General features: G+C 38.4%; 4 protein-coding genes across 9 annotated transcripts; 1 reads left to right on the top strand and 3 right to left on the bottom strand.

Moving 5' to 3' along the window:
* Positions 1-25410: 25410 nt before the first annotated feature.
* On the bottom strand, positions 25411-293956 carry ADK (adenosine kinase). 2 transcript variants are annotated; one of them, XM_066554332.1, is made up of 11 exons: positions 293822-293956; positions 278365-278439; positions 258689-258742; positions 221933-222011; positions 171288-171460; positions 165977-166085; positions 101334-101504; positions 71889-71924; positions 65648-65762; positions 43612-43698; positions 25411-26593 (listed from the first exon to the last, which is right to left on the bottom strand). In XM_066554332.1, exons 1-11 carry the CDS (start codon positions 293881-293883, stop codon positions 26469-26471), a joined length of 1086 nt encoding a protein of 361 aa, XP_066410429.1. In that variant the 5' UTR covers positions 293884-293956; the 3' UTR covers positions 25411-26468. The 2 variants fall into 2 exon arrangements, with proteins under 2 accessions (XP_066410429.1, XP_066410430.1); XM_066554333.1 differs by lacking the exon at positions 293822-293956 and adding an exon at positions 285388-285499.
* A 65-nt stretch (positions 293957-294021) lies between these two features.
* On the top strand, positions 294022-313775 carry AP3M1 (adaptor related protein complex 3 subunit mu 1). 4 transcript variants are annotated; one of them, XM_066555084.1, is made up of 9 exons: positions 294022-294093; positions 302754-303029; positions 304059-304230; positions 306468-306605; positions 308542-308627; positions 308975-309108; positions 309775-309982; positions 311319-311463; positions 312743-313775. In XM_066555084.1, exons 2-9 carry the CDS (start codon positions 302757-302759, stop codon positions 312841-312843), a joined length of 1257 nt encoding a protein of 418 aa, XP_066411181.1. In that variant the 5' UTR covers positions 294022-294093; positions 302754-302756; the 3' UTR covers positions 312844-313775. The 4 variants fall into 4 exon arrangements, with proteins under 4 accessions (XP_066411181.1, XP_066411182.1, XP_066411183.1 ...); XM_066555085.1 differs by having other exon boundaries at positions 294075-294162; XM_066555086.1 differs by lacking the exon at positions 294022-294093 and adding an exon at positions 294174-294192.
* A 1931-nt stretch (positions 313776-315706) lies between these two features.
* On the bottom strand, positions 315707-371267 carry VCL (vinculin). Of its 2 annotated transcripts, XM_066555082.1 has the most exons (22): positions 371100-371267; positions 352900-352970; positions 346700-346850; positions 344764-344872; positions 342280-342402; positions 341915-342075; positions 336117-336207; positions 335206-335353; positions 334186-334339; positions 333074-333249; positions 331899-332089; positions 330368-330567; positions 329532-329660; positions 328367-328516; positions 327657-327765; positions 326374-326676; positions 325665-325789; positions 325161-325346; positions 322010-322219; positions 319700-319903; positions 318973-319077; positions 315707-318293 (listed from the first exon to the last, which is right to left on the bottom strand). In XM_066555082.1, the coding sequence occupies exons 1-22, from the start codon at positions 371265-371267 to the stop codon at positions 318147-318149; spliced, it is 3411 nt and encodes a 1136-aa protein (XP_066411179.1). In that variant the 3' UTR covers positions 315707-318146. The 2 variants fall into 2 exon arrangements, with proteins under 2 accessions (XP_066411179.1, XP_066411178.1); XM_066555081.1 differs by lacking the exon at positions 322010-322219.
* A 46068-nt stretch (positions 371268-417335) lies between these two features.
* On the bottom strand, positions 417336-425815 carry PLAU (plasminogen activator, urokinase). Its single transcript, XM_066554742.1, has 11 exons — positions 425772-425815; positions 424093-424205; positions 423457-423508; positions 423183-423287; positions 422472-422637; positions 422131-422216; positions 421823-422012; positions 421041-421195; positions 419980-420120; positions 419254-419402; positions 417336-418430 (listed from the first exon to the last, which is right to left on the bottom strand). The coding sequence occupies exons 2-11, from the start codon at positions 424150-424152 to the stop codon at positions 418236-418238; spliced, it is 1299 nt and encodes a 432-aa protein (XP_066410839.1). The 5' UTR covers positions 424153-424205; positions 425772-425815; the 3' UTR covers positions 417336-418235.
* Between the last annotated feature and the right edge of the window lie 43726 nt (positions 425816-469541).

The following is a 469541-nucleotide window of genomic DNA, read 5'->3' as shown; positions in this document are numbered from 1 at the left end:
CCCTCCCCACTTTTTTATCTGCTGTTGGCAAGTGGGAAATTGAGCTCCCCCCACCTTTTCTCCCTCAAAAAAAAAAAAAAAAAAATTAAAAAATAAAGAGGGAGAGAGAAAGGGGGAAAGGCGATAAAGTTTGGGGGGCGGCGCGTCCCCTGGGCGGGAAGGCGGCTGCGGGGGGGAAGCGGCCACCGGCGCCTCCCGGGGGCCCCCAGCCGCCCTTGGGGGGTCGCGCCGGCCTTTAGGGTCCTGCGTGGGGCGATGTGACCTGTCCCGATGGGAGCCCCCCAAGGGCAGCCTTTGGGGCTTGAACGCTCCCCCGGGCCGGGGGAAGAGGGCTGTGCTCGAGCCTCCCATAATTAGTGTGAGCGATGGAAGCAGCGTGAACAAATCACAGATGTTGTCCTCCCGTTGAGTTTGTACATGTAACAAGATGTTGCGAGGAATTTATATTAAAGAACAAGGTGATAACGCGTACGCACTTAAAGCTCGGTTTTCTCCACGCTGTCTTGACCGGTGCTGCCAAAGGCCTCTCACCATGTCAAAGTGTTCAGCAATCACGGAATATGCTGAGTTGGAAGGGACCCATCAGAACCATCGAGTCTTACTCCTGGGTTTGAATACTCCTTGTGATGGTTTTCTCACCTGTGGCCAGCAAACAGCACTTTTCACCCAAACATCACTTTTTACCCAAGCATGGCACGACAGAATACCATGGGATACATCCCACAGGGTACCACACAAGGGAGGGAAAGGCAGAGTACCTACCTGAGCATCTACTCAAGCAGGCACAGCTAGACATTCCCCATCTTCCCAAACTTGATTGTTCCAGACGTCTCCTCAACATCCTCTTTTCCACATCTTGTGGATGACATGTTGTGTTAGGTGCCTGCCTGCAAAGTTTTCTAAAAACATCTGGTCCTGAATAAGAAAATATAAAAGTAAAATTTAAAAAAAAACTCCTTAAGAGTGGGTGGAAAATGACCTTCTACAATAAATTATGAAGGTCTTCCCTAGATGATGCACTGCATGTAGACTAGTAAGGAAACAATGTTTCCATAATAATAATTAAAAAAAACCATTAGGGTTTAGTGCAACTTCTTTCAGAGTCAGTTTCTGGAGTTACTGTGTAAGGAAGCTCTTTGGTGATGTTTCAGAGCACTGTAAAATTGTATGACCTACTTACAGAAAGCTACCGGGTGAAAATAATATTCCAGCATGTATCTATCACACCATAACCATTGACTGAGGTTTTAGTCTTTTAACTGCCAGATGCAACCTTTTAAACATAAAGAGGGAAATTGAAATGTGTAGTGACCTAATACTTGTTGGAGAATCCGTCAAGGTTCATGTATTATGCAGGACCTGGCAGTGATTTAAAATAGTTTTTAAATTATTGGAAACGTTATAAATCATTTCAGCACAATTTGTAGCACAGCGTCACATTTGCAACACTATTCTGAATGTTGTGTCAACATTTCCATCAGAAACTTTTTTTTTTCCCCGGGAAATTTACAACTTGGTTAGTGGTAAAAACATAAAAATAATTTCTTGAAACTGAAACTTGGCATGGCCTCATCCCAGTTCAGGAAACAAAACACTGGAGAAAACTCGATAATATGTTTGGCCATTCTGGAAATATGAGTGTGTCGTGAAGACATAAGTAACAGCACAGAGAAAAATCATAAAAGTCTCTGGTTTAAATAATTCCATTCTTTCTTCTCCATTTAACTCTTTTCCTAAAAATAAATTTTATAGGATGATATGTCATTGGGTGTTGTGTTCCAGTTTTTAACATATTCAAGAACCTTTTGTTTAGAGAGAGAGTCCTATGGATCTTGACATTTACAGGTGTACCTGATACTATGTAAACTGAGAAGTTTAAGCACATGAACCTCTTTATACATGAATCATCGTCCAGCAAACTCAGATCCACTGTCTCTGTAAATTATACTATTTTCCAAAATTATAACTTCAAAAGAGCTACATCATGGCAGTTCAGTTTGAGATAGTGCATCTTACACAGAGAAACCTAAGTACCTGGAATGCTTTGGATCTAACTGAGAATGTCTATAAGAATTTCGGTTGGTCATCTAGAAAAGAAATATTTTCGGTTTATTGTACGAGAATGTCCTCAAGCCTATATTAAAAATATCTATGGAAAAGTAATCAGCCCATCAAGGCAGTGCAAACAATAAAATTTACACTTTAGTATGTCTTTTATGGGCAGACTTTGTGGGATTTCTCTCCCATAACTCCTACAAACTGGTGAAGTACCACTAATTCCCCCAAGGAATAACAGGTGTCTAAACATTTATACATTGAATACACTCATTCCACGTGCTAAAATCATGTCCTTAATGTTAAAAAAAGAGTATCTACAATCAAAATAACTTTCCCATGTATTCTTGTAGAAAGAACTACTTTGGCTAATTTCACTTTGTTCTATTAGTCTCTTTGCTTTTATATTTTAAATAATCTTATTTACAGGATTTTCGCCCCACACACCCCCTCCATGGAAAAATATATATTATTGTACATCTACATGAGTATGTAGTGAGCATATGCTTCTCCTCAAAAGTCCTTAGAATTATTCTAAAAATGCACTTACACTGCTATTTTTTGATCACAAGTGAGAGAAAGCAAGAAGTTAAGGGCTCTGCATGGTCTCAGTTAAATTCAGTTCTCAAAAATGAAAATCTGAAAATTGCTGTATGGCTGTGGTGTAAGACATGCTGGAGACTACTGTTTAAATAAAGCCCAGACATGTGCAGAACAAATTCATCAGTGTACAAAAAAGAACATCAAATTAGAGTTTGAACACTTGCTTGAAATCAGTAAGAAAATTCTTGTGCATGAAATTACTGCCATATTAAGAATTTCCCTGTGAGGGCTTTAATCACTGATGCAGTTCCATTAGAACTAGTGGGGCTGTTACATATTTAGAAACAATTATGCAGTTGTCCATGTTGGTATGGTGACAGATCCCTATTTATCTTTGGAGATGCTGGAGGGTAAAATCTTGGCCCTCATAGAAGTCTGGCAAAACATCCTATGACTTCAACCAAGCCAGGATGTTCCTTCTATTATTACCACACACAGCCACATATTTGACCACAGTCACCTGGAAATTTCATCCCCTGGCATATGCTGTTGAAAGAAGTGACCCTGGGGAGAACAGTCATCCTAAAAGTGCAACGAGTTTCATCCCATAGTCTCCTGAGCATGTCCCTGCCTGGGAGCTGAATGCATGAATTCTTTACCTGCACCACCTCCTCTGCTCAGCTCACCTGCCAGCAGCTTCTCTGCTACTCTAACCTTCAACCTCATATTCCTTTGGGACTAAAACAGCCTTTTCTTAATTTTTTTTTTTAATTTGTGATATTTTCCCCACCAAAGCCTTTTATATTTTAATTTAATCTGAAAGATTAATCCATGAAACTATGTCTGTTCTTCTGAGCACAAGCAGAATCCTTCTTGGTTTTTGTATGAGGATATGCATTGCTGCACACAACAGAGCATCACCACCCAGCTTAAGACCTACAGATTATATTAATATATACATTCATATATTTATATACACACAAAGTGAGTAACCTGTGGGCATGTTTTCTGATCATTTGCTGTCTCATCTATTACATTTAATCAAATTGAATAATAGTGTAAAATAGTCTCCTGCTGCCATTTTACTGATTTAGGTGCTTTTTAATTCCTGAAACTAGCAGATTATAAGGTAAATGCTATAGCAGTTTCAGATCAGGAGTTGTAATTGGCATAATACTGTAATTTGGAAATAAATGTTTGTGGTAGATCAGCTGTCATCCCACAGGGATGGAGACAGTGACTGTTTATAATAAATCCCACATGTTCCTTTCTACTCTGGCAAATATACCACACTGCTATATCAAAGTACTTTACAATCCTTAATGAATTAGTTCCTGTAAGAGCTTTGTTAGGTGAGTGAGTATTATTTTTCTTGTTCCCCAACCAGAGATAGACAAAGTTTAAAGCAAAGTGGTTAGAAGAGGATGCTGGCCTCAGGAACAATCTGGGCACCTGGGTATTAAGGGCTCTACTCTGGGCACAAGAGATCCAGTTTCAGAGGTCCTATGCTAGCTGTGGAGAAGAAACTGCTGGCCTGTTAACACACATTGCAGACCTTAGCAGGAGCATGTCTTTTTGCTGCATTAACTGTACTACATGTTAAAGCACCAATGGGATGAATAGAATTTGGGAGGGCAAAGGAAAACGCTAAAAGCAAAGACTGAAAAAAACAGGTGGCTTTTATACATGACAATGTCTATAAGATGGTGCCTTTCATATATACGGTGTCTCACAGTACTTGATGTGGAGGTTCTATTTATGCATGATAAAGGATTAGTAGGTGATTAATAGATGTTTCAATAAGTGGCAATCAATTGTTATGGGTCCAATGGGTCAACAGTTCCTTACAACAATAGCTCATCATCATCTGAAACACCCTACCAATGTGTTTAACCTCTATATGCTTTACATTGAAACACCTGCTAATCTTGTGTTAAACCTCACAAATGGAATCTTAATATAATGTGTGACTCAAAACAAATTTGCTGGAGAAAAAAGGATTAGCACCTAGTCTCCACAGAAAATTGTTAGTTATAGCTGTACTGGATTTAAGTTTCTCCTTTTGCCATGTAAAAGGCACTGATATGACAGGAAGCATTTTGCTGCCGAGTGCAAGAGTGCTGTTTTCAAGGCTAATCCCAAGAGGAGGGCTGGGATATTGCTGGACTCTGTACCAACCAGCATGACTGAACTTGATGCAGCCTTGTGTTTTTATACATATTACAGTAATACTTGGTGAGGACAGCTGACAAGATAAAGGATGAAATTGAAAATGAATAAAGATCGGTTTGTTCAGAGGTAGTGAAAAGTGCCATAATCAGGGGCTGCTCAGGTCCTTCTTGCTACTGTCCTGCTGTGTTTAGTTAGTCTGGTGAAAGGGGAGGATGCTGATGTTTGCAGGGGCCATTTTAACACCTCAGCTTGTCTTTGTGGGCTTTAAAGTAATTAACTCTCCAATCATTACCGGTTGACTTTGTCGACAGGTTTAGGTTTCTCTCCTGCTGTTCCCTTTGGGGATATTGGGTTGTCACTTTATGAGAGGGGGGATTCATTTTAAGGTTCACGCCAAATCCCTTTCACAGCTTCTCAACAGCTCATTTTGTTCTCCATACTGCTGGAATATTCTCTTGGTCTCTGTTTAAATGAACATGACTTATATAACTTTTTCCAGATCGAACTGGACAAGCAAGGGGGAGGGGGAAGGGGAAGTTTCTCCAAAAAGGCAGGTAGCACACTTGCTAAGCCCTTCAGATGAAAAGAGGGCCATCCTCGGTACTTAGAAGTCAATAAAAGAGACTGCAAAGGCAGTTTTGCTAAATAAAGCTACTTTGAGCTGCGAAAGGATTCTGACAGTGCTTAATGTAACTGAAAGAATCCTCACAACTTCCAGCTGTGACATGGGTGTACTATATTATAGTTCAGTTTTAGCGAGGGGAAAATTTCCAGATCTGTAGTTGTTGCAATTTTTTATTGATCAAAGATTGCCTAGAAACATGGAGAGAAAAAGGTAGGAGAAAGCTTGATCATATTTTTGTTAATCCTATTCTCATCCAGTTTCCACTATATATTTTTTTAAATCCTATTAATAAGCTGACGAAATAGTAATGAGCAGAGAGGCTGCTACCAGCCACATAATTTGGAGATCCAGATTTGGTATATGGCAGCAGCAGAGTTCTAAGAAATGTGACTGATAGGCACAACGAGCACTTTTCAAACTCAGTGGACAGTGAAAACCCTCACCTACTGCAAAGCTGGTGGGAGTACTTACCCTTTGAACGTGTGCTCAGCATCTCCTGGCACACCAACATTCTCACCAAGGGTGGGAGTTTGGGAAATAATCTGTGTGGCAAACCAGCTCTGAAACTGCTAAACCCAACTGCTAAGCCCAGGCTTAGAAAAACCTTTGGTCTGCTCTGCAATGCTTGGAAATTGAGCAACATCCACTCTAGTCTTTTCTTTTTGCAGCTTGAACCAAGAGGAGTTTGACTGGTGTCAAGGACCACACTGCTATCTCCAGCTGGATTTTTAGTGGTGTCTGTATGATGTTTTCTTTACTTCCTTTGTTGGCAGCATTAGTTGTTGAGGTTCCTTTGCTAAATAAAGCTCTGGCTGCACAAACAATTTATTTCAGTCACTTCCCATAGCTGCCGGTACTGCAGCAACTCAGGCTCTGTTAGCTAGACTAGAAGGCCTGTCAGAGTCAGGTGGCAATACACCACATCATTTCAAATACCCTTTCAGGAACCTTTAGATCTGCTGCTCAGTGCTCCCTTAAAAATTGCCACTGGCTTGCTTGTATTAGGGTTCCCAACCTGACTAACTCTGGTTGTTAAATTATCATCATGAACAGAAGGATTTTGTATTAAATATCCTTTGGGAAGGAAAATCTGAGTGAAAAGGGATTTGGAGGGCAGGAGAGACTTGTTTTTCTGTATCAGGTAATAAGAAAATGTAGAAGCTAGGAAGAAGCAAGGTAATCACATATCAATGTTGAAATGTTAAGTGTCTTCTTCATATGCCTAGAACTACACAAACGGTCTCCTCAGGGTACACAGGAGAGGTACACAGCTGATGATTTATCAAGGTCCCAATTGCATTATCCAGCATAATGAATGCCTTTGTTTATTTAATAACAATAATAATTTTTTAAAAAGAAAAAAAAAGAAAAAAAAAAAAGGGAAGTTCTAGTTCTCAGCTGATGGCAGGACCTGGGCAAGCTGTGAGCTTGTTCCTTAGCGCTGGCCAGATCCCCTCTGTTCTCCTGATATTATTCCCCTTTGTTATTCGATATCCCACAGTGCCAGCTAAGTCAGGAGTTGTCACACTCCTCACTGGTGCAGCAGGATATAAAATAGCTGGGGGTGGGGAGGAAGACTGGAATGGTTAGGAGGTGGAAGGGAAAAGGCCTTTTTTTTGTGAAAACAGTAGCACCAGCTGCATCCTGCAAGTCGCTAAATTAGCCAGTCAGTTGTTTTTCTTTTAATTTTTGTGTGAATTCAAGAATAGGTTGTGGATGTCTTGGCAACTCATGAATGAGGCTCTTTATGAAAGAATTCACCTTGCAGAGGGGCTGCTGTCAGATGCACAAGCCTCTTTCCATTAATTAAGCTGCAGAACATCCCCTCTTTTTTTTTCTCTATCCCTCTCAACGCCTGGATAATCAGACCCTGTGTCTTTCTGTAACATCCACCACTGCCTCTCTCTCTCCTCACAGTATTTCACCCACTCTGTTAATTCTGGGCTGCCAGATTTTTTTTTTTTTTTTTTTTAACACAGCTTATTGCTGCTAAGTGAGATATCATGCTGCCTGAGCTAATAACTAAGATGAATATTCTGCTCCACTGCAACTAGTAGCATTCTCTATGCTTTATCTTCGGTTGAAGGCTGGCCTAAGAGCAAAGTTGGATATTTTCAAAAGCTCAGCTGGGAGTTAATCAACTCTTATTGTTTTTCGACAGGAGCTGGATGCTTAACTTGCATGCAGTGAGTCTGAGTCATCCCCTGGACTGTCACCCACACACAAACAGCCCCACAGAGGGTGCACAGAACTTTTCAGGCATGCTAGAAATGACCAGCCATTAAACGTGTGTAAGCTGAACTGCACAGGTTAGGGAGTGGTTACAGATGTAATTGTGCCTGAACAGACACTCTGGGGAGAGAAGGTGGGTACCTTCTCAGGAGCCTCAATCAACTCTCAGCTTTGCTGTGTCTGAACAAGATATGTGGCTGCAACTGAGCAGTCCGGAAGTTTTTTAGTGGGGATATTTAGATACTCATGTCTGCAATTATGAATTTACACACCTGCTTCAGGGAATAATCCCAAATCTTCTAAAAAAAAATGAGGAGCTGACTATCATACCTTAAGTGTTTGCATGTTTGGGCTTAATTTTGCATGGCTGATTTAAAATCCCAGTCATTAGGAATAGAAAATATGTGTATGGTATTAATGACAGGCTGTTATAAATGACCTGTTCGTTTTCCTTCACTTCCAAGTAATGCTGAACATTAATTTCCTGCAAATGAAGCAATCTGAAGTAGAGCACACCAAATAATTAATCTTTGGAAACTCTGGACTAAATTAAAATAATTTGAAGTTAAATAAAGAGCTCATCTGTGGCCTCAGTGCTCTTTCTGGGAAGCAAGGGATACATAAAAGAATCAAAAAGAAAGCAAATACTGAATTACCTAACAGAAAAGGAATCTACAAATATATATAAAATAAATTCCCACATTACATCATAAAACTAACTTTCTCACAAATGCTATCATTGCCAAGACACATAGGAGACCTTTCAATTAGTAGCAAAAGTGAATAAGCAAGTGGGGAATTATTTGCATTGGACATATGCATTTTCTATTTTGGGGCTTGCTGGCCTGTTTGGATTTTTTAAAACGTATTATCAAATTATCGATTATACTAGAGGTCTCCTTATGCTGAGAATCGGGTGTGGTAGTATTTAAATTACCGTTTAAATGGTAAACTAGAAATTCTCTTTATTAATTCAGGCATATTAAAGAATGAGCACTCATGATAAACTTTATGCTTTTATTAGCAAAAGTTGACTTTTTAATCCAATGCTGTAATTTGGTTAAAATTAAAACATGAGTAGAGTTGAAGGGTTATGTAAATTGAGAATATTCAGAAATATAAGAAAAATAATTCCATCTTTACTAGGTCCAGGAATAATTAATGTCTATATTTCAGAAAGGACAGTAAATAAGCCTACTAGTCCTTTGTTTCTTTAAGAGTTTCACTTGTCTTATTTTTTTCAATCTTTCCTTGGCTGTAAATCTACAGCTATCCCAAACTATCAGAGACAAATAGTCTAATGGGAAATAATATGGGTGAAGAGATGAAATATGATAGTGGGCAGCAGGATCTTTTGAGTTTTAAAGGCATGGCATTGTATCTAAAAGTGCTGAAAGCTCCTTGCTACAGTTTTCTTGTTTATGAAATAGGAAAGATATTAGTCTGGCTCTTGGCAAAGCTCAGAAATGCTCCTGTCTGTATAAATGCTGAGGATTATTAGAGAGAAGATGTTCAGCTTGGGAGTGGGGTTCTGAATATAGTGATGAACCCACTCAATTTCAATTGCTGCATATGAGCGTCTTTCTTCTTATAACAATTAACCTCTTAGAAAAGAATTAACACTGAGTTTACATGTTGACTCTACAGACATTGGATAATTGCTTTAAAAAAAATCATCTATAAGTCCAGGAAATTACATTTCTCCTTTTGCTTCTAAAATTACAAACTTCTGACTTCCCAGCTGGTAATGCAAGCAATCAAAATCAGGTCTCTTGAGTGCAGTTGCATGACACACATGAACAACAATCTCATTTCATAAAGAATTAACCCACAGCCAGCTACGTTAACTGGCTCCAATCCATGCCACAGAGCCTCCCTCTTCCAAGCACTGTAGTTCCTGCTTTACACAGGCAGAAATGCACTGGTGAAACAACAGCAAACCTTTTTGGAGTCCTACCCTAACAAAGCTCCCTGGCAGAGGGAAAGAGTTTGGAATGAAGCACCAAACTGAAACCCAGAAGCTTTGGCTTCATTTTCTGTCTTTGTTACAGGCTGCCTATCAGTAAGGCAGTCACTTAACCTCCCTGAGTTTCATCTTCTATCATACAGAGACAGTAATACCTCCTTTGGCTGTCTTTTTGATCTAGAGTATAAAGAAAGTGACATTATCCCTCCCCCCCCAGTCTCAGCTAAGACATCTAGGCACTACTGTGATTCTAATCAGTAACAGCAGTAACTACTGTTTAAACAGAAGGACCTACTTCAGTTTGAAATTTCCTTTATTTTATCTAGTTAAAAATCTCTTCACAGTTTCTCTGATTTTTTTCCTTCCTTTTTGAGAGAAAGTAAGAAGAAAGAAGCGACTTGTTTTAGGTTGATGATTTAGTTCCGTAAGTGCTCCCAGTATAGGGTCATGGAGAAGAAGCAGAGAACACAGACCCAAATGAGGAAAGCTTGGTAAATTTAATTTCTCTCATCAGGACCTCTCCTTAACATGTGTTCTTCAGAGCTTAAATTTAAAGATGATGTGCAAATGAAAGCCCAGAAAAAACATGTAACTCATTTGTGTCCTTTTCTCAGTGAGCTACCTTAAAGTGGCATGGGTGGAGGTTCTCTCAATACATTCCAAACATTGCATGGAATACACACCTTGCAGCTTCTGGTATTTTTTCTTGATGCTCAGTCTAAATCTTTCCCTAATGTGTTTCAAGTCATTGCAACCTTAATCATAGTCCTAAATCAGTTCTTCTTAGTGTTTACTGCAAATGGTTATCTTGGGTAAGCAATTTCCATATTCCTCACTAGTAACCAATTAAGCAACCTGTAGCAACTTTCTTTTCTGTTTTGAAATAGTTTTTAACTGAAAGATTTGAATAAACTACACCACATTCAGTAGTGCCAAAGACTGCCATTTAGAGGGGTTTATGCTACACTGTCCTGTCTAGAGAAAGGCTATTCATACATCCAGAAGACTGACTTTGCAGGCACATGTACATGTTTGTGTTTGAAACTTCTAGACTGACAACCCTTCAAATCCAGTTGCCTTCTCTTGGGACAGAAACATGAACCTTTATTTCTCTTTGATTTGAGAACTGACACCACTGTGGTCTCCATTATGAGTCTAGCAATATTAAAGTGTGTTGCTCTTTACAGGCAGGACTGACTGCTTGAGTTGAATGAGTACATGTTGACCTTGGGGGAGCTGCAGGGGTATGTGTTTGCTTGGTTTTTAAATTTATCTTTTCCAGGTTGAGGGGAAAGAAGCTTTTAGACATTACAAAATACATGTGGATTTAAGCAACAATTGATTTCAGAAGCATCTTATATTTTTCAACATTGCTTTATGAACTGATGAGGCTTAGTAGAGCTTTTTTTAAGATCAAAAGATGTGACAGTTTGCAAAATATGCAGTGAAGAAATGAAATCATTCCCTGCACACACCAAGAAGCACCAGAATCCTCTGATAAATGTTTCTTCAGCACAAGTCCAGAAAATTTGCACTCCATACAATGCACATACTTCAAGACAGACACGTGTCTGCCAGCAACCAAAGCCTGTCTTCTCTTACGGAGACTTAGAGAGGAGCAGAGCACTCATTGCCAGTTCAGCAAACAGGGAGGTGTGTGTGATGTGCAGCTCAACTGAGGGGCAGGAAAGGACTCACTGAGAGCTGGAGGTGGCAGGTTCCTCAGGCCTCCTGCTTCTGCCCACCCTGGTGCACTGCTGGGCAGAGCAGCCTGTCACTGTTCTAGGTACAAGGCTTCTCTGTTACATGGACAGCCCTACAGCTGTATTTTAGCAGGCTGGATTATTATTTCCTATGGCTAGACAGAGTTAACCCTCTCAAGAGACAAATTCAAGCACTTGTGACAGAGACAGACGAGTTACATCCATTCATGGAAAGAAAAACAATCTTATGATCATGCAACTGAATTGTTTCTAATTAATTAATGATCTATATTTCATACTGCTGAAGCAGAATCTGAGACACACTAGAAAAACATCCTTCATGTGGCCCATCCTAATAGTGGCAAGGGTGTTGAGACACGGATTCCCTTATTAACAAGCTTGCAACTCATCCCTTAGTCTCACTGTCTTGTTGCTAAGCACACACCATGAGAGGCTGGTACCACATCAGGGAGAAGCAAAGGTCAGCTGCTCCCTGCACCCCAAGAGCTAAAGGATATCCCAGGACTGGCAGCAAGGGAGCAGGGAAGGGTAGACCCCAATATTCTACCCAAAAGTCCAACTCACCAGGCAAGTCTGTGGTGATGAGGCAGGTCTGAGGTCAGGCCTGGCAGGATCTGTATGGGGTCCAGGGACCCTTGGCAGGGCCAAGCTGATGGGGCAGGGCCAAGGGCAGGGCCAAGCTGCAGAGCTGCTGGGAGCTGAGGCCTGGGAACACAGATCCCATGGCAAGGCCAGGTCTGGCTGCAGCTGAGCTCCTGCTACAGAGCCAGGGCTGAGCCAGATTGGGGCTCTGGGGCAGGGCTGGGGTGATGGGGATGCTCCAGCTGAGCCTGCTCAGGGCTGTCAACACTCTCCCAGAGAGATGCTTTGTGTCTCCAAGTTTTCCTGGTAACTAAATGTCATGAGGAGTGCCATATATTGGCCTGCCAGATAGAGCAGGACTCGAATGTTACACAAATAATAATCTGATCCTACAAACCCGTGTATATGTCATTGAGATCTTATTACAGCCTGGGTAAGAGGATGCTGGGTGTTTGCACTGATGAGGCTATTTCAGTATGATAAGCTGCACTAAGTGGGCTCAGTTGTGCATCAGTGGAGTGTATTTGCATATTGCACTGCCAGGGAAAAGAAACCCTTACATTTTGCAAGAGTTTGCCACGCACAAAAATGCCACTGCAAATATCTGAGTATGTGAGCAGTTCCCATGAAGGCAATATTCCATGGAAGGTGCTAGCAAGGCTGAATTAAAGGGTATACGACATTTCCAGGATTTGGGATGCTCAGTGGAAAACTTATCTATATATTTTCAGGACTTTTTACAATATCCATTGCCTTTTGATTTATAACATTTCACATGGAAAAAGACTGGCAAATATTTTTGGCTATAAGAATTCAAATAGTCTTTTGAAAGAACCGTTATTAGAACCAGCCTGAACTCCAGCCAAATATTCCTATTCTCTTTCACTTCAGCCTTTGATATATGCTTTCCTGTAGAAAGAAGCCTGGAAGAAGTTTTTTTTTTTCCCTATGAGCTGCTGATTTCCAAGTTTGGTGTTTGTTCATTTGGGTTGTTGGTTTTTTTTGTGGGTTTTGTTGTTCTTTTTTTTTTCTTTTAAGTTTCATTTTTTTTCTATGTTATAGGTTTTTGAATGGACAGAAGAAGGCAAAATGTATCTTATATTTTCAATTCTATGTTGTATTTTCTATTTTGTCTTAAAATTCTCCCATAAGTCTAATGCAATCTTATTCCTACAGTAATACAATTATTTTAAGCCAGGACCTTGAAAAGCTGGCACCACATGTAAAAATCTAAGAAGACAACATTTATATTAAAAACCAAATGACTTCATATCTCTATACAATTGTAGAGACATGCTCATACATGTATATGCACACATATTTTTGGTGCAATGATATATGGTTTATATATAGGCCATTAAAATAATGTACACAATCTAAACAAAGCAGATTACCAGCAAAACGTGCAGCAGCAAGTTTAAAATTCCAGTTGTATTCTCTAAGTAGGTTGAGAAGAGTCATAACATCAGTAATTTCTCTATGCTCTGGCAGCATTTGTGTTCAATGCTTTATCTACAAAAGGGATTTGGGGAACAGGGAGTGATCCTAAGGCTCCCAGATTGTTTCTCCAGCCAGATTCAGGCTGGGTCTGGTTTGGCTGCAGTGTAAATGCACCTTTCACCGAGTCTGAATGAGAGACTCCTGCATCCCTCCAAACAGCAGCTCTGACAGAGAGACACCAGCGTGGGACAGGCCTTTAGGCATCCGTGGTGCCCTGGAATTTAAGCAGAAGCTCTGATATAAACCAAGCCCAGGTCAAGCACTCATCCCTCCCTCTGCCATCCTGGAATGGAGCAAACAGGAGGGACCCTCCTGCTCCCAGCTCAGCTGTCCTGCAGGCTGGCAGTGCAGAACACAGTGTTACCTCCAGGCACCTCGGGGCAAGGAATTAATAAACAACCTCACCCATGAGCTGAGAGTGCAACAGCAATGAAAATGAAAGTGACTGTATACTCTGTGAATGCATGGATAATTCTCGTAGCAAAGAGAACAGAAGGCACACAAAACATTGCTTTGGTAAATGGTGTAGAAAAGGTCTGTCAGCTATAGGTGTCTAATGTATACTTTGTAGTTTCACTGAGGTATTTTGCAGCAAAACAATCAAGACAAATATGCAGATCCCAATTATGGGACAAGAATCTTCTTGCATTGTGGTGCTAGGAGTTCTCTGCCAGTTTGAGTTGCAACATTAAGGTTTTTTATACTGTGCTGGGACTGTCTAAGAGATCAGATCCCAAGTAAGACCCCAGTCCAGCTGCCAGGTGTGTTTGTGTAGCCTTGAGGGCACAGGGGCTGCATGGGTGAAGTGGAATCACTTTCCCCACTTAAACTGTGCACATACAGAAAGAGCTTGGTATTTAGTTTGGGTTTGTTTTCTTTTTTGTTTTCCTATTTTTAGTTTTTATTTTTGTTTGGCTGTAACGATGTGCTTAATTTTTGGCTGATCAGCTTCTGTGCTTTAATATTGATGACTCTGCAGTTGGACTCCCCAGGTTGTCATCCATCTCACATCGAGCACAAACACAGGGTCCTCTCCATCCCATATCCACCAGAAGGTGCACCAGCAGGTGCTGAGTAGCCTCATGATTTTGTCAGACCCCATAGGTTTGGAAAAATCATTTGCCAGACCACCAGGCAACAAGCAGCAATTACATCTGGCAAGCCTAAATCCAAAAGGGAAAAGTGTGGGATTTAAAGCCATCAGGGACCATTCCACACCACAAAGCAACTTTCTGACTTATTCCATGTTTCAGCAAGGGCAAACAGAGAGATGAGGGCCCTGTGTGAGGGCCTGAGAGCAGGTCCCCTCCTGGCTGTTTGGCTGTCTGGGCTAGGGCCAGCCTGGAGCTTGGAGAGCTGAGAGCTGCCCCACTCCTTTGCTGGCCTTGGACACAGCCAGGGCTGATACCCCTCCCTGTGGGACCTGCTTTTAAGCTAAGCCCCTTCCATCAGGCCCCATCCGAGCTAAAGCTCCTGCTGTGTTGCAGCCATGCCTGTCCCTGCCTTTGGACCATTGCTCTGGACCTAGAGCCTGACCTGGAGCTGACTTCCAGCCTGGCCTCAGAGCTGCCTTTCCACCAGGAACCTGCCTGGTGTTCACAGGCTGTGCCTGATCCTTGCTCCCCACACTGGACCTGCCTTGCTTGGCTCACTGGGGAGCTGTGGCACTGATGAGACTCCTGCCCTGGCAGCTGTGTTGGTGTGCTCAGCTTCCAGCTCACCTCTCCTTGCAGAGAGCCAGCTCTTGCTGCTTCCTCAAAAAAATCAGGCTGTTCCTCTCAAAATCTCCACAGCTTTCAAAGACTGATGATCTCAGCAAAAATGTTAACCAATTTTCCTTCACAGAAGAGCAGAAATGGTGGATGAATCCCAGAATCAAACCTACCACTAATGATACTGAACCATGGAAGGAGAAAATGAATAGTCTTACATTGTTTTCACTGTCCCAGGGATAAGAATGCTGGTCTGGGCACTTTGAGAAGTCTTTTTCTTAGACCTCCATCCTTTCTATACACAAAGTATACAGGTGTTCTGGAAATAATGCCATGAATTCACAAGCAGAAGAAAATAACTTGTGAGAGCAGTGGCACGTAGAACTCTTGGAGTCCAGTGGGTTTTTCAGTTCTGTGCCCTTCAGCCCAACAGTGCAACTTGTATCACACAGGCGCCAATAAAGAGTATCACTGCCACAGCATGTGGCATGAGACTAACAAAAATGTTTAAAAATTTGCCCTGTCTTACTTACTGCTCTTTGAACAGTAAGTACAACAGAGGGAGTCTGGAGAAGCTGTGGTCAACCCATCAGGATCTTCTTTTCTTCTTCCCATTCTTTCCTCTCATGCCTTCCTCCCTCTGCCCCTGTTGATTTTGCAGGAGATTCAGCCCCATTCCTGGAAGACATCTATTTGTGCCTACTGCTAAACTCTGCAGCAGCTGCTCAGACCTTTTCCTACCACTGTGTTGTGATGCAGTCATGATTTTGCCAGAAAAGTGGTGTTTGCCTGCCATGAACCCGAAAGAGTTCAACACTGATTAGGAAGGAAGGCTGGCTGGCAGGCAGGCAGCATGACTGAGTAAGCCTGGTTTCCTTAGGAACCCAGACTGAAAAAGTGAGAAAGTAAGAGCATGTGTGTTCTGGTAGGCAGTGAATAATCCATTAAAACTCTTAATTAAAAATTTAAACATGTGTCTGCTAATTACATCACCCTTTTCCTGCCCTCAAAAAGCAGCAAATGAGCATGGTTGCACACCTGCCCGTGTGTTTATTTCCTTAGGATGCTGCTCACTTGCTCAGCAACACAAATACCAGCTCAGGTAGCAGCTGCCATTGTAAAAACATTCTGGGAAAAAGTGATGACAAATATTTTCTTTTTGTTAATGAATGGCCAAACTGTTCACAGAAATCCTGCTCACTGTTGCTGCATGTCCTGAATTTGTTGATGTTTTTCACATATCAGTCCTGATGCTACGAGTTCCCATCTCAGGCAGGGCTATTTAATGCCAGCAATACACACTTGGCTGAACAGCTACCTGAAGACCTGTAAAAACAGAAAGAGATGGAGTAAACGTTTTAAAAAGCAGGCTGAAAGGATATGGAAATGAACATGGGCATTGCCTGTAAACTCAAAACCTGCAGAGAGGCTCTGGACCCTCTGGAGCTTCTCAGTCCTGCAGGGATAGTGTGGTGCTCCACATTTGAAGCACACATGGGGTGAGGAGCCTCAGCATGGTAAAGGGACAGCTCAGATTAACTGTTATCCATGCAAATGGGCACTCCCAGCAAGTGAAAGCTGCTTCCCCTCTGTAAGTGACCCTGCAGTGAATCTCCTCTGGTACACGTAGCTCCTCAGCTGCTCCGAGTTGGCTGGGTTGCAGCCACTTGACATCGGGCCACAGCCTCTGATTTGGGAAGGCTGTTTTATTCACTGCCTAGAGGAGCAGGATCATGTTCAACATTGCTGTTGTTATTTATTACAGTCATGAATTTGGCAGGAATTAGCCAGATTCTGGCAGGTAGCGTATGTCTCTGTACATCAGCATTACTGTGCTGCACTATAGTGGGTACACTGGGTGAAAAATCAATTCCCTGGTTTTTGGCTCCTGTCAAAACAGGCAGAGGCCAGAGCAGGAGGGCATGTGTGTCCACTGGCACACATATGGACACTCTCACCAGATGCTCCCCCAATATGCTCGCCTCAAGACCTGCCTTCATACCATGGTCCTGCTGTGGCACAGACTGCTGAACCTCTGAGGAAAGGGTCCAGCTGGGATGTGGGTTTGTTTTCTTGGGCTTCTGAGGGCCTTACTGGTACTTCTCAAGGCCCTCTTTGACTCAACCTAAAAAGGACTCAACAGACAGCAGGAAACTGAACTCCTACACCCCGACACTGTGCATCACTAACAAAGCATTGCCTCAAGACTGAATGACCGTAGGAGGTTGTCTTTAAAGTGATATTTTAATATATTCACTGACTGTTTAAAAGCTTCACAGATGATGTCTTGGGATTATGTACTGGAGAAGGCTTCATTATCCTCAGGAGAACAGACAAGGAGACAGCTGCTCCACTGCTGAGTTTCCCATGTTGAGCTCACATTCATCCAAAATGGCTGGAGTCAGGCAACTCAATTTAGGGGCTTCCAGAATGACTGAATGATTTTTCATTGAAGTGAAGCATCTTTTATTGCAGGGTAAAGATATTAACTGGCTCTTTCTTTTAAAAAAATGGGGGGTTTTTAAAATCTGAGGTATATGTAGAGTTTAGGATGCCACAGGGCAAATCTAAGAGCATATGAAAACACCAAGCAAGTCTATAAGGTTTATTGGCTCTAGTCAGAAATATCGGGGCTGGCAGGATTGAGCTCTCATCACAAGGGAGGGAACCCAGAGGTGCAATTCAAAATAAAGGCCTGTGTTTACAGGGTGTCAGCTCCCAGTCCCAGGGCTGAAATTCCTGAAAGCTCATCTTGGCTCCTTTTGCCTTTCCCCACCTTGACAGCAGTGTGGTGTGAGTATCTGCATGGTTTACTTGATAGAACCTGCTGGGCAGCACTGCCCTGCTTTGTGGGGGTCAGGGCAGGGGAGCTGGGGTGAGGAGCAGGTTGGTGAGGCAAGTGTTTGACACAGGCTCATCCACTCTGCTGAATGCCCTCAGGTCACTCTGCTGGGCAATGCTCACTCTGCTGACCAGGCTGAGCTTTCTACATTGCTTTTGCCCAGCAGAGCCCTTGAGGACAGCCTGAGGCTCTTCACTTGTTTGTCCTCTCCAGCCCAGACTGGACAGCACAGAGTGAAGCAGTGTGGTGGGGGGAGCCAAGACACAGGGCCTGGGTTTCTGCAGGTCAGCATCACCACCTTGTGTGCTGCAGTGGAGGAGAAGCACCCAAAGCTTACACCAAACCTGCTCTGGGAGTGGGAGGATGTGTCCACAGCTGCGCTCTCCAGACAAAGCTCAATTACGTTCCATTTGTGTAAAGAATGAGTGTGTTTAATCCATAAACAGTAACAACCAAAAAGTCATTTCATTGAGTAGCAAGATCATCCACCACTTGGGAGTACCCAGAACTATTTATAAAATGCTTTCATACTTCAACAAGGAAGAGGCTGTATGTTTCTGACTGTGAAGCAGAAGGCAATCCTATAATAATGCCTCATCTTTACCAATGATTCCAAATTATTCACATGAAATATCCTGCTTTCTCTTTTGGACTGTAATGAAGCTCCTGTTGAACCAATTATTCACTAGCTATTCATGTATTGTCAAAAAGGAAATCACAGAAGCTTTGTCATTAGGAATAAGATTTGATTGGCAAGGCACATGGCTTTGGGGCGGGTTTGCTTATTCCACCTTTTTGCTCTCAAGCCATAGCTTTCAGCTGGCAATTTCCACTGCTATAATCTGATGGAAAGTGATAAAATGCATCAGACTGCAGTACTCAAATGAGAAAACACTCCAGATTAGTAGGAATATAATTATGTTTTTCATGACATTGATTTTTTATTTTCTAACTGATAAAAGTAAACAACTGAGGGGAGGGGGGGAGTGCCAAAAACCAACATTTAGACTTTAGTGGGATAATTAACTCAGCAATTAAACATATTTTGTATGCAGCATTTGTCCTCCAGAGCACACAGCATATGTGACGTTTGTCCTTCATTCAAATTCTTGCTTCTTGCAATCTTTTTATTTCAGCAGGAGTGGCAGCCGGTGGGAGTCCTGCATGAAGGCCCCTTCCACAGCACTTTCCTTTTAAAGTTGAGCATTCACAGCTAGGATTTGGAAGGAAAGGGGCAGCCAAATAGAATTGTGAAATGAGCAGAATTGAGAGGCAAGAGGTCCGTGCAACAGGCATTTGTGTCTGTTTTCTTTTTGCCAGTGATGTTTGCAGGGGAAGTAAACCAAGCCCCTTGTGATCCTTTCTGCCCTGTGTGCAACCCAGCAGCTGCACAACTCTGCTGTGACTGGGGCTGCAATGGCAAATGCCCTGTGCTCTGCTCCCACTCCATATCACAGCATTGGGATGGGCAGGTTATATCCATGGAAAATTAAAGAACAATAATTAAAGCACATTAAATCAAAGAGGCCAGTCCGAGGGCTCCCTGCTGATGTAACAGCTAATTTCTCACTACTGTGTGAAATATAGGAAGAGACATAAGAAACAATGGACTGTTAGAAATCTCACTGGCCTTTTTAGCACAGGCTAGTTCTTCTGTCCTCATTCATCAAAGAGTGAATGAGTCTTCAGGGAAGCTGATTTTCTCAGATTTTCTCTCTTGTGATACAGAGGAGATGTCCTCCCCACTGCCCCATCTTTATCTCTTTTAGGAAAATGAGGTCATTAGGAAAAAGTTCCTCATCTAGAATAAATAAAACATACTCCTTATGACTTTGTAGGTAGGATGAAGAGGGACAAGCAAACACCGTGTCAGGAAGAGGTGAGCAGATCTGTCATGCTCAGGATTACAAAGTACCTCTGTATGTCAACAGAAACTGCAAAGCTGCAGCTGATAGTGTGCAAGTTAATACCCAAGCACACCACAATTATCTTTTTTCTTTGAAACAACAATATGCAAAGCTTTCTTCAGGGCAGAACTCTGAGCCTCAGGGAAACCCAAATAACTTTCTATTCCATGAGACTCCCATGGCCCAATTTAAGCTGCTGCTGCTGCTGCAGGGTAGAAGGGCTAACTTCTGAGCTCACATAAATTTCTATAGTAAACACACTAAGACAAGTCATTCCAAATTAATTTCTTCCTTTCCCAAGCTGAATTTGTTGGGTTATGTGCTAAAATCTTGTTTCTTGCTTTGTCCTGAAATGTTGTGGTGCATAATAAACATCAAGTCTCAAAAGGCTGTTTTACTGCTAATTTCAGGCAATGAAATATATTATGTACGTATTCATGTTACATGCAAAACACTCTGTATCTGGAGCAGAGCCCTCCCCAAATCCAGAGTGTTCATCTTGTGAAATCTGTCACCATTTACAGAATGCAAAAGTCGCACTGACAAATGCTTTTTACTATCAGACATAAAATGTGTTTGTTATTGTACTGACCTTGGGAGACAAATAGGGAAGCTTTGTCCTTACCCCGCAAGACAGCCACAGCAGCTGGCTATGCTTTAGGACAGGCCAGACTAAAATAGGTCTGTCCGTGTGAGGCTGATAGAAGAACCCTGGAAATTCTGCAAGTTATTTGAGTGCCATTAATAGACCCCAAAATAAGTAATATCTCTGAAAATTAATCCCAAAGTTAGATTTAATTTACAATTCACTGATCCACAGATTGACAACAATCCAATTTTTTGAAAAAAGCTGTTGTGATTAGTAACTGCCTCACCTCTTAAAAAAACCCAGACCTACTCTTTTTGTAAAGCTAATTGGGACAGGAGGTGTATTTGAACTCTGCCTTGTCCTCTGGAGGGACACTATGTAGCCAGAGCAGCATAGCCTTCTAATCACATACATTTGGTAATTATCACCACAGAGGAACAGCCAGCAAATATAGAGGAGATCAGGGAATGTAACTATTCCCAGGGACCCAAAAACTAGGTATGTTCCAAGCAGAGCAATTTTTAAGTACAGTGAAGTCTTACTTGTAGCATGGATATGAAAAATAATAGGTAGAATGAGAGGTGATTTTCAAGCTGAACTTTTCTTGAAATATTCTCTCATATGCTGTTATTATTCCACAGTAATGCTTCTTTTAGGGCAATATTTTACACCAATGTTACCATCTCCATGGCACCACAGACAGGGAGGCTTTCTAAGCCCACAATTTCTCTCACACTCAGTTTAGGAGCTCTTCCATTTTTTTATGCATTTACACTGCACCACTGACTTGAAATATTTGATCCAGAATAATGATAACGCTTTGCTTTTCTTCATTACAGTCCTCACTCAACCTCCTTTACAAATGTCACTCGGGAATGCCAGTGCTTTGGGAGGCAGAAAGCCCAGCCAAAACTTGCCTGTGAGTATCTGGTAAAGTGAGGACCTGAAGACAGATGCACTCCATCCTTCTCTACTTGAGAGGCAGCTCAGGTCAACATGACTCTAAACTTTGGAGATGATCTGCCTGCTAAGCTACAGCACATTTATGATTTGTGGGTTTTGAGTTTGACTTGGCTTCATTTTTTAACTTTTGCATTTGGCAGCTGACAGCTATTAACTGTCACACTCCAATAACCAGGGGGTAGTTAGAACAGCATTAAATATTTGCACTGTGCAGCAAGGCTATACTTCCATCTCAGCACACATGAATCCCGTGCTCCTTTCACACTGGAAGAAAACCCACCTTATTGCTATTCAAATCTATCCCTCTCTCTTCCCATACTGCCATTACACATGCAAGGCTCGTCAGTGTCACTGACACAAAAAACCCCTCATGCTTTATACCAACACCAGTGACACCTGAAAAAAAACCCAGACACAAAAGAATTACTGTTTTTTAAGAATTTTGCTTATTTGGTCTTCATTTTCTAAAAAGGTCACTTATTCCATGTCTTCATAAAAGTATTTCTCCTGCCCTGCAAGGCTGCATGTTTTCTTTCACACGAGCAACTTACAGATAATTCTACATGAAAAGTGGGTTTTGGTAACTGAGCTTTGTCCATTTTGTATGTCCCTGGTAAATTAGGAACCTTTGTTTTGAAGACAGTTTTTTCCCCTCCTTGTCTAAACTGCCATTTTGAGTCTAATCTTTTAGGAAATATCCTACATAGGCACTCCTTGTGGTCTGCTTTTAAAAAAGCAAAATTTATTTTGGCCTCTGCAGGAAGCATTTAAAGCACATAATGAATAATGTTTGACACAGGAGTCAGTTAGCAGTCATTTTAGATTAATAACACTGCCCAGAAAAAAAAACCTTGCAGGGGATTAGACCAAGGGAAAGATGCTTAGGCAATGACCTCTGAGCCAGCTGGTTGCTGAACTATTCACAACAGACATAACTATCTCTGAAGGTCTTAAGTGTGAGAATTATCTCTGGGAAGAGAACAATGAGTTAGTGAGATATAAAACAATAGTCTCATGCTCTAACACAAGCAGTTAGCACTGCACATGTTCTCTTCTCAGTTAATCTGCAAGACTTTCAGACAGCAGCAGTTGGTGCCCAAATTAAGACTTCCTCTTTCCCTTTGATCTTATGTAAAAACTAATGAATTGTATAATCTCCAACACCTCTGAAATCCTGCTGGTTAAAGGGAAACTCTCCCTACCTTTCCCATGCCTGTCTCAATTCACTAAATGGGAGCTATATTTAACAGCAGGCCAATCACATGATCACTGAAAAGGAACAGCACAAGGATCTGTAATCCTAATGCTCTGGAGCTGTGATTGCTATAAATCCTTTGCAGAATGATTTCCTTTAAATCCCAAACATGTCATCACACTTTTAATTAACATTTCTTTATGAAAACTGTGGATAAGACCCTTTAAATTAAAGATTGTTCCCAGATTTGTCATCTTAAAACAGTGTGCATTCCTATTGTCATTTTCATGTAGCATATTTTATTTCACTTTCATATAAGTAAAGCTTTTTACTTCCCCTTCCCCCTCCTTCACCTCTCCTATCTTAACCCTCACACAAGTAGTAACAGCTAGCACTATTTTTCAAGGGTAAACGAATAGCCCTACATTAGTTCACACACAAAACAGAGCATTCAAATATTCAAAAAAACAGCAATGAACACAGGCAGAGATGTGGCTGATACTGCCCTACTTGAATTATTCTTACCACTTTCACTTCTCAAGTTTACCATCTAATTGAGCTTATCATCTTTACATATAGAAAGAGATGGAGAGAGGAAAGTGATTTGCCCAAAGTTACACAGTGGCTCACCTGCAGAAACAGAAGCACAGCCTTTATTTCCTGATCCCCAGCTCATCATTCTGTTCAGCTATTTAGCATATGGCTTTCAGAATACTTACTGGGCCTGTTTCCTTGCCTGTTAATCTGAGCAGCATTGCAACCCACTTGGTATTAAAACAAGCCTAAAATGCCCAATGGGCTCAGGAGATGCAGTTTTATTTCCAGCAAAAGGAAAATTTTATACCAGTGAGAGATGCTTTGGCTGTTGGCTAGTGGGAAGTGGATTTCCAGTATTTGTTTTCCTGAGAGTAACCCAGGTAAAAACGCTGTGTTTGAATAATGGCTCAAGTTCAGTGACAGAGTCACTTCTGTTACCCCATCTGGGATTTCAGAAGTGGCACACATCACTGGCAGACAACTCTTTCAATGATGCTTTTTAGAAAGCCCAGTTTTCTAACACACCTCTGTGTGGAATAAGCTGGAAGACAGAGCAAGACTATTTGTGAGAGAAAGCATCAAGGGTGAAAACATTATGGATTATATAGGTAAACCCCTCCTTCAGCAGTAAGAAGCAGGACAGGAATACAGATCCTGCAAAAATTACAGAATGAAATCGTCAGGCAATCTGACAGCACAACCTGAAATTATTTAGCATGATGTAGCAATATATTTCTATATAGCATCCAAAAATATCCATTGACAGATATTGGAGAAATAATGAATGGCTAAATAGAGCAGGTCAGACTCTGATGCCCTTCTATGAATTGGGTAATAGTTTATTCCTCAGCTGCTCCCACTGGCTTCAAATTATGCTTTGTAGCTGACACTCAAAGCCAAATGTCAGGAGCCCAAGCTCATTGAACAGATCAGTGGAAAAGCTCAGAACAGAACCTCTGACTTGACTCTTGCATTCTGAACTGAAAACAAGGAATAGATGAAGGTGGTAGGGAAGGAAGGAGGGAAGGAGGGAAGGAAGGAGAAAGAATCTCCACAATGTTATGACTACTTGCCTTTACATATCCTCCTTTTCTTCACAGTATACAAGTGTCTTGTAGTTTCATTAGTAAGATAAACAACGTTTACATATTTATATTCATTTTAAATCAGACATAATTATCAGGCCAGGACATTGGTAAAGTTTTTTCAAAAGGAATGGAAAGCATCATGGGTATAGAGCAAGAGGAACAGCAAATTTAACCACCAAACCATTGGGGCTTTCCTTACTGACAGGCAAATTCATGCAGTAAGTGGTGTGGCATATGTGACCGTATATTAAAAGCAGGGACTGCAACGCATCCATCTTCAGCTGTCAGTTTTTCTTGATTAAAACATATCACATGGATACATCAAGTTAAGAAATTAGAAATTAACTATGAGATGTTAAAAAAAATCACATTCTTTTGATCAACCCATAAAGCCTGAAGACCATGCACATTGCAGACTCTCAGTTTTGTTTGCCATTCTATTTTCACTCCAACATATACATTTCTCTTCCTCTCACCTATGCTCGAACATGAGAAATGTACAGCCTAAAGCTCTTTTGAGAGTGGCACTATGATGAAACCAGAGCAGTCTTACTTGCACAAAGCCGTAGCGTTGGCAGAGAGACAAGGGCTGTACATAGAGCCATTCTCAGGTAGCCAGAGTGAGCCAGAGGCCCTGCAGAAGGGAGGGACTCACCGAGTGTGTCCTGTGCTTGCAGCACCGCAGTTCCACAGACCCGGGAGCATTGGCAGAGGTCGCTGGTTGATGCACTTGCAGGAGTCCCACACCTGGTGATCTCCACAATGACAGATCCTGTTGTCCAATGTGTCAGACTGGACAGTGAGCAACAAGGGAATTGGGATCTCAGCCTTGATTCCTCCCCATGCTCTTTGCAATAGATAAACTACAATAACAGCATTCAGTCTCTGTGTGCCCTTTGTTCCATCCTGGGCAACAAAGTGTGAACCCTGCACTGACTTAACATTCTTTGGTGAACCCTAGCCTTTAATTTTTCAGCTCTTCTATGGTACATACACCAATTTGATGTTCCTTCTCTTCCTTACTGCTGAGATCACCCTTCAACACCCACCTGGACACTGAAAGTCATGTATAAAACATTCAAATTTAGCATTCATGTGGGTTAAGCACCCATATCTTGTTCCCATTTCAGTAGGATACACAGTAAAAAGACAGACACATACCAAAACAAAACCAGGAGTTACTGTATGACAATTTTTTATTTATCAGTATCAAATTACATAGCAAAGTAATGAATGCAGTGTCAGATCACCTTTTTGAATACTGTAAATACAAACAAAATCCACCATATTGCTTAATTATCCAAAGTAAATTAAAAGTTTAAAAATGTGCGTTTCAGAGATTCCATTTGGCATATCCTGTCAAGGTATCCTGCATAAATATTTCTGTACCTCATTTTCATTATGTGTACCTTAATACAGCCTCTAGAAAACACACGTGGAGGAGATAGGACCTATCTGTATGTTTATTTTCATCACCAACTCATGCATCTGCCCTGAAATCACTGAAAGTACCTATCTGCTAGCTCACCTGACAGATAAAAGTGACTGTACCTATAGACCTAGAGATGTACTGAGAGATAGAAATGGCTAGACCCAAAGCTACTGCCATCAGTGCAAGATGGCTGAATGCAAGATATCACAACTGTGGATCAGGCCTTTAAATTACCGACAAAACAGTGATGTACTTTCATGGAAGCTGGACTATCTGATGGCCAGATCTTGTACACTCCAATATGTATGGAAATTCCTGGGACATTTACACCACTCTTTACACAGGTCTGACTCTACTAGATAGATAGATAGAACAACTCCCTGTTTATAAGGTTAAGTTATGAATAAAGTCAGGTCTGTTGATTTCATGTAAGATGAATAGGATTTGGCCACAGCTGGATACAAACTAGATAATTCAACAGAAGTATTTTAAAGGTGTTAATCAGCAGTGTCATTTAAATGGGACTTCCTTGGAAACTGTGTAAATAGAACACTTTTTCCTGATGGATGAGATAATAAGCTTCACTTAGCACTGTTCCCAAAAGTTAAGACTACTGAGACGTGGTAGATGTCTGAAATGGAAAAAACACCATAGAAATATATATTTTGTTTAGAATACAATGAACAGAAGTACAGAAGCGTTGATGCAGGTACTGGAAAGGTAAGGAAAAGGAAGGAGGAAAAATTTAGGCAGCAATCCCATGGCAACACAGAAGTTACTCTTGATCCCTCCAATTCACCACTATCAGTGGAAGTCAGGTTTCTCTGGGAAGGTGCAACCTGAACGCTTGATAATGACGCTGGCTGCATAATGCCCGGCCCGGATGCACTCAGTCACCGGCCGGTCATAGACGAGCTGGGACAGAAAGCCTATGGGACACAGTGGGAGAGAGAGAAGGAAGAAAATGGTCAGATTAGTTTTTTGAGTGTATCAGTTTGTTACAGGGCAAAGCTCTGGCCTGCCTGTATGTACCCCTGCAGCCCGGCCAGTTTAAATTGAGAATCCCTCTTGAGTGAACTGCAGGGCTGGAATGGTGGTGCTGCTGTTTCTTCGTGAAGTCTCCATTTGGTAGCTTCCAGTAAATGAAAGATTATCAAGACTGATCATTATTAGTGTTCTCAAAATTATTTTAACAGAATTCCTGTTCTCTTCTTTATAGAGATAACCCCTGATTCCTCAAAGAACTTTTTAAAAACAAAGAAGAAATTTTCCCTGCTGAAGAGAGTTCCTTCTGCTCTTACTGGCTACAGCCCCAACACAACTGTGTGCAAGCTTTTCTCCAAAAAAGAGAAAGACATGTAATAGAGAAACATTATATTCAGAGTTACAGGTGCTCACAGTGCAAAGAAGGTGAAAAATTTTTACCTGATGAGGAAAGTTAGATGACATCTGCTGCCTTTGATAATGGGACATTTAATCTAAAACTTCAGCAACAGCAGGTACCCCATAGCATGTTCAGATACCCCCCTGAACAGCAAACTGTGCAGAGAACCAGGCGTCTCTCAGGATCGGGGCTTCAGCTGCCACAGCCTGGCATGCACAGCTTGGAAACTCAGGAATCACCTGAGCTGAGTGCTTTGAAAACCCGAGCACCTCCTAAATGAACAGAGTAGGCAGTCTTAAAAAGGTACTTGGAGAAGTTTAGTACAAACACCACCAGAAACTTTATGGATTGACTCCCTCATTTCTGAAGCATTTTGTCTTGGCTGAAGATATTGTGATCAAAAACATGACAGAACTTATGGCAGAGGTGAAATATGTATTTTAAATTTGGAAGAGGCTTTCAAGATATGAGAAGTAAACTTAGTATCTTATAATTTAAAACTCCGCTCTCATTCTAGAGGTAATATTTTATTCACTTTTATCCTGTTTTTAATATGTTTCAGATGTATCTCTCTTCCTTGTCCAATCACAGAAGGAAAGTGAGACTTGCCCAAGAAAATCAGAATTCTAGCAAGCTGAAAGATGTTCTTTTTAAAGATTTCATCCACCATTTCAAGTTTCTGTCATGCTCAGGCTTTGTGCCTCGACAGTACAAATGTAGTCTTGAAACCATGTCTCTGCTAAGTACTGTGTAAAACTTATAAGTACCAACTTCTGACATATTACAAATTTTGATTCTAAGCTGATATGTTTTGCTAGCTTGCTTTCATATTCACTTTCTCTGTTCATCTGGTTTACTATTGGGAAAAGGTTCCACATCATATTGTGATGCTGTCATTTAACCTGTGCTCTGTTTCTAAATATTTCCTTTGGTGATACACTGCAGCATAACTTCAGATGATAATAAAAATATTTCATCCTATGCAATGATGTCTGCTCCCTTAAATATCACGTAAAACAAGCAAAAGAAGGTTAGATTAATGAAGGATAATCCTGGTGAGCAAAATACCTGTTTCCATCAATTACCAATATCTATCTTGGCTTCTTGGTCATGACTGATAGTGAAAAGAAGCCTAATTGATATACAGTTTTCTCTAAACTGCACCAAATTGGAGAAGAGTTTGAAACTGCAAAATCTATAAATCAAACACTTTTCATTGGAATAGGGAGGCCATACAGAGTAAGCAGATTAGTTAAAAAAGGAGAAAACTCCTATGTTTCTGACATCAATACTTTTCTAGAGAATTATGTATTGGCTGGAATTTCCCAGATATTGACTGACACTGGCTGGGAAAAAATGACTCTTTCACCAACAAAAGCTAAGTCCATAAGCACAAGTGAAGAAGACAGGAGTTATCGATATACAAAGATAAGAATCTGAAACAGGAAGAAATTGTGCTGTGAGTGCTATCACTGATGGCAGTCAGGGATGACAGACAACACAACTGTGGCAGGATGGTCCAGCTGCAATAGTTGGGTAACAGTTGAGAAATTCAAACAGCATGCCTGGCAGAAATCAGCTCGTTTCTGAATAACAAGATGAAAATGGTCTGCTCTCCATTAAATTAACATGCATTCTTAGGAGAAACTTTCTTGGATATGTGGAGGGTGTCAATCATTAAATTTAAACTGCCTGGGAGGCAGGAGCTTGCCAGTGTGCTTCTGGGTGGTTAAAACTTGAGAGCAAGTTGTAACCATATGTAAAATGAGGCTGTTAAGACAGTCCATTTCTGACTCAGTAAGTATGAAGATGCACTGGGCAGGTCTCCAAAGGCAAATATGGGGCTAGCTTTTGTGCAGAGCATGAATTCACAGAGAGGTTTATACAAGAAAGAACAACTATCCCCTACATTTATGATCAAGGCATCAAACATACATGACGATGAGAAAATCCACAGAGCAAAGGACCATAAAACATGAATTACTTTTCAATACCAACTAGACTGACACTGTCATCATCTCCAAGGCTCATTGTAGTTTCAAGTTAGTATGAGTCTTTTGTCTTCAGTGAAGCTACTTCTTATTTACTCTGATCTAAGTGAAAGCAGAGTCAGGTGAAAAAACATCTTGTTCTAATTGGGGATAGAAATGAGAAATCTCTGTAATTTAACAGTGTTGCAGAAATGACATTAAGTACAGCTGTCATATATGACATATGTAGAAACTGCAGTGGGGAGTTTGCCCTCAAACCATTCTCTTGTCTGCTGAGTTTCTCTTAAAAGTTATGTGTTTCATAGATGAAATGGAAATAGCAGCATCTGACACAATACTGCATCGAATGACAATACAAACACACATATCACAAACAGAACTACATCACACGCTAAGACTAGGCAGTTGGCAAAGCAGACCCCGAGGGAACACCAGAAAGCAGTGCTGTTTGAGCAGAGAAGCAAAGAGCTCTATCAGGTTGGCTGCCTTAGCTGCGGAATGTTCTTTTTAGTTAATGCAGTAAAAAGCAACATGGTCAGAATATAATTCAGAGTTTGCCTCCCCCAGTGTATAAGGCATGGTGATGCAAACCCCATGAGTCATACTCTCAAGGCATTGATTCAGATCTGAGTTCCAGCTGAAGAAGTTACTCCCCCATCTGTTTTTCACCATGCTGCTTTGCTGCTGGTATAACCTGATACCCTGTCAAAAGGAGCCAGATCAGTTTAAACAGTAGCTGTTGAGCAGAGGATCTTTGCTAACACAGCTGATTGAAACTGAAGTGGGTTAGTGAGCACTCAAATAGCCCAACCAGAGAGCAGGGCAGGGGAGGGAAGATGAGAAGCAGTTGAAGGCTGTAATCTCTTAAGGTGCCATGATTGGAAATGCAAGAAGATAAGTGAACATGGCTTCAGACTTACTTCACGCTCCTCCTACAACTTCAGACACCAAAAGGGCAGGATTGAACTCTGATCCTGTATCACAGGCCTGGGATCACAGACCTAGATCATCCCAGCACATACTAAGGTAGCTCAGCATCTGCTTCATTTCTTTGTGGTCTGAACTGATCACTGGAATGGACTGCAGAAAGCAGCAGTAAACTTTGGCTACACCAGACAGCCTCACTTCAAGTATTTTACCAAAACAACTTGAGGCAATATTGTTTACCATGTTCTAACTGCAGCTGTTGAGCAGGAACATTTCTGCACTGCTGGAGCTGTGGATGGAGTCACAAGCATTGAGCACCACTCTCATCACACCAGCTCCAGGCTTTCCTGTCTGCCCCCTGCCCTGTTATCCAACGTGCCAACTGTTTGTGGACAAAGGGAAAATGCAGTTGCAAGATGTCTAGCAAGCCATCTTGGTAAGCTTTCAGAGTAGACTGGGATGCCTTTTGCCCTTGACAGGCATGGATAGCCAAGTAACCACCTTGCACCCACCAATGGTGAGAACTTCTTTGGAACTGGGTCCAATTCATCCTACTTATCTTCCTAGAAAAACGACAATTTTACTTCAAAAGTTGCTTTAAACCTTGGAGTAGTATAAAATGTATTTGCATTCTCAGATGATAGAAGTGATTACAACACACCAATAGCTATTTTTGGCCCTTAATTATTTCTTTTCTGCTCAGGAGGAAAAAAAGCGACTCTGGAATCACTTTGCTCTGAAAAGTGTGCCTGAAATAACTGAGAGTTAATCTTTATTACCTCCAGCTTCCTTATTACATATTCTCAAAGATAATGTTTGTAATTGTTAGGTCTACAAACAGAATGAGGGATGGAAAAGTGAAATTGCTTTGTTCCTTTTTGTGCTCCCCACCAAATGAAAGTCCCATAAGCCAAGTGCCAGAAGTGGTGCCAGACCCAAACCAAGGCTCTCACTGGGACTAGCTCAAATCTCTTTGTTGATGTCAGTATAAGTTTGCAAAGACATAGCAAAGAGTCCACTGACTGACACAAAAGGTGTTCTATTCACTTTGTTACTCCTTAGAGTTGAGAAGAACTTAAATACCATTAAAGGAGAACCAAGTTGATTTAGAGATATTTCAGAGGCAATTTCACTGAAATCTGTGATTTATTTGAAAGTTTTATTTCCAGATTATTAGTGGTAATTCTGAATGAATACTTAGAACTAGTGCAGTTGGGCAGGAATGTGGGAGTCCGATAGTGGAGATTTAAAACAGTTCTGGTCTGCTCCAGTAATGGTTTAACAACACTTAAAAACAGCTCATATTGAAGCCAAATGTTTCATTTCAAATTGTACACTTGACAATTAATTTTAATGACTGTTAATTACTAATGCTGGCTGAAAATCCATTTATAGCCTCCGACACCCAGCTCCCCACTACTTGTCTTTCTGCAGTTTCTCTCACACTTCCAACCTTTATAAAATGCCCACGGCAAAATTAATTTTTTTTTTTAATGCAAGAGATAAAAGCTGAAAAAATCCAATTATCAAATGCATCAATTATAAACAACTACAGGCTGACCCTGAGTCAGAGCCCCTCAAAACCTTTTTGCTATGTGATGTTCCCAGACAATTCTGCTTCCAGATGAACCCTGAAGTATATAACCTATGCTAGCCAGGCCACTCACCATCAAATTTGTCCCAGCCACTAAAAGGATCCTGACTAGCTTAGCTGACTCCTCTTTTTTGTATTTAAAATTTGTACAGCTTAATTTGTAAACTTCACTTTTAAAAATGGTGTTATTCCACCATGGGGACAGTTGCAAGCACCTTTTCACACTCTTGTTCATATACAGAATTTATCTCAGTTGCTGGGACACTCATCTATTTTTATGTGATCCCACTACATTTCCAGGCCAGGAGTGTGGGAAGATGCAGTTTTCAAGAAACATTACCCAGTCAATGCCTTGTGGCTGATATGATTTGGGCTTTTTTGAGGTCTTCTAGCACTGTTGGAGCGGGCTAATGTTGTAGCATGAGCCTGGTCAGTAGTAATCGGGTAGCTGGCAATGCTGCTGCCAAGAGCCAAGCAGCCACCCTAGATTTTGTAAAAGATGTTGGCATCAGTGGATTCTGCAATACAGTCACTGAATGACCATACGTCAACATGCTGAGGTTTCTCCTTTTTTAATTTTGTGGCAGATGGTGGATATTACAGCCAAGAACTGTGGTAAGCCAGAGGTCCTGCCCATTGCTATCAAACCAAATGTTGGCTATTCTAAATGGAAACGTTTTTGATTAAGGGTGGGATTTGGCTTCTGTTTTCATGTCTTTTGGCACTGTGGTCTGACACATCAGACTTACAGTATATAAGACAAATTAAATGTAAGTATCTTCAAACACTCTATATTTCTTTCAACCTTTAAGCACTTTAGCACTTTCACAGAATTTATTGTAAAAATGATGCCATACATGCATATATATGTTATTAACTACAAATGTATATGCATAGAAACACGTGTCTTTTTCTCTCCTTTAAAATTAAATGCCTCTGTGCTTTTAACAGGACTGTAGCGCCCGGCTAATTACGATTGAGAGAAAAAAGGTTACCAACCCTTCCGTAAAAATGGTCTTTTAAGATGTATATCTAACAAGTAGCAACCTTGAAATCTCTCACTGGAAAGAACATTAGAAAATCCTTCCTGACTATACCACTGGAGGAAAGTTTCAATAAAAACTAATTAAACTACAAAAATCTCAAGTGGTTAACTGATTTTAGGGGCTAAATTTCTGGCAATTCTAATTATCCTCTTGTGGCTTCACTTAGTGTTTCACAACCATGACAGATGACAATGAAAAACTGCAGTTAAATTCATCCTCCCTGACACCATGCTAAGCACTAGCTTCTCCCTCTCCAAGTAAAATCAATACCATGTTTGAGTAAACACGTTTACAGCTTTATTAGGATGTCTTGCTTGTTCTGTAACAGCGACTTGAAGCTGTGGTAGCAAATCGACTCAACTCAGTTAAACCTAGAGAGCTGAGTAAGAGGCTCATCGATAAGGTTGTTATATAAATAAACTGCAGGAGACCAGAAAGCTGGAACAAACAGCTTGGTAAATGTCAATATTTTTACTTCCAGAGAATGACAAAACCATGAGATCACGACTAAAATATTTCAGAAGTCTATATTTACTTTATTTATAAAATGGTCACGTGCTAAAAGCATTTCACTGCCTTTGTACAAGAAACTTCTTATTTTATAATCAGCAGCATGAATACTAAACCAAGCACGTTCTAAGAAATGCAGTGATATCGGTATCACTATGCTATCCCTCTTGTTTTCTTCTGATTTATGGATACATTTTCAATGCACTGAGTTTCTGTAAGGATCACTCAGATGGGTGTACATATTTTTCAGTCTGAGGTTATACAGTCATTTATGGACACATGCAAATAATACAACTTTGCATTTACTAGACAACTATGAATAAGTGAAAGGAGTGTTTTCAGTTTAGCAGCCTTTTCCTGGAATGGAGAGGAGGTGTTGAATACACAAAACGAAAAAAAGAACACAGTGTCTAAAGCTTTAAAGCATTACATGTGGAAAATGTTAATGAAAGATTTCTGCAGAAATGTGACAATAAAAATAAAAGAAATAAATAAAACTTCATTACATCCCTATTATTCCATTAGGAATCAGTTACTCAAGGCTGAATAATTTCATTGCATTGCACATGATTGCCGCTGTTTGGCTTTACTGGGCCAGCTCACTGCAGCTCAGAGAACAAGGTGTCATCATAGCTCCCAGGGCCTGTATGTGCTCAGGCCCACCAGAAACTCTCTCCAAGGAAAATCAGCAGTCTCATTTCTCTGATGCTTTCAAGTAGGAATGGTGTATGCTGCTCTGTTGTGGTTTGGTCCTGAAGACTGTGCCACAGATTGAGAAAATAGACCCTGAGGTGCAGCCTGCTTAGATTGATGTGAGATTTTCTATCACTGCCCTGTGCCTTGACTGCATACTGTCCACCTTCTGAGAGGGAACAGCTCAAAGCTGGAGCTTTGTTATATTTTGTTATAAATATAAGCAGTATTTTATACTCTGACATCCTTCCACATTAAACATCCTCAGTGGACTCTATAACCTGTTGCATATCACTTTTATCAAATTCCCCAGTGCATCTTACTGTCCAAGAAAAGAACCATTTCAGTCTATAATGTGCTCCAAGAATAATGTGAAAGAGGAAAATGCTAACCAAGTTATAACTTCTCATGGTTTGGTCCTATTTTTCATTTTTAAGTCCACATGATGAGCTTTGGGAAATTTCCTTTAGGATCAGGATCTGGTTGCCTTAGGCTTGACTCCGGCAGCATCTAGGGGAAAATATTTGATTAAAAAACCCCCTCCAAGCTTACAAGGAGCTGCATGTGCCAAACCAGAAACAGATATTTTCATTGCAAGTATCTTCTCTATTTGAAAAAATACTTTACAGGCTGATCTTTATCTTTGTTTTTCCTAAAAGCATTTCCCAGAAGCGTTCTGCAAAATCTAAAGATTTTAGAATTTTTTGAGACAGAAGAGTAAAATAAGCTTTCTTTTATTAGTACCTGAGGAAAGTTTCTGAGCCTCAAACCTGTTGTATTGACACTAAATGGTGCCGATTATTACATCTACTGCTTGGAATAAAAGGAAGAGAACTGCACTAATTTACTATAGATACAATCAAGTTCTAAAGATAATAAAATGGAATAATATGTCCTATCCTCTACTCAGTTTTTAACATATATTCAAGTGCAAAAAGGTTGCACGAATGTAACTTCATAGCCAAGATTCAAATGCACGAGTCTCAGTAGTTTTATTTGCAGGTGTGCTTCCACACAGCCAAGCCAGCAGTATGTAAGGAGAATCAGAAAGCAACACCCAGGGCAGAGGGAATATGGGAGCTAGGCAGACTGTGAATTTCCTGACTTTTGTGGGCTGAAAGAGCCTACCCTAGCATTATATTCAAAATGCTCCTATTTTAATACAGTGACACTTAATATCTTTTGCCTCTTTAAATATCTGTTAGAATTCTGGATTGATAGCAAAAATGTACTGATCACCAATAACAGTAACATCCCTTTCCACTGGGTCAGATCAGTGTCAAATCAACCTACAAGCACTGCTACTACCACTGCTCTTAACTGCGACCACGTTCTTTCTTCTAATTCCTTTTTACTGCAATCTTGCCATCTTCCCACTTCAAGTATGAGCCCATTGCAGTGTGGGGGAAGTGAACAAATTCTGGGAGACTTTACCACGCTGTTATATAACAGAGGAGCTGTAAGTGAGAGAGGACCCAGCTTGTGAACATCACGGCCTGAGAAGTGTCCTTATGGCCATTGTGTCCCTGTCCTTAGCACCCACTGAGGCATGTGAGATGTCAAACAGACAATATCTTTCAGTGTGGTTTTGTATTTCATTGTGGTGGTGTTTTATCTCCTGTGAATACAGCATCAGCTTAATCTGACACATCATTTCTTAGGGGACTATATCCTGCCCTGATTCCCAGGGGAATGTTCTTGATGATCCAATCTGACGAGTGCCTCTGTCTCTATTCAGAATACATTAAAATAACACAAAAATATTGCCAACAGTCTGCAAGCAAGATAATAGTAACTCATTAAAGTAATTTCTAACCTTCCACATGAACATTTTCTTTATCATTACATGATTTTCTAACACATGACACATTAACATAAAATGAAATGTTATGAGGGTAGGCATAGTAGGCATGACAAAGTATTTTAAACGGTGATGACTTGCTTTGAGGCGTTAAGTCAATTTGTAATTGTCCCATAGCTATTACAGCAAAAATTGGAACTTCATAATTGGTTTTGAAAATCTATTTTTAACAGAGTAGGTTTGTTTTTTAAAGTGTACACAACCTATTTGACGTTTATTTTTCACAAAACCTGTCCAGAATGTCACTGAATTTATGGTGAGGTAAATTAGGCCTTTTAAAAACCAGTTTTGCAAAATATTAATCCTCTTGCTATGTACTGAGGCTCCCTTAACACTGAGGTGTCACTGACAGGAAGAGAGACACAGAGGCTAAAGGAATCAAGTCCTGCTTCAGTCTAATTAAAAACTTCTGACGGTTTTTTAATTCCATACACTGATCCTTTTAAGTGGATCTTTTGCATGTTATTTAAGAAATGACAGAAAGTATAATATGTTTTGCCTCACTTTTATTCTACTATGTCTTTTTCTAGATTGCCTTTAAATGGAACAGGTGAAAATGTGAATTACTATATTTACATTACTGTGTTATACGAATACATATGTCATGAAATTAGGAGGAACAGTTAGAGATCAAGAGAAGGGTAGCAATTAAAACAATGAAAGCAGTATAATCACAATTATACTTGGACAACACATGCAAACAGGTTTATATATAATATCAGCACAGAAGAGGGTATTCTTAGCAAAGAAATAATTTTGAATGGAAATTGGTAAACAAAGAAGTAGGGAGTTAAAAAGAAAACAGAAATATTCCATGTATTTTTCTGAGTGATAACTATTTTTATGGTTTTGTTTAAGTAGCTGCAATTCAAACAGTGGCAAATTTTGAAAATGAGCCAATACTAATGTTGAAATTACTAGCAACTGGCTACACTATTGATCAGAATAATGATGTGCCTCTAGCTGAGACTGAGAAAAAATCATCTGGGAACATATAATCTGGTCATTCTCTAGTTTGTAGAAGGTCAGTTACAGAGAAAACGTGGTCCTCTAATAGCCTGGGTTTATGTGGGATGTTTATCTGACAGAGTTCCGAATGCCATCAGAACACAGGGGTGGTAAGTCATGGACATGTTGACAGGTTATCCCCTAGCAAGCAAAGATTGATGCCCTCTCTGCAGCTCAGCTATTATAATCCTGTATGCTGTTTATAAACCAGGAGTAGTAAAGATGGGAAAAATGGGCTGTCAGTCAAAGTGCTGATGACACTAAGTAAGTATTTTTATTTCAAAGCGTCCTATCTCACCTGCCATGATCTCAGTAACAACAGGATTGCTCAGAGGCAATTAGCCACCAATGCTGGACAAATGAAAATTAAGAGAGTGCTGCTTTCTGTTGTACCAGTTTTCTTTACTTCAAAGAAAAGCCAGAATGATTCAAAGTAGTATCCCCTCTCCCTTTGCTGGTGAAGATAAATTTTGTAGCAAATATCAGCCATTGCAAGTTCCATGCACACACATACTTAATTGATATCACAAAAAAATTATCCCTTGCTCCCAGCTGGCACGTAGCTCTGCATCTCAGAGCTCTGGTGTTATCAGAAGGGAGTACTTCACAGCAGTGACATTTTGTCCACTGTATTTCCCTCTATTAAATGTGATTAAAAAATGATGGCAATTTCCCAAGATATTTCAGACAGGTATAAAATCCATACAAAAATTAAAGACCACTATAAGTGGATGAAGTAGCTTCTGAGATCATGCTCCTGCTGTTCAGTTAAGAACTGTTCCTAGCTCCTCCTACTCCTATTTCAATGAATGTACAATGTTCTAGGGGTGGTGAATACTGGAGGGAGAGCAGCCCTTACAGCACAGATTTATACAAAGAGGAAAATACAACAAATAAGAGAAATATTCACTTTTAGTGTAAACAAATTCTTCCACAGTGTTCAAGAGCCCTAGAAATCTATTAAGTAGCTTTCTTTTTAATATAGTCACAAGCTGACTGATTAATTAGTATTCTGAAAAAACCATTCAAATCTGCCTCTGCTGAAGGCATGATCAGATCTTTTTGCATGTTTAGCACTCCTGGAATAGCCATATAGGAACTATTCATAAGAGCTCATTTCTCACACGTGCACATGCTTCTATCCCCACAATGCTTGCACAAGAAATATATAAGGGACTTATTAGACAGAGTCATAAGTACAGTCCCCCTTTGCCCTAGAAGAGATTTATTGCAAAAAGATGGAATTCCCACTCTTTGAGCTTAATTTTTTAATTCAGGCAGCTCCTATTCCAGAGCCACCAACACTGCCCCCAGAAGATGATTGAGTCTGGATTTCCAGAGGAGCAGAAACTGGCACCTGGGAACTTAATACCAATAGGATTAAAATTCATAGGATCATAAAACAATTTAGGTGGGAAGGCACCTCTTTAGGTCACTTGCTCCAGCCCCTGGCTTAAGGCAGGGTCAGCTCAGATGATATCAAATCCCATCAAGATGATTTTTTATTTTAAAAATCACTGGATTCCTTCCATAAATGATGGATGCTACAGAGCAACAGCATAAGAATTATTATGCTGGTTTTAATTATGTTTCCATTTTATCAATATTACACTTCTTTAAATCCACCAGCTTCAGCCAAGGTATTCCAATGCAAATCTAGTGTGTTCAGAAAACAGAACCAGACCTTTATTAAAAGAGGTTTCTGAATCGAACACTTAATAGTAGAGGAGTAATGATGGCCAATTATTCTGTGCACTCTGTATTCTTTGTGAACCTGTACTTTTATTTCTTGTACTGTGGTTTTATAGATACACATACATGTATATGCATAATATATTCCAAGAATGTTTCACACGAAATATAGTATTTCAATATTTCAATAATGTAGAAGTATATCAAATATTAGTTAGCTCTGAAATCAAAGCTGGATGTCACTCTATTGAAAATCATTTGCATTTACCTCATGAACAGAGGCTAAAATTTGAACAGTGTGAGAACCTTTAGACCTTGGACTCCTACAAGTCCAAGGTCTGTACTGAATTTGTAGAGACATTTAGATTAAGATGGAAAAATAATGCTTGGAATTAACCTCTCTAATAAAGATGAGGACATGGGTTTACTGAGATAGTTTGGGTCAAACAGAATCAGAAAGAGGGAAGTATCTTCAGTAAGGGCTGTGGTTCCTAAAGAGGAGATAAGGATGCCATGAGGCCCACTCACAAAAGGACATATAAAAGAGGATGACTCCTCCTTTGCTGCTCTCCCTATCTCTATCAGAAAAGTTGTCTGATAGCTGAGACAGGAGCTGACCATCTCATAAGGCTCATGCTGGGCTTCACAAGAAAGAGAAAGAACTGCTTATTCTTGAAGAATGTGCACCAAAAAATTGTGACTGTAGCTTTCAAACTCCAGCTAGCAGCTCTATGAGATTCCCCAGCACATGAAAGCCGCCAATGCCATTTTTAAATTGACAGGTGGTTTGAGCCATTGACCTCCCCTTTGATACTGACAGAGGCAAATTGCTATCAGCTCCTATCTGGCACTGTACAATGCTTAATGAAGAGCTCCTTCTACCCTGGGATTCCTTTTCCTTGAGAATGGTATAACATCTTTATAGCATGGTGATAAGTAATACACACTTGCTGCAATCGTTCTATCACTGCCTTATCAAGCTACTTGAAAATGATTTGTGGTTCCATTTCATACTCTAGTACTTTCCATGTAGTATATGACTAAATCATAGCAGATTATAAAGTCAATATATTTATATTGATGGAACCTGAAGAAACATCGATTTTACACCTTCTCCTGTTCATTTGTTATGAACTCTGTCCTCAGTTCCAGTGACTAGACAGATTCTAGGGGAGAGATTTTGCAGGGAACAATGGCAGCAACTATCAGAACAGATGCTGATTGTTTTCATTAGTTACGGTGGCAATGACAAAGGGGAGTTCAAACAGAAGGCAAGCCTACTCTGGCTGAAGAGAGCAGGATGGCACAAAGGAAAGCATTTGATCGTCAAACTGCTCATATTTATTGCCATTATCACTTTGATTATCATTATTGCAGTGCTTCAAGCTGGGGCTGACCAGTAATAAATAAATGTTAATTTAATGATCTCCCCAAACTCTACAAACTAAGGCTGTAATTCCATTAAGAGGACTTTTGTGGCATAAGCCATGCCAGCAAAGCTCAAGTGATTTTTCAATGTCATAAGAATCTGGGGGTAGAATTGCAACATTAATTTATGGGTATTTCAGGGATTTATAACCAAATAGCTGTGGTACTACTGAAAACCACAAGAGGTGCTGAGATGCTACAAAGTAAACCATTATTGCTTAAACCTGTAAAAGGTAGCAGTCTTGCTGGTAAGCAAAAAAGGCAGAACTGTGTTAGTGTTGTTTAGAGAAGTGTTTTTAGCATAAAGATACCTGCAGCAATTTTAAAATCCAGTTTCTTATTCATGCACTGCACCAGCCTGAGTGGCAGATGACTTGATGCCTGCAGTAAGAGGCAAGAAATTCAGAGATATTCCTGGTGCCAACTTAATAAAACCACGTCTCAACTGAAGAATGTGGTTTATTTCTTGCTGCTAGCTGTTGGGGTGAGCTAGTCCTCCTTGGAGGCTGGCAGCTTCAGAAATGCTGAACTCATGAATCAACTCACAGAGTTACAAGTGCCCAGAAACTTTGTGCTTTAAACTTTGTCTTGACTTTAAGGTCTCAAGAGCTTCAGTAGTTAGACTGGTTCTAGTAAAAAAACCCCACACTGTTTTCTTTTTTTTCAACTTTTACATGGAGAAACATATGAGGGGTGATTTGCCAAGTTAGCATAATTATTGAGAAGGAATTTCCCTATGATCTGTGAGTTATACCTCTGGAAGAGAGTGCCTCTGTTAAAGACCTTTCAAAATATGATAGAGTCCAACAAACCTGACCTCCTAATTCAAAATAAATCTTGTGTGATGGGGTTAGTTCTCATTATATCCCACATTCCCCTCTCAGCCAAGACACCTGCTCCAGAAAAACCACTGTTCAGTTGTGTTAATACACTGGCTCCAGAGAAGTATGGGAAACTTTGCCACGGGAGGCTTGTTCTCTGTTGTTTCAATAAAAGAACTAGGTTTCCAGGAGGAGATATTGTCACACTGAGTGAATTTTTTAGTTAAGGTATTAATTTTGAAACATTTTACTACAAGGACATCGAAATCAAAACATTAAATGTACTTTTGCCTAGGTAGTAACAACTGATTAAAACCTCATTCAAAGAAAGAAGCAGAAAAGCACTGAAGAGAATATAACTTTCCTGTTGTAAAAATTCTGTCAGGACAGTAACACTGCAGCTGGCTCAGTGCTAGACCCAATGCCAGAAGATTTGCATGTTGGGCAGTATTACCTACACTACTGCACAAGGCTTGCTGCTAAGAAGACATTCAAGAACTTCTCCAAATGTGTTCCAAATACACATTTTGAAAACACACAACAATTGTGCCACAGATAAAATACAGACATTTCCCTCAAATGAAACACAGACCAAATCAAAGCCTATCCAGTCCAGTATCCTATTTCCTACATATGGGAAGAAAAATTAAGTGACCCCTTGAAGAAGGAGACCACAGTACATATAAGACTAGAATCAGCTGTGTAGCAAGACTATTATGAGTCCCAATTCTCCCATCTGGACTAAACTCAGGAAAATCTATATTCTGAGGAGAATAAATGATCAATTTATTATTTATGGAGTGCCAGAGGAGAACTGAGATATCCCAGAAGCCAATGGAAGAACTCTGGATGGATATCCTAAAGCTCATGTTGCTTTGAGTCACAGGAGAGAGAAGCATGGTGCAACAGGAGGCTGAGCTCACACACCCATGCTCAGGTAAGTGTCTCACTGCAAGGACAGCTCAGACAGATTTGCCATGGCTGAGCTGATTTCCATTCTAGAGGGAAAATCAGCTGTGGTCCTTTCCCTGATAGTGAGGGAGAACTGTACAATGCACTGGACTGCATTTCACTTGTGCCCCAATGAAAAAGCATCTGATGCCTCAGATGTTTGTGGGGCAACTGAAGATAATCTACATCCATAAGCTGTGATACAGGACTTTTGCTAAGATTATCCCAAATATACATGATCTTGCTGTATTTTAACACTTAGAATGATAAGGGAGAGTTAATCTTTTAGAATATGTCCCTTCATCCCTCTCTTCCACAGCTGAGCATTGTCCACATCATTTTTCCCCTTTGAGAAAGAAATCTCACAACTGATCCAAGACCAGCCTGACAGGATGTGCCCCAACTCCTTACACTGCTGGTGGAAGGCAGTAGTTTGGAATAGAGACTGAACTGGTTTATATCAGTCTTTCCATTCAGGATATTCTGATTAAAGTAAATGTTTTAGCCCTTCTAGAGAAAACCAGCAGCTATGGCTGTACCAGGGAAAAGGATGTAATTGAAAGAGGAAGACTTTTGAGAGTTCAATTTTTAAATTTGATCTATTATATTATAAAACAGTTCTTAAAGCCCTGATTTAGTTGCAATATTCTTCCTGCAGCTAACATAGGAAAGAACAAAATTAGGATTATTAAAACAAAAGTCCTGATTTCAAGAGGCCTAAAACTGAAGAACAGAAAATAAATACAACCTGAGATAAACATGGCAGACACATGAAAACAAAATAGGCAAGACCTATTCTCTCTTCCCCCCCCACAAGAACAGCAGCTATCTGGCACAGCTGATAAACAGAGCAAATGCATACAAGGACAAGCACTTGAAGATGATCTTATTTATGTTGTAGTCACTGTTACCTACTGGTTCAAATTTAGTCTTCTTTGTGATTTAGGAATAATAGACAGTGACAAACATGCCCTAAAAGGTGTATGAATAATATGACCTAATGTGTTTCCTTCTATTTCTGTCCTTTTTGATTCATGAAAGCACTGAAGTAATGAGTAAAAACATTCCCATTCTCCGACAGTTTTAAGTATATACTGAACATTTATCTTTGGTTTAAATGCTGTATTAAGTAAGGAAGGAATTACTCACGTGCTTAAGATTAAGCTTATGTTGAATATTTTGTAGAAGTGGGACACAATTCTGAAGCTTTAATTTGGTAACACACTGCTTGCTATCCCCTTCGTAGCTACAAGACTGAGCCCTGCAATTCTATTTATAAAGTCTCTTTTGTAATATTTCCAGTAAATTAGTGACTAATGGAGCTCCTTACAGCTACTACAAACTGGATATTAGAGCCCTCAGGATGCAATAGTGCATCACAGAACTACATGGATGAAGGTTACAATGAATGACAGAAATCTTGGATTAGATTGAGTTTTGGCTTATATAGAATAATTTTTTAAACAGGCACAGACATAACATCCTCTTTTTTCCTTAGAGCTTGAGCCAAAAAAAATAATAAGTTTGCAAATGGATATTAAGCAATGCCAGATATTTTCAGGGTTTGTTTTAACAAATTAACCCTTTGCGTTCTTTTCTGATGTCCAAATAATTGTATCGGAAGCAGATGTTCTACCAAAATTTACATGATCAGAGACATTATGCTCACTTATTAACATACTGTTTAATATTCACTACAACCTGTTTTAAAGAACAACAATGTGTTAACATTTAAGCCAGGAGGGATTTCTGTACACTATATAGTACTTGATGCAGCTTGTTTATGCAACAGTCTGACAGATACAATTAATCTCATGAAAACGACCAGAGTACAGCATAAAGGCATACTATTTTTGAAGTAATAGAACACACTCTCCCTTTGGAAGTCAGAACTTAATTAAATCATATAACTTCAGGATGCAGAGAAAAGCTGTAAAAGAATGAAGCTTGTTCTGAAGGACAACTGAATGAAAAAACAGTAAATTTTCTATAGAGAGAATAATAAGATAATCTCCAAACAACAGAAAGAAGTAAGAAATACCTCCAACAAATGCATCTCCAGCTCCATTGGTATCCACAATTTCACTCTGATCACTCACCAACACAGGGAAAGTAGTCACTTCATTTTCTGTAGAGAAAGGGAAGAATAAAACATGAGTTACTTGGCAATCTGACTTTGAAATGCACAACAAACAGGGAAAATCAAAACAATTCAAAACTATGACCTTTAGCATGATAATTTGGTTAAAAATAGATTTGGTTTATAATTCTGTCTGTATTTACTTCATAGGAATATGGGAATACATTCAAAAAAGCCGTAAGTTGTGGGCATTTTCATTATTTACTTCCAGCCTCATTTATTTCCTCTGCCTCCTAATATTAAGGAAAAGAGAAAAAGAGAAAGGAAAAGAGTAAAAGAAAAAAAAGTAAATCAGAAGGGACAACATAAAACACCTGGGCATATTCACAAAACTAAGAAAAACTCATCCTGCCAAAACCAGTGCTTTCTACTAGTTGCAGGAAGGTGAGGTAGCCTCCAGAATGTCCAAGTACAAGCCTCCAAAAGATCAACAGAAACTGCTGCATTGTTAAAACCAAAATAGATGTGAATTAACTGAAATAAAGCTGTGAAATAAAAAGCAAAAACAAGTGTAAATCAAAGTGCTTTCAAATTATACCTTTAAAAAAATCCATATATGTAAGAAGCCTTGGAACTTGCCATCTGACTAGATTTGGTTTCAAGATTTCAATGATTTCACTCCCTTCCTTAGTATTTATTTTAAAAACCCCAACTATTTCCTTCAGCTCCCTGCCCTCTACTGGCACTCATTAAATGTATTGCAATAGGTGGATACTCAGCATCTTCACCTCCAATTCACTGCCACACCACAGTTCAGCATAATTACACCACTTAGGTATGATAACTTTAGAGTTCCAGGGTTATAAATTTAATATATGCCACTAATTAATCAGCTATGGCTTTCCAGGTGGTAATGTCATAATGACGTGATAAAAATATAATTACCACCTTGTCACAATACCTTGTTAAAGTGTAAATTACCCCTGTAACAGAGCCAATGGAAGTTCTGCCTCTGGTAGTCAGTATGCATTAAACTGTCTCAGAGCAAACAGATTGTCCTTTGGCAGACAGCAGGAATTACAAAAAGGGGAGGGGGAAGAAAAGCCTGTCAACCAGTGAAAAGAAAAACCAGCAGAGCTGTTTTCTTTTAATTTTTGGTAAAAATAGAAATAAAATGGAAAACAGAGCTGCCAGTAGCTGAAACCTGGAGATGAGTAGTTTCTTCACTGTCCAGCAACAGAGCAGATCATAAAAATCACTCTTACACTGACATACACAGTAGCAAACAAGGAAACCTAGTTTGGAAGGCACATAAAGAATTCACAGTCTCAAATCAGGCAAGTCTGTGTATGCTGCAGAGGTACCAGAAGGATCCTGGTTTCTGTGAAATGCAGTGTATCAGCTCTACTGCTCTTCACCATCTGCTACTAAGTGAACCAGGCAGATATAATGATGCTGCCTCCAGAGGGAACTGTTGGCTGGCCCACCAGGAGGGGAGGGGAGCATTAGCAACAACCATCCATGAGAGGCAAAGGAAAAAGGGTAATGAAAAACATAAGATGAATATTCCAATTAAAGAACAGGTTTCAGTCAGTTTTCAGGGCATCCTACTCTCTACTCTGTTAAGAAAGCTATTTAGAAATGTGCTTCAATGCTGTGTTGTGCTCTTAAGATAAGTCTTCAAGAGCAATGTTTTTTAGTAATTTTAACAGCATTCATTTGAATTGGAAATCATGAAGGAGAGGTCTTACATTAAACTCTGCCAGACAAGCAGAGTGTATTCATCCATTTCACAAGAAGGTATATTGATTTGCTCTAGATAATACTAAAACAATGAACAATGTGCTAAGTCTGTTGAAGACACATTGTAATGAACTAACCTGCTCCTTCCCAAGTGTGCATGGGCACACACAGATGTTCCATGTTAAATGCACAGCAGACAACTGCATATGCATACAAATGTCTGTGTTTGGGCACACAGAGTGAATAATGCACACTGTATTTTGAAAGCTGTAAATGGGGTATAGCATCAAATAAGATTCTATTCAAGCAAACTAGCACAAATGAAAGTTCTCATCATCATCTTTTGCCTTTCTTTTCCTCTGTCTTGACTCCCTCCCTCAGCTCCCTCTAGTATGTGCAGGTAAGTATTGCACTAGGAGCTCCTATTTTATTCTTTCTGTAGTAGATATAATGATAAGTAACTGAATTAGTCTAAAACCCCAAATATATTAGGAAAGTCAATTTTTAATTTTTTTTTTTTTCTGGTCACAGTTTTCCATGTCTGCCTGGGTAATACATTTTCTTTCTGCAATTTACTATATATTTTCAAGCAGAGCAATAATCTCATCTTTTGAAGTACCGAAGTTTAAGAAGGAGCCAGCATGGCTTTGGAGCACATACTGAATTACAAAATATTACCATCTGCACATATCCAATAGACAAATTAGCTTTCTTTAACCTTATCTTTGGTTGATTCTAGCATAGTAGAATCAACTAAACTACAGCTGACAATAATATATGCTGTAAGATCAACAAAAGAATACCAAAGTTCGGGGTTTTTATTCCTTTCCTTTACAATAAACCAAGTAAGTTAGAATTAAAGCTGCCATTAAATTACATTGCTATGTCTGTGTAATAGCACCAAAGGAGCTAATTTCTCTTACTGATCTGTGTTTTGTAACAACGAAACACAACAAGATGAATTATGATGAAGCAGAAGTCTCCATTCTGAGTATCCTTTTTTATTTTTTGTCAATTTAATATTGCTTTAACTTCATTTTTGATCCATTGTGTTATAAAACTCTCAAATCCATCATAGCGGACACTGAGACACCTTGGCTAAGTGCACCGGTCTTCAGTGGCCTTGCTTTTCAAAGTCAGTTCTGATTTCATTCATCATTCTGAGAGCTTATGAAATAAAGAATAATTACATAAGTGTTTTGAAGTCCAAGTGCTGCTGCTGTGGGCATAAAATCCAGTGTTCTATTTTTATGTAACAAATGTCTTCTATGATACAACATATTCCACTTGGATATAATTTCCTGGAAGCCCAAAATTGTGAGTACAAATTGCAACAAGGTGTCTATAATTAGGGAAATTTTAGAAAATAAGCATTAATGAAATCTAAAATTTTGGGGCTTTGATTCAACTTTCAGTGACTTTACATTTGTCAGGAACTCAGCTCTTTCAAAATGACATAGAAATAATCAAGCCCAGACATTAATGTGACTTCACAGGCTGAAGACAAGGTAAGTTCACAGGTAAATCAGAAGGATAGAGTTCATTGGTTAATTTAGTTCTTGTTGATCTCTCACATTACATATATAAAGAGGTGAAATCTCTATTTAATTTCCTAGTCAAAAATATATGCCAGCATATCCAGTTTAACATATTATTGCAGGCAAAACAGTCTAGAGAGATAATAACTGGACAGCAATAGTACTGAAGAAACCCAGTGCTCCTTCCATTCTAATACTCTTAAGCTCCCAAATCAATACAAGCCTATTTCACAATGTTAGCAGGAACAATTGAACTCTGATGATAAGTGCAAATACTACAGGTCTGTCTCTAAACCAAATTAGAATCACAGACTACATGTCTACTCTTAGTACAGTAATAAACACCAGCAAGCAATCGTTACATCCAATTAGGCTGAGTACTTTCCTTAACTGGGTCATTTACCAGTCTCTCTTGCTCTTAAAAGTAGATTAAATGTGTAAACTTACATTTAATTACCTGTAACAGAACTCTTATGGGCAACATGTTGCAGTGTCCTCAATTTTGTTTTAAAATAAAATGAAAGGAAGAAGGTAGACCTAAAATACATACAAAAAAGGTCTAGCTATTTCCTCAAATAATCTTTTGATCCATGGATTGGTAGTGGTAGTACAGATGCTTACAAGATGGAGTCACATTCATGTGTCTTTTGTGAGCTTTAACTTGTAAAATAAAGGAACAACTGTGAAACAGAATTCTGTCCCGTCTCCTCCCCACCTCCATCGTCTCTTACTTTCTTTAGATCAGGGGCCAAATAAAAAAAAGAGAGATAAAAAGAAAAGAAAAAAAAAAGAGACAGGAAGAACTTAGGAGAACATAGAAACCTGAACTCAAAACCTATAAATGTCTCTGGGCAGCTGTAAGGTAAGAAGTAATGGGAAAAGTATTTGAAACCAGACCACATTGCTTAGGATGATTTTTAGCTCTCACCTGTCTCCAGAAGGTAAACCCCAAAATGATACAGGCTCTAAATCTCTGTATCTTCTTCAGCACATCAATACATCTTCAAAAACCCTCAGTACAGCAATACTTTCCCCTGTTTTGTTTGATAGTAAAATAATGCTGTGCTGTCCTTCACACAATGACACCACGCTTGCTAATGTCCATCAAAGAGACACTGCAGCTCCCCCACCCCATCAACACTGCCCTGGCCAAAGCTGAAGGCCATGTTGGGGAGGGCTGAACCCCAGCTAGGAATCCCTCACACTTGCAGTGATGATGTGCTCCAAACCCAGCACAGCTGATGCAGCCTGTCCCTTCTAAGCAAACAGAAGGAGATCTGCATTTGCAGGCTGGGACTTCCAGGAGCCAGTTCTGGACGGCCACTCTGGTGCTCTGGCACTTTGTGGGTGTGTGTTGAGCTGGCCTTGCTTTGCACATCAACACGTGCTCCCTCCACCAGCTAGGTCTGTGCACTGTGGGCCTGGTGCTGTAGCTATATAGGCTTGTCAGAAAAGGAGGGAATCTCTTTGTGCCATTCAATGGAGTTACAGCATGACAAGCAAGATTCAAGTCAGCCACATGCTTTGGGATCTTTCTATCCAGTATTTTAAAGGTACACAACAAATGATGATGTATTCTACTGAATCCTATATGTACCCAAGAAATCTTTATAACTAGTAATGCAGAAGTTGTTTATTCTTTATTGCTATAATAAACAAATGACCCTAAACAAGTTACAGAGCAGTTGTCATTTATAATGCTTTAGTATTTCTGTGGCATGATACAAGTAATACAAATATTAATTGATTTCCATATTAAATGGGTCTCTTTAGCAATGGAGCTAAAATTCTCTTTGCAGTTTGCTAAGCAAAAGTGTTGATCAGGACGCAAAGTGCTGTCCCTCAGAGACAGCTAGTTCATTTTCAGTAGAAACAGAAAAAGAATATGATGCCAAAGACTTCAAATCTCCTGTGGCTCTAGTCATAGTCCCATAGATACCCTTAGGGGAAATGACAGTGTGCAGACCCCATTTTCCTCTGTCCTAGGAGTTAAATGAGACTTGTCTTCTTCCCCTTATAGCTCTCCTCAGACATACAAATTGTACCATTATCTGGTCAAGAGCATTTTGATTCAGAAGCCGTATTTGTAGCCTCTCAGTGAAGTGTGATTCATAGGATTAGAGTTAATAGGGGAAAGAAGGTTCATCTGAGTCAACTTGTACACTCATACACATCAACATTAGCAATGATGTAAAATTAAACACTATTTTTGCACACAGTGTGTATCCTCTGAACCTACCCCCAATTCTGTCTGCAATCCTGTTAATTCAACATCACTCCTTTGAAATAAGTCTTGATTTATATCAGCACAAGATTGGACTCAGAACTCTGTATATAGTTACAACAATTGTAAGAAATGTAATAGCATTGACTAATGGCTCATGAACATCTATGGGCAAAATTTGGTGTGGGGCACACTTAAATGTCATTATTTTCTATATCTCACTGCCAGATGAATCTCTGCCTTATTTCTCATATTAAATCATTTTTAGCACAAGTAAACATAACACTTTGTTTAAAAGATGGGGAAGAAAGAGGTCAACAGAAAATACTAGTTCTGCTTCAGTTTGTTGCTAATAAAACATTAAAAAAAAAATGTGTGTATATATATATATATATATATGTGGAAAAACTGCCCTAAAGAACAAGCTGCAGAATTTTTCTGGCATGTGTCACAATGTTTAAGGTTTAGAATGGCAATGAACTCTGTTGAAAAAGCCTTTTGAGCACACAGGAGTATTGCCATTTGCCCAGCAGGCACTGATTTCCAAGGCAGCTGAAACTGCGCCCACTGAACTGCCAGGGCTGCACTGCTCTAGCTCAGCATGGCTGCTGGAGACATAAGGTACTGCTCAGAGCTCCAGCCTCTCCTCTGCCTTCTGTCTGGGCTCACAAAGGGCTTGAGGACTCAGGAAAGGCAAGGGGTGTGAAGTCACAGGCACCAAAATCAACAAAAGGTTCTGCAGGTATTTCTTTCTTTGCTACAACACAATGACTGTCTGGAGGTACTACAACGAGCTCAGATCAAAATCAGTCCTGTCTTCTCTCCTGAAGACAGGAGAGATGGGTTACAATAAATAAAGCCCATAAATTGTATGATCCTGGTCTCTTATGAAGAGCAGGCTCTACCACAGTGAGCTGAGCCACACCAGTGAGCACAGGGTGACAAAAAGTCACATCTGGCCTTGGTTATTAACAAATATAAGTATCTCTCCCTGCACTGTAAATCCTACATGCATTGCTTTGGGCACTGTACATCTTAGTTGATCCTCACATATAAAATACCAAGCCATGCTCCTCCATCATTATTTTTTGAGCTGTGTATAGGAATTCGAAATACAAATAAATCGATTTCCATTTGTAAATAGGTAGCCAAGACTCGTGAACACACACAGATGATGAGAGCTGGAATGTCAATGTCCAGTGTAAGGAACACATCCCAAAAGTGTGTCTGGGTTACAGGGACTCATGTTTTGCTCACACACACTCTTCAGCCTTCTGAAGTGTGGCTATGAGGACTGTGCAAAAATGAAACATCTCAGCTCAGAAACCAGACCATGTGTGCATTCACTGACCAACACACCAACAGGAAACATGTATGCTTCTACTTCACTTTGTGGTATTCTACAGATGTATTTTAAACCACTGCACAGCTAGGCCACCAAAACACTGTCCTATGGGAGAATCTTCTGACATGTACCAACCTAAAAACCATGTCAATGCAATTCCTACTCAAAAGCTTATCAGGGCATTGGCTAAAACCAAAACAAAACCAAACTAAATAAGAGAGAGAAAAACATATTATAATTTGATTTTGAGTAGGACAAAAACTCTATTCTGCCTCACATTTTTCATACATTAAGCATATTGCCCTAGCGGGATAAACACACCTGTCAAAACTTGCAAGCTTTCTTAGCTATACCTCAGTTTCAGAGTGGTGAACACAGAAATCACATCATTTAAATAAATGCCATGTTACATGACAGCTTTTTTTATGCTACACGATAATCTGAGAAGCATGGGTTGTCAGTGGAGGCAGAAATGGGCCCAAGGCACTTCCATTTCACTTGAGCATCAGTAAGACTGAAAAGAGAAGGAGTGAGCATTAGGTCACTACAGAGCAGCTCTGAAGGAGATTTTTCTTCTGGGAGAATTTATATTTAGTTTCATAAATAAAATCAGTCCATTGGAATGAGAGAGACAGCCTTCCCTAGATATATTACTAAAAATAAGTTAATGTATATATCTGCTTCTCCTTGAAAAAAAAATTGCTACTAGCTGAACATTGTTGAGATAGCTATACCACAGAAATTCTACAGCAGTGCTGTTAAAAATTCAGATCACATGTAGAAATTTCAATTTTTCACCCTTTTATCTCAGAGCTCAGCTCTAGAATTTTACAATTTTTTTTCTTCTCATTCTGTATTTGTAAGCTCCATGTTTCCTTTAATTAAGATCTCCCACGAGTACTTGTTTGTTTTTGAAGAATAAAACATGTTTACTAAATGAATTTTATCAGACTTTAGCAGGTTTTAAATCTGTTTAGAAGATGTCACTGCAATGGAGGCCAAAATTTGTTCTAAGGTCAATGAGAAAATATCCTACTCTTAAAATGCCAGTTGAAACAGAGAAATTCTGCTGTTTTTAATGGAATTCTTTAAAGGGTTATATCAGCCTAAGATAAAAATCTGGCCCAAAATAAAGGAGCTTATTTTTCCCCTACATTAGTTGCAGATAATTTCTTAGATAATTAAATACCCCAAACCATGATCTTTGTAGTATCATGTTACCAGTTTAACCATTGACATAAACAGGATGGTAAATCTATCACCTTTTAAAAATAACATCACACACATTTTGATGTAAATTATGCACTCCTGAATTTTTACAGTTATTGACTACACAGTGGATTGAATTGATTTCCACACAGTTACTGTAATATCAGCTTTGATAAATATTTTCTGGCAAGAGCTCTTGGATCATATGTTTGTGTATGAAGGCCTTTAAAGCATTGCAGTTCACCCACATATGTGCACTCACAAAGGTAACCCAGGCTTTACAGGGTATGCACTGTCATTTAATGTAAATCCCAATGCTTTAAAGTCAGGCTGCTTGACAAAAGCAAAATAAGTAACCTAGGAGAAAAATCAGAATTGTCCAGCCTCTCTCTTTGCAGAACATTGTCAGACTCCTATCACCACTTGTCACTCCTGGTTACTTTTCCTTTAAGTATTAATTTGTGAAATAATTCAAATTTAAGTGATTCCAAAATAATACCCAAAATTACACACTTATCTTTTTAGAAGCAATAAAACATTTTAAGATTATTCAACCTTCAGTTGGTGCCTACAGGTGAATTCGACTCACGATCTCTGTAATATGTATTATTCTTATATTGTCAAGATGACCACCAAGATACGTTTTAGAAGTAAAAGAATCCTGCTCTGAAGAGTTTCCAAACTGAAAAGCAAGGTTGGTGAGCAAGTAAATAGATGTGTATAAGAAAAATATGGACAGTCTGCTGATACAATTAAGTTATAAAAAGTTATGAAAAAAGGCAAGAAGAAGATACTGCTTTAAAAACTGCAGAGATATGCAGGAAAAAACTCTAGTTGGCCTACAGAGTGAGATGATTTGAAATGCAACTCAAAAAATGCAGAAAAAAATGGAAATGGAAAATATTTGTTATTTGTTACTTTCAGAAGCATTTCAGCAGGAAACATACACTTAATGGCTATTTAGACCATTTCACTGCTTTTTTCGGCCATCTTTTCCTAGAGGAAATAAAACCAGATTTAAAAGGAAAGATGTTAACATTTTTAAAGAAAAACTTTCTCTGTGGTAACAAATATAATGCCTGAAACTCTCAATTTGCCTAATTCATCCTTCTACCAAGCTTGTACTCATCTTTGTCTAATCATTTTTCCTCTTTCCCCACATCCTTCGCCATCACCTGTTGATTCTTGTTGATTAAAGCAATGACTGAGGTGTCTACTGCTGACCAGGAGGCTAATTGTAGCCAGTGATCCTGGCACAATCTGGATTTTTACACTAACACAAACTGAGAAGGCTTCATTCTTCTTCCACATAAATACAAATCTGATCTTGTTGCTGCTACTCAGTGGCAACAGTCGGGAGCAGACGGTGCCAGGAAGGAACAAAGCTGCTTGGAAGCAGACTAATGTTTGGAGCAGGATTCTCTGCTGAATGCACTTGTCAAACTCAACTTTTGAGCCTGTATTGATTTATTCAGCCAGTCTCTTATTTCCTTTCTGCTTTAATTCTTAACTACCTGTGCATTTGCACATTCAGGATAAAAGTGGAAGAGTGGTGCTCTCCTCCTGCAGCTCGGAGCTTTCCGAGCAGTCTCTGGTTCCCAGGGAGTCCAGCAGTGCCCCCCTCCATGGAGAAGGGGCTGTCCCTCCCCACCCATGCATCTGACTCCAGCAAAGGGTGAGCTTCAAGCCTAACCTATTCCTAGAGTTTGGCTTGGCCTTAGAGAGCCAAACCTCCTTTCTCTTTTTTATCAACTTCTAACATACTTTAATTTTTGCATACATTTCCCTCAGCTGTTTGAGAGCACAGCTTCACATATTCTCATTTTCTAAAGCAGTGCAGTGTCTCCTCCAGAAGCAAACACACAACACATAGCCAGCACAGACATCTAATATGCTTTACTTTATCTTTCCAAACGTCTGTTTTGACTGCACACACGCATGACCATTTTATGGTTTCTGTATGTTACTTTTCATAACAAAACAACTGTACCCTGATTTTTGAAATGTTCAAGCTATCTAGACAAGCAGGAAATCAAAAACAATTCTTAGGCTCTTTTATAATATTTAGTTTTAGCCAAGTATAAAAATGTCAGTGCAAAAGGCAGATACTTATATTTCATGATGTGCCAGAAATTGAAAGCAATTGCATTTTTAGCATTCTACTAACTAAAGTGTTTTATTGCTCACAAAAGGATTTTCATATTTTTGCACCAATTTACAGCAGACAATAGGTATTGTAATCTAATCCACTGCAATTGTAATTTTTGACCAAATTGCTGTTGATAAATAATGCAAGTATTACGTTATTAAATTTTTTACAATTAGGTGACTGAGAAAGCTGTTTATTGCCTTCCGTTCTACCCTCTGTTAATAAGATCGTTGTTGCAGATGTTCATGTGTGCTGCATTGATGTTTAATGGTGCATGATGCTCTAGGTGGTTCCCATAACCTTGCTTTGTCTACTATGAGCTGACTCAATTGATATGATAATAGAGAAAAGAGGTCTGAAACAAGCTGGGCTGTACTGGCACAATTTGCATAACCTTTAAATTTGCCATCACTTGATAGCCAACTGCTCCTAAAAATTCTTATTCACTTGTCAGCGAGGACAATGTACTGTACAAACAGCATTCTGCACTTGGACAGGTGCGGAGGGAAGGGAGGGCATGCACACTTTGCTGCACTCTTCTATTCTATCAAGAAATGTACTTATTATCAAATTTATACAGCCAACAATTTGGAGTACAGTTCCGCAGTTCCATTTTTGATCAACTGCTATTAGACACAACGCATGGCCTGGCATCTTTTCAGGTTCACAGTACAGTATCACAGTGTCACGTTACAAGGGACATAAATATTTGGTTCCATAGACTCCTCTCTGATTTAGTTTTGACTGCAAATCCCTGGGGCAGGCAGAAGAATCAGGACGGATTAGGAAGGCAGTGGGGGGCACAGGGTAGTGAACTACAGCAAACAAAATCAGTGTATGCAGCCTCCCAAACTTTAAATCTGCTGTCAGACTACTCTGTGCATTCTTTTTGAACAAACATTAGTGTTACATCATTCAGTAGGTATAGTCAAAACATAACAATATAAAACCAGTCCATGTTTACCCTATTCACAAAATCTGCTGTCTGTATATACTCTATGCCAGGTCTGCTTACTTTACTGTCTTTATTATTCATAACAAAGAAAACAGTTAGGGTGAAAATAAGACAGAGCCTACTTTCATTCACATGGGATCAACTACATAACTACATAAACATTATTTTTGGCATCCAGAGGTTTATATCCTAACTGCCACTTCACAGTCTATAATATGCTCAGGTATGTCAAGGCCAAGTCATTGGTATCACACTGACAAGCACAGCCTATGTTTCACATATGGCATTTAAATAATTTCCACTTTGCATTATCTCTAAAACCTACTGTGGAAATCACTGAGCCAAACAGATCATAAAATCTCACAATTCTACCTTTAGACAAACAATTAACCATTTCAAAGCACTCCAATTAGCCTTCCACATGCCCTCAAAGTTCATTCTAGACATTTTGTCATCTTGCGCAAAATAAATTCCAAGTCCCCAAAGTCAGGCAAAGCAGGACCCATTCAAATCCCCTTTGTCTGCTTTTTCCACTATCAAGGATCTCTGCTCTGTCCCTCCTGGAGCTAAGGATTTGTCTTCCATTTGGCCATCTACTTCCCACAACTTTCACTGTCTGAAATTGGATGCTACAGAAGAGAAACTTCTAATCAAAGGGTCAGTTCCTACAGTTAATTTTCATCCAGGGACACCATACATACCCACATTTTACTCGCCTTCCATTCTGTGCAATTATTCTGTAGAGACTATTTGAGCAAGTGAAGATTAGAGGCTTGAAAACGTAAGTTCCATCATTTATGGCAAAAGCATGACACAGATAGCTACAATTTAAACTTTTCTACAATGTTCATTCAACTGTAATCACAAGATGGGAAATAAAATCTCTAAATTAAAGATGATGGGCTACCAGAGTCTGTAGGACACCTTCTGAGTACAGATTCTGCTGTTCAAACTCCTCTGTGGTGATTTGTTATGAAGTGAACTGCTGCCAAGTAAAAAACAGGCTAACACTGCCAAAATAATGGAAAAAATAACTCCTACAGGAGATAATCTAGGTGCCTAGGTGTCAGTGGTCAGAGGGTGCAGTTCTTTGTGGCCCTCACTTCTACCACACAAAAACCTCCAGGTGAAATGTGTTATCAAATCTTTCAGCTTATGTGAAGTTTGCTTTCCCTATAACCTCTAGGTAAACTACAAAAATTGAAACACAGATTCCAGACAAGGTACAACACACATGAATCAGTATAACCCATTAATATTCATGAATGTTTTAAGTTCTCCATGACCATAATCAATAGCCAATGAAGTTAATGAGATCTGTCCATTGATTTCAGAAGACACAGGCTTGAGCCTCAGAGACAGCAACATCACATTCTCTCAAGCACTCCAGCTGATAACATAGACTTTGATAATTTGCCTCTTCCTACCCAGAATTTCAGGAATAAACAAGAGATGCTATATCTTATTTCCAAGTGGTTTTGTGGAATGAGCAATATACCATTATAAAGGTCCATATGGAGCGTTTAGTATCTTTAACTGAAGAGCAGTCATGGCCACAGTAGTTACCCATGTTGTTAATGCCAGTATGAGATACATAAATAAGATCTGTTATTTATTTAAGGAAACACAAAAAAGGCCTGAATGTGTCATCCTCCCAAAAGGTTGAGATTTTGTTTTGCTTTAACTTTGGTCCCTGGAAAGCAGTGATTCTAACTCTTATGTCTTCTAAAAGATGTAAGCCCATCCAATATATTTAAAGATTGATAAGTAGAGTTTTTAGTTCAAACTGGCCTTGACCTTGGGCAGTGTGACGTTATCTGAAAACCATTAATGGTCTCAAACTAAAGGAAAACCTCCTTAATAAAAGCAAACCATACAAAGGTATAAAAAGGTACAAAGGCAAAACAAAAAAACCAACAACCCCAAAACAACAAAAAAATGAAGTTTTATTAAAACTATTGATCCTGACCTAGGGCATTACAGACATTGATCTTCCCACATCTCCACAGGAAAAAAACAACTTAAGCCAACAAATTATTGATCTATTATGAAACCTGCTGAACAAGCCATACATTTAATTTCTTACAATGAAAAAAATAATCACACCAAATTAGGATACTGAGAAAATCTATTTCTCAAAAATTATTGGTAAAAAAATACTATTGGAATAATTTCATAAACCAGACATCCTGTTAGTATGATTCAACCCTAAAATGTTGGGAGGTGAGAAGTCTAAGCACTGTAAACCTTTAAAGCGCAGGTTTCAGATTTCAACTCATTAAAGCACATGTTCTTAAGGAGAAATGGCAAGTGTCCAACACTGAATATTGCAGGAACATCGAATGACTGCACAGAAAAGGACAGTGGTGAACTTTAAACTTAAAGCATACATTTAATTAAAAGTGCCTAGGATTATTATTTTCTATGAAGCAGAATACTATAGATTTGGATTTTCTTCAGTTTTTTCAAAAACTCAGAAAGATATATTTAGACTGACATAACATTGTAAATGTAGGGACAGTCACTGAAACACCAAAAGTCACCAGAATTCCCTGTTTGGTGTACAGGGAGATGGGTGGGCAGGTAGGTAGGTAGGTGGGTACGTAGGTGTTATTTTCAGAAAACAGGGATAACCTTCACAAAGTTGCATCAATTACATGTATATGTGAAAAGCACAAATTACACTTGGAAGGCTGTTCCACTTCCAGTGCTTCACAATTACTGATTCTGCTGTTTCACCATCCTTTCCAGTTGAGTTCTATAATAAAATTGGTGGTTTTCAGCACAAGAGAAAATAGAGTTTGTTTTCTTTATGTGGCTCTGTCCCTGTATTCTTTGCTTTTTGCTTTGCAGACATCATTCTACAGCATTATCAGCCAATGCTGAAGTTACTTCTATTCCAACTTTGGAACTTGAGTCTTTGCTGCTAGACGGAAATTCAAAACAAAGCACCATGTTTAATGCCTCAAAAAAAAGAAAAAACACTGCAGTTTAGAGGTACTTTCTTTCCAGAAAGAGAATGCTTATTTGGGATTCAATGGCCCCTAAATCAGTATGTTACTGTAAATTCCTTCAATTTTGCTCTCCAGAGTCAAGCAATAAAGGCCTGTCTTCTTATGAGATATTTAAATTAATTTGGGATAGTAAAAACAAAAGCCGAGAGTGAAGAATATAAAAGTGTCCAAGATTAAAGGGCTATAGAATTCTTTGTCAATCAATGCAAAAAAGGTGCCCATTTAAAAAATGATCTAGCTTTAAATACACAATGATGGGCTCTAAACCAGAAATTACCACACCATAAAGAAAATTTGAAGTCATAACAGATAATTCTATGAAAATGTCAGATCAATCATAAGTGGCAGCCAGAAAAGCAAGAAGCTGTTAGGAACTATTAAGAGAGGAATACAAAACAAAGAAAACAACAAAATTAAGCCACTTTCTAAATTCCTCAGGAGCCTGCAAGTCGAACATTCTGGCCCCCCACTCACAAAGACTAAGCAGACCTGCAAAAAGGTGCAGTGAAGGGTGGCTCAGAGTGTCAGAATTATGGATCAAACACAGAACAAGTAAACAGAATACAAAAAGAGTCTGGAAAAAAGACTAGTCCAGGGGAGGTAAGCAGACTTCTTCAAAATCAAAAGTAAAAAGACACTGTACATGAAATGGTTATGGACTGGCCAAGCAGGATGTATTTCTTTACATAACAGTCTCTGTGACACTCCTTATCACAAAACATGTATAATAAAATCCTATTCTGGCCTATTCAGCACAAAGACAACATCTCTAGTTCACAAATCCCCAAGCAACATTTTGCTGGAGTGTAACATGGAACTATTACTCCAGATTTGCTCTGGTTTTATCCTCTTTCCCAAGTTCCCACTGTTGTATACTTGCAAACATCATGTTAGAGATAAATCTTTGATCTGCCTCAGTCTTGTTTCTACTCTTTCATTCTGTATTGCCACTCCAATATCATATAATTTCTACTAACTAAGCAGTGGATTTAGCTATTAATAGTTATGTCTCCAAGAATCCTTTTTAAAATTACAGTATAAAAATTGAATTCCTAAATCTATGTATCAGTATCTGAGAAACAAGTACAGAAATTCTTCCTTGGAAGAATAAATATAGGCTAGTTCTAAGGAATGGAGTAGGGGCCCATATTTATTGTCATTTAACAAACATGCATTTTTCCACAGCCTATTTTTTCCTCAGAATTGTAGAATGTAAACTCATTGTAGCACCTGAAAATGGAGCTAGGTTTGATATTCCTTACTCCTGGTGATTATACATGAATAAGGGATTTCCCATCTTAGTCTCAATTTCTGGGCTGAATTGGTGTATTGACACAGTAGACCAGAGAAGAATCCTTTTCTTAAATCAATATGAAATTACTGAAACACACACATGTGCCTATTTACATATGTGCATACACATTCTTTGAGGTGCAACACTTGGTACACTTTTAAGTCCAGTCAAGATACCTGTATCCAGGAATTTAGGTTTTAATAATGTGTTTCACCTCTCCAATAAAATGCTCTTCCACTCTCACACAGCAAAAAAGCATGAATGGTCTCAGTTACAAAAAGGTATTACCAGCTTTGCTATTCATTAATCCCTACCAACAAATGCTAATTATTAATTTAGATTTTTTGGTTTCATAAGACACAAAAAAACTGATTATTTTGGGCTTTCTGGCTCACTTGTTAAGCCATTAGGGGACTAAAATGTCCTTTCTTTTTCTAAATCCACTTTTGTTTTTGAAATTATCCTTTCTATTTGTGAATATAAATGTATAGGGAAGAGTGAAAGTGTGTAATTGTGTGAAAAAGAGAGCACATGGTAATAAAACTCAGCTGCTGTTTCCCTGGGTCCAAGGTACTACTCTGGTGTGTATAAATGCATAGGAAGCCTAGTTGATAAAAAAAGGGCAAGTCAAGGTTTTCCTGTCTGGAAGGCCAAGCAGGAGAGCTGTAAGCAAGGGAAAAAAAATAAAATCTTTTCTTGCTTCTTAGAGAAGAACACATTATACTCAGAACTTAACAGAAGAGGAGCTGCAAACAGACCCACCATAAAATGTCAGCAGTGTCAATAGTATCAAATACTTCTCTGTTATACAGGCAGGCTTACAGGGTAACATGTTGGTCTGGGATTGCAGCACAACCTGACAAAGAAAACCTACTGACCTCTGTTTAGAGCGAGCTACATGCGTGAACATCAGCCCTCTTTATTCCCCTCAAAAAGCATACTCCACCATGCTACTGGGATCTAAGAATGGCTCTTAAAATCTCTCATTCAGTGTCCAGAATGTGATAAACCTTCTTAAAGGAAGGGTTTTTAAAAACCTCCTAAAATACTTAAGATCTAACGTATATTTACAAAGTAAGAGGAGTTTCATAATTCACAAAACATACTATCATTTGTCATTTTAATTAAGATCAGATTTTAGTTCTGCTCAAACACAGAAAATTTAAATTTCTGAGCATATCTGTATATATTACCACAAGAACAGCTGTAGTGAGTGACACCAACACCCATTCAGCTCAGTTTTCTGTTTCAGATAACACATAGAGGCAAATGCCTACTATTTCATCAACAGCAAGAGCTTGGTAGGCAGGCTTCTAAATTTGGTAACATTGCAATTTTATTGTGACATATGAACTTGGCTACACTGCACTGACTTTAATTTATGGACTAGATCAAACAACAATGATAACACAAAAATCTACAGAACTGTTTCTGCATGCACTATGTGGTAGGTGCACTAATGAAGTTTTAAGATGAACTTCTCTCTTTTTACCACATTTGCCCAGACTGCTAATAGATTTCCTGAAATATCTCAAGTAATATGTCCCAAAAAATGAAGATTTAAGTGGCTAGTAAGCCCAACCTGGCTTTAATGCTCGAATCCTTAGAAAAATCTATTTTTCACTACCATAGTCTAGCAAATGAGGTTATTACAAACATGCCCTTAAATAGAGGTGGTCCTGCAAACATCAGGGGGAAAAAAAGAATGGAAAATTGTATGTTCACCCCTGAACATGCCAGATTTCATCATTCATAACTTGAAAAATGCTGAAGTGATTTTCTTTAAATTTGGATTGTTTTTCTTTCCTCTATTAAAGCTATAAAACAAGCCAAGTTTAAAGTTTGTAGCTTCAGCTGGTCTTGAATTATGCAAATATTTCAATATAAAAGCATTTTCCATTGCTGAACTGATTTTGCTCACTTTCTGAAGATTTCCCTCTGAGCCAAGACCAGTATCTGACTAAAATGTAATGTATCTGACTAAAAGCAATTTGTTTAAAACTGTTATGAGCAACTCTGACAAACATTAGAGCATACATATAGATAGGACATATATGTTCCTACCAGAGCTTGTGATTTTTAGTACATTTCTTAAAAGCTCCAGCTGCTGAAATCAGGAGACTGCATATGTTCATTAACTTCCCCTGCTTATGTATATTTCTTGTGGTTATAGAAGAAAGTCTTGAAATGTGAAATGTATCTTATAGGCTTAGTCAAACCTCAAAACTCAGTCAAATCTGGGATCTCAGGCCTGCTAACAGGGATATCATGGAACAAGGCTGTGGTAGTGGGATCAGAGTCTTGATAGCCAAGTAATTCCCAGGACAGCTGAGGAGCATCTGCACAAGAAATTAACCCAATACTGTTCCTCAAATAAACTTTTTTTTGAGCAAGTCCACAGATCTCATTTACAGTTACCAGTCCCTTTCCCTAAGCATAATCCTCTGTGCTGAAAGCTTTTGTCACAGGTGTCTCTCACAGGCTGGCTTTTCCAAAAGAGTTCCATCAAAATTCAGTCATGTTGGGGATCAGTGATAGAGAAAATTACAATCTTTTTGTCTATGCTCATTCTAAGGTCACAGAGAATGTCCAGCACCTCCAAGTTTTTCAGTAAAAAAGATAAAATTCAACATCACCAAAAAATGTACCTCTGGCTGCCCAGAGGTGTTGCAGATATTCCCAGCCCTGGAAGCATTCAAGGTCCGGCTGGACAGAGCTTTGAACAACTTATTCCAGTTGAAGATGTCCTTTCCCATTGTGGGAGGTAGGACTAGGTGACCTTTAAAGGTTCCTTCCAACCCAAACCATTCTACAATTCTATGACATAGAGAGGAAAACCTCAGACCACAATAATTTCTTTGTGCTCTGTGGAGTCTTATTAGAAGGTGACAGTTAATTAAGTCAACACTTCATCTGTCACAGCTCCTGTATGCCAATCCTAAACACTCCTTTCCTTCCCTCTAAAACACAGTGATCACACTCAGATTGAATTTGAGCTTGCCTCTTCCTTGCAATGACAGAGAACAGGAAGGAAGGGGAGAGAAAAGGGGCCTTGGGGCTGGAGTACTGTGATGGAGCAGATATGAACAGACAGCAGAAAGACCCAATGCACTCCAGGATAAAGACAGAGAAATTTTTCCTCTGAAAACACAAATAATTCTGACAGCCAAAGAAAGTGGATTGACAAATGGGAATGGCTTAGATTGAGACTGCTGATGTAGTTTTTTATTCTTACTGTTTCATTGATCTGCTCCAGCTGCATGGACCTCTAAGCTGTCTGTCAATCCATACCTGACTTCCTACAGCTTGTGGTCTGTTTGAGGTAAGCCACCAGTATTTTTGGTTGACATTAAAACAATGTTGTATAAATTGCAGCAATTCATAAGATGACAAAATCTTTGCAGTATGGCTAGGCCAGATTTTTGGAGGAAGGAGTTTTTTCAGCTGTCTCAGTCTAAGCTCCCTCTCTCACATGCTAGAACTATATTTTCCCATCTGTTTGGTCAATCTTTTCTTGGTGATAAGCTGTGCCCTTCTGCCCTATGCTCCATTCCTAAAATACCTGTTGATACTTCCATTCTCAGGAATGAAGAACTGTTGCCACAGTCCTCTCCACATGTAATGACCAGCTGTATCTGCACTTCTTCATATCACACACCTCTACTGTGCCCTAGAAAGCCCAGGTCAAATTTTCAGCATGTATCATTCTGTGCCCCTTCATGAATAGCCCAGCAATCTGCAACAACCCCTTTTATCCATCTTATTTCGTCTCCTTCCAGCCAGAACTGTATCCAAGTATATACCCTCATAATTTCCATAACCTGATCTGCATTTGACCCACACATAACTCTTCAAAGAGGTGCACCCTCCTCTCACAACACAGCCCCATGCCTGCCTTGGCTTGGAACATCCTCAGCAGAGCCTTTGACAGAGCAAACAGAGCTCTGTTACAGATGTCCCCACAGCCTCTGGCTGCCTGTCTCATTTTGCCATGCATGGGGCAGGGGAGAGGGAAGGAGGCTGGGGGTGGCCATCTGGCTGTGACTCTGCACAGAGCACAGCTTGATCCAAACCAGACACAGTTGGCCCTCCTGGTCGCCAGGGCACTGCTGACTCATATCTACCTTGCCACTGGCCAGGACCTTCAGGTCCCTTTCCACAGTGCTCCTCTCCAGCCTCTCCTTCCCCAGTTTGTACCCACAGCCAGGGCTGCGCCATCCCTGTGTGCAGGGTGCAGAATCCAGCACTTGCCCTTGTTAAACTTCATACAGTTGGTGATTGCCCATTTCTCTAATTTGTCAAGGTCTCTGTGCAATCTGTCGAGGTCTCTGCATAAATATGTTCAACATAACAAACATGTTGTTCTTATTATTCTTAACCTGGACAAAATATACAGCAGAAGGTATGAACAAGCATACCCAAATCCATAGCTGACTCTGCAAATACTATTTTAATCTAGGCACAAGCTCTTTGAGACTTCACTGTTCCCTCAGAAAGGCAAGAAAAACAAGTACACACAGCCTGCTTTTTCAAAAAACATACTCCCATGCATTAGAAAAAAGATAATAATTTTATGCTGGTAACTCCTAAATGTAGTAATTCTTTTAAAGATCATTTAGAAGCTTTTATACATTGCACAGCAGGTTGTAAGTGTAGACCTAGTTAGCTCTGAAATAAGTGTGTAAGCAGCACTCTGTGCCATTCTATGGCATCATCATATGCTAAACTAAAGGACACATTTTCCTTCTTCCATTATTATTTTAATGTGAGGAGGTGGGAAAAAGATGGTCCACACCAAAGGAAAAGGGGGAAAACAATAACAAATTGGTATCTCTTTCGAGAATTGCCCCACAGGCCAAACATTTTTATGTTCTTAATCATTATTAAATGACTTAACATGACACACAGAGCCTGGCGAATGATTGCATCCTGACACAAGAACGAATTACAAATAAAATGAAAGATCAAGCTGTATTAGAGGACTGCCTCTGGGAAATGAAAATCTTTAATTCTCTTTTATTATTGACATTTATTTGGCTGCCATGAATAACAACATAGCAAAGAGATTCAGCTATGCTTGTGCACTGAATAGCTTATCCCACGGCTCAAAACTGCCTTAACATTTATCATGTTTGCTTTTGTAGCTGACACCATTGCATACAGTCTCTATCCATCTCACATTTATCATGCATATAAAGTGCATTCTCTAATTTAAGTTCATTTCATAGCGAACAAACAGCTAAGATTAGCAAGTGTCAGTCCTCAAATAAGCTCCTGGTTGTAAAAATATCAAAGAAGGGATTAATGGATTTGTTAACAACTCCAGTTTGAAGAATAAAAAAAGTACTCAGTGAAAATTAAATAAGAGCACAGGAGGGTTACACATAAGATTTAGGTTTACTACATTATTACTAGCTCATGTATAAAAACATTTTTATGCTGCTATTTTTCAGTCAAGTGTACAATTCTCAAGTGGAGTGCCTCCTCACAGGCCATTCACATCAGGCAGTAACTTTCTGGAAGGAACACTTCCATCATCATTGGTGCAATACACATACCCAACTCTCAGTGACTGGTATCTATTCCCTTTAAAACAGTTTGTAGCTAACAAAATAGGGGAAGGAGCAAACTGTTGAAGAAATAATTCAAACTGCTGCTAGGAATGATCTTTATAGCAGTGACATACCTGCTTAATGCCTAGCCCTGAAGCCACAGTCTGAAGCCAATTCTGATTTTGAGGCAAATATTGTATGAGTAAGCACCAGTCCCCCAGGTGCAAAGATTCCTCTACTTCACTTGATTTCCAAAGGAGGAATTCAGCCCAGCCTAATAACTCACCTTGTGAAGGAATGAGCTACTAAAATGGCTCGCCACAGCACATGTTTTTAATAGCTTTATTTAGTCTAGAAGCATAGGTGGACAGAATTAAAGAGACTGTCAAAAGGTAGGCAGTCATGTTTATAATGCTTAAATCTGTGTGTCGTACATCATCAATTCAGACAGCAGAAACTGCTTGAATCCTGCTAGAACACCTTTTTCCCACGTACTCTTTTGAGAATTGAAGAGCAGACGGCTGAGAAAAGCTAAAGTGAGACTTTCTGCTCAAAGCAAAAAAAGCCTGGAAATTCACTTAGTACTGGATTTCACTTCCTCCTCTTTGCAAATGTTTAAATATACTACACTGTTGCACAGCTGTTCTCAGCAGGCACAGTGTATCCTTGTTTGCAGCAAAGATGGCTACACAGATAAAATCTCGAGTCATAAAAACCTGAGTAAGACCAACTGCATCAATATTTTAAATCTATGTTATAAAAATGCTCAGAACTAAATTCTCAGGCATTCTCGTGAAATAATAGCTTCTTAAATTCAGACTCTTGAAACAATTAAAAGCATAAAAGATGAGAAACATGGAGTAACATCACAAGGCAAATGCTCTGACTACCATTTGAAAATTGTAAAACCTCAACTTGTAATTGATTAGCTGGAATATTTACTGTGAGTGACAATGGAGATTTGAAAAACATACCTGTAGCCAATACAGTGTCATCTTTGCCTTGGGTGAAGACTACAATTCGCTGCCTTTTAGTGTTCACCTTCGGCAGGGCTTGTGTCTTCCGGGCTATCTCTTTAATGTCTTCAGTCTATTAAGAGAGAGAAAGAAAATTCTTGTCACAGCATACTGGAGTGGTGGGAACTTTATTAGCAGATCAAAGATTTATTTTCTTACAGCTAGGTATAAAATAGACTTTACTGTCAGTAGAGGAAGATTTTTAAAAGGAAAAAGGGCATTCTCCTAAGGGCTTATGTAGTACTATGAGACTATTGTTTTTAATCTTGATAATGATAGTTCAGCTATTCCAACCACTGCAACACTGCAAAGCTAACAAAGGCATTACAGAACATTTCTTAATGAGCAATTAGTGGGTTTCTCTGCTGCTGACTGGATTCTAACCATACCTTTCATAAAATTAAAAATAAAATTGGTAAGAGAGTACTTTGGATAAACTCCGAGCCTGGTTTTCATCCAATGTAGCCAGGTTTTATACTATTGTCACACCTCTGACTTCAGCACATTTACAAATACTTTCTCTAACTTCCCTACAGTTCCTGATCCCATCAAGCAAACTGTGCACTGTACCCCTGAGAGGGTGTGCAGCCCAGCTCCCACTAGCTGGTTGCATAATTGAGATGCAGGGAAGCAAAGGGCAAAAGGAATACTCAGTGGGGCACAGAACATAACCAATTTTCTGCAGGAAGGCTCACCTGCAGAAGCTTCAGAAATCTTTGTTTTAAAGGATATTGTACTTCATTCTGCATGTAGGTAGGCGCAGAGGACCTGGCAGACTGAATCAAACCACTCACTTATCCAGTGTCTTACACATCAGCAAGTTTGGAATGTTTAAATTAATGCAGTAAACTCTAACAACACCACTTGTCATTAGAATATTATAATTTCTATTCTCTCTGTTTCCCTATGATCTGAAACAAAAGGGTTTCAATTTCTAATTGACATGGTTTTCAAGCTAATCTATAATAGGTATTTCTCTTATTTGTTTTAACATCAAACCCTTTTATAATGCTACATGGGAAACTTTTGTTCTCAAATTTCTAACTCAAGTCGGTAAGTTCTACAAATTAACTTTGGTATAATCTATTTCTGGCCATAATTTATATATATATATAGTTTTTTCTTTTATTTTTCTAACATTAGGAAAGGAGTATGCATGTCTGTAACTAATCACTGTGCTATTTACTGTGTCCCACTTTGTTAACATCTGTATTAAATAAAGCTGTATTTTTTTTCCCAGTTTCTTCTTTGTGCAAGGAACTGTAGTGAAACATAGCAATGACATAGCCTTGAATATATGAAAACACAATAATAATTTCTGCATTGCTTTGTGTACTGTTTGTTATGATTCCAAACTCACTTGACACAATTACTATTACAGACAGAGAATATGCCTGGGTAAATATATTCACCAGCACCCCTTTATGTGAAAATACCTACCTTTTCTGCAACACTCTCAGCCTCCCTCTAATTTCTTCCCTAACTTTGGGTAGTCAGCGAACCCACTGATTTATGTACATGTGGCAAACATGAAAATAGTTTCCTCTTATTTATTGTTCTATTATTTAAAATTAAAATTCTATTATTTATTGTCCTATTATTTAAAATTCTCTCCTACTTTTCATTTCCATATATGATACTCTCACTTGTGTTATTTCCTCCTTCCTCCTGCTTAGACAGCTAATAAAGCTTTTAGAAGGCAATGTCTGCTACCAAAGAGAAGAACTGAGGGCAGTAACAGGGGCCATCTTCCCACTAATTCTCAGAAGGCAAGGAGCCTCTTAAAGATGCCAGAGAAAAAAATTGAAATTATTGCTCTTCTGTTTTGAAATGTTTTTTTAAGAGGTTTATGAACAGCAGGTATCAGCTGGTGGCACAAGCTGTTGAATATGGGATGGATGGAGAATGCAGCCCTCAGCCTGGTAATACACAGGCTTGCCAAAGCCTTGCCCCAGGAAGGTTAACCTCAATTCTGAGCTACTTCAGGCCTTGGGAATTAAGAGATCCACAAACTAAAGCACAATAAAGCATCACGAAGATCAAAGGAAACAGGGGAGAGGAGTTTAGTTTTTGCTAAGTAGCAAGTGGCTACTAGTGACTTTATTAGGCACATTTTCAGTGGAGTAAAGCAGGCACAGAAATCAAAGAGCTTGAAAATATTTGTACAATGTATTTATGGGTATGATGAATTTTAAAAGGAAAATTATGAAGTTATAATAGAAGAAAATGGCATGATGAAGACATGATTTCTTCAGCTTAAGGAAGAATAAAGATTAACTTAGATGAAGAAAAGAGGACCCCGAGGAAAGAGATTGTGAAGAGTGATGATAAGGATGAAATAATGTAGACAGGGAAAAAAGTAAAAAGCACATATGTTTTCAGGAAAAATTAAATATATAATAAGCATGTAACAGGAGAAGGAAAGTATTTAGGTCAAAAAGGTAACTTTTTTCAAAAAGCAGAAATTTCAAGACAGAGAGGTTTGGACACTTCTGATTTTGCAGACTTTAGAAATAGCTGAATAGTGTCTTCTGTGAAAAGTAACTTTACCATTTTTTGCCAAAATTACTTCCCATACTAATTTTTTTCAAAGGAAGAGAATAAAATAGAGATTCAATGTGAGTGTTGAGGAGGTTTTAACTTTTGCACAGGTTTTTTCTGAAGGTACAATTGGGACATTTTACAATAAGTGACTATTTACAGCTGAAGACTGCAGAGGTACTAATGCCTCTCATTTTGTTGTCAGGCAAACATCATCAAATGCTGCCATCTCTGATTTCTGTTCAGAATAAATAGCCAAAATGTGTAATATTTGTTTTGCAGTGATTTTTACCTGCCCATTTGCTGAGTCTTTCTTATACGTCCCGTGCCTCTGGACATGGCAGAATGATAAGACTGCATTGGTTTGTGGCTTAAAGCCTCTACACACTCCTCAAATTCACAGGACACTCCCACATACCCACTTACATACTTGAACCTGATTTAACAAAGCTGACGTACAAATCTCACTGAAGCATGATGTGCCTGTTGATGCTGCACCTGAAGAATCTCCCAGTGGCACTCATGGCAGCAGGTCAGTGGGACAGAGGCACGTGAAGGGAGCGTGCCAGGTGTCCCAGGGTCAGACAAGGGCATGTGCCAAACTGCATCCAGCCAGAACCACTACCAAACCTTGTCTTCTGAGTCCTGCCTCTGAACAGATCCCCAATAGCTGGGACTGCCATAGCCCTGACCTAAACAGGCATAAATCCTTCCAAAGCAGTGCACTTGTGCAGTGTACCTCATTAACTTAAAGACCTAAAGCTGGTCCAGGGTAACAAAACTCCCGCTAATACGGTTCCCCAATGAATATGGACTTAGAGGAGACCTCTAACAAGAAAAATTATTTTGCATGGCAGCTGCTACTAAACCCTTAGATATTTACTGTCTCATTCAATTCAGTTTGCTTCTTGGGTGGACAGACAGAACTGAACCCTGAATTTTATGTTTAAAGTAGTATTTTGTTTTCCTAACTCCTATGTAGAAGGAGCAGGAAGTTACTTTTTTGTAAAAGCAAAACCTCATAAGCCTTTGTTATTTGAAAATTAATAGAAATGCCATCAAAATATAAAGTATGTATAGATATACATCTCCATATAGTTTAAAAATTACATAGAACATGAAATTCACCAAAAAACCCCCAACCCCACAGTGATGCTTGGAAAGAGACAACATCAGAAGTAATGTTCTATTTTTGATTATTACAAATAAGTCTTGGTTAGGGGATAAAATGAGGGAAATAATGGTCATCAAATATTGTGACTGATTTTATAAAAATACTTCGTATTTCAGCAAAGTAAAATGGAAAACTAATGGTGGGAATGGTGCAGCATAAAGATTAAGATTCCTTTGACTGGAATTTCCCTTACAAAGAAATAAGCAGATTTGTGTCATGGAGGTGTTTTCTCTCACCTATAACAAGATTTCATTTCTTCAGAAAAGGTGTCTATTTTCCTGAAGTTCTCTTAATTGTAACTTCTCTTTTTTTTCAAAAACTGTTTCAGATACATTGAACTCATTTCATGTGTAAAAGATGAACTCAGTATACAAAACTGTTGAATTACTGTCAGGTAGAACAAAAAACCATAAACAAACAAACAACTAAACAAAAGAAGCTGGTCACCAACTGATTTTCTATGCTAAAAGATTTCTGATTAAAAAATAAAAGTCTTTCCCGGTGGCAATTCAAATGCAGCCACCAGCAACTTTTAATCACTTCTATGAAAAACATTCTCTTGATTTTTGCCCTGGTCAATCACGTCCTTTCTTTTAATTTGCCATGCTTTACCAGTTTTCTATTCTCAATATAAAAATCAAGCTTTTGAGAGTTGTTGGGAATTTTTCTTGGTTTTAATTGAAAGGCTAATTGAAGATCTTCAAGTTTTTCATAAGATGCTTTATTATCAGTGCCATTTTTTTTTTTGGTCTCTATAGCACAAAAGGAAAACAAAACTGTGGACACTATCAAGTTTTACTCATCTCTGTCAGCAAACTTGACGTGTGAATCGTTGCCAAGCAAGGGAGTAATAAGAGATAAGATCATAATCATTGTGCACTTTACTGATATGCTGTAATCAAATGTGGCAGATTTAGGATGTTCAGGAGGAACTGTGCTAAAATCTCTAAGCATGCACTAATGGAAAGGTTAATATGATGGTAGTTAGCAGACACCAGCAAAAGCAGTTTGTCACTAGAGCTGAATTTAAACCAGGCACATTCAAAGTCTTTAGCTCAAGGGGGCAATAAAAATATAGAATGGGTAGACTTAATACACTACTTCCTTTCTTTTTATTGTCTAGCTACCAGAGGGTACCAATAATATCTTATGCTTCATATTTTGGAGGCATCTGTGAAATTCATTCATTAGCATTAACTCAAAGTGTATTTTTATGCCTAACAATACAGATTATACAAATGAAAACTGACAGTGATAAAAAGTCTTGATTTCTACAAAGCAGCCACGTGAATTTGGGAAACATAAAATGAAATGGGACAGCCCACAGTTTTAATAGCTAAAACAGTGATGGCATTGATGTACCTGCTGGTGTATGGTTCTAAAGAAATCTAAATTGTAGAACAAAAGCTGTCAGTCTTTCCCTCTTTTTTTCTATGCAACCAATCACACACAGAAGTGGCACACTCTGGAAGCAATGTGGTTTGAATTGCGCGGCTTCTATTATTTATGCAAAAAATGGGTGTTGAGCAGTCAAACTCTTTTCTATTCTTTTACACTGCAAACAAATCAATTAAGGTGGGTCTTATTCCAGTGAAAAAGCAACATGTAAAAGGATTTATGTGTGTTCAGTTCTGCAATTTAGATTTCAGTAAGATCACTTACTATCTGCAAAATTAGCACAAGCCTTGTCACATTAATTACAGTATTTAAAAACTGCCTGTTTGAATTGGTTAGAGACCAATAGCTGATGGTTCTCCAGATTAAGCTATCTGAATGTAGCCAATGGGAGGTACTAGTCAAATAAATACCTTGAGAAGATGAAATCAAAAGCTCTGAAAATCACTGTAAAATCAACAGTATTTACTTCAAGAAAGTAGAGGATCAAACATTTTTAGAGCTCAGATGGAAAACACCGACTCGAATATGTTTTGAAACAATTTCCACACTACCTTTTCTAAAAAGCAGCTGTTTGTAGAAGTATGGTTTACATTAATCAGTACCTAACAATTTTATATACAACCTTTCTAAAATTCATTTGCATAATGATAATCCGCATATGGCAGGGTTTAAGTTATTTAAGCAGTGTTATATTTCACTATTTAGTGTTGCTTCACCACTGCTTTAGCAGTGAATCCTTCTGGAGTGTAATGCAGCTAATGAGGTAGCTTTTTAACTGAACAAACTGACAGGTCCCATATCTGCAGAGGCAGCTTGAAACCGTGCCCAACCTCTCGGCTTCCCAAGAGGCTTTTCAAAATTCAATAAATAACATCTGTAGGCGATGTTGGGTGCAGACCTAGCAGAGTGCGTCATAACACTGAGCTGGCAGAACAAAGAAACCATGACGACTGCCAAGTTTCCATGGCAACCGCTGCGAGGCTTGGAGAGTATAATAGCACATCAATCATTGTCCAAAAGAACTTCATTATCAGCAAGAAAAAAACCTTTAGGATCTGTTTAGTGTGCAATTGTGGGTTAACTCACCTCAAAGCCTTGCTCTCTAGCAAAAGTGGCAGCTTCCTGAAATAATAAAAAAAGAACAGTTAATTATAAAGTGCTAGATAATGAAGAAATAACACATTTTGAAACTCATTCAGCCAGTTTTCCTTTTACACGATTATCTCAATATAGCCATATACAGTTGTGCAATTCTGATAGAAGCACCAAAAGCTTCTCCCTCTTCCCTCAAGCCCAACAACAGTACAATGTCAACACATTTCACAAGTTCAAATAAAGACGATACAATATGTTTTTTTCCAAGTAAGGAAAGTTACTTCTGCAGATAGGACTTGAACTAGGAAACATCCCTAAGACATATTTTTAATTGAAATTGTACTATCTCCATTTATGAATGACACTTCATGGGATACATGTTATCAAGCCATTTAAAAAAAATCATTTGTCATCTACAGTGCATTAAAAAATCAGGATCACTAAATGTGTTCAAACCCTTGTGGTAGAAACAGATGAGCATTTAAAAATATTCTGATGTCTTAATCACTGCTTTAAGCAATTTAACTATGTTCTTTTCCTGAAAGAACAGAGGAAACATCATGGTATCAGTATGTCCTCATGTCTTATTTATATTAATAGGTGCAACTAAAAATCTGTTTTGAAATAAAAGCAAGGGAATGGAAGACAATAGCAATGTTCTTCCCTTACTTACTTTCTATCTTAACATTGGAAATACTGCAGAAAACCCTCGAAGTCTTTATGTTTTAACTTTCATTCTTCCAGATTATCTTTGCCAAGTAATATTAATAGAGGGATAATCTAGAGCCAAAATGGTGAGTTGATCTAAGCAAACAGAAATGAATACTGTACCAAACCAATCCAGTGTGCCTACGAGGGGTTTTAGTGCTTCAGAAAACACACAGTTGTGGACCTACATGATCCGTCAATTTGGGGGCAATAGAAGAATTTGAAGTGGGTACAATTGATTATAACAACAGTAAGTTGAGGTTAATAAAATGTGATAAGCTGAAAAGCACAACTCCTCAGGCTGCTTCACTGCAGAAACATAAGGCTGACCGGGTTACCCTTAGCTGATGTTGACAGAAAAACTGAATCATGGTCCTGACAATTGGGTGCGGGCAAGGTTAGCCACTTTGACAATTTACTTACAATTGAATCCCTTCTTGTACATCACACAGTCAATGACATTTGCTAGCCTGGCTGTCAAGAAGGAGTGTAGGGTTCAAAGATATCATGCAGTGTTTTCCTAAACCAGCATGTGATTAACAAAGCCTATGCTCATATGAAAAAAGGAGCCTTGCAAGCTTCCACTCTGTAGTGATGCACTTACAATGAACTGCAACACAATCAAGAAAGCCTCAAATGGGACCGTGACACAGAAGAAAAAAATAAAATAGGAGAAATAAGGGAGCGATAAGGGGGAAGAGAACAAGAAAATTGACTAAAAATTATGTCTTCTAGCCAAATAATTTCTTTAACCTCAGGTTTTTGGTCATGCAATTGAAATCGGAAGTTACACTGATCTGTCCTAAGGGATTTCTTTAAAATCCCAATACAGCAGGACATTAACATCTGTGTTAAACTATTGTCTGGCCAGGAAATTGGACACCGGTACATGAAATAAAAACTGTTCCAGTGAAGTGGTGCTTTCTTGTGTGGGAGACTTTCAGAGAATTCATCTTAATTTTCTGTACTAGGGCACCCATGCATAGCACATGTGTTTTGGAAGACCTGGCCCTTCCACAAGAAAGGATAAATGATTGCACATTTGTTAAAAAGCATCTCATCTTCAGATTCTCCTGTAAGAGCGTCATCTTTTAGCCTGGTCTGCTGCCCAGCTACATGAATAATGGCAGCCAGCATAAAATCATAGATTTTCCTGCAGTTGACCTCTAATCTAAGGGTGCCTGAGCATGCCAAAGAACAACAGCAATCTTAATTTTCTTCTCTCCTATCAACTGAACCTCAGAATGACTCCTGAGCAGCTTATTTCAGTAAGGATTGTGCTTACAGTCCCCTACAAACCAGCCTCTCTCAGAACAAGATCCCTTTAAGAATTAAGGCCTTTCCAGTAAAAAAAAAAAAAAAAAATAAAGCTCAAAACACACATTTGGACTGTAGAGTTTAGTGCTGGTGAAACACTGAGAAATGTGAGGCAGGCTCTGATTGCCAGGGACAGTTCAAAGTAAATTAACCAGATAAAAGCAACGAGAACCTTTTAGTATCTATTCACAATAACAGTGAGAACAGGAAACAAGCAGAACCCATCTGTGCAGCCCTAGGGCACCTCATACTGAGCTTCACGTCTCTAATAAAGTAGTCAGGTTAAAGTCTAAGTGGATGTAACATGTGGAGACTGCTTGGGTTACAGCGGCCAGCCGGGGCGTTCCCTGGTGCAGGTGATAATCAGTATGATAATCACTATATTTACAGGCTTTCCATTTTATATCTGACACTGAAAATCACGAAGAAGGAGGGATTAAGGAAATAAACAACCCACACAGAAGCTTTACCGCTCCCCAGAGAATGCAGCATTTTCATTCATGCGTGACATGCGACAACAGCAGAGCAAAACAGCGACAGAACAGAATTTTCTTAGGAGGCTTCATTTCACATCAGGACTTCTTTCAGTTTTGATAAACTTTACACATTATTCATTCATTATTCCAACTCAGCATTTTCAGAGCTGTTTCTGTTACTGCCTACAGAACATTTCATAAACCCTCTCCCCACCTTATCACTGTTTCATACTAAATATATTAAAAATTCACACTCCTTTTTCAATATAGCCTTTTTACTAACTGTGACAACAAATTTATTGTTGCACCATCTAAAGTAGAAATGAGATTTGTTTTTAGTTGTGAAATGTCATTTGGCTCATGCTGTTTGGGGGAAAAAAAATCCTAAGTACACTCAAGCTGACGAAACCTGTGTGCAATGCCACTTAATGGGAGTAACACAATGTCACCAAAGTTAACACACACCCTTCTCTTTACACAATAGTGAGCAGTTTACACAGGAAAGCGAGATTAATTAAGGAGATAACAATAAAAAAGACAACTTCCGTAGTGCTGGCCTTGCTGTTATGTTAGAATTTGCTTGCTAGCTGAAAACTATTTCCATTCTTGCATGTATTCTACTGCTGTTGGAGCCCCAGCTGAAAACTTTTTCCATTCTTGCATGTATTTTATTGCTGTCTGAGCCCCAGCACTCAGTAAAAGAACTGTTTACAATCTACACACAGGCTAATTTTAACAGGACTTGTTAAAATCCTGAGCCCTTTTATCACAGCCAGTACAAACTATTTGTTTATAAGTAAACAGAAACATACCCTCCAAACACAGAATCCATCAGCCTCTGCAATCCTAGGAGTAACATATAATCCTATGCTAGCCCCCTGTGTTAGAATACTTTTATGATTATAGAGTTAAAATGGCTCAACTTCGATAATTGCATGGTCAGTTTGCCGTGAGACACAGAAGGCCCATCCATCATATATTGAATATTCTTGGCACATCCAAAATTTTTTTTGTTGGTACCAAGGTTTTATGATTACTTGATCAAATTACAGCCAAAATGGTAACAATATGCATAGTGGGTTAAAATTAATTTATGTAGGCCAACATAAAACTCACACAATTGCACTGAACAACATTTGAAACCACGTATTGCCAAAATTAGCTGACAAAGGCTGTTTCAAAAACACCAGCAACATTATTATGTACAATATGCATTTTAACCTTTGTATGGAAAAAAAAGGAGCACTGAAAACTAAATTTGCATTTCATTGCCGAAATCAACATTATCTCATAAAGAAATGATAAAACAGCAGGACAGCAATGATACCCTTGCACACTGCATGCATTTCCCATAATTGCACAAAAAAGCAAATGCAGGGGATGCTGAAGATAATCCCTCCCCTGCCATCCTTCTTGGTAGGGAAAACATCTCACAGAATAACCTCAACTCACATATTACAGTACTACCCCCTGGATTTGCTGTTTTAAATTGGGAGATTACTGACAAGTTTTGAGGGAGTTCCTACTTCATTAACTGTGAACTTCCTGACTTGCCCAAAATATACCCTATTCACATTTCCAGGAATACCATCCTCTTTTCTCTGCACAGCCAGTCTGTGACGCAGAGGGCTCAGCCCAGCAACCAATGCAGCCTCAAGCCTGCACTCACACAGACCATGTGGAACTGCAGAGGAAGCTCCTTGCAGCCCAGAGCAGAGCAGAGTGCATGACAACAAAAAGAAATAAAAAAGTAACTCACTCAATGAGAAATAATAAATGACCACGAGGACCATATACTTTGTGTCTGTTTGATGGGACAATTCCTATTGGTAACAACCATGTTTGATTGTCATTTGAATAGTACTTCTAACACTGTACCTTATAAGCCTTTCTAGACTGCTAAAATCTTCTAAAAATTACTCTTAAACATTTTCTTCCTTTTTTTACATTTCAGAAGTATGGATTGTTAGTTTTCTTCTATTTACATTGTTCCCTTGAAGACACTGAATGCTATGATTTTCTCGCTCAGGTAATTCCCTTTTTTTTCAGTATAATCATTTACTACCATTCATCCCACTCCTGAGTTCACCTCCAATGCGGGTGTAAAGTTGTGTTCTTTGCATCCTCTCTTGCTTTCCTACAGATTGTACTGTTTGTGGCAACAAAGTTACTTTCACAACTCCAACATTAAAACCCTGTTTTCTAAAAGGAATGGGTGACAACTGAAATAAACAAATGAAGATATAGGGAAGATTTTTGTAGAAGTGATGCCCACTGATATCCACAACTTCATTCTGTAGAAGACAGACTCAAATGATCAAGGTTGGCTTAGAGTGATAATCTTCTTTCTTAGAGATAGATGCTGAAGTTTCATATTTCTGAAACAGACACTTTTATACAAGATTTCCTAAAGGACAGCAGACTTGTAAAACAAAAAACCAAAACCTAACAAAACAAAAAAACAAAAAAAAAGTATCATTTGTCTCTCTGCACTATAGACATGAGGCTTTATTGTAATGTAATTACTAAGACTTGTAGTTTACCGTCCCTTAAGTAGGCACATTTGTCCTTCTATCTATCTGTCCCTTCTACCATCTTCCCCATTCCCTAACAAAGAGGTTTCTTATACAATTCTGTGTTTTTAGAGCTATACCCTTTTTTAATATACATCATAGGTACTGAGAACCTCTGTTTTCAGTGGCATCTGTTGTGCCCTGTAAATCTGAGTATAAGCCAAAAAAAATGATACTCTCTTTTGTTAAAATCTCCCTTCTTATTTTCTTGGAAGATAAGTAATCAGGAATGAATTAACATGTGCCCTCCTTTTGGTATTTCCTTCCTAAAAAACTTGTCACAGTGCAGGAGATGAACTAGTTTTTAAGAAAGAGACCTTGTGAGCTGTGCCATGCCATGTTTTCTACTCTTCCAGCTCCAGGCCAGTTTATACTAAATATGACCCTGGAAATGGGACTTAAGGCACAGAGAGGACAATGGATTTTCAATTGCCGCCTTTGAATTATAACAAAGATGTCATAAATACATTAACAAACTTCAAAGCAGAGTTGGTGGGGTGTTCTATAAAATCATCAGGCATTTAATGCAGCCCATGAACATGCAGCACTATGACCTGTCTTTATACCCCTTTTTCCTGTATATGGTTCACAAAGCCAGACTAAGGTAAATCTGATTTTATTCCCTGTCCCAATTCTAGGAAAGTAACAGATTCATATACATACACACAGAGAGACAAAAGAACCACACAGGATATTTTCTGAAACACATGGTGAAATTCTGCTACAGCTGGGAAAGTTTGCGATACACGTGGGGATGTGCTACATGGATGTAATGTTTCAGTATTATTTTTGTTTGACAACACAGAGGCCTAATCCTTGATTCAGTTAGTAGTGTAAATCTGTTCATGTTTCAGAGAAGGTCAGTGAAAGTGATCAGAGAATGGACAGACCCCACACACAGCTTGAGAATCAACACTGAGAACCAGCAAGTATCCACCCCTCCCTGGATATTACTGGAAAAAACGCAGCTGGCATCAATTGGATGGGCAGATTATCATAAAGGAACACTGAGGGGTTTTTTACCCCACTTTCTTTTTCTTATGAGCAGTACTAGACCTCAATTTTATTTTTTTCCATGAAGGATAGATAGTGAGAATTCATATAATATCCTAAAAAAACATTTCAGCTTGCTCCAGAAATACTAAAGACACTGGCAAATATATGTACACTGCCTTCACCCAGCAGCTGAAAATATAAAATAATAAGAATCAGTTCAAGTGAATAATCAGAATAAGTATAAATACCATATGGGGTTAAAGTTGTAGTGTTCAGAGGGGGTTCTGGCAGAGTACCAGAGGTTTTTGTCTGAAAAAGCCTAGTGTGAAAAGAATTGAGAAAGAAACATATTTCCTGTCCTGCTTGGGTTCACCCTGGAGTGTTTGCATCACGTACAATTCATTAATATTCAAGCTATTTATCCTCCTATTCAGGTTACTACCAGAACTACAGTTCCTGCCAGAATCTTCTGTGGAAAGAATCACCCTGAGTCAGAGCTTAATGCCATTACAGGGTCTGCAACGGCTGCAGCAGGGATGTGCCTCTGAGCCATTTTGAAATTTTATGATGGATGAAGTGCTATTACTTACATCTTTATCTTACATCCTTACCTAAAGAACTGAACTTCTTATGACTCTGTATGTGGCTCTCTCCTCACACATTACAAGCATCAAATTAGTGAACAATACTTGTTTACATCATTTCTCTATACAAATATGTCTGTTTCTACCTTAAAAATAAATGCATCATCATCAGAAGTGAGAAAGAAGGAAAAAAGACACCCCTTCCTTAAATATGATTAAATCAGGAGAACATAACAAGAATGAAAACAAAAATATTAATAGCTAGAATATAAGAGTTTTATTTGAATATAAAAATAGAAGATGTGTGGGGTCTTTTGAAGTCTTTAATACTGCTCACTGAATGCTCCCAGTGCTACCTTTCTGGCTGGAGGGTGACAAACAGAAATAAAAGCTTGCATCATTTTCAATGAGGCCTTCTGTGATTGTAACCACTTAAACTAGCCTGAAATCAGACTAGATATTCTCATCTAGCAATTTCAGATGAAGAGAATAATCAGACACTCTGCTAAAAGTGCTAGGATCTAGCAGGATTCTCTCTAGTCCTGCTAAAAGGTTAATGTATTTTTAGCAGTGAAATTCAGTTGTTTTATATACTTTGTTTAGTGTGATGTCATGCACAACCATTTAGAATTATAACTGAGGCTGTGGCATTGGGAACTCTGTAAAAAGCAATCATTGTGTCACACTCTTCATGTGCTGGGCTTGCTTTGCTGGCTAACTCTGGCAAAAAAATAAAGTTGCTCACTGCAATCTTCAGCAACAACAATATCTTTTAAATTGATCTTGAAATGACATATTTTACCCTTTCAATGAATTTCAAACCCACTTGACTTTAGGATTCTTACTGGAGTTTCTTGTGCTGTTTAATGCAAATTCAATGATGTATTTATCTGTATTCAAGATACGAATACTCAAGATGAATTTTGTTTTCTGAAATTTTCAATTTTAGCTAACTGTAGCTACTTTATGGAAGGAAAAACCTAGTTCTCAGTCTGTAGCAGCAGCGCTCTCTCACAACATGGTCATTGCACAGAAAAACAACATTTCAATCTGACCACAGTTAGATCACTGTGGTCCTGAGTGAAGAACACAAGTTCTAATTCCAGATGTGACTAAGGCACTATTTATCATTTTGGACAAGTTGCTAATTTCTTGGATCAATTTTTTAAAAAATCCATAGAAGTTAGAATTTAACTGCTTTTGACCATTAAGTATTTATGGATGAGGGAGTTTGGTAAAGTTTATTTTTCTATTAGAAGCCATTCAGAACTTGAGACAGGCTCAAACAGATCAGAGATCAAAAGAATAGTCAAATAATGAAATTAAAGGGATATGATTCCAAAATATTTTAAAATGGTATTAAAAAGACACGCAGTGGTTGAGTTTAGGAGGGACCTCTGCACATTATCTCCAGAGTCCAACCCCTTTCCTCAAGCAGGGTCAGCTAAAGCAGGCTGCCCAGGACCCCCAAGTTTTGAATATTTCCAAGGATGGAGTCTCCACAGCCTTTCTGGAAAATCTGTTTCAACACTTGACCACCATCACAGTAGAGATTTTTTCTTATGCTTAAATGAAATCTCCAGTAGCTGAATGTGTGTCTGTTGTCCCTCTTTGTGTCACCTCCCACCGCTGCAAAGAGCCTGCCTCCATTTTATTTACTACCTCTTGTTAGGGTGCCTTGATAACATCTCCCTGACCTCCTCTTCTTCAGACCCTCACTCTCCCCTCCTCATACAACAGATGCTCCAGCCCTCACTCATCTTTGTGGCCCTTTGGTGGCACCACTCCAGTAAATCCCTGTCCTTCTCACGCCAGGAGCCCAGAACTGGACCCAGCACTGCAGACACATCTCAGGGCTGAGCAGAGGGGAGGCACAATCTCTGCCCCTCCACCTGCTGGCAATGCCCTTCCTAAGGCAGCCTGTGGTGCTGAGCTCTTCCTTCCTTCTTGTGCAGTCACATCCCTGCCTCACATCCTTTTTTTCCACTGAAATTCTGAGGTCCTCTTTTGCAAAGCTGCTTTCTACCCAAGTGGTTTCCAGCCTGTCCTGGGACTACCATTCCTCCCTAGGTAAGATGACCTTCCATTTCCATTTGCTGAACTTCATGAGATTCCCATCAAGCCATTTCTTCCCTCTGTCAAGGTCTTTGAAACTTGATATTATACTGTGATTTTTCTTGAGGAAGCGGGGTTCAGAATTCCTATGACAAATTAAACTACGAGCATAGTGAGCATTCCATTCTACTTTTAAGACACCACACTTAAGAAAAAAGGAAGAAAAAAAGAAAATTACAAAAACTAAGAGGTAAAAATAATTAAATAATAAAATAGTGTATAAGTATGCATTAATTCCTATAGAAAAAAACAGATATTGTAATTATGGAAAATTACATTCCTGCATTGAAGATCAGTAATCTTTCACCTAATACATAACAACATAATTATGAAAGCAACTTACTTGTCAAAAGTGCATAGTTTAGCAATGGATTACTCAATGGATAACTGTATGCAGATCCCTTTCTTTCAGTGTGACCATTTGCCCCAAGATGCACTGGGTATGCAGCAGCAATATTGATATGCTGAATTCACAGGTTTTGCCTGCAGGGTATTTGCTTCCCTGTTAAACCAACCTTATGTACACACATACATATACATACACATACATGACTTTTACAAATGCATATCTAGATCATGACAAAACAAATGTGATCTCCCTATCTAAAACTTCCTGTTTCAGGTTTCCATATGCACTCATTTTCCAAGCCCTTCCTTGTTAAATTAGTGGTTTTAATAAGCAATTATATTCACTAGACCTCCAGCTAGGGAAAAACAAGGTGTCTGCAATGGAATCCCATCCAGTAAAATATAACAATTTATTGGCACCCTCACCTTTTCTGAGCACTGGAAGGTTATGAAGACCTACAGCTATGATTTGAGATACACTGGTTAGAGCATCATTCATATTAAATAGTACTGATAGATATTTTTGTTACTATGAAGTTATTTTACCTTGTTAATATAGTTGCAATGACTTATTATCCGTTCCCCCTTCAAGGTATCAATTGATATATTCACTAGTTATAAAACATTAAATTATAAATACATTTTTCTTTCAGCATACTGACTGAAGTTGTACAATTTGCTATGTTCATAAACTCACATAAATAACTTTTAAAGCCAAGCTGAAAAATAAAATTTGGACTCAGTCCACACAGAGAAATGAAAGATTTGGTCAACATCTGAATAAAAGAAAATTCTGCGTTTCAACTGTGCTATTTTTACAAGAACAGTTCTCTAAATCTCTGTTAAGCAAGGACACCATCTTAGTGCCACCAACTGTATATTCTAAAGGATCACAAAAATCTATAATAGTTTTCAATCAACAAAGTTTTATAAACTTGGTACAGAATGATACAAAAAAATTACCATTTCTGATTCTACCATATGTGCATTCTCCACATACTTCCAGACTCAAGGAAATTTTTTTTTATGCCTCAGCTACATTTCAGAACAGCTACCATTTCACCTCTAATTCTATTACTTCAAAACGCTACATTTATTTTAGGATTTGTCTCCCAACTATTCTTTAATTACTGAGATAACAGATTGACATTAAATTTGAGTATACATTTATCTATTTGTTAACCAGTTCTATATGCTTAGTAGATGTAAGCAAATGAACCTGCAATTGCACCTGATACCTTTCTTATTTTACACATGACAAGTGGAAGACTACAAATTATTCTGAAGCTGAAATTAGTAGTCATAGTAATAGTAGTAGTAATTCAGTTTTGGACAGGTTATTTTTAGCTATGTACTTGCTCAAGCCCTTCACTGCAGATCTCTTACACCTCTGAGTGTTTCAAAGTATAAATAATCTATTTTTTCCTCTGCCACTAGCATTACATTTGTGTTTAAATATAACAGAAGTTATTTCAAGCTATTTAGTTTGACTCACACTTTCCAACACAAAGGATTCCTGTGATTTTTTTCCAAGATGCTGTGTCTCTTCCATTTTATGCAAAATTTGAAAAGAGCTGTAGGGTCAGCTCAGTGCTGTTCTTTTGCTCAGACTGCATTCTGATTTGGGCTCTAGAAATTTACTTCTTTCTCTTACATTGGTAATAAATTTTTTGGCCAAATACCAGATAACAAGTGAATGAGAACATTCTAAAGCAGTAGTGCTATACTCTCAGAACAGAAGTAGTGGCAATAACAGCACACCAGATGCTGCATTGGAGTTTTTTTTCTTTTAAAGACAGTTATTTATGGATTTAGGGAAATGAAGAAAAAATAGGCTGAGGCCTCTGAAAAGTGGCACAAATTTGTAGAATCCCCTTGGTTTGAGGTTTATTTTCTTTTCTAAAGAGCTACAAGGAATGTAGTGCTCACATAATGTACTAAAACCTAATTATGTTATAAACAAGTCAGAACAGATATTCAGCACTAGCAAACATGTACACTACGACTTCCTGATTTCCTTGCCTCTTGTCAGATTTTTATATCATGCATTCTCCTCTTTCAGTCACATTAATCAGCTCTTCTGAACAGTGCTTAAAGAAGCCACATATGATATCTACCATGCCATGTTTTGAAAATCACCATGCTCTAAAAAGGCATTTTGATCTCAGGTTTAGACCATGAAAATGAACAGTTTATTTGGAGCCTGGATGGCTTACACGGCAAGCAGTGAACAGTTTGCAGAGGATACTGTGCTAAAAGTGTCACTTTAAAAAAATAATATTGAAGCAGTTCTTTACAAACATGGCACTTGTCCAAAGCACATATGGAACGTAAATATAACCGTAAAATTTTATGCACCAGATTTGACCAAGGTCTTGAGTGCTAATTTATATTTTCTCCATTTTGCTGGAAGACTAGCTGCATTTGATAAAGCTACTTCATAAGGACTCTGTTCTCCTAACATTTACACATCACACATCTGGACTTGGAAAAGGATTTTGAGTAAAAGAGCCAACTAATGCAGATCTTGTTTATGTTATATGCAATTACTCTTGTGTCATGAATCTCTCTGGGATATCAGAATGTGCTGAAGACACTCAAACAATATATACTTCAAATAAAAGTGCAAAAGCCTGAGTGTTTCCATCCCTACCAATGATCTTGGTACACATGATCATGGAAGAAAATGAATGCTATTTGTATTTTCTGACAATATTGCACATCATTTTTATTAATTATTTGTATGTAATTAGAGCTGCCCTTAGCATCTGAAGATCTCTGTTTGGATTGTTTTTCTCTTACAACTTGCTCACTGCAGCCAAGGGAACTAAGTGATGGCAGTTGCAACACTCAATTCAGTTACATAAACACATCTTCCTTGCCAGATTCCCCTGCGGTGTTCCCATTTCATGAAGTCAGGCTGTAGCATTTAGTAATGTACTGTACCAGCAAGTTTCTTTTCATGTCACAAAAGATTAGGTCCTCTGCTCCTGGCAGCAGAGCAGCATGTGTGTGAGCATCACACACATGGAATCCACCCCACACCAGGTGGCTGCACCAGCAAGAGAACAGAGAAGAAATACAATACTTGACTAGCTGCAGAACAAGAACTGGATGTCAGATTTTAGCAGGAGAAAGACAGCCTTCACCCAGAAAATAAAGCAGATCCATTCCTAAGCCCGTTGCAGTGTCAACAACAATGAGTGTATGCTACACTTTCAACCATACACAAGATGCATGTGCTTCAGTCTATACTGAGTGTATTTGGCAGTAATGATAAATAATGCTCTGGCCAGACCCTCCCTGTAGATGTAAACAGAGTTACACTTTTTAACATCACAGCTGAAACAAACACACCTCTGACTATGAAAGCAGTATGTGGTAAAAGAGGTGACATAGACAGAGTGACCTAATCCATCACACAGCCCATCAGCTGCAGGGATGAGGGGCTCTCTGGACAGAGTTCCTCCCACACCTGCCCATCAGTGTAAAGCTGGGTGGTCACAGTCCATTGATTTTGCCAGATCTTACCTTCCCCATGGACAGGTCAGTGCCAAAGGCTAGCTGGGAAATTAGTGGCTGGATGGCTCTGCAAGGATCAGGCACAATGTGAGTCTCTGGGCATGTTTGTAGCAGGCAGTGGAGCATCACAGAGGTCTCAGAACTGCCTGAGCTACGAGGCTGAGCTGGTAATTCATGCACAGTCACACAGCTGAAGGTACTTTTGAAGCACCAGCAAATTGAATCATCTAGTTTTGCAGGTTGCCTGTCCTGGGTCAGTTCAAGTGTCATTGGTTGAAGAGTACACCTATGCACTTCAAGGATTAGTTGTAAATTCCACTTGCTGCCTAGATAAATATAAAAACACTGAGGTATTTTTTTCTGAGAAAGAAACATAGGAGAACGGAAAGAATCCAAACAAAAACTGAAGTAGCTGAAATTACTTCTTAATGGTTAAGAATTACAAAACCAGGAAAGAGGCTTTTTTGGATACTTTTACACAATTCTCAGTCAACACTGAAGCTGTGTAAAAAAGCTTCCTTCCTTCTTTCTAACTTAAGACTTAATTTTCCTTTGGGGTCCTTTGATCAGGTTAAAGAGTCTAAACAACAGCACTGCTATATAAAGCTGGAATCTGAACCACCTGGTCCACATGTTCACTGCCAGGACTTAGGGAGGTTGGATCAAACTTCCTAGCTAAAGTGATTTCCTTACTCTTCTCTAAAACTCCTACAGACAAATAATACCTAACAGCACCATGTCCACATCCCCACCCAGCAAAGTGAGATTCTTTCTTTGCGAGAATTCTGACACGACACAATGCAAGGAAGAAAAGATCAACCATTACATGAATGTAGATCAATTTTACTTTCACATTTTCACATGAAATTGCTAAAGGTTGGCTCCAAGTGTTGACATGTTTGCTCAGTAATTCATGTGCCATGCTTCTCCTCAGTTAAACAAGAAAAAAAACCCACCTCTGTTCCAGCATAAGCTTGTCCACAAGTGGACACAACACAAATCTGAGTTAAAACTGTTGTGCTTAAAATGATGCGCTTTCTCAGTTCAGATTAATGTTTCCTTGTAACCAGTCTTTATTAAAGAAGAATGACTGATATGGTGGATTAAGTCTGCAGTCCTGCAAACTGCTTTTCTTCAAGTATCCATACTTAACTCACAATCACTACGCATGGAAAAATCTAGCTATGAAAAGCAGTGGTCTGCAAGTGTGGTAAGAGTTTTCACCTTTTACTTGCCCACAAGTCATACTGAGGTAATGCTTTACTGCCCAGTGGTTAATGCTGACTTGGGAAATCTAGTACCTGGCTTCTCAATTCTATTGGGTAGTGAGCTGCATGCCAAGGTTTAGAAGTTGCCACCTAAATTCTTCATAAATTTGCCATTTCTAAAATAAAAGAAGCAGCAGGTAAAAATCACACCACTTTCTGTGATGCTATTTTATATAATACTAACAACCTGTAAATATCCAAAGGATAGTTTTATTTAGTTAACACTTATAATCAGATAAAGTGTCTTCCTGAATAGTACACATTATTTTCTTGAAGCACTGCAGGTAAGTACCAATATTCCACAGAAGTCTACAGGTTAAGTATATATTAGTGGAGTCTCTTCTGATAGGAGCCAGTGAAGCTTTTCTTGCAGCTTAGTGGCAAAGAATTTACAGTACTAGGGATGCCAACAACCCAACATCCATTTGCAACATAAAACGTTCTGTAAATCTGTGTGTTCCTGTTTGTTTAGAAAAGTGTGTGACACTCGCAACTTCTACTTTCAATACTTGTGCAGAGAATATTCACAGTTCAGGTGGCATTTGGGTATTTTGCACTTCAGAACTAGCAAAGAAGTCTGGTGACATGGTCATTGCTATGGTAACTATACCTTTGTAGTAAACACTGAAGTAAGTAGGTACATAAAACATGTATAAGTTGTCACTATATAAGTTACTGTTGCCCTGGGGCTGCAATAATTTCCTTCCTTTAAAATCGTTAAATCTAGCCATAAATACTTGGTATCTCTCAATGTCCTATAATTTCAATAAGATGACAAGGCTCCTCGTACATAATATAGTGCAAACACACAAGCACATCAATTTATCAAAATAGGAACTTTCTGAAGAAGTAATTTATTGGCCTGTAAGTAGCAAAGTATGAACAGGCTTCTGGCCTGAATAAAGAAAACCACTTCCAGGTTTGCACTCAGGCAAGACTGAGCTGTTGTGGGTATAAAATGCTAAGGCAATTTCTCCATCACTGGGAAATACAGTCATTTCCAGGCAGAGAGCTCCACTGGATCTTCTCAAGTTTTTCCCTTATTCTTTATTTCCTCCTCTCCTCAAATTATACACTAACGGCTGAGATGTGGAATGTAAAAGACAGGCTGGACCGTGCCTCCTTCAGCAAGCAGCAGTAATGTGCAGAAAAAGGGTTTGGTCCCCCTTTTGTCCCAGCAGAGCAATATAACACCATTGTTATGTCTTTCATACACAAACTTGTTTTGGAACAGCAAAGTGCAAGCCTGACACGGAGCTTAACCCAAGCTTCTCACACATAGTGACAATGAACTGATACCCAGAGAAAGAAAGCACAGTTGTCGTCCAATTTAGAGCAGGACTGTAACTCTGCTGGTCTGCCCATGGCACAGAATGAAGGCAGGCATTGATAGGTCGGAACCGGTCGAAACCGGTTCAAAACGGTCGAAACCTGAGACAGAAACTACAAGTCTGGAAAGGGACAACAGGGAGCAAGATCTCCATACTCCTCCAGCAGTAAATTCTTAGATCAACTCAGGCTGCAATGTGCAACTTCACACTAATATAACTGCAAATCACTCCCTCAGAGGCTTCATTCACCAGTGGTGCTCTCACTTCATTGTGCTGTTTTGCTGATCCAGAAGGTACACAAGTACAGGTTAACAGGCTGGTGCACTGTGGCTGTTTATCTCATGCTCTGTCACATGTGGAAATCTGTTCTTATGAGTCAACACTGATACACAACAATTTAAGGTTGGTACCACTTGAGAAGAATAGAATTTTTGCACTGTTGTGTAATCCTTGGTCTTTTCTTGGGAGTTAATGTATGATACTTTTAAAAAGCAATGATGATGACAATGATAACAACAAGAACGCTATTAGTAATTAACAATAGTAATAAGGACAAGAATAATAATAATCCAGTGTGAAAATTTACATCAAGTCAATATCAGTAAAAATCAGGGTATGAACTGATAACTTCAGTATTAAGAACTCAAGTATTGCTGTAAGAATTTTACAATCCACAGCTTGAATAGAAATTCCGAAAACCCAGGGTTGGAGTGATATTGAAAAAAAAATGAATTAAACTAAGGTAAAAGACAAGCAAGTTACTCATACATTAACTCCTGCTGGTCTTGATACTACGAATGAAAACATAAACGAAAAAAGTCCAGTGTTCTGAAAATGTAATTCCCAGCTAATTTATTTCTCCAAACACTAAAATATTTAGTAGCAACAATAGTTATTCTGTAGTTTTACTACAGGATACTGTATCATTAGTAGTCTCAAGAGTAGGACTGAGACACCTCCCCAACACGTAACTCCTTCCTTCATGGTGCTCTTGTGCTGACAGAGGACCAAATTACCAAAGAGCCAGCTATTTCTCACAGATCTTGCATCACACAAACCCTGCTGTCACATTAAAAACTAATGTGGAAATGCAGGGAAGCCCAATCTCCTTTCCCTTTGCTCCCCTGCATAAGAGTTAGGCATAATTCAGTTAATGTATTCTTAGCCCACAAGCTTTCACTCTGTTCTGCTAAAATTCAACAGTTGTTTTAAAACATGGGGACTACTACTGAAAGTTGCTGGAAGTATTCATGCAGGAAGCTGAAAAGATTGACAGTGAATTTTTTTACTTATATAGCAAAGACTAATTTGTATTTTACGCTGTTTCAGCAGTCTTTAACTGTTTTCTTCAAAATCACTGGCTCAGTGGCACCATATGGAGCATGTTGAACTTAAGGTACCAAGAATGTGTCCAAGATATATCTCACTCCAGTGTGTTAAAACATTCCACCCTGCAGCTGTCATTATAGGAATATAATTCATACCCTAAAGTTTAAAGAAAAACAGTGCAGCTTACTATGCTTACAAAAATACAAGATTCTTTTGGTTCCAAGTAACAGTCAGTAAATGGAAAACAGTTAATCTTAAAAACTGCTGTCTTAAATATTTGAAATTTTAACTGATCATGAACTGCTTTAATTCTGCATGATATTTAAGACTGAAAGCAAACAAAAAAAACCCCTAAAAAACAAAAAAACAAAACAAAAAAAAAAACACCCACCAAAAAACCAACCACCATGGAAGAGAATAAGAGAATTCCCAAAAAAAACCATATAAAGGGACTTGTATATCCAACTTTAGCACAGATCATCATTACTATTTTTCTTTTCCATTCACTGCATTTATTTTAAAAATTGATATATGAGATTATGGAGCAAAAACCTTAGCTACAATTTGTAATGGCACTGAACAAGTGTATCATCAGTGTTATGAGATTTCACCTCTTTCTGGTAATTACTTCTCTTTATTCATTTTCTTTATCTCTGTTTAAAGTGTAAGTTTCTCAGGACAAGGCATGACTCTTACTCTGTTTTGCACAGTATAGATATATATTAGGAAATGTTATGAAAAGGTAAGCATTGCAACTTGCTCCGATGTCAATTTAAATTAGTAACAGGGTTTGGGCAACTTAGCATAGACAAAATTAGTTACATCTCAAATAGTTTTCAGGATCAATTGATTATATTTCAAATCTCCTTTTGTGAACTTTATTTACATGATGAGTAATTTTTCTTCCTTGTGATCCTGAACAAGGATTTATTGCAGATGATCTTACTAACAAATAAAAAACCGTAGTGCTGAAAATATTTTTCTAATCTAATTAAAGAAATAATTTGAAACATTTCTACATATTATATAAGTTACCCAATTCTCTGCATCCACCTAACTCTCAAAATCATTACATTATCATCTAATGTACAAGACTGTAAAATAGAAAAATTCAGGGGTTTTCTTTGTGCTTCATTGCATGAAACACAATTCTAAAAGTTGTTACTTTGAACAGCACCCACAAGACAGAATGTCTGTATAGCTTACTCCCGAATTAAGCATTTTCCTGGTCTAATAACATTGCTCAATAATCTATTACCTGCTCTCTTCCCACTGAATCTATGCAAATGTCGTCGAAAGCAGGTAACTTCTGTTAATTTATGCTGCAATATTTTACACAATGCATTTTTCAAATTCAAGTAACAATAAAGAGAAACCTTTTTAAGAGTAGCAGAGGTTAAGCATGGTTAAAAAGTGATAATTGACATTTAAGTTCCTAAAAAAACCAACTCCAATGGAAGAGGTACAAAATGAATCCCTATGGCCTGAATAATGTCTGTTACAATGAAGACCCTCCCCTAAAATACTTCATATCTTTACCATAAATGAAAAAATAACTTTGGGATAGGTTATGTTGTCACTTCCTTGCAGACTTAAAAATTATCCCAAGAACATGGCTAAAGATCATGTTAACACCCTTAACACTTCCATCTTGATTTTAGCTTGTTCCACCTGAAATATATACAGGCACCACTCATCCTGGGACACAGAGTTCTTGTTTGAAATATTCAAGAAACTCATCTGCAAGTAAAGCTAATATGGACTCCTGAAACATAGGGTTTTCAAGGGGTCTAAATAATGGGTCCAACCTCCCACCATTCTACACTTTAGAATGCTCCTAAGCCTGTCCACCCACCTCTCAGGTAATGCTTGCTCAGAGACAGGTCACAACTGGCAGCATAAGGCTATGTACTTCTTCAGCTCTTTTCGTGACTTTAGATTCTAGAAGAAAGGAATTTGGTTCCAGATGATGAGTGTTCTTTTTTGAGCAGTGAGATTCAGTAGTTTGACTCATTATCGTAATTCACATATACCAAGATGCAGCTCCATCCAAATCTGGCATTTACTTTGATGTTCAAATCAAATGCATAGTGTTTGGCAACTATATATGCAGAATTTAAATTGACTGATCCATTTATCTGAAACTGGTATGTGTCCAAGACCACTCACAGATGTATTTCTCCTGCTCTAGTAGAAATTCCAACAAGAGGAAAAAGACATGTTAATCATAGCTGCTCCAAAATAACACATACAGCAAATATTGTGTGTTAAGACCATCTGACTGCCCACCCACATTTCAAAAGAGGTTGAGAAAAACCAGGTAAACTGATGGTAAAGGATACCTGTGATTCCATTAAAATGCAGATATTTTTCCAGTTGCAAGGAGGTCCTCCTTGCAGAGCAATCAGGACTACCACAACAACACATTTTATGGCTACCACTTAATTTTTCATGAAAATTCTAGCTCTTTTTTTATTTAAAGGACTGTTGCACACCCTGGAGAGCTCAACAGTCTGACAGACAAGTTAAACATGCCCTGGTTTCTCAGAGGAATTCTGGAGCAGAAACATGCTTTATTAAAAGAGATTCTAAAGAGAACCTAGGATCAAAAATAGTGTCCATAGCTTGGCCTCTCAGATTCTCAAAAACAGAATCCTACAGAAGGGCAGCCACAGACAAAGAGAAATGAACAGAAATGCTGTTGATTGGTGCCTGCAGACTGGCTTAGACTCATAGGACAATAATAGCAAGATGAAGAAGCAGAATTTCTCAAGTTCTGAAAAAAGATCGTGAATTTCCCTTGAATTGAGATCCATGAGTTTCCAGCATCAGAAAAGTTTAAAATAGAATTCCTAACTCCAGAAATACTTGGGATATCTTCAAACAGCTTATTCAGCTAGCAAGGCTATACCTTGACAAGAGCAAACCAGCTTGACAAGTATCACAAAGGACAGGCTGCTTGGGGGTCCTAAGGGTCTTCCACTGGAATGTGTGGCCCCTTGCCATTGCCTTCAGATGAGTTTCTCCAATGCTAAAGGGTTTTGCCTGCAGCCCAGCTCATCTGGTGGGACTAGAAGCAGATGCTGACGGCTGGTACCTTTGCAAGGGTGGAGAGGAAGTCCTTCTCCTTAGCTGTGGGGGAAGAAAAGAACTTTCTACTTGTGAAATTATAGCCTTCAGATAACATAAATTGAAGACGATGGACACAACTGTTCATAGAATTTCAAGTTCAGAGTACGGGGTTCCCCTCTACACCACCAGAAATATAACCAGCAAACAGGTTTCTGTATTTCAAAAGTTCTACTGTCCCAGTCATGAAACTGCTACAATTCTGTCCTTTAGAGAGAAGCTCCTGCACCTGAAAACCATTTCAGTAGGGAAAGCAAACTGACCCGTGGATGCTTCTTTCCCTGAAGTGATTGCATATGCTGCTGGTTTGGACACAGAATATGAGGAGTCAAAGGAGGGTTTGAGGACTTAAAGAGCAACATTTTGACAATGTTACTTATCACATGTGGATTAGCAGTAGTTTTACTAAAGGACAGGTTTAATGGATCACTTCTCTGGAGAACTAAAAAAGACCCAAATGCAATGACTAGGAGGGATAAGTTCTGTTAACTTAGAACAAAAAACTTATACAGCAAAGCAACTTCTCCACATTTCTGGTCCGATAGGTCAATACTTAAACAAATGTTTTTTTAAGTCAGAATATGACCATTAAATCTAAAAATACAGCTCAAGGACACACTTTGATGTGGCTGCAAAATGATCACCCAAAGGCTATTATAAATGGGGTGGCTTAAGTTTATAAATAAGGCAAGGTTTTAGAGATCAATTAATGCCTTTGGGAAAACCATGGATGCTTTTATCTATCTTTTAAATATATCAGGTATGCTGCAATATACTTTTTCTATTTCTTTTCCAAGCTTATTTCCTGCTTTTAGGAAAACTCTGAAAAAAAATTAAAATTAGAAAAATATTTTTGCAACCCTTACATATATTTATGCCCCATTGCATGTGCTTCATAATATATGAACAATTAGTTTTCAATTTAACATCATTGCCTAAACTATGATTAAAAAAACCCCCAGATTTTAATCAGTAATAGTTTAGCATATGTACATTCTAAATAATCTCAATGTTTATGTCAGCACATGAAGGAATAATCTCTCTTCATTAATTTACTTATACATAGCAACTTTTCAATAGTCTTAAGGCAACAGCAGTGGATTAAATTTATTCTTACAAAATCTACAGAAGGAATCCTGGTAACAGAAGATTATATAGCTAATTGGAAAGAAGAGAGGGTTCAAATGCCTAATTTTGCTCTTTGTTGAAGCAAGCCAGAAAAATGAAACTAGCTAATTGATTTATAATGAGATGTGAAACTCTCTTGAGGGAATAAAAATATTATATGAGCTATATAAACAGAGGGAAGGAAGGTGTTGACAGAGAAGGATAACATGAGAGAAAGAACAAGGCTGAAACTGCAGTTTTGAAAAAATAGTGCTACGCAATAGTACAGAAAAATAGGTTAACATAATAATGATATTGCCAATTGCCAATTCTATTCCAAAACCCCCAAACCATGTTTTCAAGATTCTGAACATCAGCATGGACCTACTACTCTCTCCTCAACTATCCTTCCCTTTTCTCCCCTTTCAAGAACCTTTGGTCAGACTCAAATTCATAAGCACAGGAAGCATCAGTACATACTCTTTAGGTAAAAACTGTCTCTTTTATATAAAAACCTCTGTCCAAGAACATTTACAGCTAATTTACAACTTACCCATTCATAATAACATTTAAGTCAGCCAATAATTGTTTCTTGCTGTATTGCCTGGAGACCCTAACAGCAGTGGCTGCTTATATCTGATGAAACAGAGAGGTTATCATGTTTTCTCTTTCAAAGTCCTTTGTACCACCATGCATTACCCTCTCATCTAATGAGATCTAGTGATTGTGTTGTTTAAGAAAGCTGGACCAGCTCAGTGATTAACAGCAGTCTGGCCCACAGAACTCTATGTTGCTCTGGATGTAAAATTGTCAATCTGAGTAAAGGGGGCAGATGACATCATGTGATAAGGGCAGGTGAGAGAGGCCTGCATCAGCTCACACTTAGATGCTATCCATGGGGATAACACAGCACTGCAGCCTTACAATCCACTGCAAGGACTATCTATAACAGGAGGAGAATCTCCAGCACACGCCACCATAAGAGGCTTTAGCATAACCTAATCTTCTGAATCAGAAACTGGCTGTATCTGCCCCAAACAGGGCTTGCAATGTGGAGGCATCGAATTAACCGTAGCTGGATTGGAAAACAAAGCTTGATTGTAACCTATTTTTCACCTGCATTGTTATCTGCAAATATCTCTGTGAAATTGAGAAGTTCTGAATTTACACTGATTTAATGAAGCATTTGTGAACATTTCAGTTTCTCTTCTTGTTCGTATCAACTGTGTAACTCAATTTTATTCATACTCTTATTTTTGTAGTTCTTAAATTATATATTAGATATTATATATTACACATTTTTGCCCTAGTGATCTGAGTATTAAAAGGCATATGTAGTTTACCTTTGAAAGGCTTTCAGAGACATATGTTAATATTATAGTGAAAACTGAAAGCCAGATTCTGCAGGTTCTTTCCTCCAGATAGGTGAGTTTTGTCCAAGATGTATTCAGCAGCTGAACACATTTCAGGACACTTAACTGAAGAAAAGAGTTAGAATTCAATTTTGCTTGTTCCTGACTCTGCTCTTGCTGTATGACCTTGGGCAAATAACCTTTCAATTGTCCACCTGTAAAGTAGTCAAGACTACACACCCACCTTATTGGTTTATTCTGAGCTTTAATGTTTATGAAGTGTTATGAGATGCTCTGGGAAGTGCTACAAAGTGAAAAGGGTTATCAATCATTGTAAGTAAAACACAAGCTGCTGAAAAACCGTGGAATCTGCTTTCCTCTCTCAAAGGACATTCTGTCTTGTGCTGCATGTTCTCCAGTATTCACAGTCTTAAAAGGATCTCAACACTGCATAGCATAAGGAAGAATAAATATCCCTAAGCATTCTGAGAGACTACCAGAAAATATTTTTAGTTTTAAGAAATGAAGTCTGTTGGAAAGTATAAGCTTTGCTTCTAAATACCTGCTTGTTTCCCATAACAGGAAACAAGAAAGACATTTTTCAAGATACGCTTCCTAAATTGCTTAAATAGCTAGACATTAGCTGAAAGCAGCACTAAATATAAATTTAAATACTTGGCTCTCAATTTTCCTTTCATTCATGATGTACTAGGTAAACTATACTAAAATAATTACTTGCTTATTACTCATGAATTTCAGTGTAGCAGCTGAGACAATATAGATAAATAAGATGATTAATTGAGACAGAATGAATCACAACAAAATATGTTGTTGTAAAAGGTATGGTTAACTCCACAGTGATTCATATCATTTCAGATAACAGGGCTTTTATCAAAAACGGCTGCAAGGTTGGGAAATGATTTAAAAGCATTTTATCTTAGAGAGCCACTGCAGTTCACATGGGAGGGAAAAAAAAAAGAGGAGAGAAGAAGCAGCAGATTCAGTGTCTGCAGTTGAAATAGCCTTGGGCTGTTTCAGCATCCTTCCCACAGCACATCTTTACAACACACCACTGACATTATCAACCTCCCTTGTGCTAGAGACCCTCTCATTTTTCAGATGGCGACAATTTATTAGATATTCCACCACTGAGAAAGTTAATTCTATGAATTAAGGAGCAATATCACAACACCATAGCTGTCCTATAATTGAAAACACAACATCTATCACAGGAAAAGGGCATCAAAATTCTACAAAGACCTCAAATAAAAATAGTACTTATTTTTCCTCCATTCAGAATTACAATTTTTAATTCCCTCCATTCAGAATTACAATTTTTAATAAGGGTCTGCAGAAATCTTAAGTGTAAGATTTATAAAAAGAAATACTATCTGTTTACTGCAGTGTGGAAAAGTAAACACCAGCAGCAGCTCACCTTAAAAACCTCTACCTGTTAAAATATAAGGGAAGATGAGATGTCTCCTTACAAAATTTTTTCCCATGTGTATTTAATAAACTGGGTCAGAATATCCGACTATGATTTTTAACTGAAGCACAGACTCCCTGTAGGGAACTGTGCAAACCTCAGTCTCTCACCCAGCCTAGGAACTGAAGATAATTACCCTCACCTGTGGGGCAAGTTTCTGAGAACTGAAAGCAAAACAAAAAAGAAAATATCAGTATATAAACTGAAATGCAAAACACTAACACCCAACTTAATGTCATTTAAGATGATTTCTGTTTCTGAAAATTTAATTCCAAGTGAACAGAGATGTAGAAGGCAAAGGCTGAACTCTTAAGGATGATAGCTTGCCAACAACCAGTGACTGAAAATAACCTCTCAATATAGACCAGGTCCAGTAAGACAAGAAGAAAATGTTTCTTAAGGGCTCTTTACATAACATACATTCAAGTCAGCAGTATTAAAATGAGCCTCTTCAAGATAATCTGTCTCAAATACGTGTATTATTTGCCTTTCAATAATAATTATAAATGCTTACTTGAAAATACTTCAAACAGAAACATCAACTTAGTAATAATTATGGCATGACCAGCGATTCTTTACTATGTTCCTCACTTCTTAGCCCCATCTGATACTGAAGAACAGACTGAAATGTTGGTCTCTCTTTCATTATTTATTGAAAGTCAAACTTTATCTCTCTTCTTCCCTATACCAAATTACATCTGCCATCTGAATTTCTCCTGACTCGTAGTTCTTAATTGTTTCCTCAAAGTCAGACAACTCACCAGTGTAAAAGAACTCCCATGGTTGTGGAAAGCTATGTGCTGGGTCTAGAAACAGCAGGAATTGCGCTGTGTAAATTCAGATCAATTCAGGTATGCGATTATGAATGCACACTAGTTTGAAGAGAATCACCATGAAGCTCATTTATCTTACAAAAGTGATTATGTCTCATTCAAGATTTTTCTGGGCTGTGGGCAGATTGCTAACCCTGCAGGTATCAATCTGATCCCAGGTGATAATGCAGCAGAGGAAATTTGCAGGTGGAACTGAAGGGTGTTCTCAGTGTCATATCTTGTATGTAATGTGTAATATATCAAATTATATGGAGTGAGAGCTTACAGCAAGGGAATAGACAAATTTGTTTGGAAACTGCCATTTAGGTGTAAATCCTAGTGTGTTGAACACAGTTTATGCCAGAAAACTTACCAGTATTTCCATTCCCTCCCTCAGCTAAAAAAAGCACAAAACTACAGACTGCCTTCAAGTTCAAAATAAGGAGTTCATTAATCTCACCATAATCTCACCAAAATCCCACCAACCCCTCAGTTTTATATTAAATGTTTTTCATCACCATTGAAGAGAATTTCCATGTAATTCAAGAGACTTGCATTTATAAGGACTTAAAAAGGGTATTAAAGGTTGCTGTCCAAACCACCTACATTTGTAGGGATCTTTCTGTTAGTATTTGATACCTCAACTGAAAATATTTTAAACAAAGAAGGCACAATGTACCATTCCAGTATAATTGTGAAGAGGAAATGATGACAAGACCCATTTGCTATCTTATTCCAAAGGCATTTATCTCTTTAAAGCTCAGGATTTCTAACTCTAGAACCACCACTCAACCTATTGTCATTGCTTCTTAAAATGTACAAGTCTTGTACACAACCTGCTTTCTTTTCAGCACATTTGCTGTCACACGAGCAGCAATTTCCCAATGGGCTCACAGATGCTGTGTCTTTGCAAAACTTCAGTTTATAATCCTGTAATTAATTTGTTCAGAGACTGAGTGTTTAGAGGTAACAGCTCTTTACACTAGAGACAAAGAGGATCAATTTTTAAAGAATAGTTTTTATCTTTGTTTTCTTTATTATTTTGTATTTCAAAAAAATTTCACAATTTCTCTTCTACAAAACCTCCTCAACCTCTAGGGATGGCTGTACAAGTTAACTGGTATAACTGATGTACCACCAGTTACATCACTGGTTTATTGTTTTTGTTGTAAAGCACCAGATGAAAAGTTCAATGTGTCTATAACTCCAAAGGTTCTAAATTCTAAACTTTTTCAGTGATGCCCTACCTATACATAGCAAGAGAACCCAGAAGATCTTTACCACATCAATATCAATAAATATTCCTTTGAGTCAAGAACTGGTGCCAGAATGTGAAGATCAATCATGTGAAAACCTTGCAGTCTCCCTTAAATCCTGAAGAAACTGCTAACCAGGTGCACATGCAAAAATAGACAGACTGCTCCCCCAAGGAAGTTCCTTCCCTGAGGAGATGCCATTGTAACTCCCATCTTTTGGGATGACTGGAAATTTAATTCAAGTTCCCGTGTCCATTACGGACTTTGATGCGTCAAGTATTTAATATACATCACCATTTAGCCCTAACCAGGAAAATGGAAAGTGATACATACAAATTTAGTCTCATTTACTTGCCTAGAATAATTGCTGTGTAGGAGACTTTCTACAGCTCTGTGTAAAGGTGTTGTTTTCAAAGCTTTCACTCTTTTGACCATCCTGTTACTAGAAGTTACTCTGAGTTGTAAAATATGTATTCTAAGGTGAGCTTTTACAGCCGAATTAAGCAGCAACTTGTGACAAAGCAGTTATCATCAGGAGATAATTGACCTTATTTGAGAGTTAAGCATCCTGAGGCAAAGTAGAGTGTGCTTAATCCTGGCAGGTTAATTATCCAGTGATTATGGTAGCTTGGAAGGTATTACTGCTAAGAACCATTTGCAAAATGACACTATTAAAAAAACCTTAATTTAATAAAAATTAAAAGCAATGACAATAATCAAGTTCTTCAGTCATGTATTGCTAGATAATGACTACAGAATGGCCCTACTTGGTTAACTGCAATGACCATATAATTATTCCTTTTCTGAATGTTCTGTACTAAATTTGTTATATGAAGTACTGTTAATAAATAAAAAAAAACAATCAAGAGAGGGCGCTTAGGTAGGTTATAAATGAGATTTAAAAAATTATCAAAACACCAGTGGTCACTGAGTTAATACACTGAAATGGATACATATACTGAGCTGTTAGCACGGCATTCAGTGTCTAAACTGCAGTTAAGGCTATGCTGGCATTTACATTCAAAACTAGAGTATTTATTCTGAGAGGTTTATAACTTGCCCATTTTAATTACCATCTGGCTGAAACTTGAAATAACCAATCTCCATTCAGATGTAAATTTTTAAGTAGAAGATGTAATTTAAAATCACTTTGCCAATTGTTTTTAGTTTAGGAATGGCAGCAATTTGGAATTTTGTTGCATTTGGATGTTTTCGTATTATTCAAAAAATAAACAGCTCAGTGCTTAACAACAGGATTTTATTGGACTAGGATGTGAAGATAAATATAGGGAAGAATAAAATTGTGTCTAAGAGTATTGTTAGTACTAATGAAGTAACAACCACACAACTTAGTACGCCTTGCTTATTTGTTAACTTATGCACTTACACTGATGGAAGATGTAGCAAAAAGCAAAAGGAAATCACACCAAATGGACAAAAACTTGGTGTTGGCTAGCTCAAGTGGTTCATGGCCCATACACAGACACATGGCCCATATACACAGACACAAAAAAAATCCTGCATGTACTTGTAGCTGAAATTCCCATGGGAGGAAAGAAAAAGCACCAAAACCAAGGGTGGAAGCTACAAAGGCAGAACATGTCAGACTGAGCTTTGAGTTTTCCAAGTACTCTTTATCAAAAACCACACACAGAAAGCAGAATTACTGACAATGAGAAGACACAGAAGCTACTCAAAACTAGAATGCCAAATCATGCCAAAAGCATGGCTTCAAGTCACACAGAAAGGCAAGACAATAAACCACTGCAAGCAGCATTTCAACAACTCCAAAGTAGAAATAGCCAGCAGGAAGCTGAGACTAAAAAGTGACCAGGGTTTCATGACTGGTCTAAGGAACAAAGAGGCTGGTACTCTAAAGTATTTATATATAGATATATATATATTGTACTGCCAAGTTTAAGGATGATCACTTAAGTTTAAATAATAATATTTTATTCTGAAACACACCAAATGCTTCAGAAATTATATACAGAAAATGCAGGGAGTCTTTCAACTTTAACAAACATACCAGTACTACACAATATTTTTGACAGCAGGTGAATAATACCATAACAAACAAATGACAGAGGAAAATAACCTAGTCGGAATAAAATTTCTGAAATGGGAGTGTCACCTGTATCATGGGCTACTGCTTATAAAATACACAAATGCACAAAAAGTAACAACCTCTGAAAAATAGCACTTAATGAAACATTCTGATCTGAATTATCCTAATAGGTCAGTGTAGTAATATTTATTTAAAAGATCCTCAAGTTTTAATCCAGAAATTTTTGTGAAGCTCTTCAACTGTAAAATTATCTAGACTTGGTATTACATAATCTGTGATGTCTGACAGGATTTTGTGTCGAGATTACACTGCTATTTAACAAAAATACTCAACACCATCTTTGTGAGGACTGTATCAAGAAAACTGTAAAAAGGTAACAGCGGGAAATAGCAAGAACATGTCTGGAAAATACTTTTTCTGTGCAGTTAACTTTAGTTAAAAAGGTTTCCCTTAGCCCTTGCATTTAAAAACATTGCAATTTTCTTTGTTTTAAAAATAAGTATTTTAATTTTTTTAAGTCCTATCTATATCTATAAGGTATTTAAGTATAGGTAACAATGCTAGCCCCTATGTAGACATGTGGACAATAGTTTAAAAACTGACTTGTGTTGGTGCAAGTCCCTTTGTCACAATCAGGAATAACCACTCACAAGAGTAAGTTGCTTTTCCATCATTTTCCTGTACTCCTGTAACTACTCCTGTAGTTATCTTGAGTGACAAACCCAGATTTCATTTAGGTGTGTCACATATTTCAAGACTTTTTTCAACCTTTTCCTGCTGAGAAAACGAATAAATATTTAGGAACACTTTCTAAAGTGAAGAAAAATCAAAAACGATGAGGGAAATCTGAATTAATTTGGTCTATTAACACGTACTTCCAGGCAGAATTTCATGCAATCTGTTTGCCAACTTACACAGCAAAGATAAGCATTCCTCTGATGGGCTGCCAGTCCATCCACCATAAAATCAATGAGAACCTTTTAAACCAACTCTCTATTTCTTAGTTTTCTCCTCCCACTTCTCCCCAAAAAGTCATCTTCATCAGAGAAAATGCTATTAATAGCAGCACTATGGGTAAGGAATCGAGTTACAGGAGCTCAGTGGCAGCCCTTCATGTGTTTTCTTGCAGCAGAGTTAAACTCAGGGTGAGGAGATTATGCACATGGACAGTTGGACAAAGCACCAATGTGTTGGGTGTTTCCTGCTAGAATGAGCAAGTTGTAAACCTCTAACAGGTCAAGTGACATCTTTGGCATCTACTGAAATATCCCAGTCCAGTGACCACAGATTTAACTTTCTAGTGACACCTCACATAGTCAGATTCCCTCTATAAAAAAAGAAGGACCATGAATTACAGAATCCTCAAGGTTGGAAAAGACCTTCAACACCATCAAGTCTAACCTCTGACTGACCATCACCTCATCACTGGATCTGCAGCACTAAGTGCCATGTCCAGGCATTTCCTGAACACCTCCAGGGATGCTGATTCCACCACCTCCCTGGGCAGTTCGTTCTTGACAAGCCTTTCAGTGAAGAAATTCTCCCTGATATCCAACCTTGAGGCCCAGCCTGAGGCTATATCCTGGGGAAGCAGGCCCTGAGACACAAATCCCAAAGTGCAAGAGATACAAATCCTTCCATCACTCTCTCAAGACTCACCGTTTCATTTCCAAAGAGAACATCCACGTAAGGCATGACCTTCATCATCGGCTCTTTGTAGAACTGGCTTATAAACGGTGCAGAAAGATTCAAGCTGAAGATCTTGTTGTTGGCAGAAGCCTGAGCAGCCACTTTTAATACTGCTTCTGGTGACACTGTCAGGAAGAATCCCTGCAAGCATCAAAACAAATCAATGTATGTTACTAATTTTATATTAGGTACCACATGAAGCATGCTATTTCTGTAAAGTCTCTCCCAGCCCACGTTTGTCATGCACGTGCACACATAAAAACTTCTGGGAAATACTGCCCTTCTATTAAGGTATTAAAGAGATGACAAACAATCTGCAAATGCCTAGCATCACAGCCTTTCAAAATGAAATCTATCTCCTTACCTCTGCATTCCATGGACTACACTTTCCCATGGCAGCTAAGACTAATGTTCACATCTTAAAATGTACTGATTATAATTGTAAATGCCCCTTTATAGTACTAGAGTCAATCAGACTCTGCTGCTTAATTCCACAGTCCAGTCTGATGGATCTGTACACAGCTAGGAGACTAATGAAATCCCCAACATAAACATTAGTACTTTGTTTACAATAAAGGCCTTGGAAATGCTGACTTTGTAGCACTTGCTACTGTTTTGCAGAAAAAAACCCAGGGGTTTTCATGTTTCCACATAGGTATGTTATTTGCCCCCTTCTTCCAAAAGTACTTTCCTTCACTCAGAACATCCACATTTCAGTAACTATCAGCTTCCACAAATCACTATTTGTCTACTAAATTGTGAATGCCGATCCTATGAAGAACAAGGCTCCCATTTTGAGTTTAGCATTGGAGATGGTTACCCCAACCATCACAACTCCACAAGTTCCAGGAGCCATGTAAAGATCCCCTACAGTTTTATTAATCTACTAATTAAACAAAGGCTTAGACTTGCACTAATTAAACAAATTCTGTATGTTTTGTTTTTATAATTCTAAAACTTACTTTAATAACTGTTCTCCTAACTCAGTAAATAATAGCAATTTTCAAGCATGAGCAGCAAGTATAAAATTTAAGGCCAGAAACAATGTCTAAGGCACAGTGAGAAACAACTTCAAGGAGGGTCTGACAAGTAAAACACCATCTCAGTCCTATCTATAACATCACCACCACGACACTCCAGAAGATACAATAGTGACACAGTCTTATTTTCCAGTTTTCATCCATATGATTATGCCTGTGAATCACAGAATAGCTATATTTTCATCCTGCATACTTCAGTTATCAGATCATTTTAGGCATTCTAATCACTAGAAAATATAAGTCTATAGATTAAAGGCTACTTTGAAAGCATATCTATTTATTTCTCCTTACTCCACACTCTCCAGTCTCAAAGATACATGACTGATTTCAAAATCTGGGCACAATTTGCTAGTTTTCAATCCAAGTCCAAAGGGCACAAGAATCCTATGCATGCTGTGGAGCTAGTTAGCACTCTGAAGGACTGGAAGCCTATAAACATCCAAGCTTCTTTGCTAATTTTACATTCAGAAGAATTAAAATGAACAGTTTCTGTAACTTCTAATCTCCATAGCAATCTCTACCATCTTTTAGTATTTTATGTAATGAACAGAGAGATGGATTTTTAAAAAACCTGTTCCAAACACAAAATAAAAATCTTTCAAAGGTGATGTGTTGCCAGCTCTGGATAAATGACAGATAGCTCTACAGTGGCCTACATCAATAGTAACCTGGTCAAATAATTAGGCTTCTTACCAATTTTAGGCTGAAAACTTCATCTGAAGTAAAACACATCTGATTGTAATTTAAGGTACAGAACACTATCCCCATGAGATCTAACTCAGGCCTGCATCCAACTCCCTTTTCCTTGTAAAGGCATCATAAAAGTGCTGAGATACAGATAGGAGAGTTTGCTTTTAAGATCCTGCAAAGTAAAGGCCAGGAAATCTCAAAGGCCATTGCTTTGTCTTCTGGGTTTCTTAAAAATCACTTCTGCCATTTAATTGCATTCTTCCATGGTTTTGTTTATATTTTTTAAATAACTGTTTGACATTAAAACATCTAGAAATTAAGAGTTCTTTGTATGACAACTCTTTTCCAAGTAAAGCACTTTTTTGCAAAACAAAATTGTAGCAGTACAATCCACACAATGGAATTAAAAAAGTAGGGAGAAAATAAAATTTGATCTGAACAGACATTGATTTAAAGAAACCTCATTCAGCCCCCCTCTTCAGGTATTTAAATTGACTTTGTCTCTACTTTTAGTAGAATTCCATGCAGCTATGACCAGGGTAGTTACAGTAACCCAGCTCCCTAAGCTTAAATTACAACCGGAGAAGCCACAGGCCAGCCTACTGTGGCAGGCTACAATTGTGTACAGGAATGAATTCCCCAAAAAACCCCAGATTTTCCTTTATCTCACTAGGATTCAGAGCAAAGTTGCTCTGTGACTTGCACAGAAACTCAGCCTGCAGACTCTTGCAGCTGCCACTGCTTTTGGTCCAGACAGATGGATACAAAGGAATGCCTAAGCCAACTAACTCTTACCTACTCTAACAATTAAGTGTCAGCCAACATTAGCTTTGAGTGGGAGAATAAGTGTATCCTGTATCACTGGTATAAAACACTTTGTATTTCACCAGTAGGAAGTTCTATTCCCACTAACAAGAACGGTAAGAGGCTCCTCAGAGATATTCTATACCCACCTACATACCTCAGACTACCACAAAGAGTTTTGGGGTCCTATTTACCTGCAAACCCTAAAGCTACTTAAAACAACCATGAGGAAAATACCTCTAATCAAAGGATAAGACAGCTAACAGAAATCCAACAGCCTGGAAAATGTACATTACACAAAAAAATGAAATTACTGTGTATGTATCTACCCTTGTGAAGGAGGAGGATGCTGGTGGACAACCAGCTCAGTATGAGCCAGCAATGTGCCCAGGTGGCCAAGAAGGCCAATGCATCCTGGCCTGTAGCAAGAATAGTGCAGCCAGTGCGAAGTGTGGCAGTGATTGTCCCACTGCACTGGGCACTGCTGAGGCCACACCTCGAGTACTGCTCTCAGTACTGCCCTCACTTCAGAAAGGCATTGAGCTGCTGGAGCCAGGCTCAAGAAACATCTAGAAAACTTGTCTTACAGGAATGGGTGAGGGACCTGTTTTGTCTCAAGAGCAGGCCCAGGGGGAACCTCATTGCTTTCTACAGCTGCATGAAATGAGACTGCAGTGAAGGGGGGACTGGTCTCTTCTGCTCTGCCTACAGAGGACAAGAGGAAATGGCCTAAAGCTGAGACAGAGGAGACTCAGATTAGATATTAGAAGGGTTTTTTTCACTGTCAGGATGGTCAGGCATTGGAATAGGTGGCCCAGGGATGTGGGTCACTATTCCCAGAGGTGTCTAGGAGGCATCGGGATCTGGTGCTGGGTGATGTGGTGTTTTAGGGGTGGTGCTGGGTTGGATTCAATGATCTCAAAGGTCTCTCCCAACCTTGATGATTCTGTGATAGAAGGACATGTGACAACTGGGCAGCACAGTCACAGGAAGTGAAAGGCAGGAATAGTGTACACTAAGAAAATCTATAAAACATTAAAGGCTATCAGATATATTAGCAGCACAAAGCATTCCTTTGGCATTTGCAGATAGAGTATACCAGATCCTACTGCTTCATGATGTGCTACTATTTTCTGCTGCTCAAAATGTAATGAGTGTCTTTTCTATGCCAGGAGGAAGGCACCATTGTACCACAAGCCAGAGAGCAAGGCTGAACTAAAATACAGACCAGGAAAATAGGATGGTAGATTGAATTATTTATATGCATGTTTATATTGTACACATGCTCAAAGCAATACCATTCTTAGCCACTGTAAGCAGTCCTTTTATTTAAGTACAGTCCTTTGGTGGGGAAAAAACCCCATTTTCCTCGTGGGATAAAAAGAAACAAAAAGGAAGAAATAAGAAAAACGCATTCATGTATTGCAGACGTGGCTATAGGAGACACAGTCCCTTGTTTGTAACTTAAGAGCTTTTAAAATGCAATAAGATGCATACAACAGCAGAGGACAAAGTCAGTAGAGGATGTTACATTAATCTCACTCCTATAATATTCAGGAATTCTTTGATGCACCTCATAAGATATGCCAGGGTACTGTGAATATTGGATAGTCTTTCCCATTCACATCTTTTTTCTTTGTAGACACTAGCATTACCAGAAAGATTTGGCGAGTTTACACACCAGTAATTTGTCTTGTAAGCCACCTCTCTCATTTTTATCACACACACAGACCCAAAAGGTTTCTTCTGACCTACACTAAGCTCTTACAGCATCAGCTATAGCAGATGTGAAGGCAGCAAATTAAGGGTGTCAAAAGTGTCAGCAGCACAGAAACAGAGAGTGTTGAAGAGGTGACCTCATGAAACCAGCACAACTCTGGCTGTGGTGAATGCATTTCTGTATAAGGTGTTCTGGCCAAGCTGAGAAGCCTTGCCTTACACTGCATTCATGCACATGAATTCATCCAGATTATGCACATGGAATGTTCGCACAATCACCATCAAGATTTTTTTTTTCCTGAGAGAGTATTTCCAAACAAATTCAGGGCAAGATGATAACAAACTGCCTTGCAATTTGGGATTTATTACTGTTAAATAGTAAAGAGGCAATATTGCCTCAAAAACACACAGCAATAACAAAAACTGGGATTTCTTTCAAACTCACTACCTGTTAAAATGCATTTCTTTCTTTCTAGCTCTTCCACTTTCCTTGCCACACCCATTTGCACAGTGGATTACATGAAAACAACTTTATCATATGAACGACAGGATTTTGAACCATGATATTCTGAGCTGATTTGGGAATGCCATTTGGTAACAATGTAAAATCAATAAATCGTAAGTGTGAATCAAAATATTTAACTTTCAGGAAAACAGATACAACAGTCTGCTGCCATTTAAGACAAATTATATTCTGTCAACAGGAAAGGAACACATCGTTTAATCCAAAATTATTTTATAGCAAGCATTTACATAAAAATACAATTATGATGACATCACAGTCCCATCCATCTAAAGGGTGGAATTTTTCAGACACACAGAAAGCTTGACAGTTACATACTGACAGTCCTGATAAATACCACAATTCAGTAAAGCCCTACAGAAATCATCTAACTTCAAATGTGCTGGCAGTTCCAGTGAGAGAGTGAGAGTGCTGAGGTGCTAGAAAAACTTGCTCCATTACATGACAGACACAACCAGGGCAGAGCTTTTGGACCTGGTTAAGTTTCCTACATTCTGCACTCAAAGAGAGCTTGAAGACACACACTTGGGCACAAGAAGCATCCCTCAGCTCTGCTCTGCCATCAGTCTCATCTGCTGCAGCCTAGCAAAAGGACCAGGGCTTGGCAAGAGTGAGGCTGAGCACACGGCAGTCCCTGAGCTGGAGAGGAACCACAGGTACCTGCTCCAGACCAAAGGACTTGCACAAGGCTGCCAGGGGCTCTCCCAGCCAGAACAGTCTGAAAGACTTTTGTATTCCAGCCTCTGAACTGCCTGAGCATGGATGGGGTGCAGCCCATGTACTACCCACTGTGAGACATGGCAATGAAATCATCTTCCTCAGAACAGGAATCAGAAGAAATCTTCTTGGAATGACAGAGCAAAAACTCTTCATCTGCCTTAGTACTTATGTGAGCTTAAAAGAGCAGGGAGCAATTTAAAAACTACCTTTAACATTGAAACATCTGAGTACATTACTTGGAATGTGCAAGACTGTCAAGTTAGCAGATTTATCGACCCCTTACCTCTCCCATCTCTCAGTTTTGAGCATTTATATTTGTATCCTGTTCCTGCTTGAAAATATTGTTAAAACTGAACTGTGAAAAAATAGTCATGATGATGCAGATAATAAAACACTCACAGTATGGGGAAAAAAACCCTTCAGAAATAATTAACAAACCCCTACAAATTAAATAATCAACATGACCTTTACTAATAAAAGTTCTTGTGGCTTTAAAGTAGCATTTTACTTTCTCTAGAAAGGACAAAAGCTCTTTGTAACTATCCACTTGGGAAATGTTCAGTCTGTAAATTAGTGAAATAGATTAATGTTATTTTAATCTATGTACCTGTTCTTCCTGTAAAAGGTAATTTAGAATTTAGAAAAGTATGTAGACCTAGTATCAATTGCATTTTTGAATTATATTTTATCTCAGTGATAAATTTTATCTCAGTGATCAGCAAGCAGTTACTTAATGAAACAAAACCCACTGCTTTTTGTCCAGTTCCTACTGGAGACAGTTGTTTTAAATCGGGAAGCAAGGACAGCAAGAATGCAACAATTTCTCTGAGTAATTGTTTTGGCTTGTTCCTGTATGCCTTGTTTATTTTTATGAAAGTATTGCTTTATAACTGGAAAATGACTCAGCCATAAACTATTGTTTTATCATTCTGAGTGGCCAGTGTTTCTGTTTTTGATAAAAGCCAAGTTTCAAACAGTTTTCAGGAACATAGGAAAAAACCTAACTGTCAGTAAATGTGCTTATATTGACCATGACATTTTCCTCTATGATGGTGCCAGCATGTCAGAAGGAGAGGATTGCTTTCAGACTTGAACAGCTTCTCTGTTGCTGAAGTGAACTCTCATTACTGCCATATTTGTATCTATCAGTAGCAGAAAACCTTCAATATCTGACATTGCATGCTAAAGAAAACAATTATTTTATGCATATATTACCAATCTATTTTTAATTTTAATCATTTTGAAAATGTTTTTCAATCCTGTTTACTACTGTTTAAATTTGGCACTCTCCAGGAGTTGTTTTAAGCCACGCTAAGGACAAAATAATTGTGTGACTTTACTTAGGAGATGTGTACTCACAGTGTAGATGTGAACTTTAACAATGAGGTGTAACTCATGTGCCAGAGAGCAGTAATATACCTACTTTTGGCATAGAGAAACGTCATCCCAAATAAATAAATTCTCCTATTTCCCTGAAAAGTACTAAGTTAATTAAGATCTAAATTCATCTTGCCAAAATGAGTTTAAGAATTTGGTTTGACAATGCTCCCTTAAGTTGGCCCCTCTGTGAAAAAGCAAAAACACCTCCCAGATATGCTCTCTCAAATTCAGTACATACTTTTACATGAGTTTATTAAAGTCAGGAAGTGAGATGTATACATTTAATTATACTGAATTTTTAACAAAATTTTGGAGGAAGTACTAAACATCATCTGGGAGATAGGAGCCCAGAGATTTTATTACTTCAATTAATAATTCAACCTCTTTTGCCTCTGTTTACCCACTTGCAAAATAGTTATAATGATAAATGCACCTCCGTTGGCAGAACCAGTGGGAGGTTTAATTACTTAACATTACTGAAATGACTGAAATTTTGTGTTGAAAGGTATTATAGAGTATAGGGTATTACCATCAATAAAATATAAGCTGCAGATCAAGCAAGCTATGATAAAGAGCAAGCCACTTCATTTCTCCTAGTATCCCAGAACCACTTCACCACACTTTTTTTTTCATTGAAAACCAATTTAATCCTTACTGAGAAAGCCATGCGTCTTAAAAAATTGTTAAATTGCTGATTAAAGAGAGAAACCATTTCTTTCACCTTTCATCCTTTTAAAATAACTCTTTATTAGGTTTTTCTAACTCGATTATTAATATGAGGATAATGTTGTGTTTAGACCAAAAAGCAGACTTGGACATACCTTTTATTATTTATTTTATTTTATTATTTATTATTATTTAATTAAACAATATCCAGAAGTCTAAAAATTGGCATCAATATTATTGATGATGTTTGGAACAATGAGATAACTGGTTTTCAATCTTAATTGCCAAAATTTTGAGCACCATCCCAGGATCCTCATCCCGGCAAATAAACACTTGAGGAAGCACAGAATAAGGTATGGTTAATTTAGGCCCTCGATGATAGTGCAACATTTGCTTTTTTGTATATGGTTAGTTCCATTAATATAATGTGGCATCTCATAAATTATGTAAACATCAACCATATGTTGAATTCATTCAAGTTTGGTGTGTATACATAATATTTACAGTATATTAGTAAATTGAGAGAATCTATGTAACTACAAATGCATAGAGAATTTCTAATTCTCTAGACAGTTATTCCTCAGTTTGAAAGCTCTCTAAGTAAATACTTTAAACAAGACCATTTCTTGCTTATTAAAATAGCCTTGGACAAGAAGAGAACAAATAGAAGTATTTGCTGAATTAAATGTGCTTATATCAGCACAATGGTCTGTTTCATGAATACAGGTTAACACTCAGAGTGAAACAATGACTGATATTAGATAATCACTACTGACTGACTGGAAGTCAAAAGGAAAAAAAAAAAGTCTCACCAAGCTCTTGCTCTATACTGGCTATACCTGTGGCCTCTCTAATGATCCCCAGGTGATGCAGAGGAATGCAACAGTCCCATAACATAAACAAACACGAGAATGAGTCCAGTGCCCTGGACAATAAATCCATCTTACAGACTTCCCTGTCAAGAATGTGGTTATGTTACAAAATGTTTCACTGAAATTCAGATTTGAAAGCAGATACAAAATAATAAAATATAGGTATCTTTCTCCCTAAGCACTCTAATCCTGAAACACTTCAGCAGAAACCTTTCTTCCCTCCCCCAGCTACCTTTGAGATCTTGTAATTTATAAGAACATAGCAGCATGGGGATTAAATATTAATCAAAGTCATTACCATCATCGTTAGAACATATTTCAAGAGCCCCACAGAAAGAGCATATTATTTCACTAATAAAGATGGTATCATCAGAAATATGTAGCATGGTAGGTATGAAGAGGAAAAAAAGAAATGATCAAGTGGTAAGTCAAAAGATTTCTGAAGCTTATAGCACTATTCAAATGCGAACTCATCCTTTAACTGAGTCTGTTTAAACAAGGCAGACTCACCATGGGAAAAACTGAGCTCTATATAGAACCAGAGAAGCCCACAGTATATTTAAAATAAGTAACTTTGCTGAAGGAAAAAACCCACCTATGCTAATAAAATAAAAATTTTTTAAAAGAGGGACCCAAACTCCATCAATATATTAGTGAAATTCTGGAGCAGCTCCAAAGCTTCAGTGGAGATCTGAATTCATTTGGTGTGCAATGGGGCTTTCCAAAGCACAACCAGGGCACCTGAAACCAACACTGCTCACAGGATGACTTATTCTTTGCATCAAAGAAATTACCAGCCTTATGAAATAGTACGACTTCCATTATTTGCAAATTAAGGTGTAAATGATTAATAAAACAAATACCTCTCCCAGCCCCAAGGTACTCCCTAGCTGATTTTATAGGGCCTACATATTACTTTCATGTTTAAGCACCGCTCTTGCATAGAATTAAGTGCACAGTGCAACAAAAAGCTCAGAAGTACTAAAAATATAATTGGCATAATAATAACAAAGGATATATTTTTTTCATTTTCTGGCTTACCAAGTCGTGAGAAAGTGAGTTAAATATTTCTTTCAAGTATCACTCTTCTCACAATTCTATCCTCCAAACCACAGTTCCAACAAAATGTCTTTCACAGCAAATATAACATTTAATATGAACATGCAATTAGGTCCTAATCACTTGGATTAATTACCACATCAGGGTTTACAATAAAACATTTATTGCTCACACTTCCACACATTAAAATTAATTATTTAAAAGAACATTAATGTTATTGCTTGGCCTTTTAATTTTCATTATAGAAAGACTCTTACATGGCTTTGTTTCTGAACACAAGAAAATGAGGGTCAGGATCTATGCTAATTCTAATAATTATTAATATAGTTGAAATGTGGACAGATGCTAAGCTCTAAACAGAGATATCTTCACTTAATTTAGGCAATAATAACTGGCTATAGAATATTTTGAATACAATGAGCTATGTAAGTATTTTGCATTAATTATTACAGCTTGAATAAGTACTTCCTTCAAATTCCAGGGGTGAGGGGGAAATACCCTTAATTATTAGCTTTTTAGAGCCAAATAATACTTACATTAAGTTTCTATTTCTAATGAACTTATGAGTTCATACCTCAGAAACCTACTTTTAATAGCAGGACCACTACTGTAACCAGGGAGAATAGAGTAAGCCTTTTACTTCCAGATCTTATAACCTCAGGGGAAACTTCCCTGCTAAGACATTATTTTCTGCAAAGACATTATTTTTTGTAATGTCATATCATTGGGGGAGTAAGAGACTTTAGTAGGGGCTTCACTTTGCACTGCTATTCAAGATGCTTGAATACCCTAATTTTCTACTGAATATTTTCCATGCCTCTCTACCTGAAACTGACTCCACTCCTATCACATTATTTGCCCACCTTCAGAGAAAAACACACTCCAGATACATGAAATATGATAGAACAAACTTTTTTTCCCAATATAACTAAAACCGCAACTTTTAACAGAAGTTTTAGATCAATAAGAGATGGTCAGCCTATAACAGACAACGATCCTTTCTTGATGCAGAACATCAGTGAGATTCCAAGCCAAATGATTCTGAGAACAGGAAGCCCCTGAAACGTAGTGAGCAAATACCTGTCACCCTAAGAATGGGTGACAACACCCCCTTGGCAGTATAAGGCAGCCAGGGAGCTTCTCAGCCTTCAGGAATAGGGACCCCAGCTCATGGGACCCAGGGGCCTCCTGTGCCTGCTCTGCTGTCTTTAGCACCAAACTCCCACCTGAGGGTGGGCTCAGGGAACACTGACGGAGGCTGCTCAGACAGGCAACACAAGGTGATTTTTCATAGTAGGATTTTGTGCTGCTGATTTCAAAAATACTGTGCAATGTTACACACTTCTTCTGAAACAGTAGAAACACACGGGCACTACTTTTTAATGTATGGCAAAAAAAGGATTTTGTAAACTGCCCTGTAAATGAGAATTTATAGATCCAAATCAATTTACAACAGTGGAGAACACAACCAGCAATGAAGAAAACCACTGCTAACTAGTAATTAAGTGACTTCTTTGGACTCATTTAAGTCTCCAAAACTTTTACTTTATGGAAACAAGGTTACATTCAAGGAGATACTTCCAACATGGAAATTCTAGTTTTAGAAATCAGACCTAACCTCCTGAACCAATGTCTCTTCTTGCACAAATTAGTTTGTGTGGTTTAATTCAATTGGTTTCTTTCTGCAATGTTGAAATGCATAGGAAAAAAGAAGAGTTCATGTTCTTAAAAATGGTATTAAAAATCATATAAATCAAACTGCTTTTGAAACTCAGGTGAGTTTTATAATATTCAAAGAAATTTCACACGGAGAAAGAATTTTCATGACAGGGATCAAACATTAGAACATCCTTGGAAGTATTCAAAATAACTGAACACAAAGCAACTGAAAACTTCAGATTTGCTCTAGCAAATCTCTAGGGGTCCCTTGAAACATGAATTACTGTAAAAATCTATGATATACTAGATCTGTGAATATTTGAAAAGGATGGACAAAAAAATATGTGGACAAACAGTCTCCAATGTTCTATCAGCTTCTAAAAAAGAATCTCAAAGCAGAGCATCCCAGGGGGTCCCCTAACAATCAGAAATTAGCTATTTTACCCTGAAACAAACACCACAAAATGTATGCACTTTGCAAACAAACCACGTAGATGCATTAGAACACCTTAGAGTTTGAGATCCTTCTGCAGCCCTTCCTCTTCACATGGAGCATCTCTGAATTCCAAATTACGAAGTCAATGTGATCTTAATAATGCCTACAACCCTATATGTAGATAGTCCTTTGAACAGGAATGAGCTCTGTTACAGAATATTAATCAGAATATTAATTATGAAAAAATGTTCCCTCTTCTTTTTTACCCTTTGCTTGAATCTTTGCCCATTCAATTTGTGTCCCTGAAAACAGAGAAAATAAGAAAAATAGACACTAAAGCTATCATAATGTATTTAACAGTGTTAACTTGTGTGCTAATTTATACACTATAACCACAATTTCTGGATTAGACTATCACTGAATAACTTTGACATATTTGAGGCACATAGCTAAGACAAATGAAAAAGCACTCCTTTTAAAATCAGCAGTTGGACTCATGTTTCAGTGCTTTTATAAGAAAATGAAGATGGGATCTCTCAAAATCACCTACTTAGTTCAGAGAGTTTTTAAATCCCTTCCTAATGCTAGATAGACAGAATTTCAACTTTTTAACCAGCCAAACAAGAACATTTTGAAACTATGTAACAGAATAACCTCATTTTAGGGAATAAAATTATCAGGCCATGTCAAAGTAAAATGCAGCATGCATTCTTAAAACATGGAAAGTGTCTGTCTCAAGTTTTTGATGTACTTTTATGCATCTGTATCAATGACATGCCTTCATTTACATAAAAGTCAGATGATTGGTACTTACTGGAGCTTGCTCTCTCTTCCAAACAGCTAACTATGGAAATGAAGGATTTCCTTTTTACTCCTGTCCCTACAATGCCTCCTCATCAACATCTCTAGTCCAACCCAGTCATGAATGTAGCAAGAAACCCAAGCTAGCAGAGTGCTATCAAACACTTCTGTAAATAATAAGAAACAGAAGCGATGATGGCACCTTGAAACCAGCACTCAGCAGTCATAGATAAATTCTTTACATTTCTTCAGTTTTCTGATGTTTAGAGGTCTACTTTTCTTCAGTAAAGGCAGTTGAGACACAAATCAGCCATTTTTACAAAATTTTGCCCTGGAGAGCAGTATCTATATGATACTATTTATGACATCTTCTGCAGAACAAAATTAAGCTTAAGAAGTTTCCTTCTGAAACAGATGTTCAGAACTGGTACAAATCACAGAAAAACTTATTACAACAGTCACTTTACCCATAGCAATAATCACTGCTAACCAAAGGGTTAAGCAGTTGGCAATGACATGAACAACAGAAAAAATTATTTGACAATATTCCACCCTCATTCCAATCTCTACCAAAGCATCAATTGTAATTATAAATTTTCACCAAAGATGTCAGATTCATATGTTAATCTCTGCACAATCTGACATTGCCATTCTTCCACTTGTATAGATGTGAACAGTTATCATTTTGTTTGTATGTCACCACAGACAACATAATCAATAGTTTTCATATCTTTCTGTTCATACTTTTTGTTAAAATGAATTTCTTGAGTGCTGCTTACTTTTGTTCCACTATGAAACTTGTTACTGCTTGAATAGAGAGTACTTAATCTCAACAATAAACATTATAATGTATGATGGAGCAGTCAAGTGAAAAAAAAAGTTTCAACATTTTTTTTCAGTCCCCATTTTAACACAGTCTGTCCTTATCAAATTAATATCTAACAACAGTGACACAAATGGAACACAATGGATGGCTTTGTTCACTTTATTTGTACTAATCTGAAACACAAACTGGCTTTCACTCCTTTTCCTTTTATGCTCCGTAATTCTGTAGTATGGAAATCTTATTTCATGAAACTCAAAGCAAAAAATTTTAACTGGAAGTAAATGGTTTATAAAATATGACATGTCTGGATCAATGATTTAAAGAAGATCCACAAACAGATGGATTGCTTGTTTATTGTTTCCATATGCAAAGAGCCACCAGGAAGGCTGGAGAGCTATTCTTTCTGACCTGTCACTCAGGTGAAAGAACCATGCAGGCACATTCAGCTCTTCCTGCAGCTCTACAGCAGAACTCCCTCACCTCTGAGCTGTCAGCACGGTTGCTCTGTAAAAGACACAGGCACTGACAGATTTTCATAACAGTTGCAAACGACACTTATTGAAAAATTGTTCATCATAGGATAGTGGCTCCCATGCAGGTAAACTTAATCCTTACTTTGCTGATCCATTTACCTATTCTTCATGGATGCTACTTTACAAAAAGGTAATTTTTTAAATCAGGCACCAGAGACACAAACTGAAATGCAAAGATGATAATAAATTCATGCTGGCATAGGGCTTTACTTCAGCTTTCACAAATGAGCACCACTGTACCAATGGTGACACTGGTCTGGACTTTATGTTTGCTGAACTTGAGTTTGGAAGCTGACTTTCTTCATATGCTTCCCTTCCAGGCACCAAAAGAGACCAAACTGCTCCAATAGAAAGAGCTTCCTTTGTATATAATGACTTAGCTAAGGTTTGAGGCTCTAGCTTCACCAAATGAGTACTTTAGACACTTAATACCCAACAAAGAATGTCCAAATCTTCTATTGCCAGCACTCAACTGATTTTATCCACTGTGAACTAGAACGAGTTAAGAATTCATCCACACCTTACCAGTTTACAACTGACACATATAAATAATAGAATATGCTTATATCACCTAACTGCTAGGTTTAGCCAGAGGTAATTAATTACTGTTAGAAACTGCAGGCCTGGCCTTGTCTAGAAGCAGAGAAATTACATGAGTTCCCCTTGAATAAGGGCCTCAGGCCTGTGAAGCTTATGCACTTAACTTTGTAAATCCAACAGGACTCAAGTCTAAGCCTAATGTACATCCATAACCTTGGAGTAATAATACTTCAGGCTGCTGAAACAGCAGACTTCAGAGAACGGTTTGCAGCACAGCAGTACTTCTGTATATTTGTAATAATCTCTGAAGTGTCTTCTGACTCTATTTACTCCTGACAAACTGCATTCATACACACAGGAGTTGCAGAATTCTTCCTGTGAACTTGCTTTTCTAGCAATTTGCCCTCCACAACAATTTCTTACGTCTCACGTACCCTGCCATATCCCTGACCACTCTAATCCTGGAGCAAAGAAACTTTAGAATATTCACTGGTAATAATAGTCCTTGGAAAAGATTTATCAATTTCAAAACTCAGATACATTTTAGAATTCAGATATTTAACACCACTGATGCTTACCAATTTTCCACAATTACCACCATAACCATTCTATGAGAACTCTATGCTGAGAAGAGGATTAAGATGACCAGGAGATGCTAGAAACTTTTATAAAACATCTTTTGAATGTCTGGCATTTTGACAGAGTAATACTTAGTCTGCTCTTCTGACTGCCTGCTACAAATTTGTATTTGTCTTTGGATAGTCTTCTTATGGCAAAAGAGTCTGTTGTGAGGAGACATGTACCTTGGTTTTACTGCAGTGAATTACGCATCTATTCAGAGATCATGCTCTCCCAAATGAACATCCAAGCCTGCTAAAAAAGTCTGCCAACATACTGTGAAGATCTGGGAAATGGCACACACTCACAAATGCCAGATGTAATTCTGCCCACAAGAAAAGTCAGATGGATTCCTCCAATAAATTCCTACTTCTTTTGTCTGCCTCTTGGTTGATATATGATACCACTGCAGATGTATCCAATTTTATTAAAATTTGTCCCATCAGCTCTACTCCAAAAGGAGAATTTTCAGATTTATCCTGGGCTTGTGCACATTTGTTACAAGTTGTTTTTAAGCTGAAACCCAAGTGTTAAGCTTTATTCCATTTAGTTTAACAAGGTCCATATCTACACAGGCAGTCTTCTGTGTTTGTGGGTGTGAAAAACAACTGTATTTTTCTAAGACTGCTTGGATATTTGAGCTCCCATCTCAGTAAATATTTCAGCTAGCCCTGAAACTGGAATTATTCTGTTGAATTTGGCTAAATTTGAAAATCTTCATAAATAGTGGAGTTCAAGCTACAATACATCCCACAGGACTACATGCAAGCCACAAGATCTCCCCACAGCTAGCTCTTCAAATCCTAGCAGAAGCTTCACTAATGAACTAAACTGGAGAATAACAGTTTTTAGTGTTTAAAAATTAATGTTGAAATCTTTTCTTTAATGAGTGGCTAATAAAGTATTTCACTATGGAGATACTGGTAAATCTGTGATTACAGATATCACTCAATTCTCCAGTTCCAAAGACACCCCTAATGTTAATGAGCAGACAGGAAATTCACATGGTTGAAAGCCAAAACAGTTGTCTATGGCCTTTGCTCAATTTGACATTAATAAAACTGTGAACTACTCCAAAAACCTCATGTCCGAAAAATCACCACATACTAGAAAAGTATCCAAGAGAAAGTTAAATAAAGTGGCAATTCAAAGTAATTTTGAAAAGGCTTTTTGAGTGAATATTTACTAAAATTTAAGCACAATAATTTACAAGCAATCATATACACTGGAGAACAACTGCATTTGCTACAAATTCAAGGCTTTCCTAAGAGGGAACACTGAGGAAGCCGGGTCAAAATTTTTTGAATTGGGAAGTATTAAGACTTGATATTGAGCTAACATTGTAACATCTTGCACTGAATTACACATATGTTTAAATATGTGAACTGATGAAATAACTCCACATAAATAACTCCCTCCTTCCTCTACCCCCCCAAAATACAGCTACACAAATACACCGCTTGTTCAGCACTGCTTTATATACAGAAACTAAGCTTTTCATTCAACTGGTCTTTCTGTAGTATTACTACCCCTTAGAAAAGCTTGTGTTTTGTTTCTAAAAATGACATTTTTGGCATTATGCCCACATTACTTAGGATTCTGAAGATATTGTCCACAGTCATCCTCTCACTTCCAGTCATTCATTTTGCAACTAGTGTTTGCAGAGACTGATGATCTCCAAAGTCCCTTGTGATAAGATTTTGTATTCCACTTTCTTTTTTCACCACTGAGGGTAGTAAGTTCTATTCTATTCACATTTAAAGGAGCACAGAGTGTAAAAGTTAGTGATGCCCATGGGAAGAGACTTTTCTGATTGGGACAAAGAAGAGATTAATACTGTGTGAGAAACAGGGAGATAAATTTTAACACAAGTGTGAAAATGAATTGGGGTTACCATTTTTGTCACTGTGGGGTCACATCTGGCCTTGTGATGGATGAGTCAGTCTGTGTATGAAATTAATATACACAAAAAACTTTATTAATGAAAGTACTAATTACCCCAAGATGATAACACACCTTGGATCTAAATCAGATACTGCTCAAGAGCATAGTGGGGATAACTAAGTATTGTTACATGAGTGCCTTTCTCACATGAGAAAAATACAGTAAAGATTCTATACACTTCAGTTCTTGCAGAAAAGCATCTAAAAGCATATTGGGGCTTCCTGTAGAAACAGAAAATCTCTGAAAGGGGCCTTTAAAGTTGGCAAAATCAGTAAATTTAATCTATCCACTTTCTTCTGACCTTTAAACCTGACCTGAAAAAAGTGTTCGGCAACATAAATTTGATCTCTAAAGGCTGCTGCAGATCTCATTTTCTGCTGTTTTTCCATTAGGCATTTATGGGACTGGCTGGTGTTACAGGGGACTAGTAAAATGTCGAAGTAATCCTGCAGTTCCTGTGTATGAATTCAGCTTTTCCCAGTGAGATGACAACATTTTTTTTGTCTGCCAGGGTTTTTTCAGATACTGGAGAATAAGATTAATACCATAGGTGTGATGCTATTTTTTTTTTTTTCATTTGGTAACACTAACCAGATCTAGCAGTTCAAGTGTTGAAACAAAAGAATTCTTTCCTGAGCCAATAAGGTGGCTCGGTGCACATCTGCACTAATTGAAATCACAGCAAGGCTTTTCAGGATAGGAATTGTATCCAAAGCATACAGAGGATTTGAAGATCTTGGTTTTGTGTTTGTACATTCTCACAAGTGCAGAGGAAAGCAGCTGCTTCTATTTATGAACTGTGCTGACACATGTGCCTCGACATACCAGTGACATAATGTGCAACTTAGCAAGCTAAAGACCGGCCAACTGTTTTAACAAGGAAAAGGAAAGGACAGGTATAGAAGGCAAGACAATAGAAAAGAATTTATAATAAAGACATCTAATTTTCAAGTAGCACATTCTAAAATTTATGCTATAATTTTCAAGGATTAGAGCTAGAGGATGAAAATAACAGGTTAATACATCATCCTGCCCTTTCATCCACCGATGGCCCTTGACTTCCAAGTTCCCTTCTCCCATCTTTTTGGCTATTGCACTTTTTCCATAATACAGCCACCAACCCCCAACCCAAATTCACTTTCCACTTCTTTTATGCTACAGTAAATTTTGAGGTAAATTCTTCTTCCTGAAGTGTTGTTTTTCTCTTGACTTTGCTAACCTTTCCGTTTTAGATGCTCTTACCTGACAACTCCTTCAGTACCTCTTTTGCAAGATCCCCTTCTATAGTACTGAACATGGTTCTGCAGGTGGGTTTAACATATCCTCTGCTTGCCTCCTGTTTTGAGGTAATCATCACCAAACACATTTCAGCTGATAGCAGAAGGACCTTTATTTCTTCTCCCTTCTCTGTTTTAGTCATGCCTTACTCTGTCCAAGCTGAGATCCCCATTTTCAAACCACATTCTCAAGTATTTTTTTATGTTGCCACTTGAATTCTTTTAAAAGTTGCTGCAGAAAATTTTACTTACTTACTAGTCGCACAGCTTAAATTGAGTAGACATCACCTTATTCCAGCTGTGTTTGAAAAAGAAATACAAATAATTTTCCATTCATCACCTTCCTGAATTGAGTGAGTATTTGGGATTTGGCTTCTCTTCCAGCTTTGATACCCATCTTAAACCAGATTATCTGTGAGCATACACTGCTTGCTACTTCACTTGTGAAACAATCAGCTATCTTCTTTTATCCCATTCTGTCCCACAAGCAGGTGGACAGCTTCCTGTAAGCTCTGGCTTTCCAGGTCCACTATAAAGCTTTTAGCTGTGGAGATTCTGGGAATTCTGGAATACTCAGAACAACATCATTGCTGCGCTCTTATTTTTATGTGCTGTCCCTACTGCACACTCTGCAACAGGAAATATTTCTCTGAGTAGCATCCCAGCAGGGCTTGGATCTGTCATTGGGCTCCAAGGCACTACAACAATAGGATGAAAAAAGAATAAATCTGTGTGAAAGTTTATAGAGAAAGTTCCTGAGACAGAGAGGAAAGAGCACAGTTTTGAGTGTGTTTTACCCCGTGCAACTCACACAATACTGACCACTGTCAGTCCATATGCTGCAATCGTAGTAAAACAACAGAAGTAATGGAGGGGGGGACAGCTGCAATTCTTTTGTTCAACTGCAAAAGTAAAATCACTCATTATTGATTTAGTCCTGGAAAACCACAAAAGCATTTCTATACAATAATTAAATACTGCACAGCAGAGGGAGTTATACCAAAGACAGTTAGGATCCTGACATTATTACAAGAGAAGTAAAACTTAGTTCAATCAATGAATTTCAGTGTCAACAGAAGAAAATTAAGATTGTGATCACATACAGTCATAAGCATTCCTTTCGGAAAAAAAATCATATAATTAAAGGTGCTAGTTTCCACATCAAATTCCACTTTGGATGTGGTTAAATTCCAGCTTGGTTAAGTATTTCCTGTCTATTTAATTTCATCCTGTAGATCCAGCTGCACATAGTTATTCCACACTTCCTGTTCTAAACTATCACACAGTGCCATTGTGAGTTACTGAGCAGCTTCATTCTTTTTGATTCTTTATATGATGTATCAATTACATCATGTAGAAAGTGCTTTGAGACTCTCTGAGTAGTCACCAGAGATGTCAGGTTGTATCCTTAGCAAACAACATGTAGTGCAAACTTTCAAAAACCCCAACTTTGAAAAGGCAGTATAAGTAAAGTAGGAATTGTTACATTATGGCAAATTATGCAGAGTAACCAAAAAATAAAAGCCAAATAAAAATTAATTCCAGACCGAGTTTTCAGAAAAGTTACCTCAATTTCATCATAAAGATGCTGCAGTTTCTACAATAGTATTAGAAGGAAAAAAAAGCAAGGAGATTTAGAAGTAATTATACAAAACTAAAAAACTGATAACTGTATTTTTCTGTATTTCCTCTCTATCACTTTTTTGCATTATATAAGAAGTACATGACAAAACACAAGTAGGCCCTGTCAATCACTCAGTAATACCCTAGCATTCTTACCAGCTCACAAAGGACCAGAGAAGCTGAGTCCTCAGATAACACCTGGTCTAAGAGCCTTAAAAGCATTTAAAAATTCTGATCAATATATAAAACTGCACCATATATAAAAACACTGATCAATATATAAAACTGCACCAAAGGGAATCAGTTCACTTTTATGCTGTAGTAAGAAGTAGAAAGAGCAGTTCTTGACTGTCCAGCTTCCACAGACTTGGTAAACTTGGGCTTACCAAGTTGCTACTATTTACAGTTTTTAATTTGGGATTCAGTCAAATAATCCAGTATCATTTGTTCATACTATTCTTCTATTTCCCCCATAAGTCAGGACAACTAAGGCCCCTCTGAACTGAACTCAGAAACCAGGACCCTTTGACAAGCAAAGTGGCACAATCCATCCTTTAAAACCTTACATGGTTATTTGTGTGTGAAGGAAAAAGAAACAGGGCTCTAGCCATGAACAGGAAACAGGGGCACTCCAGCCAATGACCAGAATTACTGGTGATTCCAAGCATTCTCCACAGGTATCTCAAACATGCAGCACTCACTCAGTCACAGACACCAAGTCTGTGCATGGAACAAGAAAAACATTTTTGGAGGACATCACCTTAGATATCATCTCTAACCACACAACCTGCTGGTGGGCACTTGTGAGGAAGTAAAAAGAGCATGAATATAACTTCAGCAGAATGCAGCTTCCTGATGTACCTGGACATCACTGCAAGAATTCTGCACAAATATTTGATATAAATAAAGACTACTTGGTAGCAAACTTTTCCCCTTGTAACCAACACACAGGAGCATAGAACTTATTCTGGTTTCAGCCTACAATACTTATATAAGGTCTATCTACACATCATTGCCCTTTTCTCAAGAAACCTAATTATAACACCACTTTTCTATGACATTCTAACAAACAGATTTCATCATTCAAATGGTTTTAACCAAATTCATGTTCTTAAAAAAAGTCAGTGCTCACTATGTCTCTAAACCTAGACAAACACAAGAACAACATATGCTGCCTATGATGCCACAAGGCATCAAACGGTTTGGATGTGGTAGCACTACTGGTGGAAAATCCACTTCCTACCAATGCCAGGGACAAGTAAGATGTTAGTAAGACTAATTAGTAAGACACATTAGAAAGACAAAGACTTGCTATGATTCCTTCAGCACATTTCAGACTAATGACCCACAATAGTGAAAGACCTATTGGTTTTACAGTGCAGATCAATGCTTCTATGCAGTGAACAGCTTTTCTTGACTTCCACTATACAAATTACAAGTTGCTCTGGAGAAATGGTAACAGCACACTAAGTAAATGTAATTTCTCCTTTGTTTACACTTCTGTAAATCACAGTACTAGAATACCAATAAAGTTTCTCCACTCAAGTGAGGAGAAATGAAAGAACTTAATACCACATAAAGTTGTAAACATGGAAATACATGTCAGGGAATCCATGAATGTAAAAAAAATCCTGGACACAGAGACACAACCTGGGAGACATCAGCTAAGCTATTTTCACATTCAACCTCAAATCAATTTTACTGCAACACACACATAATGTTTCACATTGGGATAACCTATAATAAAATTTACTTTATTCTTTCTAAGCGTATTTGCTGATGTAGGGAAACATGACCAAACAATGAGTCTCCATTTAGCAGTAGAAACACAGAAATTATATTTGCTTCTTTATTAAAATAACATGTGAAAGATGTATTACAGATTGAACTTCCTTTTGGAAACTTTAGCTGCCCTGGGAGACAACACAGCCTAAAATATTTCTTTACTAAGAATATCCATAATAGTTTTGGGAAGGTCCTAAAATAAAATTTAAAATATGCATGAAATATATGTTTTTCATGAGTTCTTTTTTTCCATGTCTTTTCCTTATGAGCTCTAAACTGCCAATTTTAATGTTTTAATATTTAATTCAATTCACTTAGTCTTTTCACCCTTTGCCTTGTAGGACTTAGGAGAGAAAGGCTGAAAAGTTACAGAAAAGGGGAATTTATCTAATTAAATGGAAGTCTTTTAATGATGTTATGAAACCACTCAGAGCAATGTTTTAGATTTGCTCCTGCTGTTGTTTGAAGCTGTGGTGTTAAAAATGCCCTGGTTAGAGTTACAGACTGCTCTAAAAAACTGTGAGGAATTTATGTAGGATTTAAAACAGACACATGCTTTTAAAGTCGAGAACCTTCAAATACTACAGCTAATCCACACAATAATTCAACAACCAACCATGCTCAAATTCCTAACAGATACCATATGCAACCTGTAATAAAAACTGCATCAAGGTATTTCAAGCAATAGGATAATTTCATTTTCCACTTAAGAGCCCTATTTACTTTTAATTAACACAGTCTTATAAGGTGCATGAAAATTATTCCACCATTTTGCATACAACTCTTATATTGAAATGGTTCCTGAAGATATTTTACTTTCTGAAGAGATTGGTTTATTAAGTAGATTATTTTTGAGAAAATTACTGATCATTTATCTAAATATATTTGACAAACATACCACAACAATACCTTTTATTTTCTGTAACTAAAACAAAAAGATAGGACAAAGTGACACATCTGGTTCAGAAGTAGCAAAGGTATGTTAAAAAGCAATAAGAAAAGCAACCTCCAGAGTTCAATGTCATGTATCCTGTAATGGAAAATGGTGCTTTGACAATATAGGAACACACTGTAAGGATACACTGAATTTAATGGTTTAGCCTTTACATTTTTCTATCTACTTTTTCATTCTAATATTCCCTCTCTCAACATCCTCCTCTTCCCCAAGGACTACACATCTTCTGGAATTGGACTTTCTCACAGGAATAACTGTGGTAATAAAACTGAACCCAAATTCCTGTAGTAGTTAAAAAATGTACTTCATACAAATAACAGGATGTAATTCCTCTTTTGACTGTCTCTTTAGTTAAGCAATATATTTAGTTGGCTAAATAATTAGGCCATTGCTAAATGTGAAGATTTTTCAAATGTGAATCTAATTAGCCTAAGTAAAGAAGGTATTTCATGGGAAATTATTTTTTGCCTTCAAGGAGATGATTCTACACTCAGTGAAATTGTGTCATCTTATTAACACTCAGCTTGTCTGGTATAGGTCCTGAATGATTTACTCCTGTACTCTGTTCCAAATTACAGATTCAGTAGTTCTTGAATACTAGCAATCTCTACTGAAGTTCTCAGGATTTCTATTAAAATGCTATACTTTGCAGAAGCAAAAATTTGACAGTGTGAGGATATTTTTAAAAACCAGTAAAGAATTCTAATATGTCAAAAGAAAAATTTCTTTAAATAATGGAATTAATTGTTCATTACTATGATGGGAACTTGGCGCTCTTAACTGAGGAGGTTCAACTTCAGATCAGTGAAGTCCATAACTGCTGACAGCCACAAGCTCCCAGAATACCAGAAGACAGACACAGTTTTCCCCGTTTCCTTAAACATTTAAGGAATAGCTGACATCTATCAGATACCAGGTATTTGGCTAGATGGATTTTTGCCCTGGTCTACTCTGATGGAATTTGTTTTGCAGATATGAACAATTGGAAAGATTTTAATGTATCCTTGGGCATAGCAGCCTTTTACTCTATGAAGAAATTATAATTCAACACAGCACAGCTATTTAATAAACACAGCATGCACTAAACAAAGTATTTAAACTCTTCCATAAAACACCAAGAGCTCAGTGGTAATTCCTAAAGATGGCATAAATAACAACACAGCTATACAACTCCAGAGAGCAAAAAATCCTACACTGTCCACCTGAGGTAATCAGTATTTTGCAGCAATATAGATTTCCCCTCACGAGAGCATAGGGAAAAAAGAAACAAAATTAATAAATACACCACGTGACAAAAAATTATTTGTCCTCATAAAATCACTTTTATTTTAATTCACTTTATAACTAATTAAATGGCCTAAATTTTGGGTGCTCCCTACTTCTGCTTCTGACTGGCCGCATTGAACAATTCACAAAGCTTTCTTTGGACTACACAGTATCATTTCCTAACACTTATACAAACTTCAGCAACTTACTAGTGTTCACTAAGTGGAAGCAAGACCAGTCCATCTTCCAAAGTCTGGTGTTCACGTCTCTTAGAGAAATTATTTGGGAGATAATGCTGTACTTCAGCTGTGACTTCCCTTAAAGAACTGCTTTTCAGAGTCCAAACAAGAATTAAACAATTCTTACTCTTACGAATTAAACATTTCAATAAAGTATTTCTAAATTATTGTTTAATTCTATGTTTGAAAGCTGTGTTTCTATGTATTTATAAGTTACTCAATAAAATGGTGCTTTGTCTTTTTTTTCTTCCTGAAGTTATTTTATTAACAGATGAAGGAAAAATGATCATAAAACAAAGTAATTTCTAAAAGCAAAATTATGGACTTCAACTGAAATGCTTTCCAAAGATTTTTAATTGCCCTAAATTTGTGAAAAACTACCCAGGAGATCAACAAATTCATATCAATGAACTGCATTATACTATTGAGAGAACCCTTGGCCTCAAGCCAGGGAGAACAAATAGAAAGGACCATTTTCACTTGGCTGCAAATTATCAAAAAGCTAAGAGAAAGCTATGCAGTTAAAGTGACATGTTTGTATGGTGGGAAAAAGATCAAATATTGATCGTCCAAGCTGAGGTAATTAGAGCAGTTGTCAAGGAGATGTGATGCATGTCGTTAGCCCTACAGAAATGCATCTTTGTTTTATATTGAGTGAATTAGCTGTTCAGCAGTTGGCAGCGATTTTTTCTTTTCTTTCTTTAAAAGGCCATACACCATTCAGTAGCAACATATTCCTGCAATCCAAATTTTTAAAAAATAAACATACACAAATACACATTAAAAGCTTCTTCTAAATACTGAAAGTTTTTCTACCTAGACTTTTATGGCTATTTTGTCAAATGCACGTGTAAAACATACATCTTCCCATGCTTATACCAGGGTATCACCTCCAACTGTAAATGGAGAGAAAGACACATGGCGTGGAACTAAGTGCCTGCTGCCTCATTAGAACCCTTCCACCTCACCCTAGGCAGCAAGTCCTTGCAGATTAATGCCAGTCCAATGAGGACTGGAAGCACACACCACAGAGACCCATCTGCTGGAGCTGGTGCCACCCATGCATTTCATTCAGCAGTGCAATGGTGCCCCTTCCCTAGCAGCGAGCCCACAGTGCTGAGATCTCAGTGTGCCTCCCCTCTCCTCCAGCAGCAGAGCCCCAGCTGGCAGCAGCACCTTCTGCCATGGCCCTGGGACACTCGTGCCAAGGAAGGTCAGAACAGAACACGGCACCTTCTAGAAACACATCACTCTGCAGGGTTACCAGACTCCCCACAAAGACATGGCCAAACCAGCAGCTGCAGCTCTGCAAACTGGATTTATACATTTCAGTCATCAAACCTGTATCTATCAGCAGGGAAGATCATTATGGATAGGACACGTACCTTTGTGGCAACTGCACGTGTCTGGTGTAATCTCTTCAGACAAAGAAGTGTTGTTCCTGGTAGATATTTACTAAATATCTTCACCTACTAGACTAGTGGCAAAACGTCCCAACACAATTCCCCCAAAATATCCCCAAATGACAAAAGGTGAGATGTACTAGATCTCAATTCACAACCATAAAATACCCCCAGGAAAAACACCCGTCTGACACCTAACTGGGAACTTAATTTGCTATATCAGGGATTTCCCTTCAGTGTCATACAACTATTTAAGTGATTTTGTACTTCCAGTTATAAGACGGTTCTCAGTTGTGTATGGCTGTGTAAAACTTCCCACTTGGGTCAAGATTTGTCAGCGCTGGATGTCTTCTTTAAGCTAAAATAATAATCTTTCCAGGAAATGTTAAGCAGAGGACTTACTTGAAAAGGAAGGCATGAAGTAACTCTGACTTGAATTCAATTCTCCATAGGATGACAAACACGTGAGGACTATGTTTTATCTTAATGTGCTGCTAAAACATTTTTTTAAATAGTAAAGACTGAAAGATACAAATTTGATCAAATCCAGCAATTTATTTTTCCAAAGACAAAGTCACCTCCACAGTTCTATCTTGCAGATATTTCTCTCAAAAAAATCTGGTCTGGAAACCATCGGAATAGAGAGTACAGCAAACAGCCACTTCCCCGTAGAATACTGTACTAAGCCTCAAAGCCTTGTTTCCTTACTGTGATGAGCCAAGATTCTTATTTTTTAAATACTTATCACCATTTTAAAGCTTCAACAAGCACTAATGATAGATTTTCATACTGTTTTCAAGAATTCAAAAAATTGTTATAAAGAGAAAACAAAACACAGCTGCTCAATCCACCAATAAAAAAACTCTCAGCATATTAATATACAAAATGAAATCGCCTGTCTTTACTGCTTTGCCATGTCTTTAGTTTATTCCAAGTAATTCAATAAAAATAACTAGCTTTAACAGAAGCAGACCAGGTACTGGGGTTGATACTTTTTCACAAGCCTCTGTTCTTATCAAGCAGAGCTGTACAGAATGCACAAACCTTTTGCTCCCTTTGGTCATTTACTCTTCCCTACACAGAATCAGATTCCTGGAATACCTATTTGCTGGAAAAGGAACACATTATCACCACCTAGTTAAAATACTATCCTTATAAAAGACAAACTAAAGCAAAATCTTGAGGCAAGTACAATATTTCATCAGTCTGGATGCTATGGGGTTCCATAACATGGCAATGCTTTATAAAGACCTACTAAGCAATCAGACATGAGTCTGAGAAACTGGCAGCCACTGGACTACACATTGTTAAGGAAACTTCCCTGTCTGACCATCCAGGAGCCCCTCTGGCAGACCTATCTGCACCACCCTTGCTAGCAGTGCAGGCCCTTCACAGCAGGAGGCTCCAGTGGGAGGCCCTGTTCATCCCCACCCACAGGCAGAGGAGGTTCCCTCACCAGCTGGATTCCCAAGCTTCCCACAGCAGAGGCTCAGATGACCAAACCCTTCAAATAGTTTAATCTTGGTGCAATACTAAATAACACAATAACAGTTTGAGCTGGTCCCAAGAAGGGACCATGGACAAAGAACCATTGGGCTTTTACACGGTCCAAGCATGGGAAGGTCTGGGGTCCTCAGCTCCTGCCGTGTCCCTGAGTGACCGGTGGTCCCCTGGTTTGGACACAGCCCCCTGAGCCCTGCACTCTGCACAGTGCTGGCAGCTCACCACCTCTTGACTGGGCTCCCACCTAGAGCTCAACCTGCAGCTGCACCCTGAGCTAGCACTGATGTGCTCCTTGACAACATCCTCCCAGATAAATACTTAAGTACCTATTTCACATTTGCATTCCTGTCATAGCCAAACTCAGAAAAGAGTCTTCGTTCTTTCTGCCATTAGAATTTGGTTGAAAACATGATGATACCAAGTAAAAGCTATCCTTCAGATTGTGAAAATTGCCCAGAAGAAAAAGTTCTTGTTTAAATTGTTATAGAATTTTATTTCCTTACTGCATATAGAAGAAAAATGTATTTCTTATTTGTCATTAGAGTTACAACATCCCTAGTTCATTCTAATGGAGCCCCAGATTTGATATTCCATGAAAACTAAAAGAAAAGCAACTCAAAAGGCCAAACCAACCAATAACCACTGAGCATAGCTCTGATATTCCAGTTTCTTGTATCACACACTTGGTCAATAGTTGTCACATAACAGCACAATGATCCAGAGTAGTCTTGTCCTAAGACAACATTTTCACAGTCTATTGTAAAGTGATACTTATTCTTAAAGAGACACCAACATTGTCCAACAGGAGCAATATAGTGGTAAAAGAATCATGCTAAGACTATTTTATAGATACTGCCAGCTAAATGTTGAAAAATGCTGAATTTTTAATGTAACCAACTGCATATTTACTACCTTGATCAATAATTAAAGTATACTTGTCAGAATACATAAACAAGAAACGTGATTTCAAATACCTTCATTTATTATGTTTGTTTACTTGCTTCATCCAAAACCTGATCATATTTACTCATCACTGAAGCTAAGAGTTTCAACAGCACAGTAAATACCACACATTGTGTTTAGCATAATGAGACCTTTAGATCTGCACAGTATTTCTGTTTCAGTACCAGTGCTGAAATTAGGATTCTTCTTACAACATAAGTCAATGTTTTGGCCAACAAAAAACGTTGTTTCAAAAACAATTAGCTCTTTTATTTACTACAGGCACAAGGCAGCTGGCCTCTGAACAGGAACAAGGGAAGGGCAGAATTTTCCTCTTCATGTCCTGCTCACAACAGCAGACCTTTAATCTTATGTGCTGGAAACTGCATCAAGCTCACAAATCTCAGAAAGGAAAGCCCAGCAATGGGCCCTATCTCCATCTGCTTAACAGCAAGGACAGACAGCTCAATGGCTGCAGAAAAGAAATCATAAGGTGGCATGCACTGCCCTTTAGTGGTTGGAGAAATCCTCACCCATAGAGTACACAACTGTTAGGTTATCACTAAGCACCCTACTGTGCTTTTCTGAAAAAATCCCTATATGTGCTCCCCAAACTTGCATTTCTCAACAGCATGAAAACCACTAGTCTCATTTCAATGTAACAAATACTTCAACAAGAAAGGATTTCAGCGGATAAGTCTAAATGTGCCATGGCTTCTGACTCATCCAATTGCAGAGCAGGATAATAAAGGAGTAGGCTTGAGAAGACAGGAAAAGAGAAAAGCTGAAATTAAGGAGAAATTTATTTATTCATCATTGTAACTCTGGACACTCTCAAGGGCTTTTAAAAAATATACTGGTGTGTAAGATTTTAACTCCTTCTGAAACTACTCTCGATGACCATCAGTATTACAAGGCATCCAAGTAGCTTTGAGAACTGAACCCTTAAATTTCTCTTTCAATTTACTGCTGTTTTTATTTAGCTAACTTCACATTTGTTTCCCACTTATGCCTTTAGATGGCCAGTGATGACTGTTATTTCACTTCAACAGAGTATGTAAAGCTTCAGAATTCTTCCACAGTTATTTTTTGTATCACCCATAGTTCCAGGATTGCAGGAAACAGCAGCATGAACTCTGAAAGACCTGATCTACTCTGACGGTCTACAGGTCAGTGGTTGTCACAATCTCCTCTCGTTTTTGTGAGACATTGAAAGGCTTAATAGAAGTTTAAAGCTCATTTGAAGGAAACGCTACCACATCTAGGCTAGTAAATTGGGAAATTAATTTAGTTTAATTTTAAGATCTTCTGTGAACTAGCTAGCCAGTCATGACTGTCATCTTCTCTGTGTGAACAATACTTCAAAAGTGTACTGAAATGTTCTAACAGAAGGGATATGTTTATTATCATGCATAGCAAATATTCAGGTCTTTTACATTAGCTATCCAAGGAATTAGTCTCGAAGACTCCTGAATTTTTGTCTGAAGTCTTTACTTTGCACATGATAAATGAGTGAATGCCATCCTGTATTTTCCTCAAAGCTACAGTGAAATAATGTTTACTGTGAAAATCCCAGGTGCACATTCAGAATTACAGAAGATGACCTGTTGGCCCTGAAAATACCAAAAGTGCAGTATGTTGCAGACACAGAACATGAAACTGCTGCATCTTCCTGATGATTCTTGTATTTCAATAATGATTACTTAAGTCTCAGTACATTTCTTCTGCCTATATCAACATATAACCATTCAGCAATTCACAGAATACCACAAAGAGTGAAGAAAAGACAGAAGTGTATCACATGCAATTTTTGCCTGGGAAAAAAAAGGGCTGGAGAAGGGATGTGTGTGTCATTATAAGTCATGACTACACTGTAAATATTTGTTAATTATATTATTAGGATGGCACACAATTAAAAATATCCACTTTTCTAAAAAATCGTGTTATTTCTTATTGTTCAAATAGGAACAGATCAGTACTCAAAGTCCTGGCAAAAACATATCATACTTTCCCCGTGACCATGCAGACCATGGCACAAGTCCATAGTCCCTGTTAGGCAACTGCCACCTGATTTCTTTTGGTTTTTCAAAAGATTTTCCCATACTGTTACTACATGGTTATTTTACAGTTTTGAGTATAGAATTACCTTCTGTGGTAATTATTATGGATTTGGTAAAAAGGATATGCACTGAGAATCCAGTGGCAGTTGAAAATTCTGCAAGCTGTTCATTTAGTTACATGTCCTGCCAGGAAAACACCAAGTAATACAAAAGCCTTCAAACCAGTCTTGTATCCCATGTGACTGGAACACTAGAAAATGTTTTAACTTCATTATGAGAAATTAATGTTCTAAATCTACACTGTTCCACTGCCTTTCTTTCTTAGGTATCTAATGTATGCTACCAAAATGAAAGGCAGTTTTTAGTATTCTCCCAAAGAAAGAAGATGCATGTCCTGTTTGCAAAGGGAAAAAAATTACACTTTTACAAAACTCAGATTTTCTCCAGCTCTCTCCTGTATGTGAAAAACTTTTCGATTTTCCACAGAATGGTTTTTTAATGGTATGGCCTGGTTCAAAGATGGAATTGAAGTTTTGTATTTTTTTCTCTTTGAACATCTTCAAAACTAAAATTAGTCAAAGCAGTCTTCTTCATGCAATTATGTGCTATTGACCAGCAGATACAGTAAGAAGATAAGACAATTAGTCAAGATAAGAAATTAGCCTTTAAAACATGTGCCTTAAAAAACATAATTTAAAGTCATTATTTGTACTTTAAAAAAAATTATCCATTCAGTTATTTTCACTATTTTCTCAGAGGTAGCATAATGGGCTGGACTCATCCTGTTTAAAATCTGCAAAACCTGGCATTCACTGTGTTTTACTGGAAAAATCACTTGTGAAACAGAGGCAGCCAGTTGGGAATACTAGACAGAAGGTCTTTGGCAGAACTTAGTTAATGAATCTAGGCCATGACATCCAATGGAGCATTTGGAGCACCTAAATAGTAGCAAGGAGTTAAATTCTATAAGCTTTAAGTTATTATGGGCTGCTTTCCAAAAAGCGTGACTTGCAATACTTGAGCATGCAAGCCAGATTTCATTTCTGGCTCCATCTCACAATGCTGTAATAGTTTAATTCAGTTGAACTAGAGATTCTCTTTTACTATAAAAAACAAGAGCTAGAACAATGTAAGTGTTTCATTAACTACAGCAAAATTAATTAGCTTTGATGAGAGAAAGGAAAATCAATAGTGTCCTGCAGCAATTCTGCATGTGCTGGCTTCTTGCAAATTCTGCTGGCTGCTGAAAACCCCCCAGTGTGGAAGATGCCCCTTTTTTTTGTTAATAATATATAACATACTACAATGTTTTTTATTATCTTTATCTAAAGTATGTGTGAAGTCTAGTGTATGTGTGACCAGGAAACAAAGTTTTCCTTAACTTTCTCTATGAGTACTTTGCAGGCTGAAAGTACCAAATCTAACATTCACTGGCGTAAACACACTATGAGATAAAAACGAAATGTTATTTCTCATGTCAGAAAAATTGTTGTAAAAATTACAGTCAGATTTCTAGTATAATAAAGAAAAAATTGAAGTTACATTCAAAACAAATTGCAAACTATATCTAAAGTAGATACCATCCTGGTATCTTTAGGAAAAACAAAGCTTGAGACACCGTATTTCATCTCAGACAAACTTTCATTTCCCCTCTTCCTCCTAACAATTCTGGAGAGAACACTTACATTTTGCAATTAAGAGAAGACTCACATCAATTACTTGCTTCCAACTTGTCACCTTCCTCATCTTTCTCGCAATCTGACACATGAGCATTCAGCCATATTGAAATGATAGACACCACACCAGTGCTGCTTTGTGAGAACTTTGTATATGCACTGAGAAATGCAGTGAAACAATTCACTTTTTGGTGAAAATGAATCACAAGCTTTATTATTTACTATTACAAAATGATGGACATCTGAAGAGCAAACACCTCTAATGTAATTTTTTGGAGCTCTCAAATGTCCTTGCGCAAAAAAGCTTGTGCAAAGCTCACTGCTTTGTTTTCATAAAAAATCCAAGGATATCCTAATAAGCCAAGCTTTTTATAATGAGGTAAGAGGTAGAGCACAAACAAGTGTGGGTGAAACACCTAAACACCTTCCTCTTGCTTTTTTAGTCACATGCCATTTTCTGCTATCTACTACACAAAGTAAGCCCAGAGATATTAACTGAAAATGACTGAAGAACATGTATTGCAGAAAACTGTTGAATAAGAATGAAACTGATTGCCATTCTTAGAAAACTGAATAGGCAAAAAATACAGAAATTACCTGATTTTTCTCTTTTTTTTTTTCTTTACAAAGAGCCAGTGGGCACTCAAGTCATTTGCCTCTAATGGATGAAGGATTTAATTTCTAGTTCTAAAAAACTGCAGTTTTTTCAACTGCATTTCAGTAGTTTAAGCATCAAAACTAGTTCTTTATGTGTAGGACAGTAACTGCTTGATTTTGCTGAAGTTAAATGAGACTTAGTCCAACTTTCAATGAGACAGAAACAGACCATAAGGCACATTTTGTATAATCACTTCTAACACAAAGATAAAATGCACATAGCTTTTATCTGTTCTTTTAATGAACTGATGGACAACATTTAGCCAAATACACAAGAGGAGCACTTATTTATTTACCAACATCCTAAATTACAAAGACATTGTACTTACAAACTTAGGAGCAAACAGTATTATCTGCCTTTGCTAAAAATGGGCTGCTGTTTTTGAATTTGTTTTGCATTATGTTTCTTAACCTGAAAGTACACAGGAGGAATAATAGCCCAGAATTTTCTCATGCAAACACATAAACAAGGTGAGGAATCTTCCCCCTTCCCCAACCACAAGTTGCATTCAATCTCAGACTGAGTGAAAGAAGCAGGTTACAATGACATAGTTAACAATTCGTATAAATAAATTTAACAATAATTACTCTGTAATCATCACTTATTTACAAACATGTAAACGCGTGCTTTAGTATGTAATTAATCATAAAACAAATATACAGTATATAATATTGTAATTAAGTATAGATTTATTAATGACACATAACACTTGTAACTAATTAATGCACACAGTTAATCATTAAGTATCCTGCTAAGTGCTTATTAGTGTGTTTCTACCCATGGACATCTGATATTTTTCTTTGTCAGCTGCCTGCTATCTTCACATTTCAAAACAGCAAGGAACATAAAGGAAGGTAAGACCTCTGAACAAATTATTTTCTAAGATGAATATTATTTCAGATTTCATTGTGCTACTGCTTTGCAATTAGAAATGACCCAACAGCTTCTGTCTTGGAATACTTACAATCTAATACTTAAAATCTCAAAAGCAGGAAGTTCTGCTAGATCCAGATAACTTCTATTTTTTGAAGAATATACACATTTTTTTCTTTTAATAGATATTTGCATACAAAAGTAGCTCTTTTTCAATGACAAATTCTTTTGTGGTTTGAGGAAATTTTCTCTACACCAAAAATATGCACTAACTCATGAAACCCAAAGCTTGCAACTCATCTACAATTGACATATATAGATAGTTGTGCATCCTGTGCAGATGGGCTGCTGCTTCTTAATAATAATGTTTTATTATTTATTCGTGTTGTGGTAATGTTCAAAGTTTCTGATCTAGATTGCAACTTCATTATAGTACAGGTGATCTACACATAAAGGCTGACTCAACTCCTACCCTAAAATTCTAACTTAGAAAAACTGCAAGTGAACATGATACAGGGTACAAGCAAAGTAATTAAGAGCACAGAGAAACAGTAGTTACCTACTGTTTTTATAACCTCTATAAATTCCCTATTGCCTTTCCATTTCCTCCTCTGTCACTGTAAATAACATAACAATTACGTCTCTTTTCTCAATTTCATGTTTTAGCTACAAGAAAAAAAGAAAGAAACATACTGCACTGGATGAGAACTGCTCAATTTACTTAATACAGCATTCCTCCCAGGGATAGTTGTACAAATCTCCCACAGATATTTAACAATATGTTATATTCAAGGAGCAGTGATGGCTATTGCCATGTATGCCATGATTGGTCATCCCAAACTCTGGAGTCAGGCCAGCTGCTGTTCCTGGTGTTTCTGAACACAGTCCTATGCCAAGGACATTCCTCTGCTTTGCCCCTGTGGGGCACTCCCTGCCTAAAAGTTGTTTGGGGGTTATACTTCTTTCATTTATAGTCAGGTTTTCTGGAATGTTTTCCAAGTGTCAGCTTCATCACTGTGAATATTTCTGGTGTGATTTCATATTTTAAGCTGAAGCCATACCCCCTGTATTCCTTGCTTGCCCATCTTCCCCCGTCACCTTGGTTCCCCCTCCCTGTCTGCAAGTGCCTCTTTCTGCCTTTGTTAGTCAACAACGTGTCAGCATTTATAAAACAGTACAAGTGTCTGGAAACAGGAAATGAAGCTCAAGGTTTGGAAACACAAAGGTATCCAGACATATATTAATATTTCCATTGATTCTGAAACCTGCAGATGTGACAGGGCTTGGTTTAAATGTGTTTTCCTCTAATAGTAGTGAAAGTAACAAAGGTCCTCATGATCTAATCTCACTGGTTAGTAAAATCTTCACTAATATCTTAAAATATCAGACAGATATTATAAAATTCATAACCAGGGGATCACATATTCTTTATCAAATGCAGAAGACTGGATCCTAAAATATTAAGATTTTTTAATTTACAAAATTAATAATTCTGTAAGTTTTTCAAATATTTCAATAAAATCAGTGATAAGTTTTTAGCAGAAAGCTGGAAGAGATGCAGCTGCTTAGTATGTTTAGGTAGGTAGCTTTGTTTTTTGTTTTTAATTACATTTCTAATAATAGGATACATATCCTATTTTTTATTTAATATTTTATCATGAAGGGAACTTCTACTACTGCAAATACTGGAATAAATCTTGGTGGCATTAATGTGTAATTCATATGACAGTAGCTACATGATAGATGTCCAGAGAATCTGAGATCAAAACACTGAACCAGTCAAGAGCACATGCACGTCATTATCTTAAGAGAAACAGTATGCTCCGTTTCTACTTCTGAAGAAATGATTCAAATTTCAATCTAACAATCTGAAATTTTACTTGAAAACAATTAAACTGCTTTCTCACTATGAAAGAAAACAGACATCATGAACATCTAGCAAGCATTAATTTCTACGGTGTTTGGTTTCTGGGTGTTCAAAGAGGTTTTTTTGTTTCAAAAACAAACAACCCCCCCCCCCCAAAAAACAAACTCATCATGAGCAAAGGCTAACAGATGACTAAAATGATCATGTTCAAATTGCCCAGAGAAGCTTTTCTTGACCTGAGACCTTGCAGAAATAAATACATATACACTTATCTCCCATGCAGAAAAAAGTACATAAATGCATTGTGAGGAGTGCAACACAATCACTCATACAGTAATCAAGGCAGTGTAAACAGAACTTATTAAAACTTTCTAACAGAAACCAGTAAATGTGTGAAGCATAATAGATTTTATTCTTTTTGAGGAAGAAATGCATGCTGTGGGACTGGCACATTGATCTCTCTCACCGTCCACAGAGCCCCTGGCCAACTTCAGTGTGAGACAGCATCAGATGAGTAACAGGCACTCATCAAGCCTCTTTGTCATGCCCTTATGATTTGAAACCCCTGAGCTGAGACAGGACAATAAATGAAATAGAGTTAGAATTATATGGTTGATGGTCAAAGACACTGATAAAAATGGCAAGTCCAGTGAGCAGTGATAGCTTCACATATACAGACATTTCTACCAGTGAAACATGCTTTAAAACACGCCTTTTACAATTTCAGGGATGCTGTTTCACTTTAAACTATTACAGATATCTTTCAAAACCACATGTAAAAAGACAAGCCACAGGCAGATCTTCACCTGGGAACCTTTCAAAAGGAATTCAGAGTACCCCAAATAATTTTTTTCAGTAACAATTGAGGTGCAACAAAAGAAGAATGCTAGCAACACTACTGGTGGAAGGGCAGGCACTGAACTCTTTTCCCTGGTGACAGTGACAGGACCTGAGGGAATGGCCTGAACTTGTGTCAGGGGAGGTTTAGGTTAGATACTAGGAAAAGGTTCTTGACCCAGAGAGTGCTCAGGCCCTGGACCAGCTCCCCAGGGAAGTGGTCACAGCACCAAGGCTGCCAAAGTCCATTGCTTGGACAATGCTTTCAGGCACATGGTGTGATTCTTGGGGTGTCCTGTGCAGGGCCAGAAGTTGGACTTGGATAATCCTTGTGGGTCCCTTCCAAATCAGGATATTCTATGATTGGAGTTTTTGCACATCTCACTTGCAGCAGAACGGTCTGTTGCCATTACAGTGCAACATCTGAAATTAATTTTGGATTTTAGCTTTCTTGTGCTAAAGATTTTTCTAATCACTGTTTTTTTGGCATGAGCCATAAATGGGCAACATATAGTATTTCAATCAGTGTCATTATTGTATTTGATCTGCAAAAATAGATATTTCACTCCAAAGCAAGCTCTGCTGGATGAAATAACTGGGCTTACATAAAGGGTAGTCTGCAGCTCTCCATTTTTTATTATGTAAACAGTTGTATTTTCCCACATAGCTGAACATCAGGTGTACACATCCATATTATTCTACCCAAACCCCAAACCTGTCCATGTTAGGAAACTTACTACTTCTACAGAAACCAGAAGTAGCATGGAAACAAGGAGTAGTAGCACAGTTGCTCCTATGAGCTCTATACACAAGAAAAGCTTGTCTACAGAATAACAATTTACTACTATTTTTTGAATGTTTCAGAACATTCTGGAAAGCAAGCCACAACTTTCAATACTGAGCACAGCTATACCTATACAAAGATCAAAGATGCACCCAGTCCCATGTCCTACTTCTACTAATGGGCATGAGTGGACACACCTAGGGAAAACAGAGAACAAGGTATGCTGCATTTTTCACTTTCCCCATGTAATCATTTAGCCTCCAGTTGTTTCCAGCCCAAAAATTTTCCCGAGCACACTATCTTTTCTCATATAAAGCAATACTCTGCGGATCCGTCTTTCAAGAGCTCATCTTGTAAGCAAATATTTTGCACCTACAAACACCTTTGCCAAAACTGCACCACGTCTACTACCTGCATTTATTTTGAATCTGGTTTCTACTAGCTTGACTAAGTAACACTTTCGTCTCACCTTGTAAGAGAGTGAACACTTGATTCCTTTGTGTCCTCTTACACTATGACTGATTTTTTCAGCTTCTGTAGGTTCCTTCTTTCAATTGTTACTCTTCAAAAAAGACTATTATGAACAATTGTTCATAATAGTTCAACAGATTTGTTCCTCCTCATACAGGAACCATTGTTTATATTTATTTATTGCCTTTCTCTAAACTCTTTCCAGTTCTGTGACAGCTTTTTAGAATTGACAGAACTATCAGCATTATCCAAGGTGTGGATTTCTTTGATGACTTAATGGTATTTTGTCTTCTGTACCTTTCTCTCTAGGCCTTGCTTTATGGTTCCTAATTTTTGGGTTGGATTTTGTTTAGTTTGCTTTTGTTTTGTTAGTCCTGTTGGCCAGCTGAGAACCATGCATTCCTTCCTAATGCAGACATAGCTGTACTGATTGGAGATCCTTCACCCCCAGGTTTGTTGAGCCCTTCTAACAGCACAAATCAGATTTCCCTTTGCAGAAGCCATACTGATTTCTCCCAGTTGAACTCTATTTACCAGGCATTCATTAATACTTTTCTATTAGTCTCTACTAAATTTTCCTGGTAAAATCTCCATCTCACATGCATGTAAATACCTAGAAATTTCAGGGATTCCTTGAACAACAGGATTATCTCTAATAATCTAAACTACAATGTTGAACTACTTGCTAGGGAAAATATTAATAAATATATTATATAATATTATATACACATAGTAATATATTAATCATATTATATTAATTATATATAATAATAATAACAACAATAATAATAATAAATATTAATACAGAGATTCCTTTGTGTATGATTAGAATCCTTAGACAATGTGTTCTAAAAGACATACTCCTTGTTTTCAAGGAAAGGAAATACTAGATATGTTTTTCTCTTGACTTCAGATAAAGTGCTAAGAGATACAGTTGTCAACCAAACCAACAGAAAATATTTTTATACCCTAAGTGTATTTTCAGTTTCAACTTTCCGCCCCCCAACATGACTTTTTTTTAAAAAATATATTTTTAAAGTAGTGATATGACTGATAAAAACATTTGCTACAGATGTGAACACAGTCATACATGCTTCTTCTGTATTAACATATGGGAAGGGAACAATTTGCCTCTACATTTCAGTCACCACACTACCTATGAAGCTTGCATCTTGTAGAAGGATGAAATACAATTGTATCATCTCTGATTGCCACAAAGCTGCAGCTTCAAGTCATCTGTATTTCTTAAACAGAAAGATACTGGGAAAGTCCGAAATAAATATATCTGACTAGGATAACACTTATCAGTTATCAATCACTAAGAAAAAAAAACACCTAAAGGCTTATTTAAGAACAGCTCTGACAAATCAATTCAGTAGTTACCAAAGGTCTTCTCCAAAAAGTACTCCCTTCCCCACAAAAGGTATTTTTTGCTTCTAAAACATTGTTGCTGGCAGTTTGATGCTGCTCCTGATCTCCCATGGCTGGATTAAGCCTGGTGAAGCCTGGTTTGCCTGGGGAGCTGGCTGTGCACAGGAGTGACCCAGCTGGATTAGTTCCTTGTAGCAACGTAAGCATCCACCTCCTCCAACGTTTCCTAACTGGATGGGATCTGCTGGTCATACCAAGGGTTATCACAGGACTTTTACTTCCATTAAGCTCTCAATGGAGGCTCTTGCAATCTAATTTTACATGTGTTTTGTGTTAGTCACATTTGCAATTACCCAGGTTACTCCCACCTCCTCATTACTCCTCATTACATTATTATAATTGAGACTTGACTAATTGAAACCATAGATGCAGTTTTAGAGCAAGACATAATTTTCCTGTAATAATGCACAACTCCCCCTTCCTTCCTTCCTCCAGTGGAACCATGGGAAATTCAGAGACAACACTTTTCAGTAAAAAGCTTTTAAATATTGATCATATGCAGAAAGTCTACTGATGAATTGAAGAATCATCACTTTCTTACCCTTCACCTCTCTGTTCCTCAAAATAGCAAAAGACAGAAATTTGATGAATAGACTAAAGACATAATACCATCTCAGGAAGGCATCACACAATGGAGAAAGGACATCTACCTTTGCATCTCACATAATTTTTGACTTCCCCAGGGGGTGGACGAGAGCATTTCAACATATGCCAGAGCAGTGCTAATTGCTGCTCTAATGCATGGTGGTTGCTTTCTTTCAACAGCTGTTCTACAGCACAGAACACAGAGTTGAAAGTGCTCCATCCTTTCAGGCCCAGATGCTCCCATCCCCTCCCCCAGCAGACTTCCAGTCTGCACTTTGGGAAAGCCGTGGGGAAAAGTGGCTCAAGGGGCTTGTTACATTGCCTTTGAAGCTGGAGATCTACTGCAGAATCAATGCACACTGCAGACCTGCCCTAACAGATAAGGCACCAACAAAGGCAATTCCAATTTTATATAGAATTTTAAAAGACCAACAAAACAAGAAAAACCAAGTAATATTAATTTCATATAATTATGCTAAGTAGCAAAATTATAATAGGCCCATTTCTTTGAAATCTTTCAAATTTAACTTTTTGTGTAAATAACAGTTTTTATACAGTTACTACAACACCATCTACCCACATCTAAATAAAAATATATCTTTAAGACTAAGTTGTACATTAATGTCTTGGAAGTACAAAATAATAAATTACAAGCACAATGGTATTAGAAATGGTGGTCAATAAATGTACTTGACACATACATTTTTTTCATTTTTAAAAATGTAAACATGATGTAGCCAGATCACAATTACTTGCACACTTTTACTCTTGGCTGTGCTAGGGGAAGTAACTCCTAACCTCTACCTTCACCAGCTGCTCTTCAATATCCCTATACCATGGCCAGTTTTATGGGAGAAATGTTTGTGGGGTTGCTTGGTGATTGGTTAAAACCCCAATTTATTTTCTTTCACTCAGCTCAGTTCCCTGCTTAACTTCAGAGTGCAGCCCAACAGATTGTATTAGTTCACTAGTGAAAACACAAATTAAGGACAGGGAGACCATGCTTAGGATACACTATATTCTCCATGAGCAAAGTACAGAAATTTCCTAATTTTTTTTTTTTTAGATATAGATATGGGAAAACACAGCTTTTTCTGTTGTTCTTAAACACTAAGACTATATTGTCTGCCATGGAAATGTTGGAAGCACTTTTCAAAATAATGAATTTGTATATAGATATACAACCATACTATGCTACGTAGCAATTTTTTTTTTCAAATGACCAAATGACTTGATGCAGAATTCACAGCTTAAGGACTGAAGGTCTAAGACAATTAGTGCTGGTAGGCACAGACATTTTTCTGTGAACAAACCACCTATATGGCTGGCACTTGGTGGTAGGCACAGAAGGGATGCAAGAGCAGACTGCACTGCTATCCTCCCTCAGCTAGGAGGCTTTCAAGGCCTGCTGATCCTCAGGACAATCCTGCTGCTCTCCCCCTCCACTCTGCTCCTTCACACGAGCCACAGGCTCATGTTTTTCCATCCCTGAAATTTACTCACACTCAGAATCATGTTTTCTTCTGCTTCTTAATGCTGTTTCCTTCAAGTCTGAAGTCACTCTTGGGGATACCTGCGACCTTGAGTATTTGGAGCTTAATTGGCCCATGCATCTCTGGGTTTTTCCTATGCTTGCAGAACACTGTTTTAGCTGCCATCCCTGCCTGGGGTGTGCTCCTCCCTGCTGGCTGCACACATTTAGGTTCCTGCCTTCCCATGCAAACCAAAGGCAATGCTCCCCAAGTGGTCAGTGAGGAAAAAATGCACCACCTCCTAGTCCTCAGGCACTCCCATATCAGAGCCTATTCATTACACATAAAGTAAAAATTACTATTATATTAACATTCACAAGACCAGTGAATACACTTCATCCATAGTTCTGAAGTGACAGCAAACAAATACAGAAATGAATGCTAATTTGGGAAGATGACACCTAAATACAGACACTTGAACTGCAGTGGGGAAAAACTGCACTCAGATTTCTTAGAGCTCCCACAGTCTGAAACAATTTGTATATGTAGTTTGTACAGTTATACACTCAGGATAGTCATGGTTTCAAGCTGGCAGTTCACAGTTGGTGTTCACAGAGGAGTTTAAGTATTAACTTCAAACTATTTATTTAAAACATAAATACTAAAAAAATCTTCAACACTGGAAAAGGTAGTCTTACAAATAAGGAACATAGTAGCAGTTGCTGCACATTTCTATTTAAAAATGCTGAATGCTTTAAGCACTGTTAGAAACATAAAGGCAACATCACTTTAGCCACTGAAAGAGGTAAGGAAGTTGTTCTCATCTACAGTATATGAGTGCTATTATGCAGTATATTTTGCAACATCCTTAAAATGAGGCAGATCAGATTAATTGCACTCACAGGCATCACTGAAACCATAAAGCAAGCAGCAGCTCCAGCCAGAGTTCTGAAACTATTTTATAATTCTGAAATTACCACTATCATGTACTTAGGACACACTGCTCACTACATTATTATTTTACAACTAGTTTCCCCAGGTACTGGTAGCTTTCCAGATAAATTAACTTATAATATGTTATGGGACCATTGTTATTTCGGGTCAACATTTTCAATATGAACTCATTGTCTCCATGAAGCAAAGAAATATTATAATCCATTAATATCTCTTTCAACAAAAAGGATGAAATCTTCCCCTGGTTATGCTGATAAACACTTTGGTGTCAAAACTAAGCCTCTTTATCATGATAACCTAGAGTAATGGTCTGCTGCTCCAGGCACTTTACTTTACAGATGAAAAATCAGTTCTACTTTCATGGAATTAGATTAATGCCATAACAGGAAATACTTCTGGGGCTGAACTTGCTTCATGCCTTCAAAGCTGGCTGTAAATTTAAAATACTTCCTGAACTCAAAAGATAAGACAGGAGAGAAGGAAAAAGAAAAACAGTGAAGTGACCCTCTTTCTGAAGAAAAATATTGCTTCCTGAAAAAGCTGTCGAAAGCTACTTGCTCAGGGCATTGTGCCCCAGAAGGGCCAGGGCAAGTCTGGTTTAGTTGAACATGTGGATACTGGGTATATATCAGACACTTGCCATAAATCTGTTCCTTCCATAATCCTCTATGATAAACTTTTCTTTTTTAGTCATCTTACTTGGCAAAAGCTGGAGTAATAACTTTCTCAGCTTCTCACAAATACAAAACAGCTTGCTATTTTATGTACAATATTTTTCAAGGATAACAGTTTTGCAAACTGAAAAATGCTGACCCCGAGCCTTAAAATTGGATTTCAATGGTTAAAATGGACAACAAGCAGAAAATTCAGTAACATCTTTATATATAAATAGCCTAACAATAAAAGATGTAAGGCACTCTCTTAAGAGGAATTTAACATTTATAGGAACAGAACCCAAAGTCTGATACAAAATATTACTATAAAGGCAGACTTCATGGAATTCTCTATTGACTTTGTCAGGACAGGGAAGGGCTTCTTTTGCTCCCTTCCCAATTGGACAGTATATACTAAGGAGTGTGGTATAAATTTGATGTGGTATGTATTTAAATGTATGTAATATCATATCATTAAATACTAAGGATCAAATATCTGAGCAAATTTCACAGTTAAGTACTGAATAACAACAACATTTACATACTCAGAACCTTGAGTCAGAAAATCTGAGGAAGATAATATATATAATTTCCATCCATTCTAGATCAACAGTTGTGCCTACTTCGACCAACATTTTTATGGATTATATAATCCTTTTTGCCTTTTATGTTTGTTGCACTCAGTACATTTTTTCCAGCAGCTGGGAAAAAACTCTACTTACTGTCTTGGCTCCCTGCTCACACTTCACCTCTGTAACATTACAGGTCCAAAGATGCATGGGTTTAAATGTTTATTCCTCTGCTAAGGCACACTTCACTCGATCATGAAGCAAAATTATTAGTTTGAAAAAGTAAACAGGAAAGAAAGTTTATTGACCAGCTCAAATCTAAAACCAGCAAAAAAAGGGAAAGCCAGCTACCTTCTTATAATGATTCATGTTCAGGCTTTCATGCCACATGTTGAGAACTGCATGCTATTTCTGAATGCCAACTTTACCTCCAGGTTCAAACAGGTAAATAAGGAGCCCACCCACAAATCACCACCAGCCTTCAAAGGTCACATCAGAGCCACAAGATGCATAGCCTGCAGCTCATTGCTCTCTACTCATCTCTAAGCATCCATTTAATCAGTAGGAAAAGCTACAGAGGTTTGCTAAAGATGAGTGAGAGGTGGGAGAATGCGGTGAAAAGGGCACATAAGTAATGCAACCAAGTGAATCTTATAACAGAATTGTGTAAAGCATGCATTTACACATTTTTGAGAGATCAGCTTGAAGCTGAAACACACACACAGCTGTTCAAATTTTCAGAAAGACTGTAGCAAACCAGATGTTTTTCTTTCTAGATTATAACTGAACCTTTCACAAATTAGAATTGGATACATTATTCTGCTAGTATTTTCTGTAATACAAGACTAGATGCTGGGAAAAAACCAGCACTGCAGCAGGACCTAAGATATAGACAACAACTCCATCTTTGACCTTACAGTATGCTCAAAAGTCCAAGAAACAGAAAGAAAAAAACCCCTCAAAAATCTATTTTAAGATTCCCCCACTATGAATTGCACCCTAAATACCTATTATTACCCCCATACACAAAATCCATTTGTAATATCCAATTTTTAGAGATTTTTTGGGGGGAAGGATTTCAATACTGCTATGACTGTTCTTTTTGTTTTAAAGTCCCCAAGATCAAGTACTTCCTCCTGAATACCTTATGCTATGGCAGACACATTCAAGGACAAACAAGCTTAGCACCAGGGAAATGCAGGATTTCAGACTAGCCTTACAAGTAAAATAATACTTTTATAAACCACATATAAATAGTACTGACATTATCCTGTAAAAAACTGCAGGTACATTGCACCAGTTAATGCAGCAATAGGTCCAGCTGCTTCTAGGATAAAGCAAACTTTTTGAACACATCACTGGCATTTAACTCCTCAGAAAGCCGTACAGATTGATGAAGATTGTTAGGGAGACAGAACTAGGTGTTCTGTATGTGTTTTATACTAGTATTGTATGTGTCTTTCCTATCAATGTTTTACTCCTAAGACATATGGAAACCACAGGATACAAAGGGAAAATGTAATATCACACCTGTATATTTACCTTAGGTAGCCTTATGGAGCAGAATATGATCTTTTCCACTAATTTCTATAGAAATATTTTATGCTGATACATTATTAAAGAATAATAAGAGCATCGACTTCACAAGAAAGTTCAATTAACAGTGGTTTTCATCTATGGAGTGGCAAATGTATGAAAAAGTCACTATTAAAAGAAAAGGTAGGATATGACAGTGACAACAGAAACATACACGCAAAAAGCAATAATAAGGATTATAAACTAATCAGTAAACTAATTTTCTTCCGTTGGTTTTTTTTCCTTCATGGGTTGGGCTTGGCTTTCTTTTAGAGATGGATTTGTTTTGTTTTATGGAAGACTTGCTGAATCTGAGACCTTGCATTTTCTACAAATAAATCAGTGAGTTTGATGTCAGGATTGCTCATAGGCAGGGTTTCTACAATAGGCAGGTGTCCTGCTCTGTGATGCTGGCACGGGATGCCTGCACTCCAGAAGTGTCAAGTTTCCATAGAAATCTCTGAAAAGCTAGAGATAGCACTGCACCCCATCTCTACTTCCACAACACTTCCTTGCATTCACAGACATCTGTTACTTTTCTCTTTCCTTCCAGAGCACTGACATTCCTCTTACTGTGGCTGCAGACCACACATGAAAATATTGAGGCTATACAGGGCACAGGTCACTTGAAAGAAGAACAAATTGGATCTACTATATGGAAAAATATGAAATAAGGACATCCATTTCAGTAACCTATTCATTTGTTTTTCTAAGTTAAAAGCATCATTATGAAAGAATTAAGCTCCCCTACAAAATGGATATGTCATGTGGAAACTTCAGTCTAAGACTTAAGCCTTAACTATTATTCACATGTGAAGGAAAATTTTATAAATTAACATTACTCCTGTCAGAATGTTGTTATATTTGCATGTGTTTAACAAAATGCTGCCTCCTTACACCTACACTCACTAGAAATAGAGCAAACATTTCAGTCTTTTCATAAAAAAAAGCCACAGAAATACTGCTGTCCTAAACCTCAAACCCTCAATTTAATAAAAGGGAGGCTTTCAAGCCTGAGTAGAAGCTGTATCTTTTACTCCTTGAATCTTTCACTGTGAAGTTTATTACTTCAATTATTGTAATACATCAAGTCTAGAGTAAGACAAGATCCATAAGCAGAACATGTGATCATGACAGGCACCAGCTGTAACACTCATTCATCTACTGGTGTCTGTATTTGTTACAAAAGGGGTAGAAGACTTCACTTGAGTGAGCTCAAACAATCCTTTTCTGTCCCACATAGATACCACATCAATATCCACTTTTGTAAAAGACTAGTCTTCCAGAAAATATTTGTTTTAAAAGAAAAGAACTGGAATACTCAATTTGTTTGGTATATTTAAGAAAATGCTCTCCAGATTTTCCCCTGAGAACATATACTTGGTATTTATGAGCAGGCTTGTACTACAAACAGTGATTCACAGGAAAAAGAAGATCCTTGAGGTGGCAACAATGTTACTGCTAACCATTAGCTCTTTTTATGCATGGATTTTTTTTTATATTTCAAAGTTCAATTCTAAGTTTGAACATTATCTTTTGGAGTGTTGTGCTGAGGGTGGCAAGGGAAGAAGACTGTCAGCTGGATGCATTTTGCCACAGCAGAAACATCTGTAATACAATAAACAATAATATTCAATCTAGAAGAACTCAGTTCCTGCTAACGTAACTACTCTGAACGTGGATGCTGATAAGCCCCATTACAAGATTTCTAATTTTTGCCACATAGAATTATGTGCCCCAAAAGGACTGAGTAGCTTTACCACAACTGCTTAGGAGACATATGGGATAGATAGTGTTCCAGCTAACCCTGTGATGAGCCCCAAGCAGCTCTGTCCCACACCAGGTACCACAATGCCTGAGCAGAGCAGCTCAAGGCCATTGTGCACACTCTGTGTCCACTCTCACTCAAGGTAAGTAACTTACAGTGAGGCAGCTTGAGCTGAGAAAACCTGACCTGGCACTGTAAATGTACACAATGTCCTTGTACAGTAACACAGGGCCCTTCCAGGGAGCACTCAGTCTGGGTGCAAATATTGGACATGAACATTTATTTCACACCAGGCTGTGTGTGCAAAGGTTATGCTGACAAATGCATATTTGTAATTCAAGAACAGACATAAAAGGATGTGAAAGAGTTTTTGAGGGCAAAACAGATTAGAAGATCTGTACAGGAAAAAAACAACTAGAACAGGCTCTCACGGCAGACAGGGCCAAACACTGGCATGGTTTTAGTGGGACCACTAAGACCATATCCAAACAAAAAGAAATTAAATTAAATGGGCAGAAACACAGCCCATTCACACTTCACAGAAGCCATGCTCAGACTATTTAAGAAACGAGCAACCCTGCAAAAAAAGCATGCCACAAAGCATCACTCAATGGCTACCACATCCTCCATGTCTGCCCACTATTTCCTTCTGAAAGTGTTTGTTGATTACTTTGTTAGGTTTATCTATGAATTTAATCTTACAAATCATAAGTGGTCTGTACAAACAGCCTGCATGAGTAAGAATATTTGGTGCTATGAAAACATGAAATTATTTTTTAGCCTTATTTTGAGCAAAGCTACAGGCAATTGCTAGGGTTAGGTGTAGGAGGGTGGCAGTGTGACAAAATTCTTTTCAGACTGCAACTGATTCTTTGCAAATGACTGACTGTTCTGGCATTAAGCCATGTGTAGCAGCCCACATTTTATAATTACCAAGTTTGTTTTGTTATTTTGGGACAATTGTTTGGTGTTTCCTTTATTGTTGTTGTTTGTTTTACCTTTCTGCTACTGGACATAGAATAGTCTTAGGCTTTTAAAGCAGCAGAAGTCTACACTCTTGGGAGATAGCCACATATGCAACATTTTGTGAGCTGTCTAAACAACTTAAAACAAAGCCACAAAATAACTTGAAGAAACCCCTTCACATACCAATTCAAAACAATGTAAGCAAGATTGATATTCTTTTTTTACATATGGGATTTTCAACTTCCTGAAAGCTAAACTATCAGAAACCACTTACAAAGAAGGAAATTGATTTCTGATCAGAGAGTCTTTCAGTTTGCCCTCTTCTGCACCAGCAGCACCAAACCAGACATAATGACTCAGGCCTTAAGGCAAGGACTATTCTCACATGCTCATAGCCAGATACACCCTCAAAGTTCACCTTTTTGAGAAAAACTCATTACTCAGCAACTGCAAAAAAAGCAAAAATCAGGAAATAATTCTGAATAAAGTACAGCCATACATCCTCAGGTGAAATACAGTGTTCAGCTCTTGGGAGCCAGTAGCAGGACTCTGTGATTGCAGGGAAATCTGGTGTATGAAAACAGAGTAAGATAACCACAACTAAGAAATTTAGAGCCAGGATGCCACAATCACGTGGCATGATATAATTAAGAGATACTTTGTTTTATATGAGATTGAAAAAATGGAAGGATAATTAATATAAAAAAAGAAATACAAATCTACATACACTTGCTGTATTAGTGCTTGTCCACATTATAAAAAAATATATATAGTAACCTAGACTGTAATAGAATCTATAGTCATTAAGATTGAAAAAGACCTCCAAGATAATCAAGCCTAATCTCCAATACAGTTTGTACTCTGTGGTAACTCATAGCAAGACTTGGAGCTTATCCCTGTTTTTGGAATGAAAATACATCTTGCTGCTCCCTGGATGTGGTGTACATCCAAGACCACTGCATGGGATAGCTCAGCAGAGTGACTGCCAGGCTGCTATTGCCTGCCTTCTGCAGGCAGCCTGCGCCCTGCCCAGCCTTGGCACACTGTAGCCTATTCCACCTCACAAGTTACAAGTGTTTCCTCACAACCTGCCCACGCTAACCAGATCCATATGGGGTCACTCTCACATAACTGCTTACTCCATGTCAACCACCTGATATAAAATCATTCTAGAAGCCACAGCCAGCTCTGAGCTTCAGGACCCAGAGAAAAATTGCTCAGTGTCTCTGATGCTGTGGGGAGTAAAGGACATCCAGTAAAACTACCATGTGGCAAGTTCAAAATTAAAAAATTCTACTTCAACCATACATTACTTAAGTGTACAACTTGTTACACTAGGAGGCCACAAAGGGAGAAGTTAAAAAAATTATTATTTACATTTACTTGTAGAAAGCTGATAAACCTCAAGAACTCTTGAGCAACATGCCACTGCCTTTAGCTGAGGAAGACCTTGAGCTGCAGATTACTGAAAGCTGACAGGGTATTTTGTGCATATTTCCCTACAGCATGGCTATGATCTACTCTTCCCTTAGCACTTCCTGTACTCCATCAGCTCACTCAAGAGTTGTAAATGTTGCTCTTGCTTTGTTACACGGTTTTATTGCTCATTCATATTTCCATTTTATTCTGTTGAAGAAAATATTTAAAAGAGAATTAACAGTATCCAAACCCCAGTTTTATATGTTTGATGATCCAATAAGAGTGATATAAAAGAAGAGTTTATGTAATAAACAGTATTGGTTTAAAGCAACCAGAGGGGCTGAGGCTAATTCTTAAGTTTTTGAACTTAAAGGAAAATCAATGACAGTAACTTTGTCCAAACCATGCCTGAACATTTGTATTAAACTATGTCCCTGTAAGTTTGGAGAGCACCTTAAACTATCAAGATCAGAGCACAAAGTAGCCCTGAACAAAGCATGGCTCAAAGTAGCATAACTCCCATTTAGCTAAATCCAACTGTCAACAGTCCTGCTACATCCCAGCTGGAGCAGCATGGCCACCTCTGAAAGCAGCCTTATCCAACTGCTTTCAAGCCAGCCATAAACAGCTACAACTGCACGAAATATCAGCTTTGAAAGTGATAATAAATGTTGTGCATTTCATAGCAAGTTAAGCAGTTTTCATTATTTCTGTCACGTACACCACTTCTTGGGAGAATTCACTTAAATCCACAGGAATTTCCCTACTAAATCCATTTTGACAAAGCAGCAACTTGAAAGTGTGCTTAATTTTGCATCTGACTTGTTAGTATCTGAAAATTTATTTTCTGAAATGAAATTATTTTCCCTTTCTTTTTTACGATTAGCTTGCCAGAGTCAGATGACAAGTTATATTTTTATTAAACTCACCAACATTTATATTAAAAATTCAAATATCCATTATGAACATATGACAGTGTTGAATAAAACTTTAATAAAACTTTAATTAGCAATTATGCAGCATAGTCAACATAATGCATCAAATATTTGGGTGATCTTACCAACACATAAGCCCTTATAAAAGAGATATGAGAGGTATATAACAAAAGTATGAGCAAAACTGGGGAAAAATTACATCTAGATTTATGGCTACATTGGAACCACCAACCACAGGCACTCACATTAGCAAAGGCACATCAACCACTGCTGGTCTGGGGCTCCTAATGCCAACAATCATTGAACTTTAACCACATATGTCTGGAGAAAATGATTTGTTTGCTTTATTGTGCTTAACCAATGTTACCCTCTCAGGAAAACCACACTGTAAACTGAATGAGGTATCCCACATCCTAACAAAGTATCTTCAACATGTTGAATAAAAACATGAGTAGCATTACCGATAGGACTCTAAACTCTTTTGTAACATGCTCTTTGCTCCCTCTCACTTGATTTCCTTCTATACTGTGGAAAAAGTCACACCTCCTATGTATGACAACTGCTGCAGACTGTACCATTACAGCTCTTCAGATGATTTATGAGGTCCATGACTCAGTTTAAAGGCCCACATGACTGTGGGCTACTGAATCCGCAGCTCATCAGCAGGAGGGATTCGAAGAATGACAAGATGAATTTTTATATTTTACATCAAACTACAGCAAGCAACAGAAATCTTCCATGTGACACAAGCAAATTAAACTATAAAATAAATGACAAAGTATAGAGAACATTATCTTGAAGGACATTAAAAAAAAGAATCTCTGGAGACTAAATCAACCATCCTTTCAGTGTAAGCCCTCTGCTTCCATACACTTAAAATCCAGGATTTTGTTGTAAAATGGCAGCAATCTTTTTAATGTGGCAAGTTAGAGGGAATAACGATGACAAAAGAATGAAATGCAATTTTTCTGGCCCATTATTACCAAATACAGCAGAGTGTATTAGGGGGTTGAAGGATCTGTGGTATTCCATTATTTGAAACATTATGCCAAACAAGGCCATACAAAATAAGACAAAGGCAGATCAACCATATGTGCACCCTTTTACAATGAATTTTAGACAAAAAACCGCTTTTTATCAGACATTACAAGCTAAGAGCTTTTGAAAAACAAACAAACTATAAAGTTCAATATAAAAACCAGTGTACTGAGAAATTTGGGGAAAGCTGTTTTCTCATCAGAGGTTTTGGTAATGAAAAATTTTTATGGCAATTACAAAGCCAAATGAGTCATTAATAATAATCCTTAACATCTGGGAAGAAATGGGTAGTTTATTATAATATATTCTCAAGCATTTGTGGCAATAAACATTACACAGAAGATGAACTCACAATGTTTCACAGGATTTCTAAAAGCTTTTGATTGTTTTTAAACAAGAGATTTTAATTTGGGAACCTCTTTTATGCCTGCTCTAAAACTTCTTATGCATTTGTCATATCAGGCAAATATTAACTCCCACTGATTTGCACAAGGCTTATTTTTGAACCATCACCCATTCCAGGGCAGTCATCATTTCTGAATAGTGCTAGGCAAACTTATCAGTGAAAGCAAAGAGAACTCCAAGCAAATAATACTCGTGTAGAATTTACAGCTAACATATTTGATGCATTTCATCAAAATTCCATATTTAGCTACAGCTTTTCAGCTTGAAAGGACTGTAAACACAGTCCTAGATTTGGCCCAAAACCTGTACAGGATTGTTGTGTAAGATTTTGCCTAATTCATAATGCAATTTGTCAGTTTATTGAGGTCATAGTAAGTATTTAATCTTATTTCATCTAAAATAATTAATGCACATAAGCAAAACATAGGAGCACACACAAAGTAACTGATATTTCTTTTTATTTAGCTGTGGGCTACTGCTGCCCTTCTGGTACAGATGAGTCATTCTGGAACACTATTTTTTTGCCATTGGCCACATCAACAAACCAAAGTTCTTATTATCTTGATCCCCATTTTCTTGCTGTACTAAAACCAGAAATTTATTTCCACTAGACATTTTGAATTGGCAAAACCAAAACCACAACCACACAATAATATTAAGTTTTTCAGGGTTTGCTTTTCTTGTTTTAAAGTCTTCCAGCTACCAGTGGAAGCAGCTTCCAGGAATTCCATGTGAAGATATGTATTTTCTATTATTTTTTAACCTAGCCTATTGTTGAATTGAAAACTTATCTGAATTGTAACAAGAGGACAAGACAGAGTTGTAAAACTGATGCAATATTAAATAGTGTCTATTTACAATAAAATGTCAGCAACTACTTTTACCATTATAATATATACAGTACTAATAGGATTGAGAAGATAAAATGATGACTGAGCTTAGATTTTTGGAAAAAACTCCTCTTACTATAACAATACCGCCTAATTATTGTTAGGAGGAGGAAAAAATTACTTTCCAAATTGCAACTGATTCATCAGTTGCATATGCACAAATATATTTATGAGTAAAAAAAGAGCAAGCAAGAGCAATATCTAAGGTTTGCCTAACTGGGATGTGAGGAGAATGGAAAGAAATGTAGAAATACTCGTCCTTCCCAGCAAATATCACTCAGCACCAAAACATCCCGCATTCTGTCCAAAGGCCTGAACAATTCCTCTATATGAGTAAACAAGGAGCTAAGGATGACTCTGAAAGCAGCTCAAATATATATCAACTGTGATTCAGTTATAGCTTTTTAGGTATTATGACCATTTATAGCCTACAGCTAAGAAAATGGAATTCACATCCTGGGTAACATTCTGGGTATTGTCTTCTACATATAAAAGTCTAAATTCATCCTGGAATTTTCCACTTACTTAGAGGTTGTTGCATTGTACTATCAGAATTAAAATATTTGCCTTTAGGGCAGATGTTAATTGTTGAGTTGCTTTCTAATTGGTAACACAAGTTTAAAACAATTATAGCTTCCCAAAATCTATTTTCAAATCTAAAACCAATAGCTTGAACAGTGTGGAAAATACATTAAATGCTCTACCATGGGTCACCAACATGTAAGCTGTATTCTACTATATTAACATTATCTCAATATTTCTGAAAATAAAACATTAAAGCATATATATTCTTTTTATGCAAAAGAGAAAGATACTGCATTATAACATGCCCAGGAGAATTTCTTCCCCAACATCTAAGGATTCATACTTTCCTTTTTAACCTCTGATGCTTTTTGTCTTACTTTTCATTATTGTTTCCATTTCAGTTCTCGCACTAGGTCAAAAAGCAAGAATGAGAGATGCAAGCCATGAATCTTTTGAACTTAAAAGCTGCAATAGTGAATTATGAGTTTCAAGTCCTTCCTAGTCCAGTATAGCATCCCAACAGCAGCCACACATGGATGTCTAGACAAGACTAAAACAAGAGAAGCACATACAATATTCTTGCAGCTGCCAACTATTTTCAGTAGAGAAGATTTCCTACATAGATCTGCAGTTGCAGAAGGACTGGAGTATTCTTCTGATACTCCCTCCTGTCAGGTCAGTGGTGACACGACTGCTAGTGATATGAAAATCAGCAGACACAATCAGATTATCTATTAATTAGTAAACAAGTCTCCATAGTGCTATCAATCTCAGGTTACTCTGTTAAAATCTAGATATAATTCTAAAGTGGTTTTGCTGCTGTACCCATCTCCTCCAATCTGTCATGTCACTTTATCAACAGAGCAGACAATAATCCCATGTTTTTAAAACAAAATTGAAATTAACTTTCTTACAGATGAGATCAATTCAACCTAGTGCTGTAAAAAACCCCAACAAGACAACTGTTAAGCCTGTCATTCTACATTCTATAAAATAGGATATTTGGTTATGGAGCATGACTGAAGTTTAATATAAAATTGAAATGGTAGAGTGACTGAATAAAGCAGAGAATATGCCTCCAATTACAGGGGGGTTTAATACCCTTTTTTGTTATTTATCTACTAAATCATAATATTGGATGCTTTTCTGTTGTTACTTTTACCACTGTACAACACTTGGTACCAACTCTGCAATTGGGCAGATTACTATAATGACATTTTTACTCAAAAGAAAAGAAAGATGACACATGCTTTCAATTTTACTGACCTAATTTTATCATCATACTGATAAAACTAAGTACTTACTATATTCTTATTTTGAAGGTCTGTAGGCTTTGAAATAGAAAGAAATTCAATGTTTTCAAGATAATTAGAATCTGATTATCTTATTTAATATATTTACCATGCTAATGTTCAAACATTTGACTCTGCTGCAATAAAAATTTCACAATATTCCATTGTCTAAAAAATTTTAACATTTTCTGCTCCTCTTCCATGAACTACACTTTCTACTTCTGCTGTTACTGTGAAATGCATTAAAGGCAGGTCACATGATTTCCCTCATGTCAACAAATGATGGCTCAATTAGGCAGATAAGAATCTACAGTCCTCAGCAGAAACTCTCTTCTGCCCATTCTCAGCAGTATAAAGAAGCACTTAGGGACAGCACTAGTTCTGGGGAATGAATACTTGCTATCCTTTATATACACACATTGAAAATTTCTCTCTTTCTTCAGCAAAAATTGGATCCTTATTGTTGAAAATTTTCCATCACCATTAGTTTGCAATTTTTTTCTACATTCAGTTGTCATTCATGATTAAAATAAATAAAATAATGAGGAATTTACGTTTTAGAACATTGACTATTAATTCTAAGCTGGAATTTTTCCTCTTGGAAATAAGCTTTCTTAATAACTAAACAAATAAAAGGTATTTCACTTTGACTACAGTCCTCAAAGGACAGGGGAAATTCATATTTAAGGAACAAAGTTCATTCTTACCTTACTCTGCTGTGATCAATGACAGTATGCAAGCTATAAATGCCAGTATTGTCCTGGGTGCCCTCAGTAGATAACAAGGTTGTCTCTGCTTCATTCCAATTACTCACACAGTCTTCTATATCCACTACCTGCCACTGTTTTGCTGAATTTCTTTATTTTAACCCTACCGTGAAGAGAAATCTATGAAAAATACTGTGGTCTCTCACATCAGGTTATGCAGAGAACAAGACAGAGTATTCAGCACCACCCTCTTTCTCCCATTTCTTACATTTACCTCATTCTTTCAGATTTTATGACTCTTTATAATGCTTAGCCTTTACTTTTCACAAAACACCTCAATGTTGTTCAGCACCAATTATACTCCATATGGTCTTAAAAAGACATGTTCAGAGGCATATGTTGAGGCATATTTCATGATAAATACTGTTAACTGCTGTTTCCCACCATTTTCAAATATGCAGGAAAGCATTGTTATATTGCATCTGGTAATACCATAGTTGGAAAAACTATTAGGAGCTGCGTCATTCTGTAAAACAACTTCTGTAACTTCAGCATAAAAAGTGGTAACAAGACACATCTTCTCATCTACACATCTCCAAGGGTGAGAATTGTTAGCCATGTACAACCCATGGGAAATCTTCTGACTTTGGAAGAGTTTTGCAATATTTATGGACCATGAGGTCTGAGTATTCATGCTGAACACTCACCAGGTGTTTATGGCCAGGTGTTTATTAAATTATTTTGTTCAAGCAGCTAAATTATTTAGAAACATGAAAAAAACACATTATCCTTAACCAACACAGTCCTGCCAATAGAAAGATGGTGCAAGTATGATTGGGAAGGTGAGAGCTCTTCTGCTGGGGCAGCAGCTGTTACAAAGTGCCTCCATATTAGGGTGCTTATGCCAGAAAGAAGTGTAAATCCCCAGGACAGTTTTCCACAGCAGCTGCATCAGCAAAATCCTTCTATTATGGAACAATTCTAAGGGCCTTTATCTTTTGTTTATGTCAAACATTTGCAATGATTAGTATTGATGTGTTTATCTTGTTCATATTGCTAAAATGATGTTTTATCTGTCAAGCACTACCTGCTACCATGATGGTCTGTATATTCCTTAGAAAGAAACAGTGTCTCACATCCACCCTTCCAAATTATAAAATTTCTTCAAAACCAGCACTTATTCCTTATTCAGAGAATGTAGTATTTCCTTGAGCATTCTACCCTTAATTAAATGAAAAAGAAAAGAAGAAAGGAAGATGATCTTTCTTTTGACCAAACCAGACAGTCTGAAGCACATTTACCAAGGTGACCTGGTGCACTGCTGATTGAACAGCAGCCTGACGACCAGGAGGATTAAAGCCACACCACAAAAACTCCTCAGCAGCTCCTTTCGAATGAACTTCTAGAGCCTGCTTTTGGGATCAAGTCAACTCCTGTTTCAAATAAACCTGATAACAAACAAAGCTGGCAGGACTCAGCCCTTTACCTCCTAAAGGGCCGAAGAATTTATCACAAAGTTGTGAAAAGCCCAATCTGCAAGGCATACTATTTATGTGTTTCATGTATTGTCACTGAAAATCCATGCAGAAGCATTTTTGCAGTATTAGTTTTTTGACTCCAAGTACACAATTACTAAGCACAATATAGCACAAAAATCTTCTTGACACAGACTTTTAGGATATTGGTTAGCTATGCTGTAAAAACATTTTTTCTTTCTAAAATGGTTTGTTTCTTGCAGAATCAAAAAGTAGCCTGCAGGTTCCTATCCTGTTATTTCAAAGCACCTGTAGCCTACAGTGAAGATCAACGCCCCTCAGCACAGGTTAAGTTTTGGGATAAGAAAGAGCATATTTGAATCCCCTTGCATTATGTGCATGCACATTTTAACATTCTATAATTTTACTGCAAGTTACTGGCTTTGAAATATCATGCCCAAATGTTACCACTTCAATGCTTGTTTCAAAGCAAATCATTCAGCATCACCATTTGCAAAAAAAAAAAAAGTTTTGTATTTAAACAACTGCATTGTCCTTATTATAGAGGGAAATAATAAATGAAACTATAATTTTCACTTCAGACCAAGTAGTGGGCTATCATAAACAGCTTAGCTCTAAGGTTAGGGAGTCTTTGCTGTTAAAGAAATAAACTTTTTTCATGTAAAACAGAGCACAGTTGGTGCAGAATTTGTATGTTTTTTAATGTAAAAGTCGATGACATAGATACAATACATATTTCAGGGTTATGTAGACTATGACATTTCCTCATGTTAATGAGATCAAGTTCTTTATAAAAAAAGAAGGAACCTCACATTTCAACCAACTGTACTCAGAGTGGTAACTATGAATTTATGATAAATTTTGGTATGTAGGAAACAAAACAAACAAGTTTAACTCAATCTAGAAAAACTCAGAAATTTCAGGTTTTAGTCCTTAGAACAGTCTTAAATAATTGATTCTTTAAAAATGTTATTAGAGAAGTACTGAAACAAAAATTAACAGAAGATAGAACCAATATTGTTTCAGAGCTTCTAATGCCTTGATTTGATGGTGCTTTAGTTTTGAGATTTTGCTCTAAGAAAGTTGACATGGTAACAGACAAAATTCTTATGCTCTCATAAGGAGAGCATCGAATAAAGCCTGACATGCAAGAGAAGCTACAGTAAAAATTTCCCTTCCAACTGAGTCACCTTACCACTTAGAGTATGAAGTCTTCCCTTTTTAATTTACATTTAAATAAGTGTGTTAAGTCTGCCAAGACTTTATGTATGACTTGAGACTCAGTGTCCCTAAAGGCAGAGGCACCTGGGAGCAGAGGTCTCTGCAGTGAGCTGTGGGTGGCACAGCAGGTCCCTGTCCCTTGTGAACACCAATTTTCAGCACTCCCCAGCCTGCTGCTAAGCCTGATTCAGTCTTTGCAGAGAAGTAGCTTACAACCAAGAGACTGATTTAGTATTTCAGCAGATTTACATATTCTATTAATGAAATAAAAGCATGCCCTTTCCCTTCTTCTCCCCACCCCCCCTTTAAAAAGCAATATACTTTTAAAAGGGTAATGCAATCACAACCATTATGTCAATGAAAATTACACGCTGGGTTTATCTCTGTAGGTATCTGTCAAATACAAAGCGTGCACAACATCTTTGGAGTAATAATGATGTTTTATCATTTTAATTACAAACACTTGGAAAAAAAAATCCCTAAAGTGTACCAATTGGGGTGGTCTGAATTAACAGTAGCTTGATAGCCCAAGGGTAGCAAAAATAGATTGAGCTACCAAATTTCATAGTAGTTATAGCAGCTGTCTTCTTGCCTCAGGGAACCTGGGTATTTAACAAAGCAGACAGCTTGGCATTGGCATCTGATTAGTAATGTGGGTTTTGTTGGACAGAATACGCACAGTTCTATTGTCTCACTGCTTGGTTCGGAATTCAGAGAGCTATGGAATCATTTAGTTTTTACAGTTAGCTTCTGTGTATTCACTTGCAGGTATTGTAAAAGGTTATTTTCTCACTTATCACTTGCTCCAAGTAGGGAATATTGTCTTGAAACGAGCAATGAAACATGACAGGATTTAAATGTCAGGGTCAGTTGCTTTCCCATTTCTGTGCCAAAATTTTGTTGAACCAACTGTGTAAGTTTTTCTAATTGGGCAGAAAAGTGAATAAGGTGAAAGTCTGTTCTCCCCTTATCACAGAATTATTTGGAATTTAATATAATTGAAAAACATCATTTATTCTAGCCTAACTTTATATGGGAAAATTCGTCTTCACAAAAGAAGTCTCAGAGGTAAAATCCAGCTATTGGGGCTTCAGGGAGAAGGGATTGATTTTTATTTTTTTAATCCCACAGTAGCCTGACAGTTTGGATAACTACTGGGGTAAGAGAATCTCTAGTTCAAACCTAATCTGCTTAATAGTAAAAAATCTCAGTTAACATGCTTTATCTAAAAAGGTTTGATCTCGGGACATAACCTTAGCACATAGAACAATATTACTCCGAGGTTTGTGTTTGAACTTCATACAGCCAAAAAGACCCCCCACGTGGCTCCTCTCTCTTTCATTCTTTAAGTATACATCACAAATTATTGGGGCTTGTTGGCAGAGTTCAAATCACTGAACTCATTGCAAATAGTCTACTTCAGCTAGAAGTACATTCTTTTACTCTATCAAATCCATCTGAGGTAATAAGACTTGATGTTTTATTCAACAGAGCTGAGGAAAATTGTTGCACAATAGGTTAATTCAAAATGGCAGCATAGAAAATGCATCTGTCAGTGGGGATCAAATTACAGGGCAAGCTCCTCTCAATGCTTAGAAAAACAAGTCTGCAGTTCTACAGATTATGTGCATGTGTGTGTTTAAAGGGGTGGGAAAGGAGCTAAATATCTGAGCTAACCTCCAATTAAAGTCAATCATAAAAACAGCCAATTTAATGAGTACGGATTTCTTTGGGTAATTATAACACCAACCACTTTTTTTTCTCCCTCTCTTTTAAATCTGTAATTCTGCCTTCTTTTTATTGCTTGCTTTGTCATTAATCGCCTCAGGAACTTGATTTCCTAGCAACAGACTCTGCCACCAAACATTTGGCTCCTTTTCAACATTTTCTTTGTGAAAAATGGCACTGCTATTGCCGCCTGGCTGTTGCAGCTAGACTGGCTGTGTAAGTGTTCTAATAAGGCATTCTTCAAAAAAACCACACAAAAATCACATGATAAAAGGAGCGATGACTGAACTTCACTAATTACTGTGCTGAAGAAACATATCTGCAATTTAAAGGCTACTGGGGTAGGAGGAGAAGGACTGAAAAGGAAATATGCATTTTCTTCATCTTAAAAAATACAATTAATAACATAGAGGTGAACATTTAGAACTAATTTTTTTACAATGTTACACAGATTGTCCTTAATTTTATTCTATAGAAACAGGAGGTACAACCTTCCTTAAAAGCTGATGACGTATTTTTCACCATAAAGTGCAAAGCATTCACTTTGAAGAATGGCATCTTGAAGAGCAAATTTCACAACAAAAAATAAGAAAGAAGTTTCTCATTCATTTTTTCACGTAAGTTACTTGAGAAAACACTAACAAAATAGTTTATGCATGAGAAGTTATACCTGAAATGGTAGCATAATGCACTCCCTAAATATATCACAGGATGAAACAATATGTGGCTGGTTTAGACACAGCTTTTTTTGTATTTTAATCAAAGAAATAAAGCTGTGGGTTTCTGCATTTATGACAGAGAAAGGGTTCTTTCCCCGTATTTGCTTTGGAAGCCAGTAAATGGCAGTTTTACTTCCTGGTTAGATACAGAGTCTACCATCTCTCCACAATAAATGCATCCCACTTCAGCTATGATTTCCAGAAAACACAATGCCTCAAGATGGTGGGTTTCAGTAAGGCGATGTTATCCCTGGCCACAACTAACTGTTGCTAGCTGCACTTTCTTCTCTATGGCTAAGATACTCAGTATGGTGGTTTCCTGGCTATAAAACCTATTAATCATTGTGAGAAACAGCTTTGTATGTCAAATGGCACAACACACTGGTGCCAGAGCACTATGGCAAAAGTTACCAATGGGAAAAAAAACTATTGTGAAGTCATTCAAACAAATGTCCTTTTTAAGGGATATTTTGCTTCCTGCGAGTGTCTTGTTTCCTGTGATGCACACACAGACCTAGCACATCTCAAAGCAAAAAGCCTATCAAAATCCATTGTAAGTTATCATACTCATCACAGCAGTAAATTACAATAAAAATGCATTCACTGAATATGCCTCTAAAAGGAAGAGGCAACACAAAAGAAATTTCATTTATACTTACATCGTTGTAATAATCAGCATTTCTTCTCAAGTAGAATAGCCAAACTCCATGTAAAATACTGTACAATGTTATTTAAACTTTGCTACTCATTGCTGACATCAAGCTTATGTTTTGACAGACTCATGTTGAAACCAGATAATTCCTCCATCAAGCCCACTACACTACCACAGTATCTCTCTGCTTAGACAAGTACTTGGGCATTAAAAGAAAATAAATATAAAAATACCACAGCGTTTGTTGAAACAGAGCAGGGTGGTTGGAGTTTTAAAAATTTCTCCAGCAGACAGGTGTGGTGCATTGGGTTCATTATGACTTGCTGTAATAAATGATATTTCCGCCTGGAAACTTGGCCTAAGCCCAGAATTCCTGGTCTTTATCAGAACTGTCATCATCAAAATAAAGTACACTTGATATTAGCTTTGAAAGCCCAAAAGATGCTGAAGGTCCTGAATGTAGCTCAACTGTGGGCTAACAAATCTAAGCAGCATTAGGAAATTTTATACTCAGTGTGGTACAGCTGAAGGGCATCATCATTGAGAAACTTCAAGTATTTGCTATGCAGAAGTAGGAGAAGAAAACAGTTTAAACTTTTACAGATTATGAAATAACAACAGCAAAATAACCAAGAAGATTTTTTGGGGTTTTGGAAGCTCCTTTAATGATCCATTCTAGGCTAAGACTCACATTACCACAGATTGGGAACGCAACTGCACTCAATATTGCCATTTCAGATGCTCAGTAAAGGAAAGTTCTTGGGAAACAAAAAGAAACTAAACAAAAAAAACCCCAACTGAAGCACAGAAGGAACTTTGAAGAAGAAACACATTACTTCAGCACCAAGAAAATATGAGCATCAAATGCCAGTGTTTCATCCACCTCACAATCAACAACTGCAAACATTGAACAAATGCAGGTGTTGTACCAAAGGACAAACTGAGTAAAACTAAATAACTGGCTGAAATAAGAATGGCTAACTGGAACAGAAGAGAGCACATACCTGGGAAACCACCACTTGTAACAAGCATGTTCATGTACAGGGAGAAAGTTAAAATTCAGTTGTCTGTATGAGCAAGCCATATGGATTAATTGATACAGTTAAGATTTCACAAGGTTAAGTGCAGCTTTTAATGAAGGAAAGCATTTTCTCCTTTTCCATTTTCTTCCCATTATGGAAGAACAAACTCAAAATTTCTTACTTATATACAGTAACAGAGACTTTCCCATTGAAGTCAATTGACTAAAATGCTTCTCAATTTTTTTCTGCTCTTGTAACTGTTATCAACAGATTTTTTTTTAACCAAAACCACTGACAATAAAAATATCTTTGTATTTCAGGCCTTTGTAAAATATGAAAATTACCAGCTATATACTGCAAGTTGCGTTAATAATGTCAAAATGTTTGTGTGCAATGTTAAAGAAGCTGAACACCAGCAACTCCCACAGATGCCTCTTAAAATAAGACAAGGTGCACAAATGTGGAGTTTTATCACCCAAGTCTGTAAGATGCAACTCTGACACGATTTCTAAAATGCAAGTCCTGACAGCAAGCACAAACTCACAGGACAAAAAAAAAAAAAAAGGCAAAAGAAAAAAAAAAGAGAAAAAAAATTAACTTGCCTGTTCCTCTCCCGAATTTACAATTAGCTTCATGTTGTGTCCCACTCACAGCTCCTGAGACTGAATGACAGTGTTTACTGCTATCATGACTCTGAACTTATTCTGAAATAAGGGAAATGTCTGAGGAAGAGACATCTTCTAGCCTCAGTAGGAACCAAATAAAATTCCTCACAGTGAATTCTAATCAGACACCAGCAGTACAGCTAGCTGATGCACAGTGAAATGAATATGACAGACTGGAAGATATTATGTCAATGGTATAAATTACCACAAGTATAGGAATTATGTCTGGAGAAGGGAAAGAAATTGCACAGAGTTTGACAGTACATGTAGCCTATCTTAAATGATTCAAAATAGAGTAATTTTAAAGGATTAAAATACACCTTCAAAGTTTACCATCTTTGAGAAAGCTGGGGCAGCCTCTGTATTTTGCTTCTATCTGTGATTTACTAGGTCCTATTCTCTGCTAGCCTTTCTATAATTTGTCTGCTGGATCTGATTACCAGATGGCTAAAATAAATGTATTGTGTTCATTCATGGTAACAGAAGTTGTTTTTAAGGGTTCTGTCAGGGCTTCACTATCTTTTCCTTTGTACCTACTCCTCCCTCTGTGAATTGATTAGATTTCAGAGCTAAGTTTCACATGAGGGTCATTCTGCTGAATGCTGCATTGAAAAGCTTATTATCTGTTCTAGGAAGCATATACAGGTGACCACAGGATATCAGAGACCTGTCCTAAAGCAACAACTACCCAGTACTGCCAAGAAAATAGATTGTTTGATAATCTCAGGACATGAATTTCCAGAATAAGTATCTGTCACTGACATACTCTCCAATGCAATTCCAGAAATAGGTGACAGTTGGATAGAAAGAAGGAAATGAAAAGCAACATATGCACAGTGCAATGTCACGGAAGGTAACAAGACTAAAGTGAAGACAGACAATAGCAGACAAATTAATGACTCAGAGCTACCCTCTACCTCAGGAGTGGTAATTGCTCACTACATGGTTTTGTTTAATCTGGTAATCACTCCAAACCCACAAGAAAAGAAGCTAAATGAAAGAGAAGGGCATGAGCACACTGTAGCATGAAGAACCATGGATGGTTCTACACTGTCTCCTCTCCTTCAGTAAAGTTACATATGCAATCTGTAATCTGAAGTGATAATACTGTCCTAGAAACCTGAGTGACCCCATCCTTGAGTGCTTTTGCTATACATGTGAAAAAGGTTCTTCACTCAAAACATCTCCTGCAATCATATACTTCCCTAATCTGAATTTCATATTGTAAATATATAATATCATTTATCAGCAGTTCAATTTAATTTTTTTATCCATTATCACATGCTCATCTTGGGGTTTACTTTCAGTTTAGTACAATAATTCTCTGTCTCCCAAAGTCTGGATGTTGTAGAACTGGCATCTGAGAAAAACAGCTTTTAATATATACAAGAATCAGAGTAGTGAGTCACCTAGTCAACATTTAAGTGATCAAACTGACTGAACACACAAGAGTGACTTTAGAACTGAAATAAGACGACAGTTTTATCTTAAAAAGTACAAATCTGTTTAGTACCTCATGTAATGTTTCACAGTTTTCCTGAAGCATCTCCACTAAAATAAATGTTTCCAAATGGTACCTTGGAAGCTTCATTGGGAATGATATACAGGCATGGGAAAATTAAAAAAAAAAAAAACAACCCCGAACATAGTGCAGTAAAACTTTTGGGAATATTTGTCGTTCTTCTTTATTTAACCTATACTCTTAGTCTTCCAAAATTTTTCAGCCAACAGCAGTAATTCCCAAGCATGGCATTTGGAAAATAAAGAACTCAGAACATGTGAAAAAAAACCAGCAATAAAAAATTAGTAGACAATACACCTACATATATTTTAACCACAGCACAAACACATGGTCATAACAGTGGGACATATTTTCTTTGTACACTGAGAAGGTTTTAAGTATTCTTTGACACTTATAAAGGGACAGTCTTGGCCACACACAAGAATCAATAACACCTATGTAAAGCCTACAGCAGTGCACACTAACTGGCTGTAAGAGACATTAACACTACCTAAAAGAAGTAACTGTATTTTCAATGAACTTGTTCCTCCTGGATAATCAATTTTTCACACTTCTTGCCAGCTGTTCCCATATAGCTCAGGTAGCAGAATGGAAAGAGTTGTCATACAGAATCCATATATTACATGCACATTATGATGTTTTAATCTGTCATAGACTTCTATGTTTGTTAATTCTGACCAGTCATAGCCATTTGAGAGCAAGGTGAAAACAAATTCATCACTTCTATTTAGGCAAGACATAATCTACACAAATACATTTATCTGGCTTGATTCATTCTGGATGGAAAAAAAAGAATACTAATTGTGAATCTACTAATGCCCCATCCTCAAACCCCCCTTTATTCCAAAAGCAAGATTAAAGCATTAAAATCAGTTTGCCCCACCACCCACATTTAAGAGATTTGTCAAAATTATTGTTTCTGAAATATTGAGTTATAAGGTGCCACAGTAATTACTATGGAATAAATAGCAATTAAGATTGTTCACACAAATAAGCTCAAACTGTTTGCAGTGAATAATTATGCTAATAGTGTTTTTCTACATAATTTGTGCATCCTTCACAACGATTTACTAGAAAATGTGAAATGTAAATTTGATGCATTACTACAAAAGCCCTGAAAATATGTTTAGTTCTTATGATTTTTCCCATCAATTTAAGTAAACATACAACTAAAACATTCTTCTGCATTCATACATCTGATTTTGAAGAAATCAAATACTGAAATTGAAGCAGTCATTTTCTTTCCCTGTCCTCCTATAAAATCATTCAAAACCACATACAACAGACATACTCACTGCTTAAACTTCAGGATACTGTAACACAAAATTTAGCATTTTGAAAGGGGCTGAACTTACTGCTATGTAATAAACTTTGGCCTTTTCCACCAACTTCCAGTTCTTCTCCAAATCAAGATGCTTTTCCTTCTTATAGCAGTTAGCAGCAGCAAGGTTAGCTACAAGAGACCTGAAAGTGATTAAAGAACAATTATTAGACCCTCTGTAAACAACAGTACTGCCAATTTCTCACAATGAACACAATTTCACGAAGATCCTACAGAACATAAAACCAATTAACAAGGAGCACCAAAAGCCACATATACTTTGACCATTTCATGAGAAATAAAGTATATATTTAAATAATAGATTAAATATACTTGAAATCTTATATTAAATAATGTATCTTGAATCCAACTACTTAGTTTAGGTAATCTATCACTATTATATTCTTCTGAAGGCACCTTTGTTGGCTTTGAATCAACCTTAGTTTCATTCTGTGATGAACTCCTTCCATATGCTTTAGCATCTGCACATTTTCATTAAAACTCCTCTAGCACCTAACACCTAAAGAAAAGTAGTTACACCAGTTTATCTTCTGAAAACTAGTTTCCCTCACTAGAAGCAAAAGGTTGATGTATATGTAAGTCTTGCCATTTCAATTTTCCAATGAATAGTTATATTATTTAAAAAGGGCTTGTTTTGGGGTTTTTCCCCCCATTAGGTTCACATTTTCCTTTAGCAAATAAAAAAGGGTCAGGTTCCTACTTTTAGATGATGAACTGTTAAAAAAAACTTTGGCTTAGCTGTGGATTACTGGAACACTACCAAAAACTCATTTGTACTTCCTTCTTGCCTAACAAGTTACAACACAAGCTGTGGGACACAACTTCCATTACCAAGAACAAAAATACTTGTATCACATTGCCTCTGTTACATGCAAGATTCATTCTATTTTAAATCATCTTCTTCACCCACTGCATTCAGCCTTATGAAACACATAAAACTTACACACGTACTCCTAAAAAGAGGTCATAATAAGACCTCTACCTCTCCACTCTGGCTACCATGACCAGATTATTCTATGCAGTCGTATTACGAGAATGTTAAATAACGTGCAATATTTTAGAGAAAGGGCATTGGGAAATGGATTATTTCTATGCTAGCATACAGAGCTTTAAATATAATTTTCAAAATTTAATAGTCAATATATGCTCTTTTAACATTAACCTATCACTATTTTGTGATATTTAAGCGCATTAGCCAGATAATTAATGTGTAATTACAGATACAACATTTGGCTATTGAAAACTTTAATTTGAACTTTAACTTCTCAAGGTGCATGCAACTGATGCTTTATACATCATCCTCTTCTGTACAAGTGCTACTACAATCCAGAGACAGCTCCAGGTGGGAGCAAAGTGCTCATTTGCTCTCATCAAGGTATGCTTCTGCCTCCAGGCCCATTACCATGTCCAGGTGTAAGGAGGTAAATAAGCGAGACATTCTTTATTTAATGAAAAACAAACAAAAGACCAAAAGAAAACTTTTATGTCCTAGTAAACTTCCTGAAACAATCATCACTGACAATCCTTGTCAGTTAAACAGATCACATATACAAAACGACAACAAAGTTAGACCAGCTTTATTTGAATATATCAAAATTACTGTTGTGTCATTTCATCCCATGAGCAGATTTGGGGCTTATCATCTCTTTAATTCTAAAATCTAAATGCAATGGAGACTAATGTATATTTGGAATAGAGAAAAAAGAAAAAAAATGAGAAAAATTTATGAACAAATACACCAAGCCTCTGCAGCATTATAAGTAACAGGGCAAGAAGTTTCATTCTTCATGAGTATTACTATTTCAATGACAAGAAATCCAGTGGAGAACTAAGTGAATCCAAGAAAGACATGTGCATAACTGTGGTAATTTTCTGTAAATCAAGCTTTAAAGCAAATTAAATCTTTCAGTTTTGGCAAACCCTAATATCCATCAAGGACATAGTTTGAAAAAAAAAAAAAAGAAAGCTTGTCTGTCTACATATGTTGCTAAGTGAAAAGCAATTCTGTTCCAGAAAACTGAGCAAAGACTTTCTATATGTTTCCTTTCACTTACCACATGCCCCTGAAACTGTAAACCTAGCTCTGTGTGGCTACATCCAGCCATAGAGATGCTCTGCACATATGGGTAATAAAAGATTGCTACACTGACGACAAAGCAGTGAACTTTTCCAAATTAAAACTCTAAGTCTGACAGCACTCAGTTCAACATGTGGAGCACAGACTAGGTAGATATTTTTCAATGAAATACAGTAATTGGAGACAGCCAGAGTGCTACAATTGAAACAGCTTAATGGAGCACTGTGCATGTGGTTATTTCTAAGCAGAAGGCACAAATCAAAGTCATAGACTATGACAGAGTGTAGGTATTACTTCAGAGTTTAATCTTGTGCTAGGATTTTCTTGAAAAGCTCTGAGAAAACAAAGCATATTAGTATTACTAAACTAGAGAATTCAGGATGGTGATCATACATCAGATCAGAACCCTTTCCTACAAAAAGCTAGACAGAGTTAGCAGAAGCAAAAAACATTTATATCAGGGCATCTGGAACATAAATAGATACAGCCACTTCCTAGGAAAACCAGGAGTGCTACTAAGTTAGGTGCTCCAGAAGAGACAAGAGAGCTGAAGAAGGAAGTTAGCACTGAGCTAACTGAGCTAAGATAAGAGATTGATCAATAAATAGTGTTAGCAAATGGGACAAAGTTGAAGTGATTCTTACCAATATAGAAAATGCTAAAAACAAAAAAAACAATCAGAGGGTAATTAAAGATTGAGAATAAACTTGCTCTCACAGGATGGACTATTGCACAATAAAGCCTTCAGCAGCAACCATTAGCTAGTTTTTCTTCTCCCAAGAAGCATGAACTCCCTGCCTCTCTCAAGCATCGATTGAGATGAAGCCACTGTCTAGAATGTGAGCAAATATTTGATATTAAGAAAAAAGAGTGGTTTATGCTAGCAAACCAAAAATACTGCTTATTAAGTCAAAGAAGTATTTGTAGACCTTCTTATGAACAAATTTACCTAAACTTTTAAATTCCATTGAGATGCACGTGTTTTTTGTTTTTTTTTAATTCATACTGTGTGCCTATTGACAGTCTTGACTTCAGTTTCCCATCATGTTATCTAGAAAATAGTGATTGCTGCAGCATGTATACACATGCACTCTATGACTGAAGGCAGAGAGAATCACAGAGCAAAAACTTGCTTTTCTTTTCTATTGCTTTTCTTGTCTTTGAAAAAGTGAATATGGATCTTGGAGATGAAGGGGGAAGTCTGTAGACATAATTAGTGTCAGAACTCCAGACAAAGATGAATGAACTTCCTTCCTCCACAGAGTATGTGCATTCATTCCAGAGAGTAAGACATTATGTACAACATTAAATTGGGAGGGACAGGTTGATAAGCTGGAGGACAGGGCTGTCTGTCATTCAGTGCATCTGCAACAGCCTGAAGAATTGGGCTGGCAGAAAACTTGAAGGTAAATGCAAAGTCACACAATTACACACAACAATACAGCCTCAATGTTGACAGCGTACTACACAATTTTTCAGAGAAGGACCTGGAGATGGTGGTGAACCAGGCTTGGAACATGAGTCAGCAGTGCATGACACAGAGAAGGAAAATCACAATCAGGTGTATATGAGCAAACATGGAGACAGGAAGACAAAGAAAGTTATAGATCCAGAATGGAGGAGAACCTCTGTCTCCACACCTTATCTGGAGATCTGTGTCCAGCTTTGACTTTTCCATTACAAGACACTAACAGAGAGCAGTGAGTCCAGCAGTGGGCCATCAATATTATTAGGAGGCTGGCACACTTAAATGCAGAAGAGTTTTGGGTGAACCTTAAGAACAGGTACCTAAGGGGAGACCTTCCTGCTTACTTCAAATATCTAATCAAAGTTTACAGAGGAGATGGAGCCACACTATTCTTGAGCACAAGAAAGAACAGACAGAAGCTGAAAGAAGGAATACTGCAACTGGGTACCATCAAAATAATTTCTCCCATGAAGAGCAATCAAACATTTGAACAGTTTGCCCAGAGAGCTTGTGCAACCTCTATCCTTTGTGATATTCAAAACCCAGCTGGACATGGCCATGAAAAACCTGATCTACCTTTGAAGCTGCTCCTGCCTTCTGCAGGGGTTTGTCTCAGATGCCTGCTCTAATTAAAACTGTTCTAGAGTTCTACACATTATATAGAAAACACTTCCTCCTCAGACTCTCATTTCAGTTCATGTTGCTGTCTACCACCTTTTCTAACTCTACCCAGAACATTCACCAACTTCTCTGGAATTATGGTGTGGACTTTAATTAGGGAACTGCTATCTCACCTTAATAAATTCTACTATCTCCTGATACTGCTTTGAAAAGCAAGGAGTAGGTCCTCAGGGCCAATGGCATTGAAAGACACAGAGAGAAACCAGAAAGGATAATGACAGATATTTTTATCTTATTCTGAGCCAAAAAGAAAATATTCTTTAAGGTAACTGATGCAATTTTCACTATTTGTTCGGTATGTAGTATCAGAAAATTTAAATATTGCCAGAAGTCAGGGAGGGCTGATGTGTGCCAGTCACGTCTCAAAATTAAGGCTAAACTGATTGGCTGCTTTGAAATCTCTAAACAAATTGTCAGAAGGTAATTAGCAAAGAAGTAGAATACAAGTTCAAGAGTTCTGAGTAGAGGGTGAAAGAATAAAGCAATGGGCCATGCTCAAGAAAAATTAAGAGCAAAAAAGTAACAAATAAAAACATGAAAGAAATTCAGAAAAAATTCTTAAAACATAGACAAACAGAATTATAGGTACTAGAAGAATTTCTCAAAAAGTGCAATAGCAAAACAAAAAGTTTTTTTCTTGTATAAAATTAAATTAACCCTTTCAATCTGGCTATATGCTGACAGCTATTAGCATATAGCTAAACTCAGTATCACCTGAGGCATATTCCTGATTTGCAAATCAATTATAAACCTTACATACCAATCAGCTTCCACATAGGCTGCACAAACATAGTGTTAACCAACTGCTGTCTCGCACATATTTCCTTTCTCCAGAGCAAGTGGAAGCTATCAAGTTCAGGAAGAAGTAGTCTGTTATTATCTCACACTTTCTGGCCACAATACAACTGCTGTTCTCTGAAAGTATATTAATACTGCCCAGCCCCAAACTACGTCCTAGGCAGTCCTGTGTCTCAAACCAGTGCTAACACTTTATCATTTAAATCACAATTTTTCAAGGCTGGATACTCCAAGCAAATTAGGCTACATTCACTATGCCAACTGCATTTGTCCCTTCAGAAGATATCAAAAGCCCCTGACCTGTTATCACTAGTGATGCAGGCAGCACAGGTTCCTGTTGGCTCTTCACTCTGCTCATAATAATGGGCATCCACATGAGCTTCCTCAGCCTTCTTCTTCAAGATCTCTCCAAATTTATCTTTGCCAATGCACCCGAAGAAAGTTGCAGCTTTGTGAGGTTTCTGAATCATCCACTGCAAATTGGCAGAAGAAAAAAAACAAACCACAAAACAAAGTTAACATATCTGGTATATTATTTTTTCCATTTTTTCTCTCCACTCACCATATTTAATTCTATGTCTACATTTTGACTTAAAGAACACTTGTATGCCTGAAGTAAAAAACATCTTGTAAATCAAAGGAGAAAAGGGCAGAAAACAAAATTTACCCTTAATGATCCCATTGAGCCTGTAACACCTAATGTAAAACCTAAATAAACATAGCTCATGATAAATAAAGTACATTAATATGTTTTTACAAGGTATACAAAAAGAAGTTCCCTTGCTCAAAGGAGTTGCCTCTAAACTTACTCTAAATCAAGCAACATACAGTATCTTCAAAGAAAAACTGTAGAAAATACAAAAGAAAAAAGGAAAAAAATAGTCCACAAAACCCCTACAAACAAACAAAATAAATAAAAAGGGATAGTATACAAGAAAAGACTTTTGAGAAACATAAGCAACATTATGCAACATTCATAATATATATAAAAGCTAAGTGGTACAGAAAAAAATCATTTTGCCTAATATTTAATTGCATGCAAAAAGGAAATGCTCCCTCTTTACACTGTTAAGCCACACATGAAAGTATCTAATCTCCAACTTTACTAAGAGCAGCTCTGTCACTTGAATTGTAAAGAAAGAGAGTAGATGCACAAGGTTGCTAAGGTGCCAGGTTATTTCATAAAGTTTTCCTTTTATTAATAAAAAATGTATCATTCAGCTGTAAACATAACTCCATTTTGTGCTAAGTTGAAAACCAGCATTTATCAGCAACGTGAAATCAAGAGTGAATAAAAAAAATAAACGTGAAGAAACAATCATAGGCCCTACTCTGCTGGTGGTGAGTCAGCCAACTGAAGTCATTATAATTCATTCTAATTACAGTCAGCAAGCTTATCCACTCAATCTATAGTATGAATTAAAGGCTACAGCAATTTTCTGCTATACTAAAACCCTACTTATAATTGTTTCCTAATCAAGATTTAAATAAATGATAATGTCTCCATTACAAAGCAGCATTAGTGGTAGCTGTGGGTTGTAGAAAGGTCAAGTAACTACGTTGCAAATACATACTTAGTCACATCTTTATTACTACCAGCTCCAGATGGAAGAGCAAGAGAGGAAAAAAAATAAACCTTTGGTCATGTGGTGAAGTCTTTATTAATAAGACAATGGTGGACAAAAGTTGCCAGGTCTCTTTGTTACAGCAATTTTGAATAAAGTTTAAGGAGAAAAAAGATTTTATCATCCAATGGTGGCAGCATTAAATCTCTCATTCATGAAATGCACATGCTCTGCTTATCCATTCCATACCACTCTAATATAAATTAAGAAAACCCCTAATAAGAGAGTTAATACATTTCATACAATGATATCAATTATATCCTTGTATTTGGCACACCTTTGCACATACATAATATGCATTTGCACAGTGTTCATTTAGGATGTCTCAGGAACAATAATCCTTTATATTTGGAGGTATGATAAAGTGGAACAAATAATTTAAAAAGATGAAATGTGCTGTCACCAACTGTAAGCAAATATGGAACAAATTTCCACACGGGTAAGAACAGAAGTACCTAAAGGTTTGTGCCCCATGCAAGCATGCTTTACTGTCACAAATAACAAGAATTAATAGAGATCACTATGAACAACATTTATCAAAGAATCAAACCCAAAAATATCTTCAAAAATATAAGACTTCAAACTGCACTTTAGGCTTAAAACATTTTATCATATGATGTTACTTTATACAAAAAGTCTGACAACATTTATAGCAGTAGTAACTAATATTTCACATAGATCTCTGAAAAAAGAATTCCCATTCAAGTTTTGGCTATAGGCACCAGCTCAGTTTGAATCCAGATGTGATACATGCCATATATAAGCTGTCACAATCCTGATTTTAAATTTAAGTCAAGTTATATTTGAGAATTAAAAGTCACAATCCAGACTTTCCTGAGATGAATCTCTGTATGTGGTGCAGACTACTTCTTCCATCAGCAGTTCTACTCATATTCATGATTATTTAAAATACAGGTATTATATAGGATACTCCCACTGTATAGGTATTATTTTCATTTGAGTATATGAGTTAAGCAACACTGAGGAAGATGGGAAAGCAGTTGAGCAGTGTTTCTGCAGAGACCCTCTCATCACAGATCTCCAGTTACCAACAGTCCTTTGAATGATCTGCTCTTATTCCCACAATAATGCTGGTGAGGTGCTGTCAGCTGCAGAACTCGCCCAAGCTGATCCTCCTCTCCTCAGCTAAAAGGCTACATATCAGTAACAGTAAAAGCTGACATCACATTCCAGACTTGATGAAACTGAATGATAGAAGCATCTCTGTGGTACACCACTGAAGCTGCACCTTGTGGAATAAGGCACAGCAGGCATCTTTTGCATACATGTGAAAAAAACAACAGAGGTTTTTAATTTGACCCAGAACTTGATTTTAAGTTTGAATAACCTGATATGAAAAAACAGGCTTCTCTGGGCTATTTCACACACTGTTATTAGTGACTCCAGCTAAAACATTCTAAATGGGAATGGGAGTCAGTCATCAGGAGATGTTTATCATTGTGAAGCAGCCAGGCAGCCTTACAGCCAGTATCATATGCAGGCCAATAATAAACTGGACACATTAATGCCATGTATATGGTTATAGAGACTGAAAATTAGTTTTATAGATTTATGTGAAATAGAAGATTTAATTGAATGAAAAAGACTCTCAACAGAAACAGAAAATGACCCAGCTCAGCGGGAATCAGCATAATGAGTTAATTATCCAGGGCTTGGCTAGGCAGAGAGGCAGCTACTAACAAACTGTATTGACAGTCTGGTCAGGAGAGGTTGGCACCTGGCCACACCATGAATTCTCACCAGCACCCAAGGGAATTTGAGGCTGCTAATGGACCAAAGACAGAAGTGTCAAAAGTAGGAACTTTTCATGAAAGAACACGACAGCCTCAGGAGTGGGGTATCACAAAGAAAACTCAAGGAGTGGTTTATGAAATCTAATGTGTTTCTCTGCTCTAAAGTTTTCTTCTGTCAATACACCTTGGACATCAGGTACACACAAGGACAGGTCCTGACCTTTTCAGTTAGCATAAACATCTGTGACAGAGAAAGGAGCACAGGAAATAGAACACCTTTCAGACTTCTCTTCAGTTAAAGAGATGGCATTTTCCTCACATTTTTGTTGCATGCACTCTGATGAATGCAAAGAAAAAAAAATTGAAATTAAAGTTATATTTATGCCTTGCCTTTAGCACAAACCTGTCTTAAAATTCAGCTGATTTAAAAATAAGTATAGTCTAATATTAGGTTGATCTGATATTCCTACAGACACATTATTTCTTACAATCAAACACTGAGGCCAGTACTTGCAAAAGAAGCCAGCACCCTGGCTGCTCCAAGACACACTACAGGGTAACAAAATACTTCTCTCCTTATTTTCATGAGGTTAACTTGGGTTCACAGTAGCAGGACTATCTGTTCATGTGATTTTTGATGATCAGAGTTGAAGAAGATGAACTCTCTGGCAAGCTTTAGCTATCAGAGAAGTGTAAGAACCTTTGTGTTCCAGGGAGTGGGTGGTAATTGCAGAGAACAGCACCATCTTTTCTTGCAAGATGTTGAGATGCCAAGAAAACTTGGTAACAAGAAAAGCTTCTGAAGAGTTGTGACTTTGTGAGACTGCCTGGAGTGAACTATGTCCCACTCTTTCACTTCCTCAGACTCGAAGATGTCGTACACCTATTTCCCACTTTTGTCTGATTAGAAAATGGCTTTTGGAAACAACCTTTCTCCTTTCTTCTGAGTTACAGAAGCACTCCTAGAAGCACTTCTAACACTAGAAGTGACTTGACTTTGATTGGGTACTCAGTGCTGCCTTTTGAGAACCAATATCCCTCCACAACCCCCCCCCCCCCCAAAAAAAAAGAAAAAGCTCCTTCATATTATGTGAAAGAAAATCAGTGGCCTTATACAATTAGAGAAAGGAAAAGTTCTTAACTTGGAATTTCCCAGGCTTATGCTATTTATCTTGAGAATACCCTGCTTCTGCCACAGGAGCAGAGTCCAGCATGCCCTACCACAACACTTGATCTGCATTTGAAACTTTTCTTTGCTGTTCTTGCAAAGTTCATTGTATTGGAGGACCCCACTAATTTACCTCACTGTCTTCAGTTTCAAAGACACTTTCCTTGCTAAAGGAGAGTTTTCTTCTGCTGGGTCTCAGTACACATTACCATAAGACTTAAAAAAGAAACATCCTACAGATGAATCCTAGAGCAGCTTTATAGCCTTCTGTCTATAACAAAGATCCTTCAGAAATTATTTCATTTTACTCCACCTCTCCGCTTTGCTTTAAGTGCCACCATTAACTGGACAACACTGATAAATGAAACAAGGAGGATGATGAAGACACTCACAACCACATTGTTCTCTGCCTGAGCTCCTGAATTAATTTTTTAAGTGGCAGCTAGTAGTGCATTTCCACATCTGTCAGTCATCTTAAACTAACAACACCAAAGCATCCAAAGCTTTGCTTAGACTGACATACCTTCTCTGCACATCGGAGTTTTCAGCTGTGGACTTGAATCCCAAATGCCGAGGAACTGACAACACAACAGGAAGCATTATGCCCCTTCACAGTGAAGGATCTTCAAAACTCATTAACACTGAATACAGACATCTGAAGTGCATCTGAAGTACGATATTTGAAGTTGGACTCTTCTCTGCATGACCTGTCAAATCTGATCTTATTTTAAATTGCAGTTCACAGAAGAGAGGACTCCAAGGACCTAAAATTAGCTAAGATTTAACATGCCTGCTAAAATCTAAACTAAACAATGTGAGCAACTACTAATGAAGTGTAAATCAAAACAGGAATGGAGTATCACTTATTTTTATATTCTACATTTTAGAATGAGTCCATATATTTTTCAAAAAGTTTTACCTGTCTGTTGTGCCCCTCACCAACTGTGTCCCTGTGATGTCCAAGCACCAATATATATACAGTCCATTCAATACCTGTCCATCAAATCCTCTTTGAAATACTTTTAGGAATATTTTAGATGCTAAAGGAAATTAAATCACAACTCAGATGGCTATATAAAATGAAAACACATGGGATCAAAAATCAAATAATGTATCTTAAAAACTCAGAAGCCTGATAATATGCAAACAATACTAAAAAAAGAAAGTGTCACTGTTCCAAGTGAGCTCACTTATTTGTTGTGTATTATATGATTCACCTAGGGCTCAAAAAGAATGCAATAGTCTGTTACCACTGCACATTTAATTTCACATTCATTTAAAATCCCTAGTATGGTGGGGTAACCCCAGCCAGTAGTTAAGCCTCCACGCAGCAACTCTCTCAATCCTCCCTCTTGGAGGGATAAAGGAGAGAATGAGAAGTGCAACAGTGGGAAAAAAAACCACAAGGCTCAAGAAGAAATGATGCAAAGACATTTCAGTCACTACCTTCAATCAGCAGATTGATGCCCAGGCACTGTCTGAGCCCATGGCCACTTGGAAAAACACCCCCTCCCTTCCAGTTTTATTGCTGGCCATTTTCTATGTGGCCTGGATTATCTCCTTGGTCAGCTGTCCTGACTGTGTCCCTTCAAAACTCCTTTCCCTCTACACAGTCTACTTGCTGGGGGCAGCAGAGTGAAAAAAACAGAGAAGGCCTTGATGCTGTGCAAGCACTGTTCAACAATAGCTAAAACATTGCTGTATTAAATAACACTGTTTTGGTGACCAACCTAAACCACAGAACCATATGGGCTGCTATAAAAAATTAACTTCATCCCAAGCAGACCCAGTACACCTAACTCCAGAATCACTGTTATAAGACAACACCAGCAAGACCCTGGGAGACAGATGAGTTACTACAGTTTGTTCCAATACCTTTGCAACTTTCTTCCTTTCTCTTATTTTTGTTGATGGATTTTTAAACATGGCAACAGCTATTATCACATAGTGGCCATTTAAGAAAAAAAATGGGAAAAGGAAAAAATAAGCTTATCTTTATAAAAGCAGGCTTGTGAAAAGGAGCCCCATGTCCTGTACAGTAATTCTTCCACCATTAGCTGAAGCTGCCAAATCTTGCATGAGGAAGTGATATTGTTAAAATGCATGACAACACCCTCAAGCAACTTCCAGTCAAATTAGATAAAAGTGATAACTTTTTTTAAGGAAATGACTATTTAAAGCCTTGCACTGAGACCAATATCTAAATCTTTTCAGCATTTGGCTCAACATGTGTGATACAAATCCCTGCACAGGAACATCTATTAGTTTTAACATGGTGCCACAAGAGCCTTTTGCTACAGCTTTTCAAATTAAGATGCCTATCAAAATATTAATCATTCAGGAGCAGAACTTCATTCACTTCTACATTTATAAACAAATTTAACAAAAAACCTCTAAAAAAATTCAATAATCCAAATAACTATTTTCAGTGCTGCTATTCTTCTGTATTCCATTTTCTATTCATCATTGCTCTTCATGTGCTTGTTCACTGTTTTTAGTCTAGCTTGTAAGCTTCTTGCTGTAGAAGGATATTTTCTGTAATTAAACATGTAGTAGCCATATCCCAAACTTTCAATGTGACCAAAAGCAAGCTTCTTTTTTTACTGCTCCCTTTAAGTAACACTTAAGTCCAATATACCCTACTCCATCACACTCTTATGCTGTATTTATAATGTTACAGTTCAAACACCTGAAGTGCTGCAGCCTCTCTTCTGAAGGTTAATTTAAGTTATCTGAGGCCACAGGCAGAATGTCTCCTGCAAGGCCTTACAAGGCACACAACTGAGACACAGCTGGCCTTATGTCCTATTCCCATTTGAAGGGCAGGGTCACCAACCACGGCCCCACTGCCTGATCTGATGTGTCACCCCCATCCTCAAACTCTGAGCATTCCCTTCCCAAAACCAGGTAAAAGATGACAGACCTACAGAACAGGGCTGGTCACACCAGTTCTTCATCATTGTCACAGATGACAGCTACTTGAAGGGTATCACAACAGAAAGAATTCCAGATTTACTTCTGGACTCTTCTGCAGCTGTTTCAGTGTATACAATTATTTATTTAAAAAATCACCAATATTGCAAAGCTGTGCATGAATTAAGGATTAAGAGCATCTTTATTAGTAAAAGAAATCAAAATATACCAACATCCTTCTTGAGGACTGGGTGTGAAATAATGAAAAGTGGCAAATAAAGTACAACATAGAGTGTTGTTCCTCTCTGGTCAGAAGCAGAGGTATTCAGATGTGAATAGAAGGATATAAAAACCATGAAAATGGAACATCACACCCTGGTATAGTAAGAAAGGCTCACTGGGCAACTGTAAGGTACTGTTAACAATGCCTCAGCCTACTCTACTCGTAAAGAATTAGCACTTCAAATAAATTTTAAAAGTTGATAAGGAATTTAAAAATACCTTAAATTTTCCAGCATAAAACACTGTATATATGTGTTTAGGTACTACTGCATAAGTGAAGCTGATGCTGGTGAAAAGTGACATTTTTAGGATATTTCATGTATGATTTTGCATATCTGTAACAGAAAAACAAAACTTCCTTTTCAAAACCCATGCGTATGTCAGCCACACTCCCCTGCTAAAAGATGTGCAGTCTCAATGAATACACCCACACTCATAAAAGGACAGCATAAAATCCACAAATGGTGAGACTTCTTTCATTGTCTGGCAGCACAGAATTCACATAGCACAAACTGTAAACAGCTGCCTATCAGCTTCTATCAGCAACAGTGTCAAAAACAGATGGCAAAGGTCAAGTCAAAGTTTATTGACAATGATGAACTTGGACAACCTCTATTAAATTACTTCTTCCTTTAAGGTGTATGTGATCAAAGCAGCAGAGAGATTTTCACTCAGTCACATAACAAGCTATTTGTTGAGATTGAAACATCTGGTCAATATCTTCTAACACTGCAATTTCATGCACAGTTAGCAATAGGGTACATTTCTTTTCTTCTTCTTACAGGGTCCATAAGGGTGGCACATATGGCTGATCATTTCATTCAAAAAGGTTTCAATTCCAGGCATTACATACAATTGTCTCTATACTTTATAGTATTTTAAGTCTACCTACCATAGTTCTCCATCATCACTGCTGTCTGCTCTACTCTTTCCTATAAAAGCCCACAAATATGACAGAGCACTTAAAGCTTAAAAGCTTTTGACTACTGGAGTTAGAAAGCAGTAAAGGCAAGGGAGTTTTTAAAGTGGCAGGTCTTCATCTATCTGTTGTCAAGAATTCCCAGTGCATTAAACTATTTACCAAAGCTCTCGTAACACAGATTATAATTTTTGTTGTAATAGCAAACCTTTCATTTTTAAGGCATGCCAGAGCAATTGGAAATCACCCTTTTTACTAATTTATAAATTATTATACATTTTACAAACATAACATACATCGTATTTCAAGAAAATGCATGCTAGCTATAAAAATGGGACGAAACATAAATCCTATTTCTCAATCTGAAGTAGGAAAAAGACACTAAATGCTATCTACCCCAAAGGCTAAAAAATGCTTGCCTTTAAAATTATGCATCTATGTTGCCACAGCAACAAGTACTGGATAATGTAAAATGTACTTCACCCTTCCATTTCTAAATCCCAATCTTTTTGGACAAAGAATGAAGGAGGGCTACTTGCAAGCCTGCCTACACAAAGCACATTTCAAAGAATTTGCCTTTACTACTAAACAACCTTCTCTTTTATTCCGTGAATATTTGATTTCCACATCTTGTTCCCACAGTGACTGACTCCAAGTAGTATTTGAACCATAGAAGTTTACCTGGCAGTTGTAGGAAGACACCGATTCTAAAACTCTTTACTATAAGGATGCATTGTCCCCAGATGTTGCACCAAAGGCACAATGGAGGCCTGGGCGAGGAAGGAAAGTGGTAGATAATCTCCATAAGGGAAAAATGTACAAAATTCTTGAACAGAGACATCCCTGAGATGTCACTGAAGATGCCTCAGGAGTTTGTTGACTTTTAGCACGATGGCATCTCTTCAGGAAATCTATTCTGAAGGAATGGGATATAACCTAGATCTAACAACAACAACCAAACAAAAATCCAACCAAACAAACAAAACCAAAGCCAAATAAAACAAAACCAGGATAGTTCACTAGAAACTGATGGGTTTCATGTAAATGCCAAGATAAGGCTTGTAGGTAACAGAGCATCTTATCAGGTTGCAAACATGAGCCTATCAAGAGCCTGTCACCCCATGCCACAAAAACAGACAATCCAGTCAGGAAAACAACCAATTACATCACCTAGCACTAACAGCATCAGTGTAGAAATTAAGTAATTAGCCAGATTTTAACTGGGTTTTTTAATAAAAGTTCAAAACAGGGAAGGTTTCAGGAGCTCAAAACAAATTCAGAACTGATGGGATTAGTACTACTGAATTGCAATATCTTTCCAAAGAAACAGAAAACCATCATACCCAGTAGCGAAGAGTACAAATTCAGCCTCAACTTTATCATATATATCCAGTAAGGGTTACAGCACTGTGGTGGAGCATTCCATCTAAGCTGATAGGGAGTTTATTTCTTCCAGAGTTAATAAACAAGCTTCTCCCAAAGAGAATAGGAGAAAAGAAGTTTTTTTTAAAAAAGATTAATATAGGGTGTCTTCCCTCTAACTTCAAGGCTTTCTCTTACTGGACTATGAACCCTCTTAAAGACCAAGTCAAAACATTGGAAAGGAGATATTAGGCTTTGAGTCGATCCTTTTAGGAATTAGAATTTCAGGATTGGCCTCTCCTAATTGTTGTACCATATACTTCATCCACAGTTCCACGTGGAAATGCTCCCCCTCCAAAGTTTAATATTCTTAAGGAATGATCCCTCTTCTAAGAAAGAAAAATGTCAATCAACTGAAAAATTACTGCCTCAAGACTGGCAAATCCCAGAAAAGCCTTTGGATTCCTCATGTGTGACTTCCAACCACATTTAGTTGGAAATGCTCTGTGTCCACCAAACCTGTGACTGGAACAGCCCAAGCTGAGATTCCAGGGGAATACTGGTCCACAGTGTGCACGTGAACAATGCTTTGGAGAACTCATACACACTCTCAAAAATAATAAAACTGCCATAGTATTCCCAATGGGAAGTACTCCCTCAAAATTAGATTGCTTTGTTATCGAAGCAAATCCATTAAGTTCACTGCAATGTGTACAAACAGAGGTGTCTTTAATAGTTCAGGAAAGAACAAGAAACTTTGGATAAAGAATGCATTTTCACATTTCTAACAGCTTTTTATTCTGGTTCCAGTCAGATACAAAATGAAGACAGGATATAAGCTGCACAGCTCCTTTCTTATTGTCTCTGCACAGTAACATTGGGAATTCTGCACAGATGTCTCCAGGAGAAACGACATGGAAATTTTGTAGCCCAATGCAGAGAACTTCTTCAAGCCCTTCTGTCAGATGCTTCTGCATTCACTTAGGGGAGACACGGCATGTGACTCCTCCACTGCAGTTAATGTTAGCCATTCACATAAATAGATGGAGCTTTATTCTAGTCACCAATAAGTGAATGGCAAAAAACTTATTTTTACTATTTCTTAAGCATACAAATACTGTATTTTATCTGTTCCAATCACAACAATCTCTTTTTGCAAGTTTTGTCCATAATGTCTTTAGATTTGCTGTGGTAGTACAACCAATGCTTTTACCAATTTAATTTAGGAGAATTTCTATTTGCCACAAACTAAAAGACATCCCATTCTGATTCCCAAGATACATTAAAAAATAGCAAAATAGATTTCTTTTAAACAGACGTATTTCTTCCTTCATGGTAATTTTTAGATTTCATTGTAACAAATCTAATTTTTTTAAAAAATTATTTTAACTAAATGTATTACAGAAGTCACATATAATTATTTGCAGTTGAAAGCAGCGCTTGACACTACCTGGATTTCTTGGCACATAGCTCAAACACTCCACTAAGTTGAAATAATTTTCACAGAACAGATAATTTAGTTGCCAACTCCTGTGTACTTCTGAAAAAGAACTGCAAATTGCTCTTAAATTTGTTTTTTTCCTGAATTCAATCCCTGCTAAGGCACTTGACACTTTACTCCCACGATCATCTCCACCTCAACACTGAACTCCAAGACCCAATCTGGCAGGAGTGGAAGGCAATGGAAAGCTTACATTTACTAAAATGCTGGTTTTGATTTAAAAAAAGAGTGTCAACTTCTTGGCCATTGGCTTAAAAAAAACCCCACAGGGTCATACCTGATGAACTTCACCTTATCTTTGATACTACAGCAAATATTTTATTCACATATAAAATCAAAATCAACAAGAAAGGAGAAATACATACACCAAACACTGAGAAGATGCTTTGCTAGCAACTGTACATTCCTGATCCAGTTAATATTCTTTGAGTCATGTCTATTTTGACGTTAACACCTTCCTTTTCCAATTTCTTCTGAGAATCTGGAAAGCCCTGGCCCACTTGGGATCTCAATTAGTCCAGTTTTACAAGGATGTCTTAAAATACTACTGGCAACTGATCCTTTAACTATAGGCAAAAACAGCAACTCTGAAAACGTGCTTGTTTCTATCCCTCAAATTCACAGATATTGAATTTTTTGCAGCGACCAAGGGGGTTATCCGTATTTTGGAATGCATGCTATTGATGAAGATTGTACTATAAGGGTGAAATGTGGATTCACAACTAAATTCAAAAAGCAAGAGTTGGAAGGGCCGCCACACAAGAAAAAACAAACTAAACCAAAACCATTCCTTCTCCAAAAGGCAGAATCAGAAATATTTGCAGAAGGTACTGTTTTCCAAAACATACTCTAGGACTAGAGTAGCCTCTTACAGTATCACAGGCAATAACTGTTACAAAAAATAAAAAAAAATTGAAAAATCTTGTGGCCAAAATCTGGTGTGACATACTCTGGGCCTGTACATGTCATAGAGGACAGTCAATGCTATTGAATGAGACAGAAATCCTCAGCTGATGCATTGGTCATACAAGAAATTTGGTAAATCGCATTTTATAATAAATCTGTCATAAACTATCTCCATCTGAGTCCATTTACTTTTTAAAGAAATATTTTTAGGTATGCTTTATAGAAGAAGATAAAGACCAGTCTAAACAATAATGTCATTCAGCAAACAGTTGTTTTCTGTTCAGGGACATTGGTGCTTTCAGCAGCACCATGTAAGGCAACAGCCCTATATCCCCATACCCTGCTTGCAACTGGCCGCAGGGCATGCCAATTGTGAGCCCTCAACATCCAGCATGGACAACAGCATGTACTTCATGTCAAACTCTAACAGTACATGTGTTCATTAATTTGGATCTATACTTAATTTTCATTACTCTGGTATTTTGTATCATTTTCTGTACAGCACAAAATCTATTCTATTGGAAGTTCATAAGTATAATTGTATTTAACTTAACATCTGTGGAAAACTAAAATCAAGGGATTTTGGACTGTAAGTATCTTGAGATACCTCCCTTTCAGAAAGACAGAAACTGCAACATCATTTAAAGGTTTCCTTCTTGAGGTTTTTTTATCTTATCATTATTTTTAGCTGCTATATTAATAGTAATTACATCATTAAATGATTTCCCATCAATAACAACTTGGAATTCTATCTATTTATTCACTTCTGAGGAACACAGTAGATTAGAAGGCTGTCAAAATGATAACCTGACATAAAATGCAAATTTGCTTTTTTTTAAATACATCATGCAAGATACAGAAATGCTTCTTAAAACAGAAGCACCAAAGTAGCTTCAGGCAGCCTCTGTACAAAAAAATGCTAATGCATTAGAAGATATGACTCAACAGCAACAACAACAAAAAAAAATCTATCTAAACTTCATTAAGAGGAGAATCTGTCAATAAATCAACTATAAAATAAGGACAAGTTTCAATATTTATATATACCAGCTATAATGACTATAAAACTGTTTCCTTTATGCAAAAGCTAACAAGCTATTATACAAAAGGTGAACTCATTAGTCCCTATTTTTAATTTTCCAGATCAAATCCCTATCCATTTCAGATGCTTTTAACCTAAAAGCCTATTTTCTGCTCATACTTATTTGAATGGAATGTGATTGATATCAGTGGGATTACCCCAGTAGGCATTGAAAGAGAATTTGGTCCTATTATCTTAATTCTGTTGGTAAATTGTTAGTTGTTCTACACAGTGTACTACCACTCAAAATTAGGTCCTCAGGATGGAAAGACATAGCTACATTAGTTGGCTATGAGGACATTAATTAGTAACCATAAAGCAATCTGAAACCAAGTAGACCAGATCAATGCCAGATGCTGGTATGAAAGTTCTCCCTATACATATGATTTCAAAGGCAGCATCACCACTTTTTATTTCTAAGAAAATACAAATACATTTCTTTTTACCAGTTGAGGTACAAAAGCTACTTTAACTAAATCAAAGCAATTTAAAATAAAAAAGAACAAGTTGAAATTAAGTTAGACCACCCAGATACTAACAAAAATTATTACTGCAGATCCATTATTTAAACAACATTCGTCCCTTCAGTAACATGACATAACCCACACTCTGAAAAATGCCATATTAGTATGGCATAAAAACAACTGGGGATAATACAACAATGTGATTACTCTTATTTTGAGGCAGTCTAGAAGGACTGGACAATTGCTACTGAAATCTAAAAGCCACCCATGACTGGCCAGTAGCAGCAGTGGCCAGTGACAGCAGATACCCAGGTTTATCAAGAGCATTCCTATACTCACAGTTTCCTTTAACACATATGAGTGTACAGCAGTGCCCTATGCATAGATGGTATGAGATGACCAGGATGGGTTCCCTCTCTAGCACCTCACTCTCCAGGGAGAAGGTATGGATTGTGTATTGTCACCTCATCACACCATCTGACCAGGGACTAGCTACTATCACCACCATGATAGTAACTAGTTACTAGTAACTAGTTAGTTACTGTTAGTAACTAGATAGTAACTAGTAACTAGTTACTATCACCACCTTGTTTAAGGCAAAAGGAAGTATATTTTTATATATTTAAGGCAAAAGGAAGTATATATTTTATATATTTTCCAGAAAAACAAACACAGATGTCACAAAAGGACAGGCTGATTTTTATGAGACTAAAATCTGCTATGTATTGGTTTTCACATTAAATGAAATTTCAGAGGAGCATGACCACCATTACTAATTCTCAGAGGGCCTGACAACTATTTGCATTTCAACTTAGCCTATTAAGTCGAATATTTCTAGTGATGAAATGCAACATGGTATGAAAAGTCTTCATTTCCAGGTGTTTCCTGGAAGTGGACATCCACTAGATTTTTGCTATACAAATAAATCTAGAGAGCAGACTAGAATTTCTTGACATTTGAACCACTTAACAAGCCTTGATCTAAAATGATCACTTGGTCCTACCATAGACAAACACAAGGCAAATACTAAACCACATCCTCCTTCAAAAGGTAATGTTGTCATCTTATTGCCAAAGTTCAATACCTGCTTGGTGATTCTCATGGGCAGCTCCTCACAGCACTGACTCCTCCTTCTTCACAGCACCAAAAACCTCCAGCTCTCTCCTCACCCAGTTAACCCACTCTTTTGTAGCACTCGTCTTCTTATTGGACACAGCTGTGGCCTACTAAGGGCAGGCCTGTTCCTAACCTTTGGTGATTAGTACAGCTGCAACTCCTCAGGGGTGAGACTACCTTCTGCAATATTTTCTTACATTCTAGCCCTCCACCGGGCAAATTAGAAATGAACCCAAATTCAGCTAGTTCAAGTTGGTATCTTCAATAGCTGTTCCTCTTCCACCACCACTCCCAAACAGAGTTACAAAGGAAACAATAGCTTATAGCTAATCTTTGTTGAGAGACTGTGTGTCATGCCTGCTGTGTCTAAATCCAGGTTTATTAACTCTTAGGTTGCTTCCTCAAACAGCAGAAATAACTGCCAAAGTGAGGATTCCTTCTCAATTTAGTGATACTAAAAGTTCACCCTTTAGAGCAGTATTTTTGATGACTTGTCTCTCAACAATTCAGCTCCAGCCTCAGCATACTGTCTTCTAGAACTTTTTTTCTGTGAGCCAAAATAAACAATTGATTTTTCCAAATTTTATCTGTTAAAATCCCAGTCTAACCCACTATTTTAACATTTTGGAAAGGTTAGGATGACAAATGTAGGAAAACAATGCTGTTGCAGTCATTCCTGCAATTAAATAACTTACAGCATTAATCATGTCAACTTTTTCTTTCTCTTTTTCTTTCTTTCCTCTGCTAAAAGCCAAAGAAGAATTCTTATGTCAAGAAATCATATCCAATTTCCTTGCTAATCCATTATCCATTTTAAAAATTGCTCAAGCCAGAAGAAAAGATAGCAATGTTAAAAAATGAGAGCTAGACATATGACAAATCTTGGACTGTTTCAGAATGAGGCTTTAAAAAGACAACAACTCTGACAGTGCTGTAGGATGCACATGCAGAAGATACCAAAGTAGGGAGCTGCAAAAATCCTTTTTACCCTGACCTTATCAGACATCACACACATCTAGACAACTCCCTGTGTTACAATAAGCTAATCTTCTACTTCCCCTCCTCAGAATAACAAAACCAAACCAAGCCTCCAACAAAAAACCAAACCAACCAAGCAAAAACCAAAACAAACCTCAACACCGATACGGAAGTCTAAGCTTTCTGCAACAGTGCTCTGGACTCCTTAAAAACAAAAACAAATACAGAAATCCTCTTAAATTGTTACTAATTTGTCTGTCCACATTAAGCCAGTTTGCAGATAGCATGTTTAGAATTAGCAGATTGCATTCCTGTACACTAAGGAGGAACTGAAACTGAGAAAAGACATTTCTGGCAGAATTCTACAGCATATCAATTAATTGCCACAACTGGCAGTGTGCAGGGATAGATCCCACTGAGAGAGCATTAGCCACCTCTGTCAAGTACAGAGAAATCAGCTGATTTATGGAATTCAGACTAACCCTGCACATGAAATTTCTAAGAGAAAAATCCTGAGTTTTGCTAAGATGGAAACTACCTTAAAATAAAGAAGCAGTTATAACTACAGCACATATGGCTGAGCATTATACAGTCATTCAATATTTTGTCACTTTAACAGCATAAATACATCTCAAGATGTACCTTCTTTATTGTAATTCACAGCTATTGTACAGTCACCTTGTTATAGCAGGGGATTACTTCTTACTCACAATTGCATCACCAGAAGACCATGCTGACTTAACTGATTTCCCCTGTAAAAATTCTAGTTTTCTGTCTAGGAGAGTATGTCACCTCAAAACTTCCTATCATAGCTACTTGCAAAACAATTGCAAATTGTTCTACCTTGAACAACCTATTATTCCAAGACAAGGTCTCCTTGAACTGTACTAATGAGACAAATGTACCTGGAAGAGAACCAAGCTATTGTTACCATTACACGGATAAAATTTGTTCAGTCAATCACAATAAATTGTTCCCAGGCATGCATATAAAACTGTTCTGCTTTCATTAACACAGAGAAAATCTTCAGCATCCCCTAGAAATTTAAATGAAATATGAGCACTGGGAAGCCATTATAAAGCAATTTTCCATTCCTGTGTTTTGTACCAAACTCCAGTGAAAGCGTAAAATTTGGTTCAGAAAAGATGGTAGATAATAAAGTACTTAAAGATTTATTATACTGTTTCATACCAAAAAGAAAAGAGATTCTGCATATTCAAAACTAAAATATTCACCTAAACCAAGCAATAAATACTCTACTTAGAAATAGTATTATATGTGCTATTTACTGTGTTCTGAAGACAATACCTACCACAAGGCACAGTAAAGATGGAATTGCATCTAGTATTTGGAAAAAAAATGACTTCAAGTTGAACATTTGGAAGAATTTTTTCACTGAAAGGTTTATTAAGCACTGGAATGGGCTGCCCAGGGAAGCAGTAGAGTCCCCATCTCTGGAAGTATTCAAGAAACAACATGGCAATTAGAGCTATGGTTTAATTGTGGTGGTGGTGTTTGGCCGAGGGCTGGACTCAGTCTAGAGGTCTTTTTCAACCTTAATGATTCTGTGATTCTAAATATGCAGTCTGAGATCTGGATCACTCAGGGAACCCTTCTACATGAACACTAACAGAAGCTATGGTTTATCTTCTACACAAACTGCAGGGTGTTACTACCTATTGAGGAAAGAAAAAAATTCAAGCTAGTCTATCTATGAATCCATTTTTTGTTTCAGATCATGCTGCACTCAAGAAGGCATCCATATTTATTTTGAGATATTATTTGAAGTAACAGATGCATGGCAGAGAGAACAGGTTACAGAATTTCCAGAACAGCCAAAATAACTGGATTAGTTTGTGTTTGATAGTGGGGCTTAATATAGCGACAAACAAGAAAACAAGAATTCCAACTACCTGTAACTATCTGACTCAACATACAGAGAATAGGGAAAAACCAAGCACAACATTATTAATACCAAATGGAGCAGCAGAAGGGGTTTGAATACATACCTCAGTGCTTCTCTCAGTTACAGTTCCCTAACTAGTTCTGTGAGCAATTCTTCATGCAGTTGCTACAAGCATGTTAGATGTCAAAATGGCTAGCAAAAACAAGTCAGATATTTCTTTATAAGCAACCTTCAAAAAAAGTCTCATTTCAGCTTATTTAACTGCACAAATAAAATATGCTCCTTTTACATCTCAGGAAACCATTAACAAGTACTTTTGTCATGCTATACATTCACCATACTTGTACAGCAAATACCCAAATTTAACCAATCTTCTAATAGTTCTGCCTTGGCAAATCAAGAGGTTTCAGCACAGTACAAAGTAAACTAGTCTATCACCCTAATAGTTTTGGGTTTTTTTTTTTCCTTTGAGTCTAATGATCACATTTCAGTAACCAATGAACCAAACACAGCTTAATTAATTCCTTTACTGCACTGGGAAGTGATTCTTCTCTTGACATTCTGGCATAGCTCCCATTAATGTTAATGGAAGTTAAGCATGTTCATCACAGTGACAACAAACTCTTTCCAATACACTGTATAGAGTCTGCAGGCAAGTGGGAAGGTGCTTTGATAAGAAACTGCACTTCCCAACTCTAAGAAAGAAAAGCTCTATGCTGCAGATCCTGAGCTATTGGTTCACAGCAGAGAACAGCTGTAAGTGGGGATAGTCCTTGTAACTGCTGGGAACTACTTCTGTTTCCTTATTCTGAACAGCTTAACACTTTCATTTGAGAGCCATACAGAGAAAAGCTGAAAAGCAACAATTTTATCGTAACTTCAAGCTATTTAAATATAATAGCTTAAGTTTAAGGCATTAGAGAGTGTCCAGAGAAGGGCTATGAAGACAGTGAAGGTCCTTGAGGTGCGGAGCAGCTGAGGTCACTTGGTCTGTTCAGCCTGGACAAGAGGAGACTGAGGAGAGACCTCCCTGCAGTTACAACTTCCTCTGAGGGGAAGAGAATGGGCAGACATTGATCTCTGCTCTGGGGTGACAGTGACAGGACCCAAAAGAATGGCCTGAAGTTGTCAGGGGAGGTTTAGGTTGGATATGAGAAAAAGCTTCACCTGGAGGGTGATCAGGTACTGGAATAGCTCCCCAGGAAAGTGGTGACAGCCCCAGCCTGACAGAGTTCAGCAAGTGTTTGGACAATGCTTTCAGGCACATGGTGTGACTCTAAGGGGTGTCCTGTGCAGGGTCAGGAGCTGGACTTTGATGATCCTTGTGGATCCTTTCAATTTGGGATATTCTGTAGTCTATGAACTTCGAACGTATTAAGAAAACACAACTTGTAACTTTAAAGAATAGGAAAAATCATATGATGGGACAAAAATGACAATATATTCATGTGGGTGGATTTGCAGCTCTGAGAAACAAAGCTCAAGTACAACACACAAATAGAGTAAGATCTTCAGGAAGAAGTACAAGTGTAACTGGCACAGAAGAAGCTGCAGTAGTTCAACATATGAAGAGAAGTCTGAGTAGATTTAGATGTCATAATATTCTAGACACAAAATTAATTAGATTTAAGAGTTTGACAGTGAATTTAATTTGGCTAATGGAAGCTTACCTGCAACTCTACCTTTTTTTAAAACTGCAATTTGTGCTGTCATTTTGTCCATTTATTATTTCTTTAATCTGAAACACTGATGAGAGTAAAACAAAGTCATATATCAGGTGAAAAACTGTATGTTTAGATTTCTTAAATTCAAGTTTTCCGAATAAATTGTACCTCGTAGATTTTTAAACACTTAATAAAAACTGTGATACCCATGTTCAGTTTTACAGCTACAGTCTGTATAATCTAAACTCAAGTTATTTTTAACACACTGAATAGAAGACTGGATTGTTTCAGCCACAAAAGAAAAGTTTCTTTGAAAGACTGCCAGAAATACTTCCATAGCTGATATGTAGCTGACACATTAACCTGCTAAATGTTTGTGGAAGTACTAATGACTAAGCAAGGAATATCAAAGAGAGTGAATAAAAGAACAAACAGCTGCCAGCTCTTGGCATTCCATTCTGCTATCATAGCTCATATGATTGGCAAAGGAAGTTACACATACTTTATAATAATAATACTACATTTGGCAAAGACTTCTAGATGGAAGTATTCCAGCACTCACTTTTCCAAAAGGTGTTGTATGATTCATTAGAAAGATCAAAATAAAATAGACTACTAACTGTAACTGCAGTATGGCAGAGAACTAGAAAATTAACACATCCAGATCAGCAGTCTGCTAAGATTTATATTCAGTATTATTTTGACACTGATATACATTTTACTATCACCTGATTTTGATCTCATTGAAAGGATTCATTTTAGATATATATTAATGGCCAGCTGACTTGGTGTTGAACATGTTACTGAAGAATGGCTTTTTTTGGATATTATGATACTGTGACATTTCAATTTTAAATAATCCATTCTATGCTAGTAGTGATAGGAAAAATTAAAAATTCAGGGGACTATCTATTGAAAAAAGGTCAAAATTAATATATAAAAGCTACTTACAGCTTTCAAAATCCCCCAAAGATCCCAAGTAGAACAAAAAACAAGTTGGACTTTATACCTTACTTTTATTCTTGGTCTAGTAAGTATTCAGTGTAAAATGAACCCTGTCTGTGATGATCAATATTCATAACTTATGTTAATTTTACCCAATATGCTAATCTTGATCCAATAATTTAATATGTCTTCAACATTTAATAGATTTCGGGTACTGATTGTAAGTAATAAAGTGATATTTTAAAAAAATACTGATTTCAGAATATATTATTGTAAACCTGTAGATTACAGAATCATTATTATGATGATGACAGGAAGTATCATCATAAATCAGAAAAACAAAGAAGGTATAAATGGATCCTAAAATACTCTTGCTTCATGTAGCTTAATAAAAAAAAGGACGACAAGGATTTTTACTTTAGATGACACATCTTTCTACAGTGAGATTACTAGGTCAGTGAATGAAGGGAATGCAAAGGGTGTTGTTTATCTTGACTTCAGCAAGGCTGTTGACAGCTTCTCTCATAACATTCTCAAATGATGAAGTACAGCCTCTGTAAATGGACCGTGAAGTGAACTATCTGAACCGTGAAAACTATCTGATATTCTGGGCTGAAGGTACATAGGTTTTAAATTTTTACCTTGGAAACTCATTAATTAACACACCTTGAGAAAAAAATGATAATGGAAGAAACCAAAACCAACCAATTTCCAACTCCCAACTCACACTACCCCAATTATCAGTTTTCCCCAAACACCAAAGTCCAAAATTTCTACTAGAATTTTTTAAATGCCTACATTGAGAATGATTTCTCCAATTAAAGATAAAACCCTGAACAAATAAGCACCAGCTAAGAGTTGCTGATTTTCAAATGTACACCTTTTTCCAAGTGCAAAAATGGAAATACTTAGAACAGGTTAAGCCACCTCTCCTTGACTTCTGGGTCTTAAGATCTGTTTATGGAAGAAGCCTATCTTTTCTTGAATCTATTTCACTCCATAGCATCTTCAGTGCCCCACCAACTATGGCATACCATAACTTCTGAGCAATTGATTTCATGGCAGCAAGCAATTAAACATACTTCTGAATACACATTCAAAATATAGAAAAGTTGAGTATTTTTGGGGGTTTTTTTTGTTGTTGTTGGGTTTTTTTGTTTGTTTTGTTTTGTTGTTTTTTTTTTTTAACAGATTAGCAAGTTATCCATTTAGTGTATGACTGTAATAAGGAAATATCAAACAATTTATGGCATGGAATAATAACTACTAGTCATAATCAAATGTTTTGCATACATAAGAAAACAAATATCTGTAGACGTCATCTTAAAACTGTTTTCTACTGAAGTGCATTCCAATACAGCAGTTTGTGGAGTTCTCCTGCCTTTTCATTGGCAGTTTTTAACTGTTATCACTACATTTCCTCTCTTGCAAACAGCAGCTGTCCACACAATACACAAAATTGAATTGTAATTACTTTGAAATGGCAGGATTTTCTTACCCATTTGACCTATGCTGGCATTCAACATATGCTCTTTATTGGCTTTTAAAAGTCAGCCTACTTCCAACAGTGTAAATGGACTACTGTAAAGTTAAGTAAAAATCTGAAGGTATTACTTTATCACAATACCCTTTTAGGAAGCTTTTACTGGCCCCTGATCTTACAAAATGAAAACAACACGAAAATATTCTCCTTCCCTTCTCATCACACTTCCATAAAATACAAGCAACCAAGCAATTTCTGAAATGGCTGTTGGGACAATGACATATTGTTTCTGAATTTAAAACTGTGATAAAACACTTCAAAAAATGCTGAAGTATCTACCATAATATATTTTTCCAGGGAGAATACATGGATACTCTAGTTACAGATGAAGTGTTATTCATTTTTGCTAAATCAGAGGAGTAATTCTGCCAAATACTTCATTTGGTAATATCCTGCATGGAAATATGTCAGAAAAACAAATATATAATAGCTATAAGCAAAAACACCCTACAAGGCAAGGGAGGAAAAAAAAAAAAACAACAAACCTACCTTGGGGAAAAAGTTATATTTAACTGTTAAGAAGCTATGGGACAACTACATTTCACTTGAACTGATAACACCAGACAAGTTTTTTTTTTGACCACAAACATGTAGAAACTGTCAGTTACTCTGTCTAGCAATCTTTCATCTCTGTAACAAATCTTTGTAGCCACATTTTCAATCCTAAAAGAAGGAAGCAACTTAACTTTTAAAAATGTTTCATTTTAATAGAAATAGCTTCTGTCAGGATTTCTTCAGTGTGAATCCACACTCATATAAATTTTCAAGTGCACGTGCCTAAATAACTGAATTTCAGTATTGAATATAGCACCTGCCATGTTCAAGAGTATTAGATAACTCCTCCATTTACTGACATTGATTGGAGATAAAATACTGAATGTCAACACTGCCAGCAAGGTGCTCGCTCAGTGGCTCACTCTCATAAACAGAGTGTTTCTGTGTGACCATTTAACCAAAAGAGCGCATGAAATCTTTCATGGGGAGCTCCCATTCTCATGTACAGTGTAACCGATGATGTTCTCTGACACAGCTAAGACTGGCTCTATCAGCCTCCCATTTGCCAGCAAGACAGAGGATTTAAAGAACTGGCATCACAAAATTCAATTCTCATTTAAATAGCTATGGTTCTTCCAGCTTTACTATTAGAGAGTGAAGGCATAAAGGCATGCAAGAATCATTTCATGCTCAAAATATATCTATAATTCCAGATATAACTTCAGACATTTACTCAGCTCAACAGACACCTAAATGCTTCAGAAGACCGTAGTCAAAACTGAAGATGGGAAGATGAGCTAAATGGCAGAAATGCCCTTGTACACTTGTGTGGAAGCTAAAAGACCCACCAAACAGAAAGTCCCAGATATGTAGAATGGTACTTCAGACAGTCTGCAAAGACCAAGAGAAAAAGCCAAGGGAATCCAGGAAGTGGCAGCCATCAGGCCCTGTCTGTTGGTCAGCTCCCTGGCAATGTGCATCTTCTGGACTCCTCAGGCCTTTGCTATACACATACCTTAAGTACAATCTAGCAAACCTGTGCAGTATGAAGATTTCTGGGGTATGCCATCTAGTCTTATTCTTTAAAATTATAAAAAATAATCAAAATTTATTAAAACCTCCAAAACAAGTGGTCAGTATTATTTATAAAGGTCAAAACCACTCAGAAAGTGACCAAGTCAATTTGGCTTCCATCTATGGTGAATCTAAATTCCTTTTTTATGTAGTTCAAGAACTGAAACCAGCAAGTCCAATAAAACTGTATTGGAATAATTTTCTTTGACTTCAGGTAACCATAAGCAGAATTAATACTGTAAAAATAATTTCTGTTTTAATAATCATCAGAGCTAGCTCCTGTTCTGGACAAATGCACAGTGGTAAAACCACAGTTTCTCTTTTAGTAGCACTTTGGGCTTCCTAATCTTCATATTACAATATTAAGTACAAAGTTAAGAGAGACACATGATCTTATGCTCACTTCACTTCCTCCTCTACTGTAGCTATATGAATGAGACACTTTTTATCAGTCATCACCTGTGCAGTAGGCATAGGGACAGGCGTTCGGAAGATTTCGGGCTGTGACAGAAAATTACAGGAATCCTTCTGCCCCTCTCCCCAGAGATAAGGATCACCCTTGGAATGTAGCCAAACGTGTAGCCCCCCTAACCTATGGATGCCAGTAACTTTCCACTCCATACTAACCCTAGAAAGTATAGCCAAACCCCTGTCTGACGTAGAGAAACCCCTTAGTCCATAAATACCCTTGAGACCCCTCAATAAACGCCTTTAACCGTCCACCACATTGGTGTCAGCGTCCGTTACTGGCCCCGAAGGATCCCAGGAAGGGATCGCCGTGCTGGACTCTGAAACCAGGTCACCGCGGCCTTCCCAAGAAGGCAACACACCTGCATTTCTAATGTTCAATACAAAAGTACTCTAAAAAAAAATGAAGACATTAAATGTAATGTACTTAATCACTTTGATGTGGAATATGGCTGTTTTAGAAGAAAATAAGACCGCTTTCCTGCATGCATAAACAAATATCCCCACTGGGTTTTCTTCTTAATTGGCACATGAAAAACACGGGTCTTGGAAAAATAGAAGAAATAAGATTTACCCTAACCTGTATGCAATGTTCTTAAATAATATGTAATTTTACCACTTTTAAAAGTGTTAGTTAAGAAAGAAAATTGATAAAAAGAAAGTAACAACTGCATGCCACTGTTGTAGTTTTTCACTGAACTACCAATAACACACACTGAGAAAGACTGGTGTTGAAAAATTACTGCCTGCTAAAATGGATTTAGTACAAACCAGAATGCATAGTATAAAAGAAAATTGATCACTACATACAGAGTGCTATAAATGAGCACAGGGCTTTACAGATAAACATTAACAGGGTTCCTACCCCTTAAGAGCATATAATTGAACTCAAATGGGATACTCTGACAATTAGGGATTGTGAGAATGAGCAGAGACATTGTTATTGCAAAGATGGATATAGAAAGAAACAACAGAGCCTTGCATACTCCCTGCTTGATTTCCTGCAAAAGCCATAATTTGTGCACTGCTATTGTTCTGATGGCTGTATGGATTTATCCAAAGGAAAGACTACACACCTTTAATTTAAAGGGTAACAACTGACTATTAGAATGATCAGGTTTGATATTTCTTTTATTAATACAGAACACTAACAAAAAATATAAGAATTCTGTAATCGATGCAGTTCACTGTCTAAAGTAAGGCATTATTTTTCACGCCAGAACAAATGAATGTAGTTATAGCATGCATTTTGTTCACCTCCTGGTTGTGGTGGAACAGACTGAAAGCTGTTTGACACAGCCAAGGAGATCAATATAGATGAGAAGACAAATGACCACCAGCTGTGTAGAGTACATCACAGATGCAATACACAAAACCCAGAAGAGAACAATCAGAAATAAATGATGTGAAGTAGGAAATGGTCTCTGTCAAAAGACAATTTTAGAACAGTTCTTTTGAGGGTTCTGAGGCAGTTCACATATTAATTCACAGAATGAAACTATATGTGAACCTTAAGAAGTAAATAGGACAGCTGGGGATAGTCCTCAGTCATTGGCAACAACGTAAAGTTGAAAAAAAAAAAAAAAATCAAGCGCCAGGTGAGGTCAGAGGCACTATAAAAGACAAGATAAGAACATTTTAATGCAAATACTGCAGTTGAGAAAAATTAAGCAGATACTTTTTATAGTTTCAGTAAAAAGCTACTCCCTGTTCCAGAATCCATTCCGAATGCACCAGCACACAAAGAACTGAAAAGACAATCAGAGACTTTCTAATAAATTACATAAAAAGGGATATATTCACTGTTTTTTTCAAGAGTTAGATACTAGACTGGGAAGAAAACTCTGAGGGAGCAGATGGCCTGCTTGTTAATACACATGATGACCACTAAAGAGAAAGGCCCAAATACCCCAAGACAGGAGAGGAGAAAGGTAAAGCACAGGGGAATGTAAAACCATCAAACCAACACATCAGGCCTGAGCACTGCAGTCAAGTTGTTTAAGAAATACTTGAATAAAAGCTGTTTTGGTGGTTGTTTGGGGTTCATTGCTTTGTTTGGATTTTTGACAAACAGGCAGAAAACTTGAAATAAGTAGGCAAGAAGAGAAATATTGATACAGCAAGGGAAAATACTCCTTTTCCAGTAAAATCAGTTTTTACAAGATAATGTTTAGGTACCTACAGAGACAAAAGGAGATATAGGAGTATCTGAAAATTTTTTAGACAAATAAGGAAGTATTCTTAACCATTCATTAAGATGTTGAATTTCAAGTATCATTCCTTGACACAAGGGGAAAACCACCTATTTTTAAACATCCTAATTTCTTATCCATGATATCTGAGAAAAGGTGTCCACCCACATGTAACAGTATCACAGTGCAGAAGAACAATCCAACCACCAAAAAGGAAAAAGAACACTGCTGTAGGATCATCCAGAAATCTGCAGAGTTGTCACTTATGACACAGAAGGCAAAAAATAAGGTGAAAGTTACGCATACCATTATAAAACTTTGTTAATATAGCTTTCTTTAATTGTGTGTAGATTTTCACACACTAACTTTTCTCCCTAACATCCAAAAGAAAAGTATTGCAACTTTTTTCATCTGGAAATGGAAAATAGATACGTATGAAATAAACAAAAAATCATCCATACCTATCATAAAGATAAATTAAGCTACAAATAGCATCCCATATTTAATCTGGCACAACAAAGGAATATCTGAAAGGGGAGGCAAGGAACAAACAAACACCCATATGATTAAGCAGTTAATGCTTTTGCAGGGCACCTTCATAAGCATTTATTCTGTGAGTGATGGCTCATCTGTTAGAGCCTCTGGTTTAGTAACTAGGAATTAAACACCATGAGAGTCACATTTAACTATACAGATGGGCAAAAGAAAGCTGTAAAGCAGCAGCAAGAATGCATTACTGAAACATGACACTGCAAGCAGCACAAGCAATGCTCCCAACTGCTGTAACACCAGAACAGTCAGTGCAGCACCTAAACATCAAATCTCACTCGTGCAAGTTGCTTTAAGCCTTTTCATCTAACATAGGTGCTGAAATAATATAAAACTTGAGGAAAAGCTGGAGTGCTATTTTAACAGGATTTTCAGTAACCCATATTGTACATAATAAAAAGTAGATGTTTAAGAAGAAGGGGCTTAGAGGTGCCACCATACCAATATTATTATTCATATATTTGAGAGAGGAAAACTGCATTTGATCTGTGATTCCAGATTGTCTGATCTCACCACAGAACTCCAACCATAACCTGAAATATTTCCTTCAATGTAGCTGCAGTGTACCACTTGAAAAAAGATTAAAGCAGGTATGACCAATTTCTTCTTTCAGTAAAACGCAGTGACAAGCTGGTAGAAATTTGTGGATTAAAAACCAGAGTGATGAAAGCAATGCTGGCATTTGCAATGTTTTTGTTTATATTTGCTTCTTTTTGAAAAGAAAATTTGAAATATGAGCAAGTTTTCAATGAGTTTTACACAGAAAAATTGAAGAGAACACAATACTTCTGGCTAGAAGCAAATCATTGAGACAAAGAAGTGCACCACTGAGAATAATATACACATTTAGAGGGATGGGTATTGAAATGTCAATTCCTTATGCTATTTAAACATGTAATAAAAGCAGGCTAAACATTTCAGCTTCATTCATAGAATCTGTTTTACAGCATGCCACATAAAGTGAATCTAAATCTATCTCTTAATTGTAGCAGATGCAAAATTAGTGAAGGCTTATCCTTTAGTTATTACAGGACTGCACTCATGTCCATAAATACTGGCTTCAAGTGACAGCTGTATTATGCAAAATCCTCAGTTATAAGAATCCTGATAGAAGCCTCACAGCTTTTATTGGGTAATAAAATGCAAGTCATTCCAGTGGAACCATTAGAAGTAATTTTTTAATATGTCATTAACACTACCTCATAAACTAAATTGTTGATTTGAAAAGGGTATGAGGTAAACAACCCACATTTCCTGGTGGACAATTTACACCTAAGAATGCTGTAGTATAGTATTTTTAATTTTTATAAGGTGACTTTGCTCCTGTTCTTATGCCACACACTGTGTTGGAGGGACTTCTCAGGAAATTTAATTTCTAGAAGTAATGTAACACCCAGCATCGGCCAAGTGCTGAATTTCCCAGTAGTAGCTGTATTACTGATGATAGTACTCCACAGGACTACATATTTTCCACTTCTACAGTGTGTTTTCCATCTGAAGCTTAACATGATGCTGTTGTAATAAGATTTTATGTAAGCATACTTGCCAGTACACATTGTACCATTACTTTATACAGGTTTATAATACCTTTAGGTTTGAAAATATACTTCTTTCCCCCAACAATTATAATTATTTTCCTCTTTTTTACTCTTTCCCAAAAGTTTTCCAAGTTATCTATAAAACTCTTACAATTAAGTGGGAAATACATTTTCTTGAAATTTTTTAATGTTTTTATTAAAACAGAGTAAAGTCTCAATAGCTTGCATGGGCTAATTAAAAAACACTTTAAAATACAGTATTTGCAATACTTCTGCACAAACACCCAGACACAAACACAGGCAAACCTGCCTGTTCCATGCATGCACATACACACAGCCAGAAGCTCCATTTGAACTTCTGAATTTTGTAGTACCTCAAATACTTTCTAAATTGTTTGCTGAATTTAAGGGTCCACTCAATGTAGTGAGTTAGAGAAATAATTTATAACATTTATGTACTTGTTTAGTGCTGCTTCTGAATCCCTGTTCCTGCCAACATGCAGCTCTTCGTTTGTACTGTGGCTATTTTAGTGCACTGTGTCTCAGCTAGGAGGGGCTTAATCACTTGAAATCGTCTTCCCAGCTGGATACCACAGGCTTTTCACCTTTCTCATTAAAAAGTGTGTTACACACCCATTTAATGCACACTGGTAAACAGGACTTAAATCTGCAAGTCGTCCTCTATTTGTCAATATTAATATTGAGTTTAATATATGGGGAAAAAATCCTATGCTTAACTATGACTCCTGAAAACAAGCATAAAACCAAAACAGCTTTATAGTGATGGAGAAAGTGTTCCACTCAACATATATCTTTTAATTTTTATGGTCCAGATCCCACCATTTCACAGTTCTCACCACTAATACAGCTGATTATGGTAACTTAAAATATTTTTCCATCTTGCAATTAAGAAACTATTAAATACTGGGACATGTTAATAACTCTCTCTCATTACCACATTAGAAATCATTATTGTCACCACACAGTATAATGTAATGCTGGATTAATATAGTGGAAAATTGCTAATCATATAATAACATTTCAATGTTTTTATTACATTAGCAAAACTGATTAGGAATAAAGTGCAAATAATAAATAAGACAATTTTACAAGCAAGGAGAAAATTACAAGCAAATGACAGCCCTGAGAATGCTGCCATACCAAATAATATAAATATCAATTATGTTATGCTTCTGGCTAGAATTTAAAATACTTCACAGTTGCTGATACACAGCACTTTTGGAAATTAAATCTATTCTTCTATGTCTTAAATAAAACTAAAAACTGCTATGGCCTTTTCTAATTGCAATGGAATTTGCAACCAAATGGGAATTATTTTAAAGGTTGGAAACCATCTACAACTTTAACTTCTGTTAAATTCTACATATTTTTAAGCACTAAATTACGGCAAGAAAGTTAGCAGATAATTGCAAGTTTTGGCTAGGAAATAACTCTGTAATTTTAATAATTCCCTGTAGCATATTTAGATACTACACTTTTGACTTTGCATGCATGGAATGGAAAATGCCAACAGGATCCCATTTTTGTTAACATCCAAGTGGTTTTTTTTCTAAGAACTTTCAAGCAACCACAAACACTACTTTTAATTTAAAACATCCTTTTTGTAGCATGCAAGTTCCAAAAAGCATGATGAAATATGAGATTACAACACAAAAGCCTTTCCCTTTTATCAGGCTTCATCTTGAATACTCTTTCAAAGTATGAAAGATTTATTATAAATGGATTCATTAGTTATTTAAATATTCTGAACAGTGCATATTGCTTCAAAAGCAGTTAACAGCATGTATTCAGATGCTTCTGCAATTTCTTTTGAAATAAAGAATGCAAAACAATTGTAACACAACTTTTACTAATTCTAGCAAGTCTACTGTAATGCAGCTCAGAGAATTTGAACTTATCTGAATAAAGTATAATTAATCTGACTTAATCTCAACATAATTTCAACACTTAAATATAACAGGAGACTTTGGACCTTTATTCATTTCAGTAGATGTTTTAAAAAGTACTCAAAAGAAGAAAACATTGCGAAGTGTTTAATTTTCTACCTCTCAGACAATAATACTAACCTAAAGAAAGTGAAAATTTTCTATCCCCTTGCTTCCAGCCTCTCTGCCAGATTCATATTAAATTACAGTACTAACTGATGCTGTTTCCACCCACACTACACTTCACCATGTAGCCTCAGTCACTGAGTCCAGACAGTTTTTGAAACTCAGCTACTGTTAGAGGTTAACTCAAGCTCCATGCAATGCCAATAACCACTGTGTATTGTTCCCTGTTGTTAAATGCCCTCTCTTATCACTTGGTTTTAAATTAGAGAAGAAAGTGGATCATGAATCCAGTAGATTGGGAATTTCATTTAATTGTGCAGAAGGGTATCTCTATTTGACAAGACTTTTGTCAAGACTGCTCATGATGAAAATGCATCTCCTCATCAGAGAGACAGACCTGAGCACATCCAGGAGTTTTGCTGCAGATCATCTAATTAGGGTGCTGGGAAATGGCAAAGGACATTCTGAATAAGGGTTTCCTGTACCCAGTGACTGCAAGGACTACTTCAGTATCCTTTGGGCTGATTATTTTTTGTCATAGAATGGTCTAGGTTGGAAGGGACCTTTAAAGGTCATCCAGTCCAACCCGCTCCAATGACCAGACACATCTTGAAGTAGATCAGATTGCTCACAGCCCCATTCAATTTGACCTTAAATGTTTCCAGGAACAGAGCACCCATCACCCGGAGTTTCATTCTATAATTCTAAAAATTTTCTTCCTTATATCTGGTCTAAATCTGCCACCTTTTAGCTGAAGCACACTATTCCTTGTCCTATCCCTACAAGGCCTATTAAAAAGTTTGTCCCCCTCTTTCTTACATGCCTCCTTTAGGTACTGAAAGGCCACAATAAAGTCTCCATGGTGGTGCCTTCTCTTCTACAGACTGAACAAACCCAGCTCTCTCAGCCTTTCCTCACAAGAGAAGTCTTCCTCCCTCTGATCATCTTCATGGTCCTCCTCTGGATACAGCACCCCAGGTGGGGTCTCTCAAGAGCAGAGGGGCAGAATCATCTCCCTCAACCTGATGTCCACGCTGCTTTTGATGGAACTCAGGCTTTGGGCTTTCTGGGCTGCAAGTGCACATTGTTACCTCATGTTGAACATTTCTTTATACTTCAATTTTTTTTCTTAACGTATCAGATTTGACTCAGTTGGTACAGGCTCTTAAAAAGCTGGCTCTTGGAAATCTTTTGATGTTTCATAGGAAGGAGAAACTATTCATTGACAAAGGCATAGCTGAGAGTGTGAAGCATCACAAAACACCAGTGAAATTTCATTTTCTGACAGAGGAAAAGAAAAAGCTTCTCTATATTTTGTTTCTTAAACTCATAGAGATAACAGTCTTTCTCTAGTAAATACCAGCATCGGGTACTTCCAGGTGTGAATACATTCATGATTCCTACATACAGTTGGGAAATACTATGTTTTACACTGCTAGGAAACACCGAGAAATGCAGAGGGAGGAGTAATGGGATTAGAGTGCTCTGTAGAAGTAAACCCTGTGTCAATTTCTAAATTCCCAACTTTGAAGATACATTCTTGCAATGCCCAAATTAAAAAGAGCGAAATACAGAAAAACCTACCTAAAATGTTAAAAAAAGACTTTTGAAATAAAACTAACTTCAGAATTAATTGTTGTTATTTTCTAGATGATATTTTAAATTTTATGTTCCAGTTCACTTTCCAAATGAGATTTTTAAATACTCATCTTTCCTTCATTTCAGTTTTATTACCATGCTGGTTCAGCACTTTAGGAAAAAAACCCCAAAGCTCCAGAACTGAAAACCTTACCCTGACATTTATTATATTAAGTTATATTACAGAATCACAGGGTTGGAAGAGACCTTCAAGATCACCGAGTCCAACGCATGTCCTAATACCTCAACTAAACCATGGCATTGAGTGCCACATGCAGTCTTTTTTTAAACACATCCAGGGATGGTGACTTCACCACCTCCCTGGGCAGACCATTCCAGAATTTCATCACTCTTTCCATGAAAAGCTTTTTCCTTTTTCCCTTGATACAGCTTGAGAGTGTGTCCTCTGGTTCTGTCAGTTGCTGCCTGGTGAGAGAGACCAACCCCCACCTGACTACAGCCACCTTTCTGGGAGTTGTAGAGAGTGATAAGGTCACCCCTGAGCCTCCTTTTCTCCAGGCTGAGCACCCCCAGCTCCCTGAGCTGCTCCTCACAGGGTTTGTGTTCCCAGCCCCTCACCAGCCTCGTTGCCTCCTCTGGACGTGCTCGAGTGTCTCAATGTCCTTCCCAAACTGAGGGGCCAGAACTAGCAGAAGTGTAGTATCTGCAGACTAGGATTACTTCCCTCATGAAAGACACAAGTAATGCAATTAAATCCATATCTTATCAAGGTGGCTCATATTTTGGCATGGGCTTTTTACAGTTTATTCATTTTTATCTGAAGTACAATCTCAAAAAAACATTCCTCTGAAAAGAACGAGGTGATAATTCCTGAAATTCACAGGAACAAGGGAAGACTTGATTGTTACAAAACAGATTTTTAAACCAATAATTTTCTATTCCATTGATAAAAGCAAGCACTTAAATTATTGATATAATACTTTTTTTTGTGTCCTGAAAAAAAATTTTCTTTTTTATTTGTCTCAGTGGAAATTTAAGTCTGCCTTGCTGTAATTCAAAAGCATTGCTTCAAAACCAGTTTACTCACATAATCACCAATATATCACTGTTTTAAAATTAGAAGTTTAATAGATCCCTAAATTATTTTGTCATATAGAAGATGGGGGTCTTCAACTTACACAAAGAAAATATTATACCATAAAAAGCCCAACACTCAAACAAGATGGACCAGGCATTAAAAGCCTGAGTTTACCAACAGAAGCAATGGTATCCTAGCAGGATTCCTCACCTTAACTGCATGGTGTCTAGGTAATGCACCACATGCCATGAAAGATCAGTCAGAGATATGTAACTGTTACAACAACTAGACACACACACACTGCACTGAAGACCCCAAGTTGGTACACACTGAAAAGCTGTTACTTGTGCTTGCAGGATATTCTATTTCCTATTAAAGAAACATCAACACTCTTGAAAGTGAAGAAAGCAACATATTTGAACAAAAGCATCCATTTGTTTTGTTTCATTATCCAACAATCCTAAACATATGAGCAAATGCAAGTTAAGCTGCTACTATGATTAAACAACTCTGCTCTAGTACCACAGATAACGTCAATAATGACAAAGCTGAGTCCAGGCGCATTTTTGAGAAATTTTACAGTATTGTGGATCAATCCCAATTGTAAATCTTTTTATTTCAAAGTTGTTATTGAAGTGTTTGAAAGAGAGGTTTTTTTCGACAGACAAAGCTGACTTTTCTCATCTAGTACTTCCCCCCTCACAATCACCTTCATGAGGAATTGATGGGTGCACATGTAACTTAATATACTGAGAGACAGCTACAGAATGAGACTCTAAAAGGTCAAAGAGAAAGTAGGTGAAATAAAACTGCCTGACAGCATTCTACCAAGTGATGCTCCACTTCCCCCAGAACAAATACTTTTACCTTCTAGCCTAACCACAGAGCTAAATATTTCTGAAGGTTCAACAACAAAAACCAAAAGGCTAAAGAAATCCAAACAACCCAAACCCAAAAGTCTTTCTTTTCCTCTTAGTTGCCTTTCAGTTTTGTCTGGACACTTTACTATGTTTATCTTGCTTTTTCCTTGCATCTGTAGTTATTTTACTCCATAGAAAGTATTAAATAAAAATAATTGTTATCATAAGTAGCTAGTGAATAGCTACCTGGATTTCAGTTACCACTGAAAGCTTACAGGTGGTTCAGAAGATCTGACATCACAAATTCTCCTTGCAAGAAAATTTCTGGAGGCCGATCATCAGAAAAAAGTCTAGGCGATGTTCCAAAATGACATAAAACTCTCATAAAATATATTGCTTTACACTGACTTGCCTGATTTAGCCCTTGTTAGGATGCACACATTAGAGTTCATACCTATAAATGACTTCCCTCTGTCTCTAAATTTGATTATTTATTTCCAGTTGTAATTTTTAACAGCTCCACTGCTTCTGTGGAGGACAGCCATCATGGGAGAGGTAGAGCAGTGAGCTTTGACATGCACCATGCTCTGTAGCCAGTTTCAGTATGTAATAGTGTGCAAAACTGCAGCTTAGAACTGAAACTTTCAGCTGAACCTTAAGTTGCCATGTTCTGGACCAGAAAGCATTACTTTAAGCCTTAGGTCTTTTCCAGGTATATGACTGTTAGTTAGAATAATGCAACTCTCAAATGTAAGATCTGTATGTGTCACAGTAACAGCACAGACTTGTAGTCAAGAAAAAGCAAATTTTAAAAGCTCTGTCCTAGACTGAAGATCTTAAGCTGTACATAATTTTTAACAAAGTGTGACATTTGAAGCACTAACTTCTAGCAAAGGTTTCATCTTTCCATTGGTATCAGTTCTACACTAAGTTCAGTCCAAATATATTGATTTTTCATTTATGTTCAGATTCTTCAGAAGCCTTTGACGCTCCCTGCACTGACTTAAAGGAAATATACAATTATTTCATGTCTGCATACTGACAATATTCGATAACCTCCTGGGGTTTCATGTGAATTCAAACTACCATGGAGAAGAAACCACAAGTCTGAAAGACTCCATACAAGACAGCTCACGCAACAAAGATGTCACTTCTCATAATATGGAATTACCAAACTTACTGCTACTGACAGTAGCAGCAGCATTCGGATCCCTGAAATGTGAGACAAACAAATAATGAACACGACTGTGGAAAAGTTGTTTCCACCTCTTCTTTTATTACACCTCTGATTATAACCCTAATATTAGCCCTGTTAAAATTAATGCTTACCCACATCCAAAGCCAAACTAATGAAAGGGCCAAGTGGAATAGCTCCACAAGAATGGCACAAGATGGGCATTTTTTGGAATTGTCCTTCAATATGCTTCTAAAGCAGATTCTTCAGAAGTGAAAAGCTATCATTCACTGAGAAAGATACAGAAGCATCAAGTGTTTTTCTTTTTAATCTTTTCTTACATCTAAATTATATTTCATACTTGTATGCTACATATATTACTATTGAAAAAAAAAAGCACTCTCCTTGAAAGAGTGAAAGAGATGCAAATATCTACACTTCAAACATAACTCTATAGTACAGGCTGAATCCTATGTCTGGCAACAACACTCCCAAGGATACTCCAAAACCAAAGCAAAAAAGGAACAGTTTGGAACTGTTTGTAAAGTACTCTTTCCATAAGGACAGTGGAGACTGCTGCTTGTTGACAGAATAAGCAGCAACTGACAAATTCTGTACTAACAAAGAGCCATCAGCTCCTCCCTAAGCAGAAAAACTTTCTAAAAAGAAAACTTTCACATAATGACATCTTGCCACTGCAGTCTGGGTCCCACTGTTTTAAGAGGAGGCATATTTCTACTGTCCTGACAATAACCTGGAGTGGCTCCCTTGGAAAAAGTAATGTTCCCTTCTTCAGATCAGAACGAGGGAAGATTACAGACTCCTAAGAGGTATAGTGAGCTTGTATTAGAGAACAAATCCAAAGCAAACACTTGCAGAGATCTCAGGGTGAAGAGGAAATTGCACAGAATTTGTCTAGTGTCAGAAGCCATTTCAGCCCCTAGACTACAAAGCAAAACCATCAAAAAAGCCCTAAAAAGAACAGAACAGGGTGAGATTTATTTTAAAACTTTTTTATTTTGGCTGCCTCACCCATATAATTTTAAATTATAGCTTTAGAACTGGGAATATTTGTGTTGTTTGCATGCTCACAACTAAAAAGGCATGGAAAGAGATCATGGAAAGTGGAAGAGGTCACTTCTTATTAAGCCAGACACATTATAAAAGAGAACTTCAATGTCAGTGGTCAGAGAGTAGTTCAGAGCATGAGTTAGAAAAACAATTTTATGTCTTTTTTGTGTCTTTGATGGAACAGATTTATATTTTAATAGGCAAAAGCCTGCTTTCAGCTGACTAAAAGCATCTTAAAAACTAGACACTTTTCATAATGCTAATTAAATAAGAAAAATCTGACAAGAACCCAGGTCAGATGACTGTCAAATTCTTCCCCTCCTTCTAAACCTTCTAGAAAAGAAGAAAAAATAATTAAAACTCATCTTGATATGTCTCAAAGAATGGATAAGAAAAATTACAATATTAAAAACATTACAAGAGTAAAAGAAAAACAGAGAACCCAAAATGCCAATTCACTCCATCATGTTGCAATTAAAAAACAATCATCTCACACATGTTATTGCTTGCTTGACTTGGAAAATACCCAACAACTATACCTAAACATGGGTAATAAAGCATACCATGCCATTCTCCTTTTTGTGAAGGAAGCTGCTTTGGAATTTAATTATTAATCTTTAAACTGATTCTAAAATTTAACTTGGCCACAATATTTTACAAAAGCAAACCTGGATGTCAAGTTTGTGCTGCCTGCACTAATTGCTCCACTGAGCTTCTTTTATTTGCAAGAAAAGTATTAGGCTATTGACACAGGGGTCTCTTGGAAACAGTTTCTGATGACCAGCTCAGAGTTACCTATTCTTTTAAGTATCTTAATTCTCAGTATATTCAAATCTTTGAACTGTACATAAGAGTTAAATAAAATACCACAAAAAATATCTCATGGACAGAAGCCGGCTTTTTTTTTTTTCTATTTGCATATATATTCTGAATTTGTGTGTACAGCTCAGATTTTAAAACAGAAACCTGCTTTATTTTTAGCAGGGCAGCTTTGAGTCATCTAGTCTACAATTCTAACACAGTTAGATTGTCACAGAAAATCACACTTAGTCTACTTCACAGCAGCATTCCCAGCATAAAGCTCAAATTTACATTATGTATGTAAATTTAAAAACTGTCATTGCTACAGTTTTTTAAATCATGTTAGTTCTTCTGAAAAAATTATATGTGTCATACCTAAAGCCATTATCCAACCATACCAGATACAGGGTAGCAGAAAGAAAATTTTCCTTTGATTCCTACCAACTTGCTATTATTTGTGACCCATCTGTCTCAGCTCATTCTAGATCTCTGGATCCTAGAACATGCTTAGTGGAAAACAAGTCATGCAGTTTCTTAAAGAATTACTGCAAAGAATTTAAAAAGTAGAATTATCTTCATCAATAGCGATGGCAAAATTTGATAAGCTCCCAGTTTAGAGGGCCAAGGCTTGTAATAAAAAAACTGACAAGGTTATGAACCTAACTAAATAGGCAGACAAATGCTTACTTGAGACTAATTATTTGAGAATAATTTCTTTGGAAGAAAACCAAAACTTTTTCTATACTGTAAAGTATGTAATTGTTTAAAAAATGTAATTAATGATACAATAATTAAGTATTAGATATAATTGTAGCATAAGTGTATTTCTGCAGTGTTTTTTGCATTTTGTATATTTCCATTTAATAAAGTTTTGAAAGTAATAGCTGGAAAAACTTCACAGTGACTTAAATAGGCAATCCCTAAAAACTTAATTATGTGTTACCATCTTATGTCATTTATAAGATGGGAGTAGGGCAGATTGTTATAAGCAGTAGTAGTTAGCAACTTTTCACAGCAATTTTAAAAGGTAATGCATATCACCATGTTATCAAGGTACCTGCATTTCATACATGATAACCATTCCCAAAATTAATGTGGGGAACAGTTTCTGTAATTAGAGTAATGCTGAATCTTGGACTACCTCACAATTATCTTTAGGAATAAGCAAAGGATGCAATAATCTGAGATCAAATTCCCTCTCACAACAGTGCAGGGGCCCATGCAGACATAGCTAGACCCCAGTGAATGATGCAGATGAATTCCTGTAATGTAATCCCCCAGGAAGGAAGAGCTGATTTCCTGGGTTCTCAGTTTGGTGACCAGCTCTGATTTAGCAGAAGGAACAGATTTCCATGGCAGAGTTTAGGGGCGTTCAAGCAGCAGCCTCCCAATCTCTTTCCCAGGAACCCTTGCCCTCACTGCAGCAACAATTCACTGGCTCATGACGTATCTACTGAGCTAGCCTAGGTGACAGCCTGGTAAATTAAAATAAACTAGCACCTATGTTCTCTGTATTCCAGCCTGCAGGTTGCAGCAATTCAGCAGCTGCTACAGAGTAAGCTGACCCATTTTGAGATCACAGATGAGAACTGCTGAGGCCACACAAAAGTCAGCTCTCTTCATCTGTCACACCCACTGTAGTCTCTATTTGTACACAATGTCTTTTAAAAACTTGAACAATGAATACTAACAATGTTAAACATTAATATCAACAAAGTTCCTTTTTCATTTAATAATTATCTACTGTAAACTACGGAATTAATCTAGAGTCATGCATAACTTACTCTATTGGAATAAGATCCCAATATTACCGGGTGAAACGTGCCTGGGCTCATCTGGCCCTTGCTGCTTGGCCAGAGGTGGCAACTGAGGTGCCTTTCACCTCAGAGACACCCCTGGCTGGCTGGATGCTGCAGCTGGCACTTGGAACAGGTCCAGGCAAGCAGGAACTCAGTTTTAGCTTGGTGGAAAGGCTTTAGGCCACGGTGGAGAGGAAAAGGAGACGGATTCTGCCGGAGGGTTTAATCCAGAGCTTTATTCCAGGGTCACAGAGCTCTGAATCTTGTAACAGCTCCAACAGAATCCCGACCGCATGGTCCCAGGGTCCTGTTAAGCCCCGGGGACAGGGGGAGGGAAGGGGTAGGTGTGCCACCAACCAGGTAGGAGGGGGGAAGGCTCAGGAGAGAAGTGGCACCTAGGTAGCCCAATGACCCCAGGGCTGAGAGGCATCTTTTGAACTTGGCCAATCATAGGATGGCCTTGCTGGCCTACTGAGATTGACGGACAGCATTTAGCAGGGGGCAAGGGGAGAGGAAGGGAGAAGGTATTGGCACACCTGGGAAAGGACTGGGATAGCTAAAACAGGATATTGCATCACACAACATTACTCCACAAAAGATGCAGAATATCTTAGCTAATCTTAAGAGTTCCAGTGAACTTGCAAAAACTGTTTTTAAAAACCAAAACCCATTTATTTTATTTACAAATTAAGAATATGCGATTGCTGATTTCAGGCTGTATTTTTAAAAGACAAGCTAACCAACTTAATTGATCTTACAGCCCACTTTTACTACTACAAAGACAATAAAATAAAGATGTATTCTTAGGGTTTACAAGTAAGTGTCAACACATTAATGCTACCATTGGCAGAACAAGAGTAAATCATTTTATTGAATTAGTTTATTTGTCAGACAGTAATGTCATGAAGATGCTCAGTATAATTGGGTGTAGTCATTTCACTTCAGTAGGATCTCTAAACTTCACTCTGCTTATACTGATATGTATGTAATATAAAGTATGTCTTCCATAAGTAAATACCATTCAATTCCACAAAGTCTGCATCTAACTCCTAAAGATGCCTTAGTAAATCAGAGTAGTCTTCTTACACGAAAAATGGAAAAAATAAAACTGTGTAGAATCAAACAAGTTGAATACTGCAGACATTGTTCAGTTAGTCCAGTGAGGATGAAGAGTGAAAAATAGGTCGTTAGGAACAGGACCTTGCATAGCAAGGCAAAGGATGAAGAATGCAACTATTACACATAAAGGTCTCTTCCTCACTCACAAGTGAAAAAAAAACCCTCAGTTAAAAGCAGAACACAAGCACAGCACTTGAAGTGAATAACTGCCAGCTTTCAGTACTTTATGGGTACAATACAGCAAAAAACTAAGTGGAGCTGCTGCATATTTTCTTGTGCTTTAACAAATTCACATTATACAAGAGCCGTATCTTTACCCTTCAGGTCTTGTGACCATTCTGAATGGAACTCCAGCAACATGAGGTAAATACTCTGGTACATTTTCTACTACAGCTGAGATTATAACAGGCCTAATCCATCCGAATATTATTTTGCGGCAAGAAAAATAAAACTGTGAAACTCAACGCACATCAACGAGATCAAATTTTACAAAAGTTTCTGTTTGTTTCTTTTTTTTTTTTTTACTAGACATATGTACCAATAAAAAGATAACCTATAGGCCTACTCTTATGGGTCAGTGAACTGCTAATGGAGCAGTCCTAGGATTAGACTTCTCTATGGGGAATTAATTGCATTATCCCATATCATTTCTTTGAAGAAAGCAGCACATAATGCTAGTCACTGCAAAAGCCACTCCATCACAGTCTGTTCATGTGATTTACAACTTGTCCCTTTGAAATCATGCTCAGGATCCTAAAAAAAGCACTACTGTATCCCCTGACAAATCAGTCTTTACCTCTGTACACTGTTAAAAAGTTTAAGTTAATTCCTGTATTAAATTTCTATTCTGATAAACCACTATTACCTCCATCATATCCCAAAGAAAGAGAAAGGTATATTAATTTATTAAGGCCTACAATGTAAGTTAGCAGTAATCAAAAGTAGAAAATCAGACATACATCCTCTTGGACTGAGCACAAATCATTAAAGGAGAGAAAAGAATGGTTTCAGGCAACAAACCTGTGGATTCAACAAAAAATTTGTAAGGAACTTATACCAATATATTTAAACTTTCTGAAGGAAGAATTTCCATGAATAGTACCTCATAAAACCTGCACTGAGTTCTTAGCTAACAGCAAGATTGTCAATGTTTGTGTTAAGGAGGAAAAAAGTAGACTTCCAACAGGAAGCATTCCAGAGACGTGCAAGAAACCTCTCTAACTTGGCATTTCAGATTTCCAGGGCAATTAACTCCCCACTGTATCACATCACTTAACATTAATTAATTGCTAAAGATGTAGTTATGTAACTTATTGAGCTGCGAAGGATAAAACAGCTCCCGAGCTCCCAAGGCTTGACTGGCACGCCAAATTAATATCAGTGAAGCACAGGGATTTACCCTCTCTTCTGAGATTGCCAAATCAAGCACTCATTCTCCTTCCAGTGTCAACCAGTGGGAGCAAGTCAAATAAATGTCAGTCAAGCCATCAACCCACTGCTGCATGGAAAGTTTTATGGGGCAAAAATTTCTGACAAAGTCCCATTGTCATTCTGCATACAAAAACATCAGGGGGTTCACATCATGGCACCTTTGGAACCAGGTCCCCTTACTGTGGGTTACAGATTTTTGCTGAAAAGGAGAAATCCCAACCTGCACTAATTACTGCATTGCCTAGAAACAGCTTAATTTTCAGGATAAGATAAATTAAGGAATGTGCTAATTAATATCACTCATATATAGCAAGTGAAAGCTGGCATTGACTCAGGGAAAAACAGAATCAAAAACCAATGAAGTTTGAGTTCCCTCATTCAGCATTCAGGCAGACAATAGCTCAGAGACAGAGTCTAAATTCCTTTGTTGCTTTTGAAAAATCCAAAAAAGTTTTTACAGCTTTAAAACAAGATGTTATGATAGCTAAAGAGGCATATAAGCTGAGTCAAGCTGCAGGCAGCTGAAATGCATACCCAGAAAGAACCAACTGCCACCATTACATAATGCCTTCTGCCTTCCATGTGGGTGACTGATGTTTGATTACTCCAGAATGCAGAAACAGTTTCTAATCATTGAAATGAATGACAATTTTGGATGGATGAACAGAGGATGCATATGCATGCCAAAGCTCACTCAAACACACTGAAGAAGAGAGAGTTTCAAGGTTCTATCTGAATGGATTTAGCAGCAATGTGATGGTACAACTCCTTTTCTGTTTTTCTAAAGTATGTCACATCCAAAATCACTTTGAAGATCGTCTTCCTACAATGCTATTGATGTTGCTGGCCAGGAGCAAGACCTGAAAAAACAAGTGAATATGGTTCTGGTACATCAGACAGACAAGTCCATGGGACCAGCATTGAACCACTCAATTCCACACCAAAGTGATGCACATAAGGACATTTATCTTTCACTGCTTAACAGTTACCATCTAACAAACTCTGTTCTCAAACTGACAGTGGTGTAACTGGAACACTCTCATTTTTGAGAGGGTAGATTTAGGGACCTGGCACTGCAGTATCTGAAAAACAAAGAGCCACAGGCTCTTTGGACCTTTATTTTCTGACCATCCTGATATTGGCTGAAATGATATTCCCAGGTCTATAAATATACACAGAGTCATACACAGTTACTTTCCAGTTCACAGAAAAAAGCCTCACTATCAGCAGCCTCAAAAAGTCAGGTCCTCCAGGCCACTGCTGCATCTTGCACCATCTGATCCATAACCACATAAACAATAGATGAGCTTCCTTCACTAGCACAAAAAAAGCTTGACAAGTACCCAGTTTTGTAATCTGAGGGGAAATTTGCTTACATTTTTGCAGAGTTTGTCATTAGGATGAAAAAGTTTTGTTGCTTTTTTTGAACTGTCCATGTAGCTCTGAATAAGGCTTTGAAAATCATCTTAGCTACAGCTGAGTAAAAGGTCTGGCAATTTTCTCTAAGACATTCCAAAAAAATCTAGGCAACTCTCAAATGTTACAAAATTTCTCTGACATCTGTACTGATCAGTTTAGGCATTACAGCAGTTTCCCAAGCTGCATGTTTTAATTCTGATGAGGAAAGGCTGTCTGCTCTGTAACAAGCAGGGACACATCACTGATTCAGAAACACACATGAGTGACAGAACACGCTTGACAGAGTAAGTAGCTCAGGAAACTGATGTCACTGGCATGTGGTACTCCCTGCTGTGACACCATCAACAGGACATCATCTCTGCCATAGTGGGAATAGCCACTGCTGTATTTCCAGAGGGACAAACTTGAATGACCGTTTTTGTTAGCTCTGAGGCATGTTTTGCCACTCCTTCAGCACATACACATCTCATTGATTAGGACTGATCACACAGAGTATTGAGGACAGGTGTTTAAGAAATCCACTTAACTGACTAGTAGTATTTAAATTTTAGTGAGGTATAAATAAGAAAAAAATAGCTCTAAGTCTCAGCTCTTTGTTTGGTTTATCTTATTTTACATGGAAGAGGTTTGAGAAGCAGGTATGTGCACTTGCAGGACAGCACATGGCACTGCCAGAAGACCACACTGAGAATGGTACCCCAGCATAGCAGAAGCATGTGAGACCTGGCATAGAAAGGAGCACTCACCTCAGGATTTTTTTTTTCTGAAGAGAGGGTAAGGTTATTACCCCTGAGTTTATTAAACCATGCCAAACAGAAAATCGTTTAGAGACCTTTTTTGTACATTTTCTTAAAAGCTGGATTAAACCACTGAACATATTGGAAACACATGTTTGATGGGGCCACCAAGCCCATATGAGCAGAGCTGCTTAAGGAATGAAAATGAAGCTGCCTAAGGAATATCAAGCGTATGGCCAAAACTAACTCTGAGGAATTTAACATTCCGGTCCAAATGGTTCAGAAAGCAAAAAAGCTACCCCTCTGAGCAAAAAAAAATGACCTATTTCCTTTGGGTCAGAAAGATACAGAGCTAAATATTCTTTGCTTCACTAAGTAGGAGGAAAAAGTTGTTTAGGGGACTCACTTGCACTTTCTTGGAGTGATAGTCCAGAAACAGTTTTTAGAGAAAGCTACTCATTGTGTAAGTGATTTTAAGCACACAATTAAGCAGAAGATTTCTAGTCAATGGCATGATTGATTTCATTAAAAAATGACAATTCCTGCAAAGTTCCATCAACATGAAAAAATTGAGAGTATGCTTGGGGTGACCCCTCTGATAGCCTTTCCATTATCTTCATGCCAATTATGCATGTTCAATACATTTTGAAGCCTGCTCCTCAGCCAAATCTTGCCTCCTGCTATGCCACAGTCTAATCTACTGCAGAGAAGTAATCCAGAAATTCTCACAAGTGAGGAAACGATTAAATTCATCACTTATATGCTCATTTATACAGAATGACAACAGGGTGAGGAGGAAACCACTAAAGGACTGATGGATCCCTGTGTTAGGGATCTTGTAGATTACATTCAGTAAGTACTGTTTAATCAAGGGCACTTCTTGGCAAATAGCAATAAACTTTATTTTAAAAGCACAGAATCATTTGCAATGAAGCTACTTAGATGTTTACAAGATTACAGCTCATATTGTTTATAAAATGCAGCTCTGTGCCTGCAAGTATTCTTTATAGATAAATTTTTAATTTTATATATTATTTTTGGATTAAGTATGAAGTGACCCAGTAGACACACGTACTTAATATAAATCCAAAGTTTGGCTAATTACACACATAACAAGTAGTCAAAATTTAAAATACTTCTAAGCCTTTAGAGCATACCACTTTTTATAAACAAGCATGAATCATTTTTCAAAGCTAAATTCTCATAAATTCATTAGAATGCTAAAACACACAATCCCTTTAGATTAGCAGAACAATTTAATCATAATGGAAGAATGAAAATTTGGATTAATTTACAAGTGCTTGAAATAGAGACTGATATTCAGAAAAGTGCCATACTTCCCTGATGTGAATTCAAAAGTTCAACATAATTTAGCATATTATTCTGTCAATGTTATCCCACATTTAAATGTCATTCCAATCAACACTTTATTTACTCTTAATAAAGATGTACTCTATCTTAAAGCCAAACTTCTTTAAAGTATCTAATGACAGGATGTAGGCTTTTCCCAAAAATGTTGCACAGCTCCAAAATTGAAAGGTTACAATTAGATGGCAAGAAGTAATGCAGAAAGAAAAAGGGAGTTATGATGCTTTTATCAGGTGTCATTATACAAACATTACTGTGAATTCCCAAGAGTTATCTATATGAAAGTTTCCCCAAAATTCTATTTTACATTTTTCCCTTTACCTGCCAGTCCTACCAATTCAAGTTGAAACGTGTCAAGCTACATTCTCCCAAGCTCACATTGCATCAGCAGTAATAAAACTTGTGTAATGAGAATTTCACATATCTACCAAGGATTAATAAACAATACAGGATTCTCTAGCTGCTAAGTGAGATTCACAGCAACACTAGAGTTGCTAGAACAAAAATAAGCTATTAAGAAAATAGGACAAAAACCAGGAGCTGCCATTCTGAGGATGAAGATTGTGGCATTCTTTGCAAGTACTTCCAGAAAAACAAGAAAGAAAATGTGCTGTTTGTTGCCAAAGTCGTGTAGTTTAAAATCCAAGTTATAAAATTCTATCAAATTGAACTTGAAATGCAGCACTTGTGTTAGAAAGATAAAACTTCAAAGACTATTTCTTGCAGTTCTAACCTCAGCACTCTAAAACCAAAAGAAATGCTGATAAAAATCATGCAAATACAGCCTGGTCAGCAATACTTGCCCTCTCTGCATGTGCAAGCTATTTGCTTTACATACTTTTAAGTCATGAGCCCTATTAAAAGACTCAGAATTTTTTTCCTTTCCAGATCAATGTCTGCTGTTAGATGGGCACAGACTTAACTAAAATTATGGAAGGAAGCTGAGTAGTAGTAAAACACTGTCTCTATGAATCTGAATTTAGTTTGTTGGCAGAACCCTAAAACAATACATTATTTATGAACTGCATGCAGTTACATGTATGCATATTTTATAGATTTAATATAATGGATCCAATCATCTGGAGAGATTGCAAGAGCTCAGATTAAAGCAAGATGTCACATATCATATTAGATATAAAGCCAAAATTTAATGAGACAAGTAAAGGTCAGAGAAGCACACTGCAGTTTCAATTTGATACCCCTACACTTTTTGTTCTTAAGCATGCATAACAACTTCAAACATACAGCAAAACTAAAAGTTAGTATAAAGGGATAATTCTAATGCCAAGCTAACAGGAAAGTTAAATGTTGGTTTCTATTCCAGAAATGAAAGGATTGCAATTTAGTCATCCTCTCTAGTCCTAATTTTCCAAAGTATTATCAAGCAATTTTTAGTGACTGATGCCTGATCAATTGAAATTTGATCCAGCAAAGTTATCAACATCTTATTGGTGGGTTAAGGAAAAAAAAACAACCCAACAACTGTGTCTAATAGTAATACAGCACCTTTAGAAGCATATTACCTGCATTTTTCACTGATTATCTGGACTCCATCCGTTTTCATATTGTATTGCAGTCAGGAAAGCCCTTTGTTATTCCTTTTACCCTCTTCCTGTTGTTTACATTCTGTCCCTATTTTTCCAGTGTCCCAAACTAAAGTCTCAAACAAAAAGATGTTTCAATAAGACTTGTGTTTAAGGCCTTATAAGTACTCAGTCTGTCGTAGTTAACCATCTTTATTTTGCAGGTGAACAAATTTACATGCAAGAAGGATTAGAGTTGACAAGGAAAGCAGATTGGTAAGGAAGAAACAAGAATGGGACAGTGAGGGAATACAGAATCAGAGCAACATTTGCATTTTTATACTGTTTTTCCATATTACTTATTAACTTTTCTCTCAGTTTTGTCATTTCTCTCACATTCTCTCTCCACTTTCTTCACTTCTTTTCGTCACCATTACTCTCCTAATATGAATTAGTATTTCTGAAGCATAATTTACTGTTAATTTAATCTCATTAGGAAATGACTAAACTGTTGTCTCATTTATTTTATCTTTTCCATTTTTATGCCTGCTACTGTCATTTCTGGAATATATCAATCACTTCCCCCCTGCCCCTTTCATATCATGAGTCAAGCCATGAAAATAATGACTCCCTAACTCTTTCCAGGATCAGTTCAAACAACTTTAATATTCCAGAAAACCTAACCATAACGAGATTTTGCACTGCCCTTCAATACTTTCACATTGTTCTTGGTACTCCCTTTCACCATTTGCAGGTATTTTTAAGAAATATTATTCTACTGATAAAAATGCTTATATAACACACTTTTGAAGAGTGTGGTATTTCTGAATTTCTGCCTTTGTCATTTATCCTCCATCCTCTCAATGTTTACTCCAACAGTCTTCTGTATTTCTTCTGCAACAGGAATGTTTCCTTTGCTCTTTCCTTTCCTTTTACAGAGCTTCCCCTCTAATGTATGATGTGACACATTTCATTTCCACATTTCATTTCCTGGAAATATGTCTTCTCCATTGTACCTTAGAAGCATTTCAACAAAAAACCCCAACTTTTTTATTGTTCCCTCATATGTCCAGACCTTTCTCTTTTTCTGACCCTGCTGAGATACACTGTCCACAGAATGTCTGCTTTGGGCAGTCGACAGGGCAAACCTTCAGCTTTCTGATTTCCACAATGCTCTCCAGCTATTGCTCAGTCCTGCAGAGTGCCACACACTCTCCTGCTCTGCTGCAAGACAACACTGAAAAAACACAGAGATTCCCTTTCGTACCTTACCAGCCAAATTCCTCCTCCATGGCTGCACTTCACATCTTTCCTTTCTGTTAACATGCTGGAAAAAAAATAAAATCTAACTCTGTTCTTCACAGCTTAACTGCAATTCTGGTTAATTCTTTGTAAACTTCTAAAATCTTCACTTGCTTTATAGTTTATGCAAACCCCATGATTTAAGCCTCATTTTCTTCCCAGTTTTCTTTGTAATTCCAAACTTCTTCCTATTGGCTCTTTCTGTGATTACTATCTCAGATTTTTCACACGTGACAAATACAGTATTTCTAAGACTTTTTTTTCTTTTTTTCTTAAACAAACTGGCTTACCCTGCTCAGAAACAGACAGAGAGCATTTCTTGAGTAGATGATACTACCTTTGCAGGTACAAAGGAAATATCCAAAACATTTGAGCACATGTAACAGATGATGATGTGTTCATACATCATGAGCAGATGATCACCAGATGATCACCGTACACCGTGTAAGCAAGCATCTGACAGGTTCCTTTTCCCTTTTTAAACACATTACATACTCTAAAGTTTCTCCACCCATTCCCTTTGGGTATTTTTGTTTTGACATAGTGTTTCTTTTCTGACCTTTAAAGAGGGTCTATCTATCTGAAACAAACAATTCCATAACCTTGAGCTGCTTCCTAATTTCTTCCCTTTTTTTTAATTTGATCTTTTTGTTTTTGCACTTTTCCTATTACACTGCTCTTTCCACTGAGAGCTCAGCTTTTAAAAAAGCCATTTATCAGACTTCAGGGCCTATTTGCTCATTTCCAACCATTTGACTCAGTAGCATTTCATTGTAGTCAGGCTTCCAAGGATGCCTTTCTTTAACATCTCATTATTTCTGTCCAACTTTGAAACAGTTGGAGTAACCTCTTTTAGGTTTTGACTCTCATTGCACGCATTTTCAAGCTTTTCCCATAATGTTGAGAAATTAGTAAGAGCTGTATTCTTAGGATTTCTTCCCTGCCTCGTCTCACAGAGAATCCACATTCACACCAAGTGTAGCTACCTTAGCACTCTGAACTTATTTATTGGTCCTTTACTTTTCAGCCACCAGATAAGCTTCCTAAAATAGTGTTTCTTTCTCCCATTACTTTCAACAAATTAATATATATTTAAGTTGGCTCTCTCTAAGGTTACTTACACACTCGTTCTCTCCAATAAGCCAATGAATATTGCTGCAAAAACTCTTCCAGAATTTCTAATGTAATTTTTGATTTACATTTCAACTACTTTTCCCCTATCATTCCACATTTTTTTCTTCTGCTAAAGCTTACAGAATAACAGCTTCTTTCAAGATTTCCAGAATTCACTTTTTTCCTCTCTCCCATTCTCCCATGTCGCTTTTTAAAGTCTTTTTAGTGATGTTATGTTATTCATGCACAACTGTTTAAGCTTCAATCCTATTTAAAACAGAAACTAGGAGATGACAAACCTTCTGGAGACAAATACAATTCCAGATGGCAACTGGAGCTGAATGAGGCTCCCAGCTCTGAGCCAAGATAAAGGAAACATTCACTGACAAAACCTGATCAGTGTAAGAAAGGCACATTGACACAGAAATACCTACATTACACTGATTGAAATTTCATCCATTTCCTTGACTCTATATGGGTTCCGTGTACTTCATAGTATAATTATTGAACAATGCCTGGACTGATAGAATAATGACAGTTAAAAAATGAAACATAGTTTACTAATAAATTAGCCAATGCCACAGAGGTCACTTCAAGGAGAGATGGAATTAAAATCCTGGGCTCTTGGAACACTTCGGGGTTTAGAAACTCAGAGTTTATCACATACATTCACTTCTAAACCTCCCCAAACTAAATGAAGCAAGAGAAGGAGAATTTCACGTCTCTCAACTAATAAACAGCTCCAGAACTCCCTCCAAAAGGGAGTTCCCTCTAATCAGCTGTCAGGAAAAGGCACCACCTTTACACCATTGCCATAGGTTAAGCACCAATGATATCTAACAGAAAATCATTCCAATAACTTGAGTTCCATTGATCAAGAGATTTTTCAGAAATATCAAAAGCAAAAAACTGTCTTGACCCCATGGTTAAAAAAAAAGCTCAGAATGGTGACTATATTTTAAAAACATAGCCATTTCAGAATGACAACATTATATACATTAAAACATATGCAAATTTATTTTTTTTAAAATCCAAAATATTTTCAAGACATTTGGGATTTCTGAAAATGAAAACTTTAGTAAGGAAGCAACAACTGTTTTGTAGAAAGGAACAGTAATTATGACAATAATTTTTTCCTTTTTACGGGGGGCAAAGGGAGGAGCAACCTTTATTATAATATAATTTTATTTCTTCCAAATGTGCATTTAATGTTATCTGGCAGTCAGTTTTAACTACATAGGGAGCATCAAAGTTAATATGCCAGGATCATTAACAAGAAGATCCTAAGTGCCACTTGTGTATTGTGTATTTTTAACAGAATTTTACATCATCTCTCATAACATGAAAATATGCAGACAGGTATATGCTTGAAAGTGTTGTGACAAAAGGCATACTTTAGTTATAGAAAACCTAACACACCTGAAACTAAATTCATCATTACTGTTGTTCATCATACCCACAGCCAGAAACATTCCCATTGTATAAAACAAAGTTTTATGTTTCAGTATTTTATGGACAAACTTTGAATTTCTTACAGGATAAATATGGTTAGAATCACAGAGCAATGCAGGCTAGACAGGACCTCTGCAATTCTCCAGTCCAACATACCAGTCAAAGCAGAGACAGCCTCAAATTTACATTTGCCTGACCAAAGGACTCATCCTGGTACATTACGAAAATCTCCAAGCACAGAGACTCAACAACGTCTCTGTTTAACCACTGTCATTGTGACTTTTCCCAGTGTAAGATTCCTAACTGCAGCTAGCGACCTTGTCCTCGCCTCTTCTCCTTGCAGCACACATCTTTGACAAAAGCTTTTCACTCTTGGTACACTGGAGGTGTAGCTGTAACCTTTGCAGAACACTTGTGAAAAGAGCACAACTACAAACAAGTCACAAACAACACTACCAGCAGAGGCTGAGCAACAGAATCACAAATAGCCACTCTGCAGTGCTCATGATGAAACAGGCAACATAGAGCAGATTCAAACACAACACTTGAAATTATCAATCATTCTTTGCAAAGGAAGAACAAACCTGGGCCACTTTAACGGAATTTTGAGTGGAACCACCAGCATGATATTCTACTTTGAACTTTTTCACAAGTTCTTCAAATCTGTTAAGAAAAAATAGAAAAAAAGTTAAACTCTGCAATTTTTTTTTCCAAAACAAGTAATGAAGATTAGAAGTAGATGACATCACATTACTTGAAAACAAGAAATTCACATAGATTGACTGTTAGACATAAATTCATTTAGAGTTTGTCCAAGTCACAATAGAAAGTATGACATCAAACTGAACTCTTCACCTAAAAGTTGCGAGTGGAGTAAACAACCAGGGGAGAAAAATTATCTGGAGCATAAACACAACTGCAAACTGTTAGAACTGAACTGTTAGACTGGTAAAATACATGCTTGAAGAAAAATTACATAAACAAAGATATTCAGATGCTTATTCCACCTCATTGAATTTTATATTCTGTTTCTAGCTTAAGAGAGAAGACTGAGGAGATCTGGTGCCTAGTTCAAAATTAACTTAACCCAAAGAGTAGTGCTATATTTTAAGATTTCATTTGAAATAGTACTTTTAGACAGGTGAAGAACTTTGATGAACAAATCCAGCAGTATATGAGGAAATTTGATAACAGAAAAGGTGTCTCCAGGTGAACTTTCAAACCCTTTAAGCCATCCTACTATGAAAATATAGAATTCTCTGTCAATATTCAGTAGTATATTAGGTTTGAATACTAAAACAAATATTTGAACTTTTAACAGAAGTGTCTACCCTCATATTTCATATCACATTTTCTGGTTAAGACCCAGTGACTGTAAGGCACTGTTCACTGTCTAGGATATGTGCTAGAGCTCTGATCAGAGAACTGTCTCCTCTCAAGAACTGTCTCTTCTCTGGTCACAGGCTCTAGAAAAGGGAACTGGAATGAGGGAGTAATGGAGTCTGCAGGAAGTCTATGCACAAATACTGCTTCATGCCTTTAATTTCCAAGTACACTTCAAAATGAGTGGATTAAACAGCAGGACCAGCAACCTCAGAAGATGTCAGACTCAGAAGTACTCCTGCAAACCAGTCAAACTGTTTACAGTAAACTTTGTTTGCAGATATGAGGTTCAAAATTACCTCCATTACCCTAATTTTAATAGCGTGTATTTGTCTTTAATGCCTATTAACAACAACAAACAAAGCTTGCCCAGTTAGATGTATTCCAATACATTTTATTGTGTTTACCTTTAGCATCATTTTAAGGAGTGACACATCTTTATTTCAATCACAGTGCAAGATAAATGTTATCTACTAACCCCACCCTTTCTCTCCTCCTCACAACTCCAATCTTCTTACATTATGTGAACAACAGCTTTGGGGATAGATTTGTTAAATAGTGACTTGTTTATTTAAAAGGTTTTTATTGTCAATACCATCTTATTAATAAGAGCATTTTTCTTTTTACAGTACTTTCCATTTCAAGTGTTTGAATAATGAGCTACTTACCCCTAGTGAACTACCAATGGGCAGACAATTAGAAAGAATCAAGAACTAAATTACTACATATGCTTTTCACAGTTATCCACACTACTAATTATCCACCAGTTCTAAGTCAAGCAATTGAAACCTTAAATGATAGCAAGTAGCTGAAAGTGGGAAAAAAATAACAAAACCCAACAGGTCTCTTAACAATTGCTTTTCAAGCAAAGTCAAACCATTATGAACCAATTAAGTATTTTGGCAATATTTTTTCTTTAATTTAATTGACATTTTCCCTTTTCACTCAATTTGAATATGTACTGTACAAGTCACATGGTTATTTTTGTATTCTTGTATATCTATAAGCATGCAAGTTGATATTTTAATTATTTTACCTAAAGGAAATTCAAGAAGTTTCCATGTCCACATTATTTAATCGCATGTTAAAACTTGCAAACACAGTTGAGCAAACTTCAGTTGAGCACCCATGTAAGTATCTCTATATCTAGGTAAGTATGTGCTCAAATAATTATCTTGTAGTTCAAATGAAGAATAAAATACAGACTATCTGAATTTGGAGAAAAAAAATTGGAAATTGCCATAAAATACCATCTGTATTATAAAAATTTCAAGGTGACAGCTATGCAATCTAATCTGAACAAATTACTTTACAATTACTTAATACACTAAGACAAATGATGGTTACACTACTTCAGATTGAACACAAAAACATGTATGTCCTTTTCTTCGAATTAGGATGGTGAAGTTAACATCTCTAAATGTCTGTTACATAAAATATAATGAGTTCATACAGCTGCAACTAAAGTAAATTTTGCTGGTCGTTTTCCATGACATGTCAGAAGGACAATATAAATTCTGTTGGTTTAATCAAAAAGAGCCTGAATTGCATCAAGAATGACCTCAAAATTCAGAATGCTCATCATTTTTTATCTCAAGATGAAGAGTCAGATGGACATTTTTCCCCATGTCAGCAGATGGCACAGGCAGTGTGGGAACTCAGACTTTGTCACTGTATGCTGCCTGCCGGACCTGCACAGAGAAGACTCATTCCAGCAGGCCTCAGAAACACAGAGCTTGCTTTTAGAAAACCTCCCCTTGAAGGAAGCAAGTCCAACTGTAGAAACTGCTCTATGACTCAGGAATGCTGAACAGGGCTGCTACGTGTCCTCAGAACTAAGCTGTTATCACACTTAGGAGAATTTGGCAAAATTAGAACCTTATGAGCACAATGGAATATTATTTTTGCTTCATGTTCTGTAGTTGCTGGCGTTCCTGAGTATTTCTAAGGCTGTGCTGTATCTGAGAACTGTGACCTTTTTTCTGACCTCACAACATACCATTACCTTAAATAACAGAATAATAAATCCCACAATCGGCACCATATAAAGGGGCCTCTATTTTTAGTACCATGAATTTGTCCACCACATTAAAGCATATTTTAACAAAAAGAAGTTTGCATTTGCAGCAGCATATGTTTTCAGCTGTGGCACTGATGATCACCTCTAGCACTGACCAAAGGGGATATGTTAATGTTTTGCTCAGTTACAGTAAAGGCAATAACACTTCTGTCAGTTGCTTTTTTTTCCCCTTCTTCAAAAGAGAATGTACTCCTAATTGAACTTGATACTGGAAGGTGAGGCTATTCACTAGCCTCACTTTTGGCAGAATTAATGGTTATTTAAAAAAATTATTGGGTGGTAGTAGAAGAAGCTATTACACAAAAGAGCACAAACAAGAATGAGCATATAATCTGCCTTTTTTTTAAAACAAAATACATCTCCTTACTTCACAGGAGGTGGAGGCTGATTTTTAGAAGTCACAGACTCTTCTAACATATGCCATACTGTTACCTCAAACTGGAGACAGCTGTTAGAATTTTCTCCCAGTAAAAATCACTGCTGACAATTGCAACACCCTGTTTGACTCTCAGACCATTCATAACCTGAGCATTACTAGTCACTTTTTCTGTGTGCTCTTACTAAAATATGTGTAAACCTTACACTATTCCTTCTCATAGCACCTCTCAAAAAAGCATGATTTACTGTACAGTAAAGAAAAATGCATTTGCTGTAATATCTAATCCCTTCAGACACCTGCAAAGATCATCTGTGTCAGCTCCCCCTCTGACCAGCTCTTGCCTCTCACCCCAGCTCTCTCCCTGCCAATGCAAGCAGAAGTCACTTCTGTACATTTTCAAGGCCCTGCAGTGCAATGCACTGAACATACCATCCTTCATTCGGTACATTCACATTTACAACAGCCTCCGGGCACAAAGCTGTCAACAAAAATAGCTTTTCTCTCACTAAGCCATGATATCATCCAATGTCCAGTTACTAGAATTTTCTATGACTATTAGCAAAACTACTTTAAATCTTCCTTCAAACTATCTTTCACCATAATGTCATAAAAAAGTCATCAGCAAGGCTGTGTGATTTCCCGAGGCTACTCTCCAGCCTAATAACTGGCAATCCTCTCGTGGATCAATACCCATCTCTCATAACTTGCTTTATACACAAATTCTTAGGGGCTTGGAGCTGGGACTGTCTTCTTGTTACACAGCAACAGATACACTCATGTATGGCTCACCATGGTTCCAAAATCAAACTGACAAGAAAAATAAGCACATAAAACATTCCCTACAACCAAAAACAGTCAACATAAGGCAGTGGAGCTAGACTATGGAAAATTAAAGCAATTCAAGTAATGCTGTTAAGTTTTATGACATAATTTATATTAAACTAAAAAAAACCCTTTTCAAAGAGTAAAATAGCCACAGAATACCAGTCTTACACTGAGAGTGCCCCAGAAAAAAACCAATCCTGATGCATATGTCAGAAGCTACTTATCTGCAAGAAATAGAGAAAAGTAATCTCTTGTTTTTCAGCAGGGTATGTTGCCCTGGATATCTTTTGATATATCTGCTTATTACCTAAGATGTACTCAATAGCACACATCAGCAGGAACTACACATAAAAAAATCACCTGCCAAAAGCAGCTAGAGAGGAAAGTATTTTTTGCCCTTTTGAATGTCAGATAACCAGATAATGACAGCCTGAACGTAAGACAAAAATCAGGCTATTTCATATAATAATAATAAAGTATTTTCAGTGGATTTTATATTTTGTTTGGTGTTATAAAAACCTTCAAAACCACTAAGATGAAAACCTCTTAAATAATCAATAAAAGGTTGCAAGCTGCACCTAAGTCTATAACTCCTTTTCTTTAAAGGTTATGTTCTGGCTGGGGATGCAGCCATTGTTTATACCTCTAAGAGAGGGAGGTAGACAAGGATTTTGTATGTTTTTAAGGTATTGGATGAATTTTAATTAGATTTTAATTAAAAATCATAATTAATGGTGATTCTGACACCTTTGCCAGATATTTATTTTTACTGGCAAGAAGCATTCATATTAAGACATGGCAATAGCTTTAAATGTTCAGCTGTGAGAAGAGCCAGACTAATATGCTGACAGTTGGATGTTTGATCCTTTTACTTTCATTTTTTTAAAAATCTACTTAAATCTTCAAATTAAGTAACCTGTGTCCAATTGCCTATGAAATCACTCCATAAATTAAAGAAGAAAGTATGTAAGAGAGCGAGAATCATATTTTACAACCTGTTTTAATAATAATAAAAGCTCAGTAAAACTACAAGAACAACACCAAATATTATTTCAATCTTTAAGGAAACCCTCAAGGAATAAACCAACACAAACAAGGAAATAATGCCAAACCTGCATCCTGATTGTTTTGCAGGGCATGGCAGAAGTAGTTATGCGTACATCTGGACAAGGCTGTCATCTGTCACATTCTCAGTTTCATCACAGCCTGGGCCAGTGCCAGAACAATGCAGGCAGCCACAGCGCCAGGCAGATGGGGCACATGTTGTTGAAAGACAACCTTCCCTGGTCAGGGTTAGCAGGCAAGCTGAAGCCCTCATAATCTCATCCTAAGAAAAATCTAATTTACATTTAAGAAAAAGGTCTAGTCTTGAGATTGAAACATGATAATTAAATCAGAGAGTATTATTTTTTAACAGAAATAGAAGGGAGAATATTTTAGAACTAATTCTGTGGGTTTTAAAAAAGTACAATTCATATTTTTAACTCTAAACAGTGTACTAATTTCTCTACCTAAATTGTACAACTCTGTTCAAAGTTCAAACCCTAGAAAGGATAGTTACATATATGAACACTTTCATCCCTAGTCTCTGAGATACAGATATAATTGGTTGCTCTTACTTAAAATTGAACCTGAAAGAGCAAAAATCCCCTTTTGAAATGAAGTACAATCACAGAGGTACATGAGGAAACTTCATAACAGCTGCTTGGCAATGACTGACTTTATGCAGAGCTAGTTCTTCTTATTAGCTTGGCACAGAATTAAAGAGCTTGGGAAGGGGTAGGGGAGCAAAGGGGAAGAATGAAGCATGCTAAGAAAGAAGTACTGCAGACAGGTTAGCACCATAGCCATATAACACAACAGAAAGCTAAATTTGTTAGGAATAGGACTGCCACAATTGAATAGAGCACATCATCATATTTTTCTCCTTTATTTACTGAAGTTCACAGACCGGTGACTCTTCATGGAAGCATTTACTGCTGCAAACTAGAATTTCACATGAAGTATTTTCCTAATCACCTCATCCAAACAAACACCAAATGAAAAAAGCCAGTAATTCCAACCAGGTTAGGATTATGAGTACCAAATGTTATTATATGAAAAAAGAAAAAAATGCATAGGCAAATTGCAAGATTCATAGCTTTGAAATATTTTACCACAAATGTTAGTGAGGTTTAAAAAAATGCACTTAAATGTCAGTTTGATAAAAGCCAAAAGAACATTTTCCACATGTGTTTGCATTTAGGCATATTGAAACAAGATGGAAGAAGTAACAGTCATTCAAATGTAAGGTTAAAACATCAGCTCTTAAGATCATGATTTAAAGAAATTTCTGAAAGATTTTTTTTTTCAGCAGAGGCAAATTTATGCAAGTGTTCTTGAAACCCCCCCCCCCCCCCTTATTCCAGACTATCTGGATATCTTCCTCTACATTATCTCAAAAATATATATGATTACACTCAGAAGTATCAGCCACAAAGCAAGTTTTTCTGTTGATATTCTACAATGGTGTAGGAAAACGAAAACAAACAAACCCCATAACCCCCCACTCTCAACCACTAGATAATTAAAAGAGCACGTTTCTGATTCTGTCTCTAAACACTACAAATACATACACTATAGATACACAGAGCACCTTTTCAAGCCTTAAAATTTGTGTATAATATATAATTACTACAACATCCCTCCCTCTATTAAATTTCTATTCAAAATATTTTAAGAAGTTTCATATAAGGGCAGTAATCGAGAACACTAGTAATAAAGAAATTCTGTCAGTTCAGTAATTCACTACAACTGCATGCTTTCCTCCCACTGTCTTTTTGAAAGAAGATCTTCCAAACCAACAGCCAAGATTCAACCACTTTGTGGACACATCTAGGGATTTTCACCATAGAGTTTGTTGCAAAACACTGTAGGCAGAAACAGCCCTCTGCCCTTATGCATAGCCAAGAAGGATCAAAAGGCATTGCAGGCAGGGCAAAGAATGGAGCATTGACCTTCTTCATCCTTGCATGCACCAAGTCTGTTCTGGAGCACAAAGGAACACGGTCATTTCCTTTGTTATTTCTCAGCACCATTACATTTACACTTGCTCCTGATGTTCCCAGTATACATCTGGCAGCTTGTGCAAGAATACTACTTCAAAAAAACACTATTTTCTTTTTGCTTCTCAGAAGTAGCATGGCAAGAATATGTGTTTTATGAGACCTACCAGTAAATTTTTCATGTCCAAATTTACTTCCTAACTAAAAACAGTAAAAGGGCAAATTGTTTATCATATTAAAAGTAGTGAACTTAATCCTTTCATCATCAGTATCTTTGATCTACAATAAAAATGCAGGAACAAAAGACTAACAGGTTTTGAAAGTAAGACTAGATTTACAAAATTAAAAGCAAATTGGAGATCATAATCCTAATTATGCAACAAATATAAGAGACTGCAATAGATGCTTCCCACTTGGCACAGTAGAGACCAGGTGTTAACTGTCAATAAACCTTTAGTGAATGCTAATTGAAACTGCTGTTTCACAAAGCATCAACTTACTCCAGCTCACATCAAAGTGAAAATTTGTTTAACTTAATAAAGTATTTGCCAAGAATATTTTAATATTAAGAGTATTTAGTCATCAAGACATCCTAGACTGTATCTTTGCTCCAATTTGGATTATCTAAAGCTGTAGTACAAATCATATTAAACTGTAATGAACTGACAAAAAAACCCCACAAAAAATCCATAGGCACATTCACACATGGTAGACAGAAATGTTTTACTATAGAAATTTTACAGTTTGTAGTTTAATCTGTAAATACATAAAAATTGTAAAAAATGTGTTATGTGCAAAGTTTGGGTTCCAATTTTGAGCCAAAAAGATATTAGAAAGTTTTGCAGAGCTGTTTCAAAACAGAATTATAAACTAATTGTTCCCATGCATCACTCAGATCAAGAAACATTTAATCTAAGCAATATTCTCTATTAACACAAAATCCAACATAATGGTGACAGTTGTTAACCACAACCTAAGCCAATTTTTTTCTTGTTGAAGTAATTTAAATTGTTCATGTCAATGCAACTACATTGCTAAAACATCTATTTTTCTTCAACTCTTGTGCTATTTTAAATTCTATAAATTGGTAGACAGTTGGCACACTTAAACCAGGAAAACATTAAAAATAGATCAGGAGATATAAGTAGACCAAGAAGACAGTATGCATCCACTCTAAGCTCCTATTAACATGCAGTGAACTGTTAATAGTTTTCCTGATGAACAAATGATGAGTGCAGAAAACCCTGCTTAGAGCACAACCATCAGTAAATACCAAGAGATATTTTGTGTTCAGCTCTCTTTATCCTCTCTGTTTCTCAATACAGCTCTGTCTTCAATATACATTAAGACAGTCACCTACTGATAGTAGGAAAAAACTTGCATGCTATTGCAGGTAAACTGACTCTGATACTCACACAAGTTTCTTTATAGGTTTCTCAACTGTTTTGACCCCAACACTCCTGTCCACAGTGTAGATATTTGCCAAATTTCTAAAATGTCTAATAATTCATCTTGACTAACCCAGTCCAAGCATTGTGCGTTAATTAGGAGCAGCACACACTGGTAATATCAGAATCACTACACTGGAATGTTTTAAACCATTCTGTAGAATGACCATAGCAATATGAGAAGCTGAGTTAAAACAGTATACATTGAAAGGTCAACACCTGCTAATAATGCAAAAAATATTTATCTCAATAAGGTAAGAGAAAGCATTCTTTTTTATCTCAGTACTCCATTTATAAATCAAGGGGAAACCCAAACAGCTTAATAATCAATGGAGTGTAAAAGTTATTAGCTCTAAAGGAAATATCCTTTTGCCACCAAAAAAGAAAGGAGTCTTCAGATGTGTAATCTGCTTTACAGGAAGAAGATGTATAAACAAAATAAGACACGTGTAAAGACTGTAAGTGGCATTAGAAGTACCAAAAGTGACAAAAGACTTGATACTCAAGCTATTCTTTAAAACATTCCCTTACACAAGAGTGTTTGGAAGTCTTTTTTATCCTGTCTTTCAACAGTTTGCCCTAAATATTTGCCTTTTTTTTTAAACAAATGAATCATCTGCACTACCCAAGTCTGGAATTTCAATAACACAAAAACAAAGCAACCAGATCAACAGCTTTGATTAGTTACTCTTACATTAAGGTTTTTCCTTGAGTGTTGATATTTTCATCTCCAAAACAAAGCCTCCCATGCTGTATCAACACAGAACCTTCAAACCTTGAGGAAGAAGTTGAAGGAGAGACCACAAATTGCACACAGAAAAGTAAAAAAAAAAATTAAATACAGTCTTCAGTAGGGAAAAAAGCAAAGATGCTAGTTAATCCTAGAAAATAATGCATAACATTAATGAATTTGGAGTTCTCTCAAAGGCACAAGCTTTTTATGGTGCTCCTCTACTTAGGGATTTTTTCAGGAGATTCCTCTAGATCTAGGGAACACATTCAAATTTTAGTAAGTGTATAATGTTCTCAATTAGGAAGCAACTATATTTTCCTCTCTATCTCTAAAATGTGACTATTTTCAATTAAGCTTCTTCCTCAAAAATATTTCACTATTATACCATTACCAGGCTCTTCCTAAGTTTCCCAGGTTTTGAGATTTCATATACATGATAATATAATAATAATAATAATAATAATAGTGAGCGCATGCTTATTCTTACAGGGAAATTAGTCTCCATTTCAGCACATTTTCCAGTTGGAGTTTTAGTTACTTGACAGAGTATCTCCTGCAGAGATTAGCCTATTATTATTTGCTACAGACCCTCTCTGAAAGCAAGCCCATTTTCTCCAGATGACTCATTAACAAGCACGACAGAATGAAGTGTTCCAGCCTGAAATGCCAACAGCTAAAAATAACTCATCCCACAGCCTATGACAAGTCAGTCCGTCTCTTCACTCCACAGGCACCATCTCAGAGGGTCACCTTTTTGGGGGGGAATTAGCATATGCAATGAACTGGGGAGGGCAGGGCAAGGCACAGGGGCACCAACCTAACAAAACAAAGAAAGAAAATCACAAGCTACAGCAAAGCTACAAGGGGATAGTACTGCATAAGTAATTTCAAAAATCAATGTTCCAAGCAGCACTTAAAAGATTAATTTCACAGCAGAACAATTAATGGACTGAAAGGAAAAATAGAAATATTTGACACAAATAAGACAACCCTGTGTTTTCCTCTGAAAAAAGTAATTTTGACTTCCCCTGTTTGCGCATACCCTGCCACTACACTAACAAGACATGTTTGGTGACACCCTGTGTAACTCTTCATGCTTTTATTAAGAAGCTAATGGTCAGCTGTCATGTTGCACAGAATTCCACCAGCTCTTTTGCTGAACAGTATTTCTAAAAAGACAGCATTTTGTCACAGGAGATGTGCATTATAGAATTTTCTTCCACTCCCAAGAAGGCTGCAATGAAGGAGAAAGAAACTTACCTTCCTATCTTTAAGCCTGCAAAAAAAATTAATCTCTCTTTATGAAGTACAGAAATAAATTGTGGACCATGAAATCACAGACTAGCTTAGGTTACAGAAAACCTTTAAAGGTCAACTAGTTCAAGTGCAATAAGTAAAGTATCTTTACCTGGAACAGGTTGCTCAGAGCCCCATACCTCACTATGAAAGTATTGAAGGATGGGGCCCTTCTCCTGACCCCTTCCAACAGGTGTGTGTCTTGAGGACCCCAGAACTGGATGAGCACTGCAGGTGAGGTCTCACACAGGCAGAATCCCTTCCCTTGACCTGCTGGCCATGCTGCTTTTCAGGCAGCCCAGGATGCTGTTGGCTGCCTGGGCTGTGTGCCCACCCTGGCTGGCTCATGCTCAGCTTTCTATTTGCTCATGACCCCAAGTCATCCTTGGCAGGGCTGCTCTCAGCCCCTTTTATCCCAGCCTGATTGAGAGCAGGGGCTGCCCTGAGCCAGGTACAGGACTCTGCTTGCAGTGGGCCTTGTTGAAGCTCATCAGGCTCACATGGGCCCACTTCTTGACACAGCAAATACCACATAAGTTAATTTCTTTGTCAGGAAAGCCACTGAAGCAAAACACCTGTGCATAACTACCTGGTAATTAACTGTTTCACAGTTACCACTAATTTGATAATAACATTTTCTTCACAAACTAATTCTTAAGAAAAGATTGAAAAAAATGGAGTTTAATGCAGAAAAGAAATGTCTAGAAACAATATGGACAGCTTAACAATGACTCTTCAACACAAATACTTAGAAATGGTTGTTGTATTTCACAGCCCTTCTCTCTAGTCTCAAATACTAGTAATTAAGCCTTTGAACTGAGTGGATGTGACCATAACTACATTGTTACATAAAATCAAACAGAGGAACATAAGCCACTTCAGCTGTTTAAGCAGCCTTGGTCACAGTTGCACACTGCTTTATTTTTGAGAATACTTGGTGCATTACACTAATGTTGGCATGGCTGAATTGCTTGCAAAACCACATTTGCTCTTATGCCCAAGGCTGGCTGGTGTTTGCCACAGTACAGCAATAGTACCCAACTCAAACACATTTCAAAATGTAGTTTTTGCTGGCCTTGTGAGATGATCCACAAGGGAGCATTATTGAGTAGAGAGCTTAAAGATAGCATCACTATCTATACATGGTGGGTGACTCCCCTGTAACCTTGAATATGCCACTCTGTCCACAGGCAAAGTCAATCTTTTTCTAGTAGAAACTCCTTAGTTGTTGTTAGAAACTCCTTAGCATAGGAAAAATGTCTCAAATTGCAAAACTATTTCCCTCTCCAATGTTTATTCATTAATGCTGCAAAAATAGTAAAAATATAAAAGCCACCCTACAAACGCTTTCTGACATTAGGGAATACAAAAAAAGCAAGTTGAAGAAACAAACATTCTCTAGGTAAGAATGACTGAAGGTTTTCTGCAGAGACATTATTTGTATGAAGACCATACACAAGTCAGTAGCAATGGAAACATATAAAAAACCAAGTTGAACTGATGTACCTTGCATTTTCTCACTTTGTATGCCATGTAATCCTTCAAGTATGAAATTTCAACCAAGGTGAATTAAGACCAACATTTAAACCAATTTTATATATTTTATTTTAATTCCTAAAAATCTAGGCTTTTAAAAATATGTTCTTAACAAGTTATAGTAAAAGTCACAGTCAAGTAATAAACTAAAAATCAGAGTCTTCAGTTTTAATAAGTAGTTTGATATAATGGTGAACCCTAATTTGTTTGCTTTTCCCAGGGAGTAGGAACAAAGCAGCTTTGAATCACAAACAATGCCCTGCAGTCAGTAAAACTCATGAGGTATTAATTTACAGTTTCATCTGTGATCAGTTAAACTGAATGTGAAATCTTAAACATCTTTTAAAAAAACACCACAAATAGCTCAATGAGATATTTTTTCAACAGTGCTTTAACAAAAACCATACATTATTAACTACTATTGTCAAAACAGAGCCAAATGCAAGTTGTATTTCAAGCTTGCATTCTAGTAACTAAACAATTGTGAAAAATGCTATCTTTCAATATCTAAGAAGCTGATACAGAGGTAACCAATACAGTCTTCAAAAATCACTTTATTGACTTTTAAGTCATACAAGAATAGTAATAAAAGCAAAAGTTACATTAAAAATTAAAAACCCCAATTATCAGAAAGAAGTATGTATATGTGCATATGTATAAAATACACTGTATATATGAGTGCTTGTATTTAGATCACAAGTCAAACACTTGGAAGAGAAAAACGAATCATGTGTAAAAATTGGAAAAGTTACACAGAAGACCAGAAATCAATCTTGCAGGAGATTCTTCAATTCTGCTGTACAGGAACCTGCACGATTTTCTCTATCTCTCTTTTCATTCATATGTACATATCCCATTTTCCACCGTGTAAGATGCCCTATGCACAAGGACATCTTGTCATGTCAGAATCACCTTCCATTTCATATTGTGCTCTGAACAGTTCTACATAAAAAATAGTGTATGATCATATTGTCTAAGACCACTGGCATGGAGATACCACTGGTTATCAAGACGAAAGAACTGAAGACAATCATACTGCTGACAGCTACTGACACCTTAGTGGAGAAGGCAATAACTGCCTGTATAAATGTGGATGGTCAGTTTCAGTGTAAAACAAGGCAAATTACTTCAAATCACCTTCAGGGATAATGAGAAGGCACATCCACACTGGAAATACTCCCAAAAGCAAAGCCTTATGTGACATATACAATCATCACGTTGTTACTGGAACTGATATTAACCATGCATTTGTGAACTTGTAGAAAGAACAAGTACATCCACAAAATGAAAATATAAGATATTGCTGGACAAAGATGCATCCTGAAAACCTGTAGTATTTAATACTCAGAGATGTTTCAAAGACCTTTCCTTACCTCTTTTTTTAATTTAGATCCTACAACAGAGAAATCAGATTTGGCTGGCAAAGATTATTAAGCTAAATCAAGCTACAACAGTGCAAACTGAAGAGCTCTAAAAGGCTGATCTGAAAATCTGGAAAAATTGGCTGAATCTGCTGTTCAACTGAATACAGGATTATTTTAATATGCTTTAAACATTTAGGGCAGGAAAATGCAGCAGCAATGGCAATGACAATCAAGGCATCACAGACAAACCTCAAATTAAGATTTTCTAAGACAAATAACTATATTTTCCCAAGCCCTTATTGCAAACCATCTAGATTTAAGAATTTAATGCCTGCATGTTATCAGCAGAAATCTTGAATGTGGAGAAACCAAGAGCTTATATAGCAAAAGAAAATAAGTCCTGGTTATGTTTTTTTTTGTTCCTTAACAGGCACAATCACAAAAAAAGTATTTTTTCAAATCCTTTGCTTTGCAAACATGCATTTTATCCATAACAGCAGGCCTGAAGATAGCAACCATTATCCATGTGTTCTCTTATTCCTGTTTTCAAGTAATGGTTTCCAAAATATTTTTCCAAACCTAATTGTCTTCCTGCTCTTTTCTCCAGCAAAGATACATGAGAATTTATCATACTGTCCTCCGAGCAAGAAAATTTAACTTCGTTTATTATTCAATTTAATTCCTACCTAGTATTTTATAAAATATCTGTTCAACTCCCTTATTCCCCTTCAACTATTTCTGAGAAGCACAGAGGTTTTTTAAGTGATCTCATCTGCAGACCTTGTTTTGTTAGCTGGGCTATCTCCTCTATTTGGAAGAATTTTCTATTTGTCTGGTTAATGTCTTTATTTGGTAGCCCTTTTGGAAACCATATTAGCTCTGTGTGACCTTTTACTGTTGAAGGTAAATGCACCCTGCAACTCAAACTTTTAGAGTAAATCCAGGTGGCAGATTTCAGTCATTCCTAGGCCCTGCTCAAGAGGAGGAAAAGAGAGCATGCAGACAGCTCCTCACACATGTCTGTCTCACTGGTAAGCACAGCAGATAGGTTAAACTCCTATGAAGAGTTACATATGGATAATGCCATTAAAAGTCTGAGCAGAATTTACACATTTAATTTATAACTAATCATTAAATAACATTAGAAGCGGGGCAACTGCATGTATTAGATAATTAGGTATAACATTCAGAACAAGCACCATGATCTGCTTAAATCTATTATATTATCGGTGGTTTCAGCTCATAACAATAATCTGTTCACAAAGAACTAGTTTCAGTTATACTTCCCCCAGGAAAAATTAAATCTTCTGTAACACATTATTGATAAGAAAGTATTTATGTACACTGTTTGGCCTAGTGACTTCCTTTATTTCCCCCTACTTGAATGCACCAATTTTTTGGTTAATACAGTAAATCTGTTGTATTAAATCTGAACCTGATTAATGATGCACTGTATCAAGCTAAGTAGAATTCAATTAGTGTATAATTGATTAGTGTGTAATTGGAGCAGAGCTCTAGATTTACCAACATTAATTAGGACGGCTTATTACAGATAATTTATGTTATCATAATATAAAACAGAAAATAGAAGTACTGGTTTTCAAGTATTGGTTTATCAAGAAAGCTTAACTTAAGATCAGGTGGACATCCTCACAGATTAGAGAGCGCACAAACGAATGCCCGCAGAGTTCTTCAAGACACGTAAATCATAACAAGCTAAGTCTTTTAAAGAAAGTTAAATTGCTGATTAACCTTTTACCCTGGATTTCCTAAGCAATTAGACTGTTCATACTAATTTACTATAATAGACCATTCTAACAGAAGAGGGTACATCTCCAAAGCTGCTACAATTACACATCAGATCCTTTAAGAAAGTACACAATATTGCCAGACTGAGAACAGAAGGATGATTATTACTCTCAAAAATGAAAACCAAACCAAAATTGACCCCAAAAAAACCCAAACCACCTTTAAGGTTAAAGTGTACAAAGCATATGCCTTTATTAAAGCAGCAGAGGGAAACAAGCAGCAGCAAGGCAGCTACCAGACCTCATCCATATTTGCTTAAAGCTCCTTTGGATGGTAACTCCAGTCTAGACAGAGGGAAGAACCACACATTCCCCTGAGTACACTGCCACAGTAATTATGTTCATTATCTTGCATGCTAACAACAAAGATATAATAATCTACCAGTGAATAATTCATACATTGTCAGGTCCCTCTATGATGTTCATTACTAATGGCACTACTCACAATGCAAGTTAGAAAGCAATTTTTTAAAAGATGCATTTACTATATAAACAACATCTTGAAGTCATTTTTACTTTCTTGGCCATTAACAAATTTAATACCAGTAGAAATATGGTTGGGTTTAAAGAAATATGGGTGAATAAATAATTTTATTATATATTTAAATTATTATCAAGCAAGAAAAGTGAAACAGCCAGTCGGCAAGTTCACAGATGAAAGTTAAAAAAATACTTTAGAAGTAAGACCTTAACACTTTTTATTGTAAGCTAACACCAAAAGAAGACTCAAAAAGCTTAAAGAACAATCATTGATTCTCTCCATCCCCTCTCCCAATGCTCACTTCATTCATTACCAGAATTAAAACATCTTACCACTATTTCTATCTGAATAAAGTATTTTTATCTAAATACTTACCATCTTTATCAAAGAATCTAAACAAACATCAAATTTAAGCACACACATTAACATAACTGACCTAATTGCCTACTATAATCAATAATTACAGCCTTTGTTCATTATTAAAACTAAATTCAATCTCCATACCTACTATTTTGCCTCTCATTTCCACTTGCATTTATAAATTTCTTTTATCGTATCTGCTGAACTTCGCTTGGAAAAGTTAAAATTAGTGCATCTTGATCTTTTTCAAAAACTGTTTCAGGTTTAGAATTGCCATAACTTGTCTTACAACCCACACATATAACTGAATTCCCTGAGACAATGTACTTAGCTTCAATAACCCGAACACAGTAAGGTACAAAATGCCCTTCTTCATTTTTTCCCACCCCTGCTCTCAAATTCTGTACTAGTCCCTCCAAAATATTGTTATAGGCTAACAGGTAATCTAATTACACACATTATTTATTCACACAGCTTTGCACCAGTGCTGCTCTCTGCATACACAAGGTATCAAGACTATAGTGAAACACAACAGGAATAACCACAATTGATCATAATGTTCTGATTTAGTTTTTGCACACTTAGGAAAATCCATTCACACTAAACAAACAAAAAATCAGTTTCCTGCTGAAGATAACAATGAATTAGCCCATGTCAAAAACATGACTTAGGCAAAATGATGAAACCAAAATGATGAAACTAATATGAAGTTAATACAAAGCATATGCATCACCCATACCCTTCAGCTCCAAGAAAATATTTAGCAGAAATAATTGGTTCTCAGGCTCCCCTTGCACATTTCCATGACCATTCCACTTCTGCCTTCAGTAAGTCACAGCACTAAGACACGACCCCCCTGTAACAAAGGGCACCTTCACAAACCTGGGGCTATGCTTGGCAGCATTAAGAATCTAAGACAAATAAGAAAAAGCTCAGTATGCAGACATTCAAATTCAGTGGTATAAAAAAAAAAAAACATTTAAAGTTTAAGAGCACTCTATGGATCAGAGGTCACTACATGAATTAATTAATTAATTAATGCACTTCTTGCTATTAATTAAGTAATCCAAGGTAATAGAATTAACTGCCTCAAGTGGTTAAAAATTTTCTAAAACATAAGAGTATTTGCCAATGTCACCTACACTTGGTAATTCACTATTTAAGTTGCTTGAAGACTGTTATACTCCAAGTTTGTGCAATTTCACTTTGTTTGATACAAAACACTGTGTACATTTGCACATGGCCTACCTGTATTTGCTGGCTCCACAAACTAGCCACAGCATTAACAGTTTACCCAGAATATTACCACCAGGTGCAAAGGTTTAGAAACAAAAGAGTTCAAATTTTACTTTCACACATCTCCCCCAACTGTTGCTTCTCGGGGTGATTTCAGTATCTGACATCTTTTCAAACTTTCCAGTATACTTAACTTCCTAATTTTCTTAATCAGCTTTTTCTGAATCTAATATGCTAGTAAATCATTCTCACTTATTACACAGGAAAAGCCTTTTATTTTGAAGGTTTTATTCAACAGACACAATGCTTGCCAGCCAAATCTTCAAAGCATACTAAAAAAATGAAAGGAAAGAAATGCAATGGTAAAAAATGTGATGGTATGTGGAAATACATTTAAGAAGATCTCCAGAAATATTCAGGTATGTTTGATTTTTAATAGGTTACAACAAAATTATTCCCTGAACAAACTGTGATAGCCCTTTTATTTCTTTCCCAGCACTGCTGTCAGTCCATTATCTACTTTATTATACAAGTATTCATGCTCCAGTTGGTCTCTAAATAAATCATCCTCATGTAAGTAAGAGAAACTAGTTCCATTCTTAAATTATGAAATTTAGATCAATTTTCTGGCACTTTAAATCAATGTAGCTAATGGTCCAATTTCAAATCAATTTGATGCATGTAATTTACAATAAGCATGCACATCTTTCCTCTGAAAGGCTAACAAATGAATTTTACAACGACCACACTGTGACTATGATAGGAATTCAAACAAGTTAAGAACACTCACCTATTAAGTTTAAAAAGAAAAACTCAAACAAATCAACAAGAAGACGCAAGCCTCTACCTCCAAACCTTTGAAATTTAGCACATGGGCAGCACATAAAAAATCAAAGTGCTGCTCTTCACCACAGTGGCCCAAAGGTACTGTCTGTACTGTCTCCTCTCTCATCCCCAGAAGTCAGTAATGTTTTTCATGCCTGGTCTACTGACAATTTGATACATACTGGTACTTTTTCCAGAAGTTTAAGAATAGAAGTGATTTCTCTCTCTCTCTCAGTCACCAATGATACAATAATACTCACCAGAAATCCCAATTCACTGATAACTCAAGATCTGGTAGACATAGAAAAAAACCCAAAACTATTACAGAGGCTGAGGAAGAGTCATTAAAAAACCTCAAATCCTATACATTAGAGAATCAAGCCCCAGTCTAGATGCTCAAGTCTAACCTCAAAACCAAAATCACAAAACCAGTCCCAGAGAAACAGCTTAGTACTCCACCAGTTCAAGAAAACTGAAGATGATTTAACAGGCTTCAAAGCAAATAACAAGAAAATGGAAATAAAAAGTAAACCTCAGAGAGGACAGTACATGCATCATCTATCAACTTCGTCCTCTCTTCTGTCAAAACTCAAACCACTTTCTCTCATTTATGTCAAGAGTCAGAGGTGGCAACTCCCAAACAATGCTGCTTATATCACTCACTACCCGGGTGGTGCAAAAGCACAACTATTCCATGTTTTTCTTTTGCTAGTCCCAACAATTTTTTCTATGTTCTATTGCTATTTAATATTTGTGAACTTTGTTTTACTTAATTGAATTTTCAAGCAGCAATTACTCTGACATCTTAGTACTGCAACTGAAATCAAGAATAGAAATTATACCTAAAAATCCTGCAGTGATGTTAAAGTCTCTATTAAAACAGTTTGTGCTAAGCCTAAATGCAGAACTTAACTTGAACTGCAAAAAGAGGAACAACCAACTATTACTACTCCAAATCCAGCTCCTGAAGGGCAAACTTTTTATAAAATCTTAACTGTATGAAGACATCCCTAAGCTAACAAACAAGCATTAACAGCCAGTACATGCATTCCAGTCCAGTCCTGACTTCTGTCTTTTCTTTAAATCCAACATTGGTGGTTATTCTTTTCCCAGAACAGTGTGAACTCTTCCACCATGTCTTCACTTATTTTTTTCTTCAAATAAGATAAAAGCTTCAAATGCATTAACAGCTATGAGCTCAGCAGCAGCAGCCCCACATTTGAAAGGTTTAACAATGCCAATATAAGCATGCAGATAGCTTGTGGATAGTAGTGCATTGCCCCAACAAGTCCTAGATCTGCCCCAACAAGTCCTAGATCTAGAACTCATTTCAAGCTCCTATATGTGGAGCCATGATGGAGCCAGACAATTAGTTGCCTTCAGGAGCAGCCATGCAGTGCACAAGTATTTCAGGGCAGCTATCACACTAGCTCTTGTCTGCTCCCAGAGCCTGAGTTCACAGCTGAGGCAGATAAGGCCTGCTCCTGGAACATTCTAGCTAGCTATTTTGTTTTGTCCAAAAAGAATTCAGTTTATGTGCTCACAGATCACTCTGCAATGGCAAGTCAAGTGAAATAGGTGGGGACAGATGAAAAAATCAATTCAGAAGAAGAGGAAATCCAAATTAGACACTAATATCAAGGCACCTACACAACACATTAGTTCAATCTGTCCAGACAGAACCCAGATTAGCTAAAGGTCTTTTCCTCAAAGCCTAATTCCCTGCTGTGTTTTTAGGATTACACATAACATCCATCTTTCCAATTGGTATTCCTGCATGTAATCCCAGTGAGTCAGCTTAATTAAGCATCCTTCATTTATGTATTAACACTGACTGAGATAACCTACAGTCTACTTAAAAAACAAACAAATGCAGCATTCCAAGTCTGATTTCCAGAGCTGTAGTAACCCATAGCATTATACATCAGACAATCATGATACTTCCCCTCATCTCCCAAAGCCAGCCATAATCTCACCTTTCCCCTGCAAAGTACACAGAGGAGGTTAGGTTATAGCAGAGTGTCTGCCCCCAAGGTAATGTACTTGGAGCAAATTACTTCCACTCTATCAGCACCAGAAAGAATTAGGCTAACACTGCTTTGCATCCTTGAAGATCAAGCCTGTACCACCTCATTCCAAACCCATACTTGCATGATGAGAGAGCAGGAAGAAAGAGCAAGTCCAAATGAATTCTTTGTTCTGGTAGGACAAATTGAAACATCAAGCACAATTTGGAAAGCAGTAAACATACACATCCTGGCTAACAGAAATGTGCATATTAACATACAATAGACTAAATACACTAATTTTATATTGTTTAGATAAACATTTAACACTTGCAAACAATTCTTCAAGATAAACACCAGTTGAAGTCTGCACTTAATTCAATCAAATGTTCTTCATTAGGATCAAAGTTCATCCAATTCAACAAAGTTGTTTTAAATAACGCCAAGTATTCAGAGACAAGTCCTGACATAATATGAGAAATGTCCCTACTCTGTTCCCTCTCATTGCATCTTTGGGTGTTTAATGCAAAATTTAACATCTGCATATGTCCTCTCCTACCTCAGTTTATTAAGGACTTAACAAGGAAAAATAATTCATATCATTAATTGTCAAGATAGTGCTTGCAGGACTGTCATTACTTTATCCAACCAGCTTACTGACTTCAGCATGCTTCATCATAGATCAGTTTGCATGCCTTAAACTTCCAGACTGGTTTCATCTTGGTTATCTTCTCTTTTATATTAAAAACCACTCTCCAACAGTCTGCATTTTCTCCCTATCAAGGCTGTTGTCAAGTCTGGGACAACATCCCTAACGCTGAAGTTTTTAAGGCAGAAGAGGCAAGCTGTTCCTGGGAGAATGCCAAGATTTCCACACTCCTCGTTTACTTGTGCATGTGTCTGCACACAGTGAAAGACAGAGCTCCCCCAGACAGGACCAGTCACAGCACAACTGAAACAGGACAACTCCAGCAATTCCATCTTTCAGAAAGAGTGGAACAACAAGGTAATAAATGAAAATCTGTAAGATTTAACACAACTGCTATATGGATAACAAATGCTATGGATAAAACTGCTGTATGGATAACAAATGAAGAAGAAAACAGGATATATTACTTAAAAAAACAAAACAGAGGAGCATTATAAGAGGCCAGTTGTCACCCTCCTTAAAATGCATCTATTAAGGATTCTTACTCTTGCAAGACAGAGTGTTTGAATAGTATCCCAAGATGCAAGAGGTGACACAGGGCACTAAGGTGCAACCCTGAGTTCTAACTTCTTTTATATAAGAGGTTGGGAAAATGATAGTTGGGAAAGAAAAGTTGAAACAAACAGATAACTGGAAAAAAGCTGGAGAAGGGACTTCCAATAATCAGTGAAGATTTCTGAATTTACACTACAAAGATGCTGGATCCAAAAACATGAGACCTGTCAGATGGTATCTTTAAAGAATTGTCTTTATCAAATGAAGCTGGATGCTCTTGGACAATATCTATTTTACAAAATCTATCACGACTACTGTACATTATAAATTTTAAAAAAGACATGTTACTACTACATCTTGATGTTGAACACCCTATCTATATTCACAGTCACACTGACTAAAACATGAGTTTGTGATGTGTTACTTCATTACACTCAGAAAATGAATCCCTAGTAATAAGAATTTAAGTGAGGCAGACCTATGACACACTGAACATGAGAACTCCATGTGGGAATGTACCTTGGATTTGACATTCCTTCAAACAAGGGATCATTCTGTTTCACTATTTCATACAGAAGCTGGACAGCATAGCAGCAGTCACATAATAGAACATAATGACTCTCCCACATGCAGACCAAATAATCAAGGGAAAAAAAAAACCTGAAAAACTGAGGTGTATCTGGAATCCCATACCTAACTACAGTGATTCAGAAATTTGATCCCAGTTTATTAACACTTTTTTGTATGGCCTGGTCATTTTTGAGCCTACAGTAAAAAAAGAGGAATTTGAGAAAACCTAGAGGGGTGAATAATGTGAGGTTTTTTTCCCCACCATTAAGTAACATTATTCTATAGTGACTTACAAAAAAATGTATGATAAAGCATGATCAATAAAATCATAAAATACATTCATCAAATTCCTTTAATACCTCATAGAGACATGACATTGTCCAATAAACATCCACAGAAGACTTCCAGTTTTCAATTACAAGAACACAGATTCTTGCAGGCGTTTGATCTTGCAGATGATCTCAGTTTGTCCCAGGAGGAGGGACACAAAGAAGAATGCAAAGGTAATTTTCCCATTTTTTCTTTCTGAAACACATCAGCTTCAGGTATTCAAGAGATGAAGAAACAAAAATATATCACACTAAAAGTAGTCCATCCAGCTTACAGGTCCAAGTACATAGAATAAGATTATCATTGACTAAGATCATCACTTTCAAGCATTTTAGGTCCTTTTCGCCACTAAGCAATTTTTTAAAACTTCAGCCAAGTGGAAATTAAAAAAAAAAAAAACAAAAAAAACCAACCAAGATCTAACTTCCCATTTGCTTGTATCAAGTGGGAAGAGTTACATATTCTATTAAACTATTTAAAGAAAATGAAGGGGATTTTCAACTAGAGTTATATCTCTTCTGAAACCTTGATGCAAGAGGAATGGGTCCATTATTCGTAATTTTTTGAGATAATGTCCTAGACAGACTTAGTCTAATACTTCACATCTCTTTTCAACTTCTACCATCCACAACATCTACCTGCTTCAAGGAAGTACAACGTTCAGCCCAACATACGCTCCAAGTATGAGATCAATACCACTCATCTCTGTCATAAAAAACCTTTCACGTGAAGCTCCAAAGTATGTTGGTCAACTCCTTGTAAACTCCTGCACTTCAGCTTCCAGCAGGGATTCCCTGCATCTTGTCTTGACCCCTCCTGGCCCCAAGAGTCTCCACTGACACCTAACATTACTGCAGCATGTCCCTAAGCCTCTGAATTTCTGCCCAGACTTCTCTCAGAAATAATCTGTCAACAGTTCAAGCCAGTTCCTCACAGTCTAATTCCATCCTGCCTTATCCCAACCCTGTTCTTGATCAGAGCTCTAGGAAGAGAATTTCCTTCTCTTTGAGAATGTAAGACACATTACTCATATGATTATACACTTACTGTCACCTCAAAAGTTTAAGTTGCCATTGACTATGTCTGTGCTAGATAGGGCTAACATCTACAACAGCAAGTAAAGTAAACACAGAAAAAGAGCTCATGGGTTGTGACAGAAAGGAGAAAAGTTAACATAAATCATATGAAAAAATTGCATCAGAAAAAGAAGACTGAAATCTATACCTGTAAAACAGAGACTTTGGAACAGGTTGCCTGACAACAAAAAGAAATTAAAAAAAACCAAAAGCTAGCTACTCTCATATTAGAGAATTCAAGTAATAAAAGGAAAATTAAAACTCCAGGACAGATGTAGCATAAACAAACTAAGGTCTTTCAGGTGCAGACTGAGCAAGCATACAGCTTCTGATTGCAGCAAGTAATGAACATATCCAAGGAGCAGCCTCTTAATGTACCTGATGAAAGTAAAACTGCTTCTAATAAAGAAGCCTGGTTTCTTAACAATGCATATTCTATATTGGCTGTATCAACAGCCTTACTTCTCTGCCATGTTTTTGAAGTCCCTTCAAAGTACCTTCTCACCCTCATTCTTCTCCCCACCTCCTCCAGCCCAGCTGCCTGGCTGGTGGAAAGGGAGGACCCACTGATTTCTGGTTCCCTGCATTGAGGTTGACTGGGTAGTGCCCATTGGCTGTTCCAATGCATCAGGCCTGATCCTGCTGCAGGAAAAAAAGTCTGTGTTCCACCCCCCTTTCCCTACATGCAAGTCCCTTCTTTATCAAGCCCCTAACTCACTGGAGACCTTCAGTAACTTCTTATCCTACACATTTTCTCTCCCCTGTCAAACATGGTTCTGATATTGCCCACTGAGCTTAAGAGTTATTAGAGACAGACACAGAATAGCTCAATTGGTAAAAGAGACAGGCTATAAATACACAAGAAGATGTCTTGCCAAATCTCATAATTTCTTCTGAAGTCAAGACTGACAACAGCAATAGTTTGCTTAGGTTCTAGGGACTTTCTTTCCTTTCCTCTCCTCTCCCAGGGCTCTAAAAAATTTACTCCAATTGCTCCAGACAGATCAAAATATGTGAATGAAAATGGAATGGAAAGAGAAAGCAAGCACAAAAAAAACCATTTTTAAGGCAGCTTATAAGAAAATTGGAGTATGTTTTCAATTGTTCATAGCATATTCAGCATATTCAAAGATGAATTTCAAAAATTTATAAAGCCATTTTAACACTCAAATCTCTAGCTTATCAAACCGCAATCTTTAAAAGAAAGCACACCTTTTCAAGTAGTTATTTACTTCTTGAAATGCAAATTTGTAAGAAGAATTCATTTTCTCCACCCTCAAAAAAACATGAAGGGCTTTCAAAAGCTGATTTACCTTCTCATTTATACAAGGTAATGCAGTATATTTGCATAAAACAGTCAAAACTTTTTTTTTTGTAATGTAATAGGTAGCTAACTATGTAACCCCTGCCGTTTTAAAAGACAGTCCCCTCGTTAGGAAACCGTTCAAAGTGACAATTTCAGTAACTCAGCATCTCTTTCTGGATAATTAGATGTATTATGAATATGCAGATTTCACACAGCTGATTGGCTTAAATGTATCCCATTCCTCAAGAACATCACCTTCCCTACAAACAACTGTATTAGCAAAGGCAGGCTGTCATCCAAACTTGTTTTAAACATTCATCTGCAAAGCTCAAACACAGATCACAGCAGACAGAATTACCTTTGCCCAGCCTTCATGAAGTTACAGGTGGAGGATGACTACTTTACTACTGGTGACCTCTATACATAGGACTTTCTTGCAGCAGATCCTCACAAAATCTTTTAGGGGGATAGGGGTGGAGATTTCATGCCATCCACATTATCACGGAAAGTAAGTTAAATAACATAACAATAGCACCATCCAGTGGCAGTATCTTCCCTTTGAGATATTCATCACTCACAACACTTAGCATGAAGCAACTTTAAAAACAGGTAAGCAGGGTACTTCCATTTGTAATCCACGGTTTTTTGAGCAGCAGCATCCAGAGAATATAGGGGTCTTGGTAGAAAATGCAGTACTAGCAAAAAGTTTGAAAAGAGCAACTGCACATACAAATAATTGGGGAAAAATACTGAAAAAAGCAAGAAATATAACTGTCCAAGTTCATAAATATTGCAACATCTGTAATTCAAGTTGATTCTGATACTGAAACTTTCTAATATGTTCACTGAAAGTTTAAAATACTTTTACCTGAACTAGGCCGCTCCTTATTGCTTTTTAGGCGGAAAATTATTCAGCGTCTTCTCAGTATATACTTTAAAATTAAAGACCCAAACAAAAAGATAAACCTGGCCATTTCCACTAAAAAAAAATATTTGAACAATGGTACCCTGTGTATCTTACACTTGCTTGTTCCTCCGTCCAGTTTTTTTATTCATATTAATTTAAGATCTTCCCTTCTATTCACTTGCTTGATGTCCCATTTCCTCAGAAAAAAAAGTATATTTTCAGTAGCAGAGTGGTAACCTTTACTCATGGTAAGCACCGGTGGCAGAGCCAAAGGAAACCCCATAAAACAATAAAGGGGAAAAAGGCTATTGCACAGTAATTGCCAACTGCAATAACCAAGCAACAGAAATAAAGAAAGTACTTGTTTTAAGGATGTTTTCAAAGTGTTTTTCTCAGAGTAGACAGTAAATAAACAGTCACAAAGTTTAATAGTTCAGTGTCCAACCCTTGACACAGGCACATCCTTCCAGCTTAGGAAGGATTCCCATAAAATGTATCAACCAATAACACTGTGTATTTGGACAACTAAGATGCAATGATTTTCCCTTCATTGTGAAGTGGGATATTCACACTGCAAAGTTTTAACAAAGCTCCTGTTTGTTTCTAAACATTCTCATAGCTGCTGCTTGAATTCTAACCCAAATTTTTTTTCTTAGAATTCAAGAAATCTGTGCAGGACTGTCAACAGATGGAAATTGGTAGGCTTATTCACTGATGCATGCAGACTGATATATTACTGTTGTTGAGTGCTAGAAATGTTAGCTCAAGAGATCGCCTACTTATAGAAAAGTTCTTTAAGTTAGTTCAGAAGCTTTCAACAAATCTGTGAGAAAATTTGTCACTACAGTTTAAAATCACAGTGTTAACTGCTGGAGTTGCATAGCCTATTTAAATACTCAATTTAAACTTAAAGCACCCAACACATTTTTGTGCTAATACTGAATTTCCCCAAATATTTTTTCCCATAGGAAAAGACTGTGATTCTGCCCTCCAATCTTTGATAGTCCAATATTGGACCTGAACTACATTGAGGACAAGCAAGACAGGAGAACATATATGTCTTCAGGGTGTTTTACATAGATATTAGAAATAAGAAATTGAAATTAAGTAATGCCATTATATTGCCACTGTCTGTAGCTCTCTTGTCACTTCCCTCACAACGAGAGCCAGTGACATCAGTTAAAGAGACAAGATCAGGCCAAGACTGACATACTGGGTGCAGGGTGGTTCAGACGCTCAAGTGGCACAGGCAGTTTGTGTCCGTCACCTCCCACCCACCCCTGCACTCGCCTGTGTAAGGTCTGTGTGTTTCAGCTGCTCAGCAGAGACACTGGCATCTGCAGCTGCAACTGCACCAGCTGACTCATGTGACCAGAAGGTAGCACTGAATCCCTTGCAGCAGCTGCACTCCATCTGTGATCGCTGGTTGGGGACAGAAGCTGCAGTGTGCGTCAGTTGCTGTTTCCACTTCTTGTAAACAAGGGTCATCTGATCATACAGCCACAACAGCATCAGGGCAGGAGACCCCCTTCAGAATAAGCAGATGGCTCCATCCTTCAGACACACAGCTCCTGAATGTGCAGCAAGTTTCCCATGCAATTTAGAGCCAGCTACATTCCCTGTTTGCTTTGGCCACAAATCCATAGAATTACAATCTTATCTGGTACAAAGCTTCAAGAACAAATCAATTTAGATGTCTGAGAGACGTTTACATGAGACAATGATTATTGAACTATACAAGTATGTAGATCAGACAATATTTCCTGGCAAGTCTTCAATACTATTCATGAGCAAGAGGAAAGCAAAACAAACATATCTCTCTGCAAATGCAAAAGTGCACATCCATACCAAACACATATCTTTAAGACTGCTAAGCAGGAGCTTCCAGATGTCCTGATTAAATCAGATGGTCAACTTGATGCGACCTCTTTCATCACACTACTAAAATGGCTAGATTCTCAATATTTTCCTCACACTACAGGCTACTCTGTCTGCTCTATGTTTTTGCCTGTAGGGGTGCATGGGTGCACAGAACCTTACCCTAGCCAAAATACATGTGCACATTCTCTTTGCGCACAGCCTTGTCCTATATAGCTGTCCTGGCTCCCCTGCTTAGAACCACTGCCTTTTTACCTCCCAATGTGCATTCTGTAATGCATTCTGTGCATTCTGTAATCCATCCAACTCCCTCTTCCCTGTTATGGGCAATAGCTCTCTGTTCCATCCTGCAAGCAAACCTTTCAGTGGGAATGAAGGAGCACACCATTACAAGTAATGTAGTAAGATTGCACTGTCACCACATGACATCTTACTATTTTCAAAGACCCTTAGAGACAGCTAGACAAATATCTGCCAGGAATGACAAAGATGCATCTCTAGTTGGATTGGGGGATTGAAACTAAATGATCTCTTGAGGTCTCTTTCTACAGTTCTATGAAAGGAAAGGCAATTAATGGACAGCTACTAAATTATTTTCACACAAGCCATTTAATCTGCTCTGATAGATGACCACCTTTAAAATAGCAGAATTCACTATTCTGAGCACTAATTGGTACTCTTGGGGCTAAACTTAACTCAGAAAAGACTGAATGGGCAATAGAGACTTATCTGTTCTCTCAGTTGCTAACAAACTCTACAGCTTATTTTACATTTTATTTGCGGTGCTTACATCTATAAATGAGGATACTTTTAGAGCCAAATTAGCAAAGAGAGTGATACTGCATTAACTGCTTTGGAAATGGAACATCTGATGTGATTCTGCCATTTTTATAATAGGGTAACAAGCAGGACATCAGTGGGCATTCTCTGGCAAGTCAATTCTTAAGAGCTTCACTAAAAAAAAGACTTCAAGTGAGAAAATTGAAGTGCCAGCACAGGAAGAATTTATACCATGTTATTAATTGCACACAAATGTCACAAAAATAAAGCTCATTACCTGATTATTTAGGAAAAATGCTGGCATTATATCCTAATTATGTCTCTTATGGAATTATGAAAAAAACAATATGCAATAAATACACATACTTTATTGATGTTAACAGAGCAGTCAAACACAAGTGCCACCAATAAATAAGTTCTATTCTTAAAATCCTAAGAGTTCACAAAAGCCTCAGGCTACTCAAAAATCAAATGAAATGTGCCTGCGTGTGAAAATTCAATTATAGTGTATTTTCTATTACAATAACTTTTTCGGTCACTAAAATGCAAAAATATTGGAAGTTTAAATTTTCCATCTACTCTCAGGATCATCCAAAAAATTACTAAGAATTAAATAATGAATATTTTTATTCTCTTTGGCATTGACCATTGACTTTAAGATAATCATACCAGCAAGACATTAAAAACCAGAACAAAATCAAAACTGATTTTAGAGAAGAGATGATTACACTCTTATTCCGGGTTTTGCAATTTCACTTAACCAGTTAACACAGCAATCAGAACATGAAAGATGTTTGTGGTCTGAATGACACAAAAAGCCCTCCCAAGCCCCACCTCACTCAGGTGTATCTCATCTCAAGCTCAAACTGCATGCATGCAAAATTTGCATTTCTTACCTCCACTGGTTTTAAGGAGCCTCAGTGAAAGCAGTAAGCCCCCTGACCTCAGGCTTAGAAGTGTTTAAGCAAAAAGATAACAGTGCACTGTCAAGTCCTTTGAAGTGGTTAAAACCTTTAGACATTTTACACCTTTTACAACAGGTTTCAAAGAGCTGCCAGCGAGGTGGCTGCTGCTCAAAGCACCCCCTCAGCTGGTGGCACTCCCAGCACTGACCGCACCCTTTGCCAGGGCTTTGGAACAGTGCCTCCACTTCAACAGCTTTGATGTTATGTCACTAAAATCAGAACAAAATCAGAATTAAAACGGGATCGGCCAACAGATTATCTGAAGGCTCTCCTTCACACGTAGTATACTTCAGGCAGTAAAATTAATGTAATTCCACAAAATGATTGGGCGGGCATTAGCTTTTATTCTGATTCTGGTGCTATGACTAGAGGACTGTGAGCAGAATACATGTAAGAAACACAGTAAGAGAATAGAATAAAAATCCCATGTTAAATTCTCACTCTTTGTTTTAAAATATGCAGTTCTTGCTGTGTAACTTGCAGCTTGAAGTTAAATAATTACTCTGACAGCTCAAAACCATGCCACAGCCATCTTTAATACATTCTCTTTCTAAAAGACACTAAGACAAAGTATCTTCTAGGCTATTAAAAGGTCCAATAAAAAAATAATAAATTTTAGGAATTTATTATTTATTTATTGGACCACACTTCATCAATACCAGGAGTCAGTGCTGTTGAAACATGAACACCATTTTTTAACAAGTTGTATAAATAAGAAAAGTGCCAACAGAAATCATGAGGGAAGTCATCTTCTGGACAGTCATGTCTTAGTGACTGCCCAAACCGCATTTATTGGAAATGAGCCCCAGCAGGACAGGAGGATGCAGCCATCCTGTGCTGTCTGTGAAGCCTTTGCTCTGCACAGGGTGAGAGGCAAGCTGAAGTGCTTTACAGGAGTTCAGATCACTTGAGCCTTCCAAGTCTGAGAGTTCAGTTCAGGGCTGTGGGTTCTCTGCTCAGTTTGTGCAGGGGGGTGAGCTTAGGAACAGTCAGCAAAAGGAAAAATGTTATTTCCTTGCTTTAAAGCATGTATGTCTAGTATACACTGAGGAACAGTAATCACCATCAGGAATATTATCAAAAAGAAAAACAGAGTAACCTGGCCTCATTAGCTTACTACACAGAGGAACCAAATAGGTGGTCCATGTCAGTCCACCTACTCCTGCAAAAACTGTCAAAGTAAGAAATCATTACAAAAGATCAATTTAATTCAATAATCAGTACTGTGAGGGTTCCTGTAAGCAATTAAATTTGAGTTGGAATATTAGAAAACATCTTTCCCTTGAAGGATCTTTTGATATCTCTTCTGTACCACCTATGATAAGGCTGTGGTAATCAAAGCAGATGACACAAGAAAACCTCTACTGAAGGAAAGAGAAGAAAAATTAATATGTGTGATTTAGAGCAAGACTACAGAAGAACAGTGAATCTGACATTAGAAACTTCTAAGCAAATAAAGTTCAATCCTTTAGCAGCAGTTTTTACACCTTGTATGTGACGTACATAAATATTCTGGATTCTCCCTTGGCTTTCATAGCCATCCTTCTCTTTCCCCTGCAGCACTCCTCCTTCCCACTACCATGGAAGTGTTGTATCACACAACAGCCTCAGATAAGCATCTCAGGCTACAAAACCAAGCTCCCCAGAGGAACATAAGCCTTGCTCTTAACTGCCAGCCATGGCTGTTATCAGAAGTTTTCTTCTATTTTACATCAAATAAGTACTCTGCCATACAAGAATGAATTGACACTGATTTCCAGGAGCCATTTAACAATAGAAACTATTGTAATAGGGCCTTTATAGCCACATAGTAAAGTTGGGCTTCAATGTACTGTACACACAAAGGAACATGAACAGAGGCAAGAGGCTCAATTAAAACACTGTACTGATACATACACAAAGTGTTAAAATACTGATGCAATCTGCTTACCACCCTGAACAAGTATTGTGCAGATTACTCATTTAACATCTCCAACAGCAGGATGCAATATGACATTATATACTAAAACTAACTTGAAAGTTTTGATTTTAAATTTAAGCATATGTAAAGACTGCTCCATGAAAGAAGTTAAAAGTATTTCTGCTATAACTTGGTACCTTAACTTCTAGAAATTTTATGCAGGACTGCTTCTTACCAAGAATTTCACGAGCTGATTTCTATACTGCTAATTTGCATTGGTGCTGTAATTCAAAATAATTGCATGAATGGTGGACATCCAGAAAAAGGAACGGAAAAATACAGAGGGAGGAATCTGTAATAGCAATTCTGTAGCTAACCATAAATCGTTCCTTTTGTACATCTGACTCAAGCTTTTACATGTGTACACAGAAGTGACAAAACAATTCAAGAGAAATCAAACTGCAATTTAAAGTAGTTTCTACAGAGGGAGCCAACAACTCAAGGAACTGGATTAAGAAACCATTCCAGATCAGTACAGAGTTCTTCCCATCCATCAAGATCATTCCTACAAGTTTCTCAAATATAGACAGCATATCATGAAGATTCTTACTCTACAGAATTCCCAAGTACTTAATGGAAGTTTAATTAAAGAAGTGCTTAATTACATGTCATGGAACAATCAGAGTCAATATATACAGAATTTTATTTGCTTTGGGAAAAAGTGACAACTTAGGAGACTAGTTCATTCTAAATTACTCTTTATTTGTTAAAAAGAGAAGTTTAAGAGTTTTCCTCTGTAAAAACTCTAAAAATATTTGATTTTGTAAAAGCGAGTATCAGTTGCACAGTTGTGATTTTTACTGAAGTTCTCAGACAAAACTCTACACTAGAAAACAGGTCAATATGATACTTGATTTAAAAAAAAAAAGAGGAAGAAATCTAAAATAAAGTCGTGTAAATGTGGGAGCTGGCAGGTTTTTTCAATAATCTGAGCACCTTGTTATAACTGCCATAACAGTTTTCCACATTAATTCATTGCCAAATCATATTTCATAATATATATTAATCTACTCAAATGTAATTACAAGTGAGGCATATTATATGGAGTAACTCAACAGCTGTGACAGATTCATATATCACCTCATCCATACAAATCATGTATATTGTCAGCATATGTTGAGAAGGCCAACAAGAATTAAAGCTTCATATTCCTGATATTTTACTCTCTCTTCCCCCTGCTTCCACAAACAACTCACTACCCTCTTTTTCGTCTGTAGGGGGGAAAGAGGATGGATAAAAACCAAAGGTATTTTAGAGAGAGTTCAGCCCAACAGGACAAACCCTGAACCCCGCACATAGGGAAGGATTTCTGCGAGAGCTACCGAAGACACAGTGCCCCCTCTAGTGGCACAGAACACTCGGCTGTTTCCCAAAGCGTTACAGGGACAGCTGCATCCCTCTGGTGACCCAGAATTCACGACCCCCTCCCTGCAAGCTGAACTACCAATAACACACGGCTGCACTCTCGTTGTGCTTGGGGTCGAGTGCCTTAGATTAGTACCGAAGTACTGGGATAGACAGCGACCAACACGGGGTAGGCCCCGCCCCCACACACAAGGAAACTGCTCTCAACATTCCTGTGACATGGTTCTAATCCCTTTGAGATCCTTGAGCTCTCTGACATACCCAGACTACTTCTAAACCCCTACTGTAGATTTCTCTACTCTTTCCCAAGCTATAGAGGCCCCCTGCAATCCCCAAACATCCCTATTATGATGATTGACCTTTCCACTTAAATATCTATACTGTCTAAGCAAAAACAGAAAATATGTACACACCACCTCCTGCCAGATGTTACAGGTAAATCAAAACTCCATCAGTCACCCAAACAGGTTGAGTCCCTCTCTCCCTTGTTCAGCTTCACTGTGAAAAATAGCAAGCATGCAGGTAAGAATGAAATCCCTCTCAGCTAAATGAATCCCCCTCAGCCAACTTGCAGCAGAGCAAGACATCTGCTCTTTCCCTTCTGACCAATACATCAAAAACTGACTGAAGAGAAAGAAAGCTGATATTTACCTTCTTCCTCTTCCACACTTCATGGTCTTGATCTTTGAAAAAGAAAGCTTTAAAAATGAGAAACACAATGAGGATTCCACATTTCTTACTCTCTCTTTCAACTAATTTTCAAAAGTGTCCCATCACAGCCAAAATTGCTTAAGCAAAAGTTTATAAAACTGTTCAACAAGGAGTCAGTCAAAGCTGCACTAAAACAAGTGTTTTGAAGCATTGCTTACAGACTCAGTGGTACTACTGAATTCCAAACAATGTTTTTAAAACTCACAGTGACTGTATTTCAGTCACCTGTATTCATACAAGCTAGTCGAGCTACCAAAATTTGGCTTACAGCCCCTAGTTTAGTAAAAGAAAATATTAGTAAGAAATCCCAACTCCTCTGTCAACACTTACTCTACATGGTGAAGATAAACTCTGTATTAAAGTACTCCTACTTTAATATCAAGACAACTTCCATCACACCCCATTGCTGGCTGCACCTAGCCTAAATTTATTCTCCTAAAAAACTTTGATGTGGAACCATAGTAAAAAAAAGAAAAATCAGTCTAGGCAACAGCATACACAAGTCTATACTTGCTAATATGACCTTGAGTTAAAGCCAATCAGGCCAATTCTGAGAAATAAAAATAGAAACAACTCCTGTAAAAGAACTATACAAAGGGTCAGGAAAAATATTTTTGTTTGTCTCAGAGTTTACATTTTTTTATTTTTCTCAGAAGGAGAAACAATATATGCAACATTAAGGCCGCACCTTATTACGTCCGAGTTTCCCCAGCAATCCTGCAGGACTCGGAGCTGAGGGGGATTAGCTGGGTTAGGGAAGGTGGGAAACATCTGCAGGACATTGCTTGAGCCAGAAATGCTCAATACTTCCCTTGTAAAACACCAATGCACACAGAAGATACCACCTTTGTTATTCCCTCTGCAGAACACCAGACTCCCCACTGAGAACAAGTGCGTTGCTCATCTGGTTCCCTACAACATGGGCATGGCTTGGCTTGATCACCAGTGCTGATGGCTTTAACTAATCTGCTAATTTTAATGGAATCAGGTTGAGCTGTGGGACAGTACCCTCCACCCTTCACAAGGTATATTCAAAAATTGATTGGGGTGGGGAAGGAGTAGATATTTCCAGCTAAATTCTGAAAAGAATGCATATATGCCCAAACTTAACAGCTTTAGTGCTAATAAATTGCTGTTAAACAAAAGAAGTGTACACAAAATGAAAAGACAAATTTAGAAGGCTGCTACAGTTGAAGTGCATTGTAAGCAGGGGGGGAAAAAGGTGATCTTTCATACCTTAGTGCTTAAAATAGAAGTTAAGCACGATGCCATGCCTGTAAACCAATGCCACTCTTAGTGGCTGTACTTCTCTCTGTAGATAACTAAGACTCAAGGACTAAAGGATCAAGCCAAGTCAGGGTAGCAGGCTTAGTTACCTTTGGAGGTCAGGAATTCATTACTGAACAAAATTTACATTTTTATGAACAACACCTATACTGAAGTATCTCTGAGAAACTGAAGGACATTTGACAGTCAGATAAATCACCATGATGGATTTTAGATGAAGAATGCCAAAAGAAATCTTCTTTACTACTAGGGAAGACAATATAAAATCTTCTGACATTTCAAAGACTGAAAGATAAATTATTTCAAGTAGGAGGATTTTATAACTGAACAGTAATATGTAGAAACTAACTTTGTATTTGACTTTAAAACACTACAATAGGGTCAGGAGAATACCTTAATTATAAGGGCACTGTACCTAAAAATAAGTTTATAATCACTTCATCAACAGTTACCCTAGTGTTAAGTGGTCTTTCATGTTTCTTAGAACTGGCACTCCTTTAAAATATGAAGGTCTACTTAAACATCAGAAAAGGTTAATTAAGTACCTAACAACTCATCTATAAATTAAATCAGAGAATTTAGCTTGAAGGGCTAGAAGTGCTCTGAAGTTCAACAATGTGCAATCTGTTTTGTTCACATGGTCCAAGGAGAAGAGTACACAGCATTAGAAATGTTCCAAAGGTCTCTCCTGAAAACAACGTGACACTGACCTCCAGGAGTTTTTCCCTGGTCAAGTATCCAGTGACATTCAAGACGACAAGATCAGTGGCAAAAGCATGTTCAACCTCTTTCATTATACCCACCAACATATAAATAATCCCAGGAGCTAATGCAGTGTGTACAACAAAACACTAAAGAAGGGCTTCTGTTGCAGCTGATCCATGTAAATCTTGAGTTTTACTGAACTTTCTGTATTCAACAAAATCTAATAAATAACTAGTTTAATAACTAGTTTAATAAAATTAGTTCAATCCTCCATTTAAGAAGTGACTATGCTGGAAACATATCAGTAACAAACATGCAATTTTCCATGTTTGTTACTGATATGCAATATACCTATAATAAAAAGCTAAAAGATAAATACTTCAAATGAAATAACTCACATCAAAAGGCTCAGTTTAATCAGTATCTATTGAACAAATAAAGCTTGTGTACACAGTACAACTTGTACTGTCCAAAATACAGACCTGCATGTGATTTACCTTGTGTTTAACCCCTCTGAATTTTCTCTGCAGTACTTTTAACACTTGCAGCTCATAGCATCCAAAATGAGTTAATGGGTTAATCAAAGCTATGCTGTCCATAAGTGTTCTATCACTAGAGAGTGTGCTCTGCATAAAACCAATCTTATCATTCATCAAAGGAAACTCATGTTGCCTGTCTCTTGCTTGGAGCTCGAGCAGTTTTAATGTCACAGGTACATTACCATGATGTACTAACTCAAGTTAAATATATTTTTCCATCTTCTAAAAGAACATGGGACATTTGGTTAATAATTAAATCACTAAAACTTTTGGAAAAAAAAATATTTTCCAGAGGAATTAGATCCTTGTTACCAGAATACATTTTTACTGTTTGAAATTTTTGTCCTTTCTAAAAACATCCAAAATTTAATATGGGAAAACTTGACACCTGTAGATGTGAATTCATCTGAAGCCAGGTACATTACCTTACACGAGGATAAACTCCATAAGTCTTCTGGTGTATCATGAAATAATGCAAAATAATGCTAATGTAGTAATGGAAACAAACAGTTATGTGCAAGAGCCTGAAGTTTAAAATAGTAAGGAAAAAAAGGGGTGTTATTTTTATATCTAAGCATGTAGATGAACACAAAATGGACCAAATTCACCAGTATCTCTACCCTGAAAGCGAGAAATGTGAAAGTAATCCTAGAAATCTGTATCTAATTTAGAAATGAACATAGGCATTTAGGATGAACATTTAAATGGTGCATTTAAATTGCAGTAGTACCAACTGCAGTTAATTAAAGAATTTTTAAAAGAAATTAATGAAAGAAGATTTTAAAATCTCTTTTTGTAACAATTAGTCTTCAGACAAGCTTTGCAATTTACAGCAGACAATACTAAAGAGCAAAAGCTAACATTTTTGCTTCAGGTGTTTAACAATAAGACATGTATATACATTAAAAAGTATATAGGTAACATGCATGTATATCATCACAAAAAAAGCTTACAGTTCTTTGTGCTTCTCCTCTGCCAAAATTTGGTCATTTGGCTTCAGCCCATACCTTGGGGGGGAAAAAAAAAAAAAGAAAAAAACACAAAGCAGTTACTCACAAGAGAATATGGCCATAAAATGAAGTTTTACAGTTTCAAATTATTAAACTATGTGTTTGCTGATTCAGATACAGGTATTGCAAAGACAGTCACAAAATTTTCTAAAAACTTATAACATGTTTATCAAAGTAAACTTAACATCACACAAAATTTTGCTTTATGTGTTGGCTTCAAACTCCACTGGACACTTTGGCTGACACTATCTACCAAAAATCACTGCACTTCATACCATGAACCATACATTAATCTTATAATTTGAATCTGCCAAAACATGAAAGGGAAGATTACAGACAATAGAAACACTAAATGTGGCTGTAGTGTTTCTCCCTGTACCAAATAAAACTATTAAAATAAATACCAAAATAATTCTGTAGAAAAAAATATACTTTAACAACAGGCTATTTAGGGAAACTTCTGCAGCCCATACAAGAAACTTCTGATAAAAGTGAGTGCTTGAGAGAAAGAAACTTTCTTTGCTAGCTTAACCTAATAGCTGATTTAACAGAATAGGTTGCCAACACTGCCTGATCAGAGGGAAAAGAATGCAGTCTCTGCCAGGACAGTCTACTGCCAGCCATGCTGCAGCCTGCACTGTCACTCACTGTGCAAAACCTTTAAGGGGTGACCTCACTTTTGTTCTGCATCAGAGTCAAATCTTCTGAAATCTCAAAATAAATTGCTATAGTATTCTGTGGGGTTTGGGTTTTTTCTCTTGCATTTGGTGGGGTTTTTGGTGGATTGGTTTGTAAGACAATCATTCATAATGTAAGGAGCTAGAAGTCAAGTGTCCATTGGACAACTCTGCGAGCAGCTATCTGCTCACACTGCTGAATGTTCCCACTGTCCCTTTGTCCTCTGTGTTTGTTCCTTGTTCTAGACAGCTGCAGAACCCTAAGTTATTCCTCCTGAGGGAAGATTCTGGTCACCAACAACTACACTCTATCTTGCAAAATTATTTTTGTTTATAACAAATAGGCACAATATCCTTTCTTTATTCCTTACAGCATTTTCTGATGATACTCTGAAACTCCTATTTTCAGCATCCATTGAAAATGCAATGCTGGACTGTCACAGACATCTTTTCATTAAACACCCTTCCCTTAGGATTTTTTCCTCCTGAGAAGCTGAGAGGCCTCAGGAACAAAATGTGAACAATGATTATCTGCTGCTGTGAAATGCAAAAGGTGGATCTTTGATTGGCCTATCTTGGATGTTTATAATTAAAGGCCAATCACAGCCCAGCTGGCTCAGACTTTCTGTCCGAGCCACAAACCTTTGTTATCATTCTTTCCTTTCTATTCTTAGCTTAGCAAGCCTTCTGAGATGAAACCTTTTCTTCTATTCTTTTAGTATAGTTTTAATATAATATATATCATAAAATAATAAATCAAGCTTTCTGAAATATGGAGTCAGATCTCCGTCTCTTCCTCCAACATAAGACCCCTGTGAACACCGTCACACTGGACCAATGCTGGACACCTTCAAGCTCACTAGTGCTCACTGAACTCAGACATACAGGACACTGACTGATTTTTATTGTTTACAAACACAGAGACTTCCCCAGGTTATTTGCTACAGTGTCATGCTGACTTGAATCCATTTATCCACTTTGCTGCTAAATCCTTGGTGTAGACACTCCTAATCAGGATACAGTGGTTCATCCATGTTCTCCTTCCAAGTGCAGGGCTCACGTTTGACTCAGGGTAGGCAGGGTTTCCTGTACAGATTCAGGTCACTGGTTTCAATTGCCCAGTCTTCTTCATACTTTACCATCCTGTCAGTCTTTAAAGACACCAATTTTTACTCTTATGATCTTACATTTATTTCCAACTTCATGTTTTCTGTAATCAACAGTATCAGGCTCTTTTTCTTACATGAAAAAGGGTCTAGCACAATACCAGTCTCTTCACAATGCTGCTACACCTCCCCAATATCTCCATTTGTCATATCTTAATATGAATTTCACTGATAGCAAATACTCATGTATCAGAGAAAACAGAGTGAGTTACCAGGAAATTCTAAAAGGAACATCTTTCAGAAGTCAAAGGACAGTATCTCTTCTTATGAAACTTGCAATCTGACTTAAAATTAAATCAGGTCCATGTCCAAAGGATTTATCTGTCATAGACAGATACACTAATATGCAATCCATTTTGCAAATGGAGATCATTTTGCCCATTAACAAATATATCCAGAGAAAGTCACAGACATTCTTCATTAAAAATTAAGCTGTGTGCTTTTCCTCTACCAGCAGTCAGACTACGTCAGCTTCGATTGTATACAATTTTCTCTGCTGAGAAACAAAATCTATCTTTAGCTTTTCAAAGCTTCCAGAATATTTGTTACTACACTTTTTTTTTTAACCACAATTTTATCTCTACAGTTATTTAGAGGGGAAAAACTCAAACAAATAAAACCTGTCTTACTCAGCCTAGTAAGTCAGCTACTACAGAAATCATGTCACGTAAGGGGAGTGATGTTCAACAGATGTGCGATTTTGGGCTATGTTACTGACATACCACAGAGGGGCTGGGAGGGACACAGTTGCTACCCCTAAGGTTTGCAGAATGCTTCCTTTGGTGAACCTCAGCTTACACAATCTTTTTCACCACCAGCACCTTTTATTACTGTGAAAACAGTTTTCTTAAAATATTCTTCCTTGATCCCTAAAGACATTGCTTTGATAGAAAGTTGTCAAAGAAAATTTCCCACAAAGGGACATGCTTGAAGAGTTCAAATTTTTATGAGTACTTTATGCATTAAGATGTATATCATATTTCATACACAGCTGCTGAACTATTTAATAAATTTTAATGTGCAACTAGCACAGTGAGCAGCTTATGTAATATTTTCCCAACATGTGTTTCATAGGCAAGATTGATAAACACCAGTTGGGTCTTCCTAACTAATGAAGGTTAGATTTGTCACAACTTCTCTAAATAACATTTAGGAGCTAACAATACTAAGTGCAAAATTGAAGCCAAATATAAGCAATCAAAAAATTTAAAATAAGGACATCTAAACCCTCTAAGCAACCAGAACAACCAATTGTGTATGTATTATAGATTTAATTGCCCAATATTAAACTAGTGAGTAGAAGAGAGCCGTATATGCTATGGAAGTAATAAGCAAAGGAGTGATCACAACTTTCTTTTTTTCTATTCTAAAATTCAAAGTTCAACAAAAAGTTCAATTCAAAGTAGAACACAAAATAATTATTATTCTTTCAACTATCCAGTAGCAAACTGTGATAGTTTCAAAACATTAATAGTCTCTTCATCACTGCTTGAGGTCCTATTTTAAAAAAGGAGGCTTAAGAGTAAAAACATGCAGAAGGGTCTACAGCCTGACCATATAGGTGCCAGAACACACTGCAGCACCTTTCAAAAATGATACACTGAAGCCCTTTGATTTGTCCTTCACCAACATTTAATCTATGGGAAGAGCAGCCAGTGTTCCAGATACCCTAGAGAAAGGCAGCTGTCCATGAAGCTGGGCAGCAAAGGGCTGGGCTGCAGCGCTGAGCCCAGTGCACAGCTGTCCCTGCACGGGGCTGCGCAGCTGCCGCTGCCCGTACAGCACCCGGCCTCCGAGCATCACCGTGATGGCTTCTGACAGCCCCACTGCACGGGGCAAGGTGCCAGCTCTGAGAGCTGCTTCTTCCCCAAACTCAGCTCCTCAGGAACTTTCTTAAGCCATAGCAGCCTGGTTTAACCTCTAGATGTCATTGTAACGTGGCCACTCCAACATACCCTACTCTAACCAAAGCTAAGTGTCCCAACTACAGACAGAATTGTAGTTTCTCTTAGCACCTATCATCCATCTCTAATGACAGTTTAAATTGCAAGTTTCACAGTGCTATGCAATAAATTTTCCAGTGTCAAGAGAATTCTTTCAGACAGTAATCTTTCTGACACTACAAAAAGACATGTTTACACATGTAACTTACCAGGACAAATGATCAATCTCATGTGCCTGTATTTCATCAATAAACAAAGGCACAACTAATTATAAATTCACAGCTATAGAAATCTCAAATATTTTTCCTCTCCACAAGCCTGGAAATAAAGTAAGGGATCCAGACTAAAACATTATTGCAGGCATTTTGAGGATGTGGTGTTGAAGAAATTTGCTCTAGGTACACCTAAATATACTCTGAAAAAAATGCTATGGCCACTTGGAAGAGGTCTATTCCAACAGCTAGAAGTACAACTCTGACCAGTACATTCCATTTGGTTACAGTGGTAAACAAGGTGCTATATTCTTCACTTCTTCATGTACATTGAAGAACTTGCCCAGCATTCACCTGCAAGTTTATCATCTCAATTTCAATTTCTGCCAAAATGTATCATTTTTATTATATGCGGGTTTTTCATTTTTTAAGCATACCAGAACTTCCAAGTTCAACTTCTGTAATATATTTTAATGATACTTCTAAAACAGTAATCCCACAACTCCAGGATTTTTTATTTCCCAGCTTCTCATACAAGCCAGTATGAAAATTCATGTACTTAGACAGTAGAGAGCATTTTTACAGAAATATTTTTAATGCAACAAACAGCCATAAAGTACGGTTCCTTTCAGGCAGCATACAATTTCACAAAGCCTTGACCAAATTAAAAAGAAAACGCAGCCTGCATGAAATATGCACTGGTGATAAACTCCAAACATATAAAAAATTCAGATCTTCTCTGTCAAAAACTTCCTGAAAAGATGGTAACATTCACCTGTCCAAAAGCCCAAAATGAAACTAGTGATGAGCAAACAGGTTTAAAAAAAAGGCAATATATCTTCATAGCTTTAAAATTAAGTCAACTTTCAAAGTTTTTTAGTTGAATCCACCAATCTAAACAAAAAATAAATAATAATTGCACAAATATCCAAATGAAAATCAGCACACACACACACATATATATATATATATATATATATATATATATATATATATGCTGCTTGGGCCAGAAAAGCCAAGATGAAATGTACACCAGGATGTATGAAAAACTGCATATGTATGACAGTAATATTCTGATCACTATTTTCAAGAGTACTTGTGAAGAACAAGATACTAGAGATAAAAGTATTTTTCTAAGCATTAACCATCAATGTGAGTAGTGAGCAAAAAAACCCCTATATTTAAACTATGTCCATGATAGAAAGCTGGGACAGTAAAGCATTCCAGGAAGCCCAAAATATATATCTGCAAAGACATTGCTCTGCTTTGGTTGATGTACAAATAAATACAAACTTCTTGCCTCAGTACATGGCTCTGACTAACCCTGCTCACCTTTAAACGCACTTGGGCTTTGCTATTCCATAAGCTTATTGTATTTGACATGCTTTGCTGCACTTACTGCTTTAAGTATTCCCCAGATTGATTAAAAATTCAATACATGAAAGGGCAGATTTCCAAAGTGTTCTTTGAACTTTGCAGAAAAGTCATCAAAAAAAGGAACAGAGTGTGATTTCTCCATCAGACACCTGACACCCATTGGCTGCATTAACTGGACCAGACAAGTAGATTTTATTTATACTAGGCTATGCTTCATCAATAAAAGAAGATACCTGTTAAGACAGAGCTCAGCAGACGCATTTCTTCATAAATTTTCAAAGAAGTCATAAGGAACCTTAAGGATTTCCTTATAGTCTTATTATATTTCAGATTAATTTAAAGAAGGTTGCATAAGAATGATTCAGCAATTGTGTTACTTCAACTTCCAAATGATGTTAAGGCTACCTTCACTAGGCTAAAAAAAAAAAGGAACCACAGTCCTTTTTTTTTCTTCTTTTTCATAATTATTAATCTTGTCAAAACTAGAACAAGGCATCTCTGGGACATTGTATTCACATGTCCTTTTTCAGAGTATCTTGACTGATTTCTGTGCAGTTCTCACATCCCACGAGATCATCAGCCATGTGTGAACCTGCTACAACAGGGCATCCTCACGAGCATTTCCAAGCCAATGTGCACAGCGAGCCCAGCTCACAAAATATTTCTAATGCCTCAGATTTATGGGGGATGGGTACAGAAGGTCAGCCTGTTTCTCAAGTTCCATCTGCAATTTATCAGACAGAATAAGTAATGCTGCCATAAGTGCTAATGCCATTTCTTCTGACTTGATCTATACAGAGATCAAAAAGCAGTAAGGAAACTGCTTTTCCTACAGTAGTCAAATAGTACTTGAAGTATTTCTGCATTTTTGACAAGGCTATATAGCTGCATAGAAATTTCAGTTAAATCTAATGTAGCCCTGCTCTTCCCACTAGCCCAATAATCTTTCCCACGCACACAAATACAGTGTGAGTATCATGACTTGTACGAGTCTGGATCATTACTTTGAGCTTGCTAAACCAGATTCTAGGGCTGTGAATTTTCTAAATCCAGATAAAAACAAAAAAATCCACAACCAAGACCACACCAGGTATGTAAGTTTAGCAGCCCAATTCATCATGGACCAGATGAAAGCAGCTAAACCAAATTAAAGTTTTCTGTAACTGGCAGATACAAGGACCTTAGTCCAAATATTTAAGACATGTTTTTTCCCTCCACTAAAAAAAAGACAGACCCAAACAGTAAAGGCCTTTGATTCGTATTCTGAAAAGTCTCACTGTCTTGCCTGACTTGCACTGTTTTTACTCCAGCAGTTTAATACATTTACTTTTTTTTTTCCCCTGTAGATTCCACTGTTGCTTAGTCTCCTAGTTTCACCATCTGAAATGCACCACACTCTCCATCCTCTCAAAGTGTCTTCCCCTCTTTAGCCTCTCTCCTATTCTATACCAGGGCAGCTGGTCCTCCCTATCTTTTCACATTTCTTCCTGGCCTCAAGTTGACAGCAAAACAGAGACCTTTTCTACACTAATTTCTGGGTTCAGAGACAGAACCCAGAACAGGTTCAGGTTCAGGTTCATCATTATTCACTGTTACTTAAGGATGATCTTGTAACAGGTTAGACCATTTTAGAACAATTTCTTACTGAGTAGATACTGCTTTGTTGACAAATATAAAAGGCCAGATTGCCATCCCTGAAAAACTGAAAGATTAAAGACAGACTGTACAGTAGCAATACAACCCCTAAGAAAGCATGCTTCCAGAAAAAGGTTTTGCAAGGGTCCATTTATACCAACAAAAGAGGAAACTGCTTAAAACACCTTTCAGACATTTCTTTGGGAAAATATTAGAACTGTGAGACAATGCGTGAATCAGACTGATTTCAACATGGATCAGTGCTAGACCCAACACTATGCCACAAATCCATGAGTGATCTGGCCTTAAGTACAGAAGATACTGATGAAATCCACAGATGACAGGAGACTGGCACAGGTATGTCATGACAAGAGAGCATTGTAGCAGACAGAGTTCAAAATACTAACACATATGAAGCCAAATAGGTAAATTAAAAGCATAAAAATATGGGTGGGGTTAAAGGCATCGCACAGAGTAGTAACTTGGGGAGAGGGGAAATGGGGTGTTATGAATTGGAACTAATTCAACCTGAGCTTCCCACTCACACCAAGCATTTAAGACAGCAATGAACTTCTACAATCCAGAAATAGGAACAAGCAAACAAACAAAACAAAAATTAGCAAAAATACTCCAGAGTGAGCTGTTAGCCTAACTAATTATTTCATTTTCTTAAATTTTCAAACAAATAAAGTTGTAGCTAAAGTGTTCAGCTTCAGAAGAAGAAATGTAGGCAGGATTAAAGCACACACTAGTGGTAGTGGGAAGGAGACTTGAAAAAATAGCAACAGAAGGTTAAGATCCTTCAACCTTAAATTCTATACAAAGCAGAAAACAAATTACTTCAGAAAAAATCAATTACTTCATATTTAAAGGGAAATAAATTACTTTATAGTTATCAATGACAAAGAATCAAGTTCAGTTTGGGAAAGGGCATGTACATTGACTGGCAGAGAATTGCACTGCTTAACTAAACAAAAGCATCTGCTTAGGGAAAAAATTAACTGCAACTCAAACCACAGATACTGGGCACTTTATTTTAAAAAAAAAATCCAGACTTTAATCCTTGCTATGGGAATAGATATGTCAGAGCTGAGAGAATGGAGGACCACCTTGGAGAACACATGGAGCAAATTTCTAGTGTTTTCCTTTTTACTCAGTTCCTCTCCACTATTATGACTGGAGTCTTTTTTGGCTGCATGACTCCCTATACAAACCTCTCTTCTTCAGAAAAAAAAAAGTTGGAATTTCTGAGTGAAAGGGATTCAAAAAATATTAGCAGAATTTTTTTAACACATTACTTATTATGAAAAATGGATTATGGATTTAAATGTCAACACAGAATTAGCTTAAAATGACACTACTAAACCTCAAAGAAAAAAGAAATACAGTTATTCATGTCATAAATGAAAGCAAAGATTTTGTCTCTCCCACTTAACGCATGGATATGACCACTACTTTGAATATAAAAATTTCTAGGTCCAGTTTTTCTGGTGTTCTTTTCTTTCACCCTTGATCAATATTTTCCTAGTTGTTTCTGAATTATTCAGAGTAATAAGGTAAGATGCCCCACTGATAATATGGTTGGAAATCAGGACTTTAATCAGCTATTAATATTGTAAGACAGATTTAAAGGGCTTTTGAAATTGAAGTCAAAACAATAATAGGTTTAAATGATTAAAAGGGATTAAGAAAGCCAGGAAAGTTCAAAGCCTGTTAATCACCAGACTGCGAAAAACTATGATCATTTAATAGGGTCAGCCCTATCACTCTGGACTTAAGCATATAGAAGTGGCCTTGTCAAAACAGTGTCCTTAACTACAAACTAGGGAGCTAAAAATTTAAGACAGCTAAACACTTGCTGTATAGAGATATAGATTTTTTTAAAATTATGACCAAAAAACATTTTTCTGACTACAAGTACCTTTTTAAAAGCTGTACACACTCTGTACATTTTTTTAAAATTGGTACTCTGAATTCTAGACTCATTGCACCAGTAGAAATACATTTTATTGACTTTTAGTAACTTTATTAAGGGATAAAATATTAATTCAATTTGTGCAGAACTATAGGTATTCTCCTTACAGACTGAACTCTTAACCTACTCCATTTACTATTATTCCTTTGAGCCTCTAATATTTAAGCCACTTCAGTTTTTCTAGTTCTTCTTGCATTGTTCCTACTCTGAAATTTTCATCTAACATTTACATACCTATTTTCTTCAACCAGAAATAAACACTCATTTGCAGTTCAATTCATTTTGATTATAAATACAAACCAGTTTCCACAATCATGCCTTAAAGTTTTACTTGCATAAAACTTACTGAAAAACACCAACTAAAATAACATGTACATAATATAAACTGGAGGGTTCCTTTTCTTTTCCTAGTTACCCACAATTATTTGCTATTATCACCTTAAAATTTTTTGTTCAGACCAACTTGTACCAGTTCTACAACAGGTCCTGGCATCACTAGTACTGAAAATCCCCAAATACTTCCCCTGCCCCTGAGTAGCTCTGCTTTGAGAATTTTATATATCTATATATACACATACATACACATATATATCTCTAATTCAGAGAAGGCACAGTAGTGTGGTTGTTAATGTGACCCTCAGATTGATATATTTCTTCTAAATATTCATGACTTCTTCTAAATAAAGACTACCTGTCTGCCATATATGAATAGCACTGCCAGCTACTCAATTTACACTTGAAAACACACTCTTCATTGCCTCCTCAGAGAAGGTAGACTTATAAAAGGCCATCGGGATGAATTTCAATAGGCTCTACACCTACAGTAAAATACCTGTTAATACTCTGGATACACTAACAAACACAGTAACGTTACACTGCAAACATACAACCATGCTGGGCTCCATTAACACAAAGTACATTTCAGAACTGAATTACACCTCTGTCTCCATACTAGATCTGTTCTATCTCTATCTCCAAAAAGAACAAATGAAAACAGAATCTCTAAAATACAATTATTTTAGTGTCTCTAGTACAAAGAAATACATGCCACATTAATAAAAATCAATTAAGACAGAGCAAAAGTCATTTATTCGTCAGTGACGAACTCACAAACCACAAGTCAGCCCAGAATATTACCTTTAAGCAACAAAATCCTCCAAAAGGAAGGAACTGAAAGTTCTGAGACTGTATTAAATCTTGATTGATATTAAATATTTAACTGTCTTCAAAATGCTAAGAATGGACCTTGTCGTCATTCATAGAGAGACATGGAAAAAGACTGGTGCATCCTATTTAATAAAATACACATTGGTCCTATTTAGAAATTATAAGGAAACTAACAGCAAGTCTTACATATCAGTTAAAACCTCTCTTCTTTCTTAAAAAAATATAGTTTAAAATGTATTCCATTTTCCTGTTAGACAACTTTATCAATGTGCTTCTGCTTGTGACAGGCTAGGCTGAAGTACTAATTTCATATTATTGCTGCAACCTAAATGAGTCTCAGTGCTGTCTAAAAGCTGCATCTCTCTCATCACCTGTCTCTGCACCCAAGGGCTTAATACAGGATAGTCCAGCTTACAGAAATTTAAATAGTAATTGTCAGGGAATTCACTTACCTTAATTTGCCTTCTCTACAAATTATTTTAACACTGTTTACAGCAAACAGAAAGCTACAGACAAATGTTACAGCTGTGAAATTTCAGCCATGCTCAAAGAACATATCCAAGCCAATATAGTCGTCAGCTTTCTAGCAAAAAGTAGCATGGGGAAAATGGCAGAGAAAGCTTTTTTACTGCACTGAAAATTTTGATTTTATCCTGAGAAATGAATGAGCAATACCAAGATGGAGATGTAGGGCAGTGTTCTTGAGAGATTAAGTCCTTGCTCTGCTGCCACTGGGGCATACCAGGAACTGCAATTACTCTTTCTGAGAAGAACTGTTCCTCCCTTTTGCCTCAAGACATGGCCACTGCTCAGTATATATTAAATTCTTCACCCACAGTGGGACCTGCAGCATCAAGTCCAGACATGCAAGGGTCTGGCAGAGGAAACAGACTGACTGAGGTATTTGGACAGTTCCTGTCACTTTAGGCCCAGGTGAGTGTTTTGTCTCAGGACTGGTTGTAGAATTACATACAGAACTTGACACGCCCTGAGGATTCTGTTTGGAACTTTGGCTGCTGTTTAACACTGCCACATATAACATCACAAGCACATTTCAAAACAGCTTCGGTGAAACACACTGGAACATATTCTGGCAAAAATGGGAGTTATTGCAATCATATTTGGGGAAGGTCTTTGATCTCTTGTCTACACAGTAACTATACAAAATAAATTGTATAGGAGACATGTGAGATTCTGGAACACTTTTTCGCTTTTACTGGGAAATATGAATGGCAGAAATCAGAAGATTTACATTTCTAACTGTAGTTCTTGTGTCGACACAGACCAGAAAAGGTATGCTAGCCTGAAGCCACATAGGACACCAGGCTTAACTTAATATTCAAAGGTGAGACTGCATGCAGCCTTTCCTTGGAGTGGTCTGGAAGTGAATTTGGGTATAGTTAATCTCTAATGGAGGAAGTTGACTGTACACTTCCAGACTACAGTGACAGCCTAATGTCAAGTAATCTTTATTGCCTACCTTCCTACCAGTGGGAAGTTTCTGTTATGTAAAAAGAATAAAACCCAGCCTCAAGACTGAAGAAGGAAATAGCTTCAATAATACGAGAACTGAAAAAATGTTCCTGGTAATGTTTGTACTTCTGTGGCTTCATGCTAGTGTTCACTTGGTACAGCTTGTCACGTTAGACAGTGATTTGCTCCCCTTCACACCTTGTCCTGTGCACCTCAGATTCTTACATTGAAACTTAATCACTTTTGCTGTCACAAAACAAGGGAAGAAATAAAAGGAAAAAAATTTACTGGGACAATCTGCTAAAATAATCACCAAAAATTGTTTAGCCACTGCTCCCCAGTATTCATGTGCCATAAACCCACAAGTCTCAAGTAAAACTAAAAAATGAAAATAATTTGTATGCTAACACATTGAAGAGAGGAATCAAGGGTTTGTAAAATGAAAATAGTCTTTCCCCAGCTCTGCATTTACTCTGAATTTATAAGGGAACTGCAGGCTTTGTAGCATTCTGAAGTCTACAATACAAAAAGATCTCCAGTAACTTGGAATATTGATGATTCTGCCCTGACAAAAATAACATAAAACAACACTCAAACAGCTAGTTTACCCTACTCCAGCTCTTGGCTACGGGGAAACAAGAACACCAGTAATTAAGAGGAAGATGGGCTGCCTCCACCCTTTCCCTGTGGCTATAGCAGAGACCACAAGGGAAACAGTTCCTTTTTTTTCCTCCAAAAGGAGCAGGACAAGAAGAAGCACAACACAGAGCAGGCCTGGGCAGGGTTCTGTGCCGAAGAGCAGAGGCACAGGATCAGGGATCTTCAGTGGCATAAGCACCTCACACCTTAGCTTACAGTTAGTTACCTGTAACACTGCTGTGGCACCTGCACTTTGCTCAGGAATAGCCTGATGTAATAGCAAGTTACTAAAAAGAAATGTTAACAGTATTTAATTTCAAAAGGAAGGACAAGTCTTTCTCTTCTTGATAAATGTAACGTGGGAAGAAAAACTGTTGAGATTGCATATTGCCTCACCTGAATGAAGCAAAACTAATCAAGTAGTAATGAGCATTATAATTTACTTAAATATCTCCTTTTTTTGAAACGGAAGTTTTTAGAAAGATGAAAATATTCCAACCAAAATGTTATCACTAAAAAGCCATCTTTTCCAAAAGACAACAGATCAACTTCATTTAGAGTAAAAAAACTGAGACTATGTAAAATAATTGCTATTTTTTGACTGGGCTTTTTTATTCTTCAAGTCACAAGTGATCAACCAGCTACACTTTATTACTGGAGCAGAAAAAACTCCTCTAATCTGTACTATGCCATTGAAAATTTTGGATTGGACAAGCAGGACAGGAATGGAAAACAATATTAAAATCATATCTTAGAAATCTGTAATTAAAATAATGCCTGAAACCATATCCAGAACATGAATCACAATGTTCGTTTACTGTATCCTAAATAAAAATCAATCTTGTAATTGTGCCATCTGGAAACTCTAATATGCAAGGTTTCTCAGTAGAAAAAGCAAGTAACACTTTCAAAGAGAAAGTTTTACCATTGAGTTTAAGATGGATTCTGGTTCTCTACTGACAAGACCCAGCTTTTTCCATCAAAGATATCATCAGCAAGGGTCTTTTCATTTAATATTATTGCCTAATTAAAACCAGAGACACTTTGTTAATTCATAGATCACTTCCACTTAAAGCTTCTTGTTTGCATTAAAGATGCAAATTGAACCCATTCTTTCCTCATTTGCCTTGTAATGCAAGACACAAAGTTTTGTTAAACAAATTTTTATTTGTAAGCAAAGGGAAAATACAGATAAGCTGTGTGTGTGTATCTGTCACGTGCTTAAGGTTATTCTAAAGAATACAATTAGTCCATTAAATAGACATTCTACTGACATGCATTAAACCTGTAAGTCTTCTGATGAATGGGAAAAATAAAAGAATAATTCATGATTTACAGTTCATTACTAAACAAGTACTTTTTCAAAAGTGACAACATAGAATAAAGAAAAGAGTGGAATATTTCCCATTTGTGAACATCTTACATTCTATTTTACAGGTAAATACATAATGACAAGCTCCTCTATAAACACTGCTCAAGCCCTATATATCCTGAAAACTTCAGCTCTCCATGCAACACTGTTACTCCATAGTAGATTTTTCAAACAGCCTTTCCTAATGGAGCATAACTAAAATCTTTCACACATGTAAACTACATATTTAACTAAATGCACTAGTAGAAAGCATTAGGGCTGTAGAAAGCTTTGATTATGTTGTCAGGAATACTACCAAATTTATAGACATATTAGTATGAAGAGGACCTTCTTAAGACAGCTATCATCATTCTAAGTTTTTGCAAGCAAACACTGGAATTTTTATCATTTATCAGCAGTCAGATGATGCAATTGGGCTCAACAGTTTCAAGCATGTTCTATGTTCAGACCTTGTGACTAATTAAATGGACTTCTACAGATACAACTAAAACCACAAGGTAATAATATAGCACTCAGCTATTCGGCCTCTGCCAGATGAGCCGATGCAACAAATACATTCAGGATTAATCTTTCCCAAGAATTACTGAAACAATGGAACATCATACACCAAATTATCATCTGCAAGGGGAAGAAAATACAAAAATTTTGTATTTTTCAGGGAGATCTCAGGCCAAATTTTCTGGGAGATTTAAAAGTTTTTACCATATACTTTACATACCTTCATCACTGTACAGACTGTACACACTAAATCCAAAACACACAGCACTGCAACACCTACTAGAAAGAGAATTAACCCTGTCTCAGCTAAAACCAGGACAACACGTAACACAACTCCTAGCTCAAAGCAATACAAAAACCCATTAACCTCTCCCAAGGGCTGAAGAAGCACAGAATCTAAGTTAACACATTAATGAAACTGAAAAGGCTGCAAGTCTGAAGGGGGTAGGGGGTCCCCACTTAAAAAAGCAGCAAAGCCCATGTTTGCAGGCTGTGCACTCCTGGATACTGCAGCTTCCAAGTACAGAATTCCCATTTGTTCTTCTCATTTTTCAAGCTCACTTCAGCATGAGTTTTTGGGGAAGGGTTTGTTTTGCATTGAGGCTGAGTCTGGTGAACAGAGAATCACCTCTGGTTGTATAAAAGCTATTTAGACCCTTGGCCACTTCATGAGAGTTAACTGGATGAATGGTCTTTTGATGGTTTTTTTTTTTTTTCCTATGGGAAGCTACAAAGGCTTCTGTTAGACAGGAGCAAAGGTAACAAACTGAAAATGCTGAGAATAACACAAGCCACAGTTCATACAGACTAACCTAAATTTAACACAAGAAAGCACAAGTTTTTCATAATTGTCAACTGAAGCTGCTTCACAAACTTTTTCTTAATTTATAATCCACATTTCCACAAGACTGGAAAAGGGATCAAATATGTATATCTTCTTACTTTCATCACAGCAAACACTAAAATAGCTTCACACAAGAATGTTTAATTTACTAGATGTTAATGCTGTTCTAGCACAATAGTTTGTGCTCAACTAACCCATCACCTTCTGCCAGTACTCTGCAGTGAGGAAAGGTAAAGGATGCTCACACATCTTGGCATCTCCAGGAATGACCCAACCACTTCTAGTGCTACAGTTAAGTTGGTAGCACACTGCAGGAGATCCACATCCACACCTGTGAAATTATGAATCACAATGACAGCATTTCTTCCTTCACTGCAATAGTCTTTTCAGTGGTTACCACCACTCCAAAGACCCCATTCATTCTTCCTTCCCTGTTTCTTCAAACCTGTTCTTTCCAGTGAAGAAGAAAAAGAATATAAACCCACTTCTTGATTTAAAGATAGTTTGTATTTACACCAGAAAAGGCAGGGAAGAGAACTAAGGAACAGATGGTAGAGGGCATGAAAGTTATAAAAATTCCAACACTGAGCATTCTAAATTAACTTGTGCAAAGATTGCCACAGACCCTAATTTAAGGGGAAAAAAAAAGAAGACCTAAAGAGAAAAATACTTGTCTGCTTGGACAACCAACAAGTAATCACACAGAAACTTGTAATCCTGGACCATGATGGTGACAAAATAGTCTGCAGGTTTTAACTATAATGGAATTTGGCAGCCCAAGTAGTAAACATACCTCCACTCATGAGATCATGGCTCTGGTCAAGAGCCCAGAAATTAGAGTGAAATACAGCAATATGATTCTTGAAACTTGCTGTGATAAATAAAACATATATCCTAATTTTCCCCTATATCCCCACTCCTTTTTAAGAGCATAGGCTGAAGGATATTTCCATGCTTATAATACAGATGCTGGCAATTACAGATATTTTCCTTACCTTCCCTCTGATCAGTCAGGGAAGATACAAGGTTTCACATACTGGGAAGTTTCAGGACTGGCACAATAGTTCTGTCAATGTCGATTTGTCAACATTGATTCTCTTCTCCTCCTCAGCTCATGCAGCCATAGACCCAGCAAGAGAAGATTTAACCATACCACGAACACACATTTCTCAACCACTGAAGTGCACCGGAGGTGACAAGTAGTGCCCAGCTCTCTACAACCTAAAAATTAACTACAACTCGGTAAGCTAAATTCAGTGTCAAAAATTGAATATTTGCAAAACAGAGCGTTCTAGGGAGAGCAATGAAACACATGCAACCCCCAGATTTTAACAGCAAGACATTGGAGTATTTACAGGAGTCAGCAATACTGAGTTTAGTCTTAAAATGTTATTGGCATGTTAATCAGAATTTCTTTGCCCATTTTAGCAGAGTTTAATGTAAGTAGTGTAGATTAAGTTATTTTTAAATGCGTTTTGGAGTTAAAAGGTAGAAGAATCATTCCTGTTAAATGTCATAGGTAGAAGTGAGTACACCAAAAGCCTTAATGAATACCTGTTAGCAAAGTTATTTTCATAGATTAGCATAGCTATAGTTAGCAATTCACCCACAATGCATTAATTCTTGTTGTATTCCTTCCCCTCTCACCCCTAAGAAGATACTTGCTCTTTGAGTAAGTATCCATATCTTGATAAATTAAACAAAAATACTCTTAGGTAATGGAGTTGATGCAGACAAAAAACCAAAACAAAACCACATTTCTGATATTTCTTTCATGCAGATACTAAAAATACCCAAAGACATATGGTGGACTATATTTATTTTAAGACTTCTTTCCAGCTCTGTAAACAGAAACTAAAGTGGTTTGTGGTATCACCAGTTTTCAACAGTGCCATTAAAGCTGCTAGCACTTTTCCAGATTGTCTCCCTGAAGAGAGGCAAGAAATGGGACCCAGAAATCACAACAGAGGCTAAAGCTTCTCTGGCTCAGAGAGAGAAGGTAGAAGAGAGAAGCTTCTCTGGCTCAGAGAGGCTCAGGTAATGCCAGACTGCTGATATGGTCTCAAAAGCTCAGATGGGCATGGTCAAATTCTGTTGTGATATAAATTAAAACTGCTTCTCCTAGAAAAGGCTTAAAAAAGCCCTCCAAAACTTGTCTAGAGAGCAAAAGATTTTGGAGATCAGATTAAACCAAAATCCACTTTGAAAGCCAAGTATCAGGGTTGTGCTAACCCAAGCCAAAAATACCCACCAAGCCCTCCAACACTGCTCAGTTCCTCAAACCAGTATTACAGGGCAGCAAACTGTTTAGAATCTGCAAGGGGACTGCATTATATATTTATTTTCAGGTTTATTTCTAACATGCATTGTAGGCCAATTAAATATTGTTAAAAAGGCCATGTTCTGTACTTCTTTATGCTGCTTCAGTTTGCACTTTCTTAACAGAAGTTACAAAAATAAGCTGTTTACAGGACTCATTTTAATACTCTTATTTCATTGACAATATATATTAATTAAACTTGCAACATCAAGTCCTTTATTCTGAACAAAGGAATTCTTAAAACTGACTGTACAAGAGGTGGATAAAGTAACAGAAACACTGTAAAAATTAAATGTATAAAATTTTTATGTGTGTTTACCTAAACTTTTCTTGTTTGCCTAAGCTACCTTCTCAAGTCAGAGCCCTGCTGGCCTGACAACCCCATTAAACATTCCCACCCAGCAGAAGAGGTGAGAAACAGACTCAAGGTTGCCAAGATACCAAAAGCTGACACTCCATGGCTAGAGACGGGTGCAGGTCTTGCTTGAAAAAAAGAAAAACTACAATGATCAACAATTTCTCTTTCAAATGCTTCACAGTCCTGAAATGTCTATGCTCTTGCACCTCCCTGCAGCATTTGACTAGATAACTTTATTCCAGCAGTTGCTCTACAGCTCCATTTTCTATTTTATCTCTCTTCACAAGCTGAGGAAGGGTGGGATCTGATCCCCATTTCAGAAAGTGTTGCAAAAGGTAGTTGGACCTGGAGTAGAAACACTCTTTTTGGTTTGTTAAATGGACTTCTCTGCATACCCTGACAAACAGGGAGAGGGATATCAAATCAGGTGCAGGAGAAGCTAAACAAGCTCCTCAGTTTTGAGGTCATTACCAGAGCTATCACACCATCAGCAGGCTCCTGTGAAACTGCTGGGGGAACACTGCTTATGGCTTTCAATAATGCAACACCCCACAAATGCATCCTGGCAGTAAAGCAATGCTCACAGAGCATGTGCTGCTCCAGCACATAATTTAATTTGTCTGACAGGACTCAAATTTGAATACATAAGACTTCTAATTTTTAAATTAAATTAAATTCTGCACATCACATCACATCCAGTGAAAAGCACAATGCACTCCTGAAGGATTTCAGTGCTGCAGTATAGATCCCATCATCTCTTTTATGTCAGCAGTTTATAAGGATTAGTTGGGAAGTATTGTTAGGTTGGGAGAAGGGCGTTACTAATTTTTAGAAACCGGCTTTCAAGTTATTTCAGTGGAAACACGAGGCAGAGAATTACACCAGATTAATTCACTTTTTTTAATATTCAAGACATAGACCTGATTTCTAAAGTTCCAGGTGTTTGAATTTGACACAATCCATTACATTCTTGTCTTTTGTTTCCAGCTTACAACACAGAGGCTCTTACTTAAACAAATCTTATGATAAAATATGTGATGAAATATTAATGACAAATTATTGCTATTAAAAGCTGCAGAACAAAATATTTGTAGCTGACAATACACATTCAAAAATAAAAACTCTGCACCCGTTCCTTATTTGATGATGCAAAATTTAGTTTTGATGCAACATTTCCATTAACAAAATAAAGTACTATTAGAAAAAGAATTATTAACACTTGAAAAATTAAAGAAAAAAAATTGCAAGCACTCTGAAAGATCAAATCAACTTACAAAGCAGAGAAGAAGTGGCAACAGCAATAAAAAATGGAGCTCAAGCAGAAAGATTTAAAAGAGCAACTGTATTTTACACCTCTGGAAAAGACAGATGTCTAAGCTGATTCAAGAACAAGTAAGCTTAATGACAATTAGGCAATCCAGCAATATGGTTATATGGATGGTAGTATAACGAGTAGGCTTAAGCAAGATAATAGACAACCTGATAAGAAGCAGTCCTGTTCCTGACTGATAAACGGGTATTTTTTTTTTTAAAGGTGTATTTGCACAACTTTTCTTGGTGTGTTACAGAAATGGCCTATTTACCCCATAGACATCACTGAAGAAGAGTACAGTTCATAGTAAATCAAAAGTAGTACATGAAGATTCATACAAGAGCTACCTAAATCTTACTGAAATTGATGACTCCTTCCAATTAAAGACTAACAAAGACAGCATGAGGACCCTAGAATAAATTGATAAAACAACATATGACAACACAGAAGGTTTTCATAGATAGCACCACCACAGTTTCAGAGAGCAAGAACAATCAAATGACAAATACTGGCTACTTCCAGCACAAGGCCAGAATCCCAGAGATCAGCCTAAACACAGCATTATACAGGCAGGTAGCCCACCATTTATTTATAGGCATAATTCTGGAAACAAAACTGACATTAAAAAAAAAAAAAGATATCAAGCCTTACTTGTCAAGGAAGTCCTTGTCCACAACTGCACAGATATCAAGCAGAGGATTTCCCATTCCAAACAGGACATTTTCACTGTAAGAGAATCAAGTATTTCATGTTAGTTTTGCACTGGTTTATTGTTTCTAGTACATGTAAAGACTTTATTAGAGAGAAAAACAAAAAAATACACATTTTGCCCAGCACAGTGGGCTGTGCAAAATACACTGTGACCTGGCATATACACAGAATCAAATTTGAGTGAAGTACCATCCTACAGTGATCTTTGAGCAATACACACATTATTCTGTTAAACTGTCACTTACTCAGATAAAGAATTTAAGCTGCATGCCATGTTCTGGAGTTTTAAAGGATGACATTCAAGTTGTAATACCAAATTTTAGATGGGGAAGCATCACACCACAGTAATACGAATTTCACTAAAACCTCTCAGTTGCTGGGTACCAACAAATAATTAACAATTTAAGTCTGTTCTACTAAACTGAAACAAAGAGATTATGGATTCTGCATTGTCAGCCATTTTAAACAGTGTAGCTGTCTATTGGTATGTTGGATGTACTTTTTAAGCAACTTGACATTCACTTCTTTCATGTAGAAAAAAGATACCAAAATTACTGTAAACAGTATTCTTGAGACAGATAGCTTTAACCTCTTTTTTTAGATTAATTCAGAAACCATGTGTTACATTTTCCTGAATAGCATGTACTTGGGTGATAATGCAGTAATACCAAAGGATTAGCTATGTGGCCTAGTGTCAAGTAGGAGTGAATGCAGCTGTTCTCTAGAACTACATCCAAACCCATCACATTCCTTGCCAAACTAACACCTACTGTCTCCAACCAGCAAGGCACACCATGCTCCAGCTACCAAAGTACCTTCAGTATGACCACATATACAGGTTGCCCAGGTTTTGGTAGCCAGGGGCCTACAGGGGTGGCTTCTGTGAGAAGCTACCAGAAGCTTCTGCCATGTCCAGCAGAGCCAATCCCTGGTAGCTCCGAGATGGGCATGCTGCTGGCCAAGGCAGGGCTAATTAGAAATGATCGTTACACCTTGATGATCACAGATTTCAGAAGAAGGGGGGGAAAAGTTATTGTGCAGATGTAATGAGGCCAGAGAAGAGCAGGGTGAGAACATGTGAGAGAACAGCTCTGCAGACACCATGGTCAGTGGAGAAGGAGGGGCAGGGAGTGCTCCAGGCAACCTGAGCTGAGGCAACCTGAGCTGAGGTTCCCATGCAGCCCATGGCAAAGATCACAGTGAAGCAGGATGTGCCCCTGCAGCCCTTGGTGAAGATCACAGTGAAGCAGGATGTGCCCCTGCAGCCCTTGGTGAAGATCACAGTGAAGCAGGATGTGCCCCTGCAGCCCTTGGTGAAGATCACAGTGAAGCAGGATGTGCCCCTGCAGCCCTTGGTGAAGATGATGGTGAAGCTGGATGTGCCCCTGCAGCCCATGGAGAAGATGATGGTGAAGCAGGATGTGCCCCTGCAGCCCTTGGTGAAGATGATGGTGAAGCAGGACGTGCCCCTGCAGCCCTTGGTGAAGATCACAGTGAAGCAGGATGTGCCCCTGCAGCCCATGGAGAAGATGATGGTGAAGCAGGATGTGCCCCTGCAGCCCATGGAGAAGATGATGGTGAAGCAGGATGTGCCCCTGCAGCCCATGGAGGTCCATGGGGATGCAGAGATCCCCCTGCAGCCATGCAAGAGACCCAGGCTGGGAAAGGTGGATGCCTGACAGGGGGCTGGGACCTCATAAGAGGCCCATGCTGGAGCAGCCACCTGGCAGGGACCTGCAGACCCATAGAGAGAGGAGCCCATGCTGGATCAGGTTTCCTGGTAGGACCTGTGACCCTGTGAAGGAGCCATGCTGGAGCAGCCTGTCCTTGAGGGACTGCAATCAGTAGAACAGCGACAAATGTTGCACTGTGGAAAACATGATTAATAACCTTGATACTAAGACACAGCAAACCATGCTTTAAGTATCCTAGCTTTTGTAGCTTTAAGGACAATCCTTTAGAGCCCATTTCACTGTAAATAAAATGTGGAAGATGCTGCTTGAGACATGTGCTTGATGCTGCTTGCAGAAGATGGAGCCAGAAATCCAGCTCGCTCCTAACTGGAATAGTTAACATCTGCTAGTAAAAACCTGTAAGACTGGCTAAATACTTTTGTCAGTGTGACAAATAGCACAGTGTTTGAAATAGCATACCCATACGTTACACCTAGCTAGAAGACAAGAAGAGTGAGAGACAGACGACAGCTCAGGAGACATAAGGATAAAGGGGATTGCAGCTGAAGTCACAAGACAGAACATTCACCCTGTTGTAAAACCTAAGTGTTGCATAAGTAGTATATAGGACAATGAATGAAGTCAGAACTTTTCAAGTGTTGAATGCAGATTTGTTCCCAAGCTATATGTTCCTGTACTTAATGTTTACCTGATTCTTACATGCTGTAAAATTCTACACATCAATAGATTTATAACTACACTTAAAAAAAAAACCAAACAAACATATAATGGATAACTTCTGTATAAGACAAGAGTCAGCACTTTAATGGTCAGTATGCCAGAAAACAGCAGCTGTACTTACAAAAAAAAATCTGAAATACAGCTGACATGCTGAGGTCACCGCCTATGAAGAAGTTACCATCTTCAATGGAAAAGCAGAATAGAAGCTACCCAACATTCAATGAGCTGTGGGCTACAGAACCTGCAGGTACATGTGCTCAAAGCAGCACAAGAGCAACTTTGTGCAGAAGCTCTATGAAGCCAATAACATGTGCAAACTCCTCCCATGTCAGCAGCAGCAGGAACCAGAACTTTCGGTGCCATTTAATCCAGGCAGCTCTTTACATCACATGTAAGTCCTGCTCGTTCCCAAGCCTTCCTTCACCCACAATATTTTATTAGCATCTCCATTCAAGTATTCCAGAGGCTGTATGTAGGGCACCATTTGGAATCAAGTTTGAAAAGCCAAGATAGCTATCATTAGAGTAGTAAATGTATGTTTAGAAACATTCCACTGAAACTCCTGGGCAAACTCTGCTCGAATTCAGTATAGTTGTTTCTCACAACTAAATGTAGGACAGCAGAACTTGACAACATTTTAAACACATAAAAGTTTGAGTAGATTTAACATTGATTTTGCTGAAGAAATCAAGTTAAGTGTCATAAACTGTTTATCTATTTTTGCAAATAATCTAAACACATAAGATAACATATACTAATCTCTAGCTCTGTGTCTTCAACTAAAATGTATTTCTACATTTTTGGTTCTTCCTAGGTGTTAAAGTTATCTAAGCCCTAAGATATTAGAACTTCTGTGCTTAAAAATATGTATTAACATTCCATTGGAGAAAAAAAAAAAAAGAAAAAAAAAAAAGAAAAATCCATACTCTCCACTTGTACTGGGGACTGGAGTTGTATTTTTCCTGAACTGTCACTGTATTTGATAAAAATACCTTTATGCGCAAAACGGGAAAAGTCTAAAGAAAAGTCTAAGTCACAAATTTTTAAAAGTCAATAAGCAAGTATTTAAGAGGTTGGACTCCATCTCAGAGGTCTTTTCGTCTTTTCCAATGTAACTGATTTTGGGATCCCTCACTGTGATCAGCATTTTCTAATACAAGCTTTCTGACCAATTTGGAAGGTCCTACTGTTTAAGAGGAAGACTTGACTGTGTAAATTGTTAGCATGTTCAACCTGACTAACCCAACACTGGCTACATTTAGTGCAATGCAAATCACCCTTCCCTTTTGGAGGAGCTGCAAAGTTTCCACACCGTTATACTATGGCACTGCTTGTGGCACTACATGAGGTACAGCAACTACTTAGTTTCAGGTTGATCCTCAGTAAAAATAAAAAAAAAATATAAATCTCATATACTCTGTAAAGCCACATAAGCCTCTGTAAAAGCATAAAATAAGCCAAATATTTATGATTCTGGAGAATGCTAAATTTACGAGTCTCCAGAGTGAAAAATTGAGATATTAAACAGTTATATTCTCACCAAGTTGTTTGAACAGCAGATTTGAATCTTAGAGACCTTATGTTTGCTGTTCAGTCACACTGGACATCTGCAGTTATTAAAATTTCAGTGATCATTTCCAACCAACTAGAGATAAAACATAGTGAGGAATCAGTAATAATTTCCTGAAATTTGAGATTCCACAATACACAGGCTATTTGGGAACACATCTCTACCACAGAACACACTTTTGTATTCCCCAGCCTCCCTGACTCCCCTCAGTCCCTTCTCCATCACTCAAAAAGGATGTTCTTGTTTAACCCAACTAACCTACTGCAAAAGAACATCTGGATCAGTTCTTCAGGAAGCAGGTGATAAATCCTTCACCTGCACAAATTAAGGGCACATATCATGGACTATACAGTCAGCATCTATGTGCATACACATACAGACACACAAAGAGTACATATACATGAACAAGATTTATACTTTCTACACTCCAAACTACAAATAAGATGTTCAAATAAGAGGTACAAATCTAAAAGTTGTTTGGACAAAAATACACCATCCATCTAGCAGGCAAAACTACAGAACAGTAACTACAGAGAGCTTTGATGTACATCACATTCACATTTTTAATTACTGACAAGCTGCAACAAATTTTATGAGTTTGGCTTTTAACTTAGGACTACATGAAGTGTGAGTTGCAATTACAAATTCAAGCAATGGAACTCATTAAGTATAAATAAATCTTCACCTGTTAATTAGGTGTTTTGTTCAGACATTACTAATATGACTGATTTTATACAAATGGCCAGTGTTTCACACCTTACTCTTATCACAAGTGGCAGAAGTGATAAAATGAAACCAAACTAGATAAAAACAAAACAACAAACCCAAACAAATAAACAAAAAAGAACGCAAAACATCAGTACTGAGCTATCCTTGAACCTCATAAGAAGCCAACGAAATTAACTGCAACTGAATGATCTGGAAAGCTGTGTCCAATCTCATGCTCTACTGCTGCAGGCATTTTTTAAAATATGGTCCTGATTGAAGTTGGCTGCTGAGCATTAGCAGCACTATATCCAACTATCACACAATATTGTTATCATCCCAGGCTGCTGCGCACTTCCGTGGAAGAGCAACATCAAAATATCAGTGAAAGCTTATTATTAGCTACTGGCACGGAGACAGAGGAATATTTTGGGCCTTTGGATACTGGCAACTCAGAAAGCCTTAAACATGGCTGAGACATTTGAGTGTGCAATTGCATGGCAGCACGGTGTGTGCCTAGTCTTCCTTTTACAAATTTAAGAGATGGTCTTGTAAGATCTAAAATACTAGTATTTCTAAAGGGTTTCACTATGCCCTTTAAAGTAAGGCAAAAACAAGGCATGTTTTAAGCCTGTCCTCAGCATATCCATTTCAGTTTAAAACCCCATATAACACAAGATTTGAACTTACCAAAAGTCATTTTTATGTTTAGTTAAAGCAAAACAGCAATAGTACCAGATTTATAGCACTTGACTAGCTATAAGCTCTTAAGTAAGAGCATCCCTCTCTCATCCCACATACCCATGTAACATCATTACAAGTAGGACGATACTTACATCAGTAAGTAACTCGTCTAACACAGAAGTACCTTAGAACTATTATCCCATCCTTCCAGAGTTCAGACAATTTTCTTGCATCACTGGTCAGCAAATCACTTTAGCATTTACACCTTAAACACATAAGGTGGCCTGCTGGACTGCTTACATGCTTTCCTGACGTGGATCTTAAGCGAAGACAATATTTGGCTAAGCAGTTACATATTTACATACTGACTTAGAGGAACATCTTCAGTGAAGGTTTCATTTATTATGAAACTTTTGTAGTTTTCTAAAGTGACACACTCACAGGCTCCAACTTTGAAAACAAGCCGAAAAGCTTTGGCCTTATGTAAGCAAGGCTGCCGCAGAAAAAAACTGTTCCACCACTACCCAGCTCCTCACACAGCTGCACTAACTTCACAAGCCCCAACAGTGAAATACTATTGCAATTTCAAAGTTACCGTCTCGGTCAGAAACAGTGTGAGTGAAACCTGATACACAGAGTTTGGAGGGTGGAGAGAGGAGATGGGAGAACGGCCTTGAATTATAGAGGCAATTTGATAATTATCAGGCATTTCGTTAGCAGCCAAAGGCCCGATCAAAGGCTACCGATTTACCTCACAATACAACCCCATCTTGAGATGAAGTGTTTGGGGGAGAAAAACTATTCTCAGTATCTCCTTTCACTGAATGTTAAGTTACGGGGATCTGTCATCCTCCGGGTTTGCTGACAGGCTGATATCACCGCAGTTCCAACAGCCTGCCAAGAGCCTACCCGCTATTAACACCCCTCTTCTCGTTATTGGGGATTCTTTTAAAATCTAGTTCCAGTCACGGCAAGCTACAGCGAGGGTTTAAGGTTCCAAAGCGGCTGCCGGAGCCCCTGGACACGCATCCTCCCACGCCCACGGGCGGCACCCCGCGGAGGGCGGCGGCCGCCCACGCCCAGGCGCTACCTGTGACAGCGGCACCGCCGCCGAGCGACGCCGCACGCAGCCCCCGCCACCGCCCCGCGGATCAGCGGAGCACCTGCGGGCGCGGCCCGGCGCTGCTCGGGGCTCTCGCTCCCGGTGCCGCTGGGAACCGGCATTGCCCAGTGCCGCCGGGAGCCCCGGCCGGGCGCGCCCACCTGCCCGCGAGAAGCCACCGCGGCGCCCCGGGAGCGCTGTTCCCACGGGGCTGAGGGGCCGCCGGGGCACCGGCACCGCTCTCCCTCCTTCCTCGCCCCAGGGGAGCGGGCGTGCAGCCACCACACCAACTCGCGGCACAGGGAGAGGGATGGGACGAAGCCGCGCTGTCCCGCACGGTGATTACACAGCGGGGAGAAGAGCCTGGCTGCGGCGGAGCATCGCGCCGGGCGCCTCCGCCCCGCCAGCGGGAGCGCATCAGCACCCGCCGCCCTTTCCCCCGGGATGCGGGGCTGTGCTGCGGGCGCTGCGCGAGGGCCCGACATTACCTGAGAGTGGCCATGGCTCCACGCCCGCCCGGCCGCCCGCGGCAGAGTCCCCTGGCAGCGGCACCGTCACCTCTCCGCCCGGCGCCCGCGCCTCAGCCGCGACTGAGCGCCGGGCAGCCCTCGGCCGGCCCACCGCGCGCCCCGCCCCGCCCGCTCGCGCGTCCCGCCATTGGCCGGGCGGGCGGCGGGGCGGGCCCGGGCCCTGCGCGGCGGCCGCGCGGCGCGAGGAGCCGCGGGGCGCTGCCGACGGGCCCCGCGCCCCGGTTCGGCAGCGCCCGGTACCGAGCGGTGCCGCCCGCCCGGCACCCCCGGGCTCCTCGACCGCCATCTTTGGTACGGGCGGAGAGCGCGCGCCTCCCACACAGCTCCTGCTGCTGCCCTCTGCGAGCCCCGGCGGCCAGCGTGGGAGACAGTGACAATTGGCCAAGGAAAACCAAAAAAAGTTTAGCGGCGGTAGCCCCGCGGAGGTGCGGGGGTCGAGCGGCACCGCCCACAGTAAAGATGGCCAGCGGAGCCCCTGGCAGCGCTGCCCCTCGGCTGTCACGGGGCCGTGGGAACCGAGGGGACCCCCCCGCCCCGGCTCTGTCCTGGCCGCGGGCTGACGCCCGCCCCGACACACGATCGCTGCACCCTCGACACGAACGCGTTTTCATTCTTTTTCTTTAACTGTGCCTTGGGTCAGCGAGTGACCCCCTGCGGAGCCTGCCTTCCCCCGCAGGCGGCGGCCGCCGGGCGCGGGGCCGGGCTGCCGAGCCCCGGCGCACATCGCCTCATTCCGGGCTGCCGGAGCGCCTGGCAGCCACCTGTGGAACGCAGCGCTCCGGCTGCCCAGGCGGCCAGACCACAGGCTGGAAACACGGGAAGAAAAGGGCAGCCCGGCATTGCTTACTGCCTTTTCTTATTCGCCTGACACTGGCAGAACTGCCGTATCAGAAAGAGAAAGCCTCGCTTAAGCCAGGTTTCTATCGTCACTCCTCATTTGGCTGTCAAAGTTACTGCCACATTGTGCAGATTTGGCACTTACTTTGTTAACTTACTAGCACCAGAAGCACTGATTCATGAAACTGAAGCCAATAGGTTGTTTTTGCCAAAAATGAATCCCACGTTGTTAAGTACTGCTGTGTCACCTCTAACTAAATATTTAAACTTAACAACTTCATAATCCTGTGGTTATTAGTCCGAAGTTTCCCTTCCTTTCCATCTACAAAATGGGAATATTGTACTCAGAAAAATTAAAGCCAAACTTTCCATCTATTTCTAATTTTCCTCTCAGAGGAGATGATGCCAAAATATGACACATGGATGAAGGTCAAGGACCTGCATTGTCACATGAAAATAACAGAAAAAATTATGCTCAATACCTGATGTAAGACAACTCTCCTAGGTTCTCTAAATCAGACACTCGAAAAATAATCACCACTTACTGAACTTGTCACAAAATTCTCATTATTGACTTGTGTCAGGGGTCCTGAAAAGTCTAATAAGAGTAGGAAAATAAGAGTAGGGAACTAAGAGTAGAAAACACATCCATCCTCTTACTGTTATTGCAACACAATGTGTAAGAGGTCCTCAAATCCTGAGGGAGGATTCTGAGCTCTATTGAAATGCAAATATATACATACATAATGGTTGCATCTTCTGATTCATGTTGAACTATTTATTATGTCCAGTTTAACAGTTTCAGTGCTTAATAGCCAAACCTCTGTTTTGTAACCTAGAAGGTGGGGAAGGAGGATCCCAGCAGCAGCAAATATAGTAATAGCTACATAACTTGTTATTGTATATAACTATAGAATGCAGCTGTCTTCTTGGTTCTATCACTGTATTCAAAATATTAAAAACCTTTTTTTAAAAAAAATCTAGTTGTAGATTCTCTCATAAATAATTGTCTGATTTTAACAAGCACATAAAGATATGTGAAGAAAAATAGATGTATACATGAACTATATCTACAGTAATTTGCAACATACAACTGCATATTATGAATAGCAAGCTACAGAGCAAGAGGCCAAATGACATACCATCAAATGTTTCTAAATTTTACCACTTGAGCATATTTTCTCTAAAAAATATTAACATCTTTTCGTGGAATAGCACGTATGACACCTGAACAGCAGTCAATAGCACTTTATAAGCTTGCAGCTCTTCCCTGTGCCAAATCATCTTGGCTGTGCTATCACATACGCACAGGTTCTACTGCTACTGACATCTTCGAGACACCACCTACCCTACTACCACTTATCACTGGGCTTTTAGTCATTGGCCAGGGAACTGCTACACATCCAGACCGATCCCTAGTCTAAGGAAGTGGAGAAACAGCAGTCAGAGTATTGCTGGAAAAATGGTCAGTTATGACTTATAGTCATTCAGAGATGAACTTAATGCCTGTGCCCCGAGTTCAACTTGCAGTCCCACCATGTATGTGCTGGGCAGGCAGTCTGAGTTTGCCTTCCTCACCCCTGACCTTCCAAACTCCCCCTGCTTGCATGGGGCAGCTGACCTTGCCTTCACATGTGATCCGGCCTCAAAAATCCCTGAGAGAAACATGAAATTTACAGCTTTTGTATCTATCTACATATATAATGTCTGACACAGTCTAACCACTGTGTTTTCTTGACCGCTGTTGTTAGTATACAAGAGAGAAATCTTCATGACCATGCCAGTTTCTCTCTATATATAAACAACTTCCTTGGGTTATTTCACTAAAATGTTTCCTTTCAAGGACACTATGAATTCAAAATGAACTCCACCCCTACCTGATAAAATAACAGGCAGGCATATGAGAACATTTAAAATTGTACTTTAGTGAAGTAATCCATGAAACTCTACACATTATATATTTGTAACTTGCAACCAAGAGATAGGCAATCTAGGCCTTAACCTTGGACTAATGTGTTATGTTTTACACCACAAACATTTGGTATAAATCTTACAGTTTGCAATATGTAAACAAAAAGTTCTCTATTAACCCCCATATTTTCACTCAATTTCTTCAAAGTACAAAAGTAAGGTTGATCTTAGATAAGCTGCCCATCTGTTTCCAAGACAGAAGGTTGATCTTTTACGCAATAGCCCCAGCAGACATTATAAAATGGGACTAGTGAGCAGCAAGTCCACAAATTCTCTTTCAATAACAGCATTTTGCAGAGCTTGCAAATATCTTCTATTATAACAGTTGCTTTGGAAACTTTTCTACAGAGAGAATTTAATATCTTGCAACATAAAATAAGATGCATTTTTAGCTTGTATGGGTTCTACTTGCAAAGTGTTAAAATCTTTTATTATTTTTAAAATTCTGTGACATCATCCCATTTTTTTCATGTAACTTCACAGAGTGTTCAGCTGTAAAAGCAAAGGAAAGTCTATAAATCTGCTGACTCTTCAGCATACTGCAGACATCCATACTTTTTTTTATTTTATTATAATTAAATAGCATAGCCCTTGAAACAGTTACAACTGCTTTGTACCACTGAATGTACAAGGAAGAAAACCCCACAACAACCTTTCACTGTAAATGAAATCCCAAGGTAGCATAAAGCCAGCAAGTAGCTTTTTCTTACCATATCCTTCAAGTGCAGAACAGCTTTGACTGTGGTCAAATCATCATCGTCATTATTATTATTACCATTCAAAATGGAAAAAATCCCTTTCCCTTCCCTGAAATCTGAGTAATACCCAAAGACTTCTCTTCTTCACACAAAATGCGTTGATATTATATAAATAATAATATTTTGTACTATTACTATACATTATATGAATAATACATTTTTAAAAATCAATTTATGTAAAAAAAAAAAATGAACAGCCTTGAAAAAAACATAGTGTTCACATTGTATCTGCAAATTCAATTTACTTTTTTCAAGAAGATAAGATTTTCCAATACACTGTCAGCAAATAGTAATTAATGACCTTTAGATAGCAATCCATTCCCTGCTTCTGAAACTGGTTTTGTGAAATATTTGTGTACCATGCCTGTGTAAGTAACTACTAAAATTCAATATCACAACCTTGTATCACAAGCCAGAATTTTGCTTCCAAGATTTCCACATGAAATATACCTTAGCAACAGCAGAGTAAGCCAAGGTCTTGTGCTATAGAATTTCACATTGCTACACTAACACCATAGTCAGCTAATTCTACATTCATTTAAGTCTCGTTCCTGGGCACCTTCCTTGTCTGTTCATAAGCAATATTAGTAGATCCAATGAGATGAGTAATCCTACACAAACTGTTCCTTTAGTTGAAAAAGAAGGGACTCAAATCTCAGGAAAACACCATTTCAAGGTGAAACAGGCCTATTTACACTGGCTCTTCTCTCCCAGGTAATCCAGCTTGCAAGCACCCTCAGGGACAGGACTAGTCCCAGTGACTTAAGGGAAGCAAGGACTTATGCCAGCAAGGCAGAGCTGCACCTCTCTGCAGGCTATTGGCCAAGGCTGTTATGTCCAAACTGCTGCTGTGGGTGTGACTCTGCTGGCCAGGTGGGCTGCAGGTAACATCAGTAAGGAAAGACAGCCTGTGGTCCAGAGAACAAAGAGCCTTCCCACAACCTCCTTTTCCTCAGGTTACACACTCCCTACAATAAAGCAAGGAATTACTTCAATTAAAAGGATGAAACACCACAGCAACCTTCTCCAAAACAAGAACACAAAATCGTGGAAACATGACACATGCTGTGCAAAATCCCAGAGGATTACATCAAAGGCCAGGTGAAGACACTTGACAACGGTAATTTGAGAGTTACACATCTGAACAATGGAAAGCAGTGCCCGCACGGTAAGAGCACAGGAGTTTCCATGCTGCAAGTTATTCCGGTTTTGGATGTATTTCTGTCAACACATCTTGGAAGGGAAGGTAACTGCTGTTACATCCTAAATAAAACAAAATTAGCAACGTCTGTTGCTAGTGTCCTCAAGAGCATTTGTCTGATTTCTAAAGCAGACCAAATATTCATCTGAAGAAAAAGTCTATTGCTTTAATTCTGGGAACAAACACGGCAAAGTGCTTGGGTTTCAGATCTTCCTTTGACCTGAGGACATTACGAACACCAACATGGAAAATGTTACCTGTATTTGCAGAAATAGGAAATAGGAAAGTAAGAAAACTATAAGCCATGAAGACAAAAACTGAAATGAACACAAATAGGGAGCAAGGTGAAATTAAAAACAAACAAACAAACCCCAAACCCAAACCAAGAGATAAGAGAGAAAGAAAAAGAAAAATTATTTACTAAATTCTAACTGAAAGCTTAGTCACAGCTAACTTAAAATATTCAGACTCTTATTTCATTTATAAGGAATTGATAAAGGAATAAGCTAAATTAAAAGTCAGCTTATTAAAAAAAATTAAAAATGCGTGAAATTAGCAATATTTTTTACAGCCACTAGTATCAAGCTTTCTAAAATCTAGTGGAACAGTAACGACAAAGGACTGCTTTTGATAACATTCACAGAGTATTTGACAATTTATTCTTAAAATGAAGAGATGTCTAATAGCAGAAGAGGAAGAATACTGTACTTTTTTCTTTTAGTATAAACTATTTGCCAAACTCAATGCTTACATTGTCTTCTAGATAAACCGATTTGTTCAAACAACTAGCCACGTCATGACTATTCAATCAATACAGCAGCTGCAGAACAGCCAGAAGGTCATCATGCAGCACAAGGGACTTGACAAGTTTGTGTGCAGAAGGAAAAAATGAACATGCCTATTTCTATACAGACACGTACATCTAAGTTCAAACATTTCTACAGAAAATGTCCAAATTCTTTCATCACTGTACCAGGCTGCTAACAGAATCTGCTTGTGTTTTTCACAGACTTCCCTAACAAAACCAAATATAAAAGGACACAAATCCTTAGTAATTCTCCTCTAAAGTAACACCTCATGATGTTTCTAGTAAGTTGATGCTGCCGCTCCATGACAAGCCATTTGCAGTTTTGCAAGCCCATTTTCTCTCCAAACAGTGCAGTTCACACACGTACAATGATATTCTACTTCACACAGCAGAGATGCAGTCAGAAGCCCAAACAAGGCAGCGCACATTGATGGCCTTGCCTAAAGCCCATTGGTTTGTAGTAGGGATTTGCAAGCCTCAATAAAGACAATGCAAAACCTGCCGCCCAGCAGATGAATGTCAGCACAACACATTGTTGGGCTGGGAATGCCAGTTTGGGTCTCGGGCTTTGTGTGCTGCTCACTGGGTGGCAAAAGCCAGCCATCCTACACTGCTTTCAAACAAGTGTACCTTCCTGAACCCAGTCAGCTTTGCCACCTCGTGAGGGAGTTACATTTGCTTTCCTTTGTCCGAAAAGATCAAAAGGGTCTAAAAATGTATCCATGAAACCTCTATGAAGCCACTTTGAGAGGATAAATATGGTACAACTGCCTTTGTTGAATCCATTAGACATGATCTTCTGAAGTGACTGGAGAGCCTCAGACCTACGTGTTGAGAAGAAGGAATCGTTCTCTATAATCTCAAATTCTTGCTATAACAAGTATGATGTTATTGAGCTCCAAAAATTTTTAAGTGATTTTTCACTTCTTTTCTAATCTATAGAGGAACTTTTTCCAAGCCTATCTAGCAATGCTTTACATTTAAACTGAATCTCGTTACAAATACAGCCAAGTCATGGAACCTCAACCAGTCTGGTACTTTCTCTAGGGTCTTTTAAGTCCCACAACAGCACTCAGCCAAATACGTTCTTGCCAATGAGTGTTGAGGTCTGCTAAATCTAGTCCAACCACCAACTGCTTCATGAGCTCAACCTGTGGCAAACAGCACACATTAACTTTATTTGATCACCAGTTAATTACGGCATTTCTCCTCTTATGAAACAGAGCTGGAGCCTATTTATACTTTGGCTTGAAATAACTTGCAACAGAATTAGCATATGCAAGTTCTAACAACATTCCTCATGTTTTATCTATCATACCTTACAGAAGTAGTATTTGCAGTTTAGTCAGTCATTACCAGAGCATGTCACCACTGCCTTTCATTCCACTGCAAACAACCTTTAAATTTTTAACTCAGTACACCAATAATATACTCAAATTTCAAATTTTTCTCATGTTTCATCTTAAAATGCTGTTTCCTCTAATAAACTTTATTAACAGAAACATTGCAGATGCCAGTTTTTTGCCTCATCTTGCTTTAAGGGCCATGGAGATAACTGTTGTTTTTTGACTGCAACTTTATCTTGCTGTCTGCCATTTATTTGCTTTCAGAGCTCAGCCACATGTTCCCTCTTCTACTACCTGCAACTGAGCTTGTCAACCATTATTAAACTTGAAAAGTCACTTGGCTGCTGAAGAAGCAAGTATCCTGACTTTGACAAATTTAATAGGATTAGCTCTTTCAATAAGGACATCAGTACCAAAAAAGACTGTTCTCATCTCAGTACTAAAGTACATCCCCTTTATGCTATATTTGAGTGAGTTATTAGTTAGCAGTTATCGCCAAGATAATTTTGGACCTTTCAGGGCTTATGCCATTAATTCTCTTCATACACTAAACACTTGGAAGGAAGTTAGCTAGCTTACAATTATATTCATATCTGAATAATCCTGAGAAAACAAACTTGAAACTGTACCAAAAAAAACCCAAGCTGCTCTACAGCTCTCAGTATTCAGAGTTCTCATTTTGACTGTGCATCCTCCATTGAGAAACCTTACATTTTTCTGCTATGACACTTACAAATAAATTACTTATGTCTGTGCAGGCCATCATTCAGATGGGATTCAGTCAGCGCTATTGTACTGTAATCACAGAAATGAGGAAGTATAGCAAATCGCACAAATTACTTCAATATGAAAATATTTTAAAATATATGGTAGGTCTTAAAGAGAATGTAACTGTTAACGCGGATTTTCAGTTTCCTGTCCAACGGGGACAGAGACCCTCGCACGAGTATTACTCGGGGCATTTTTCAGAGGCTGTTTCCAAAGGGGAGGCAGAAGCATTGACAATCCCAGCTATGCTCTAGTTCGGGGCCATCGCTGCGGGCAGCGTTCCGTTTCACCGCACCCCATCCAGATGCTCAGCAGCTCATTCGCACTGACCGCCCCGACCCCAGGGCACAGCGCGACCCCCGCGCCTCCCACCCGCCCCTGCCTCGGCTGCGCGGAGCCCGGTGCGGCGGCGCCCCCGGGCACCCGCCGGGCCCGGGCAGCGGTACCGCGGCAGGAGCGGGGGCAGCGCGGCGGGACGGCCCCGCCGCCGCCTCCACGTGCGCCCGGTGCCGCGGCGGGGCCGTCCGCACAGCCCGCGCGCAGCCCGGCCGAGCACAGCCCGGCGCGGCGGGACCCTGCCGGCGGAGTCTGACCGCACCGCGGCGGCGGCACGTGTCTCGCCCTCCGCCGGGGGCAGCACCAGCCGCCCTCCGGCACCCGCAGGCGTTGCTCGCGAAGCAGCGCCCGTCCCGGAGCCCGTTACCTCAGCTGCTGCTGCTTCTGCTCCAGCTTGAGCTTCTTGGCTTGCGGCTCCCCCGCTGCCATCTTCGCGCTGGGCGGCGTGCGGCGCGCTCCGCTCCCCTCGGCCCGCCCGCCGGCCCCGATCCGCCCCGCCGACCGCGCCGGCACCGCCACCGGGGGGCGGGGGCGCCGGGACGAGCGTACGGCCGCGCCGGGCGCCTGAAGGGGCGGGGAGCGCAGCCCGCGCCGCCCGCCGTCCCTGCCCAGCCGCGCGCTGCCGCGGCGCCGGCCCGGGTGGGTTTAGCGCCCGGGGGCCACTCCCGTCTCCTGCCGGCCGCCGAGGCCGAGCGGTGCTGACCGGTGGTGAGGGAGGCTGAGCGGTGCTGACCGGTGGTGAGGGAGGCCGTGGCAGCGGGGCCGGCGGGCCCGGGGAGGGAGGGGGCCGCGCTCGGGCGCTCGGCGCAGGCAGCGCCCCGGCCGCCCGCGCCTCCGCCGGGGGGCGGCCCCGCGCCGCCGCTGCCGGGCCTCGCCGCCATCTTGGCCGCTGCCCCGCTGTCCCGGGAGCGGGACGGGCCGTGCCGGGCCGGGGGAGGTACGTGGGGCGCGGGGGGCCCGGGCCGTGAGGGAGTGGGGCGGCGCTGCCCTTGATCGGGGGTACGGGATTCCTGCTAGGCGGGAGCTGCCCGTGCCCGGTCCCGGCCGCCCTGGTTGGCCGGAGTCGGACAGGGGCGACATCCCCGGCAGTGGTGGTACCGGGAGTCTGCCCCGCAAATCTGAGACTTTCCGCTTTACTCGCCTCCGTTTCCCTTGTTCGGTGTCTATTTAAATACAAAATCGTGGCCGTGTTTGAATACCACCCCCCCCCTTGCCGTTGTTCTGGGCTCTGGCGGAGGTGCGGAACCGCCCGGTAGGGTCGGGTCCGAGCCCGGTAGCGGCGGATCTGCCCCCTCACGCTCCGAGATGAGGCGCAGCGTGAGGGATCGGGCACCGGGCTGTCCGGCAGCCAGCGCAGGCCTGCGGAGGGGCGATGTAGAGCCCGCAGCAAGGCCAGGCCGGGAGGGGCAGGGCGGCCGGGGGAGCGGCGCTGGCTCACCTGGGTCCATCTTTAGCAGCCCTGCTCAGCCACGGTGTTGCCACTCGGGCTGCTCCTGCTTAATTAGCAAGGGCCCCTGTGAGTGCGGATCCACATAATATGCGCTGGGAATCAACCCGTTACCATCCACCTCTATGCACTGCACAGCGCTCCTGCCCTGTTCAGTACCCAGCGGTAACTGAGTGGAGGTTGACGCTTGTCTTCTTTTGTTTCAGTTCAAATCTGCTGTGAATTAGTAATGCACTTACTATCTTTTCAGTATATGATGAATCGTTCATACCCATTAAGTGTTAATCAAACTGGAGGAATAGCATCACCATTCAGTGTAGCTTTTCTATAAACAACCAGGCAAAAAATCATACCTAAATGATGAAAAATTGTGTTCATAGCAGGCAGACTGCAGTATTGGAGAGGAAAAGGTATTTTACAAGAAAAGCAAAACCAACTTCAATTACTCATGTAAGGAGTAAAATGATGGAAGCAATGTTTTACAAAATAACTGACTATGTCAACCATGGGAATGTTTCTGCCCTGGCAATTTCCAGTGGGTTTGAATCATACATAGCTTCTCATTTATTTGTTAAAGAAAAAATAAAAGAAAAAAAAAAAGAAGAGGAAATATCTGAGTGATATTTCTCTGTAAAAAAAGTCTCGTGTTGCATGCTAACTCAAAAACATGAGCAAACTTGGGATTTTTTGGGGGAAAAAAAAGGACAAATAGATTCTTTACTGCCTGTATGCATATATCTGAAAATTCCTTGCAAGTGGCAAATCAAACTTTATGAATACTCCATGTGCTTCCATGATCAATTTTGCTGGATTTATTTAGAAATTAATTTTTCTGTTGTACAAGACAGTTATGCACCAGCTAAATCCCAGTTATTCTCTCACATACAGATTTCCTTCATGAGGAATCTTTAATAAAAACCTTGTCATGAGGATTCAGAAAACAGAAATTGAAGTCCTTGAGGTAGAGAAGTCTGAACAGTAGGAGATGAGTGGTAGTGGCATTTTACAGCTGTAATAATGGCAAGAAACCAAATTAAAATTTGTTTAAAATGTGAAGTTCCTTCCTCTTATATCCCTTTAATTTTCCCCCAAATTACAGCTCCACATATAACTTAAAAGAATACAGCGAAGATAAGTTAAATCTTTTTTATGCTTATTTAACATAATGTATGAAAGGCAGCCTTTTAACAGGAGCTGCTTAGAATAAGAGTATCCATGAGACTCATTCATACAGGATAAAAAAATTAGGGTGCTGCTTTGCTCTGTCCTCTTGGAGGAGAAGGAAGGTACAAGAGGTTCTGTGCCTTCTTTCTGCCCTCTGTGTTTGGACTGGTTGGGACAGTGCACACACCTTGGGAAGGGCTGCCATGCACAGCAGCGTTCCAGTGATGCTTGCTGGCTCTGATGGAGTGTTTCAGTAGTGCATGGCTCTGGCACTGTCCTTTCTGGAACCGTGAGTGCCTCTTCAGAGAGAGCCTGTGAAGGACAGCAGTGGAAAGCTAGTAGCACTGTTGCTCTGGCCTGTCAGACTTACTGCAGGAGTGAACTGGGCAAGCATGGTGGAAAACATCTTCACAAAGAGCTGCTGACTTGGGGCTTTGATATCCCTATGATTGAATCCTGCTGCCTTGTCCATTCAGACTTCTTCATGGTTTGGCTGGAATATGAGCCTAATTATCAGTATTTTCCTGAAAATACTATGGACACTTGATATGTGAACTGATACTCGCTCTATTTGGCCTTGTCTATTCACTGTCCTGCTTTCAGAGGATGAATTTCTTAAGTTGTCCCTTAGTAGTCCTAAAGCTACTGATTCACATGTAAGTTGTGTTCAAATGCTCCATCTCCATGGAAAAATGCAGTTTTAGCAAAGAATTTTTAATTGTTTTGGTGTGGGTTTTTTCCTAAGAAACTCTTGCTTTTCCAGCAAAGCCTTCTGTTCTTGCAGGTCCCAAAGGGAACTGCAGTTATTCAGGATCAAATATTGTTCGATTATTCAGAATCTAATATTGTTCTGTTGACAAGAGATGGAACTCTTGCCAGCAGTTAGAAGATTTATACTGAAACTAAACTGAACAGAGGCGCCATGCAAGTGTATTATTGGAAAGCTCATCAGACAGTAGATTAAATGCTGCACAAATTCTCATGCAGGCTGTAATAACTACTGGTAAAAGCACAGAGGAAGTTGCAAATTTTGTTATGGATACCAAACACTGATTTAAGTCAATTTTAGAGTATTCTCAAAGGACTGCTTCCTCTTAAAAACAATTTCAGAAAGTTACTAACAGTGTTTGAAATGAGAGCAAAGATAAATAAATATATGCTGAACATCTGGGAAGCAAAGCATTTAGTCTTTAATAGGGATGATCTTGCTGATAAAATATGTCTGAGTACTTGTACAGACACAAGCACTTCATGGTGTTGAGTAGATATGAAGTTTTTTGACTAACAGAGGGGGACAACAAGCAGTTCTTAAAAAAGATTGCAAAAATGTTTTTACTTTGACCTGTAGATACCTAAGCTGTGAGCATCTTATATGTAAAAAGATTCATGACACTTGAGCAGCATCATTAAAACACACAAACAATAATAGGAGCATAAAAAACCCCTGTGATATTACAGAACATTCATGTTTTAATAAACCTGAGACTTGCAGATTTATCAACTTGAATCATAGCTGCTAATGATGTGTCATGTTGGTTCTGCCAATTAAACAATATTTCAGAGCTGCCGTGTTGGCTGTCTTGAAAGTGTTGTTCAGGTGTTTAATGGGACTTCTCTTTATTAGGTTTGCTGGTTTGAAAGCCAGTGAATGGGGTTGGGGAGGTCAGGAACACATTTGTAGCATATATTGAATTTATAGGAAAAAGCTAAAGTGCTGACTAGCTGATTGTGACAAAAGTACTAGCTTCAATAGAAATAGAACTGCCTATTTTAGCTTATTTCTCCAGATTACTTTAAGCATTTGATTACTTTCCATTCACTTGTCACTACAAGTTCATTTCCACAAATACATAACAGAGACTCATACAGTCTACCACCACTAATTCTTCACCCTTCAGAGAACCTATGCCTAATTCAGGGAACATTGAAGCTGTGGAATACTTTTCTAGTGATGGTCCTATTTGGAGTATTTTCAGTAATTAGTACTAGCTATAAAGGGCATTGCAGAGGTCAGTGATTGATTCCTCACTTCATGGTTTCAGAGCTTTGTATGTAACTCAGCTCGGTGTTATGAAAAAGCAGCTGTTGACAGTATTTCTGCATTAATTACACTTTGGAGTACTTAATTGCAGCTAAGGACAAGCATGTGCAATCAGTCTTTTTTCCCATGCTCACAGCCTCTCTCTCTTGCCAGTGAGCTCCACTTTTGTCTTGTGAGCCTGCTGTGCCTTTAGTCCAGATGTTTCCGTGCCAAGAATTTGAAAATCAGTAACATTGCAAATCCAGATTTAGTCAAAAGAAAAGTTAGAGATGTGGAAAGAGCACATTGAAGGCATCTTAGTTAAAATATGTTTTTCTTCTATGTGGACTTCAGATTCTGGTAGGATGGAAATGACTGAGATGAATCATGTGGAGTTTTGCATGTTAGATGAGGGATGGGAAGTTTGTGAGAAGAAACTGCAAAACTGCAGGGAGCTGTTTGTTTCTGCAGAGCCTGTAAGGTGCCTTGCAGTCAGGCAGTAGCATGAAAGGCTGTCAGTCTACTGAAAATGAGCTTGAACACTTTGCTTTGGCCTGGATGCAAATAATGATCAATGTACACCTTCAGTCTGCTCTTAGGGAGGCCTAGAAGCAGAGAGATGGGAGGCATGTCCTATAGAATAGTCCTAGAAAGATCTTCAGTGCCTTACATAGAGTGGTTTTATGCTGACATCTCAAAGTGGTGTCTGTGTACACTACTACATGGAGAAGAATCTCATGATTCCTGAATTCTGGTGATGTACTTTTGCTACTGTTTTTTAAAACTTAGGAACTTTGTTTCATGACCTTTACCCTCAAAGTGCTGCAGCTCTTAACACACTTTGCTGTTGACTGACTGGTGTGAGGAATTTTAATGTTACGGGATTGATTTCTTATGTTTAGCATTTGTCAATCTTTTTTGCTTTTCAAATCATGTTCTGATGAGACAAAAAAGTCAGGTACTGCAAAATTAGTTGAGGGATCTCTACATGTCTGAAATGAAATCTGGCACTCAAAAATAGAGTAACAGGGAAAAATCTTCAGTACTTGGAGCAATATAAGTAATTTTTGTTAAATAATAGTTTATATATCTTGTATTGATATTTTTGTAGTGTTACCAGTTTTAAGATATTCAACATTAAATCCATCTTTAATCAGCTGGTGCCAATTGTTTGACAGTGTATGGGATAAATCAAATTACTGAGCATTGTGTATAATAGACTGATGTCCCCAGTGCTCTAGGAGTGTCTTTATTCTAGTCAGCTCTGGGAAGTGTACCAGCTGAGCTGCCCCTTGACTGACAGGGCAGGGCTTGTGCCTCTGGAGCTGCCTGCTCTGCACTTAGGCTGCAAGGAGAGAGCTTCAATTTTCCAGAGCACTTCAAATTAGCAGCAAATTAGCATACTGCTAAAACTTGTGAAGGAAGAAAGGAGTATGTGAGAGGATTTGAAGGGAAGTCTTACTCTAGAAGAATATGTATCATGGGAAATTCAGTAATCCTGATCTTCCTACTTAGAAGATAGGGTAGGCAGCCAGGGGGGATTTTACTGCTCATATTCCATAGGTACTACAAAGCTGTCATCTGCCAGGCGTGGGCCCCTGGATCTGTTTGCTACTCTGGTTCACCACGAGGCCACACAAACACTCCTGTGAACACAGCTGGTACCCAGGCAGCTTGGGGCAGATGAGTAAAGGAAGACACTGGCCAAGTGCTACCTCCCCTCCTGGCTACCCACGCCCTCCCTTGATTGCATATCAAGTCATGGTCTAATATCCTCAGTGGAACTTAGGGCAAAAGAAGGGGCCCTGCCATTGCAGTCATTTGGTGCTTGCTGTGATTGTGTGGTCTGCTGCACAGCTGTGCTTGTTAAAAGTATATTGTGACAAATGCAGACATTTCTGATCTGTAGATGAATAGAATCTGGATGAATGTTAACAGAAGCACTACAAACACTGTCACACATGTCTGATACTCTTTGTCAGTGAATCATTGGAAGCTGCCTGCTGTCCAACATAGCTCCTCCAGAGCAGGCTGTGGATCAGCCCCTCTGCAAGTGGAGTCTTACCAGTGCTGCTTGTACTGGACTCTCAGATGCAGATTTGTGTGCATTTAATCGGAAATGGGTCTGATATTTGTTAACAGATAAGCTATTGAATTGATTTTAAAATGTACAGAGATCTATTTAAGCTTTACAGCTGAGCACCTTCGTATGTGTGGGCAGCCGTGGTGTCGAACAATACTGACATTCAGTGGTTGATTATACTTGCCACCCTTGTGTGACTGTCAAGGAGATTTTGGAAGGCTTTAATGTTCAGTACTGGCTAAATTCAGAACATGTTTACTAGAGCTGGATTAAAGCAATTGTGTCAAGGCTCCTTTATAAAAATCCTGTGCTCACAGTATTAAAATTTGCTGGTTTTTTAACAAACTAAATTAGAGATTAATTTGGTCCAGGAGAGAGATAGTAGAAACATGCAATAGCACTTTGTACCTTTGTTTCCTTTCCCACTGTTAAGCAAATTTGCAATCACAGTTTCCAAAAGAACTTCCCTTTACATTCCCTATTGGCTTAGATGAATATTTTTGTCCACCTTTTGGCTATTGGGGTTTTTTTGTCAGCTACCAAAGACAGCATGCTCTTGGCAGGAGGTATCTGAGACCTGGCATGGCCCCAGTGAAGATGAGCACGTTGCTGTCATGGTTGTGAAGGAGCAGCTGGAGTTTAGAATTTGAAAAGCTGGATCTTGGCTCTCTTCCCACATCTGCTGACTTAGGTGGAGGGAAATATCATGCTGACAACCTTCCTGAGCTGTCCTTTTTCACTGTCTTTGGTGAGCTTTGGGAGACATACTTTTGTTTTGTGAACATCTGGAGGGCCAGACCATTTTTCATTGCTACAAGTGTATTGGTAGATGAGTACTACTCTGGGTAGTTCAGATTCAGACATGGCAACACAAGCTCACTCTGGGTGGATCTAAGTGCTTATTCCAGTATTTTGGAATGAGATTTAGTCATACAGTGTTTATACTCTTAAAATCTCTGTGGGACTGGGCCATGTGCATCTAGATGCTTCCATGCTATTTTTAGTGTTCCAGAGTTAACAGAGGAGGAGCAAATTTTATCTGTGCTTTAGGACAATATCCTGGGCAAACATAGTAACATTAATGACAGCTATGATGGGTTTTGGGTAGGTGTCTTTGGCTTCTCTTGGACATGCAGAGATCATGGTGGTCTTCCTGTTTCAAGGTGCAGACACTCAATAATTGTCTGGTCTCTTTCCAGTCATGTTTGAATTCCTTCAAAGGCTAACTTTCAATTCTGGATCTCCACTGCAGTTCTCTGCCCATTTCCACCACATGCCCTGTGCCAGCTCTAGCACTCCCTGGCAATGAAATATCTTGCATTAGGAAGCTGGTCTGACCAGCAGCTCCTTTTGCTGGGTCAATTTCTGGCTAGACTATTTTCTTAATGTAGATAATTGCAGAGCCACAGACCTACTCAAATCAATACCTGAGAGGCAGAAGGGAAGAGCAGCCAATGCCAGGAGCAGCTTCTTCAACTACAGATGAATTTATGCTTGACATTGAATACCAGGTTAACTTCACCTTCAGAAGCTGCTGGGGTTACAGTTTGGTTTGTTTTCTAAGGCCAAGTTTTAACTTATTTTTTAAGAGGATCATTATATGCAGGTCAGCCAAAGCATTGTATCTGTCTCCTGTAAAGGCTGAAGAGATAAACTCAAGTTTGCCAGCATTTGTCTCCTCTCTGGATTTGTAGATCCAGAGATAATAGTCTATTCATTTTATCAACTAATTAGTTCACTTACTATTGCATTGAAAGTTGAGAAATAGACTTGGAATTATTTTTTTAATAGGCACATAAGCTTCTCACCCCATGAATAAAATGAAGGATCAGTGGCTGAGGCATGTTATTTGTAAATGTTTAAAGAGATAAGAAAAAAGTTACATTCCTTACCTGCAGTTCGTACTCCCCTTTTACGTAAGTGAGTTTTTAAGTGGAAATCATTTTATGTAAACATATTTCATGCATGCCAAGCACATTTGAAGCAATTTTATCCATTAAATCAGATTTAAATGGCTAGTTTTGTGTACTTTTAATGAATTCCAACCCTTTACCCAAGTGCAGCTTGGCATAGACCATAAGACTAATCTGCCAGCAAGTAAAAAGCACTTTTCTAGTTCAACAGCTGAAAGCTGACAAGCTAAAGAGCTGTATCTTTAAGATAGAGCAATTCTAAGTTAAGGGGGCAACTGCCAGGCCAGCTGCCATAGGAAACTTCTGTACAAGTAACTCTTTCATGTCGGCAAACACGTTTGAGCAAGTGCCAGCTCATGGGAGTCAGCTTTTCTTAAATAAATAAATTGCAGATACCAGATAGGGATGAAAGTGGAAAATGAGGGTGCTTTCTTCATGCTTGCATTATGATATACATTAACAACTTAATCCAGTGGCAAATATTTTTTGTGGAATGTTCTTGTAAATAAAGAAAATGGAATTCAAAGAACAGCAACAAAGTAGATATTTTTCCTAAATTCACAGTGCATTTTAATAAAGAATAACCATCGAAAGAAAGGGAATCTGGGATATGAAATGTCAATTCACATATCCTTTTGTTTATTTTAACTTCTTTTAATGTGTTTCCAACAGAAAATGATCCACAGCCTGTTTCTTATAAACTGTTCTGGTGATATCTTCTTGGAGAAGCACTGGAAGAGCGTTGTGAGCCAGTCTGTCTGCGATTATTTCTTCGAAGCTCAGGAGAAAGCTATCGATGTTGAGAATGTGCCTCCTGTCATCTCAACTCCACACCACTACCTCATCAGCATCTATCGGGATAAAATCTTCTTTGTGTCTGTCATACAGACAGAAGTGCCACCACTCTTTGTAATTGAATTTCTGCACCGAGTAGCAGATACTTTCCAGGTCTGTCACCATTCAGTGATTTTAAAATTCACTGTCTGAAGGAGGCCTGCGGGGAAGCCAAAGAGGGACTCTTCATCAGGAACTGTAGTGATAGGACAAGGAGAAATGAGTACAAACTGAAAGAGGGGAAAATTAAGCTAGATATTAGGAAAAAATTCTATTCTGTGAGGGTAGTAAAACAGTGAATGGAACAGGTTGCCCACAGAGGTTGTGGATGCCCCAACTGTGGCAGTAGTCAGGGCCAGATTGAATGGAGCTTTGAGCAACCTGATCTAGTGGGAGGTGTCCATGCCCATGGCAGGGGGGGTTGGGACCACCCCTTAACATTCTGTGATTCTATTATTCTAAAATGACTTCAAGGGATTTTTTTTTTTTGCATAAACTTCTTTTAGAGAAAGGTAATAAACCCTTCTGTGAGTGACTTTTCTGTCTGCAATTTTTAAGTCAAGCACAGGTTTATAGAGTACAAAGGACAAAAGAGGTTTATTTTGTGCACTCACAAGCACCAGAACCCCAATCTGACTTTGTAAATGCTGGGTTTCTTTTCTGTAAGCTTTTGTACTATTAATGTTATGTAGATGGGAAGAAGGAGTATGTAGTCGGGCAGCATGCACTCTGTAGTGAGGAAAGGGCTGCAAAGAAGCCACTTCTCAACCAATTTCACAGGTACTTTATATAAAGGAAATGCTGTGAAGATTGAGCATTGCCAAATGATAGTACCTTTATTTTACAAGAGTCTTGTAATTGAAGATGTGTTAATGTTCACAAGTGGAAGGACCTTTGTAACATAAACAGTAGCACATCACATTACATTATTTCACTGTTCATGCTTGTATTTATTTTCAGCTAGGTGATAAATATAACATTAACAATAGGATGCTATCAGACTATAGAAATAGTCAGTTTAGGCACTAAAATGACTTCATATACTGGAGGGTTTCTGTAAGAAAAAACTGAACAAACTTCCTTTTGCAAAGCATTCTAACAGGAATAAAAATCCTCTCTTTTGTAATCTCTGAATTTGTTTAGGATTACTTCGGCGAATGTTCTGAGACGGCAATTAAGGACAATGTAGTAATTGTGTATGAACTTCTAGAAGAAATGCTAGACAATGGCTTTCCACTGGCAACAGAATCTAACATACTGAAGGAGCTGATTAAGCCTCCCACAATTTTGCGCTCTGTTGTCAACTCCATCACAGGTATGAAAATATGTAATTTCAGCAATGAGGCTGTTTTAAAAAAAAGGCCCATCATTTCTAAATTTCTAAAATTAGCTAAAAAATAATATATTGGTGTGAATCTGTAAGGTGAGGGCACTGTCCTGCCACTTCTCATCAATAGGAATTGAATGAAACAAGTGCCTCCTTATTTGCAGTTTACACCTCGCCCCTTTGCTGTCCTCAGAGGCACTGCCTGGTTCAGCCACAGCTGCTGAAGTCCCTCAGGAGCAGCAGCTCAGGACACAGTCAGGACATACTGGAGACAGGTGCTCTGGGATTGGTACAGAGCTCACCCCAAGCCTTGAATAACTGTGGGGCACTGGAGAAGGTTAAGCATTTTATAAGAAATCCATATAGAAAGGTATATAATAGCTATGTAATAAATCCTTGATGGGTGGGAATAGATAGCATGGAGGGAAGCAAACAGCCTGTCCTCATCTCCCACCTGCCCCCAGCACTGAGCAGCACATGGATTCATATGGATTTGATTTCGCAACTGATTTCAGGCTGTTGTAAATGGGTCTGTCTTGCAGTGATGAAGCCAAATGTCTGTCAGCTGAGCTGGTGGAATCTGCTTGTCTGGCAAGCGGGTGCAAGGGAGGTGAGCCATGAGTGTCACGTGGGCAGAGAGATGCGAGACGGTCACTGGTACATTGTGTTAGAGAAGGGACTAATCAGGCTGCAGGCCACACACCTAATGCTCGGAGGAGCTGCTCTTTAGGGTAGTAGGTATGGTTTAGTCTTTGAGTATAAATCTCATCAGTTTTCATTTCTGTTATTTGGAGTTTAGATAGGTTTTTTACATGTGGATTGGAATGCTAGTATTTACACTTATGAAAATAAGTGTTTTATCTGAAACCTTATTAAAATTTCCCAGGAGCCTAAAGTGCCTGCCCAAGGCAGCCTGCATCTTGTCACTGTCAACAGTTCAGCACTGAGCAGGTGGAGACAGCAGCCTGAGAGGTCTCCTATCTACCTGGCTTTGCAGTACTACTGCACCCTGCAAGGCTGCTGAGGGACAGACAGCAACTGCTCCTCTTCAGAGATACAGTGGGAGTGAAGAAATGAGTTATAACTCCCCCCTGAGTTATAGCATATACAGGGGTGGACTTTAGGAAGGGGTTTTTTTGAGTAACTACTTCTACTAGCTCAAAGGAATTAAAACTTCTGTTTTCTGCCTGCCAGGCTAGGGCTTGCCCAAGCAGGTTTTGTGGAAATGATACCTGCTGGCCACCAGCTTCTCAGTGAAGCTGTTTCATATGGCAGGACACACTACCATGTTCATTCTGCTAAAGGGCACAAGTCAGCATGAGCTGTGGCCCTATCCCAAGACCTACTTCTAGCAGAGGGAGTTGTTTCCACTGTGCTGGGATTCTGGCATCAGCCCCAGAAGTGATAAGATTTTTTTCTTTTTCTTTTTAAAGTATCATCAATTTACTTTATAACTCAGGAAGCCTTCTACTCATGCTGGGTGGTATTGAGAAGCAGGAGGCAAGGGTGAGAGCAAGGCAGGCAGGGACAGTGGTATCATTGGTCTGGAGCCCAGAAGTTGAGGCAACAGGTCAGGGACTGGATCAAATTATTAACAGGTCATCTACAGCTCAGTGATTGCCAGTAACATCCATCAGAATGGGACAGGTCAAGCCAGAAAATCCAGTCTGGGCCAGGGTCTGGATCGATTTGACGCATGGTCAGATATAGACATGGCTGTCATGTTGATGCAGGGTAGCTCAAATGGGTACCTGCAAAGGGTGAGACCCTCAGCCTAACACCAACTCCAAGCAAAGATTGTAGGAGCCCTCCCTAAGGCTTCTTACACATCTTTCTTGCTAATGACCCTTACCTGTTAATCAGCCCTGAAGTCATCCAGCTAAAACTCTTAGGAGAAGGGGGAAGCAGGCTTAAGGCCCTCACAGGGAGCTGTCTTGTCTTGAATTAGTGATGAAATTCTCCAGAAGATCTAGCCCCACATCTATTCCCACTCAAACCTCCTGCTGACTTGAGTATTGTATTTTGCTGTGCAAGATGTAGTCTGAAAGCTGTTAAGTCTGGACACATGGCTCCAGTGCCTTCATGTCACCTCACAAATAACACTGAAGGGTCCAGGCTCTAGCCAACAGTACCTGGGGCAAGGCTTGCCCTGATTTTTAATTTTGGCAGTTGAAACATTCCTTTTGTAATTAATTACTGATTTTAAGTTCCTTTTCATTTTTAAGGCAGTAGTAATGTGGGAGACACACTTCCCACTGGACAGTTATCCAACATTCCCTGGCGCAGAGCAGGAGTAAAATACACTAACAACGAGGCCTATTTTGATGTCATTGAAGAAATTGATGCAATTATAGACAAATCAGGTAAGATGCCTTGCAAACTGAAATTTGTCTCTCAAGTGTGTTTACATGTAGCTAGTGATGTTTTAGAGAGAACATAGTCCAACCTTCTTATTTTTTTTGCATATGTTTTATATACATGCATTAATATCTTAGGTAGAAATATTCAATTTAAAATGATGAGCTTAAGTGTATTTCTTCAGTTCATCTTTAAACAGCATCATTCTCTGGGCTGCTTCAAGAACATCCACAAGAAGTCTGTTTTCTGTTTCTAAATTGATTATCTCATAACAAATATAAATGGGAAAAAAAGTAGTTGAAATGTGATGAGAAAATTATCTCCCATTGCTCCTGCCAACAATGTACTGTAGTCCTTGAAGGCCCTCAAGTGAGCAAGACAAAATCCTTCATTAGCTTTCTTCTGATAGCAAGCTAAACTTGGTGCAAAATAGTTGCACAATGTTGTTTTCCTTATATTTAAGGAGCCAGATATTACGAAGCATAATAATACTCCTTTCTTTTCTGTGAATGAAACATATAATTTTCAAATACAGAAGTCTTTATTCTGAGATTTAACTTTGAGGAGGAACCTGATAACTTGTATGCCAAGAGAAAGAAAAAAATAATGCAAAAAGAAAACTGCAAAGCTGAGGGCAAGAACCTTCTGTTTTGTTCAGTACTGGGGCCAGCAGTAGCAAGGGTGAAGACTGCAGGACACCTTTTTGTGGTGGTATGGGGCAGGGAGCAAACCTCTGATTATTCATTCAGTGCTGCTGTTGTAGCAGTGTCAGTGTTGGTTTGATTCTGTACACCACTTCAGCAAATGCTTTGGCCACTGTTGAAGTGGAGAGTCATAAAAAGCCATTGTGCAGCTCTTACTCTTCTCATCTTGAAGCTAAAAGAAGGTGGCCCTTACAGGGCCCTTATAGAACATTCTGATGACTGTGTTGCTGTCCTGACTCCTTAGGATTTCCAGGAGTGGTGTGAGTGCTTAGTCTGAGAAGGTACCATGGTGAATTTCTGTGTGTATTTCAGGCCAAATCAGTGTGTACTGAGTGTTCAATTTCCTACTGAGGATCTGCTGCAGTAGTCATAGCTACTCTTTTCTGCTCTGTTCCCTTGGGGACCAGCAATGCAAGAACCCCTCTTTATAGCCTTCACCAAGACTAAGGCAGATAAGGTTGCTCCCCTAGAATAGGGAGGTTATCTTGTTTCATTAGGGATATGGTCGACTGCTTTAACCTGAAACAGGATCACTTCTTTTCAAAGGATAAAGCCACCATTTCTCCTTTCCCTTGCCTAGATAAGGCACTTTCTACTTATCTTCTAAAATTACTTTTGCATGTGGAGTTAATTAATTAGTCCAGCATCCTGCTTATGCCTTCTTATACTTAGAAGATATTTCAGGAAATGAGCATTTCCTGGGTAAAATGCTTGGTACTCTTGCTTTGGAGTTTGGGGTTTTTTGCTATAGATTTATTTAACATCAAGACGAATATTTAATTTCATTGTTAAACATCCTTTACTTGTGAAAGCCAAAGTTAGCACCAACTTACTGCATTTTGACATTAACTGTTTTGATATGCTTCAACTTCCTTGCACCACTACACCACTTGCTAGTTTTCTGGAGACCAGGGACAGGGATGAAAGAAAAGATTCAGAGTTGGTGTGTTATGAAATTCTTATTTGCTTATTGCTGGCAACCAGTTCAAGCACATCAAGTACAAGTCCTGTGTAACAGCTGGCATGAGTATCATGAACCAGTTTGGAACAGGCTGTTTGCTCTGGCTCATGTATTTTAGCAAGCTGCCCAGGACACAGGTAACTGGAATGACCTTTCCTAGCTGGGCTTGGCATGCTGTTGAGTGTTGTGCAAATCTGTGCCCTCTAGCTGCACTTCACCACATCTGTTAAGCCTTTCATAATAATGTTAAGTCAAGTGTCTTGTTTTTCCCTGCAGGTTCCACAGTCTTTGCAGAAATCCAAGGTGTTATTGATTCGTGTATTAAGCTCTCAGGAATGCCAGATCTTTCTCTGTCTTTCATGGTAAATTCAGCCTATATTTGGGAATCTTAATTGCTCAGGATTTATTTTTCTTAAGGATCAGAGTTAAACAACTTTAAGATCACTATCACCATTTCATGTGCTACTCATATGAAGTAACAAGTTATATTGTAGAAGCTGTATTGTTCAGTAGTTGGAATGGCTTTTGTGTGTACATAAAAATACCTCATAGGAGCTGCTGTACTGGGTCAGGTCAGAAATCCATCTAGCACAGTAACATGTCTGATAATGGCTACTCAGAGTCTAAGAAACATGGGTAGAGTTCAGTAGCTGGCTCAAACTGCTGGTACTTGATGAGATTCCACTTACCATTGTGGCACTCCTTCCAGAACCCACGGCTGCTGGATGACGTCAGCTTCCATCCGTGTATCCGCTTCAAGCGCTGGGAGTCTGAGCGGGTCCTGTCCTTTATTCCTCCCGATGGCAACTTCAGGCTCATCTCCTACCGCGTCAGTTCCCAGAAGTGCGTTTCCATCCAGGCACTGCTGCTTTCCACCTGAGGAACACATTCCTCCTTGTAAAGGGGGAATTTGCATTGTTCTGAAATGTGTGTGCTCAGGTTTTGTCTCAGCTGTTGCTCTGTCCCTACTCAAAGAAGAAAACCATTTTTCATTGACCTGCAGATACTCAGCAATAGTTTTTCAGGGGAGTAAATCACACATGATATAGGGCTATTCAATTCTAGTAACTGTTGTTGGTGCTAGATGCTTTATGAGTAAGTCTCTGTGTACATGGAGGACTTTGAGCCTCATGAAGAGATTAAAGCAAAAAAGTCCAAACTGCAGATTTTGAAAACTAAAGCGTGATTTGACTAGTGTCTCTTCTGAGATTTGGTTCAGTGAGATTACTTTAAAAAAAAAACAAAACAGCAACCAGATGAAGAGAGAATAGGACAAGGTATTTGGACGAAAAGAAAGAAAATATTTTTTTTCCTGTTATTCTCTGCTGATAAAATCATTTCAGCAATGATGCTGAAGACCAAAGTATCACTGCATTTATCACTTCTGAAACAAACTAGTTCTAACTTGAACACCTTCCAGAAACACAAGACCCATTTATGAGAAAGTGCCTTGATTTCTCAAGCAGAGAAGTAGCCAGGATGCATTCAACTACTGTCTTCTCTTTTCAGCTTGGTGGCAATTCCTGTATATGTGAAGCACATGATCAGTTTTAAGGAAAATACTTCTTCAGGAAGATTTGATGTTACCATTGGACCAAAACAGAATATGGGGAAAACAGTAGAAGGAGTAGTCATGACAGTTCACATGCCAAAGGCCGTGCTTAACATGAACCTCACTGCTACACAAGGCAGCTATACATTTGACCCAGTTACTAAAGTAAGTCATGAATTTTTATTTATTTAAATATTGAAGATGGCATTACTAAAGTCACCCCCATTGCAGAATACTGGAATAGTGTTCCACACCTGTCAGAGAGCTCTGTTCAGCATATGTTTATGGATTAAAAATTTACCTTTAAAATTTGCTTTTTCAAACTTGGATACACACCAGCTCTGATTTCTGACTTTGATAGTATTCTTTTCCTTCCCTTCCCTCTCTTTTCACCCTGCTCTTTCACCCACTAATAGCTTTCCTTAGTGGATGCAGCACTATTTTGCCAAGAGTTTCAGCCATGCTATATTTTGCATATATGTTGTGGAAACATATTTTTCTAAAGAAAATGCACTAGCCTTGAAAATGGGCAGACAGAAAAACTGGGAGTAGGAGATGAAAAAAAAATTTCTTACAAAAGATCTGCCTAAAGACACACAGGAAAATAAAGTGTCTGAAAAAACATGTGTTGGGCTCCTGATTCCTTGCCTCTGAGCTGGGGTTTGAGACATAAATTTCATAAAGCTCCTGAAGCCTTTTAGTACCCAGGAGCCATTTTGCTGCAAAGCAGTTTGAGCCAAACCATTCTGCTGGCTCTAATACCCTGCTCTGAGCTTTCTGCTGCCCTTGGAATATCTCAGTCAGGAATTCATTAAAATTGTTAGGGAAAGGTCTCCAAGAAGCATTTTGTTTCAAAAACAATAGACCTTCATCTTTTTAAAAGAAAAGCACCAACAAAAAAACTCTCTGCAGAAATAAATTTTACTGTGTTTTTATCAAGAGTTGGGATAACTAGATGAATTGAAACTGCAAAAATTTTTAAAAGCACAGAGAATTGGGGTCTTTCTGCATTTATGACTTTATGGTAAGAACAAACAAACCGCCTCGTGTGAGTGAGTAAAGGACCTGCTTGGTTCCACATTTCTCCAATGAGTGTAGGAATCAATGGCAAACAAGTGAGCCTTGAGAAAGTTAGTCTGGCTTAGACAATCTCCTTTGGTCCAGTGCCTTACTCCTACCCTCCTCATTCTTGTGTTTAAGTTTCTATGGTCCCTGTGCTGGTTACTGTCTTGGTTTCATGGATCCAGCTGACCCAAACAGACGCCAGGATCAGTTATCCTTAGCAAAGGGAACTAGATGTTCTCAGTGCACAGACCCACACTGACAGGGTGAGAAAAAAGACCCCATATCTACAGGAGCCCTCTCCCAGCCAGTGAGGTAATTCTCAGGGCTCCCAGGCTACTGTTGGTACCCAGCCTGCAAACGAAAAGCCGGACATGAACTTGACCTCATAGGTTGTTTCCTAGAATGCTACTACTACTATTCTCTCCTTCCTGACAAGGTGCTAACATGGGATGTGGGCAAAATTACCCCTCAAAAGCTACCAAACCTGAAGGGTATAGTGAACCTGCAGTCTGGAGCCCCCAAGCCAGAGGAGAACCCAAGTTTGAACATCCAGTTTAAGATACAACAGCTTGCAATTTCAGGTGAGTGGGGGATATTACATGAATTGGTGCTGGCAGAATGAGCTGGTGTAGGAAATGAAGTGGGAAACTGTTAATCATTTAATTGGAGGTGCAATCTGAAGTCAGCTTCATCAAAATTATAAAGTCTGATTTACCCAAACCTGACAGTTACCCTTGATGGAAGATTTCTTTGCTGGGAATTGTGAATTCCCAATTGTTTTGCTCCAGAAAGACTGGGAGAAGTATACAGAAGAATGGATTTTTCTTTGTTGACTGGTGCATTCAACATGCAAACATATCCTTTTAGTGAAGATTGATGCATGATGATTTAGTGTGCTGCTCCTGACATGCTTTAGCCTTGTACCACTAAAGCTCTTTCTAGTGGTCATAAGAATGCATTAATTTTGAAGAATGCCCTTCTTATTCTTTCCTTCTGGAGCTGGTTAGTTTTTCATCTTTGAAACAATTTGCAAGTAAAAGCAGAATGAATTCTATAGGGTAAGTGCAAAAGTAAATTTAAAGTAGACAAGGCCTCAGTCTGCAAACACTTAAATCATGTGAGTTGTCCCTGTGTAAAGTGCTTCTCCAAGCAAGCTTTGCAGGATTAAGGCTCTAACAATGCAAGAACTCACATTCAGAGAGGCAGAGGAGAATGACTGAAGACAGTTGATGAGAGTTGGTGGTAGTAGATGTGGTACCTCTCTGGATAGGTACCAAGCTATGGTCTTTTTGGCCCCTAGACTATTTGGAGTAAACAACAGCTCCTGTGTAAGAACAGAATCCTGCAGTTTGCTCCTGAACTAGTTTAAATCTTACAAGATACAGCTGCTCCAGTGGCTGGACACCAAAGATAATAGACCTGTGAGAAAGCACAGAACAGCCTGAAGCTGTAGGTATTTAATAGCTACTGGCCTTCCTCAAGGAATAGCAGAGGCATTGCTGGTTCTTGCAGTTATGACTTGGAGTGAAAAGAATTCTAAAACTTGTCCTTTGCTTCATCTCCATGATTGGAAAGGAGTGCAGTGTTCAGGAGCTGTGGAAGATAGACTCGGTTGTTCCATAGTTCATCTCTTGGAATGTTGGCATATGGAGTAGAAGAGAACAAGGTGCTGCCCTGCCAAGACAGCTGTGATTAGGTGACAAGAACGTTCTCATCTGCCACTCCAAACCAGATGAACTTGTGAAAGAAAGGAAAATGAGCTTCCTAACCAATCCTAATGTGCTTTCAAGACAGCTGGGTTTCTGCTGTGATTCCTGGCATTCTGCTTTTAACTTTGTATTTGTCTCTGTCTTTTTTCAGGATTGAAAGTGAATCGCCTAGACATGTATGGAGAAAAATACAAGCCTTTTAAAGGTGTCAAATACATTACAAAAGCAGGAAAATTCCAAGTCAGGACATGAGAAGATGCTAAGAGGAAATTCCCCTTAAAAAAACTTGACTGCTTAGTGACTTATGTTGGTTAGGTGCCAATTAATTAATAGACACTGATTAGTTTGGGATCAAAGCATTTGTGCACAGCAGCTCTTAAAATGAAAGCATAGCTTAGTTTTTCTTAATATGGCTTTAAAATAAGGTACTTTTTTTCTATTACACTTTCACTCTTTTTTTACTGAATTGTTGTGCTGGTGAATAGTTTGATATGGGCAACCCACAGAATGTTGCAAACACTACACTGCCAGTCAGATACCAAAGCCCTGAGGTCAAGCACATTCTGAAGGCCAGACAGGCCACTGGAAAAGTCTTCTGGTGGCATGTTTTGCTGCTGCAGGCACCGGCGAAGAAAGCTCAGTTCCATCCACAGCCAGCTGCGAGCTGGCATTCCACAAAGCAACATGTAATCCCTTCAGAAACAGAGAGCAGCAGTGAGAGGGGCAGGGGTCCCCCCCAGGGCCTGGGACATTGCAAGTGTCACTCCAGAAAAAGCTTCTGATGAAGTAAAAAATAATTTCTGTCTTGTTTACAAGAAATCGCCTTTCTTAAGAAGCATTTGCCTTAATCAGCTTTCATTTCTGCCAGCTGCAGATGAGCTGATAAAAATAATATCCTGCATTAAATCTGGGAGGTGATTGTTGCTTCAGTAATCCACTTTCTTTCCATTCAATCCCATCATCCCCATCATTTTTTTTAAGAATACAGTTGCAGAGAGCAAGATCTATTTTTTATGTGAAGCTTTTGCTTTGATTTAATGTTCCACTTGTTTGAAGTGGATGCCACCAGGTCTGTGCAGTGTGTACCTTTGAGCGTAGCTTTTTAGATAGCACAGTAGAAGTGTCAAGTGTATTTAATGGTTGTGTGCTTTAATGTTCTGAAATAAAGGGAACTCCACTGCAAATACGTCTCACCTTATGAAACGTTCATGCTCTTGTAAACAATTCATGGTGCTCTTCAGCAGGAGGCATCTGATACACTATTAATCAATGACTATTTGCTATATCTTTACTGAACTTGAGCACTGTGCAGCTGCTTAGAGTTTTAAAAGGCTATTAATAGCACAATAGGGAAGGTCCCTTTCATAGTTCTTATTTTTAAATGGAGGACAGATATTTATTTATGATATTTCAAAGGCTCAACAGTCAGAGCAAAGCTGACTGAACTTCTTGTTATACACCAACAAAACCATCTCTCTAAACCAATACATACTCCAGAGTAGCTATCAGGTTCCAAACCATGCATTTGGTCAGTATTAATTAAGGATGGGATACTGGAGACCCTTTGTTTGTCTAACCTGTTTGGCTTACAAATTAATGAGTAGGTTCTGGCTTTGGTTCCTACTCTTCATCTGAAGCAAAGTCACTTAGTCAAAATTTCAAATACTGAGACAAGAATGATCAGTCTGGAAAGAGGAGGGGAAATCCATCTGAACCCTGGCAGCAAGTCAGTAAGGAAAGAAATGGGCATACAGTCTCTATCTGTAACTTCAGTAATATCATTAGAGTAAACTTGGCCATAAACAACCATTTTGAATTTCTAAAATTACAGTAGATAAAACAGCACTATGAAGAACCAGTGTTCTGTGTTTCAGCAAATGGCATCCTTCAGTTACTGTACTTGTAGAAGAAATCTTGTTTTTAGAGCTGACAGGTAACAGCCCAAGCTGACATCTGAGCAGCTGGACGTGCTCTCTGCATTAGCAGCCTGGAAATGCTGTCCCATGGCCTTTCAGAGCTGACACCTTTCCTGAGCTAGGATATACAGAAGTGTCAGAGCTCCAGTCCTGACCCCAGCACTGCCTCCCACGTGTGACTGAAGAAGCCCTGCCCACCCCAGGACCTCAGGCACCAGGGAGGCTCCCACAGCAGGGGAAGGGCAGCTCATCACCACGACTCACTGTCAGCAAGAACCGCACTCACCTTTAGGAAACCAGTCTAGGCATGCAGATGTGTTTTGTCAAGGAAATGGCTGCAGGTGTGTGAGGCCAGAACCTTTCTTGTACATGTGCTGGTGCCCTCTGCATCTCCAAACACAAGATGCTCAACTGCAAAAGGGGGCCTGTGTTCCTGTTCTGTTTGAAAAAAATAATGTTCCAGCACTTCTCTGAAGAGCAGAGTTTAGGGAATCACACAGAATCATTAGCAAGGAATTACACTGCAAAGTCTTGATCTCCCCTTCTCCTCATGTCCAGCTCTGGGAGTGCTGACAAAGGTGGTTGTCTGTCAGGGTCTCATCTTCTTTCAGATATGGAGAGAACTGTGAAAAGTACAAAACTCTGAATTTTACCAATTATTACTAAATACCCTGGGACTATGAGGCTGTGTTTGGTCCTACAGTACCAATAAAACATTGGTTCCAACAAGTCAGAACACTGTGTGCTGGTAGAAATTTTTAGTAAGAAAAAATGTTTATAAGATGTTCTTACAGTGATGGAGTGAAGGAAATACAACAGTGGTTTCATACTCGCCACCCCTGCATTCACTTTAGGAAGTAAAATTCACAATAACAAGATGCTGGTCAGAGTAGCAGTTCTTCCCTTGACAGGACCAGGCCAACCCCATTTTAAGTTTTCACAATACAGCAGATCACTGTCAGGTCTCAGGCAATCTCCTGTTCTCTCCCACTAAACATAGCTTCCAGTAAATGCTTCAATTACTAGGTTGGACAGGCACAAAAGACAAAAAAAAACTTTGTTTAATCTTCTCCTGTTAGAGAAATTTTGCACTTCCTTTCTGTTCAGAACATGTAGAAACAACTGTTCTTTTCTTTAGCTTTTTGTTCTTCTTGTTACAGCATCATCCACTGCTGTTATCATTAACACTCAGAAGCTGATTTTTGTACAAATGCATTTTTATTGTTTTAACAGAACCAAAGAAAGGTTGAAAACATTAGACTATACAATACATTTTGGTTTATAAACAAAGTTTTATAGTGGTAAAACATTTCTAAGTGACATTCATGGTCTTGTTCAAATTTTTGCTGCACATCAGGTCTGAAGACCAGTAGTGTTCAAAAATGCAGAAATTGCATAAGGTGGTCAAGTATCTCGGCTTCTATAAATAGTTCGAGAACTTAGAGCAAACATTCTGAAGAATATCAAAGGCAACCATGATTCCTAATTCTCCTGCAAACATTCCTCAAGAAACAAAAAGTGATCTTTGGCATAAACAATTATGTATTAAAGGCATTAGTAATATTGCATTAATATCATTCAAGCAACTAAACAGTGATGCTAAAATAATAATAATTAAAAAAAAAATCTCACAGAGAAGCCTGGATGGCAGGAGCAGGATGAGGGGATGTGAGGAGCATTGAAAAGCAATACAGGAAGACTATTTAGAAAATCCCTTTAAAATAATCCCTACATATTCAGTGTTATGTACTATTAAATAGAAATTACTACATTAAAATTATACTAAAGATCTGATATAAACCAACCAAATGCATCCAGGTTAAGGCTCTGGCACCCCTTCCTTCCTCTTCCTGTTGCAGGTAACTGCAAGAAGAGAGTACTAAGGAAAGATCCTAAGTACCAAATATTTCATGATACCCAGACACAAGGAGCAAATTGAAGAACAACACACGCCTTCTCTTGCTGAGGTCAGTTTGAGACAGTTGTATTATCAACAGTTTAACTTCCCTTTTTAGATAACAGTGCAATGAAGGGGGTGGAGGGGACAAGGTCCAAGCACAGAATAACTGTGGCAGGCAGGTAGAGGACAGCTGAGTGCACTGTGTCTCTTCCTTTGAGCTGTTAAGACTGAAAAGTTTTTCCCCAAGGACACTTCTATTCAAGGTGGTTTGATCGTCCAACAATTCTCAGCAAATTAAGAGGGTATTATGAGGTCAGTGCTGATTTGGGCAAAAGTCTGCAAGTATTTCTTGCAAATGTAGAAACTCATTTTCAAACAAGTTTTCCTGTCCATTAAATGAACAGGTATGAATATATGTGTATATTTATATATATGAAGGCAGATTCAACTATGGAAGGATAAAACATCATAAGTCTGTTTTAATAAGGGGAGGCAGTTTGAGGGGGGTTTTATTGTGGTCATTTTATTTGGAATTTTTTTTAAAGATATAGTAACACTTTGTTCAATTCACTTGAAAAAAAGATTTTGAGACTCCTAACTCCACAAGCAGTAAAAATAATGAGGTATGTGCAGCATTAGGAACCATCATTTGCTGGTAGGCACCAGCTTACCTAAAGAGGGTTTCATGCCCCTGCAGAGCTCAGGTTTCAAGAAGCTTATACATTGTTAGAAAGAAGAGCAGTGAGGCTAAAGGTACTTATAAACTGAATATCTTTATCTTTTAATTTTCACCTTGAGTGGCTGGAATAACATTAGATGGAGGGATGAGGGAAATAAGATTAATTGCATGTGCTCATTTGGTTTTCAAAAAAAAAGAGCCAGCATGTGGCATCTTCTGGTCCTGGACATGCAGCTAAGTTAACAGAACCAGGATTTTTCAGCTCAAGACATTGCTGAATTGAGCAAGGAAAGAGTTCCATGATTTAAGGTCTCCAGCCATAAGGCTCAAGCTGTCAACAGTGTGCCACTAACAAAATCTGCAAAACCTTTCAGTACAGTACAAGAGTTCTGGAATGCCTACCTACAGGGTGACAGGAGGGGAACAGAGACAGCTCCAGTTTCTGGTAAAGTACTGTTGCCAGGCAAGAATCAAAAGCAAAAAGCATTTCAGACATGGAACTTTAATCCTCAGTTTACAGCTGTTCTGCTGCCCCACCTTCCCTCTTTTAATGAAAAACCCCACACCTTCCATCATTTCTGCATGGTTTTAGAATAGCCAGATAAAGTCCTGTTGAGAAGTTGAATGTTTGTGTGTCAATGATTGTCCCTAAAAAACTGCCAAGTAACCAAGTGTCCTAAACTCTCAAGACAAGCTTATAGTGAGGTCCATGTTTTATATCATCACATGGAAGTTACTGGAACATACAGTGCATAAATTAAATGTGCTTCTGGGAGTACAGAATTCACTAAGAGAATCTTGAAAAGGAAAAAAAAAAAAAGGAAAAAAATTAAATATAAGAACTGTCTACTGTTGGCAGCAAATTAGAGGTGTTGGATATCAAATGTGTTTCAAAGACACTTGAAATGCATTATCTTATAATTCATACCCTTAGAATGGGGCATTAGCATAAGCTAATCTTAAGCTCATGTATACAGCACCTTCTGCTGTTAACATATCTCTTGTGTTTCCAAAAAAAGGCATTTTATGTTACAGAAAACAATACTAATGTGGCAAGTATTTACTGATACCATGGGGTCTTTCTGACCCAGCGAAGAGTGAATCCAGCATCTGTTCTTATCTTAATGGATGCTGCTTCAGCTTCTCTCACAGTTTCCTTCACAGACTGCATGAGATTCTGGGCGTTATGAACCAACATCTCAGTTGCCTGTCAAGAAAAAGAATTTCCAATATATCAGTAAATACCATGATTAGGACAGTAGCATGTAAACTCTTTGGGCACAAGAACTCCCTGTACAAATATTTCAAGTCTGCTGCCTGAAACTATGAAAATACAAGTGAAGTAACTGTCTCTGGGAACCAGCATTATCCTGACTCAAAACAAAACTTTGCCATTCCTCACTGCCTATTTGTGCAAAATCTTAATACAACCTTCATGTCTCTAAGTAGAATAACCTCCCTCAGAAGCCAAAGCTGCGAGATTTCTCCTGAAAAGATGCATTTGGAAGGTAACTGAGCTGCAGGGGACTCGAGATAATGCTGGAAAATAAACGTTTCCCCTGGAATCCACCCGAGGGCGCCCCTGCCCCTCCCAGGTCCAGTGTGCGGTGGCGAGTCCTTCCCTCCGCTTTTTACTGGGCAAAGCAGGAGATTACCAAGTTGTTTGTCACAAAATTGGAAGCCGAGTAGCTTTTTGACTTGTTCCTCTATTAAACTGTAGCGTTTGAGCCAGAAACCAAGGTCCTGTACTAAATTATCCTCCCTAAACAGCTGAGGTGAGCTTCAACATCAAGTTCCTAAAACACATCTGACAGAACAAGTTGCATATTTGTCCCCATAAAAGTGATCAACAATTCCATGCTACCGTCAGTCTTTACACCTCTTACCTGTTCCGACTCTTCATCACTGATATTAGTTCTGCCCAGCATGGTAGCTTTGACAGTGGAGAGAATTTTCAGTTGCGTACTGATGGTTGGGATTCGCTCACAGACCTAAGTAATAGGGATAAAAACCACTTCATATTGTAAATTGAACCAATACATTAAAATGTTTTATTTTCCTTTACTATTAGAATATGAATGAGCATAGAGGTGATCCTACACCTTCAAGACTATCTGATAAATATTGGTAGAATATCTGAATCTTATTTTACTTGCTTCAGGAGTATTTAGAATGGAGACAACATTCTTCTGTTCTTCCTTTCCTTTCAAATGTCTGCTTGGTTAAGAATAGCTTTTTTTTTTTTTTTTTTTTTTTGCCTGACACTGAAAAACTTTAAATTGTTGCATTTCTGGCACTATTCTTTGATACAAAGGAATGAATAAATGAAATACAAAAAAATGCTGACTTAGGACAGATCAGTATTTGTAGCACAGTATCTTTTCAAAAGTTCTTTTGACATGAAATTCTAACTTTACAGAATATATGCTCACATAAATATATATATGTATGTATGAATGTATATATATATATTCCCATGGGATCTAAAAACACAGACCTTGACAAAACTTTACAAGCCAAGGGAAGACACCCATGATTTCCTGGCACAATGCCTGTGCTCACCCCCGCTGAGAGAGGCCCAGCAGAAGCAGCATTGAGCAGCTCCCTGGTTACCTGCAGAAGGTTGGTTCTGATGCGCTTGTCCGTGCACTGCTTGGCCACCTCCTTGGCGAGCCGGGTGACCTCGTCGGAGGCCTTGGCGATGTCCTTGGCGCACTGGATGAGGGCGCGCTTGTTGCCGCTGCCGCCTCGCACCAGGCGCGACATCTCGGCCATGAGCAGCGCCATGCGCTTCGCCGCCGCGATGATGTCGTTGCCCTGCACGGAATGACACGGTCACTGCTCCTGCCAGCACGGCACTGCTCAGCAGAAACACTCAAAGAAGTTAAGGATGGAAGAACCACTTGTGAACACAGAAGGGGTTTCTTCAAGGAACAGGGAAGATCTCTACTAACTACTCATTTCTGACATTTTTTTTTAACGCTCAGAGAAAAAAGCTTACTTCAAAACTGAAAAAGAAGTTGTAAAGTGTTAGTTTGTCCATGGAATGAGTTACTGCTCTGATGACTAGATTTTAGGATAAAGCATGTTATTAGCATTTGAAACTCCAGATTTTCCCCCAAAAAAGACTTCTTATAAAGTTAAAAAAATGTGCTAAACAACCTGTTAAACCAGTTGTTGTCATAACAGTTGAGCATGGGATTTTCAGTGGCATCTGAAACTGAAGTTGGTAAAGCAACAGCTATGCTGCTAATAATGCCAAAGGATAAATGGAAGAGAATCCAACACATAACTTTTGTCACCAGTAAGGTGGAAGTGAGAAGCAACTTGTATTTTTTAAAAATTATTCCTTGAAAATAAATCTTGTTTGATACAATCTCTCTCTTTAAAATAAAGCCTCCGGGAGAGAAGAACATGGATTATCAAAAGATAATCCAGTCATACTTCTTATATTAAAATCAAGATTTCTTGTACATCAAAATTTACAGTCACAGCAATACATCTGAGAAATATTTGATATGCGAATTAATTGCGACCAAGGCAAACCCATTCCTTATACACTGTTCCAAAGAGAAACCTAGTGCAAGGGAAAGCAGACCTAATTGATTGATTGTTAGTAGTCTGTCAGTACATTTAGTGTATTTACCTTATTCCCTTTCATAGAAAGTTGTTAGTCACAAGAGAACTATTTTGTGCTTTGAAGCATTCCTACTGTGTGGATGAAATAGCAGCAGAGTGAGTTTAAGTATTAGTACACCATTCCCCTGGAATAATCCCACAGATAATGACCGATGAAGTTCAGAGCAAGGAGTACACAGTGAGAGCCCAGCTAAGCCAAGGTATCCTGTACCCTGTGCACACACTTCTGTGACTCACTATGAGCAAGTTCAAGATGATATCCCAGGCATTTTACAGATACAGTGACCCAAACAGCTGAACTATTCATTACCATGGCCTATTAGCTAAACAGTTTGCTACTATAACCAGTTAGGATATAAATGACATAACACAAAGTTTTCCCATGTTTTCACGTAGAAGGATCAGTGTCTAACAAGTTATCCAAGCACCAGAATCTGAAAAGGACAAGAACATTTTTAAAGCCCTTTTGATTAAAATGGTTTAGTATAACTATCTATGTAAGTATACACACACACGTACATATGCACACTCCCCTATAACTTTTGTTTGTTATGGGACACCAACCTTATTTTTTGCAGCATGCTATGAAAAGTGCCCAGTCTTGCAAACATTTGTGCTTAGACAGAAGACAGACTACTTGTGAATGTCTGAACCTCGTTAGATTTCCACTGGTTTCATATAGACAGGATCTCAATTCAACAGCTAACAGCATTCAGTGCAGCTTCTTCAGAAAAGAATTCTCTCAAGACCAGCATTTGCAATACAGCCCAGTGCAAGCCAGCAGTCAGGCAGTCTCTTCCACAAACACTGCCATACAAAGCCATTCCTTGTTGGAAGGGATGTTAATTGGCGGCATCAATTGAGGCCAAGCACAATAGACACCTTAAATGACTTCTTGAATTCTGTAACTCTGCTGTATCCGGAAGTCATTAGGAAACCATTAACCACGGCTTCCCAGGTAGCCCATGTGAATGGAAAAAGGAACCAAAGGGGAGGAAGACAATCCCTATTAAAATTTGAAAACTGCCATAACAAAGAAGACCAGGCAGATGCAAAGAGAGAGGAAGTCTTTGAATATTAATAAGTGACCCCAATCAAGCTTCAATCCGGCACTGACAAACAGATCTAGCAAACTTGTGAAGCCACTCTCAGTCCTTAAAATGAAGTGCAGACACACTTATTCATTCAGGATGGCGGGGCCCAGCAGGGATCAGGAGTGATGCAAATGTGTCAGCGTTCCAAGTGGCCGGATGCACGCGGATCAGTCCCGGGACTCAGGAGTACCTTACTAGACCACTTGGTTGCTTCCCGGTGTAGAGACTGAGCAGCAGCCAGAATGGGCTGGTTAACGGGCTGATTGGTTGGCATTAACAGCAGCTCAGGCTCGTAATCATCTTCAATGTCATAGGGGAGAGTGAATTCAACATCTGCATCATCCTCCTCATCTACATCTACACCAGCCTCAGCCGCTTCATTAATCACAGTCACATCAGGCTTTGCAGGTGGCAGCAAGGGTGGAGAAACAGGGGACAGTTAGTACAAGAAGCAGAATTTGGTAGAAGAGCACAAACTGAGCAGTTTTAGTGACCAAAACATCCTCTTGGCCTCTCAGGATCTGACAAGGCAGCTCTAGGATCAGGTCAAGGGAAGGAGGGGAAGGAATATAAAATTAGCAGAAGAAAACCAACAGTTCACCTGTGAACCAAAGTTACCAAAAATATTAAAAAGTTACAATTCAGATATGCAGCAACATTTTCCATCTGAGCATTCAGCTTCTGTAGACAGAGGCTGACCCACAGAACAACATTTTACTGGCAGGTCAACAATGAAATGAATGGCTTTTCTGTCTCAATGGAAGCTGTTCTGACTGCACAGGAGCAGGCACAGCAGCAGATGACTGTGGTATTTGTGCAGATACAAAGCTTTGTATGGAAGCCCATTCATATGTGTGATAAGAGCAGATACCAGCAGAAAAGCCACTGACATTGCTTGCTGTAGAGTAAAAAGAGATGGGATGGAAGACACTGTAGAAGCAAATACTGAGGTACCACACAGAACATGTAAAAGAGCAACGCAGGGTTTGAAATAGAAGAGGTGATGTTGAATGCCATGAATACTGTGAATTTGACAGTTCTTAAAGAAGATTGAAATGGAATTAATTAAAAAAAGAGGATTATGAAGCATATGATACTATTTTGCCACAGTATGTTGTATCCATTACCTTCAAAAAGAAAAAAAAGAAAGGGGTTTCAAGTGAATTACATTAGAGATGTTCTCAAGGAAGAGGTGAGAGTTATAACAATATAGGCATTAATAAGACAGCAATATTTCAATACAAAAGTAGTCTACAAGTTAACTGTATTTCTTCAACTAAAGCCAAGTGTGATAAAAGTAAAGGTACCCTTACCAAAAACTGTGCATTTGCAACTGTGTTTTGCTTAGAGATAGTCTTTTATAGGAAAAAAAAAAGGTCTTGGTCAACAACAACATACAGGAATTTTGGATTGTGATTTGTTGATTTGTAAGGCCAAATCAACTTGCCTTCAAAGGCAGCTTTTATATAAGTCTTAATCTAATGAAAAGTATCCAAATATCCCTCATTTTCTGATTTATCCAAATGAGGGGGGAGCCAGGGAAATTAAAGCAGTAGACATTGTGCAGCTGGTGTTCCATGAGAAAAATGGAGCACATGAAAACTTAGAACTCACTCAGTGAAAAACAGCTTTTGTAAAGAAGGAAAAAAAAAAAACAGATATTCATTCTTAGAAGAATGAACAATGTTATCAACATATTTTAAAGATTAAGTACTTGTTCACCCACCTCCCCCACTTTACTAGAGGTAAAATACCAGTAGACAGTGATCAGCAAAAAGGCAAAAGACAGTTGACACACAGTCTGTTGGGACTTCATATAAGCAAGACCTTATAGTTCTGTTTTTCCAGGGCTAGCCCATATTCCTCAGTAGCACTGTCCATCAATCCCTCTTCCAACCAATCAAGTGAGTTCAGAGACTACAGAAGTGTTTTTAAAACTTCTTCCCCCAAAACAGACTGTGAGAATAACTGAGCTCCTATTGCTAAAATGATACTGCTTAAAAAGAATTAGAAGGACAATTGGCAGGCTGACTTATTGGTTTGTTAGTCTCAAATGAAAGCAATGAATACAGTGTTTTATAATCTTAAGTCACTGAGCTTGGAGATCTTTCAAAATCAGCAAGGAGTTTTAAGGTCTGCTGCTTGGCTCTGCACTATTTAATGTAGAATGCATATAGTATATATGCATATATATAGTATATATGGTAAAAGCATTTTGTTACCTACTCTGTATTGTTAAATTCAGGGATTCCAACAGGGATCAGTTCTGGGATTCCAACATCAAAACACTTTTAGGAAACTGAAATTAAAGCTTTTAGCCTCAAAATTACCTTCTGAGATCACTAATACATTCCAGTACTGTCTCTTTAGTAATATAAAAAAATGCTTGGTATATCTAGAAGTATGGGGGAAATAGAGCTTTGGATTTTAGATAAGAGACACCCAAAGAGTTTTGCAGAAACTTTTTTTGTTTTATCTTTGCTTCCAAAACAGATGTCCCTTTAGCCCAAAGCACTGAAGTTGATTCTGTAAGCTATTCAAATTTATCTCCTTACTCACCATCTAATTTAGTGCAGAAAAAGGGAGAGATTAAAAAAGCCAAATTCTGTCCCTTAAACTTACACTTGCAGAGAAGCCTAAACATCTGAAGTGCCTTCTCAGCACTCAACTTCTGCCAGAGAAAAAAATGTAGCTCTTGGGGGAAGGAGGGAGAAAAGAAAAGCAAAACAAAGTGATATCAGCATTTATGAGACCAGCAAATTCACTCTTCTTCATAGCACTGAAATGGGAGGGAAATTCAGGTTTTCAGCCTTAACAGGAAAACGTGACTCACTCCAAAAAAAGAGTGAGACCAGGCTACCAATATGTGGTCATTTTCCCCATCATAAATGCATCTGATTAACAGCAAAGTACCTTGTAGCTTCCTCCAGAATTAAGACAAACCAGTTCCCGATTTCTGCAGCTGGCATCTGCAAAATCCATATGGACTTTTGCACACAGATTTTTCAAAGTCAATTAAATATAGTAATCAGCTTGTCAGCCTGCACAAGCATGACTATTAGTGACTCTCTAGGCAATACCAGCACCAAGAATCACAAGCAGCTTGGCATACAGAGCATATTTGTGTTCCCAGGACTATGTTAATAAAGCAGTCTAGCAATCCTAAGTATTGCCTGACTGACCCTTGTTCACTCTGATCTTGAAAGGGTTTCTAATTCCTCCTACATCAGTGTTTTTACTATTTAGTCTGTGAAAGACACTGTCTCTTAAGATGAGACACACTGATCCTGAAAACAAAAAGAGAATCCTTTTAGCACAAAACACTTAGAACAGTTTCCTACCTTGCTGGACCATTTCCGGGCTTCATCATGCAACTGCCTTGCTGCCATCATCATGGGCTGATTGATTGCTTCTCCTGCCTTTTGCTCTGGGAACTCTTCATCCTTTTCTTCAGGTGGTGGTGGCCTGGGCGGGGGAACCTCCCCCTCTGGCAGTGGTGGTTTCGGAGGAGCGAGCTCATCAGTCAGCTGAGGGAGGCAAACATCTTATTGAGAGCAATGAAACAGAGCAAAGACTGAGCAAACAATGGTGTCATGGCAGGACACGACTGCATGACCTCAGGTCTTTTTCCTGTTTTCCAAGTGCTTCCTCTTAAAGAAAATACCATGTTTTAAACTTTCCTTTGAAAGCTGGATTGATATTTTTTAGACTTGAGGCTACTTGTATGCATGGCTGACCAGACAATACCTTTTATTTCTAAGGAAGAATAATATACTTAAGTAATTTCAGTGTAATCCACACATCAATGACAATTGTCTATTTTATTACCAACTACCTACACTTACATGAAGGTGCTCAAGGTCAGGAGGAGGAGGAGGAAAATCTGGTTCCTGAGGCTGGAAGGCTTCTCTGACTTTGGCCACAGCTCCCAGAATTTTGTAGCCAGAATCCAAGAAACTCTTCTGCAAACCTGAACAAAAATTCCAATACCAGTTTAATACCAATTTAATAGAACTTGGTAATACTTAGAACACTACACCCCCAAAAATTACTTCTCCAATGTACTGTGCCAAGTACACTTACATATGTATTTAGAAACTACCAAATTGTTTACAGCAGACCGGCATGCTTGAAATGTTAGTGTCACATGCAACATGCATACAATAAAGCCTTGGCTGAATAATAATCACTATCAATAGCCAAAGTAATTCCCTGAACAACTTTTAGAATCAAAAAAACTACATAGTATTTTCTGCTATAAAGTAGTATTACTTAAAACTAGCAACAAATGCTTCTAATTAAGAACATGAAATTGCACAACATATTAGAATGCTGAATCCTTTTCCCCTTGAATATGCCAAAGGCCTTTGATTGCATTTTAGAACAGCAGGATGCAGCAGTTAATGGTGTGAGCTTGATTTCATCATTCTGAGATGTAACTGTACACCATATTTACATAAAAGGAGATACACAGCTGTATAAAAAAAATGAGCACTACTTCACATCATCTCCAGTCAATAAAAAGCCCATTTTAAATTAGCTGACAACCCTTACCAGGATCAGAAATGTTGCCTGCCACAGCTTTAGCATCCATTACCATGGGTGATATAGTTTTGCTCAGCTCATCAGAGGCTGCTTTAACAGCCTCCCGAAATTTGGGGTCTTCGGAATTTTCCACCTCCCGCTTTGCGACCAGCAGGATGCGGTTTGCTCGCCTGGCAATGCTGGTGGCACCAGCTACCAGCATCTGAGGCTGCATGTTGGCCATTGCAACTTTACATTTGTCCAGGTCCTTCTTAATGGCCTCTTCTGATGCATCCAACAGAGATTTAGTATCAATGGCTTCATCCACCAGCCCTAGAATAAAAGTTCAATACATTAATATTCTAGTTTCATCTGTGCAAAGGGATATTTGGTACTCCAGAGATAGTTCAAAACCAGAAAAGTATTTTAACACTGGGGTCAGGGGAAGAGTAGAAGAGGGCATGGAAATCAGACCAAAGTACTACTGCAGTTTAACTCGTGATTCTGTTGTACCTCTGTGACAGTTACCACGGTAAGCTTGGTAATGACATCCCAAGCTCTTACTCCTCTACCATGGAATGTTGTTTCAGTCAAGAATTATCTTACACAGAATATGCAGCAGAGATTCTTTCTTCACACCAAATTTCTTTAAGCATATTCAGTACTTTTTGTACTCTCCCATTCATTCCAAAGGAAATATCCCTCTTGCTGTGCTTTTTACATAGGGGTGATTCATAGTGACAAGGCAGTGAGATTTAAAATACCAAGGATTTAATTACTGAGATGAAGGAGGAGATAGTACAGTCAGCTGTTCAGCAGGTCAGTGCAAAGGATCTACACTTGGGAAGGACTGAAACATTTCAGTACCTCAGCAGGAGCAGTAGCTTTGTCTTATTCTCTGTATTCATTGAGCTGTTACAATATTTTCAACATATTTCCTTTCCTTCACTTAATTATCTGTCCTATTTCAACATGCCAAGATTATACAGAAGAAAACCTCAAGTTGTCACAGTGATATACTGCTAGAGTAGCAACTGCAATAAAAAATGATGGTATTCTGATTTTCCCAAAAAAGAACTAAAGCAGAATTCGCTCCTCTCCAGCTCAGTATCAGCAGATAAGAAGCCAGCTATTTTGTATATTCTGTAACATATACATATTCCTGGGGTGAGAGAGCACATTCCCACTTCTCTTAATTTATTTTTAATCAATCATTATTCTTAGCATGTTTCATCAATCCAAACAGCATGGAGAAAAATCTATACAAGCTAGTTAGCCACAGGTAGGATCTTCAACAAAAATTCCTACTTTACCTGTCATTTTCTCTACATTATCAATCCACTGGTTTTTCATGGTCTCAAAATGTTCATAAGCAGCTTGATTTCCAGGATTTCTCAAGAGGATACGAGCTGCTGATACTACCTGCAAACAGAAGACATTTTTAATTATCAGTACACATCAACATTATGCACATTCTTGAAAATGCTCTTGTTTTTTCAGGACCAGATGTGTAGCTCCACATTTGAAAACCTAGTTCATTAATTCTAGTATCTAGCTCCTTGAAGATCTACCATACTTTGAAATTAGCTGGCATAAATACTTTTTTCTGGAACTTCAATTATGTACTAATTTCTTATAAACAACTCTTAAAAACACTAAAGTACAATACTTATTACACTACCAACATTTAGATAGAAATTTATTTTGGAATAAAAAAGGAGCATCTTTCCCCTTACATATTTTACTAAGCCTCAAAATCATTTGGTTTCAAGTGTAAGTCACAGACACTTCTGTCCAAGTGTTGAAAAATAAAATGTGTCATTTATCTTTTGTTCTACTTTTAGTATCATGTATAGAAATATTTGCCATTCCCCTTTTAAGAGTGTCAGCATTATGTTCTTTGTTGGTATTAACAAGCATCAATCAACAACATTCTCTTTGAGAACAGAAGCATAAGGAATATTCCCCAGAAGTCATCCCCAGTCCTTTTAACAACCCTTCAAACCCAGCCCTTCAAACCCACCTGTGGGGTGAGTTCCCTTGCTGATTTCACTGTTGCCTGAATGCCCTCCACAGTAGTTTTATTGGCAGTTCCAACTGCAGCTGCTTTTTCTGCTGTAGCTCCCAGTTTAGCAGCATGGTTTTCAAAGTTTGCTGCTCTTTCATCAAATACCTAGTTGTCAAAAGAGAAAAAAACATTTTAAAAAGCCCTAACCTCCCTAACAGAGCAAATAATTTCTTCAAAGTGTCAGAAACACCTTCGTAACATCCCCACTTAACTCATCCTGAGAGGATGCAAAAGGACACAAAAGCTTTGAAGGCATTTGGTTTTTTTAATCTTTACATTACCAGACTTTCTTCTTTACTAACTCAATGGGACAACTAAGGAGATGGCTATGCACTTTATAGCTTCAAGGTATCAAGTTCAGTAATTCCTGATGACTACTGCTGCAAGAAATACTCTATTAAAACTATTTTAGCTCAGAGATTCACCTTCAAACCCATAATACAAAAGTAACTATATTTGAAAGATAAATAAGGGGGTTTACACTAAAAATTGACACTGGAAAAAAACTGCCTCCTTTTACAGTGCTTAGATATTCAAGAAACAGAGTAGTTGGACAAAAAGCTATCCTGCCATAAAGCTGAATTCTCCAAGGCCTTGGGAATTATTTTGATCATGTAGCCAAAAGCCAGAATAACCAAATAGAACTGCCAGACACTGCATTTTAGGTACTTCATGTGCAGCCAGTGGCTTTCAAGTACAGAAAACAATATCCAGCTAGAGAACAGATTTAGTCTGTTGATTAATTCTGGCATGAATTTGACTATTGTAATCAGCTTATGTAATGCTGGGATATAAAAATCCACCAACTAGTGTGTTAGGGATTTTTGTACAAAAATTTTGCAATGTGGTACCAGCAACATGGGGAAACATTTTTGCCATTTATGAAGTCAGGGACAACACTGTTTCCTGGGTTATACAACTCACAGTCTCCAGGAGTCTGGAGAGGTTTGCACAGTAATCTTTATGTTGTCAGAATTATTAAGCATGTACCACAAACTTGAGAAAAATTACCAATTCATTTTTCAGAGCACTGATTTATTTTTCAAAATACCAATTCAGGTAAAATTAAACAATAACTGAAGCTTTATATGGAAAGAAAAGACCACCTGGGTATACTTGCCTCATCTCTGTTGGGAGCATCAGAGGGAGCAGTGGCTGCTACAGCTAACAATTTAATAGGAGTTGTGGTGTCACTAAAAACATCAGAAACTTCCTGGGTCATTGCTTCTTGCATTCGTGCTTTAAGATCCTTAAAAAAGTGGAAAATTATTAGCATATGATAGAGGGATATTAAGTTGTAAAGGTTCAAATCCCATAAAACCTTCTCTTGCAAAAAAATGCCTGTTCCAATGGCAGATATTAAGATAAAATTACCTTAGAAGTATGACCAATTAATCACCTTTTACATAATTTGCAATATACACAGCTTACATACCACTCCTTGAAGCAGTCTACATTAAACTCTACACCTACATTTCACACCCTACATTAAACTCTTCTTGATCAGGCCTAATCTCAAGCCTAGCTCTCCTCCCAGCCGTCATAGTCAAAGCCCCCCTGTAGAGCCTACACCTATGACTGCCTAAAGCCCACGTAGATGCCCCCATTGCCGGCTCCATGCTGCTGGCAGCCCTGCTCCTAAAACTTGGAGGCCATGGTATTATACAAATCACAGTCCTATGAATGAACAGCATTATTTGACACCTTGCCCCTCAAATCTGCAATGCTGGCGTACTATTTTTTTTTAAGACAGACTTAAATTTTCCTTCTAAACTGTTCATCTGAAATTAACCCCCATGGCACAATAACAAGCCCTTTTTAGAAAGTCTGCTTTAGCCACCCAGCTAAAGCAGCAGGTGTGTAGCTGCACTGTTGTTTCTATGGAGGCCTCACGCACACAGGGCTGGCAGAGGAGCGAGGGGTTGCAGTGCCTGCCTGCCCAGAGCAGGTCCTTACCTTGAGCGAGTCCTGGAGCTGAGCAGCAACGGCCCTGGCCTGCGGGGACTCGCCCTCGCCGCGGGCAGCCAGCTCGGCCAGCTGGGCCGAGAGCTGCTCCACGCGGTCACACTTGGCCAGCAGCTCCTGCCGGTACGGGCCCATCATGACGTTGGCCAAGCGCCGGCCTTCGGCAACCAGCCCCCGGATGGCTGCCTGGCCTGCAGGGGACAGGGACAGGGCAGTGACACACAGGGGGACAAACACCAGAGCCACCAGCAAGCACCGCAGGCCTACGTGCACACATCACAATTCCTGCGTTTTTAACAACACTCCCCTAGGTGGTAGAGAAGATCTTGTGCAGTTTATCACTTAATTACAGTTCAAAACCACAGAGGAATTCAACTGTCTCCAGTTTTTTTTTGCTTAATTCAGCAACTCTGGCTAGAGATACATCCTTTTTAATTAGAATGGTCTGACAAAAAATAACCATGGCAGCTGTCAGGTATTTCCACATAACTAATCTGTTGAAACCAATGGAGCACTTACAAATTTCAAATACTGCAATTCATCCCCTCAATAGAAGATGAGCAGCAAGAGGGAAAGAAAAGACAAGTAGAAACACAACTTAAAAAGCCAAATGCCCTCTCCCAGAATTCCAGAAGCCATAAGTAAGAAGTGTCAAGTAGTCTGGATTGCAAGGGACAGTGGGGGTAGGGAACACCTTACAAAGCCTCCACAGTGTGTCAAAAGCTTTTCCATAAAAAAAAATTATTTTTAGCATGGGTAATTTCCTTCATTCACTCACAGATGCTTCCTGCTCATTCACAAGAATGTAATTCTCCGTTCTTTCAATAATACAATAGCAGTATTCTTTTAAAAGAACTCATCATGTCTTAACTCCAAAGACCTACTGAAGAATAATTTTAAACTAATGCTAACCCATAAGTAATCCAAGTTTGTGATCAAGCTTTAAATTACCTAGGAAGTTGTGACAGCATCAGACTATCCAAGAATCACTCAGCACTGCTGGCATCTTTTATATTCTTAATTTACTTTTCTTATGAGTATACTGCCAAGTGCCAGCAACTCCTGAACCAGAGTTATATGCTCATCGAGTGTAAAATGAGATTATCAGATCCCCTTTCTCTTTAATTGTTAGCATTCTCCTCAGATAACCCAGAAACCATACAAGAAGTGATACTTCTAGGTCAGGTTTATGAGTGTTTTTCTCTTCTCAGAAGGACTTAATTACTCAATTTGCAGGAGTAGGTATAAATTCAAATTTGAGATACAATATTTGCATAATAAGGAAAGCAAGGAGCAATCTTAAGTTTGTTTTCTCTACAGCACATGTTCTTCCATTCTTTAGGAAAGAAGACAAAGAGAATCACGGGCCAGCATAATTGCAGTCAGGACTTAGCTCTAAGTCTCCACACCAGTGAAGATTCAATGCATCCTCAGCATCTCAGGAGCAGTAGTCTCCACCACAAAAACTGGTGACGGGTTTGATTCTAAACCTGGGGGGGGAAATCATAGAGGAAACACTTACCTACTCCCCTATCAGCAACAGTGGGATTGTCTATCCACCTCTGAGCTTGTTCAATCTTGCCCTCCAAATGGACAGCTGCTTTAACTGGCCTTGTATTTGCTACAGCCCTGTTTGTTTTGGACTGTAAATTCTGAAGTGATGTAGCTATTTGCTTAGCCAAAGCACGGGCCTCAGGAGAGTCACCTTTCCCACTAAGGATTTAAAAATAAAAAAAAAAAACAGTGTAGTCATAGAAAGATCATTTACAGATGATCTCAAGTTCAGCAGGAAGACACACAATAAAAAGATCTCAGTATTTTTAAATAAGGTTGAATTTGACCCTTGGGTTGAGACTCTGAGGAGCAATCCTCTGCTGTGGTACCTGGACTTTACATATGTTGAGCACAGCACTGAGGTGGGGGAAGGCATAGACTGGCATTGCCAATGCTGGTGTAAGAATTGATTTCCCATTTCCATGGCTGTCTTATGAGGAACTGCAATCATGCCATACAGATTACAAGCAGAAGAGTAAGCAGCCACAGAGCAAAGGCTATATACAAACCTGACAAAAGGTAGCACATTAAGACCTACAGCAGCTAAAGTTCAATAAAAACTTGATTAAAGCATCTAACTAATGAAGCAAGAAAAACATCTATTGCTATATTGCAACCAGCCTTAGGTGAAGATGACAATTTGTACAATAACAGTTTCTTTCTCCTCTTCCATTCTCAAGCAGCCTCTTTGCAAAACTGATACAGCAATAGAATTTCTGAAAGGCTCAGCTTTTGTATAGTTTGCAGTTACAGCACAGAACACTGACCATGATGGAAGTGGTAGATATTCCACTTTGATATTTAGTAAAGTGCTTAGCAAAAACCAGTCATAACACCCATCTGCATAAACAAACTTATATTTCCTTTTACCTTGTTGTTTCAACAGTACAAACAAGCTCACTTTTGGCTGCAGTTTCCTTCTCAAATATTCCATAGGCAATAGAAAGAAAATACTTCCACGTAATACATGTCTGGTTACCTTTGTCTTAAGGAAGCTAGTGCAAGCTAGGCTTTGAGATAGAAATCACTAGGCTGAATAACTTAAAAGGGTTTATTTTAATGATCAATATTCTGATCTTGCTCAGCATTAGGAGCTGCACAGGAAAGTCATTCTAAATCAATGGTGATGAAACAAACACTTACTGTCGTCGCAGATCTGACAGCTTGGCTGTCAAAGCAGATATCTCCCCCAAGGAACGAAGGATGTCATCTCTCTCTTTAGGCTCCTCACACATTTCTGCAACTTTCCTTGCCTCAGCCATAATTCCCCGAATATGCTCCTCCCCTTCAGTGCCCCCATTAGGATCTGCAAGCCAATTCTTAACAGAAAGAATGGTGTTCAAGTGAAGACAAAAAGTAATGTTTATTCTATACATGATTTTATAGGGAAAGAAAATACCAATAGAGCTTTCAAAAGTTTATTCTACTGCTTCATAGTTTTTCTGTTTTGAAAAAAAAGTCAAATTAGATTAAATCTACCCAAAGATTTTACATTCTCTCTCTCCCCTCAATATTTGCCAACAATATTTTAGAAGTAAAATTGAATCACTGCCTTTAGAAACTGATGATGTGACTTTCAGAAAAAAAATGAAAACATGCTCTTGAGCCCAGGGTGGTACACAGAGCTCTTCCTATAAAGTCCCATTACCATTTCATTTGATGAATATATAATATTAATGTATCTTTATCTATTGATAATAGACACATATACACATTTAGATAAGGTGTATTACTTGATGATAATCATAATCATCACTGGGTAAGAGACTGACCATTGAGGGATATTAAGAGTAAAAAAAATAAAGGATCAATTGAAAGAAAATGTAGTTTCATTAATATAATTTCTTTTCTGTCATTAACATACAGTTCTAAATCCCAAACTCCACTCCCAAAACAGAGGCCAAAGAAAGGGCTCTGGTTTTATCCACAAATAAGTCTGTTCAATCTAAAACTCCTCTATTCTTTTCTTTAATAAGATTCATTTATATGCAAACTTAGGGTATTCCATCATTTTAATTTAATAACCTTGAAATTTTTAGCAATGCCAAGTAAGTTACCCAAAAAGATCAACTGAAGCAAAACTCACCATATGCTGTAAATCACTAAATTTAAGATTTTTCTTTGTTAAAGCAAGTATCCCCTCTATGTTCTTCCTGTCAAGTAACTGTGTTTTGTTTGGAAACAACTACAGTAGTTCAGTATAACAGCTGTGAGAGTAGCAACGTTCTGAAGGATTTACTAATCACTGGTGGTACCTGAGCAGCATCAATCTTCTTAGCAATTGCCTGCTTGGAGTTGGTCATGGCCTCCAGCTTGCGGGCTGCATTCTCCACCTTGGCAGTGAGCAGGTCCAGCCCCTGGGACACCTGCTGGGCTTTCTGCATGGCCATGGGTGTGGCACCCTGTCCTCTGCCCGAGACAAAAAGAGCACCACAGGTTCAGTTCAGGACTGACTAAAGCTATTTTCTAAGTCAAGGAGCAACAAAACCTGTTTACGCTTATTCCCAGCATTTATTCCAAAAGATATAGAACTTAATCAGATTTGGTTTCCTCCTTAGGGAAACAAAAAAAAGTGAGTAACAGAAGTAGAGATAAAAACTAAGAACATATTTTCTCTATTCCAGAATGTGACCTTTAGCAGTCTCAGAGGAATAAGCATTTTTTAAGAGTCAAAAAGTAAAGCTATTTAAGGATACAGTTAAAGTACCCAGGACAAGGCCCCTTTTCTCTCATTTACAGACTGTTGCAGAGAGTCAAAATCTGCAGGAGTTAAAGTCTTCCTACATCTAAGTGATGACAGCAAGTAAATTAAAAAAAGAACTATGAAAATAAAATGTCTTAGCTGCCTCAATCATGTGACACACAAAGTTCAATAGAATTTGCCAGTGAAGGATAAACAACAACAACCACATGTGATCTAACATCCCAAAAAACACCTAAAAAGAAGAATATCCATGTATCTTACAGTAATTGGAGTATATCCTCTTTGGAGAACAGACTTAAGAGGAGAGTTTAAAATTTCCTTTCTGCCTAATTTGGAGGAAAGTTACGTGTTAGCAAGCAAAGTCAGAATTATCTACTTGAGCAATTCTAATCATCATATTATGTAATTAACATTTCTCCTATTAAAACATATTCTCATCAGAAAAGAAGAAATTGAAGTAAAAAAGGCAAAATACAGTTCTGGCCTGCTTTTTTACAGGTTAGGAAGTGACAACTGCAGAGAAAACATTTCAATAGCACTTGGGAAGCGCCCAGCCCAAGTAGAGCTTTACCTGGCCCGGAGGTCAGCCAGCTGATCTGTCATCTGGCCCAGGGTTTTGCACGTGCCCAGGATCTCTCTGCGCTCTTTGCCCGCACACAGCTCTCCTGCTTTGCCAGCTTCATCAAGGATCTGCCTTATGGCCTGCTCACCAGCATCCCCTGAGGCACAGGGTCAGTCAGTACAGCAAACAAGACATTCTGTGACATGTATGAGAAAACTCCTGATATCACCATGTCACGTGAACTGCATTAGGTTCAGCTGGGAAAGCACATTTAACAAAAAGGGAGATATACACCAAAAAACAACAATTCACATCCAACTTTTACAACTGTATTAGTTTGGCTTTGATTTCAGAGGAAGTCCATTTAATACGGTCTTTCAACATCCAAATGGAACAGGCCTCTATTGAGTTTTGTTTACTTGAAAGACACAAAGGTAAACAAACCCCTTATATAAGTAAAGGTGATTGCAATTAGGCATATTTATGGCAGATACTCATACTAAACATTTTATGTCAAGACTGAAAGAAAAACACTTAAAGAGATTCTGTTAGGGAAATCTCAAGTTATGAAAATTTGAAAATACAAAAGAAGGGATTTTAAATATTAGCCATGGCTACAATTAAGTACTGTTCAATTCCCAACTTTTTGGGTATACTGCTGGAATGCAAATTAAGAACATCTATGTTCCACAGAATACATATATTTTAGACCATTTAGAAGAAGCAAAACCTTCTAGGTCATTAGACACAACTTGTTAAATTCCCAGTATCTAAAGAAAGGAATAAATACAGGCACCTTCAGAATGATCCACTATGTAAGGGTTATTAATGCTTAAAGACAAATTTGTCTTAAACAACAGAAATAATGAGACCTTCAAAAATCAAAATACTTTATGCTGTTGTTTGTGATTAAATATTACCTGGAGGTGCATTTGGATCTCTCAGCCAACCTTTTGCCTGATTCATCTTTGAATCTATTAAGGCTAAAGCTCTTTTCATGGCTTCAGTGTCCTTTACAAAAGAGAAACCAGCAAAATGATACTCAAAACAAAAATATCAAAGCACAAATAATCATTGCAACCAAAGCTGACAAAGGTTCTATAAAGCAGAGTCTACTTATAAAAACCCATTCGTATAAGCAGCTCAAAACCCATTTTCAAACTAACAGGTCAAAATTGCTTCTTTCCAGTTAGAACAGACATTTTCATTTCACTCAAAATGCAAAAATTATGCATGCAATTTTAGTGGTTTTTCTATTTCTTTATTCACTAGTGCTTTAATTTCCAAAGTTGGAGCTCTAATAAGCACACATCTTGGAGTTAGTTCCATTTTACATCAGGGCACATAGAAGAGTTGTGATGTAATTGGAGTATCAATATCTGGTAACTGGCCAGTGAATCTTACTACTTACTTCACATAAGAGGCTGCACATCTGCATTTCTCACCTGCTCTGCTGCTTAAAGTCAAACAGTTACTGTTTACAGAGAAGTAAGACTACCAGCTAATTTCTGAAAGTCTCAGATATAGAGCTGAATGTCCTTGGAGATAGACACATGTATTTACAGGTGATTGTTTAAAACTCTGAACTCCTCTGCCAGGATCATCAAAGAAGCTGTTTCCTTCACTATTATGCCACTACTATCCAACGCCTCAGGCTGCAGAGGAAACAACCTCCCAGTTCTGATTTCTATTCACAGTCTGCACATTGTTCATGTGCCATCTCTCCACTAGAGGCCACAAGTTTTCCATCTTACACAAATGGAAGGACAATGAAAACAGTAACATGTACCTAAGTAAGAAGTTGCGGAAAAGCCAAAATAGCTTTTTACCACACATATCATGGAAGTGATTTGAAATGCATCTAAGATCCCATGAATGGTATAGAGATGACAAAAAGAAGCCTGGCTCTCATGTAGCATCTGAATCACACTGCCCATGTCAAATGCTTTTGAAGAGAAGCCTACTACCATCAGTGATCAGTATCTTGCTATAGCATGTGCTATCCTGACAACACTAAAGAAATGCCACATTTTGTGGAGTTGTTCATTCTGCATGCTTAGTCTCAAACATACAACACTAATACTCTGGCATTTTTATTCAGGCATATTAGTCTGTCAGCTATTCATAAGGTGCTATAATATAATTCAGCAAGCAATTCTGTAAAATGTCATGCAATGTAGCTGAATATTTTTAAAGGCTCTTCAATCACAGCCTGAGAGAGAGCACCAAAAGCAGAATTATTTTCACCTAGATGACTGGGTCCCAAATCTAGAAACTGGCTCTCCAAACTGAGTTTGGACCTGTTTGAAAAACCTTCCAAAAGGTCAGATATGCAGCTAGGGGTGGGAAGATGGACACATTATTTTAAAAGTTATCTTCTCTATAGCTCAATAATTGTGCATTCAATGTATGCTACGAGACAGGCAAATATTCATTGAATATTCAAATGTATATATAAATCTTACTACCTATGAAGGTAGGTGTTACTGTTTTCTGTTGTTTATGTCAGGCTGAAGCTACTTTAGCTTGAAATGCTATTTCAGGCCTGTCTGCCCAGAAATAATTTGAAACAATTAACTGAATTTTTAAAAAGGCAACAGATGTTTCTTATTGTGCCAATGCAATGGTAGGAGTGGGTGGAGAAAAGCAGTGTTGGGAAAACTGTCTTTGCCCCTCCCTTTTTACTCTCACAGGCTTTGTGTTGTCTCAGCTGCCTGCAGAGTTGCAGTTTCAGCAGAATTATACAGAAGCCTCTGAATCTGAGGTCTAATATCTGAGGATAAAATCATAGGTGCTGCAGATTTTGCACTCATGATTTTGTAATTGCCAGCACTGCCCCAGCAGCAACAGGATCCATCTGCCCTGTCATATGGAGTTACACAACTGGATTGCTCTGCAGGGTGAGTCTGGCTATCCTGTGTTCCTCTGCATATGTCCCCTTTTCCTATTGAAAAAAGTCTGGTAAAATCCTAGCGTAGCAATTGAAGTGTTTCAAGACAACTGCTCTTAAAGCACCAATTCCCCATCTACACAGCCCAAGGAATCCCTCTCAGCTATAGCCTGATCAGGAGTTTTCATTGCAGTGAGCTGAATAATGCAACAGAAAACTAGAATGCATCCTTAACTAGGGTTGTTGGTACAGCACTTTTGTGTCTGCCAGAGCTGTGTCTGGTGTCAGATACCTGGCAAGCAAAAGGTACAGCCATACCAACCAATTCAGGCTATTAAGAAAGAAGGAAGACAAAGGCAGAAACACTCCATCTAAAAAAAACACAGCAACTTGCTCAAGGTCTCACTGCTTGAAAGTGTCTTCACAGTCCCAATTTCTCTAGCTGTTGAAATATTTTACTCCTCCCCTAAACAGCTAAATATATTTAAAATGTAACTCTTTGGGATTTGCCAATGGAATATCGTTTGCAAGAATGATTTTTTTTTAATACTACTGCTCTTTTACAAAAAAAACTTATACAATTTCATCAGCAAAAATTTATTCTTTCCCTCCTCTCCCTGCCAACAGTTCCTCTGTTACCAAAAGGAAGTTTATTACCTCTTCTGAAAATGCAATAGTGCTGATTTTGTTAAACTTATTTCAGTTAATCAAATTAAACAACTAGGGCAACACTGTCTGAAGGGAAAAGAGCAATCTGGATTTGTTCCAAACCAATTCCTAAAGCAAATATTATTGAATACACTTCCATGCATCATTTCTGCCACTACCAAGAATTTTGAGCTTATTCAGGGAGCAGGTAGTATTGGCTCTGCTATGCAAAAGAGCAAAATAAATCCTACACAATTCCTTGCTGGATGTAAAACACAAGCTCTGACTCAATAGAGTGGTCTAGTCTAAGGATATCTGCATTTCATGACCAAAGAAGGCAATGCTGGAGGAAATAGGCAAAGGCAATGTTCTGGCAAGATAGATAGCTTAGTCACCATTCAGGGTTCCATCCTGCAAGACATTCGAGATCTCTCAGCTTCTTACAACTGTTAACTCCCTCCAATTCCATGGAAATGAAAGATGTTTGGATTGAGTACTACTTGAAATTCATTTTAAAATAAACACTAACAATACACAAGAGAAAATTAAATTCCTCTGAAAAGCAAAAAAATCAAGGAAAAAAGTTCAAAGCTATGAATGAAAAAATAGATACAATTCTTTTCCCCAGAATTCAGTCCAAGAATAGTATTTCAGTTCTAAAGCACCATACTATTTTTAAAATCCAGTGTAAACAGAGATTATTGCAATCCAGTAATAGTAATGTGCAGAGTCCGGAAAGACCAACAAAATAGTTTACCTACAGCTACAACTCCTACAAAACCTACAACTTTGGCTCCATACCTTGTTCATTCTCCACTATCTCTAGACAGATTGTGATAACTCAAGGTATTTTATGTTTATTATTATATCTTGAGTTATTTATGAAGTCCAACATCAGCAATAGCATGCACTATACAGATAAAAATTCAAGGCTTGGCATCCCCAAACACCTTTACTTTATTCCAGAAAAGCATGGGGAAAATCTTTTCTTTCACCACCAGGCACAAAATGCATGCAACAGTGACCTCAGCTACAACTAAAGAGCTCCTTCATCTCCCTCCTAGCAAAATAACAAGTGAATTCTTAGATATGTGTGCAAATACAGGATAATGTCTGTGATAGGTGGCTATTAGCAAACTAGTTTCTGCTTCTTCATCCCACTGCATTTTTCAATTCAAATGCTTTGTCATCACTTTTTGATTAATACCCAGTGCTACAGCTCCAAATCATTAGGATATCTTAATTCAAAAACAAAATACAATTAAAAAATTCTCAGTTCAGAACAGAATGATACTTTGATTATACTAATCCATACAACATATTTATGCATTAAGCATAATGACCAATGTTTTCCATTAGGAAATACTGCTAATACACCAACTGTTTTCTTAATTAAATCCTTTATTAATCTGCCTCACCAGCAGTATGAATAAGAGTTTCCTAAGCCAAAATTGCCAAGTCCTTGCAATAGACATTTTTCTTTACCACAAAAATTTCCACATTTGTTGTGTAAAATAAAATAGTATCCATATTTCATAAAATACAGGAAAGCTTAAATCAAAAAATAAAACTGAATTGAAAAAGTGCCCATGCAAGACTGCAGTTTTATGCCTAGACCTAAAGAACATGAACCATCTGAAATGAAAGAAGGCTATGGGTAAAACACTATGGAAGAGACAAAATTCCTGACTTAATAAAGCTTTCTGGCCATGCAGAAAGCTGATTCCTGCATGACTGGACCCTTTATTTGTCACTAGAGAGACTCATAAATTAACATAAAAGCATTCAGCAAGAATGTGCTGTAAAATCTTGCCCTAACTCTAATCAGATTCAGAAAGAGTCTTGATGCAGATCAGCTCGCAATTACCATTCTCAGTGACAGCCAATGCTACACACAGCTAGACAGAGCTATTATGATCTTTTTAAAACTGTGTTTATATCCATAAGTATAAATGCCAGTGCCACAGCTGGCACTCAGAGAAGTTGCACAGCACACAGTCGACACACAGCACAAAATCCCACAGACATGCTTTTTTTGGGTTTAGTACAAGGTAGAGGTGGAGGGTGTGGAAGAAAGCTTACCTTCTAAAGGTGAGAAAAGGGTAAGAAACAGGACAACAAAAACAGAGATGCATACAGTAATCATAATAAGGAAGTGATAGTGACCAAATAAATCAAGAGGCAAACTAAGGGTCAAGTGCCAAACAACATAGGCCAAAGTGATTTTATATCTTGGTTACATCAATGTTAGATTTCCTGCTAGACTCTGCTTACTAACCAGTCTGGCTTCAGGTCTCAGTAAGTTTTCCATGACATTTATGCTTATTTGTTGCTCATATTGTTAACCTTTAAAAAAGTATCCTCAGCAATTTACCTCCAAGTACTCAAAAATAACTTGGCAGGAATTTCAGTTATGCAGCTGCATTTATTTGTAAGCCCAGAACACTTATGGTTCTGTCTGTCAGACCTGCTTTACAGTCTTCTAGACACTTCAGCATCACTTCAGAGCAGCAATTAGCTCCAAGTTAAGTGGTTGCAGTCACTCACACAGCTCAACACTGAGGTGTAAGAACCAATCCTGTCCATAAGCCACTTTCACAGGCATCAAACTTACCCAGAAAGCCTCTTCAATCTAACAGATTTCTTTTTGAGATAAGACAAAAACCTGAAATTTACTCTCATGTCCAGACTAAAAATGGGGCAGGGAGAAACAGGGCAAGTGTTCAAGGAGGAATTCCCCAAAATTGACTAAAATTTCTCCATTCCAAGCCTTTTGCACAAGGAATACAACAGCAGGATCTTTTCTATTTTTTCTGGCAGGATCTAGAAGGAAGAGACCAGCTGAATGAACAGTAACTTTTTTACCTAACTATCCTATGTCAAAAATTATTATGTAGGGTAATTATAGATAGGGAAAATATCCTTCTGAGTGGAATATACAATATTCCAGGACTTCCTAATGATGCTGAAACTAAAGCACGAATAAATCTGTCTTCTGTTACACCACTGAGTTGCAGTAAACCATTGAACTACTTTCACATGCCACACTAGTTAAATTTTGCTTATTGAGAGAAAGCTAAATATTTCATATTTCAGTGGTCTCAGAAGCACAAGTTTAAAAGGGTAAAACACAGTAGACAAAAACTAGACTTCTACATAGAAATGTTGATATGAAAATACCTTGCTTGCCCAGGCATCTTCATCCCAGGAAGTGAGTTGCAATACACGAATTATTTCGTTTATCTCAGCACTCATTTTCTCTACTGTGAAATTGCGATTTTTCAAGGCCTCTTCTATTCCCTGGCTTTTAGAATTTTTTGTGGTTACAAAAATCTTCATAGCTGTGGAAATACCAGAGATTAGAAAAAGGTATATGCAAGACCAATCATTGGTCAAGTTGACCTTCTACTGTATTTATATGGAACATTTCCTTTTGCTTGGACCATTTCATCTCAAAGTAATTGAAGTTTTAATACAAGAAGCACAGTTACTTGCAATAGATTACAGTAACTCAGAATGGTATTAAAGAACAAAGCAAAACATACCTGAAATAAGTACTGGCAATAGCTCCTTGACTGTATTCATGGAGTTTACCAGCATAACCCTATGTTCCTGATGAGTTAATTCCTGTTGTCGCTCATCAATCATTTTGGCCATCTTTGTCATTCCTAAAGATTGAAGTAATTGAACATTAAAACACTTGAGATTTTGAAACAAGAATAAGGCATAATGATTGATGAAAACTATAATGAAGTTTAAAACTTTTATTTACTTTAAACACATTCCAGATACTTCAGAGAAGTCACCTATTCAAAACCTAGCCACTTTGTGCCAAAACAGAAAGACTACTCAAAATTCTTGATTTAAAAGCCTATCAATAAAATAGGAAAATACTTGAAATTACAGGTTTAGGACAAAGTCACTTAATGAACACTGGAAGCTGATTAAAGGGGCAGGAGGAGGGTGTCATCTTTTCTGTTAAGATTTGATCCATGGCTTAAGTGAAGGACAGAAAAAGGAAATGTCAGGAGTTTGTTTGCTTGCTTGGAGGTTCTACCAGAGGTCAAGAACTTATTTATTTACACTTCATATTTGCTAGAAATACTTCAGTACCCTAGAAGCCTGTAAAGAATTACATTTATTCTAGAGCAATAGCTAAGACTTGTGAGGTTTATCACACAGTACATGTGGAAACTTCAGACACAGCTTCACAAAAACTTAAGATTATTTAAATTGGTGCTGTAGTGCTCCTACTCTTTCTCCTCCAGGGAACAAAACTGGAAGGAAGCTGTATATTCTTTGGCTGAATTACCTTTCTGCTGGTTAGCATCTTAGGCATCTTAATACTGTTTCATGACATCACTGAAAGTAGTAGGATCCTCACACTGAGGGCACAGAGAAGCAAGCTGTGCAGAACCACATTTCCTTTTAAATGACAAAAGCCTTAATAGGTAATCATGTTCCCCTCTCTAGTTCCAGCATAAACCCTATAAGCACTTCCTTGACTAAGTGTACCTGCTGATACTCCTGTTATTTACATGGTACTCACATGAATGGTTAAGTTCAAATGCCCATTAATATAACTGCAAGGACTCTGGGCTTTACATTTTGTGGGCATGGGCTGCAGATGTTGAGCAGCAGCCAGCTCAGACAAAGACAGAGCTTCTACAGCATTCCAGAAGCACGAGGCTCACTATTTGTTCAGAATACCATGAGTTTAGAGAAGATTATTTACAATAAAGATAACAAGCCTATACTTCACTCTGAGAAACTAAGACACTTACCCAAGACCTCTGTCATACATATGTAACAGCAAATTATGTGAGGTTCAGTGAAAAGAGCCAAATACTTGTAACTGAGCCCAACAGAGCAAACTGAATTTAGGGAAAACTTCCATTTCAAAGATATGTAAAACAATAACCACAGAGAAACTAAATGTGTATATACCAAGTTGAAGAAAAAGTTTCAGGGAAAGAGAAGATTGCCCTTTTGTTTTATCATTTCCTCTTCAAAACAAGGCAAAAACTAATTGTAGGCAACTTCTGATGGGAAATAAAAGTTTAGAGAACACTATACCTCCATATGGAACTTCAAAGTTTTTCCACATCTAGAAACAAGGTCAAGTATACACGTGTTAAATAAAAACAGGATAATCTACAAACATGCTCTGTGCCATGACAGCTCTTAGTCATTTCATTTATCACCTAGCCATATTACACAAGTATTTATAAATATAAAGCACTAACTAGATTCCTGCTGGTTTTATATAAGCATTCTTTGGTTCAGTGTAATTTTAATTCCAACATCTTCCTACACTACCACCACCACATTTCGATTTTACAGAATGCATTTGTTAAATACTTTAGCTACTTCATGCTGAAGCTAAAGCATTTGAACTAGCAGATGACATAGATTAATGGTAGGTTTCCTCTAGAGCAATAGAGAGATAGAGACAGCAGCTCCTCACTTACCCATCACTTCCACCACTCAAAGTGTGAGTTAACACAGTGAAGTAACAAGTAGAGAAGGAGCATCAAAGAGCAAACAGAGAATTTCTGTAACAGCTGGGCTTTTGTATCATACTTCAAGACAGCTATTTCTGCAACCTCATTAAGATGTTAACATATGACATGTAGCATATATTATTCCAAGAAATTCCTTCTGGGCTTAAGTATCTCAGCCAGTGCAGACATTTTATCAGCTTAATGGATTTTCTATCTGTGAGTGCTTAGTTACACAGCTTTTTCAATTTTTTTTTATCCTTACTAATGCATGCTTACTTCCTTCACAGTACAGGAAAAGTACAGTACATATCATTCACGCGCACATCTCATTTACCAACATCTTCTGCATTCTTAAAAGAGACTGTGAAGAAGAAAGAGTCATTCTTCCCAATAGAAACTTCTAAAGCAACTGCTTTACCATTGTCCCAGTGTTCAAAACTTGGGTGAGGGAGATGTTGGCAGGAGAACAAAGCAGTAGAAAAGACTATACTTAATATATTTATGAAAGACTGGAGCAAATCAAACCTGGCCCTAAATTCTTTGTGTAAGTCACCAGATCCTCCATTGTCTCTACCACTTCTGCCACAGTCAAATATTCCAATATTCCTTTGCAGACACGGATGATTTTACGGACCTAAGAGAGAAACATCCCATTATTTCTTAGCTCAAGCTAAGATACACTTGCATTAGAAATGCAAATCTGTTATTAGAACAGTTTAGTTACAGCACTTGCTAACAGGACAAATGAGCAATTATAAAGGTCTGAGATGCTGAATAAGTTACCCAAATTCCATTAGTCAAGTGCTGTAGTGGCAAGCCAATATTTAATCAGCTTTCCACTACTCAGCAATGCAAAATCCTACTTCCAATGTTTTCACTTTGTATGATATACGAAGGATAGCATTGAGAAAATGGGTTAGAAAGAGCTTCATCTATGTATGCTGTCATGCTTGAAGCTTTTCATTGCAATTTCATCAATAAAATATTTAACTTAAATAACAAAGCAAAGCTACATAGAAAGCAGACTTCAGGCTTTCAGAGGAAGTATCATACAGCTTTACATATGGATACAGCATTACCCAGCATTCCAGCAGGGAAGATAGATCCAACACCTTAAACTTTCCAGAAAAATCTGTGAAGGCTGTATTTCATTTATCTCTGGACTTCTGCCTCAGCTTAACTTCTTTCAGTCTACATTTGATTCCCAAACAGTTCTGTCAGTAAATATCCTAACCTCTGAACCACATTACTTCTGACATCACTACATACAATTATGTAAGAACGAGTTAATTGACATTTAATTTGTATCAACCACATGCAGTGTTTAGCACCTAGAAAAGACCAAAGCTTCCTCTGAAACTCATTTCAGTTTGTCCCAATGTTAGTTTATATTGAAACTTAGCACAGACGTGTGCCAACTTAAGTACTTGTAAAAATCAATCATTCCTGACTAATGGCATTCTTTTCATTAACAAGGAGTTGTCAGGTGAGTCCCACAAAGCATTAAATTCACAAAAGTCAATTCATTTCCTAAATACTAGAAAGAGAGATTAAAAGCTATTAACTTCCTTGAAAGCCCCATAACACTTCTATTAAAAACCATTTCAGAGGAACATGCTAACATTGCCATGAGATGGTTAAATGAGACAAGGATACCATATTAGATTACTCAGAACAGCAAGAAGAGCAACACAATTCCATAGGTTAACAAATTGTGGCAGAATTAGGATTGACATCAGTATTTCTAACAGCATGATCTTTCTTATTCAGAAATAAGCAAGACTGTACATCCCCAGAAAGAGCATCAAAACTTTGATTTGTAACAAAAAAAAATTCAAACGTGAGACATTTACATTTCCTTGCAACTATGGTTTGGTGGGGTTTTTTTTGTACATATGAGGATGGACAAACAGCACTTCTGAGTCAGCTTCTGGCTAGTGCAACAGCCAAAACGTAGCAACTGTTAGATTTATCAGAATACATCTTCTGATGCCTGACTAGCCAGGCAGTCCAAATTTGCATTACCTCCCATGCCACAAGGCCAATTAAATTGCCAGAGCGATTGAGCCAGACAAACATGTTAGAAAATGGCCCAGGGCTTCTCAATGAAGGGATACAGAAAATATAAGGATCAGTAATGGGTAAAGTGAAGGGAATACAGCAAAGCATCAGGAAGGTATCAGACAGTTGAAGAGATCTGGCCTTCTTGAGCAATAATCACCTTGAGTTTAGGCAGCACCTAAACATTATGTCACGCAAAAATGCTCGTAACAAAACAGAGCAAAAAGTCTTAAGCTCCTTCAGACAGAAAGGAATGCAAAATATGTTTCCAATCAAACTGAAACGGTCAAAACCTCATTAATCTATTTAATAGTTTGGTTTAGCTACTTTAGTTAGGGGGACATTTTCATTAATAACAGTGTTGTGCAGGCACTTATGACAGTCAGGCTGGGATTCCTACCTCTGCTTCATCGAATGTCAGGAGCAAGTCTGATGTTCCAGAAAGGATTCCTCTTGAGCCATCAATGAGATAATCTCGAGCTGGGACTGAGTAAGGGTCTGCCTGCAGCATCTGGGCTGCCCGCACCAGCTTGGTGCAGGCGTTCTCCACTCTGTGGGAAGCCAGCAGACAACAATTGCTGGTTAGCTCCTGTCTGTGTGACCACAGGCTTGAGAAAATGCTGGATTTATTTTTAACTTTACCATTTGAGGCACCACCAACAAACTGATCATTCTACATCTTTATAGTTAAAAAGGCAAGAGTATTTATTGTATTTTTTCTAACAAAAAGTCACCAGCAACCATACAATCTAGTTTTTCAGAAGTCGCACAACCTTCCCACATAGGGAAGGTCTGAAGTACCCCTTACAGAGCACATAGTACAGTGTCATTAAGGAGAGCTCCCAACCCAGCAAAATACCTTACATTCTTCATGACAAGGGCAGGGAACAAAACAATGATTCTTTTAGGACTTCACAATCAAAGTAACTGTTAACTTTTATCAGCCTTGTATAGGCATTGTTATTCAAGTAGCAATTGCTATTAATAAATATTAAATGACAGCTACACGAGGACAAAATAACAGTTTTAAGAAAGACACTGTGCTCTGGTCATTGAAGCTGTAATCCAGGTCTTCAGAATGTTAACACTCATAGAAAGAGCATTTTAAATAACCACAAAATGCAGTGGTAAGGTACAATGTTCAAATGCAGCTGGCAATTCCAGACATAAAAGCAGAAAGAAGATTTTGCAAGATATTACAGTATGTAAATACAGTAACACAAAAGCTACTTAGAATAAGAAGATAAGCTCTGAAATTAGATTCCATCAAATCATTTAATATAACAATTTTAAAATATCAAAAATTGGAAGACTGAAAATGTTTTGATTTTATTCTTTTGTAATTATTTTGTGATGGCTTTGGAGAATAAAAAATTCAGACTTCCCTGCCATGTTAGCTATGCTACTCATGACTGCACTTTCCTCCATTGTCTCCCACTTCATTTAAGTGTAGTGTAACACATAATGCTCTGTGCATGTGAATGCCATGTGCTCATTCGATAACATGAGGTTCCAAGAAACATAAAATGCTTTTACTACAGCAATGCTACCTCTTATGACCACTTCTGCATGCTTGTCACATAGCCCATTTTCTACTGACCACTTGGGCACATTCTTTTACCGTATGTATTAAAGTGCTTTTGGAAAGTTATAGTTAACCCATTTCCTCCTCCCCCCATGTTCTTTGCTAACACAAATATTAGAACTTAATGGTTACATCTAAATTTAACAAGTATAAATAAGACACCCACTACAGGAAAACTCATTTTTGTCCAGAAAGTAAAGTTCTCAGCTAATAGCTCCCTAGAATAGATCACATTGGAGCAGCTACATTATCATAACCAGCTCTTTTTGGGAGACATCTGCTCAGTGTATCAGATGGCAGAGGCTCCTAACTGAGCAAGAAAATGCCAAAGGATTTCAAGGCAGAAAGTGGAAATGGTCTGCTCATCACTATGCAATGCACTTAGTTGTGTTATCAAAGTCAACTGACTTCACTAAATTACACTTCCGTGCCTGCTTCTCATATTTATTCTTTTCAACTCTGCCAAGAAAGGGATTAAACAAATCACCTATTCAGCAGCTCAGAGCTATAGGCTCAGAAATACTTAATTTCCTACAGTTTAATTTCATGGTTGTCTGTTTAATACTGATAATTATCTCAAGGCTGCCTTTCTCATTTGTTAAGACAAGAATTAACATAAATGCATGTTACACCCGAAGCCACCATAATTAATGAAAATAGTGTTTCTAAAGATTTAAAGTTTTCTTTTACAGTTTTTAGGGTTGAACCTCTTAAAGGCAAATGTGAATTTCAATAGTATAATGCCTATTTTGTATTAATTTCCCAATGCACTTAAAATGCTTCAGCAGTGTAAGCTGTGTACAAGAAAATCATAGTGGTGTTTGAAAATCAGGCACATTTCATCCAAAGCACACCTGCTAGGGAGCAAAAGATTAGGATTCATTTACTTCCATGAAAAAACCAACCAACCAAAACAACACAAATGACCAAAGCCCCTAAAAATGTAATGAACCACTTGTTCTATCACAACAATCAACCACGTTCAGAAGTTGGTGAAATGCTATGGTGAAATTCCTAATCTCTGTATTATATTGCAACTTAAAAAACCCAACAACGTATCTTAATAAAAAAGTATACTTATTTTTGAGGCATAATTACAATAAAGCTATCTTAACACCAGCCAAATTCTTTGTGGGGAAGACACTGGTCACAATATTTCTAACCATACTACTTTGGGTAACCAATCTACTTAATCGCTGTTAAATGTATTCCTTACAAAACATGAGGGGAAAAAAGTAGCTTATGCTAAAATATCATTCTAGTTTTTAGGTTTCAGGATTGACCTCTGCTTTTCCCTGAGTTTGTTTTCCAGTTTAACCACTACAGTTTAGATTACTCGCAGTTCTAGAAATATAAAGTAAAAAGCAAATCTTTTACGTTAACAATAATTTGTTAATACAGACACCAGCAGTGCAGCTACAGCTCGGCTACCAAAATAACATTAACATAGAATAGCATTGATGCTTGATTTGTTAAATGAGCATGAAAGTTAAACAAATTTTTATTCTCAGTGTAAACAAATAGTGCAACCCTATTCTTTGCCTAGAGACTGCAGTTCTTCACTTCTTTACAAGAGAAGCTTAACAAGTAATAGGAACACATTGCAAAACATCTGATGTAAATTATATGCATTAGTTATACTCCCTGGTGATTAAGACAATTAAGATAAAGAACTCAGCATTTTTTAGCTCTAAGTCAACAGTTCCAATGTGGTTTATGTCTGTAGCAAGTGAAGGGATGCATGGTAGCTTTTCAGCAGCCAGCAAGTTATTTTGCTGCTCAATCACACTCCTACTGAAAAGCTTTACAGATTACCATAATATATATTTATTATGAACCTTCTATGCCTCTATCAAGTCTTTCAAAATAATAAACACACCTCTCCATCCTCCAGGACTGGTGATCCCTTTAAATGGAGGAAATACAAACAGGGAATGCAGTGCTAGCACATGTGTACTGCTTCTTACCCATCATCCATGCACCAGTACAAACTCTGCCAGAGCACTCCCTTAAAAAGGAATGCCAATTCCTGAACTAATGCTTCAGAAATAAAAACTCCCTCTCAGGAAAACAAAACCAAAAAAAGACTCTCATCTGTCTCAATTCTTGCATCTAAATTCTGTCCTTTACAGCAGTAGAAGATAAGGCTCCCTTTGTACCTCACCTGTGACTGTGATTGGTCCCCCACAACCAAGATACCCAGGACAATATACTCCCCATGTTAACAAGAAACTGTTAACTTCTACTAATTCTTTTTTATATAAACTCTAGATTAACAAAAACCCACAAATGGAACATGGTATCATTCGTAAAATCCATTGACAATTCCTAACTCATGTTACTGCATCTAGGACAGTAAGTACTCTGTGGAGTGGGTGTCCTTACTCTGACAGATACCTTTGGTTCCCATTTTACATTGTATCACAGCTCATGCAGTCATGAATTGCTGCAGAAAAAGTTCTTGCAGCCAGCATAAACTGGCACCATTCAGCAGTACTTGTGTCACATTTCTACAGTAATTTAATTATTCAAGTCATGCACAGTTTGCTACATTTTGATCAAAGGCTTAATACAGTACAGCAATTTGAAAAATCTCTTTTCCTTAATCCTTTACTCATCTAGGTGAAGAAGAAGCTGGAAATAAACTAAAAATTCCACATATCCCAGAAAATGAGCACAATAAAAATTACACATTTGCATACAATCACTCAAGAAGTTAGAAAAACACTTTAATCTCATTTCATGAAATAAACACTCCCCTCAAAAACTCAAACCCCCCTACAGCCACACAAGATCACACACCAGGCACACAGCATGATAAATACTGCAGTGGATTGTATCAAAGGCCCATTTAGCTCAACATCCTGTCTCCAATAGTAAAAGCCTAAGGAAGGTTAAAAGCAGGATAAGCATTTATCATGCTTCCTCTAGGCACTCTCCCATCCTTCAACTATTTTCAGTTCTTGGGACTTCCTGCAGTTTGTGTATTTGACCCAGAATGGATCCCTCTAAGTCCTTAGCTATTAACCTCCAAACCCACATGAAGAGTTTTCACAGTACACAACTAGCTGTACAAAGAATCTCTCTCTACTGTTGGCTTACAAACTGCTAGCTTAAAGCAATTCCCCCATCAAGTTCTGCACAAGAAAAACACAAGTTTTCACCTTCTCCATGCAACTCCTCCTTCCTTAGACATTGTCAGGGCCTCAATCCCCTCTGTCACTTTTCCCACTTTCAGTCTACTCAGCTTTGCATTATAGAGAATAACTCTATGCCTTTGTTCTCCAAGCCCTTCTATGAGCTTTTCCAGTCCTACTACAACCTTTTGAAACTTGTGTGACTACCAGGACATGCAGTATTCAAGCTGCAGAATAAAGCTGTATTGTGACATTTTTACCTCTCATTCTTTGATGATAAACATAATGTTTACTTTTACATTATGAACAGGTAAGGACGCTCTCACCAGTCTTTGCTCACTATTGGTAATGGTCAGTTCAATCATTCTATCTGCCACCAGACCTGCTGCTCCCCCAAGCATGCATAATTTCAGATACTTAGAAGTAATTTAATCCACACTTAACATCAAGTCACTTCAATTAATAAGGTACTGTAATTTCCCAGAGTCATCCATTAACCTCTCTGGCCTGCATAAGACTTGTACTTTTCACTAAGGACTTTTGCCTCCCAAATCAGCCTGGTCTCCAGAGCACTTATTAACATGGTGAAAAGCACAATCCCAACCAAGAGCTCCACAGTTCTACTGATTTTCTTCTGCCATTGTCAGGGTTAACCATATAATCTTTTCTTCCACTTTCAATTTCCCTTCTCACACAAAATTTTTTCTAACTACCCTGCAGCTACTTCACCTTCTTAAAAGCCTTCACCTTCACCTGCCAAGTTTGGAAATCAGTGTGTACTGTATTAGCTGGACTACCCTTTCCCCTGTTGGCAATATTTCTAAGAATACCAATAGATTTATAAGGCAGAATTTCCCTCCACAGAAACTGTCAATTCACCCAAAGCACACTATATATAGGTGAGGTCTCTCTGTTCTCTAATACAGATTTTCTAATAATTTATTCCAAAAGTACACCAGACCTATACATCTCCTGTTCCCCGGATTTCCCTACAAAGTTTCTCAGGCTGTAGCATCACTTTGATAGACATACTGGTGGTCTCAAGTGACAGACTACTTCACTAATAATTCAGCTATTTCATTCTTGAACTCATATGCTAATACCACCTGGTCCTAAGCATTATTTTAATAATGCATTTTGTCACCCTACAATGCAATAAACTAAATCCTTATTCACTGCCTACCATAAAGTATCTCCTTAGACATCACCTCCCTTCTCCCTTTTATTATTTTCCCAGTTGTCTCAATGCTTTCTTGTTTTGACTATCTGCCTGTTTGGTGTTTGGAAATAACAGTAAAATACTCAAATTCTGTATACACTGGACAATGCTAACAAAGAGGTTCCTATAGGTAGTAGAAAAAAGTTACTTCAACAGAGGTCTGTCAGGTGGCAATAAGCAGCTTGGAAATTCCACAACAAGGTGTGATGGATCATTTTTAAGGTTTAAGGTAAGAGAAGGAGAAAGTCAGTTGTCCTTTATACCAAGACATGGAATTAAGAATGTCTGCTGTAAGGGGACTGTCTACTACACTGTCTGCAGTAAGTAAGCTCTTCAAATGTCTTAGATTTCCAGGCAGTTATGCTATCAGCTGCCTATACTGACAAATTCACATTTTCCCATCAGCCAAATAAATAGAAAAAGATTGAGTCACCACATTGTCTCTGACACTTTAGGCAAACCAACAGGAGCACACAGCTAAGTACCATTGTTACCCTGATTAATTTTTGTAACTATTTTTAAAGGAAGAAATACCATATATATGGACTTATATATACAGAATGTAACAAGACAAATCCCTACTGCCAAAGAGGTTGTTCCTGACATTAGAACAGGTTTCCTGTACACACAATACAAGATTTAAAATAAAATTAGTTTACTTGATAAATGCTGGTGGCATATCCCTTTTCAAGATCTGGTCTTCTGTTGTCTGCACAGTCTCTTTTCCAACCTGCAGAAGAAAACAGACATACTTAAAAATCAAAATTTCAATGTCAAGGCCAGATAAAAGCAAATAGTGAAATAAAAAAAAGGCACTTTGTACTAATGACAGCTCCTCTCACCAGGTTCCTGTTGCTGTGTTTACTTTTGAGATCACTATATACTGTGGTCAACTTAATGCTTCAGAAATCCTAAGTTGTTTCCTATCAACATCTCTACTAAATCAAATGAGGACACACCAAGACACTTCTCCCTCTTCCCACTCTCCACAGAAACAATACTGTTTTTTTCCTGCACTTAGTTGTAAAAATTTAATCTCTGAAGGTTTCCCTCTGTCCTGATCCCCACAAGTCAGAAATCAAATTCAAAGATAAAAAAATTTACCCCCCTTTTGCTGGCAACTTAGTCTATTAGAAAAATGTAGTTAATTACTGAGAATGCACCCCACATCCACACCATCCTTTAGGGAAAAAATAATTATGCAGAAGCCAATAAAGAAAGAGTAAGATCTGGAGCTTTCTATACACTAGCTCTTGTGTTACACAATACAAGTCTTTATAATTGGTAGCTGACTCTCTGAACTGTGAGATCACCAACTTGACAAAATATTTCCAGCTCCTTTGTTCGCTGTATTTTCCAGCTGAATAAGCTATTCAGAAAGGCATCACAAAGCAGAAGGTCTTTAAATCAGACACCACTTTGTGTTAAGAGTTGCCAGACCTGCTCAAGCTAGACAAGATAGCCCTGAAAATCCCTGATCAGCTGGTGCTTAAAGATTCACTGGCTTTGGACAGAAGATGCAGTGTGTCAGTATGCACAGCACTTGCCAATTCCAATGCTGTACAGCCTTCCAGAACCACTGGAAGGCTCTTTGTTTCCTTGCAAATTTTTGCTGCTTGCCAAAAACCCTCTCCCTGGTCTGCTCCTTTTCAGAGGAACTTCACAGAAGTCCATTGGCCTAGTATTTTATTTGCTTCAAAGACATTGAGCCTAGCCTGCTTCTTTTTTTTTTTCATCTATTAGTACTACAATCACAATTAGTCACACAGATATTTAAAAGTAATGAAAGCGCAAAAAAAGTTAAAGATCTTGAATTTTATGGTAGGTTTCTGTCTCTTGTGTTCACAGCAGGTTTACAAACAGTCATGCACTGTCCTGGTGCACAGCACTGCAGTGTTGCTTTGGCTACTGAACCTCATGGCAATGCCTCAAGATCATAATTCTAAATGTATCTCATGGCCCACCAGAGAGTATGCCTGCTTTGTTCTACTTATTTCCATTGCACTCAGGAAACACATCCTTTATATTTCCCACAAGCTTGCATGGATAAGTGCATGAACATGATAACACAAAAAATTGAGTAGTTCTCAGTAACTCAGTAATCTCTGGATTACACATTGTTAGACAGAAGATGAAAATGAAGGTGAAAATGAAGAACAATACTGTACTTACAAGAACCATGCCTTCAAGATTTATTTTCCTGCAGCTGTACCAACCTGCATTCAGTTGAGTATACTGGAAAAAGTATAACTTTAAAGAATGCAAAAAAATAAAACAGTGTGGGGGGCACTTCAAGTTGACAGTCATTTCAGCAACTGTTATTTTATATTGGCCAGGTATATTAGACCATACAAAAAGCATTTACTCACTCAATCTAGAAAGGACAAGTCTCTTCTATAAAAGGCTAGATCTAGGTTCAGGAATCAAAGAAGCATATCAACTACTTATAGGCAGATATATATCTACTTTATATGTCTAGAGATGCACATATATATATATATAATTTTCTGCTATAGCTAGCAAAGTAGCTATATAGCCATCATTAATCTTCAAATAGAAGTAACATATAGGATAAAAGTCAACTCCTCTTCTGTTGTTTGGGGGTTTTCTGTGGAGATTTTTGTCCTCAAAAAAAACTGTCCTAAACTCCAGTGACATTTCTCTTCCAAGTCCATCCATATCCTCAGCACTGTATACCACAGAAGGCACACAAGATTTCAAGGAGCTTCAATGATGCATCAATTAAAAATATCCACTACCTTTCTAGTAAAAAGGACTTTCAATCTTGTTTTAAGCACCAACATAGAATGTACTCCTGAACTTGTTTAAATAGAAAACCTTGTTTGCTAACCTTTCCATTAACTGCTCTTTGCAGTTGTTGCCAAGGTATAGAAATGGCATGTAAAAAACAAATGCACTCCACATAACACTTCACAGGAAAAGTCTCAAAACATAAAGACATATTAATGAGTGAAAATATACATCCTCAAAAAAGTTTAGTGGGTTTGCCGTTCTAGCTTTGTGGTTAGAGGTTTCTGTTGCTTTGTTTCCTACTTAGTTTTCACAAGATCCTGGTTTTTTTCAGATTGAACTTTACATGGCCTAAGCAAGTTTTGGACACATTGCAGTGTAACACAAGGTTAACAAATACCCTCCTCACAGTCCAATACCAACAAAATGAGGATTTTTTTTCTCCTTGAAGATGTAGTATCTACATTCCTTATTTCAGACAGGTAGCTTGTCCAGCTTCATGCGAATATAAAACAATCATCTGAGAAACACATTTTATTTCTAGCCAACAGTACACATGATTCCTGCTTGGGTTTTGGATACTCTTACCTCCTAAGATGATCTTTCCTTAACTTACTGAGAAGTGACAGACAGATACAGAAGCTTCTGCTATTACAGTGTTGGAGTGGCACTTAGTCACAGTTCCAAAGAAACTGCCCTGACTAACACACTAAAATAACCATAATTTCAACACTGCACATTACAGAGTAAGGGGAACTCTCAAGCAAACCTGACCAAGACAGTTTCCTAGTTACAACTTCTACCCCATATTCATTTCCCAACTCTGCAATTTGGAGATTACAGACAAATCAGATGAATAAAGAGTGAGCTACTTTCCTTCTTGCTCCCGGCTCAAAAAGCAGGGAACAAGAGGCAGACAAGTCAAGAAATTTAAAGGAAATGGGACACACAAAGGTCAAAGGGCATATATATATATATATATGGCCACTGAAAAACTTTCTAGGAATGTAGCTATAAGCAGGAGGAAGAGATTGTGATTTCCTGCTCCTGCTTTTAACCTTGTTTGCCAGTCTCCTGCAAGTCCTATTTGCCACTGATCAGTACAAACCCAGCATGCTTTAGGCTTTCTGATGTGGAGAATTTTCTTCATAGAAAAGAAAGAAAAGGTTTTCTGGCCAAGTTTCTTCCTTATGAGCAGTTTTGCAGTTTTTTGTCATTTCTGCTTCTACTGCAGGAAAAATAAGACAAGGTCCCTTGTCCAACCTTCTTAGCCTGCTAGACATAGCAAACAACAGCTGCTCAGTGAGAAGGAGAAATAACTTCATCTTCTGTAATTCTATGAGAGTTTGTTTAAGCAGACAGGCACCCAGTAATATCCAGCCCTTTTTACTTGTGCAGTTTGAAAGTAAAAACTGCACATATCACATCAAATAAACCACAAAAATAATTAAGATGGGAGTCCAAAGTTTATTGTTTAAGGGTAATTTTATTTATTTTTTAAACAAAGATTCCTCTGAATGCCTCTGTTGACAATACTAGTTTGACAATTTGCCAAATGCTGCAAGAGACATTTTCCTCATAGCTTATATGATTTCCTCTGTTAAAAGGGAAGATGACCTTAGAAGAATTAGTTCTTGCAATGTTCCAGAAGTTTAATTTAAAACATCTGTCATTTTAGCAAGGAGCCTTAAAATATTCCTTCACCATCACTGTGAACACAGAACAGCCCTGGCTGTTACCCCCATGGCTCCTCCAAGAAATAAGCTGCAGTATGAGTTTTGCTTGACAAACCCAAGTGCCACACAAAGGGATCTAAGCTTGTATGCTGTAAAAGCAGCTTTATCAGAGGACAACTCAATAAAAATCCACTCCCTGGTTTATGCATTAGTCCATGTCTTGCTTTCAGAAAGGACTGTGACAATAGTAGGAGCATTAAATCTCAAATAAAAAAAATTTTATTCACCAGCTCAGTCCTATCAAGTTCCCTGCAACTTCTTCTCAAATTTCTTTAGATGTCTATCCTGAAAAAATAAAATTAAGTATTTGCTTTAATTCTACAGTTACAACCGTCCCTACATTGCACAGCCACATCTATAATCCATCTCAGAATTGAATTAACCAGTACTTTCCACACATCCTGCATCTTCAATCAACCTAGATATCATGACTAGGAACAAAGAATCAAGTTGAGCTAGAAGCAAGCCAAAGTCACACCAAATTTATTCTAACTCCTTGCTGGCATAGATGAAATATATTTCAGTCTGGACTGAAAAAATAAAATGTGGGCAGAGAGAAATAAATCCTCACAACAGAATTTTCAATTCAGGTTCCATATTGAGAGGTCTTACTCACACAAGACAACATAAGGAAAATGATGACTGAAATTTATGATATCCAGTTGTGAATCCTATACCTTTCAGAGTTCATTCCTTGTACAAGGCTTGTCCACTGAAGGCCTAGAAAGGAGGCCCTTTATCACACACTGATTCAGAGACCAGTTTGTCTCAGTAACTTCAGAAGTGGCAAGGGCTCAGTAAGTACTTTGCAATTGTTCAGTTTTCCTTTTGTGAAACCAGTCATCAGAGCCCAATTACATGGAAAGTTTTTTGGAAGAAGCTCTAGCAGGAAAGAGAATCAAAACAGGACTTGGCTGTTTACCTTTGCTCTTACCAGTCACAGGATTTTGATTGCAACCCCCACTGGCATTACGTACACCGTCAAGAAGATCCAGTTGTTGGTATTCCTTCTATCTCAGCTCTTTTAGAAATACAGGTGTTGGAGTCAATGTTATCATGCCCTAACCCCTAGCTGCCATAATCCATGTGGTAAACCAGTCAAGACAGGATTGTATACATCCTGGCATAGCAGCATAGCACCAAACTTTGTCAGACACAAGTCAAACAGCTTTGGGGTGTATCACAAAATTACTTATCTTATCTGAATTTACAAGTCACTCAAAAATTGTCATATACAACCAGCTTCCAGTAAAGACAGGACTTTTACAAACTCCGAACAGAAAAGTCAAGCAATGGTAAAGTGTTTTTAGAAAAATAAAAGTGAACAGGTTTACAGGTCACTCCTCACAATCTCATCCTTCTCATTTAATACAACTGAAAAAGTGAGTCTTAAGCTACAACTATTTTTTTCGACACAAACTTTTGTTTTTCCTTCAAAGGCTCTCAGAAGCCTTTAAAAAAAGCAAATTTCCAATCTCTTCATCATTCCACTCATCTTGCTTTGAATTATAAATAGGATTGATATGTCAATTGCAATTAGTGAATTTACCACTGCTTTAAGAAACTTTAGAGTTTTCTACTTCTCTGTAGGTGAACAGGCCTATATCATTAGAGATGGAAAGAAGTCCAAAGAAATGTGCAGCTAAATTCTCCTCCTGCCTTTAGTTTACACCAAATGAACACTATGCACATATCCCAGCAGTGAGCCAGTCCCGAGTCTGGCTTGAAGCCAGGCCCAATGCTAAGGAGACTGGTGAATCAGAGCCTATCCCCTGTCCTTTCAGCCAGCATGGAAGCTGTGTCCTCGCTCCTGGTTTTCTCATGATTGCCCTGCAGACTGCATTCCACCCATAGCAGGGTACAATTCCAAAGTCATCTGGCAAGCAAATCAGAACACACCAGCCATCTGGTCCCCAGCAGCAGCAAACTGACCTACCTGTCTGCACTGATGGTTAAGAAAAATTTAACTGGCTTAAGGCTAAGGAAATCCCGCTGTCCACTTAAAATACAGAACTATGAAACAAGAAGCATATGGAAAACAGAGAGCAACATCATTTGGATACCAAAAAACTTCTTCATGCTGCTAGTACCTACTAACTCTGTTACCAGTACAGAGCTGAGGCCCGGATGGTTTGGCAAATTACAGGATTAACTTCACAGAAGTTAAGTAAACACATACTGATTATGTGATATTTTTAACAGAACTATTATAATTTGGAAATTAATTCTCTCATGAAAAGAAGAGTTTCTTTTTCCAAACCAATACTTCAAATTAAAATTACTTTAGGACATTATAACTCTATTTCAGCCAAATAACATAATTCATGTAAGTAACCTCTAACCCTTGGGCATTTACAAAACTCACCAGGAAAAATAAGATACAGCAACTGTAGTCTAGAAATTACATTGAGAGCTGCTAACAGCTACCTTCACAAGAAAATCTAAAGACAACACCACATACCAAACAGCACTGCAGATTCTAAAAGCTCTTCCAGCTCATTTCCATGTACTCACATCTGTGATAAAGAATTTCAGAGCACCTCTTAACACAAATCCTGCTGCATGTGTATACACATATTAGGACTGTACTAAAAGATAATTTAGCTCCAAAATCATGTTTTCTCATTATTCAGATGCTTGTCTGAAAAACAAGAAACCAAACACCATGATTCTGTTGGTAGATTTACACCATCTTTGACAATGTGCTAATATCTGCATGCTGCAGAGGATTTGGTGGATGACTAACTCCATCATGCCCCAGAAACTCAGATGTATCCTGTCCTCCCAGCATTTCAAGTGTTAAGTCAAGGAGAAGCATCCAGAAAGTTTACTAATCTTAAAGCTTTTTGGCCCTGTTGGCAAGAGAGTAATAGTAAGAAGTGTCATCATAAGAAGTGTGCAGATCATATCAAATGGAAGGCAGATTTGGCTCCAGATACAGCAGGGCTGCCTATAAGAATCTGTGATTGTGATACAGATAAATGTTGTACTGCAGCATCTCTAAACCAACCCAAGTTATAGCTACACATAGATAATAACTGAGTCCACCCAGTTTGTTTTTTCCTTCATCAGAAGGACAAACTAACTTATTATTGTTCTCAGATCACAACATAAGTTAGTATTCCACTTACCCACATGCTGGCACAGATATTCAAGAAGCAAAAAAAAAGCAAAGACAAAATGTGTTTTCTATTACTTATTGAGTAACTTTCAAATGTAGAACAATACTGCAGTTTCTTTCTCTACTGTCCTGCATCTGAAAACTACTGATGTAGTAACTGACGGTATCAGCTACAAGGCAGATATCCAATAGAAGTGCCTAATTTCCCTTAGCCATTTAATTAACTACAAAATCTGTTGTTACCTTTTATAACCCATTTTACTTTTTGAAAACACTGCTGATTTGACAGGTATTGCTACCTAAATGAGACATTTAAAAATGTCACAGCTGATAATGTAGGATGGCTACCAGGCCCTGAATTTTAGGATCATCCAGTTGTTATGCTTGTACTGACTTCTGAAAACCAGACTATTCAACACTGATTTTCCCGCTTGCACAGAAAGAGTGGTACCACTTCCCTTATCAGCTCTGTCCTAGAGGATCAGTGGTTCCAGAGAACAGATTTTTTTTTTTCCTCTAAGTTCATGGCAGAAATGGTTCCCTGCAGGAAAACAGAATAAGAAAAAAAAAAAAACACTGATCTAGAATTCCTTTATTGATAAAGTAATATTTTTCACTATGTCTTTAATATATTGAAAATATCTTCACGTGCTCACTAATATATGACTCAAGCAACAGAAATTCACAGCATTAAATCTTTTGTCATAAGCTCCGCAACAGCAAATGTATCTTGACCAGCAAGATACATGCTACACAGAGTTCTATAGCAATTATCCACCTTCCGTAGCACACTGGATAATTTGTCTTTTATAAGTCTCACTTTACTTGTCTAACAGCTATTTCTAGTGTACAGAGTTCATGGTGTAAATTATTGCTCACATTTTAAATGAAATCTTCTAATTAGCTACAACAGTATCTAGTTACATTAAAGAGAAATTAAAGAAATGCCATGCTATTATGGTTTTTTTTACTCTGAGAAAAACTGAAGTGAAACCTACCTAAAATTTACTGAGGTTCCTGTTTACCATGCTTTGACTTTCTTGAGGAAAAGGGAGCATTTTATAGGTGTGGCAAAGACTCAAAGACCACGTCACTTGCTAGAGTTAAGCCAGTGGTTTGGCAACTACTAGGCCTTCACAATCCATTTTTTGTCATTGTATTGTATTTAGAGCAAGCTAAATAAATAGTGACCTTCTTGCTACTACTGCCTAGTTCCAGAGAGACCCCATTTATTTGTTTCTGTTATTCAGCACAACTATTGTGCTGCAAAAGCTGCAAAGACAGCTATGCTCGTGAAAGTGATTATTACTGTAGTCCAAACATTAGTCAGTTTAATTTGTTAGCTCACCTAAAAACCTGTAAGGGTTATGCAGTAATTTGAAAAAGCAATACTTGGAAGAAAACTTCTTATAAAGCGTAAAACCAGAAGCTTTTGAAGACTTAGCTGAAGGGCAAACAGACACCTGTATACACACTCAGAGGCTGAAATGTGAAGCACCTTTTGTGATTTATCTTGACCAAAGTTACAAAAACCCTTAGGATTTTAATAACAAACAGGCACACCAAAACAAGTTAAACTTCCAGTAACTTCCATCCGGGTGCTTGATGCATCCGTTTTTTTCTAGTGATAACTCTTTAGATAAATATTCAGTGCATCACATAGCTCAGAATTAAAAACCTCCTCTAATCAACTACACGAATGTCTGTTAGCAACTTACAAGGTTTTTCACTCAGTTATGTATTACTACATCCCATTTTGCACTGAAGAGCTTAACCATTCCTTGCCCATGAACAGACAGGTATCATACACATTTAAAACAAGTCCCTTTGTTCTAACTGTAAGCTTGTGGTCACCAGGAACCAAATCCACCCCAAAATGCTCACAGCTCACAACATATCCGTGTCTCACACGTACTGACTACCAGTCTAGTCAAAGTCAGTTTCTGCTCCTTCTGGCAAGTATTTGTACAGGTGAACAAAACAAAACCTGCATAAAAGAAGGAAACTTTATTAATGCTTCCCTCCTCTAAAACAGTTGCAATGTGCAGCCTCTTGAAAATTCAGGAGAAGTTTGGAAGCCAGGAGAAGCAGCAACCCAGCTGAAATAAGTTCTAGATGACAGCTTCTAACAGCTCCCCTGCTTGACAGGAAGAGTCAGACTTCTGACACTGAAGAGCTGATACATGGCAAATAGATGAAAGATGAGAATGGGCAAGAAGTTGATATTTGATATGGACTTTCCTGGCTCAGCCTTCAATAAGCTTCCATTTTGATGCACCCATTCAAAAAAGAAAGGCTGAGAACATTCATTAGTTTCCCATGACACAATGACTTAACTAAGGTGACCAGAGTGCCTCTCATCTGTTCAGGGGTGAGAACACACAACCATTTCTCATACTGCTACTACAGCACTTCTGTGACTATACTCATTTATGAAATTAATGGCCATAGCTCTTTTCTTGCATGCTTTTCAGCATTTAAGGAGGGGCAGGCTTGTGTTCTAGCTCATTCTAAGGTTCAGCTACTAAAATGAAGTTCAAATTGAATATCATTGTATTTTACTATTCCCACAAACACATGTTAAACATTGAGCAATGAGACCAGAACAGCTGCAACATACCCAAACATTTTAAGCTGCATACACAAAGATATCTGAACATAAAGCTTGTCAAGTTCACCAAAGCAGTACTTTCTCAGCTCTGCTATTCACCATTTTATTTATGTACCATATGTATCTTAGGTCAAAGATTAAGCATGATACTTGCTGAAATGAAACCTTCTTAAGCCATCCCAAAAACTCAGTTTAGTATGAAAACTGCTTGCCTATACTTTTCCTCTCACAGACTATAAGCTCTAATTATCTTTCACTGGTAGACACAGACTGAGGAGCTGAAGGCAGGAAGTGCTTTGCTGTTAGAAACAGGAAAGAATTGATTGGGAATGCCAATGACAGGTGGAGTAACCATTAAATGGTAGAATTTAGAATCCTGAAAGGAAAAAACTAGACAAATCAGAGCTTGAGCTTCAGAACCAACTTTAGCCTCTTCAGGGACCTAACTGGAGAAATCACATAGAATACAGTCCTAGAAAGAGCAATTCTGGAGAGCTGGTTCATCCTGATGAGCAGGAAGACAAGCCCAAGTGGCAGGAGGCCTGCCTGAATGAACAGTGCTCCTGCTCTAGCTGAGCACACAGGGATGGGGTCCAGCCCAAAGTGTATCTAGAGCTGAACCTAGTGAGGAGCATGAAAAACAAAAAATGCTTGTGTAAACACAGCAGCAAAATAAGGACTAGGTAAAATATGGGCCCACTGTGGGATAGGTGTGGATGTCTGACCACAACACAAAAAATTATGTACTCAAAAACTTACTTACCTCTGTCTTTTCTGAGACTATCTGCCTTCAGCAACCTCAGGTCCCTAAAATAATCAGAGTTTGGCACAAGGAAAATTTACATTTGCTATTCTGTGGGTGTAACCATTGATTTAAAATGCAATGCAACATTATTACAATAGGTCTCTTCATAAGTATCCTAGGCCAACACCAACAGAAACAGCTTGTTTCTTTCTCCATTCTTCACTGGAGAAACCCAACATGAATCATCAGTTTCCTACCCTACCCATGAAGTCAGAATACTAGGAAACTGTTCCAACACTTGTTTTTTCAGTGAGACAAAGTTGATGATGATGAAATCTAACCCTAAGAGTCAGCAAGCTGACAGTTTCAGAAACTCTGGAATGGCTTTGATAATGAAGAGGTTTTTGGTTTTTTGCTTTTGTCCCCCTTCATTAGCTACTATTGTTATCTATTGTTCATTATTCATGTTGTAAATAGCTCTCCTGAAGCATCAGAACACCACTGACTCCTGAATAGAAGATATGTTACAAAGTAAGTTGTTCAATTATATGTTGACACAAATGTTTGGTTCTAGTCTCAGGATATGGACAAGTTATACCTCGGTACACTTTAATTATTAGGCAAAGAAAGCAAAGGAAAGGTTTGTGCCCTCTATTGTTTCGAGTCAGTTATTCATATCCCCACAGAAACACTAGGGCCTGATTTACTCCAGGGACAAACTAGACCCACTTCCAAGCACTGTGCATGTAGAGTCATGCCCCCATTCTCCCCCTCCCAGCTCAGTTTTGAGCTGCTGGGATGCTCAGCTCATGTTTGAAGAAATCCTTATAGGTGAAATATCTGTCACTGAAAAGAAGATCCAGCCTTCATTTGAATATTTCATCTGCCCATGCAGCAAGTCATCTTGTACCCACCAAGCATCTTCAGAAATAAAGGTAGCTGCAATATTCATTCATGTGGTCTATTTCCAGATGGTTCAATGCAAGCTGTTACTCTAGACTCCAAGTACAGGACAATATTAAGAGTTAATTCTCTCTCACCTCTTGTCATAAAAATTAAGGAAGAAATTATACATCTAAATATAACAATTAACCTAGTGGATAAAATTTAACAACTATACAGTTACCAAAATAAGACACTTCACTGTTCAAATTCAATAACAACAATACTGCCATGGCTGTGTTTAAAGAAATGTCAAGAAGGCTATCAGTTTGCAAAAATTAAGAACTGTGGCTGCAGTGAAGTTCTGTATCAAGAACTGCTTGTCAGCATTTGAATGAGCAAGTGATAGAATATAATTAGTGTCACTAAAGGAAAAAAAATATTATATTGCAATACTTGTAAATTACTCTGTGTTCTGAAGGTACATATTTCTGACCCATGTTTTGTTTGGTTAATTTATTAACCTCTAAAAGGAATTCCACATCCACAGTCCAATATCACTATGTGGAGAGAAGTATTTTCTTGTTTCAAAATACAAAGCAAAACTACATCACTCTCTAAAGTTACAAAACATCAGGAAGAATAAATGGCTAAAAAACACTGGTCCTTAACATGGGTTTAACTCTTCCCACACTGGTGTATTTGACTTATGCAGAAAAAAGCATTTACTAAGTTTTTCAAAGCAGGAGTGGTATTCACCAGATTCTTGGCATATGGAACTTTTTAATCCAACTGCCACTTAAAGACTATCCATGCCACAATAAAAGTCTCAGTTTTTATGGCCAAAAAAGCAAGCTGCATATGAGGACACATTTAACCATCTCTATGTACATTTAAAGGAAGAGAGAACAAAAGATTGCTTTTAAAGCTGATGGAGGAGACTGGAATAAATTAAGTATCCAAACACAATAACAGAACAAAGATTATTCTGTTCAAATCAGAAACTAATTAATCACTTACATAAAGATGATTCCTAACAGATAAAAGCAAGAAAGAAGTTAATTATGTGCTTTTGTTATTACAAAGTTGCTTTCTGTCTGATTAATCACTCTTCTCCTAGCTCCTCCCATACATACACCCTGATGGGGTTTATCCACTTTCTCAGAGCATATGGCCACAGTTCCCAGAATGGTAAATGATCCCTGAAGAAATTGCTGTGCACTGAAGAAGGATGTTCTAATAAAAAGAAAAAGGGAAATGATTATTATTATTTGTAAAACACTAATCTCAGTTTTCTACTACTCACAGGTAAGACCTAGAAAGCTGTAGTGAAAAGACATTCTCTCATGAGATCTTCAAGCTTATTCTAGTGTTCATTCACTTGTCATTAATTTTGAGCTGTGTAGAGTTCAGATTATCTGCTCTTTTGACCATTTCTTTCAGCTTCAAAACATAACATAATAAACTGGAAATAGAGAGGCATAGATCTATACATATCCCATGGCAAGTTACAAACATCAAGGAAAAATGCAAAAACCACAACCTCCTTGAGAGTCATCTTTTGTGCCATGTAGAAATTCTGCAAGGCAAAAAGCTTATCTTTTTCCTTTCTTCTCCATCCTTTTCCAAGATATATAAACATATTGCAAGCTAATTTTTCCCCTCAAAAAAGAGAAACACTAAGCTGCTCACAACAGCTCACTCCCGTCTTTGTAGCCTGAGTTACGGGCAAGTCAGCTATGCCAAAAGAAAACCTAGGATGATAAAGCTGTTTTACCATCCACTCTCCTCAACAGTCAGAGCACTTCTCCTCATTCCAGGTGTTACCTGTGTATTTGACTTTTGCTGCTGGAATCATGGCAAGGATTTCAAGGCAGGCTGCATTCTTCACAATTTCATTTAAGCAGGTGATTTCCAAGCTGGTGGTTTGCAGGTATCAGTAGACAATTTACAGCCTGGCCAGGGAAGATGGATAGCCCTTTCCAAATGGCCCTACAACCCCAGGCAACTTCTCACCTGTCAGAGGCCCTGGATGCAGGCAGAACATGCCAGTGGCTTCAGGTGACAGCTGCTATAGCTACAGTAAATGCAACCCTCCCACTGTTAACTCTTTTGTTTAGTTTAAACTTTATTTCTCTGCCAAAGAACTGGTATTAATTCCATCCGTTTTAAGAGCTATCTGGGTAGTTTTAGTTGTGCCTAGATGGGGTGGGATTCAGCTGGTGGTAGGTTAAGGAGACCAACCTCACAACTTTACGAAGTCACAAAAACCTTTGACACATGTGACTTTGACCCAGCAGTACAGGGTCTTGTTCCCATGAAGTACAATCTCCAGTCAAGCTTAATCTTACTCTAGACTGCTTTTATTTACATTTTAAAATAGTACTTGGCCCAGACCTACTTAAAGGAAACATCTGATAAACTCTGACTATGAGACAGAAGATTTATTATCTAAGACAGCCTTCCTGATGATTAGCCTGACCTAGTCAGGCCTGACCTGGCTAGTTATAGTTAGTAGCTGAGATACAGAAAGGTGTCAGTAGTGTTTCATAAGCCTCCAAACCTCAGTAAGTAAATAAAGTCATATCACAGCATCCAACAATAACATCTTCTTGAGAAATGTGGCCATCAGCAATTTAATAGCAAGTAAAGCATTTTTTTCCCCATTAAAAAATAATCTATTAGAAACTGGAAGCATATAGACACTTGTGAAGCAGACTCATATAAAAAAGGACAACACAGAGGATGGAATGGCAGAAGCTGCATCATCAAATAGACAAGCACTGTTTTTTCAGAGCAGATCTCTGTTATGAAAGATCTCAGTCACTTTACTTGTTACCATTAGTGTCTTAAATCTTCTATTATGAGATTTCATAGGACTATCACTTTGCTCAGATGGCCCAAGCTCTATGAAAAGGAAGGACATGAAAACAGGGTAAATCTCAAGCAACTGGTCTCAGACAAAGCAGGTCTTTTAGGCCATTGACCTCATTCAACAGCCCAGACTCTGAAAAGCCAACACCTCCTTGAGCTGCTGCGCCTGCTCCAATATTTTAAATTGTGTGCTTCCCAAGTCCCTTCTACTACCTTAATTTTCATGCAGAGAATTACAACCCAATCTGTCAAACTCAGCAGCTTCACCCATGGTATTGTTGGCACTTGGCAGAGCAACGGCAACACTGCTCTGAGGCAGCTCTGTCTGAAACAGCAGAGAGAAGTGACCAGAGCGGGCTCTGCCTGTACTGACAGAATGCCAGGAGCCATACAAAGCACTGGAGCTTACAACATCAGGGTAGAATTTGCTTTCTCTGTTTGGCAATAATATAACATTGGTCTGAACATAAATGCTTGTAAATTCACTACTGCCAAGTAGCAGGGTTTTTTTCTCCTCCATGAAATAAAATCATATATATAATGTGTGTGATTGGTTCACCATTCCTGCATTATCATCAGCCATTCTTGATAAAAATCCCTATTTTTAAAATAGGCTAAAAGTCTGGTGAAGTATAAAAAAACAAACCAAACCAAAAAAAAAAAAAACCTATCAAGAAAATCAAACAATAAGGAGGAAAAAAAAAAGCCTGAAACAACTAGAAAATCACCACATGGTTAATTTCCTCCCTGGGAAATTTGACTAGTTTGGTTAATTTCCTCCCTGGTTAATTTTGACTAAAACTCAAAATTTCATTTCACTCTCCTCTAAACTAATAGGATATTTAGCAAGCTCAAAATTATTCCATACCTATTAGGCAGCCTTGACTATTACCCACCACTTCTGCTGACTTACAGTGTCACATCTTTTAGATAAAAGAAATACCAAATGCCAACCTTCCTTCCCATAAGAGGCACACATCCACTACAAATATAAGCCAATACAAACATGAAGATTTTCAGTTAAAAGAAGGACCAATTTAGTACATTCATAGTCCTGTGGTATCTGAAGCCTCTCCCTCAAATTCCTGGCTCCAGTCAAAGTTGATTCCCATGCAAAAAAGCTTCTGATGTTACCCCCACCTTACATTTTTGCACGGGCAACAAGGACTTCACCCCACAATTAAGAAATTTCATCAAAATGCTTCAAAACAATTTGAGAATTATTGTGCAAAAGCTACTCCCAAAATAATCAAGATACAGTAGAAGCAAACTGTCACATATTGGAAACATAATACCAAGTCTTTCTTTGGTATTTTAATACAGCAATGACTAACTTGTAAAAGATTTAGTTATTTCATTAACTTCAACAATGACTTGGACTATCTCTTCTCCAGGATTACTTTACAATTAGTTCCTGACAAGGCAGTATCTCTAGGATAGGTCCACTTGAGTGTGCAAACTTTACATTAAAAAGGCATGTAATTTAAGATGGCTTCAGGCAAACCTTGAAATACAGCATAACCGTTAATGACAGAAAATACAGAAATGCATGCCAAAGGAAAAGTTCTCTTATAGAGGTCTCCATAAGGGTATTTAGGAGGAGGACTCCCTTTTGACTCATCTAATAGACCTAAGGTAAGACTCTCATATCTATCAATCTCTATTCCACCTTGAATAGTGTATTGTGCTAGCTCCATCTCAGGAATATTCAAGTTACTGCACATAGGACCTTCCTTAGAGGCATATAGTCTTTTCCTAGCCCATTTCCCCTCACAGTACATCTTCTAGGCCTTCAACAAGAATGGGTCTCAAAACTTCAAACACTGCTACCAACAATTACACAGAGACATAAGTTAGATCAATTAAATATTGCATTTTCCAAATGCAAAATCCCTACTATAGGCTGGGTAGCTGGAGAGTAATGCTGCTGTATATGAAAATTTATCACTAAAAAACTCCCTGCTCCTCAGTACTTTTCTTCATGTACATTGCAATACTCACACTACACTAAGAACCCTGAGCAGACATCAAGCAACACAACGAGCCAGCACCACATTACTCTCTTGGTTGCACTGATAACTCCATCTTTGCTGTCACCTGGGAAGCCACCAGAAAGCTCGTAATTCAAGAACCTGTCTGCACAAATTCTCCTGCTCCTGTCAAACTGCTGTTTCATAAATCACCTTTACACTTCAGAGCAATGCACTGAAAACAGAGATTCAGATAGGAATGAGAACTTTAATTCTGTACTTTTCCTAATATAGATAAATCTGTATTTTCACCGATCAGGGCATCCTCCTGGTAATGACCACCTCAGATTACACCACTTTTACTAGCTCTTTGTGAATAAACACAGAAAAAATAATTCAACAATCAAACTTTTATCAAACTAGCAGGCAAGAAAAGAAAAACAGAGGCTTCCAAAACAGTCCAAAATGAAAGAAGATCTAGCATTAGCAAGCTGCAGAAGGAAACTAAATCTGTTCCTGTATTTCTCTAATAAATGAAATTTTATCAGATCAAGTTTCTTTTGAGAGAAAGGTGGGGCGAAGAAAATAGTCATACAACCCAGTGTTACAGGGTTAGCTCAGAGAAGCCAAGCATTATTCCAACGTCTTCCTTTCAAGGAAAAGTATTTCATACACACAGGCTTCGCACCCTTACAGCCAAAACACCTATTACATCAGTGAACTGCTGCAGAACAACTGTTCTTCATAAAGAGATGAGTGTCTGCTATAGTCAGCAAGAAGCACAAGTATTCTAGACAGTCTGTAATATTTATAGTCATGGCGACCAAGAGACCTAGTTACACTGTAGTAAACTGCAAAACCTCCAAGTGGCAAGTTATTCTAGCAGCAGCCAATAGTACAGGCCAAAAATGATTAACACATCACATACATTAGTCATCTTGACAGCTTCTTATGCCCACAAGTCTCATGATTTCAGTGCACGCAAACACTGGTTAACAGTGACACAGTTTTTAACTTGCATAGCTATTCATTTTAAGGCAAAGAGGCAGCAAGAGGTGCCTTTCCATTTATTAATTTACTGGCAAGAGGCATTTTTTGCTAGGAATTACTTCAGAATTTAACAGGATTCAAAATGAGCAAGGAACGTGTACTCAGTATTTGTAAACAAGCTTAGCAAAGGTGCAAGGGAAGTATTACCAGGTAATTCTTAATGCAGTAGAAGGTTAAGCAATGTCACAGTACTTTCCATATCAAAGAAAGTATTTCTGCTTTGCAACAGTTCGTTATTCTTTTGTTTATTATAAAAGTGTTAATAGGACTGAAACATTTCAAATGTATTAGTCACTGGCACTTCTCACGCTGGAGTGTCCATACTGCAAGTACTCAGATCTTAAAGAGACAAGCTATGCATAACCCCTTTCATGAAGTCGAAAGAGTCAGGCCAAATTTCCGTCACCTTTAGCTCACCACAAGCAAACAGTAACTCACACTCGAGGCTAAGTAACAATTTACAGCTCCAGACTTTGCCTGGAAGCCACAGGTCTGTCCCGCCTCAACTTCTGCACTGATAAGGAACGGCCAGCCCTCACCGATTTAAAAATGAAACCCAACTGCCTGGGAGGTTTGGGCTTTATTATTGGTTGGGTTTGGGATTTTTTGGATAGGCTCACACCAAGTAAGTATTTTGCCTTTTATAGCGCATACGCTTAAAATAGGAGTTTCCTAGGCAGCAAAGAACCACGCAGCGTATCAGAGCCATCTGTGAAGCGTTTCGGGGTGGGTATGAAAGCAGCAACTACCGCGCTTTACTGCACTTTAATGGGATGCCGCTCCTCAGGTGGGCAAAGGCTTCTCTTCGCTCCGAGACGGCGAGCAACTCGCTCTTGGGACAACTCACTGCTCCGCTGCACGGCTCCTCCGCTGGCCGGAGCGGGAACAAACGACGGCGGCTTCCAGGCGGGAGCCGCAGAGGTGCGGACAACCATCCAACTTAACCCTTTCCTAGGCCCCAGCACCGCGCCCAGCCGGTCCTCACGGGGCGGGGGCCAGGACACCTGTCCGCGACAGCCCGGGCCGGGCGGGCGCCGCCAGACTCCCAAGCTGGCCGCAGCGGCTAAAGTCGCTCCCAGGAGAAGGCGCGGAGGAGGCGGACCAGCCGCCGCTACTCACCCGCACCAGGTTGCTGACAGCGGCCTGCACGGCCGACACGGGGGCGGTGAGGTCCGGGATGGCCTTTCCGTCCACCTCCCCCTCCTCGTGCATGATGACCAGGTGGGAGATCTGCTGGGCCACCGGCTCCAGGATGCTTTCGATGGTGCGCGTGTGGAAGACGGGCATGGCGGCGGCGGGGTGGGGGGGGGCCGGGGCCCGAACTCAGCACAAACTCCTGGCAAACTCTGTCCCTGCGGGCGGGCGCCCCACAGAGAAAGCCGCGGCCTCCGCGCAAAGAGGAAAAGAAGGAAGAATAAGAAACCAAAAGCCCACTCCAAGCTCCCCTCGCCCCGGAGCGGAGTGCGGCACACGGAGAAGCAGCTGCCGGCTCAGACTCGCGGAGGTGGGACTCGAACTCGCTGCCCTCCTGCCACCCGCTGGTAGTGCCCACCCCACACTGGCGCCGCTCCTCAGCCAGGCGGCGGCTTTTCAAGCGCCACAACCCGCCCCGCCCGCGGCTCCCGCCCCTGGCCGCCTTGCCCAATGGCCGAGCCGGAGCCGCCGCTCCCAGTGGCGCAACGCCGCGTCCATCAACATTCCAGAGCCTCCTTCCCCTCCATCCCCCGCCTTTCCCGCACCACCCGCCTTCCCAACCAAGCTTGGTTGCGCGGGCGCTGGTTTCCCAGCGTCGAGATGACGTCAGACATTCTGGTGTCCATATAAGGAGACGATTAATGCCGGGATCGCGGGGGGCGAGGGTGGTGGGGTTCCTGTGCCACGCCCGCCGCCGGAGCGAGTTCGCTGCTTTGGGCTGAGGCGGACCGTGACCGCCTGGCCGGGCGCGTGGGGCTGGGCACTGCTAGGACGGGAGTGGCCGAGGAGAGGCGGCGATCCTGGCCGGACCCGCTGTCCCCAGACTGCCTGGGGTGCACCGCTTCGTGCGGAGTGTGCGTTCTCTCCGCAGCCGGCTCTGCGCGGCCCGCCCTGGGCGCGGCCCTAAACGCTTCCGCCCACACTGAGGAAAAGTGGCGAGAGGCTGCGGGCGCCGATTCTCGACCGCGCTCCGCTTCGGGTGGGGAGGGCTGTCCCTGCCGTCCCGCTCCCCGCGCGCCGCCCCTCAGTGGCTGAGGGGAGACGGCGGGACAGCGCTGAGGCGGCGGCGGCCCTGCGGCACGTACCGGGAGCGTGAACCTCGGCTCGGGTTTTACCGCTATGACTGGTGGTAGCAGTGGGAGCTTGTTTAAATACACTTAGGTGAGCGGTATGGTGTTGGGAGAAGGAGTACAAACCGTAGTCAGAGAGGAAGATAAATCCCCATTTTCCGTAGCTCCCGTGTGGGAGCGTGCCTGTCGGTCCCAGCACGGCTCGGCGTGAGCGCTGCCCGCCCTCCGGCGTGTCCCGGGCACGGTCTCTTGTGGCACTAGCAGCACTTGTGGTAATAAAATAAAACGTGGGTAAGGAGTTACGCTCTACACTTCCTACTTTCTTTGATAAAAGAGCGCAGGTTCAGATTTGGAAAGTTATTGCTGCCTTGTAGGTGGTTTTATCCTTGCGCTGCTATTTTAAGCTATAAATCAATGTCCCTATCAGACTAAGTTGCACTCTGAAGTAGTCCAGAGCAAACAATGTGTTTTCTGTGCAGTGTTTGAACACAGCCACTCCTACCAGAAGACACAGGGACGTATAGAAAGAGCAGTTAAATCAGTAAGGCTGGTGTGAGCTCAAGGATCTCTTTGTAACTTGTACTGGTGTTGTCACGGTTGGAACTACTGAGACAGCTACAAGTTGTAGGCCTAAAAAGCTATGAAAAACAGGTTTTGTGCAGGGTTAAAACATCTTAGCAACACCTTTAGCTCAGAGGTTTTCTTTTTGTTTTGGTTTGTTTACTGTTCTCTTTTTAGTATGATGGAAATTGTATTTCTTTGTGTTTATTGAATCTCCAGTAGTAGAAACCATAGTACTAACTTCCATGTTGTACAAGTCTACTTGGTTTAGGAAGAGTACCTGTAGGCTCAGTAACAGATAATCAAATGATGCTATTGGCATGCAAAACATAATTACAGTATCAGTCTTTCAGCAGTAAGGAGTGTTTTAAGTTACTTGAACTGTGTCCTGTAAGAGTAGCTTATGTTGATTGCTATTGACTGTATAGCAGGTACCATTTTTAGTGTATGCGTGCCTAGCAGTACCTCTTTCACATACTGTGGACCAGTAATAATGAGAATAGATAAAAATCCTTCTGGACAGCAGTGTGCAGGATCTGGAAGTTGCAAAAAGCAATTAGTCCATGTGTGATAATGTGCTAAATTCTGTTTTATAGAAGTATGCAAACTTAATAAATCCTATTTATTTAGTCATTTGTGGGACTTGCACATTAGGGAACCTCTTTGATTAAAAATAATTGCTTTAGATTTAGGATTGTGTGTACTGACTTATGGCTGAAATATGCATGTTTATGTATATGACTTTAAGGAAAAAGTGTTATCTGATCATTATAAAAGGCTGATCTGGTAGCTCAAATAGGTCCACTTACTACAGGCAAATTAAAATACAGAACAGATGGAAATTTTTGGTGGTGGCCTCCTGGAACTTTTCCTGCCTACAGGACCAAAACCTATACTTGTATTTGGGATGTATTGGTATTAAGAGTTTGTTTCACTATTTCACCTATATTGGTGTAATTTTTGCCCATAAAAATTGAAATTTTATTCTTTGCATTATTTGACTGTACTGCATGTGCATCGCTGAAATTTCCTCCATGCTGTTGGTGTGGATGCCTAATTTTTGAAGCCACATCCAGCAAAATTCCATGCAATTAACAGCAATAAATGTAACACTGTTTTTCTGGTTGTTGGGGTTTTTTTTCTTTTGGAGTATGAAATTTACAAAGTTTTCTCTTTCCTTTGCAGTATTCGCAGCTGTCACATTGATGTCATATGAGTAACAGCTTTGAGGCAGGTACTTTTTTCAAAAATTTCTGTTTCTTACTGTGATGTTGTTTCCCCAGGTTCTACATTAGTTATTAATTCATTGGGTCCTAGTAGATTGTTAGAAAGTAATGATAGATTTGATATTTTCTGTTTATAAAACCCAGGATGGAAACATGTGATTTCTTTTGTCCTCTTCCAATATGGTATTGCATATCAAACAAAACAAACAAAGGGATGCAAAATCTCCTTTCTACGCACTCAAATTGTTAGTGTTATTAAGAAGTAGTATCTGTTATTAGTATGACAATGGTGACCAGCATCTCAAATAAGTTAATGTGCTTAGAGTGAAAGGATTAGCTTTTAAGGCATTCTTTCTGTGGGGGGATAGAATGTAAGAAAATAAAGATAGTGCAGAAGGTAGTCTCACCCCTGAGGAGTTGCAGCTGTACTAATCACCAAAGATTAGGAACAGGCCTGCCCTTAATAGGCCACAGCTGTGTCCAATAAGAAGAAGAGTGCTATAAAAGAGTGGGTTAGCTGGGTGAGGAGAGAGCTGGAGTTGGTTGTCTGTGCTGTGAAGAGAGCTGGAGTTGGTTGTCTGTGCTGTGAGGAGCTGCCCATGAGAAATCACTGAGAAGGTATGGAACATTTGAAATAAGATGATAACATCTTTCCATGTCTTTTATTATGTCATACAGACTCAGGTGAGTCCAGTTAAACCCAGTTCTGCAGAAAACCTGATGTCAGCGGACTCTTCTGCTTACAGAAATCTCCATTGTTGTTTGGGATATACTATCTCTGTGACCCAAATGAGCAAATAAAGTCTTCCTTCTCCACAGGTCTTTTAACAAAGCAAAGAAATTCTCTCTTTACTTCCACTGAGGTGAGATGCATGAATACAGAAGCAATAGGTGGAAAAAGGCTTAGGTGGAGAAAGGGAGGACACTGTGTCCTTACAAAATGTGTCGCTGCAATGCAGCCTCTGCTACAGTGTCTTATGGAGAGTTCTGTATCCCATTCTCAGGGTACATGGCACTGCAGCTGCAGGTGGTGGGAGCAGTGGAACTGAGCTATTTGCAAAGAGCTTCATGAACCTGCAGTTGTCTACAGTTATAAGGTATTGTGCTAGTATTAATACTTAATGGAAGTGAATGTGTCTGATTAGCTCAAAGCACTAGCCTCCATTTTACAGTAGTCATTTTCAGTATTAGGTACCACAGCAGAGAACAATTATGCTTTCTAGGCAAATACACTTGTCTGTGATTAATCACTTTTCCCTGGAATCATCTGATCTTGTTCCTTTACTGCACCAGTTTCTAATTTTTCTGAGTAAAAACTAATTGGTTAGCTACCTGAAGAAATTTACAGAAATGTTATTTTCATAAATTGCATAAACTGGATTGTATAAATGTCTTGATCCTATGAAGATTTAAGCATATGTTGAAATTTAGAGTCTATCTTATCAGTTTCTGGAGAATTGGAGGCTGCTGTCAATCAGTGGACATTCTGCATTTCCCTCTTATCAAGCATTCACTGGGTAATCTAAGGAGTAAGCAATGGATGATTGAATTTTAAGTTAAAAGGTTTTTTTTTTCTTTCTGTGATAATGTCTACCTTAAACATAAATTTTAAATTTGTCGTGAGTTTGTTGTAGAACGGTATTACTACATTGATAGCTCTAGTGTGTAAGTGACTGGCACAGGAGGAATAAATTTCGTGCCTAATAAATTACAACCTTGGAGAAAGAAGAGCAGATTACTAAGGTGTTTGACAGTGTAACTTCACCACAATGGCCTGTCAATGTGCTTTGCCATTATTTAGATAACTTTTGCCATGAAACCAGGTTAGGTTCTGTTTAGTTCTGCGTCTTGGCTGGCTGTGTTTTACGAACTGCAATGACACCAACACTTCAGAATTTTTATACACTGACTCACTATCTGAGCTAGATGGGAGCAGCCTATTACAACTGGAAAATTTACATCACAGTTGTCATCCAGCTCCATAATACAAACTTGGTTTCATCATACAACACCACTTGGTTCCCGGCTGCCCTTCTATAGCTGTGTTCTGTTGCTGTGCTGACATAGTGGGGCTTAGGTCAGCAGAGAAGGCTGCTACCAATTCCCTGTCTCCTGCAAAGGGTTTCATGCTAGAAGTTCTGCTGGGAAAGCAAGTGCAAATGTAGTTAAATTTTTTCATCTTCTCAGTCACTGTGTCAACTGCACTGAATCCAAAACTTTTTTTTAACTACACCACATTCTGAAGTGGTTTATTGTGGAGTAAGAATCACAACAATTGTAACAACAAAATTCAAGGAATGCTTTTAAGAACATGAAACATGTAGAAAAGAAAGGTAAGCATAATAAATACATATTTTTGTGTATTTATTCTAGAAATTGCTAACTAGGGATGAGGTTCAAAAAAGCATTTTTCAACTTTTCTTCTAAAAAATTGCAGGTGAAAATATTATGTACATGCAAAGAACACATGATAGTGTATGTGCAGTTAAAATTATACAGTCTCTTCCCAGTAAATGCAAACAAAAAGTCTTTCTACTCTTGTGCTAACGTTACTATTAACCTACAGCAGACTTTGGTGTTTCATAGAGAAGCAGGTGGTCCTATACTGGCTCAGAGCTTGTCAGTGTAATTGACTACCTGTAAACAATCCAAGTGCTTTATTTACAGTGGGTGACCATTTTAATAGTCTAAGCATCTATTTTGCAAATAGGGATTTTGGCTAATATTTATGGTCATTTCTACACACAGACACAAGGAAGTTGAGGCAAATAAACCGAAGATGTCAAATGTGTTTAAGTTAATACTATTAAACATGGTGTGGATGTTCTTGTTTGGCTTTAAATGGCCTTTGCTGCTCCGTGATTCCTTTTCAAGAACAGGCTTTGTGAGAGCAGTTAACTCAGCTGTCATCAGGCAGTTAACTCAGCTGCTGCATCTACCAGCTGAGATGTGGCAACCAACTTCTTGTATGGGCTTGGTGTACTTCCTTTAAAAGAGAAGGCTGTTTTAAATTACTCCTGTTGATCAGTTTAAGCCTCCCCTGTTGTGCTTTGCTCTGAAAAGGACAGATATCTCAGGTGAGATGCCAACAGTTAAGTTCTCAAATTTTTTATCTGCCTTGCAAGAACACATATTGATACTTAATCCTTGATTAAGTATTTTTGTGTGCAGATAGGTTCAATTTCATTTCAAAGACCTCTGTATCCAAATCAGCCTCCAAGATGATCTAAGCAATACTTGATTTTTTTGGGAGCAGGGGTTCATGTTCATCAGTGCCTCTGCAGACTTTTTCCTGCTTTCTAATGTTGTGTGCTTCTATGTATCAACTTCTTTCCTAGTGGTTCCTTGTGTTGGATTTGACTTACTCAAGTATTAAAGCATGTGTGTGTTGGGAAGTGTAAGTTTGGTCTGAAATTTTAAGTGTTCTGCTGCTTTCTCATAAGTTATTTATTTCCCTACTACAGGATTAACAGGCTCAGGGGGTTCTGCAATTCTGTGTATGTTCAAATTCACCACGAGGTCAAAGCCTTTAGACTGGGCAATGCTTCTTGAAAAGCCACTGGCTGAAATTAAGAACTACTACATGGAGTAATAATGAACTCTTTCTATATATGCCTGCATGTGATTGGTTTTTAACTGCATAATTGTAGAGAAATTTAATATTTTTGTAGATTATGGCTTATATAATAATCTGGTTTAGTGTGCAAGCTAAAGATTTGTATCCATATATTAGTAGATATAAGAGTTTACTGATATCAACAAATACCTCCATATACAGTGGAGATAGAAATCTACAGAATAAATATACTTTTTTGATGTACTTTGGAGTTTATCTGTGTTGTATTCAGTAATACATCTTAACTAAAACGCTTCCAAATGTCTCAGAAGAGCTTCAAGTAATTACAATAGAGAAAGACAACCTAATGCAAAAATACTTCTGTCTTCCTGCCTCCTGATCCTGAACTTGCATTTATTTTCATATAATTGGACCTTGTACTTGGGGAAAATTCAGTGGGACTCATTGTAAAATTGCTTTGTGAACCTTTTTCTTCTCTGGTCCACCTAAAGTGCAGTGGCATTACAGAAAGACAGTGTGTATTCAACATTGGCACTCATGATTTTAAAGATCATTAGGACTGTAGTGAGAGTTTTATCCCACTGCAAAGGGAAGAATCCAAAATGACATGGATTCATGCTGGGCCTGAAAAATCTGTTGTCATGGCATGTGATTTGTTTTAGAATCTCTTCAGTCTACTGAAAACATGATCATCTTTCTTTTAGTCTCCTCTATAGCTAGATTCCTAGCTATTAAATATCAAACTGTGACTCTTTTATCCATAGGGAAAATCCCTGTGCTGTGCCTTGCTTTCCTGTAGGTGTCAAGTGTTAGTGGCATTTTGCCCCATACCACAGGTGACATTGCCATGTCAATATTCAGAGTTAGGAGTGAGAGGTTCATAAATCCTGTCCTAAAGGGGCTTGTCTGTAAACTATTAGTTCTGTTAAAATGTCTCAAAATAATTCCTATTTAAGGCATTATATGCAATACAATATTATATATTCAGTGTACTTAGAAAAGGTAACAGTTGATTAATAAAATTTTTAATGTTTTTTGAAATTAGGAGCTATTTGGGTTCTGCTGTCTTGAAGCTGCTGGAGGATGAGAAGCAAAAATTATAGGCTATTAAGTTTGCTACAAATGCCCTAAAATGCCAGGGGTGAAATTAAATTCCTGTTTTGGTTTTGGGCTTTGTGTATAGAAAAATGTCCCTGATGCCAGGCAATATTTTCCATGTGAGTTCTCCACTGTTGCATACTGTGTCAGCACTGCCAACTCAGTGGTAAAGTTTGTGCAAACTGATGCTGAAAGAGGGGCCACAGCCTCAGCAATGTCCCACTGTGCAAAGCATGCTGTGCTTGTGAAACATTGCCTCCTGAGACAAACTTTCTGCCTTCATCACAGTTCCCCTTGCAAAGCAGTTAGCCAAGCCTAGACTCACATTTTTCACTCATACTGTATTTGATTTACATCAGCTGAAGGAAATGGTAATGTGCAACAGTGACTCTGGAATTTAAACAGAAACCCACAGGGGATCTCCATGCTGAAGGCCAACTTCCAAATATGGGAGAAGAGAAGCAGCAGTAGAGTAGCCTGGGAAGACATCCTCAGAACAACAAGGGACAAAATAGTTGGAACTATGTGAGCTTTTTGGAATTTGTTCAGAAAGGTAACTGCTGTCATGTTTTAGTCAGAGTGATGGAATGAAATTCAAATACTGTGATTGCAGAAGGAAGCGCAGTTTATGTTAACTGTCTAGGGCCTGAACAACAGAAGTGCAGCTATTTTTTTAAATTCTATTTTTAAGTATGTAATAGTGCACTTGCTCCAGATCCAAATGTGTATCTAAACTCTGCCAATATCAATCTGTTAGGATCACAGTTTAATCAGGAAAACCCTGAAGAAAAAAATTTGTGAGGAAATTAGTGGGGCTCAGTGCCAGGTCTGGTTGAAATTCTGCCAGAACATTTTCTCTCAATAAAAATAAATTCACCAATATTTATACCCCACATTCTGCAAATTCTGATTCAAAGGCTTGAGAAGAGCTTTTAATCTACATATAGCCCCAAAAATGTAAAGGCTCAACAGATTCTAATTGCTGGTCGAGTGCCTTGTATTTAGCTGTTGCAGGTTTTTGGGGTTTCTCATTTCTATGAGCAGCAGTAGCTGTGTGTCAGCCAGGCACATAGAGAAGCAGTGACCTACAGGCCAAAAGAGCACAGGGACAAAGCAGCAAGAGCAACTGACAGAGTAGGGGAGTGCAGTGTGGTTCACATTTCTACTGGGCTGCTGTTTACAGAATTCTCTGTAAGTGTTACCTTTGTTCACTGCATTATAGACGTAGCTTAGAAGCTTTTGTTAGCATGAGGATAGATCTGGCTTTTAGAAACAAACAAGGGGAATTAAGCCAAGGTCTTACAAATTGAAATGCTATTAAAACCTACCTTTAGGGATGGGGGCTTCTTATTGTCAAGGTGAAGGTGGAGCCATAGATTCTGTTTTTCTTTTTAAACTCCTTAAAGCAACTGTCCTGTGTTCTGTCAGAAAATGAGAATTGATTGCAGTGTGTTTCAAATTTCTTGAACTGACTCTGCTGTCTAAACAATGAGTGAATTTGAGTTTTTTGAAGGTCATTTGGTGGTCCATATAAGAGTATATTATTTATATGTCATTAGGTAAAAGCATCAACACTTTTCAGGTTGATGAAAAGTGCAAGTTGTAGTGGAAAGGGCTCCTAAATTTCAAGTCAAAGTCTCTCAAATTAGGATTGTATGTTAAAATTGAGTCATTGTGATTCTGCTACTGTCCCATCAGTGAAAGATTTAGCAGGAGTGCTACTAAATGACACCCTTATCTTTCAGAGCTGTTCAAAATAGGAATGTAGCAACTTGGATAAAGTTGTTTCTGCCTACCTGAAGAGATTTTGGACATTATTCTGTAAGAAGACATCCTTCTTACAGGTGTAGCTGCTGTTTGGCAGATATATTTTATGCCTCAAAAGTCTTAAACCCTAATGCCTGATTTGTTTCTTTTCAGCCTCCATTCCTGTACATAATCATGGAGTCCAAAAATTATTTTGCGATGTTAAAGATTCCTCCTCCCAGTACATGCTAAAAACTGCTCAGACTTTAGTTGAAGAATTAAAAAAAGAAGTGCTACATATAGCTGTAAATTATAAAATAAAGGGTTCTGAATGTTAAGTGCTTATAACTTCAGTAGAGATATATTTTCACTATATCATCAAAAAAAGTTACTGATTCCAAAAGCTTTATGAAAAAAAATTCAAAAGCCATTTTTACAAATTCACAAATAGACCCATCAGAGACTATTAAATACATAGACACACTGTTTTTAGTTCAAATCCCCAGCTTTAGATTTTTCAGCTGAACATATGTACTTGGGGAATTGTTATTTTATTCTTTCCCCCTCTTTTTTACTCTTTCATAGACATTTGCTCTTGACCAACATCAGAGTCAGGATACTGTGCTAGATGACACACATGGCCTGACTGGGCATCTTCATGTTGTTCCTGGGAAAGGGTTACTCATGAAAGAAGGACCAAAATTTGTGTCAGGGTAATAAGAAACTTCAGGGTGATAATGTGTGATATGAAAGTAACTTCTTATCTGCTGTTGCCCTTACATCCTCTTTTCTGTGACTGAGCTTTTCCTCTCCTAGAGTTGACTTGTCTCTGTTGCAACAAAGATATATATTGTATAAACACAGTACTGTTGCCATTTGATAATTAGTGATACTGTGAGGAAAAACAGTGTGTGCTGTGTCATCCCATCCTGGCACTGTGGACAACCATGGGCACAGTGATATGAAAAGCACAGCTGTGGATCAGGTCATGGAGTGGGCTTGCATCTAGTCATGTGGCAGGAACTACTTGTGAACAAACTTTTAAATGCCATGCATGCTTTTATCACATAAAACACGAGCTGTAAGAAAAGAATTGTACATATATTAAATATATGCACATTATATATTAAATATATGTACATAAATACTTGTATTAATGTATGTACTCCCATGCACCTAGTTAACATGCTTATCATAAAATGGGTAAGGTTGGGAAGGGATCATGGGTGAGGTCAGCTGGTTCAACCTCTCTGCTCAAGCAGGGCACATTGCACAGGATTGCATCCAAATAGTTCTTAAATATTTCCAGTGTGGGAGACTCCACAGCCTCTCTGTGCAATCTGTTACAGTGCTTGGTCTCCTGCACAGTAAAGTTCTTCCTCGTGGTCAGGTGGAACTTCCTGTGTATCAATTTCTGCCTGTTGCTTCTTGTCCTGTTGCCCAGCACTGCCGAGCAGAGCCTGGATCCATCCTTTCAACACCCTCCCTTCAGACACTTTCAGACATGGATGAGATCCCCTCTCAGTGGTCTCTGCTCGAGGCTGATCAGGCCCAGCTCCCTCAGCCTTTCCTCATTAGAGAGATGATCCAGTCCCTTAATCATCTCTGTCACCTTGTGCTGGACCTGTGCCAGGAGCTCCATGTCTCTCATGTGTTGGGGAGCCCAGAACAGCACACAATGCTTCAGCTGCCCCTCATTAGGACTGAGCAGAGGGGCAGGATCATGTCCCTCAGCCTGCTGGCAATGCTCTTCCCAAGGCACCTCATGATACCTTTGGCTTTCTTGTCCACAAGGGCACACTGCTGGCTCATGAACAGCTTGTTGTCCACCATGACCCCTGAGATCCTTCCCTGCAGAGTTACTTTCCAGCAGATAAGCCCCCCAGTTGACAGCATTTATGGCACTCAGTGTGAAATATTTTCCTTGCACCTCCTTTATGTAAGTTGCAAGTAAGCTTGTAGCATCTGTCTCCTAAAAAAGAAGTCTAGAAACAACTTCCCATGGCTTCATGAAAGCCTATTTTCAATCAAAATGTCTCTAACTAATATAGGCTAAAAATGCCATGTGTCTTTAATTAGGTTTGCATTTCTCTTGGAGACTGGGAGCGAAGGCAGAGAGAATATAATGCAATAGAAACCCTGGGAAAATTAGATCTGAAAGTGAGGTAAAGAAAACAGATTCTGAACACAGGACTGAGACAGAAAATTTATTTTGGGAACATTATTTAGGCTTTCTACTGACAGAACTGCTTTGACAAGCTGAGAGATTTCATGAAAGGAGATTTTGTTTTGTCCATGAAATCAGAGTGAACATAGGAAACATGCTTTCTATATTTTCATTTCAAATTAATGATAAAGGAGAGGAAAAGCATGGGTCAAAACTGAGGCAAACATTTTAAGAAGTTACACACACACACACACACACATATCTGAGTACATACAGTTCATGTGTCCACAACAGAAACCCCTTGGGGTTGTCAGCTTCCTTCTGCTGCTGTAGGAAACCAGAACTTCTATAACTTTCAGGAAGAGTTTAAAATAATATCGCTAAGTGTATTTCCAAATGTGAGTTTGAGCAGGGAAGGCCAGCTGCACTAGCTGTTGTCAGGAAAGCTCTGTACTGCATTTCTGAAGACTAATTGGGGTCCTTGATGGTTATGAAGAGAATCACTGTGGCACAGCTACTTTCCAAATCTTGCAGCTGAGACAATCCTGGGACAAACACAGCAACCTTCACCACTGCACTGAAGTCTGGTTCTCCTTTTAACTGTCTTGTTGCAAAATACAGGAGTGTTAGTTAAATAGCTGAAGTACAAAGAGAATCATAGTTTGTGGATTTGTGAGGCTCAAACCCTAAGAGCAAGTGCCCTTCAAGTGGCTATAGAAAGGGCTCCAATATTCTGGGGAACCCTTTGATTGCATGTCAAATGTACAGTGACAAGATGAGATATAAAAATCAATTGCCACATGTTATGATAGGGAATAAACCTGCCAATGAAAGAGCAGTTGTCCTTGTGTGAGGTCTGTCTTACATGGAATAGGAAAGAGATTATTATGTCCATGACATTGATCACAGCTGCACAATAGATAACAAGGTAATTGAATTTGTGCATTTGGAGTTAGGTTGTAAGAAAATTTAAGTCCTATTCCACTCTAGCAAACAAATGTCGTTAGTCTTCTTAAAACCAACAAGAAAAGTGAATACAAAAAGAACATGAATATATTTTTTAAGAAACAATAATATCACAGATGCAAAAATCCCAATCAGATATACTGATTTTATAGTTGTGAGAGATGTCCTTTTTTCGCAAAGCCTCAAGTGGGTGCACACAGAGATGCTGTGTGAGTGGGGGGCCATGGCCTTTGCACTGAAATCCAGCAGATCACAGGGAACCATGCAGCAAGCTACACCAAAGAGGAGGAAGAGTAAACACTGCATCCTGACTGCTGCCGTGTGCTCTTTCTGCCCACAAAACAGGAAGGAGTGGAGTTGCAACTCAGAACTGTATCTCTAAGAGAACATTAAGAAAACATCAAGAAAAGAGCAAATAAATCTAAAACCAAAAAAATATGTATGCCCCCAAATACCCCAAACCCACGTACAAAAACCTCCCTTCAAACCCAACACACAAACAAACAAAAAAAGCTAGGTCCCCCTGACCCACAAACAGCCCAACAGGCTGAATCTGCATGGCTTAGATTCTGCTCAGGGTCTCTCCAGGCCAGGGTGGGAACTGTAGGACATGCATAAAGGCAAGAACTTGGGAGGTCCAGGAGTAGAAAAACAGGGAGTGTAAACATGCAGAGAGAGAAATCCTTAATAAATGCAGGACTAGAAGAACAGCAGCTGCCAGAGGCCAAGGGTTGAGGTGCCTTGCCCCAGAAAAGCTATGTAAAGAATCTTGCCCAGCACCTGTCCATAGTGTCCCAGGCTCCATCATTTTGTGATAAGATCTAAAGCTGCTACTATATATTGGGGGGGGGGGGAAGATAAATCAAGAAAAAACAAGAAAAAATAAAAGCAAATAAAGGGTAAAAAGGTTAAAAAAAAAAAAGAGGACAGCAATGATAATGATGACATTCATTTGGAAAGAGTCATTTAGAAAAGATTCAACTCTGGCACAAGCTGAGAACAAAAAGGAGACCTAAGGAGAGGAGTAGTCTTTATGATAAAATAATTTGGTTTTTTTACTGATAACAAAACAATTTAAAAGTGCATGCAAACATAAACTGAGTTATATTCAAAGTGGTGATAATTGTCTCCAATGAGCTTTGAGCCTGCTATAAACTGTTAAATACTCTTAAGTTATGGATTACATTGAGTGCATTTGAATATACAGACACTGTAGGAGCATCCCAGGGAATTAACCATGCAGCTGATAAAAATTATTGAATGGAGAAGTGTGCTGCTTCTTTGCTCCATATCTAGGGAGTGGCTCTTCCACCACACCTTCGATCAAAGGAGTTTTGTTTCTTTCTACTTTACTGTTTCTTTTTACTTTCACCTTCTGTTCTCTGTATACTGAATTTCAACCAGGTCAATACATGGGAAATAAGGTGCTGCTGCCCCCTTGGTCTGCAAAATCCAACAGATGGCAGCTGACACCTTAGAAATGTGTTCTCTCGCAGGTACCATGGCCAGAAGATGGCTTCTGTGGGGAGAAGAGGTAATTTGGTACTACTGCTGGTGCTACTGCAAATGTATGATCTATGAATATGTATGTGTATGGAATGTTCCAGAGCTTCATGAAAATCTCCAGGCTGTTTCTCTTTTCTCTTTCCCAGCTAGCATCCTACAGCCACACTGAGTTCAGACTTCTTAGTATTCCAAAAGCAGAGAAAGATCTCTTCATTTGAGATGAGAAATAGAAAGTCCTTTCTCTGTACATTTTCCTAGGAGCACAAATACTTCCACAGGCATTCCACAGGAAGGCAGCAGTTGTCACAGCTCAGACCACTAACCCCTCCAAGTTCAGTCTGTGGCCAGTCCTGACACTTTCAGAGGAAGGTTTAAGAAACTCCACTTCAGAATTCCCGCCCATGGTAGGAGACTCTGGGTGTTCTTTTCACCCCAATAATGTGGCAGTGAATTCTTACTGTTACTTTTGTTGTAACCTGAAGATAAAGCAAACTCCTTTTGGATGTGAAATAGTGCTGAATTCAGAATTTAGATACATTCATTCCCCTACACATTAAAATCCCATTAGGGTGGGATTTCACCGGCTGCATGATTCACATACTGGCAAAATGACATTCATAAGTATGTGGATTTACAAAACTGATCAGCTCACAAAATTCCCATTGTAATCTTCAAGAAATACAGATACAACATAATGATTTGAGATTATGAACAGTAAACACTCCTATCTTTTTGCTGTCAAAATTTACAGTTATTAAGAAACTGGAAGTATTGTTTAGTAGTAATAATAATATCTATTTATCTGCTGGTAGATTATTCTCCATGGTTGTGGATTATCTGTTTTCTCTGCAAGTAATGGTATTGCTTATTTCTACTGGTATGCTTTGCAAGTTCATTCATCACTGTATTTTTCAAAGGATAGTTTAGATATTAGCTAATTGTGGTACTCTCTTCTGAGGTTGGCATGGGCCATTCTTATTTTAGAAAAGAAGGAACTGAGACTTTTTAAAAATAAACAATTTTTCCTTCTTTAGTAGTGCCTGAAATTGCTAAGTCATATTTTTAGGCTTGTCTGTACTGCCTCTTTTTGGAATACTTGGGAGCACTGTCTCTGTGCTTTTATTTTACATAATTTGACATGAACAGGGTAATTACACATCCGACTCAGAGGTGTCAAGAAGTGGTCTCAGAATTAAATCCTATTATGAGTTTTAGCCAATGGTCTTGGATACATCTGTGAATAAGCACCTGAGTTACAACACCCCAAGGTGTTCAACACTGTTAGTTCTAGTCTCCAATTCTGGGTATTTTAAGCTAATTCTTTTGACCTCTCTGGCTCCAGTAATATACATGCTGAGAATCCATTCTCTTAAATTCTTAACTATAGGTGTTAGATTTCAGTTAGAGATGATGTGATACTACTTATGCCTTGGCGGTGTCTTTTTCTCTGAGCTCCCATTCTTGAAATGTTTGGCATAGTTAAAGCTTTCTTACATGGGGGGGGGGGGGTATTTACTCTGTGTAAATTATACTCTTGTAAGACTTCTGCATATCTCTCAATATGTTATATGAACATTTGAACATGTGGAAGAGTACTTAATATAAGCTACCAACTTTATATATATTCAAACAAGACAAAAAAAGTGCAGCTTATACCTCAGTCTTCTGTAATTTCTGCATAAGCCATTATTTGACCCAGATTTCCTTAGTACTTAGCCCAACTTTGCAAAATTTTATCCAAGTCCTAAGCACCCAAGGAAATATCTTTACTGAAATCCTCATGTCACTGAATTAAGTAATAGAATGCACACATACTGTTATAGAGCAAGGAATTTACCCCTGAATTTCAAAGGACTTCTGTGACCAGGAAAAAAAATCCAGAGACTATTTCCCTGTTATAACATTACCAGAACTAATGGAACAGAATAATATTTTTAGGTATGTGCACATTATTCCCCAACATATTCAGTCTAGATTTAAACACTCTTGACAGTCCAGAGATGCTCCTGGGTATTGCAGAGGGAGCTGTGAAGCAGAGCAGGAGCTGCCCTTGGACTGTGTACATAAACACTTTGAATGTTACTTAGTCTGGTTAAAACTAAATCCAGCTTCTTGAACCAAATAAATTTCTTCTTCTTCTTCTGTCGAAGTTGCAGGTAGTAGTTCAGCAATAGATAAGGTCAGGAAGGAATAAGTGATGTATAGGAGGCTTTATAGCTGTGGATGGAAGTTGGGGAATATCCATTCAGTCATGAGTGTTGCTGGTGAGTTTTAACATCTTCCGGAATATCTCCAGGCGTCTGCAAAGCTTTCAGACACTCTGGGAGATGACAAGCAGCTCACATAGGACTCTCAGACAGAATTTTTATAGTCTGTGACATTCCAACATGCTTTTTGGTAAGAATTGTCTATTACTGTTACAAAACTGCTATTATCATTTTTCTGAAAAGTGAACATATCCCCTTACTTATCCCTGACAGGAGCAGCAGTTGAGGGCAATGCAGCTCATTTGCTAACGATTATCCCAACATGCAGAGTAGAACTGTAAACTTTTCCTGGCAGACCGTTTATGCCATCTCCCCTAGTAATTCTAGGAATAGTCTGCCCACTTCATGTGGGACAATATTAATTTTTTCTTTGCTGAAGAACTGGACATACCAAGTAGCACACAGAAGACCAGCAGAAACACAGATATTCTTGCAGTGGAAATTGTATCGAGTTACTATGAAAACAGTCAGTAAGGTGGTGTAAACATGTATTTTACTTATGTGTTGTCATCTGTAAAGACACAAGGGCCTTGCCTTTGTTTGGAATTTGGCCTGCCGACACTGAGGTAGAGGAAACAGTACAACTTCCAGTTCTGTAAGAGAGAAAGCAAACAGGTGCTTTTCTCCATCCTGGAGTCATCTCTGTTCACCTTATTTTTTGTCCTTGTTTCTTGGGAGTTTACCCTGTGCAGGGACGCCAGAAACTGTAACTGTGGTTTACAGACCAAACAGCGCCCTAGATTTCAAATGATCTGCAGTGTTGCAACAATGTGAGCTGTGACAAGGTCAAGTTTTTGAAGAGCAGCACCCCAGGGTGTGCAATTCATTGTGAATGAGACAAGAGTTCTCACTTCAAAGTATTTATATGAAGCAAAGACTTTTAAAAAGAAGTAAAAATAATTCATGTGCATAAAAGCTAGTTTAAAATCCCCTTTAAAAACAGATCACCCTTAATCTGTTCAGAAATGCAGTTCATAACTCTTTCAGTGACAGGCTTTCTTCACACCCTGTGTATCATCACTCCCATCTAACCCATTGACTAATCTTCTTGTTAATAGCTCACAGTCTGAAACAAATTCATCACCCACATCTGTATTGCTTGGGCTGTAGCTTTGTCCTGGACCTGACACTGGTGATGCAAAAGAGGCATTGAAACTGAATACTAATGCAGAGAACTCTTCACACCCACAAAGTCCGTGGTCAGCTAGGCAAGCTTAAAATGAATTCCCCTGTGTCTGCACTGTCTTCAGATACTCAGTAGTGCCTTTTGTTTAATGGCTGGAGTGTTGTTGTCAGGATTTTGTTTTGAGAGGCACAATTTTGTCTGATTGATTATTATCTGATGAAAAATCTGCTTTCATTACATCAATTTAGGTAATTTTCTCATCTCAGCTAATTTAACATTAAGATTTTCTGGCTACAATTTCAGTTTTTGTCTTAGCATTTGTATTACTACTAATTGAACACTAGTTTTTGAGTTTTCTAATTATTTAATATTTCTAAAATTAATATGCCTAATTTCTGTATCTCATCTGGGGAGAAAAGCTCAGGAATGGGGCACTCTAATTCTAAAACCCCAGAGAGTAGTTCGAGCCATAACCCTTAATTAAAAGACTACTCTTAATTACAATACTACATGACTTTTCAGGATCCAACTTACTTTCTGTTGTCCCCATTAAATGTGGTAGTTCATTACTGTATTTACTTTGCATTGGGCTTATCTTTATTAGTGGCCAGCACCAGCCCAGCAAGAGATTTTCTTCTATTTAATGTCAAATATTTTTGTACTGTAGATTATGCCTATAAATCTATTGCAAAGAAAGTTACTGGTAATCTGGTGCCTTCTGAGACTTAATGATCTCACAGATGGTGACTCCTAAAACATTATTATTACAGCTTGGGAAATGAGCTTTTCAGTGCAGAATGCTGGAGTTCATAAATATGAATTCTACTTCTGCAGAAGTTCCTGGTTTCTGTTGGGGCCTTCAAGGTCCTCCAGTGCTTCTGTAACAAATACTGTCAGGGAAGCTGTATTAGCTTCTCCAGCTTAAAGCTGTGTGGTGGCTAAATAGCTAAACTTGTATAGAATATATCAGTCATCTTTATGATGGCGTTTGGAAATACTTCTTTGAAGTGTCAGGCCATTTGATGGTTGAAGAGAGTTCATACTTTTAAAATGACTGTTTTATAGTGCAGTTCAAGTCTCAGAAGGAATTATGGAGTGGCTTTGGAATGCTCTCCATTTCCACATTGGTACCTACCTCAAATCTTATCTGCTTATAAATAAAATGCTATTTTTGACAGCTACTCCTACATATTTTGATTGGATAGTGAAAGCCAAGAAAAGTTTTCTTCTTGTTCATTAATTCCTTGCAGTAAAGAACTCAAGTTAGGAACCGAGATTAGGAAAGACCCAATGTGAGAACCCTTGTAAAGACTGTGTTTGCCGTCCTGGTATTCAATCAGGAGCCAGAATAAAGAGCACATTCTCTGAGTGGCATATGATGTGCAGGTACTATAGGAATAAAAGACTCCAAATTTTTCACTAGTGTTCATAGGTCTGGTTAGGAATAGTCCTTAAAAAACAAAGCAAACCAAACAACCAAACCCCCACACCCCTCACACCCTCTCCAAAACACCCACCCACACCCACACACACACGGGTTTTATTGTCTCTTTTCTGCTCCACCTGTGATATCTGTCTATTTTCAGACAAATCTGAGCCTCCATGGCTGAAACAGGTTTAGTATTTACACAGCTCAGAGCAATGAGTCACATCTTGGTTCTGTTCAGTAAAGCACATAGAGTTCATAATGAAATACAAAGTTATTTCCAGACAGGGCCCCTCTCTGAAAAATGTTAACAGGTGGAAGCCCTAGTAGATAACTTAATGTCTGCTCTTCAAGAGAGGGTTATTTTTACCACCAGCCTGAGTTTGGTGAGTGCAAGTGTACCATGCAATGATATACAGAAAGCATTTATAGCTGGAATGCTCTGGAGTGCCATGTCCCTCCCCATTTTTAAAGCAGAAGAGGCAAATAGTCTGATAATGTCTATGCATTTGTGCATTCATAACACCTACATGAGGACATGATTTGATTTCTAGGCACAGAATTAATTTGATCACTTTGAGAACTGGCTAATGAATAGAGAGTACCCGCTATCGAGTCCATAGATGCTTTGATAAAAAACAGTGTGCAAAAATATTTTTCATTAAAATGCAGCTTATCTTTTTGAGGTTACTGGTCACAGTAAGTTTACAGCCATGTAAACATTTCTAGAATTTCATATGCTTATATATAAGAAGTCATCTGAGAAAAAAGGTAATTTTCTCCCTCCATTCATTTTTTGCTTGAGGAATGACTATTAATTTGTAGCTTCTCTGAAAATTTTGCTTTTTTCCCAGTGTCTAGCTTTGTTTTTTAACACTTGAAGAAATGCATGCCTACAAAACTGAGGAACTTTATGAAGAAATTTGAGCTGGTACTGAGTGCAAAAGTCTTGTCTGATGGCTGCTTAGCTGAGGAAGAAGAGATTTGATCACTTGTGGAATTCCCCTGCCTCAGCCCACGTGGATGGGCAGTGACCTGCATTCTCCCCCTGGCTTGGCAGCTCTGGTCCAGACTCATCCCAGTGACTTCAGTGCCTTTGTCAGCAGTGTCTGCTGAAGTACTTGAGGCCCATCAGTGTCCCCTGTGAATGTGGGACAGCAGCGTCTTATAAAAGCATAATGCATTCCCAGTGTGCTCCTGAGAGAAAGGAGTCCAGCTTTGCTCAGGTCCAGCTCTGTGGGGAAGGGCTGTAGAAAAGAATGCCCTTGGCAGCAATGTAAAATGGTAAGCCCCATTGTGGTGTAAACAGAGTTTAGGTTTAGAAATGAAAAATTCAGTGGTGAATCACATGAACTCTCCTTCCCACTTCTGAATACATTACAAGTTTTTAGAAAAATCTGCATTAGTAATACTATAAAAATCTGCTTTTATTGGATTATGGATTGCATTGCATATCCTCAATTGAAAAAAAGGAGGTTGTGCCCCCCACCATGCTTCTAGCTAGGCCACTAATATATCTTATTGTAAGAGAACTGCTCTGTGTATTTTCATTTCTTTGTCTTTTCTGAAGCACCCAGTTTGCCAGAATGCCAAATAGAGGCATGTTTTTGATGAGTATCTTTTCTTTAGAAACTGGGCTGAGAGCCACAGACTTGCTTCCAGTGAACCACCAAACATTCTTTTAATTTGATGACTTCAGTAACTGTTGTATTTAGATGAACCCAGACAAGTTTATATGTGAAAGTGTCTGTCTTTCATTGCTAATCCTTTGAGCTATTCAGTCTTTTTAAATCCTTGTCTTTTTAGGCTTAAGAGGGTTACATCCCTATCCAAACGCTTAAAATATTCTGGTTTTAGGACTTAAAAAAGCATTTCAAGGCTTCAAGGCTCTTCCTGTATTTAAGATTATACTGATAACTGTAAAGAATTTTTTTAAAGCAAAGATTTTTGCAACATCATCCAGCATACATTAGTATTTTTTTCAGGTATAGATGTGCTTAATAACTAAAGAATATTATTGCTTGCATAGATTTAAATCATCTTTTCTAGGAAAAGACATAAAGCATGGAGTCAGGTTATCTGATGTGTTGCTTAAAAGAATTCTGCACTTATAAAACATGGACTGAACATTGGCTTGCAGAATGTCCTTTCAACAAAGGAGAAATGATTTAATGGTTTTCAAGGTTACATAACTAGAGACTGGGTTACTGGACAATAGCAATGAAATGGAATAAGGTGTCTGCCTTCAGAATAGTCAGGGCTTCATATAAACAGGCTTTGAGATGGTGGAAGAAAGTTTTGTGCCACGGGCTCTCAGATGTTCAGCAGACTTTGGCACTGCAGTCTTCCTTCCAGACCTGGGCAATCAAAGTGGCCACTGTTTCTGTACTATCACACTGCAGAAAAGTGAGAGTTGCCAGCACCAAGCTACTTCAAGCTCTAAGTGTCTATCTAAACTTCTCAAAAATTGCTTCTCCTTTATGATTTGCTTTTTTTCTATTTTCAGTTCTTATTTTGTTTCAGCTTGAAACCAAGACCTTTGATGATTTCAACAGCCAAAAAAAGTATAAATAAAGAAAGTGTAAGTATGGTTATTAAATCTGGGGAGTTCTACAGTTTCAGTGATACTAAAGATGTTCTAGCAAGTGTCCACATCTTTATCTTAAAGCTTACTGAATCAAGATGGTGATCATTAATTCAGCTGAATTTAAAGATAGATTGTGACATGAAAGGGATTATTTTCTTCCTTTTTTTTCTTGCGTTTAGTGAAAATCCAGAGCATCACAGAACATAATATATGTTTTCATGAAGTTCTCCACAGCAGAAGTTGCCATCTTTTACTGAACAAATTACAACTTTCAGCTACTCATGGAAATTGCTCCTAGAATACTCTTTTAAGGTCATGGAGAGCTAAAAGTAATCAATTATGCTGGAAATGGTATCTGAGAGAATCTGAAATTACCTGAACTTGTCAGCATAAGAGACTCTGCTTGCTTAGTGAGAAATAAAAATATTCACAGCTACCATGAACAGTATGAGATGCAAGATACTTAATTTTTTTCTAAACTTCATGAAGTGTTTTAAATCACTCATATAGTTGCTGTACTCTAGTGAGGTGGCCTGTTGGTAGCATCTACTTCTTAATCTGCTTCTAAATTCCTAGGTAAACACATCCTATGCCTTACCAGATATTAAAAACGTATCCGGAAATATCAAAAATAGAGAGGTGGTTCAGCCTTCAACACAGTAGGTGCATTTTTCTGTGGTGGAATACAAGGGTTCAAAGGAATAACCCTTAACCTTTTGGGTTCTAGAAAGAACTGCACTGAACATGGACTTGCTTTAGTTTTAAATCCCTTGACAACTGCCTCTCCTCCTGCAGTACACAATGATGCATACAGGTCCAAAAGCTACAATAGCCTTTAAAATCCTGAAACAATCCTCTGTGCTTGCTGTTGGCTCTATCATGGAGATGGATGCTAAAAACTTGGCACTTTCCTCTCTGTGAAACACAGTATTTTGAATTAAAGAGAATAGTTCAGTTTAAGGTTTGCTAACAGATGCAAACAAATTCCTGAGAAGCAGAGCCTGACCTCTCTAGTGTGATTTTTTTTCTTCCTGTATCTTACTCCCAAACTTTGAGAAAAAGCTTCCACTTATCGCAAAGCCTCCCTTGTCCAGAAAGAGGGAATGCCCTCGTTTCCATGCGCCCTGAGGGCTTCCTGAAACACCCCTGTGTTGCCCTGTCTCGCTCGTGCCCTGGGGGCAGCCCGACTAAGCAGAACATCGGATTGGTTCCAGGCACTGCTGCCTGCCAGCACATTGTAGGACTAACTTGCAAGGAATGTTCCCCTTGGCAGGCAGCCGCCTCCTGGCATCAGTGCCAAATGATATCAACCATAATTGTTACTATTTATGATTTTTCTTGTTGCTTTTATGAATCACTGCTAAGACAGCTAGGTTATTCCAAAGCCTTGAATAACTTGTACAGTGGAAAACCTGATAATAGGTAGAGGGTTGTATGAATTATTTTGAATTGAGTCTACAATTTTTTGAGGTGAGAGATAAAAGCATATTCTTCTTGAGCTGGGAGCTCCAAATAAAAGAAATGCTGAGTCTTAGGACTCCAGCATTGACACTGTCTTGCTGCGTGCCCTGGAGAAGTTTCTTGAATGTCTCTCTTTGTTTTCTTTTCCTTATACTTTTCTCTATATTCTGTTAATTTGCACTTTTTCCCAGCTGATTTTAAACTAATATAAGCAAGCAGGTCCACATGTAAGTAAATATTTCAGCACTGAGAATAGCATCATCTGGATGCAATGCATCTGACTGTGTACTGAACTTTTTGGTGTGTGGATGAAATATACAGATAAAAATGGTAATTCTATTTTTACCTGAAAGTAACACACAATTAAACATATAACAACTCTGTCCTGTTTTGCTTTTTCCAAGTAAGCAAAATGCAAATATATATGAAATTCCCAAGGTGAACAATGCTGTAACTGCCCAACAGCTCTGATTCAGGTTTGCACTTCCAGAAACCCTGGGCCTGCTGTCACAGGCATTCTGGAAAATGTTGAGTGAAACAGCTATGCATGCACAGTAATTCTGGCATGTCCTAAAAGCAGGTGACTACTGTCAAGTACAGTGTCATATGAATGCAGGCAGTTTTTATCAGGAACTCCCAAGCAGAAATTTGTTTGTCCTTTTCTATATGACATGACTAAAGCAGACACAAAAATCCATTTTCTGTAAAAGAGAGAACATTGTATGCAAGGTGCTCTGGGGGTGGGTGGGTTTGGATGCCCACTGTTAACAGCAGAGGAAAATAAGTCTAGTTTTTGGTGCTGAAGAATAATTTTCTGTGGCACACATGGGCTAGTAGAGACTTCTGTGGTAGGATGCTTTGAAGGTTGCTCTAAGTTCTAAACAAGGATGTTTGTAAGTGTTTTAATCCACTTCTTGTGATTGAGGGAAAATACAGTACCCACCTCTTCTTCCATTTCTAGTGTGTTTAATGCCTCTGCAATGATGTTATGTAAATAATATTGCTTTTTAAACTTCCAAACTGTTGCTGAGTGTCAATCATACTCAGGACAGAGTTTGAGCTTTTTATTGCTTTTAGTTATTATTATGTATTTAATTCTAAATGCAGTAATACATATTTTATTTTGCAAATGAGAAGTACCTATCAAACATCACTATTTATACTGGCAAGCTTATGAAATATATTATTCAAGCAAAATACAATGTTTTTTAAAATTTGAGATATCACAGGAGTGCACATGCTAATGTGGGCATATAATGCAACTGCATATATCCCCAAATATTTGTGTTTTCATCAGGCTAAGCTCCATGAGGAAATGGGCTGTTGGCCAGTGTAACAGACAGACCACAAATATGAAGCATCTGGAGACCCAAGGAAGGCAGCACAGCTACATTATGCCATCAGAGGGCATGACACTTGTACAGAAATAGAAGAGCTGGTGGCTTGGAGACAAGAGGCAGAAGGTTTGAGCTGATTAGGGATGCCCTGCCCCTGCCAGTTCTTCTTGCCTTCAGACAGGCATTATGGCAGAGCAGGCACAATGCTTATCCTGTGTAGAAAACCAGGATATTTCTTAGTACAAGGCATGGAGAGAAGTGGAAAAACGAGGTACACTGTGTAGGTCACTTACTCCAAGGAAAGGAGAGGGTAATTTTTTCAGTGTCTCAAATCAAAGACTGAACTGTGGGGAAGTCTCTAAAATGCTCTGAATGCCTACATTGGGGCAGCAAGCAAACCCTCTCCATCAGCATTAGAGAGGGCACCCTCACTCCTGGTGCCCAGCACAGCAGTCTCCAGCTCACATTGCCAGTTCTTTACTCTCCTGACCCAAGCCCAAAAATGCACAGAAATATTTTTCATATCTTGTTTACTTTATTCTAAACTCTACTTAGTGCAAAACTCTGAAAACACAGTTTTGTGGACAACCAGTGAGATGCTTTATTATGATGCAGTTTCAGAGTCAAGAATCAAAGGATTTGATTCCAAGTCACCCTGCCTTGAAAAAGTTGTAATACAACTGGGAAATGTTGATGTTTTGTAAACATGAATTACAGAAACCAGAACCACTACATTGAGGCCATTCCGAATGAATGGTTCTAGACATGCTGGCATTTTAAGTACAAACACAAACTTGGTTTTAGTTGTTCAGGTTCCCCTTTCTTTTTTTAAATCTTTGTAATTCTTAGAAAACAGAATGCAGCCAGGGGAAGGATGGCAGGGAAGTGGTGGTTCATTTGGTCAGTGCTACACTGAAATGTTTTTTCCACATATGTTAATTTTCAGCAGTCATCTGGCCCACCCAGGAACGTGAGTCTTGCATTTTCCTACTGCTAACATCTTAGAACTAAAACTCTTCCATGTTTTAGCTACACTATCAAAGTATATTTGTAGTGTCTCAACTGCAAATCTATCAAAGTGTCAGCCATTTCATTATGACTGGTTCTGATTTATTAATTGTTACTGGAAAAAAATTAATTTTCCATTAACTTTCCTCTGCCCTGAAGACAACAGGCCCCAGATTGCAAGGTGTTGGCTGTGTGACATTATGTACAGTCTGTTCAGGTGTCTCTTTTTCCCTAATAAAAAGAGTCTTTCTGCTGCTTTAGCCCTTGGATGTTGTCTGCTGATGACTGAGACAGTTTTGAACCAACCAGGAGGGCAGTGGCCAGAGCAGCAATTTTGTTTTAATGGTGTATTTCTCAAACGCCATCCAAATGCCATAGTGATGGACAGCTTTGAAATACATATTTAGCTTATAAATTTTAAATTAAGAGCCTGTCTGTTGTACCAGAGAAAGAAAAAAGCTTTAGAAATCAATTGTAGCAAAGCAAAAGGTTTGATTTATTGGTCTTTCTCACTTCTGCCTCTCATATGTTGTTCCTAGTGACCACAATGTAACAGAACATAACATTCTTTTTTATTATTTTTTTTTTTTCTTGAGCTATAATGTTCTTTATAGAACTCTGACTGTATCCTTTTCCTAACCTTTTTCATTAGTGTAATTTCTCTTTGCATAGTGTTTCATTTTACTATAAAATTATTTGCATCAGAAGTGCAACACTTGTATTAGTTACTGATGCAGGCCACAGCACTGCTTTTTGTTTCCATCTCACAACCAAGTGAACAGAAATAAAAGGGGAATAGGCAGGACACAACCTAGTCAAAATTTCTTAGGTTTCTATTCAAAGTTGTATTTGGAATCCTTATTGTGACAAGCACTGCTGAAATTAGGTGGGTTTACTGTGATGATGGGCAACTGGCATCGTTCTGTTGCACGTGGTTGCCATAAATTGTAGCTTTTTATAACACAACACCTTTGCAAATTGTACTGGTAATGGTGCTGGGCTGTCAGGGGCACTTTGCAAATAACATCTGCTGGAGTCTCAACAGGATGTAACACGTGGCCTTGTGATCACTATCTAGCAGTTTTTAACAACCTACCTGACTACATTTTGCTCTGTAGGAATGTATGTTTAAATGGACATCTTTTTAAATTAATGATAACGTCTTTCCTTGCTCTTGATGATTTAGGTACTTTCTGCACTTTGAAATTTCAAACTATTGTCTAGCAGGTAACGACAGCAGTTAAATACAGCATTTTTAGAGCACACGTTACAAGGCACAGAATTCCAGCCTGGAACATCTGGCTGATAAATTAGGTTGTGCACTAATCAGCATGTCATGGTGGTCAATGGCTAGGCAACTCTAAAGCAAATATATCACTATTTCTCTCTCCAACCAGAGACCTATCTGTACAGTAATTTGCTTAGCACCCAGTAAGCTGTAATTTCCTAGTTATCTAGAGAAAGATACAATAGGGAGAGTGCTTCTGAGGGGAGAAATCTGAGTGTGCTTGGACAGTGTAAGCTGAAAAATTTCAAAATAATATTCATAGTTTGGGAAATACATTTTTCTTGACTATGTGATACTGTTTTTCACATTGATGAATCAGCACCATAATTCTAAGTGACATTGTCCTCCAGATCCTCAGAATCAAGTTGTGATGTGCTTGTTAGTCTGATTAGAGGCTTGGTGCTTGTAGAAGGAGCTCTACTTCCATTTCATACAGAAAGGCAAGCATGAAACAGCAAAAAAGTGTGTGTGTGTGTGTGTGTGTGTAGCACTTGTACACGAGAGATGTGCCTGTACATAAATGTCAGATTAAAGTAGATAGATAGGATCAGTAAAGGAAACTAAAAAAAAAACAACAAACTAGCAGTGAAGCAGAGCTGCAGTTTGTTGTTTTTCTTCATGATTTTTGTTGCTCACCAATGGCTAAAGATTTCGTGTGCAAGGTGTTAGTCCTGGCAAAAAAGAATAGAGTTGATATAGCTCTTTAGTTGTTGGGTGCTCTTATAGTACTGATGCACCTCATGACCTGTAGAATATAATATTTCAGTTCTGATTGCAGGAAAAATTCAGATTCTATTTGTCAGCTCTGATTTTATATATTGTCTGGTAATGAGCCATTGTGTTTTTCAGCCACTCAGCAGTGCAATGCTAATTCTGGATGACTGATGAGCAATGCTAGCTCATCTGGCTAAGTTTACAATGACTTTATGCTGAGCTGGGGCTTTCTAGGCACCAGCAGAACTCCTTTTTGTTGCTGTCTTGTGTACATGCTGCTAGGCAGCAGCTGCACCAAATTTCAGGTCTAAAGCTCTTCAGACTGAAGCACAAGTGAGGAGTAGAAGTCTAAAAGAAGGAATGTTTCAGCTTTTGAGAAACTTTACTACTTCCTTCAATGACCAATTACATAAACTTGTTTTTCTATTGGTTCTGAAAATTGCTGCAAAATCTTCTGTTATGTGGATCTATCCTGTTGGTAAGACACAAGCTTGGAAGGAAGTGACTAAGCCATATGGTGGCTGGGTGATTGCTGTGGTTAGAGATGGTGCTGGGTGTATGGGAAGTGCAGCACACAGCTGAGCCCCTCGTGGATGGGACTTAAAGTCAAGGGTAATGTGTGTCAGTCTGCTGAAGGAAGTGGAATGAAGGCATGTTCATGAGTTATACTGTGCTTCTAAAAAGGAATCATAATTGACATTTTATTTGTCTTGCCTTGCCTTCCTCTTGAAATCTTTCTGTCACAATGAATGGAGACTCCCAGTAAAATCCACTCCCTAATCCTCGACTCATGTAGATTTTTTTTAGATTTTCTGACTTTTTGCTTATGCTGCCTTAAACCTGAATCCACAAGCAATAGCTACACCATGGCAGTGGAGGACAGAAAATGAATGCACTTCAATAGAAAAGAATACTGGCCCTATAAGAATTTTCTTATTTAGGTTCGAGTCACATCACATTGACAAAATTACTTGCTCCTCTCAGTGGTTCAGCTGCTATTATGTCTGATTTTGAGTGTGCATGTGTTGCAATGTCTAATTTAGGGGGGAATAAAAGCATTACACTCACTTATATGTAGAAAATTATTTATGAGGTAATGATACTATGGAGCCTGATTTGAGCTTTCAGGAACACTGACTTCAAGGACTACAAACATTTGCAAATGTAGTTACTAAAAATTATTTGGAAACATAGATGGCGATGAGACAAAGAAGCAGTATAAAATTTACTCCAAATCAAGATTCTACCTCTGAATTTGCTAAGACTCTCCTTAAATCTATGTCCATGAAATTGATATTGTCTCTCTCCTAGGGATCTTCAGCGATCCCAAGGGATTACTTCAGGGTGAGCTAAAAAATATTCTTGCATTATTTACCAATGACTCATATGTAACCATCTGCCACTCCTCTTCCTTGAGTAAATATTGGCAAATGTTATTGCTGCCAAAACAACAGTCAGCTTTACATCACAGCTTTCTCAGATACTGACACAATGGCTGTGCCAGGATAAGGCAAAGTGCTTTTCTGAAAGCTGTAAAAACCATCTGGGGCTTTCTCATAATGCTGGTTAGACTAACCCTAAAACTGTGCCATCTGATGAGGGGAAAATCATGGCTGAGGTCAGGAAATCACAAAGAATCTATTCCTTACTTGTTGCAGTCGTGCCAGAGGGCTTGATCTATTTTACCTTGGCAAGGAACAGTTTTGTGGCTGGAAGAATAGAGCACGGACAGATGATGGTTCTGTGGAATCCATCTGGGTCCTCACCTCTTGGAGAAGTTTTTGGAGGCTGATGGTGCAGAGTGTTCTTCCTTTCTTCTGCAGGGCCACAAACAAGGAAAGACCCCTCATGTACATTATTTTCATGCTGTGAGATGCAGTTGCGTTTAATTTCTATGTTTTCAGCTTCTACTTCATCTTCATTGTGGAATTGTGAAATTCTTTGTGATCTGATGCTGTATATAAATTACTCAAAAATTGGCATCTTGGTATAAAACAGCAAACTGCTTTTTGCTATTTTTAAGAATTTGCCTGTTTTTTAAAAAAATGACAAGAATATTTTTGCTGCATTCTTACTCAGTGATCTAAAGTTATATCTTCATTGATTTGGCACTTACCAGCTTTCCAAATAAGACATTACAAGATCCTTAATGGATGTACTTTTGTGGCTTAGTAGCAGACTGGCTGCTGCTGTTTGCTTTCAAGGTAACCCTTCATGTTTGTTACATTTTTAGAATACTTTGACTATGTGCCCAAAACCACCAAAGATGTTCATCCTGCCCCATCTAACTGAAAAGGCTATTTCAGCCACTCTCATGAGCAAGTGAGGTTGTTGTAAGAGGAAGATTTGTCTAAGTGTTTTTTTTCTCTCATAACTGGTACTTACTCAATGCACACCAGATCCTGTGCCTTGCTGCATGGAGGTGCCCTGCTAGACCTGGGCAATGTAGCTTGGCTGCTGGAAGCAGTGCAGTTATATGAATGTGTATGTCTTCACTCTGGCTAAAATTCTCGACTTTCTGCTCAGCCTGGTCATTCTGAATACAGTGTCAGTCAAGTGAAATGCTGCCTAGCCAAAAAGAGGAAAGAAAATACATTATTCTTTCATATTTTCATGTGTTATCCTGGTAGATTCTGGTGATTAGGTATTGGGTCTTTCCAAGCTGGCATTTCAATGAAGAAGAAATCACTGATGTGGAAGTCTACTGCATCCTCCTTGCTACATACAAGCCTAGAAAAGCTTTTCTTCTAGGACTTAAAACTTGCTTCCACATGAAAAAAAAAGATTCTTAAAAGGCAGCGGTAATATTGCTGAGTAATATGTAGACCTAGTGTGTGGAAATTAGTTCTTCAGTACAATTACTGGTTAATGTGAACATTCTTAGAAATAGGCAGGAGATATTTAAAGACTGAATTAAAGCCTGCTGTTGGCTACAGCTTGAAAAGTAGGGCTACAGACATGGTGTGTGAAAAAGCCCATTTAAACCACACTCTACCATATTTAGAATCGTGTAGGATGAAAATTCACAGTAAATATTCATAATCTATATTCAAATATTAGAGCAGGAATTTAGATTGTCCTGAACCCTTGTGTTGTTACAAAAGAATGGAAATTATTTTCCTGCTACCATTGCAAAGGGAAAATAATTTTGAAAGATTCTGCAAGGCAGAATTAAATATGCTGGTCTTGTTCTGTGTTTTTTTCATTTTGGTCAGCATGTGAAAGTGAAATGCAAATGTTAGCAATCTTAGAGCCGTTCAGATTTGTCTTCTGTTTGCTTAGGCTTCCCTGTGGATAATCTTTAAAATACACTGCATCACAAATACAGTTATACAGGATTCACGGATGGTAATTTTGTGTGCAAATCTCTCCTCTCCCCTTCCCCACCATCCTGTAAAATCATGGGCTTCTTTTGTGTGATCCATGGGTCTTTTTCACTTATTTCTTTCTGTTGTTTAAGGAAACATCTGAGTCATGATTTTCCTTTTTCTCTCTAGCCATGAGGAATGCAATTTTTCTTGTGAGTGAAAGCTTTAAGCCTTTGACTCTGGCATCTGAGTTAAACAACAATTTTCATTAGAAGTTCTCATAGCTTTTCTTATTCCACTTTGAATGAGTGGTATCATTTCTAATTATTGACCCCATTAAATACCAGTGGTAATTCACAGAAAGCCTATTTAGCTTGTTCTGCAGTACAGGATTCTTGTTGACTGGGCTGCTTGTTTTCAATCAAGTCTTATCTCTGGCCATGAAAGATGCTGAGGTGAAGGAGGACAGAACATTGCAGGTTCAAAATGGGAACCTAATTTTATTTCCTATACTTGACACACAAGCACCAGGTGACAAACACAATTCAGTTGATTTAATTGCTGTGCCATGATCTTTCCCAGTATGATAATAAGCATTTAGCAGCTTGGTGACACCCTCACAAAGTTATGTTAGGAAGGACTCTAAGGTATCCTTTGTCAGGGTCAGGGATGCAGAAACACCCTTTCACTTCTTTGTATACAGACAATAAAAAAAAAAATACCACGTCTGCTGCACATCATCTTCTGGCATCGTTTGCCTTCCTGTCATCATGTAGGTTTGCATCATAGCTGTTTCCAAAAGCTGTTGTTACCCTAAGTCCACTGAGATCAATGTCTGCTGAAGGAAAGTGAGGACAGCTTTCATACTCAGAGCTTGCTTTGATTGTTGGTATAAAGTCTTGCAGTCCCAACACAAGAATAACCACTCATGAAATCTAAGTACCTCATTCCTTTTGGTTTATATATGTTTTATCTGCTTTTTTTTAAACTAAAAAAAAAATTACTTATGGCTAACCATGAGTGTCAGAATGTCTTTATATTAATATCTATCTTCACAACCAATATGTCATTTTTAATGCTTTAACTGCCCTTACAGATTCCAAATGAAGACTCATCTCCTGCACATTTCCTTATTGTTGGAATTACCTGTTTTAGTGAGTTTTCTGTCTTCATACAGCACTAAGCTTCATTTCCTTCTGAACATACAAGCAACCAGCCAGGTACAGAATTGATTACTAGTGCAGCTTTTGCAGGAAATTCAATCAAGGCATCAATTTTAGACTGTGATGATGATAATAAATTCCCTATTTAACAGAATTTATGCTTTCATGCTTTTTGACAAGACATTTTAATTAATCAGTGTAAGTGCTAATGAAATAATGAAGTGGTTTGAACCATAGAAAATTATTGTTGTCTGCTAAGTACCATGTGAGAAACAATAGCAAGACTTACCAGATGGATGCATAAATTAATGTGGCTTCCCTGAGTTTATGGTTTTCAGCTTTTTTTATTTTGTATTTCCATTTGTGCTAGGAATGCGTCACAAAATGAAGTAACCTACAACATGAAAGCCCAGTGCAGAAAGTTAATGCTTAAGTTGTGTAATTACAGTCAGTAAAGGATGTGATTTATAAGTATAATTAGTTCTTACTGAATAGTCTTCCACTATGCCTTGAAATGGGAGTCTAGTTCAAATGGGAATACAGATGAGAACCTACACAAGGTGCAGCCTTTTGATTCAGTAATGGCTTTGAGAAACAGAGAAGATGAGTTATCTGGCTTTTCATGATGTGCAGGGCTTCCAATCTCATTCAGTCTCAGAAGTAAAGCTGGAGCCACAGACATTCCTCCCTCAGCGTTTGAGCTCCATTTGTTGCTTGGAGCAGAGGAAAGTTACAGTCTAGTTGTTGACTTGTTACCAGTCCCCATGAATCTGGCAATGTTGGCTGTTTGCTTCTCGTAGATTCCACTTGAGTGCAAGCACAGTCTAATTAGCCATGAAGAGATTTGTTTAATTCTATTCCCTTTGCTCACTCGGTCACTGCTCTGAGCAGGAATCTCTCAGCAGATATTGCCACTGACTCATGGGACTCCAGCTGATGAGGGATTGTGAGCTTTGTGGATCTGGTGTGCTCAAGGTCGTGTCACGGGTTCATGTGTTTGTGGGAAAGCACATAGCTGCAGGCAGCTGCCCAGAAAATGTGCACTGCTGCCTCGTCTGCTCCTTCTGAAACACCACGGACAAGGCACAGCAAAGAGGAGAATCCCAGCCCTGCAAATGCACAGAATGCAGACTGAGGCAGAGGTGTGAAAGTGCCTAAGCTGAGGTCTGATGGAGAGAGTCATCACTCGGAGCAATGAGCCCTGTCACGTCTCAGTGAGGAAAGGCCCGGAGGGGCTCTTCAGAGAGAGAACACTATTGCTACCACAGTTCAGTTCCTTGTCAGCCTCTTGCTAGAGCTGCAGCCTAGCCTTGGAACTATGACTTGCAAATGTTTGCAAAAATAAACTGCATAAGAAATTCATACTTGGGCATTTTGTAGTTCTGAATCTCTTGTCTTTGCAGGAGTTTGATTTTGCTGCAGTATATTTCTATTTCACGGCAAACTGGACTTTAGGGTAAAAGCAAGTTGCCAGATTCTGCTTCTGGAATCAGTGCATGGTTCCTGGCAGATTCTGTGGGAGCTGCTGGCATTGAGGTGAGGGCTGAATATTTGGGATTGACCCTGAAGAACAATTTCAAGTCCTGCTGTTTTATTCATTGGGACATAATCTAGACAAACAGGATTTGCAGAGGATTTTATTTTTTATTTCATGTGAGATTCTTTAGGATGTATTTTATATTTGGTAAAATAGTTGTTTGAAAAATGATGCAACATAAATACCATTTCTGAATTTGTCTCCAGCTGAAAAAGACACATGCAGAGGAGATGGGAAAAAAAAAGCATAATGGGAAATCTGATCTTAACCTACTCCCTTGCTGGGTTCATGCTTTTTAACTCAAGAGATAACCATAAGTAATAGAATTTTTAAAACTAACATTTTTTAAAAACTTAAATAATCAATGCATTTGAATAAACATGTTTAGCCATTTCTTTGCAACTTACAGCTGCCATAGTATTTGGTTCCCCAACATTGCTGTTAAAGCAATTGTGGGCTAATTTATTTTACACCTACCTGAGTCTTGTCAGTTCTGAGAAGTCAAGCAAGTTGACAGCTTAGTTTTTATTCATTTCCTGTCACAGAGGCAGAGAAATAGCCCTGCTGCTGGGCTTGGTCAAAGATGAAATTGCTCTGGAGCCTCATTAATAAAGTGAATCAATATGTTCTCCTGAACTGGCATGTTTTATGTACTTAGTCTCTCTTCCCCAGGAAGACACTATTATTTAGGAATCAAATCTATCCGGCAAACTAAAATTAAGCAATTTTCTCCCTCTCTTTATATATTTTTCTAGCTAAAAAGTATTCCAAGCAGCATTCTAAATTATTCAAAACTCTCTAGTCTGTGGAATTTTCAATCTGATGGAAACAGCTGAAAAATAAAAACCACATGCTCCACTGGCTCTGCATACAAGAGTCTGCATTTTAATCCAGAGCTGCTGCATATGCTGTAGCATGTGCCTCTATCATTTGGTGTTGACATATGCATTATGATGAGAGGAATTATTCAAAGCTAAATTGCTATTCTGGATGGTAGTGTGAAACAATGAAAATGAGATTGCTAGAGGGGAAAATATATGCAACAGTTTGTATAGTTAGGGAAGAAAATTGAATTCATTTGCTGAAGCACTGCTTTCCTATTTAGCAGATTTTAACCCCTTTACAACAGCTAAAATAAAGCTGTGACATGTTTCATTACAAAATTCAAATACTTTTTCAACTGTGATATAGTTGTAATATTTATGGACCAAATCAGAAAATGTCCTATAAGTAGGAAATACTTTGTTTAGACACACATCTATACTTTGTTGGAACAGTGGGAATAATTTGCATGAAAAAGTAAAATACAAGCAAAGAATTACTACCTTTCCTTTTATTTTATTAAGCTGTGAATGCACTGATTTTCCTTTTTTTTTGTTGTGAAAGGAAAAGCTTTTCCTTCAGCGTGGATCTTGGGTGAACTGAGCCCATGCATTGTGAATATTCTGCCATTTCCTGTGTTGGTGTGCTTCATGGCACAAGCTCAGGATATTAATTTCTTTCCCTAAAATAGTTTTCTTCCATAGCTAACCCAGACAGTCTGACTAATCAATACTGAAATACAGTATAGAAGTTGTTGGTTTCTACAAATTTGTGCTGGTCTATACCTATTTTAGAAGTAGAGTCACAATGTTCTTCAGCTATTTAGAAGTCCTAATAAAACTTTTGGAAAGTCATCCTTGCCCTGTACTCTGCAGAGAGGTTATAGATTCTTCCTATACTTAAAAATTATCTACGATAGCAATAAATTAAAGAGTTTCTCTGTAAATTTGGGTCAGAATTCCAGCTTTGCCCATCACATCTCACAAAATAAGATGTTTAGAGCTTACCATTGTTTTATAACTCCTTGGCAGAGCAAAATTTCCATCCATTCTTGAAAGGTTTTTGGCAAAGTGTAGCTCTATCCTAATTGCTGCCTCTGAATCCCCCTCCTTTTTCTTACATTGTCTGTCCAGTTATTTCACAAGGGACATCAGTACGTCAGGTCTGGGAGGTGACAGTGTTCCCATTTAATTTCTTTACTTCTTGAACTGTGTGCCAGACTAAACACTGGCATTTGAACTGGTTGCTAAATAAGCAATAGACACTTGTCTAACTCCTTGAGAGTTGTTTGCTTACCTGCAGTTTAACTTCACTTATGTGTCCTCTAACTGGTTGCAGTAACATCCTTTATGTGTGATTACAAGAGATCACAAAATTCCTTACTGACCACAGAGATAATTTTAAAGAGACAATAAAGAACTGGAAATTCAGATTTAAGACCTGGGACAAAGTGAATAATGGTTTTAAGGCTGGCTTTATTTTTATTAATTTAGATTTTTTAATGTTTTGAGTCTTCATTTATAGAAACAAAACCCCCTGACTTGAGTTGTTTCTTTTCCAGCAAGAATGATGGGTTTTATCAATGTACATTTTCAACAGAAGAAATAAAGCAATTGTTACAATTTTATGATTACTTGAGAAAGAATTATAATGAGCTATTGAGGGGGTGGGGGGAGAGGAGGGCTGGGCTGGGCTGTGATAAAAGGAAAAGACAGAAAATGACCAGATTTTTTAAGATCCTCTATTCATGCTGTGTAGCACTTTTCTTCTAGTGGAATTCTGCACTTTCTTTGGAATTTTGTAGCTTTCTTGCAAGGGGAAGCAGAAGGACAGGTGCTGATCTCTTCTCTCTGGCTGCCAGTGATGAGACCCAAGGCAGTGGCATGAAATTGTGTCAGGGAAAATTTGGGTTGGGTACTAGGGAAAGGTTTTTCACCCACGGGGTGGTTGGGCACTGGAACAACTCCCCAGGGCAGTGGTCAGAGCACCAAACCTGCCAAAGTTCAAGAAGTGCTTAGACAACACTCTTGGGCACATGGTGTGATTGTTGGTGCTGTCCTGTGCAGGGCCAGGAGCTGGACTTTGATGATCCTTGTAGGTCCCTTCCAACTCAGACTATTCTGTGATTCTATGATTATAGTAAGAAAATCTGTTCTATATATATTTGCATAATATGCCTCCTTATGTAAGGTGGACATACCCAGTGAATAGAGAAATGTTGCAACTATTAAAATCTATTTTTAGAGAAGGACAAGCACAGAAACAGAAAGGGAACACACAAGTTAGAGTAGGGTTTGTGGTGAAGAGACCAGGAGTACACTCCAAAGAGTGCAGGAAATTCACTCCAGGCTCTTGAAGTGTCTGTAACTACTCTTAGACTGAACATCTGATGTTGAGATTTGAGAACTGAATGTTTGATAGCTGAAGAGTGATGTATCTGCACCGTGTTCCAAAAGATCTGAAGAAGTTATCAGCTGTGTTCATGCTTTGAAAGGCTCAATAAGCTTTGGTGTTAGAGAATTAAAAAATCAGGAACTGCCCATGATGCATGACACTGGTAGAAGAAATAAATTATGCAAGCCAAGAAGGGTGTTTGCACGAAGGTGCACAATTCTGTGTTCATACATATGCTAGAAGATATCAGTTCTCTGGACCGTGTTTATCCCAGTGACACAGGTTAAGTATCTGCCATTGCTGGGGCTTTAATAACCTTCCTGCAGATGCTGGGGGGCTGCCACACAGAGTGCAGCCCAGGCAGTAACAGCAGGAGCTGCTTCATTAGACTCCCTTCTTCAGCAGAGCCTGGGAATGGTGGTGACTTAATTTCCATTTTTGCATGAGAGACATCTTTCCTGTGTAATGCAATCTTGAATTTATATAGCATATGTTAATAGGTCACACGAATCTTGTTGAGGAAATTTATTACTTGATGGATAGTGTTCATTTAATTCATAACTGAATTTTCTAGAAAGACTTCTATGCTGAATTATCTTCACATTCTCAGGTAGAATGTAGCCCTTAAAAAAAAAAAAGGCAAAGCTATTTACTTACCCTTGGCATTTAAATCACCAATTTTTGCAAAAGATATAAATTATAGAAATATTTTTTTAATCACTGAAGATTATGACAATTATTTGCCTCTTCCTTTAACTTCTGAATCAATACCGGTTGCCACAGCTTGGTTACATTTGCTGTCAAAACACAGTACATCATATATCTGTAGCAGAAATAGCTCTAAAAGGAATGGAGGGTTTGGCATCATTTCAGAACTTAAGTGGTGCATAAAGAAGATCAATAGTAACCTAAAAACTGGGTAATTCTTATGTGCTGTGCTCTTGTAATAGTCTAACAGAGTAAGTAACAAACCTATTTAAATGTTACAAAACCTGTTTCTAATGAGGGTGAGTAATTTGTGAGAAATGCAGAATATCTCAGCATTCTGACTGATGTCATGTTTGTTTGCCATCTGCAGAATGAGATGAAATAATTGTTTGTTTTTTTTAATTTGCTTCTTTAAGCAATAATGAGTTCTGTTCATGTGTAAAGAAGAAAATAATATTTGAAGTAATCTTTTAATCTTTAATGGAATGATGAATTAGGATTCTTAATATTTGCCTTATGTATGTCTTAAAAATATGTTAATTTGATAATTCAGAGCCTGAAAAAGTTTCTTAATCTTAAAATGTTCCAGTCATGGAAGCTTTAACAGTTTCTTGTTTCCAAGGTCCAGAATGATAGTGTTTGGGTCATGGGCTTCCTAAAATTTGGTAACAAGTCATAACACAAATCAGACAACTGTAGCAAAGGGGTGTGCAGACTTATTTATTAAACACATTCAAATGCTCTCTGGCTGGATGCTCTGTTAATCTTTGTGTTACACCTGTTTTGATATTGTAATGCTATTCGTGATTTCAGAACAGGACAACTTCTTGAAGAAATTGATAAGATTTGTCATTTTAGCTATGCACTGATGCCTGAATAGATCACAATAATTAGTCAATGTAAGATCAGTTGGGTTCTGATAATGTTGATGCAGCTTCCAGTGGCAGCATATTGTCAGAAATCACTTGACCATACTTTGCTTCCCTGTCTGAACGTGTCAGATGTGAAGACTCATGAAAAGTAAATTGTAAACAAACTTTTTGCCTATTATCTGAGTGTGTTTGCACTACCTTAAGAAAGCAGTTAAGGGCTGAGTAGAAATTTTGTGGGTGTTGTCTTGAAGTTAAAATTTCAAACGTCCAAAATCCGGGAGATTAAATCAATTCAAAGCAAATTGTGTTGTTCTAACTGGGGAACAGCAAAGTACTTGTCTCTGTGTGTAGCAAGTGACAGAAGCGATCTGGAGAAGAGTCAGCATCTCTCAAGCCAGAGCAGCGAGTTGGCTCCTACTTAGACGTGGCCACACGGCCTGAAGTTAGTATTCTTATAAAAATATGGGAATTACTACCTTCTTAGGCGGGGTTACAGCCTCGCACCACTGCGGGTGCCCGGGATGTCCCTTGGGTAGGGCACCATCCGCTCTCCACGGCGTTTGTATGAGAGCACGCACAGCTGCCGCAGTCTGCGCCGCCCGGCTCTGTCTTCGCACGCCCCGCTGGCCGGGGCCTTCCTGCAGCCGCCGTCCCGGCCCCGCCGTCCCCATCCCGCTGTCCCCATCCCACTGTCCCCATCCCGCCGTGCCCATCCCGCCGTGCCCATCCCGCCGTGCTCATCCTGCCGTGCCCATCCCGCTGTCCCCATCCCGCCGTCCCCATCCCGCCGTGTCCATCCCCCGTGCCCATCCCCCGTGCCCATCCCGCCGTGCCCATCCTGCTGTCCCGGCCCCGCCGTGCCCATTCCCCGTGCCCATCCCGCTGTCCCCATCCCGCCGTCCCCATCCCGCCGTGCCCATTTCCCATGCCCATCCCGCCGTGCCCATCCCGCCGTCCCCATCCCGCTGTCCCTATCCCGCCGTGCCCGTCCCGCCGTGCCGGCCCCGCCGCCGCGGGGCACGGGCGCCCCCAGCGGAGGCGGCAGCGTGGCGGCGGCGGGAGATGCTCTCAGCAGATGCTCTCAGGCGGCTGCGGTTGGCGGGCACGTTTTAATGATCCAGAGCTTTGGAGCGGCTCAGGGAGGATCACTGTCAGCGCTCCCACTCAACACAATTATAACTGTTACTCTTCTTAGGTAAGACTTAGTATTGCCGCGTTTGCTTGTGCTTTGTTTGCCAGATTATCTCTGGCTGTGCTATTTCAGTCGAGCTTGTGCTTTGTTGGAGGAAAATGGTTATGGGGTGTAGTATGCTTTTGCAGGTTCTTCTTAAACACTTTTCCCGCTGTTTCCATGCCTTCCACGACTTCCTGTGGACGTGACATGAAATAATTGCTTTTATTTGGTTTTGATTAGTTTTGGGTTTGGTTGTTGGGGTGTTTTGGGTTTTGTTTTTTGTTTGTTTATGTTTTGTTCGCGAAGTAACTGTCTTTGTTGTGGCAAGGGGTTCTCATAAGGAGAGCGTTCTGGCCATTCTGCTGCTGTAGAGGTTGCTAGCATTACCTGAAGTCTAGATAGATCAGGAAAATGCAGGATTATAAATGTCAGTGAGGAGTCCCAGACTTGTCTGGCATGGTCATAGTTAGAAGTGACAAGTTGTATACTTAAATGGCTGAGTAACTACTGTTTGTCCTATGCTTACCTTTTTATAAGTACTGGGGTGGAAGGGGGACAAAGGTTATTCTATAAATAAAACCACTTCCCTGTGATTTACGTGCTCAAGGAATGGCCTGTGCATTGGCTGCGAGCGACAGCGTCTCCTTTTCCGAGGCTGCTCCCCCATCTAGCGGCAGGTCTGTGCCTTGGCTGCCGGTACAGGGATGGAGATGCTGCTCGCCGTAGGCACCCAGCTTATTCATGGATTTGATCAGCAGCAAGTGCGGCAACCGTCAAAGTTGGAGTCTATCTAGACCAATCAATAAAAGACGTACTTAATTTTTCTGCAGATGTTCATAAAACTTGTAATAGAGAAAAATGGGATTTAAATCAGGGAAATCACCTTGTCTGCTGTGAGCTTTGCAGGTGTGAGATTATTTCATGTAAAATGAGAGATGAGGCTGGCCAAACACTTAGTACTAAATCTGGAGATAAGAATTCAGTCACTCTTGTAGATCATTCGGTATTAAAGGTGTGCTTGTCAGTGCTATATTTACATTCTCCCTTTAAAATATTCTTTTTCTAATAGCTCACAAGTCTCCAAATGGATATGATTACCTGTATCCTTGAGCTGAAGACTTTTACATTTCTTTTCTGTAAAGCTTAATGTATAATCTCTGTCTTGATGTATCTTTGTTTCCATTCCAAGATTCTGTTAATAAAAATACAACACTAAAAGCTCTGTTTGGCAGTGGGTTTGTAATCAATAAAAATTAGCCATTGGCTCCTATGCAGTGATACCAATAACATGGTTGGGTTACTGGTAACCTTTTATGAGAGAAAGCTCCTACAGAAATGCTCTTTGCCATTGGAGACTGTAATGTTAATGGTAGTGCTCAGGCAAGTTTAACAGATACCAGACAAAGCAAACCCAATAATTAAATAGCATCTAATCTTGATTGTCCCTATAGAAACTAGAATATACCAGCAGATATAGCTCTTTTCTCATTCAGGTTTAATGCAGGAGCTCAGATGCTGGAGATTTATGGGATTCTTTGGGATTAAGTCAGTAAAATACATTACATATATATAAAAACTCCAGCCCTTGACATAAGAGAGTTCTTTAAACATTGCTTTCTCCTGGCATTTTCAATATATTAATAATGCATCTTTTTATTATTATTGCAGGTTTGTTGATATAAAAGACTGCTGACATAGATCACAGTCAGGTGACAAACTTTGTTTTTAAGCTATGCAGTTCAAAGCACTCATAAACTTGGGAGGCTGAAATCCCTTGTTTCCTTATCTTCTTCCACCCCTTATCATCTCATATGTTTGACAGCCATGTTGCCTCTGAACATTTTTCCTGGCCATATAATTTTTTCTGTGCTTAAGGAGGACATATGTGTATTTTATGTCTAGAATAGGATTGTAAAAATAACAACTGATACAAATTTTTAAGAGTAAAGCTTGTGGCTGGTATAATTTTCCCTGTGAATGTTTTAAAATCCCTTTAATTTAGTTTTAAGGCTGAGTCAAGTTGACCATCAGAAAACATTTCTGTAACCTGGTTTCAGCTACAGAATGTTAAAAAATTCTGATTTTTTTTTTTTTAATTACCTGATCTCCAGGTAATAAACACAAGATCTCTTGATGTTGTGTGTATTAAAACATTGTAAATAGAGGATACAGTTATTGTAAGACAGAGTGATCTTAGAGGGCAAAAGATTTAATATGTAAGATAAACCTAATTGCAGTTATTTTAGATGGAACTCAGTTGTTCTGGAAAAATATTTCTAATTTATCTGTGCGTGTCTAATTTGAAATTAAATTAGCAATTGCTTGTTCTTTAAGAGGAATGTGATGTCTTTAGTCAAATACACTGCTCCCAAATACAAGATGTCTAAGGAAAATAATTTCTGAGATAAATCAATTCAGTTTTGAATGGCAGCTACTTAAACTCCTTTGCTGTCCTGTAGTGTTAGCTCAGGTATGGTCTAGCAAGTTCTAGAGCAAAATTTGACTGAGATGGTCACAGGCAACTGTTTAAGGCAATCTTTCATGTGGCTGGGGCTGCTCTTAACACAGCACGTAAGCATGTTTAAAAATAAAAATATTATCCAACCACACAAATTTGCAATGTGTCAGACTTTGCAGGTGCATTTGAAGATGAAGGAGTTGGAACGTTAGTGAAGACTTTTTTATCATGGGTGCTAGCATGCTGTAGTAATGCCAAGTACATGCTGTGATCTTCATGGAACAGCTGCAATTTCAACAGCTGTAGTGATGTTCTGGTTTATCTCACTTGGGCATGCTTTCTTTTAACTTAGGCTAAAGTTTTGTGCCACAAGGCAAGAAAATTTAGGGAAGAATTTGTGGTAAGTAATTCTTAACTACTACTGCTGATGTTATGAATTTACTGCACTTGGAACATCCCAGCAGTGACTAGCAGAGTTCATTGGTTCAATTCTAATAAATGTGAAGCTGCTTGTGGATGTGTAAATGTGTCCATCTGGTTTTCTGGAATTATACTGTCACCAAACCGGTACCAAGTCCCAAAATGCACAAGTCTGTGACTAGCAAAGTCTCATGGTTGCCTGTAATTTTCATCTTCGTCCATGATTGCCTCTTACAATAATATTGAGCTTTGGGAGATTTTATCATACACCCAGAGGCCTCTAGCTCAAAGCATACTGAGGTAATTCATGTGTATGATGCCAAGTCACAGCATTACATACAAACCACTTTTCAGTTACTCAGTAGAAAAAATAACATTTCCACTATCCAATGGGGGATAATAATTTTACTCTCTTGCCAGTTGCACATGTTATTCATTGGCATTATTTTGTCCAGTGGGACATGGAAACAATTTGATTCTAGTCCTTTCTAGAATATTATTTTGTTAAGAGTCACTGAAAGGTTTGCTCAAAACTCTTTATAGTTATTAGTCTAGCATTAAGAGGTTTGCCTTTAACTGGTAATTCAGAAATCCAGACTTTTTTCTTTCATAGACCCATTTCTTAAAGCCGCTTTTTTAAGAGATGGGTAAATTGTGTAATATGATTTCTAAATCTGCCTGCAATGTCTTTATTTTCATGTAGTCATCTCAGTCACTGAGCATGTTCTTTGATTTCATAATAAAGCAGGGAACCGGAGGTTAGATGATTTCTCAAAATACCTTTCAGTTGCATTGCAAGAATCCAAACCAACTATTTTATTTCTGTTTAAATTTTTCTTAAAAATTCCAGTGACTGAGGCTCAGCACCACTCAATTCCATTTATTTCATGCTTCACTACTCTTACTAGTAGAGTAATTTCATAATAATTCAGTTCAGTTTCCCTCCCTGCAAACAAGATTATTGTTTTTCACCCCAACTCCAGAAGATGCAGAGAACAGTTTATTCCCTTCTCTGCTTCAGCCTTTTCTCTTTTGAAGAAAGTGTCCCTCGTAGATTTTGCTTCTCTGGAATGTTTTCAGTCTTTTCTCCTTGTCATGTTCTTGACCACTGATTACTGTTGTCTTCTCATCAAGAAGAATGACACTCAAAACGAAACACAGTGCAGTGTTTGCCTTGTCCTGATGTTTACAAACTGTGCTCTTAGGTACGTGTCAGTATGTTTACAGTTTCTTACTCAACACTGTTGACTTAAATCCAGCCTGTGGTCTGCAATGCTTTCTGGATCTGTTTTAATACCAGTCATCACTCATCTCCTTCTGTGCATTTGGTTATTCCTCTTTGTCTTCATTATCTTGTTCATTTTCGATGACTCTGGATTGCTGCATTCACTCTGGATTCTGTTTGGATGCTGGTATTCTCACAGCCCTTTCCAGCTTCAAAGATCATTAGTGTATCCTACCAGGCAGATGCTGCCTAAATCCCAATGAATCAACTTGTTGGCTGTAGCTATGGAGCTGCACACAGGAGCTGAGCATACTGCTCATGTGGGTCTGCATCTCATTTTGCTGTTCATTCAGTACATAGCCCTTGTGCCTTCAAATGCACAAGTTTCCATTTCTCATAGTTCCATTTCATTCACTTGCCAAAAGGTTAAACAGCACAGCCCACATTCTGTTCAGATTGCCCACTTCTATGAGATGTGATGGATTTGGAAGGGTTATTCCAGACCAAGTTTGAACCCAGATTTTTTCTTCACTGAATATGTAGTGTTTCAAATATGTCACTTTTTTAACTTCAGCTTAAGATGGAGATATCTGAAACCTGAAATTACAAGACTGATGGATGCTTGTTGATTCTCTTTTTATGGATTTGATTCTCTTTTTATGGATGAATTCTGTGCTTGTTAGGCCTAAAACAAGAGCTGTGGTTAGGTGTCAGAAGTGAGCCAAAGGCTTAGTGACCAAATAATTATGTTGGGTTTTTAGTTCAGGTTTCAATATGCACAAGCAAAATACTCTCATGCATACAATTCCACGTGGAAGTGGTATAACAAATGGATGATGATGTGTTACATTTCCTCATCTCTTAGTTTTTTTTATAACAGATTTTATTTTTAAGTGCTTTGAGTCACATTTTAGTTTCACTTCCATGAAGAAAGCTTCAGCTATATAAGGTCAAGTGGTCTGTTCGTTCAGGATGCATCACTTCCTCCTAAGAGCTGACAGGTTAAACAAGCTTCCTCTGTGCTCTGGACACATTGGATACTGCTTTTTCCTCTTTATTTGATGTCTTTCTTCTGTGGGAGGATTGAAGATAAGTAGGAACTTGAGATCATGTTAGTCATGCTTCTAAGGCTTCCCAAGAGTATGATCTCTTCACTTGGGCTGATGCCCACCTCTGAGCTGCTTCTAAATACTTGTTGGACTCCTATTCTGTTCCTCTCTAGTGACAGCAAGTACCTGAAGTCAATGAACCATATTAACTACGAGTAGCTTTATGATACCAAATTTTGTCTTGCATGTATGTTTGTACCCAGCAGATATCTAATATCTTCCAAAACCATCCTTTCTCTGGTCATGCTCCTGTCATTCTGCAGGAGTTTTTGCCAGCCTCTATGCAGAGTTCTCTGGGCTGTTTCCATCTTCACCAGCACCTCAACCTGGATCAACACCTGCTCACTCTCTGTAACATGGAAAGAGAGTCTTTCCTGTGGATTCTGTTGCAGGAAGAGGATGTTTTGCCAAACTGTGCTCTCATCTTTGCCCTTCATTTTTCCAGGCTCTGATAACTAGCCAGGCAGCTGATAGTGTAGCTGTGGGGCCAAAGAACATTGAAGGAGATTACATAAAATGGTATAGCAGCCAGAGCAGATGTGTATGTATAGTGTATGTTTGTCTAAAAATTTAAATTTTGTTGGAATAACTTATCCAATATAAACTAAACAAATAAGATGCACACCCAAACAGCATCTAAATGCTCTCTGCTTTCAAGATCCTGTCTTTATTTATAGTTCACCTAGAGTTCCCTAGTCTTCAGACTGAAGGACACCTAAATGCAAGTTTGATTTTTCACTCCTTTTTCATTCTTACTTATATACATAATGATGGAAAGAAGTTGAAATTTAAATTATATCTCTGCATAGAAAAAGCCTAGAGAAATTGATGATAAATGTGCTGTTCATCGCAATGAAAATCATATGCAATGGCCATGAAGGTATTTATTTTTCTCCACCTGTTGAAGATTCACTGATTTAAGTATTTTGCTAAGTATTAAAGTGGAATAGTAAAGGAAAAATGTGTAGCATGCCAAAAGACATGCTTAAAACCTAGAATATTTTTGTCTAAAACTGTATTACTATTGCTTACTTTGGGCATGAAGCATTCTCTGCCAGCACTGATCAAGCGGCCCTGGTAGCTGCTGTCAAAAGAAGCAGTGAAGAGGAACTTTTCTTCTCACAGTCTCCTGTCTCTCACATGAGATCTCTAACTCCAGAAACCATGCAATTGTAACCAGCTCCCTGCACAAACTTGAATCAGGAGTCCACAAACTTGCCCCAAATAGCTTTACCACAAGCAGTGGTAAACTCCACTAATAAATTTAGTTGCAGATCCCAACCACAAATTGTATTGCCTAACAGATTGCAATCCAGCAGTGCCAGTACTCATTTCATGTTTCAGCAGTGCTTGGTGTCCCTGTCCACCACTGGGCTGTCAGGGCATTAGTCCCAGTACAGTCACACAGTTGTCAACTCTCACTCCTGACAGCTCAGAGCCAGGCACAGCTGTGGGAAAGGGGAAGTATTGTCCCACCCCTTTTATAGGGAGGGGACTGAAGTCTAAGGACACATGATGACAAGAACAGCACTGCAAAGAGTGGAGATGCTACTGAGTTCAGTCTTGAGTCTTAAGGACCAGACTTCATCAAGGTTCTTCTTCCTATCATTCCATCACCAATGTGCAAGGTTCATGTACCCAGACTACATGAAGCTACAGCTGGAGTAGCCTTTTCACAGACACCCATGTGCATTTTGGAAAAAGATAATTTAGCTTATGCATGTCAAATTCTTCACTAATATTTATGTTTTACTAAGGAAGATTACAGTGAGATTAGAACTTAATAATGACAATTCTCTTTTGAGTCACCCTTCTATTTTCCAGAGAGGAGAAACACACATAAGAAGAAAGTTTTTTTAATGATAGTTAACATCCATAATACAAACAATAAGTTAAACACAGTAAAAATAATTTAAATAAAGTTTGAGGTTCCAGCCCTCATGCAAATAATCCAAATCTACAAAACAAAGACAAGTTTAAAAATAAACCCAGAATAAGTCTCTGAGAAAAAAAAAAAATCACTTCCATATAATATCAGTTAAATGAATGGAAATAAATTTCTGACTTTTGATGCCTGCAGCATTTGACAAATGCCAAGTCCTTAAATCTTCTCCAGGGTGTATAGATAGATGTAGAAGTTGCATAATCAGACTTTCCAGGGGACACCTTCACACATGACCTGGAAGCAAGTTTCCAACTCGACACCTTGCAGCACAATTCTTAAGTTAAATACATTACCAGTTTGTAATGCTACTACTTTTTTTTCCCCCCAACTTTTTGATGCCAAGTCAGATCACTCTCTCAGTAGGGGTCTTAACAGGCTAGGTTTGTGGGACTTGAGACTTAGTATTATTCAGTACAATCAGGGGAGATTTTAGACTCAGGTCATGTATAAAATGAATACTTGAGTTAAGTTAGTTGAAACTGTATCAGTATTTCCAGAACAAATGCTGGTTCATAAATTGAGTAGACAGCTAACTTGCTATGCATAGTATCATGCATGGGAATAGTCATTTAAATGTTAAATATTTTAGCTTCCCACTGAGTGGTTTCCAAGTAACTCAGAGTAGTAAGATAAAATATCAACCCTCTCTCTGCCTCGTGCCTCAGGAACACTCATCTGAGTGACTGACCACACAAGCATTCAAAATGAAAGCCTCTTATGACATTCAGGTCTTCACTGTCCTGGTGTCAGTATAGGCAAAATTTTGTTCATTTCAGTCCAGCTGTCTAAGCCAGATCACTTTGGTTCAGGAAGAAAACGACTCTTGGCAGCTAACCCATTCATGCTGGAGTCAATCCAGTTAAGGTATTGAGTAACTCTGGTGTAAACACCAGGCTTGTTTTCCTTTGCACAGCCATCTCCCCAGCTGACAATGCCATAAACCATCATCCTGCCATTGTGCTCACAGACCATGGGACCACCGGAATCTCCCTGACAACAGAAAGAGAACATATTAGGTCATTGCAGATGGAAGCTGTGATTGTTTTTCTAGAGTTAAGCAAGCTAGTGAGGACCTATGAGCTAAAGCTTTGATCTTTGAAAACATTGCTTAGATGGAACAGAAGGTTTGGCATCTGCTGTGACTTGAACAGTCTCTAAAGCTGAGATCTCTAGTTCCCCTTGTCAGGATACCAGGAGAATAGTTACCTTGGAAAATAACCTTCCATCCCCATCCCAAGTTTATAAACATATATATTAGACTAGTGATACAAGGTCAAGGCCAACATGCCCTATTCTTCATCACAGAATCACCTGTCTCCCTGTCCAAAGGCACTCTTACACTTGAGGATGCTTGTTCTTTTCAGTGGCTCCTATGGTCACTCTGCCCATTAAGGTGCAGCGAAATAAATCTAGTTTTGAGGAACCTGGAGGCGCTCAGTGTCCCCTTAATCTACCCTTGCAAAGCTATAGTTAATGTGCAAACTGAGATTAGAACAGTTGCTATAGAGCTCTGATGGATATCTATCAGCTATTGTTTGAATAGATTGAAAATAAGGTCTTGAGGAAAAACAGTAGCTAAGATACTGCACTTGCACCTCCAAAGGAAGACCTGGAGGGGGTAAAACCTAACTCTGGATTCCAACTTTATTCCAGATATTTGGCCACACGACAGGTCAACTCCACTTGACATAGTAATTTCTAGTTACATTAGAGACTCTAGTGACTAGTAGAGTTACAAGATGCTGCCAACTGATCCATATAGTAGTGTACATGTATTTGAAGTTATTTAGAAAATAAACCAAACCAATTTTACCTTGCAGGCATCAATCTGCCATGTGGGATCCCCAGCACAGACCATGTTGTCAGTAACTCTAATATTGTCATAGTATTCATATTTGCATTTTCTCTGTGATATTAAGTTCACAGTGGCTGACATCAGTCTTTGAGCATAGAAGATGTCATCTGCAAAAACAAAAAGTATTTCATTGTTCTTACTCTCCAAGAAACAAAAAGCAGCAAGAAACCCCCCATAACACAATTACTGCACTAAAATTAGCATAACCATTCCAATTCTCCATTGAGGTTTTTACTTCCACCTTATACTTCCACCTTTGCTTTTACTGTTCATAAAAAGGTTTCAAAGAGAAAAACAAATGGTCCAAACACAAAATACAAAGTTTAGTTTTTAGAAGGAAAGAGTTTAATAATTTTTGCTGGACATTCTGCACAAACACAACCCCTTGCTAATCCTCCTACACAACTTAATTTTTCTTCTCCTCCTCATCACATCAGGAACAATAAAAATTGTGGTTTATATTTTGCCTTACTTTGTATGGTTGATATGAGAGAGAAGCATCAGATAGGAAATGCCATAGACAACTAGAGAAGATGATAGCAAAGGTCATTTTCAAGAGATGCACATGGAATACATACAATGGAAAGGAATCCTTTTTTAACACTTCACAGATCATGGAGTAAAAATCACCTCATTCCCACCATTGTGGAAGACCAACTTCGGAAAGAGAAGTCATTTACTTACAAAAATCTTGTTTTCCATAGCCAGCTATTTCACAGTGTGTATTTTCCTTTAAGGAGAGGTCCCTCTCTGGCAAGCAGACTGTTCTGACATACTTGGATTCTACTGCACACTGTCCAGAAGTTGTTCTTATCCTTATCAAAGCTATGAAACCAAGTCAGAAAAGATACAGTTAGATTTGTAAAGTTTTCCCATCAAGTTCTGACAATAGCAGTACTTGGTACCGTTAATGAGAATAGCTGCAATTATATTTAGTTCTGGTTCCAGACGGCTCCCCTCATTGTTTTTGGAATGAGTCATTACTTAATAACAACAACATTAGTTTCCCAACACTAAAATTGACAAGTGTTCCAGCTTGCTTCCTCAAAGGATAGGGGCTGATACTCTTGCAGAAGACTCTTTTGCCTGAGCTATCTTTAGATGTTTTAAAAGATCAACTTCCTGACTGGCTGTAGAGGGCAGTACCCACTATCCTGAATGGCTTACAAAGATATTCTTGGATTTTCTTTACTTCAGCAGCAGCAGGAATCTGGAAGGGGTGGTAGAGAGTTCTAAATGTCAAGAGCAAGAGTGAGAAGTCTGGTCTCTTCAAGTGGCAAAAACCCATCTCTGACATAGTTGCTTTAGGAACAGGCTTGTGAAACCCAGACTTTTATGAAAGTCTGAATTAATTCAGGATAATCTTCAGCTAATAAGGTGGCTGATATGGCATTCCCATGCTATATGATGAAACCTACTGCGCATGCATTTTTTCATCTTTTACTATACATACAGTCTGATCTTTAGACACATAATAAAATGGCAGAAATGCAATGCTGCCACCAGTGCTTATGGAAAAGCCATGTCTTCCACAGGTCCAGAAACTGCTTTTCAGGTAATGCACCAGATATGCACCACAACCAAAACTTAACAAGTGCAAAACCTGTCAGCACAGGCTTAGTTTTCAGACTGTTCCTGCTCCCCTTCTTCCCATCTCTGGTTCTACTTCTTTTGAATGTATGCCACAATTATGCAGCCTTCACCTATCCCAGTGTTTTAAAGACTTATATTAAGACAACACTTACCAATATCATTCTCATTGCCACCTGTTTCATCTGTAAAGTCAGGGTGAGAGATGATCTCATCAACCATGAATACTTGTTCTTTATCATCAGTAACATTCAGTATGGACTTTCCAAGGAAAACTTTGTAAACAGATTTGTTTATTGGTCTTCTTGACCTGAGTGAGAGTAGAGAGACTGATGAGGACTACTGATTTCTGAAAGTAAGGTCAACAGCTGAGATCCAGTCCAGGTCTCTTTCACATTTATTTTAATGCTGATAAGAAAAAGTAAACTTTAGTTTGCTTTGAAAGTTGATCCAATATTCTGAAGAAAAGCATCCTAATTTTCCATTTGAGGGGATTAAATAGGTACTCAGACATTCTGAAACATGCCTAACTAGTTGCTACTAATGAAAGGCGTTGGCCTTAAGAATCCCCTGCAGGATGCCAAAAGGATCAGCTTTCCATAGAAAAGTCAACAAAAAGCAGCCATAGATGTATTACACAGCTCATCATCAGTACAACTATTACGTTTAGGGAAGGGCTGAGGTAAAAATGAAATCCTGGCACCAATATACACTGAATTGTTAAAATTGCATCCCACCCAGCCATCCACATCTTGCTAGTTCATTCTGCTAGATGTGGGCTCCCAGAGGCTTAATGTTTCTTCTGCTGCTCTTGTTTTGTTCAATCAAAGGAACATTCTTACTCTGGTGCATTCCAAAGGGTTGCTCAGGGAGCATCACACCAAGAAATCAGTTGAAGAAAGTGTCAACTAAGAAGGCCATGGAACTGGAAACTTACGGAGTGTGGAAACAGTGTGCTGCTGTGAGCACCCAGCAAGGGTCGATGAGGCTGCCACCACACAGGAAGTGCTCCATGCCCCTTATGGTTTGGAAGATGCCTGCTATCCAAGGCTGAGACTCAACCTCTGCCTGCTTTCCACCAACAATCTTGAACATCTTACTGATGCTCCTTTGACCACATGTAGGCCCTGTGAAAAGAAAAATTTCATTCAGATGTTCTTACAAATAAACTCCAAACTTGTGCTATTAAAATAAAATTAAAAAAACAAACAAAACCCCAATTGTGTTGAAACTAATATTACTTACCACACTTCTCTATGTTGCAAAGTGTTTCTCGAATGGCAGATCCCTTTTTGGTGTAACACCAGGGTCCGCTCCTTCCATTTGGGTTTCTGAAAGATAAAAAGAGTGTTCTTTTCATAAAGACAGTCATAGTATTTTAAAACTTCCAAGTGTTTTGGAAAAAACAAAAATATTTTGTTGTAATATATGCCAAGGGAAATAATGCTTCAGAAACTCACATTCCAAATATTTTTAGTCAATAATTCAGCTCTGTAATGTTATTTTTTAAAAGCATGTTTCTCAGTGAAGTATCTCTGGGGCTGTGATAATCAAAGTTTTCACAAGATGAGTGCTGCTTTTCTTACCTGCAGTAGCTGTGTTTGCCCAGCCCAAGCTGCAAAGCATTCTCTGAGTAAGCGTGGTAACGACCCCTCCTGATTAGTGAGGGCAAGTTCCATGGCAGACATTTGTCTTCTGTTGCCATCCCTCTGTAGCTCTCCCCATTTTCAGTATAGCATGTGCTGTCAGTGTCTGAGAAAATAAATATTTTATTAGCAGCATGCTCTTGCTTACAATTGTTCTGTGACAGACATGGACAAATCCTTCAAATGAGGAAAAAAGTTCTTGCATTACACTCAAAATCAGATGCAAAATCCAGACTGACTAGATACTGTTATTAAATTTGCTCTGTATGGACTTTGAGCATCAAGTATCTTACACTTTAAAGCATGCATATTAATTCGTTAACAGTTTAAGTGAATTTATTAAGTCTAATAAGTTCTTCTGCTTCTGACCACCAACAAATTAGTTCATTTTTTCCACCCCAATCTAAAAGTAAGGTTGAGGTAAGCAACCTTAATGAGGAGGCAGGGACAAAGAAATTAGAGATCCCGATTTTCTTACACCAGCATTTTCTTACTTCTCCTCGTTTAGTCTGTTAGTACAAACTGCTAAATGCTATCCAGTCATATCTCTGGATAATGCTTTCATCACTTGGCATTTCATATGAATTCTTTGGCTATCTTTTAGACCTTTCCAATCAATTTAGTTAGCATTGAGGAAGACAGATACTCTACCTAGTTCACAGTGAAGCCCAGTGTATCCATCTGGACATATGCAACGACCAATTCCACTGAAGAGGTAATAGGTAATGCATGTTCCTCCATTCAAACAAGGGCATTCTGTAAGTCAAAGACATCACTGATTATAGGCAAAACATTTGAATGTGGAGATGAAATGTAATTGAAAATTAGGTTTTAGGTGTTTCGGTCTCATTAAGGGTCTTTCTTCTTGTACAAGTACAGGATAATAAGTTGTTTTTAGGTTCAAATAGAACAGGTAGATGCTTACCCTTGTGTTCTGATCTGCGTTTATATTGCTTGTAGTATTTCCAGCTATAAATCTACAGGAAAAGAAAAAAAAAGGATTTTTAAGAAGGCAGTTCCTTTTATGTGGTTTGATCATCTTTTCCCTACTGCACACCTTCAACTGTTTAGTTTTTTGCATGTAGCTACCTGCTGAACCTACTCTGTGGAATCTGGATATGAACGAGAAGTGCAGCTCTAATTAAGCTAAGCAGAATGGGGAATAAAAACTAATCCCATGTCATGCAGACAAAAACCACCGAAAAAAACCCCAAAAATGCCAGGATCAGAAAAGCCCCACTGAGCTGTGCCACTGCATCAGGTCAACATTGCAATTATTCATGCTGTAGGAACATAAGCAGCTCTTAATGGTCATTGTCCCTAAAACGGGGAAGGAAACTTCACCCTCTCCACCAAGCAGTGCAGCAAAGATGCAACATTCATCAATTGCCCCTATCATTTTGCTGACCTTGGTGCTTCACATTTGTGCCAGAAAACGAAAGCCAGAAAATTTATTCAACAAAAGATTCTTGTTCTGTCCTTCAGGGTTTTTCCTGCTTTGCAGGCTGGGTCTGCCTTTCTCCATGAAATAAGATTAGGTTTTGATATACTTAAAACTTACAGACTCGAGTCCCGTGACAAGGGCACCCAACATTACTGTGAGGAAGATGAGTAACTTCATGTTGTTAGTTAACTTCTCCCTTTTTCTTCTTCTTCTATCTGTATTATTTAATTCTGAAAATAAAAGAGGAATTTAGTGTCATGCTGTAGCCTGCAGTGCCAGTTTTCTTGCTTCTGTTGTCTTCAGTTACAACACAACAACACAACTGATGAAGAAGGAAGCTTTTACTTGCAGCAGGATATCTGCTTATTATTTCCATATATTAAATTAGAGGTTATACTTTGAAGCTTTTTTTGTACAGGCAGCAATAAAATGAGATTTTTTTTTGAGAGTGTAATTGAAGCAGGGAAAGAGAAATTGGAAAAATCCATACTCCATTTTTGCAGTACGGACTAAGTTGGAAATTGGCAGACGTATTTAGCTGCTGCCCAACTGTTTTTACCTATTGAACTGACCGTTGCTACCTTCAACGAAAGCACTGAGCATGCACCTTCAGGGTATGAAAGGAAAAGCTCCGTTTTTCAGTCCCTCTGTAGTTATCAGCTGCATTTTGTTGCTGCTCAGCACTTAGGTAAACCTGGCCACCTGACCAAGAGCCTCTGACCACTGCTACCTCTTAAAAGTCTGCTGGTGATGTTGCCTCACTTATTTTCAGTGTTAGAGGTTTACAACATAGTCTGTCTCAACTTCTTATATACAGCTGGATCGTGTAGCCAAGCAGGTATAGCAATCTTTCCAAAAGCAAATAATTATCATGTAATAACAATGAGGGCACAATAAAGTCCCATATGTCTTTTCCCTCTTTTTAAATTGCAAAAAAAGTCATGGGAGGTTTTTTTTTTAAGCTCTGACTCTTTTAGTGCTCTCTCACTTCTAGAACACTATAAAACTTGATTTTTAAGAGATTCCATGGGAATCATAGCTATATTTATATTAGCAAAAAAAAAAAAAAAAAAAAGCAATGCAGTAGAAGAGGATGCACAACTGAGCTGTACACTGTACCTGCTTCAGGTTTCTATAGTGGACTAATTCCAGTTTGGTCCTGTAGATTGAATGCCTGCTGATATGTGGATTGCACCTTCTAGTTTTACTTCATTTGGAAGAAATGGAGTGCAAGTACTTTATAGCTCATTATTGAACACTCCTAACACATGTTCACACACTCAGTGGTGTGGACCAAAACACAGGGTAAAGAGAAGATCACTAGATTCATTTGGAAAATAGACACAATGCAAATGAAAATGCTAATGCAGATGCAACCTTTGCTGGTAAGCAGGTGTCATAATGCAAGAAAGCAAATCATGCCTCAGATACTTGGCTGTGCATGCTTTTCAGATTCAGATGAAACGTTAGCAGATATACTTCCCTTAAACATTATTATGACAATTATTTTTAGCATTTTTGGCAGAAATGAAAGTAATTTATTCTTTGCGACTATAATTAGTTTCTCAGGCCCAGCCTCCACACCATAAACGGCAGTACTGCTGATTCCCTTAAAAATTCTGCTATACCGTGGCAACTAGACCTGACCTTCCCCGCACCTGCGATACTGCACCGCAGTAGCATTTCTCTTTTTTAATTTCCATGCAATTTTAAGAGTAATCGTTTCATCCCGATCGATTTAGACGCGGCGCGGGTGCCTTTAGCTGCCGACTGGGTTCCAAAGGCACGGCACTTACCGGCGGCGGCGGCGGTGCCGGGCTGGCGGAGCTGCGGCGGCTGCCGGGGCGCTGCCCGCTGCGGGCTCTATAAAGGCCGGCCCGGGGCGGGGCCGCCGCCGCCGCTCCGCCCCGCGGCGCTCCAGCGAGCTGCGGCCGGAGCTGCGGCGTGACTCAAGGGGGGAATTTTCTATGCTGCTTTTTAGTTTCGAGGAAGGGAGTACGGTCAGGGCGAGTAAACAGCTTTGTATGGGGTAGGATTTCTGGAAGGGGCTCCTTGGCCTCCCTGCGGCAGTCAGCAATTCCTTAGGGACAGTTATAAAATCAAAAGAGAAATGTGAGTGCGAGCTATGAAAGGAATGACTAGAAACATGCCTGGAGACTTGACAGAATGATAACAATGATAACATGTATGTATGTATGCATTATCAATAAACATAAAATGACTGTGAAACATACCTGGAGATACATGCAAATGTGGTGTGTTATTCATATGGTACTACCCATAATGAGAGAAGCACAAGTGATTTTTTAACTAATAGAGGATTAAACTCTTTCAGGTGTGGATAAAACAGCCCGCTGGGAGGGAGTATTGGGTCAGAATGCACTTGAAGCACTGGGTGTGTTTTCAGAGAGCTGTCTTCAGCTGAAACACACAACATCGGGGTGAGCAGGGTGCAGTTCTCATGCCAGCTGGAATGTGTTAGGACTCGGGGCTTACAGCAGGTGCTAAACTCATCTCCTCCAAATTACTTATGCTCCCTTGGGCCTGAGCAATCATGAGAAAGTGGTCATGGTTTTCTTATAATTTCTGCCTCCCAAAGAAGTATTCAAAGCAGCTCATTTCATGAGAATGAGGATGGAAATTTGAAGTGCCAGATGTCTAAGAATGCAGACCCAGCACGACAGATAGTCTTTCCTGGCCCAGTTAAATGTGATTTTGTTCACATTATGCTGTGATGTTATAGCAATGCGGTGAATAACAACAAACCAATACATAATATTTGTGTGTGTATTTGTAGGGTCTAGCTTCAGGTAGTGCTGGTGACTAAGGTGAGGTAGGTGTCCACAGGCTGTGTAGCTGATGAAGAGCAGTTTCTTTAGAGGTCAGGTCAGAGAAGTAGCTGACCTGAAATTCCCTCAAGAGAAATGTTTTCATAACTTGACAATTCAGAGCTTAAGGAGACCACCTTTCTATGTTTGCCATGTAACAACTGGTGTGACTATGGCTCAGCTTTCTTCTTCCCTCCCCATTTTCTATCTGTGTCAAGTCTGTGGTATAACCATACCTTTATTTAGCTACTCTCTGCTTACATGCTCTACTTCTTTCTGTTCGCATCTTCAGGCTCACATCAGAACAGATCTCACGTTTGCAGAAAGCACATGGAGTTCACTTCACTGAATGGCAGGAACAGAGTCAAGAGAAACAGCTCAAGCTGGAAGTCCATAAGTCAGCATAGGTAAGCAATAAGCCTTTCTGAATTTCAGGAGAGAAATGTGGCTCACATTTTGTGGTGACTTAATATAACATCACAAGTAATTAGACCCTCTAAGAAACAGGGTATGAGGGTAAAATCCCCATGGCACTCTTTATTTCAGAGGAGTGGCTGTCAACTAAACTTATCTTAGGGAATCAATTCTGCAGAGGGGGAAATAATCCAGATTTTAACAGCAGTCTGGAACATTTACCCAATTAATTTTAATACACCAACCTTACACATAATAAATTAAGAAATAGGTCATAGTTTGATTCAACAGGAAGAGCAGAGAGAAGCCTGGATGCAGGAAGAGGAGGCCTGGGCAGCACCTCTCCTTCCTCCTCCATGCTCCCAGGGAAGAGTCTCTAGGCCTTCCTCAAACTATCCTTCTGGGAAAAACCCCTAGAGCAACTGTTTCCTCTTTGATATTTTTGTTTCCTGAGAAGTGTGATCAGTTATCCTCTCCCTGAACCTTTGACCAAGCTTTGCAGATGCCCCTGTTCCTAATTTTCTCTCTAAAACCTGCAGGTTCATACTTGTTTTCCAGATCCAAGAACCAAAAACTTTTGTTGTCTTCACTCTGACACAAGATACAGCAAGATTCAAATCTCCCTTTTTCTGCCAGTTGTGATATACTCAGGTTTTACTGAAATCCTGTACTTAAGTACATCTAGAAGGCCCCCAGGAGAAGTGACTTGGGCTGAGGTGTCACTGTCTTTCAATCAGACTTGTGACAGCTATGATCAGAAATTCTGATGTGTTTGCAGTGCTGCTTTAAAGCTATCCAATTCCTTTGGTCTAAATATTTGTACTACCTAGATAGGTAAATGAGTTATAGTTGGCACTGGACTCCACTGAACTGACAATATGGTTTAGTAGAAAGATATCCAAGCCAACTGAAAATAAGTTTGTTTTGGTGTTCCAAGTAACCTCACAGCTGCACTATCTCTATGAGCATTAAATGACTCTTAGGGAAGCAGAGATGCAGGAGATAATTTCCAGTGCCTGGATTCACTGAGCTGGCTGATGGCTGGCACAACAAGAGCTGAAGTGAAGTTTCAGGTAAAATAAATCCTTGGAACCTTGTCACGTGCCCTGCCTTAAGGCAGAGACCTTGGAAAATCTGTAGCATGGCACTTCTGCCGTGTCCTCCATCTGACCTCAGAGCTGGACCTGCCAGCACAGATGGGAAATGCACATGCTCAGGGAGTGGGAGGGATGAAGCAGGACCGGTTCTGCTACCAAGGGATTTTTGGTAGCTTCAGGGTCAGCATTTGTTCTCCACTGCATGTCTCAAGAGTTTAGAAGGGCCTGGTTACAGGCCATGTCTTCTGTCCAGGACAAGACTGTGATAGGACAGAGGAAAAGCAGGTCTTTATAACTCAAAAGCAAAGTTGTTTGGGAAAAACAGTGAATAAAGTTAAATGCCTACTGCAAGACTCTCAGTGGAAGTGGAACTTACTTGCTCAGTTGATACTGATTATGAGAAGTCATGAGGCTTAAGAGAGAAACACTTGTACAGACTCGTGAACAAGTTTTGTATTTTGAGAGCCACATTGTGCTTTCCACAGTTTATTTCCTTTTCCTTTTACCTGTGCGTGGTTTCATCACTTTGATCTCTTACCGAAATTTGGCTGAGGTGTAGGCAGGATGGAAGGAGGAAAGACTTCTAAAGAAAGAGGTAATAAAGGAAGTGCTAGAGTGACCTTGTAAAAAGTACTTTACCTGCTTAGTAGGAGTACAGCATCTACATGAGAAAAAACTACTCACAAAATCTCAAGTCATTTGCTTATTTTTTTAGTTATGGCTGTTAATAATAGCGCTTTATATATTTCTCTTGTGTCCACCTGGATTATATCACAGAGTAAAGAAAATGTATACACCTATTATGAGCTCCTAATGTGATTTCAGTCTGCAGTCATATAGCACTTCTCTAAAATAGAAGTCAGATGCAGTGGATCTAACCCTGAAGAACAAGTAGTATCAGAGCCACAGCCGGACAGTTCTTGGGTTACTGTGATTTTATGTTTCAGTTTTCAGTTCCAAATAAAAATCTTGCTGATTCTTTTAATTTATTGTTGAAGTAACTTGAATGTTTCAGACTAGTTGGCCAGCCTGACTTAGCAAATTTAGGAAAGATAACATTCCATTCCAGCTAGATGAGAACCCTGACCCTCAGAGAAATACAGGGGTTTTATCTCATGGTGGTGTACTGAAAGAGATTGTGAGGTTTGCATTGTTCTGCAGAAGTTGCTGTGGTGGAGGTATTATTGGTAACAGTGTTCATTTTCACAGCTGATGATAAAATATTAAAACTCAAGAGAAATACCATCCACCATATATTGACTCTGATGGTCCATCAGTAAACCCCAAAAGGCTAGAACTTTTCAGGGAGTTAAATAACTCTGTAAATATTAGTAGCAAGAACTGCTACAGAAGTGCTGTTCTACAAGGAAAATTTAGGCCTGAGGCTTTTTATTGCCTGAAGTCTGATGGTCATGTGGTGCATGTTCTGGTTTATATCCAGCATAAGTAACATCTAAATTAGTCCTTTGACTAGTAAAATGTGTGCTTTGCCAACGGGAATTTCAAGTCCTCTCTACTCGTGGTACATTATGAATGGAGAAGTTTAAATTTGCATAAAAGCAGTTATATGTGCTTAAACCTCTGTCATCTCAAATGAAAGAGCAGGGTTAAACCACACAGTGAGTATTTACTTAGTGATTAAGAATACAAAAGTTAAGAAAACACCTAGAAGTCATGACAAAAGATTGACGTGACTTGTCATCTCTGTAACAATGATGGCTTGTTGTTGTCAGTTTTGTTAAAGAAATTAGTTTGTCATTGAATTAAGTAGCCCTAGCTATGGGTATAGAATTTACAGAACACAGCTATATTTACCATTTCTTTGTGTATTGGAGTGTAGCTTCAAACTCGAACTGTGTTTGGTTACAGTTAATTGGGGATTAGGGTAGAAAGGATTTTACATCAGTCAGAAAGTGTGTCACGAGTTTAAGGGAAATTTTCCAGTATAAAGTTGATTTAGATTATTTTGTCTTCATCTTGAAAAACATGGGTACTTTTACACTAAAACACTTTGTATTCTCTCTCTGATGTTATCCAAGTTAAATTTTTTAATCAGTTTGCTTCTAGCTCTTGAGATAATAACTGGAATTACTGAATAAACCATTAGATTTTGAAATGTAAACAACTAGATTTCAAATGTTATGTTATCGCTATTCATAAAGTTAAAAATATACAGCTCACTCTTTAATCTTATTTTCTCAAATTACTGTTTGTATGAGTCCCAGGAATTTCCAGAGTAGCTGATTTTAAGTTGAATGTGATTCATAAAAATTCTTGTACTTTAATGACTCTTGATTACTTGTCAGTTGTTTGTGGTTGGAATCTGAAGCAAGTGGTGATATCATTTCCTTTAGGTACAATTCAGCTACTCAGGTTTCTTTATTTAATTTTTCTTTCCTTTTCCTTGCTGCCTACTGCTTTTCCTCTTATCTCTGTTATCCGTGTGTGCAGAAGTAGCAGAGCATTCTCACTTGGGGGCCACTGGGCTCTCTGGGATGCCTGTGAGCGCTGCTTGTGGCTTTGCAGGCAGAGGGAGCAGCCAGGCTTTATCTCTGGCCTGAGGCAGTGTCACCTTGAGCGCCTGTGCAATCCCGGCCACCAGCCTCGCATTCAAGCCAGGGAGCAGCTGCCCCACGAGTGCTCTTCTTGCTGTATACAGTGATTTGTTGTTTCAGTGAGCTGTCCGGATACGGGTGTTTTTCAGATCAGCGATGATCACATCTGAGGATTTCTTCATCAGCTTGATATGCACCTGCTTTTAAACTATGCTTTGTATCTCATTTAGCAGTTATGAAAATTCATTGATTATGAAAATCAGCAATCTCTCTGATATTTGATCAAATTGCTCATTTGGGGCAGCTAATATCTAAAATTTAAATATTAGTTGAGCTACAGATCTTGCATCCAGATCATAAATACTTGAATATCATGTTTGTGTATAGGTCTAGGCCTGTTTTTAGTTGAAATCAAAGTGCTGATAGCACTGGGGAAAACATAAAAAAGATTTCTGAGTCTGAAAGTAGAAGGCAGAAAACAATTAACAAGGGGTTTTTAGGGATTCAGTTGTGCTTCCTTTGGTGATCTTATATTTTCAAAGGAATCCTTTTTCTACCCAACCATTTACTGGTCTGGAATAGCACATTGAAATCCAACATTGGAAATTTACAGAAAGAACTGATTTTGGACTATTTTTTCTGCAGTGCATCGGTCAATCAGATGCACATTCCACAGGAAACCCAACAAACTGAAAGCATGCCAGTTAGCATATTTCTGGAGAAAAAAGATTTGCTAAAATCTTGGAAGAAAGCAGATTCTGGGGATTGACTTCTGCAAGCTGTGTCCCAGTGATGGCATATCCAAGGAAGCAGCATGCCCTAAACCCCCTATGCAGTACAGCGCCAGAGAGAAAACTGGCACTGTTCATCTCTGTGAAAGGCTGCCTGGGAAGATCATTTAGGATTCCACTCCCTCTAAAGCATTAATTATCTAAATAAATACAAGATAGAGGAAGAATATTTCTTATGTCTTGACATTAATGACATTAGTAGTGGACTGTTCTGAAGAAGCTCTGGAGGGAAAATGATGGCAGCTCTGTGAATTTATAGTTGAAGGAAAAGGTCACTAAATGCAAAAAATTGGTAGAGAGCCCATAAAGCAGTTCTGCCCAGTGTGTCAGGATGTCTCTATAGATTTGCACGTGAACAGCTATTGAACAATTCAGAGGATCAGGGGATAAAGAGTTTTAAGGAGAAAAAAGAAGCTGCTTCCTGGGTGCTGTTGAATAACTGCATTCTTCCTGCATAAGCTCATAAAGAAACTGTGCTGAAAAGAAAGGAGAAACAGATTTAACTTGGGTACTCTTGGTAATAATAGTGTGTATATCGTGTGCTCTAATAATAGCGCTTATCTTCCCCCCACCACCACTCCTGTGGATGTTTTGGCTGCATTCTTCCTTTTTTTTAGTTCACTTCCTGTAACTTATTTCTACTATGGACAATGTACTATTTTCCCTAATCTTTGTTTGCTGATTGTTGTTTCAAGTTTATAAGCTTTAAGTAAATACATCTGTAAAGAAAGTTGTGCTTATTCCTCTTATCCTGTCTATAGCAGTTGCAGATTTTATGGGCAAATGAGGTGGACCAAAAAAACCCCCAAAAAATGAAGTAAAAGAGAGACTGCAGAGCCTTCTCATATATCATAAGCCCAACAGAAAAACAAAATTTTAAAAAATATGTTTTGTTTGCAAAATAGGCCTTTTTTCTTCTTTGTGCAAAGTCTTCCAGAGGGAGGTTCTGGCATAGCGTGACCTATCATCAGTTCCAGCAGGAGTATTCCTGCCAGAAAACAGAAATACTTACTTTCTGCTTCTCCCTTTTGTCTCCAAGGCTTTTTCTTGGCCCTACTTGCTACTACTTATGCCATTCTGTGATTTTGGTTAGAACGGTTGGAAATGACAATGTTTTCTTTCTTCTGAAACATATGTGGTTTTGATAAAAATTGTCTTGAGATACAACAAAGTCTCCATCATGTGGAGTTTTTGGAGTTTGTCTTCCCATTGTTCCCCAAGAGGTGTCAGGAGTATGCTCGCTTCTTTCTATGGACCAAGCAGTGAGGAAGACCATCATTTAGAGGGGAGATTAAGGCAAGGTGGAGAGCACGCTCCATGCTAATAAATCTGCTGTGAGGCTCAGCATCTTGGGCTGCAAGCTGGTACTGCTGTAGTCATGATCAGAAAGATAGGAAGGGAAGTGGGGAGAAGGGGGAAGAGGCAGTGTTAAATGCCACTTGCAAGGACAAGGGCACTGCTGCAAAAAGTGGAAAGATGCTTATCCATGGACATAATATCAGAAAAATTACTATGTGGACAATGTAGGTTGGCCACATGAGTTATTCAGGAGGACTTAGCATCCAAAGAATGAGTGTGAGAGGATAGGCCTAGAGGGCATGGGTCATGAGGTGCTCTGAGAGTGAAAACAAATTATGTATGGTTGACTCAGTGAAAAACAGGCGTAAGATACAGACAGGATGACTTGATCAAAGAGATGCCTTTTCAGGAGCTTGTCTGTGTGCAGACAAGAGAAACATAATTGCAATTTTCAAGGTTTCTGTCAAGCAGAAAAGTTACATTGCTTTCAAATGACAGCCAAAGAAAATAGAAGACGGTTGTTTTGGACCCAAAAGGACTAAGAAAGATGGAGCTCTGTCATAACTGAGTTAGATCTTAGGAAAGGTCTTATGAAAAGGTAATACCAGAGAGATGTTTGAATTTAGTCTTTGACAGAGTTTACAGAAAGTTCTCAGTAGATATGTAACATCACCCACATGGAGATGGCAAATTAGTTTGTGTTTCCAAGTGAAAAAAGAAAACCAGAAGAGAGCCATTTCAAAGTAAAAAATGTTGTGTTAGAAGAGTATGGAGAGATTCAGTGAAGAAGAGAATTGAGGAATGTGGCCAGTGATGTGTAAAGGAAGCTTCCCAAGCTCAGAAAAACAAGGACAGAACTCTGCCTCTGAGCAGTTCTGTGAGGATAGTTTGAATTCCATGTAAAGGACAGAACAAGATTGGAGGAAGCCTAAACTGGAGTTGGAGGAGAAACTCCACTGTTAAGTTTGTATTTGGTAAGCTCTAAGGAGATCACCATGTGAAGGAGTTGCGAGTATGCAGTGGGATATTGTTAAGGTAAGACTTGGTGTAGGAAAGAACTGGATTTTCCCTCATGGCGCCTGGTGATGAACATTCATGTTGCCATCCAATAGGAAAGCTTTTGTAGCCCATGTGAAACCCCCTGAGATAAATGGAAATTTCTAACACAGTCTGTGTAATACAATTCATTATATGGAACTACTTCTATGAATAAGCATTACTCAGTGGGTGTAAGGAATGTCAGGACAAATCCTAGGCTACTGTATTATGCTGTACTGAATATTACTTAAATTCACCTTGAGCTGCACTGAATATTATTTAAAATAAAAATAGCTTAGGTAGATGCTAATTTTCTGTTCATTTCAATGGAATAGGTCCAAAATACCTACTAAACCAGAGATGTGAACTCTCTTCTGAAACACATGTTTATAAGCTCAATTGCTCCATAGCATCTTTATACTACTCTAACAGGGGTCAGCATTTGGCCTGTAATAACTCTTTACTGTTTTCTTGTATCCACCAAATTATGGAAAAAGCCCACTATAGAACATATGTTCCAATGGAACAGCTTTTCCTGAAGGCTACGTGGTTATTCAAGTGTCTCTTGGGCCTCAGATATGTTTCTCTCTCTGCAGGGTCGGTCTCATCAGAAAAAGGTGGAGATTGACTCTTGCCCTAGACAACCCTTTTCACAAAAGCTAGAAATCCATGCCTTAGACTGACAAGAGCCTGGAATCCAAATATTTCCTTTCAGGGTAAGTGCAAAAAGTGAGTACTGCTACTGCCTGCTCTTTTGTCAAACTCCTGCTCTGAGAAGATAATTTCATATGCCTTGAGAAGGTGCAGGCACTGAATGCAATGATTCTACAAATATACCAGAGGACCTGTTTAATGTTTTTAGAGGATGCTCTCATGGGACATAAGGACATCAAATACCTACTCTAGGCATTCTGAACCAGGTCACGCAACTTTTTTTTGAATGCTTCAATTCCTAAGTTTGATACGTACGGAAATTAAGCTGGTATTAGTGATGATTTTCACTAAATTCCAATAAAGGTAATGTAGGCTACTAGGTCACTTGCTTCAAATAGTTTTAGGTGATTAATTCCTCTATTCCTCTGCCTTTCATTCTTCCCCCTATGTGATTCATAATGAAAAAGGCATTTATCATGTCTTTCACAGTATGGTGATATATTAGTAGATGATTCCACAATAGTATTCAGTGCCAGGCAGAGGTGTTTCCTTTGACCCCAAAGCATGTTAACACATTAACATGAGATCATTCCTCAAAGTGAGGTTCATTAAACTTCCAGTGCTGCCCAGTTACAGTTTCACAGCTGTCAGTTCTGGAGCAAGATAATTTGGCACACTTGGACCTCTGTGTTTCTGTGCATTGACTTCTATAGGCATGTATGACATTTTCTCTCTAGCTGCGAGACTGATTCCTAAAAAAAAATAAAACCAAAAAAACCAAAGCCAAAACACTAAAGAGGAAAGACACAATAATTTAAGGAACATAAGAAAACCACAGTCTGAGCATGTGACATTCAAGCCTGTGCAAGCATATATCAAGTACTAAAAACTGAAACAGTTTGTGTAAGTAACTTCAGGCTAGGCAATGGCAAACTTTACATTTAGCATCTTCAAAAAAACCCTATTAAACTCTTAGAATAAAAGTATAAGCTCTACTACATATGTAAATAGTATTGACAATTCAAAAGGCAAGAGAAATAGTATAAGCTATGCTTTGGTTATTAACAAATGACATGGACATTTACAGCAATTTCATTAAGTGACAATAAGAGTAGATACCTAAACATCTGGTGCAACTCATTTAGGAGACAATTTTTTCAGATGTTCATTGGACCAGTGCTATTAGAGCCAGCAGAGCCCAGGAGCTGTGACTCATCAGGAGTGCTGAGAAACCTTTGATTTGACAGGTAGTTCTCTGAATCCTGGCATGAAAATTACCTTCTGAAACAATGGAAACACTTCTTTTAAAGTCTTTCTAGAAAAAGAAGGGAGCAAAAATCTGAGCAGCTGGAAGTCAACATTGTGTTTTCTTTTTAGCTATTGATAAAAAATATTTATAAGCACTGCTTTTAAACAGGTGATTAACAATAGGAGTGTGTCTTTATCTGTTACTCTTATTTCAAAGCCCTGGAATGGCAGATCCTATGAATGACTGAAGGAAACAGTGAACTCCTGAGTTCTTGTAAAGTATGATTGTCGTTTCGTCTCTACTGAAACCTGTATTTCACAGCAGGGCAATTATTTGCAGCACAATGTTAGATTATGGCTATGGGAAATTCCACAGTAAATACTTAGAAGCTGCAGTTTCAGATGTATAGGTATATTAGGCATGCTGTGATCTGTTTGGGCTGCCTGTATGAGCTGAAATTATATTAAATTCAAAAGATTTGTTTCAATTCTTAGTGCCTGGCACATATGACATCTTGGAATTTCTGATTTGAATTTTTGAGTTTGACAGTGGTTCTTTTGTCATTCAGGTACAGAATAGGGTGTCAGTGCTGTTACTCTACTGGCAAAAGTAATGTCCTAATTCCTTGAGCACTAAATCTCAGAGAAATTGGAATGTTTTAGCATTCATGGTTATGAATGTTATTATACAGTTGCCTTCTCATTCCACTACTCTCCTTTCAGACAAGCTTCTTCAGAAATCTAGTAGTTAATTGAGGCTTGAGTAGTAATATCTTTCAGAAGGAAAAGTTACTTACTGCCCATTAAAGAAGATGTGAAATACTGGCTACTTTGGCAGACATGCAACAAGTCAGATATATTTTAAATAAGCTCTCAAGGGAGAGCTTAGAGCTGGTCTAACAATGAGAAATCTAAACAGAAGGATCTATTACTTACTTAATCAGCCTGATTTCATGCATATTCCTAGGACTTGACAAACATCTAAGCACAACTTGCCAAAACTTTTGCTAATGGAAATCATAGCAGGAGTGTCACAAAACTGTAGAAGAGTGCCTAGGCTTGGCAGGGTTGCAGAAACAGCTCTGCTGTCCCATGCACAGCTGAGGTGGTTTGGACTGGCACGCAGGCATGACCTCATGATAAACTCACTGATCCTCACTAGGAATTAATCATTTGGCTACTTGTAGCCAGCAGTTTATCACCAAGAGGAAGAGACTGCTGCCTTCTGTTTGGATATCATAAGGGCAAGGATATTTATCAGCCGTGTTGACCAGAGACTTCGCAATGAATTTATGAGCTGATTTCTGCAATTTCTGATTAGAGTACCATGTAAAATTTTCCCACTAGTAATTTATTTGTTCTAAAGATTTGTAATATTACAGCGACCTAAGAGTTGCTTATTTTGGTTTTTTCTCTTTCTAAAAGTGTTGTTCAGCCAAAGATATGGAACTCTGACTCTCAGAAAGTTTGAGCTATCATTACTTCCTTGATAAGAAAAATTTATCCTAATCAATAAGATGTCCATTCTTATGAATTGTTATTCATTCTATCCGTAAGAAAATGCTTCACCATGCCATTGAAGAAGGACATAAAGCAAAAGAAACATAAAGATAGACATGATTTCTTTTGAAATAAACTCTTTATTTTATCTTCCTAAGAAAAAATATTGTATAACACTTACAAAATGTTACTGCATTTGAATAACCTCATTCAAAGATTATGGGATGGAATAGTGCATTTTGAACAAATGTTACACAAACTCTATGTGTTTGAGATGTTATTGTCTTAAGTTGTGAGGCTGATTTTCAGCCAACCAGCCAAGCAGTCCTTGGAAATACTACAGGCAGCAGGAGTCCCGCAGGAAGTGGTATTTGTGATTCAGTCAGCGGCACCTTGCCCACTGAGTCAGTGTTGAGCCAAAGTCCAAATGCGTTTCTAGAGTGTGGAATATAAAACTGAAGTCATGACTGCTGCAGCCACTGGGAAATTCACTGAACTATTGACGAGAACAGGGATATTAACCGCAACATCCCAGATTCCAGACAGGGATAATGACAACTTTCCCCCACTTACTTCACTGGCAGAATAATTCTTCTAATTTTCTCTAAGCCTTGTACTTTTTTTCTGTACTTAACAGATCACCATCCTCTAGGCATGTTGGAAGGATGAGTGCCGCAACTCAGATGTGCAGTCTGTCTTTCTATGGGCTATGCTGGAAATACCAGGTGTGGCACCTGCAGTTTTGCAATTCCATTACTTATCCCACTTGGAGATGTCAATGGACACCATCATCATAACCTACCTGAGCTTTTCCAGCTAGTTCAGTTTTGCAGCTGAAGGGATGTGCTGAGGCATTTGCAGTACATTTCTTCTCCAATTCATGACCCACTAGATGGGCACAGTGACTCAGAACAGCCTTTTCTAAACAAAGCCTTAATTCATGGGTAGGAATTGAACAAACCTCAGCTAAGTTTTAAGCAAAGATGCTCCACATATTTGATCTCTCCTACTGGTTTTCACATGCCAAGAATTGTTCTCTACTCATTAGGTTTTCTGGTGTTTTCTTTTTTTTTTTTTTAATCCAGTTGTTATATATACTTTAAAATGTAACAAAAATAAGTCTTCAAAACAGATGTTTAATGTCATTCATCCACATACTAATTTATGTGAAGGTTTGTGGCAGTAAATTTTGGCATCCAGATTTCCAAAATAATGCCAAAAGTTGCTGTGAAAAATCACAGCTACAAATCCAAAGTTTTCCAACAGGCAGTCTAAGTGCTGTGACCCTGCATATTATTGATGATATAGTGCTTAGAATTGTAAATATTTTTCATGTCAATTGTTCACAAACATATTTTTATACTTGCCTCAATTTTAATTTTTTTGTAAATATGAAATAATATCTACCTGCTTTTGACTGAAATTTAGAGAAAATTTTTGGTAACACTTGGTTTGGACCTGCTAACATTTTGATCAGAATCATTGCTAGGTACATATAAATGAATCAAATTTTGTAGCAGGCAGATGTGGTTTCAACCATTTAGTTAGACTCTGTAAACTGTATGCAATGGCCAAATGATTTCTAGGGTTATGGAACATATTAAATACTAGGTAGCTCATTTAGCAGGGGTATAAGTTTGTCAACGTGTGAGTTTCCCCATTAATGTTGGCAATGTGTTTAAATGTTACACATATCATCTAGGCTAGAAGGGAGTCATCAGCCAGTGATGCCGTAGCTTCCAAGCAGACTAAGGGACATAAGGACACAAAATTCACTTCCCTGGACACAGCAGTACTACCTCTAGAGTAGTACACAGCAGTACTACCTGCTAGATCTGGACTTGCAGGTCCAAGCCTCTTTGTTCTTCATTCCATTGGAGTGAGGAATAGAGGGTTATTCAGTGTGAGAAACAGTGACAAGATTTCACTCTGAAACACATCGAGTTCTCATGGTGTCATATGAAGAGCACAAGGTTTATGCACAGCACACCAATCAATCCTGGTCTCTTCCCTTCTCCTTCCTTTATCTTTCCTCCACCCTTCAACACAAAAGTTTCCGCTTGGTCATGAAGGAAATGAGGGAGCCTGGATGCCACCCCAAGGGAGAAAGCTAGAGGAAGGGCTGGGTGACTTAGTCAAGCAAAGGGGAGGAGAAGGAAATGATCATTGAAAAATAAAGTTCTAAATACGGGATTAATTTGGATGAGAAATATGTGGAAACATTTCTTTAGAAGTGAGAAGTGGGAATAATGTATGCAAAACAGTTTCATCATATGCAGCTAGGAAATGGAGATTTCAAAGCCTGGGATCTTGTCTGAGACCAACTGCCAACAATGAATTAGAGTGTTGATTCTCACTATGTATTGTACCAGAAATGCCTATTTTTATGGAACTCCTGGGACCACTTTGTCCTATGAGTCTGGTTGACCACCCACATGACAGTCTGGTTGACCATAACTCCATTTTGAGTGGAATCCTTGCTGATGCCTTCATCTGTCATATCCTTGCAGCACCTTTCTTTGTGGCTTCTCTCTCTCAGATATGATGATTTAAGCTGTCTGCATTCTAACACTTAAAAAAACCACAGCAACACAAAAAACTGATAATATCATAATCCAGTTACCATATTAGTGTACTTTGCTTGTGTCTATTAGTATCTGTTTAGTTAGAAAACCAAGGAATTGTTGGTATTTATACTGTGCTACCATATATTAATGTATTTTGTGTTGGCCAGTCCTAAGGTTTTTCCCTCTTTTTCAGATCTTTCTTGGCTTAAGTGTTGTTTTTAAGGTATTTGTTCAACTAGCACTTCTCTCATAGTTCTCTGAGCATCTATAGGAGCCAGCCAAGCTGCTTGTGAGCATGCTGGGGTTTTGTAAGTGTATTGCTCTCATTTTATAATGCTGAAAAGACTTGCATAGTGCAGAAAATGAAAAATTTTTAAAAGTTCTTCAGTCAGAAATGCTGGTATCCTACACCTGTATTGCCATAGCATGGAAGCTCACAGCTGACAAGAGCTGTGTGATCACAGACAGTGGAGTGCCTTTGTAAGCACACAGGCTTCCTGAAAAATTCTGCTCTTAAGGGCTGCCAGAAAAGAAGTGAAAAAATAGTAACAGTTTTAGATTTTATGACTTGACTACCTCTTTCCTATCCTGAACTTCCTTTTGGATATCCTTTTACATCCTGGGCTGCATCAAAAGCAGAATGGGCAGGAAGCCGAGGATGTGATTGCCCCCTTCTCGTCCACTCTGGTGAGACCCACCTGGAGTGCTGTGTCCAGCTCTGGGGTCCCCAGAGAGGACATGGATCTGTTGGAGCAAGTCCAGAGGAGGGACACCAAGCTCATTAGAGGGATGAAGTGCCTACAAGACAAGGCAGAGAGAACTGGGATTGTTTAGCTCCAAAAGAGAAGACTTTGGGATGACCTAGTTGTGCCCTTCCAGTACCTGAAGGGGGTAAATAAGAAACATAGAGAGAGACTTTTTCAAGAGTATGTAGTGACAGAACAAGGGGGAATGACCTCAAGCTGAAAGAGAGTAGATTTAGATTAGACAGCTGGAAGAAATTCTTTGCTGTGAGGCTGGTGAGGCACTGGAACAGGTTACCCAGAGGAGCTGTGGAGGCCCCACAGCTCTGATAGTGTTCAAGGCCGGGTTGGATGGGGCTCTGAGCCCTGATCTAGTGATGTGTGTCTCAGCCCATGACAGAAGGGGTTGAAACAAGATGATTTTAAGGTCCTTTCCAACCCAAACCATTATAGAATGGTTCCTAGCCTTTGGGGAACTCTGAAGATATCAATACATGCTGAAGTAGTTAGTTCAAGTTGCAAGGAAGGGTTAGTAGTTGAAGACATATTGGAAAGATCTTGCATTGCCAAGTAGCTAAGGCAGCTCAATCACCTTAGGAAGGTTTTTTACAGTGTATCAGTATAAAGTCATTGAGTGAACAAAGTGCATTGTCCTTTCCTGTACTAAGCCAGGTTTATGAATAGGATTTTTGTCCCTTCCTGCACTCTGCTATTTCTGAGCCTCGTGGTATTGTGAACAGGAAAATGTTATCTGCTTAAGAGTTGAAAGGGCAGAATTATTTCACCCTCTGCTTTGAAATGCAGGTTGAAGGTAAAATGGTTAGAGTAAACAAGATGAACAGCTGGCACCACTCCTTGATGGCTGTTATCATTGTGCTTATAAAACTCACTGGCTTACAGTGGACCTCTTCGCTTTATCCAGCCCTGATCAGCAAGGAGAAATTAGGTGCTGTATCCCCTAACTGTAAGCTTATTAGCCAGGGTACACACAGCTTTCTGGAATGAAGATTAAGAGACTAAAAGTCAAATACTGAAAAGAAATATGTCTGTCACCCACAAATTTTTTTAGGTACATTGGGGCAACTTCCCCATTTCCTTCAGACACATAAACAAGAACACAATGTTTAGTGGCACAGGAAATTTCTGTTTCTTTCACTTCTGGGAAAGTACTTTTCTTGACTTTTTTTTTTCCCTGTAGTGAAAAAAGCTCTGCTAGCAGATTCTTCTCCAGGTTCAGCCTGCTGACAAATGATTGACAGTTCATTCCTTGAAAGCAGCTAATGGAGTTGTTTCCAGGTGCAGGAAGATGATACATTTTCACAAGTCCCTTTCTAGCTGTGAGATTTCATTCTTAAGTGTGTGGCAGTAGGAGTAGCCTCCAGATGAAGACCTCTGTCAGATGCAGGCCTCAGTACACCTGCCTGTTACTTGTCACCTGAAGATGCTCATATCTGGCCTGTCTCTGCCTCACATATTCATTTGCCTCAACTTCTTACCTATAAGTGCAGGGGGAAGGTAAAGCAAATTTTTCAAGGTCGTAAGAATTCAGACTGAAGAGTAGGACAGAGACCTGGCCATTATTATAGTGCTTGAATTTTAAACCTGAGGTTTCCCCAACTATTGCCTGAAGAGATCTAGGTTATTATTTACTACAAGTCCCCATTCTGCTATTTCCAGTGATCTGAAAAAAACCCAGACTCTTTGACACCTAGCAATGTGAGAAAAAGATAAGCTCAACCATCTCCCCTCCAAGCCTTCCAGGGAGAAGTAATTTTCAGGGTGAATGTACTCATCAACAATTTTCAGGAGTACCACAGACAGCAAACCTGGTGATGGAAACAGGTGCTGGAAACAACCATATCTTTAACATTACAGCCATTTATTCATACCAATGACTGCACTTCTCTACTACTTTTTTGAGTTTCCATGGCTTGCTAGGGAGGTCATGAATGTAAATGAGAGGTGGGCATATGTTTGCAGCTATGAAAGGAAGTAATGTACGGCAAGCTCCCTGTTGAGGTGTGATGCACTTGATCAGGATATTTCTGAAGAGTTTTTGCCTGTGTTTCATGGACAAAAAGTCAAATAGCTTAGAATAGATGATATTAAAACAACTTAAGGCAAGTTCATTGTCTCTGATGGAACTTCATGCAAATTTAGTTCCTTTTCCGTGTTCTTGTTTCAAAATAAAAATGTTAGAAATGAAAGTCCAGGTTTAACTCTTTTTCTCTGACTTGTCAGAATTGAGTTCTGTTTCCAAGTTGTGTTTTTAAATGCTTATGAACTATCAGCTTTAAAACAGGAGAACAAAAGTTGATAGTTTTGACCTTACAAGAACTAGGATGTAGCAGACATCCTGAAGCCCATTTAATTTTTGAGGTAATGAGACAGGAATTAATTTCACATTGTGAAATTAGTTTGCTTCAATTCAACTAGTAAGATTAATTTTTTTGGCTGCACAATTAATAATTTCCATTTCTTTAATTAAAACATCAATCCTTTCATGGAAATAATTTCATGAAGGTCTTCTAAGAAAAACAAATATTTTTAATACAGCTGCTTGCCTCAAAAGTAGCAGAATGTTTCATAAAGTATTATTTTATGAAGATCAAAAGCATCTTCCCCACCTGGAAAAGATGTAAAGAGAAACAGTTTCATGGAGGAAGGCTAGAGATCATCTTTCCACTGCACTGGACTGGTAGGATAGGAACTAAACCTATTGCCAGTAGGATCTTTTTGGGAGGAAGCATCTTTTCTCAGAATTCCAGGCTGATCAAAAAACCAGTTTCACCTGACAGTAAGGTGTAGCTGGATATAACCACTCAAGCAGCAATAAATGAAAGAAGTTTATCTTTCCCATATTAATTCTAAAATTTATCTGACATGATAGAGTGGTGGGTTGAAATGACATCATGTCCTCACAGGGAAGAAATTCTGTGCTACTCCAAAGATATGCAGAAAGTAAGGTTTCTGTAATATGTTTAAAAGTAGTCTGTGATAACATAATGAAAGAAATTGTCAAACTCTAAAGCAAGGGGCTTAATTCCTGACGTTGTGTTAAAAAGCAAGGTGTACTGCATATTATCTTCTGTCCTGTTACGGAAACTGTTTATTTTCACTATTCCAAATAAGCCAAAATTTGCAAATATATATGTTTCAGGAGATGCTAGCAGTATGAGTTTCTCAATGCAGTGTCTTTTGTGTTCTTACTGCTGATCTGCAACATCTCAGAACTTACCAGTGCATCCTGCTGCGTGACATTGCATGGGCATTTGGTCACGTTACATTTGAACTGATTTGGGATAAACAAGAGGGGGCTGTACAGTTTTGTTTAGATTTTCAAGATTTTTAAAGTATGATAAGAATAGTCCAGTGTGTTGAAATAAATGCCTTGTGGAGTTCAAAGTCATTGCTCATTTATCTTGTAATCTAGAATTAATCCTGACAAGAAGTATGTAAACACAGCTGAAATTGATTAAGATATCTTCTTGGGTAAAAAAAGAAAGAACAGGCTTTTTATTTTTGAAATAAAATAGTAGTGAACAAAAGAGTTCTTAAAACTATTTAATTATTACCTGAATAACCAAAGTGACCATTTAAATATAGGAAGATTGAGGCAAGTAAATTCTTTATTATTGTGAAAAGTAATAAAACAAGCAGGCTTTGGAAGAAAGATTTGTAGCTGCCACATGCTATGTCCAGTTCTTGCTAGATTTGAACTAAAAACACATTAAGGAACATAGCTATTTTAGGACACAACCTAAAAAGAACTATATAACTCCCTGCAAACTGTATCTGGAACTTCCTGAAATCCAGGTGTGAAGTAGAGTTACTATTGGTATTCCTGAGGCAGCTTTACACTTGCTAGCTTATCTCCATCTAGTAGAGCTGCAGGGACAGGGAGGTTCCAGTGTTAGGCCTGGAGTCCCTTCTGGCCATGTAGAGCTCAGGCTGCCCCAGCTATGCTGGCAGCAGTGAAGAACTTGTGCTAAAAGCTTTTGGGATATGTTTACACAAGTTGTATTGCCACTGGATTGCCCTCTAGACAGATCAAAAGTGTGAAGCCCACTCAAATCTCTTCTGCACATCCAGCCAAGTTACAACCATTTCCAGGCTGCTTTTCTGTGACATCCACCACTGTCTCAAATCCACAGAGCAAATCTCATTGATCTCCAGTTCTCTTGCAACTCTTTTTGCCAAGGCTCACAGACAGATCGCTGAGCAGCACTATCCTGCTGCCCACTCAAGTGCCAACTCGGTGATGATCCAGCCTCCAGGCATAAAGGCAGTAAGACAAATTATGTTCTCACCTAAAGTATGTGTTTCCTTGTCCTATGTAATTTTTGTATCTTAGTTCTGAAGCTGTATGTGCTTCTGCCATTCAGTTTGCTGCGGTGCATGAAACATACTGTACTGAGGACGTTTGTCATAAAATTGTTTGTTGACTTTGCACTTGAGTGCAGGAAGCTCTTCATTGAATCACTAACCCAGAAGAGGAAAAGCAAGGTAATATGACCAAAGTAGCTGACTGATGGAGGACCATGAATTAGTCATATTTACTGTAGTATGTCATATTTACAGTAGGATGTGTTCCTAAGATAGATGAGGGTACTCTGAGAAATTTGTGTGAAAGGTATCAGTGACTTGTCCATTTTCCTCCTACCTCCATCCTGTGCTCTGTCTTACCACGTTCAACTATTTTCCCCAAGTATCTCATGAGGGGCAATCTTTCCTTGAGCAGGCCAGAGTATCCTCCCACAAAGCTACCCTTGTACCATCAGAGGCATGTCCAGTGGGAACCATTATTCTGTCAGCTCCTCACACCTCTTGGGGTTTTGCTTACCTCCTCTCATCAGATTGTTTGCTGTTTGAGGCAGTCATGTGGTTATTGAAACAGGTTGTTTTTCTGGTCTGAGTGCTGTGTGGAGTCCTTTACTTATTTTTTACCTGTATGTAAATGCTGCTGATTTGACTATGTGTCCCACCAATTTATTCACAGAAGAGAGAGACTACAAGAGTGAGGGGTTCACAAATTGCAAGTAGCCTGGTTTTGTAAGTCAAGTTGCTGTTTTCTCCTAAATTACAAAAGAATTTGAAATTTAAAGCTTCCTATTCATCTTGGTTTCCATCTATGTCTGAGCATTTCTATCTGATGATAACTACACAGTCAATAACCAGTGTAGTTCTCTCAAATATGTATCATAAGAACTCTTGCTGCTGTTTTTTAACTGCTGAGGTAGAAGTGAAACTCAGAAATTGCTCACATTAACATCTGGGCTGAAAACTCAGGAACACCAAAGTACTGAGTCCCCAGATAGGATTTCAGTGAAAAATCAGTATTCACAGATGGACTAAAGAAACTGTCACAATGTCTTCACTCTCAAATTCTTTCACAGACTTGACTAATACTTGTGATTAGAAGTACATAAACATCTTCCCATTTTAACTTTCAGGTGTTTCAAAAAAACTCAGGCTGTTCTATCTGCAAGTCCCTGTTTATTGTTTCCCATGGGCAAACATACAGCCTAGAGCTGTGCACTCTTGACACCTGACAGCAATTTTGCAAAGATACTGTGGTACTACCAGATATTGTGCTTGTCACACTGTGTTTTAAAAGAAAAGTATTCAGTGCATATAGGAAGAAAGCAGCCTTGCATTTTTGTTACTAATGTATGAATACTACTTAAATAATTAGAAAAATTTCTGAAAAACGGTAAACATCTTACACTGTGATGAAGTAGCTCAGTTTCGGACTGGTCACTATACTGATCATTTACAAATAGTGAGTCAAAATATGTCCCAAGCCACACCCTTAAAATGCCACTGACGTCACAGTTTGTGACTTTCAAACAGTTGTATTCAGTGTTTTCAATGATGCATTTAGGAAATGTAATGATGGTGGTATTGTATGTTACTTTTACAGAATCTTTAGTTGTAATAGTGAGAGCTCTGGTACAATTAGTAGGAGGAAGTAGCACAAGTAGTCACAGCAAGCAAATACTTCTCTGTGTTGCTTTTGGTCAACAGGTGTTCCATTTTTCTTTCTTCTTTTTTTTTTTCAATAAGGAAGAGGGCCAACTATTTTTAGTCACTTGATATGAACTGGGGAGAAGGGCATCCAATTTTCAAGCCAGCTTTCCCTCAGTCCTTAAATTCTTACTAAAATATTTACTATTCTTACTAAAGATAGAAGTAAAAGTAGAATTTTATTTGCCTTTCTCATTAAACAAAATTTAAAGTATTTAAATGCTTCCTAGCTAGCAGATCAGCCCTTTTTAAGAACAAAAGACAAAATTAAACCCATGTCTGTAAAAATGGCAAATACAGTTTAAAAATGGAAGAGAGATCAACTTGTGTTTTTTCCTGCTCTCCAGCGTAGGTGAGAGGTAGAAGAAAAGCTGTGGCAGAAGCTATGGCTAAGGGTACATATTCCACCAATTGCCAGCTGGAGCTGTCATCTCCCACACCCTGATCCTTCCTGTGAAGACAATCACAGGAGCACGTTTGATTTCTTGCAGCTCTGGTCATTACTCATTTCCAGCTGTGCCCTGGAAATCACCTGCTCTGTGCAACTGCCGGCACTTCGCCTGCACCGAAACCAATCCCACACTCAAATGTAAGACAAAGTCTCCTTGCAGAGTTTTAAATTTCCCCTGAATAGTCTCAGAGTTAATTTTCCATAACACATGATCCAGATTAAAAACCCTGATAAACATTCTACCTTTCTGGGGAACACCTGCTGCAAATTGCATCTGATATTCTGCATACATGAATGCATAAATAAATGGTTTAGCTGCAGCAGGAGGCACCAAAAGTTTAAATTACATGGTTTATAGGTCAGTGGAAAAACAGGGTGCAGATTTAAGTCTTGAGTTCCATTCCAGGGCTCTATTTAGATATCTTCAAGTGAAATCATGTGAACATTGAAGTGCCCTGAGGGCCGTGTGTGTGACTGTGCAGATATTTTTGGTTTCACTATTTCCATTTTTAATGGCTCCACAGTGATAAATCCCCTCAACCATTATTTCTGTCAGATAATATTTAGAAAAGTAGCCTCCTGTTCTAGAAAACACAAGGTAGTTATGAAAAAAATCATTAATAAAAACAAACCCTTTTGAAATTAAGACCTTTCCTGATGCCCACGTTTCTCTGACTCCTATACCAGACTTTCCTTGAAAATTACAACCTTATGATTTAAAATAAATGATAAATATTTGTGTTTTTATTTTGTTGCATAATCCACATTCTTTCTTAGCATTTAGTGTGTTCCAGTTTATAAATACAAGCTATTACAGGAATCCTTAGTACTTACTAATTGGAACAGCTTTGTTTATTCATTGAGTTTGAATTAAAGTGGCCTGTCAGCCAAAGTATCCTCTTCTTCCCGCAGCACTTGGGACATTGCATTTGCTCCCACATCTGATGCCTCTGATGGAGTCAAAGGAGCTCTGGGTCATTCATGGTACATTAGTTTAGTTTGGGTGTGGAGTAGTTTTTAAGATTACGTAAGGACCTCAATTTGTGTGTTCTATATTTAGAAATAAGAACCTAGCCAAAGTCACGTGCCATACTAGCAAGGGGTTCACGTCCATAAGGTGTATGCAATTACCTTGAGTACGTTGAAGTGCTGAGGGGTTTTTAAAAATGTGGCTCCTTCAGTTCACCCTTTTAATGATTTTTGGAGTTTGCACTTAACTTCGATGTTGACTTAAGTATCTCAAGCTGACCACCCCAAAACTTTGTTTTCAGGTATTTTTTGAAATCTCTCGCAATCTATACATATTTTCTTTATTAGTCCTTCAAAAGCCTACAGTAGAATAAGATTTTGTGGTTTTAAGCATTTTATAGATGCATAGAAAGTCATGTTCTAAAATAAATTTGCAACACAACTTATATACCATTATTTGGTAGAAAAGGAAATGAGAAACTAAGTTATGGGAAGTTCAGCTGGCAGAGCAAGATAATAAAATTGAAGTACAGCAAAAGGCATCAATGACACTAAAATAAAGATTTCCCAAATAATTTCCATCAACTGCAAAGTCAATTCCTGTGTATCTCTGTCCTCTTAACTCATAGACATATGCCCATCTAATAGATATCACAAATATTGACAAACTGCAATCTTCAGTCTTAAAGATGATATGTCTATCACAAGCAGTCTTTGCTATGGTATGATTGGAGGTAATTTTTGTGGAGATTAGGGGTTTGTGTTTGCGTTCCTCCATTTGAGACATAGTAAATCAAGAATTGTTTACTTTCCAATGATACATGGTATTGGCATTCCAGCTGGAATGTTTACTGGCAGCCAAAAATGTGTTTATATGCTAGTTCTTTACAGAACAGAGCACTTGAGAAGTGAAACTTCAGACTTTTAAAAACAATATATGCATACTTAACAGCAGCAGTCCCATCTGCTTCTTCCCAGCTTTAGCGCTATTATCAGCCATTGTCTGTCAATTCCTGGAATTAATTTCTCCACCAGAAGAAAATCTGGCTTATTGTTCTTTGAACTAGCATCAGTCAGTACTGATAATGTTGCACTTTTCTAAGTATGATATTTTACAAATCCTGCATTTTTCAAGCAAAATGTTGTTAATTTAAGTTGAAGTGTCAAAAAAAAAGAGAGCACCGTAAGGAAAAACAGTTTTCTGTGTGAAAGACAGAGTCCAGCAGCTGGTAATGGTAACAGTATCTTAATCTGATTACTGTGAAATTATGAACAAATCTAAAACTGGAACTGTTTGGAATAAGGACTGCCACAGAACACAGATGTTAGAGTAACCAAGGCCCATTTTTTAAAAAGAAAATGACAAGCATCTTCATGTGCTGGTTTATGATGATAGATGTCATGAGTCAGTACCAAAAAACCCTGAACTTCTGTAGAATTCCTGTCTCAAGACTGGAAAGATGGTTAAAGAACTTTATCCTGCATATAAATTTATATCATTACACCCTTAAACCTAGAGGAAGTTAATTCAGCAAAGATCTCTCATGTGCCAAATATCCAAAGGGATGAATAAATTTCAACAATTCTTCTGCCATAAGTCCCTTATTTTTATATGTCTTGGAAGGGAAGGAGAAAAGGCTAAGGGTCTGCTTGCCCTCGAAGTGTGAATGACGGAAGATTGCCCTTTAGCTAATTTGATACTAATAGGAAATACTAAATGAACTTCAACATCTTTTTCCTTAAGAAGAAAACACACTTCCCCCGGCACTTAACACGGGTAATGCAAGGATAATTAGGAGATATAAAGTGAGCAGTTTTCCTCTGCTCTACGTACTCAAAGATTTCTCAAAGTCAATGGGGATTAAGATGGGCATGTTGGAAAAGGCAAATATCATCCTGCTGGGACAAGTGGAGGTGCAATAGAGATGCTAGTGCCTGCTAGAAAGAGTAGAGAAGTATGTTTGGGGCCTGCTGGGAGGAAATATTTTAATTTTAATAAAAACAGCATCATTCTGAAGTCTGGATGAATTTTCAAACCTTTTGGACCATGGAGGTTAAGTACTGACTTCCAGAATCTTTATGATTTTGCCAGGATTAAGTTAAACATAAATTGAAATTATGCTATCTGCTTTCCTCCTTAGAAGCCATACCATGTGACTTCTTCTCAGGTGTCACCTTATCTGAACTTGAGGCCACACAGGAGGATAGGCCACATGCTTGCAACCCATATGACTCATCCCTCAGATCCAACATAAAACTAACCTTTCTTTGCATGTTCAGTGTTTCTGATGGCAAGGAACAATTTTTAGATATACCTGCCCCTTTGTAACTTTGCTGATCCCCACAGGGGTGAAAGGGTTGCAATAGCATGAGCAAGAGGACTGCCTAACATCAGTCAGGTTTTCAACATCTTTTTCAGCTGCTTCCTTTATTTACGCTATTGTAAATAAGTTTATGCAATTGTGACTTGACGCTAAGTCTCTCTTGCTTTACATAACTGTGGGCTGCCTTTCCTGACAAAGTAGGATGTGACTTAAGTAGCCTTTTAGACTGAATAGACTGTCAGCCTTGTAGGGTCATCTTTGTTCATTTCCTCTGCACAGATACTGCATTCCGTACATTGAGGACTCTCTTGGTCTCTTACGTGCAGTGTGTTAATGACTCCTAACCACCAGCCAAATTGCTTTTTTTTTCCTTTGACTTTACATCTCAGGCCTTGACTGATCTATCCACATTCCTTCACGAATTTTGTGATTTTGTTTCAGGTTTTTTCCCCTCTGGCCTGCCTTTTTTTGTGCCCCACTTCTATGACATGGATTATTTGACACTTGTGCTGTTTCAGAGTGTCATTGCATTGGTACGATGGATCATGTTTGATCCTGTATCCATGTGTGCTCAATTTCAGTTAATTTAAATTCCTTTAAAAGGAACTGGAGCAAAAAACCAGAAGTTTGAAAAAAACATTTGCTCCATTCAATTCCAAAGAATTGTTTTGGCTACAAGGCGAGGTTTGAAAACCCATTAAAGCCACACAGCAGCCTTTGATGGATGAAATCAGTAAATTACAAATACAAATTGAAATACAAATTTTTTCAGGGATAAAGAGGTAAAATATTACAGATAATTAAGAAAAGGGTTAATGCTGTAAAATCAAATGAAAGAATACTGTGCCAGCTTAAGTTTATTGGGAAAGAGAAGGCAGTGGTTTGGTTAGCCGAGAGGATCACGAGATGTTAGGAAACATGAGGAAATGTAGACAATTGCTGTGACTGCAAACCAACTTTCTGTATCTATCTTCTCTGTTAATTTTGGAGTTGCACCTGTCTTAGACATGCTTTCTCCTTGTAATGTACATTAAAAAAGAGATATCCAAAAGAGGGGTGCCTGATCAAACCTGTAGTTCAGAAAGAAGTAGTGCTGTTAGGAGGTAAGCAGTATCTCAAGCTTCTGAATTGACTTTAATTTGAAGTACAAGAATGTTAAAAACCATGCTGCTCCTCAATTAAAATTGCTGCTGCTGAGGATTAGAATTCATAATAGTGCTCTTGTGTTAAAAAAATATTCCAAGGTTAACTCAGTGTTTTATACCACAAAACCTTACCTTTATTCCCAACAATTTTTTGAACCTGTAGCTGCAATAGAGAGAATGTTGGAAGATGATGTTCTCAAAGTAAGACAGAAAACAGGTTTTGCAAGGGTAAATCTTCTCTTATTTGACCATGTCAGTATAATGAGGAATGAATATGAATGAGATTATTTAGTTTTATGTTTTAGAATTTTGATTTTAATCTGCTAAAGAACTCAAATAATCTTGGGGTAAGAACCAAAAAAAATTTGGAATGGAGTAAAATAAGTAACTTTTTGGACCTTCTGTTGTTTTTCCTGCATATTGGCATGGCTACTCTGATGGCACTGATGTGGAACTAAACCATGATTATACTGGTTTGTTCTGTAATGGAAATAGTCTTTCAGATCTGGCTTCAGCTGTTGTTTTTCTGATAATTGCTTATGGAATTCATGGCAAAGCTGCATAATTCAGGGACATGTTCAGAAACTTAGCCCAACCTAGGAAGTAAAATAATCCTCCCATAAATTATGAGTATATGGAGAAAGCTGTCACATTGTTTTCCTGACTAGTTTTAAAAGCTCAATAGTATTGATCAGACAGGACTTCTTCTTTTTTATATTAGATACAGTGTGATAGTTTGAAGTACCTTGAGTGCAGTTCTGGCACTATGCAATGTAAATGTATTGTGATAACACTATGCTAGAGAAAAAATATGTTGAAAAGGACAAATGGAGTTTGGTAAATCAACATTGCAAATACTGTAAGACATAGAAGCACAATCGTTTGTGAGATTTCATTCAAATAGTTTTCAGATACTTGTGAAAATATTATGTTCACATGACCCAGTTACTAGAAATGAAGAAATCAGAAGTGACTCATGAAGTATTTGCAAATCAAAGAAGCCTTCAGTGTGAATGTTAAAACCAAACCCATTTACAGTGCAGTCTGTCCTTTATGGGGCTGTAACAGACTTTTTGTTGTATGCAAAACCATAGGATTTTTGGGGTAGCCATTGATACAGTTACTATGATAAACCCCCCTGTAGCATCTTTTGTTACCAGATACCAGTGATATACTGGAAAAATAGAAGTTTCAGACCTTTTCCATTGAATTCAGGAATACTCTGTCAAAAGCTAAGGTATGCTCTTAAAATTCTGAGACGAATCTGAATTTTACTAGTTGAATTCCTGTGCAAGTGAAGCAACTTTTCCTTGCCTTTGTCAAATGAACCTGAGTTTAGTGAATCTCAAGAGGCACAAATGGCATTCTGGGATGAAGCTGACATGCTTATAAGTTACTTGTCTTCATCTTAGTTCAGCCACGTTAACCAGTTCTATATTTCCTAAACTCGGTTCCTTCTTGTCTGAGATTGCCCGAGAATCATTTATATAACCCCAAGGGGCTTTTTAAAAGGAGTCTATAAAGTCTCCAAGTCTGTCTTTTCTGCAGGATATAATGCAGATGTGCAGTGGTTTACTCAGGGTTTTAAAGACCTCTCTATGAGTCAGTGTCCCCAGTATTGTTCTTGGCCCTTTTTTCAGAGCTGAGGTTGCTGGGTCCATCCTCTGTAACCTCTGGTTTTCTGTGGTTTATTACTTTGGAGGCCTCGATTAGAAAACCATTCCTGTTTGACAATTTGTCTATTAATAATGTTGCCTTTAAGATCTTAGCATATCTTTGAAATTTCTTTTATGTTAACAAATTCTGTCAAATCATGAGAGGCAGATAGGAAAGTTCATTCTGAGTGATTATGTCAGATGCAGAAAGGGGAGCAAGAGCCATTGTGTTACCATACCAGTATTTTGTGTCTTACAAGTGTCTTCATCAAATTGAATGAAGGATAATTGCCTTTTCAGACAGATTTTTACAGGCAGTAAAAGCTCTATGCTGGTTGTCTCTCTTATCCAGCCAAGAACCCAAGATTTCCCTGGCTGCAGGATTGTGTCCATGTTCTCTATCAGAATCCAAGTTCTCCTACTGCTTGTAGTGCTTGCACTGTGTAAATCTAGTTCCTTAGCAGATGGTGGGGATGTCTATTTTTTTCTCTTTTGCAGCCTACTCTTTGCAGGATTGTAATCAGGACATGAGGTTCAATCCCTTGATCCATGTATCCTAACCCCTGAGTATGGATGAGATTTATGAATACTTTATTTATCTCTTATTTTGAATCCTCAGTCATCATAAAAATGCTCTCATAAGGATTTTCATTATAGTAATACTTCCACCTGGGAAAACAGATCTTTAATTTCAGATGTTCTCATGAAGAAAATGTATTTATTGAATCTAGATACCTCTTACCTTCTGTGAGTCATTGAAGATCTTTTAGCAATTACAGAAGCCATTTCTTAAAATGAAAGAAAGTTAGGATTGTGTTTTTTCCTGGTTTTTGGATCTTTTTGAAATTTTATGGCTACTGGAGGCATCTTCCAAATAATACCAAATAAAATACTGTTAATTTTAAAAGCTGTGTGTATTAGGATTAGTTTATATGCTTTCTAGGCAACATACTACTTAACCTAGTCTCTATTTTGTTATGTATTGACAAGGAAAATAATGTTTTGAGTATATTGTGAAAATATACTTTTATGTAGAAAAGTACATAAAACAGACCTTTATGTATAAAAATCACTGCTTAGTGACTTTTTTTGACAGTCATGCTTTTAAGCTTTAATATTCCCAGGAAATAAAAACTGAGGCTTAGGGAAATTAAATAAACCTGCAGTCATAGCAAATTAAATTGTTTAACTAATTCCTGGGCTTCTGGAGGCACCGTGTCTCACTGAGGCTTTGGGCTGTGTGATGGATTATAATGTTGGGCAAGGAATTAATTTATGGAAGGAATAATGTTTGTTAGAAAGATTTGAGGTTAGTGTGTCAAAGGCTTAACCATTTCCATAATAGGCATAAATCAGAGAATAGGTTTTTTTATTGTTGGACAGAGAAGGAACTTGTGTTAAAGAGGAAGAGAATGATTTCCTTGAGGTTCTTTTTTTGCCATGTTAGTATTTTTGTTTCTACATATCATAACAGGAATTGGTGACATTCACATCCACATGGTCTTGAGAAGGATGTCATCTGAGAGGCAGAGAGTTGTACATAAATTTTTAGATTTGTTTTATTTTATAGTCTTAAGTTCAGGAATGATCCATCTGCAATAAATTATTAAGAGATAAAAATTAATTCTATTAAATTATAAAAATCATATTCAGAGGAACCTTGGGTTCATCCCTCTGTCCAAAAGCAGGGTCATTCTATCTGTGACATTGTTTCACCTGCTTTAAAAAACCTATGCTAACAGAGGCAGTAAATGCTCCTCATCAATTTATTCTGATGAAAATCAGGCACTGCAACTGGAATCCATTAGCTTTTGTCCTGTCTACCATGGGCATTTAAACATTTTATTTCTAGATTCCTGATGTACAGTAAGACTTGTATGGCCCCCACCTCTTGCTGCCTGGTGCAGTGTGTCTGATCTCTGCCCACAGGCAGCATTTCCTGAGCCCCTGAATGCATTACTTGGGTTCCTTCTGTCTCCTGCTGGTGTGTGCCCTTCTTGGCACTTAGAGCCACACTCAGTGCTGCAGCTGAGGCTTTACAAGTGCCCAAGGGGATAGTGAAGTGGGATTATTTCCTGTGCTGTTCAGGCCATACTCCAGTGTAGACAATCAGTACGGTCCCTGCTGTTTTCACAATGCCATGATGTTGTTGATTCATCTGCGAATGATTATAACCCTGGGATCTCTTCCCACAGACCTGCTGCTGGCACAGCAGGATCCCAGCCAGTGCCATCTTTTCGTTGAAGCTCATTTTCTTGTACTTGCCAAAAGGGATTAGCATTTTTTAAAAATTGTTTTTCTAGTTTGCCTAAATTTCCAAAATTATAACCTGATCTTCACCCTCATACCCTACTATTTGAGTCTTACATGTTGAATAATGATAATCTCTATTCTACCCTTCTTGCTGTTTTGAAAACATTAAACAGTCCTAGGTCAAAGACAAACTAGTTTTTAAAACCCCATCCAGTGAAACCCCAACCCATATCTACCCTATGGTAATTAAAACAAAACCAAAAAAAAGCAGGTTTCTCTGGTTTGCTCTGAAGAACATTTAGTGTGCCAGGATAAAAATCTGGTACTTGTTGATCATGCAGGCCAGCCTGCAGGGGCTGTGCTATCTATGACTGAGAAAAGGAATGTGAAGAGCAGCCTCCCTGCACGAAAGGGAAGTGAGGTGTGGCTCTAGATGGCCACTGCATGGCCCTGCTCTTCAGGGTGGGCAGGCTGAGTGACAAAGGTTGACACCGAGTCACGTATTCTTTCACAGGCCCCACAAGGGCACATTCTCTATCCATAATCCCTATTAAAAAGTGGGACTGTTTAACATTGTTATTCCAGTTGATCTGATGTTCAGTACCATTAAGTTACCAGTCTTAACACTTAATATATGAGGGACAAAAAGGAGGAGGAGGGAGCTGGGAGTTTCCCTGATGGTTTTAGGAATGCATACCAATTTGCTCAGTGCTGTGTGCATAGCAGGGATTTCTCTTATAGAGAGAAATTGAAATCCAATTTTGTGTTCTGTCTTGGCTCTTTCAAGACTTTCTCAGTTTAGGGAAGTTAATACTTCTGTGCTTTTTTTTTTTTTCTCTGACTAAAATGATCCAGAAATGTGAAAATGAAGGGGAGGTTTGAGAGGTCATGTAACCTCCCTACTGAGGGAGGTTATACATTAGTTATAAATTCCTACATTATTAGGGAGGTTATACATTAGTTATAAATTCCTACATTACATAAATTCCTAGTTATAAATAACTACATTAGTTATAAATTCCTGAGACATATTTGTGTTCAAACCTCCTGTGAATGGGACTTAAAACCTCCACAGCTATCTTCTTCAAGAGCTTTTTCTTTAGTAATGCAGTGTTTGTACTAAACCTCAGCTTCCACATATTATACTTCTTGTTTTCCCTACCATCAAAGCTGGAGAAAAGTGCATCGCTATTCTTCTAATAACATCTTTTCTTATCTTACAAACCTTAGACCTGGCTTTTTCCTCATGGTCCTTCAGGGTTATAGCTTTTCCAGATGCTGTCACCCCAATTTCTTCAACCTTTTCTTTGAGGCCATGCTGTTTAGTTGAGTCTGCATTCATATTGCCCTTCTCTGGTCTTTGTCCAGATCTCTGCCTTCATCTTTATTTTGCTTGTCTTCAAAGCAATACATATTGTTCTTCACAAGCATTCAGAAGCACTGTAGTTTCACCTCCATTGTCTAATCCACAATGAAACTGTAAATTTTGAATAAGTTGAGATTTACCTTTTTTGTATCCATCTTGATGTAATTACTTTATAATCAGGTCAGTATGGTAGGAGAGCACTTTGTAATTAAAATGTAAATTGTCTTGATTCAAGAAATCATTTCTTGTGAGATCTGTGTGTAAGTCACATATGGTGGAAATGAAAAATCTGCTTAAATGCATTTCTTAACCAGAGTTCATGAATTTGAAGTATTTTAATTGGAAGAAAAATATCTGTGGTGTTTATACTTCATCATGATACTGTGTAACCCTGGCAGTTTTCTAAATTTCTCCTCAAATTCTTGTTTATGACATACTGACTGTGGTAGACTGGAAATAATATGTTTATTTTTAGCAGCTTGCCCACACAATCCTGCAAATCTAGAGGATAAAGTTGTCAAAACTTCTAAACATAAATACCATGGAGTTGATTCTGCAGCAGATGGAAAAGTGCTGGAACTGCCACTGACATGAAGGCAGCCTGACATTCGGGGTGAAAGTAATTTATTGTAGAGTGGTTACAATGCAGTGAATAGAGGGTTTGCATTTGGGGAAATTGGTGTTGTCTTCTTCCATATTTCCCTCTCACAGTCATGACAGCTAAACAAAAACAGGAGGTGAGACAATAAAACAGCTTAATGAAGGATGGATAAGATTTTTCTGGTTTAAGTTCATGTTCAAGTTTTTTTATTCATAGGTCACATTTAGAAAAAAACACTTTTCACTTTCCTGCCACCCTTTCCTTTGAGAATAGACATTGTATCATCAATGACTTATTTCCAAATATTGCTCCACCACCTTTTCACAGTGGACATTGTCTATATCTTGATCTCCTTAGTCACAGGCTGTCACTTCTTTTCACAGAAATGAGGAGGAAGACATCAAATCACAACACATTTGAACCCCCTCCCCATCCCCCAAGGACATATTTTTACAGAAAGAGCTGGCAGTATTTCAGAATTTGTAGAATTTTTCCTTTCCCTATGGGTTGAATCAGACCTTGGCCAAGAAAACCCAGTCATTAAAAACAAGCCATTGTAATAGCAGTGCAGCTGTCAGATGTAACATTGGGCTGTGAGTGGTGTTGTAGGTGGTGCTTCTAAGTAATTGTTTCATTATTTCATTGTTAGTGAAGAGCTTAGGGATAAGGCTGAGAGAACATGACCCTTAAGAGACCATGTGTCCTCCCATGTACAAGTCTCAGAGAATGTGCCAAATTTGCTTGCCCTGAGTTTCGTCATCCAAACCATGATGCAGGCACTGTTGGTCACTGAGCACTGTTCCTGAGAGGAATCCATGTCCTGCCTTGCGCCACCCAGTGCGGAGATGTGTGAATGCTGCCCTCCGTGACCGTGCGCTGGAGCAAAACTGAGGGACAACCTGGTACCAACCAATGCAGGCAAGCTCAGAGTAGCTCCAAAGGATGTTGCATTTTAATGGTTTGTGGGGCTTGGGTTTTTTCTTTCCAGAAGTGAATGTTACAGTGATGGACCTATTTTAGTGCAGGTAATTTGCCTGGGAAGCAGATAGAGTGGTGAAAACGGAGAAGAGCCAGCATGGCAGAGCAGGATATTGAAGAGCTCTGATGTCAAGAGGAAGTGTTCCATCCCACAGTCTGCCCAAGTGGGCGCTCCAACCAAAGCACGTCTCAGACACCATTTCCTGGTGTTAATAAGTTAATAAGTGGAAGTGGTCTGCAGGGGAAGTGACGTGTCTGTCACAAGTTTGAAAGTCCAAGGATTTGACTAGAAGAGTTTGAGGACAGCTATCAGGACTGCAGCTGTCAGTTCAGAACCATTCCGTAAAATTCAATTTTTAATTCACCACATTGCTGAGAATACCTTTTTCGTTGTTGTTGGGGGTTTGTTTGTTTGTTTTGTTTTGTTTTTGCTCTTTACCTTCTGAGCATGTCATAATTCTTACTTGCATAAGAAAGGCAGAGGTGCTGAACCCAAACCCACTTATAAGGCACTAGGTAAAGGAGTAAACAAATTAAATCAGCCACAATAAAGTCATGCAAGCCACACCTTTCTCCTGAGGCTGAATATAAGGAATTTGAAGAATTCCTAAAGTTAGCTGCCCAGCAATGTTGCAGCCTCACCTCCACCCCAGCAGCACAGATTCAGGGAACACTACAAGGAGGAAAAACCTAGAGTCATTTCAGAAATTACGAAAGTTTCAATAAAGAACGCAGAAAAATTCAAGAATTTTGAGTTCATGCTGGTCATGTTTAATAAATTCATGGAAACATTTGAGGTGTTACATAGACACCATGTCACAAAGTGGACCCAAAGGAGTCTGTGTAATAACTCTGTTTCCTTGCCTGGCTGGTTGCTCCTATGAGCTAATTATAAGGGAGCTGCAAGCCACTATTGTTTGTCAGTATTGCCAAATTTCACAATTTCATGGCAAGACTTTCTGCAGTTGCTTTAATACTTCAAGGTTGCCTGGTGTATCAAAGCAGTGGAGAATGTGAGCTACCTTTTTATACCTTCCTGATTATTGGAAAAAAGAATTGAAGCACAGGAGCATGGATTTCATAGAGGAAATCATAGGACCCACAAAATATTGTATTTTGAAAATGTCATTAATTGAAGCAAAATCTTTCCTTAAAGCATTTGAGGTGATAATTTTTCTTCTTGCAGTCATTATCAGACTCCCAGTTGATGCAGTATGTGATACATGTATTACAGCTGGGTTCTAAATACAGAACCCAGAGCCATGGTTCTAAACATAGAGCCATGTCGAGATAAAGTAATGATGCAAACTCTGATCCACTGAAGATTTCAAGCTCAAGCTGGTGGCTTGTCTTCCTTTCCTGGCCACTGATCAGTAGAGCCAAAAAATGAGATGACAGGGATAAATCTGCTTTTCTATGGATTTTGGTTAATTTTTGTGTATTCCATCTCAAATTCAAACCCACCAACTTCATGCAACTATATTGTGTGAAGTCCTGGCCTCTGCAGCAAGGTTTTTAAAGAACAGGCATCCAGTGAAATGTTTATAATCAGCAGGCACCGTAGTGAGTCACTGGTATGAGTCACTGACCTAGTTGTAGTGCACGGGATTGTGAAAATGGGGTCAGACTTCCCTCTGCCACTCAGACTGGCATCTGCACTGTGCCAAAGTGAGGATGTGGCCCTGCATGGTGGGTACTGGTAGGATCACAGAGCATGTCCTAAAAAGTCTCTCCACAGGTTGAAGTTAAATGCCACATCAACTTTAAATTAGAGATTGCCACCAGCAGCAACAAAATCTTTACAGTCCTGAGCACACTGACCAGTGCTCTATCACCACCAACAGTGTTCTCCTGGTGTTTTCCAAGTTAAGGACAGTTATGAACACAGCCAGAGGGGGCTGTCAGGCAGGTTGTATGGTTGTGGTTCAACCAGCTGTCCATCTACTGAGCTATACTGAGCAATATACTGAGCTACTTACCATACTGAGGGAGAGAGCAGCCTAGGTCAGCTATCAAAATGGCAGGCTCACCCTTGTGTATAGGTCACTTTCTTCCTGACCCATCACTTCCCCTTGTAAATATTTCTCAAATGATGGACAAGCATTTTGTCAGTTGCAGACATATGTTTGGTGTTGGTAGAAGTTTGATGTAAACCAGAAGGTTGTTATAAAGGGTTGATTACATTCTGTTTACTTGTCTCTAAGCTCATTTCCCACTGGGAATTGGGTGAAATGTATTTCAGAAACACTGTGGAAAGATCACAGTTCCAGGCATCTTTCCATGAAAATGTTCAATGAAAAAGAGCAATGTGGAAACTTGCAGTGAGAATGTATGCACCGCACAGGCCATGTACCAGAAGCTGCACAGCACCCTGGTGTGGGAGAGACCATGAAAGAGATGAGACTGGCCGATAGCAAGGGGCTTACAGAAAAGAAGAGACCATGGAAAAGAAAGGGCTTAGTTGCAAAACCAGTCAAAGGGTGAATGTTATGGTGTGGTGCCCATTCACAGAGCAGCTTGACCACCAAATTGCTAGACAGTGAACTCAGTGAATCTCACAGATTGGACCAACCAGATGTCATAATAATTAATTCCAACTGTCCACTAATTGAACACAGCATAGAGACAGCAATTTCTTGTTGACAACATTAATAGGAAATCATTAGTTGGAAAAGGCTCAGGTTTTATAACTTTGAATAATGCAAAAGGAAAGAATAGCATTCTGGGTTCTAAGATAGGCTTTGCTAGTAGTGTTTGCATCTCTCAGAAGAGACTTGTTCAGCAGCCATAAATCTAAAATATGCCTTTCAAAGCTGCTGTCTGTGTGTAAGGCAGGGCTTCTTCACAGGTATGCATCTGTCCATTAAGAAGCAATAATTTCAAATAATGTTTCATAAAATTCTTTTGGAATTTTATAAAGGATTTCCTAAAACTTTACCATAGGAGTGTTTTGCTTCTTTAGTGTCAGTTCTAACTTTACTGCATAGTGTAATTATCCTTGAAGTAAATTATTCTTAGGCTGATTTTTTTCTTATTTAAACATGATATTTTAATGTGTATTTTTGGCTGAGGATTTAAATGCCCAAATTGCATTGAAATGCTTTAGGGCCAGAGCACACAGTTCCTGTAAAAACTGTTGCCTCTATTAGTAACTCCAATGTTCAAAAGATCCAAAGTGAAGCTTCTTGCCTGCATATTCCTGTTCTGTTTCTCATTTTATTTGAAGGGTGTTTAAAATGAGGAAGGCAAAGGTTGTGCTTGTTGGTATACATAACAGTGCATGAAGAGTGCTGGACTTTCTCTTTTTTAGGATGAAAGACTGTAAAGTAATATGGCAGTCATTTGCATCTGATCTATAATGTTCAGGTCTTTTAATTGACTAACAAATTATGGTCTCAGGATACCACAGGAACTTAATTAAGCAGAGCTATTTTGTTTACATGGTGCAAATGGGAGCAAAATTTACCTGCAGCTGAGACATGATTGAGATTTATGTATTACATCAGAAAAATATTGCTATCACTTCTAAGATTTTATATATATATATTTAAGAACACTATCACTTCTAAGATTTGTATGTCATTAATTGTTGATAGTTTAAGAAATTGTTCATTAAAGAATTCACATATAATTGTTGCAATTACACTCTTTTATACTGCCTAGTACTTTAAATGGAAATCTCAGAACTTGGTTTTACAGTTGTTTGCTACAAGGAAGTGAAGAAATGAAACAGATAAATAATTAAGGCATTAGCTTTAATGGAGGCTTAGGAGTTTGGTTAATTGTTTGGGTTTTTTCAGTACAATTGATACTTGGTATTATAAAAAACCTCAAGAACGAACCAGCCAAAACCAACCAAAAAAATGCAAACAACTGTCTAGCACTTAGTGTCTTTAACACAATAACAAAGATTTCTACAGTTCAGCACTTGTGAGCAACCCTAGAATAGCAAACCTGTGCAAACAACTCAGATCTTCTGAGAAACTTTGAAGTAAAAAATTATTTTGTGCAAAACTCATCACTTTGTGACCATTCAGATAATGGTAAACCAATGTTCTCATCTCAGCACTTGCCTGCTTTTCTGCAATAATATGCCAGTGTGAATGTATGACAGAAAAAAACACCAAAAACCAAAAAGCCAAACACTTCAAGATTTCTTTTCCAAGTTCATATAGAGTAAGAATAGATTTGGTCATTTATAAATGTGTTTTATAATATACAGAATCAAGTGTAAAGGGATATACCTGGAATTTCGATATTCTGGAATACTTGTAGTTAGTACAGGAAAATGTGATTTTTTTTCCTCCTTACCAGAATCCTGAGACAACATTAAAGAGGGGTGAGCTAGGTTGGAATAACTGATGAGCTGAGATTAAGTATTTGTTCCATTTCACAGAAACTTCAGGTAATTCTACTGTTCACCCTGATGCTTCCAGGGTGCCTTTCTGGCTTTTAGCAGTGTGCTGCAGGAAACCATTTCAGTGCGTGCTGTGGGTGTAGCTGTGTGGCACGGACAGCTGGACAAACTGCTCCAATCTACAGAGCTGGCTTCCATCCCCATTCTCTTCCTGGTCAGAAACATGACTGCCCTTTTCCCATATTCTCTCTGTTTCTGACTCATTCACTGTTTCTTTTTATATACAGAAAGGAATTGTGCAGGAGAGTCAGAGAGTTCTGCAGCTTTGTGCTGCTCATTCAAAGGCAATATCTGGATACCTCTCTCTCACATAGTGCTCTGTGAGCCTGGGGGATCAAGTATCTGGCTCACAGTAGACTTTTTTCCTACAATCTCTTCTGTATGTGTCATCTCCTGGTGGCAGTGGAGGAGGGGAGGGAGAACAGAGCAGCTGGATTGGCATTTGTCACGTGGCAGTAAAAATAGCAAATCACCATTACAATTTTGGCCTGAGTTATATGAGATCCAAAGATTTTTTCATGATGGTTATGAAAGTGACCTTTAACAAATGTTTTGTGGTCAAATAAACATGAAACTTAGGGAAAAGGAAAGTCCAATTGCGTACATAATATTCTCAGCTCTTACATAGAACTAGGAATCTAACAATTAGATTACTGATGAACCATAATAGTCAGAACGTGTTTCACAAACTGGAATTGGTCTGTGGACTATTTATCATGGATTTGGTCTGTGGACTATTTATCATGGATTTAATCAGAAAAAGTCTGGAAATTCATCTGCAGCACAAGCAGCCTTTGTTCAGCAAACTGCTGACATGTTCCTTCAGGCAAATTTTTCCTTTGGCTGGATTAGTTAAGCAAATAACTATGCAGAGTGCTTAGTCCTGGGTTTTCAATTCTGAAGGAAATTTATCTCCTTTTCGGGTGCACTGAATATATGAATATGTCAAAAAAAGATCAAAGTCACAGTCTTTGGGACTAAGTTTTGATTCAGTAAAGTTCAGGTCCTTTGAAACAAAGGAGAACTCTGGTTCTGAGTTATCAGCAGGAATGCTGGTAGTGATCACCAGGTGGTTAAGAAACACTTTTGATACCACTGAAGTCCTGTTCATATTTTTGTGCCCTTTTAAACAAGGAAACAAGATTGAAATCAGGTATTCTGATTCTAGACTCCTGAGGAAAGATGCTAGCAAGCTAGAGGGCACTTGGCTGTACCAAGTAATTCATGAATACACACCAGTTGTCCCATAACTGTAAGATAATGGCCATTTAAGAATATGGCTTTGGAGAGTCCTCTAATAGTAAAAGATAAAGTTTATAATTTAGAAATCCTTTAATAGACAATTCAGAGAAAGAGAACTCTGCATGTGCAAGTGCTTGGTAGTGAGCTAGCTCCTGTACAGCCAGAGTAAAAAAAGCCAAATACTTTTCTTGGGGAAAATAATGTAATTCTCTCTGTATGCCTTTTAGGAGTTTGCTAGGGAATGTCAACATCAGTAGAGATGATGTAGACATTCTCCTGAAATATGGCATTAGCACTACCTGAGAGATCAGTTTTGTCCGAAGGTGTCCAGTGGTGTCTTCACCTAAGTCTTAAAGTACAGTCCACAAGTATTTGGCAAATGGTTAAAGTATGTTTTTCTTTTTTGGCTAAGGTCCATATTTTCACTTAACCCAAGACACTGTGTTAATTTTTTAATGACTGCTACACTACTATAGAGACTTTTTCAATTGTGTACCAGCTGTGTACTCTTTTTCTGAGAGTGTCCTGCATACTTGATTTTTTTTCACATGTTTCACAAACTGATTAACTCAATCCCACCTCCTTTGCCATTAAGAAATTTGAATTGCCATTCTGTGACCACTACAGACTTGCCTGCAGCTGCTTTTGGACTTTGGCAACACCCAATTGTTGTTCATAGGCCTGAGTGATGCTCTGACTTGACTGGGCCTGTGTCTTGTTCTGCAACATGTAAGTTGTGCTTGTATTCTGCAGCTCATTGCCCCACTTTACTTCTCCTGAATTCCCTTCCCCACTGCCTTTTGTGGCTCAGAGTGGCAGAGCTGAAATCAATGAGACTGTCTGAGGCAGGAACTGGTCACATCTGCCTTTCCTGTTGAGCTTTTTCCCTTTTACAGTTTTAGTAGCCCTACTAACACATGAAGGAGTTGTTCCTCCTACAGAGTACTGTACGCTGTAGTGGAGACATCTCCTAACACACCCTCCCTGTGGGTAGAAGGGAAATGTGAAAGCATGCCTGGGTCTTATGAGGGGGTCTGAGCATCACAAGCCAAAGTCCACATTAAGGTACACAGGGAATGCCAGAGATGCCAGATCTTTCAGAAACCATTTTGAAAATCAGGAACAAAACAGGAAAGCAAACAATAAGATAATGAGAACATACTCATGCAGACATGCCCTGCACCCAGGTGAGAGAAGTTAACAAAAAAGCCAGGGTGAGCTTCCAGGAAAGACTACTCAAAGGCTCTATGTGGGAGCTGAAGAGGTTTGGGAATCTGAAACATCCTGAGAGTATGAACAGAGGAAATGTAGAGGGCTGTGATGGAAGCAGAGTTTGGTGTTGCATACATGAAATAGGACAGAGGTTTGCAGAAAGCTGCTTGTGTAATTTTGAATATAAACACACCAGCCAGCCCCTAAAGAGAGTGTGGAGAGACAGGAGTGTGCCTCTCCCACAGCTAGATTACCCATCAAAAAGGGAAATGGTCTTATCCTGTCTTGCTCTACAGACACTTCAATATGTTTTTCCAGTTTATTGTCTCTTGTACTCTGCCTTTCAGGAGCACCCACATCCTTCTCAGTTGTATGGAAGGATCATGCAAACAGACAGGGCATGGCTGGGGAAACGACAAATGAGCTGGGATTCACAGCCAAGAGAGAGAAAGTTCACCTTCCTCTATTTCTGTTGTATCTTACTCTTTTACACCTGCTCTTCAATGGGTTTGTTTCCTACTGCATGCAGCTCTTCCCAAGCTGCAGCTGCCTTTTAGCAGATCTCTCCCAGATGCCACATTGCTCGGTCTGTCTGACCAAGCTGATATTTGATAGTGGCAACATCCAAGCCAGCACTTTTAATATAAATTGCTCACTATCTTTAGCTGTATCTCTGTGTTGAGAACTGAGATTACAGGGTTTGGGGGAGAAGAAAATGGCAACATAATGGAAACTAGACAGAATCCCCACCTTCTTTCTTGAAACATCTCGACAACCTGTTGAGATTGTAGCTCTTCTTCCAACTCTGGCTGTCTGTGGAAGGCCCCCCAGCAAAGAGAATGCAGTTCTGACTTTTTGGCTGTCTGCCTTGTGTCCTGAAATCTTGCTAAAGGAGAAACCTTATAATCTGCTCTCTCTTTGCAGTGTAGAGTATTGCAGCTCTTTGGAGAATATTTGTTTCTTTCCCTTGGTTATTGGAGGTTTATTGGCTGTTCAGTTGGAAAAAGCTCAAACAAGCAGATGTGTTAAGGTGGGTGTTGTTCTTTCATTCAATGCACAGGCTTTTCTAACCTGTTGAGGACTGGCCTTCTTATTAAATGTGTGAGACAGCAGAAGCTGTCTGGCTTGACTCATGGGTTTGACAGAGGAGTTAGTAAGTTTACCTGAGGACATTCTGAAACATCATGAGACTGGTAGTAGCTAAATATAAGGCAAGTCTGTTGGTGCCACCCTGGGAAACAGAGCTCATGGGTGTGTGGCACAGAGATAGCAGAGCCTGCTGTGCAGAGGCAGACAGGCTGTCCCACTGACCACTTGCAAGGTGTCAAGGCAGTCAGACTCACATTTGTAGAGCTGTGGCTGGGGCTAATAATACCCAATACCTGTAGGACGTTAGGGAGGGAAGAAGAAATTATAAAAAGATACAAAAATTAATAGGACAAGGAGTACAGATAGTTAAAAACTGAGAGTTTCAAGGGATTCCAGATTCTAGGATTTTGCATCTTTGAACATGGAAAGATTCTCACCTAAACTAAACATGTACCAAAATAGCCAGAAAATAGACATCTGCTGCTTTTCTTTGGACTGCATATTGATTTGACCTGCTACCCTACAGCAACTATGCTGTAATACACATGGGCCCAGTTTTCTAATAATAAAACTGTAGCTTACTAACACTTAAGGAGGAAAGAGGCTGGGTCTTCTTCAGGAAGAGAATGGTGTGTGCTGCTTAATGCAGCTGGAGAGAGTTAACCAGCCAGAGAATTTGCTGTACAGAATAAGCCAGTCTCAGCACCAAACAGCAGTCTCCAACCCCAAGTACTATATTAAGCTTCTCTTTGTCACAGGTATAAGAGACCTGTTCTGATTTTAACCTGCCCAGATCTGGCTTCCAGTTATGGATGTGGAAGGACTGTGTTTTGGAACTTGACTCTCTCTCTCTCTCTCACTGAATAGTTCAAGAATTTAACTAGATTACCTAACTCTGAAGGTCTTGCCATGCATGTGTAGTTCTTGAAACTTAATGTCTTCTCAAACTGATTCTCAGCTGTCAAATCAGGCTACCAGTACTTCCCTTCGCCCACTACTCTCTTTGCTTTTTCTTTCTTAGAACCTGAAATCTTTGTGGTTTATGATCTTAGGGCATAGCCCTTCAGCTTCTCATTAGTACTACTTAAGGGAAGAAACAGAAACAGGAGCATGTGTGTGGGTACAAGCCCATGGTCAGTGAAGGGTCACAAAGCAAGGTTTGCTCTTTCAATGACTCCAGAAAAGACATGACCATCACAGCTTGCAGGTGGGACTGTCACCAAAAGAGAATAAGAATTAAATTGCCATGTATTTGTAACACCTGATCACTGATCTGTATGAAAAAGTCACACAGAAAGCAGCTACCATAGTGGATGTTAAAGCATACTAACTTCCAAAATCTGAAAAATGTAGGTTTTATTATCTTTTGGTCCAGACTAAGGGAGATATCTTGAAAAGAAGTTAAAAAAATCAACTCACTGTCTCAAGGATCATGTGACATATATTTTCAGCAAGCAGCCAGAGGGTGGGGAAACTCCCAAGTTAGCAAGCCCATGAAAATTAAAATATTCATTGGCAGCACCCACAGAATGTCTATGTCCCTGTAGAAACTGGTTTTGCTGCTACAAGCACATTCATGTTTAGACTATTATCTACTCAACAGTTCTTGATCCTTGTACTTCAGAGGAAATGCTATATCTGTTTTGAAGGTGGATGACAGAGATTGTGAAGACTGACTTTATATACAGGTAATTTAAAGCAACATTGCCCATTTATTTTGAACTAGAACACCAGCAGAATTCATATATACCATCTTACACCAGAACCACTCTCCCTAGCCCTTTGGGATTTAAAAGAATATTACAGACATAAAGGATAAAATGACACTCTTCTATAATTTTCCTATATTTCTATGATAGAAATAAATATTTTAGAACAACTTATTCAGGACTAGTCATATCTACAGACTTTTCTTGTTCTCTAGATCTTGCTATGTGAATAACAGTCCCAAGTCTTTCTATTCTGGGTACAAACAGGTTTCAAAGGTGTTTTCAGCCTAAAGTTCCAGGCAGTGTTATTTTTTCAGCTTCATTCTGCCTGACCATTTCTAAACAACTTGTTTAGAAGAGAGCTGTAATTTTTTGTTAATACAAAGACCCAGAAAAATTTCCTTATTATGTATACATCTAGAAGACAGAGGAAGCACATAACAATAAAAGGCCAGCATGCAAATTATCCTCAGCATGCTCAGCACCTTCCTTTGCACTGAAGCAGACATTTATCAAGTGTCACTACTCACAGGGAAGCAAAATTTCAGCTCTTGCCTCTCGTACTCTGGACAGATCCTCAGAAATTCTATTCACAATTGCATGTCCTGTAGCAATGTTCTACCCAAAATATGTGAGGCCTTTGACACCTGTTTTGTTACTAAATATGTGAAATTTCTTACCTTTTTCCAGGTACATATATGAAACACCATTAGATGTAACTCTTAGCCCTCTGCAAGCAATGCAGAGCCGTCAAATAGACAAGGCACTCAGATAATGATCACTGATAGCATCCAGGTGCTTCACAGGGAAGTTGCAGCAAAGTTTATTATCTCTTGCTTACCTTTAAGGTTTTGCCTGGAGGCCAGTGCTGAAATCAGACTTCCAGCCTGCCAGAAAATTTACAAGTACTTGCTAAGTCACCCTCCTTGCCCTGAAGACTTTCTATTCTAAAAAGTCCCCTTTCTATAGATAGAAAGGTGAGGCATAAACCAAATCCAGACTCATATTTTGCAGCAGGTTGACAATGATTTTCTTGATGTCTTACCATGAGACAATCAGGACTGTTTTCTGGGAATGCCCTGAGTTTCAGCCCTGTGTCTTTCCTCACCAACCTCTGTTACATGCCAGAAAGACATGGAATAGCGTGTGAGTGAAGGATTTAAGTCACCCTATTCAATGGGGGCACTAATGGTTATGGAAAACATCCAAAATTTCTGATAAAATGGATATGCAAAACCCCACTCAGGTCCTATAGAAATGTATATTCTACCAAAAACTATGTTTTCAACAGAGATCAAATCAGAGCTAATTCTGTGGGTTTTGTTTTTGTTTTTAAGTCTTCTCATGGAAAATAATAGAGTTTATTTCATCTGTGTGAGAAAGGGCAGGATGTT

This window comes from Molothrus aeneus, chromosome 8 (assembly GCF_037042795.1).
Source record: "Molothrus aeneus isolate 106 chromosome 8, BPBGC_Maene_1.0, whole genome shotgun sequence".
In the NCBI taxonomy this organism is placed as follows: domain Eukaryota; kingdom Metazoa; phylum Chordata; class Aves; order Passeriformes; family Icteridae; genus Molothrus; species Molothrus aeneus.
This window is presented reverse-complemented; position numbering and strand designations above follow the sequence as displayed.

Bases quoted from the DNA above. Each gene is read 5' to 3' on its own strand.
- ADK (XM_066554332.1), bottom strand. From the start codon at position 293,883: ATGGCAGCGGGGGAGCCGCAAGCCAAGAAGCTCAAGCTGGAGCAGAAG. The intron at 71,925-101,333 runs GTGAGTCTTGAG...TTATTATTTCAG, and splicing joins TTCTCTTTGGAAATGAAACG to GAAGCTGCCACTTTTGCTAG. The intron at 26,594-43,611 runs GTATTTCTTACT...TGTGTCCCATAG, and splicing joins TGGAGATGCATTTGTTGGAG to GCTTTCTGTCCCAGCTCGTC.
- AP3M1 (XM_066555084.1), top strand. From the start codon at position 302,757: ATGATCCACAGCCTGTTTCTTATAAACTGTTCTGGTGATATCTTCTTG. The intron at 304,231-306,467 runs GTATGAAAATAT...TTCATTTTTAAG, and splicing joins TGTTGTCAACTCCATCACAG to GCAGTAGTAATGTGGGAGAC. The intron at 308,628-308,974 runs GTAAATTCAGCC...CACTCCTTCCAG, and splicing joins ATCTTTCTCTGTCTTTCATG to AACCCACGGCTGCTGGATGA.
- VCL (XM_066555082.1), bottom strand. From the start codon at position 371,267: ATGCCCGTCTTCCACACGCGCACCATCGAAAGCATCCTGGAGCCGGTG. The intron at 344,873-346,699 runs GTAGGAATCCCA...TTTCTCTCTTAG, and splicing joins TGACATTCGATGAAGCAGAG to GTCCGTAAAATCATCCGTGT. The intron at 319,078-319,699 runs GTAACCAGGGAG...CCTATTACTTAG, and splicing joins TCAGAACCAACCTTCTGCAG to GTCTGTGAGCGAATCCCAAC.
- PLAU (XM_066554742.1), bottom strand. From the start codon at position 424,152: ATGAAGTTACTCATCTTCCTCACAGTAATGTTGGGTGCCCTTGTCACG. The intron at 422,013-422,130 runs GTAAGTAATATT...TTCTTTTCACAG, and splicing joins TTGCAACATAGAGAAGTGTG to GGCCTACATGTGGTCAAAGG. The intron at 418,431-419,253 runs GTAAAATTGGTT...TTCTGTTGTCAG, and splicing joins GGCAGATTGATGCCTGCAAG to GGAGATTCCGGTGGTCCCAT.